This window comes from Taudactylus pleione, unplaced genomic scaffold, assembly GCF_031769625.1.
Source record: "Taudactylus pleione unplaced genomic scaffold, aTauple2 ptg000201l, whole genome shotgun sequence".
Taxonomy (NCBI): domain Eukaryota; kingdom Metazoa; phylum Chordata; class Amphibia; order Anura; family Myobatrachidae; genus Taudactylus; species Taudactylus pleione.
The window spans coordinates 2,676,848-3,232,500 of NW_028284603.1; the positions used below are offsets into that span (position 1 = coordinate 2,676,848).

The 555,653-nt window shown below is 43.2% G+C and overlaps 2 protein-coding genes across 3 annotated transcripts in view; one reads left to right on the top strand and one right to left on the bottom strand.

The window, feature by feature from the left end:
• Positions 1-110,278: 110,278 nt before the first annotated feature.
• KIF16B (kinesin family member 16B) lies at positions 110,279-476,652 on the bottom strand. The gene is made up of 26 exons (XM_088477200.1): positions 476,264-476,652; positions 434,186-434,255; positions 431,233-431,346; positions 430,155-430,271; positions 427,275-427,372; positions 416,339-416,448; positions 415,211-415,353; positions 407,273-407,441; positions 406,868-406,999; positions 404,589-404,764; positions 401,731-401,796; positions 400,567-400,626; positions 317,578-317,697; positions 298,663-298,714; positions 297,109-297,246; positions 252,454-252,536; positions 246,544-246,632; positions 232,821-232,874; positions 223,276-224,616; positions 221,319-221,477; positions 220,793-220,901; positions 214,052-214,102; positions 187,316-187,438; positions 183,471-183,560; positions 148,681-148,764; positions 110,279-114,772 (listed from the first exon to the last, which is right to left on the bottom strand). Exons 1-26 carry the CDS (start codon positions 476,308-476,310, stop codon positions 114,614-114,616), a joined length of 3,954 nt encoding a protein of 1,317 aa, XP_088333326.1. The 5' UTR covers positions 476,311-476,652; the 3' UTR covers positions 110,279-114,613.
• A 70,504-nt stretch (positions 476,653-547,156) lies between these two features.
• Positions 547,157-555,653, top strand: part of SNRPB2 (small nuclear ribonucleoprotein polypeptide B2) — a 24,693-nt gene continuing 16,196 nt past the window's right edge. The window contains exons 1-2 of one of the 2 annotated variants that reach the window (XM_088477481.1): positions 547,157-547,381; positions 548,700-548,783. In XM_088477481.1, the coding sequence (XP_088333607.1) occupies positions 548,720-548,783 (64 nt within the window). In that variant the 5' untranslated portion in view covers positions 547,157-547,381; positions 548,700-548,719. The other variant, XM_088477480.1, reaches the window with a different exon arrangement.

Below are 555,653 nucleotides of genomic sequence, written 5' to 3' on the forward strand. Positions count from 1 at the left end.
ATAATAGATACATATTTTGTAGAAAAAAATAATGATGACAGACAGTAAACACTTATTTGACTAATGAATAAAGTAATTTGATTAAATATAATTACCATCTTATCACAATTTAATCAACCATGACTGGTTTTATTCAAATGTGATGTATCTTAAAATATTTATTAAAGCTGCACTACAACCTACTTCACAAATCTTATTACTGTATCTTTCTTCTCCCCCTTGCTGGAACCCTGTGGGCTGCCCAGTAGAGGCCTTTGTCCGAGGGCTCCTTTAGTCCAGCAATACACAATCATGATCAGACATAGTCCTGCATCCAATTTGATAAGGCTAACTCAGTTCTTCCCTATCCAGGATTCCTCAGAAGAATCTACACCTGCTGCTGCTGGGAGTGGATCTTCATCCCAGAAGGTGACCTTGAAGACTAATAGTAGTAGTTCAATCCTTTGCAAGCGGAAACAACTATGACAGCAGTCACCCAGTTGCACATTGGATCACTGACACCATAACATCTATGCTGGCATTAGATGTGCATCCAATATCCGCCATTAGTGCAGTGGGTTGTAGACAGTATCAACCTTCATCAACAATATCCTCAATCATGATCGGAAGTGGTCCTGCATCCAATTTGATAAGGCTAACTATCCAGTATTCCTCAGAATAATTCTTGAGCGCTACTCCTGCTGCTGCTGGGAGCGGATCTTCATCCCAGAAGGGGACCAGGAAGACTACTAGTAGTAGTTTATAAAAACAATTGACTGTTAAACAGCAGTCACCCAGCTGCACAGCAAATCACTGACGCTATAATGCTGGTATTAGATGTGCGTCCAATATCCGCCATTAATGCAATGGGTTTTACACAGTTAATTCAGGTCCTGTGTCCCTGCTACCAAATCCCATCTAGATTCCACTTCACTAAATAAGCAATTCCCAGCCTGTACAGGGACGTTACAAAAAAATTAGTGTCCTAAAAAAATCCATTGTACTCACTGTCCACTTAACCACAGATATGTTGACAAGTGGAACAGGGCAAACGTAAGATCACATGACTGTAACAGTCTACTGGGTGGGTGTATTGCCTTCAGCGACTGTGTTACTTTCTGAATCAGCCAATTGAGCTACAAGCCCAACATACTTAGCGGAATCACTTTGTTTCAGCTCCTCCAGTTTCTCAAGCTGCTTTTCCAACAGTCTAATTAGGGGAATTACTTGACTCAAGCTGGCAGTCTGAACTCACTTCGCAGGTGACTACTTCAAAGGGTTTCAGCACCTTACCCAACACAGGAAGTATTCTCCACTGAGCTTGAGTAAGGTACATTCCCCCTCCTCTTCCTATGTCATAGCTCATTGTGTAGCTTTGGATGGCTTTTTGCTGTTCCTCCATCCACTGAAGCATATAAAGGATGGAGTTCCACCTTGTAACTACCTCTTGCTTCAGCTAGTGGCAGGGTAAATTCAACATTTCTTGCAGGTGCTACAATCTACTACATCCACCTGATGAATGGCCAAAATGTCCAGACATTTTGCAGTCCACAGAGAGCATCTCCTGCATGGCCCTGTTATTTAAAGAAAAAAATTCCACCACCAAGTTGATTATGTGAGAAAGACATGGGACATGTGGGAATTCACCCAGCTGTAATGCTCTCACAATATTGGTGGCATTGTCAGAAATCACAAATCCCAAGGAGAGTCCAAGCAGGGTAAGCCATTTTGTAATGACTTCCATGAGTTTTTCTAATACTGTAGGTTGTCAACGGTATGCCTCTTGTTGAAACCGGTGATACACAGAATAGCCTGCCTCTTAATGAGCTGCTGTTTCTTAGATGCTGCTGCTGTTGGTGCTGCTGAAGGCAATACACCCACCCAGTGAGCTGTTACAGTCATGTAATATGGAGTTTGCCCTGTCCCCAAGGCCAGCAACAGAAATCTTGGGGTCAGTTACACTTAACCTAACCCCTCCCCCCTCCTTGACCCCTCCTCCAAACATACATGCCAGATTCACACACACACTTATGACAGATAGAGAATTGTACACACACACACATATATATATATACATACACATATACACACACACACACACATATATATATATATATATATATATATACATACACACACCTATATATGTTAAAAACTACAATAACACATCCACTTATCTTCATGCTGAGTCCGGAGGTGCCACAAGGGGGGAGGGTCGGGGGTGCATCTAGTGGGAAGTTGAAGAACACAAGGGGCAATGGGAGAGAACCGGAACAGGAAAGAAGCAGGAGGAGCCCCAGAGGAAAAGGAGGAGCACTGGCCCCTGCGTGTCAGATGGTGTTTGACTTGGGTAGGGGTGGAAGGTTGTCAGTGGACGGGGCTTCAGCAGGACTGCTGTAACAGTGTAAGCACAGCAGCTCTCCTCAGTGGCGGGAACTCTCTGAGTCCTCCTGCAGCGGGGCTTCCCACAAGCTACCTGCACCATCGGGGTCCTCCGTGCCGAGGGTCTTTTCAGTGGATCATCCTCATGATGAGTGCATCCTCAGGGTCAGCGGGGGTTCCCTCTAGGGTACAGGAGTCACCCTCCTTCATCCGCAGGCAGCATGGCTCTTCCCTCTTTGTCCTAGCAACAGCCACAGCCCTGCTCCAGGGGTTTCCTCCCATCATCAGTACCAGGCAACAGCTGCACTAATACCACCAACAGCAGGGGGCAGCAGCGGCTCATCAAGAAGACTGGGGCAGCAGCAGGACTCCTCCTTCTGGGCAGGGCTAGCCCTATTATTATGCATGTTATGCAGCCAGCCGAGTAGCAGCTGTTTAAAAAGTTTTTATAGGTGCTGCTCTGTTATTCTGTTCCTGATCCTCAGGGCCCCTCTGATCCATTGTCCCCCCCTGTTGCTGGGCCTACCTGTGTCACTTCTCCATATATATGTGCATCGCCGGATTAAGGTGTGTGGGGGCCCCAGGGCAACTCATTTGAGGGGCCCCTACCAATAAAATTTAATTATGCCACACTTTGTCATTATGAACGTTATGCCACACTGCCCCAGTATAAAGTTTATACCACACAGTGCCAACATTATGCCACACAATGCCCCTAGTATTAATATTATAACTCACTATACCCCCAGTATGCTCCACAATTCCTCCAGTATTAGTTATGCCACACAGTGCCCTCATGATGCCACACATTGCCTCCAGTATTATTATGCCCCACGGTGCCTCCCATGATGCAACACAATTCCACCAGTATTATTATGCCCCACCACAATGCCACACCATACCCCAGTATTAATATTCTGCAGAGTGTCTCCATTATTAATACTATGCTCAAAGCTTCCCCAATATACCATACAATGCCCCCAGTATTAACATTATGCCCCACAGTGCCCACCACTGCACTATGCCACATAATACCCCACCTCACACCATCCTTTATATATGTAATTAATTTCTCCACTCTCAACCTTCACCCCTTATATAATATATTTAATAATTTTCTCTTCCAACCTCTGCTGACTGGGGTTGGTTGTCCTCCCAGCTGTGAATTGCTTCTGTGCTCCAGGCAATACAGGCATCTGATTCCACCATCCTGCAGGCACTCCTCATCAATTTCTTGTGATGAGACGTAATGACATCTCATCCCCAAGTGTCAGTCACAGCAGCGTGGTGGTGTCACCAACGGAGGAGGGAAGGTAAGGAGGAGGGGAAGCTAGCGGCTGCGGGGAGATTAGCCAGTGGGGAAAAACAGGTGCTGTGCCGCTGCATACAGGAGTTGTGCTAAGCAGTATGCCTTCAGAAGAAGCGGCATGGGACGGCAGCCCTGTGATTTCCGGGAACAGGTGCCACGGCTGGGCACCTGCACTCAGCAGACTGACCTTGTGTGGGGGCCCCCTTTGTGTGGGGGCCTTAGGACAACCGCCCCTGTCGCCCTCCAATTAATCTGGCCCTGTATATGTGGTTAAGTGGACAGTGAGTACAATGGCATTTTGGAAGACACTAATTAAATTTTCTTTAATGTCCCTGTACAGGCTGGGAATTGCTTTTCCTGTGAAGTGGAATCTAGATGGGATTTGGTAGCAGGGACACAGGACCTCAATTAACTGTTTAAAATGCACTGCATTAATGGCAGATATTGGATGCACATCTAATACCAGCATAGATGTTATAGCGTCAGTGATTCTCTGTGCAACTGGGTGACTGCTGTCATAGTTGCTTCCCCTTGCAAAGGATTGATCTACTACTATTAGTCTTCCTAGTCACCTTCTGGGAATCCTGGATAGAGGAGGACTGAGTTAGCCCCCCTTTGCAAAGGATTGTTTAACAGACAATTGTTTTCATAAACTAATAGTAGTAGTCTTCCTGGTCCCCTTCTGGGATGAAGATCTATTCCCCACAGCAGGCATAGTGCTCAAGGATTCTTCTGAGGAATCCTGGATAGGACTCAGTTAGCCTTATCAAATTGGATGCAGGACTACTTCGGATCATGATTGAGGATATTGTTGATAAAGGTGTTGGTGGTGGAGATCTAGCAGAGAAAAGGAGGATAGCTGATGCTGGACTGCTTATTGTTACGTTTTTAGGCAAAGATTCTGAATTTGGCAAAAACTTTTGATGGGTGCGCTGTAGATGACATAACAGGGAGGATGTTCCTAGATAGTTAAGGTCACTATCTTTATTTACTCTGTCTTTACAAAGGCTACAGATGTCTTGACAATTGTTGTCCGGATTTGGATAGAAATAATATCACACATAAGAAGTGGATTTTTTTTGTCTTATGCTCAGGCATGACAATGGGCTTTTCCTTATCATTGGCAACAACTGTTTCCACTGGTGCCTGATTTAAACAAATAACATCCTCATCAACATCCTCATTTTCAACATCCTCATCATCTGCATCCTTATTAGCGTCAGCTACACAAATATCGTCTTCATCCTGGTGCAATTCCACAGAAGCATCCTCAATTTCTATGTCAGCATGTTGTCTTGTGCTGCTCATCCCTATATTGGCAAAGGGCGCTCAAATGGTGGAAGGAGGCTCCTCTTTGAGTACAGCATTAGAAAGGTTAGGTTCACACATGGCATCCGCAGACACACTTAGACTCTCCTCAGGAATTTGTGATGTTTCTGAGCACATAGTTGGTTCCTCCCTTAACGATTTGCATTTTTTTTACACTTCTACAGGGAAAATGGCTTACATCATTATAAGAAGAGGCAGAACCACCAGTCATAACTTTGGGCCTGATTCAGAGCCGGACGCTATTTGCGCTCGCTCGTTCAGAAAAAGGGGCCGGCTATTTAAATTGAGCGCTCGCTCTTTGCGGTCTGATGACGCCTCTATGTCTGAATGAGCGAACGAAACAAGCGCTCGCGATTTTTTTAAAATGCCCCCTGGCCGCACGCATCCTACATCATCTCCGCTATTTATTAGATTAATCGAGTACATCGAAAGGCGTATGAACTACTCACAGTGCTTGTGGTCAGATTTTCCTACCGCAATCATGCGAGCAGTTCAGGCTAAGAAACAACCAAGTGACGTGGTCGATGACACTGTTTTGTTAATTATGCACACCCTTAACACGCCCGTTTTGACCGTTTGGCACGCCTGCGTTCGGATCTCCACTCCCCGTTTTCAAGCACCTTCCCCTGTTATAACCCACAAACGCCTCATCCTGTCACTCAAAATAGCAGGCACTCGCTATTTTGCGAGCACACAATTTCCAACCGCAATGACTGGTTCGCGCATGCGTATTACAACCCATACGCATGCGCAGTTGTGCGAACATCACTCGGAGCGAACGAGCGGCCGCTTACGAGCGACTCTGAATCAGGCCCTTTGTGTGGTGAATGGCATATTGGCATTTTTATGTCTTTCTGCAGCTAAATTTCCCTTTGATGTTTTTTTCTTTACCACTGTAAAATATTGGTTCTATTATTTTAGAAGCCATGACTTAAGATCTCCTTGCCCTTGGGCATCAGCTTTAGTAGATGACGTTGGCAGACTATTAGTATCACCATGACTGGTGGCAGCAGCACCAGCACTAATATGTGGTTCCTGCTCTCCTCTCAACTGATCGTTCTCCATATCAACAAACACAAACAAAGTAGGGTACAGCAAACACCACATTTTGTACACATTTTTCCTTTTTTTAACTTTAACTATATTTTAAACTTGCACTGGGGTACAATCTACAGCATCACAATACTTCTATGAATATTACACTGTGGTATGACCTACAGCTTCACAATACTTGTATGAATATTACACTGCAGTATGACCTACAGTGTCACAATACTTGTATGAAATTGAATATAACACTGAGGTATGACTGGCAGCGTCACAATACTTGTATGAATATTACACTGTGGTATGACCTACAGCGTCACAATACTTGTATGAATATTACACTGCGGTATGACCTACAGCATCACAATACTTGTATGAATATTACCTACAACATTACAATACTTGTATGAAATTGAATATTACACTTGGGTATGACCTACAGCATCACAGTACTAGTATGAATATTACACTGGGGTACGGTCAGCAGCGTCACAGTGCTTATATGGATATGCTGGGGTGGTACATCCTGCAGCGTCACAGTGCTTATATGAATACACTGGGGTATGACCTACAGCTTCACAATACTTGTATGAATATTACACTGCAGTATGACCTACAGTGTCACAATACTTGTATGAAATTGAATATAACACTGAGGAATGACTGGCAGCGTCACAATACTTGTATGAATATTACACTGTGGTACGACCTACAGCGTCACAATACTTGTATGAATATTACACTGCGGTATGACCTACAGCATCACAATACTTGTATGAATATTACCTACAACATTACAATACTTGTATGAAATTGAATATTACACTTGGGTATGACCTACAGCATCACAGTACTAGTATGAATATTACACTGGGGTACGGTCAGCAGCGTCACAGTGCTTATATGAATACACTGGGGTACAGCACAAAAAAACAACAACTTTTTGACTTTTTTTTTTTTACTTATTTATTTTATTTCTTTTGTTATTTTAACCTGTATTGCCTTTTTTTTACAGCCCATGGATGGACAGCACACCCTTGAATGCACAGGACACTGGATGGACAGCACAACCCTGGACAACACACCCGTTGATGGACAGCACACCCTTGCACACCCCTGAATGGTCAACACAACCTCCTGGATGGAGCACAACACAACCCTGCACACCCCTGTATTTGACAACACAGCCCCCTGGACAGAGCACAGCACACCCCTGCATTGGACAACACAGAGCACAGCACACCCCTGCACACCCCTGCATTGGACAACACAGCCCCCCTGGACAGAGCACAGCACAGCCTAGGACTCAGCAAGGAAATGGCACCGATCATCATGGGGAGGGACTTATATACAATCTAAATCCTGCATTAATCCGACGCGGTATTGATGACGTTTTGCCTCGTTTTCGGATCCAAGTAAGGCGGGAAAACCCAAGCCGGACTCGGATCCAACTTGGAGTAAATTAGTTTGGACGGGTCCGGTTCTCTGAGAACTGGAAGGGCTCATCTCCACCATCAACAGTTATGCAAATCATATATTTTTCATTCCCTTGCCTGATTTGTTAACCTCAACGTAGACGCTGTGTCAAACTTGTGTTCATTCGACTAGAATCTATGCTGTCACCAATGTTTCTGGTCCCTAGAATGCTGCTTCTATGTAGAAGAATAATCACATTTCTGATTAAAAAGAATCAGAGAGATGAGAAAATGATGCTCCTATTTGAAGTTTATATTTTCTTCCAAATTTGTAAATGCTCGGAAATACTGTCATGTATACTTCACCTGATACTGTGCATTTCTTCAATGTATTCTCTTTCGACTTTATAGAGAGCATTATGCCTGTTTGCTGGATGTGCAGCTCACTGGTAAATTATCCATTCTGGCCTCTGGCAATAATAATCCTTCATAAAATGAATCTTCTTGGGAGGAAACACATTTGTATGCAATGGACGCATCTAAAAAAAATTCCGGTTTAAGCATTTAAAAATAAAGAGTCTGATATTTCACTCTGCAACCCCTGCCTTCAGCCCTCTGCGAGTGCTATATTGCTCCGCATTTGAAGAGTCCTGCAGAATTTGCAGAACAGACCATTCTAAAATAGTTCTCTATCGAAAGAATAAATCACTCAACACTGGTTTCAATGAATATTGAAAAATTACCTAATAGGAGATTAAACTGTCCCTCTGATATAAAACTTTACCATAGCAACTTGAGCAGTCATATATTTATATGTGTATGTATATCTTTATAGCTCCACCGAGTACACAGAGTTTGCAATTTCAAGCAACCGAGGAAAAAAAAAGCTGGTTTGCATGAATCAAGCTACAGTACAGTACAGTAATCATTTTGGGAATTTAAAAAGTAAAGGAAAAGATATGATAGAAAAAGGTACTGGAAGTCATCATATAACACGCCTTTATTTTTTTCAATTTGAAATATATTATTATTCATGGGAATTCACACCTCATTACCATTAGGAGGCCAGTAATACATTTGAGTAGGTTTTACTTCTATCCTGTATTTGTTAAAAAAATAAATAATAATAAATAATACACTAAATATTCTCTCGAGGAACGTAGAAAAAACAAAAAATATAACAAAACAGTACATAACTAGTCTCACTATAAAGATATATATAAAATTGCACACTGACTAGTCCCTCTGGTAGGGTATTAGTAATTCATAAAGGAACATGTAGCCATGTGCCATAGTAAGGAATTACATATTTATTTTTAAACATAAAGAACCTAAACACAAGAAATTAATCTAATTTAAATATGAAAGCGTCCATTCCTGTGATAAATTATACTTAGGAGGGTGCCCTAAATGTAGGCTCTCTAGTGGGTTATGGGGTTCTCAGTGTTATGTTCATAAAACATCCTGTAAATGAAAAATGAGTTAAACATCATCAAAAATAATTAAATAATAAAATAATCTTGAACTGTGCCAGACTGGCTGGTGATGGAGGAGGGGGTGGGGGGGGGGCATGGCCACAGGAACACAGGAAGGTATGTGGCCATGTTCACATAGGGGGGGGGAGGGCACAGGGTGCATTGTCAGAGCACTAGGCATGTGGTTATGCTTTCCCTGCCCCTACCTCTTCTCCCCTTAAGTACCCCTGAAAATCACACCAGTCCGCAATACTGCACACCTGGGCCAAAGAAGGCTTTCTATTGCTAACTGTATACACTTAAAGACCACTCTACTTCTAAACAGGCCCTTCCTGTCTCACTGTACAATCTGGCAGATGGGGGCTCTATCCTGGGTTGTCATCTGGATTCTCCACCCTTTAAATGAAGCACAGTGCCACTTCAAGTCAATCCTGCTGTGAGCTGCCATTACAAAGAGAGTAGGGAAGCCAATTCTGCCCCCCGAACCCCAGACATTCACCTCCCTTCCCTCGCCTTTCACTTACAGTACCTTAGTCACACAGCAGTGTTTAGAAGGGGCTTCTCTTGTCGGCAGGCACATTGTCTGGTCCTCTCCCAGGCACCTTAAATACATAGCGGTGGCCAGAAGGGGCTTATGTTGTCAGCAGGGGCGTTGTCTGGTCCTCTCCCAGGCACCATAAATACATAGTGGTTGCCAATAGGGGTTTATCTTGTCAGCAGGGGCGTTGTCTGGTCCACCCAGGCTCAACTGCTGGAGAACAGTTGTGCTTCAACAGATGCCATTCAAGAGAGTTGTAGGTATATGGAGTGAGTGGGAAGGGTGTAAAGGCCCCCATACATCAGAGATTGATTGCAGCAATCATGCAATTTGCAATCGATTGTGTATAAAAATCTTTCTCTTTTTCAATCGATTGCAGATTGCAGAATTGCCACAATCGATTGAAAAAAATTGCATATTGCACGATTGCTGCAATCAATCTCTGATGTATGGGGGCCTTAAGAGACTGCATGCATCTTTATCACTGTCAGATGTGGGGTTCTCTACAAGGAAGTAGATGAAAGGAAGCTGATTCCTTTGTGGGGGCACTCTTATATGATTATTTTTACTGTTTTATATCATAAAGTTTAAAACATAACTTTTAATAATGCTGTTTAAAAGTAATAAATTGCAGCAATGTACCTAGATTAAAGAAAAAGTAATTAACAAATTTAAAAAAATGTAAAGATCATCTGTATTTATACAGTGTTTGAGCCATATTAATCATCTGTGGCTCACAATGCATAATTTGAACACTCAATGGTGTGAAATGCAATAGAAGTGAATATAAACAATCAATAATATATTACATTAGGCACAATATAATTACCCCTCAATCCTTGTTCTTTGAATAAATAAATTCAGGAGACTGAACATCAGGCAGACATATTCAAGGTGAGCCAGTGACAAGTTACAAACTTCTAAGCAATAGTATCATCTTATAGTTTCAATATGCGAGATTGTAACTCATCAAAAGTATCCCACAAATGGATAAAAAATTATATAACCACAGATAATTACATATCATGATAGTTCATCTCACTAATCCATGTAAAAACATGTCTTGGTGGGTTATTGAGACCAAGTAGTTTCACAGTACAGGTTGAGTCCCCCATATCCAAATATTCAGAAATACGGAATATTCCGAAATACGGAATATTTTTGGCTTGACTGAGAAAATTAAACCTTTGCTTTCTGATGGTCCAAAGTACACAAACTTTGTTTAAGGCACAAATTATTAAAATGATTGTATAAAAGTACCTTTAGGATCTGTGTATAAGGTGTAAATTAAACATAAATGAAATTCATGTATGTACACAAACTTTGTTTGAGCCACAAAATTATTGAAAATATTGTATAAAATGACCTGCAGGCTGTGTGTATAAAGTGTATATAACACATAAATGCATTCTGTGTGTATATTGGAGTCCCATTCCCAAGATATGTCATTATGATATGCATATATTCCAAAATACGGAATATTCCGTTATCCAAAATACCCCTGGTCCCAAGCATTTTGGATATCGGAGACTCAACCTGTATTACTCTTTAAATAGTACTCTTGTACCAATAGCTTATTTGATAAGACATCCTGCATATCTATATATCTAAAAGTCTGCAAAAAGGTAAGATTGTCCTATACTAAGCTGCTAATGATTTCTACTTTCCAATCATTTGTCTCTCAAACAGTGAATGATGGATGAGAGGATCATAGACAGGTGTTTCAGGACAAGAGGGATAGAACAGAGAGACACCTCTGCTGCCTGTATAAAAAGTTAACCCCTAGAGTTCCCTGTTGCTCAGCATTGCAGGGTAACTTCAGGGAACCAGATGAGAGGGTGTCTTGAAATACCTGAATGTTCAGTAGAAGTGCCCAATTGTGCAGTTCTGTTAGCACAGATCAGGTACTGCAGCTGATTCTGATGCGCGCTTCACCCGATTTAGTACTTTTAAATAGCATTATTTAAAGTTATGTTTTAAACTTTATAATAAAAAAACATTAAAAATAATAATATAAGAGTGTCCCCACAAAGGAATCAGCTTTCTTTCATCCACTTCCATGTAGAGAAACCCAACATCTGAGTTTGATGCATATCTGATTCAGGAGAGCACCACTAACACTTACAATATTATCAGTAATTTACAATTAATTTATTCTCTGTATTGTTGGTTTAATATGTGTTTACTTTCAAAACCCATCTTTATCACTGTGTATGTGTTTGTTAGCTACCAAACCGCAAACAGGCTACTGTCACTGGGTGTTTGTGTGTCATACTACAGTTGAAACAGGCTCTTAAGGATGCTTGTTAGAACCTGAGTGAGCTGCACTTACAGATGTGTTCACTGTCGTCTAAAGGCCCCCATACATCAGCAATTGATTGCAGCAATCTTGCAATTTGCAGTCGATTGTGTATAAAATCTTTCCCTTTTTCAATCGATTGCAGAATGCAGAATTGCCACAATCGATTGAAAAAGGGAAAGATTTTTATACACAATCGATTTCAAATTGTACAATTGCTGCAATCAATTGCTGATGTATGGGGGCCTTTACCCACGATGAGTATGCATAAAAAATACCTGCAGTATGCGGTAAAATATACCCGCCAATGAGCGCATGCACATATATGCACCTGCAACCATAGTCATTATTTTGGCAGATCGCCTGTGCAAATATACGCAGCCCGGCACGGCTAGTCGCTGGCGCGATGCGTGTGCGCGTGCATATGCATTGCAGGTAAGATGACACATCTGTACAATTGTTTTTCAGAAGGATATCTATCTACACTTTAGTATATAAACTGAAGAGCCAAAAGTCATATGTTAGCAGTATGTAAAGGTAATGATAGGTGGCATTACCATACTGTGACATCTTGGAAATGCCCAGACCTGAATCAGTTGTAGTCTAACATTTCATGAGTCAGTTTGAACAGCAGCTAGGCTGCTCATAGCAAGGCGATGTGAATTATCAAAGTTTGTATAGGGCACGATAGTAGATGCCTGACAGATGGGGCATTCCAAAAAAAATACATAATGAAATAAGCGCATCAATTCAATGGTGCTGCAGGAAATGCTTGGGTGGTCACTTACACCCTATTTACATCAATAAGAATACAGTACTTGCAGTTCCCTGCGCTCCTCTGAGGTGGGTATCAAATCTTAAACAGTATATGGATGAGAAATATCCCTCGAAATGAGTTCCTCTGATATTCCTTTCACAATATTTTGTACAATCAGATGATTTGAAAGGTGGGTATGTCTCTTCTATAAATAATCCAATGTTCCTCAAAAAAATATATAAGAAAATAGTATATAGTGAAGTACAGTTTATTAAAGCATAAAAACATCCAACAGACACATATAAGAGGCTGTTTACCAGATGTAGTGGGGTGTACGACCGCACACACCCAAAATGACATATACAGGGGTATAAACAATCACCTCCCAGGATAGGTTCGTGTAGTCCTCCTGAATTTACACTCTGGTGGTATGTCCTCTAACCCCTTCACCTGGCACCCTTACTGCTGCTCCTTCCTAGCCAACACATTTCTGCTCCTATGGAGCCTTTCTCAAGGTGTGAGTTTACCACTAAATACTACTTCCTTAAATACCATCCAATGCGTTACCATTGGTCCTTCTTTTAATACTACTAATTTAGCTGTGTATGGACCTAATTGACAGATACATTCCAATCTTACCTTTATTCTATCAATGACCATCATTCCACAAGTTTTTACCTTTCCAATTAACGGCGGGTAAGTATAAAACTATAAAATAGTGGTATGCGTTCCATTCACTGGAACGCAAATCACTTCTGCTATAACTTCCCCTCCTGCTGGCCGGAGATGAAGTTACCTCGCATCATCTCCGATTATACTGCACTTTCTGCAAGACCATCACCATTCTTAGTGTGGGACTTCGCCTGCGTTCCATACAGCCTCTACACCATAATAGAATATTCAAAAGATATAGAGGCTGTTAGAGATTATCTAAGTAGGAGTTGCTTGGATAATAGGAAAATCTCATTCATTATAGATGGTATTAGTTTTATTTTGAACAATAATTTTTTCTGGTATAATGGGAAATTTTACCAACAAAAGAAAGGCACTGCAATGGGCACATGATTTGCCCCATCATATGCCAATCTTTTTATGGGACTATTGGAGGATCTTAATGTGTGGTCAAATAATGAATTTTTAAAAAACATAAAAATTTGGTACCGTTTTATTGACAACATCTCTTTTATCTGGGAAGGAGGTCAAGTACAGTTAGAAGATTTTTGTAATCCATATACTGTGGGGCATTCCATTTCCAAAGTTGTACAGGCATTCAAGATTCCTCGATCTACGGTATCATGTGTGTACAGGGAATAACTCATGGAAGGCATTACCACCCACTGTGGACAGTGCAGTGGCCTGACCATAGGTGCTTAATGTTCATGTCAAGTGGCATCTAGTGAGAATTGTCTACGGTAACAGACAAGCAACACTTACTCAAATCACATTCACATTCAATGCAGCAGGTACCAGATGCCTATCCTGCAGTGTTCTTTAGCTTCCATGAGGTATGGGAACAGAAGACCCACCAGAGCATGTGACATGCTAATTGGACCATGGAGGAATGGCAACATGTGGTGTGGTCTGATGAGTCATGGTTCCTGTTTTTTCAGGCTGATGGTAGGGTTCAGGTGTGGTGCAGACCCCATGAGGCCATGGACCCAGTCATCAACATGGCACAATGCAGTCTGGTGGTGGTTCCAGGATGGTGTACAGTGTGTTCACATGGCATGGGTTAAGTCCACTGATCTGCCTGAACTCGTCATTGGCTGGTAACCACTAGGTTGCATTACTTGATGACCATTTGCAGCACTTCATTGACTTCATGTACCCCACAACAATATAATATTCCAGCTAATGTACCATGTCACCAGTCCCAAGTTGTCCATAATTAGCATTGTACTGACTATACACTTAACTACTGATTTGTAGACAAGTAGTACTGGCCAAACTAAAGATTACATGACTGTGACAGCCCAATGGTTGGGTGGTTGGACAGCAGTATGTAACATAAAAAGCCAGCTCAATCACAGGCAGGCGATTCTCTGTATCACTGGCTTCACTAAGAGACATATAGGTGTCAATCTGTTGGAAAACATCAAGGATGTGATCGCAAAATGGCTTCCCACTAAGACCACTAAGACACTCCTCAGAATTTGTACTTTCCAATAATGCAAGTAACATTGTACTAGCATTACAACTGGGTGATTTGAACACTTACCATGTTTTGCTTGGTGGTACAGAATTTTTTTTAAAAATGACAGGTTTGTGCAGGCATTTAGCAACCATATGTAGAAGATTGCAATAGCTGAAAGAACAGTTTAATTTGCCATGCCACCAACTGAGCAAAGATGTAGGAAACAGGTGGAAGTCCACCCTTTATATGTTTCAGGGACTGGAGGAACAACAACAAGCCACCCAAACATACACATCTAGTCATGACATAGGGAGTGGGAAAACATGTTACCTTACTGCAGCACACAATTTGAAATTATAAACAATGAACTTTGTTCAGACACTGCCAGTCTGAGTCAGGTCATACTCTTAATTAATGATCTAGAAAAGCAGCTAGAGAAGCTGAAGGAGAAGATTAAAGTATGTTGGACCAAAGGATTTGTAAAATCTTGCAATTGGATCAGTACATTTTGGCAGCCATGCTTGATCTTAAGAGCTGCAAAGAGCTCCAGCTCAAGTGTAAGTTTCCAGCTCAAGTGGCACTTGGCACAATGTCTCCTGCTTCAGTTTCTCCTGCAATTGCTGCCATGAAAAAACTGACCTTTTCCAAAAGACCCACTGGTGATGATGATGACTCAACTCAGCACAACAGAGTGAAACATTATGACATCTAACAAGGCTTTAAAGAATTGCCCACATATATGACACCTCACATACCATGACTCAATCTGAAACAGTAAACATAAATAGAAAGGTGCAAATAAAAAATGTAAAGTAGGAGTATAGCAATGGCATCCACACTTTGTGAAAAATCATATAAATAACCAAGCAAAAATATATATACACAACGAAGAGTAGCCAAATTACCCTAAACAGGGAAAAATATCTCCAACACCATATTAAATTGATGTAAAATGTATTAATAAAACATGAAATTACCCTTATACAATGGGAAATACAGATAAAAATATGACAATCACAATGCAGTTTAGCCTAAAAGTATAGGCACGAAATAGCAAAAAAGTGGTGGTAAGCAAAACATACCAAGTAGATATGCAATGGGACGACTTGACCTCTAGACCTTGGGGATCTATGGAAATCTAATCAAGGGGATGAGTGAAATGTGTCCCAACATATATAAGTCCTTCTCTGGTAAGAGTCTCTTCACTGCTGTGTATCTGCTCCAACGTGTTTTGACCTGTAAGTGATCCCCAAGGTCTGGTGGTCAAAGGGTCCAGTGCAACCCTGTTTTATTAATAAATGTTTACATCAATTTAGTACGGTGTTGGAGATGTTTTTCCTTTTAGGGTAATTTGGCTACTCATTGTTGTGTATATTCTGTATATTTTTACTTTGTTATTTATATGATTATTGCACAAAGTGAGGGCGCCATTGCTATACCCCTACTTTCCATTTTTTATTTGCATACTTCTCGGTCCTCTTCTGGTGATAGGAGCAAGGGTATTAGAGGTTGCCTATGCTGGGTGCACTAGAATTGGTTAAACTTACAGTACTAGTATTACAAATAGAATGGTGGAGGATTACTTTAATGATAATGTAGAAAGTAGAAGCTCACTCAGTCCCTTTGAATACTGGGAAGAATAAAAAGGCAATTTAAAGCCCCTTGTACAAACTAGCTATGGTTTACTTGTACTACCCACCCTCCAGTGTGTACTAGGAATGGAAAGGAGGCTCCTTCCAAAAAATGTTGAAAAACTGATGTTCATCAAATTGAACTACAAAGTCTATGAGGAAAACCTTTGCCGCCAACTACAACACACAGAGACCTCTGTAACAGTGGATTCCAGTGGGGATGAGCTAATATTATTTGCTGAAAATATTAACAACAGTGATTAGGGTAATGATGAGGATGATGATATCTTCCAAATTTGGCCATAAGCCCACTATATATCTATTATATCTATAATGAGTACAGGGTGTGCGGTCTCTATGTTCCCGGAGACCTGCACATGCACAGTAGACTCTGTCACAAAGCAAGAGTCTACTGCACTGCCAAAGAGGAGGGGCCCGCAGGGAGGCGTCCCCCTCCTCTCTTAAATTGCCTCTGCTTAAGCCAATTGGTAACTTGGTTTACCCAAGCCACCAAGATGTTTTCTTTTGTGAGGGTCTAAACAAACTAAGTACAAAAGAGGCAGTCCATGTTGCTGAAGTACTTGGTTTGTTAAACTGTCCTTTTTAATATACAACATAAGGGTGGGTGGCAGGGCCCAAGGACAATTCCATAGTGCACCTCTTTTCTTTATGGGCTTTGCCAAGAGTTGTGTGTGTTCGATATGCAGCATATATTACTGTACTTTACTGGGGGTTTTGGACCCGGACCAAAATTATATTAATGCAAAGCAAAATTCTTACTGCATGAAGATTAGGTTAAAAGTCTCCATGCGATTATCACCACTATGCTCCCGTACAATGAATATGAATAATGATGGTTACAGTATGAATACGTGTAAACTCTTATGGAATGTCAAGAAGTCAACAGATTATCTCAGCAAAATCAAATTTATGGAAATACTACTAGGCACCCTCAGGAAATGAGACTCTCTTAGAAATATTTCCCCAAAATTGATTAATTAATCCCCTCCACCTCCTATCACCTGTATTGACCTGAGACCTGTGATTTGCTGGTTGGGGAAGATTGTTATTAATTAATTAACTTAGTAATTAAGTAAATTTTCTACTAGGCTATTACTCTGGCTTGAATCGTCTGTATTTGCCTGAAGCCTGCGAGTTGCTGTTTGGAGAAGTGTGTTGGTAATATATTATATTTTCTACTAGGCTTTTACTTTTAGGTTATTAGTTCTTGATTAATGAAAACATTCTATAGGGTTGCAGGGTTTATTAAACTTCCATCCTCTCTGCCACTGCTGTACCACTGTGTTTCATAGATGTGCTATATTCTTTTAAAATGCCATTTGTTTCAGCTGCTGCTGTGTCACTTAGTTTAGCCAGCCCGCTAACTGCAGCCTTTGGCCTATGTTAATGAAAACAATAATGTAAGCTGTGAGGTGGTCAAATTTGACTGGACATTTATGTTATTGATGTTAATAATACTGTAGGAACAAAAATATGTTAAAATTACATGATTTTAGCTGTTTTTGTTTATTTTTTAAAGAAATCAAAACCAAAACAATTGAGGATGACTTTGCCAAAACCAAAACCAAAACATGATGACAATTTAGAACAAAAACCAAAATATGGTTTCTGTATGCTTCTGAGGAAGCAGGGTGACATTTACCCAGCAAAACGCATTAAGCTCCTGCTACCTACCTCCCAAATCCAGTCTCATATTGGACAAGATCAGTGCAAAATATCTGTTATCCTGTGGACGCTTCTACGTACCGGTAAACAACCGTTGCATTACTGAAACCATCCTATTATATATTTCAAACTGCACTGTATACTTTGGAGAGTCCATTTACACATTTATGAACCAAGACCAGATAGGAGCTGGAACTGTGTAGAAATTACTCATTTTAATATGATACATGGGTTATTTTGATTGTATTTGCAGCTTATGAATTTAGTATTTTAATAAATGTTTGATTTTATTTTAGTAGCTGTCCATTAGTCTACAAAAATGTAATATTGTTCTTTTTAGTACTGTATCCACATGTACATTAGCTTAGTTGTTGTACCTGTGCACATTTGCCCAGCAAAACAATTGGGTATGTCTGCCTATGAATATTGCTCTTGGGAAAATTTTGCCTTTAATTGTGGTATTGGCTAGCAGGTACAAGCTCCAGAAAGTTACATTGTCCAAAGTTTGCTGCAGGCGGCCACATTACAGACCCATTAAATCCTATGGGGTCTGCTGTGCCTTGGAGCCCCAGCGGATATCTATGCTATTTGCTGTGGTCCTTTTTAATACTTATAGGGATCAGGGCTGGATTAAGGCTTGTGGTTTCCCCAGGGCAACTAAGTTGTGGGGCCCCCTCCAAGCCACACGGAGCCTACCCGCCTCCCCGCACCAGGCCACATGAAGACAGGGGTAAACTCAGGATTTCCTAGAAGGGGGGGGTTCTAAATATAATATACATATATAAAAACATATATATTAAATATATATATATAATTTTATATATATATATATATATATATATATATATCATACACTCACACATAAACAGTATACACACACTTAGGGGCCTATTCATGATGTTAATTATCATTGTAATTATCATTGTAATTAACATTGTAACTTGCCGCGGATTCCGGAGCAATTCATCATTGCTCCGGCGTGGTGACAGCTGATGCGAAATCAGCTGTCCCCGCGAGCGGAGTAGTCATAGTCAGTCTTTTTTTTGGGAACCGGACAGGGTTTTTGCAACAGGTTGCGATCCACAAGCAGGAGCATTCGCCATCTGAAAATATTGTATTTTCGGAGCTTGATGAATTATGTCCCCATAGTAGTATATGGGGACAGCGGGCCATTCCGCAAAAGGAAGGTAAGTAGGAGGTATCTGTGATAAATGGCCCGATAACTTAATTTTTACAATTGCAGGTGAAAAATTTTAATTTTCACCTGCTTTTGTAAAATATAAGTGATGATGAATAGGCCCCTAACACATACATACACATTAACACATACAGTATACACCATAACATATATATATATATATATATATATACAGAAACACATACATACACACAGATACATATACATACATATATACACACATACATAAATATACATACACATAGATACAGACACACTAAAACAGTACACATACATACTTACACTTAACGCAGCAGCTGCTTCAGGCATAGGTTGCACCAGGGGCCTGACATCTCGGTTCATTAGGCCCCGCCCGCTAGATGTAATGCCACGATTCGCAGGGATTTGGGGCTAGGTTTGCTCTATTGGCTCCGCCCCTGTTGCAGTCAGTGTAGGGGGATTTATTGTGTCAGGGGGGGGTTCTAGTTGCTCAAACCCTCCCCTGCAATCACTAATGTAAGCGTAAAGCCAGCCCCTCTCCTCCCTAGAAAGCTGATGCAGCAGCACTGACTGTGCTGCTTTCAGTAGAACAGCCACTTCTGCTTGAGCCTCCACCATGGAACAGGTGCCGCTGGACACCTGTGCGTGGGGGCCCCGGGATGACTGCCTCTGTTGCCCCGTCCCCTTAATCCGGCCCTGATGGAGATCCTATATACAGATGTGCCCAGCTAGTTTGTTGCTCATAGCGCGCCACTCAGGCCTCCTGTGTCGCGCCATGGAACGTTACGTGATGGCTGTACTGTGGTGTACTGTGGTATTCTACAGTGAAAGATAAGCCATGGCATGTAATACACTGCTTAACCTCTAGGTGGCGAGTTAAAAGTGTTATAGTCGCTATTAGTGTAACGTAAGGTTTTGCGTGCAGATACACCCGAACTGGCTCACAGACTATAGGCATGCTGCATATCATTGTAATCAGCAGAAGTGTGTCAATTCGATTTGCTGTATGATTCAGATGCATTTGAAGGTATAAAGTTGCATAAAAGACGCTTGTGCTACTGAGTCACACCATGCCATAACAGAATTTACAGGATTGCTGTGTGACTCGGTAGCACCGAGCGTCTTTTTTGCATCTTTTTACCCTAAAATGTGTCTTATTAGCACAAGCAGCTTCTGCTGATTAAAATGATATGCAGCATGCCTATGTTCTGTGAGCCAGTACGGGTATATCTACAAGCAAATCACTACATTAAAGTGTTACAGTTGTTATTAGTGTAATGTAACGTTTCCCATGCAGATACACACGAACTGGCCCACAGAATATAACATGCTGCATATCATTTTAATAAGCAGAAGCTGCTTGTGCTATCAATTCAATTAGCTGTATGGTTCAGATGCATTTGAGGGGTAAAAAGTTGCATAAAAGACGCTCGACCTACCGAGTCATCATATCTTAGTGAAAGCTGTGTATGCCTGTGACCCCTGACTGAGCCCATGAGACAAATATATATATATATATATATATATATATACGTATATATATTATTTTTTTTAACAGTAGAGGACTCACACACCACTGTTATTATTTAATACTACAGTATATTACACATTCTTATACAGCTCTGATTCCATGACCAAAATGCTATACCATAGTGTACCCAATCACAGCTTCTGTCAGTCAATCATCAGGCGGTGATACAGAAAATGCATTGGAGCACTGATGCATGTGCTGTGTAGTTTAGGAAAAGTGACACCTGGTGGACAAAAAGTTGTATTACACGATGTGACTTTTTTCCAGTTCTACACTACATTCCGTTAAGAAACATTCTGTGTGGCACGACTCAAGGCTTCTGTGTGGCGCAAGATGCATGGTGCGCTACATGGCTTTATGAAGCAACAAACTGGATGGGCACATCTGTATTGTGTTAAGTAGATTTACAGCCTTTTTACTAAAGATACATTCCACCCATTATCACTTACTAGGACTCTCTCAAGGTCTGAAAAGTTTGTTTTTGTCCAGTGTGAATGTTGAAACCTTATAGTTGCGCTGCCCATAGGGGAGAGAGATGTTGGGGTACCCATTATGTCAGGTGGCTCAGGACAGGACCCCAATGGCTATTATTGCAACTGTAATATTTTGAGGCCTGGAAGAATTCAGTCATACTGCAGACTATCAGTCATACTCTTTTTCTGCTACACAAGAACCATGTGTCACCTCATTGTCGCAGTGCCAGTCATGTGGCACGTTGGCTGTATGGCTGTTAATGGGCCATGCAGTATTGCTATTCCTCACTGCACCTTTCCGCCACTTACAAAGGGCCAGGTTAACAATGAAGCTGATGGAGCTACAGCTCAAGGCCTCCAAATAAGGAGGCCAGCATTCCAGCTGGCTTACTGCTCACACAGTCGGCCCTAGATCATAAGTATATCAATTGTATTTCTAGTTTTCTCACAAAATGATGCAATTTTTCTATTTTTATGTACTTAGGGGGACAGTAGGGCTGATAGTGTAGGAGGTGCACACACCCATGAGGTTCTGGCCACACCCACACAGCACTGGTCCCCACATTTCAGCCCCAGATCTGCTGCTTAATATACTTCCTATAATTTAGGTTTTTACAGTACAGTAAAAGTTACATACAGTCTACAGCTGCTCTTCTGATATGCAGTAACTTGGTATACCCAGTTCAGCACTTATCACCCACTTGTTATACAGCCATATCTCCCAACTGTCCCGATTTTAATGAGACAGTCCCGCTTTTTGGGCACTATCCAGCTGTCCCACCGCAATGTCCAGGTTGAAGGGGGCGGTTGAGACCTCCCCTCTCACTTGCATCAATTCATTGGAGAGAGGGACCGGGAGTATGCCCAGCAGTTCCTGGAGAGCAGTGTTGATTTTAAAATGAACCTCTATATACCCCTGCCTGTACCTTCTAAAATCCTTCCTATAAACCTCTAAGGATGACGCTAATTTGCGTACGCAGTCATACAATAAATAGAGACTCCAGACTCAGAACATGTGGTTCCGAAGCACAAAGTATTATTCAAGTAAAAGTACAGTCAGTTACATGCTATGATCTGTGTATAATAAGTGCAAATAAATACAATGAGAGAGAGAGAGAGGCATATACAGAGAGAGAGACACTCACACGCACAGAGAGAGAGGCACATGCACAGAGAGAGAGGCACACGCACAGAGAGAGAGGCACACACACAGAGGGAGAGGCACATGCACAGAGAGAGAGGCACACGCACACAGAGAGAGGCACATGCACAGAGCACACACACAGAGAGAGAGGCACACGCACAGAGAGAAAGGAGAGAGGCACATGCACAGAGCACACACACAGAAAGGCACACGCACAGAGAGAGAGGCACAAGAGAGAGGCACACTTTAGGCACAAAAGGAAATAATACAGACCCAAGTACAGTATACATGCGCTGCGCCTCCGGACACAGAGATAGGCCTCAGAATAGAGACCCTCAGTTCATACAGCATTCAGCATGGACTAAAAAACCAGTATCCGGGCACACATATTTATCCCCCCAGACTAAAACAGGACAATGGGGAAGTTTCTTGCTGATGTCATTGGTTCCCAGAGGAGAAGCATATGTTACAGCACATTTAACAGGCTGGTTCAAATAGACTCTCCCTGCCTCTAACAACAGGGGAATCTTTCTAGTAACGCTTTCTGTAACATTTAAACATTTTGTTGCTTGTAAGTTCTGCGATCCATAACTTGAGTTTGCATGATGCGATCTCTCCACCGATAACACCTGAATGCTGTAAAAAGCGTACGCATCAGAACAAAACCAAACACAACTTGCTTATCATGTATAATACCTTAGTTATCAAATACCTTTATTTCTCAGCATTTAAACTAACTTAACCAACTTAAATCATACATTTTGATGCTTATTGAACCTTATGAGTGAATATGAAATGTGTGGGCATTCAGGGTTTGATATAAGGACATATTTAATGTGTGTATGAAGGTGGGTGCATTTGTCTCTAACATTTTAGCAGCGTGACATGCTGGGCTAGATAGTTCTACATGTCCTGTCAGCAGGCCCTCCCATCTTTCCTGTGTTCAAAGGAAAGATACCTCTGTCGGTCTCTTGTGTGAAAATGCAAAATATCCCAACTACAAGAGACAGATCTAAGGTGACACTCCAGCCCTTGAAATCATGTCATTGCAGGAAGCTTGCTTATTTATTCTAGCCAGACCACCCGTAGTGGGCAAACACTATGCAGGAAGCTTATCTACACAAGCCAGTTGTCACCTGGCCACTTGCTTAATGCAATACTGTAAAGCCATTTCTGGAATATATCCTTTATAATATGTAAAGTAATGAAATAGGCTTTTAGTGAATCGCCATAACATATGATAATGGTCACAGATGCATTCGCATGATGCTAATGATATTTTCGCCACATGTACTAAAATGTGAGTTTATCTAAAATGGCGCTTAGGTGGCCATTTTGCAAAATGGCGTCGCTGCGATTAAATTTCAAACTGAACTTGTCTCAGCCAATTATTCAGCTTCGACAGCACGGCATGCCCAGAGCATAACAAAAAGGTGGCACGACTTGCGGGTACATAATTTTCTGTGAGGCCACGCCTTTTTGTGATGCCACTCCCCCTTTTGGGGAGCACGCCATTAGTGTGCAAAGATCCTTATTTCACTTTCGAGAATGTTTGGAGGTATGGAAAACCACCACAGTTTAAAATGATAAGTTTTGTTGCACTAGCTTTTATAAATTAGAATGAGAACCAAACAAACATTTGCAAAGAAACACAATAACTCTTTTTTTTTAACTGAATTAAAGTCCCGCTTATGAATAATAATGGCTTGGCCTTTGCTGCTAAGGAGTAAGGACCAATATCAAGCAATCCATTTATTATTAATAATAGCTTCTAAGTCTTTCTCCACTAAATGTCTCCTTAGTAAAATTAAATTGCCTGCTTGATGATTTCTTCACACTGACTGTACACATAATCTTCCAAATTTGCAAGGGAAACATGTTCACCAGGCAGTTCCACGATTCTGTCCATTCCCCCAGGTGACAATAAACATCCTGGGATGTCATTAATACCTTACATATTAAATGTCATCTTCAGAAATTATAGGGACTCTGCATGCAGTAGGATTGAAAGGCTTCGGGGATTGAGAGGTCACATATTAGATCACAAATATTCTTGGTAATAAATGCAAACACTCCTGGGCATTTAAAGAAGGAAGACATCAAGGGCTCACTTGTAACTGGTATAATGGAGAAATTTGTGACCCAGGGAGAAGTTTACTGATCTGGCTCACATCTGTAGAAACACGTTTTTATTGTAGATCAGTATAGAATAGTCTGGTCTCTATGGGACCTGATTATTATTAAGCCCCAATGACCCACCCGTTAATTATGTATCCAACTCTCTGCGAGTTGCATCAGTGGATACCAATGTACCGGAGCAATTCAGTATTGCTCCTGTTCTGGGACAGTTGATTCGAAAAGCAGCTCTACCATGTTGCATAAAATATATACTTTTGCAGAAAATATGTAGCAGTGAACATCTACACTGCCGGGCAGTTGTAGTGCGCACGCATGATCTTACCGTAGATCACGCATGTGCACAGAGAAGGCTGGAGGAGGCCGAGGGATATGAACAGATCACTCTTTGCACCCCAGATCTCCTTCCAATACGAAGGAGCAGTGGCGTAACTAGGGTATATGGAGCTCAGGGCAAGTTGGAAAATGCCCCCCCCCCTCTACTTGCACGCGCCGAAGGCTCGCATGCTGAAAAACGGGCATGGTCATATACCACAAGGGGCATGGCCACTGGAAAATTGGCGTGTCACACCTTTCTCGTCACACTGGGAACATTCCTTTCCAATCCATATGTACCTTAATGCCCCCAGTAGTAGTGTTCCTCTTTCAATACCCACTGTAGCAATGCCCCTTATGCAATGTCCCCAGTAGCAGTGCCCTTTATACAGTGCCCCAGCAGTGCCCTTATGCAGGCGCCCCAGTAGTGCCCCTGATACAGTGCCCCCAGTACTGGTCCCCCTTATGCAGGCCCCCAGTAGTGCCCCTTATGCAGGCCCCCAGTAGTGCCCCTTATACAGTACCCCCATTAATGGTCCCCCTTATGAAGGCCCCCAGTAGTGCCCCTTATGCAGGCCCCCAGTAGTGCCCTTTATACAGTACCCCCAGTAGTGGTCCCCCTTACGCAGCCCCCCCATAGTGCACCTTATACAGTGCCCCCAGTAGTGGTCCTCCTTATGCAGTGCCCCCCACAGTGGTCCTCCGTATTCAGTGCCCCCAGTAGTGCCCCTTACATAACACACAGATATGCATACACACACAAAACACTGACTTACCTTACATGAATCCTCGCTCCTGCCGCGCCTGCTGCTATCTGATCCTCCGTCCTCTTGCTCGGTCCTGCCCGGTACTATGGGAGAAACGTCATGACGTCTCTCCCATCACTCACTGCAGGAGCCGGAAGGTGGAGCTCATGAGTGAGCTCCAGCCTGGCTATGGCACTGGGCCGAGCAATCAGTGAGAGTCTGTCTGACTCTCATTGGCTGCTGAAACACACACATCACCGCCGGGTAGTACGAGTGTGCTCCCCAGTGCCGGTGGCGATGTGTGTGTAACTGTGTACTGCGGACCGCACTCACTGCGGTCTGCACTACACTGACTGACTAGGACGGAGCTCCAGGAACTGTACCATGGCCGGCGGCTGTCCCCTTCGTGCCGCTGGTCCCACAGTGCCCGGTGGCCCTACCCTAGTTACGCCACTGCAAAGGAGTTACATCCCACAGTTAAGCTCCAAAAACTGTCAGTTTTCAGGGTTTGAAGAAAGGAGGTATCTACGTCGGTGCAATGACAATGAATGGACCATTAGATAATGAAAGAACAAGCGGAAATAATATATAATAAAATAAATAAATCCCAAATGAAATAGCAAAAGAAAGCCTCTGAAGTAAATGTGAAATAGGTTTCCTACTGTACTATATGTTGAAATAGTATAAATTCTGAAACCTATTTGGGGGACTGATTCCTGAGTCACAAGCAAAGTGACTGTAGTTGTGGTCATCCACGGAAGCCTGATTTACTACCTTATGCAAATGAGAGTAGCCGTACATCCCATGGCGCCCATTGGTTTTACGCCGGCTGCTACAATTGTCATCATTAGTATTTACACGCAATTCAGCCCCATGCTAGGTGCAGGAGATCTATCAGAAACAGGTTCCCCTCCCCATATGGACTACTAACATGGAGGTTTAGATACATGCTCTCGTCACTCCCACGGCACTCCCACAAGTCAGGGTGGTAAAGTGAGATCATTTTGCCACCGCCCAGTTCACTTCCCGAATCGCCCTATTTCACAAAAAGACAGATACGGCCAAGCTGTGTCCAACTTAGAAAGGACAGACATAGGCAAAAATGCGTAACTTCACTTCTGTGCATGCGCTATATGCTGAGCCTTGTTGTTTGCATCTGTAAAGTGAAACCATGCCACTTAGAATCAGTCCTGTGATCTGATACAATTTGTTATGGTCACTTAGGCTTGTCGTTCCAAGACGGATGTTGTCACCTGGCGCAAGTGTTGGTCAGATCACAAATCGTATTACCATTGCTTTCAGTCTGAGTCTAAGGGGCATCCTGCTAAATTGTGGGCCCCATGCATGCAATTATGTTAAAAAAGAACAAAGGGACATTCTCTCTGTTACTTAGCTGGCCATAAGAAACAACCGTCTAGTCTTCACATTTCTAAATGATTAATCCAAGCTCATGTGTGCAAATGGGCCATAATAAATATTACTTTGTATTTCCTTATGAAACCAAAAATAAACGAACAGGAAAAAGAAATGCGTTTAAAAAGTAAGTACACCATCTTACTAATTCCATAGAATTTACCACTCATCATTCTACAGTGAGAAATATTCATTACAAATTGAGAGAGTTGCCTCTGTTGCCAAAATAATACTCTGAAGGTAGATTTATGCCTTTGTCTGCTAGGTCTCTGCTGATAGGTACACCTATGTCTAATGCAGATTGCTGTCCAGGTTCCACTGTTGCCCTGAGGCAAATGCTGGATTTTCAGAGGGTATGGGGTCCAAATGTTGAAGTGAAAAAAAAATCCTTGTCCCGGTAGGAAGGCAACAGACACTTTACTTTTTGTGATGATTTGTTTGAGTCTTTGTCTATGTATAATGCACTTGTCTAAAGGCACTGTGTACCTGTCTACCTGCACAATATATAAAATTTAGCTATTTTAAATCAAAGGAAAAAAAAGAATCAATGGCTGACTATTTATTTGAATAAAATTATTATGAGGCTACAGTAACCAGTTGTAGTTACATTGGAGTGTCTCTATTTTCAACAATTCTTTAGTACCGAATTAAGGCCCTCATTCAGAGCCACTCGCTAGCGGCAGTACGCTCGTTCCGAGCGATGTTCGCACATCTGCGCATGCGTACGGATCGTTATACGCATGCACGAACCAGTCAGTGCGGCCGAAATTCATGTGCTCGCAATATAGCGAATGCCTGCTATTTTGAGTGACAGAATGAGGCGTATGTGGGTGGTAACAGGGGAAGGTGCTTGAAAATGGGGAGTGGAGACCCGAACGCAGGCGTGCTTAAAGGTCAAAACGGCCGTTTTATGGGTGTGCATAATTAATACAGCAGCGTCATTGACCACGTCACTGGGTTATTTTATAGCCAGAACTGCTCGCAAGATTGTGGTAGCAAAAACCAACCACAAGAATAGCGAGCAGTTCATACGCTGGTCGATGTACTCGATTAATCTAATAAATAGCGGACATGACGTATGGTGCGAGCGGCCAGGGGGCGTTTTTAACAAATAAACGAGCGTATGTTTTGCTCGCTCGTTCAGACTTAGAGGTGTGAACAGACTGCAATTTGCGAACGGATCATTTGAATAGCCACCCCTTGTTTTTGAACGAACGACCGCAAATAGCGAACGGCTCTGAATCAGGCCCTATGTTACAATTACTACTGTCTAGATTAGGGAATTCTCCAATATAAAGAAAACTACTTTGCAATAAACTGCATGTGAGACCTACAGTAGTCTTGATATTACATCATATTTGAGGCAGCTTATAATAATTAATGTTGGGTCAATTTGATCCTGCTGATACTTTGATAATGGACGATTAGACCTACACGGTTTTGATGGACATATGGGAAAATAATGAAACTCCACTATAAGTAGTAATTGTCCCCTGGGCACCCACTGTTATGCCAAATCCTATCTCCACTTATTGTGGTAATTAGAACAGAGAGTAGTACCTTAGCTTTATAAGAAAGGCCAGTAACTAAAATTGCATTTTCTAGTGGCATATAAGTATTATACTCACATTAGAACATCTGGTTTTATTTCATCACATGGAGGGTTTAATCATTTGACTTTAATAAGAATTATAATAAAAGTTATGTTTTAAAGGTCACTGTTCAATTTGAGTGCCCCAATGTAGAATAACTAATTCTATTAACAGAAACCATACAGATCAATAAGCAGAGCATACAGATACATCAGAACTGGGGAGAAGGGCTCACAGCATTATAAGAACCTAGGTAGGCAAGAGCCTATCCCTAAGCAGCAAGTAAGCCCCCCACCTTCAGTTACATATTTATGCCACCTAAACCATTTCATTAGAGACGAAGAGGCAGATAAACAACACAGAACGTCCACCGTTTCCATCAGGAATGCAAACTGGACCTTGTGAATGACCAGATGGATGGAAGGTGGGAAGGGATGGAGATAAAGCAGTTTAGCTGTGACTAGAATGTGTCCCAAATATATAACAATTGTGTTTAGATTAGGGGTGTTCACCGGCCACTTTTCGTGTTTTGTGTTTTGGTTTTGGATCTGGATCTTTCTTCGTGTTTTGGATCTGGATTGGTTTTGCCAAAACCACCCTTCCGTGTTTTGGGTTCTGGGTTTTGTGTTTTGGATCTGTATTTTTTTGAAAAAAAGCATAAAAACAGCTTAAATCACAGAATTTGTGGGTTTTTCTGCTCCTATGCAATTATTAACCTCAATAACCTTCATTTCCACTCATTTCCAGTCTATTCTGAACACCTCACACCTCACAATATTGTTTTTATGGCCAAAAGATTGCACCGAGGTAGCTGGATGACTATGCTAAGCGACACGAGTGGGCGGCACAAACACGTGGCCCATCTAGGAGTCACACTGCAGTGGCAGACAGGATGGCAGTTTGAAAAACTAGGCCCCAAACAGTACATACTGCAAAGAAAAAAAAGAGGTGCAAGATGGAATTGTCCTTGGGCCCTCCCACCCACCCTTATGTTGTATAAATAGGACATGCACACTTTAACAAACCAATCATTTCAGCGCCAGGGTCTGCCACATGACTGTGGCTGAAATGATTGGTTCGTTTGGGCCCCCACAAAACAAGCTGGCAATTAATGTGTCCCTGCACAAACTGGATCTACGGAGGCAAGATGTCGTCCTCATCCTCCTCATCCACCGATTCCTTGGATAAAACAGGAAAAAGGGATTTAGGTGTCCCTGGACTGCTTACGGTCTTAGCCAAAGTTTCTGAACTTGACAGTAACTTTTTATGAACGGGCTGCAGGTGCCGTATAAGGGAGGATGTTCCTAGGTGGTTAACGTCCCTACCCCTACTTATTTCACCTTTACATATGGTACATATGGCAAGACAGTTGTTGTCCGGATTTGGATAGAAATATTGCCAGACCAAAGAGGTGGAATGTTTGGTCTTCTGCCCAGGCATGACCGTGATGGGCTTTTTCATCCCACGGACAACAACTGTCTCCCCCGGAGCCTGATTTAAACAAACCACATCACCATCAGAATCCTCCTCGCCAACTTCCTCCTCAGTGCCAGCTACACCAGTATCCTCATCCTGTTGTACTTCAACAGTGACATCTTCAATTTGCATATCAGCAAGTGGACTGTGGGTGCTCCTTTCAGCACTTGCAGGGGGCGTGCAAATGGTGGAAAGAGCCACCTCTTCCCATCCAGTGCTGGGAAGGTCAGGCATCGCAACTGCCACCATACTTGGACTCTCCTTGGGGATTTGTGATATCTTCTTAGAATGCACAGTTCTTTGCTGTGCTTTTGCCAGCTTAACTCGTTTGATTTTTTTTAGTGGGAGGAGGGCTTCCATCGTCATGTGAAGCTGAACCACTAGTCATGAACTTAGGGAAAGACCTTAGCCATTCCTTGCCACTCCATGTCGTAAATGGCATATTGGCAAGTTTATGTTTCTCTTCAGATGATTTAAATGTTTTTTTCAAGGTCATTTTCCTGAACTTTGTCATTTGGGATTGTATGTGGCCTCTACTATGACATTAGGCATCGGTCTTTGCAGACGACGTTGATGGCATGTTATCGTCTATGTCATGACTAGTGGCAGCAGCTTCAGCACTAGGAGGAAGTGGTTCTTGATCTTTTCCTATTTTATTTTTATCGGAGAAAGTTTGGTCCTCCATTTATGTTATATTGATATATACGTGCGGCTAAGGCGCACACAAACACAGAAAATTATTTTTTATTTTTGTTGGAGACTAGTGCACTTTGTGGGTTACACCACCCTTTAAGAAATGAGCCAGTCGGCCCTTTACTTATGGGACACAGGTGCACGCTTGGCACTGCTCCTTTGTTGATGCACGTGCAGCTACAGCCCACACAATTCACAAACACAGAAAATATTTTTTTATTTTGTTTGGAGTGCCCTTTAGGAGTCACAGTACCCTTTAATGGACAAGCCAGCTGGCCTTTTACTTATGGGACACAGGCGCACGCTTGGCGCTGCTCCTTCGTTGATGCACGTGCAGCCACAGTGCACACAATTCACAAACACAGAAAAAAATTTTTATTTTGTTTGGAGTGCCCTTTGGGGGTTACAGCACCCTTTAGTGATCAATCCAGCCGGCCCTTTATTTATGGGACACAGGCGCACGCTTGGCACTACTTTGTTGATGCACGTGCGGCTACTGCGCACACAATTCACAAACACAAAAAAATATTTTTTTTTTATTTTGCTTGGAGTGCCCTTTGGGGGTTACAGCACCCTTTAGCGGTCAATCCAGCCGGCCCTTTACTTATGACACAGGCGCACGCTTGGCACTACTTTGTTGATGCACGTGCGGCTACTGCGCACACAATTCACAAACACAGAAAATATTTTTTTATTTTGTTTGGAGTGTACTGTGGGGGTTAAAGCACCCTTTAACGGTCAAGCCAGCCGGCCCTTTACTTATGACACAGCCGCACGCTTGGCACTACTTTGTTGATGCACGTACGGCTACTGCGCACACAATTCACAAACACAGAAAATATTTTTTTATTTTGTTTGGAGTGTACTTTGGGGGTTACAGCACCCTTTAATGGACAAGCCAGCCGGCCCTTTACTTATGACACAGGCGCACGCTTGGCACTACTTTGTTGATGCACGTGCGGCTACTGCGCACACAATTCACAAACACAAAAAAATATATATTTTTTATTTTGCTTGGAGTGCCCTTTGGGGGTTACAGCACCCTTTAGCGGTCAATCCAGCCGGCCCTTTACTTATGACACAGGCGCACGCTTGGCACTACTTTGTTGATGCACGTGCGGCTACTGCGCACACAATTCACAAACACAGAAAATATTTTTTTATTTTGTTTGGAGTGTACTGTGGGGGTTACAGCACCCTTTAACGGTCAAGCCAGCCGGCCCTTTACTTATGACACAGCCGCACGCTTGGCACTACTTTGTTGATGCACGTACGGCTACTGCGCACACAATTCACAAACACATAAAATATTTTTTTATTTTGTTAGGAGTGTACTTTGGGGGTTACAGCACCCTTTAACGGACAAGCCAGCCGCCCCTTTACTTATGACACAGGCGCACGCTTGGCACTACTTTGTTGATGCACGTGCGGCTACTGCGCACACAATTCACAAACAGAAAATATTTTTTTATTTTGTTTGGAGTGTACTTTGGGGGTTACAGCACCCTTTAACGGACAAGCCAGCCGGCCCTTTACTTATGACACAGACGCACGCTTGGCACTACTTTGTTGATGCACGTGCGGCTACTGCGCACACAATTCACAAACACAGAAAATATTTTTTTATTTTGTTTAGAGTGTACTTTGGGGGTTACAGCACCCTTTAACAGTCAAGCCAGCCGGCCCTTTACTTATGACACAGGCACACGCTTGGCACTACTTTGTAGATGCACGTGCGGCTACTGCGCACACAATTCACAAACACAGAAAATATTTTATTTTTTTTTGCACTTGGGGGGAGCACCCCTGATGGACAGAGCACCCCCTGGACAACACTACAGCACCCCTTTAGGACTGGGACTCTGCACAGGACTTCGGAGTGGACACAGCCCCTATGGACAACTGACTGCACAACACAGTCCAGCCAGCCCCTATGGACTTTGGAGGAGTGGACACAGCCCCTATGGACAACAGCAGCACAGCACAACACAGGCAGCCCCTATGGACTTTGGAGGAGTGGACACAGCCCTTATGGACAACAGCAGCACAGCGCAGCACAGCACAGCACAGCATAACACTACACTGCACTACACTACACTACACAGCCCAGCCAGCCCTAACTCCCACCCTCGCTCTTCACTGTCCACAGCCGAGTGAGAAAATGGCGCCAACGCGGGTACCTTATATAGGATCCAAAACCCGCGAGACCCGGAAGGCGGGATGATGACGTTTTGCCTCGATTTCAGATCCGAGTCAGGCGGGAAAAGTCAAGCCTGACTCGGATCTGCCTCGGATCGGGGGGGCTCGGGGGGGTTCGGATTTCAGAAATCCGAACCCGCTCACCCCTAGTTTAGATAGTTCTGGAAGGTATACATGGAGTAGGGCAAAGGAGGGGGACGGTTGCAGGCTAACATTTAAAACTTTGGATGCCGAGTCAAACATGTTGTGCCACAAGGATTGGCTAAGGAGACACCCACCAAAAAATGTGATAAATATCCCCCACAGCCATACAATTCCGCCAGCAGTATTTAAACTGAGCAGACAGCATTACTGTATGTGTAACCTAGCTGAGGTGCGGTATAATCGGTATATGACACATGGGGCCTGGAGTCACATGCGATGCTGATATTCATACAAACATGCGCATGCGTCAGAGTTGCACTTCACATGCTTTCAGATTGTTACCGTATGGAGACGTAGATACCCAACTTTCTCTACTTGTCACAGCTCTGCTAGGGATGTAGTCACCATCCAGGTGCAGACAATGGAGGCGGACAGAATCCTGGCACCAAAATCCTGACAGACGTCAGAATCCCGATGCCTGCATTCCCAATGGTGAGTACTAGGGTTAGGGATAGGTTTAAGGTTAAGGGTTAGGGTTGGGCACTTGATAGACTGTGGCAGGGGAGGATTATGGTTAGGCTGCGGGAAAAATGGGTTAGGGGCAGTGGCGGCTCCAGGGGTGGGGCTGCAGCACAGTCCAAAATTCAAATAGGGAAGCCACACAACTGCCAGTGAGTCCCAGCCAGTGATGTATGGCAGTGTGTGAAATGACAGTTGGTGTGGCTCCCCTATTTGAATTTTGAACTGCGCTGCAGCCGCTGCAACCCCACCCCTGAAGCCACCAATGGTTAGGGGTAGGGTTAGGGGAAGGGTTAGAATACTTACCTGCATGCGTTGGTATTTCCACCATCGGGATTACGCTGCTGGCATTCTGACCTTCTGCATTATCAGCACTGGGATTGCGTAACCAACCCCTCTGCTATTATCCTGAAGCTTACAAGAACAAACATGCCAAAAACCTCTATTCCACAGGTTCTCAAACTCAGTCCTCAGGACCCCAAACAGTGCATGTTTTCCATGTCTCCACACTGAATCAAGTGAAATAATTAGCTCCACCTTTTAAAATGTGTTATTGAGTAATGATTACATCTATGCAACTACTGGGTGACCTGCAAAATGTGAACTGTGTGGGGTCCTGAGGACCAAGTTTGAGAACCACTGCTCTATTCATTGCAAAATTTTATTGCAGAATGTATTTATATATACTCAGTAATTTGGAGTTGTGCACCTGTGATCTGTCTGTTTCTGTGCCTGCAATAATAGTCTCAACAGGTAGCACCTCCCATTATATACTGTATATTCAGGGTGTGCAGTCCAGGACCCTTTCACAGACATATTGCTGGTACATGCTGGCAGCGGGCACACGATATATTAATCGCCCAATTGTACCCAGCAGTACAGTCTAGCATGTCCGTTTAAGACTTCTCACACTTATATGATCTAAAATGTAACAACTATTTAAACTTTACCACTCAAGCTCCAAAAAGCAATGACATTCCTGGCACCACACAGATATGGTAAGCTATGACATCCTGTGGTTAGCTGCAGATTCAACACCATCATGGAGTGAGATTGCAGCCAATCACAAAATTGTGGAGCTCTTAATTCACAGATTTCTGTGGTCTCTGGAATACACACCTGCAATCTATGCAATTGGTTGATTTGGTCATTTTCTACACCTGACCTCATTAGACGGTTTGCTACATCTCCCATTTAATGACATTGATCTAGCAACTGATTGGGATGCTTGTGGGGGCTGTAAGTAATGAATGCGGAGATCATATGCGGTGCAGGACTTGCCCCTATATTTAAAATTGTATCCTACATTGCCCTCCCTTACCTGAGACTCATTTAGTGCTTTCAGCTACAAAGGGACAATAACAGCAGCAGCCCGTCTATAATGTGGTGATGTCACATATCTCCCAACTGTCCTGCTTTTTCGGACTGTCCCATCATCCCACCCCTGGGCCGCAGTGTCCCACGGAACGGGGGGCTGGGGGGGACACTATCAGCAGGTGAATAGATGCCAGGAGAGCTGGGCATGCCCCCAGACTGATGAAAACAGGGGTGTGCCGCAGATGGGCACCTGCGCAAGGAATCTCTAGTTCCCAAGCCCATATGTTGGGAGGTATTATATCATAATGACATCAGGACATACTTTAACTGAAGGGGAACTATTCAACACTTCATGATGCATTAATGATGATTATCCTCAGTACAGACCTCGCCAGTGATAAAAATAAAAATAAAAACTTTTTTTTTTTTCAAAAAGTGTACAAATCGCTACTGCTGGGAGGTTTGCTTACACAGTTATGTCTCTGCAATAAAATTGGGACCCAGATTCTACAGTGAGACCCTGCTGAAAACATCACCAGGGTCACAGTATAATGGTGTGTGTGTGTATTGTTTTCTTTCATAAAATAAAGTCACTAAAATCTGAAGATAATACTATTTATTTTCAATACTTGGCCTACAGGTCACGTAGCCTTGAGGCATCTAAGGCTTAGAAAACATTACAGTTTATGTCTTGATTCACATGTTTTTATACCTTTTTAGTCACATGTGCACTTCAGCCTGTCACTGTGACTACTAGCTTGCTGCAGTGGATCATCAGCGCTGTGGGTGGGCAGCAGAGCCGTAACTAGACTTTTTGGTGCCCTGTGCAAGAAAGAGCATTGACTCCCCCTTAATTTTTCAAAGGGACATAATGCACCCAAAAAATGGCCATGGCTTCATGGGGAAGGGCCAGGGAAGAGATAGGAGAGGCCAGGAGATGTCTGGGGATGAAATAAGAGGAAGCTACAAACAAGAATGATAATAAACAGAAATTTGACAGGCCCAAACAGTGCCCCCTGACCTGTGGTGCCCTGTGCGATGGCACCGGCCGCACAACCCTAGCGACGGCCCTGGTGGGCAGGGTAGGATTGTAGAAGTTTTGCTGTGAGGCCCACTTAGGACTAGCTAAGCCCCTGCTCACATGTAGAAAAATTTGTTTTTACCCAGAATTATAACATTTTATTCAAAGTGACATTTCAGTTACTGGGACAGCTCCAGTAGACGGCAGACATGCGCTTTAACCAACCTACATGAACTAAGACATTACGAGGCTGAAGCAGAACTGGTGGTAAATCGGGCATAAACTGCTCAAAAGAAGCATGTACAGAAAAAATGCTTATAATCACTGATAACCCATATTATGTGATATATATGTCATAGGTGAGGTCTCATAGCCATTGGCGGATGTAAGGGTCAAGGGCGCCACTAGGCACAACAGTAATGGCCTCCTCCAAATTGTATAATTTTCATTGTCTGATTATAAACCCTCATATTCCTAATGCTTCGGAATCCTTTCATTCAGGTGGTGGAATCCAAAATATAGAAAGTTTTGCCCAAGCACAGCAAATTAGCCTGTTTCTGGTATGTATAAATCACACACAGTGATGCAGCAGTGTTGTCTCCTTTTATAGGCATCATGATTAAGGCTAGCTGAATATTAAAACACACTATTGATTTGGTCGTCTATTGATTTCGCGTTTTGAGATGCGATTTCAATCCGTGATTTGTATGTGTGTCAATGTTAAGGGTTTGAGTTTTGGTCCGATGATTCATGGTGTTGATTTGGTGTATTTAGTTGTGTTTGAGGTGCGATCTGCGATTTACAAAATCGCACCAAAATCCCAATCCCCTCAGAGTAACAGCATGACATCAAGTTCAGGGGCAGGGCCAGCACAGAGAGGAAAGTCACCCTATTACAGCTCTGACAACACTTGTAGTTCAAGCAGGGGTGTATTAAGAGAGGAGAGGGCCCGTGTTCACTCTCCATCCAGGGTCCCCCTCCTCTCCCTGGCTGCCATCAGCAAACTGACAGCAGCGGTAGACTCCAGGCACTAGAGTGTGCAGGCACAGATCACCAGGAAAATGGCACAGCAGCCATTTTCCCGGTGATTTCCTTCTGTGCAGGCGCAGCGGCCATTTTACAGGCATTTTCTGCAGCGCTACTCCATGGGATAGAGTTATATATAAAAAAAAAAGAGTATGGGTGTATGGGACCCAGCGGCCAGTGTGCATCGCACAGCCTGCACCCATTCTAATTACGCCCCTGAGTACCAGACCAGTTGGAGAGCTGCCCACGTCTACCACATTTTACAATATACTGTAGTTATTGTTTTCTAGTTTCAAAGGAAGTAATAAGAATGATATATTAGCTCCACTAATGACTTGTGGTAGTTATGAATGTTTATGTTAACATCATCTGTATCCTCCCTCACTAATACGATCTGACTTCGGATATAAACCAAGCCATGACTTTGCTCTTCTAATTCTTTTATCTCTGATAGTGTCTGGTTTTGCTGCAGTATGTTTACAGCAAGCAGGTGCCTGTGTGGGAGGCAAAGTGGCAGAGATTAGCAGCAGTCCTGCAGCTCCAGTGGTTGCCAGTCTGCTCGCAGGAGATTAGCAGGATCTAAACATCACTCATTTATATGTACATGTGGAGGTTTTTCTTTCTCATACGTCCATATGGATGCCGTTCACATGGATGAAGCTTATTTTTTCATTATTAATATTTGTTATGTGGCTCTTACATTTTACTCAGCACTTTATAGGGTATATTAAGTCCTTCCTATCCGCCCATGCTCCAGTGATGTTTAGGGGTATATTTACCAAAATATGGGTTTTTAGAAGTGGACATGTTGTCCACAGCAACTGTAACAGTATTAGGTTCTACTAAGTCTGTCTACAGAGAGGTAAGGGGAAGGCAACGAATATATACAAACCCCATCAGACGATTATTACATTTATTTCAGCAAACACTTCCAACTGGAACAATACTTCAATTAGGCTACTGACAGACAATATATATATATGTAATACACAACTTTGCTATACTCAACATGTGCAGTTGTCGTATCAACAGGAACACTGTGGAGCAAAAGGTTAGTATAGCTATACCTTGTCTGTTATATTATACATTGGCAATCAATATACAATCCCTACTAAATCAAATTAATATTAAATTAAGTCCAATTTTAATGTATTTTACTACTAACACTTCCTGGACAGGAACTAACAGTCAATAAACCAGTTCAGCACTGACCGTTGGTGCACTAAATGTTGCCCGGGTTAAGTCATTTGGACTACGGTGGTGATCACAATATCTTTTGCTATCCTTTACTGAGATATCCTAGATTAGTGTCCTCGTTAAAGTCTGGATTTAATCTTTTCTGTGGTTGACATTTACTGCAGTCCTGCTAAGTGGTGATTAGAGGGTTAGTTACAATAGCTGACTCTTTGCTGCTCTCTAAAGTACAAGTATGTATCAGTTTATCAACAATTGTAGGCGAGAGTACTTGTATCAATTTGACTTGTATCAATTTGACTGCAGTCCCTGGTTGTTGCAGTAACAGCTGTGCCTAACAAGAATTTGACAGGCTGTGTATCCTAACACTGAAGTGTAAGCTTTCACTAAACTGAAGGCCTCAGTATTGTGGCTGAAATGACACTGACTAAGGGGGTAGTATTCAATGGCTGCCTAACTGCCATCTGAGGGCACTGCTATAGGATGCTTGGTGTTTCTGCGTACTTTCAGGCTCACCGCTCCGATGCTCGGTCTCTCTGGCCCCACGTTAGCTGATCACTGCCTCTGTGATGTGACTTTGCCCCTGACCATTCAGCCAACCCCAGTATTCACTTTGAGTTGCCGTCTCAGCTGCTTCTCCTTCAGCCGTGGCCCCCTGCAACTCGTCGGAGTCAGTCGGGAGATGAGGTAAGCTGTCTCCGGTAATACTGCTACACTGCTCCGGCTTCATCAGAGACTGCCTCCACCTGTGTAATCGCCACCGGGGCTCTGTCATGCTGCACTCACGCAGCTGCTCGGTTGGCTCACCGCAGCGCAACTCCTGCTATCCCAGCTGTCACCACAGTTTCCTGGCCAACTGCTACTGGCTTCCAGCTGTCACTGGCCTGACACTGGTCATGTGACTTGTTCCTGACCTCCTAAGCAGCTGCAAAAACTGCTGGGAATCATCTGCCTGTGTAATGACAGTCGTGCGCTGTAGCGTGATGCACAGTGTCAGGTGTAATACCTCGCATAGTGGGGTATTACACAACCAATCAGATTCTAGCTATTTTCTTCTAGAAAGCGCTAGATAACTGTTAAGTAGAATCTGATTCGTTGCTATGGGCAACATCTCCACTTCTAAAAACCTGCAATCTATATTTCCTACACACAGACACACTTGGGTTATTTTTGTCAGAAGCCAATTAACCTACATTTGTGCTATGTCTATGGATTGTGAGGAAATTGCACTGTTTGGAGCATATCCAAACAAACACAGGGAAAACATCTGAAATCCATGGAATTAGAGCCATGGACAAATTTGAACCCATAGACCTACTGTAGCTCTGTGATGCAGCAATGCTAACCAACGTGCAACCATGCTGCCAATCATTATAGTCATACTTACCGATATTTCCCTCCCTCCCTCCCTCCGGCAGGGAGCTGTTGGGCTTTTTCGCCGGGGCATGGCAAAAAGGGGGTTGGCAAAAAGGGGGCATGGCCAGATGACTACACTTATTTGCCCTGGGGTGGCTCAGGTGAGCCTGTTTGGGGGTGTCCTGCACTCTGGATTTCAACCCCAGTATGTTAGAGGTTACCTGGGCGCGGTAGGTAGGCACATAACCATGGCCATGATTGTGCCAAAACCTCTATTTATTTCTTACAAAATTCTATTGCAAAATGTATTATATTATATATATATATATATATATATATATATATATATATAATTAGTAATGTTGGAGTTGTGCACTTGTAATTCTTCTTTTTGTTAAGAAATGTTCACCAGGGAATCAGCTTGGGGTAAACCCCTTAGCCCAAGTAATATTACATTTTACACAGTGACCCTCCCTTTCCCAGTAACATGACTCAACATACAAGGTTTTAAAAATGTTAAAAATCCCAAACTTATAGGGTGTTTATTAAATATTATATTATTATTATTATTATTATTATTATTATATTGTATTCTAGATTATATATTGTATTATATATATTATATATTATGATTATATATTATATTATAATATATTATATATTTTTATTACACAATTAAAATTAATAATATAGCTATTAAAAGTTAGCAATGAAATGTAATAAAAAGAACTAAGGGCGTGATTCAGAGATGTATGCTAATGCCGCCACTGCTGCGAATTTGCATAACCTCCCACAAACATTCTATGCAGTGGCGGAACTATCGGTGGTGCAGCCGGTGGCTTTCACCGGGGCCCGCTGTGGTGCAGGGGCCCATAGCCGCCTGCATCCAACAGCGCCACTGCACCTGCCACCAGTGTCTCCTGGGCCCTACAGTATTTAAGTATAGTGCAGACCACAGTGAGAGTGGTCCGCACTGCACTGTAACAAATACAGTACATTGTCGCCAGTGGTGGCTGTGTGTTTGTTATAGCAGCCAATGAGAGTCAGATAGACTCTCAATGGCTGCTGAGTCCTTGGAGGGAGCCGGCTGGAGCTCAATCATGAGCTCTACCTTCCAGCTCCCCCCACAGCGGGTGATGGGAGAGACGTTATGACATCTCTCCCATAGTGCAGAAGAGCGGGCCGGGAGGAGAGGACAGTGGCGGTCGTGGCAGGAGCAGGGATACAGGTAAGTTGTGTGGGGTTTTTTTTGTGTGTGTGTGTGTGTGTGTAAGGGGCACAGGCACTGACACTGCAAAGGGGGGCACTACTGGGGGCACTGTATAGGGGGGTGGCCACTACTAGGGGCACTGCATGGGGGGGCCGCTACTGTGGGAACTGTATGGGGGGGACTGCTACTGGGGGCAACTGTATAGAGGGGGTGGCTGCTACTGGGGGCACTGTTTCGGGGGGACTACTCCTAGAGGCAATGCATAGGGGGAATTACTACTGGGGGCACTGCATATGGAGGACTACTACTGGGGGCCAATGCATAGGGGGGACTACTACTGGGGGCTATGCATAGGGGGGGATTACTACTGGGGCAATGCATAGGGGGGACTACTACTGGAGAAAATGCATAGAGGGCACTACTACTGGGTGCAATGCATAGGGGGGACTACTACTGGAGGCAATGCATAGGGGGACTACTACTGGGGGCACTGCATAGCGGGGACCACTTCTGGGGGTACTGAATAAGGGGCACTGCAAAGGGGGACCACTACTGGTGGCACTGTATATGGGACACTGCATAGGGGGACCTCTACTGGTGGCACTGCATAGGGGGCACTCTCTAGTTCCACCACTGGTTCTCTGACTGTTAATCACACCGTGGCCATATCCTCGTTGCAACCGACACTGGTAATGAAACTTAACGCATGATCAGTGCAACTCAGATGCAAGCACAGATCACCGATAATCGCTCAGCTGTGTAAACATAGGCATCGGTTCCATATCTGAATTAGGCCCTAACTCCTTCAGATTTCAAAATATCTGTAAGTCTGGTATAGGTGAAAATAGGGTACCTACTCAGTAACTAACATGTGCATGAGTTCTTTTCTTGGGTTGGGTACAGGATGCTGGCGCTTGGGATCCTGGCGGTCAGAATCCTGACGATGGCATCCTGACAGGGTTAGGATACCGACACCTGTCGGTAAATATCCTAACCCTACCCTAAACCAAAGTCTCCCTCCCTGCACCCTAAACATACACCTCCGCCTCTGTTTCTTCTTTCCTCTTTTGGGACTCCTGCTCATGCGCGGGCTACTTACCCTGCATGTGCGGTGGCCATTGCTGGGGAGGGGTCCAGAGGAATCTTCTCCTTGTAATTTTTTTGCAAAATATTGCCCCTAGGCTACAACGGGCTGACAAAACAATTGTAACTCTTTATCCATCCATTGTTTGTTTAATTGTTATCTTATCAATTATGCAGTGGAGAATCAATGCCAAAAAACACAATATATATATGATCTAAAAAGAACATGTCTTAAAGCTGCAGGCCTCTAATATCATTGCTCAAAAGTAAATGTCCAGGAACTGATTGGTTAGCTGGCATAGATCTTAATAAAGTCTTTAGGTGAGATGGGTTTTTAGAACATAGGCAACATAGGCTCCAAGAATCTTTTGGGTCTCCTCCAAGGTAGCTACTTTTCCTCACAGTTGGTCAGGCCTGGAACTCTGACGAAGTCCTTGACGAAACGTGTTAGAGAGGGACTCTGTTACGTTACATAAACCAATTGAGTGTGGCTCCCTGATCCCGAGACGTGGTGTGGTGGTTCGCCAAGTTTTGTATCCAGCAGGCGACGACGACATGCAGCACCTGGTTGTGGATACGTTAGGAGCCGTTTGTCAGTTGATATTTAATTAAACCATGTGGTATCAAGCCTACACAGTTTTATTTTAGGTACAGTCACAACTGTTATATGTGCACCGTTCGCTTTTAATATTAAATACATTTATGCACTATGAGGCCCTCTCTTGTTATTTCTGACAGATACTTAACTGGAGGGATATCGAATATTGAAGTGAGGAGCTGCGGTTTCAGAAGTGGGAGACCTAGTGCTGTTGATCAATTCAAGCTTGGACATTTGTCTGTAATTAGTGTGTGGGCGCTTAAGTGTATTAATACAGAAATCACGGTTGTATGGCGCACCAGGATCTATATATATTTATATAGCAGCGAGTAGTGGCACACAGACAGACTTGTAATAAAACACGTGGCACAATAGAGTCCTATCGACGTTTCGGATTTTACTCCATCCTCAGGATAGTAAAAAAATAAAATAGAAAAATACGAACATTTATATAAATATTCACTCATCAATAAGTGTCGACACGCGACTGACGCCACGGCTTGTTCTGGAGTTCACCCACTTCCGGGTCTACGTCACCTCCGGAGTTTTGTGAATGACGCAACAAAGGACGCTCGTAGTGCGGAAGCGGTGTCATGGCAACCAGTAAACACTGCCCTGGCCGTTGCTGTGGATTAAAAAAAGCAGTCTGTATTCAATTAAAGTGACCCTGAGAGCACAAAAAACAATTGTCACATTAAGTACTGATATGCTCAATAAGTTAAACAAACATATTGAAAGATAGCTGATCGTTTAAACCCCATGGTTTAACGCTGTCCAATATCCAAATCCATTTTCTTTCTAGTTGTAGTAATTTCTTCCCACTGTCTCCACCCTGAAGATCTTCCTGAGCTTGGTCAATTATGATGCATCTTAATGCTGACAAGCTGTGTTTCGCAGCAGCAAAATGTTTGGCAACAGGCTGATCATTTGTTGTTAAGAGCAGCTCTGATCGCGGAGCGATGTTGCCCCATTTGCTGTTGGTGAGTGAATATCTATATAAATGTTTGTAATTTTCTGATGTGCTGCTCCACAGTGCTGGATCGGCAATGCAGAGCAGCAAAAAAATGACTGGGAAAATGGCGGTAGCCATTTCCCTAGTGATCTGCGCATGGGCAGAAATTATGTCCCGGGGAAAATAGGCACGGGCGCCATTTTCCCAGAGACCCGCGCATGCGCAGTAGATTCTGGCATGAAGCCAGAATCTTCCATGCTCAGTGTGTTGACAGAGAGTAAAGGGCCCAAATGGAGGCTGCACATGGACCCCCTCCTCTCTTAAAACTCCCCTGGAAATGTCGATAGGACTCTATTGTGCCACGTGTTTTATTACAGGTCCGTCTGAGTGCCGCTACTCGCTGCTATCTATATCTGTATTGAGCTGTGCACCACGGCATTATTCCACCTGGTAATTGGAGTGTCACCTATCTGGATGTATATATATATATATATATATATATATATATTGTGACACAGTCAGATTAGGGGTCCCTCTCCTGGGTAGAGGTCTCCTTCCTTACACACACACACAGCAGCAGGGAAGCAGCACACCAGTCTGGATGCGAGTACAAGCTGGTCGGCGCCAGTCTTTATTGTACAATGTCAGAAATAACATAAAGAAAACATAAACATAAATCCTAGCCCTGTCGGGGCACTAACTTCACAGGTGGTTCCCTCACTACCAGAACCTGGCAGGGCCTAATGCCCTCACCAGCAACAAAGGCACAGCACAACACTCACAGTTATGTTTTCAAGTGTCTCTGAGCAAACTCCCTGCCTGCTCTCCCAGGTGAGACACTCAGCCCTAAACACACAAGGCTTATATTGGCCACTCTCAGGTGGGAACCATAACAAGCCTGTTACCAGGCTGCGAGAACCAAAACCTGGAGTGGCCGTGGGTAGAGCCCTCCCTCTCCTCTCACCCACAACCCCCAGGTCCCAAACCGGCTTTTCAAAAAGCCGAGACTCAAGCCTGCTACACTGCAGACTTTCTCCTGGGGGTTTAGAACACATAAGACAGGAATCTGGGACAAATGTACCTGCCACAGACCACTTTACCAGTGATCCTATCACATATCTCCCCCCTTTGTTTCGACCTGTGGGGCGGAAGAACTGAAGCCCCCAAACAATGAACGCATGACAACGCGTCTGCATTGGCCAGCTGGCTTCCTGGCCTGTGTTCCACTGCAAATTTAAAAGTTTGTAACGCCAAGAACCATCTCGTAATTCTCGCATTACTGTCCTTATTTTCGGACATCCACTTCAAAGGGGCATGGTCAGTGATCAATTTGAACTTTCTTCCAACCAAGTAGTACCTGAGAGCCTCTAACGCCCATTTTATGGCCAACGCCTCCTTCTCCACTGTGGCATAGTTTCTCTCATGTACATTCAACTTTCTGCTAAGATAGAAAATAGGGTGTTCCTCACCCTCCTTGTTCTGGGACAGGACCGCTCCTATACCTACTTCTGATGCATCGGTTTGTACTATGAATTCCCTTTCAAAATTAGGAGTCATCAGGACTGGTTGGGAACACAACGCTACTTTCAACTCCTGAAAAGCTTTCTCTGCCTCAGGACTCCATTCTACCATGACTTTTTGTTTGCCTTTGGTCAGGTCAGTCAGTGGGACTGCCATGGTGGCAAAGTTGGGTATAAACCTCCTGTAGTACCCCGTAATTCCCAAGAAGGCTCTCACCTGCTTCTTATTCAGAGGCCGTGGCCAGTTTTGTATGGCATCAACTTTATTGAGCTGAGGCTTTATCAGGCCTCTGCCAATGGTGTATCCCAGATATTTTACTTCCTCCATGCCTAGACAACACTTTTTTGGGTTGGCTGTCAAACCTGCCTTATAGATGGAGTCCAACACTACTTGTACCCTGGGTAAGTGAGACTGCCAATCAGGACTATGAATGACCATGTCATCCAGATAAGCAGCCGCATACCGTCTATGGGGCCTTAGAATCCTGTCCATCATTCTTTGGAAGGTAGCAGGTGCCCCCTGTAGCCCGAAGGGCAACATCTTGTACTGAAACAAGCCCTCTGGCGCTGAAAAAGCTGTCTTTTGTTTGGCGCTCTCGGTTAACGGTACTTGCCAATACCCTTTGGTTAGGTCAACAGTGGTTAAATACCTTGCCGTCCCTAGTCTCTCAATCAGTTCATCCACTCTTGGCATCGGGTAGGCATCGAATTTTGAAACACTGTTCAACTTTCGGAAGTCATTGCAGAAACGCACACTCCCGTCGGGCTTTGGAATCAACACAATGGGACTTGACCATTCACTATGTGATCTTCAATAACCCCTAACTCTAGCATATTTTTAATTTCTTTCGACACCGATTCTCTTTGTGCTTCTGGTAACCTATAGGGCTTTAGATTAACTTTAACCCCTGGGTCAGTGATGATGTCATGTTTAATGACCGAGGTTTTCCTAGGTACGTCAGAGAACAGCACCCTATTTCTGATCAGAAACTCCTTGACCTCTTGTTGTTGAATTGCCAACAGGGTTTTTGCCACTGTCACTTCGTGAACTAAGGGCCCTGGATTTACTGGAGGGGCTCGGACGGCCGACAGTACCGTTCTATCTTTCCAGGGCTTTAACAGATTTATATGATATATCTGTTCCGGCTTTCTTTTCCCCGGCTGGTAAACTTTGTAACTGACCTGCCCCACTCTTTCTAAGATTTCAAAGGGCCCTTGCCATTTAGCCAAAAGTTTATTTTCCACAGTGGGAACCAATACTAACACTCTGTCCCCAGGAGCAAAGCTGCGTAACCGAGCATTGCGGTTGTATACCCTCTGCTGTGCCTGTTGAGCCTGTTCCAGGTGCTCTCTCACTATCGGCACTACCGCAGCAATTCTCTCCTGCATTTGAGAAACATACTCAATCACTGTTTTGTAAGGACTAGACTGCCCCTCCCATGTCTCTTTGGCAATGTCTAGTAACCCATTTGGGTGTCTCCCATACAACAAGTCGAAGGGTGAAAACCCGGTGGAGGACTGGGGAACTTCTCTTATGGCCAACAATAAATACGGCAATAAGTAATCCCAATCCCTACCATTCTTGTCGACCACTTTCCTAAGCATGTGTTTTAACGTCTTGTTAAACCTCTCGACCAGCTCATCGGTTTGGGGGTGATAAACCGAAGTTCTTAACTGTTCGATTTTGAACAGGCGGCATAACTCTTTCATGACTTTTGACATAAACGGTGTACCCTGGTCAGTTAGTATCTCCTTAGGTATACCCAGCCTGCTAAAGACATGAACTAGCTCTCTGGCAATGGTCTTGGTTGACGTATTGCGCAACGTGATCGCTTCCGGGTACCTGGTAGCGTAATCCATTATGACCAGAATATACTGGTGTCCCCTGGCAGACTTCATTAAGGGTCCAACCAAATCCATCACTATTCTTTCAAACGGCACCTCTATAATAGGCAATGGAACTAGTGGACCCTTAAAATGTGGCCTGGGAGCATGATACTGACACTCAGGGCAGGATGCGCAAAAGTCAGATACCTCTTTATAAAGCCCGGGCCAGAAAAACCTCTGCATTATTCGCTCAGTTTTTTTCTCTACCCCTAGATGGCCTGCCGTTATATGACCATGGGCCAGATCCAACACTGTTCTTCTGTAGGCTTTGGGAACTATTAGTTGTTCCACAACATCTTCCCCCTTCTTAGTCACCTGATATAACAAATCCTGCCACATTGCCATGTGGGATAGGACAAAGAACTATCAGGGTCTACAGGTTTACCATCAACTACTTTTACATTCTCCCTGGCTTTTACCAAAGTAGGGTCATTCAACTGCTCCACGGCAAAGACCTCTCTTCTGACCTCTAAATCAGGCAGACGATCACCTGGCCCAACAACACTTCCCACCTCAATGGGAGGCAAATCAGTTGGCGGGCCACCGTCACGCTCCGCATTCTCTAGTTCGCCAATCATAGTAGAAAAAGGGAATAACTCTGACTCAGAAGAAACTCCCTCCTCCACTACATCGACAACCTTCTCAAATGGATCGGGGTTGTTCACCTCTGGAACAAAGCGGCTTTCCCACAACTTCCAGAAGTGAGCAAAGTCTCTCCCCAAGATTGCATCGTACATCAGACCATGCACCAAACCCACAGAAACTATAGCAGAACCACATGGTGTCTCGATGTTCACCTCGGCAGTAACATAATATCGAGTATCCCCATGTATGCAGGTCACACCAACAGTTTTCCCCTCACGCCGCAAGGGGTTCACCAGCTCAGCTTTTATAAGTGTCACCAAGCTACCAGAGTCTAACAGTGCCTCTACTCGGTTGCCATCTACAGTGAGTACACACATGTGCTTATCAGTCTCAGCCTGCCGGTCAGCCGTACTGGCTATCTGTGCAAAGAAAGACCCCCTGCGGTAGACATGAGCAGTATCACATTGCATAGGTTCAGTTGTAAGTGAACAATTAGCGGCAATATGGCCGAAGCCACCACATCGGAAACACTGAGTCATATTAATGTCTAGTCGTTTACGGGGCAAGAACCTTCCCGGCCTGGCAGGCCTGTCTCCAGGTTCTACACCCTCAGTCTTAGGTACATTCCACCGCCCAGCACCCGTCTCCCCTGGAACAGTCTTACTAGTGTCTGTGGGAGTTTGCCGGTGCGCCATCGGGGCTCGGTGGGGCATACTCATCAGCTCCTCAGCCGCCACGTACCTCTCCACCAGCTCGACCAACTGGTCCGCGGACTTAGGGTCTGCATGGCTCACCCACTTGTGCAGAGTCACAGGTAATGATCGCAGGTACCGGTCCATCACGACCCTTTCCACGATCTGTGGTCCCGTCAGCGTCTCGGGCTGTAGCCATTTTGAGGACAGATGGACAAGGTCATGCATCTGTGAACGTGGAGGCTTATCCATATGGAACTCCCAGCAGTGGACCCGTTGGGCACGAACAAATGTGGTGACTCCCAAGCGAGTTAGGATCTCCTGTTTTAGTTTTTTATAGTCCTTGGCATCAGCCAGGCATAAGTCGAAATAGGCCTTTTGTGGCTCCCCCGACAGAAAAGGTGCCACCAGACTTGCTCACTGCTCCTTGGGCCAACTCTCCCTTTTGGCCGTTCTTTCAAATGCGGTGAGGTAGGCCTCCACATCATCGCTCGAAGTCATCTTTTGGAGGAAGTGACTGGCTCGTATGGAGTGAGTGGTGGTGGGAGGACCAGTAGTAACATCTCTGGGCTGGGCGACCAGGTACTGTACCACCTCTTTTATGGCCTGGCTGTTTTCCGCTAAGGCCCGGCTGTTTTGCACTAAGGCCTGGCGGGTTTCCTTGACAGCGACCTGTTGTTGCCTCTGGGCTGTCTCCAAGGCCAACAGTTGCACCCTGGTGGATTCCTGCTGAACTCTGTTTGTCTCCTGCTGAGCTGCTGTAGCTTGGAGCAAGGCCTTAATAATGTCCTCCATTTTGTCCTGGGGCGTAGGTTGGAAGCTGAACCTTGCCTCTCTGAGCATTGGCTGACGCCTCCTCTATGGGACTCCAAGGACACAGTGTTATTTCCACACTCACCAATTGGGTGCCTGTCCCTTTAATTTTTAAACGGAAAATTTTCCTCTCGCTGCAACTTCAGTGTGTGTGGGTTGCCCGCATTCTCCACCATATTGTGACACAGTCAGATTAGGGGTCCCTCTCCTGGGTAGAGGTCTCCTTCCTTACACACACACACTGCAGCAGGGAAGCAGCACACCAGTCTGGATGCGAGTACAAGCTGGTCGTCGCCAGTCTTTATTGTACAATGTCAGAAATAACATAAAGAAAACATAAACGTAAATCCTAGCCCTGTCGTGGCACTAACTTCACAGGTGGTTCCCTCACTACCAGAACCTGGCAGGGCCTAATGCCCTCACCAGCAACAAAGGCACAGCACAACACTCACAGTTATGTTTTCAAGTGTCTCTGAGCAAACTCCCTGCCTGCTCTCCCAGGTGAGACACTCAGCACTAAACACACAAGGCTTATATTGGCCACTCTCAGGTGGGAACCCTAACAAGCCTGTTATCAGGCTGCGAGAACCAAAACCTGGAGTGGCCGTGGGTGGAGCCCTCCCTCTCCTCTCACCCACAACCCCCAGGTCCCAAACCGGCTTTTCAAAAAGCCGAGACTCAAGCCTGCTACAATGCAGACTTTCTCCTGGGGGTTTAGAACACATAAGACAGGAATCTGGGACAAATGTACCTGCCACAGACCACTTTACCAGTGATCCTATCACTATATATAATGTATATTATATGTGTGTGTATATATCCTTCTTTTCTCCTTATAATTAACATATCAGAATTATTATACAAGATCTCTATATAAATAAATGCAAGTCACCTTTGTTAGCCGTACAAGATTTCCATTGATTTATTAATTACTAATAAAATCTCAGATCAGACTTCATACTTCCGCTGTTTGTTAGTATCTAAATGTAAGATCTGGTAAACAAGTTAGCAGCGGCCATTTTAGAATTGAAATCTCATGTATTCCTAAATAGTGCAGTTTCTATAAATAGGCTTCTAAAAACCTTAAACTCTTTGTGCTAGCTTACATATAACTCAGAGTCACTTATTAATACTTTTAGCCTTATTTTATTGTATCTTACATATCAGATATTGGTTTTGCTTGATATCTGCTTGTCCTTAAAGCTATAGATTATTAACGTGCGTGTGGTCAAATACAATTGTTCTCAAATCATAAATACATGGAGAAGCATCATTTTTAGGTACAGATGTAGCACCTCTCCTTTGTCAATAAATAGACTGAATATTAGGATTGAAAGATCAATGAGAAGAGAGCTGAAATATACACTTATTTATTTTGTGGAGCGGATTAGTATTTCCCTGTTCTTTTCATTACCGCCCTTACTACAGGCCTCTTTAATGCCTTGGTAATAATTTGGGACAAAATGCAACATTCCTACTAACTAGACTAATCGATTTACAAGAACATTACCCATAACATTACCCATTGCCAGAGTAAAAGGAAATATATAAATAAATATATATTTTTTATAATACAATTGTTCAACATCCTAATTTAATAGATGACCCGGTTTATTAGCTTGTTAACTCAGTCAGTCATAAATATAAAGAAGCATGAATCTTTTATTCGGTAAAACATCTTACAAAGCTAAAGTGATATAAATGGTCATATATGAATAACAAATTACTATGAAACAATGAAAGTTTTATACGCATTTTATAAATGCATATTAAAAATAATTGAATGCAGCCTGTACAAACTATATCAATGTGTAAAGCAAATAAAAAAAAAACCCAGAAACTATGCTGCATAAAATGGGGGAGATGTACTAAGCGCTGGAAAGTGATAAACTACCAGCCACTCAGCTCTTAACTGTCATGTTACAGGGTGTGTTTGAAAAATGACAGTTAGGAACTGAGTGGTTGGTAGTTTATCACTCTCCAATTGATCACTTTCCAGAGCTTAGTACATCTGCACCTATCTGTGCTGAAAAATGTTAAATCTTTGGCTAGGAAGATTTGTTTGTTGGTGTATTAAAGAACCATGTTTTTCTATATTAATGTACTATTATCTAGTTACTGTACAGTAGAGGATATGGACAGAGGAGGGCCATCATAAAAAAATCATACAATTATGTATGCCTGCATATATTCTGTATATATATATTTTCTTTTAATCATATTATATGTATCATTATCTACTAGAGATGAGCGGGTTTGGTTCTCAGAGAACCGGACCCACCCAAACTTCCCGATCCGTGCCGGGATTCGAGTCCTGCGGGCTGCAGTACCATCAACGGAGGGGCTGGTGCTGCAGTACATAAAGAGGTGCTGCTGTGTTGTCCTGTCCATCAAGGAGCTAAGGCTACAGTACATAAGAGGGTGCTGTGTCATCCAGGGGTGCTCTGTCAATCCAGGGGTGCTCTTCCCCAGTGTAAAAAAAATAAAAGTTAAATAAAATTCTCATTCCACAAAAAATGAAAACATATTTTTTTCAGGTTTTTTTGTGTGTGCTAGCTATGCTATTAGTTTGGTGACACTGCCGGCCAGACCACAGTTTATCATCCTAGTATTTGTGACTCTGTAGTTGGTCCGTCCGCAATACGTCTGGGTGCTTTGTTGTCCAAAAAAGGGGTGCTGTGTTGTTCATCATCCAGTGGTGCTCTTCCCCAGTGTAAAAAAATAAAAGTTAAATTAAATTGTGATTCCACAAAAAAAATAAAAATATATATTTTTTTATTTTTTTGTGTGTTTTAGCTAAACTATATTTGTTTGGTGACACTGCTGGCCAGACCACAGTGTAAATTTGTTGATATGTAGGACGATCAAATGAGAGGAGAGCAGGAACCACATACTAGTGCTGCACCTGCTGCCAGCAGTCATGATGACGAAAAGAAGCAATCTTTTACAGTGGTAAAGAAAAAACATCAAAGGGAAAGTTAGCTGCAGAATGACATAAAATTGGCAATATGCCTTTTACCACACGTAGTGGCAAGGAAAGGCTAAGGCCTTGGCCTTTATTTATGACTGGTGGTTCTGCCTCTTATGATGATGTAAGCCCATCTACCTGTAGATGGTTCAAAAAGATGAAAATATTTAAGGCACAGGAACCAACTGTGTGCTCGGCAATGTCACATATCCCTGAGGAGAGTCTGTGTCTGCGGGTGCCATGTGTGAGCCTAGCATTTCCAAAACTACTTGAAGAGGAGCCTCCTTCCACCACTTGTGCGCCCTCTGCAAATGTGGAGATGAGCAGCACAAGTCAACAAGCTGACATAGAAATTGAGGATGCTTCTGTGGAAGTGCACCTGGATGTGGAGGATATTTGTGTAGCTGACGCTAATAAGGATGTTGATGATGAGGATGTTATTGATGAGGATGTTGTTGATGAGGATGTTGTTTGTGTAAATCAAGCACCAGTGGAAACAGTTGTTACCCATTATAAGGAAAAGCCTATGCCTGGGCATAAGACAAAAAAATCTACTTCTTATGTGTGGAATCATTTCTAACCAAATCCAGACACCAATGTTCAAGCCATCTGTACCCATTGTAAAGCCAGAGTAAGTAGAGGTAGGGACCTTAACCCTCTAGGAACCTCCTCCCTGTTACGTCATCTACAGTGCATCTATCAAAAGTGTTTGCAAAATTCAGAAACTTTGGCTACAAAAGTAATAACAAGCAGTCCAGCGTCAGCTAGCTCCCTTCTCTCTGCTAGATCCAAGCACCTGCCATCTTCCCCACCAACTCCTTCATCAACAATATCCTCAATCATGATCGGAAGTAGTCCTGCATCTAATTTGATAAGGCTAACTCAGTCCTCCCCTATTCCTCAGAAGAATCCATGAGTGCTATGCCTGCTGCTGCTGGGAGTGGATCTTCATCCAAGAAGGGGACCAGGAAGACTACTAGTACTAGTTAAAAAAACAATTGACTGTTAAACAATCCTTTGCGAGGGGGAGCAAGTATGACAGCAGTCACCCAGTTGCACAGCGGATCACTAATGCCACAACATCTATTCTGGTATTAGATGTGCATCTAATATCTGCCTTTAGTGCAGTGGGTTTTAGACAGTCAATTGAGGTCCTCTGTCCCTGCTACAAAATCCCATCTAGATTCCAATTCACTAGAAAAGCAATTCCCACCCTGTATAGGGATGTTAAAAAAAGCTTAATTAGTGTCCTCCAAAATCCCATTGTACCCACTGTCCACTTAGCCATAGATATGAGGACAAGTTGAACAGGGCAAATCCAAGATTACATGACTATAACAGACCACTGGGTGTGTGTATTGCCTTCAGCAGCACCAACAGCAGCAGCATCTAAGAAAAAGCAGTTCATTCAGAGGCAGGCTACTCTGTGTATCACTAGTTTCACTAAGAGTCATACTGCTGACAACCTCTTAGAAAAACTCAGGGAAGTCATTGCAAAATGGCTTACCCTGCTTGGACTCTCCTCAGGATTTGTGATTTCAACGTAGTATGACATAGGAATAGGAGGGGAAATGTACCTTACTCAATCTCAATAGAAAACACTTTCCATGTTGTGCAGAGTGCTGAACCCTTCGAAGTAGCCACCTGTTAAGTGAGTTCAGACACTGCCAGCTTGAGTCAGGTAATTCCCCTCATTAGACTGTTGGAAAAGCAGCTTGAGAAACTGAAGGAGGAGCTGAAACAAATCGATTCCGCTAAGCATGTCGGACTTGTACTGTAGATCAAGTCCTTTATTCGCTTTGCCAGGATCCAAGGGTTGTCAAGATCTTCCAATCAGAGCATTACCTTTTGGCGACTGTGCTCGATCCTAGGTATAAGTCATACCACATGTCTTTCTTCCCAATAAACACAGAAATAAAGAGATGCAAAGAGCTGTTGGTAAGCAAATTGTCATCAAAAGTGGCACATGATGCAGTGATGGTTTCTCCTTCAGTTTCTCCAGCAAGTGCATCTGCCAGAAAAATCTAAACTTTCCCAAATTACCCACTGGTGATGCAGATGAGTCAAGTTTTGACATCTGGTCAGGTCTAAAAGAATTGCCTACCATTAATGAGACCTCTACTGTGACTGTATCTGATACGGACACCATTCAAAGAATGGTTGAGGTCTATTTCATTGATAGCATCCAAATAGGCATGTCAGACAGTCCGTTTGACTACTGTCAGGAAAAAAAGGCAATTCGGAGGCCCTTGCACAAACTGGCTTTGCTTTACTTGAGCTGCCCACCCCCCAGTGTTTACTCAGAAAGAGTTTTCGGCACAGCCGGGAACTTTGTAAGCAATCAGCGTAGGAGGCTACTTCCTCGAAATGCGGAAAAAATGATGTTCATCAAAATGAACTACAAATTCCACAAGGACGACCTTTACCACCAATTACGTCCAAAACTTACAGAAGCACCTGAGGCTGTAATGGCTGATTCCAGCAGGGATGAATTAATATTGTGTTGTGATGTACACACTGATGAGAGTGAGGTTTCGGATGATGATGGTGACAACATCCTGCCTCTGTAAAGCCAGTTTGTGCACAGAGAGATCATTGCCAGCAAAGTCACTTGCCCATGGGTAGCTTGTTTTGTGGGGGCCCAAACAAACCAATCACTTCAGCCACAATTGGCAGTCCCTATTGCTGAAGTGATTGGTTTCTTAAACTGTGCATGTCCTATATACAACATAAGGGTGGGTGACAATTCCATCTTGAACCTCTTTTCTTTGCATTACATGCTGTTTGGGGCATTGCTGTCTGACATTTTTAATTTTATAGTTTCTGAAACTGCCATCCTGTCTGCCACTGCTGTGTTGCAAAAGTTTAATAGATGTCCTATATTTTTGTAAACTGCTGTACTTTTGTGCCCCTGCTCTGACTCTTACTTTTTTTTATAGTTTTATACTGTATTTATTTCAACTAAAATCACAAATAGGTATACTTGCAAAATACTCTTATGTTATTTTTCAACCTTGATTTTTAGATACCAACCTGGTGGGCTTGGTTTTCCTTGATCACAACAGCCATGTTTGGTCAATTGCAACTCAAACACCAAAGGCAATTTTGTGATGGTATCTGGAGATGTTCTCTTTCCCCCCCTCCCAGCCTTCCCATCTATAAACCCAGAAGCACAATGATAATAGATGTTTAGTACCAGACTTTAAAAATTCCTCTGCCCCCTTCCTGTTCAGAGCTTCCTGTTTGTGTGCTGCCACAGACAGCATCTCCTGCATGCCCCTTGCATTTAAAAAAAGAAATGCTGGACCACCACAAGAGCTCAACTGGGGCAAGGACTGATGTGAATGAGTCAAATATTCTTTGAAAATGACTCCCCAACTCCCTCCTTCATAAATTTGCTTTGGAGTCTAAAACGTTAATTAAATTTACTACGACTCAACCCTCCCTTCAACTACATACATACTCCATCTCCCTAAGGCCTTTTGATTAATGAAAACATATGTTTCCTTATGTGCCATGTTTGAGTTGAACTGCTGCATGTTTCTGCCGCACACTGTTGCTGCTTAGCTTAGTCAGCCAGCTAGCTTGGTGCAAACTATGGGCCTAAATAGGATGAAAACAATATTGTGAGCTGTGAGGTGGTCAAAATTGACTGGAAACAAGTGGAAATTAATGTTATTGAAGTTAATAATACATTAGGAGCAAAACAGGCCCAAATTATGGGATTTTAGCTGTTTTTATGATTTTTTTTAGAAAAAATACAGATCCAAAACCAAACCAAACCACGTAAGGACGGTTTTTCCAAAACCAAATCCAGATCCAAAACACAAAGGAAATACAGATCCAAAACCAAAACATCCCTATTATCTATGGGTTTCAGTCAACATGTCGACACTCAGAATATGTCCACAATCAAAATGTCCACACCAGAAAATCAATATGCTTAAAGGATGTTGACATGTTTAAAATGTGGACATATAACATGTAAACATCCACCATGTCAACATCAACATAATGTCGATGTGTTCAAAATGACACATGCAATTTGGGTTAGGATTTTTCTACAATTAAGATTAGAGTTAGGTTGCGGTTAGGGTTAGGCTATAATTAGGGTTAAGGTTAGGGTTAGAATGCAATTTGGATAATGGTTAGTTTTAAGGTAAACTGTTACTTACTGTTGACATTCACATTGTGACACTATAAATTAACATCTTGGGGGGCCTCCAGGTAAGTTAGCTCTCAATTTAGAAATACATAAATATATGATTTAAAGTAGGTGCCATTATCATGTAGCCTCGGACCACCAAAGCAGAAATGCCTTGGCATGGCTGGTTAGGTTACCATATGTTTGCAAATGCATGTAACTGAGATCTCTGTATTTTCTATTATTATGTAGGATGTAAATGTCTTTTGTTTGCCCATTGCAGTTTGCTGGAGGAATTTTGTCTGTTTCTTCTTGCATTCGAAACATGTCGACATTATGGTGTTGACATATTGAATACCAACATTCTGCCTGTTGGTATATCATACCCAATCCTTATCTTCAATTTGGACATCCTAAGCAGGATGCTGAAAAGCTAAATCTCAGAGGTAAGCAGTGGTGAATTACAGAATGGCAGATCTTGCCATGTCTCTTTTAGGGCAGGCATAGATTCATCCTATGGTATTTGCACTCCTTCATGCCATCACCATTCTCAGTGGCGGTCTTGTACAGTATACACAGGATGCACTAATGTGCTTGTCTTGACCATCCAATGCATTTCAAGGTCCATGCTGCATTTACAGGGTCCCATACATCCGAGCCACGATTCCAAGTTCTGCTGGCGCTGACCGGATGATATCATCGATATCCGTGGATCAACAGTTTTGCCCGCCATTCTGCAGACATTGATGATCAATGGTCCAATGATGGATCAGGGAAATTCTATATGTTAAAAACACCTGACTCGCTAATTCCGACCATTTTTGGGTCGGGATTGGGGAATCGCAATTTTTCAATATGTTAAATATTCCCGATCCCCCGGCCCTGACAGAACGGGGCATTGCGGCGATCCATCACAGATGTATGGGCCCCTTAAGTCTTTGACATTCCCACAAACTAGAAGTGCACCTAGGTTGATGGGCAGGTGGGCAATGATAAAGATGGGCGCTATACAAAGTTTTGCTTCTTCTCCAGGTTGTTTTCTTCCTGCATTTGGCTTATTTCAATAAATATTTAAAATAAAAAAAGTCTAAACTGCATGTAAAATTTGTGTAAAGAGAACAATGCTAACAGATCGCTGTATAGTATACTTCATAATAAACTTCAATTCTACTCTGTGTACTATAGTTTTTATGTGTATTGAATTGGAAATTGTGTATTTATTCATAAATTTGGATCTTTGTAAACTCTAGAGGAAAATTAAATTGATTATCGAATGTGTTTTTTCATTTAAACTGATCACGAAATGTTTTTGATTGATATTTCATATACGCTAAGTGGTCACTTTATGATGTACATCTCTGCAACTGCGCGTTAACGCTAATATCATCCGATCATGTGGCTGCAATTACAATGCATAAACATATGCAGAAATGGTTAAGGGTTTTGAGTCCCTTACAAATTCATAGGCCGCGTTCTCCTGATTATTTGTCCCAGCCCATAAATTGTCTGCCTTCATTATCTGTGTTGATGTGGAGGGTGCACTTTCACGTTTTGTTAATCACTTTCCTATTGCTCAATGGGGCCACAAGCAGACAGCCCTTAAAACAGTCCCACACATTATCCTATGGCCTAGGCCATGGACTGCAGCAACACCTGGAAGAGGGAAGTGTGCAGGGCAACAGGGGCCATAGACGCCCAGACACAGGAGAATGTCCCACTACCACAATGTGCAATTATCAAATCACCAACTCAAAATCACAACATAATCACACCACACAGACCAAATCCAACGGGAAAGAAAAAGGGGTAGGAATACGACTAGGCTCAAGGTAAAAACCCAAACCGGCTTATAGAGACTACATCGGCAGCAGCCCCTTAATGCTAGGTAAGGCTGGCAAATTTGCCTTAACCACTTAACTGGCTAATATTATTTCCAAGAACTGCTCAGAAATTGTCAGTTTTTTTAATGATTGAATTAGATCAAGAACATCAATTTAAAGTTATCCAACACAATTTTATTAATGCAATTTTTTTATTTGTTTGAAACACAGTACACCAATAAAAATAGCAATTGTTATGGTATACTGTACTGACGACCATTGACGGCTGTACCTTCAATGGCCGATGGCTTCAAACCATCGCTGTGTTTCAACAATTGATGGTTGAGTTCCACATAAAATTGATTTTTGAGATGTATCGGAAATAGTAATGATTGGGACTGACTAGGAGAAAGAGGGACTACTAGGAAGGGCCATCGGAGGAGTATCCATCAGTGATTACCTTTGATAGCACAGAAACTTTTTATGGTGACCATTGATGGTTTGCACCCCTCGATGACCACCACTGCTTGGGGCAGGGCAGTCCGTGGTCCAATAAAAACTAGGGGTCACCAGGGGCAAGGCTTTAGCTCTGTCCCATCAAGAAAAAAAAACATTATCTCCCACTCGTCCATCGATGGTGGAGAACCATTGTCTCCCTGCCATTAATGGAAAAACTAGTTAACATCGGTGGCCACCATCGATGGTTTGAAACATTGATAGTTGATGGCCATCCCTACCTTAGGGACTACTATGCAGTGAGTGGTGGCAGGTTGGATTTCCCAGCAGCTGCTCCTTTGTAGCCGGCGGGTACAGTGAGGAGAGAGGCACCACTGACAGCATGTTACCTCAGCAGCTGCTCCTCTCTGCAGCTGCCAGGTACAGTGTGAGGGCAGGTGCCTCTGTCTACTTATTTCCTTGGCAGATGCTTCTCCCTGCAGCCGCCGGGTGGGGGGTGCCACAGGGCTGCCCAATCACTGCTGAGAATAGTAATCGGAACACACTAGGGGAGGAGCCATAGGTGCAAAGGGGCCAGGAGCTCCCTCTGACACTGGCGGCTGCTGGAAGATCATCTTCCAACAGCCACCCACAGGGTGTTTCTGAATGGCCGCAACAGATGTGAACATGTCCAGGAAAAAACAAAAACCTGCAAACACCCACACACATATATATACATATATAAATATATGGAGCCATGGCTACTGCTTCTAATGTGATCATGGCTGCTCAGCAGCCGCAGCGTGAAGGAGTCCCACCGGCTGCCCGGGAACACAGGTGGAGCTGCGGCTCTTGTACTGATTCTAGTGAAGGGCAGGCACAGCTGCCCAGCAGTCGGGAAGGGGGTGATGCCGGGTGCCCGATCACTGCTGGCCACAGTGATCGGGACAGGACACAGCAGCAACAGCAGCTACCAGGAGCCATGGCTGCTATTTCTATTGTAATTATGGCTGTCCGGCAGATGCTCTGGGAGGGGGGTGAAGCCGTGTTCCCAATCACTGTGGCCAGCAGTGATTTGGACACACTGGAGGGGAAGCTGTGTGTGCAGAGGGATTGGCAGGTCTCTCTGATATAGGAGGCTGCGGGAAGATTCGCTTCCCACAGCTGCCTAGTGGGCGTTTCTGACTGATCGCATTAGATGCGACCATGTCAGGGAAAGCCCAGTCTGGTGTGGCCGCATTTGATGGTTAAACATCAAGTTGTTAAACATCATGAATCCATGGCTCATACATCTTTGTGTCCATTGTTCAAGCTGGTGGTTGTGGTGGTGTAATGGTGAGAGTAATGTTTTCTACAAACATTAGACCCCTTAATACCAATTGGAACAGCTTACCTGAGTATTGTTGCTGACCAAGTGTGTCCCTTTAAGTAGAAAGTTTAACCCCATTCTATTGGCTATTTTGCGCCTTGTCACAAAGCACACGTTAGCTCATGCTGGTTTCACGAACACGACAATGAGATCAGTGTACTCTAATGGCCTCCACAGTCTACAAACCCAATACAATAGAGCACATTTGTGCTGTTGCGGAACTGAAGATTTGCAGCATGAATGTGTAGACAGTAAATGTACAGCAACTGTGTGATCCTATCACATCAAAATGAACCAGAATATTTAAGAAATATTTTCAGAACCTTACTGACTGCATGTAATGAAGAGCTCAGGCTGCTCTTTGGGCACAGAGAGGCCCCGTCCTACTCAGTACTACAGAGGGGTACCTAATAAGTCATCACTGAGTACATAAGTTTTAACAGATGATTGTGAAGATTGCGTAACAAAAATAATGAAACTATAACAAAGTAGCAGCATTCAGAGTATAGGAGGCCTGTGACTTCAGACCTCCCACACATATTTACCTACCAATGACAGACACACCTGGCACTTCCATAATGCAGCTGGGACAGAACCTGCCAGGCACACCGCAGCACTTAACAATAAATTATTTTTTCATTCCATAAGACTTTAAATGACTGCTATTACCCCATGCCCAAAAAATAAATATTATTTTATGAATGGGGCAGGAGAGAGATATAACATTTATATAATATCTTCCTTATGTTGTTATGTATAAAAGTTTGTTTATTTCATAGAAACGGTTAAATTAGAATGTCAAACCGTGCTTCTAGTTCCACCTATACACCCCCACCCCCGCCCCGACCCAGGAGCCTCCAAAGCACGCAAATAACATTTATCGCGCCACTGCCATGGCGAGAAGATAGTGGAAAATTACTGTGATAAGACATTTTTTGTTGCAATCAGTAAAAATAAAATGAACAGTTTTCCAATGTCCATGTTAAATAAACACTTCGGTCTTGGTTCACTATTGCACTTATATATAAGGATTACTAAAATTTCTGTGATTTTTGTTTCTTTACTATCAATAATTCACCATTACTCACAAAAGCTTAAAATGTTCTTCATTTAGTGAACGCAGGATAGGAATAATCTTCATTCAGTGGAAATGATATAAACACACACATTTATATTTCCTATTTCTCATGTCAGTCCTAATCCTAACAGTTACTGCCCTTCCGCCATCCCAAGCTGTGCTCGCGACACAAGTCTCTAATTAATGCCAGAGGTGAGGGCATTATACCCACATAGGCTCTGCCTCACTAGACATCAGAACAAATCACTAAGCAGCAGCCAAAGTACAATAAAGAGGGGAAATGTTAAAATAAAGAACATTATGAATATTTAATACTTTTTTGTAACAGACCTGAGTTCAAAATATTTGTAATAGCACAATTAACCAAAGGTACATTATCCGGTCTAGTATTAGTTCAGTATTTACTTACAAATGATTCCACAGGGAATTAATGCTGTCTTATCCGAAGAAGGAAAGATGCAATCTACTTTTAAATTTTTAATTTTTTAATTTAAATGCTGTATTCTAAGCAGAGGAGGTCATTAAAAGAATATGAGGTGCAAAAAATATATCGGAGGATCTACTTATAGCACTATTGATGTATGTTGTAATTACATTGCTGCACAAAATACATTTCTTTCATGGTAAACCATTGTTATGAGTAGGCAATTTTAATGTTTCATCGCATAAGTTATGATTGGTATAGCTTAAGCAGGGTAAAGCCATTTATATGGTGCATGTAAATCTCCCCAGGGCCTGCAGGTGCAGAATGCATAATTTACCTTGGGCATTCAACATTTTATGTAAAATACTGGAGTTATATAACCATAAACTGTTGTGCCAAGAAGACAGATTTACACAGTTATATAAGCAGCAAATGTTGTGATATTACTATATATTACTATACATTAAAAGGACAGATCATAGAACTGGTATTTTTTATCTTTACTTTATTTAAGATATATAAAAATAGTACTTTTATTTGGTTTATACTACATATATATTCTGGAATGAGAAGCATAATATGGTTTGCAATACAAAATAAATTACTATAATTAAATAAATGCAACATCACATCTGTAGGTGCGGATTCTCCAACTTGCTGGAAAATGGCTGATTTTAACAAATCACACTCTCATTACATCCTGTCCTAAATGTTGTCTGCACAATGTAAAAGCACTTTTGGTCCCGCTGTGCACCTCAGTTTGTGGAAGTGCACTAGATTTCCTCTGAGGTACATGGGTTTACTGTTGCAGAGGAGTTTGCTCCGGCGCTGTCTCCAATATACTTGTGGTGAAGACGGACAGGTACCTTTACCAAGATGGCCGCCGGGTGTATTACTGCACATGTGCGGCCACACCATCTGTACTGTGTTGAGTGTTGCAGTACTGTACAGACATGCAGCACTTAGCAGCTCCTTAAGGGGCCTGTTCTTCATCGCTGAAGTCAGCTTTTTTACATCGTCGTTATCATGCTGTATTGTAAATTCTATGTAACGTATCCATTCAGTAAAGTATGTTACAAAGTAGATATCACTGATTTCGTCTGGTTGCAATTATCCCTCTAATAGTTTGCACAGTCCCTATACTTTATGCCGATTAAGCGATTGTTTGCGATTACACATGAATGTAAGCCGCACTGGGCACACGCAGTGGTTTAATTGCGATTACTCTTGCACAGAGGATTCACTTGCAAAGCGTTTGTGGGAGGTAACATGAGGTGGTTAGAAAAACGCAGGCGTGTCAGACCGTTTAAGCGCTGTTTCAGGGCGTGCATACTGTAAATTAGCCATTGCGTCCTTGCTCGCAGCAGAAGAACCCTCTAAGTGTCAGGAGACCCGCTGTGCCTGTGACATGTTAGACTTATTCCACACTTTTATACCCTCCCAGAACCTGCGGGACGCTACACCGAAAAAGTAGGCACTTTTCCCCCATTCTACACACTTCCTGCTGAATGGGGAAAATTTTCTTGCAGGTCGGCACTTCCGTGGCTAGGGGGTGTGGCCTAATGATGTGAATCGTTTCATTTGGCCCCGCCCCCTAGTCAAATATGCGGGAATCAATGCATTTTACCATGAGGGGCGGGGATTAATCACCCTGATGATCTGGCCCCGTCCCATCCGCCACTTACCAGGGCAACTCCTGGGGAGGAAAATGTGAATGTCAGCAAGTATGACTTAATCAGAAGGCTGATGGCCACCTGATCTGTGTTCGATGTTTCCAGTTTGGTGAGTGAGCGGCAGATCTGAGATGCTTTCAGTGGACGTCTCTAAGCACTGGACGGCAAGTGAGTCATTAGCATATTTTTGCAATTGTGATCCGTGAGAGATCCCCGTTGCGATTACATTAGCAGACATCTCGGAATCCGGCTCACTCTCCCTTTGTGTTCCTGCAGGCAGGAGTTTGGTTGGTATTGCTGCTGTCCATGATGGATGGTGCTGAACTGTACTGTGCTGAAATCCCTCCACTATTGCTGCTGTGAAGTGCCTATGCATATCTATCTAATATATCACACTGGCCAATGCACCTGCACTGAAAATGTTAAAGGCGCATATGCAGTTTAAGGAAATCATGCGAAGAGTAACGGGACACCGCAGCTGCAGGGGAAAAGTCTCATACCTCAAAATAGCTGGTTCCACTGAAAGTGCAGATTTTCGGAAGTGATACTTAAGTTAATGAGACATATTGAATGCCTCAGAAATGTGCATGGAACTCTCGGCGAGCTCAATACATAATTATCACTAGAGTTATTTTTGGCATGATGAATAGGCCCCTAAAGATGTGAGTACCTATTACCACTATTACCGCTGATATCACCACCGCTGCATAGTCACAACACTGCTGTGTATGTGTAATAAACTACTATTACTTACAGATGTGAAGATTGTTTCAGTAAATGTATGAAAAGCGAGTTCATTTGAGTAAATCCGTCTTCTGTAGATTAACAATTTTGCTTTTATTCCAACAAACTGTCACACGGTTACAATACAATTGGTATGTGACTTCAACCAACAATAACAGAATTCAGAAATTACTTTCAGTTGACATTAGTTCACATAAATAAGCGCAAACACCTTAGTATATTTTATTTGACAGGAACTGGACCGGAAGCCGCTTGGGCGGCGTTCCTCCAGAACCCTGTAAGCTGCAATGGTTAGTACATTGAACACCATATGAAATCACATAACATTGGACACTCAGTAAATATCAACTCTATATATGGCCATTTACTGAACTTATCTTGAGCTACAGTCATTTATCTATTAGTCTAACTAACCTTATAAATATATCTAAATTGGTATATGAGCTCACTACTTTAGTAACAGTCCAGCGCTATTCTCACTTTTATGCATGCAACGTTGCCCGGGTTGATGACTCTGACGGAAGCTATTTTATATACTAGATAAGACCATGTTCTTGGTTAGGACTCGGAGTTGCAACTTATCCAATCTCAATTTAAGTTTCCATTGTGCTATTTCTCTCTCTATCTCCACTGTTGTAGCAATTTGGCTGGCAGTATTTCTTAATAGGGTGCCTTCCAGTGTTACTAGTGAGTACTGAGGGGAGCGGCTCTGGTACTATAAGGGTAGATGGTAGTTAGCTGCAGTCTTACGGACTTAAGGCTCACAGTCTACCTGCTGACTGATTGTCTGAATCTTTCACAATGGGTCCGGTGTCTCCATCTGCAGATTATCGCGACTCTGGCTGCCGACTGCTGCCAGGTAGGTGCGCAGGTCTGGTCCTCTTTGTTACCTCAGGACTGCAACTGCCAACTGCTGCTCCCTGCCAACTGACACCTGCCTGACACTGGTCATGTGACCTGCTGCTCCTGACCTCTTCAGCTGCTGTAGAGACTACTGGGAATTCTCTGCCTATATAATGCCAAGTCGGAAGTAATAACTCACATAGTGGAGTATTACATATTTCCCCACTTGAATTATGCGTGTCCTCACGCAACAGGCAACACTCAAAACCCACAGTAGAACAGTCTCTTGTACATTATGGCATCATCAACAACATAAAATGTAATGTTATTATGAAAAGGCAAATACAGTATATGACAAGCATCCAGTAACTTAACATCGTATTGACAATACACCTTTGTTGCGCTTTCTAGACCTGCATATAGCCTGCTGCAACCTGACAATGAACTCCTCACCACTTATAGCGGTGTACTTACTATCTGGGCCATATCTCTCTGGAGAAAGATATGCCACAACGTCTTCAGCTTCACTAGGTGTTTCTACAAGAACATTAGATTCAGACTGTGACATAAGCAAATCTGGGCTATTGTGTTTAAGGGGCCTCGATCCCTCTGCTGTGGGCATGCGAATCACCATTTCAGTGTTTCTTTCCCGGTTAGTGGCACTAGAATTTGCCTGATTGAGGTAATACGTTCTAGAATTGATATTCTCCACTCTAGATTTACTCTCAGGTACTGGCTGTGGAAAAAGTTGTTGCGTGACTATGTTCTGCCGACTCTGCAGCACTGCCTCTCTCTGTTCGTCAACAACTGATTTGTTCGTTCCTTCCGATGGTTCTCTCTTCACGTGGTCATCAAAGTTTTGTTGGTTGTATTCATAGTGTTTTGGTAGATAATATGGTGTGTATTGATGTGCCGGACAAGGCTGTTGTTTATTTATTCTTTCTACCACACTTCCCACTTCTTCGGTCTCCTTTCCATATTCGTGGTATCGATAGTTTTGTTGGTAATTATGTAGAGAATCTCTGCGATGTGAATAACACCAATAATACTGACGTTCTGCTGCATATCTACACCCTTGAACTGGAACACCACCAGGACCAGTGTCATTTGCTGCCTGTAGACCTTTTTCCCCTTTGACGATATTAAACTCTACGGTCTCTCCATCTTCCAAACTGTGGAAGTACCTCCTGGGGTTGTTTTTCTTAATGGCAGTATAATGTACGAACACGTCCTCCTTGGTGTCCTTCCGGTTCACGAAACCATAGCCGCGTCGCACGTGGAACCATACAACTTTGCCCGAAATTCTATTTGCGATAGCTGATGTAACATCACCTGCTGATGGCTTCCCTTTAATTTATTTTGTAATATTGGGCTCAAACTCACATATTTGGGTTGCCCTACTTTCATTTGTGGACCTATTCCTTCTGTCTCTCTTGAGGACTGGTCTTCAGGCTCTCTCTGGATGCAATAGCGTTCAATGTGGCCGGTTTGCTGGCAACCTCTGCAGATAGGCCTCCCTTGTGAGTCGAATTGGTCTGTTGGACGTCGGCCTGACTCTCGTGGAATGTCCCATCGTGACCGATTCCTCACACCGCATTCCTGGTGCCAGTCTCTGCGTTTTGCTCCAGCCTGTTCCTGACAAATATCCTTTAACTCCTTCATTATTTCAGTGACAGCACTCATAAAGGTTCCGATCAGATCTTGGCCAGACTGCACTTGTTGGGTAACCATTTCCCTAGGTAATGGAGTGTCAGGCATTATATATGGTCTGGCCTCTTCATAATTTCCAACTTTCAAATGTTCTGGAGGTGCGCCATATTCAGTGTCGGCGTTCTGGTTAAGCCCAAGGATATCTAGCACAGCTTCTTTGAACTCTGAGAATGGGCATACAGGATTCTGGTGTCTCCACATCCTAAGTTGGGCCCTTGTTGCTTCTCCTCGCGCCCCTTCAATGAATAAATTAATAAGAGTTTCATCGACTTGCTCTACCTTCCACGGTTCTCGGGCTTGGATTGCCTGCATAGCTTCCAGCAGGCTCAGGGCTAATTCCCTCAGTGACTCTTGGGGTTGCTGCTTCCTGGCGTAAAGATGGTTCCGAAGTTCAGAAATAGTCCATGAGTCAAATATACTTTCCAGTTTTTTGAAGATATCCTCTGACGTCTTCCGTTCTTCATCCGCCCATGCTTTGACCTCCCGTAAGGCGAGACCTTTCAACTGCCCGATCACGATCTCCACTCTTTGCTCATCACTAAGCGGGTATAGCCTAAACATCGACCGCATTTTGTCTTTGAATTCTTTGAAGGTACTTGTACCCTGTGTGCGTGTATCCCCAGAGTATGTTGGTAGCCAGGGGGCCCCAAAATAATACGGCATTGTGATGGCTGATGCCTGTGTCGTATGTACCATACTACTGCTGGGTGAGACATTTTTTGATGGTGAAGCTCTCTGTCTGGGTGAATTAGGTAATGGTCTCTGGCCAGAGGTCAATGCAGGAGTTTGTGATGCTGACATTTTCGTGTTGTATCCTGTTCGCGGACGCCAAGTTGTAATAAACTACTATTACTTACAGATGTGAAGATTGTTTCAGTAAATGTATGAAAAGCGAGTTCATTTGAGTAAATCCGACTTCTGTAGATTAACAATTTTGCTTTTATTCCAACAAACTGTCACACGGTTACAATACAATTGGTATGTGACTTCAACCAACAATAACAGAATTCAGAAATTACTTTCAGTTGACATTAGTTCACATAAATAAGCGCAAACACCTTAGTATATTTTATTTGACAGGAACTGGACCGGAAGCCGCTTGGGCAGCGTTCCTCCAGAACCCTGTAAGCTGCAATGGTTAGTACATTGAACACCATATGAAATCACATAACATTGGACACTCAGTAAATATCAACTCTATATATGGCCATTTACTGAACTTATCTTGAGCTACAGTCATTTATCTATTAGTCTAACTAACCTTATAAATATATCTAAATTGGTATATGAGCTCACTACTAACAGTCCAGCGCTATTCTCACTTTTATGCATGCAACGTTGCCCGGGTTGATGACTCTGACGGAAGCTATTTTATATACTAGATAAGACCATGTTCTTGGTTAGGACTCGGAGTTGCAACTTATCCAATCTCAATTTAAGTTTCCATTGTGCTAGTTCTCTCTCTTTCTCCACTATTGTAGCAATTTGGCTGGCAGTATTTCTTAATAGGGTGCCTTCCAGTGTTACTAGTGAGTACTGAGGGGAGCGGCTCTGGTACTATAAGGGTGGATGGTAGTTAGCTGCAGTCTTACGGACTTAAGGCTCACAGTCTACCTGCTGACTGATTGTCTGAATCTTTCACAATGGGTCCGGTGTCTCCATCTGCAGATTATCGCGACTCTGGTTGCCGACTGCTGCCAGGTAGGTGCGCAGGTCTGGTCCTCTTTGTTACCTCAGGACTGCAACTGCCAACTGCTGCTCCCTGCCAACTGACACCTGCCTGACACTGGTCATGTGACCTGCTGCTCCTGACCTCTTCAGCTGCTGTAGAGACTACTGGGAATTCTCTGCCTATATAATGCCAAGTCGGAAGTAATAACTCACATAGTGGGGTATTACATATGTTACCACTGCTCCTCAATAAACCTGCAAGACTGGTTAAAGATCACTGTGTCCAAAATATATTGGCAGGCTAATTGGCTCCCAACCCAAGTGTGTATGTGTGTCTGCATGTAATAGGGAATATGGGGTCTGATTCAGCAAAGAACGCACGGATGCAGATGCACGTAATCGGCCAATGTTCACGGTCTGTGCATGTGTCTGGGTTACAGTGCGCATGCACGAACTGCTCACTGCATCCGCAAAAGCGAGCACAGTGAATATGGAGACCCAGGGAAAAGTGATTGACAGGAAGTACCATATGTGGGTGGATACAGGCAGGCGTGCCAGTGCATTCGCACCCCATTACAGAGACTTGCATGCAGCCGCGCATCCCTCTGCTCACAGGAAGACTCTTAACGCCTGCGGCGGAGTCAGGTCTACCTTTAGAAAAAGGAGGGGAGTTTAACCCCCTATTGTTCCTCAGCACACTGAATAATACTTGCAACAATATATGAAGACTATATGGTCATAGAAATTCAGAGATATTGGACTCGATGCTCCCGATGTTTTCTCAACCTTGCGCATCAATACGGACGTTAGCGGAGGGTAAAGGGAGCGATATGTAGTGCTGGTCATCTGCATCTTTGTGCTGCGATTGCCATGCATATGCATTCATTAGCATATTCTCGCAGTGGCCGATTGTGTGTGTCTGCATCCGTGCATTCCTTGCTGAATCAGGCCCATAGATTGTAAGCTCCACTGGGGCAGGGACTGATGTGAATGGCCAAATATTCTCTGTATAGCGCTGCGGAATATGTGTGCGCTATATATAAAACATATAATAAATACATAATAAATATGCCAATAGGATATTTCAACATTTATGAGGTGAAATGTTACGATACATGTGCAGGAGGAGAACTTTGTACAGGACAAAGAGTATTGCCGGCCATACATGGTGCGATTTTTTAGACGATGTGCACGATTTAGATCGATTGTAACGATCAATCGTGCACATCGTGTGTGGTTTGGCATGCTGTACGACAGCGATGCGCGTCCCCACCGTCGTACATCGGCTTCGTAGATCTTATGGAAAAACCATAAGATCTGCGATCCGTCATGCTGTTAAATAGGTAAACGAAGCAACTGGTAAGATACATCGTTTACCCCTCACAGCAGCATGCGATACATCGGGCTGAATTTGAAAACGTACCGAGGTGTCGTACATTTTCAAATCGCCCCGTGTATGGAGTTTGAGCCCTGCCGTATCTTCTTTCACAGAGCAGTGCAGAAACAAGATCTCATAATGACTGAAATGAGATAAAGGGGTATAAGGGGCACATTTGTGATGTGTACAGGGGCTCATGCCAGAAAAGGACTTTTAGTTTACATCAGCTGAGAATTTGCAGTGATTGTGCCTAATGCTACACTCAGAGATACATGATTAGTACCGGCATGTGGCACTTTGGTGGAGATACACTCCAAGTGATGTAAAGAACAATAACACACACAGAATTAACATTGGTAACAAAGGGCCTGATTCAGATATGTACGCTAATGTGACCGCAGTTGGGATCCCATACGCAGATACTGTGCGAAAATATGCTAATGATGTAGCTGCCTGGAAATGTATTGAGACGCCCAACGGTGGCTTTGTAGATCCACGCAAGTGCGTAGATACACACGGCGGTGGTCGCAGATCCTACGATAACCGACCATCTGGGTAACCCTAGGATCAAGCAGAACTGAGACACTGACACCAAATTTTCTGTGTATGAGTTCGCAAATGTAGGCACGACCCGAGAAACGGTCACGATACTGTACATCTGTTTTTTTTACCGCCAATCCCTGTAATTTCCCACAAAATGGACCCATCTGTCAATCATTTGCAAATAAATCCTCACTACAACCGTAGTCTCATCTGACACAATTAAATCGGCGCACGTGCGTTTTGCGGCTAAGATACATGTGCAGTTGGTCGATAATTGCTCAACTGCGTAAATATCGGCATTGCGCACGTATCTGAGTCAGGCTCAAAGACAGTAACCTTCCCCACTCACGATGATATGAATCATCCATGGTGATAATGGCATCATCTCATTTTTAAATGGAAAGGTTTATTTTTAGAACAATAGAACCATCCACTCTTAACCCTCTGCAACTGTCACCAGATACTGAACCAGAGGGAGAGTAGGTGCAAACTGCACATGACACTGGCACTAGTTTTGAGACACAGAGAGGTCCTACAGAAAAATCTATGACTGAGCCTCATAGAAAATGCAGGTACATCAACTAGTATGGTGATATAATATTTAATTAATGCCCCTAACGGGTCCTTGGAAGTCACAGGATCTCAATAAGATCACCGAACATTCCTAGTTGTCATGGGTCCCCCATTTTGTATCGCAAAAGCAGCAGTTATCTTTTCGACATGTTCCAGTATGTTGACATTATGCATGTCTGTTAAATGCACATATCAGCATTAGTGATAGGGTTAAGGTTAGGCTGCAGTTAGTGTTAGGTTCAGATTAGGGGTGAGCGGGTTCGGATTTCTGAAATCCGAACCCCCCCGAGCCCCCCCGATCCGAGTCCGATCCGAATCAGGCTCGACTTTTCCCGCCTGACTCGGATCTGAAATCGAGGCAAAACGTCATCATCCCGCCTTCCGAGTCTCGCGGGTTTTGGATCCTATATAAGGTACCCACGTCGGCGCCATTTTCTCACTCGGCTGTGGACAGTGAAGAGGGAGGGTGGGAGTTAGGGCTGTGTAGTGTAGTGTAGTGTAGTGCTGCTGTTGTCCACTACTTCAAAGTCCATAGGGGCTGGCTGTGTTGTGCTGTGCTGCTGTTGTTAATAGGGGCTGTGTCCACTACTTCAAAGTCCATAGGGGCTGGCTGGACTGTGTTGTGCAGTCAGTTCTCCATAGGGGCTGTGTCCACTCCAAAGTCCTGTGCAGTGTCCCAGTCCTAAAGAGGTGCTGTAGTGTTGTCCAGGGGGTGCTCTGTCCATCAGGGGTGCTCCCCCCAAGTGCTAAAAAAATTATATATTTTCTGTGTTTGTGAATTGTGTGTGCAGTAGCCGCACGTGCATCAACAAAGTAGTGCCAAGCGTGCGCCTGTGTCATAAGTAAAGGGCCGGCTGGCTTGACCGTTAAGGGTGCTGTAACCCCCGAAAGTACACTCCAGTCCAAACCAAAAAAAAAATTATTTTCTGTGTTTGTGAATTGTGTGCGCAGTAGCCGCACGTGCATCAACAAAGTAGTGCCAAGCGTGCGCCTGTGTCATAAGTAAAGGGCCGGCTGGCTTGACCGTTAAAGGGTGCTGTAACCCCCGAAAGTACACTCCAGTCCAAACCAAAAAAAAATTATTTTCTGTGTTTGTGAATTGTGTGCGCAGTAGCCGCACGTGCATCAACAAAGTAGTGCCAAGCGTGCACCTGTGTCATAAGTAAAGGGCCGGCTGGCTTGACCGTTAAGGGTGCTGTAACCCCCGAAAGTACACTCCAGTCCAAACCAAAAAAAAAATTATTTTCTGTGTTTGTGAATTGTGTGCGCAGTAGCCGCACGTGCATCAACAAAGTAGTGCCAAGCGTGCGCCTGTGTCATAAGTAAAGGGCCGGCTGGCTTGACCGTTAAAGGGTGCTGTAACCCCCAAAGTACACTCCAGTCCAAACCAAAAAAAAAATTATTTTCTGTGTTTGTGAATTGTGTGCGCAGTAGCCGCACGTGCATCAACAAAGTAGTGCCAAGCGTGCGCCTGTGTCATAAGTAAAGGGCCGGCTGGCTTGACCGTTAAAGGGTGCTGTAACCCCCAAAAGTACACTCCAGTCCAAACCAAAAAAAAATTATTTTCTGTGTTTGTGAATTGTGTGCGCAGTAGCCGCACGTGCATCAACAAAGTAGTGCCAAGCGTGCGCCTGTGTCATAAGTAAAGGGCCGGCTGGCTTGACCGTTAAAGGGTGCTGTAACCCCCGAAAGTACACTCCAGTCCAAACCAAAAAAAAATTATTTTCTGTGTTTGTGAATTGTGTGCGCAGTAGCCGCACGTGCATCAACAAAGTAGTGCCAAGCGTGCGCCTGTGTCATAAGTAAAGGGCCGGCTGGCTTGACCATTAAAGGGTGCTGTAACCCCCGAAAGTACACTCCAGTCCAAACCAAAAAAAAAATTTTTTCTGTGTTTGTGAATTGTGTGCGCAGTAGCCGCACGTGCATCAACAAAGTAGTGCCAAGCGTGCGCCTGTGTCATAAGTAAAGGGCCGGCTGGCTTGACCGTTAAGGGTGCTGTAACCCCCGAAAGTACACTCCAGTCCAAACCAAAAAAAAATTATTTTCTGTGTTTGTGAATTGTGTGCGCAGTAGCCGCACGTGCATCAACAAAGTAGTGCCAAGCGTGCGCCTGTGTCATAAGTAAAGGGCCGGCTGGCTTGACCGTTAAAGGGTGCTGTAACCCCCGAAAGTACACTCCAGTCCAAACCAAAAAAAAATTATTTTCTGTGTTTGTGAATTGTGTGCGCAGTAGCCGCACGTGCATCAACAAAGTAGTGCCAAGCGTGCGCCTGTGTCATAAGTAAAGGGCCGGCTGGCTTGACCATTAAAGGGTGCTGTAACCCCCGAAAGTACACTCCAGTCCAAACCAAAAAAAAATTATTTTCTGTGTTTGTGAATTGTGTGCGCAGTAGCCGCACGTGCATCAACAAAGTAGTGCCAAGCGTGCGCCTGTGTCATAAGTAAAGGGCCGGCTGGCTTGCCGTTAAAGGGTGCTGTAACCCCCGAAAGTACACTCCAGTCCAAACCAAAAAAAAATTATTTTCTGTGTTTGTGAATTGTGTGCGCAGTAGCCGCACGTGCATCAACAAAGTAGTGCCAAGCGTGCGCCTGTGTCATAAGTAAAGGGCCGGCTGGCTTGACCGTTAAAGGGTGCTGTAACCCCCGAAAGTACACTCCAGTCCAAACCAAAAAAAAATTATTTTCTGTGTTTGTGAATTGTGTGCGCAGTAGCCGCACGTGCATCAACAAAGTAGTGCCAAGCGTGCGCCTGTGTCATAAGTAAAGGGCCGGCTGGCTTGACCGTTAAGGGTGCTGTAACCCCCGAAAGTACACTCCAGTCCAAACCAAAAAAAAAATTATTTTCTGTGTTTAGCCGCACGTATATATCAAATCGATATAACATAAATGGAGAACCAAACTTTCTCAGATAAAAATAAAATAGAGAAAGATCAAGAACCACTTCCTCCTAGTGCTGAAGCTGCTGCCACTAGTCATGACATAGACGATAACATGCCATCAACGTCGTCTGCCAAGGCCGATGCCCAATGTCATAGTAGAGGGCACATACAATCCCAAATGGCAAAGTTCAGGAAAATGACCTTGAAAAAGACATTTAAATCAGCTGAAGAGAAACGTAAACTTGCCAATATGCCATTTACGACACGGAGTGGCAAGGAACGGCTAAGGTCGATCCCTAGTATGTTCATGACTAGTGGTTCAGCTTCACATGACGATGGAAGCCCTCCTCCCACTAAAAAAATCAAAAGAGTTAAGCTGGCAAAAGCACAGCGAAGAACTGTGCTTTCTAAGAAGATATCACAAATCCCCAAGGAGAGTCCAAGTGTGGTGGTGGTTGCGATGCCTGACCTTCCCAGCACTGGACGGGAAGAGGTGGCTCTTTCCACCATTTGCACGCCCCCTGCAAGTGCTGAAAGGAGCACCCACAGTCCACTTGCTGATATGCAAATTGAAGATGTCACTGTTGAAGTACAACAGGATGAGGATACTGGTGTAGCTGGCGCTGAGGAGGAAGTTGGCGAGGAGGATTCTGATGGTGATGTGGTTTGTTTAAATCAGGCTCCGGGGGAGACAGTTGTTGTCCGTGGGATGAAAAAGCCCATCACGGTCATGCCTGGGCAGAAGACCAAACATTCCACCTCTTTGGTCTGGCAATATTTCTATCCAAATCCGGACAACAACTGTCTTGCCATATGTACCATATGTAAAGGTGAAATAAGTAGGGGTAGAGACGTCAACCACCTAGGAACATCCTCCCTTATACGGCACCTGCAGCGCGTTCATAAAAAGTTACTGTCAAGTTCAGAAACTTTGGCTAAGACCGTAAGCAGTCCAGGGACACCTAAATCCCGTTGTCCTGTTGTATCCAAGCGCCTGCAAACCACACCGTCAACTCCCTCCTCGTCAATTTCCTTCTTAGTCAGGATCAGAAGTAGTCCTGCAGGCCATGTCACTGGCATGACTGACTCTCCTATCCGGGATTCCTCTGGAGGATCCTGCATTGCTACGCCTACTGCTGCCGCTGCTGCTGTTGCTGCTGCTGGGAGTCGTTCATCATCCCAGAGAGGAAGTAGGAACACCACTACTTTTACTAAACAATTGACCCTCCAACAGTCCTTAGCGAGGAGGATGAAGTACAACAGCAGTCATCCTGAAGCAAAACGTATAACTGAGGCCTTGACTGCTATGTTGGTGTTAGACGTGCGTCCGGTATCCGCCATTAGTGCAGTGGGATTTAGACAATTGATGGAGGTAGTGTGTCCCCGGTTCCAAATCCCGTCTAGATTCCACTTCACTAGGCAGGCGATACCGAGACTGTACAGAAACGTCAGAAAGTGTCCTCAGTGTCCTGAAAAATGCCGTTGTACACAATGTCCACTTAACCACGGACATGTGGACAAGTGGAACAGGGCAGACTAAGGACTATATGACTGTGACAGCCCACTGGGTAGATGTATCACCTTACGCAGCAACAGCAGCAGCGTCACCAGTAGCAGCATCTCAGAAATGCCAGCTCATTACAAGGCAGGCTACACTGTGTATCACCGGTTTCAGTAAGAGGCACACCGCCGACAACCTCTTAGAGAAACTGAGGGAAATCATCGCCCAGTGGCTTACCCCACTTAGACTCTCCTGGGGATTTGTGATATCTGACAACGCCACCAATATTGTGCGGGCATTACATCTGGGCAAATTCCAGCACGTCCCATGTTTTGCTCACACAATAAACTTGGTGGTGCAGAATTTTCTGAAAAGCGACAGGGGCGTGCAGGAGATGCTTTGGGTGGCCCGAAAAATTTCTGGCCACTTTTGCCATTCAGCGACTGCGTGCCGAAGACTGGAGCGCCAGCAAACACTCTTGAACCTGCCCCGCCATCACCTGAAGCAAGAGGTTGTGACGCGGTGGAACTCAACCCTCTATATGCTTCAGAGGATGGAGGAGCAGCAAAAGGCCATACAAGCCTATACATCCACCTATGACATAGGCAAAGGAGGCGGTATGCACCTGACTCAAGCGCAGTGGAGAATGATTTCCGTGTTGTGCAAGGTTCTCCAGCCCTTCGAACTTGCCACACGTGAAGTCAGTTCAGACACTGCCAGCTTGAGTCAGGTCATTCCCCTCATCAGGCTTTTGCAGAAGCAGCTGGAGAAAGTGAAGGAGGAGCTAAGACGGAGCGATTCCGCTCGGCATGTGGGACTTGTGGATGAAGCCCTTCATTCGCTTTGCCAGGATTCCAGGGTGGTCAATCTGTTGAAATCAGACCACTACGTTTTGGCCACCGTGCTCGATCCTAGGTTTAAAGCCTATGTGGTGTCTCTCTTTCCGGCCGACACAAGCCTGCAGAGGTGCAAAGACCTGCTGGTGAACACACTGTCAGCTGAAGCGGAACGTGACACGTCAACGGCTCCTTCTTCATTTTCTCCTGCAACTGGGGCTGCCAGGAAAAAACTTAGGTATCCTAAGCAACCCGCTGGTGGTGATGCAGGGCAGGCAGGACCAAGTTTGGACATCTGGTCCGGACTGAAGGACCTGGCAACAATTTCTGACATGTCTACTGTCACTGCATATGATACTGTCACCATTGACAGAATGGTGGAGGATTACATCGGTGACAGCATCCAAGTAGGCATGGCAGACAGTCCATACCTGTACTGGCAGGAAAAAGAGGCAATTTGGAGGCCCCTGTACAAACTGGCTCTATTTTACCTGAGTTGCCCCCCCTCCAGTGTGTACTCCGAAAGAGTGTTTAGTGCAGCCGGGAACCTTGTCAGCGAAAGGCGTAGGAGGTTGCTTCCACAGAATGTGGAGAAGATGATGTTCATCAAAATGAATTATCAGCTCTTCCAGGGAGACCAGCCTCCAGAAGGTACAGAGGGACCTGTGGTGGTGGATTCAAGTGGGGACGAGTTAATACTTTGTGAGGATGAGGATGTACACACTGAAGAGGGTGAGGAATCGGTGGATGAGGAGGATGAGGATGACATCTTGCCTCCATAGAGCCAGTTTGTGCAGGGACACATAAATTGCCAGCTTGTTTTGTGGGGGCCCAAACGAACCAATCATTTCAGCCACAGTTGTGTGGCAGACCCTGGCGCTGAAATGATTGGTTTGTTAAAGTGTGCATGTCCTGTTTATACAACATAAGGGTGGGTGGGAGGGCCCAAGGACAATTCCATCTTGCACCTCTTTTTTTTCTTTGCATTATGTACAGTTTGGGGCCTAGTTTTTCAAACTGCCATCCTGTCTGCCACTGCAGTTTCACGCCTAGATGGGTCACGTGTTTGTGCCGCCCACTCGTGTCGCTTAGCATAGTCATCCAGCTACCTCGGTGCAACGTTTTGGACATAAAAACACTATTGTGAGGTGTGAGGTGTTCAGAATAGACTGGAAATGAGTGGAAATTAAGGTTATTGAGGTTAATAATAGCATAGGAGCAGAAAAACCTACAAATTCTGTGATTTTAGCTGTTTTTATGCTTTTTTTAAAAAAAATACAGATCCAAAACACAAAACCCAGAACCCAAAACACGGAAGGGTGGTTTTGGCAAAACCAATCCAGATCCAAAACACGAAGAAAGATCCAGATCCAAAACCAAAACACAAAACACGAAAAGTGGCCGGTGCACACCCCTAGTTCAGATACTGTAGCATTGTCGAAATTCTCACAATCAAAATGCAGCAGTTATCTTGTCGACATGTTGACATTATGTCAATATCAACATAGTAAATGTTGACACATGAAATGTTGACTTGTAAACCCTACTGATATTCACAATGGCAACATACAGACCGTGTCGACATTGTTGGCACCTTGCAGCCAGCAGAGCTACTGCCGATCCTCCCAGAGCACCCAAAGGATGCTCGCAGCAGTGCTCTTCTTCCTGGCTGCCCAGCACTCCCCTCACTGTGACATCATGATGTCACAAGTTTGAAGGGCGGGGCCGGCACTGTGAGGAAAATCGCCCTTCTCTGGTACTGCTAGGAGGTATATGTACATAAGAAAAGCACACTCTATAACAGAGAATTTTGACCCCAGAAACACCAATGCTCGACGCCCATGAGCTAGCCTGGGAATTTCACATAGCAACACAATTTGAAGAGAAGTTGGGGGATAAACTTTGAAAAAGAATAACTAAAAGCTGATGTAATGTGGCTATAAAAGAAAAATCATATCAAGTTATTCACTTAGTTCCAGAATGACTCCTCACACATCAAACCAATGCCAGAGACAATGTCGCCAAAATGGTCAGTTATCATTACTTCTGGTGGTCCTGGTCAGAAGTGACATCCTGCTGGCATTACATCCAATGACTAATCTTCAATGTCACAGGACCATGTACCTCCCAAACACACTATTTTTGTTGATATGTGTGTACTATTTTGTATTGTATATGGTTATCAAATAATAGAAAGAAGTCTTGTAGCCATGCCAGTCGGATAGAATTAACTAGGAACCATTCTACTTTATTGTAGAAGACAGTTTCAGCACAGCCGTACTCACAGTTGTGTATACAGGCAGTGTAGATGGAGTGGTGCATACAGCGGACTGCCGGTCATGTATGTAGACAGGATCACAGGATTACGCAGGGTCCCAGAGAGCTAAGTGGTATACCTCCGAATACTGTGGTGCTCAAACACAGTAAGTCATGATGGTGCAGCACATATGCAGATTAGAGAACAGTGGCCATCTTGGTAAAGGATCAGATGCTTCATGTAAAGGAGCATCATGGAGGAAGTGCTACTAATAATATTAGTATTAGTATTAGTATTAGTATTAGAGTTACTGACATAATGACCAAGTCCACTTTCTCATGTCAACATGATGAATGGAGACATAGAGGCATATTTACTAAAGTGAGAGTTTTTAGAAGTGAAAATAGTCCATGGTAACCAATCAGATGCTAGCTATTATCTCCTAGAATGTGCTAGTTAAATGTTAAGTAGAATCTGATTGGTTGCTATGGGCAACATCTCCACTTCTAAAAACTCTCACTTTAGTAAATATAGCCCATGGTATACAGTAGAGCCGTAACTAGACTTTTTGGTGCCCTGTGCCAGAAAGAGCATTGTCATTTTTCAAAGGGACATAATGCACCAAAAAAAGGGCCATGGCGTCATGGCGAAGGGCCAGGGAAGTTATAGGAGAGGCCAGGAGATGCTGGGGATGAAATAAGAGGAAGCTACAAGTGAGAATGATAATAAACAGAAATTTGACAGGGCCACACAGCGCCCCCCGACCTGTGGTGCCCTGTGCGATGGCACCGGCCGCACTACCCTAGCTATGGCCCTGGCATACAGTACCGAACCTGTGTCATAAAAGATAACATCATTTTGGGAGTCTCAAGGGATGATGGAAAATTTCCTCTTGCCTGGACAACCACTTAAGTGTTTTATCGTTCTAAAACTTCACAAACTTAATGCAGCAGCTAGAAACAATGACAGATTCTTGTTGCTAACATTTCTTAGTAGAGCTACTATACAACATGACAAAACGTAACAGTAAAATAGGACATGGATGGCTGCTTTTACTACAGCTCTGTTCCGACATACATTTTACATCAGTATTATCAAGCAAATTGTTGTCTCACATAGAGTAGCAACAGCTTTCCTCTTATACAACAAAATATGCCAACTCAATTGTATATCATATTATAAGAAGAATATATTTTACTGGCATGGTGGTTACATATTTTGCGTTGCTGGATTTATATTTCTGTTCAGTTTTATTACCCTTTTATGAGCCATCTGTCCTCTGATTGGTTTAAGTAAAATCTGCATTATAATAAGTCGCAACCAGATGTTTTTGGCTGGTAAACGATTGCTTTATCTTTAAATAAAAGGCTGCAATTTAGCAATTGCTTGAGTGACGCATACACACTTTGTGCTGAAAAGGACTTAACTTGTTTACTCTACGGGCACATCATTTTATCGCTGGCTTTTAGTTCATTTACATTATACTGTGCCTAGCAGCAAAATACAAATTTGAATACATAAAAAAGAGGATGGGAATCGCTTTTGTCTCAACTTGCAGATAGCTTTCCCAAAGCCGAAAAGCAGAGAGAATGAAAATATGTCACCCGTGTAATATAACATTAGCAGCTCCGCACATTGAGAAATAGATCAGGCTAACACTGGGGCTGTTGCTTTGACAACATCGACAATATAAAAAAAAATATCATTATTATTACTGTATGTAGATAGAAGAGAATAAGGATGAGGTCATGTGGAGCCTAAAGTTGGACTACAAATACACTGATGTGTTTTGTTATTGTAACATAAGTTCCAGTAATAGAAGTAAAAAAAAACTAGGTGAACATTGTTCAGAAAAAAAGTGCTTTAAGAAGAGTTGGAGGTAATTGAATAGAACATTCAATATCGGTTTATGTTAATATGAGGAAATAAATAGCCTTGAGACACACTCTGGGAGCAGGCCAATTACACTGACGTTGCTTCAAGATAACTCACAAATTATTCTAGTTCAATGGAGTTTTTCTAAAAATGAGAGTCATGTTTTTAAACACTGTGTGTTCACTAGTAATTTATTTACTCTAGTTATGCAGTGTCCCTTGGGCGTGTAGAGGGATGGCAAGCTCTAGTTTTCTTCTGGCATAGATCAGCTAGAGTGTGACCAAAACGAATATACGGGGCAATAATTATCTATCCAGCAGGGACGTGCAATCAGGGTAGACAGGGGAGGCAGAGCCTCCCCTGTCATACTCCTGAGATTTAAAATAAAAATAATTAGAATAATACAAAAAATATATTTATAACTAACTAAAATCTTCTGTGTTTATTGATATCATTTTTATAGTTAACAGTCAGCAGCTTTGTGGAGCTCCCTGGGACTGCACGGAGACAAGAGATGAGGCAGCAGCAGTTCAGTCTCGCTTCTGTATAGTCAGACTGCTTCCACGGGCAGTAAGCTGCACAGAAAGAGAGCTAATAGAGGCATGCCTCTAAGTATGGGGGGGTACCTTTAGCATGGATGGACACCTGGGATGTGTGATGTGACTAGGAAGTACACTGCAGTGTTTAGAGATCGGACCTCAGTCAGCAGCTGCAAGAGAAGATACAGTGATGCAGGTAGGAGAATCAATGGACACTGAAGCTTAGTGTAGTGAGGGGAGAGTTACAGTGAGTAGGGGGTGAGACAGGCTCCCAGCACTCAGAGCCACCTCCATGTGTGCCTCCCCAGCCATTGACCTCACCTCATGTCACCGCTTACGCTAAATCATGGCGTCATGCGTTCAGGGGGAGGGACCGGCACAACATGCACTGCAACCCTGTTACGGCACTGCATCTTCCCCAAATTCTGGATAGCTTTATTTTTAACCCTGCTATTTGTCTGCATATTTTATATTTACCCCCCAGAAGCACAAAATTGCACCTTTATTCCTAACTCTAACTATATCATGCATATCTCATGAAATTGACATTGTGATGAAAGAGCCACTTTATATGACATCAGATTCTCACATTTTGGTATACAAGTTTCATATAGAAATACCATCTCTTCTAAGTGCAAGTAATTGCTTGTCTTTTGGCGTATTCGTTCTTTAATCTGTGTTTATTGTTCAATAACTCTGCATTAGTAGAGTGAATACTTGAGGTCAAATTCCAAATCTTTATTTAATACAGATAAATGAAAACAAGAGGCAGAAAAAATATCTGTTAGACCAAATTGATATAAACATTAATGTCATATTAGTAGTGTTAATTGTGACATATTTGACATGTACCATAGGCATTCCTCTGATCTTGCAGTCATAATTTAATATTCATGTTTATTATTCCTGTGTATGTCTTTTATTATTCCAATTGAACATATATAGTTTTCTATGCTTCATGTTCGAGATACATTAATATGATTATTCAACCATTTGATTACTATTTTATTACTAGAATGTGCATACTATCGTATTTACACATAGAAACATAGAATTTGATGGCAGATAAGAACCACTTGGCCCATCTAGTCTGCCCCATTTTTAAACATATTGTTACCTCAACCCTTATTGATCCTTACTTCTTCTGATGGATATCTTTATGTCTATCCAATGCGTGTTTAAATTGCTCTACTGTCTTAGCCTCTATCACCTCTGATGGGAGGCTAGTCCACTTGTCCACTACCCTTTCTGTGAAGTAATTTTTCCTCAAGTTTCCCTGAACCTACCTCCCTCCAGTTTTAGAACATGTCCTCTTGTTCTAATACTTCTCTTTCTTTGAAGAATGTCTCCTTCCTTTACCTTGTTAAAACCCTTTATATATTTGAATGTTTCTATCATGTCCCCCTTTCCCTTCTCTGCTCCAAACTATACATAGTAAGATCTTTTAGTCTTTCCTGGTACGTTTTGTGGTGTAGACCTTGCACCATTTTAGTTGCCCTTCTTTGTACAATCTATAATGTATTAATATCCTTCTGGAGATATGGCCTCCAGAACTGAACACAGTATTCGAGATGAGGACGTACCAATGACCTATACAGTGGTATTATGACTTCTTTCTTTCTGCTACTGATTCCTCTCCCTATGCAACCAAGCATCTGACTTGCCTTCCTCATTGCTTTGTTATAATGTTTGCTTGCCTTTAAGTCACCTGAAATAGTGAGTCCTAGATCCCTTTCCTCTTCAGTAGTTTCCAGTATAGTGCCATTAATACTATATTTAGCCTTTGGATTTTTGAGACCCAAGTGCATGATCTTGCATTTTTTGGCATTAAACTGTAGTTGCCACGTTCTTGACCATTCCTCTAGTCTACCTAGATCATCAGTCATTTGTTTTACCCCTCCTGGTGTGTCTACCTTGTTGCATACCTTTGTATCATCTGCATCAATGCATAGTTTCCCTTCAATACCATTTGCAATGTCACAAATAAGATATTAAAAAGCACTGGTCAAAGTACAGATACCCGAGGTACTCCACTGGTAACATTTCCCTCTTGAGACTGCACTGCGTTTACTACAACTCTCTGTTTCCAATCCTGCAGCCCTAATCTTATCCATTCAACTATCTTTGTATCCAATTTACACAGTGAGAGTGCAGACATATTTGTAGTTTATTTAAAAACAAGTTTTGCATTTAGCATGTAAGAACAGCCCACTGTAGGTGACCAATGTCTTTATTGTATCTCCTGATTCACTCAGTGTGTGTTGTCGTTTGCGGCCTACTGTAGTTGTGTCCAGTGGTGGCTCCATAGGGGGGGCTGCAGCGCAGTCCAAAATTCAAATAGTGGAGCCACACCAACTGCCCTTTCAAAAGCTGCCAAACATCACTGGCCGATACTCACTGGCAGTTGGTGTGGCTTCCCTGTTTGAATTTTGGACTGAGCTGCAGCTCTGGAGCCGCCACTGGTTGTGTCTTATTCGTACCTGGCCCAGTTGTTACTTGGTTAGTTTAGTTATTTTTTTTACCAGGTCTGGCCAGAAACAAATTAGACCAATGCCAATGTTTCCATAGGGCAAACGTGAGATAGAGAGTCTGAACATAAGCGTATTTATATTGGGTGCAGGGTGTGCAGTGCACCTGGGCCACTGGCACATCCTGCACCCAAAGTATACTTACCTTTCTCCAGCAAGCGGGTCTCCTCCTTCTTCGCGACACCATCTTCTCGGTGACATCTATGGGAAGAAGGCACTGTGCAGTGAAAGCAAAGACTCTGGCACTGTGCCTTTACTCTTTAATGCACATGGGACATCACAGGGAATATCACAGGGAAGATGGCACCACGAAGAAGGAGACCCGCTTACCGACCCAGAGCAAGGCAAGATGCTGACCTGGGGGGGGGGCACAGCTGAGAGGAGGGGGTCCGCTACAAATGAACCCCCTCGGGCATTAATGCGCTCCTGAGACTAAAAGTACAATGTTAACCAAGTACACAAAATATTCCCAAGGCGCAGTATGCACAGCTAATCTAAGCATCTGTTAACAGTGAGACTGTGACTCACTAAAAGCAAAACTTCTATTACACCACTTTAAGGAGAAGAGATTGCGACACTATTTGAGGGAGACACCGAGCCACTATGGGCCAGTGCGTGGTTTGAAGACACCAATGTCAGTCACACTGGTGATACGCCAGTAACTAGGGTGGATGAATCCACAGTAAAGGTTGAAGGCTAAATACATTGTCCACAGCTTTGAATTCTCCTAATAGGATCCCAGGCTGACACATTTCATTACTCTCATAGCGATTTCCTAGCAGTGCCTTATGAATTGTACTAAAACAATTGTCTCTCTCTTAGGGCGAGATGTATTAAGCTCTTTAGAGAGATAAAGTAGAGAAATTGCAAACAATAATCTAGCTGACATTATACAGACTGTCCTAAATAAATGGTAGCTTGAAGCTGATTGGTTGCTATGGAGAAATTCTGCACTTTTTCTCTTTAGAAGGCCTGATACATCTCCTCTTTAGAGAATACTTCTCTTTTATGTTTGTAGATCTTTTGAATTGTTAGTCTGTAGCAGCGATTTTAGCTCTTTTTATTATGATGCTCTTTTGAGCTAAACGCATGGTTTACAAAAAAGTAATGATTGTGATGAGACTCTGTGGCGTCCGTCCCCGCGGTGACACCCGGTGCGGGGAGGGATACCATGCATGTGGCGCAGCCGTGCACTGCCAAAAGTGGGCGTGGTCTTGGGGGAAGGGTTGTGGCACCAGGAAGGGGGCGTGGCCTTGCGGGACGAACCCGGTCCCCGGTCTGTGGTTAAACTTATCAATGGGGTGGTGTGAGGTGCCAGAGAAGCGGGCAGTGCTGGCTCCCTTACTGTGACAGCAGCCGAGTGCTGCACTTAATGCTACAGTGCAGCTCCTGGCTCCTGTCACTGAGGGGGAGCCTGCACCTTGGTGTCACCCCTAGGCGGGTGACACCCTGGTGCGGCCCGCACCCCCTTTGTGACGCCACTGGTGACACTATGGGAATATTAGGGCTATCTTGTATTTTTTTATGTTTTCATCACATTTGTTAATTTATGCAAATAAATGTGGGTTGCGGAGGAGAAGGGACCCGCTTGCTGGAGCAAGGTAGGTAAACTTTAGGTGCAGGTCCCTTCCGGACCCAGAGGCCCGTGCACACACACACCCTGCACCAATTATAAATATGCCTATGCTGCTTGAAAATTGTGTCTGAATCCTAGAAAAGCATATTAGTATCTTGCAGCTCACACCAGTGTATCAAATAAAGAGCAGCGATGTTGAAAGGCTTATTTTCTCCTAGACAGGTCCAGCAAAGCTGATTGATTCATCACCACTGAATATTTTTTTATAAATCCCTCAAAAGGTGATTCATTTCCGATGGCATTGCTACTTCATGTTTTGGAGTTGAAAGATTAGAGATATTATTTTCTCTATGAGTCATGCTTGTTAGAAAGTACTTATATTACTATGTCAGAAATCTGTCATGCGTCGTTCTAAAATGTGTCCCATTCACCGCCAGATCGGTTACCTTTTTCAACACAAAAGACATTTTTGTTGTGTTCCTTGCCAAATAAGACACAGGGCCTGATTCTGTAAGGATCGTAATAGCAAAGCTGCACGCAGGCTATAGATATATGATGTATGCACGCAGGCTATAGATATATGATGTATGCACGCAGGCAGCTTTGCAATTGCGATCCTTGCAGATATGGTAATGCAGCAGGAGGCATCATGCCTCCTGTGCATTACTTAACCGAGCTGCGTTGTCCAACGCAGCATCGGTTATTCTGCGTACCATCGTCCGGCTGTGGTGACCCATGGGGTCCCGCAGCCGGCCGCCGCACTTTAGAGGAAGAGGCTAGGAAATCTCCAGAGATCATGGCTTCTTCCCTCCCCCACAATGGCCCCGACATGCCTCCGTTTCCTGAAACGGAGGGCATCGCCACCCCCTCCCTGCCCACAAACAGTTTGCGTGCGGCCTCACAGACCCGTTCTGCACATGCGCAGACATCGGGAATCTGCATTCAGCATTCAGCAGTGCACTCTACTCATTCAGGCCCATATTTCGCTATTTGTAGCAATTATATTTACTTAGCAACTGTTTTGGGATATTGCTAAACCATTCTTATTTACGTAAAAGTGGTATAAAACATGAGCAACCGCCAATTTTAGAGAAGTTCTCTTGGCACCAAACTTGGATTTAACTGTTGCTCCCCTCTCTTATCAGCCAGGTCAGAGCAGGGGGCATGGGAGGGTGAACTACACTCACTCCTACGTTTTCTATGGAACCCAGCAATGTAGTATTCTTCCCCGTCTATGGCCGAATCCTTTGTGGCCTGTGCACAAATAGTGTTCTGCCAAAACAAAGATTGTGTTTATAATTTACACACCAGTAATTTACTCTGAAGTTTCCCAGACGCTAAACACGCATTAATATGGTAAATAACTAGTTTTATTTTGGCAAGACTATATACTCATATATTTTTTGTTAAACTCCAAAAGAGGGGATATTGCATTGAACAAAAAGAGGCTTACTCTAATGCAGATATAGTAGCATAATATTTCTTTGACACTTAAAAATTAAAGAAATACTGTTATTTAAAAAAAAAAAAGATTGTGTATCTCCTGTGCGGCTGGTAACCACAGCTTTGGCGGGCCTTATTGCTGAAGGGAGGGCATGGCAATGCACAAGGGCAAGGTCAAGCCTTGGCCAAATAAGATTGTGCGTGTGGAGGATGTTCCTCCGCTTTCATGCCTGGCCCGAGCCCCCCGTCAAGCAAGCATAAACCCAGGTTATCAGTTTCCACCTCACAACCCTTTTGGCACACCTTGATAGCAGTTGAAATAAAACAGGCCCACATCTTTATTAAAGCCTTCCAGCTCTCATCCTAACCCACTGTGTCACTTCTGTCTGTATTCCCCTCCCCTTTAGACTGTAAGCTCTCTTCCCTTACGTGCTTTTCCTTCCATCACATCTCCTTCCCACTGCCTACAACGGCACCAAACCCTTGGGTTCTGCGGATCTGCTGCACATTTGGGTATTATGGCCCTCATTCAGAGCCGCTCGTTAACAGCAGTACGCTCGTTGCGTTCCGATGTTGAGAAACCGTGCATGCGTCGGTGTAACACTGCGCATGTGCGTACGGCATATTGCGAGGTTTTTTTGTCTCGTTCGTCAAATTGCGTACAGGAAGTGACATGTCAAATGTGATTGACAGAACAGGGCGTTTTTGGGCGTTGACGTGGGTGGAGATGGAAAAACGCAGGCGTGGCGAGGCGTTTTTTGGGCGTACATACATTATCTGATGCGAACGTCAAATGTGTTCGTACCAAGTCATACGTCACTGGATGATCCTCTTTCCGTTCAAACTGCTCGCACAGCTTGGGGTCTGGATTACTCGACCACATTGGCGATGGCCTTCTCCTCCGTCCCGGCCCTCCACGATGTTTCAGCGATTAATCACGGCTTGTCAGAAAATCAATCAGTTTTGAATTGAAAACCAGCTTGTAATGTGTTTTGAAAACAGTTTTTTTGGTTAGCACAAAACCGTACGCAGGTGGAAATCACAGCTGCTAATTTCAGGATTACACAATCAATTAGCGTACATTTGTAGGTATGTTTTTTTTTGTTTGTATTTGGTTTTTGTGCTATTGTAACAATAATGTCATCATGTTTGTGTGTATTTTTGCATTTTGCTTTTGTCTGGAGAATTTGCATCCTTATGTAAATTTTAAAGTGTTCCTTAAAGTGCCCTTTTTTTCTTTTTTTTCGTTTTAATTTTTTGGGAGGTCGTTTTTGCCTTGTGGGCCAGGATTAACTGTAAACCATTTCTAAAATAATGTCAGAATACAATGTCGAACATTTTTTTAAATTTTATTGGAAACTAAAAACAATTTCTGGCACATTTTTTGCCCAAACATTTTTGGCAGTGTTATTCCAAAAAAAAAATTAATTAGTGCAAACATAAAAGGTATGGAAACTTAAATCAAAAAATTAAAAACAATTCACAAGAAAGGAGAGGGAAGTTTTGGCCAGAAAGGAATATGGGCAAGCACAGAAGGAATGTGGGAAAAGTAGCCAGTGCTGTCAACGTTTTTTCACCCGTTTGGCTGGGGGAGGGTGGGCGCCAGACCGGGTCCGGGATGTCATCGGGCTGGCCTGTCCAGAGGCAGATGTTGTGGCCTCTGGACTAGGCACAGGGCTAGGCACATTTGGAGGATTGGCTGATGTTGTGCCAGAGGTGGAGGATCCTGATGTTCCGGCAGGAAGGGAGGTCGGCTCCACCATGTGCTGGCAAACGAGCTGCTCCAGGGCATTGGTGATGCGGATGTTGGCCCTGGTATTTTCCGCCAGGGCCTGACCAATGGTCACGTTGGCCGCAGCATTTTGCTCCAGGGCCTCAGCCACCCGTACCAGACTGGCGTCCATCCTCTGCAGAATCTCCGTATGGAAATCCGATTTAAAATTGAGTTCTGTGAGGAGGGACACTGCCTGCGAGGGGGATTGCCCTGGACTGGCTTCTGCAGGGTCCTCAGCCGGATGTACTAGTTCCTCCCCTGCAGAGCCAGCAGAAATTCTGCGGCCAAGGCTCCCCTCTGGAGCAGACTCATCCGCCTGTGTCTCTGTTTGAAAAATGAGAAAAGAGTCACATTAGAATCTACATATTGGCACAATAACATTTCAGAGTTGGTTACATCACAATATTTACCTGGGACAACATGAGGAGCCGCAAAGTCTGGCATGTCCGTATCCATGTTGGACACGCCAAACACCTCCACAGCCTGCACACACCCCTGTGCCAGCTCTTCTAAATCATTCAACTCCAATGACACAGGGGTGGGACCCCCACTGTCCCCCTTGCATGCCTAGCCCTGTCCGCCATTTTTTGTTTCAGGCGATATTTGAAGTCTTGCCATCTGTGGGTGAAAAAGGAACCATTATTCCGTTTTTTTTTTTGGTTTTGGTTTTAGGGGGGGCAAGTTTTTACTTACCGCCGTTTGACATCCCGGGCTAGACGGACATAATCACCCACCCTATTGACAGCACTGGCTACCTCCTCCCACATTCTCCACTTCTGGCTTGCACCCATATTCCTGTCTGCCTGTGGCAGGATGTCCACACACTTCTGAACCAAAACCTCCATATCCTTTCTTGTGAATTGTGGCTGCCTTTTCTTTTTCCCTGCTTTGGCCGGAATACTGGGCCCAGCAGCCTCTTCCATGTCATCCTCCTCACCTATTTGTTTAAACGTTGAGAAATTAAAGCTTGCAAACTTGCACTATATTATGTTTCAAAATAATCCTTGTTTGGAAATGCATGAAATACTTACCGGCAGACTCTTGGCCATTGTTTCCCTGGTCTGTAGCCATTTCTTACCTCCAAACAAGAAATACACCAGTATTTTGGGTCGTGACGTATTTATACATGCGTCCTTATTTTTCGTCCGCATCATTGATTATGCGTTCCTATGATCCCTCCTTAATTTGTGCGGGAAAATAAACACTATTTATGGCTTGGGGCGTCTCGAGTCGAGGTGGCGGGTGTTGGTTGTTGGAGGTTACGTTGGTCGGAGTGGATTGTTGGCGGGATTTGTTTTTGGCGTTGTTTGGAGTTGTTTTTGGTTTGTCTTTTTGGAGTTTTTATTTCCGTTCGCTTTTTTTGGTGTGGTTGTTTTCTTTGTCGTGTTATTTTTTGGTAAGTTTTTGCCCGTCTTACTTTTGTTCACTTTGTGTCTCCTTCTTTTTGTTAATTTTGGGTCGTTAATTTTTTTAAAACTCTCCTTTGTTAGGTTTCTTTTGGCTCTGCCCCAACGACCTTTTTATCCGGTGACTTATATATCCTCTATTGGTAAGTTTATTTTTTCACTTGTTTATTAAATGTGGTAAGTTTATTTTTTCACTTGTTTATTAAATGTTCATGTTTTTTTTTTACGCAACTTTGCTTGACCTTACACTTTTAACCTTTGGTTTTGTGATTCCGAAATGTATGAACTAATTTGCGCATTTTTATCTGCATATTTTTTGTCTTGTATTTGCGAACTAATTAGCGCATTTTTATCTGCTTATTTTTTGTCTTGTATTTGCGAACTAATTAGTGCATTTTTATCTGCGTATTTTTTTACTTGTATTTGCGAACTAATTAGTGCTTTTTTATCTGCTTATTTTTTGTCTTGTATTTGCGAACTAATTAGCGCATTTTTATCTGCTTATTTTTTGTCTTGTATTTGCAAACTAATTAGCGCATTTTTATCTGCTTATTTTTTGTCTTGTATTTGCGAACTAATTAGCGCATTTTTATCTGCGTATTTTTTTACTTGTATTTGCGAACTAATTAGTGCTTTTTTATCTGCTTATTTTGTTCCGTGAAATTGGTTGTGAGTTCCCTTTAGCAATTTTTTATTAAATTTGGGCCCAAATTGAGGTAGTCTGCGCACTGTCATTTTGCTCTTTGCCCAAATGTGTTTCTCCCCTTTTATGTTTTGTCTTGCACCCAATTTAGATTCCTAAATGCCCACCCTAAATTGTTGCATTGTTTATTTGTTATTATTTATCTGTTGGGAACATCATGACAATACCCCGGCATGTAAGCATCATTGGATTGTATCGTCAAGCTAAGTAATTTTTCGCCAAAAAAACCTTACATTCAATTCTTGCCATTTCAGGTTGATCTTGGTCGGATTGTTCTGGCCATGCTCCCGGAAGCTGACCAACCTCAATCTCGTCCCAGGCATTGGCATCGTAGGCGTGCAAGGCCCAAGATATATCGAACACGTGTCACCCTTTTTGGAATGCCCGATGATGAGGTGTTAAGACGCTACCGTCTTCCGCCCCAAATCATCATAGACACTCTCTCATTAATAGAGAGTGATCTTGAGCGGCAAATTGACAGTCCTACAGCAATACCACCACTTACGCAATTTATGGCGGTGTTACATTTCTGTGCCTCAGGATCATTTCAAACAACGGTGGGAATAGTGGCGGGAATCTCCCAATCCTCCTTTTCCCGGATCCTGAGGGCAGTGATGGAGGCACTTTTCAAGCACCTCCATCATTTTATTCAAATGCCTTTGGATATGGGTGCCCTTAGTGTGGTCAAGGAAAATTTTTACCAAATAGCTGGCTTCCCACACATCATAGGGGTTGTGGATGGTATTCACATACCACTTCAGCCTCCAGCTCGGCTGGAGGCCATATTTCGCAACCGCAAACACTATCACTCCCTGAATGTAATGGTGGTATGTGATGCCTCCCTCCAGATCCTGTCCCTGAATGCAAAATTACCCGGAAGTGCACATGACTCATTCGTCAACCGGCAATCAGGGATATGGCACAAATTAAACAACCTACAAGCTGGTGATGCGTGGCTTCTGGGTAAGTGGAGACCTTTAGTACATAACAATGTTAAGCTTGATACACAGTGATCCTGATGTTGTCACTTCTTTTTCACAGGAGACAGTGGCTACCCTTGCACGCCCTGGCTGCTCACTCCTTATTTGGCTCCCACACCAGGGCACAAAGTAATTTTAATTCCGCACTTACAGCCACCAGGCAAGTGGTGGAGTGCTGTATCGGCCTTTTAAAAGGCCGATTCAGATGCCTCCACCGCTCTGGTGGCGAGCTCATGTATTTGCCGGATATGGTTTCGAAAATTGTGGTCCTGTGTGGGATATTTCATAACATCGCCATAAGGAGTGGTGTCCCAATGCAGCCAGAGGATGCCTTGCCTGAGGATGGCCCCCCGAGGTTGGTCGGAGGTCAGTATGTGGGGGGGCCATACGCGATGATGTGGTGGCCAGATATTTTAGGTAATTATTGGCACCAAAGAAGTTCTTTGACACAATGTGGTAAGGATTTTTGGAGACCATCTAATTAATTTGTTTTTTGTTTCCCATGTTCTGTTTGATTTCATAATCTTTGGGACTCAAAAGATGACTACTTCCTGCTACCCAAAACAAACCTTCATGGGGACACATTGGATATATATTCTGGAACCAATATTGAAACGCAACATTTGTGGAATCATGTTGGCATGCTCATTCGTCAACCAGTTCTTGATTTTTCTTTACTTTTTTCATATGGTGTTTGATGGGGTTTTTTTTTTGTTATCACTGTGTGTATTGTTTGTGAGCCAACACTTTGGTTTTTTAGTTATGTTGTGAATAAATGTTTTGAGAGTGTAATTTTGCAAATTTTATTGACCATTGCAAGCAAGTGTAACCAGGTTCACCCACGTTAAAATTGCTTAAGGGTTAATCCTGTAATGTCACAATTTGAACTAAATTTAAATATGCTTTCTGGGTCAAAACCAACACCAAAAGGTATTATGTACAATCAGTAGGCTTTGTAATCTCGGCCTAAGCAGGTTGCCCCCCAAATTGGAACATGTAAAATGTAGTAATATATAAATTGTCACACACCAAAAAAGCCCAAGCAGATTGTTACTGTTAGCTGTTTCATGTGCCTGTTTCCTAAAAAACTACAACACACAATCTTAGTGACATTAATTGTAAATACTTGCTGGAAGAGTCTACTTATGTCAGTGTAAACAATCTAAGATTTGGAGACAAGGAATGAGACAGAACGCTAAGTTTAAATTTTTCATTAATACAAATATTTTAAAATAACAAAAATAAATTAGGGACGCAGGATCCCAGACATATGGTCAAGGACCACCAGCAGCCCGATGACGTGGCCCCGCATCCTTTGGACGCACCCGGCTAGGTCCGCCAAACGCCTCTGGTCCTCTGTGGGTTAGAAAAGTGTGGGGCTTAATACATAATTAATGAAACCCACTGAAAAAACAAGCCAAACAAAGGTATCCAAAAATGACAATATTGTGACCAAAAGCACATTTAACCCAAAAACCAAAGGACACAAAACTGGACAACCAAAAAATTGCACAATAAAACAAAAATTTTTAACAGATGGGATATGTGTATGGGGAAATCAGCAGTAAAAGGTAAAGACAAACAGAGATCTACCCCAAATTCTGACAAACCAAAAAAAGGAAAAGGCACAGACACAGGATTAGATCCAAACATTTAAAAAAACAAAAAAGGATAAAAGGGAAACATACCGTTCAAAATGACGCCTGGCCCCGAACCAACTCCCTCGTCCTCCTCGGAGGTGGCAACATTCCCCAACGAGGTGGGAGGGGTGATTTGGGATTCAGGGGAGGGGGTAGTTATGAGAGGGGTGGTCGGAGGGGAGGGGGAATTGGGATGGAGGGGAAGGAGCCCCGACGCATGTGCCGCCAGGGTCTGTGCAGGCTGGGGAGGAGGGGGAATTTAGGGAATTTTGGGGTGAGGATGTTTGGCTGGGGGTTGGGGAGAGGCGCCGAGAGCGCCGTCTTTGACGGCGATGATGCCGTGGTCTTCGCTCTGCCCCAAAAAGATGGAAAACAAATTGTGGTTATTTTAGAACATGACCTTGTTAAACGCTAATTTTTAACACCACAAATATGTAAACATGCCCATTCAGATATGAGTACAAAGAATAAATAGGCCACACATGAAAACATGCTCATGCAGATATGAGTACAAAGAATAAATAGGCCATACATGAAAACATGCCCATGCAGATATGAGTACAAAGAATAAATAGGCCATACATGAAAACATGCCCATGCAGATATGAGTACAAAGAATAAATAGGCCATACATGAAAACATGCCCATGCAGATATGAGTACAAAGAATAAAAAGGCCATACATGAAAACATGCCCATGCAGATATGAGTACAAAGAATAAATAGGCCATACATGAAAACATGCCCATGCAGATATGAGTACAAAGAATAAATAGGCCATACATGAAAACATGCCCATGCAGATATGAGTACAAAGAATAAATAGGCCATACATGAAAACATGCCCATGCAGATATGAGTACAAAGAATAAATAGGCCATACATGAAAACATGCCCATGCAGATATGAGTACAAAGAATAAATAGGCCATACATGAAAACATGCCCATGCAGTTAGGGCCACAAAGATAAACATGAAAACCACAGTCCAAAAAACTTACTTTCCGCGATCTGCATGCGAAAGCATGCCAGCAAGCGGGGCGTCCGCCGTTGCAGGTCGGACCACCTGCGCTCCAGCTGGCCGATCTGGCGGCGTGAGCCGAAGGAACGCAGGCGGCCACGTAGCTCCGCATATGCGGAACGTTTTTCCCTATTGGTGATGGGGGGAGGCTGGCTGGTGATCCGCCTGTCCATCACCTCGGTTAACACCATCAGCTCGCGCCTGGTGAATGCCGAGGCTCTCATGATGGCAATGGTGTATTTTATAAAAAACAATTTTAATAAAGACCCGAAAAAAAATTTGATTGGCTAATGTATTTGGGTAATTAACAGGACAAATTCTATTGGTTAGTGTATGAGTCATGTGTTCGACAGGGCCACAAATCTATTGTGAGTTATGATAGGCTTGATGCAGTGACATGCGTAAGCTAATTTAAATAAAGAAATGAACCCAGTAAAATATGCGTGGTTAAAAACAAAGAAAACAAATGGATAATTGGCTCAAACATGTATTTTGACAAATAAAAGCGAATGTTTAAGCCGTACGTATTCTGCGGGTAAACACAAACACAGATAAGAGTAAAGTTTATTGCATTGCAAAAAAAAAAAAAATTGACTAGCAATTAAGATAATTGATATATTGATTGGCATGATACGATTGTGGGAGGTAGGCAGAATAAAGGAGCAGGTAATCGGAATCTGACAGGACCACTTCCGGGTTGGACTTGTGCGTGCGTTCCCTGCAAGCCACATTGGGGATGTACGCTCGCTATTTGGCACGCTCGTTAGTTAGAGGAGGGGTCAGTAGAGTTTGGGGAGGATGTTTACATGCGTTCGAAATTACGAGCGAGCGCTTGAATTAACATATTTCTGTACGTACGTCGAACGTACGAACGTCCACTTGCGTCCGGGTCTGAATGAGGGCCTATGACTGCTATTGCAGCAATATTGATAAATATTGCAGGGGCAAACGCAGAATTTCCGGACAGGGGTATCCAAATGTGTGATTTTAGTGCAAGTGTGGCCAGCCCATGTAATAAGCACATAACAAGTTATAGTCTGCCTCATACATAGTGCAGTGGTGGGACAGGGGGGAGAGCTTAGAGGAGGAGGCCCGCCATCACATTGGGGGTGTGTCCTGATCAGGCCACCCCCAAGCTCACTTCTGCACCATTTACTGTAGCTGCAATGTGCACGGAATCTATGTGCAGAGCAGCAGTAAGAAAGTGCTCGCCCATCCACCACACTTCACCCCTTGAGAAACTGCAGCACGCGGGTGAAACAGTGCCAGAAAGGTGGGGGGGTATGTTAACATTATGCTTACCTACTCTCCCGTAACATGCGGGAGACTTCCAAATTTTGGAGCCTACCCCGGGCCCCTTATAGGGGTGGGTGTTTCTCCCGCATCCCGTCCACTTCCTAGTGAAGTGGGAAGAATTGGGAGAATAATGGCAGGAATCACGGTCCATGAGGAGGGGACAGGGCTAATATGACATGTTTTTGTGATAAATAGGTCAATTGGCCCCACCTCCAATTTCACAGAAGAGAGATTGGATACATTTTACCCATAGGGGGTGGGGCCTAATGACTCGGATCATCCAGCCCCACCCTCATCACCACACGCTTGCATCTTCTCTCCCGGCTTCACCCATAAAGGACGTAATAAAAGTAGGCAAGTATGGCTAATATTTGCATTCAATCTAAATGGGCTGCTTACATAACATTTTCCGTGGTGCATATGTAGACAAACTGGTGTAAGAAAGAAAAGCAACATAAGAATTATTAAATACACATATTTAATATACTTCAGTCATTCTTTAATGTTTTAATAACAAGCAACACCATAATCAATAGGAATCATACCAATGTAGTATTCCTTAAGAATAAGGGGTAATTTACTAAGATTCAAGTTTTTCGAATTAGCAATCTCTGGAGAGTTTGGGATTTTTTTTCTCGCAAATTTACTAATGGCAAACTCGTGAGAGAAATCTCCTTTGCTGTGGGAAAATACTGGAGAGTTAGCAAACTCTTTTCACTTCACCATCGGCTAAACTCGAGTAACTTTTCACTAGTGAAGATAGGATTTGGGAATTTACCAAGATGAGAGTTTATAAACTGTCATCAGAATGGACAACACTCCTGTAAAAATTTGTGAAATCAATTTACCTGCCTGTGAGCTGCGAGTTTGGCAGAAACATACACAGATCAGTGTGATCCATGTATGTTTCTGCCTGTAAATAGTAAAAAAAAAAGGGTTAAATAAAAAAAAGAAAATGATGTAGGGTCCCCCCCAAAACCATAACCAGTTCCGGACTGCTCAGCCAGTCCTGTTTCCTAGAATTACGGGGAACAAGACGTGTAGGGTTTCACTGTACTTTAGGAACCAGCACCTGGCCGCAGGGCCAGTCCTGGTTTTAATTATAGGGGGGTAAAAAATGCATAGGGTTCCCCCTATATTTAAAACCAGCACCAGACCCAAACCGACCAGGGTGTAATGCCACAGCCAGGAGACCCTATCACCGGGGGTCCATGGCCAAAGCATTCACACCTCAAGCCAGTCAGCCCAAGCCGGGGATCTCAGGGGAGGTGGGGACCCCCGCAAGAAGGGGTCCCTTATCTCCCAAAACCCCAGGCTTGGTCTGAAGCCCAGGGCTCTTCCCAACACCCCTGAACTGTGTAACGGGGGTAATAATGTGTTAAATAGTTACAAACTATTGTATTTTACAGTAGAACTACAGGTGCCAGCATGCCTGCCCTTTGGCACTTGTGGAACTACAAGTGCCAGCAGGCGGTCGGCACCCTTACCTCCACTGTAAAATAAAGTTAAAAAAAGACAGAACACAGACACCACAAATAGTACAGCTTTACTACAGACCTAACTATACCATTCACACATACTTACCTGTGCCAGATGGTCTGTCCCCTTGTCCCATGTAGAATCCAATGGGTGTACCTGAAAAAAAGATGTGATACTCACCTCCATCCTCACGCTGCTCTCCGTAGCATCCCTGGACTTGGCAACATAACAAACCGAGAAACCGAACCCATACGGACAAGTATTGGTATGTGTTGTCACACATACCAGTACTTTGCAAATGACAGCTGACAGGACGTTCGGGAAATCCCATAGCCCGCCAGCCAATCAGAGGCCGCTTTACATGTAGTGGCCACTCATTGGCTGGGACCCACGTGTAACCCAGTGCCGCAAGTTTGCGTTTTAAAATGCACAATCAGTTTGTAATACAGAGACCTCACTTTAAAAGAGAGCCCACTACTAGTTTCTAAAGTCATGAAATCACTATAGTATCTAAGTCTGGGACAGCGCCAACAGCGCCGCAAGTGTGCAACTTCAACTGCACAGTCAGTTTCTAATACAGAGATCCCACTTTCATTGTGTGTGACTCCCGACCCACTGGGCATGCGCAGTGCTATGATCCTCCATACACCATGGCATAGCGTGACTGGCGTATGGAGCGGATCCACTGGGCATGCACCAGAGATCCCATTGTGATCCCCCGGAGCTGACAGCCACCACAGAGCCAACATTGCCACAAGTGTGCACCTTAAAACGCACACTCAGTTTGTAATACAGAGACCCCTCTTTTAAACAGAGCCCGCTACTAAAGTTATGAAATCACTAGTCTGGGACAGCACCGGCATTGACGCAAGTGTGCAGCTTCAAACACACAGTCAGTGTGTAATACAGAGCTGTGCGTGCCTGTGAAATATTTTTATATAAAAGTACAGGACTCACACACTTAATGATTTCAAACTTTATTAGACATTCTGCTACAGCCCTGATTCCATGAGGAAAACACTGTACTACAGTATATTGTACAGAATCACTGCTTCTGTCTGCCTTTCGTCGGGCGGTGATATAGAAAATGCATTAGAAATCAGATGCATGCGCTGTGTAGTTTAGGAAAAGTGACACCTAGCGGACAAAAAGTTGTATTACACGTTATGACTTTTTGTCACTGCTACGCTACGTTCCATTTCGAAACTTTCTGTGTGGTGCGACTCATGGCGTAGTGTGTGGCACGAGATGCATGGCACGCTACATGGCATATGGAGCAACAAACTAGCTGGGCACATCTGTACATCAGCGGTTCTCAACTGGTGATACACTTACCACTGGTAGTAAAATTAGCAAGGCTAGGTGGTACTCAAGCATTAGTACTTGCACAGAAGGGGTGGACTGGAATGAGCATGCCCAGTTGGGGGGGGGGTTGTGTGTATGATCATAAAGCATTTGCACTGTGCGGTAAGTGTGTCCAGGAAGTGGTGGTGGAGGAAGAAAGTGAACCGTGCAGGATGGGGGCAGTGAGAGGTCTGTGAAGTGGGCAATGTCTATATGATTACAGGGCCGTAACTAAGGTAGTGTGACCAATGTCTTGTATGGTGCCTGGAGAGACAGCTCACTGCAAGGAAAGTCACAGGATGCATCCGGAGCCAACTTCCTGCTCCTCCGCAGCTCCCTCAGTCTTACACCCCCCAACATCATGTGTGCTCAGTACCTGGAACCCTGGAACCAATAGTCATTTACATTTATTGTTTTATATGATTGTATTATTGGCTCCAGGTACTGTACAGTTTGTCACCCATTTTGACACCAGCCCCATATAAAAGATCTGTTTCATGCTGGAATTATTGAATTCTTAGGCATGAGTTATGTATATTTCATACTCTTAATGCTCTATATTAAATGGCTAGACTTGTAACTCCTGATATTATATACCCAGCCGGTATGTAGTCGGGAAGCCGGTGGTCGAAATGCTGACCGCCTACTTCCCGACTGTGAGATCCCGGCATGGAACTAATGATAGGCGTCGAAATACTTACGCCTATCACTATCCAGATGCCGAAATCCCGATGCCCGGCACACCAAACGAAGGTGAGCCGGGCGTCGGGACCTCTTAGATACAGGATGGGGGGGGCTGGTTTAGGGACTCCCAGGGGGACTTAAGGTTAGGCACCCCCTGGGAGGATTAGGCTACAGGAAGGGGGGGGGTTAGGTTTAGGGTGTGGGGATTAGGTTTAGGCACCCCTGGGGATGGGAGGGTTAGGGTTAGGCATCCCTAAGAGAGGGTTAGGGTTAGAGGGGGAGAGGAGAAGGTTAGGGTTAGAACTTACCTTAGTTGGGATTTTCAGCTTTCTGTCTTCCGGCGTCGGTATTACAGCCGCCAGGCTTAAGTCCGGCGGTATGTCATACAGATTCCTTGCAGCCATATTTTTCACATTTAATGGTAACTCCGGCTAAGATTTTATTTTTACCCAACATCCTTCCCTCCCATTAGGAAAACATTAGTGGCCCATTGGCAAGGTCTCAAGAGATTCAGAACAACTCAGCCCCACCAGAACCACAATGCATTTCTTCCTGCAGTTGTCAACTGGGAGAAAGAGACATTTAACTGTCACTATCTTATAAAAGTCCTCACTATACAGAGCAGTGTCACTAATACTGAGCTGTCACGGAATGTGCTTGTCACAGGTCCCTGTGGTTCTTTTAAGTGGGGTAGGGGATGGATGTTGTTGGGTGAAAATGTAATTTTAGCTGCAGAGTTTACAGAGTTTAACAAATGACAATGCAATGCTAAAATAAAATCTGGATCAGACACTTTAGAAGGATGAGCTGGAATTCTGATGACTTTTAATTCTCTTACTTTAAATGTAAAACTAATGAAATTGCACTTTTACAGCCAGGGGACTTTGATAAGTAGCCCTTATTATCTTTCAAAGCACCAATGTTTCTCCATGTCCCATATGTAAAGCGCTGGTGAATCGGATTTAAATACATTTGCCCATGGATTAATTGTTTCAAAGCATTCCTCTTAAGCGTCAAGCCTATTTTTAATCTAACCGTATATTCCATTATCTCCCTCTTTTGAGGAAAGATAAAAGACATTCCAATCATTTATTAGATATTAAAAACTGCATTTAATCTGTCTGTGAAGAGTATTGAAAATATAACATGTAAGTTTATTGTTCATTTACATATCTGAGGACTGAAATCAGAATTTCCTGCTTATGGTATGTTATGTGGCACAGTGTGAAATTAGATTTATTTGAATATGTATTTTCTCTTTGGTGCTTGGGCAGATCATTGTCACATATATGCAGTGGTAAATAAACTGAATAAACTGCTTAGATCTCTATCTCTGTGGCCCCCAGGACCTCTCAGTGGTCTCTGCTAGTATTGTGTGATAAAGTACTCCCTATACTAATGGTAATTTTAGAAAAACATAACCTCACGATTTTGGGGGAGATCTCCGAGATCCCATGAGAGTAGATATTCCTTCCGAATCCTGCCCACTACTCAAGTGAAGTGGCCGGGCCTGTGGTGTGAAGATGTGATTTACTACGAATCATCATGTCCCTGACTCACCCCCTCCTGGATCCGGGGAGTGTGTAGGTGGGTTGGGTACGCGATCCTGGCGTGATAATGCTGGCAGTCAGAATCCCGGCAACGTAATCCCGGCAGTGGAAATCCAGACGCATATAGGTAAGTATCCAAACCCTACCCCTAGCCCACCTCTCCCGCAGCCTGACCCTATCTCTGCCCTTCTGCTCCACGGGAGGTTTTTTCCTCCCTGAGCTCGCCTTAGGACACCTGCGTTACGGTTTGACAGGTGTACCGCCCCAGTCAAAACTCCCCACCTGCCACCTGCCCAGTCAAAACAACCCTAACGCTCCCCTTCCACAGCCTAACCCTACCCTCCACAGTCTGACCCTAACCCTCCCCCTAGTGCCTAGCTCTAACCCTTACAGTCAGGAATGCAGCCATTGGGATTCTGGAGCCAGAATTTTGACCACCAGCATTGTGTGCGCCGATGTACTGACTACATCCCATGTAGGTGGACCAGACCGAAGCAAAAAAGACCTTTATTACAAGCTTGGAAACAGTGCATGATTGTCACTGAACATACTCAGTTCATCTCTTGGTAAACAAGAACATTAGAATTTTTTGATCACAAGGCAAATTCACAGGCATGTTACTCTAGCTGTCAGTGATGGGTCAGTGGCTGCGGTCTGTATTGCTGCTTATCTCAGTGATACAGACAGGGGACAGAGGGGAGGGGCACAGACTGTGCATGCGCCATACCATTCAGACACACACGGATGGGGGTTGTAAGAGCGGAAGGGCCAATCCATTAACGCAAGCCTGGTCAAACTGTGGCTCTCAAGCTGTTGTGAAACTACAAGTCCCAGCACACCCTTCCACTGATTAGCTGGTAATGCATGCTGGGAATTGAGGTTGCACAACCACTGGAAAGCCGCAGGTTGGCCAGGCCTCCATTAACAGATCACTGTTTCCGGGAAATGTCAGTTTCAGGGCAGTAGCCATACGGATGCACAGTACAGATCTGTCTCCTGGGAGTGTCATGCGACTGTCATGGGTGTGTAAGTCTGACTTCTGTGCTCATTTGGAGGTTATGGATTGAGATGGGAGGCCTGTTTCTGATGGATCTTTGGCACCCAGCATGGTGTGGAGGACACAATACCAATGATAACGGCTCCAATCAGAAAATCAGTGAGCGGAGTGACTTGGACGCATGCATGCGCACAAATACTTGCATACACGAGCCGGGCTGATGGCTGCCATTAGCGGAAGGAAAAGCGCCCGCTGATGCGTCTCACTCAGAATCAGGACCTCGGTGTGTAAGAAAGGAGCCTTATTTCACCCTTCACCTCAGGGGAACAGGGCCTCCACTGCCCAGAAGGAGAGATTACCCGACCTCTAATATATGCAAATACGGAACAGTGTATGCATCTGCCGCTTGACAACGTACAGATAATGAGGGGAAATGTGGCAGAACAGAGTAAAGCAAAAAGAGGAAACCCTTTTTTTCCATCAGCTTCCAGCACTAAAGGGATTTTCACTGTAAGGGAATAATTAGCTTTTTATTAGAGAAACACTGAGCTTTTATACATGTCTGTCACCCCTGCCCATGTCTTTAGTGCCACCCCCTCCAATTCACATGTATCGTTCCATATTTCTACCTCTGGGCCTGATTCACTACAGAAGGCAACGGCGAATGCAATAGCGATTACGTACGTAGTTCAAGTGCGATAGTATACGCTAATCCATTGCGATTGCAATGCCCTCGCAGCACTACACAAAGACGCCCACTTTACCTTACACACATCCGTAATGTTTAGCAAGACTGCGAGACCATCGGTACAATAGAGTACCATCGCAGCCTGACGCACACTTGCACAGGCTCTGTGACCTTACTCAGATATTGCTAACTTCCACGCACGCTATCAGGTCTCAGGCTGCATTGGGCATCACAGTGGATAATTTATGCACGCCCCTGCAATGTCGTTGAAACACACTGGCGCGCATGTGTTCGGCCGTCCACCCCCGGTTACTACCCACAAACGGCACTTCCTGTCAATCATTCTGTGATGGTTCTGCATAGTCATTGCGATCGCAAAGGCTAGTTCGCGCAAGTGCACTGCAATGTATACACATGCGCAGTACGCAACAGTCGGGCAATTGCGTGCGTATTAGCAACTGCGTTCCTTGCTGAATCAGGCCATTTGTCCTCTACATTTCTATCTATCTTCTATATAAAATTCAGTGATCTGTTTGTTTGTCTGCCTGGTTATACATTCGGACAACCCTGCACGATCGGGATGTAACCAAAGCGAGGTGGTCCAGTTGGATCCTGGCTAGGTTTTAGGGGGGTTAGGGTCCTGGTGGTGTATGCTGGGCAGAACTATGACCTGGGGAGCCTGTTCTGAGCCTTTCACTGGATAGATTTGGATGAATACTTTACAGAGTGGCAATTGGTCTGGGATGCCTAATGGAGTGGTTGGGGTCATAGCAGAGTGCACCGGACAGAACTTTGACTAAGGGAGCCTGGTCTGGGCCTTCCACTGAATGGATTTGGACGACATCACATAATTTGGATGAAAACTTCACAGAGTGGTAACATTGGATCCCAGAAGACATACTAGGGGGGTTGAGGTCCTGGTTGGACCTCCCGTTGTTGTACGCTGGACAGAACTTTGACCCGGGGAGCCTGTTCTGGGCCTTCCACTGGATGGATTTGGATGAATTCTTCACAGAGGGGTGGCAATTGGTATCGAATGCCTAATAGAATGGTCGGACCTCATGGCAGGGTGCACCGGGCAGTACCTTGACCCAGGGAGCCTGTTCTGGGTCTTCAACTGGATGGATTTGGAAGTCAACACATAATAAAACTTTATTAACTTGAAGATTTAAACCCGGGCAACGCCAGGTACATCAGCTAGTATACAATATGTAGCACCTATCCTTGAGTATCAATGCCTACACATTGTAAGCTTGTGAGCAGGGCCCTCTTACCTCTATGTCTGTTTTTTATTACCAAGTTTTGTTCTATTATTGTTGTTTCCAATTGTAAAGCGAAAGGAATATGCTGGTGTTATAGAAGTAAATGTTAATAAATAAGTCTTGGTTAATTCATCTTATACAAGTCTCAGTCTTCTCCCTCCACATGTCAGATACCAGTATGAAAAGTATCAAAATATTTAATGTAATAGTACAGCCCATGTAATATTTATTCTATATATCATTTTTTATATCTGTAACTTTATAGTCCTATAACTAAGTTAACCATGACTGTATGAACTTGCAATATGGTCAGTATTTTGTTCTTTAAATCATATGCATTTGTGGTATCTCACAAAATGGCAGAATTTTGGAAGTGGCTCAGTTACTATGCTTGTGGGTGATCTAGATTTGTAAGCAAATCCGACAACTGGTTTAAAATATTTTCAGGTTGGGAAAAAAGAAAACAACAATCTGTGATTCTGATGGAGAAAATGTAAAATTACACATTTTGATTTACAGGTCCATAAGACCTTCATCCACTCTTCGGTAGTCCACTGGTGGAGCTTCATGGCCCAGGGAAGCCTCTCTTCTATTGCTGCAGAACAGCTGAACATTCTCAACCCACTACATGTTCCCTAATCCAATGGTTCCCAAACTTGGTCCTCAAGGCACCCTAACAGTCCATATTTTAAGGATAACCATGCTTGGGCACAGGTGACTTAATAAGTACCTCAGTCAATTTGATTTGACCATCTGTGCTCAGCCATGGATAGCCTTAAAACCTGGACTGTTAGGGTGCCTTGAGGACCAAGTTGGGAACCACTACTCTAACCTATAATATTTATTTTAACCTCTAGCTGTTCTGTGCCATTTTAGGTCATTCACTAGACTTAATTTCTTTAATTTCAATAAAAGCTGGAAATACTGTATGGGTGTTTTCTAAAACTATGCACCATAAACAAGAACCCCCACAAAGCAATGACATGCAGTGTTGCATAGACCCTTTCTCAGCAGCGTTAGCATGCAAGTCCCTTTTGAACATGCTTCTTATTTATTTTGATAGGGATTTTCCAGAATGAGGCTGTTCCGGCAAATGTGTACACAACACATTCATAAGCAACTGATTGATTGGTACTTTATCTCTCTCCACTTTGTCACTCTCCAAGGCTTAGCACATTGGGCCTGATTCAGAGTTGGGAATGGAGAGAGATATCTCTCTCAACTGATCATCTTGGTGAAACCATGCTGCACTGCAGGTGGGGCAGACTTAAAATGTGCAGAGAGATTTAGATTTGGGAATGACGTGTACAAACTGGCATCTAAATTGTAGATTAATAAAGCTGTGCAGTATTTGTGGGCTACATGTAAAAGCAGCCAGTATTTACCCTACATGCAAAAAAAATAATTAATGTATTTACACCCCTTGCATTGCAACATGGTTTGTCCAGGTACACAGTTAAGTGCTATCTTTCTCTATTTCCAACTGTGAATCAGGCCCATTGTGAGGTATAACTCAAATTGCATCCAATTATTCCTATTAATATAATTCAATGCACTGTACGTTGAATTGCCAGATTTGCTATATGTAAGTTGTAACACTCATTTTTCTATATTTTATTGCCTGCTAAAAAGTTATTCTCATTTTGTGACTCTCTTTGGTTAAATGTAGTTTTAACTCTTGAGTGAGAGTAAGGGTAATGTGTAGGCAATATGGGGCATATTCATCAACACTAAAAAAAACATTTTTAAGGACATTTTCCTTAATTACTGTTATTTTAGTATTCATGAAGACACTTAACACAGGAGATATCACTGGCTAAGTCCACCTGCGTAAATTTCCACACTCCTCGTAGTATGGGGATATGGAAATTATGCTATTCATCAAATTCACAAAACTATGTATTTTCGGAATTTGATGGTGTTACTATACGCCACTCTCAGATGGCGTATAGCGGGTTATACTTACCTGGTTTCAGCTGGGCAGGTCCTCCTTGGCTCGCTTCGTGGCTCCATGGTCTCTCCTCCAGCTCTGTTTGCTGCTCTGACACTGTGTTCTCCCGGCAGAACACAGTAAAGTTTAGAAAAAATAAAGTTGTGTTTTTTCCCCTAAACTTTACTGTGTTCTGCCAGGAGAACACAGTGTCAGAGCAGCAGCCGGAGGCGGTGCAGCAACCAGGTAAGTGGGGGACAGGGAGGTGAGCGGAGGGAGGGTTGGGGGGGACACACAATTACCGCAGCTGTAGACAGTGCTGCGCATGCGCTGCTTCTACGGATGTAACGGCCCATGCGCAGCACTGATTACAGCTGTGGTAAGTTAGAGTAGATAGCTTTTCGGGAAATAGGGAAAAGTATCTATCATCTCAAAAATGACAGCTTTTCGGAATAGATACTTATGGAGAGGAGGAATGATGAATTCCTCCAGTAATTAGGTAGAACTCCATGCGAGTTCTAAACCCACTTATCTCCATCAAATTTTTAGTAATGATGAATAGGCCCCTATGTCTTTAAACCACTATAATTGCACAATAAGACTGGCAGGATACTTGCTGCATTTTTAGAATAAGTAATAATAGGAACGAGGCCTATATTTCCCATTATGCGCTATTCAGGAGGCTGCATCCAGAGCCGTAACTAGACTTTTTGTGCCCTGTGCCAGAAAGAGCATTGGCGCCCCCCTCATTTTTCAAAGGGACATAATGCACCCAAAAAAGGGCCATGGCTTCATGGGGAAGGTCCAGGGAAGAAATAGGAGAGGCCAGGAGATGCTGGGGATGAAATAAGAGGAAGCTACAAGCAAGAATGATAATAAACAGAAATTTGACAGGCCCAAACAGCGCCCCCTGACCTGTGGTGCCCTGTGCGATGGCACCGGCCGCACTACCCTAGCTACGGCCCTGGCTGCATCTTCCTAGATCAACACTGATAAACTTGAAAAGATCCATAAGATGGACTTAAATAATATTTGGAATCTTAAGTATAAACCTACATAGAAACAGGATGTTCTTCAAAACTGGAAAGGGTCTGTGACTGTGGGGGTGATTCAGCAGAGGGCGGAATTGCAAAGCAGCACACAAGCAACTTTTCAATTCCATCCTTGCTAAAAATGGAAAAGGTGTCTGACACCCCTTGCTGCATCTGCGATCATAGGACTGTGACCGAGGTTGCAGCCCGGTGATCACCTTTGGTCGTGCTGTTGGGTGGTGCCGGCCAGCTGAGTAAGTCTAAGATCAAGCAGGCTTGCAAGGCCAGGAATCTGCGTCCATGGACAACCTTGTTTCCAGGAACGCAGGTCGCCTGTCAATCAAGCAGAGGCATACAGGGGCCTGTGTGCGATCGTGCAAGACCCATTCTGCACATCGCAGAACGGGATCTGTATGAAACACTGCCGGACGCATGTACAAATCCTGACGCTGGAAGACTGGCAAGAGAAGATCCCAACAGGTAAGTTTTTTTACTATTACTAACCCTCTCCCCCCCCTTTAACCCTCCCTTAGGGGTGCCTAACCCTAACCCCCCCTTCCCCGCAGCCTAAACCTAAGTCTCACGGGGGGTTGCCTAACCATAAACCCCCCTTCCTCTAGCCTAACACCAAGTCCCCCCGGGAGCCCCTAACCTAACCCTCCCCCTCCGTGGCTGTCTGCGCACGCCACCCGGCTTACCGTCATTCGGTATGCCGGGCGTTGGGCTCCTGGCATACGGATGATAGGTGTCGGGATTTAGATGCCTATCATTTGTCCCCTGTTGGGAATGCACAGTCGGGAAGCCGGTGGTCAGCGTTTCGACTGTCGGACTGCATCCCGCGCAGAACAGGTCCTGGCATTGTACTGCTGAATAAGGCCCTGTGTCTTTAGTGTGTGGCTGCAATATACTTACTCCTCACGTGTTTCAGGCCTTTTCCATCTGCTGAGAACGTTTGGTAAAAAGCTGCAGGACATCCACTGTAATTTTGCATTTCACACTATATGGTGGAGTTTTATAAAGTCAATAATGGTTGTTGCTATTTCTGGTCATTACTTGTGTGATGTGCACATTACTCATTGTTACTTCAGATGTGATTACAATTAGACATTATTAGGATGGTTTTGCTATTACTGGGCACTAATTATTCCTATTAGATATGCAGAGCATTTCTGCTCCTATGGGGGTATTAATACTCCGACATAGTAATGAGTACCACTGGTTATCTATAATTCAAATATGGTGTACACCTTACCATATCATAAACCGACACACTGTATTTCACTGGTGAGCTGCACACAGATTGGGATCAGAAGAACTTCCTCAGGAGTAGAATTCTTTCAGGAAAAAGAAGATGTCCTACATTTTGTTAGCATGGCCACTACCTTAGGCGTAAAATTTTATTCCGAATAATGAGGTTCCGCGGGCATTGCCTATTCCTCATAGTCTCGTGAGAACCACATCCATGGCGCAAAGGGAAGGGGCACGAAGCACATGCATTCTATGCAGTCTTCCCTGAAGTGTGCCAGGAGTGAGCATGTCCAGCATGTGGGAAGAAGTTTAAAGGAATTAAAATTAAACATTGGGGGCCGTATCAGATTATGGCCACTTGGGGCCCTAGGCATTATACCCATTTACCCTCACTCTCCAATAAATAATATTGCGTCATTGCTTACCTTTAATGGGGATTTAACTGCTGGGTCATGAACCCTGACTCATGATGTAAAAAGAAGAGTTATGGTAAACTTACCTTTGTTAACGCTCTTTCTTCGAAGTCCATAGGGTCCACAGGGAGACCGTGGGATGTAGGTGGTGGATAGGAGGACCAAACACAAACAGTTAAAGCTTTTGCTATGCCCAAATGATCCGGCCCTTCCCCCATTGTAGCCATCCCTGCTATTACTGGGCATTAGCCATTGGTGCTGTAGTCATCCCTGCTATAACTGGGCATTACATCTAGTGCTGTAGTCATCCCTGCTATTTCTGGGCATGACCTCTAGTACTGTAGTCATCCCTGCTATTACTGGGCTTTTACATCTAGTGCTGTAGTCATCCCTGCTATAACTGGGCATTACCATTTGTGCTATAGTCATCCCTGCTATTACTGGGCATTACCTCTAGTGTTGTAGTCATACCTGCTATAACTGGGCAATACCTCTAGTGTTGTAGTCATTCCTGCTGTTACTGGGCATTACCATTGGTGCTATAGTCATCCCTGCCATTACTGGGCATTACCTCTAGTGCTGTATTCATTCTTGCTATTACTGAGCATTACCTCTAGTGCTGTAGTCATCCCTGCTATTACTGGGCAATACCTCTAGTGCTGTAGTCATTCCTGCTGTTACTGGGAAATACCATTGGTGCTATAGTCATCCCTACTATTTATGGGCATTACATCTAGTGCTGTAGTCATCCCTGCTATAACTGGGCATTACCTCTAGTGTTGTAGCCATCCCTTCTATTACTGGGCATTATCTCTAGTGCTGTAGTCATCGCTGCTATAACTGGGCATTACCTCTAGTGTTGTAGCCATCCCTGCTATTACTGGGCATTATCATAGGTGCTGTAGTCATCCCTGCTATTACTGGGCATTACCATAGGTGCTGTAGTCATCCCTGCTATTACTGGGCATTACGTCTAGTGCTGTAGTCATCCCTGTTAGTACTGGACATTACCTCTAGTGTTGTAGCCATCCCTGCTATTACTGGGCATTACATCTAGTGCTGTAGTCATTCCTGCTATTACTGGGCAATACCTCCAGTGCTGTAGTCATTCCTGCTGTTACTGGGCATTACCATTGGTGCTATAGTCATCCTTGCTAGTACTGGGCATTACATCTAGTGCTGTAGTCATCCCTGCTATAACTGGGCATTACCTCTAGTGTTGTAGCCATCCCTGCTAAAACTGTGCATTACCTCTAGTGCTGTAGTCATCCTTGCTATTGCTGGGCATTACCTCTAGTGCTGTAGCCATCCCTGCTATTACTGGGCATTACCTCTAGTGCTGTAGTCATCCATGCTATTACTGGGCATTACCTCTAATGCTGTAGTCATCCCTGCTATTACTGGGCATTGCCTCTAGTGTTGTAGCCATCCCTGCTGATACTGGGCATTACCTCTAGTGTTGTAGCCATCCTTGCTGTTACTGGGCATTACCTATAGTGTTGTAGTCATCCCTGCTATTACTGGGCAATACCTCTAGTGCTGTAGTCATCCCTGCTATTACTGGTCATCTGAATGATCCATACTTCCACTAAATTAACTCGTTCCTATAAGCTACTATGGGGGAAATGCATTAACCTTTCTAAAGAGTGGACAAGTGGAGAAGTTGCCATTAGCAACAAATAAGCTTCTACAGTAGCTATCATTTATCAACTACATTCTATAAAAGGATTGGTAAAAGCTGATCGGCTACTGTGGGCAACGTCAGCACTTTTTAGCAGGTTTGATACATTTCCCCTTATTGACATGTACAGGTATTCCTAAATCATTTCTACTGCTGAGCACTATTGGCCTAGAATCTGTGGTATTAAGAGTGAGATTGATCAAACCTACCGACAGCAACCAATCAGATTCTAGCTATCACTTACTAGACTATATTAGTTAAATAACTAGATTCTGATTGGTTGCTATGGATAACATCTCCACTTTTCCTTTTTTAGAAGGTTTCATGAAGCTCCCCCATAATCTAATAACGACCTGTGCTCAGCATTCCCTGGGAACCCTTCAGCATTCCCTGGCCCCCTGCCTGTGAACCCATCAGCATTCTGACGGCCATCATCTGTGGTAGATTTGTTTGGGGGAAACTCACTAGGCTCCCTCTTCTGTAGAAGTCATGTTTTACTGAGAGCAAGGGACAGAGGGCCTGCTTCAGAGATTTACATAAATCTGATATTTATGTACTGTACCTCTCCGGGTTTAATGATCTGAGGAGCCGCACTGCTCATGTGCAGAACTGGTCCAGCAATATTGGTCACAGCGCCCCAAAAGTCAAAGCCTGATTGACATGCTGCCGGCAGTTGGGGACAGTGACACTGAGCGTTACAGAAAATGGGGGCGTGCCGGCCCCGTTTCCTGTGAGTGCCAAAGTCAGTGGCTGCGTCCTTGGACGCAGCTCCACTGGCTTCAACAGCGTGATCACAGAAGCCGGCAGTGAGCATGTTGCAAAACACAAGGGTTACTTAGATGTTCACGCAGTTGAACAGACGCTGCATCTCCAGACACAGCAGCCGATCGCGTAAGCCAGCAGTGAACATCATTTTATTTAAGACACCTCCTGCAGCTTTTGCATATCTTAGCTAAATCCCTGCATACAAAGACCCAGCAGCTGCAAAAATTAGCGTATACATCTCTGAATCAGGCCTAGACTGGAAAAGGAATTCCAAGACACTTATGATTCACAGGAATGTTTTCAGCCCACCCAGAGCCTATCACACATCACCCTAATTACCCTGGTCCGATGCACTGTACATGTCTGTGTCTGTACGTGTGTGGGAGGAATGGACGTGTCCAGTCACCACCATTGGGTGGGCCACAGCCCCACCTCAATCAGTCAATAACATTTGTGAATGCGACAAAATGCTTTTCTCTGTTGCACCAACTTTGTAAAGTAGCCGGTCTAAAGAGTTAATGACAAACATTATTTTTAACCCAGCAGCAATCATTGTTCCTCTTAAAACAATTGATATAAAATATATTAAGACAGCAATAAATGTTTAAAAATGACCCTACGTATTGTGTGACAGGCAATCTAATACAATAGACAATCAATGGTAGCTTTGTTGGTGGTATATAAAAAGACAAAGTAAAATCAGTGTCTTTGTGGCGGCATCCGGAACAATAGCAAATGTCTATTATTAATGAAATAATAGGCCAATGCGACAAGCTCATTATCCAGCGTTTTTATTAAACGTAATCACAAAAAGGAAACAATAGTTACAATTTGTCTGCATAGTGGATATTGCTAGATAAAAAAAAAAAGTTCACACAAAGATAAGACGTTCATTATTAAAGTGTACATGTTGCTTATGGGCGGCAGAAACAGCCATTGTGTTGGCTGCACCAATAATCAGGTTATCAATCCCCTATAAACTCTGCCTTCCATCTCAGTGATGTCACCGGTCCCTTGCCGATGAATGAATGTTAAATCAGCTGACACAATGGACACCTCTCTCCTCTGTGTAGGTGACATCAATTAAACCTGTGTGTGAAATCATGACATTTCTATTGTCACAGTACCTGGCTGTCTAAGTCCCATGTAGATAATCTCCCCATACATACCAAGAGATAAACGTTAGCAATTCAGTGGAAACAGATTGTCAAAATGTAATCTGGAATTATTCATAGAAATGATCACACAAAATGTGTTTGCATATATAATGAAGTATACAAAGTCGCATTATTTACAATACAATATTACAAACATAATGTAGCCTGATGTGCTTACAAATTGCCCAAAATGATCACATGCCAAAACAAATATTACACATGCCTTTCAAATCTTAATTGCATTGCAATTAACATTAAGAGCATCTGAGTATTTATAAACTAGAATCTTACAAATAGGTAATCAGTGCATAAAGTGTTAAGACTTGAGGTAACATAACCGAAGCATAATCATTATTCTGCTCCACTTCTATCAAAAGAAAATATATAAAAAATACAGCTACAAAACCAATCGATTGTGCCCAACAGCTGCAAATGTCTACACACAAAACAACGCAGAAGGCGCATATAATTTATGGCTGCAAGTGCTACAAACTGTTATTATAGCGTTGCTATGAGTATATGGCTTTACATATAGACAGGTGATCTCAAACATATATAGAATTATACAAAATACACAAAGTCAAAATGAATTATGCTAAAATTTGTTTTTCACCTAGAAGACGTACATATCCTCGTGTATAGCTTTACTTGTTGCTGAATGACATACACAATTCAATAAATTAAAGTCGTGTGAAGGTGGAAAAAACCTTTAGCAATGTCAAGTAGCCAGATTTCAATTCCTCATTTTTAAATTGCTTTTAGAAAAACAAATCCAAAACATTTTATGCACTTTATTACGTCATTATATCGCATGGTCTGAACTTCCGTTCCGCTGACTCTCTCCTGCAGAATGGGAAACATCTTCAAACTTTAGTTCAGCTTAATAGCGCAAATGTTATATCCACGGAGGGTTATATTCTAATAATCACACTGTATTCAGATCTGCTGTTAACAGTCTGTCCTTCAATACACTTACAGTAGCAGCATCCATATGTTTAGTAGAGTTAGTATTTAAAATAATGTTTGGAAATTAAATGTCATTGAGTTGATGTGTACTTATGGGATGTAGTGTAAATACCGGCTGTCGGCATGCCGGCGCTCACAATGCCGAACCCGGAATCCCGACACCAGTCAGAATCTAGACCAACGGCATCCTGATGGTAAGTGGTGGGGTTAGGTACTGGAGGGGGTTAGATTTAGGCTGCGGGGGGTTAGGTTTAGACTGAGGGATGGGGGGAGGTTTAGGCTGTGGGGGGGGGTTAGGTTTAGGCTGAGAGATGGGGGGGAGGTTTAGGCTGCGTTTAGGATTAGGGTTAAGATACTTACTGACAGGTGTCTGTATCCTAGCCCTCTTGGGGTGCTGGCGTCTGGCTTCTGTCAGCCAGCATCCCGTACCCAATCCGTACTTATATATTGATTAGCTACAGTACAAAGGTATGCACATGACACAATAAGATGTAGTTATGATTTCAGCACAAAATATTGGTTACTAATGAAATACTGTAGCTGTTGAATTTGTAAACACAGATGAGGACTATACATGTAACCTAAAGTCCAGGTACTGTATCTGTAACCATGTTACCTAGATGTGCCTGAATACACTGTACATCTAGTAACTTTGGTAGCTCGAATCAAGTAAATAAAAAAAATTATATATATATATATATATATATATACACACCACATTTGCTTTCAATAGTTATGGTGTAATTATAGCCTACTTAAAACAACTTTTAGTGCTTTGTTAATTAGAAATTTCATGAAAAATTTTATTACACTGTAGATCGTTATATCAACAGATCTATACACGTCAATGACATAAATGCTCTGGAACGTAGACAAACAGAATATGTGCAGTGTATTGCTTAATTAGCCCTGAAAAACCTTAACTAGTATATATGACTAACCTTGGTACATAATATATTCCAGATCTAAAATGCTTGTAAGTTTTTAATGCTAACAGATAATGTATATATATATATTCTCCTTGTATTAGATTGCCTGTCACAACATATATGAAAACATATTCACACAACGTATAAATATATACACACACACACACATATATATTATGTGAAGCATATATTGTTGTGCAGTTGTTTCATTGATTGGACCTCCAGAGTGCTGCATCTTCTGTATGTATATACACATATATATATAATCACACACACAAACACACATATCTTGCAGACAAAGTACTGTACTGTATATGCATCTGAATTTTGAGTATTTAAAATGGCTTATATGTTATATGTTAATTAAATGAAGATGACCAGTAAAAACGATGTCATTATGCGTGGAGATATACAAGTAAAGAATGTTTAAAGTATTAATTTGGTTGGAGACATGAAGCTGAATTAATTAATTAACCATAATGAATTAAATTAAACCATAATAAGTCAGCATCTAAATGGAAGACCGTTCTCTTGTGACCTCTTAAGGTGCCCAAAATCTGCTATTTCCAACAGCAAATCAGATTCTTTTCAACCTAATTCAGCAACATCTATAATATGACTGAGACCTTTTTAGATATTATTGAGGAATGGCAGAAAACCAAGTTGGGTGACAACTATTATCTGATTGTGTATCCGACCACAATAGTACTTGATAGGATATACCGGTTTGGCCACATAAATTCGTGTACCTAAAGTGGAAAAAAGATCTGGCCATATGGTAACAAAGTCTATTTAACATTTTTTTTAACGCTATTACTGGAAAGTTGCTTCATTTAACTCTGACAGATCCCTGGCAGCCTTCACTTTTTCATAATTTACCATGGACAAGGGCATAAATAATGTGCGACTTTGATCTAGCAAATAGGCATTGGACATTCATGACCTTTGCCCTCCTGCCTTGATAATCATTCTATGATAGATTTATTTGCTAAGAACGCAAATGTCCAGTAACACATTACAAGCAGACATCTCCTATCAATGTCTAACTTGATTGAACAAAGCTGATTGGTTGCAGTGAGTGACTGTACATAGTCACTTTACTAGTAAATAACCATTACTGCTAGGGAGCAATGACCAGGACTGTTGTGTGCCATAAACAGTGGGCGCCTCGATGGTCCACTAAATGTATGGCAAGGGAATGTTTTTATGGCTTACCTCAAAGAAGATATTAAAATACATATTAGTGCTTTATGTTTGTTTGTTATGGTGCCCTCAAGTGCCTGGTGGTCAAATGCAATCACAGGAAGGTTAGATTTACAGCACTGCTGACAGAAATCCTGGGCTCAGCTACACTGAGACCTTAACACTACATGTGTGATATATGTCAAACAGGTTGAACTGCAATGTTGTATCACTCAGCTTATTACATGTAAATACAATCGTAAATTGCCACGACTACCTTCGTCCCATTGCACAAATAGTAGAGTGTAATAATGAAATTGTGATACACACACTATAACCTGTGGCAATGCAATTTCTGCTTAATATGAGAGAGTTTGCTTTGACGATCTTCCCCACAGTGGCAAACCTATGTTCACCAGCTGTTGTGGTAAATGTGCCAGAATGTCCGCTTGGCACATGCTGGAACTTGCAGTTCAACATCAGCTATATAGATCCCTTGACTGCATTATCCTTTCCTAGCATATCTTCAAAGTTTCCGTCATTAAGATTCATAAAATATGTCTTATATTATGAGAAATGGGTTTGGAAAGTAACCTTGCTCTGGCCAATAACACAGTGGTAGGCAATCTGGCTGTTCTTATTTTTGCTTAGCAAGGCAGAACATCATTGGGTGACGCGAATGGTCTGTCCAGGCCAAAGACAGCTGAGCTCTTTAAATCATTCAATGTGCCAAGTGGTAAGTGGTGCTATGGTTTAAACATTTAAGACATTACATGGAAGTGCAGTGTGTTCTTTGTAGCAATCATATTAAGTTTTTGTTGCTTTTTTTCTTCTTCTTTTGACTCTATACATAAAAAGGCACTTTTTTCCCTTCTCTTTCAACGACTTCTTAGCCAGTACCGTGGCTGCTGTAGTCAAAAACTCCTTTCTTGAAGAAGGGTGAGAACTCGCAGATTGTGTGCTTGGAGAGGGTCAGGCTGACTTTATCGATGTGCAATGGAGAAGTGGGAGACTTCAGCATTATAGAGAAAAAGTTTCGGAGGTATTTCTAAAAAGAAAGAAATTGCAATAAATTAGTCATTTTTCTAAATGTGTACTCTTTAGGCTTCGAAAACAGTTTTACTTCCGTCTCAAGGTACAAATGCTTATAATGATATCAAATAGCTGCTGTAGACGCAGAAAGTAATAACCTAACATTGTACAATGATTTTCCAGGAGGAAAATGTTAGACATGCATAAGAAAACAGTTGTTTTGTACGCCGCAAACTTCCCCAAGGCAATATGATGTGTGTATATACAGTGTATTTACTAGTTTATCCTGTGTTCCATATAGACTTCATGGCACGAGGAGCAGAAATATCTCCCAGTGTACATATTGTGAGTCTTGGGACAATAATAAACAGAGTGCCAAGATGTACCAGGGTGTAGATTACTAATACAAATAGGATAGTCATAATCTCTTTGCACTTGTAATCCATGCTGGCAAATAACTATTTTCTAATTATAAAGTAAAATGACATTGACAATTTGTTTAGATTCTGGCCGAGGATTGGCCAAGGTTAGTACTGCATAATGTAAGTGTACAATCACACCACTCTTTTTCACCTGTTACAAATATGGACATACTGTATACAGAAATGGAAAGGCTTGAATTATTTCAAGTAAAAAAAAATATGGAAAAACAACAATAAAATAGCCATATATTCTTTAAGAGGCAGAACATTTGAAGAAAATACTTTTTGTTCCTACTGCTTTGTGATCCTGTAAAAACGAAAAAATGTATAGCACAGAAGTAGGATGACAGATAAATGTCCACTGCCCAGATGGTCTATCAATGTCCAATGTATTCATCACAATGTTACTTTGTACAGTTTACTATCCGGCTGTACAGTATATACAGTATAGCATGAATTACACCACTGCAATAGTATGTCTATAATGGAGAAATTGCTCCTGTATAATCTATAGAGCATTCTATATAGTAAACATTCTAAAAATGTTGTTGAAATTGTTCTGTGCTGTCGGACATATTTTAAGCATATTCAGTAAGAAAAAGTTAGTGGCAATGCCATTCTAAGGCAGAAGGCAGGCAAGTACTGTGCATCACCACAAGAGTGGTTATACTGTAGCTAATGGCTTTGCCGTTACTAGGGGGTAAGTAGCCTGGTCTCTACATTGAGCAGCCTGTGCAGCAAAAGACTCCAATCCTGTAGTCTGGAATGGATCCATTTCATTGTATCTCTAATTTAAATTCCGTTCCAATATTTCTGATTGTTTTGTGTCTGTCCTTATGGCTGTGATCTTGCCCATATGCTCTTCTCTCTTTACACCTCCTCTCTCAGCAAACTAATATGCTCCTTCAGCCTTTACATCACTTCAATCCAGACAATATTCAAATCTGCCTCTCCTCTCACCACTCTCCTACCCTGTGTCCCCGACTGCTACAAAGTGGAACTGATAATAATTCCCCTTCCAGTCATCTCTCTCTAACGATCAACAACATTATTCTTTCAATTTCGCACTCCTGGCACTTCTGAGTCATCATCGACTTATATCAAGTCTCTTGTCTTGTTGTCTGCACTTTTCAAAAACATTTTTTAGACGCTGACTTTTCCCCCAGGACAATACCAAAAAACATGTCCACTCCTTTATTAACTCCTGCCTTGATTACTGCAAACTCATAATTTCTAGTCTTTTTCTCACTTATCAGTGTCCTCTCCCACCGCTCTTCATCCACAGCAGCTCTCTGTAAATTGCTATACTGGCTCCCCAATACATGCATAATGCAATTCATATTGTTCACCCTCACCTGCGTTTACCCTACTGATATCTCTGATATCTCATTAAGAGATAACCCCCAGCTCGACCTACTCATTATGAGACTGATTCAGTTGGGAGAAAAGCAATAAAGAGCAAGTCACTTGGTAATACCATGCTGCACTGCAGGTGGGGCAGATATAAAATGTGCAGAGAGATTTAGATTTGAGGGGAGCATGTCCAAAACAAAATCTAAATTGCAGTGTAAAAATAAAGCTTTCCAGTATTTGCGGGTTACATGCAGAAGCAGACAGTATTTATCCTGCATGCTAAAATGTGTTTGCAACCCTTGCATGGCAACATGGCTTGTCCAGGTGCAATGTTACTTGCTCTTTTCTTTGCTTTACTCCCACCTTAGAATCAGGCACTATGTCACTGACCTATGCCTCTCCTCCCCTCTGATAACATCTCATGAATCTCCCCTGTATTTGCATGTTCCCTAGAGTCACTCTTGAGTGGGGTTCTGCCTATAAAAACCGCCCGTTGTTCCCAAAGAGTACGACACAGTCGCCTGTACTTAGGCTGCCGCCAGGTCTTAAGCTCCAGACAGTAGGGGTTTATACAAACAGCGGGAGTTTGCAAGTATTGCGAAAACAGTATAAAACTGGAGTAGTAGTAGTACAAAGGATGGACACAAGCAAGATAGAATGCAAACTAATAACAGGTAGCATGATTATCAGCAATACTATGTAATATCATCACAGGGTAATTACCACAGAGCAGTGTGCTCTGCGGACAATAACAGAATACGATTGCATATAAATACAACTACAAAAAATAGTGGCAATCACAAACAGATATATTGCAAGATGGTATAGCAATAAACTCACATGCAGCTGGCAGCATGGAATTGCAGCATAACATCTAATGCAGAATGGATTAGCAATATATAAACTAGCGTGTGTTTTGTAGAGTGTAATAGCAGCAAGAGATATGAGTATGTACATATATTGCAGGATGGAATAGCAAAAGTACACAACACCAATGGCTTGCAGAGCGGATTTGCAGCACAATGAAAGTTCCAGGTACACTTGCAACAGTTAAAGGTAACACAAGGCAGACCCAGGACAGGAACCAGGAATACCAAACAGCAGATACATGAACAGGGACCGGATGGCACGACTTACACAAAAATATCTCTGGTAAGGCAGGAATGGGCTGGCTGCCCTATAACAGAAGTCAGAGCCAATCCCGTGTGAGCAAACGAGACCAGCCTCTGGTAATTACCACTATGAGCAGCTGAGTGCTGCATGTTCACAGAGGCTTCCCAGCTGGGAGCAATCAGCCTGGACCAAATCTCACTGTGGCTGTCTTTGCCTGTTAACCATCTCAGCTCTGGCTAGAAACCTGCAGCAGATATGAGCTGTCATGACGGCTCATAACACTCCAGTCTGCAGGACTTCTCCCATGCTACTCCACATTTACTAAATTCCTTACTCCATCTGGTCAAACTCTACCTCAACCTACAATTTTTCAAGCGCTCCCTCAAAACCAACCTCTTTACTATTCTACTCCCACCTCACACTACACCCTCTACACACTAAGTGCCTCAAGTCCCAGCCGTTCCTATTATCCAAATACCTCCTGCAGTCTCTACTTTGTTACCTCTAGACCATAGGTTCCCAAACTGGGTACTCAAGGCACCCCAACAGTCCATGTTTTAAGGATATCCATGGTTGAGCACAGATGGTTCAATCAAAAGACTGAGGTACTATTTAAGTCACCTGTGCCCAAGCATGGTTATCCTTAAAACCTGGACCGTTAGGATGCCTTGAAGACCGAGTTTGGGAACCACTGTTCTAGACTGTAAACGCTCATGTGCAGGGCCCATTCTTCTGTCTGTCTCATGCTCGCACATCCTCTATCTACATTGTAAGTTTTGTCTACATTATATTTATTTGCTTAATATTTATTTACATGACTTGCAATGTACCTCCTTTACATAACTTGTATATAACATTTTTATCTGTATGACCTTCACTTCTGACTGTCTGGCATAGTGGATTCAGTGATGCTATGCAAAATAAGTTCTGATGATATAGTAAAGATGCATGACGTCAGTTGAAAACATGCTGTATACATTTGAATCGAATGTAATTATACCCTTAATCGTATATTTCATGTTTATTAGAAGGCTGATATGGTATTTGTGTCATTTAGTAGAGTGGAGGTTTCTGTGATGTCAATGTTGTGTCTACAGAATAATCATTTACTACTGATCTTTATAAAGAACCACTCCGCTAGCTATTGTAGTTATTATTAGCTTACTGGAGCCCGTATGTTGATTGCTGCAGAGGCTGATTTCTGTTTATATATACTTAGATAATGCTTTTTAGGTGTGTTTTATTTTGTTGTTGCTGTTACAGACCGGGTAATAAATGCATTATCCCTCCGCTTCTTCCTTTTTGTAATTCCTCTGTTAAATGAATATTAAAAATCTTAATAAAAGTAAATGTTAAAAAAATAAAAATAAACCATTCAATAAAAATATAAGTTTAAAACTTCCAATATATACATACTACATGAAAACATATAACGTCAATGCCTAAAAATACTAGCAAAAGCATTGTATGTTTAAAAATAAACACCATAAAATTAATTTGTAGTCCAATTTATCTTATCTTTCTGTTAATGAACCATAACCTTAGAGTGAATATTGGAAAAACAATACACAATACACAATTCTCACACACATCCCAGGGGAGTGTTGAGATTAGGCAATAAAGTGAGCAGCAAACTATATTATATCTGACTTCACAATAAGCTATGAAAATAATGGCGTTATCATTTCTAACAATAATTAAACTATTAACAAAAAAAAAAACATTCTTCAATCAAGTAGAGTCACTATCATCCTGTATAATTAGATGTGCAGTTACCAACTCATTAAATGCTAATTGGCATGTACAATACTTCATATTCTCTGTAATAATGGTGATTTGCACTTTTTATGGGTCTTGCAAACAAACAAATGAAGATGTCACACACACAGATCTAGATAATCAATGAATAGATGGGAGCGTGGCTGGTTTTCTAATGAAATTTGCGCCTCTTTTTAAGTAAAACTCTGCAATAAATATTCTGACAGGCCCAGCCAGTGATGGACATCAATCCTTGCGAGCACAAATCAAAACAAGTCATGTCATAGCTATTTACAAATGACAACAAAGGAATTGAATTTACCACGCAGTCTGGGCAAGCAGTGACAGCTTGTCATTTTTGGAATGGCCTTGGCAAGCAGCTACCAAAGTATTTGACATGAATCATCCTCCAAACCCTTTGCCCAGATCAAAAAAAAAAAAAGTGGAAGACTGATAATGAAAGAACAAGTTTGGCCTGGACTGAAATTTTCGAACTGGCTGGTTATCGACATTTCAACAATAGTAATTTTAGTTTTGTATCCAGGCTGTTAAAGCATGATGCTGCAATATGCAGAAACTGTGCCATTATAGAAATATATTCCCAACAAACAACCAGAACAGGCTCAGACTGATGTCCTAGCTTCGGGCTGGTGTAGTGAATCGACAATATTTTATATTATTTAAGGACAGCTTAAAAAGAGCAACCTGTCAGGCCCACCCTCCTAACAAACGCCTGTAATTAACTGTTCTCCAAGGTGATATTTCAGATGGCCACAGAGTGCAAGTGCATTATTATGCTGGGTGAAATGCTAGCACTATATAATAATTTGCTATGGTCTGTCCATCTTCAACATGCACGTGCCCCAATGGCTCCCACTACAAGGGAGGAGAGACAGGCCATAGCCTAAAAGGAGAGGAGGAATGCAGCATTGGGAACATGTTAAATATGGGGGCAGTACGGACCATTGGGGGGGAGAGGGGGGGAGTGTGTGGTGGGGGGGAGTGTGTGGTGGAGGTGATGGAGCAGCAGGCATACACTGAGGTACCCCTTTACTAGCTCTATTAAAATAGTATCATCTAATACAGTGTTTATTCTTTAGGACATCAACTTACAATAATGGCCTAAACTGTTATTATAGTGAGGGTGGTGTTATGGGGAGATGCATCTAACCTTTCATAGCCATCAAGTGGAGAGAGATAATAGTGCCAACCAATCAGCTTCTAACTATTATTTTTCAAACATATCCTGTAAAATGAGTTAGGAGATGATTGGCTGGTACTTTATCCCTCTCCAAAGCTTGATACATCTACCCCATAAAGAGAGTGTAAGATACGTTTTCCTTGACAAATACACAGTGATAATAAGTAATGTTAGAAAAAAAATGGACATGGTCATCGCAGACATCACCCAACCCATCAATAAAAGTACTTTAGTTTTATTGAGTAAGAATGTCAAAGTATATTCTACTACTAGTGTTTGCCCGTAGCTTCACTCGCGTGAATGTCTGTTATTGCTTAGCGACTCTATGATATGTAGTATTTGTCTTGGTGCACCATCTACTGGATTGACATGTATAATGCAACTTCATGATTCAAGATAAGCTGCCTGATTAGTGCTAAATATATAGTTGGATTTTCCTGAGAAATAAATCTTGAGATATATATATATCTATATATCTACTGTAAGTATTTCTATATAACTGCATTCGGGGTGTGCAATATATGTATTATATATATAGTCATAAACAGTCCCTAAAAATTTATATTTTTGGCTTGAGGAGCCTGCAAACTGTATTGGCCGAGTGTCAAGCATCTGTTTTTTCCTTCATTGCTCCTCTCCTTGATGTCACATTGAGATAATGTACATACTTCCGTTTTTTTCTAGGTGACTAAGCTATACAATATTGAAAAGCCAATCTAAATTCATCCCATAGTTTTTGCATGATGCCGGAACAGACAGACAAACCAAAATTCAGGATTTTTTTTTTTTGTCTCCATAGTTCATACACAAACCCATCTATATTTCAAAAATAGAAAAAAATTCTATGTACAGACACAACCAGTACAACTTTATTTTAAGTATAGATATGTCTATGCTACTGCTTTTTAGAATACTATGCCTTAATCGCTGCAACACAGATACAGTATATAACTTGAATGCATTAGTAACTCAGCAGGACTGCAATTGCAAGCTACTGTATACGCATGTGATATCGATATGTTTGCAGTAAATGTTACAGTAAAGGAAAGCATACTATGCCATTTAAGACTCCTGTTGAGGCAGGTTACCCTAAAAAAAGATTTAATTACTATTTTACACACATTTCACAACCCATACAACAAAATGTATAAAGGTTTAATAATGTCAAATGTTAAAAATCAACTATATATTGGATTCTGGGTTGTACATAGTCAAATATTATTAATATTTTGGCATACCTGTATTTATGTGCATCTTACTCTGTGTGAAATCAAATATAGCACCCAAAACTAAGAGGGGACATAATGACTATCCACTCTGACATTTGGGGGCAAATTTAATTGGCCGCAAGGTTTTCCCCACAAAAATTTACGTGGGCACTGCCACCATTTTTCTTCATTATCGCAAGTGTGCACGGTACCAATATCCATTGCGTCCAATAGAAAAAAAAAGTGGTTTTATATTTTTTTCATAGGATATATATATATATATATATCTCCTTAGATAGATAGATAGATAGACAGACAGATATACCACTCCAGAGGTGTGGCACTTAAAGCGTTTATAAAGAAGACGCTGGCACAATCAATAATTTCAACGTTTCAATCTTGTATGATTTTCATCAGGAAATTAGACACCGTTCATTCCGCGTATCACATTGTGATATGGATATAGTTGAAATTTTATGGTTAATACAAGTGTGGTACAATTTTCTACTTATCTTTGAAGGTTCTTTTTTCCTTTTTTATTTTTTGTTATGACTATGTTTTCTTTTGTTAGGGGGTTCCAATTTGTATTTTTTTTTTATATATATATAAAATATGTAAACTTGGATTTGTATGTATGATATTAAATCCGCTCATTCAAGTGATAATGTAAACTAATTTAGATTGCAGTTTATAAATAATAGAAAACTTATGTGTTTTAGCAAAGCATCGTATTTTTCTATGGTTTGTTATTTTGATATGTCTATCTGATGTGGTTTTACTGCACTTCTCTAGTATCTGGTATTTACTGTAAAAACTGTACAATTCTGTAGGTTCAATACAAATTACTGTATTAAATATATGCATTAATGGCTGATTTGTGCATTTTTATTTAAAGTTAAAAAAATATATAAAGCAAACTTTTTTTTATTACAAACGAATAAAAGGAAAATGTAAAAAAAAAATAGAAAAAAAATGGATTTTAGGGTAATTTTAGGCCCTTAAAATAAAAAAATAAATAAAGAAAAGATAATAAAGCAATTATTTTTCATTTCCATAAATGCCTTAATTTAATTTGGGGTGCAAAAATTAACAAAAATATTAATTTGGGGTAATTTGAGGCCATTATTGGTTTTAACAACCAATAATTACATGCAATTATCAGGCTAATTAAAAACTTCCAATTTCCTAATTACTCAAAAGGGAGGGTGGGGAGGTCCAAGGGGTTCTGAAGGGGTCCCCAACATTCTTAGCTTAAAATAGGGATTTTTATATTTTTTAGACCTGCTCACGGGCTGCAAGAAATAGTTGCGTTAATTCCTATAGAAATTACCACCGCAGCTGCTGTGTTATTCAAAACTTTGCCTGCAAATTGTAAATGCCCCTTTGTTTCACCAAACTTGAGAGTCAGCGCCATGCCATAAAGAAGATGCATGTATAATGCATAATAGTGATGGTAATATCTAAATAAATTCCAGTTAATAATAGTGTGCTCTGGATTCCTGGGCCCTGCAAACATGAACTGGGCCTTCAGTTTAATGCTTTTATATGGCCCGTGAACCGCTCAATATAATTTACAGCAGGGAGTGTATAATCTCACAAGTAATAAAAACAAAGGAGATTGCAGAATTAATTGTATACTGTGTATTACTTTATCATTTTATCGCAATCAATACTGTATATATTGCAAGTCCTCCTTAATGACACATTCAAACTGCCTCTAAGTGGCTTGTAATTATCAATGGCCAAAACATTTTACCTTGTATGCAAAAGCCTATACTGTGTATAAATGTCATGCCTCCTATATGTGTCCTAAAAAGGTCCAAAATCAAACAGCTAGTGTAACTTTAGGAAAAAAATATGTATTTTTTTGTACTGGGATAGTGCTACATGATCTTCTAAAGGGCACTATATAATATAAAGGGCACAAAAATATACACTTTAATAGCAAAACCATGACTAGCACTTTATTAAGATATATACTGTAACTAGTAATTGTCCAACCTTTTCTCTTTATGTTCTGATCCCTATGTCGCAATCAGTGGACTTTTTCCCAGAACCTTCATTACTACCAGAAGCTGGACTATGGGCCTGATTAAACATGGGTCACAATTGCAACAGTGTACCCAGATCGGTCGATGGTGCGTAGTGCACGTGCTTGAGTTAGCATTGCAATCACAGACGCAGATACAAAGCCATTGCAGAGTGAGTGACGTCAGCGTTTGGGGGGTGGTGACAGGGGAGTGGTAGGAGAAACGCAGACGTGCCTGTCCACTTGAACGCCGTTACTTGGGCGTGCATAAATTAGCCACTGCGACGGCATACGCAGTAAGGCCAGACCTGTTGTAATTGTGTATGAGCGACCAACGTTACACGATGGTACCGATGTTTACGCAGGATTGCAAGGTATAATGGATGTGCGAAAGTGGTATGGGTGTCTCCATTCTGGCTTTGGGCATCAGTCATTAATATATTTTCACAGTAGACCTGCGTGCATAATTGCAGCTGCAAAAGCAATAGCTATCCGTAGTGAATTAGACCCTATGTAGCTTATGTGTCTGCACAGAAAACAAGAGGATTTAATCAGTCCATTCCTATCCAAGAATGCAGAATAGACGTGTTCCCTTCTCCTCTATTGACTAGGACTTCTACTCTTCTGACCTGCAGCAGCTACCTTTAAGTCATACATTAAAATGATCGACAATTCGATCAATTATACTTAAATATGTGTGTGCCTAAAACCTCTGACAAACAGTGTTGGTGAGGCAAGTGCTATTTATTGAGCAGTCTCTTGCCTAAGGCTACCACTAATGCTATGGCAATATGGAAACTAAAATGTGTTGTGACTACAAAAATACTCTCTTTATACAGCAATAGCAGCAGCGACATCTTCAGGACGGACAGATGGAGAAAACTACAGATGTGGAATTTCATTTAAAAATTACTTTTATTGTCAGTTATGCATCCTCTTAATGAACCAAGATGCAGAGTTCCATTATCTCACTGTTTATACAACATATTAAAATGTCAGCTTACATATTGTGTGTGCGCGCGTGGGGGTAATGTACAAGTAAAACTGACACTGCAGATTAAATCCTTGTGTCAGTAATGATTACTGGAGAGTTCGGTAGATGTGGATAATAAACAGGTAAAAGAATGTATAACAGGATTTTTTTTTGTTTTTATGAAAATTAAATACATAAAATATCGGAATATAAATTATGCACAAATCCCAAGGCACATTATTGGATGCTCGTTAAATTACCTTAGAATTTATGACTTAAAAACAGAGCAACAGAATATTAAGGTGATAGCAATGTAATCAAATAGTGCTACACGTTTATAACAACAAATGAAATTTTTGCAGACCCCCTATCCATTATGATAGAGCACTACTGCCCCCAGCCTCCACCAAGTCACAAATGTTTAATAGAAGAAAATGTTCTCCACCAAAAACTACAAAATTGACTTGTGTTATGGTGACTTACAGATGTGTCATCTTTGCTGCAGTCGCGTCAAACAGCTCCTCGTGGCGCGGCTGGTCGCAAGAGCCTCTGCCGAGCACCTGTTTTGCCGAAAATGTCTCTAAGTCGCAAGGCGATGTGACCAGGAAGCACCAGGAGACTGTGCTGAATTTGGTATGTGACAATTTTAAAGCTGTGTGTGTCTCTCAATCGGCATGCAAAGTGCCACGATGCAGCGGGCGCAGCTTTTTTTTTCCACGCCAAGTGCCATTTGCATTCTCAGTAGCACACAGATATACAAGTGTCACATATCATATTAATCAGCACAGTCTCCTGATTAGACGCATTTTCGGCACAGAGAGACGCCCGATGCTAGCAGAGCTACACGGGACCTGACAGCTCATTCACGCCAGGCATATTGCGCTGCATGGCGTATTGAGGCTAGATGAGCAAGGACACATCTGTACATGTAAAATATGTGGTAAGATAAGACTTTTGTCCAGGAATGATGATGTTCGTCCATGTAAGATGACGTTTTGCCTCTTTCTGAGTTCCGTTTTTTTGGAGGGAAAAATCCGAACTCAACGTGCAAACTCGAACCTATCCGAGCCTGCACATCCCTAGCTGAAAGTGAGTTGGCCGATGGTGAAGCAGATCGAGATTTCTCCCCCAAGTAGCAAGTTTAGATGAGATTACTCACCCGAGATTGCAGTGTTTTCTCTCTGCAAAACTCTCCCGAGCAAGCAGCTTGCACATACAGTATCAGTGAGATACGTGAAGGCTGCTTGTGTGGTCTACCTGTTAAACAAGGGTTAAATCTTTAAGAAAAATTACGTAGGGCCCCCCCCAAAAGCATAACCAGCCCTGGACTGCTCAGCCAGTCTTGGTTCCTAAAATTACGGGGGGAAAAACTAGTAGGGTTCTCCCGTAATTTAGAAACCAGCACCTGGCTGCAGGGCCAGTGCTGGTTTTAAATATAGGGGGAAAAAAATGTGTAGGGGTGTCTTATTTAAAACTAGCACCTGACCCAAACCGACCGGGGTGTAGTGCCACAGCCGGGAGACCCTGTCTCCATGGCCAAAGCATTATCATCCCAAGCCGGTCAGCCCAACCGGCCCTTCCCCACACCCCTGGAGCGGTGGGTATGGGGGTAATAATGTTGTATATAGTTCAAAACTATTAACTCACACTAGTTTGTCTATAGCAAATTTGCGAGATGAAAAACATGCCTAAACTCACTCAAGATTGCAATCTCGAATCTTAGTAAATTTACCCTCTAGAGTCCATTTACTGCTGTCAGATAGTATCGCTGTGGAGTTGAGTATACTCAGCTGCCCCAACAACATTTAATGGTAAATTCTAGCAAAAGAAGATATTTCTATTGCTGCACTAAGCAGACATTAGAAAATCTTTCTTATCTACAGAACATAATAAATAGACCCCTTAAGAACATAAACCACTGAGGCACTGTGACAATCGTAACCCAAAATAAAAATAAAACCCTCAATATTTCAAAAAGGCAACAATAAAATTAACACTTTCTCAGATCTAAAATTCTAAACCTAATGACTATGGATAGGGAGGTTGGGCAAGTAACTTTTGAGGTAAGGTGCTCATGAAAGCAGCTGTATTTCAGCTTATATAGGCACAAACTGTGGCTAATTTTGGAGTTCAGTTTGCGCCTGCACAATAAACATTGTAAAAGAATGGAAAATATAACCAGCGCTAAAAACACTAAATTGTAGTCCGACTTTTCCAAGTTAAACAGTGTCTGTGGACTGTACACTATGTACACTGTACAGTATTGTTCCTCCTCACTACAATATTTGGTCAATGACCTGAATACTGTACTTCGCACAGAGGGCATAATTGAGTAAGGATCGATATTGTGTACGCAGCTGCGATGTCGCACTGAACGGAACACAGCAGCGAAAATATGCTAATACCTGCCATAGCTCAGCCGGCATAAAGACGCCCACTGCTGCTTTCTCACATCTGCCCAGCCTCACACTCCGGCATATACATCGGTACCATTGACGCACATCAGCCCATCATGCAGCATTTACACCAGGTCTGACCATCCGCAGAAACTGCAAGTCTCGTTGCACGCAGTGAGTACTCAAGCTGCATATGCAATTGTAGTGGCTAATTTATGCACGCCCATGAAACGTCGTTCAAATGGACAGACACGCCTGCGTTTCCAGCCACACCCCCATCACCACCCCCCAAAGCTCACAGCCTGTCGATCACTCTGCAATGGATTCCTCAGTGCATCCGCAGCGCACGCGCAGAGCGGTGCATATGCAGTGGCTAGCAATTACTCAATCTGCGTAGGTAATTGCAATTGCACACACTGCTGAATCAGGCCCAGAGTGCACAATCATGCAACATTTAAACAAATTATGTTTTTGCTTTTTTATAATATATACTATTGACCTCTCCGCTATAGTTTATACACTTGTTTTTATAGTTTGACTATGATTTTTAGTTTGAGGTTTAAGTGCTTATTATATTTTCTTTTTGATTTTTAAGAAATACCCACATGTTTGCTACAGCTCTCTCGTCATTGGGCTTTTTTTTTTTTTTTTTATCATAAATAAGTTTTTTTTTATATAGTACAATTTAGTTTAAGATACTACATATATCCCTACAAACGCAGATTAGCAGCCTGTACAATACTATGAATACTAAATGCACTGTACAACTGAGCAGCATAGCATACAACCAAGATTAGGTCGTACTCGTAGCTTCATATTTTTACTTTAATTGTATCAAATTTTCTCCAAATTTTAAAATGTTTTAAAATGTGTACAAATTGCCGAACTATAAGTGTTCCTCAAAGTATATTGCAGTGCTGAAAACTACAATTTTTCATGTATAGTTCTAATAATGATTTGGAATTTGTTTTAGAAACATCAAATGTATGTATGTATGCGGGCTGTGTTGTCACTTATTTATATATATATATATATATATATATATATACATACATACACATACATACAAAGTGCAAAGAACTAGATATATCAGCATAAAAAAATGTTACTTGATTGTTTTAACCAAAACTGGTTCATTGCTTGGTAGAAATTTGATTAGTATAAAAAAATAATAATAATAAAATACTGTATACTTTATCACATCTTTCTACATGTATTTCAACATGGAAAATCGTTTACTAAATAATTATATTATAATAATTATATTTTCCAACATATTGTAGATGTATTCCTGGTCTCCTGGGGTGACTGTTGGCTATTTCGTTTTGTGGGAAGCGGAGCACGGAGATAGATATGAGAGAGCTCAGAAACGCTGTGAGGAGGCAGATGAGAAGAGACAGTTGTCAGGCAGGCTGTGTGACCCTCTGACATTGCAATTGAGATTATTAGGAGTTTACTGAAGAGGCTGAAATGAGAGGGAAGCCATTCAATCAATTAGATGTGAGTGGAAAATAGAGCGTGCAGCCACGGTTGAGACTGCCTAGCGGTAAAGCTCACTTGTTATTGATTCTTGAATTTAGAAAAGCCACTCGACAGTGCATTCCTTCCTAATTCAATTTCCCCAAGCTATGCGGCTATAGGACACTCTGCCGAATCTTCCAAATACAAAGATATAAACATTTGGGCGTTTTTTTTTTTTTACAGCTCAAAACATTTTTCTGTTTTAGTTTTTTCCATTTTCAAATTTGTTTATCGAAGATTTAAATACTGCGTCTGTGATATACATAAATCTATATGATAACTAGTTGAAGACCGATTCGACCAGGATTTTTAGTGCTGGCCTACAGTCTCAGCAATTATTTTTATGTAGGCAATACTAACATATACAGTAATGTTAACATGAAAAATATACAAACTGTTAAAACATAAAATAACTTTTATGCTTATGTTATTTTGTAGAGAATCTTATATTGATTTATTAAAGTGTATCTGTAATTTTTAACTTTCCTGTATGTATGAAATAAACATCTGTGTGTCCCCCCCACCGTAAGTTGCGCATGATTTTCTCAATTGTATTTAATTAAGTATGAAAGGGGGAATGATCATGCGGGAGGCAGCACAGATATAGCGACATTATCTCCTGCTTTAATATCAGGCCCAAAGCACGCTGTCGTCCCCAAGCTCCAAAAGTTTTCAACGCATAGGATATATTTACTAAAGATGTTGCCCATAGCAACCAATCATATTCTAGCTATTATCTTACAGAAGGTGCTAGATAAATGTTAAGTAGAAACTGATTGGTTGCTATGGGGAACATTTCCACTTCTAAAAACCTGCACTTTAGTAAATATACCCCCATGGCTCTACAGATGGCGTTAAAACGGAGTGTGAAGAGGAATCTCTCCAGATTCCTCCACTCCCTCTGGCTCTTTTACAGCAGATCGTTATTAACAAATATTTATATAGCACACATAGGGCCTGATTCAGCAAGGATCGCAACTGCTAATAAGCTCGCAATCGGCTCACTGTTGCGTTCTGCGCATGCATCGCAGTGCACGTGCGTGACCCGGCCACTTTGATCGAGCAGTGATTATGCACACACCGATACTTCTCAGAAAATGCATGTAGCCATAGGGATCACTGTGCCTTATAACCAATGCAGGGAAATGATACTAATGATCCCATATGAATGTATAAATCTCTTTTTGTATATAACAGCTTTGGCTAATTGGGGTAAGGTGCAATCAGGGAGATTGCTAGACTATGATCTATATATATTCTGAGGCACACAAAAATACTTCAATAACAGGTGTGGAAAACCAGTATAAAAAATGCAAACTGTATAAACTCTAGCGGTATAAAGCAAGATTTGCCTCTGCTAATTGTTTGTAAACATATAGTTAACTACGAACAAGATTATATTTATATTTCAAATTATGGACCATGCTTGGGTACCACAAGACCATATCATGAAAGGTATATGCTGCATCTTGATAAATGCAACATGCAGACTATAATGCAAAGAACAGGAATAGCCTGATTTAAGAGAATTAGATAGAGTCTATAATATGGGGTTGGGTAGACTAGCCTCTGATGGTAGGCCATGTGAGGATGCTTAGTTTTAGAACTGAGGGGGCCACAGTTTGCCCATATGTGCTATAAAAGCATGTGACAGAGCATGACATGTACACGTAAGATTATTTGAGCCCTTTGGACATGTATGTCTATGTGAATTGTTTCTGTTTTACAGAATTAGTCATCTCCAGACCAAAATTATTTTAGGACAAATTCAAAAGTCATAGTGGATGTAGCATTTGGAGACCAGAACATAACAAGAATACAGACCTCATTCCCTTCCTTATGGAGAAATGAGAAAAGCACCACAGCCACAAATTCTTAATCACGCCACCAGGAAACTCTCTGAACTCCGCACATGTGGAAAACACATTTAAGGCCTTACATAGTACTAGCAATTCTATAATACACACTTTCTGTTTTGCTAACTCATTTTATGCATTTGTCAACGTGAAAGGATTTTTAGGTTGAAAAGTTCCTTTCACTGGATTTGGATTGACGGATAATCTTTAGGACGTTTACAGTACTTTCAGATTAAACATCAATCAATTTAGCCATCAGACTGTCATTCATCTGGCATCAATAGTTTTTACATTCCTTCAAAGGTAGCAGCAGCAGGAATATATCCAACCAACACTGAAGAGCGATTTTGTTAATACAGTGTATCAATAAATATCCTACAAACAGTTATCATAATGGAAAAGAAAAATCTTACTTTAAATCTAGTAGATTAGCAATATGAAAAGAAAAACGGAGGAAAATAAATATATATACACACATATGCACACCCACATTTATATGTATACACACACACACATACATATATATATATATATATGTATATATATATAGTTTTCGGTCTGCATATGCGTCGGAGTTGCACTGCACTTGCTCCCTGATGGTTATCTCTCTAAGACGTAGGTCGAAATTGAGCACATAGAGATGAAGTTTCAGTAGGCATTTTTTTGGGGGGGGCGGATGTGTTGCGGGCGTGTCATGCTCAGCGACTGTGAGCAAAGAGACAGTTGCACTGACACCAGCAGCCATGTTACGATTGGAGATTCTGCACCTCCTTAGGGCTGGTGCAATCTCCGATGGCGAGTCCTCATATGCATAGCAAGGGATTAGCACCACAGCCGATGGGCGTCTCAGTAAGAAGACCATTGGCTGCGGCATTAGATAAAACACAGAAATGGCTACGGGAAAAGACGTAGTTGCAGCTGGTACTGCGCCCACCTCTGAATCAGGCCCATAGTAGTATCACTGCAATAACTGTTTTATGGGATATAGGGGCCTATTCATCATCACTTATTTTTCACAAAAGCATGTGATAATTAACATAAGTGTCGGGGCTATTCATCAAGTTCTGAAAAAAAACAAAAACATTTTTTCTCGGAACTTGATTGTGTTACTAAACAGTTTACATGGCAGCCTGTGAAGGTTAACATGGCAGCCACAGCAGAAGGTTCTATTAAGATCCCTTCCTGCTGTGTCTGCACTGCCGAGCCCCGGAGCACTGCAGACATGTGGCCTGGCTCACCGAAAGAAGACAGGTGAGCCGGGCTAAGGATAAGGAGGAGGGCCCGACACCCGCGGGGAGGGATCGAACACCCGCAGGGAGGGGGGTTGAACACCGCGGGGGGTCAAACACCCGTGGGGGCAAGGTGGGGCCGAATCGTACATGGAGGTGGTGGGGGGCAGTGAGGTCAGCAGCCTGTTTTCAAGCTGCACAACTAGAAGACAGGTAGTGAAAAGTTTCTCACTTCTGAAAAACTGCTTTGCAGACACAGCAGTTTTTCGGAGGTGATAGTTTAGAACAGGAGGCATGTGGAATGCCTCTTAAACTGTGTTTGAACTCACAGCGAGTTTACACCATAATTATCACATGTAATAATTATATTTTGATGAATAGGCTCCATAAACTTTGTATTGAAGTGAATGCTTTAGGGTGTGGATTAATAGACCTTAAAAAGGTCGACAGTGTCTAGATAGACACCAGCTGTTAGACAGTCAATAGGTCGATAGGGACAAAAGGTCGACATCTAAGAAGGTCGACAGATACAAAGGGTCGATACAAAAATAGTCAATGCATTATTTTTTTTTCTAGCCCTAATCCTCACCCTCTTGGTGCCTAACCCTAACCGTCACTTCTAGTTATAATTTCTGTCGACATTTTGACTATGTCGACCATTTGTAACCGTCGACCTTTAGTGTCGACCTATTGACTGTCTAACATCTTGTGTCTATCTAGACATTGTCAACCTTATTAATGTCTATCTAGAGTCCGGAACCATCGCATTATACTACTTTATGAAAAGTGTTTTTGATGTATTATTTAAATGTATTGCATTCATTTTCGTAATTTATTTTTAAGATTGAACTTAATCTTTATAGGATAAAAAAAAATAAAATAAAATATATATATTATATATATATATTATATATATATATATGTGGAATTTTCTATTTAGACCACAATCTCTTTTTTATTGGGATTTCCAACTGGTACTGGGATTACATTAGAGAGTGGCAAGGAATGGCAAAGTATGTTGATCGATACTACAATATAAACACACAGATCAATACATAAAACACTGTGGCTTATTTATTGTAACATGGCTGTAACTGTGAAGATTAATGGCACTATAGCAGGTTTTGGTTTTAAATGAAAAAGCCTGAATGAAAGTTCAGTGAATGCTTTTCTGTATGAGTGTCAGCTTAGGAGCCTCACCACAATTCTCCCACATCAGTGCAGTTATATTTATATGGCGCCAGAAGGAGAAAATGAATCCAAGTTGAGCTCAAAATGCGTTAGATCTATTGACACATCTCTTATTGTTGACTGAACACTGAGAAGAAGAAACTATCTATTTACTATTCAGTATCTGCAAATTGTAAATAAACTTTGTTCCCTCAGCCAACACTCCAGCTACTACTGTGTATGGGATCCAGAGAAGAACTGGCTAGCTACCAACGCGCAGCTAACCTTCTGCATTGGAGAATATAACCAGGCACATACCGAGACCCTGAGCTGCTATACATCTCTGCTAGCAGGGTATAATGAATAAACTTTAAACTTTATTTTGGTGTCTTAAAAATGAAGCCTATATTAAATGTCATTTTCTACACTAACTGATGTGCCATTTGTTTTATATTAAAAAATCACAAGTAAAAATATACACTGGGGCGTCCATTTACCAATAGTGGTGTAGTAGGACCATTTGTACTGCATTGTTGTGTATCTCAGAGATACATAATGCAGTAGGGGCAGTATTTATAATGCTGAGGCTCCTTTTGGAGGGGGGGTTTTCTCACCCTCAACGCAGCCTAACTCTGCAGACAAAGGGCTCCAGTGACATTTGCATATGCCCTGTGGGAGTCGGTAAAGTCTCTCTGGCTTTGCAGGTCCCCCTAATGCCGGGTACAGGTAACGCCACCTCAAGGTTGCATTATCTAGCGATGGAAAGTAAAGGTTTCCGCTATTTAATAAATTGAACAGACATCACAGTTCCCATATAAGGCTATGGGGACGCAGTAAACTGCTAAAATACAGGGGTCAGAAGAGAAATCAGTGACTTCTCTGTGGTATATCAATAGGAGAAAGGTGTTATCCCTTCTTTATAAATAGATACCTGAGGAGGAAATTATGGAGAAAAAGACAATGGAAAATTACAGATGCGATTAGCCGCGGCCACGTGTGCCACAGTACACCATGCCGCGCATTGCGTTCGCACCATGCAATCCTATGAAGTCACGTACCTGTTGGCGGGTGCGAGACTCTAGCCATGCGTGGCACGATTTGCACCACAAGTGGCAAAAATGCCAGAGGAGATATCTGTACAACAGCAGAAAGAGATTCATTTATTATCGTCTCCCCTGGCACCCTCCCTATCCTATAGCGAGATGGCCAAAGTGACTCAGGAATATTTCAGCATATCTGTGTAAACGATTACTGTTCTTAGAGCATTACATCTACAAATACACATAAAATAAGAAGTTTAGTTTTTATTCTGGGTAATTTTTGTACTAGCAGAGATCTAAATTGTAAATGTACAGTTACAGCGACCAACTAGCAATTATTCAAATATAATGTCACGGGACTACGTATAGCATTTTCGCCTCATTACACATTCATATTCCAAGGAAATTACTGTTTTATGATTGATGCGGTTATTTAATATGATGTGTTACTCTGTATCATCCAACATCTTATTGCACCATAACATTGATCTTGTAAATTACAGAGTCATTATTTCATACAGTTACTCTTAGTTGGAGTATCCATCACTCAATTTCATTGTCATTATAATTTTACATATACTGTATGTACTGTTATTTATAGCCTATTTACTACGAAAGTCAAAGCAGAATATAACTTTTAAACCCACTTGCTGTAAACATTTGAACATGGAACAGTGGCTGTCAAGCCAAGGATCGTTGCCCGTCGTTGGTGGTGTGCTGGATGATCGATATCGATCATCCAGCACGCCCGGGAGATCGTTCAACGATATCGTTAACGATCGTCCCGTGTGTATGCACCATTACAGCTCAGTCTTAAATCAGGAGGATCTTAAGTAAAGAAAATAGCAATAATGAAATCCTGTCAATACGGAACCAGGTTGGTCCCTCTGATTAATGTCCAAAGAAACCAGTGCTGACCATAAAAGTGTTCTCGGTTTGCTTGATGTCTCTGTTAATGGACTTGTCAGAATCCACAGCTGTGATAAATTGGTCTCATTACAGTTTCAATATTGATACAGCCAACTGTCTCACATTGACAAAACTGTAAAGGGCCTATTTATGAAAGCTGTCCAAGCACTAACGATTGTTCCCCCCCTTCCCCCCTTATTAAAGGCTACAGTCGACGTTGAGTATCACTGTGTATCCCTGTTGCAGCTACCATTGGCACACAATTACCTCTGCTGTCTTCCCATAACTATCGCCATTTCAGGATAGTGATCGCCGTGAGTCAGTAAATAAAAAACAAAATTTTTTTTACTAAACATACATTTCCTATTTTTTTAAATACTTTGTTGGAACTATAATCCAAAGCCGGCACAGAAGGCCCTGGCAAAGTGGTAATAGCCCTTCTACCATTGCCAGCCTGCACTGCTTGGCGATATATTATTGATAAATTCCGGTGATAGAAAAACTTCTTTATCGCCCCCATTTCACAAATGGACCCCTACACATGTGTCCTCATACATCTAGCCTCAATATGCCATGTGGCGAGTGACCCGCCATGTCCTGTGCGTCTCTGCTAGCGCCGGGCGTTTTCTTTGCATCTGTTTTATTTGTTGAAAATGCATCTTATTCGCAATGCAATGTACTAGCACACACCAGGAGACTGTACCGATTTATTTGATATGCAGCAAAGTATGTATACAAAGCACAGCGGAACTTGGCATGGGAAAAATGCCGCACCAGCTGCATCGTAGCATTTTGTATATAGATTCAGGGCCATATTCAATTAGAATATTGAATATCATCATCGCCATTTTTTCAGGGGATAAAGTATCGGGCGCGTGCCCGCTTATCCCAGTATGCAATTAGGAATCGGTGAACACGGGACCCGGAGGAAAAGAAAGTATCGAAAAGTCCTGTCACTTTTGGGGAAATCAGCCTGTCACCACCAAAAGATGGTCTGTCATGGGGGATCACTATGGATACCCCCGATTTGGCCTGCTTAAGGTAATTGGGGGTTTTAAACAGCCGCAGCAGGTGCATAAATGCGTCTCTGAAGAAGTGGTGAAGAATAGCATTTATCTTTATTTTTTTGTTCAAATAACTTGTCCCATCAAATTTGGGGTACATGGAAATGGGTGCTAGCATATTTTTAAGTCCCTAAAGTGATTTTTAAAAATTCTTCAAAAATCCACCTGCCGCTACCACCCGCATTCTAGAAAACACCTGCCGCATACTTGGGTCCCCCCCTGAGTCAAAATAAACTTTTTTTTATCGCCCCCAAAATTAAACAACATTTTTTTGGGGGGTTCCATGCTAATTGAAATTTTTTTTTTGACACACATTGCTTTTAGGACATTTTAAAGGGTGCAGGGTACTTTTTTTTTTCTACACCCCAAAACCCCAATTCTGCACTTTCTTTCGCCACCTACACAGTGGTGAAAACTTATCCCTGTTTTTTTTTACAAAGACTTTTCGCACCTGCGAAAAGTCTTTGAAATTGAATATGGGGATAACTGAAAATGGCGAAAATAACGGAGTATTCGCTCCAAATTGAATATGGCCCTCAGTCCAGAGCCGGCCCTAGGCATAGGCAACATAGGCAAATGCCTAGGGGCATTCCAAGCCTAGGGCCGGCGGAGGTTTTTGGCAAGGACAGCAACTGAAATGGACGCCGGTCTGGTGGAACTAGCGGCGGACGGTACTTGGCACCACGGTCGGGCCACCACTATGAAGGGGCCTGCAGCCGCCCCCACCAGTCAGGTACAAACTGTGAGTAAGACTGATTCATAGTACGCCGGCACTGACAGCTGCGGCGCGGGCCGTAGTGGAGAGGGAAAAGAAGTCGGGCAGGGCGGAGGAGGTCTCCGTCTCCACTCACCTCTCTGTTCACCTCTCCCCCGATTCCCTGTGTCCGCTCTGCTCCTGCAGTTGCAGCCGGGGATCTGACGTTTTGTGACAGTCCCCAGCGCTAAAAAAGAAAAGCCCAGCACACACAGCCTGAGCCAAACCAGCCCTGTGACTGCCTGTCCTGCTCCTGGTACATTATATATTTACAGTACAGTATATTACATTTGTGTGTGAGCACATACAGTATGTATATAGCTATTTTGAGATATATATATATATTTATATATATAACATACATAAACATGTATGTATATGTGTGTGTGTATATATATATATATATATATTTTAAAATCCTCTTTTGTCCGGCTCTCCTACCAAATATAACAACACTCTGAGCCACAGTTATAAACGAATGAAAATACCAGCGGCAATTTTCATTCATATCACTGTGATACAAACGAAAATGCCACTGGTATTTATCAATACTTACCCCTCCGGCGAGATCCCACGAAGTCCTCCTCATCGGCGGGGTTCTCCGCTCACTGGTGGGCCGGTGTAATGCACATGCACAATGGTCTGCCTGCGCATGTGCATGACGCGGGGACCCAGCAGTACCTGGAAGGCTTCGCTGAAGCCGGAAAGGCACCGCCGGGTCTCCATTGCCAGCAATGGGGAACGCGTCGCTTTCGTCATCTAAAAGATGGACAGAGTGATGCTTGACAAACAGCGGTAATCTAATGTTACTGTTGTTTGTTAAATCCAGAAAGGGAGGCATAACCCCTTCAGCGAGCGCTAAAGGGGTTATGCTTGATTGTTTAATGGGGGCCTCTGTCAGTGGATAATGGATGACGGACAATATGTTTGAATTTTCCCTGTTTGGGGCAGTGTGTTATTTTCCTTTGGGGGCAATGTATTTGCCAGCCACCATGCACAGGAATGACTAGGAGCTGGGGAAACAACTGCAGGGGCGGGCGTATGCATGGCTTCAGGAGGTAGTCTGGCAGCTCTTAAGAGTGAATTTTTTACTAAGTCAGCGCAGCATGGGTGAGGGGTGCTGAGCTGACTGCTGTGAGAGGTGCTGTGTGCTGGCCAGGTGAGGGGTGATGGGTGCTGCAGCTGTGATCTGTGCTGCTGGGTGAGGGGCGCTGTGTTGGATGAGGATTGCTTCGGGTGAATGTGATGGGTGTTGCTGGCTGCTGCTATGATCCGTGCTGCTGGGTGAGGGGCGCTGTGCTGGGTGAGGAGTGTTGGATGAGGATTGCTGCGGGTGAATGTGATGGGTGTTGCTGGCTGCTGCTATGATCTGTGCTGCTGTGAGTTTGGTGCTGGTTTAGAGACGGAACTAGTGGCGGTGCTAGGGGGCACAAGCCAAAATCTTGCCTAGGGCATCACATTGGCTAGGGCTGGCCCTGCCTCAGTCGCACAGATATATAAGTGTCGCATATCAAATTAATCAGCACAGTCTCCTAATGCGTCCCAGTCACATTGCATTGCGATTATAACGCATTTTCGGCAAAAAAAGCGCAAAAAAGATGCCCAACGCTAGCAGCGTCACACGGGACCTGGCGCGCCGAGAGGGGCTGTTTGTCGAGACTGCAGGAATGATGTATGAGGACGCATCTGTATGCATCTAAACTAAAATGAATAACACTTTGCACCCGTATATTATACAGCCGTATAATTAAGTTGTCATTGTTGAAAATAAAGCAAATATTGTGTAATGCTCTTAAAAATTAAATTCAACTACCAGCATTTCTTACTTTATTTTGTTCACAGAGCCTTGAGATATGTAATTAATCCCACCATTCATGTTCTTGAAGCAATTTGTGAGAAATGTATTGGTGTCTGCCTGGGAAGTGACACTTTTTGAGGCACAGAAAAAAGCCAGCTCTTATGTCTTATCTCTGTCAGATGGCAGTTGGAAGGCAGTTTTGCTTTTCTGACTAGTGGGGATTGACAGCTTTTTAACAACAGAGGGTTTTCAGGCATGGTAAAAATACATATATTAATGCCATCCTGTCTACAACGAATGAACAGAGCAGGCATTTTATGCCGTGCTATTTTCAGATTAATGCTATATGCTTTGCAAAAGAAATAATAACTGCATTGTGCTAATTAATTTGGAAATTTAATGACAAAGAAACAGTCTGCTACGTTAAAAGATATAAAATAAAGACAAGGAGGTTGAGCACTTCTGTTAATTTAATGTACGGATCTAAAATTAAAAAAATCATCATTTTCTCCCCCACTTAGCTGTGTGGTTGATGGGTTTATAGTACAGCACTAGGATTAATGTGACAAAATCAATTTATTTTTGTTTTAGTGGAACACAGCTTTGCAGTAACTGCAGTTACCATAAATAGGAATATAGACAATGTCTAGATTTTGCAATCAGGAATACAGTATCTAGTATTGGATCACTGTTATTATAGATATAGTCTATGGGTTTTTCTATATGAATCCAATGCTTACTCTCAGAACAATGTACAGATATGTCCACATACATCTGTCCTCCGTGCGCTACAAGTTGCGTTACACAACGCGTGAGTGGCGTGCGACCGGGTTGCGCTGAGTGTCTTTTCATGCGACTTATTTGCTTCAAATGTCCTACGATATGAGTAAGACGCATAAGCAGCTTCTGCTGCTTAAAATCATATGCGGCACGGCTAGAATCTGTGTGCGACTGCGCTTATATCTACATGTGAAATGCTATGTCACAGGGTCAGCGGATGTAACGCTATAACGCAGTATTTTGCATGTAGATACAGCCTCAGTCACACACAGCCATTAGCTTTAATGGGAATCAGTCTGAGTGCTAGTGGGGTGTGGCTTGTGGAGGGGACACAGTCACGTCCCCCCACCCCCCCAAGTGTTGTATACATTACTATACCATCACTAGCCACGGTGCTCTCATCAGCGGGCATGATCTTGGCATTGCAGGAAGGCGTAGTTACACCTCCCCTGCACTTCACGGCCCCTGTAGAGGCAAGGGCAATCCGTACCCCCATCCGTCCCGGTCGCAGCATTCCTATCTGTGGCCTGAGTTGGTCACTGACATGGCAACTTCTCATGCATTATAACCAGCTGTATTAGTGAGGTGAATATTTCATTAACGCTCTTTTCTTAAAGCCTATTGAAAGTGTGTTCACCTCAAAATATAATACATTTCAGTGGACTTGTACACAGGCACTGGGGGTGGTTCCGAATTGCAATTAAAGCCAAAAAACAAGTAACTTTGCACCTGGAACAAACCATGGGGTGCAAATCCATTTATTTTCTTTGCCTTCAGGGTAAATACTGCAATTCAGATTTGAGTTTGGAAACAACCCTCTCATATATAAATCTCTCTGCACATTTTACATCTTCCCCACCTGCCGTGCAACATGGTTTGCTCCCAACTTGTCAGCCCCACTATCTGACAAGCATTCACATGTGCCAATTTTGACATTGCCTGCAGTGATGAGAAGCTGTGCCTTTGGTGGTGTACAATGAACATAGAACACTGTAATATGCTACAGAGAAGCTTAAAGGAACACGCTTCTAGCACACTATTAAAGCAAGCACAAATCAAAAGATTTTCTTTCGGCTTTAACTAGTGTTTTTTTCCTTTGTATATGAAGGCCTGAAATATAAATATTGTATCTGTTATTAACTTATCATAGTAAAGCTACTGACAAACTAGAAAAAAAACAAAACATTAGGGGCCTATTTACTACCATTGGCCTATGCCAGTGGTTCCCAAACTGGTTGTTGTGACAATCTGGGGTGCCACGGGGTTGGTGGTCCAGGACCAAATCAAATTAGTTATGGTCCATGTGATAGGCAAAAGCAGTGCTGGTGGCATCCAATCATATAACATGTAGACAAACAGAAACTCAACTAAGTAACTAAACCTCAGATGTCAGGTAAGAACAATTCACTTTATTTAATATTTTTTTCTTTATTTCTCAATAACAAACTTTTGGCCTAGGGGGTGCCCTGAAAAAAAAAATACTGATACTCTAGGGTGCCATGATTCAAGTAAGTGTGGGAACCACAGGCCAATAACAAAAGATTTTTCTATCGCTACTTATCTCCTAATCAGCAAAAGTTTAATCAGGACAGCTCCCCTGCGATACTGGCTAGAGGCGACGAGGGCTCCATCACCACTTCGCCAGCCAGTTCAGGCTCCCCTGTACATGCATGAGGTGGCTTGACACTGCATGGGTAACCTGGATTGGAGGCTTCCAGTTGCAGATTCGTACACAAGGGGAAACGCAGACTCAACGTGTGGATTTCTGCTCACTGCGCATGCGGCAAAGAAATAAGATGGCGGCTGCGCATGCACCAAATCAGACTTAAGCATGCGGAAGGACTTCGCTGGTGTGTATGCATTGATCCATCTGCCAGTGGACCACAGTATCTGTGAAATGGGTGTTTCTGGGTAGTGACACTTTACAGGCAGAGGAGACTGCTACTCTTAGCAACAGCAGCCTCCCTGGCCCCAATGCAGCCCAGCACACAGCAGCACGTGCTGGGCAGAGAGGCTGCTGCTGATACATGCCTACTCTCCCAGGAATAGCGGGAGGCTCCTGATTTTTCTGGTAACCCCCCGCACCGTCCTAGTGGGCAAGATGGGGAGTTTTTACCTGGAATTTTTGGGTCCGTAGGGAAGGGGGCAGGGCTAAATGGTGAAAATTGTGTCACTTAGCCCCGCCCCATCCTTACGGACCCGCAAATCACGGGGGGTTTCTGTAAAGGGGGTGGGGCCTAATGCCATCTATCATCTGGCCCCGCCCCCAAAGAGGAGAGCAGCAGGTCCCCTCCTGCTGCTCCCGTAAAGCTGCCCAGGAATGTCAGCAAGTATGCCCTGCTGACAGGTAAGAGGGGGAGGCGGACCTGAGCCCCTTTAATAAGACCGGGTGATTAGTACACTCGCTGCGACACTGGGCAGGGACTGTTGTAATTAATTACATATTCTACGTACAGTGCTCCGTAATAGGACAGATGGCATATAAATAACTGCTGGTAATAATAATGTGCGCATGATTTCTTATACCATTAATGGGTCAATTCATTGAGGAGCGAGCTGAGTTCTGTGAGCAGTTATCAAGCACCGCAAATTACATTTACAATTCAATTACAAACATAATAATAATAATAATAATAATAATAATAATAATAATAATAATAATAATAATAATAATAATAATGTCTTTATTGGCATAACTTGGCAAATAAAGACATATCAGTTTTCAGGTCATTTTCTCTAAAAAGCTCCATGAGGAGTAAATGATGTGGGATAGGTATGTGGAGGTGTAAGTGATATGGGGAGGTATGTGCTGGATGTTGTATTGATGGGAGAGGGGTTTTAGAACTTGGAGATGGAAGTTACAAGTATTTTTTCTAACATTTTACAAACTTGTATAAAAACACTGAAAAATCACTTCACATACACTTTTGTGTACCCCAAAGACTGGAAAGACTAAGTTTCTGGAAAACACTTGCTGCCTATCATTTTTGCACCATTGAAAAATTAACCACCTGACACCTTTTAAGAACCTCAAATACTGTATGTATGGCCACTAACAACTAGACTTGAGAGGTTCGATTTTGGATTGGAAAACCGAGCTCGGCACAGATGCTGGTGAAAGATGACATTTTGCATCATGGTAACATAGAATTTGATGGCAGATAAGAACCACTTGGCCCATCTAGTCTGCCCCATTTCATGTATCCTTTTGGCAACTTCAACCCTATTTGCTCCTTAGGTCTCTCTTAAGGATATTCTTATGCTTATCCCAAGCGTGTTTAAATTGTTCCACCGTTTTAGCTTCAACCTCTAATGGGAGGCTATTCCACTTATCCACTACCCTTTCTGTGAAGTAATTTTCCTCAAATTTCCTCTGAGCCTACCTCCCTCCAGTTTCAGTGCATGTCCTCATGTTCTTGTACATCTCTTCCTTTGAAGAATGCTTCCCTTCTGTCCCTTGTGAAAACCCTTCATCCATCGTTCTTAAATCTGAACTTGGCGGGAAGATCCAAGCCAAAACTGAACCACTCAGTCATCTCTACGAACAGCCTCCTTTACGGTCTTGCTATATCAGTTTTTCTGAGGCTCAGGGAGATTTCCCCACTTATTCATTCACTTCTGCTTTTTAAAAAAAAAAAAAAGAAAATGTGCGTCATCGCCACGAGTGCCACGGATGTCCATTTCTAACTGAATCTCTCATTTCACGAATGTGCGCATTGCTGTGACATATGCGAGTTTTATGATGGGAATTCACTTTCTCTATCTTACATCTAATTGAATTGACCCCTAAGTAAAAAAATATGCATTTAAGCTCCCACATAAAAAAAAATACACACACATTGGCCTCCACAGGAATAGAAAACACTTCACTGGTTTCCACAGGAATAAAACGCACTACATTGGTTTCCACAGGAATAAAACACACTACATTGGCCTCCACAGGAATAAAACGCACTACAGTACATTGGCCTCCTCAGGAATAAAACGCAGTACACTGGTTTCCACAGGAATAAAACACACTACAATGGCCTCCTCAAGAACAAAATGCACTACACTGGTTTCCACAGGAATAAAACACACTACATTGGCCTCCTCAGGAAGAAAACACACTACATTGGCCTCCTCAGGAATAAAATGCACTACACTGGTTTCCACAGGAATAAAACACACTACATTGGCCTCCTCAGGAATAAAACGCACTACACTGGTTTCCACAGGAATAAAACACACTACATTGGCCTCCTCAGGAATAAAAACACACCACATCGGCCTCCTCAGGAATAAAACACACTACATTGGCCTCCACAGGAAGGAAACATATTACATTGGTCTCCTCAGGAATAAAACGCACTACACTGGTTTCCACAGGAATAAAACACACTACATTGGCCTCCACAGGAATAAAACGCACTACACTGGTTTCCTCAGGAATAAAACACACTACATTGGCCTCCTCAGGAATAAAAACACACTACATCGGCCTCCTCAGGAATAAAACACACTACATTGGCCTCCACAGGAAGAAAACATACTACATTGGTTTCCTCAGGAATAAAACGCACTACACTGGTTTCCACAGGAATAAAACACACTACATTGGCCTCCTCAGGAAGAAAACACACTACACTGGTTTCCACAAGAATAAAACATACTACATTGGCCTCCTCAGGAATAAAACGCACTACACTCGTTTCCACAGGAATAAAACGCACTACACTGGTTTCCACAGGAATAAAACACACTACAGTACAAGTGCGCTGAGCTGACTGTCGCAGCACACTTGACAACTGCTCGCGGGACACTAGTGTGCTATGGTACAGTGGTTGAAAAACACTGTTATAGACTAATCCTCAATGGTTGCATTGTTATAAGTTATTACTTATTTTTGTATTCTGTGCCAAAGGTGAGTGTAAAGCTGGCTGCACATTTATTTATTTATTTATTACCAGTTATTTATATAGCGCACACATATTCCGCAGCGCTTTACAGAGAATATCTGGCCATTCACATCAGTCCCTGCCCCAGTGGAGCTTACAATCTATATTCCCTATCACATGCGCACACACATACACACTAGGGGTAATTTTTGCTGGGAGCACATGATGTGATACCAGAGGCGATGGATAGCAATTGGTCCAATACCTCCATGTGTGTCCCAAAAATAACAGCAATAGCTTCTCAAAAAACGTTGCTAAACTCAGTAGGACAATAAACAGGAACAGCCTGTGTGCACGCGCCTGGCAGCAATACCAGTGTCTGTCACTGTGTCACACTGATGGCTGAGACCGGCTAACCCCTGCATCCTGCTAGAGTGACGTTTGAAGCAATGGAGCGGTTTATCTGTAGCTTTAGCAAACAGACAAACATAACTATCATTTGACTCTGACATTCTAATTATATTCTACATAAACCTTCGCTCTGCACCATAGTAAATACCATAAACAACATATAAACTCTACAACACATTTTCTCTAGAGATAACAGTCTTGTAAATTCTGTTCCCATCTAATATTCATCTCAGTGTCTGCTGTGACATTTACAACGTTTGTAGTGACTTATGTCAATTTAGTTCCTGACAATTGCCTTTTCAGTGGGGGATGTTTTGTTGTAATTCAACCTGGTTGACATTAAAAATCAGCAACACAGTCACCATGTCAGCATAAAATAAGTATTACACCAGGCAGAGACGTATGAAGATATATCATACTGTGATAGTGCATAAACAAAGATTCATTACCGCGGCTATACAAGGCAACACCTAAGGCGGGTGAATTAAAAACAAATCAGTGTCAGCATAGTTTACGGGAAAGCCGTTAAATGAGAGAGTGGCAGAAACAAAATTGATTTCTGGTCTCCGTATTAATAGCAAATGGGCAAATAGAATAGATGAAAGTGAGATTTGTCTTTGTTAGGTTACATATGTAATTTTATATAACGTTTCCCTTTTTTTTTTTTTCATTAAGTAATACTGTGGGAGTGCTCCCTTTCCAGTGCAAAGTTTTGTTAAGGTTCTGACATCTGCTTTGATCTATTTTACAAACACTTTTGTGTCTTGAGATTCTTTTTGATGCTGATTTTTGTGCTGCTATAGAACAGCATTTAAAAAGACATAGTGAAGCTGACGCAGAGTGAGTACTATGGCAAATTGCGTAGCGTAAATTAGCTCCAAAAACTAACCATGTTGCATGCAAGGGTACTAACAGAAATATAAGCCAGGCGCTGGAGAGTTAAAAATTCCTACCAGTCTCAATATGGTTAAATGAGGTAGTCACCCTCACAAATAGAAAAACATATAAATAGGAAGAAAGCAACCATAGAGGTGCTAATTAATATAATCAAATCAATTGTCAGAAAAATATAAAAACATTAAAATTATAAAACATTTAGACAAATAACATTAGCAGCTGACATAAAAAAAAAACAAATACAAATAATAATGATAATAATAATGCTTGCTTTAAAAGTAGCTAGAATTATAGCATTCAAAACGTGATCCCCGGATGTAAACCAAAATTGAGTATTTTATTTTTGTTCCGGAAAGATGAAGATACAGTTTCTGTTAAAGTCTATATTTTATCATTTTATAAGCTGATCAACCTATATGATGAAATGAAGGTATTTTTCAGCCAATATTTTACCTGCAGACTCCGGTCTCGAATTTCAAAAGAATATAGCAGAGGCTGATGATATGTATGCCTTTATGCCCAGGTGATGGTATGCTCGACCAGACCAGCGGGGAGCAGCCAAAGCCGGAGGGTGCCAAACGTGGAACCGCGTATTGAGCGGTGATGGTATTCCCAATCCAAATGTATTACAGCTCCAGCTGTTAAGATGATGAAAGTAGCCTCTCAGATGTTTTACGAGGCCACGTCAGGTAGTCCCTCAATATAGCATGGCAATAGAAGAAAGTCCGTTTCCCCAGTTGGCTGGCAAACGCGCTCTACCCGTATTTGGGGAGCGTAAAGATGTGCCGCTTGAGGGTTAGTTTAGCTGGATAAAAGCCAGCAGGCAGTCACCGAGTCTTCAGATGCAGGTTATTAATTAAAGCAGATGATATCCACGGGATCACAGTAAAGCATAGAAAGCACCTACGCCCATTTATCGAGTTTTAACATACGCAACGAGTTTTAAAACTCACTGTGTACAATAAATGGTGCTCAAGCCATCTGCGATTTTTCAAACAGATGATAGCTGGGAGCTGATTGGCTGGAGCACCTTTATCATGGCAAAACGAGTTTTAATGCTCGTTGCGTATTACAAAACTTGTTGATAAATGAGTCCCTTAAACTGGGTACACACTAAACAATGTGTGTACCCAGCGATGCCGCTGACTGTCTCAGAGCGACGGGCCGGCATATCGGGTTGTCCGTACACCCAGGGCGTTCTGGTGCCCGACCGTCCGAGATGGTGACCCCCCCCCCCCCCCTGCGCTGCATGGGATCACCAGTCACATCGCCTGATCTTACATGCAGTACAAGATCAGGCGATGAGGCTGACGACCTCATGGGAGCGCGCACAACACGATGTACTGCATACACACTACACATTTTTAAAGATTTGTCGTTCCGGTGTGTCAAAATTTGCCAAATCGTTAAAAGATATCGTGTAGTGTGCAGGGGCCTTTAGACTGAGTCAGGAAGGGCGTCTATGAGTATTTGCAAACACAGTCACAGACCGGCACAGAGACTCACCTATGCATGACAATAATGAGCGTGGAGTTGGGGTATCACTGCGATAAAGTAAACACTCAAGTTTTCAGAGTATTTATTCTCTGTTAATGTATAACTAACAAAACTACAGTATAATGATAGGCTTACAGATGTGTCCTCATACACTATTGCTGCAGTTGTGCCAATCAGCCCCTTTCGGCACGCCAGGTCCTATGCGAGACTGCTTTTGCCAAGCGTCTTTTTTTTGCCCAAAAAGTGATTAATTTGAGATGTGACTTTGTATATCTGTGTGCGACTGAGTCTGAATCTGTATACAAAGTGCTACGATGCAGCGTTCGCGGCTTTTTTCCACACCAAGTTCCGTTGTGCTCTGTACACATACTCAGTCGCACACAGATATACAAGTGTTGCTTTAATCAAATTAATCAGTGTAGTCTCCTGGTGCATCTTAATTGTATAACATTGAGACTAAGACACTTTTTCGGGCAAAAAAAAAAAAAAGACACTCACGCCAGGAGACTTGCGCATTATGGTGTTTTGGGATTGGTGTATGAGGACATATCTGCAATTTATATGGGCATTAAAACATACAATATATAGATTAAAAACTCAGCGCTAATTCAATATAATATAAATCTGTAAAAAATCAATATTTATCAGTAAAATTTAAAAATTCATCAAGATGTTTATGAAATTTGAGCAGCAGATTTTATCAATGTGCCTGTGGCAGCACACAAAAATACACCTGGCAACCAGGTGCACCCAAAATGTAAAAAATATACTGAATATATGCACTAATAAATATATTTCCAAGAGAATTCTCTTGGAAATATATTTATTAGCGCAGATATTCAGTATATTTTTTACATTAAAACATACAAATTATACTTAAGAGCACTGATTTAGAATCACCCTGTTAATAAAAGGAAAAAAGTGAAAATTTGGGCAAGGAACTGAATAGGTGACTAGGGTAAGCATGAAAGCTCCCAAAATGACATAAAACTTTCATAAATCCTGTGAACAAAGACAGAATTACAGATGTGTCCACATACATATCTAGCCCACTTGAGCAGTAATCGGCCATCCTAGTCGTGCTATTTCGTGGCGTGATTCGGTAGCGCCAAACGTCTTTTCCTGCAACTTTTTACTTTCAAATGTGTCTTATTCACACAGCGATGCAAATAGAACACACAAGCAGCTTCTGTTGATTAAAATGATATGCGGCATGCCTAGGTTCTGTGTGCGACTACGGGTGTATCTGCATGCGAAATGCTATGTTACAGTGTGCGGCTGCATGTGAAATGCTACGTTATGGTCACATCTGCGGACACTGTAACGTAGCATTTCTCATGCAGATACACCTGCAATCGCACACAGAACATAGGCATGCTGCATATCATTTTAATCAGCATGAAAACACACTCGGCGGTACCAAGTCACACGGCATTCACACGTTATGTGTAACGTTACTTGTAGTGCACGGAGAACAGATGTATGTGGACACATCTGTAACTGAGTATACGAGGCTCACAAAAAATATACGACACACCAGATAGTAGCACTAGTACAAAGTCATCAATTTTCATGTTCTGCGCTTACAATGGGTAATACCTACCTCCAACAGTGTGTACTGTGTGGTGGCTCATTCCCACATTACAATGCTTGTACTGTATGACTTACCTCTAAACGCGCCCTGCGCTCTGCAATCACTCGCTCATCCTTGTTTCCAAAGAGCTTCTTTGGCGGAAATTCTAAGGCATTAAGCTGGAACAGACAAATAAAAACCATTGGAGAGCATGTCACAAAAATGTCAATGACAATTTACACTAAGGTGCAATCACTATATGTGACAGCAGAAGAAGGGGGAAGGGGATATCATTCCAAAAGCGCACTACATCATATGTCAAGCGACTGTGGTTGCCATGGAGTCACGACATTTAGCAAATTGTAAACCATTAAAAGTCGCACAACTTGTGCCTTCATGAAATCTTATAAAACTTTTGTTGAAAAATACAAGTGTATAGGGGACTATTATCTTTACAAAACTGTAAAACAAAAATATGAATTTTTAATAAAAAATGTATAACTAGAGCATTAGACAGTGGTGGCTATTTACTAGCAAAACATCAACCAATAAACAAATACAGTAGGTTTGTTCAACAACGAAAGCAAACGTATGAATGATTGCTATGGATTACTTTACTATTGCAATGTGTATCTGCCAGAATTCTGCAGAGTTTATACGATTTGGGAATCTGCACACTAGCCACGTCTATCAATGTCCAGGATATGGCAGGGACCTGTGATGCAAAGAATTAGTAAAACACAAGGCCTTCTGTACCCTGTATGCTGCCTGAGGGGGAGTTTGCAGCCATAACATAACCCTACTCCTGTCCCTCCTCAATCACTGACTGCTGAAGGAAGTATAGCCTGACAGAGTTTTTCCCTACATTCACTGCATAGAAATGTGGTGCCTGACAAGTAGAGATACTAATATAACATCCTTCCTCTTCCATATTGCTACTCTTGATGTTTATGCAATAACCGCATGTAAAAAAACACAGGTGACTGGCAACACCTCATACTTCTTCCCACAATGATTCAAAAGAGAGCAGGGCAGGAGAATGCTGAAGATGTATTTTGTATTATCAGTTATTATATAGCATCTGCATATCATTATTATTATCATTTATTTATATGACGCCACAAGTGTTCCGCAGCGCCTTACAAAATTTCTAAACAAATACGTGTCCAAATACTTACAATACAATACAAAGCAGGACAAGGACATGGATAATAGACATTGCTGCATTAGCGACCATAACACCATACTTGCCGACAATCAGCTTGCTCCTTCCGGGAGGTAGCTGATTGACAGCTAACAGCAGGGGGCGTGTCCGGGCATTTATGTCACATTGGGGGCGGAACCGGGGCAGGGCCGCGCGATTGCGACATCATGGCCCCGCCCCCTCTTCACAATGCCGTTATTCTCGGCATTGTGAAGCAGGGGGCGGGGCCACGATGACGTGATTCAGCGCGAATCACATCACCGGCACCCCCTGCTGCAGGGGTTTCTAGTTTATACTAGGGGAAGATCGGGAGGGTTGGTGGCTTCCGGGAGGCTTCCCTGCCTTTCCGGGGGGCCGGGAGGGTAGGCAAGCCTGCATAACACCCACATAAGCAGCAGAGCTTAAGCAACTAAGTGTTAGGTGCCCTAGTGGGGAGTAAGAAGTAGATGAAAGTAAAGTAGGGAGAAGCACAAGAGGGTAGAGGGCCCTGCTCATAAGAGCTAACATTCTAAAGGATATTCCATTGTGCTTTACAACTGGCAACAAAACTCTAATAAAACAAGACAAGATAGTAACAGACAAAGAGGAAAGAGGGCCCTGCTCGCGCGCTTACAATCTACTGTATAGGAGATGAGGGAAGGACCTTCTACCCAACACAAGGATGGCGTTCTGTTTCTCAAAAAAGAATATAAATACCTTTCCGGCATCACCCCCATTAAATACAATGGGGGCTGCAGGATAAGAGAGAAGAAATAAAAAGGCAGAGATATCAGTGATATCTCCGCATTTGTCATATCCTGTAACTAAATAGAACACAAAAGTATAGCATTCTCCAGCTAAAATCATGGAGAAAAGCCATATTTCTGTTTATTAAACAGAACCCTATAATTCATTTGTGAATCTGAAACATGTAAATAATAAGTCAGAATATGGAGTTCACTTAATATTATATTACTACAATAATGCATTACTTCACTTTTAAAGAATACAACTCTGGGGCAGAAAACATTAAGCATATACCTAGTGAGTTGCAGATTACATGAATACAATAATCATCAGGTCAACAACTGAGATACCTAAATCTATAACAAAAGTAATATACACACATTAAAATGATAGATGGCAATATAAATGGCGAAGGAAATAACGCAAAAGAGATGATAAAAATGAGAGCTAGCTTTGACTACAACTTCCAGAGGATCTCCGCTTGCCGACAGACCCAACACACAGAGAAGTATAGTAAATATGATAAAGAGTGTTGGTATAAAGTTAATGAGGGCTAAAATTAAACATGTATTAGGGAGATCAATCAAAGTGAGATGTTGATAATTAGAGAGTTAACACAGATCATATATTCCCTTACAGTTCTCCATATTAATGGCTCATAAAATGAAAGTAAAACAGAGAGGCAATGGGAAAAAAAGAGGCAAATGATGTGACCTGATATGGAATAGGAAGTATTTAAATAATAGGTGGTATCATTATTTATTATTAGTTTATTATACAGCGCAGCATATTAAGTTGCGCTTTACTATTTGAAACAATATTAATAGAACAAGACTGGGTTGTAAGAGACAGACATAAAAAGGTAAGAGGGCCCTGCTCGCAAGCTTACAATCTATAGGGACATAAGTGCTGATACACAAGGATAGGTGCTACATGTTGCAAATTGGCCCAGCCAGATTGCAGGGGATCATAAGAGCTATAAAAGTAGATGGGTTATGACAGCGCTACCAGTGACGGTTCTAGGGGCGAGCCAACAGGGCAGTCGCCCGGAGCGCTGGCCCCTAGAGGGCGCCGTTGAGTGCCCAGGAAGAAAAAAAAAGGTCCCCAGAAAAAAAAAGGGACAGTCCCTGCATACACACACCCCCCCGCACGCTAACCGCCGTCATTCTTTAAGTAGTCCGACACTGTCTGTAGCTGCTTGCCGTGGCCAGGAAGTCATCAGATGTTGACTGACCCGGCAGCCGCATCCTGCAGGCGGCGGGAGGCAAGCAGCACGCAGCAGCAGGTGGGCAGTGATGTTACGTGGAGGGAGCTTAGCAATGCCGCTTCCAGTCTCAGCCCCTCCTCCGCTCCGACACACGTGACATCACATAGGGGGTTCTGATCTGCTCCTCTGCGGTAATTATCATAGGCGCCGGGCTGTCTGAAGAGGCGCTGGGTCCCAGCTTCCCGGCAGCACAGCTTCTCTGCACTCCACAATGAAGATGCTGCTGCCTATGGTAAGTTTACTACGGGGTGCTACAGTTGTTTGGGGGAGGGGGGTTAAACACAACTGGGGACACTACTATAGGGGGCTTTACCAATGGGAGCATTACTACAGGAGGGATTACTACTATTGGGGGGCACTACTACTGGGGGCACTACTAATGAGGACATTACTACTGTGGGCACTACTATAGGGGGCATTACCACTGCAGGCACTACTAATGGGGGCACTACATGGGGGACACCACTACCTGGACCACTGTGTAAGGGGTATCACTGCTGTGGGCATTGTATAAGGGGCACTACTACTGTGGGCATTGTATAAGGGGCACTACTACTGTGGGCCTTGTGTATAAGGAGCACTAATTTGGCCATTGTGTAAAAGGGGAACCACTGTGTGTCATAACATGAATAAGGGACTAATGTGTGGCGTAATTTGAATTGGGGATACTGGGGATAAAGGGAATTACTGTGTGTGGCACAATGTATTATACAGGGCATTACTGCGTGTGGCACAATGTATTATAAAGGGCATTACTGCGTGCGGCATAATGTGTTATAAAGGGCATTACTGAGTGTGGCATAATGTGTTATAAAGGTCATTACTGCATGTGGCATAATGTGTTATAAATGCATTACTGTGTAAGGCGCATTACTGCACATGGCAATTATTCGCCACGAAGGGAGAGCTTGGGGGAAGCCCATCACCATCGTAAGTGCTGGGCACGCCCCTCAGTGTGATGAATTGGGGATGTTCTGCAAGGACACGCCCCCCTTCCGGATGCGCGTGCGCTATCAGCGCACCCAGAGGAACGCCATCATGAAAAAGTTATTTTTTACTCTTATTTTTTTTTGGGGGGGGGGGGGGGGTGGCGCAAATGTGAACTTTCGCCCTGAGCTCCACAATGTCTAGAACCGGCCCTGAGGGCTACGCAACCTGTGGCACTCCAACCTCTGTGGAACTACACATCCCAGCATGCACTGCTTCCATTTTAACATGCCCTAACAGCAAAACTGTGGCAGAGTATGATGTGTAGTTCTACAGCAGCTGGAGTGCTACAGGTTGCATTTAAATTTTATAGGGCTGTAAAATACAAGGAAAGGAACAGCCAAGAGTAAGAAAACCACCAAAACGCAACATCCTCCATAATAGTGCTTTATAGAACTCCATCTAGATTTCCTTATAAAACACCAGTTCCCCACACACATTATAGGCAGCTACTTTCTGGGCTGAACCAATATCCACAAAAATGCAGCCTGTTTATTCACTATTAACCAATGGCAACACAGGAACTTGGCAACCAATACTCACAAGGCATTAATCATTAACATAAGGTACTGCATTCCCCTGAATACTGGTTCAAGACACAAAATGGCTGCATGACTGCATCTACTGTGTGTACTCATGCAGCAGGTTATCGATCTGAGAAAGAAAAACAATCAAAATCATAATACCTCCCTCCCCCCCAGTATATCTCTTTTACACTTACAGTCCATTGCATATTCTATATATAACTTTTTGAGTTGGTTATTTTGATCTCAAGGGATTCAACACTTCAATGATTTGCAAAAGTATCTGAACAGCTGCCTCCGTCCCCGCCCTGTTGTGTCTCCATGTTTGGTGCAGCATGAACCATGGAAAGGGTAGTCAATATGGCGGAACGAGGCTAAACCATATAGCTTCATAGTTTCCATATGCTCTCATGAGGCGGTGTAATGGCACGTTAGCTATATGAAACAAAGAGATATCAAGGCGCTTAAATGACACTTGTATATCTGTAGCTGCAGCAGTTTAAAATAAAGGGGAAATTGCAACCCCACACAACACCAAATACAAAATAGGAAAAACTGCGCTAATATACAGACAAAAATGAATTAATTTATTAATAAAAATTAAAAAAACAAAAATGAATAGTTGTCAACAATTATACATATATGCAGATGAGTGGTGATTGGAATAGTGAACCACTAGAATTACCACAAAAGTATCTGAGAATGTGATAATATCAACAATAATTTGGTATAAAATACATATAAAAAATAACATATATTGACAATAAAAAGCACGTAGTACACAATATGTGTATCTATATTAAATAGATTCACTAATATATATATATATAGATGATGCAAATATTGCTATATAAAAAATTATTAAGCAACAACCATTGTGTAACAAGAGTTCAGTAACATCAATATAAAGTGTTTAGCCACTTGATTGTTGATAGCTTGTTAATAATTTGTTGCAACACTGTAACCGCAAGCCAGCAGTAAAGATATCCTTTTTTAAGTGTCCACAGAGAAGATGCTGCTATGAGGTTTTTTTTTTTTAATATGATGTAAGGACTTCAAAATATCTTGATCTGTTGAGGTCCATTGTAATAAAGGGAAACTAATTTCAGTATTCGGGGAATCTATATCAGTAGAGAAATAAAATCTGTAGCACATAGGGTATAACAACACATAATTGTCTTGCTGCCTGTTATCTCGAAGCTGTTGCATTTCAGTATACTGTAGTTGGGTTCTTTTTATTTAAATATACAGTTTTATAACTATTTAAATACCTTTGTGAATGTTAACTTTTATTCACACCATTAACTTACATACTTGTCCCTAAATACAACTTAATACAAAAGTGAAGAATTAAATGTTAATTCATAAAATCCTGAGAGTAATTAAATTCAAAAAGTTTGCAATAAAATACATGATCGGATTACCTAAAGGGCAGCTAAATACCACTGAGAAAATGACTCAGAAGCTAGAAGACTACATGGTACAGTTTTCAGAAGATACAGATGATATGTCTGTGAAAACACGGAAGGTGCCAAAGACAATAAATACTCTAATAAATGGTGTATGCAGAGAAATAGTGGTCAGTAATTTAGTACGCCATAATTAGTGTACATAATGGATCAACTCATTAAAGCAATAACAGGCTTCTCTGTGATCTATTTGCATACACTATGCAACATTTTAAAAATCTCAATGTATTGCACAGGGCTTCCAGTGGCGCAGCAATTAATTCTCTTTAACTGAATTAACGCCCTCAAGAATAATGGAACTGGAAACATAAAGAACTGTCAAATTATCATACATCAGGAACGCAATAAAACATGTTTAGCTGAGAAAATTAAGTCATTCTCATTCACGCTCATTCTACATTATGTGGAAATACCTGGACAGATTTACAGTGCTTTTCATGTGACCACTAATCAATAGTGACATGCCGAACAGGCAGTCCCAGGGGCAAATGTTTTCTCACCCCGTGACACCACTCTCCTACAGTTCCGCCAGCATTACCTGGCTTCTAGGGACTGCAGCCAATATACAGTGCCTTCAAACTTTTTTTTTTTTTTTCCAAGTGCATATGGGTACACTTGCAGTCCCCCCACCACCAAACTGGTGATGAGTAAACCTATAACCCAAAAACCAGAGTGTACCAAAAAAGTTAAGTTTGGTGAGAATGTCACATATGCATAAAGATCACCAGGCCCCTATTTCCATGGTTACTGTAAACACTTTATTGAAGGGAAGACCAAGGCAGTGTGTGAGCCCAAAGCATATTTTTGCACTTTAGCCCACCACCCGCAAGTTCCGGTATACTAAAACATCAAGCTAAGGGCCTCATTTACTAACGAATTTTATCACCGAAACAAGTGATAAATGTCACTGTGTATGATAATGGTGCTCCAGCCAATCAGCTCCTAACTTTTAGAAAAATGACAGTTGGGAGCTGATTGGCTGGAGCAACATTTATCATACACAATGACATTTATCACTCATTTTGGTGATAAGACTCGTTAGTAAATGGGGGCCTAAATTTGTAAATGCAAAACTATTTCTAATACACCAGTAAGGATTTGAGCCATCAAATCCTATAAAGTATAAACTACTGTATGCAAGCTTCTCTGCATCTTAGCAACCAGTATGCAATTAATAACTGTGACAAATTAATCATTGCTATTCTGCTCTGACAGCTATTACGTCTTAATTGAAGTAAACCGGTTTCAGCCAGATGCATAATAATGTTTTCATACTTATGTATAATAATTTATTTTTAAAAAGTGTAATTCAGAAAAGAACAAAATTCATATACATGCCAAACAGGGAATCTTAGGAGTACCTTCCAGTGACAAGATACATCATAAAAAGGAACAAAACAATACAAAAGGCACAAATGTTTATGACTGGGAGAATACTGTGTAAAGGAAGAATAACATGTTAAAAAGTCACATTGATATTTGGCTGCCTGCAGTGAGAAGATATGTGGTGTAAGATGGTGATACTTTAGGAGCTATTCTCTCAAGAATTAATAAGTGTGAAATGTGACTGGCAAATAGCAAATACTTTGTTCGATAAATTGATGTTATGAAGAAGATAACTGCATATGCAATACAAAAACAAAAGCATGCTAAATAATTGAGACAACAGCAGCACACAATAGCTGTGCTAGACAAGCTGGATGTAAAAACTTTGTTTTATAATGAAGTGATTTAACTATGTGTAGGTTGTGTCTTTTTTTTTTTTTGTTAAAGTGTTTCATACATGACCAGGGCTTCAAGGACTTTATCAAGGGTGTGGTACAAAATGTTGACACGGACGTTATGTCAACATGTGACATGTTGACATGGTCATCAAACTGACATTGTGCATGTCAATATATACCGTTTTTATGGTATTTATGCCCTAACCCTACTCTAACCGCAACCTAACCATAACCATGTCATGTACTGTCGGCATTGTAACAGTAGACATTCACCATGTTGACAAAATGGCCACGTCGACATTATAGCCACGTTGACATTGTGAATGTCGATATGTCAACATTCTGAATTTCGACATTCAGACCTTGTTGACATTGTGAATGTCGACATGACGACTACATACTCTTTATGAAGACAGTGATAAAGTTTTTGAAAAGAAAGAAACACTTTGACAGCAGTGGACCAGCATGTCACTGCGTATTTTATTTCTGAAAACTGCCAAACCGCAAGATCGATTCACATCATACAGAACTTGTTTCAGTCGATACAAACTTTAATAGCACCAATACGGAGACCCTACTGCTCACGGAGACCCTACTGCTCTATTTATCATGAGCATCACAAGGTGGTTAAGGCAAGTTGCCCTCTTAATATACTTGTTTGGGACTAATTACATTTCAGTTGGAGGTATGTTCACCCTAATCTAAATTCTCTTCTTCCTACTGGTGAATAACCATACAATATATCTACACCCATCAGCCATAATATTAAAGCCACCTGCCTAATTAGGATGTCCCCCATGACCACATGTCGCCAAAACAGCTCTGACCCGTCTAGGTGTGCTGTGGTATCTGGCACCAATACATTAGCAGCAGAGCCTTTAAGTCCTGTAAGTTGGTGCCTCCATGTCTCTGACTTGTTTTTTGTTCCAATACCTCCAAAAGATGCTCAATAGGATTAAAATCTGGGGAATTTTTAAGGCTAAGTCAACACCATGTTTCACAAACCATTCCTAAACAATTTATATAGTGTGGCAGGGTGCATTATAGGCTACTGCCATCAGGGGAATACCGTTGCCATAAAGGGTTGCACTTGGTCTGCAACAAAGTTTAGGTAGGTGGTACGTGTCAAAGTAACATCCTCATGAATGTCAGGACTCAAGGTTTCACAGCAGAACGTTGCTTCCGCAGGCTTGCCTTCTTCCCATAGTGCATCCTGGTGCCATCTTCCCCAGGTAAATGAGGCACACATTCCCAGACGTCCATATAATGTTAAAGAAAACGTGCTTTATCAGACCAGGACGCCTTACATTGCTCCATGGTTCAGTTCTGACACTCACGTGACCATTGTAGGCCACTCTGACCGGTCTGCAGCTACACAGAGAGCTGTGATGCACTGTGTGTCCTGACACCTTTCTATCACAGCCAGCATTAACGTTTTCAGCAATTTGTGCTACAGTAGCTCTTCTGTGGGATAGGACCAGACAGGCTAGCCTTCACTCCCCATGCGCATCAATGAGCCTTGGCTGCGCATGACCATGTCACTAGTTCACCGTTTGTCCTTCCTACATACCGGGAACACCAAACAAGACCTGCCATTTTGGAGATGCACGGTCTCAGTCGTCTAACCATCACAATTTGGATCTTGCCAAAGTCGCTCAGATCCTTACACTTGCACATATTTCCTGCTTCCAACATATCAACTTCAAGAACTACCTGTGCACTTGCTGCATAATATATCCCACCCCTTGACAGAAGCCATTGAACAAGATAATTAATGTTATTCACATCACCTGTCAGTGGTGTTAATGTTATGGCAGGGTGATGCCTTCCTATTTGCTCTGATATAGACAGTCTTTAATGCTTCATTACTAGCACCTTAATTGGGAATATAACTCCCAACTCTAAAATGACTGTGGGTGGGCAGCGTAGAGATCTTAGGGGAGTTATGAGCAGGTCCAAACAAATTCTTGACTGCGGATTGTGATTGGTCCATAGTTGCCATCACACACTTGTAAAGATGGGCACAGAATGTTAATGTTTTGCAAACATTGATGTTTAAAGGCTGATGTTTGATGTTCCATAGATGGTGAGAGGTCGTTGTCCAATGTTTTTTTTTTAACTGAGAGCAAAATTAGCCTTGTGAGCACAGAAAGGCCTCATGCAAATGTCGTTCAAGTCTCAGAAGCCAATGTTTTCACCAAAGAAAACATTGATGTTTTATAGGGAATATTTTTTGGGTGTTTGTTTTAAAACATTAATGATTGTGTGCAGATGTTAACATCGATATCAAGCCATTGATTTTCCATCTCTGGCACATTGGCTTTTGGCTGGGGCTATAAGAGGAATGGAGGACTCCCTAGAACAAAGGCTGCATGTCTCAGGAACCGGGGCTCCACCAACAGTAGGATCTTCTGACGAATATGCCCACATGGCGTTGAAACGCGTTAAGTCTAAACCATCATTAAAGATAGCTTCTGAGCTCCCCAGCACTCTATTATTGATACCTGCTCCACTGGCGATCCTTGCGTCCTACGACACCCCAGGTCCCCATCTGGCCACAGGCACACCACTCTAAGCCCACGTGCCACGTCTGTCCGGCCACCAGCAATCCAACACACGGGAGCATTGGACACCAGCCAGCACCCCCGGCAGGACGTTTATAACAGCCTTTCTGCTGCCAACTAATGGACACATGGGAGCATTAGACATATTAGCTCCCCAGGTGGGAAGATTATCCCAGCTTCCTGATGACCATTCACTATTCAGAATCACCGCTAATACAGTGGATGACGATATCTGAATATCCAGCTACTGGCCATATGGTGCTGACTTACTGTATCTGGAGGACACAGTTATAAAACAGCGGTGAGACTGTTCTTTTACACTTATAATCCCGGCTACATGTTTGTATTGCAGCACTCAATTTAAACAGACACCAGAGTATCCACAACTTCAAATCACTCCATGTGATTTTACCTTCAATTCAGGAATTACAGAGACATTCTTGAGTATTACATATGATACTGCTGGGACTATTTTTACCTTATCAATTTTTTTTCATTTTTCCCACTGGCAAATATCTGGCATTTTCAAGTTATATATAGGAGCGGTGTTTAATTATAGTCCAGTGCATACAGATGTGTCCTTATACATCTTTGCTGAAGTCGCGCCAAAAAGCTGCAAATGGCGCGCCAGCTACTATGAGACTCTGCTAGCGCCGGGCTTCTTTTTTTTGTGTATTTTTTTACAAAGCAAAGCGATATGATTAGGACACACCAGGAGACTGTGCTGATTAATTTGATATGCGACACTTGTATATCTGTATGCGACTGAGTCTCTGAATCTGTATATGAAGTGCAAGAATGTAGCGGACGCAGCTTTTTGCATTCCGAGTTCTGTTGTGCCTCATATGGTGCAAGTCGCATCGCATTTCGACTTAGACGCATTTCTCCAGAAAAAAAAAAGTAGCTCTACACTGGCTAACTCATGCCAGGCAAGTCTCATTGCGTGGCATATTCAGTCTAGATGCATGAGGAGACATCTGTATATGTAGATGCGCTTATTAGATAGTATTATATTGTCTGCTTATTTGTATGTAGTGTACATACTTTTATTGTGTAATATTTTCTTTGATGCTGAATATATTAAAAATACTACAATATTTTGTTTTATTACAAAAAACTTGTTTACTATTAAAGGTTGCACATCCTTTTTATTTGTATATTTCTCCAGCTAAGGGTATTGGGCACAGTCAGACATACATATGAATAATATCCCTAGAACTTGGTTTTTCTCAATATATTTTTGGCTACTGGTCTCCTGTCTCTCTTTGTCTAGCCCAGAATGAACCAATGGAGAGAAATCAGCAATTATATAAAATACACACATATCAAAACTGACCTTATTAACAGTAGTACCACCCATATCACCACAGTGATTTACTTAATTAAAAGTCTGTTTAAAATCAAGAGGTTCATTTAAAATAACAGTGCAGCTCACATCATGCACAATGTTTTGGTCTCTTGTGCTGTGAAAGGCAGACATCTGTGTAATACGGGTTGGGTATGAAATCCCAATTGTCGGGATGCCGCTGGTCAGAATACCGATAGCAGAATCCCGACAGCCATAGAAAACAGCGGTAAGTATTTAACTAACCTCTACCCTAACCCTCCCTGGTGCCTAACCCTAACCTCCCCCCTAGTGCATAACCCTAACCTCCCCCTCCTTGCACCTAACCTCCCCCTCCTTGCACCTAACCTCCCCCTCCCCGCACACTAAACCTAACACTACCTCCTCCGGTGCCTAACCCCGCTACCTAACTTCCCACTAACACCCCGTTACTTACCTTTGAGGTGCAGGCAGTCGGGATACTGGTGCCGGGACTGCGACCTGATGGGATTTCGGCGCCAGTCTTCTGACAGTCATCATCCCCCATGCCGGGATGCCGACTACATCCTGTTTAATACTAATACCGTAGTATAAAAAAAAAGTAGTGTGACAGTTGATTTAAACCATTAAAAAGTTAACTGCTGGCTAAAAGATAATAAACTTTGTTCCTCCTAAAGTATTTTCTATTTTCATTTTCAATACTTCAGCACTTGCCTCTAAATTGCCTGCAGTTTTATTTTATTATTGTATTAACAGTGTGGTGTCACAAAATTGCTGGAAGCAAGCTACTTGATCAAGGTTAAAAACTGTAGCTTTTGAATGAGTAAATACAAAACTGTAAAAGAAATGTTAAGGCCCTGCATAGCAGATCAAATGCAATCCCCATGAGTGGTTATTGTTGTAAATCTCAACAGGTCCTTCATCACATTGCCAAAAATGAATGTGCAAAAGATTGTTCTATGCAGGAAATCAACTAGCATCTGGTAAACAGCAATAATTTGTGCAACAGCTATAAAACATTATATGCACACATATTATTATGTAAAGGGATTTAAATACATTGGCTACAGTATTTTATATTTGCCTACTCTCCCAACCTTGGGGTGATTTCTCCCAAATTCCAGAAAGTACTGTAGTGAACCCTCCCAGATCCTAGGCAATAACTCACGTGGAGTGGAAATGGTGGGAGCATGACAACGCGTTTCGCTTTGAATTGCGTCACCCTGGCCCTGCTCTATGAGATATAATGCAGTAAATCATACATTATGTCAAAGGGCGGCAATGATGCAAATACAGTCACTACTCACCCGTCCCTTGACGCTCCCTTACCTGGATGCCAAGCTCTGTCCCGGCATGCAGATTTTAGTACATCCAAGTGATGTTTCCTAGGGCAATTGCGAATTTACTCGAACATATCACACTAGAACCACATTTTAAAATTGAATTGTAGTAAATAGGGGCCAATATTTTAATTTACATGAACATTTTTGCTATAGGACTGAGTTTATATTATGGGTTACATACATTCATTTTCTTTAACCTACAGTAAAGTTCATTGGTTGACCATTTTAGAAAATGATCCCTCCAGTTACAGTATGGTATGATAGCAATCGGCACTGACATAGAACCACTGGATGTTTTAGTAAAGTACCATGAGCATTTATTATGTATGATGAGTTATAAAACAAGACAACCACTATAGAGATTTCCAAATGGTTTCTCACCAAGGCATAGATAACACTTTATACTCCTAAAAAGCAAAATCCAGCTAAATATAGATAACTCACACTGGAACAAAAGCCTGTGATTGCATGGTAGCAAGTTATGTGCAATCACTCACCGTATTCACCTGACAGACAGCCAGGGAGTCTTTTTAACAAGCATCCTTCTAGCAGAAATGCAACTGTTTACAGAGAAGATAAACACACTTACAACAGACAGATTGCCTCCCAGAACCTCTGTACATATCTTGTATGAACTAAATGATCTTCTGATGCTCTACTTTCCTTAGATCATTACGTAGAATATGCAAAAATCATCTTGGCATCATTCTTACAGAAGTGCAAATCACATAGGGCCTGAATCAGAGCCGGACGCTCTTTCAGAGCGCTCGCTCTGAATCAGGGAGGTTTTTTTTTTTTGAAATGGAGCCGGCCTCCTGGCCATTCGCTAAGCTGTTGGTGACCACCCACAGCTTTTGCGAGCGGCCAGGTGATGGTCACGATGGTCTCTACCATCGCGGCTTGCGACGAGACCCTTGTGGTAGGGTCTAGTTCCCGCAAGCCCCATTGAGTTTCCTGCTCTAAATAGAGCAGGAGGCTCAAAACTATCATCACTGGTAACGTCAGTGGTGCCTTACACAAACGGCAGGCATTCCCTCCGTTTGTGTAGCCACCCCCCCTGCCCGCCTCCAAAATGGGGCGAGCAATCACAATCGACAGCCGCCCCGTTTTGGTGCGGGACCTGTAGCGACGGAGCACCCGTCGCTGGCCGGGTCTCGCGCATGCGCACGCCGGAGGCGGCGCATGCGCAGGGGGCAAACATCGACCCGCTTGCGAGCGGGTCTGAAGCAGCCCCAACATGAGCTGGTATTAAACAAGTCACACACACTGGGTAAAACAACAGCATTTTATCTCATGTGCATTGAGCTGCGCCCACTGCCCGTCGCATGCAGGAGGGAACATGAGCACAGTGTTCTCCCCAGAAAACTTTGCCAGCTGGGTGGCATTAAGTAATTGTCAGGTGGGGGCACAGTAATTCTTCAAAATAATGAACAATTTTGAAATCCTTATATTGATTTGAACTCGAGTTTACCAATTTTAAATTAAAAAAGCAAATTTGAAAGACTCCTGCAGATGCCCACTTGCTGGCTGTGACGGAGTGCCGCAGACTCTGAGACACAGTGCTACACGCTGAGACATTGCACGTCTGCACTCTCCGCCTACCCTTACTGCAAGGTTCCCACCAGTGCTTAAAGTGGTCCTAGAGAAGTAGTGGCACTCACTCCCCCCCCCTCAGCATTCTTAGAAAAAAAGGGTCGTGGTCTCAAAAGAAAGAGGCGTGGTCACTCAATAGTATTCCCTATTCAAATTATGCGACTCAGTAGCACAATATTATTCACATTACACCGCACATAGTGTCCGATTCACATTACATCACACAGTAGTGTCCATTATTCATGTTATGACACACAGCAGTGTCCCTTTTACACAATGCCCACAGTAGTAGTGACCCTAATACACATACTGCCTACAGTAGCAGTGCCCCTTACACATAATGCCCACAGTAGCAGTGCCCCTTATGCAATGCCCACAGCAGAAGTGCCCCTTATGCAGTGCCCACTGTAGTGGTGCCCCTTATGCAGTGCCCCTTATGCAGAGCCCCCTATGCAATGCACCCAGTAGCAATGCCCCCAACAGAAATGTCCCCTGCAGTAATGCCCCCTGTAGCAGTGTCCCCAGTGGTAATGCCCTCTGCAGTAATGCCCCCTTTAGAAGTAATGCCCCAATAGTAACGCCCCCTGTAATAGTACCACACACACACACACAAAAACCTTATACTTACCATAAGCCCTGCTCCTGCGTCTGTCCGACAGGCTGCTCCTCAGCTCTATGGGAGATACGTCATGACATCTCTCCCATAGTGCACACTGCGGGAGCTGTAAGCCGGAGCTCAGGAGTGAGCCCCAGCCTCCGGCTGCTGCTGCGAGGAAGGAGCCGGACGCCCGCTGGTAACAAAATCGCTGTGGGCGCACTGCAATTGGAGCCTCCCTGCGGCGCCAGATTGAGGTGGTTCCGCCTCCAAGTAGAAGTGACAGAACGCAGTTATGCCCCATTCTGGCCCACTTTAACCTCTGGTTCTCGCCATCCATACCGCACCCTTTCTGATTAAAGGTGTGGGAGGAATCTGTGCCTGTCACAGTAACGTAGGCGCAGCATGACTCTTATTTTGCCCATCAGACCACTGGAGCAGGATAGTGCCGGGTGGCATGTAAAAAAAGCCGGTGAAGCACCCGTGAAATTGATCCTGGGGAGAACATAGGAGCATCTATGGAGATTGTTGTTCTATATGATAAACTCAACCATCGTACTAAGTCAAGAGCAAGATGCACCTAATAAAGCATGTGCTGCAGCTATATGTCAGATGCCTTTCGCAGTAGAAGTACAAGAGCACTATTAAGTCTATAGTTGCAGCAGTTCGAGCTGTGGCCCACTGAGAGATCACAAGTTGTTAACTAGGGATGCCAACTACAAGTAAATTTACTATCAGTTGAAATCTTCAACAGTCTGTAAGAAATAAATCCGTAAATAAACTAACATCTTCCCAACACTACTGAGCATTAAGCTGGGTACACACGGAACGAGTAGCTGTTTGAACAATATCATTCAGTGATATCGTTCATCATTCCCTGGGATTAAAATGAGCAATATCGTTCATACATACATATATATATTTGGTGAGGTTTACCTGCTGAACGCTTTACACTGCTAATTTGCTTGGCTTTGTTTTTGGTTTGCCTTGAACAAAGTGTTTCTAGTTTTCTATTGTGATGGATCCCATTCGTCAGCAAGTCTTGCTAGTTTATGCTGGAGCTGTTATAATAGCGGATACAGGCCCTGATTCAGAGCTGGACGCTCTGACAGAGCACTCGCTCTGAATCAGGGCCGTCCTTCTTAATTTTTAGAGCGGCCTCCTGGCCGCTTGTATAGCTGTGGGTGACCACCCACAGCTATAGCGAGCGGCCAGGAAGATGGTCGCGATGGTCAAGACCATCGCGACCATCGGGCTTGCGATGAGACCCTTGTGGTAGGGTTTAATTGCCGCAAGCCCTGGAGTGCTTTCAGCTCTATCAGAGCCGAGAGCACTCCCACTGACATCACTTGTGATGTCAGTGGGGCCGGCTCCAGACGGTAGGCGTTCCCATGGGAACGCCTCCTTCTGGGCAGCCACGCCCCCTGCACACCCACCAAAGGGGGCGTGCTGTCACTCACCATCGACAGCACGCCCCCTTTGGTACGAGGCCGGAAGTGACGGCATGCCCGTCGCTATCCAGGTCTCGCACATGCGCATGACGGACCTGGCTCCGTCGTGCGCATGCGCACTGGGCCGACATCGACCCGCTTGCGAGCGGGTCTGAATCAGGCCCAGAGAGCGGACCCAGAAGAGGAGAAGGGTTCGTTCTTGCTGGACGAAGGAGTAGCTGTTGCGGAGGAATTCTCTCTCCCACATGCCACTACTTACAGAGATCCATGCGAACAACCCGGACGACTACCGGAACTTCTTAAGGATGGATGACGCAACTTTCTAGGATTTGCTTGCCCTGGTGTCCCCACATATCCAGAGGCAGGATACGAATATGAGGAAGGCCATTACTGCTGAGGAGAGGCTGGTGGCTACCTTGCGTTATTTAGCGACTGGCAGATCCTTGGCAGACCTTAAATGTGAAACCCTGATTTCACCACAGGCTTATGGACCAATTATACCGGAGACCTGCAAGGCTATATACATCGCTCTCAAGCCGCGTTTTTTCAAAGTAAGATAAATTGTGTTATGTATGACCTATGATATATGCTGCTGGCTCTCAGTGTGGGGCATGTGTTATAGCTAATATTATCATGCTGATATAAAGCCTTCTGCCTCACCAGATCACTAATGTGAAGCAGGCAGCACAAATAATGTGATGTATTAAAATGGTTTTGACCTGAGCAGAAGATTGCAAAAAAGTACAAAGGCTGTTTATCTCTCTCCTTGGCAGCTCCACTGAGCAGTGGCTACATTGCAGGCACAGGGCACATTGGTGGGCAGTGGCTACATTGCAGGCACAGGGCACATTGGTGGGCAGTGGCTACATTGCAGGCACAGGGCACATTGGTGGGCAGTGGCTACATTGCAGGCATGGGGCACATTGGTGCGCAGTGGCTACATTGCAGGCACAGGGCACATTGGTGGGCAGTGGCTACATTGCAGGCACAGGGCACTTTGGTGAGCAGTGGCTACATTGGTGGCACAGGGCACATTGGTGGGCAGTGGCTACATTGCAGGCACAGGGCACATTGGTGAGCAGTGGCTACATTGGTGGCCAGTATGCCTACTTATCGGTTTTTACTGGAATCCTGCTTCAGAGGGCTGAGTGCTGGGTGTCTGTGCTGCTCTGCTACACTTTCAAAATGGCGACGGGGAGTTTCCCTGAGAGTGGCATTATAGATGTAGAATGTTCATACCGTTCATTCCTGTACACACTGAAAAATATGAACGATCACTATATCGTCCAAATTGGCCTTGCAGCACAGACGACCAAAGATATCTTTGTCGTCCGCGGGAGTGCGCATCATTGGTCGCTCTTTGCATACACACAGAACGATATGATCGATATATCGTTGAACGATATCGTTATCGTTCATATCATAACGATATATCGTTCCATGTGTATGCACCTTTAAGTTGAATAACCAAATCCAAAAAGTTTGTGAACCCCTTATTGCTGGTACAATCACTTCAGGAGGCATTTTTTCAGTAAAAAAAGAAATGCTGTCCTAGCACTATTTTTTTTTATAATTTCGTCAGTAAAAAGCAAATATTCACCTGGCATCAACACAACTGTAAGAGGAGACTTCCGTGACTTTGAATAGGTAAAAAAAAAAAAGCATAACAGAATAGACCGCTAACCAATTTCTAATTTTCCATCCACACTTCTATATTTTTTAATCTATTGGTTTGTACAACATTAAGTTTACAGCTCCCCGCGATGTACTGTATGGGTTTCTTTGTAACCTTTATTGATAGACCTAATGAATCAACATTGCTTATGCCGAAAACCTACCCCACACTTCTCAACAGCTTCTTCCAAACAGTAGTAATGAAAACCCACCAGAGGTCAATGGTTACTCTCGCTGCTGAGTGGCTGGATGCACTTTGAGCAATCAAAATTAATAGCTGATACCGCAGCGCCATAAAAGTAACTGTCATTGAGAAATATGATTGAAAACAAATAAGAATTTATCCTTGAATCTTTGATTTATCGCTGCTTAAGAATAGCCTGCTTGTTCAGCTGCGCACAGATTACCAAGAGTGAAGACTGGTGCTTAGAGGTGTCATATGATACATTTTATACCGCCTTTTAGTACGCTTTTAAAGTTCTTGTTATTGCAAAGTGTCTCGGAGGTATTTGTGAAAGATTTGTAAACACAGAAGATGATATCTTATTCAGGGTCATAATAAACTTTACCGAATCGGTCGGGAAACAGGTTTATGACATCTCGATGTTACATGGATAACAATACTCCCGGATACTGGAAGTAAGCAAACTTTTCTTGATTTGTCTAAAGCAAAGGGTTATGACAGAGCAAAAATGAAATAGCCTGTGATTCCAGCAATCATCTTCATCTCTGCGCGCATGCCATGCCCTGAGGATTAGCCCAATCAATGAGATATAATCCGCCACTACAGGATACGCTGCACATAAACATCAGAGGAGGAGCATAACAGGAATAGAAGAACGCTTCAATAACCTATTTGGTGAATTCCAAAGCAAGCGGCACTAAGGTTACGTGCTGCCTCCAATATTACAGCCCTGACAGAGAGAAAAACACCAGCCACCGACAACCAGCAGCTGCTGGGCACACGCATAACTGACAACATTTTTAAAGAGTTTCTGGGGACATTTGGCTGGCCCTTAAGCTGCATACACACGTAACCATGTTAGTATCCAACGATTTTCGTTAACAATTTTCGTTCATATTTTCCCTTGAAAAAGTGAACGAAAATCGTTTAGAAAAATCGTTGGCTACTAAATTAATGAACTATGTTTTCAACGATATTCTTGAACGATGAACGATTTTTTAAACATGCATACAGTGAATGTACATCGTTCATTCTGTACAACATGAACGATTTTCTGAAAGAAAATCGTTCTGTTGGACAGTCAGAATGGACGATGAACTACAAGCGGGTGCGTGCTTGAACGATTATTATTCATCGTTCACCCACAAAAAAATGAACGATTTTACAAACGATTTAACAATAAAAACGGTGTTATAGTTAAATCGTTCAAAAAATCGCTACGTGTGTACGCACTTTTAGAGTCCTACAATCCCCATCATGTCACCTTTACAGGATTTAATTATAGCATACATTAATATTAATCTTATAAAGTATAAATTTATTTATATACATACAGTATAGTTGGCCAATGTTGAAAAATAGGGACAATTCCAAAGTTAGCTATTTAAAACCTGAACAATTTAATGAAATAAAGGACAGTTGACAACTTTGCACATTCAACACAGTATACTTCTACTCGCAGCCAAACTACTGAGAAAAACAAACCCTAGTATATATACAGTATGTGTGTGTGGTAGGTAATATAGATTGTTAGCTCCACTTGGGCAGGGACTGATGTAAATAACCCAATATGTAAAGTGCTGTAAAATGTATGTGTAATATAAATAACTGCTAATGAATAAATTCACAAACATACATCACTTCACTTATCTGACAATCTCTCCCAGCTCAACCCCTCCGCTCTGCACAAGATCTGGAGTCTCTCATTCACACTCATTACCTGCTCACATTCATGGGTACAGGAATTTTTCTGACGCCATCCAAGGGGGTGACACCAAAATAGCAGAGCTGCTCTGCTATTTTGATATCGCCCCTTCGGATGGTGTCACCGAGCAGGGCTGCAGCGGGGATGGATGATGCACACATGCACGCTTCCTCCATACTGTGCCGGTGGCTTCCCAACCCCCAGCGTGATGAGGGCCTGACAAGGGGCCACGTCCTTATAATGGCACAAATAAAGGTGCGTGGCTTTGTGGGCACGAGGTCATGCTCCCTTTGGTTGGTGCGAAGGGTCGGGAGGTGCCACACCAGTAGTGCGACCAGTGCCAGGGCATCGCAGGGCAGGGGACCCTGTTGGGGCCTGTCAATTTTCTGTTTATTATCACATTTTCACTTGTAGTTTCCTCTTATTTTATCCCCAGCATCTCCTGGCCACCTCTATCCCCCTGGCCTTTCCCCATGAGGCCATGGCCCTTTTTCGGGTGTGTTATCTCCATTTTTAAAAAATAGGGGGGCGCCAATGCTCATTCTGCCACAGGGCACCAAAAAGTCTAGTTACGGCTCTGACACCTCTGTCCAGATCTTGAAGTGTTCCTGAAAACGCACCTCTTCAGGCAGCTTATCAAATTCCAGAACCGCTCACATAACCTCTATAAGATATTCTACCCAATTACATTCCCTCTACACAGTAGACACAACTTTACATATTTTATCTTGCTCCACTCACACCTACCACTGACCCCCAGGCCAACACTGCTGTGTGACTGCATCTTACAGCCCAACAAAAACTTCTGCAATCTGCGTGGACTAATTTGGGGTGTAGGTCATCCCTAAGGTAAGTATCGCTAACCTAAATCCCCCCTAACCCTCCCTTAGGGGTGCCTAACCCTAACCCCCCCCCCCTCAAGTGCCTAACCCTCATCCCCCCTCTCCGCAGCCTAAACCTGTCCCCCGGTGAGGTGCCTAACCCTAACCTCCCTCCGAGGATGCCTAACCCTAACCCCCCCCTTCCCCTAGCCTAAACCTAACCCTCCTGGGGGGATTCCTAACCCTAAATCCCACCCGGGGAGCCCTAAACCTAACCCTCCCCCCCCCTGCAGCTGTCCATGCCCGGCGCCTGGCTTATCTTCGTTCCTTCGGTATGCCGGGCGTCGGTCTCCCGGCTTATGGTTTATGACAGGCGTCGAGTTTTCGACGCTTGTCATTAGTACCATGCCAGGATTAGAAAGTCTGGAAGTCGGCGGTCGGCATTTAGACCGTCGGCTACCAAACTACATCCCACTAATTTGCAATAGTAAGCAGTAGTGTATGTAATGCCTATTTCCTTATAGATTGTAAGCTTGCGAACAGGGCCCTCTTACTGTTTTGTTCCCAAGTGTAAAGCGCAAAGGAATATTTTGGTGCTATATAAATAATAATAATAATAATACTGCACATGCTGACAATAAATGCTAATAGATACGTGCTGGCAAATTGGGTCTGCGTAGAAATGAGTACCCATCATATATACCTATGATACACATATACAGCTATTAATGCCAATAGGAAAGCGTTATTGAGTCAAGCAAGCTAAATGTTGCAATAAAACCTGCATCACCTGCAGCATGAATGGGCCAGGCTACGGTGGAACATGGTGTGAAATATTTATTTTCCTTTGGCAACTTTGGAAAGGAAAGCCACTGCCTTTTAGGTACTGTAGTACATTTCTAGTTCGTTATTCAATAATGCAGCACATACACATTTGCAGCAGAACTTATTTTTGCCAGGAATTTTTTTGAAAAGCGATGAAAAAGTCAGTGCGGAATATTTTATTTACAACCAAATGTAAATCTAAAACCTCTCATGTCAAAACCATTCATTAAAATACAATCACAATCTAGTTTATCTCCAGATGCATGCTATAAAAAGATGAGAATGAGCCTTGACACATATCCATCATTTGGATTCCCTTGACATCTGGACTGTTCATGAAATCAAAGTTTTAGTAAAGATGCACAATAAAGCTTTGGTAAAGATGCACAATAAAGCTTTGGTAAAGATGCACAATAAAGCTTTGGTAAAGATGCACAATAAAGCTTTGGTAAAGATGCACAATAAAGCTTTGGTAAAGATGCAGTGTGTCAGTCTGTGAATAACAAATGCACAGGAAGCACAAATAAAGATACTGCAAGGAAAATAAAAACAGGTCTTAAACAGAAATTTGGTACAGTATGATGTTTCAATAACCCTGATTCAGCTGTGCACTAATCATGCACAGATGCGGCCGCATTGTGTTCTTGGACAGAAACAGAAAAACAGTCCATCAGACATCCGCAAATACCAGTAAAGTATTGAAACCTATTGTTTTAACGGCTGGCATACACGTAATCTCGTAGAAAGGGAAATTAATAAAGATACAATTGCAGTGTGTCAGAATGATGTTATATATGTCCAAATAATAGATACCTGGAAATACCATTTGCATGCTAGCCTTTTCAGTAAAGCTTTACCCAATGGGGTTTTTAAGCATGAGACAGGTTTGTGTTGACACAAATCAGTCCTCACCTAAGGAAGTCCTTAGTACAGGATGAATATGTTCACACTACAAAGACAGCCTCATCAAGCAGTCAGACCAAGCGGAGAGATTATCTAAAGACACACCCCCTGAGTCAGTATTCAAATAAGCGACTCCTAATGCAGTATAGACTCAGGGCCTGATTCCGAGCCGCTCGCTAGATGCGATCGCTGGCACGATGTGTATGCAAATTGCGTAGGCAGTGCAATTGCACTGCAATGCATTAGCACGCCCAGTATGTCTTAGAGAGTGATCACATAGTGTATGCAGGCACCCACCAGCCTGTTTTAAGACGCCCGCTTGTGCACGTCATGTCCAGGAAGTGTATGCAACCATCGGTACATCAGGTAACATTGGACACTATTGCAAGGCTTGAGGTTGACCATACCCTGCTGCAAGCACTTCAGTGTAAATACAAGCCAGGTGACGTGTACTATGATGCTGTCTATTAATTATGCACACCTCTAAAACGCCGTTGAGATTTTCAGGCACGCCTGCGTTTGCACCTCCACTCCCCCGTTTTTAATGGCCAGCCCGTTACCACCTATAAACGGCTTCCCCTGTCACTCACTCTGCTGGGCTGTCTATACGTAGCGAGCGAATGCATTGTGAACTTTTGCTAAGGCATGCGCACTGCGATGTATACGCATGCGCGCACAATGCATACACACTGCATACTCTCGGCAGCAGCGAGAGTATGCATCTTAGCGAGCGGGTCTGAATGAGCTCCTCAGTACAGATTCAATACCTAGCCATCTCGTGTTTTAGAACATATAAGATTAATCTAATATCTTGTTGCCAGATGCCAAAGATGCATTTTTTGATCTGTCAGTGTTTTTGTGACCGCTTAAATCAACCCCAAAAATGCACCCATTTCATTCTACTGTCGGTCTAACAAGTGAAGCAAAAACTGTGCAACTATAACAAAAGCAAAGAGAGAGAGAAAGAAAAAGAAAGAAAAAGAAAAAGAAAGAAAAAGAAAGAAAAAGAAAAAGAAAGAAAAAGAAAGAAAAAGAAAAAGAAAGAAAAAGAAAAAGAAAGAAAAAGAAAGAAAAAGAAAGAAAAAGAAAGAAAAAGAAAGAAAAAGAAAAAGAAAGAAAAAGAAAGACAAAGAAAGAAAAAGAAAAAAAGAAAAAGAAAGAAAGAAAGAAAGAAAGAAAGAAAGAAAAGAAAAGAAAAGAAAAGAAAAAAGATAAAGGGTTTAGAGAGAAACTCAATTATTGCATAACTTTTCCTTTGGGAAGAGCAGAGCAATGTAACTCAGAATAGAAAAATAGAGAGGAACAGCTGCTGATGTGTTTTATACACTGAAACAAAAGAAAATGTAATCATTAAATCTATAACATAAGCTTCCGGCAGGCATGCAAAACAATTCCCATAAAGCTAATGAAACATTAAATCTCATCTAACATACATAATGTAGTGTTCCCTTGAGTCTCACTTTTCCCAAGACAATCCAGGGATTTGACAGTGGAAATGTGTAACTCGTAATACTGTGAATTCTAATTGCCTTGTGATCCAAGGTAATCAAAATTTGTGTGAATATTGTTCTATTACTGTTTAACAGTATTTGGCACACTAATACCCCTTTCACACTGCCAGCAATAACCTGGGTTATTGCACGTGAACGCAGAGACCAGGGTTATTGATCAGTGTGAAAGGGCCAGTTTGAATGACCAGAGTCGAGCGAACAGGCATTTCAACCCGGGTGACGAGCAGGGTTGAACACGTGTGTAACCCGGCATGCGGTCGATGCGACCAGAGTTCTGTCCTGAGCATATAAAGAGCAGGCGCTTATGTAATCTCCAAGCACCGGCTCGGCACGTGATGGTTGCCGCCAGTCTAAAAGGGGTCTCACTCAGGATGGACCCATGTACAGAATCCCGGGTGCAACCCAGGTTAGCGATGTGAAAGGTGCACACTAAAGGAAGCAAAGGACAGCACAGTAGCAGCATAGTGATGTGTGCTTCCTTATAGCACTGGCTCCTACAGTTCAGTTACAGCCAGGGCACAATCTGTGCGGAGATTCAGAATATGTGAGCACTATATATATAACTGGTAATGAATAATGATAATGTGTGAGGATGGGTGGATTGTTAGCTCCAATGATTCAGAGACTTAATTGAATGATAACATTATTTCTCTAAATAACTGAATAGTAAAAAATAAAATACACAGTACAGATAATAACAAGGAGGGAATGATAGAGGCCACGTCATGTTTTTTATGATAATGATGGTAACAAACAGCAGTGTGGAGACTCAGGGAACGTATGAGCACGGAGCTAACGTATGGAGATATAATGGTGCTACATGATGGCATTGTGAGGTCATAAAGTGGCACATGGGGCTCATCTGACATTATGGTGCTACAGGATAAGAATATTTGGGGGGGGGGGGGGATAGAGTTGGGCGCACACCAATAAGAACTGGGCATGCAGCAAATTTGTCTGCATTTCCCTATTGTATATGTGCAGCAAAACTCATCCGCATCTAGATTTTTGCATATGGTAGAATATGTCACATTGCTGACATTTGCTAAACTATTTCAGATTTGTAAAATTGGTTTTACTGTTATATTACCAACATATGGGCTGTAAAGAAGTATTAGTAATTATGGATAACCGGTATTTTGCTCAAAAATGAGAGCTGAGGTGGCAGAGGATCTTTAGGCTGTGAGAAGGGGAGCGCCCGGTGCAAAATGCCATTGGATAATAATGTCATTACTTCGCGTACATGCCAGCTGCCTGCCCTCACAAAGTAGAGCAAATAGAGAGGACTGAGTGGAAATGTATTGTTCCTTTCCTCCATACAGTATTTGTTGTCTTACACACAATGATATATAAACGTCCTAGAGGCTGATGACAGCTTCCGCCCAAATAGTAGGGTGAGGTATGCCAACCAGTGTATTGCCAACAAAACAACAACAGGGGACGTACAGCGGAATATTCAGGAAACTAAAGAGGCTGATCTCAAGTCATTCACCCGCTATAACCTCAAAGGCAAACTCTAAAACTCCACCTCTAACAGCTATAGGACAATCGGAACAGTCATCACACTGTACATCAACCACAAATTGGGGACCATGATATCTAAAAGCCATTTAGCACAGCACCTCTCGCAGCCTTGGGGTTTAATAGTCATCAAGCTTACTTCAGACTTCTGTTATTTTTAAGATGAAAAAACGATTTATCATTGTTTAAAATTTGGCAATACAGAGGGGACAATAATCACTTTGCACTTAACGAAGCTTTGATCATTTCCCCTAATGATGATAAGGGAGTGGAAAACAATTCTGCACTCATTGTTACTACAATGGTGGGCTCCAATCAATCGTTCCAATAGAGAACTGCTGCGGCTACTGACACTTAAGTAGCGTATAACTTTTAAACGGCAGTAAAATGCTAAAAAGATTGATGATATCCTGATTTATGAGCATTGTTAACTGCCAAAGAACACAATGGTGGACTGTATACATCTAAGGGTTTTATTTTGTCCAAGCACTTAGATGTGTTATTGTAAAGGTGGTAATACAACCATCTTTACTGTGATCTGCATTGTTCTTTAGCTTTGTTTATTTGTTAACACAAATTGGAAGCACAGCCGTAATATATTGTTATATAGGAAGAATAGGACTCAACATGTGAAAAAAAGAATGGTAAAATTGCTAATTTGTGAACAGAAAGCAGCATAAAACAAGATGTGACACACACAAAAAAAAAGATTAATGATGTGTTTGAGATGAATAAAAACATTATTAAATTTCCAGCAATTGTACCGCCACTGAGTAATTGGCATTCAGACATCAGAAGTAATGTAGACTTTGTCACTGTTTTTAAGTTAGAGTTCTATTATATTTAAAACTTGTATCAATTGTGAATGCTACTTTCCCAGCAGATGTTACGATATACAGAGACAATCGGCATCTCTATAATAATAATGCAATATGTATATTAAGATATCTAAGGCCACTGGTACACTGTGTGCAACATACCTAGCAAATGTTCTATGTTTGTTGTGGTTGACAGCCCTAGACATTTTACAGTTTCCTCCTATTTGAAGGACCTGTACTTGATTCTATATTGAGAGGCTGTGTGCATGGTCAGACTGTTCCACATCGGTACAAAGAAAATCTCTGATGTCAGGTTCCAGAGGGTCAGTTACCTGGTACAGCAGGAACATTGATGAGCATGGGTGCTTGGTTTGTTTCTATAAAAACTACAACAATATTCGTCCACTTGCAGATCAAAATTAGCATGTAGATTAACAGATCTAATTTGAAAATAACATTTAAAATATAGCATATTGCAAACTAAGAATGAAGTTATAAAAATAATATCAAGTAACCAACACTTGAGTCATCCACATGGAAATACTGGGCCTGATTCAGAGATATACCCAACCCAAGATGTTTGGAACAACCTCCCTGCCGAGTTCCTTCAAAAACAGTGTGCAAGTGTACCTAAAAGAATTGATGCTGTTTTGAAGGAAAATGGTGGTCACAAAATATTGATTTGATTTTGATTTCTCTTCTGTTCTTTCGCTTTGCATTTTGCCAAGTGATAAAAAAAACTGTTAACACTTCTATTTTTGAAAGCATTCTAACACATTATTTCCACACCTGCCTAAAACTTTTGCACAGTACTGTACAGAATACATATATATATATATATATATATATACATATATATATACATATATATATATATATATATATATACATATATATATACATATATATATAAAGGATCACAGTCATGTGACATATTATTGGTGGGCTCTTTGTGCCCCAGTCCAACACTGGCTGTGTGGAACAATAATTGAGATGGATTCTATTTAATCCCCCCCCCCCCCCCCCCACAGTCACATTTTAGTACACTTTTCCAGTTAGCTTTGGCAGTAAACTATAAAAGAAACTGTAACATTTTGTAGCTTTGCATGAATCCATATTTTTAGACATGGTGTTGAAAAATAAATGCTTGCGCACTTGACATTACATAACTGTACAGCAGTGGACTAAACAATTGTTAAAGTTAAATATTCCATCTTTAACTCAACAACACAGCATGTCATACACTTGCAAATCAACTTTACATAAGTGCAAAAGCATCTACAGAAATGTTATTACAAAATGCCATTTTAATGTAGCAGGTTGTATTTATAAATGGATGAATATTCTGTTTGCTAGAATGCTGCACTTCCATTTACACTGTATATAAAGTAGTATGCCCGAATCAGGGCCGTGACTAGGGTGGTGTCACATGCGTCACGCAACAGGGCACAACAGGGCATGGGAGCGCTGTTCGGTTACACCTGTCAATTTTTTTTTAGAATCATTCTCACTTGTAGCTTCCTTTTCTTTTATCCCCGGCATCTCCTGGCCTCCCCCTTTTCCCACCCTGGCTGACTCCCCCTCCATCTGGCCACCTCCTCAAGCGTGTTGGATATGGGATGCCGGTGTTTGGGCTCCCGGCGGTCAGAATTTCGACCCCGGCATCCTGACAGGGTCACAATCCCGATAGAAGGAGTTAAGTATATTGTCCTTCCCCTAACCCTCCATCCCGGCAGCCTAAACCTAACCCTCCCCCCCAGTGCCTAACTCTAACCCTCCCCCTAGTGCCTAATCCTAACCTCTCTCCCCCGCAGCCTAAACCTAACCCTCCCCCCCTAGTGCCTAACCCTGACCTCTCTCCCCCGGAACCTAAACCTAACCCTCCCCCCCCAAGTGCCTAACCCTAACCTCTCTCCCCCGCAGCCTAAACCTAACCCCCTTCCCCTAGTGCCTAGCCCTAACCTCTCTCCCCCGGAACCTAAACCTCCCCCTCCCCCCCTAGTGCCTAACCCTAACCTCTCTCCCCCGCAGCCTAAACCTAACCCTCCCCCCCTAGTGCCTAACCCTAACTCTCCTCCGCAGCCTAAACCTAACCCTCCCCCCCTAGTGCCTAACCCTGACCTCTCTCCCCACAGCCTAAAAGTAACCCTCCCCCCCTAGTGCCTAATTCTAACCCTCCCCCTAGTGCCTAACCCTAACTCTCCCCCTTACGCCAATACTTACTGTCAGGATTCCAGTGCCTGCATTCTGAGCACTAGCATCCAGACAGCCGGGATATTCACTATACCCCCCCCCCTCCCCAGGCACCTTCAGTCACATCATCCTTTATTTAACATACACATTTCAAGGCTTCTTATTGGTCCTGGTCATGTGTGACCCAGCTTTGTAGATTCCCACACTGGATGCCAAGACCTGGGCTTTCAGTTGCAGATTCAATTATTTGACTATATTTATCTAAGGAATATTTTTTACAATTTTAATAATAAAGAATATTTTCCTGTCTTGATACGGTGGTAGTAATACAAAAAAAAAAAAAAACAGCAGCACTTGGGAGCCCCAGCAGTGGGGATAGCTACATACTGTATGTTTCCTCATTCACCGAGCCTCAACACGCCATGTGGCACGAGACCTCTGGCGTGAGTGAGCCGCCGGGTTTCCTGCGACTCTGTTTGCGCCAAGCGTCTTTTTTGCCTGAAAATGTTATGAGACTAATATGCACCAGGAGACTGCACTGATTAATTTGCTATGCGACACCTGTATATCTGTGTGTGACTGAGTCTGTAGATGAAGCACAATGGACCTTGGCATGGAGAAGAGTAGAGGCCGCTGCATCGTAGAACTTCGAAAACAGATGTAGACTCAATAGCACACAGATATACAAGTTTTGCATAACCAATTAATCAGTGCAGTCTCCAGCAGTACCCTTAAAGAAATAGGCATAAGCCATATCTCCAGTGAAAATAGAAGTTTTAAGCAGCGTTTGGGGTTACAAAGCTCTTAAAAACAGGCACCAACTGTATATATTATGTCTAAAAAAGCATACAACACAAAAATGACAAATTAGAAACAAACAGCCTAGCTGGCTAAACCAAACAACAATAAATAAAAACAAATGAGACTCTACAGTAGTAACAAAACTGGACTTCCACTAAGTAAAAGCAGAAATGAGCCTTTTACTTGAAACAAGTATTTCTCAGAAGTGCGATGCATCACTGTGATTTGACACTTGGATCTGTTAACCGAGGAACACGGTAATTAGATAAAGAAAATATGGCAGCACGCACAGAACTAAATATTGCTTGCGGCACAGCAGGCGTATTACTTTCCAAAGTTTGGGAACGTTGATCTGCAGGAAACTAAAATCACTGCTTAAAAAGGTTTTATTTTTGATTCTTGGAAGTATCACCTTTACTGAAACTTAAAAGGGATGAAAATACGAGACAGGCTGTGTGGCTCTCAAAACACTCACTGCTCACAGACTTCTTTTGAACTCATCTGACTTAAATACAATGGATTAGTAAAGAAGCTTGTGGAAGAAACTCTGCAGCTTACATTAATAAAAATAACAAAACTAAATAATTAAACCAGAGGAACTCAGAAGTTCTGGGGAGATCATATTTATATTTTTTTTGTTCCGTCGTGGCAGCCACAAGCTGAGCTTCAGTAGCTTAAACCACTTCAAATTCCTCGGATCAGCTGTACTCCAATAGCAAGCTGTAATTAAGCCAAAATAATCTTAACCTTATCTACGCGCTCATTTGATAGCATGACGCATTCGAGTCCTCTGATGAGCGACAGAAGATACAGAGGTGATTTACAGACATACCTGCCAACATTCTGGCTGCCCTCACCGAGAGTGGGCAGCCATGTCGGCATAGCAGGGGGGGTGGTGTGGCATGGGGGGGGGCGCAGCCAGGGATGTTACCCGGAATTAGGGGCGGAAGGGGGGGCGTCACCATTTTGGCCCTACTACACAATGCCGAGATTACCCGTCTTGCGAAGCAGGAGGCGAGGTCGTGATGACGTGATTCAGCGTGAAATGCATTATCCCTGCGCCACCCCCCTTTGCGTGGAAGTTACGATGAGGTTCGGTGGGGGATTGGGGGGGTTGGGAGATGATTTTCAGAAGGCTCCCGGACGTTTCGGGAGTATGTTTACAGGGTAAGGCTAGGGGATATTCAATTAGCTGCAATAAGCCAATTTTTGGCGAAAAACGGCCTATCGTGCATAAAAAAAAACTTATTGCACAATCCTATTAGTCGCAGTTTTTGTGGGTGCAAATTCTCCATAGTATCTACCACAAATTCGTTTATACCACCTCCTGAGCAGGTGAAAAGTTGTGGAAATCCCTATTTTAAAGGTAAAAATGGCGAGACTCAGTTCAGAACCACTAGGACACCCTTCTTAACGACTAATTAGGCAAAACTAAGTTTTTAATTAGCTTATTTAGGCCAAGTGCAGGAAAATGGGTTAATAGCTGTGAGACAGGTATATGGGGGTGCTATATGAATGGAACAGGAAGTTTTATGATTGCAGGTGGGTGTTAGAGGCGTATTTTGAAGGTTTTTTAAAAGTGTCTTTAAATTACACAAATATATAAACTTATAGAACATTTATTTTGACAAAAAAAACTTAATTGCTATAATTATTAGACTGTTTTAGGAAAATGCATATAACAGACATTTAACACAATTTAAGAACCCTAAAAACTTAAATTAGGGTCACTAATACCCTAATAATGGGCAGCACAGACGGTGTAATGGTTAGCATTAACGCCTCACAGCACTGAGGTCATTGGTTCGATTCCCACCACGGCCCTATCTGTGCGGAGTTTGTATATTCTCCCTGTGCTTGCGTGGGTTTCCTCCGGGTACTCCGGTTTCCTCCCACACTCCAAAAATATACTCGTAGGTTAATTGTCTCCCAACACAAATTAACCCTAGTGTGTCTGTCTGTGCGCATGTAATAGGGAATATAGAGGGTAAGCTCCACTGGGGCACAGACTGATGTGAATGGCCAGATATTCTCTGTAAAGTGCTGCGGAATATGTGTGCGCTTTAGAAATAACTGGAAATAAATAAAATAAAATAATACACTTCTATACTGTTATCCTATATCGCTTTGCTTTTCCTGGGGTACTGCCAGATTTCCCCATTATTCACCTACACTTACCTCGGGCAAAAGTGTAAAACGGGAGTGCGCATAGACGCAATAAGTGAAATTAATGCGCGATAGGTGTGAAAACTTAATGTGCAACAAGTTATAGTTTTATCACAGCTAATTGAATTCCCCCCTATGGGGAAAATTTACCAAGCGTCGCCTTGCGTAAGCCGGTGTTTCTCGACATCTTAAAGTAAAGTTATAGATCCTGTAAAGATCCGGAGAAGGTGTCTGGTTACATCACGATCAGGGCCAAATGAAGCCTTCGGGGAGCCTGGGGCACATAAGACAGTGGGGTCCACTCTCACTCATCCGACCCTCGCCCTCTTGTAAACACCGGCCCCACTTGTCGACCACCAGAGGATGGAAAAGGAAACACGGCTACAAGCAGTACAAGTAGTATTAGCTGTCCTTAGCGAGTGTACAGTATATGTATCTCAACCTCAACTGACAATAGCTCTCAGCGCCTAGTGTTATCCAAGATAAGCCATCCATATGGTTGGGGTCATTCCATCCTCATTGGGCGAGTTCAGATTTCCCCTGGTAGCTTCCTTCAAGACATGACCCGGGCTGCTCAGTGATAGTGCCTGATCAACCGTCCATTCTGCATTTCCCAGGGCCACCAACCTGCCCATGCCTATTCGCCAGGCAGGCCTCGTGTCACTGCACTCCCCCTTCTGTGTCCTGCCAGCCCAGTGTGAAAGAAGAAGCTCTGCCTCCCTGCTGGTCACCCGCAGTCTCACACAATATAGTGACTGCCTGTGCCAGGTTTCTGTGACTCCGTCCTGACCCAACACCCAGTAGTCATTGAGATTCACTGGGGGCGGGTCCACATGCAAAAAAAAAATCCTGATTGACAGGCGGCACCACAAGTGCGTTAGCTCACAGGGAATCATCTGTGCGTGTCCTATGGCAAAACCACCTGCTGTGTGCTCCAGCTGGGGGGAGCCCCCTGAGAGAAGCGGGTCCAGGGAACCGTGCCCACTCAACTTAATCCGGCTCTGATCACGATGTGGGTATGTAGTCAGAATGTCGACATTTATAAGGTTGCTATGTACAAAATACATTAATTTCAGCAGAAACATAATTTTTGTGCTGTGGTACTAAACTGTAGTGCAGGTGACAGTAAGAGCAGAGTAAAGCTGCATTCACTTCCACAAAGACCGGTAACAATGGTGCTAGGAGGTGGCTGCCAGTGTCATTGTGAGTCAATGAGTTTAGTCTGTGCCAGTGTGGATCTGTGTATTAAGGAACCAATCTTTTTATTAAAACTTATGAACAATAAGAAATAACATACCTCCTAATCTAAATGATTACAGATATTAAACGTAACCTTGGCATTCCTCAGCCTGTATAAAATATTGTAATATCCTTTTGCTACTTATGTAGCAGCTCTAAATGTTTTGTTAGTTTTGTCTAATATAACAGCATAGAGTACGTGGCTTTGTGTAGGTTGGGACAGCCAATCAGTAATCTATGTACAGAGTGGTACTGCCAGCAATATCCCCTATACATCAAAATCCTGAGTCTGACCAGGGATTTGAAACACGGTTACAACCCGGGACATACCCCGTGCACATTGCTGTTGCGATACGGGTTATTCCAGGGTCGGCCCGTTTACCATGCACATGGGTGCGGTGTTAAGTTTTCTGCCGATGCATGCATCATCTCCAAGCACCGATGAGCTAGCTGTTCCTATGCTGCAAATGGGACCCGTTTTTATACTGCCTCGTAACCTGAGGCCTTCACGGGGTCCAACCCCACTCGCTAACTGGGTTGTATTGCCAAGTCGCTGGACCTGGGTTATATTTCAGGGACCCTTTTACACTGAGCTACGATCCGAGTTGACATGGCAATAACCTGGGTTATTTGGCCAGTGTAAAAGGGGTATTAGTAGCCCATGCTTAGAGTGGTCACTGTATAGTCCATATACAGAGTGGTACTGCCAATTTATAGTCCATGCATAGAGTGGTACTGCCAATTTATAGTCCATACATAGAGTGGTACTGCCAATTTGTAGCCCATGCATAGAGTGGTACTGTCAATTTATAGTCCATACATAGAGTGGTACTGCCAATTTGTAGTCCATACATAGAGTGGTACTGCCAATTTGTAGTCCATACATAGAGTGGTACTGCCAATTTATAGTTCATACATAGAGTGGTACTGCCAATTTATAGTCCATACATAGAGTGGTACAGTCAGTCAGTAGCCCATGTATGCAGTGGTACTCCCAATCAGTAGCCCATGCATAGAGTGGTATTGCCAATAAGTAGCGAATGCATAGAGTGGTACTGCCAATTTATAGTCCATACATAGAGTGGTACTGCCAATTTGTAGTCCGTACATAGAGTGGTACTGCCAATTTATAGTCCATACATAGAGTGGTACAGCCAGTCAGTAGCCCATGTATGCAGTGGTACTCCCAATCAGTAGCCCATGCATAGAGTGGTATTGCCAATAAGTAGCGAATGCATAGAGAGGTACTGCTACTCAGTAGTCCATGCATACACTGGTACTGCCAATCAGTAGGCATTTGGCTGACTAGGCAAAAATAATTTATCTGCAGCTCTCAGGCCTTAAAAAGAAGAGGCTGTCAGCAAACACTTTTCTCTCAGCCAACTGCACAGAGGTTGTGTTTACTGTATCTAAGAAAGTAATTTTTGCAAAACACCAGAGTAAAAGGTGCGTTTCTTTACAAAAGTGTATGCTGTGTGAGCTGGGCACAATGCACAAAGACAGTTAGAGGAGCGTTTGTTAAGCAAGATCCCAAGAGGCAAGGATTTAGGTTTATGCATAGTTTATCCCCTGCATTGGAGAATCTACCATAAAATATGTATAAAACTAGCTGTGAGCTAGATAAACGTAAGACTTCCTATACCGTGTGTCGCTTTGTAATGCCCCATCTACCCCTAGAGATGGTGATTCCATTCTTCATACATAAACAATAGAAAAAGAGGTGTACATAAGATAATAAGCAGTGATGCCATACCTCTGGATACTTTAACTTGAACGTTTTATGCATTTCTCTGAAGCGGCTGTATCGTCTGAATACTGTCCAGGTTTCTTCTAAGACTGTTATCTATGTAGTAGAGAAGAGAATGACAGTGGGATATTGTACTGCCAACAAAAACAAATAATATACGTAATCAACAAATAATTTTGAACATACAAATGCGTAGGTGGCAATCCTCCCTGAATATCCCAAGGAGAAGCAAAAATAAATAAATATTATATATACACTACATATATGTATTTTATATACACACACATATATATGTATATTTGTCAAAGAAGAGCACAAGGTGCGCACAAAAGTGAATTATAAATCCAAAATTTAATTGCAGCGCACATACATTTTTTTAATTAATCAGCTTAGCCTGCCAAATGGGAAGAAATCTCCACTTCTAGTGGCATCAACATAGAGCGATGTATCAGCGATACTAAGCGCTGGATCTCTGAAGCGTCCGTCTCCTCGTTCTGGTCCCCGGCAGTTCACTCTCACTTGGTTGGCTGTATTTTCCCTTCGTGCTAGGGACCCTGGAAGTGACATGAGGGCGGAAGTGCAGTTCCTGCCCATGACAGCCAGCTAAAGAGGTACTTTGTCCCCACTTCAACATGTTTGTTGTCCCCTCGCGGGCTTGCTGAGCTCGCCACGCTTCGGGCACGGTGGATCGCTGCGCTCGCCACATGGTTATATTCCCCCTCTGTGCCCACTTGGATGGCAGGGAATGACACTGGACACTGGGAATGACGCTGGACACTAGCTGATGACGTCAGGGTCCTCTCTGTGAAGGAGATTTAGACATTACCCTCTCACTTCCTCAATGGGTGACATTGCGGAGTAGCTGCGGGAACCGCCAGGGACCAGAACAAGGAGACGGACGCTTCAGAGATCCAGCGCTTAGTATCGCTGATAGATCGCTCTATGTTGATGCCACTAGAAGTGGAGACTTCTTCCCATTTGGCAGGCTAAGCTGATTAATTAAAATTTTTTATGTGTGCTACAATAAAATTTTGGATTTATAACTCACTTTGGTGCGCACCTTGTGCTCTTCTTTGACACATATACGTGTGTGTGTGTGTGAGTGTGTGTGTGTGTGTGTGTGTGTGTGTGTGTGTGTGTGTGTGTGTGTGTGTGTGTGTGTGTGTGTGTGTGTGTGTGTGTGTGTGTGTGTGTGTGTGTGTGTGTGTGTGTGTGTGTGTGTGTGTGTAAGAATATACTCCATTTGTTTTGGAGCCCCATACGCAGCAGGGTTCGCTGATCTGTCATTTTTGACACGTCTGGTGGCCCCCAGGTTCATTTTGACGGCGAACTGCTCCACTGTAGCGTGTCGGTCGGTCCTCATGCACCTTCGTAGCCGACGTACACCTCTCACATCAATGGCACGTGGTGCTACGCAGTTTCCACGTCGGTTATTTGCAATGGTGCCATTTGTCCAGTCACGATACACCTTCTCCACAGCAGCGCGCGAACAGCTCACAAACTGCGCAGTTTCAGAAATAATGCCACCCTTGGCCCGAAAGCCAATAATCATCCCTTTTTGCAACTCTGATAAATAGCCCCTTTTACCCATGACAACAACGAGTGATATGTGTGCAGACGGCCTATCGCACACCTCATATACCCACCAAGCCAGCGCCTGGCATGTGACGTACTTCATGGTCTACCACGCTGCCGACAGCAAGTGTAGGAGGTGGTCATAATAATGTGATATATATATATATATATTATATTATATTATATTTACACACACACACATGTATCTTGGCACTCAACCATAATAGTCTGTGTGCCCTCTGCAGAAACAATTAGGTAGCAAGCAGAATGGTAGTGGCACTCCAAAATCACTGTAACTAAGGGTCAGGAGTCCTCATAGCAATTTCAACGTTTCGGTCACATTAGATGTTGAAATTGCTGAGGTCTCCTGACCCTTAGTTACACATTTATTATTTTGGAGTTACACTGCCAATCTGCTTGCTACTTAATTGCTTCTGCGGAGGGCACCTGCACTATTATGGTAGAGCACCAAGCCTGTACTGTATGTGTATATATATATTAATCAAGTGTCTACACATATGATATGGGAATGGGGGAAAACTTTTTAGGGTATGTCACTAGTATGGCGGCCATCTTGGGTTCAACTCTAAGTTTTTAATTGGGAAGGTAGTAATGTGACATATCACACAGATAAAGACTTTCATAAGAAAAACAATGGTGTTATTCGTTTTATCGTATCTTTATTAATTCTCGAGTTTTAACATAGAGCTTATAGGATATGTTTAAAGTGATGAAGTGTACAGATCTATACATGTCATAGACAGTTTGTTAATAGGTTGCCACAATGTACCTCACAATAGGGACAAATTAAGGTTTGTGGGGGCCCCAGGACAATTAACTTGTCCCTACCAATAAAATTGTCAATATGATTTGCTGGTGATGTTATTAAAAGTATAATGGGTAAATACTCCCAGCACCACAAATGTGTTAAACACACTTCAGTGGCCCCAGTTCACATTATGCTATAGTGCCAGACACTCTATTAATGTAGCCACAGCATATGTTTGGGCTCCTGGGCAACCGCCCTCGCCGCCCTGTTGTAAATCCGGCAGTCAATTATTCTGCTGTACCCAATATCTGCGCCTCTCATCTTCACCCATTACTTGTTCCAATTCGTACAATAACACACGCTCTTACCCTCCCATGCTTATTCGGTCCACTCACTATAGACAGTATAATCAAAACTTAAATGTTTTTCTTTTTTAATTATCCTTCCACACGTAACTATAACTAGTGAACCCATTTCCATCTTCCCGTTACCTACCCTGATTCTCATCAAGAAGACTGCCCTCCCATTCTACTTAATTGTACTGATCTACCAGGACTCTCCCATCCTACCCCCAATTTACCATTTACTGTAGATTGTTTATAGAACCTGCCACATGTTACAGGCCCTACTTGTATCATGGCCAGTTGGAAATTTCAGTTTTTTTCAGTATACTGACAGTTTAAAATGGAAATAAACCTTATACAGCGCAATAAGCAGTAAAATGCAGCAGTTTGAATTCACTTGGTAAACAGCGCTATTTACTGTTAGTTGTACATAGGAACCCACATGAATGGGGATTATACTATAAGTAAATTACCCAAAGACTGATTGTATTTGTGACTAAACAATCACACTTTATTTCAAGCAATAAAAACAATAGAAACACACAAGAAGTGTTGATACATATACTGTATACAAAACATGAAGATGATGGATTTCCCTGTATCATCCCATAATCGGCTGGTGGTGTGTGCAAACAGATGGTAAGGTCTGTGCTTGAGGAAGGACTTGTGACCTGAAATGCATTGTGCAGACGCCATGCTGCAGTAACTGGACCCCTGACTACCAACTTACAAGGCAAAGTGCTTGTGGTGTGTTGCCCAACATTCCTCTGTCCAGAAATTGACTATTACCATCTCTCCCTCCTGTACAGTCAGTATTTTTTTAAAAATAGGGACATTTACTGTGGCAAACATTTACAGGGACACACATCTTTAACATCTAAGGATAGCCTTGAAAAATAGGGATAGTTGGCAACTGTGGTGGTGTATGTGTACACTGGGTAAGAAATCAGCAGAGGGAGAGATTTTGCAGAACACTGTGTTAGGGAGCTCCCCTGTCCTCTCACACTATTTATCTCCTGTCAAGGCCATTGGCTTAGGGATCATTCTGTATACAATCTAATTTAGTAACACATGCGCTAAACAATGTTTTATAAATTTACTGTATACAATGGGGGAAAAAAATGTAAAATATAAAAAACACCTTAAAATAACCACAAAATTACCTTCATTTCAAACTCATAGTGTTCGTCTTTTCCCTGTCCGCACAGGACATAGCGGGGTATCGTTACTCTGACCGGATCTGTCAGATCATCGGGATTCACTCCTAATGAGTGCGACACCAACCGCTACACATGAATAAAAAGGAAAAAAACATTTATAGGGTGGACATGGAACATAAAACAAAAAAACATGTGTATGGCTGCAAATGTACAGAAATAAAACATTACCACTAATAATGAAACACATCATTAAGATCATTTATTCATTTCGCTAGGCTAGTCTTTAGACGGCTCTCAGTTGTGCAAGTTTGGGAGTTAGAAGAAGGGGAAAAAAAAGGCTGATTATGTGAAATCAATGTATTTCTTTTACTGGGAGCAACAACAAAGCTTTCACTGTAATTCAAAGAGCACAGTAAACACCAACTTGAAATGTGAGGCAGTGAATGAAACCTTTAATTGACATGAAATACTGAATATATTTTTAACATGTTTCTTTATGTAACTAATGTTCACGTGATATTTACGCTTTATGACGACTGGCTGCAGCATTGATATATTGTTTTACATTTGCATAACAGTAACATTAATGCCTCACTTGGCACCGCAAAGTGCTCCAGCCCTACACTAACTGCCTGTAATGTGCTCATTTCCTGTACATGAATATAAAAGTGCTGTTTGGAAGAAATTTGGCAATGTGGACTACTGACCCATTATATGGGTGAGTTTGATGTTCAGAATGTCCACACAAGAAAGCCGACATAGACTGAATGTCACCATTCAGTATGTTGATGGGGTCTCAATGTCGACATACACAATTGTTGACACTGGCCTAATGTTGACATATTATGCACGTCGAGAGCGAGAATGTCGATAGTACTATTTTACCCTAAATGCAGCCTAATCCTAACTCTCATAGGTTCAAAATGCAGACATGTATAATAATTATGAACATGTTGAAATTCTGACCTAAGATACCGACATTCCGAATATCAACATTTTGAACCATTCAACATAAGTGTCGAAATTCTGAATGTCAACAATGTGACTGCATAACCTATATGTAGCACACACAAGTCGACCGCAATTGCACCATGTGTATGGAACTAAGGGGTTTATGTATCAAGCAATGAAAAGCGTGGAGAAGTGGACCAGTAGAGAAGTTTCCTTTAGTAATCAATCAGCTTTGAAGTAGCATTTATCAAGTAAAGTCTATAAAATAATAGGTAGGAGCTGATTGGTTGCTATGGGCAACTTCTCTACTGGTCCACTTCTACATACTTTTCACTGCCTGATACATAAATCCCAAAATGTGGATATTTGCATCTAAGCACATCTATGCAGTCTGGCCGCCCAGAGACAAATGCAGGATCCACAAGGGGGAGGGTTGTGTGTGTGTGTGTTGTTGGTGTTGTTTTTTTTTCTCTCTCTCTATATATATATATATATATATATATATATATATATATATATATATATATATATATATATATATATACAGACACACACAACAACACACACACAAGCATATATACATACATGCATTGGAACATACAGGCTGTATGTGTTTATTTATTTAATGATCCTGGAGTGCTGCCTGCCATTGATGCTGTATTTATTTTAATTGTGGGAAGGCACCCAGGCAAGTTGTAACCACTGGTTGAGAGAGCCGGACAACTGGAGCATTTATGAATAGTCTACTGTTATACTTGTTGCCAGTGGCGTAATACTGCCCTGCGTCTGCCCGGCCCATGAGCATCCGGCGTAACAACGTTGCACGCATGGCATCATTACATCGCACAGAGGGAGCCGGGCTGGCAGCATTGGGCAAGTGCACAGCTGAACAGCGAGTCCTGAGGATGCTCTGATCAGCTACACAGACTGCAGGGTGCCAGTGTAGAGCGTCTTAAATACACTCTGGTGGCACTGCAGTAGTGATCCTGGCTCCATGCTGCCATTCCAAGCACCCTGCTAGACAGAAGCAAGGGTCGTGGAGCGGCGACAGTGCCGCCAACAGAGCTAAGCACTCGTTGTGACGGCCTTGTTTGAACACTTCTAGTTACAGCCCTGCTTGTGGTGATTGTCCGTTGTTACAAACCAGAAAGCATACTTCCCCCAGGTTCTTCTGGTGCAGAGCAGTGTTTAATTTTTGCCAAATATAATTTCCTTCACGGCAAAAATTAGCATTGTGTCATTGGTTTTTCAGGTAGTCTTTGGCATTCCATAAACAGGTGGAGTTTTACAAGAGCTGGCGTTTCTTCCATAGTATCCTTCAATAAGGCAGATCAGTCATTATTATAGGGTACTTTTATGGCCTCTCAGAGTAATATGTGCCTTGTCGTACAGTATGTGAGATTTGTTTTGGTAACAATGGTGCTTACTTTCTATGTGTGTACATAGGGCGGTATTTAATTGTTTTCGCGGTATGGATCTCCCGTCTAAAGTGACGGGAGATCGCGGGCCGCTATTCAATTGTTCCTGCTGATCGCGCCCAAAGTGGATCGGCTACCCCTGACCAAAGTGCTGGGCGCAATCACGAAAAGTGCCGTTTGGACGCCTAAACAGGTCACTTTTCGCTCATTTCAGCTCACAACCCCCTGGGGTGCGAGCTGAAATGGAGGGATGGAAGCTGATACTTCCCGAAAGGAGCACTTGAATAGCTCCGTCGGGTGCGAAGGGGGCTGGAAACAACTGAATACCGCCCATAATGTCCTTATTGTGAATGTATGGAAGTTGAAGTTACTAGCAGTAGTTTTATTAATCTGTATCACTATCTATCTTCAGCTAAAACAGGGGTAGGAAATGTTTCCTATTGGATGCCAGATTACAAGCCTGAAATATTTCCAAAGCATCCCATTCAGGGCTGTAGTGAGCAGTGGCGCACCTAGGGTATTTGGAGCCCAGGGCAAGATGAAAAATGGAGCCCCCGAAAAGTGGGAGTGGCCACTAATAAAATGGGGGCGTGTCAACACGGTTTCTCATCACTCTGGGGACATTGCTTTCCATTCCATATGCACCCAGTAGTAGTGCCCCTCTTGCAATGGCCACTGTAGTAGTGTCCCTTATGCAATGTCCCCAGTAGAAGTGCCCCCTTATACAGTGCCCCCAGTAGAAGTGCCCCCTTATACGGAGCTCCCAGTAGTGTCCTTTATACAGTGCCTCCAGTGGTGGTCCCTTTTATGCAGTGTCCCTTATACAGTCCCCATTATATAGTGCCCCCAGTAGTGGTCCCCCTTATGCAATGCCCCCCAGTAGTGCTCCTGATAGTGCCCCCAGTAGTGATCCCTCTTAAGCAGGCCCCCAGTAGTGCCTCTTATACAGTGCCCCCAGTGGTGTTCCACCCAATTCAGTGCCACTTATACAATGCCCCCAGTAGTGGTCCCCCTTACGCTGTGCCCCCAGTAGTGGTCCCCCTTATACAGTACCCCCAGTAGTGGTCACCCCTATGTAGTACCCCCAGTAGAGGTCCCTCTTATGCAGGCCCCCAGTAGTGCCCCCTATACATTGCCTCCAGTAGTGGTCCCCCTTATACAGTACCCCCAGTAGTGGTCCCTCTTATGCAGGTCTCCAGTAGTGCTCCATATACAGTGCCTCCGGTAATGGTCCGCTCTATGCAGTTTTCCTTATACAGTGACCCCAGTAGTGGCCCCCTCTATGCAGTGCTCCTTACATATATAACACACGGACATGCACACACAAAACACTTACCTGAATCCCTGCTCCTGCCAGTGTCCACACCTCCGTCCTTCCACTCAGTACTATGGGAGAGACGTCATTACGTCTCTCCCATCACCCACTGTGGGAGCCGGAAGGCGTAGCTCATGAGTGAGCAACAGCCCGGTTCCGGCCGTGGGTGCAGCAGCTAATGAGAGTCTGTCTGACTCTCATTGGCTGTTAAAACAAACACACCGCCGCCATGTAGTACCAGTGTACTACACAGCGCCAGCGGCGGTGTGTTTGTTTTACTGTGTAGTGCAGACTGATCTCACTGTGGTCTGCACTATACTGACTTTAACGGACCTGGACCACGGTCTCCATATGAACTTACCATGATCAGCCTAACCGGTGTTCAAACTGACTCACGAGATGTCAGATTACAACTGATGCAGGTCTGGGCATTTCCAAGACGTCACAGTATGGCAAAGCCATCCTACCATACCCTTTACATACCGCTATCCCATGACTTTTGTAACTTCAGTGTACATTCACACAGTATACAGTTCAACAATAAATATAGGTTCTCTATAGGCGCTTTGAGGAGAGGTTTTAATATACAAATGCTCTCGATTTTACATGTAAAAATTAGAAGTTTTTTTTTCTATAAAGAATTACTTCAATTTCCCCCAGTTGCATGTCATGGAATTGTCTCTTACCCTTCTAAAGAAGTGGTTACACATTTGTCAGTGTTTAAAGGAAGTATGTCAGCATTTCTACATTACTCTATTTTATGTATTTTGACATCCTTTACTTTGCCATTAAATCAAACGGATTGATTTTTACTATGGCCTATAGCTTCACCCAACAATACATCATAAATGTATTGCTTTCTTGTCAGCAGACCATCAACAATAGCTTAAAAGATATCCAGAGGGTTGAAACTGAAAGCAAGTATCAGTCTCCATCTAATGAACCTCATTGTCTCTCAGATACTTTTTCTTAGGGATATGCTGAGTTTATCAAGTCCTTGTCCAGTTACAATCATAGAACAATAAGCTTTTCTCCTTAAAACTGCTTTACTACCATGGAACATTTTCCCTAAAGTTCCGCTATCCGCTTGGATAGAGATGCACTGTCTGTTCTTTGCAGCTGTTTTTCTCGGGGCTCATCCATTTCTCTCGCAGTCCCAGATAGAAACACAGGTAGGATGTGAGAGGGAGGACCAATCAAAAACCACGATAAATGAAACCGCAGCTTTTGATTGGTGGGGGTGTGTATAAGAGGCTTTCCATCCTCTGGCGCCATTTAAAGGTGGTTATCAAGATTTATTTGATGTATCATAGAACCAGAAATAATTACTTTATAAACTAGTGCTCTGGGTCATAGGAATCTATTTTCTTGGCTGGCAGTGTACTACATGCCAACAGTCCCATTTTTTAGAAGTCAAAGCATACGGATGAAAAATAGTATTAGGGTAGATTGGGGACATGGCCTAGTCAGTCAATTTGTTTCAATTTCCAGTCGGAATGATGTCAGATACAAACGAGCTTGCAGATAATTAGTTACTTAAAAGTATTTTTAGTCAGTTGGAGGATGTAGGAACCTAACCTGGCAGGAAGTGGTTAAGCAGGGTAGACACTATAAGATCATACTTGCCGAAAATCAGTTCCCTCCTTCCGGGAGGGAGCTGATTGTCGGCTAACAGCGGGGGGCGTGCCCGGCCATGACATCACATTTTGTGGCGGAGTCGCATGAACACATCATTGTGGCCCCGCCCCCTCTTCACAATGCCGTTATTTTCGGCATTGTGAAGCAGGGGGCGGGGCCACGATGACGCGATTCAGTGCGAATCGCGTCACCGGTCCCCCCTGCTGCGGGGGTTTTGATATTAACTCTGCGGGGGATAGGGAGGGATGCCGGCTTCAGGGAGGCTTGCCTGCCTTTCCAGGGGGGCCGGGAGTGGCACCCGAAAATTGGGAGGCTCCCGGCCAAATCAGGGGGGGTAGGCAAGCTTGTATAAGATACAGTATATGGTACAATATATCGTTCTGACGTGGAAGGGAATAATATATCATACGGATCGTATAGTGTGTGTGCCCGATTACGCGTTTTCGGGGGTCGTTTATTGCAGCATGGAACAATAAACTGTGCCATCATACACCGTAACGTGCAGTGTGTACCGCACTCGCGATGTATCGTTACATCGCAACGCACCACCGCTGGGTACACACATCGTATAGCGTGTACCCAGCTTAACACATCACACATGAGGTAGAAGGGCAGAATCTGGAAAATCTATAAAGTGCAGCTTTAAGAACACTACTGGTCTCACACTGAAATACATGAAACTTAACAAATATTAAAAAAAATATATTATTTATATATATATATATATATATATATATATATATTTATAAAGAAGTGGTACATTTTCTAATTTTAAAATCTATATAATAAAATCGACTGTTGATAGAAATTATGTCATCACGTTTGAATGTAATGACAGTTGGTCTGAACTCTGAGCCCTCCCCCCAATGTCAGACATGCACAGGAGTGAGGGGGAAGTGATAGAGAGACAGTGGGGGAGGGAGAAGGAACGGTGGGGGGAAGGTGTAGAGGAAGAGAAAGATTGTGTGAGGAGGCAAAAAGAGAGGTGACGGTGGTGGAGAAAATAATAAAATAAATGAATAAATTCCAGGCATGGTTGATCATTCCAGCTAGTAATAAATATGAATATGTAATCAAATAAAGCATGCGTGTTGTGATGTTCACAATGGGAGTCAGACAACTGCAGGGATCGGAGTAAAATGTAAAGAACTGTCGGGTCTATGTACTAAGCCTTGGAGAGAGAAAGTGCACGGAGATAAAGTACCAACCAATCAGCTCCTGTCATTTTCCACACAGCCTGTAAAGTGACAGTCAGGAGCTGATTAGTTGGTACTTTATCTCTCTCTATGGCTTACTACATAGGGGTCTGTCATTTTATCTGTTACTTTTACATGTGAATCATGTTAACAATTATATCATTTATAAAGAATTTAAGATTCCCATGTGAGTTGCCGACAGCGTCATCACTGGAAGCTGTCAATTATACAACCCTACTACAGTTCATGTTAAATGTGTTGTTAATAGATGCTATAAAACAAGAATAAATCATTCCTCCACTTCCGATACCATACCCATAATATAATTTAGAAACAGGATGACAAGGATTATTCCTCACTCACTGACAATTTTATATATTAAGGTAGAAAAATACTTCCACAAGATGTACCAGTTGTTTCATATTAATCTAAAATAAGCACAGCTCGGTTCTAAAAATGACTAATATCTGGATAGATTTATGTGTGTAACATTTTACAGTGTTACATATGAATGTGTTTTGGTCACATTTCCCATTACACGGCAACTCAGGTAAGGTAGCATCAATCTTGGCGTGACAGCTCCTCCGGGCATAAAGTCATGTCATGTTGCTTGGAGTCTTGTTAGGGGTCCAAGTGTCGGCTGGGAAGGTTGTTATAAAGGAGGACTGGCCTCTAGAGCACAGATATTCTGAGGCAAAATTACACACAGGATCAGTGTGGATATCGCAAAGCTCCAATTGCAGTGGACGCTTGGTGTCTGGAGCCCAGGTGCGCAGTAAGAGATATGGAGAATAATTTAAGCAGCAATGGATCTTGCTATCAAACCGACATGCTGACATATCTATCTATGCTGTGTTTCAGTGATGAATAATTATGAGGGATGATATTGCACTTCTGCGGCCTGCAGATAGGTAGAATGCATTAGCCTCTGAGAAATGACTATATTATTTTTACTAACATTTTTCCTCCTATTTTCTCCTTAACTAGGCTGCACATTAGCATTACTCCGAGAGATGCTCAGATTACCTCTCAATTATCGGCTGTAGGCCTTAATGTAGATAGTATCGAGCTATAGCTGAAATAGGGGAATTAATGGCATGCATATAACATATACTGTAAGCATGTTTATGCATTGACTGCGGCAAAATACTTTGCTACTCTTTATTTAATTCTAGGCGATTTAATAGGAAAATTGATCATGTACTTTCAGTTATTTACAATGAAAGGTTTACGGATTTTAGTTATTCTATGTACTGTATCACAATTTGCAGAAGACAGCACCTGTAGGCAGCTCTATATTAGTATATAGAAGCAACTTAAAATAGAGTAGTGTTTCTTTTTTGGTAAACGATAAGTGTCAGCTCTGCAGGATAGAGAGTCCATTGCCATAGTAAGCAGGCCATGCTGATCCTAAAACTATGAGAAAATTTGCCAAGTTGCTGTAAAAACTAGAGATGAGTACTTTCGACTTGGTTCTTTTCGGCAAATAGGATTAGTTTGCATTTATCTGATAGCCAATATGATGCCATTTTTGAGATCCGCATCTCTCATCTCTAGGAAAAACTTGTATTCAGAAAGCAACTTCATCACGGCTTGGGGCCTTTTTTGCAATGTGCTACAGTAGCGCATGCAGGGGGGTTTCTGAGTACCCGCGAGACGTAAAGATGAGAGAGTGAGCACCATATTATTAAACCTCGGCCCCTCACTGCAAAATGCTGCGATTTGCGGGTCAAACAGAAAGAGGCTGAGCCAATATGCCGCAATTCCATTAGAATCAAGTAATTTGGTCCCATCCCCTCCCGATTGACCCGCAAATTTTTCCGCTAGGGGGATGGGCCTACTGGTGCCAGGTCCCGTCCCCATCTACAACCCGCAGCTGCTGCCAGGTAAGTGTGCGTAATGTATGTGTGTGTATATAAGTAATGGTGAAACTCAAGTAAATCTGTATTTAAGTCCCAGAGTGTCGCCTCAGTCTGTCCTAGGATCGACCAACATTGTATTTGTATATGTATTATATATATGTAATATATATATATATATATATATATTAGAATCTCCTCCGTAAAGATCCTGCGTTTGTCCCCGTGCTATTGAATCTGAATAACATGAACTGTCAGGGGCATAAATATTGGGACATTGACTGAATTTTCATATTTTGGCCTATATTCACCACCACAATGGCTATGAAATGAAACAAACAATATGTGCTTTAACTGCAGACTTTCAGATTTAATTTGAGGGTAATTACATCCAAATCAGGTGAATAGGAATACACCTGGGTAATTACATCCAAATAGGAATTACAACGGTTTCTATATGTGCCTCCCACTTTTTAAGGGGCCAAAAGTAATGGGACTATCAACTCAAAAGCTATTTCATGGACAGGTGTGGGCTATTCCCTCCTATCAATTAAGCAGGTAAAAGGTCTGGTGTTGATTCTGGGTGTGACATTTGCAATTGGAATCAGTTGCTGTCGACTCTCAATATGAGATCCAAAGAGTTGTCACTATCAGTGAAGCAAGCCATCATTAGGCTGAAAAATCAAAACAAACCCATCAGAGAGATGGCAAAAACATTAAGTGTGGCCAAATCAACTGTTTGGAACATTCTTAAAAAGAAAGAACGCACAGGAGAGCTCAGCAACACCAAAAGACCCGGAAGACCACGGAAAACAACTGTGGTGGATGACAGAAGAATTATTTCCCTGGTGAAGAAAAACCCCTTCACAACAGTTGGCCAAATCAAGAACACTCTCCAGGAGGTAGGTGTATATGTGTCAAAGTCAACAATCAAGAGAAGACTTCACAAGAGTGAATATAGAGGGTTCACCACAAGATGTAAACCATTGGTGAGCCACAAAAACAGGAAGACCAGATTAGAGTTTGCCAAACAACATCTAAAAAAGCCATTACAGTTCTGGAACAACATCCTATGGACAGATGAGACAAAGATCAACTTGTACCAGAGTGATGGGAAGAGAAGAATATGGAGAAAGAAAGGAACTGTTCATGATCCAAAACATACCACCTCATCAGTGAAGCATGGTGGTGGTAGTGTCATGGTGTGGGCATGTATGGCTGCCAATGGAACTGGTTCCCTTGTATTTATTGATGATGTGACTGCTGACAAAAGCAGCAGAATGAATTCTGAAGTGTTTCGGGCAATATTATATGCTCATATTCAGTCAAATGCTTCAGAACTCATTGGACGGCACTTCACAGTACAGATGGGCAATGACCCAAAGCATACTGCAAAAGCAACCAAAGAGTTTTTTAAGGCTAAAAAGTGGAATTTTATGCATTGGCCAAGTAAATCCCCTGACCTGAATCTGATTGAGCATGCATTTCACTTGATGGAGACAAAATTGAAGGGAAAATGCCTCAAGAACAAGCAGGAACTGAGGACATTTGCAGTAGAGGCCTGGCAGAGCATCACCAGATTTGAAACCCAGCGTCTGGTGATGTCTATGCATTCCAGACTTCAGGCTGTAATTGCCTGCAAAGGATTTGCAACAAAGTATTAAAAAGTGAAAGTTAGATTTAGGATTGTTTAGTTTGTCCCATTACTTTTGGCCCCTTAAAAAGTGGGAGGCACATATAGAAACCGTTGTAATTCCTACACCGTTCACCTGATTTGGATGTAATTACCCTCAAATTAAATCTGAAAGTTTGCAGTTAAAGCACATCTTGTTTGTTTCATTTCAAAGCCATTGTGGTGGTGAATAGAGGCCAAAATATGAAAATTCAGTCAATGTCCCAATATTTATGCACCTGACTGAATATACTGTATAGTATAGGATTTGATTACACCTCTTTAAAAAGCAAAGCTTCATAAATCATATCATATATCTTATTGTCTGTGTGGAAAAAAAAAAAAATACACATTGGACAAACCACACCAGGATGGTCTGACCCCACCTTGATCACAGTGCCTGTGTGGGTACTGCCGGGCACAGCATGTATGAGAGTACACTATGGGGGTGATTGGGCGCTGCACGTCAGAATGCAGACTTGTCCCTGCGCAAACAGATGCAAGTTAAATAAGTGAATAGGCTTAAGCACATCTCAACTGTAAATATGGATGTAAGCACCTGCATGGCAAGTGTGCAATTATACCTCCTGCCACCAACAATCTGCCAACAAAACAAACATTTTAGTTTAAACCAATATATACGTGTGCAGCTCAGGTGGGTGTGTGGTTAATTTGTCTCGTTCCTCTCTTATTGTACGGCACTTGCACACAAACACCCCTGATTCAACGAAGGACTGCAGTTATTAGGTATGTGCATCTAAAAATAATGCACAGGCCAAATAATGCATATGATGCAAAAACCTGCTATGTACGAATATATTTAGCGGTTTGCTAATGCCTGTTGACGTGACCGTTGTTTATTGTAACAGCCCCCAGGGACCTGCAAATGCTTAGGCTGTTACAGGCATGTGTGTGTCTGTGTGCCAGTCTGCCCCTGCTCGCAATAGCACAAACATGCTGGCTGTCTGGGCATGTGCAGTGATAACTTACTTTACATTATGCAAAATGACGTATGTCTCACTTTGCATCAGCCCGTTAGAACAATGTGTTGTTTGGGAATTAAATGGATTTTATGTTATTAATTAAAGGGGACACTGAGTGCCAGAAAGTAAAGTCTAAGATGTTGATTTCTCCAATTAGGAAGAAGCCATGGCAATCTCACCCACTGACTAGAATGCAATAAGTTAGCTCAGCACAGCATTGACCCAAGGTCATCATTTCATTTTCCCATTTTCTATTCGCTCACATAAAAGCTAGATATCTCAGAAACCTCACCAGCATCAGCTCCAGGGAACCAGAACATTCCAAACTTTCTTTACAGAATAAAAACTGTAAAATTGGACTCAGCAAGTCATAAATCCACACACAAACTGTTTTAAAGAGCAAGTAAACCATCCAGAATACAGTTCACCCATGTGCTTTGCTGGTGTGAAAAATACCACAGTAGAAGTTATTCTGATTTGTTTGTTGCTGGAGACAATTCTCAGTGCTGCTTGAGTTACTGTGGACATCCAAAACCCCAGGAGCCAGCCCAACACTCCACAACAATGAACGGATATACACAAAAAAATCATGTGCAACTTACTGTAGCTAATTAATTTACCCCAAGCTATTTAAGTGTTTACACTTAACTTTGCTTAACCTAATGTATGGTATCCCATGCCTGAGCTAAAGTCTTAGCTATATAATAAAATGGACTGCTGATACAAATGATGTAATCATGCTGGCATTCAATAACAGATGGCATGAACTCTGACTCCTCCCACCAGTGTGAGTGATGTAACTTCCAGAGAGCTCCGGCACAGCACACATCTACAGTTTCCAAACACAACAGCTGGAAGAACTGAAGAATGGCCTGCGTATGAGAGAGACAGAGACAAGCTGGCCACACACTAGACCAACTTACATCTAACCAGCCAACTAGTTGATTGCTTGGAATGAAGATCTGGTAATGTATGGGAGTAACTGATGATCAGTAATTTGCTCCTAAATGCCAGACAACAGATGAAATTGGTTGTCGGACAAGTTTGCTAAATGTTTGATGTAAACAATTTGTTCAAACAACTGTTTTTGTCCATTTTCCAGCGTTTGGAAGCAAATAGCAAATTGTAATTTGCTTTTTCATACCTTACTAGATTTTCATTCCAACCAATCAACTAGTTGACTGGTTGGACAGGTAATCTTTATATGTGTGGCCAGCTTTAGACACAGAAGGACAGGATAGTGAGAAAAAGAGCAAGATCGAGGAATGATGCAGAGGAGGCGAGAGAGGGGAACCGAGATAGAAAGAGCGAGGAAGAGTGTCAGAGGGAGAAAGAGAGGAGATAGGAGTGAGAGATTGAGAAGAGAGTACGATGGGGGTAGAGAGAGGGAGAAAGAGGAGGAGAAAGAGAAAGGGAGAGGTGGTGCTGAAGAAAGAGGAGTTGAAAGAGAAAAGAGACCAAAAAAAGCCCAGGCATCGCTGGCAACAGCTAATCAGATATATTTTATATCAGGCTGGAACGGGCGAGGTTACAAGGGATAAAGCACAGAACATCAATTCAGATCAAAATCTGGATGCCCCAGATGTGTCTGTCATACATCCACCTTAAGTACTTTAAAAAATATTCATGATTAGTGAACCGTAATGTTTTGTTCTCTTCAGTTTAAATAAAAGCAGTTTAAACAACCAAGGCAAACTACCAAGATTTTACTGTAGTAAAAGTACCAATAAAATGTAAAGATAGACCGTGTCATTTTAATTCTTCATATACTGTACGGAAACCTATTTTGTGGAGTTTGCCCAAACATGTAAACAAATTTACTATATTACTGTTGCAGAAACACACATAGGTGTGACAAGTACTTCTAAAGTGGGGCACACATGACATCACGGAATATTAGAAAGTCTATAACATGACACTTTTTTAAGTAATTGTTTTGACCTACTTTACACTTATAACAGAAAAAAGGACAAAGTCCTAGAAGGAAATGTAATAGAGTCCGAGTTTCAGTGTGACTATGGACTCGCATCGATTTACAATGAGTATGATGCCCGATGCTGGTTATGCATAATACTGGGAACCCCTACTCATTTTGTCTCTCGTATTTCCACAACTAGGACTGGCTCACAGAGCCTGGTGCTGGTTGATGAAAACACAGGGGACAGCTACATCTTTTACCCCCCGTATTTTCACAACCAGGATCAGATCACAAAGCCCGGTGCTGGTTGTGCTTTTGAGTGGGGACCCCATGCCATTTTTTATTTTTTAACACTTTCATTCCCTTTTATCACACAGGCTTCTGATAAACTTACACCTTGTAATGAAACTTGGATTACAAGTTGCGAGTTTGAACACAGAAAAACTTGCATGGACTCGCATTTCTTACACACTACATATCGCAAGCTATTACATAGTCTGACTTTAAGAACAAAATCGAGTCAGCATAAGCGTTACCCCTACAGACTTCAATGGTGGGAACCGCGGGTTATTCAAGTTTGTTCCCACAATTGAAGTCTATGGGGGAAGGGTTTATTGGCTGAGAGAGCCCATACATTTCTATGGGAAATATCATGGCTGACCCATTATTTGGTAAGTACTGTACTTAGATGACAGTACTGTATCTGTGGGATCTGCGTATTCATTATTTTATTTTACAAAGACCCTGAGAGGCCTTCATGGACCGGAGATTTAGTATGTTAGTAGGTTAGTATGTAGTGTGAGTCCAGGTGAGTGTGAGTGAGTGTGTGTATGTGTATTAAAATAAAACAACCTACGTGTGTCTTATCATTATTTCTTTTGCAGGGGGAGGCATACTAGGACTAGAGCACAGAGGGAGCTCCCAGAACGCTGGATGGCCGTTTTGCCAATAGCTTGATTACGTTGATACCCTTTACCAAGGCTAGGACCACCCCCTGTATAGTACTATACTACTGTTGAAAGATTATGTAAATTAATTAGATATTGCATATCCATTCCCACATAATTCTTGAGGTCACTTTATACAGTCACAAATCTCAGTTTTGTTTTTTGTTTTTTAAAATGCATTGCTTACTCTCCCAGTACCTGAGGGAGGCTCACGATTTTCGGGCAAACCCCCGCACCCCCTGGGAGAGTAGGCACCGTCCCACATCCCCCCCACTTCCTAGTGAAGCGGGCAAAATGGGGAGAAATTTCACAGGGATCGGCGGGTCCGTAAGTATGGGGCAGAGCTTAATGGCGGAGTTCTATAAGAATCGCTCCATTTGGCCACGCCCCTATATTTGGGATTCGCTACATTTTGGGAGCGAGGCTTAATGATGCATATAGTCTGGCCCCACCCCTATCACCGCCCACCTGCACCTCCTCTCCGTGCTGCTCCTGGAGAAGAACATAAAACAGTAGGTAAGTATGCATTATCATCTATTGTTAACTGTTACTAATCTGTTTCTTTCCCCAGAGCCGGCATCAGCTCCACGGTTGGTTTTACACAGGACTCCATGGTTTGTCACCAGCTAAAAACAGGGGCTGTGTTACACGACTGAGGTCTGATGAGCTCTTTCTGCAATTGATCTGATGCAATGTTGTTGTTTTGTTTTTTATTTGGCTGACAAGAACATAATAACATTTCCAATCTAGATGGACTGTCACAAATCTGACATCACTGTGCTATAATAAATGAAATTATACTTTGTATGTACATATTTATTTTTGATAAAATGTTTCTCTTTGTGAAAACAGGGAAAACATGTCACGTAATGCAATTTCCAGGAACTGAACTTAATTTGATAATCCTGTGCAGTAGACTTATTACACGTCAATTGTCTGAATGAGTCCCAATAATAAGCTGGTAATTTTGGAGATGGCAGCAAATGAACAGAGAACATTAAATACAATCATTTAATGAATTGCTATGTCAAATCTAAAATCACAAAGACATTATATTGTAAGACATACATGGGAAATTAAACACAAGAATACCACAGTGGCATTATTTCTAAATTGAGCACAGCTGTGTTTTCATAAATAGCACAAACACATCTTTCAGAAGACAATATGCAATTTCAATAATTATATTATTCGGTCAAACTACAACAGTATACTGAATGACAAAAAAACTGCATATTTTTCTATGTACATACATAAGAGACCATACCTCTGGTAGATCAATGCATTACCAAAGTGAAGTTTACAGACAATGGGAATCAGTTTTAGAAATATCCTCAACAGCGAAAGCCATTCTATATTCTTGACGAAGTATGCAACCCTGTTAGCCTCCAGCATGGCACTCCACTTCACCAACAAGCATTGCTATCCGCTCTCATCCCTCACAAAGGTCCATGACTAGATTCTTGTAGATACAGTACCTGGCCGATTTTAAAGGATCACTCAGGATCATTTAAAGCATAATAATATTAAGAGCTAAGGGTCTACCAGTATCTACTCTAATGAAAACTTTTCTCCTTAGGAACAGACTTTAGTTTATTCAACGGGACTGAAGAGTTTCACTGCCTAAGGGAACCCCTCAGGTGCACTCTTCTAACTAAAAAAATCCTGAAAGCCACCAGGAATTGATCTTCAGAGGAGGACCTTCTGCAATAAGTACAACTGTATATAGACCTTTCTATACCCATGAGTGCTCACTGTAGGGAATTTAGTAATAAGAACCCTCTGCAATCTGAAGTACCACATGGGCTTCTCCACCAAGTTATAGTCCAAATCAGTAACAAATGCATGCAATTCTCTCCACTGAACAAGGTCTTTAATTGCTTGACAACTGGAAGTTTTCAGGCAACCTGTCTTGACCGGCTGATAGACACACTCTAAACGGACACAGAATGGCATTAACACGGAGTTCCCCCTATAAAAATCTCCTGAAGGTCAACTGAGATCTACAATACTCACCTGTGTGGTTCCTACAATTTCCAGCTCATCTCCTGCCAACCACTCTCCATGATCTCTCAGTGAACTTACTCCGCTTGGAGTTAATTCACCTTACTTAGGTTTGATGACTCTTTTTCCTCTACTCCCAAATATCAACTAACCTAGTAACACTTAGGGCCATATTCAATTAGCTTCGCATCCGCGGAAAAGTTTCACCTACTTGACTTTTAACAGACATCGCGTGTTTAGGACGCAGAAACTTATCGTGCGCGTCCCCGCTATTCGCCGTATTCAATTACAAACCGCGAGTAAATGGGAAGCGGTGAATTCATTACAAGCGGAAAGTACTGTCAGAAGTGGGGAAATCAGCCTGAACCCCCCAAAAAGATGCACTAACATTGGGGATCAATGTAGATGTGTCCGAATAGCCCTAATAAAACTGTTTGGGGTACTTAAGTTGCTTCAATAGCTTCTTATTAGCGTCTTTGCACAAGTGGTGAAGAATGGCATTAAGCAGTATTTTTTGGTGCAAATAAGTAGACCTGTCAAATTTGGGGTACTTGAAAATGGGTGCTAGCATATTCTAAAGTCTCTAAAGTGAAGTTTTAAAAAAATGTGAAAAACGCACCTGTTGCAAACACCTGCAATCATAAACACACCTGACCCATCCTTGCAGACACCCAAGAAGTCTATTTCGCTAGTTTTTATACTTGTCCCCCACACTTTCTGCTTTTTCGACCCCAAAACTGTTGTTGTCAAATTTTTTCCCAGGATTTTTTTACACAGTTGTCCTTTGGGGGGCTGGCCCAAGGGTTCTGAGTGGTTTCCCCACCTTTTCACCCCAAAATAAAAATTTTGCACTTCTTTTCTCCTGCTATTCAGAGGTGAATTTTTTTCGCCTATTACATTGCATTGACTTTCCGCGTACGCGAAAAGCGGATGGAATCGAATTTGGAGATAAGTTCCGTCCACGCGAAAAGCCGTGATAGACTATACTTTTTCGCGGAAAACGGCTTTTCGCATCTAATTGAATATGGCCCTTAGTACCAAAGGGCTAAATTCACCAAATAAAACAATGCTGGCCTCAAAAATAATAATAATAGACTTGAGACCCTCCAAGAAATGTATTTCATCTATGCATTCCCAAATTGCTAACTATACCTATAATGATTTACAACCAGCACTTCCACTAAACCAGTTTCCAAAACTCTGCCAATACAGTCCAGATTTTAACGATATCCATGCTTGAGTTCCAATTGGTCAAATCAAAATCACTGAGGTACTAATTAAGTCACCTGTGCTCAAGCATGCTCCTTAAAGTCTGGACGGTAATGGCAAAGTTTGGGAAACTCTGCACTAAACATTATCCTGTAGCTTTACTACTTCACAGATACATAGCTCTCCCATGACTTGCTGTAGGGCAACATCTGACCCGGTAACCTCTCATTTAAATATTTAAATGCAATAAACCCTATCACTAGTTTCCGATCTCTTTCTATTATTACAATATCATTACTGACAATACACATAACAAAGATCAGTGAAATCACTAAACATTTACATTATAGAGAAAAATTTACATCTAAAACAATTTAAACTGACCGAACAAAGCTTAATTTCTTCAATTACCTAATTTTGTTGATTAAAATTTTTTTTTTTAAATCATTCTTCACTACCGTTCGGCTTGGACTGTGAAAGCGCATTTCCCTTGAGTCAACAGAATTCTGCAATGTTGGAACTTCAAAACGACAAACTACACACATTTAGATCCAGTTTGGAAACACTTTTTTTCAATGTCAGAGCTACAATTGTTTTTGTTTTTTAAATGTATAACCTAGTGTATTAAATATTTGATAAGAAAAAGGGCCTGTTTATATGAACTGAGAGTAACCTTCCATACATCGGTAGCTGTGGACAACTTGTCCAGGTCTGACCGAGAATCAAGGGTAAGCAATTCATTTTTGCCTACGTGTGGGTTTAATTCCTTGCCCTTCCTCGAAAAAACAATAGTCATCTTTGTTAAATCATCTCTGTCTGTTAATATAATGACTTTTACATCTCTCAAACTGTGCATCTCTATTTGGCTACAGGAAGCGCCAGTGACCCACAAGTTTGGATGAAAAACTCCATCGTGCACAAGAGCTATGGATGAGTTAGTGAGAGCAATTGATCTATATGCAAATTGCCCAGGTTTAGGTTCTACCATCACTGCTGTGTATAGCAACAAGTGCAAATCTCCTAATGGTGGTTTTACGTCATTGGTATTTTCATGCAGGAGATACACTATGTCAGCTAATGCACTCCTGAAGTTAGAAGTCACTTTAAATCCATTAGAGCAGACAATGTCAGACAGTTCTGCGTTCCAGTTGGTTGACAGCTCCATCAGATCTCTACTGAGGAGTGGGTGACTGATACACTTGGCGTAGTCTGATTCAGTCATTAGCATTTTTGCCAAAACTCGACATAGCTGATGAGTGTAAGGACTATCAAATGTCAATATAGTCAGAGGAGAGTCCTCAAAGGACCCAATAAGATCTACACTTTGTCCTCCAAAACCGATGTGAAGTTCTTGCAAAGACATGAGTGGAACAGTAAAAAGATGCACAGATGCAGTGTCAGAAAATGACATAAAGTACAGATTTGATGTGAACACAAGTAAGCATGCAGGCTGGGGCTCTAGGTGGCCTTTACTGGCAATAAAAAGCCAAAATACATTTGTAAAATCATTCTGGTCAACGTGTAAGTCTGGCAGGCTGCAGAAAAAGTAATCCAGGAAGTCTTCCGCATGGTAGTTCCTAAGCCTCAAAAGCTCATCTGCGAACTTCAAAAAACTGAGCGGGAACAAATCGCCATTTTTAAGCCCATCATCCGCCGGTTTACAAACTTGCTGGCCCCCGGCGTTGTCTGTGTCGTTCTTTAGAGAAAGCTGGCACAGCATTGGCTGTTCAAGTTCCGTATACTCTATGTCTGATTGGACGATGCTGTACAGTTTCACCTTGCTCTCATGTGGATGCATAACTGCTAACTCCGTTTGACTCTTGTTTGACTCTGTGAACTGGAAATACTTCCCAAACGGCAAGTTTTTAATTTGTGAAAAACCTGGAAAGTGCTGTATGCTATCTGCTTGCACACTACACAACTCCTTAGTGCGCTTTATAATATTCTGTACTGACGACAGCTGTCGCTCTTTGTAAAGATAAGAAAAATTGCTAAAAAGGTTTTGCAGGCTGTATTTAGGTGGTTTTGCATCTTGGCAGAAGGAGCCATCTCTGCAAGAATCAGACTCATGCTGATATGCATGAGGCTTTAGGAGGATACCCGGGTGAGTTGGGCAGTAACATTTGTTTGCCTTTAAATCCGAAGGAAGCATGCTGGCCTCAGAGAGATTGCAATGAAATCTATCATTGTGCTCAGGATGCTCATTATCAGTTGTCTTCATCTTGGAGGAGGACATCTGCTGGAAGAAAGTCCGGTCAGATTCCATTTGAAAGAAATCGCGGTCACCAGATACACTTTCTAAATGCTTCCCTTTGGTCTTGGCAGGAATTTGCAGAGAAGTAGATGAGATATTCTGACGAGCGCATTTGCTATTAGAGAGATTTCTACTGAGAAGGTGACTTGGTTCACGTTCTGTGTCAGACAGAAAGTCAAAATATTCGCTAATGGATGATCTATTCTTCCCTTTTTCATGCTCTTCCTTCAAATGTTTCTCTTGAGAGCCAGAACATTTCCTTGTGAAGCCAGAATACAAATTAGCAGTCACAGGATTTAGATTCTGACTTTCAATAAATGCCATTCCGTCTCGTCTTGTAGGTGGTGAGGATACGGCTCCCATCTTGGGAATAGATAACTTTCCACAGTTTGCTGGAGGATGTTGTATTTTCTGTTTAAAAAAAATGTTAAAGACAGGAAATCTTTTCCTTGATAGATATACAGTATGATTGATTCACAAGAAGAGACAATTCTGTGATTTGCGCTGATTGACAAATTACCATCTTTCCATCACTTTATTTATAAACCGTATTGTTTTTATAATAATGATGACATGATCGAGACTCAAGATCTTCATTTCTTTCATTTACTTAAAAATACTTCCCAGGAGAGCTCCACATAAATAAGAATGTACTGTAGCTAGGATTGTAAAATGTTGCACTGTACTCAATGCATCTTCAGATTCCAGATACCACATAACCCTGTCACCAGGTCACTCACCCCACACCCTCCTGTCTCAGTCATCTCGCCTACTTCATGCCCTTAGGTCCCCTGTCCACATGCTCATACCTCATGTTATCTGTCTGTCTCTCCTAGATTGTAAGCTCCTAGGAGCAGGGCCCTCCTCCCTACTGTTCTCACAGCCGTCTTCTCTAGCACTTCTATGACAGCCTTCACCTTCCCAGCTGTATTGTGTACTGAGAATTGTGGTGCTAATTGTTACTTGTGCTCTATTTATGTTTTGGTTATTGTATTGTAATGTAATGTTCTGTGTACCCTGTACTGTCCTACTGTTGACTTATGTACGGGGCTGCGGACCACTTGGGGGCGTTATAAAATAAAATGTAGTCATAATAATAATAATTCCATATAATTAAAAAAAAAAAAAGACTAAAGTAAACAGTAATGTGATTGATAGGACTAATATTTATTAAATAGATACTCAGGAGTATATTTACTAAAGTGCGGGTTTATAGATGTGGAGGTGTTGCCCATAGTAACCAATCTGATTCTAGCTAGTATCTGCTAGAAGATGCTAGATAAATGATTAGTAGAATATGATTGGCCTCTATGGGCAACACCTTCACTTCTATAAACCCGCACTTTAGTAAATATACGTGTGCTTTATATGTGCTTTAGGGTTCCAGCACATCTTGTTTTGTTCCTCTGTCACCATTTACAACCACTTTGGCACTCATGTTTCAATGCTGACACTAGGGGAAGGCAATCCCTGGATCCTGGACTTTTTGAGTCCCAAAAATACCCAGGATTATAATAATTAAATCCCGGGTATTACAGAATTCATAACACACTGTGGTGTGGGCCAGGGGCAGAGAGATAATACATGGTCTTCTTGGATCCGGTCTCATTATCTCATCCTCTCAGACTGTCCCAGTTGCCTGTAGAATAGATGGAGTCCCATGATGTAGCTGCACTCAGTTACTGAAAGGCTTGGAGTGCACTGCGCATTAACATCATCTCTGTGCAGCACGATCCCAGCCAATCAGTGACTGAGAGCAGCCGCATCACAAGATTTCAGCTCTTCTACTGCAGCTGAGCCTGAGTGACAGCCGCTTCGGACCACCGCTGTGTGACTAAGGTAAGTGAAAAAGAAGAGGGGAGGAGCGAGAGGGATGCCAGGGGAGGGGGGAGAGGGAGAAGGAAAGTAAAGGGGTAAGGAGTTCCTGGGAAGCCCAGGGTTGAGATTTGTTTTAATCCCAAATCCTGGGTTTACAAAAATAGGGCATAATTGGCGTCCCAAGCAGACATTCCCCCAAAATATAGTTTTATATAGAGATGTTCGGTTCTGTTTTATTCGGATTCACTCGGATATGTTCGGATCTCAAAAACGGCATCATATTGGTTATCCGGCTGTCACGTGTTTGGGATAGCCAATAAAAGAAATTCGAACTTGCGATAATTTGGCCATAAGAACCGAATAAAACCGAACCCGCGCATCTCTAGTTTTATAGTTGTGTGAATGTTATGTATAATAGCTATTATATTGGTAAAAGGTAATGGTCAGTTGGTATCTATGGAAATGATATGTTTGGGTCAGTGTAGTCCCTATGTTTTTTCATTTTCTAACCTGCATTTGCCTCATAGCACGCCATTCAAGCCTCTGTGTCTGCAACGAAAGAAAAGCCACGGCATGTAATACACCGCTTAACCTCTGGGTGGTGTGCTCCACTGATGAAATTTGTACTACTGAATACCATACTGTTAAAGTGGATGGATATCACTGACGAGCGGGCCAATCACATTCAGGAAGCGTATTTGCATATTGCATATTTGCACAAGCAATCTTTTTAATAATATCACATAAAAACGGGACGCAAATCAGTACACATACATAACTGTACAGTAGTGTAATTGCTGTGTTCTTATGACGGTATAACTAATACTAAGTTGCACGCACAGCTTTCAATGAGACGGGATGAATTATTCTCGAATGGTGGGGTACTGTGTTTACATGTACTAGTATAATATTTTGAAAGGAAGACTTTTTTTTATTATTAAAAACAGCAGCGGGTGGGTGGAGTGCACATGGATGCTATTGACATTGTACACAGTGCCTGTTGTAATTCACACATGTCAAATCTCATACACGACAGGTGCAGCTCTCAACATGGTTGGTGTGTGTGGGCTAGATTTTTGGGGAGCGCCTTTATGACCCGGGTGTCCCGGGTTTGAGACATGAAAGGGGAGAATTTTTTTTTTTTTAGTTTTTTAAATCTTCACTACAAGAATAAAAATAAATCACTTGGTGGTGTGGGAATTCTGTCATCTATACCAATACATATACAGATGGGTCCTCATACATCTAGCCTCCTTGCACGCTAAACAGTCCTTCTAGTTAGCGCAAACATCTTTTATGCAACTTTTTATGTCTGCATCACACAGCGATGTGTATTGATAGCACAAGCAGCTTCTGCTGATTAAAATGATATGCAGCATGCCTATGTTATGTGAGCAAGTGCGGGTGTATGTGCACGCGAATCATTACGTTACAGTATCAGCGACTGTAACACTAACGTAGTGATTCGCATGGAGATACACTCGCACTCACTCACAGAACATAGGCATGCTGCATATAATTTTAATCAGCAGAAGCTGCTTGTGCCAATAAGACACATTTGATGGTAAAAAAGATGCACAAAAAGACGCTCGGTGCTACCGAGTCACACAGCACTTGTAGAGCACGGAGGATAGATGTATGTGGACTCATCTCTATTACTGTGCTGCAAGGTCCCTGACCCTAAGCATGACCCTAGAAGCATATTACTGTACAGAGGGCCTGATTCAGACCCGCTCGTGAGCACTGAGCGCTCGCAAGCGGTTCAATGGTGGCCCAGTGCGCATGCGCATGACCCGGACAACGATGGGCAAGCCGTCGCTCAGGGTCTCGCTAAAAAGGGGGCGTGCTGTCGATGTTGAGTGACAGCACGCCCCCTTTGGTGGGCGGGCCGGGGGCGTGGCTGGCCAGACTGAGGCGCTCTGGTAGAGCTGAAAGCACTCTAGGGCTTGCGGCAACGAGACCCTACCACAAGGGTCTCGTCGCAAGCCCGATGGTCTTGACCATCGCGACCATCTTCCTTGCTGCTCGCTATAGGTGTGGGTGGTCATCCACAGCTATGCGAGCGGTCTGGAGGCCGCTCTAAAAAAACAGAAGGCCGGCCCTGATTTAGAGCGAGCGCTCTGTCAGAGCATCCGGCTCTGAATCAGGCCCAGAGTCCCAATAAAGCAGCCGTAGCTTACACTGAGCAGAAGACGCACACCAAGCTTTACATAAAGACCAAACAACTGAGGTTTAGTTATTTTAAGAAACTCTACTCTACATTTCTCAACTTCCCACAACTTGGCATTTCCGGCATACAGTAGACATTGTATTGTACACATTGAGTTCAGTAAAGTTACTTAAAATAACTGAACTTCAGTTGCTCGGTCTTTATGTAATGCTTGGTGTGTCTCTAATGGTCAATGTGCTGTGCGACAATTGAGCCTCGGTCTTTATGTAATGCTTGGTGTGCGTCTTCTGGTCCATGTGCTGTGCGACAATGGAGCCCCTGCACCCCATAACTGTATAGGAGTGCCATTGCTGGGTGTGGGGGAGTTGTGGAGCAATGCAGTGCTTTCAATACACCAGTACAACATTATGGAACAAGAAATCATTTGGTCTTACTTAAAACTGAGGTTGCGTTTGAGTCCCTGAACCCCCATCACCAGTCGGTGCGTCTTAAACGCGATTGGTGATCATGGCCTCAATCCGCCACTGGAATGAATCTAAAGTAATCGGTGATTACAACATAATATTAGGCTGTGGTGGGATTTGAACCTTGGGCCATGCAAAACCACCACTCTACCACTTGGCCAAGAAGGCTTTCACATCCATTTACTGAATCCTTGTGCACCCACCCACTGTCTTCCTTTCTACATACTATACTAGTACAGTACATGTAAACACATTCATCACGTGTCAGTGAAAGCTGTGCGTGCCTGTGACCTATGTCTGAGCCCGAGACAAAAATTGTAAAAAAATATATTTTTTAAAAAAGTACAGGACTCACACACATACTGTAATGATTTAATACTTTATTACACATTCTTCTACAGCCCTGATTCCATGACGAAAATGCTGTGTACCAAATCATTCAGTCAGTCAATCATTTGGCGGTGATACAGAATATGCATTGGAAATCTGACGCATGTGCTGTGTACAGTAGTTTAGGAAAAGCGACACCTGGTGGACAAAAAGTTGTATAACGCGTTTTTCCAATGCTACGTTATGTTCCGTTACGAAACATTCTGTGTGGCGCGACTCAAGGCGTTCTGTGTGGTGCGAGATGCATGGTGCGCTACATGGTATATGGAGTAACAAACTAGCTGGGCCCATCTGTAGGTTTAATTATTATAAAAAGATAAGAAATTTTCTATTGCAGCTTATTGTGGGGATAGGGATAATATTCTAAAAGAACTGTAACACCAGGCTTCCCGTTCCATTTTCACTATAAAAAAAAGTGATAGTGATTAGAGAGAATGGTGGTTGAACATGTACACCGGATATACCGAGCGAGGCGCTTCTCAAGTGAGATAGGCATTTGGTTGAAGAGAGGGCTTAATTTCCTTTCACTGACATGTGCAGTACATTTCATTAGGGTGTGCACCTAGGGAAAACTAGAGGGGGTTACTTTGCACTATGCTGCCTCTCTAGTATCACTCAGGGGCATGTCTAGCAATTTATTCATGTCATCGATCTCCCCTCTCACCATCATATTCCCCCAAACTTCTCTACTCCACTTATATCACAGACCACCCACTCATCCCCATATCCCCCACCAATACCTCCCAATATCTGTCATCTTACATACAGATGTGTCCTCACTCGTCTGTGGTGCAGTCGTGCCAAACTGCCCCTCTTTGCGCCCCTGGTCCCGTGAGACTCAGGGTCTCATTCAGACCCGCTCGCGAGCGCAGGACGCTCGCAAGCGGGTCGATGGTACCCAAATGCGCATGACGGAGGCTGCTCCGTTGTGCGCATGCGCGAGACCTGGCGAGCGATGGGGAAGCCGTCGCTCAGGGTCTCGCACCAAAGGGGGCGTGCTGTCGATGGTGAGTGACAGCACGCCCCCTTTGGTGGGCGTGCCGGGGCGTGGCTGCCCAGACGGAGGCGTTCCCATGGGAACGCCTACCGTCTGGGTCCGGCTCTGATAGAGCCAAAATCACTCCAGGGCTTGCGGCAGCGAGACCCTACCGCAGGGTCTCGTCGCAAGCCCGATGGTCGCGATGGTCTTGACCATCGCGTCCATCATCATGGACGCTCGCATAAGCTGTGGGTGGTAACCCACAGCTATGCGAGCGTCCAGGACGCACCAAAAAAAAAAAAAAAAAACCCTAATTCAGAGCGGGCGCTCGTTCAGAGCGTCCGGCTCTGAATCAGGCCCTCAGTGCGATGTGACTAGGAAGCACCAGGAGACTGTGCTGATTAATTTGATATGTAACACTTGTTTATCTGTGTGTTACTGAGTCTCTCAATCAGTATATGAAGGGCTACAATGCAGCAGCCGCACCGTTTTTCTACACCAAGTTCCATTTACAAACTCAGTAGCACATGTACACAAGTGTCGCATATGGAATTAATCAGCACAGTCTCCTAGCGCATCCTAGTCGCATCGCATTGTGACTTAGACACCTTTTCAACAAAAAAAAAAAATGCCTGACGCTAGCAGAGTTGCACGAGACCTGATAGCTCACTCATGCCAGGCATATCGCGCTGCATGGCGTATTGAGGCTAGAGGAGAAAGGACACACCCAAAAGTGCCCCCAATTCATACTCTGCCAAATAGAAGTGGACAGTGTATTTCATATAGTAACATACTGCACTGCCCCAACTTCAGCTCCTCCAGGTATGGATATAATTAGGGGAGAGCGCAAGTGCACTGCTACATCTTGTGAGTCACTGAGAGAGTGACTCACTCACTGACACAGTCATCGCATCGGAATAGTGGCAGCGCCAGTAATGTTACTAACGATCACAGGTGCCATTGGTTAAACCCAAGATGTTTCTCTTTTACGCTGGGCTGCTTTTGGTAATTTGTACCGCGATGCAGTGACACATGGTGCCTTATTCCACTAAATAATAGACAACATAGAGCCAGTAAATATTTTCTTATGCATGTACATGAATACCCATCACACACACACACACACACACACACACACACACACACACACACACACACACACACACACACACACACACACACACTTGTAAGCAAACATAAATTTCAGAACTTTACTGGTGATTAAAATTGCTGCAACTCAAAACTTTTCTCTGTAGAAAGAGACAGTGATGCTGGTTATGTGTAACTGATTCTGATCATGTAGTTGTCACACTTGCTTCAGAAGCTGACGCTTTGAGCAACATGGCAGCCCCCACTAATATTAAGAAAAGTGTATCGGTAATGAGTGCGTGAAGTGTGCACTGAACTATCTTTCTATGGCTAGTTTGAAAACAAGTCCTGTTACAAATAAAGGATGGCAAAATACGGCCCCACCACCTTCAATCTACAGAACACCAAATCAATTAGTGATGCAAATTAATGAAAGACTAGAACAAGCAGCAGGTGGGTACATACCTCATACTTCATTTTTCTTTTAGTGATACCATTTAGAAAATTGTCAGACCCCTAATAGTGAGAAACAACATGGTTAAGAATACAGTCACAGATACAAGAATAACATGTAATGAACACATGTGCACATGTAGTTATCCCTTAGAAGACATGGTGCCTCAATTATCAACGAGTTATTACATTCACAACGAGTTATAAAACTTGCTGCATATGATAATGGTGCTCCAGCCAATCAGCTCCTAACTGTCATATGTTTGAAAAATGACAGTTGGGAGCTGATTGGCTGGAGCACCATTTACCATACTCGTTATGAATGATAAAACTCGTTAATAAATGAGGCCCGTAATATTTTAAATAGGATGTGGGCCTCTTTTGGACCACCTGAGAGAATACCATGCCTTTGGAACGAGGGTCTGTACTATTAATATGGGGAGAGTTCTCTATAATTTATGCTTCAACATATTTACATTAATCATTATAGACTTTAATATTATCAGTAATCACATGTATAGCTCATCACGTTAAGAGGGCTAGAGTATTTCTATTACCATTAATTTTATCCTTGGTCTCACTATATATAATTAGGGATATATTTACTAAAGTGCAGGTTTTTAGAAGTGGAGTTGTGGCCCATAGCAACCAATCAGATCTACTTAACATTTATCTGGTACCTTCTAGAAGATAATACCTTAAATCTAATTGGTTGCTATGGGCAACATCTCAATTTCTAAAACCTGCACTTTAGTAAATACACCGTTTAGAGAGCCTTGGCATGCACACACAGACGTCGTGTAACAAATTCCCATACCATGGCATAAACTGATGCATTTGGCATTAAATATACTGTTGCTGTGTGTCTAAATGCAAGTCTCCGTTATCTGCTATTTCAGGCCTAAAAAGGCTCAGTGCAGCAACATTTAAAATATATAATATAGGGATAGCCGGGTAGGCAACCTGTGGCACTCCAGCTGCTATGGAACTACACATCCCAGCATGCCTGGTCACAGTTTTAGCATTCCCTAACAGTAAAACTGTGGCAGGGCATTCTGGGAGGTGCAGCCAGGGTGCAACAGGTTGCCAACTCTGATATTATACATAAGAAGTAAACGTGCTACTAAAAACAGACAGTGTTAAATTTTTTGATAGCGCACACAGATTACACAGCTTTACAGAGAATATTTAGTCATTCACATCAGTCCCTGCCCCAGTGGAGCTTACAATCGATATCCCCTACCATATGCACATACATGCACCCCGTGGTTAATTTTTGTCACAAGTCAATTAACCTACCAGTGCATTAAGATTGTGAGGGAGGAAACTGGAGTATCTAGAGGAAAACCATGCAAACACAAGGAAAACATACAATCTCCACACAGATAGGGCACTGGTTGGGAATTGAACTCGTGGCCTTAGTGCTGTAAGGCAGTACTGCTAGCCACTGTGCCACCATACTGCCCACTTCAAGTAATCTTCCTTTTTACATAAATATTTGGAAATATTATTGAAAGGGGTGGTACTCCTTTGGACAAACATGACTTTGGGGCCAATGTATCAGACCTTCTAAGTTGCAACAAACCAGATTCTAGCTATCTTTTTATATGATGTACTAGATTTATAGCTAGAAGATTGGATGCTAAGAATAACTACTGCTACTTGTCCTCTTTATAAGGTCTAACACCTCGGTCTCTTTATCTAGTCCCATCCTTCACTTAAAGCTCTTTGGTTCGCTTCCCCTGGAGCCTCTACACCACTACATATACTGAACAGTCATGTGTATAACATACATACCTACCCTCCCGGTTTTCGCGGGAGGCTTCTGATTTTTGGGTACCCCCCTGCATCCACGGAAGGGTAGGCACTTCACCGCATTCTGCCCACTTCCTAGTGAAGTGGACAGAATGGGGAGAATTTCCGCAGCGATCGCGGGTCCCCATGTAGGGGGCGGGGCTTAAAGACAATTCTTCATGAATCGCGTCGTTTAGCCACGCCCCTATTAAAATTAGCTGCAATTTACCGCGAAGGGGCGGGCTTAATGATGCAACCCGTCAGGCCCACCCTTGTTGCCGCCCACCTGCTTCTCCTCCCCGGACATCTCCCGGGGAAGAGACAACAAAGGTAGGTAAGTATGGTTTCTAATAATATACCTGTTCCTGTTACAAACTAAATACAGGAAGCCACAGTATTCTATTGTGATGATACGATCAGCATTCCACGAAAGTAAAGATGTATACACATGATTTTGTAACCAACGATTGTCTGTCAAATTTTACCTTGAAAAAGTGAATGTTTTTAAGTGTAATGAACGATTTTTACAATGATCAATGAAAAATGTTCCTTCCTTTAATGAAAATCGTTATGTTGGTCAGTCTGAAATGGACGATGAACTACAAACGGGAGCGCGCTTGAACGATTATCGTTCATCATTATAACTCAGAAACTGAACGATTTTTTGAACGATTGAACGTTATCCAAGTTCCGAACTTAGCGGGATAACCCGAGTCAGGACTCCGTTCAACTCGGACAGGTCCGGCGCTAGGTGTCTCGGCACCCTGCGCTGTCCCGTGTTCCCCCCACCCCTTTCCACATTGCGCCCTCCCCGTGCTTACATTTTGCACTACTAATATCAGGGAGGAGGGTGGGGCTATCCTACTTCTGGAAACCAGCGCCCCTGTGCGACCACATATCCCCGAACATACCTGGAGCTGGCCCTGGACTCGGAACCCCAAAATTTGGGTGTGTCCGTATTTTCGCCAAACCCAAACTGCTTGTCGCTAATATGTATATGCCAAACACTATAGGTGCATCACCACGGACGAACGTAGTTCTAAGCAACATCAATCTGACATTGCCCATATGTTGCTAAAAGCTGGTGCACCTAGTCAAAAGAGGAATGGACAGGGTAACAGTTTGTGGCAGAAAATCTGTCAAAATGTGGTGTATAACTAATAACACAATAGAAAAACCAGCTACTGAATATTTCAGAGCATTTTTCATGCTGGCAGCAAAAATACTGCTTCAAAAACTCTACATACTTTTCAAGCAGATGTTAAATCACTTGTGTGACAGGTGCATAAGATATAAAATTCTATGCAGCACATTCAGGATTTAGCTGTGTTACTGCTGGCCCTAGATAATGTAAGAACAGAAAACTAGTGGACTGCTGCCAGGGGTGTAACTAGGCATTTGAAGGCCCCATAGCAAAAGTTTGTAAGGGCCCCTGTCTACCACCCAACGGTGGAAAATGTATATAACAAATGTAATTTTGGCAAGGAAGATGGGCCCCATAGCAGCTGCACCCCTTGCACCTATGGTAGTTACGCCCATGACTACTGCTATCCTCAACAGTACCAGTAACCATATGAATTCTTATCTAATATTTCAAATTAAAAACACAATAACTAAATCAATTTAATAGTAAAAAAAAAACAAAAAACACAAATGTATTTAAAATCAAAAGGAATTTTAAAATGTGTCAATTTACATTTTTCATTAAAATCAATAAAAGATCTGTAATCCCAGAGGAGGAGATCTGTTGCCGTAGTAGAAGGAATCTGGAACAAGCCAAGATCAGAGTAGATAGAAGTGGACACAGTTAGGAATTAATTCAGTTAATTCCAGAATATGGACAAGATGCTTTAGTACATAAGAATGGAAGAAAAAGCAAACACGGGGTCACTGGTACAAACCACAAATCAGGTAGGGGAAATTATCATCATCTCATAGTGTAAGGTTCTAACAGGGCTCAACAGGGAAGGAAAGCGGGGAGAACAGACAAAACATAAAACAGGGTGACACACAGAAGACTAAATAAATGCAGACATGAAAATATAGTGCAGGGAGAGCTCTCGTCACTAGAGAGCTAACGTTCTAATTGAAAGAGGGCAAAGCAAAAAGAAGAGGAGTGTACAGAGGTGTCCTTACACATATGTGCTGCCCAAAAACACCTCTCGGCGCGCATGGTCCCGTGAGACTCTGCTAGCATTGGGCATCATTTTTGCCAAAAATGCATCTAAGTCGCGATGCAACTAGGATGCAGTAGCAGACACCTGGATATCTGTGTGCACCTGAGTCTGTGAATCTGTGTACGAAGTGCTACAATGTAGCGGCTGCAGCATTTTTCATTCCCAGTTCCGATGTGCTTCATAAAGAGAAGACTCAGGTGCTCAGTCTGCTGGTGCTTCCTAGTCGCATTGCTTTGTTACACAGGATCTGGCGGCTCACTCGCACTAGGCAAGTCGTGCTGCATGGTGTAGCTCAGAGTGGAGATTACGACCCTTGTGAGGCGGCTTAAGTGTGGGCGGTATAGGTAGGAGTAGGGTAAGTTCTAATAAAGAAACAGGTTCTACAGAGCATTTTTCAAGGCTTCGCGAGAGTCTAATCGGGAAATTCCACACGTGGTTGGCCGCACAGGAGAAGTCTTAAAGACGAAAACAAGAGATGTTCCCAGAGGCGAGGTGAGACACATTTCAGAGGTAGATCTAAGAGGGAGAGTATTTTGAAATGAGATTTGAGATGTATGTGAGCGTGTGGTTGTTGAGGGCTGTGTAGGTAAGAGTGAGTCATTTAAATGGACTCTGGAGGAATCGGTGAACCGGTGTAACGAGCGTGGCAGATACAGAGAAGTTACATAAGAATTTTTTCTACAGCATTTAAGATGGACTTAATTGAGACGAGATGGGTGAGAGGACTGCCAGATAGGAGGCTGCAGTAGTCTAGGTGGGATATAATGAGAGTGGATAAGAGTTTTGAAAGCATCTTGGGTAAGAATAAGGGCAATTCTGACAATATTTCTAATGCTGGGCATACATTGCCAGATAAAAAGTTTGTCAGAATGACAGACATTTTATCTAACATGCCTGAATTACAGCAGATATAGTGGCCATATACACTTTGAGATAAATTACAGTGTATGGTCACACAATATCTATGAGGAGACATTTCTCTGTTCCTCTCCTGTGAAGGAACAGGGGAAATGTCGGGCAGCCGGCCGCAGCAGCACATACATTGCCAACTGCGGCCAACCAATGATCGGATTAGACGGGCATATTGGAAGATTGCTCGTGCCCGACCATCTGATCGTGGCTTTTCGTTCATAGACATACAATATGCGATTATCGCCTCAATCCACAGATAATCTGCAGGTAGGACGAATAATTGCATAATGTATGCCCGGCATAAGATGGAGATGACAGGACAGAGAGAGACTGGATGTGAGGACTATTATAGAGAGGGGACACTTAGACATTGCTATAAGTGGATCAGTGACCACTTTTATGAGTGCACTCAGCAGAACATTGGGGCGGAAGCCCTACTTCTGAGAGTCAAGTAAAGAGTGAGGAGAATGTGAAACAGGCAAAGGAGAGAAGAGAAATACTGTAGGGAGGTAGCTGGAGAGAGATGGTCTCTTTATAATTGGTGAGATGAGTGTTAATATGATCACTGTGGTAGGGAGTAAATGTGCTGTGAAAGGTGGATGAAGTGCAGGTAGGCAGAAATGCAAGTTAAAGGTAGAAAAGAGGTGATAGTAGTTAGAAGACTGTGTGTATGTATAAAAAAAAATTATGTAAAAAAGTATGTAAAAAAAAGTATGCTTATATATCGGTTATAAGAAGCTACTCAGTATAAAGAGCCCAGTGCTTCCTCTGATCGGCCACTGATTAGGAACAGGTGACTCGTAATTCAAATCCCTTATGCTGGCCATACATGCTACATTTATCAGGGCGACCGAGGGTTAAATATTGCTTGGTCGGGCATGCCGTATTGTCCAGTATGCCCGTCTGATGCAATATTTTTGTGTTAAACTGTCGGCCGTATCGGGCAGTGTAGGCCCAGCCGTGGCCGACAGACAAGACATCTCCTGTGTTCCTTGCCATGGAAGGAACAGGGAAACGTATCCTCCCGCACGGGCGGAGCGCAGATGTCTGGGCTAATACACTGTGACGGGGGCGTATCTATAATGGGTGCAGGGTGTGCGGGGAACATGGGCCCCTGGGTCCAGGGGGGCCCTGCACCGCACACCCTGCACCCATAATATTACTTTCCTCTCCGGAGTCCCACGTCGGCGCGGGGGTCCGGCGCTGTAAAACGACTGGAAAATGGCCGTGGCGGCCATTTTCCCATTGTTTGCGCATGCGCAGTACAAGGAAATTGGCCGCCGACGCCATTTTCCCGGTGACCTGTGCATACACTATAGACTCTAGGCACACTCTAGTGCCCAGAGTCTAGAACTCCGGCGCTGGCCGTGCACCACTCAGTGCGCTGCCGACGCCGGGCGGAGAGGAGGGGCCCGTGTCGGAGAGTGCACACGGGCCCCCTCCTCTCTAGAAACGCCCCTGCACTGTGAGCTATCTCACAGTGTATGCTGCGGACATCTGCGGGCTGGCAGGCATTTTATCTGGACGTGTATGCCCAGCTTCAGAATAAAATTTCTGGTATTGCACTTTGAAGAATTCTCTCAATGACAGACAAGCAAATCAACAGACAGGGAACAAAGAATCTAGGGGTTAGGTACCGGACAGGTCCAGGTCATGACACAGTAATTATCCATCACTTATCAAATTAATTCACTTTATTTTAGCGACAAAAACTATATCATGTTTTCCTCTTTTCTAAATTGGTGGCATATGTCATATTTTAGAAAATGTTTTGTTCTAATTAGCTCTTTAGCCCTGGCCTGCTGGCTACCACTATCATATTGCACTTTACATGCGGTACCAAACATCCACCGATTAAGCCATAACATACCTTTTCCGTTTCATATGAGTAGGACATACTGAGGCTGCTGAGGTCCTCACAGGGCACATTAACATTTTGAAGCCGTCTCTGCACTTCTTCTTCAATATAAGCATGAATACTGGAACATCATAAATATGTTAATCAAACTGTTTCGAAAGCAAATTGCACTTCTGTCGCTACAAGGGCCAAACAAGATTTCTCACATACTTAAGACTAGCAATTTACACTCTTATATAACGTTTAAAAAGCAGCAAATGTAATCAAAAAGTGACGTTTGTCAGCAGTATCCACTTACCGCACTGTGCACCATGCAATTTAGACATAATTGCACAATACTTTCAAATCTATGGAAATTACATTATTTATTTATTTTTTAACTACAATAATATTTTCTTTTAGCATGCAACCTGGAACAACAATAGTCTTTATCATAATGATAAAAGCACTCAGACACAAAATGCGCTTATTATAAGCTGTGCCCAGGTTTTACCATGTTATCTTTTGAAGACAATTTAAATATTATTACAGTATATACCTGTCATCAGTTAATTGAAACAAATGTGACTGAGATTTCACTGGGGTTGCCGGAGAGTTAGCTAGGGATGGCTTTTCCTCCAGAGCTCCTGACAGGTTCTTCGATAGCGGATCAGTCACATGTATCTTCTGTTTCAGTTGCTGGATTTCATGAGATAACCTGTGTATGTTTAACGCAAAAGTAACAACGAAATCCACACAGACAGTATAATAAAAACCAAACAGAGTAAAACAAATTAAGCAACAAGTGCATAGACCCACATTTTTCTAATTCAATATGAAAATAGACAGATGAATCAAGATGTTTAATACAGAGAGGGATAGTCCTCAAAATAATTTTACAGGGAATCCCCGAATACACAAATATTAAGTATCCCCAAAATGTACCTAAGGGTACAGCAGCAGATATCGGAGATCCACCGTTTTTTACTACTAAAGCGGCCCCCATAGACTTCTATGGGGGCTGCAAACATGTGAAAGCTTTTAGAATCTTGGTCCCGGCAGGCATTAGCCTATGGGCTACTGCACTGCATTTTTATTTGAGAGCTATCTGAAGCATCCGCCTGTACTTATATGAAGTTATCTACTACAGCAGCACAGACGGTGTAATGGTTAGCATTACTGCCTCACAGCACTGAGGTTGTGGGTTCATTATGGTCCTAACTGTGTGGAGTTTGCATATTCTCCCTGAGCTTGCATGGGTTTACAGTAAAGGCCATTTAAAACTTTATATGGTGTGATATATATATATATATATATATATATTTTTTTTTTTTTTATAGAAGTCCATGTAAAGCCAGCAACTGGCAGGACTTGATCAACCAGTAATTACTTTGTGTGGATATTAATGTCTAAATGCCCCTATTGGCTAAAAGTTGACTTAGGCTATTAGACTTTAAACTTGCCTAGGGGTTGAGTATTTAATATACCGGCAGTCGGGATGCCTGCTGTCAAACTGCCGACAGCAGCATCCCGATGCTCAGTATCCCGACAGGGGTCGGGTAAGTATACTAACCCTTCCCCCTTCTCCCCCTAACCCTCCCTTCTTGCACCCAAACCCTCCCCACCCCCTAACCCTCCCCGCTAGTGCCTAATCCTAACCCTCGTGCTTTGGTGCCTAAACCTAACCGTCGCCCCTTAGTGCCTACCCCCCCCCCAGTGGTGCCTAACCCTAACTCCCCCCAAAGCCTAACCCTAAACCCCCGTGGTGCCTAAACCTAACCATCCCACCCCCAGCGGCTAACAGCTAAGACGCCCCGGTGTACCTTCGATGGGGATGGCGGCTGTCAAGATTCCGGCGTCAGAATTTCTACACCTATCTTTAGTCCCGCGCCGGGCTTCTGCCGGCATACTAACTACATCCACTTGCCTAGACAAGTACATGCCGAAGTTGACTATATTGAAATATTTTATGCGGATAACATTCTAATGATCTCATTGGATACAGTTGGTCATACATCTACACAAGCCATTTCTGCTGAAGTTGGATTATTTTCTTGATTTTAACAGGTCAATTTATTATTTTATATTTAGACTCGTGCAGGGACTTTGGTTTTCCAATATCAACCAGCCCCCACTTTCGAACTCCCACAAGCAAACCTTAACATGACCATAATAATGGTCTTAAAACAACAGGAACTGTAGTCTGCAACCTTCAGAAATGTGTTTTGAGGGCAAAACTAAAATCCTTGTTAGAAGTGTGTTCTTTTTGAAAATTAAATGAATGGGTAAAGAGCCTTAGGACAATACGCAAGAGCAATTCTAGAAGCATATCCAGAATCAGTAATATTCACAGAATTTAATAAATAATAATTTAAGTATATGTTAAAATGATGCTTGAGATTAAATAAAAAAAAATTTGTAACCAAATTAATTCTTATTATTATTTAATAAGTTATTTCCCATCTTTAAAATACTGAGAATGAGGTTTAAGAAATGGAAGACATAACGCAGCTTACCGCTCCCTGTCTTGCTCCAAAGCTTTCTGCTCAGCTTCTAAGCTTGCCTGGAGCCCGGCCTGTTCCTGGCTACTGTCCATAGCGGCCAGCTTCCGTTTCTGCTCTTCTATTTCCACATCTATTGTAGACTGTTTCTGGAGTGTTGAATGTCTACGTTCCAATTTAGCAACTGCTTGCTCCAAGGCCTCCCTGTGCTGTTTTTCCCTTGATTCGAGGATCTCCTTCTCCTTTTTTCTAACTTTCTCTTCCTGGCGGGCAATGTTAGCTGTAAACTCAAAGGTTTCTTGCAGCTGTTGCAGTTGGTCACTGCTGGCTCTGAACTGTGCAAGCTGATCAGCCTTTTCTTCAATTTCCTTTTCAATCTGATATAAAGTTTTGTCTAACCCAAGCAAACCACTATCCAGAACCTCAGATGCTCTTTGCTTTTCATCCAACAAGGCAGGCAAATGATTCTGCTTTATGTACTGCAGTTGCCTCTCCTTACAGTGTAATCTGTGTTCTGTTTGCCTTATGTCCCCTTCCTCAATCATAGGAGTTATGGACAAAGAATAGTCATCGTCTTTCTTGTGTTCCATATTTGAGAGATTTAATCTACAGAGAATGTCATGATCAGCAATTATTTCCTTCTCTAAGCAATCTTTTTGCAGGTTGAAATCACCAACCAAGCTTGACAATTGCTCTAACTGCAGTCTCTTAAAAGTGGTGTACTTATTCGTTGCTTTTTCCACCTCGTCGGGGTCTTCTTCTCCTTCAGACCTAGCTTCCTTAGCTCGTAGAAGATCTTCTCTGACATCTTCAAGAACCTGGATTTCTTCTTCTAGTCTCAAAAAATCATCTCTTTTGAGAAGTTGGATCATCTCCTGCTTTTCTCTAAATTGTTCTTCGAGACGAAGAACAAGCTTCAACTGTTCTTTCTCTTGCTCTTCTAGCCGTCTCTTTTCCAGCTCTAGTTTCATATATTGCTCGTCCTTCTCCTTTTTAAGTTTTTCCAGTTCTTTAAAGATTTCCATTTTCTCTGCCTTTTCTGTACTGTGAAGTTCTTGAAGCCTTTGAAGTTCTTGCTGGACTCTTACAAAACACTCTTCTTCCTGTCGCTTTTTCTGGAGTTCTATTTCATGATGTTCTCTCGTTCTTTCTTCTTCAAATTTTTCCTTTTCGGCCAGCAAATCTTTCAGCCGGGTTTCAATGTCCATGCTTCGCCTCTTCAGGCTCTCTTCTTGCTTGCGAATTTGAAGCTGGACAATTTCTGTCTCTTTACGCTGATACTCAACTTCTTGCTGCATTTTTTCCAGTTCAGCTTTATCAGATCTCTGTTTTTCTTCCATCTTTTTTATCATTATCCTGAAATAAAAACAGTATATACAGTAGAGATTAAGTACAAAACATGAAGGCGGACAGGCCAATTCTCAAAAGATCAACATCCAGTTAATGGTGTGTTAAAATGAATGGAATGTTTTGGATTCTATTTCCAACCCTCACAGTGGCAGGGGCCATCACTTTTTAAAATTACTAGAACAAGACTTGGAAAATTTAAGGCTCTGTGGCTGTTTTGGAACTACAAGTTACCATAGTAAATTGTGCATTTGCACACAATGTAAGTGGCAAAAAGTGACATATGTTGCTACATGACTATGGCTTTTGGTCGTATCCCATTTTTTATTTCCTTCCGTGCCCCATATGGCTTAAAATTGGCTCTGTCTTTATGAGGACTTGTACAATCTTCTCACAACCCATGTTCTCTTTGGCTACAGGGAATAGCATGGCCAGAATTACATGCTAAAAAAATTAATTGCCTTTCCTCCTACTCCATGTCAACGCTCTACACCAGTAAGAAGTGATGATGGGTGGTGGATCTGTAAGAAATCTCAGCTTAGTATGCCAGTAACAAACGGAGCTTGCTTTTTATCTGTCTCTCATATCTGTCTCTCTTTCATACAGGCTTCTAATTGCCTGTATGAAACAAAGGATGGCTCGTCTCAGAGACAATACTGTTTCTCAGGAGTATTCAAAATGTGTCCCTCCAGATGCCGTGGAACTACACATCCCAGCATGCCCTGTCACAGTTTTAGCATGCCTTAATAGCAAAACTGAGGCAGGGCATGCTGGTATATGTAGTTCTACAGCATCTGGGGGGGGCCGCATTTGAATACCCCTGCTGTATGTTCTCATTTAGTGTGTGATTGAAGGAGACCTCCCAGGAAAATCCTAGTAATACCTATAGGTGGGGCAAATTTTAAGGTCCCCTAGTAATTAAAAAAAAAATCTCTACTTACCAGCACTCTCATACACCTGAGCAATGAGTTTTAATTTAACTATACTACATACAAATATTTAGTAACTTTCCTTATAAACGGAAACTACTCTGAATAGTAAAAGGCTCAAATAAAATAAATTTTTGGGGCTATTTCTAGTTGCATTTCTTGGGTTTGAGGGTTTAATGCATCAGAAGAAATACAAGCTGCAAGCTTCAACCATTTAAACACTTCTGAAATCTCATTGTCAGTTAGCAATAGACAGGTATCACTTCTCATTTCTCATTGCCAGTTCTCAGATCTCGCTCATAAATTCATGTGACACTGACTATGACTGATGAATACATTTGCCCAACTCCGGACACACAGTAATATCCTAAAAGGGACACTGCATCGGAGTTGAGCTGGTTGCATGGCAACTGCTTTGGGTTTTTGTGAAAAGAAATATATATAGGTTTAATCAGAGGAATAATATCAACATGGAAAATCTTTACGTTCTAACATTATACAGTACAACATGGGGACATGGCTTACTGCATTTTTATTTTTAATAAAACAAAATGAATAGCTTTTCTCCCTCTTATCTGAGAAGTAATCATCAGCTAAACTCACTTAACTTTCGAGTATGATGATATAGTTATTGTACTTGAACGAAAGCATGATTTTGTACAGTGCAATATAATACTACAAAGTATAATCATAATAAAATTAATGTCTTGGCTTTATTGTGAAAAAATTCTGCAAATTGCATTCAATCTTTCCACACAATAGTCTGTAGTTGGGTACACACCATACGATATATCGTCCGGTATATATTGGCCCGACTTGGATCGGAACGATATATTTCCTACACAACGTATAGTATGTACGCCCGATCCATTGTTCGCGGATGTCGTTCATTGAATTGTCTCATTTGTTGTGCTGAACATCAGATGGGACAATTCAATGAACAACGCGGTGTAGTTACATACAGCATATAACAATACACTGCGCCGCCATATGGAGCACTCAATGTATTGTTACATCGTTTACTGCATCGCTGGGTCGCAAAGTCTCAAAGTGTGTGCCCAGCTTATGACTCAGTCATAACAAACACTGTACAATTTACCACTTATAAAGGAGTAAAATTCTACCTAATTTTAATTACAGATGTGTCCTTATACACTGTGATAGCCCCTCCCGGGGCGACAGGTCTCGAGCGACTGGGCTGCGCCATTTGTCTTTTTTTGCTGACAATGAGCACATTATTTGCATTATTATAACAAGTAGAAAAATCTGAATTGCGTTGCTAGTGTACAGTGACCACTGGGGCTTGCGGCATTTGTACATCTGTGTGCGACTGTGTGACAGTCTGAATCTGTATAAAAAGGACTCTGATACGAGCATCTGTGGCTTTTATCAAGTCAAGTTCCGCTGTGCTTCATTGATGTCTTTGTACTGGCGTTATACCCATTTCTATGCAATTAAAGTCACAGCCCTAGTATACTGATTGGAAGAGCTGTTAACAGTGGCGCTCACAATGCAGCCTAATGATGGATTGCTGCTGCCAAAAAAAGTCTCTGCAGTTTTTTTCAAATGAATAATACTACGATAATATTGGCTACACAATCATCATCACTCTCAGGGTCTGATTCAGACCCGATCGGAAGGCTTCGTTCGCAAGCAGTCTGGCGATGTTTGCAATGTGCGCATGCGTACAAGACGCAGTGCCCGTGCGCAAACCAGTTACTGCGATCGGGAAGTGTTCGCACCCAGTACACAGACGCCCCCGCAAGCATGAGTGATAGGACGTGCCATTTGTGGGTGGTCGATGGTAACGAGGGGTGTGGTGGTGCGAACGCAGGCGTGTCTGTGTGTTGGAACGCCATATCAGAGGCGTGCATAATTAAGACGCATCGTCAGCATACACGTCACATGGCTAAATTAAACCCAGCAGCACTCGCAGTGCTTGCGGTAGGGTACGGTCAGCCACAAATGGTGCGTATGGGTCCGATGTCAGCTGATGTTACCGATTGTTTAATACACTTCCTGGAGATGATGTATGTTACTAAAGGAAAGTGGGCGCTTGTGTCAGGCTGGTGGGCGTCTAATTTCATACCGCGATCGCACGGCAAAACATAGTGGGCGTGCTGATGTCTTGCTAGTGATCACGGGAGTTGCATACTTTGGATGCGGACAGCTACGTGCGAATGCAGCCTTGCAACCGGGTCTGAATCAGACCCTCAGTCTCAAGGGATTAAATTATATTACATAGGCTGCGAGAGAGAGATCAAAAGATCTCTCTCCTGCTCCTGGAGTCCCTATAGGCTGAAAGCAGTTTACAACATCTGAAGAAGTGTAAAGTACCGGGGCCAAACTCCGAAAAGCTTAGTTTTTGGAATCTGGTATATAGGGGTCAGATCGGATTCCCCATTGATAATAATGAGGACAGCGATCTGCAGTGCTAATTAGCACATTGCCTAAGAATTCTGTGAAATCTCCTGCATTGTGCACTGTACTCTAAAACCCACATGATGACTAACCACCTACAGTGCCTTGCAAAAGTATTCACCCCCTTTGCATTTTTCATGTTTTGTTGCCTCACAACCTGGAATTAAAATGGATTGTTTGAAGGTGTGCATCATTTCATTCACAGAATATGCCTACAACTGTGAAGTTGTGTTTTTATTTTTATATTGTGAATCAAACAACATTTAAAGTCAGAACTTTGTCGAGCCACCTTTTGCGGCAATTACTGCTGCAAGTCGCTTTGGATAAGTCTCTATGAGCTTGCCACATCTTGCCCTGGAATTTTTGCCCATTCCTCAAGGCAAAACTGCTCCAGCTCCTTCATGTTGGATGGTTTTCAAGTTTTGAGCAATCTTCAAGTCTGACCACAGATTCTCAATTGGATTGAGATCTGGGCTTTGACTAGGCCATCCAACACATTTAAAGGTTTCCCCTTAAACCACTCGAGTGTTGCTTTAGCAGTATGCTTCGGGTCATTGCACTGCTGGAAGGTGAACCTCTGTCCCAGTCTCAAATCACAGTCAGACTGAAACAGGTTTTGCTCAAGAATATCCCTGTATTTAGCACCATCCATCATTCCCTCGGCTCAAATCAGTTTCCCAGTCCCTGCTGCTGAAAAACACCCCCACAGCATGATGCTGCCACCACCATGTTTCACTGTGGGGATGGTGTTCTTGGGGTGATGGGACGTGTTGGTTTGCGCCAGACATAGCGTTTTCCTTGGTGGCCGAAAAGTTCAATTTTAGTCTCATCTGACCAGAGCACCTTCCTCCATACATTTGGGGAGTCGCCCACATGCCTGTTGGCAAACTCAAATCGTGTCTTCTTATTTTTATCACTAAGTAATGGCATTTTTCTGGCCACTCTTCCATAAGGCCCAGCTCTATGGAGTGTACGGCTTATTGTGGTCACATGCACAGATACACCAGTCTCTGCTGTGGAACTCTGCAGCTCCTTCAGGTTTACCTCTGGTCTCTGTGCTGCCTCTCTGATTAATGCTCTCCTTGCCCGGTCTGTGAGTTTTGGAGGGCGGCCCTCTCTTGGCAGGTTTGTTGTGGTACCATGTTCTTTACATTTGATGATGATGATGGATTTGATGGTGCTCTGGGTATCATCAAAGATTTCAATATTTTTTTTATAATCCAACCCAGAATTGTACTTCTCAACAACTTTCTCCCTGACTTGTTTGAAGAGCTCCTTGGTCTTCATGGTGTGATGCCTCTTGCTTAGTGGTGTTGCAGCCTCTGGGGCCTTTCTGAAAAGGTGTGTTTATACTGACTGATCATGTGACACTTAGATTTGACACAGGTGGACTTCATTTCACTAATTATGTGACTTCTGAAGGTAATTGGTTGCATCCGAACTTTTGAGGCTCTTCATAGCAAAGGGGGTGATTACATATGCACATGCCAATTTTCAGAATTTTATTTATAAAGATTATTTTTTATATTTTTTTTTCTAATTTCACTTCACCGAATTAGACTATTTTGTGCAGATCCATCACATAAAATTCAGATTAAAAAAAATAAAATAAATGACAGGTTGTAATGTAACAAAAAAAGTAAAAAGCCAAGGGGTGTGAATACTTTTGCAAGGCACTGTACTTTAAAGGACAGGAATAAAATTGGCAAAACAAAATCAAACAATTTTACATTTTGTATGCGCTTAGCAAGTCGGTATATGAACATTACCGTTGCTTTTAAGGCATCAGGTGAAAAATGCAGTATTTGTGGGTATTTCTATCTTTTCGTGCAGAACTAAGATGGTTTGAGGACAAAAACTTTTATAGTCAAAGCAGGAACATTTTTCAACCCAAAATGTGCTATACTCTTTGAATTATTCAAATGCTTCCTGAGATATGCTTTTAAACTATTTTCTCTGCTGGCGAAGTTTTACAGTAATGGATGTATAGGTACTTGCACAAATTCAGAGATTTGCAAGTGAATACTGACTGACTTATCTTTATGTTTTCTATTAAAATAAGGAGACAGCCATCTTTTGATTTGCGATATAATGTCTTACCTTGGAAACTACAGTCAGATTAAGGGCCTAATCTTGGAAGCTGATAAACAGCACCAATTTCTTCATGTCTTTCTATTAAATTGCTTTGGTTTCCAGGGTCACACGTCACAGAAGAGCGTGAGGTAAATTTCATGAATAACATTGACAAATATGAATGTGAAGTGTACAATTTTTTTTTTTTTTTTTTGCTTGCAGATCACGAATCAAAAGAATGCGGTAGTTTGCTTAACATGAAAGTTTGTCCTCGTAGTGAAATAAAAGAAAACGTTTGGCAGAAAATTTCTAAAATACCAGGAAAATAGTGTAATATGGTTCCAGTGGCTCGACTTCAAGGACTATTTATTGCTCTGTGTGCTCAGGGGATGTAGTTCATATACCGGCTGTCGGGATGCCGATGCCGAAATCCCGACGCCAGTCAGAATACTGGCGCCAGAATCACGACCACCAGCATCCCGACGGTAAGTTTTGGGGTTAGGGGGAGGGTTTGGTTTAGGCACTAGGGGAGGGTCGTGTTAGACTGCTGGGGAGGGGGGAGGTTAGGTTCGGGCTCCGTGAGGGGGGAGGGTTCGGTTTAAGCTGTGGGGAGGGAGAGTTAGGTTTAGGGTTAGGAAACTTGCCTGCAGGAGTAGGTAACCTAACCCTGTTGGGATGCCGACATGAGGATTATGACCACCGGCATCCTGACGGTAAGTATTGGGGATAGGCACTACGGGAGGGCTAGGTTTAGTCTGCGGGGGGTCGGGGAGGGTTAGTCTGTGGGGGAGGGGTGGGGTTAGGCTGCGGGGAGGGGGGAGGGTTAGGTTTAGGGGTAGTGTTAGTATACTTGCCTGCTGTTGTCGGTATCCTAACCCTGTCGGGATGCCGGCATTAAGATTCTGACCGCCGGCATCCTGTACCCAACTGTGCTCAGTGTATAATCCCCTCCAAATGAAGGTGTTGTGGCCGTCTTTATGCTTTCTCACCTTGATATTTTGGGTTCTACGCGCCATAAGAGGTACGTGCCTGTGATGCAGGAGGAAAACCTCTCCACATTCCATTGTTGACCCTCGCCTCTCCGCTCTCTTGTATGTTTACCTTCCTCATCTTTGTGGTTCCATATATTAATCGGGAGTATACGATCTATATTTGTGGCTTATAGTCATTGTGAAGCATATTACTGTATCGTGTTGCAACTACTCTAGTATCGTGCTAACTCTTGTAAATGTACCCGTGCCTAAAAAAGAGATTGCAAAAATAAAAATCAATGAAAAAAAAAAAGGAAACTACAAGGTAATGTGAAGGTGCGGAGGAGTATTTCACAGACTGAGGCCTAGTGGTTAATTTTACATACTTGTCTCTAGGCGTCTATTATTTGGGAAAAGTGAGCAAAAATGTTCTCTTTGGGGAAAAAAGGGGGCAAAGTCAGTGGGTAATCTGCTTTTTAGGAATGCCTATAATCCAGGATAATGAGCCATATTCAGAGTCAGATGCAAGCGCAATAGAAATGTGCAATTTAAAGAAAAAAAACATCAAATAGCACTTTTACGACCTATCCTGAGTCAGTCGTATCCACTAGTGTCGAGCTGCGACTCCCCCCCCCCCCCCTCCTTATCATACTGGTTTGAGAGAAGACTGGATTGCGGCTGGAGGCAGCGCTTCACGGAGACTACAGAAGATGCTATAAATCGCAGCACACAATGTAAAAATATTGAACTTGATTGCTGGGTTGTGCAGCTAATAAGTGGCTTAGAGTATCTGATTGCTCTGCAAAGCAAATATATATTTTTTGACATTTTCATTTCAACACTTATCATATGTTCAGCCATCCCCCATTGTACATATATCATTCTTTATTTCTGCAAAACGAGGATTCCTTGCTGTGTACGTATCTTTTTAATTACTGCGTCTGCTGTTTTCATGTATTTTAATAAATGGGTGTGTTTCACACATTTCTCGCAAATTGCGACCAATCAGACGCAGTCACCATTGGCAGCTTTGCAGTTAATCACTATCAACTTTACACTTACACCAGGGTCAGAGATTACGCAAGTCACGCCCCTTCAGTAGGCTGCTTTCGAGACTTTTCGGGAGCCATGTCTGTTTTAGCATCAGACTACATATGCTCAGAACACGTCCATTGCTCGTTGCTAATCTTTTATAGTTAGTTAGAAACTTTTTTTTTTTAGCAGCATGCCGATGATACAAAAATATGACACACACATACACTGCGGTCCTGTCCAAGAATATCACCTTTCTGGAAAACTTTAAAAAAAAATAAATTTGGAAATCGTAATACTTAAAATCCTTAACGAACATTCTATTCTGTTCCTCATGATGTCCAACAAACCTTCTCATCTTCTCTGACGTATTCTTGTGACCACTAGAGCTACACCTAGACACGGAACATACAGTACATAGATCATCGATCTAGGAATTAATGGATCTGAGAACGCTGCACCCCTAGGAGCACAAGGGTGTTGATAGCTTCAATCAATGGCTCCATTTCCTTTCTCACTTCTACGTGGTATGAATGGATTATGCTTATGAGCTCTATTGACCTTAAGATGATCGATTTAACTTGTAGAGCGTTTGTTTCCAAATGTATTTCCGTACCCACACATTTATTGCCTTTAATACTTTATTTAAGCCCCCCCCCAATTTCTGAATGTTTCTTCCTCTACCGTGCCTATGCCGCTTCATTATATTTTCCTAAATAATCTTAAAAAAGAAAACACATTAAAAAAAATCACAATTACCACATTTCTTTCTTTATTGATTTAATACCTTTTATTTTCAAGTTTCTCAAGTTCTTCTCTTTGTTGTCTTTCAAATTCCAGTCTGGTAAGAAAGGAGAATACATTTAGTTATATAAGGAACTTTGTATTAAAGAATATCTGGCAATGAATGATGACCATGGAAAATGTATTTAAAAGGAAGCTTTAAACAAGACGAGGATTTTTTTTTTTCAGTTTTCACGGGAAATGAAAAATGGTTTTGACCAAAGCTACTAATTAGGTTTCCAGCTGCTGGGCACATCTATTTGAAAGTTTAAATGTAAATGAATTTCTTTAGAAGAAACTATTTAAGTGGTAATGTTAAATAAGACAGATAAATGATTAGCACAGTCTTTGCAAGTTCACTACATTCAGACATGGCAATCAATACATAGAAATTGAGTTTCTCTACCTTAGACAGATTGGTCCTTTTACAGGGAAAAAGCTGCCACCGGAGGTAGAGAGAAAGCAAAGTGATCAATTGTGAAAAGGTTAAAAGAAAAAGAAGAAAAAAAAATATAAAGAACAAAATGTGTTCAGAACTATTGTCAAAAATAACCATCAATAAAGTGCTTAAAATACTGATCCCTATAAGCATATAAAAAATAAATATTTCACTCTAACACCATATTTAGTGATTTTACTTATTCTATTTTGAGTGCAAAAATTATTTACCACAAATGTGTACTTTTTTTTTTATCCACTCAAAAATGAAAATAAAAATTTGCAGCAAACAACTTAATTCAAGATGGAAAATGTATTTTTAAAATATAAAAAGAGAAGGCATAACATAAAAGACCTGTAACCATGAATGGGTGCAGGTTAATGTGTATGGATGAGATGAAAGATACAGATCTTGTGCAGAGCGGAGAGGTCGAGTTGGGAGAAATTATGAGACAAATGAAGGGATGTATGTTTGCAGTATTTTATATTAGATTGATTAAATACAGAAACCGATGTAGAGAGATCAGGGCTGCAACAGATTGTTTTGCGGGAAAAATCAGTCTAGCCACTGCATTCAATATAGACTGTTGGAATAAAAACTGGTTAGAGAAAGACCAGTGAGGAGTGGAAAATAATAGTCAATGCGGGATATATTGGGTGTATGAAATGAAGTTATTTCCCTATCTTGGTAAGTTACATGCATATACTGTTTCTAAGATGTACAGATATGTCCTCACTCGTCTTTGTTGCAATCGCGACAAAAAGCCCCTCTCCGCGTGCCTGGTCCCTTGAGATGGTGGGCATCTTTTTTGCAGAAAACGAGTCTAAGTCACAATGTGACTAGGACACACCAGGAATCAACATGCAAAGTGCTACAATGCAGCGGCCGCAACTTTTTTCCACGCCAAGTTCAGTTTACAGTCTTCGTTGCACACAGATATATATATATATATTTATATATATTTTTATATATATATATATATATTAGACAGAGAGAGATCAGTGATCAAGTAATGCACACAAACTCAAAATAGTGGCTGGCTAATATTTTCTATAGTTTTTTTTTCCACTTTTGCAAATTGGCCTGCTGGTCTTTCTGGTGCATGTACATGTTTTGTTGGGAGTGGCAGGAGCTGTATATGTTGCTGGTCTTAAAAATGGTCAGAGAGATGAGTGAAGCAGATGTGGCTTTGTACAGATGTGTTCACATACACCTTTCCTTATCTCTAGCCATACGGCCAAATGTGCCATGCCTTAGAATCTGTGAATTAGCCACACCTTGTGATTTTTCTTAAAATTTGCTACATGAATACTTTTGCAGGAAAAAAAATTTGGGATCCATCCAATTGCTACTCGTCGTGGAGCGTCTTAGCCATGCTGGCAAAATGAAGCAAAAAGGAAATATGATTTTATATCGTAACTAGTAATACTGGCCATGTGTCTTTTTTGGAAACAAAAAACTAAGGATATTGTGGTCACATTCAAAAGAGAGTGCTCATGTTATTGTGAAAAATAAATATATACAGTATATATATATATATATATATATATATATATATATATATATACACACACATATATACATACACACACTTATACTTTTATATCGTGTATATAATGAAACATGCTAAACAGAGTTTTAGTATTTAAAATAATTAAAACAATACATAGGCAGATTCTCGAGATCGGAGATAGGATGTGTCTCTTCTGCTGCATCTAACCTATCTATCCACTCCAAGTCACTTTGCTTTAACCAAGATGGAAGAGTTAAAAGCTTGAAGCCATAGGCACCAACTACTATAGTTACGGTAATGCAGCTTGACACTGAATGAAATCAAACAAATGGGTAGTTCATGACAGACCCTCGAGCTAGTCCCTTGCACTTTGAACTGAAGCATTAAGATGTCTGCACGCTATGTTCAACAGAAGAGTTTGCAATAATGTGTCAGGGACAGTGCATGGAAAAAACCATTGTGAACACTCATTTACACGAGACTCAAGCAATATGGCGAGTCTAACAGAAACTACCACCAATGGGACCATTACATTTACTATAATACTTCATGATGATACATTCAAATCATTGCACTCTGTAAATTCTCAATAAGCATATCTCGCAGAAGCCTAGAATGACATTAATGTTAGGTGGGACTACCCAGAGTGAATCTGAGTTGACAAACTTCAAAGAAAATGTGTATTTTTTCTTCACTGGGAACTTATTCTGTGTTGAAACGGTGACCATGTGAGGATGCTGTTACACATCAGTCCCTTATGTCATCTCTTCCAGGATGTGTCAGTGCGATCTAAAGCTCAACATGACAAAGACCAAACGTATTGTTTTCCTTCCTTCCAGGGTGTAGTTAGGAAGCCGGCGGTCGAAATGCCGACCGCCAGCTTCCCGATTGTGAAATCCCGGGCATGGGAATAATGATAGGTGTCTAAATACCGACGTCTATCATCAGCCCCACGACAAATTCCCGACGCCTGGCATTCCGAACGTAAGTAAGCCGGGCATCGGGAGCGCTTAGCTGAGGGGGGGAGGGTTAGGATTGTGGACTACCGGGGGAACTTAGGTTAGGCACCCCCCCTGGGAGGGATAGGTTAAGGGAAGTGGGAGTTAGGGTCAGGCACCCCCTGGGGGAGGTAAGGTTTACCTGGGAGGGTTATGTTTAGGGTGCGGGGAGGGGAGGTTAGGTTTAGGCACCCCTGGGGGGAGGTTAGGTACTAGGGGGTGTTAGGGTTAGGCACCCCTAACGGAGCATTGGGGGGGGAGGCGGGTTAGGGGTGTTACTTACCTTAGACGGAATCTTCAGCTGCCGGCCCTCCATCGTCGGTATTTCATCCGTCAGACTTAGATCCAGCGGTGAATCATACCGATGCCATCTCTCACATCTGTTTTCCATGTACAGAGTTGAGCGAACTTTGTGGCGCCTTTACAAATAAAAGTTAATAATACTATTCCTCTCTTTCTCGTGTTCTACAATATCTCATATTTACTCTAAACACTGCAAACATCGGGCATGCCGGATCACTATCCGGAAATAAAGTGAAAGCGGAAGCCTTGCTTCTAATGCTGGGCATACATTGTCACTCAAGCCGGCAGTGGATCACGCAGATGTTCCGATGCTGCATCCATGGATGCAGCTCGGAACAGTAATGCATGCAGGAGGCGTGATGCCTCCTGCTACATTACAATAGTGCGATCGCAGCTGCAACCATGGTAGCAGCTGCGATAGCAATTGCGTGGGACCTTGAATCACCACCATAGCAAGTTAGAGTAATGAAATATGCATCTTTGCGATCACCAGGAGATGGGTACATCTTAGATTTTTCTCTCTATCCGCGATGCGGGCGTTTTTGGTTGTCAATTGGGCCTATGTACAGAAGAGAACCATCTCATGGGTGTGTAGCAAGAGATAAACCATACAGGCATCATATTGCCAAGAGGGCACCTATTTCAGACTACTCTCTTGCACCTAGTGTGAGATAGGTGTAAGTACTGATGATAATGACGATGGCTGCTCTCGCGTCTGGGAAAAGTGGTGTGGTGTGATATGTACTGTACGCATTAGGATATGTGTATAGTCACTTTAGAATTCTGTTTGCAATCCATACGCTTTGAGTATGCGGCTGCATTCGGACCCTCATGAGACTCAGAATCAGGCTATTAATTTACAGATAATGAAATAAATACAGATAGTGAGCAAAAATAATACACTAATGTGATGAATGTTTTGAAAAAGAACAAAAAACTGTTGCACAGACTTGCCCAATAGCAATAGCTCTTTTGTGAAACTATGCCGTCACCTAACATGAAACTTGCAGTGGCTGAAGGGTTTGTGACAGAGAGGACAACCATTTCAATGGATGCAGGAGAGTATTTTTGAATGTATCACAATACAGGAAAACCTGACAATCTGCCATCCATTGGGAGAGTTGCAATACCTACAGCATGTGAAGGTCACCTTGGACTGAATCCTTAAAAAGATTAATTTGTATAAAAAAAGTATCCCAAATTAAGTTTTTAAATGAGTTCTCATTGTACCCAATAAAACAAAATTTGAAAATTGGGGAGTTGAACAAAAATCGAGCACATCTGCTCCTGCATGGTAGCAGATTAGGTTCAGGCACTTTGGGAGGGTTATGGTTAGGAGATGGGGAGGGTTAGGATACTATTAAAGGACTGATTCATGTTTTTAGGTCCTTGGGTTTGCGATGAGCATTGATGAGTCTGTCAGGACATTGCACGGGTGGAGGAAACATTTTAGCCCTTTTCACCCATTTAGGAGTCAAATTTAGTAAAATCCCCTCTTTGTGGGTACCTACGTCATTGAAGGCATATACTCACCGATTTCCATGTTTCTAGGACCAGGCTGGGCATTGATGAGTCAGTCAGTCTAGACTTATATATATATATATATATATATATATATATACACACATATTATATATACATACATATACACACACACATATATATACATACATACATACATACACACACTATATGGATGAAAGTATTTGGCCACTCCTGTTGATTATTAAAGTGAAGTGTTTCAATCAGGCCCGTTGCCACAGGTGTATAAAATCAAGCACCTAGTCATTTGCAAACATGTGTGATAAAAAACAGCTCGGGGACTTTATGCGGTGGACTGTAATAGGATGCCACCTTTGCAATTAGACGGTTCGTGAAATTTCATTCCTGCTGGATATTCTACAGTCAACTGTAAGTGATATTATTAGAAAGTGGAAGCTGATTCCATAGCTGAAGAGTTGAAACTTCGACTGACATAATGTAAGCACAAAAACTGTGCGACAGAGCCATTTTCATGTGATGCCTTGGGGGGGTCCTAGGCTGGATGTTTTTTGGGGTGCACTGCGCCCCGGACGTGAACCTCTTAGTGTTAGGGACTGCTAGTGACAGAGAAGCCGTGAAGAGGCCTAGCAGCTTCCCATGTATTTGCAAATGCATGCAACCAATATCTCTGATTTATATTACCATATAGTGTTGATATGTTGTTGCTAGTACAATTCAGTGTGCTGAGGAACAATAGGAGGTTAAAACCCCCCTCTCTTTTCTACTTGGTATGACCCCTCCCTTTCATGCACCTGAAAAGTACGATCAGATTGATTGAGCAGCTGATATTTTTTTTGTTTTTGGTTATGAGATGCATGAATGAGCCAGCATTAGCAGGGCATGCTGGTTCTAGTAGTGCTAGTTGGAGTTCCAAGGAGTGACTCCCAGGTAAGCTGGCTCTCAATTTGGACGCATTTAGGTGTGTGCCTTTATCATGAGGCCTTACATTTGCCAAAATATATGTGCCTTTATTATGAGGCATTAATTGGTATATATTACATTTGGGGTGAGCGTTTGGGCGTAGGGCCCCCCGAGGCCACTCTGGATGGGCCTCCTCAGGGCATCACCACTTAATACACATAGTTACTTTTCACATCACCTTTTTATGTTTGTTTATTATTCATGCATTTTTTCACATATATTTTAACCTCTCATTCCACACTTATTGATTACTCGCACACATCTATACTTTACACTGCACTATCACTCTTTTTCCATTTTCGTGTGATGCCTTGGGGGGGTCCTGGGCTGGATGTTTTTTGGGGTGCACTGCACCCCGGACGTGAACCTCTTAGTGTTAGGGACTGCTAGTGACAGAGAAGCCGTGAAGAGGCCTAGCAGCTTCCCATGTATTTGCAAATGCATGCAACCAATATCTCTGATTTCTATTACCATATAGTGTTGATATGTTGTTGCTAGTACAATTCAGTGTGCTGAGGAACAATAGGGGGTTAAAACCCCCTCTCTTTTCTACTTGGTATGACCCCTCCCTTTCATGCACCTGAAAAGTACTATCAGATTGATTGAGCAGCTGCCATTTTTTTTTCCATTGTGTGTATTGTGAAGCTGATTTACATTTATGTATATGTTTATACCCTATTAAACATTTGTCATATCGCTCAGTGGAGCTCAATTTATATAGTACCTCATTCAACTTATGGTAAGAATATATCCATACACCACCAGGGGTTGAATATCCATTAACCACTAGACACCATTACTACACCACAAGGGGAAGCACAATAGATACTACACTATTACTATTATCCCACAAGAGGGCTGGCACCCTCTTATCTAAGTGCTGCATACCCCGGCCACTAAACTCCAGTGCGCAGGAATACCAAACTTTTGTCTAGTTGTCACACTATGCTTGCAGCACAGGTGTACATTATTTGACATTACACAGTATTATTGATTGGTTTTGCATAGCTGTCGACTTTCTCATTTCGGTCTTCACACTGTGTCTTATAACTGTAAACCTTCTCATTGTTGGTCTTCACACTGTCGTCCTCATACCTGTCGACCTTCGTACTGTTGCTCTATAATTGTTGGGCTTTTGACTGTTGACCTTTTTCACTGTCGGTTTTGTGGCTGTCTATGATTTTACTGTCAACCATCTGTCTGTTGGTCTTCATGCTGTCAACCTCATTTATGTCTGAGTTAGCTTTGTCGACCTTTTTTCTATGTCTGCACTTTGTTTGTCAATCTTTGTAGTTTCAGGTCTATGTCATGTTGATGAATCGACCTAGTCAGTCTTTGTTTGTTCGATCATGTGTCCAAGTCGATCTTGGTGTTGTCGACCATATGTCCCTGTCAACCTTCTGGTTGCCGACCTTTCCATTGTCAACCTATTCACTGTTGATCAGTCATCTGGATACCACTGCCATCGATTATGTGGCATCGGTGCTGCGCCATCAATAGCAAAAACCCTTGTCATGTGCTACAGTACAGACCATTGCTGGTTGTCAAACTATCAATGGTCGATGGTCATCCCTACCACAGTGGATACACCTTTGTCGGTCGGCTACAATCAACGATACTCACGATCCTCCATTTCTGCCTCTTCTTAAAAATGCTTGTAAATCAGCAACCAGTATTAGCATTTTCATGAAAACGATTACAACATTCTACCATACCTACAAACTTTCCTGGAAGTTTTCGGGAGTAACCCAAATTTGCATGCATTCCTCTGCACCCCCGGAAGAGTAGTCAGTCCTCCCGCATCTTGCCCACTTCCTAGTGAAGTGGGCACTATGGGGACGATACTCCTGAGAATCGCGGGTAAACAGTGAAGGGACTGTTAGTTAGGTTTTTTTTGGTAAATATATTACTACAAGAAGTATTCCTGGTCTCCAGCAGAGCAGCAGCACTGTGGGACGCTTGCCTTTCTCAAATACAAGTAACTTGAGATTCTTCAGCTCTATTGCATTAGCTTTGCCACTGTCAGTCTGAGATTGATCTGTTTGTTCCCTGTAGCTGTCGTGACATATTACACACTGCCTGTAACTCTCACTTGAAAATATTTATTCATATGCTTTTAAGATGCTCTTGGCTTTTCATCAGATGAGTTTTTTCTATCCTTTCTATTTTGCTATAGATCTTGTAGAGATTTATCTACTGCCAAAATAAAGCCTGATAAAAGCAACTTAATTTCTTCTTTTAGTTAGGGTTGGATAGAAAAGTATTTCTTAAGGATGAGTATGACCTTACAAATACTTTGTGACTGTTTATGTATTAGGAGAGCTTCCTATATCTGTAACTGCTGCTTGTTCATTAATATCATCCCCAACTGTGTGGAGTTTGTATATTCTCCCTGTGCTTGTGTAGGTTTCCTGTTGGTTTTCTGGTTTCCTCCCAAACTCCAAAAAATTTATGGTAGGTTAATTGGCTCCCTACAAAAAAATTAAGTATTTGTGTACATGTGGTAGGGAAAATAGATTGTAAGCTCCACTAGGACAGGGACTGATGTGAATGGCTAAATATTCTCTGTAAAGTGCTGCTGAATATGTGTGCGCTATATAAATAACCAGTAATAAATAAATGTTAATAATAAATTATGAATAATCGATACAGTGGGGATTATTGACCCCATTTTAGCTTTGACAAATAGAATTTTTTATGGATAAGTTTTCAGAAATTTTAAATGAAAAATTGGAACACACCTATGTGACCTAATGGAGGATCATGAAATATATACATAGGGGGGAAATATATCAAACCTACTAAGGAGTGGAGAAGTTGCCCATAGCAGCTATTCAGCTTTGAGGTAGAATATATCATTTACATTCTATAAAATGATAGCAGGAAGCTGATTAGTTGCTATGGTTAATTTCTCCAGTTGTCCACTTTACTTTTTTACAGGGTTTGATATATTTCCTCTGTTAGTCCCACTTATCATGATAATCTGGGTGAATCCAAAAGGGATGCAATCATAACATTTGCAGCCACTAATAGGAGGAGCTTTGGGGATGCAGTCACAAAGCTGACGGTCGAAATGCCGACTGCAGGCTTCCCCGAGTGTCTAATCCTGCTAGGGGTCTTAATGATAGGCGTCAAAATCCCGTCGCCTATCTTTATCCCTACGCCGGGAACCTGACGCCTGGCATCCCGAACAAAGGTAAGCCGGGCAGCGTGCCTGGACAGCCCCGGGGGGGGGTTTAGGCTAGGGTAAGGGGGGGTTAGGTTTAGACACCCCTGAGAGGAGGTCGGGGTTAGCCATTCCCCCGGGAGACTTAGGTTTAGGCTGCGGAGAAGGGGGGGTTAGGTTTAGGCACTTACAGGGGGGGGTTAGGCACTTGGGGGGAGGTTAGGGTTAGGCACCCCTAAGGGAGCGTTAGGGTTAGGGGGGTAGGGTTAGTAATAGTAAAAATACTTACCTGTCGGGATCTTCTGTAGCCGGTCTTCCGGCGTTGGGATTTGAACCGTGCATCCGGTGGTATTTCATACCGATCGCGGAGCTTTGAACCTATCTTTTCAGATCAATGATCTACATATAGGATCTCAATAATACACTGCATGATCTGATGGTCAGTCCTACTGTATATCTGGGGAACTTGCATACAGGAATCTGTGTACACTATCACTGTGCTTTATTTTGCCCTTGTACCTGGGAATCTGATGTCCCACCTTAAAAGCAGACCCCAAAGAACATCTCTCTATTGCCGCTGCAATCACTCGTGGACAGCAGTGTAAGATTGTCCCAGGCATGGAAACTACTTAGTATACTGTAGGTCAGTTTAACTAAAGGAAACATCTATTTCCACCCAAACAATTCCATTCAGTACACATCATGTATTTTTCTTTCTAATTTTCACTACATCTTTGGAGAAATTAACCAGTTAAGAAATGATTCCATAAAAGACAAAAAAGGGGGACATTTATCAATGCTTGAAGAGAGATAAAGCACCAACCAATCAGTCCCTAACTGGCATGTTAAGGGCTGTATTTGAAAAATGACAGGAGCTGATTGGTTGGTACTTTATTTCTCGACACTTTATCTCTCGCCAAGCTTTGACAAATCTCCGTCAAAGATCATTTAACATTCCAGCTAGTGCACATTCACACCCACATTTCTTTTTTATGTTAAGGAAAAAGCAGAATATAACAGTTTCACAAACAGTTGAATTAAACAGTACACCTAAATAAACATAGCAAATCTGAATATAAACAATCCTTAATAAGAAGGGTGATATATCAATTATTGAAACAGAATATTAGAACCACTCAAATTGTAGTTTAACAATGAGGAGAGAAACAGTAAGAACAGAGAAACAGAAGAAGAGAGGGTAAATAAGGACCGGGTAGATGGGAACACACGAGAAGAGGAGACTTCTGTAAGTCTCAAATGATATCACTTAGTTAATGCGGTTTTAGACATATACTGTAGGCTTTATAAGCCTCTGAGGACTTCTATTCAAGCCAAGGGGGCGTGACCGGGACAAGGGTAAGTGGCCAGGCGAGTGATGAGCATTTATGGGCTGGGCGGGGCTACACGATTGCGTAATTTTGGCTCCGCCCCCACTTCACAATGCCAATAATACAGGCATTGTGGAGCAGGGGGCGGGGCGAACATGATGCGATTCAGTGTGAATCGCGTCACCGCCCCCTTCCGCTGCGGGGTTTAGCTATTAATCGCAGTGGGGGGGCGGAGCAGGGGAATCGGCAGCTGCCGGTAGGCTTGCCTGCCTTTCCGGGGTGCCAGGAGCTGCACCTGATTTTCGGGAGGCTCCCGGCAAAATCGGGAGGGTGGGCAAGCCTGATCTTACTTCTTTGCGCATTAAACAGACATTCTGGTCGCCGCCATGCCCTGGCGTGACTCGGTATCACAAGAGTCTTTTTGTGCAACTTTTTTACCTTCAAATGCGTGCTATTCGCAAATCGATGCAAATAGGACGCAACCACAGTTTCTGCTGATTAGAATGATATGCAACATGTCTATATTCTGTGTCCAACTGCGGGTGTACCTGCATGTGAAATGCTACGTTACAGCCGCTGAAACTGTAACGTACCATTTTGCATGCAGATACACCCGCACACAGAATATGGCCATGAATGGGGTGCTACAAGATTTACATCAGCGCCATACTCAGGAGATCGTTAGTCACCGGGTGGTCATAAATAGGACACTGACAGCGTACGCAGTACCTTACAGCTGGGGATTTTCATACCGGCACCACACAACATCGGATTGATATGTACCTTTAGTGTTTTTTTATAATTAAATTTCCAAGAATCTCAAAAAAACTTTACATGTCGTCATTATCGGTATTGTGTGTAGAATTTATTCCATTTTGGAATAAGGCTGTAACATAACAAAATGTGGAAAAAGTGAAGCGTTGTGAATACTTTCCGGATGCACTGTATACAAATCCCCCTTTCTTTATCTTTTGGAGGGACTGGACCGAATACCTTGTCAGCTGCGAGTATTGACAAAGTTCAGCCTCTATCTATAAGCGCACCAGCTTTTTTCTATCTTCAGACTGATTTTAGCATAACAAAATAAGTGGTATGTTAAAAATCACAACTTTACTTTATATTTAACAAACCATAACCCTGCAGAAGTCCCAATGAAGGATGGAATCAGATATGGTATGAAATGTCAGAACTATTTTCATGTTGGATGTATGTTAATACAATATCATAGTCAAAATATGGTATCATAGAGGACCAAAATTAAATGACGTACAATATTTTAAAAAAATGTAAAATAAAAAAAACAGCAATAGAATTAGTAAATATGTCCTTCATTAAACAGTAAAATATTTTAGCAGAATTAACACACCATCAAAATTTTACAGTGCAGTTTATAAAGCAACATAATACAGATATTATAGAATGGGGTAACTTGCGTCCCCTAACGGCAACTCAGTACCAACGCACAAGTGCACCAAACCTCATTAACATAAAAGACAGATATACAAGAGTGGTTCACAAGTGCTGTTAGGATCAGCTAATAGTTGAGGTTCTTGAATTCCTCCGGAGCGTGTTTCCTATGTTCTTCAACAAATTAGAACGATACCAGGTCATGCATCAGTAGATTATTTATTTATTTTTTATCAGGGTTTGTCAGAACCACTGAACTCACCCCGAATCAAAAAGATGCGTTCATCAAAAGGTATCTTTGATCTTCCCTATAACTCATCCTTATTCATAGGACATCATATAGCACACACAATGGTGTAACACTCACCCAATAAGTAAGCAGCTAAGTTCATCAAAAGGTATCTTAAAATGGAAACACCAACCAGGTTATAGACTTGAGACGTGCTTTTCATAAAAAGGTCCAATTCCAGTAGAAAAAAAGATTTTTTTTTATATCCAAATAGGTATATATTCACAACTCACTATCGAAGCCAAAAGTGGATAAGAAAATAATAATTTTAAAAAGTCAAACATAAAAAATACATAGACACAAAAACATGCCCCCAAAAAACTGTAGGTTATGATTTGCTCTCCTCTACTCGAAAGAAACAATGAACATATTCCTCTCACCACTCATATCCCAGGCTTCCAGTAGTTGCAATGCCAATGGTAGGTATCAGTAGAAACAAATCTGGGGGTTCTTATTCATCACCACATCAGCAACGCATATCGGAATATGTTTCCTTTCTCAAGGTATAGGTGGGGCATGTTTTTATGTTTGACTTTTAAAATGATTTTTCTTATCCACTTTTGGCTTTGATTGCGAATTGTGAATATATGGGGATATAACAAAATAAAAAATTTCTACTGGAATTGGACCTCTTTATGGAAAGTATGCCTCAAGTCTAAAGCCTGGTTGGTGTTTTCATTTCAAGATACCTATCGGGTGAGTGTTATACCATTGGGGGGTAGATGTATGAAGCTCTGGGAAGTGATAGAGTGTAGAGTGATAAATGACCAACCAATCAGCTCCCAACTGTCACTTTTCAAACACAACCTGCAACATGACAGTTGGGAGCTGAGTGGTTGGTCGTTTATTACTCTCCACTTTATCACTTTCCAGAGCTTCAAACATCTGCTCCTGGGTGTGTTATATGATGTCCTATGAATAAGGATGTGTTACAGGGAAGATCAAATATACCTTTTGATGAACGCATTTTTTGGAATCGGTGTGAGTCCGGTGGTTCTGACAAACCATGATAAATATAATCTACTGATGAATGACCAATTTTTCCAGTTATGTTTCTAATTTGTTGAAGAACATAGGAAACACGTACCGGTGGAATTCAAGATCCTCAACTATTAGCTGATCCTAACAACGCTTGTGAACCACTCTTGTATACCTGTTACCACCATAACGTTCTATTCCTGTAGAATTGTATTTAAGACCTTATAGTAATTTAGTTGGCTACTTAATACAGTGGTCTCCAACCTGTAGTTCGCGAGCTACCAGTAGCTCGCGGTCTTAATTTTGGTAGCTCACCTAGCTGCAGTACTGCCGAGTCAACTAGGAGGAAGTGACCTCTGACGTGTGCTCCCCTGCGACATCATGGGTGGAGCCACAGGGAAGCACATCAGGTGATTGCCGCAGCATTTACAGCAATCACCCGACGTGCTTCCCCGTGGTTCCACCCAAGATGTCTTTAGTACGGCGGAGCGAGTGACTCCCACCCAGCCCTGCTGGAAAATCACACAGCAGCCCTACCAATATCTTTTGCTCGTCTACTGCACATACCTCCTTGAGCCGGTAATTAACAGTGAAATGTGCCTGTGCTTAAATTTTATTTATAAACTACAACAATACTACTGTAATAATTAAATGCATTTTTCAATTTTATTAAATTACCTTCAATTGTTCGGTCACTAGCCAGATTTTTTTTTTCTACAATTTTAATAGCTCTGCAGGAGATTTCATTTTTCTAAAGTAGCTCACACTTCAATTAAAGTTGGAGACCACTGACTTAATATAAAACATAACAGCACTTAAAATGGCAACAGTTATTTTCCTTACCCAGGATTGTAAAGCATTACAGCTGAAAGATTTTCACACGATTTTGATAGATCAGTCATTGATAAACTGAAAGAAGAAAGCAGACCACTCTGTGGAACAAAAAAAAACAACAAATATTAAAAATAAAAAAGGCGCATAAAATTTTCTTTATCATATAAACAATTTACTAAGATGAGAGTTCTATTTAAGAAGTGATGTTGCCCATAGCAACCAATCAGATTCCAGGTATTTTCTTCTAGAAGGTAAATGATAAATGAGTAGTAAAATCTGATTTGTTGCTACGGGCAACATCACTTCTTAAATAGAACTCCCATCTTAGTAAATTTACCCCTCAGAGTCTGCTTCAGAGATGTACGCAGATCACACAGCCACTGCGCCTCTGTGCTGGATGCAGCGGCTGTGTGATAACATGCTAATGCTGCAGGAGGCGACTTGTGTAAATAGTCGCCTCCTGGCAACTTCTTTAAATCGCTGCTGTGTCCGAAGACGAAGCATTGAATCATCTGTGTCAACATCGGTCATCTGAGAAACCCTGAGGTTACTTAAAATGACCAGGGAATTCCCACAGCTGAAGCCAGCAAAACTGCATCCAGGACGCTGCCACTGGCTCCTGCATGCCCAGAAAGTGTGGGGGCGATACAGTCCCTATTCTGCAATGCTGCCTGTCGCCACCCCCAAACAGTAATCAAGGCACTGCGAACAATCTCGCAGAACAATATCTGCACATGCGCAGTGCGCCATCTCACACCATCGGAGATGTACGTAACCCATTGTGTCACATCAGTGGAACAACCAATTTATTCCACTGATGTGAGACATTTGGTGCTGTTGTACCATGACAAAGGTCTGGAATGGAACCAAAACGCCAGCATTGCACTGACACTGGTGGTATATAAGTAAAACGCGTCTTAGTATCTGATGTAAAGTGGTGAGTGCCCCCTATATAGAAGCAATAATTAAGCAAGCAATGAAGATTCCATTGCTTAACTGAGGAGCACCCCAGCTGCAGAGTGTGCGGGCTTACTACTATGAGGATATATATATATATATATAACATATGTGACCGGCACTATATATATTAGGAATGTGCAGGCTCGGATAGGTTCGAGTTTGCACGTTGAGTTCGGAATTTTCCCTCCAAAAAAACGGAACTCAGAAAGAGGCAAAACGTCATCTTGCATGGATGAACATCATCATTCCTGGACAAAAGTCCGAACTCAACGTGCAAACTCGAACCTATCCGAGCCTGCACATTCCTAATATATATATATATATATATTTTACATATACACAGTACTGCGCAAAAGTTTTAGGCAGGTGTGGAATAAATGCTGCAAAGTAAGAATGCTTGAAAAAATAGAAGTGTTAATGGTTTATTTTTTTTTAAATAAAGTTTATTGATTTTCACAAAATATGGTGCAATGAAAAAGAAACAACCATCTTGATAATGGATGATGTGAAACAATAAAAGGAGTTCTCATACAGTAACCAACAGTTAAGTGAAAAACAAGATATTCCTATTGCAAAATCGAAGACAAATTTTTGTTTTATTTTTTATCAATTCACAAAATGCAAAGTGAATTAACAGAAGAGAAATCTAAATCAAATCAATATCAAAACAGCATCAATTCTTCTAGGTACACTTGAAATCGGCACTCGGCAGGGAGGCTGTTCTAAACATCTTGGAGAACTAACCACAGCTCTTCTGTGGATGTAGGCTTGCTCAAATCCTTTTGTCTCTTCCTGTAATCCCAGACAGACTCTATGATGTTGAGATCAGGGCTCTGTGGGGGCCATATCATCACTTCTAGGACATTTCTGTTCTTCTTTATGCTGAAAATAGTTCTTAATGACATTGGCTGTATGTTTGGGGTCGTTGTCCTGCTGCACAATATATTTGGAGCCAATCAGACGTCTCCCTGATGGTATTCCATGATGGATAAGTACCTGCCTGTATTTCTCAGCATTGAGGACACCATTAATCCTGACCAAATCCCCAAATCCATTTGCCGTAATGCAGCCCCAAACTTGCAAGGAACCTCCACCATGCTTCACTGTTGCCTGCAGACACTCATTATTGTACCACTCCCCAGCGCTTTGACGAACAAACTGCCTTCTGTTACAGCCAAATATTTCAAATGTAGACTCATCAGTCCAGAGCACCTGCTGCCAGTTCCTATGTTTCCGTGCATAGGTGAGTTGCTTGGCCTTGTTTCCACGTCTATGTTGTCTCTTTTTGGCCACAATTCTCCCATGAAGACCACTTCTGGACAGACTTCTCCGAACAGTAGATAGGTTTACCTGGGTCCCACTGGTTTATGTCACTCCTGAGCTGATGGCACTGCTGGACATCTTCCGATTTTGAAGGGAAGTAAGCATGATGTGTCTTTCATCTGATGCACTAAGTTTCCTTCGCCGACCACTGCGTCTAAGGTCCTCAACGTTGCCCGTTTCTTTGTGCTTCTTTAAAAGAGCTTGAACAGCACATCTTGAAAAGCCCAGTCTGCCTTGAAATCTTTGCCTGGGAGAGACCTTGCTGATGCAGTATAACTACTTTGTATCTTGTTGCTGTGCTCACTCTTGCCATGGTGTATGACTTGTGACATGAAACGGTCTTCCACAACCTCACCTTTGCAGCAGAATTTGGCTGTTCCTCACCCAGTTTCAAGCCTTCTACAGCTGTTTCTGTTAATGACTGTGGGCCTCATTCAGAGCCGCTCGCAAGCGGGTCGATGGTGGGGCATTGCGCACTCGCGGCGTGCACAATGCGCGTGTGTGAACCCCGGAGCGAATGAGAAATTCACTTGCTCCGGGGTCCGCTACAAACGGGGCGGCTGTCGATCGACAGCTCGCCCCATTTTGTAGGCTGGGAGGGGGGGGGGTGGCTGGTCAAACAGAGGCGTTCCTGAAGGAACGCCTGCCGTTTGTGGGTGGCCCTACTGCCATCACTCGTGATGTCAGTAGTGAGCTTCCTGCTCTATTTGAACAGAAAACTCACTGGGGCTAGCGGCAGACAAGACCCTACCACAAGGGTCTCGTCACAAGCCCAATGGTCGCGATAATCGCGACTATCACCTGGCCGCTCGCAAAAGCTGTGGGTGGTCACCCACAGTTTAGCAAGCGGCCAGGAGGCCTGGTAAAAAAAAACAAAAAAAAAAACGGCCGCCCTGATTCAGAGCAAGCGCTCGCTTTTTGTGAGCGCCTCTGAATCAGGCCCAGTGTTTCAACCTATAGATGTGTCCATATACATCTAGCCTCCTTGTGTGCTAAACAGCCCTTCTAGTCGCGCCATGCTGTGGCATGACTTAGTAGCGCTGAGCATCTTTTCGTGCAACTTTTTACCCTCAAATGCGTGTCATTTGCACAACGGTGCAAATGGAACGCACAAGCAGCTTCTGCTAATTAAAAACATATGCAGCATGTCTATGTTTTGTTGGCAACTGCCGGTGTATCTGCATGCAAAATGCTACGTTACAGTGTCACTGTTGTGAGAATAAGACGCATTTGAAGGTAAAAAGTAGCGTGAAAAGACAATCACGTGTTATGTGTGTAACGCAACTTGTAGCACACAGAGGATAGATGTATGTGGACTCATCTGTACATATGAAAATGATGATAATCACCTCCTGTTTGGTACGATTGGTTAATCATACACCTGACTATAACAAAATCCCTGACTTTATGCAAGAGTAGAAGAACTGATGCTTTTTTGAAGGCAAAGGGTGATCACACCAAATATTGATTTGATTTAGATTTCTCTTCTATTCATTCACTTTGCATTTTGTTAATTAATAAAAATAAACAGGTTTTTTTTTTTTCAATATTCTTACTTTGCAGCATTTCATACACATATATATATATATAGAAATAACGCCGGCACTCCACAATATAGTCAGTACCTGCCTGGGTGCCCTCTAATGGTGTATGAACCAAGTATATAGGGAAAAACAGCGGCACTCTCAGGACTTGAAAAATAAATGAGACTCACGACTCCAAGAGATCAGCGTCCAACGTTTCAGTCGGTGTGACTTTTATCAAGAACGGCCGTTCTTGATAAAAGTCACACCGACTGAAACGTTGGACGCTGATCTCTTGGAGTCGTGAGTCTCATTTATTTTTCAAGTCCTGAGAGTGCCGCTGTTTTTCCCTGTATATATATATATATATATATATATATACACACACACACACACACACACAAACTATACATATAGACATAGAAATCATGCATACAGAACTCACACCTAAAACCTCACATGAGTAATAACCACACTCCCACTGATAAGCCACCACAAAGCTAAGGAATGATATGAGCAGGAAAGAGCAACCACATTCCCTGTTCATAAACAAACTAAGGGCCTGATTCAGAGCCGGACGCTCTGACCAGAGCGCTCGCTCTGAATCAGGGCCCTCCTCCATGAAAATGGAGCGGTCTCCCGGCCGCTCGCATAGCTGTGGGTGGCCACCCACAGCATATGCGAGCGGCCAAAGAGATGGTCGCGATGGTCTTTGACCATCACGACCATCGGGCTTGCGACGAGACCCTGCGGTAGGGTCTCGCTGCCGCAAGCCCAGGAGTGATTTTGGCTCTATGAGAGTTAAAGTCACTCCCACTGACATCATTACTGATGTCAGTGGGGCCGGACTCAGACGGTAGGCGTTCCCATGGGAACGTCTCCGTCTGGCCGGCACGCCCACCAAAGGGGGCGTGCTGTCACTCACCATCGACAGCACGCCCCCTTTGGTGTGAGGCCGGGTCTCGCGCAGGCGCACGACGGAGCTCCCTCCGTCGTGCGCATGCGCATTCGGCAAACATCGACCCGTTTGCGAGCGTCATTTGCTCGCGAGCGGGTCTGAATGACCCCCTAAATGCCAACAAAACATACATGCATCTAAAGGAGCACGGATATAGCTAAATAATAGCAGCATTAGTGGTCATGTTACTGGAAGTGATTGGGAGCACATCACAGAATGTAAACCTTGCTCTCCGGACCCAAGCTAATTTTTGTACTGAGTATTAGAACTAAAGGCTTGTAAACACTAGACGATATTTTGAACTATTTGGCCGATTCCGACGCATCGGAACAACAAATATTTCAAATAGTCAAGTGTGTACGCACTATGCGCGCTCCCGCAGCATTGTTTGACTCATCTTCAGATCTTTTGTACATGTAGGAAGATCTATCAATCTTGTTAACGATTACCTGCATATCGTGCAGTGTGTAGGCTCTACCGAATGACCAGGCGATATGGTTACATTATATAGTTAACGCTCTAACCACCAAACGATGCAAGATATATCGTTTGGTCGTTTGTTAGATTGTACCGTTTGTATGCACTAGATCAGGAGTGGGGAACCTTTTCTCTGCCGAGGGCCATTTTGATATATATAACATTATTCGTGGGCCTGGTGCAGACCACGCCCCATCCATGTGACATCACATCCTGCGGGGTTACAAGCACCAGTGATTACAGAAATGCCCGAAGAATCCTGAGGATGCTCTGGGGTGCGGTAAAGGCAGCGGTTTGACCGTCTGAAGTGTCCTAAGGACGCTCCAAACGGCACTGCTGCATAGACTGCAGGGTGCCAGTCTTGCCACCCTGCTAGCCAGATGAGGCTAGCAGAAAAAAGCTCAGAGGGCCAAACCAAATTATTCCGCAGGCCTTATACGGCCCCCGGGCCTGAGGTTCCCCATCCCTGCACTAGATCGTTTTCCCAGGAGTTCAAGGAAAATCGTTGACGACATCACATTGTTTACAAGTCGTCTAGTGTGTACCTTGCTTCAGTTAAAGGCTGAACCAAAATAATAAATAAAACACCATCAGCAAAAACAAAATAAACATTATTTAAATCAGTCAATTTAACATACAGAAACAGCAATTGTTAAATAAAAATTATATTTTCATTACCTTCCTTTTTTCTCTTAATTTAGCAGCTTCTTTTGGATGATTAAAGCGAAACATGTTGGTCCTTCCCAGAAGGATAACAGCACCTGAAAAATTATTGTAAAATCAGCATGATTTTAGAGATTCAAATAATTTTGCTACTATAAATGAGAGCTGTATAAAGTATATTATTCATAATAATAAAAATAATAATAATAAAACATACATAGGGGTCAATCCAATTAGGTGTGAATTGCAAGTAGCGAGTTTGCTTCATGAAACTCGCAGACTTTGCACGAATGAGCGCACCAAAGAATTCTCCAACCCAATTAAAAATGCCTATTCGCAGAGGATTTTTGCGAATTGACTGCCAAAATAATAAAAAGCAAACTCTTTCCGTTTAATCTCAAACAAATTAAACAAATAAAAAAAAAAAAAAAGAGGGAAAAAAGGTGAATTTGGGGTACTTTAAGGGCACTTAGGAAAATTGTCAAAAAAAAAAAAAGACATTTTTTTTAAATTGAAAAATATTTATAATTAAATTTGTGTTGCCTTGATTTTTATTTTGGGGTAATTTGAGGACATTGTTCCCCCCCCCCCCCCCAAAAAAAAAGGCAAATAATGATTGTACTAATTAAGCTAATTGGAAACTTTCAAATGACTACTTAGTCATATGGGGTGGGGGGGGGGGGGTGTCCAAGGGGCTCAGCATTGTGTCCCGATATTTTAACGTTAAAATAAAGATTTTCCTTTCCATCTTTCACCCTCAGGGAGGTGCGAATGGAAAAATGTGAATTCAGTCAGACTGGTTCAGTGCGAGTTGCCAATTGGATTGCAAAATGAATTTGCTATTCAAATTCAAAGAGGAAATAGAGACTCGCACCTTGCAATTCGCACCTAATTGGATTGACCCCAAAGAGTTGTGGGGGATATATATAGAAAAAGTAGAATAGAGACAGCAAAATAATACTAACAGCTAATTTGCTTAAAAAATAATAATCATTTAAATTCTCAAGACAGTTGGTAATGCACATGCTTCTAAGACATCATTACTGCCCATGTCCAAGATTTAGGAGTCAACTTTGATCCTTTATCTAACCTATTCATAATACATTATGTAGACAAAAGTGATTGGACAATGATAGCTAATAGATGAACGAGATTTTATTGACGTCAGTACTTTGTAGGTTCACCACGTGCGGTGACTGCAGACACCCTTCTTGGAAAACTGTCCACAAGTTCCTGGACAACAGCAGGCGGTATGTTTTGCCATTCCGCCTTAAGTACAGTGACCAACTGTGACACTGAAGAAGGTCGAATCGGCCTAGAACACATCAATCACTCCAATTTGTCCTAGAAGTATTCAATGGGGTTAAGATCTGGATTCTGAGCTGGCCAGTTCATCAAGGTTACCAAATTTTCTGTATACCAGTCCAGTGTCGCCCTGGAAACATGACAGGTGGTATTGTCATTCTGATAAAAACATGTGTTGTTTCCTTAGAACTGCCATAATGTAGGGAGCACAGAGTTATCAAGAACATCTCTATACTTCTCAGACTTTATGTGACCATGCATTACAACTAGTGGACACATGCCAAACCAGCTTGTGCTGGGGTGTCCAATCACTTTTGTCAACATAGTGTATTAACCATTGAGTCTGTTGCTTCTATAAAGTCTATAAGACATGTTTGGTTTTCAGTAAGGAAAATCCATTTCAGTCACACACCCTTTTATTCACTTGCTGGACAATGATAAGGACCAAAGGTGCTAAGTGCATGTCTAGTGATGGGTATAATATTTTATTATCATCATTATTATTATTTTTATTAACTTTTACAGTAAATAAACATAGTACAAATTGCCATAACAGCAGAATATACAATGACCACTTACAACTGTTGGAAGTGGCATATATGCTGACATTCAGGAACTATCTTTTGCCATTAGAACTAAAAAGAGCAGTATGGTTAACATATAAGTCAACTGAAAGACAATGGGCCTGATTCAGCAAGGATCGCAGATGCGATTGCAATAGCGATTACGCACGCAGTCTCACTGCGATCATATGCTAATCCACTGCAATCGCTATGTCGTCGCAGCACAACATAAGGACGCCCATTTTACCTTACACACATCTGTAATACTTCGCAACACCATCTATAACATCGAGCACCATCACAGCCTCACGCACACTTGCACAAGCTCTGACCTTACTCAGACATTGCTAACCTTCTGGTACACAGTGAGAGCTCAGGCTGCGTATTGGCATCGCAGTGGATAATTTATGCACGCCCATGCAACGTCATTCAAATGCCCTGACACGCCTGTGTTTCGCCAATCACTCCACCCCAAACTCTGCGATGGGTCTGAGTAGTCACTGCGATCCCAGTCCCGATCTCAGTGGCTGGTTCGCGCACACGCACTGCGATGCATAGGCATGTGCAGAATGTAACATTCGGCCGATTGCGTGCCTATTCGCAGTTGCGATCTTTGGTGAATCAGACCCAATGACATAATAAACAAGGTCAAGGTTTAGATTAAGACTTTACAATTATATAATCAACACTATAAAGTAGAAAGTAAACCAAACAAAAACAGTAATAACATAAAGAAATTACAAACAAAATGCTATTTGCTCATGAAAATTTATTCACACCCTAAGAAGGGGTTAATATTAATCATATTTCAGGTGTCAGAGCAGAACACGGCTGTCAATTAGTGTGGGGTCGGATCTGTGCAGCTCATGGCTAGCAATGGGGGGTGGTAGATGGTAGGCAATTGGGGTCTGCCATCTGGGGGTACATCTTTGTAATATGTGGCTTGCATTAAGTGGTAGGCAATGTGTGGGTACTTCTCAACAATATTTTGCTGGTAAATGGTTGGTTAGCTCAGCACAATATGATTAGCAATAGGTAATGTGTGTGCAATATGGGTCTGATTCCGAGATGGGAGCAAAGTAAAAAAAGAAGCAAGTGACATGGAACCTGGAACAAATCATGTTACACTACAAAGGGTAAAAATAGATTTACTTTTTTTGCATAAATACCGGCTGCTTTACTTTTACTTTGCTATTTCGTTGCAGCATGATTTTGCCAAGGTACAAAGTTACTGGCTTCCTTTTGCTTTACTCCCAACTCTGAACCAGGAACTATATGTCTATCAATGTGTTACTTTATTTCTCTGCAATACTGGAAACTGTGGGCTTATCACTCCAATATATGGCTGCCAATAGACGCATTGTTGTGTAGTGCAATATATGACTGACAATGTGGCAATGGGAGATTTTTGTATTGTGTGTAAATGTTTATCTGTGCAATAAGTGCTTATTTCTGCGCTGCACGCAATTCCATATGGGTCCATGATTTTTCACAAGCTGCACATGTGTTGCGGCCTATATACGCAACTTAAAGCGTCTATGAGCGATTCTGAGTCATACTCATCTTAGTCACTTCTCAGCGAAGGCTGAATGGAAGTCAATGGGGCATTGGCCCGTAGGAGAAGCATGAGCCTTGTTTTGACCTATTGTTGAGCATATGCAGAGTTCGTGGCATTTTCATTTGGTATCTTCTGCACCTTGCATGGGGTAGGTGCCGATACTAGTGATGACGGCTGTTGTTGCATAGTTGCCTCAGACTCAGAATACAGGCAGATGTTCGCAGAGGACTTACGATCGCTGGAAGTGCCCAGAAATGTAACTGCATTACGTGCGATTTTATTACCAAGCCCAATATGTCTGTCAGTGTAAGGTAAGGTCCTCAGCACACATTAATTAGGTAAAGCCCATATCTCTAGTCTAGAAGTATAATCATCTTCTAATGGTTAGCATTATTGCCTCATAGCACTGAGGTCTTGTGTTCGATTCCCACCACTGCCCTAACTTTGAGGAGCTTGTATATTCTCTCTGTGCTTGCGTGGGTTTCCTCTCACACTCCAAAAATATACTGGTAGGTTAACTGGCGCCTAGCAAAAAAAAATAACCCTAGTGGGTATGTGCGCATACATGTGGTAGGGAACATCCGCTGCGGAATATGTGCGCGCTATATAAATATCTGGTAATAAAATAATAGTATATATGCAAATGTTAAGACTTGATAGACGTGATAATGGTGAGCCAATGCAGGCTATGAGGATGGTGGCCCACTTGCTAGATAAGGGAATGATGGCGATTTCCTATGACCTGCACGCCAGTGTGGAGAACAATGTAATTGTACTGTGTGCTGTCCTGCACCTGAATGTGTAATTTGAAATGATATTAAAATAAAATAAATTTCAAAAAATTAAAAACACCCTTATAAAGTCACAACTACTATTTTGCATAATCACGCCCACTTATAAACCTTTTAAATGATGAGTACTTTTCCCTGTGTCTAATGATGGATGTAGTTTGACGAGTCTGAAAAAATTCTGCCCATGCCTTATAAACTGTGGCAGTATCACCAGAGATGGCGCTGGTGAGCAGCTGAGTCAGTGTGGGGCTGGAGGGATCCGCCAACACACAGAACAAAAAGGGTGTGTGTTCAAGAATAATGGCTGCCATATGATCAGAGCCCAGGTGAGGCTGCTGGTGGACACAGTCAGTCAGACAGTCCCAGTGGGGCTGCAGTCAGAGTGAAGCAGGCCAGGTGGTCAGAATTCATACCTGCAAGGAGGCAGGAAGATCCCTATTCCTCTGACACTGTCCTTGGGAAACTCTGGCAGCCAAGAAGCTGAGAAAGCTATACCAGGCCAGGGTCCAGTCCTGCATGTGGCAGGAAGGACCACCAACCTCCAAGAGACTTTCATGTAAATTAGCTGCTTTTATAGAGTGGGCTCAAGAAGTGAGCTAGTGCCATGAGTGAGGACAAGGTTTATTTATTATTTTCTGTTCATTTTGTTTCCTGATTTCCATGCTGGAAGTAAAGCACCATTTTAATTTATTATTTACTGGAATGCCATGTGTGGACTCTAATTCTGCACCTAATCACTGCACCACTGATAGCCATCTACCGAGCTAATTACCCCAAGTCATAACAAATAACTAGACAGTGCTTTGACTAAGGGGATGATAATAAAGCATATCAGGCTACTTTTAATAAGTATGAAAGCCTACAAGACCAAACCAAATGGCTTCCTATTTGCCACAGAGCATATCCACACACTGTTTGTCCAAATAGACAAATCGGAGCGTTTACACAACTACAAGGGCTCCAAGGGAATCATTTTCTTTCTGGTGTATAAATGGCCCCCACCAATTGGTCATGAGATTAATTTCACAGAAACTTCTGCACACACCAACTGATTTAAATAATGCCTACAGCATTTATGAGAGAGGAAGGGTCACAGTTTCATAGCTGATTGTTCTCAAGTATGTGTGCGCTAATGACAGAACATTGCAATTAGGCTTTTACAAAGGCAGCAGGAATAATGCAGCTTTTATTGTTGGTTTATATTTACAGATGGAAAAAATAACTACGGTAACTAAAATAATACACTAATTTTAGAAACGGCTTTGGACGTGTTATCCACATTGACTCTAGTCCTGATCATTCAGATCATTTGTGCACTCTCATTGCACTGTGATACACTGTACTGCACTCTCATTGCACTGTGATACACTGTACTGCACTCTCATTGCACTGTGATACACTGTACTGCACTCTCATTGCACTGTGATACACTGTACTGCACTCTCATTGCACTGTGATACACTGTACTGCACTCTCATTGCACTGTGATACACTGTACTGCACTCTCATTGCACTGTGATACACTGTACTGCACTCTCATTGCACTGTGATACACTGTACTGCACTCTCATTGCACTGTGATACACTGTACTGCACTCTCATTGCACTGTGATACACTGTACTGCACTCTCATTGCACTGTGATACACTGTACTGCACTCTCATTGCACTGTGATACACTGTACTGCACTCTCATTGCACTGTGATACACTGTACAATAGACAAAAGGTTTGACCCCCATGTTATCTGATATTAGGTCTGTAAAAATGACCCCACTTAGTAATAAAGATTACCTATACTGCCTACAAAATCATTCACATGAAAAACATACACATTTATTAAGTTCCTTTCCATTGGATGAGAGCAAGGCTGGATTACAGACATTGGGGATGAAGCACAGTTGGAAGTAATATTAGGTGTATATTGTGGTAAAAAAGCGCACATGGAAATACAAGTGCATATTCACCCATACTAATGGTAGTACTCATCTCAATATGTGACCTTCTCTGCTTTGCTACTAGTTACCACCATCAGCGTGTGCTTACACCTGCCCGTCAGGGTGCTGGCATCGGCAAATGCGTATACACGAAGCTGGCAGCGATGGCGCGGGCCATGTGGCCTTCGGTAGCATGGCCCTCGCTAACGATGTTGCCCGTTGGACCAGCATGCACAGTAAACACTGGCCGATGTGCCAGATATGTCGCTCCAATCCGCTGGATTGGACGACATATTGCGTAGTGTGTACCCGGAATTAGTGTAAATGCGATCAAAATGTTTACAGCTCTGCAGCACCCGTGCGTGCAAAGAGTTTCTGAGCATGCTCAGTGCAAACACCTGCATTATAAGCGCCACTAGCGGCCACACATGCAGCTCCTCATTTGTTTTGTATTGTATATATGTGAATAGAACATTCAGTGTATTACATAGATGTCACTAGAATAGGCTTTGAATTCAAAATGATTATTTATATATATATATATATAAGGAAATTGTATAAGGTCTCAGCAACTGGCGTACCCATGTTTGTGAAAGTACTGTACAGTGAGTTGTAACTGATATGTGCAGAACATATATAACGTTGTAGGCATATTAATTTAACAATTTATTCAAAGTTATATATATATTTTTTTTTCATTGAATAATTTGCAAGTATTTGCAGTGAGCATTCACTGTACTTTCACAAAAACGGGTACGCCAGTCGCTAAGACCTTATACACTTTTCTATATTATTAAGGTGCATACCCAATGCTCAATTTTATTTGGTTCAGTTGACACCCTTTAATTATAGGGAGTACGTACCATTTATATTTTTTCACATTAGATATATATATATATATATATATATATATATTAGGGGTGAGCGGGTTCGGATTTCTGAAATCCGAACCCCCCCGAGCCCCCCCGATCCGAGGCAGATCCGAGTCAGGCTCGACTTTTCCCGCCTGACTCGGATCTGAAATCGAGGCAAAACGTCATCATCCCGCCTTCCGAGTCTTGCAGGTTTTGGATCCTATATAAGGTACCCGCGTCAGCGCCATTTTCTCACTCGGCTGTGGACAGTGAAGAGGGAGGGTGGGAGTTAGGGCTGGCTGGGCTGTGTAGTGTAGTGTAGTGCAGAGTAGTGTTGTGCTGTGCTGTGCTGCGCTGTGCTGCTGTTGTCCACTACTTCAAAGTCCATAGGGGCTGGCTGTGTTGTGCTGTGCTGCTGTTGTTAATAGGGGCTGTGTCCACTACTTCAAAGTCCATAGGGGCTGGCTGGACTGTGTTGTGCAGTCAGTTCTCCATAGGGGCTGTGTCCACTCCAAAGTCCTGTGCAGTGTCCCAGTCCTAAAGGGGTGCTGTAGTGTTGTCCAGGGGGTGCTCTGTCCATCAGGGGTGCTTCCCCCAAGTGCTAAAAAAATAATATTTTTTGTGTGTTTGTGAATTGTGTGCGCAGTAGCCGCACGTGCATCAACAAAGTAGTGCCAAGCGTGCGCCTGTGTCATAAGTAAAGGGCCGGCTGGCTTGACCGTTAAAGGGTGCTGTAACCCCCAAAGTACACTCCAAATCAAAAAAATATATATATTCTGTGTTTGTGAATTGTGTGCGCAGTAGCCGCACGTGCATCAACAAAGTAGTGCCAAGCGTGCGCCTGTGTCATAAGTAAAGGGCCGGCTGGCTTGACCGTTAAAGGGTGCTGTAACCCCCAAAGTACACTCCAGTCCAAACCAAAAAAAAAAATATTTTCTGTGTTTGTGAATTGTGTGCGCAGTAGCCGCACGTGCATCAACAAAGTAGTGCCAAGCGTGCGCCTGTGTCATAAGTAAAGGGCCGGCTGGCTTGACCGTTAAAGGGTGCTGTAACCCCCAAAGTACACTCCAAACCAAAAAAATATATCTTTTCTGTGTTTGTGAATTGTGTGCGCAGTAGCCGCACGTGCATCAACAAAGTAGTGCCAAGCGTGCGCCTGTGACATAAGTAAAGGGCCAGCTGGCTTGACCGTTAAAGGGTGCTGTAACCCCCAAAGTACACTCCAGTCCAAACCAAAAAAAAAAATATTTTCTGTGTTTGTGAATTGTGTGCGCAGTAGCCGCACGTGCATCAACAAAGTAGTGCCAAGCGTGCGCCTGTGTCATAAGTAAAGGGCCGGCTGGCTTGACCGTTAAAGGTTGCTGTAACCCCTAAAGTACACTCCAAACCAAATAACAAAATATTTTTTCTGTGTTTGTGAATTGTGTGCGCAGTAGCCGCACGTGCATGTGTCCCATAAGTAAAGAGCCGGCTGGCTCATTTCTTAAAGGCTGGTGTAACCCACAAAGTGCACTACTCTCCAGCAAAAATAAAAAAATATTTTCTGTGTTTAGCCGCACGTATATATCAAATCGATATAACATAAATGGAGGACCAAACTTTCTCCGATAAAAATAAAATAGAGAAAGATCAAGAACCACTTCCTCCTAGTGCTGAAGCTGCTGCCACTAGTCATGACATAGACGATAACATGCCATCAACGTTGTTTGCCAAGGCCGATGCCCAATGTCATAATAGAGGGCACATACAATCCCAAATGACAAAGTTAAGGAAAATGACCTTGAAAAAAACATTTAAATCAGCTGAAGAGAAACGTAAACTTGCCAATATGCCATTTACGACACGGAGTGGCAAGGAACGGCTAAGGTCGATCCCTAGTATGTTCATGACTAGTGGTTCAGCTTCACATGACGATGGAAGCCCTCCTCCCACTAAAAAAATCAAAAGAGTTAAGCTGGCAAAAGCACAGCGAAGAACTGTGCTTTCTAAGAAGATATCACAAATCCCCAAGGAGAGTCCAAGTGTGGTGGTGGTTGCGATGCCTGACCTTCCCAGCACTGGACGGGAAGAGGTGGCTCTTTCCACCATTTGCACGCCCCCTGCAAGTGCTGAAAGGAGCACCCACAGTCCACTTGCTGATATGCAAATTGAAGATGTCACTGTTGAAGTACAACAGGATGAGGATACTGGTGTAGCTGGCGCTGAGGAGGAAGTTGGCGAGGAGGATTCTGATGTCTCCGGGGGAGACAGTTGTTGTCCGTGGGATGAAAAAGCCCATCATGGTCATGCCTGGGCAGAAGACCAAACATTCCACCTCTTTGGTCTGGCAATATTTCTATCCAAATCCGGACAACAACTGTCTTGCCATATGTACCTTATGTAAAGGTGGAATAAGTAGGGGTAGGGACGTTAACCACCTAGGAACATCCTCCCTTATACGGCACCTGCAGCGCGTTCATAATAAGTTACTGTCAAGTTCAGAAACTTTGGCTAAGACCGTAAGCAGTCCAGGGACACCTAAATCCCGTTGTCCTGTTGTATCCAAGCGCCTGAAAACCACACCGTCAACTCCCTCCTCGTCAATTTCCTCCTTAGTCAGGATCGGAAGTAGTCCTGCAGGCCATGTCACTGGCATGACTGACTCTCCTATCCCGGATTCCTCCGGAGGATCCTGCATTGCTACGCCTCCTGCTGCCGCTGCTGCTGTTGCTGCTGCTGGGAGTCGTTCATCATCCCAGAGAGGAAGTAGGAACACCACTACTTTTACTAAACAATTGACCCTCCAACAGTCCTTAGCGAGGAGGATGAAGTACGACAGCAGTCATCCTGAAGCAAAACGTCTAACTGAGGCCTTGACTGCTATGTTGGTGTTAGACGTGCGTCCGGTATCCGCCATTAGTGCAGTGGGATTTAGACAATTGATGGAGGTAGTGTGTCCCCGGTTCCAAATCCCGTCTAGATTCCACTTCACTAGGCAGGTGATACCGAGACTGTACAGAAACGTCAGAAAAAGTGTCCTCAGTGTCCTGAAAAATGCCGTTGTACCCAATGTCCACTTAACCACGGACATGTGGACAAGTGGAACAGGGCAGACTAAGGACTATATGACTGTGACAGCCCACTGGGTAGATGTATCACCTTACGCAGCAACAGCAGCAGCGTCACCAGTCGCAGCATCTCAGAAACGCCAGCTCGTTCCAAGGCAGGCTACGCTGTGTATCACCGGTTTCAGTAAGAGGCACACCGCCGACAACCTCTTAGAGAAACTGAGGGAAATCATCGCCCAGTGGCTTACCCCACTTAGACTCTCCTGGGGATTTGTGATATCTGACAACGCCACCAATATTGTGCGGGCATTACATCTGGGCAAATTCCAGCACGTCCCATGTTTTGCTCACACAATAAACTTGGTGGTGCAGAATTTTCTGAAAAGCGACAGGGGCGTGCAGGAGACGCTTTGGGCGGCCCGAAAAATTTCTGGCCACTTTCGCCATTCAGCGACTGCGTGCCGAAGACTGGAGCACCAGCAAACACTCTTGAACCTGCCCCGCCATCACCTGAAGCAAGAGGTTGTGACGCGGTGGAACTCAACCCTCTATATGCTTCAGAGGATGGAGGAGCAGCAAAAGGCCATTCAAGCCTATACATCCACCTATGACATAGGCAAAGGAGGGGGTATGCACCTGACTCAAGCGCAGTGGAGAATGATTTCCGTGTTGTGCAAGGTTCTCCAGCCCTTCGAACTTGCCACACGTGAAGTCAGTTCAGACACTGCCAGCTTGAGTCAGGTCATTCCCCTCATCAGGCTTTTGCAGAAGCAGCTGGAGAAAGTGAAGGAGGAGCTAAGACGGAGCGATTCCGCTCGGCATGTGGGACTTGTGGATGAAGCCCTTCATTCGCTTTGCCAGGATTCCAGGGTGGTCAATCTGTTGAAATCAGACCACTACATTTTGGCCACCGTACTCGATCCTAGGTTTAAAGCCTATGTGGTGTCTCTCTTTCCGGCCGACACAAGCCTGCAGAGGTGCAAAGACCTGCTGGTGAACACACTGTCAGCTGAAGCGGAACGTGACACGTCAACAGCTCCTTCTTCATTTTCTCCCGCAACTGGGGCTGCCAGGAAAAAACTTAGGTATTCTAAGCAACCCGCTGGTGGTGATGCAGGGCAGGCAGGACCAAGTTTGGACATCTGGTCCGGACTGAAGGACCTGGCAACAATTTCTGACATGTCTACTGTCACTGCATAAGATACTGTCACCATTGACAGAATGGTGGAGGATTACATCGGTGACAGCATCCAAGTAGGCATGTCAGACAGTCCATACCTGTACTGGCAGGAAAAAGAGGCAATTTGGAGGCCCCTGTACAAACTGACTCTATTTTACCTGAGTTGCCCCCCCTCCAGTGTGTACTCTGAAAGAGTGTTTAGTGCAGCCGGGAACCTTGTCAGCGAAAGGCGTAGGAGGTTGCTTCCACAGACTGTGGAGAAGATGATGTTCATCAAAATGAATTATCAGCTCTTCCAGGGAGACCAGCCTCCAGAATGTACAGAGGGACCTGTGGTGGTGGATTCAAGTGGGGACAAGTTAATACTTTGTGAGGATGAGGATGTACACACTGAAGAGGGTGAGGAATCGGTGGATGAGGAGGATGAGGATGACATCTTGCCTCCGTAGAGCCAGTTTGTGCAGGGACAGATTAATTGCCAGCTTGTTTTGTGGGGGCCCAAACGAACCAATCATTTCAGCCACAGTTGTGTGGCAGACCCTGGCGCTGAAATGATTGGTTTGTTAAAGTGTGCATGTCCTGTTTATACAACATAAGGGTGGGTGGGAGGGCCCAAGGACAATTCCATCTTGCACCTCTTTTTTTTCTTTGCTTTATGTACAGTTTGGGGCCTAGTTTTTCAAACTGCCATCCTGTCTGCCACTGCAGTATCACGCCTAGATGGGTCACGTGTTTGTGCCGCCCACTCGTGTCGCTTAGCATAGTCATCCAGCTACCTCGGTGCAACCTTTTGGACATAAAAACACTATTGTGAGGTGTGAGGTGTTCAGAATAGACTGGAAATGAGTGGAAATTAAGGTTATTGAGGTTAATAATAGCATAGGAGCAGAAAAACCTACAAATTCTGTGATTTTAGCTGTTTTTATAAAAAATACAGATCCAAAACACAAAACCCAGAACCCAAAACACGGAAGGGTGGTTTTGGCAAAACCAATCCAGATCCAAAACACGAAGAAAGATCCAGATCCAAAACACGAAAAGTGCCCGGTGCACACCCCTAATATATATATATATATATATATATATATATACATATATATATATACATATACATATATACACATATATATATATATATATATATACATATATACACACATATATATATGTGAGTGTGTTAAATTTACACATTAGACAAATTGGGACAACTAACTGTTGTCAAAACCAATATCGTCCATTGAGGTATGAAACGATAGGAGCCTGGGCATGATCCCCAGGACAACAACTGGCAGTCCCCAGTGCTTTTCCCTTGTATTGGCATCAGGTTATAACACAATGTAGAAGCGATTGAGTTGCCTGTCTGCTTTATACAGATGTGTCCCCATACAATGTGGCCCAAGTCATGGCAAATCGTCCCTCTCGGTGCGCCAGGTCCTTGCCGATTCGACCACGCAAAGCGTCTTTTTCGCACGTTACTCGCATAAGTAAACCAACTGGAAGGGACAAAATTACTATGCTAGATTAAACGGATCAATTTGATGTGTAACACTTGTATATCTGTGTGCGACTGAGTCTGAATACGTATAAGTGCTACGAAGCAGCGGCCGCAACTTTTTCTCACGCCTCATGTGGTCTGAGGTATGCAGTCAGTGTCAGCTTTCACAATATCGACAGCAGAATTATCACAATGTTGATATTTCCATAAGGGTTAGCATTATGGCTTGCGTTAGGCACAGTAAGCGTGGTTTCAATCGCTCAACGTCGACACAATGAATGTGGACACAATGCATTAGAACCATGTCGACACAATGAAAGACAACAAAATATACCACACCGGGTCTGTCTGTAGTATACTTAACACTACATTATTGTTTTTGCCATGTACGAATTATGGTAAAGTAAAACTTATACAGAAAGTTAGGTTATGTTGACATCTGTACACTTAATAGCATTTTGCATTGTATCAATTTATTCAATTTTTGCAAAGTTCATTTAGTTCAAACTAATGTCCAAAATCATTTCTGCACTACATTTTGTATTCAGTTCTTTCAATAGGAAATACCTTTCAAAACTATATAACTTGCGTAATTCCCCGTGAGTCATGCATGAGTTTGCACAAACCTGGATGCATCTTTTCTATGGCTTTTTTGGGTCTTCAAGATAAACTAGCAAAAGGTCATATTATTATTTTTTGAGTGGCGCTCACTAAGCGAAAACAAAGTGCTACTGAGAGAGCGCCACCCATCCAAAGCTATTATCATCTATTCTACTACATAGGTCTTTCCCTATATAGGATACTGGCACTCAGTGAGTGTGGCAACCAGGGACAGACTGGGTTTACAAGCTTCAGCAATTGCCTATCCCATTCTGAGACATTTGACTGGCTAGAAAGCCAGCATACTATGACAGTGCCATGTTGAAAGTCACCGGACTCTTCAGTATGCCCTATTCTCCTGCTAATTGTTGACTACGGAGAGAGCATTGCTTTATGCTTGATTTCATGTAACCGTTAGCAAAGTATGTGGCTGAAATGTACAAAAACACTAATTAGAAGTGGTGTCCACATACTTCGGCCATGTAGCATATGTTGATCCTATAGCCTATGTGGTATAGGTATTTTTTTATTGGGAGCCTAGAGAGTTAAGTCAAAAAGTTGATTTATATGAACAAACTATTGGACTCTCGCAGCTATATCCTAAGAATGTTTAAGAAGCTATACAGAAAGAACAGTACAGTAAGTTACCACTGTGTAATCTCTCCTCTTTGTGATAGTGTACTATGGGCCTGATCCAGCCAGGATCGCAACTGCGATTACGCACGCAATCGGTCGATTTTTGCATTCTGCGCATGCATCACAGTGCTTGTGCGAGAACACCCCACTACACAGACCCATCGCAGAGTGATTGACAGGAAGTACCGTTTAGGGGTGGTGATGGGGGGGTGGTATCTGAAACCCAGGCATGCCAGTACTTTTGAATGCCATTGCAGGGGCGTGCAAAAATTATCCACTGCGATGCCATACAGCGTACGACGAGGTTAGCAATTCCTAAGTATATGAAAAAAATATTTATGAAGAATCACAACGCACAATAAGTCATAAGCAGCAGATTGAACTAAAACAATGATTCACCATACATATAATAGAAAGGTTCAGTATATAATCATGCGCCAGACTTGAATCCAAACTTGAGAGAAAAAAAAAAAAAAAACTTTTAAAGATCTCAGTCCAAACTGTTTGGTCTCACCCACAAAATTGCGAGAGATATGCTGTATTTCCTCCGATAAATTCCAATATCATAGGCAAAAAAGGGGAAAGAGAAACAATATTGTATCAGTTTGCAGGAGGTAATGCAAAGATATCACCTCAATGTTAAAAGTTCGAAATGGAGTGTTCCAGACAGAAGCTTCTTTCCATAGTAAAAGAGCCCGGGTGCACTTGGAGTTGGAAAATATACACCCTCTGTGTGTAATGTAAATATACAGGGTGCTCACTTGTATGCTTACATACAGTCAGGTGCATAAATATTGGAACATTGACAGAATTTTCATATTTTGGCCTCTATTCACCACCACAATGGCTTTGAAATTAAACAAACAAGATGTGCTTTAACTGCAGACTTTCAGATTTAATTTGAGGGTAATTACATCCAAATCAGGTGAACGGTGTAGGAATTACAACGGTTTCTATATGTGCCTCCCACTTTTTAAGGAGCCAAAAGTAATGGGACTATCAACTCAAAAGCTATTTCATGGACAGGTGTGATCAATTAAGCAGGTAAAAGGTCTGGAGTTGATTCTAGGTGTGACATTTGCATTTGGAATCAGTTGCTGTCAACTCTCAATATGAGATCCAAAGAGCTGTCACTATCAGTGAAGCAAGCCATCATTAGGCTGAAAAATCAAAACAAACCCATCAGAGACATAGCAAAAACATTAGGTGTGGCCAAATCGACTGTTTGGAACATTCTTTAAAAGAAAGAATGCACCGGAGAGCTCAGCAACACCAAAAGACCCAGAAGACCATGGAAAACAACTGTGGTGGATGACAAAATAATTATTTCCCTGGTGAAGAAAAACCCCTTCACAACAGTTGGCCTAATCAAGAACACTCTCCAGGAGGTAGGTGTATATGTGTCAAAGTCAAGAATCAAGAGAGTGAATATAGAGGGTTCACCACAAGATGTAAACCATTGGTGAGCCTCAAAAACAGGAAGACCAGATTAGAGTTTGCCAAACAACATCTAAAAAAGCCATTACAGTTCTGGAATAACATCCTATGGACAGATGAGACAAAGATAAACTTGTACCAGAGTGATGGGAAGAGAAGAGTATGGAGAAGGAAAGGTACTGCTCATGATCCAAAACATACCACCTCATCAGTGAAGCATGGTGGTGGTAGTGTCAAGGCGTGGGCATATATGGCTGCCAATAGAACTGGTTCCCTTGTATTTATTCATAATGTGACTGCTGAGAAAAGCAGCAGAATGAATTCTGAAGTGTTTCGGGCAATATAATATGCTCATATTCAGTCAAATGCTTCAGAACTCATTGGACGGCGCTTCACAGTGCAGATGGACAATGACCCGAAGCATACTGCAAAAGCAACCAAAGACTTTTTTAAGGCTAAAAAGTGGAATGTTATGCAATGGCCAAGTCAATCGCCTGACCTGAATCCGATTGAGCATGCATTTCACTTGATGAAGACAAAACTGAATGGAAAATGCCCCCAAAACAAGCAGGAACTGAAGACATTTGCAGTAGAGGCCTGGCAGAGCATCACCAGGGATGAAAGCCAGCGTTTGGTGATGTCTATGCGTTTCAGACTTCAGGCTGTAATTGCCTGCAAAGGATTTGCAACAAAGTATTAAAAAGTGAAATTTAGATTTAGGATTGCTTAGTTTGTCCCATTACTTTTGGCCCCTTAAAAAGTGGGAGGCACATATAGAAACCGTTGTAATTCCTACACCGTTCACCTGATTTGGATGTAATTACCCTCAGATTAAATCTGAAAGTCTGCAGTTAAAGCACATCTTGTTTGTTTCATTTCAAAGCCATTGTGGTGGTGAATAGAGGCCAAAATATGAAATTCTGTCAATGTCCCAATATTTATGCACCTGACTGTATACATGGTTGTCAGCAGTCACATAAAGGTTTCTTTATTTCCCCACATATCATATAGCGATCACCATATAAGGGGAAAGAAACAGACTGATGGTGTAGATTGAAAAATACACATTTTTTAAAAGTAAAATGAGAAAGTAAAAAGGTAACCTATATCCATACCAGATGGTATATGGTCACATATGCAGTCCAAGCAAAAAATGAAACCTGGGTGTTCAATACTGGGACACCATACAGGACAGGGCAGGATAAATAATGCACCTTTTTGAGACACTGTTTATAATGACTCTTTCTACGCGTTTCGACGCACTCCAGGCGTCTTTTTCAAGTAGAGTGACTAAAAGTATAAAATTCATGGCATATAAAACCTATTTTTTGAATCCCAGACTTAAAAAATTATGCATCAAGGAACTTACCCTGAGTATGCAGGTCCAGATACATGTGCAATGAAGCTCCATCTTATTTGTGGCCAGTAAAGTTATATAGGGAGACAAACCTACCCAGCATTCTTAGTGAATGCTGAACACTAAACTTTATTGAATTCTGAACACTGCAGGTGGTTTAGAAGACAACTTCTTTCTACCTCCTCAGATACCTAGAGTCATGTGATCACAACCACGTGATCTCGGCTCCTTAAGACATGAGAAATGAAAATACAAATACAAATGGTCACAGGCCCAAAATAAAATAAACAAAGAGGATGGTCAGGAAGGGAACTTCCTTCTACCACCTCAAAATAAAAGAGCCACATTTTCGTGGCTCTATGGGGTCTCGTGCACTGGAGGTTTGCAGAAGGAGAAAAAAATAATAATAATAATTTTAAAAAATATATATATATATAAAAAAATAAAATAAAAAATATATAAATAAAATATAAAAAAATATAAACACTTTTCTACGGGCTTTAGTTTGTTTACCCCATGTGATGGCAAACCAGCGCGATCACAAATAGCATGCCAATAGGAACTTAGTTCCGGCGTCAGATTGTGAACCCACGTGACCGTAGGTAAACACGATCACGTGTATATGTAATATATAATGTAATGGCATATGGGGCCAAATGAACATCCGAATTTCATTTTTATCATAGATATATACTTATAGCACATACATTTACTCAAATAAATAGTTAAAACTCATACATTTACACTAATAAAAAGTAAAAATTATTACACATCCATCTGCACATCAATCAACAATATTAAATAAACCATTTAATTTCAAAATCAGTGTTTAGACAGTTTGGTTTCAGTGTGTTTAAATCATAAATTAGCCTCATCTCAGTTTGTGCTAACCTCTTGTCCCTGTCTTTACTTCTCCAATTTTCTTTTATCAGAGCAATAGCAGAAAAAACTTTTAATACCTTTTACTGAACAATTATGCTTCTCCTTGAAGTGGAGTGAGAAGGGATGGGAACCCACTCCCTTCGTGATGTTACGCACATGTTCAGCCCAACATTTATTTGAAGCCCGGGTAGTCTTCCCAATATAGACTAAAGAACATGTGCACAATATAGCATAAACCACATATTTGGTGTGACATGTATTGAAATCTACAATCGGCACATTACGCTCATTGGTATTAAACTGAGTAATTTTATGAGCCCATTAAAATGATTTGCACATTGCTAAGCGCAATATTCTGAGGGAGTCCTTTCTTCAAAGGGCACCTGGTTGCTGTAAATGCTTGCATTGCACTACATGCCAGCACATGATTACAGGCACAAGTATTAAACATCCTCATAAGGACAAAAGCTACAATATCAAGTACGTACTTAATTGCCTTTCCACCTTTACTATCTGTTATCATCTGCCCATGTAACTACTATTACGTGGGCAAGATCATCCGTACCATTTGAGAAAGGATGGCCCTACATCGATCAGCCATTAAACTGGCCTTTACCAGACATGCTTCGGAACAGCCAGTAACACGTCATTTTCTTCAATATAACCACAATGTGGGCTCCCTCAAACATATGGTCATTGACCACATTCCAGCATCATTACGAGGAGGCGACAGAGAGCATAAACTATTACGATTGGAAACTAGGTGTATTTACCTACTGGATACCATCTCTCCTCGAGGTCTTAATGAGAAAATTAATTGGAACACCATTATGTAAAGATGCTTGGTTGGCGCATAGCCCATATTTATTGGACTTAGACAGCATTGCCCCCTGGATGTCAGTATATTTTCATGGACGAACATAAGACAAGAGTGGATGCACTGCTGCACCCCAGATACCGATTTGACTGTTTCTTTTTGTCCCCCCCCTTTTTGTATTTATTTTCAGGTCCTTAGTTTATTCCCATGTTTTCTATTTCTCGTTTTTCGTCTCTTGTTTATTCCTATGTTTATAGCTATCAGCGAGTATCCATGAGAGTAGTGAAGGACCCCCCAATTTACATTGAGTTTGGTGCAAAAACATGTTTAGGTATTTCAGTCACATTGTTTCTCATCATCCTTGGGGGTCTTCCGTATTGACATTGCATACAGATCCGGATGAGACAATGTGTCACTGCAATTCAGCGTTTGACACAGCTAGGATTCCACAGAATCACCTGTTGTCATCTACCTCTGGTGCTATGACAGGTGGCTTTCCACCCCACCCGTGACTTCTTCCAAGTTATTACCCAGTTTGTTCTTTACCATAGTACCCAACACTTTAGGTGACTAGGGAGTCTAGCCTTGATTCACACTTAGTAGGTTTTAGTTACTCTAGTGGGCTGCGTTGCAGACCGGGGCAGACAGAGACAGCGGCGCCAGGGTTGCTAGGCAACCAGGATGCCCGCTGTTGACGTCACTACGACAGGACCCGCTGTGGCGCGTTCCCGTGTTTCCTTGGTCTGCCGCAGCCCCATGCCTCAGACTACCTGTTATAAGGTAAGACGCAGTTTTGTGTGTTTGTTTGTTACTATCTATGTATTTACTGTATTTGGAGGCCTTGAGAAAAGGGCCAGGAAGGTCCTGAAACGTCGGCCAGCTACACCAATACAATTGAGACTTTTTTGAAACAATTTGGAGTACCGCAGTCCTTCTTTTGTTTGTGTATCAATTTCACACTGAAGGCACCCACCACTTCAACCAGCATTGCGAGTGCCAGTCCTCCTGCACAATTCTTATATATATATATATATATATATACATACACACACACACACACACACACACACATATATATATATTTATTACCAGTTATTTATATAACGCACACATATTCCACAGTGCTTTACAGAGAGAATATTTGGCCACGTATACACACTGCATGTGCTGACTGTGCCAATGTCAAAAGAGATTATCTAATTTATGGGAGGGTATTAGTGTACAAGGTGATGTTTGTCTATGAACTGAGGGAGATGGGTGTGGGTTTGACTGTATGTGTGCTTGAATGAGGGAGATAATTGTGGGTTTACCTTAAGTGAGTAAGATGATTGTTTTTGTATGTGCCAAAGAATGAGATGAGTGTGTTTTGTATCTTCTATAACTCAGGCTGTGATGATTGTTGGTTTGCCTGTAACTAGATGGAGGGGGATAAATGTTACATTAGTACTTAGCTGAGGGTATGGCGTGTGGGTTGCTTCTGATGCTGATGAATGTGGGTTTGTCTGTGCTTGCACTGTGGGATTTCCGTAGATTGTTTTGTTGTCTTTTATCTGGGAGAGCAGTGTGTGTGTTGTGCCTGTATGGATAGAGATGAGTGTGCATTGTGTCTCTTCTCTGGGAGTGGAGTGTGCAATATGACTGTGCAGATAAAGAGTGGTGTTTTACATCTATGAATTGAGATACAGTGCATCCGGAAAGTATTCACAACGCTTCACTTTTTCCACATTTTGTTATGTTACAGCCTTATTCCAAAATGGAATAAATTCATTTTTGTCCTGCGCCAGTTTGATGGCAGAGGAGTTTTCATTGTTCCCATTCTGTGGCAGAGGAGTGTTTGCTGTGCCTGTTCAGACACACGTAAAATCATGTTGAATTATGAAGGTTAAACATGAATTTAAGGGGCATGTTGACTGGTCTAATGCTATGTGGGGGGGTCAGACAGTTATTTAAGAGTATCTGGGTGGTGGTATGATGCTATGTGGGAAAGCACATTGGGAGCCCAAAATAATAAATTGTGATGGGACCCAGAAATAGTGAAGAATTACCCAAATTTGTTACAGTGAGGGGTCCCTGGGACCTACATACTTTTTAGCTCAGTGCGATCACTGCAGACCAGAGGTTAATAACCAAGAAACAGGAACAAGCAATTATAAGCTTAAAGCTGCAAAAGACAGCATAATTCACATAATATATGAGATTACCCACAAAAAGCAGGTAAATTGCATTACAGTAGCCGCATGATCTAATTCAAACAGTAAGATGTTTTTTTTCTAAAGAAACTATCACACATTAGATAGGAAAGACCATGCAGGAGAATACAAATAGAAGAATACAAACAGTAGTACAACTCTGTTGTAACTAATATGTGTTGCAACTCTAGTCAATACACGAATATAAAGTGTAATCGCATAGTAGACATTCTTTGATATAGTCTATGTGACATATACAGTGCACTAATCAATGCTACGGTAGGAGGTGAAGAATCCCTATATTTTTAGGCTTTAGCAGACTCAGCTGCTATTAATATGTGGCTCAAAACATATCTTAGGTGCTTAAGTAACTGAGGATATACATGCAATAAAGCAAGCTTTATAAAGTAAATGTGGTACAATAGCTTAATCTGCTTCTTAGAATGTCTTAAACATTTGGAAATACTATAGATGGAATGAATACAATCCTACTTGAAATCAGAGTGAGACTTATGAGTTGGCTATAACAAAAGAAATACCTCCTTTGCTAGTGCCAGCTGTAGCCTAAAATAAAGTGATCAATGTAGAGCACAAATAGAGCAATGGAATTTATCCAGTGAGGATAGCCAATGACAAATTTGATAGGATTTATAAAGATCTCCCCAATCACAAAGTTAAGTGATGATGGAGGCTCGTTAATATTTTTAGAGGGGAGGCAATACTAAACTACCACTCTGTCTAAGGAGGGTTATAGGGGAGTAAGCAATTTGTGGAGGGTTTTTTTTTATTTCAGACACATGAAGATAATAGAGAGAGAAAATATGAATCATATTATTAAAAAAAGAAATTGTCAAAAGATATAGAACAGTACAAAACACATACACTTAAGCAGCAACATTTACTGGCTACCAAGTAACTAAACAAAGGAACCACGTGTGCACGCCAGGAAGTCATGATAACATATTAATCCCAAAAATATTGACAACCTAGTAAGTAATGATTGTACAAAGATAGGAAGAAAATCCATCTTCCAAGCAAATTTAAATGTAGGATTGTAAACTACAGTAAATAAGGTAAATATAAGGTGTAAGTCAGCCTAGAAAGAACGATAATAGATTCTGCTGAAGGCTGTTAAAGATTAAATAGCCAAGTGTAATATTGGGCAAATTGGTTGGTAAATCTCTGCCGGATTAATGTGAGGGGACACAATATGTTTTATTCTATGCAGCGCCTGTCTGGCTTTCAATATATGGGCCAGCAAATTACCGGCAGAGTAGAGTTCCTGCCGCAGTTTAATTAGGGTCACCAGGGTGTAGGATATGGGAAGCCGATGTGGCTGGCTTGAAAGGCAATTCATTAATTTGTAGAATATTTTAGAAGGATGACATTTGCTCTATGTCAGATTGTAACTGTTGCCTCTTAGTCTGAGAACCGGTCTGCAAGAAACTTTAAAAAGCAGCTGTCCCATCGCTGGTGCACAGATCTGACAGCAACAAGTCACATGACAAGTGCTGAAAGATGGAAATAGTCATCACCACTGATGGAATTGGGCATGGTTTGCACATGGGCTCCAACAGTGGCGGACTTGGTCATGGAGGGCACACAGGGGAATGCAATAATAGGGGCCCATGAAGAGGTGTGGTCAGTCAATGGACAGGATGTGACAAACTACCATAGAGGAACAGCATTCTCTCTCTCACTTTCTCAATGTAACAGACAAAAAAAGAATAAAATAATCAAACTGTACATCTCCTCGTACTGAATGAAACATTCCAAAATCAGCAACTAATCTGCCTGATTGACGATAACGCCCACTATGTGACATCCGAATGTGGCCACAGATTAAGATTCCAAATAACTAAATAGAAATTGCATCTCAGATAGATAAAATAACTATAGCATATAGTCAGGAACCATATCAAGGTTAGTAGTCTGTTAGTGACAGGATATCCAGGCAATTCATCAAATATACATTTACTCCAATCATACTTAGAGGTTAGTTATTTAGTTGATACTAATACAAACATAGGTGGTGATGAGATCACCAAATTCCTTAGTAGGCTCCACTGCCCATCTGTAAATCCTGACCCCTGGCTGCCCATGTCCTATAGAATATCCCACTCCTGCCTAGTGTTCACTCTTGTTCCGGCGGCAGGTAGGGCGCCAGAGCTAGAGAGGGCAACTTTAAGCATGCGCCCGAAAAGGAGGCGTGGCCATGAAAGGGGACACGCCGGGCAGCCCCCAAGCGCTGAAGACAGTGAGAATAGATGCCGGGCGCATGCGCCCGGCGTCTATTCTCTGGCGGTGACCGGGTCACCGCACATTTCTCCACCCGCGGGACACTGCGACCCACGGGTGAAGACGGCACCCGCAGGCTGTGAGGGCAGGGTGCTTTTTGCCCTCCAGAAGGAGGGCAGGGCGCTGCGCCCCACTAAAACAGCCTGGCGGGAACGCTACCTGCCTACAAGAATTCTCCCTTGTTTCTACCATGTATGGAATTCCCCATCATGCCCAATAAGACTATCTAGAAATGCTTGTTGAAAGCTCATCTCCTTATTGGAGCTTACCCTACACCAGTGGTTCTCAAACTCAGTACCCCAAACAGTTCACATTATCCAAGTAACCTATAGCAGGAGCACAGGTGTATTTATTACTCACTGACACATTTTAAAAGACCCACAGGTGGATCTTTCACTTGTGATTGTGTGAGGAGACCTGAAAACCATGACCTATTTGAGGTCCTGAGGACAAAGGGCCTGATTCAGAGACGGACGCTCTGAACGAGCGCTCGCTCTGAATCAGGGCGTATTTATTTTTTTTTGTTCGGCCTCCTGGCCGCTCGCATAGCTGTGTGTGACCACCCACAGCTATTGCAAGCGGCCAGGTTGATGGTCGCGATGGTCAAGACCAACTCGACCATCGGGCTTGCGACGAGACCCTTGTGGTAGGGTCTCGTGGCTGCAAGCCCCAGAGAGCTTCTGGCTCTAATAGAGCCGGAAGCTCTCCCACTGACATCTCTGGTGATGTCAGTGGGGCCGCCCACAAACGGCAGGCGTTCCTTCGGGAACGCCTCCGTTTGGCCAGCCACCCCCCCTGCCCACCTACCAAACGTGGCGAGCTGTCAATCACCATCGACAGCTCGCCCCCTTTGGTGCGAGACCCGGAGCGACGGAGTACCCATCGCTAGCCAGGTCTTGCGCATGCACACGACAGAGCCGGCTCCGTCGTTCGCATGCCCAGTGGGCAAACATCGACCCGGTTGCGAGCGCTCAGCACTTGCGACCGGGTCTGAATCAGGCCCAGAGTTTGAGAACCTATACCCTACACATACCATATACTACCCACACTGATGCACACTTTACAACTGTCCCAATTTCCACCAGAACTCGTTCCTTTTGTTTTAGCTGTGCCCTCTTCCATTTATAAATGTAATATCTGTAACGAGCAGGGCCCTTCCTACACTTTGTTTTCACGTCTTCATTTATTTGGTCTCCCTTGTATGTTCTTATTTTAGGTATGTTCTGTTTAACAACTGTTCAGTTCTACAGAGCCTTCTAAATCAACAATAATGTTAGCCACAGCAACACCTGGAGAGAAACAAGTTTGTTACACCTGGTGTATGAGATGAAGAGAAACGGAACCCAATCACTAGATATTTGAATATCATTACAAATATTCTCCATTAAAAAGAATTATTATTAGCTCTTCAACATTTATATGACAGGTTGAAATTAATGATAATAACACATATTACAGCTAGCAGAGTGACAGGAATAGTGCAAACAAGGCAGTGAAAATGGAAACCCTACAGAGAAGACAATTAAGATATATCGCTTTATAATTTAGCTCACTAAGAGGCAAATTACATTCTTTAAAAAGCCTGAATTTAGGGATCTTGTATATTGTTGCAAGATGCTGCCTGACAACTCATCCATAGATGGGCGTTAAAGGGAAATAAAGAAAATTATTACAATACAAACCTTGGGCCTGATTCTGCATGGATCGCAATTGCAACCGCGTACGCAGATCGGTTGATGTTGCCTACTGCACATGAACCGCAGTGTGCGTGCGTGAGTTAGCATTGCAATCACCTACGCAGACACAAAGCCATTGCAGAGTGAGTGACGTCAGGGTATGGGGGTGGTAACAGTGGAGTGGTCGGGGAAACACAGGCGTGCCTGTCTGATTGAACGCTGTTACTTGGGCATGCATAAATTAGCCACTGCGACGGCATACGCAGCTTGTGTACTCACTGCGTGCGACGAGGTTAGCAATTTCTGAGTAAGGTCAGATCTGTTGTAATTGTGCATGAGAGGCCGATGTTACTCGATGTATACGCAGGATTGCAAGGTATTACGGATGTGCGAAAGCGGTAGTGGGCGTCTCTATACTAACTTTGCAATTGCAGTCATTAGCATATTTTCGCAGACAATCTGCGTGTGTAATCGCAGTTGCGTTCGCAATTGCGATCCGTAGTGAATCAGGCCCCCTCTCTGCTGCTGTTTGACTGTTCATTCAAATGTGTGTATTTTCATGAAAGATACAGAGGTCTATCCATGGGTGAGATAAAGGGAACAAGCTTTATTGCAGTACTTCTCTTCATTTGGACTGCAAATTAGAACCCATTAGATAAACTGTTATCACAATTTTCCAATTAAGAGAATGTTTAGAGCTATAGAATGCTGTGATATATGCACAGCGGGATTTATACTAAAGTCTGCTCCATCTACAGGTTTTGTCCGTGCATGATAACTTTACCACTGGCCGTCAGCATTCTACTCCTAGCTTTAAGCATTAATATGCATTCAATAGAGCAATTAACGTGACAATGCCATGAATATTACAAAAAAAAGATGCAAAAAAGGTTTCAGTGGATAATAACTTCTATACACTTTGACCAACAAATTAGGCTAACAATGATTACTTAATGAATCATTAGTGATGGTGAGTACTGTAAAATTTATTTTCTGAAAAGCATCTATCAGTACAATGCCTTATCTTATTAACTTAGCGTTACAGTATAGCTTATGGAGAAACAAACATTCCCCAGCATGTGGATTTCTAATGGTTCCCATTGAATACATACAAATGCACGGTTTCCAGTATGGAAAGAATATTACAGCAAGTGTTACATTAATAAACAGAAGCAATTGACTGAGGACTGTTGATACTTCCAAATGTAATATACTGACTGAAGCACACTGCCACTCTATCAGTGGCAGGGGGTGCGGGCCGCACCCGGGTGTCATGCGCCGAGGGGTGACACCAAAGTGCAGATTCCCCTCAGTGGCAGGAGCCGGGTGCTGCACTGTAGAATTATGTGGGGGAGCCGGCACTACTACAAGTACACTGCCAGCCCGCACCTCCGGGACACGCCCCAGAGAGACTAAAACTGGGGTTCGAGTGCGTAGCATTACCCCATCAGTGATGCCACATCCCCTTGTCACAAGGTCACACCCTCTTTTCACTGGCACGTGCCTGGGTGCATCAACAGGTAGGGACGCCACTGCACTCTATAACAACTAAGGGGGAGATGTATCAAACCACCTGAAGAATTAAAGTGGAGAATTTGCCCATAGCAACCAATCAGATGCTGTCATTTTAAAGATGGTGATAGATAAATGAAATCTTTAGGCTGATTGGTTGCTATGAGCAACTTGAACACTTTTTCTCTTTAGAAGGTTTGATGAATCTACCCCTAGGAGTGCATATCTATTTCTATTTTAATACAGGGTTATATTTTAGAAGACAAAATGCATTACATTATACAAAGTGCAAATATTGAACCATTTTCTTTTCCACCAGTTTCATAAATGTCCTCCAGTTAGAGATGGCCATCAATGTGGTTACCATCAGTGGTTACCATCGTTGGAAAATAGCAAGTAGCCATCGATGGTTACCAACTATGCAATGGATGACCATCAATAGTTTCACTAACTGATGATCATCCCTGTTTTTTGACTGACTGGCCCGTGGGGCAATCAGAGCCTGGGGGCGGGGCTTCGTGGGTGCCGGCGGGGTGGAGCTATGCTGCGTGTCCGGAACCTTGTAAAAAACAACAACATTCGGTTATGCTTAGACATCGATGGAGGGAAACCATCTGGTTCTCCCCCATCAATGGCAAAAGCATTTGACATCGGTCATAAACCATCGATGATTATGAGTCATCGGTGGTCATCCCTACCTCCAGTATATTCTGCAACACGCTGGTATATAAATGCAGGGGCTGTAGTTAGCAGACCAGCAGCCGGGATGCCGCCGGTCTAAATCCCGAGGGGGGAAGCCCGACATGTGACTTAAGATAGTTGTCAAAATACAGACGCCTATCTTAATCTCAACGCCGGAATCCAGAAGGACGCCATCCCAAACGAGTTAAGTCCAGGGCGTCTTAGCTGTTCGCTGCGAAGGAGTGTTAGGTTTAGGCAGCGTAGCGGAGTTAGGCACCACTGGGGGGTTAGGCACTAAGGGGGGAGGGTTAGGCATGAAGAAGGGGGGAGATTTAGGTTTAGGCACCAAAGGGGAAGGTTGGGGTTAGGGCAGTGGTTCCCCAACTGTGCACCGTGGCACCCTGGGGTGCCTTGGGACACTTGCAAGGGTGCCTCAGGTTGGTGGTCCAGCACCAAATCAAATTATTTATGATCAATGTAATGTAAATATGTGGACAAACAGAAACGCAAACCTCACCACTACCACATAACTGAACCTAAGGATGACAGGTCAGCACAATTTACTTCACTTTACTACTTCACTACACTTTTTTTCTGAATTTCTCAATCACAAAGTTTTGACTTACGTGTGCCGTGAAAACAATGCTGATACACTAGGGCGCCGTGGTTCAAAAAAGTTTGGGAACCACTGGGTTAAGGTGTGGGGTGTGGATGGTTAGACTACAAGAAGGGAGGGTTACGGGGAGTAGGGTAAGTATACTTACCCGACCCCTGTCGGGATACTGACCATCGGGATGCCGCTGCTGGTATTTTGACAGGAGGCATCCCGACTGTTGGTATTACATACCGATTCCAAATGCAGAACTTACAGTAAGTGTCATTACAGACGCTGTGAGGTTGCTAGTAGATAGTACAGAATGTCCTGTGTTAAACTCCATCATGCTCAGGTTTTTTCATCATTCCAGTTAGCAACCACTAGAAATTACAATCTGGGCAGGAAACGTTACTCTTTTTACCTAACAGAATGTATCTCAGCTCATTAAAATATTTAAAATATATTTTTACTTTGAAATACTTTTCAATAATATTTGGGAGCTGTAGACTTTTAGGAAGGCAGACAAGGGCACAATTACAACACTACTGATGTGGAGTTCAACTTATGCCAGTTTGCATAGAATAAATCGTTCACCCTTACGACTGGAGATGTGGAGAAGTAGGGTAGGTGCACACAAACACAGGCCCTGCTATGGTGCAAGTAAACACTGATGGCGATTTGGTGTAATACAGGTGTATATGCCAGCGACCAATAGGCGGTCACATGTTACACCACCAGCCCCTTAATATACATATACACACACCGCTGAACCTTTGTCTACGTTATTTTACCCTTCCTGCAATTTTTATTTTACATACAGCATGGCAGAATACATTGGTTATATGAATAGGAAGAAGCGTTGCTACATCTGAAACATTCTTATTAGAGAGTGTTCATTTTCCTCCTTATTTATGCATCCATGTGACCTAATGATAATACAGGTTGAGTCTCCCATAATCAAAATGCTTGGGACCAACAGAGCTACGGCTCTGTTGTATACAATATGTTTAATAATTTTGTGCATCACAGTTTTTGTACATGAAATTCATTTATGCACCTTATAGACACAGCCGCAAGGTAACTTTGTACAATATTTTTTAATAATTTTGTGCCTTAAATAAAGTTTGTGTACATTGAACCATCAGAAAGCAAAGGTTTCTCAGTCATGCTCAAAAATTCTGTATTTCGGAATAATTGGATATGGGAGACTCAACCTGTATCTTTAATATGACTACAGCACAGAGCCTGTGTATTCTCCCAGGAGACTGTGCACTATGATGTGAGTAGTGAAGGCTCAGCAATTACACAAAGTTTGTGATCTTCTACAGAGAGTCTGTATTATTTTATCTTACATTCTCATAATGTCTCATATAATGCCAATGTGTAGATTTCGCGAATAACAATCTGTCCATCTGGTTCATAGCAATTGACTTTTTGTACAACCTCATACTGTATTTAATACAAATAGCTATAATAGATGTGAATGCAACAGTCCCAGTCCCTGGTCAGTGTAAGCACTACTTGTGGAATAAGGGTTACAGCTCTCGTTCAATGTCCACTAATACTGGGTTGTGTTACCACCTACCCAGTGGCGGATTACCAAATAGGCAAAGTAGGCACCGGCCTATGGGCCCAGTGCCTTTTAGGGGCCCGGCAACAACAGATCAAAATAATATTAATTTGATATTGAAAGAAAATTACAATCAAGCTTTCTTAAAATTGTTTCCAAAAGATAGAAAAAATGTATCAATTCAAAGAAACAAAAACTTTACATTAAAGACTCTATAGAGAAAATACTGTTTAAATGTAATGTACCCATTACAGGGCCACAACTAAGGGGGGGGGGCTAAGGGGGCACATGACCCAGGTGCCGGACTTCAATGGGTGCTGTGGAGAGGCTGTGGGAGGATAGGTTGCTGCTCTTGTGGGTTTGGAGCCGCATCCCGAGAGGCACAGAGACACCGTCAGTCTAATGTGGTCACAAGCCACTCAGTGCTCGCCGACCAGCAGCCAATCTTGGGGCACTTCTGGGGGCATTATATAAGGGGCACTAAATAGGGGGACCACTACTGAGGGCACCGTATATGGGGACCACTACTGGGGGCACTGCATAGGTGGGGTGGCCACTACTGGTTGCACTGTATGGGGGGTGGGCGCTACTGGGGCACTGTATAAGAGGGGAGGGGCGCTACTAGGGCACTGTATAAGGGGGGGCGCTACTAGGGGCAATGCATAGTGGGGACTACTACTGGGGGCACTGCATAGGGGGGACTACTACTGGGGGCACTGCATAGGGGGACCACTACTGGGGGCACTGTTAATGGGGCACTGCATAGGGGGGGACCACTACTGGGGGGGTTTACCTGGGGTAACCCATTAGTGTTGTGGCCATGGGAGTTGGTTGCCTGGGACGTAGGTGCTCAGTAATGCTGCCTCGGGGGAAGGGGGGGGGTCTGGCTCCTACACTTTCACCCTGGCTCCTAGATTTTAGAAACATTTGTCAAGCCCTGACTTCAAGTGCATGAACCATAGACATCAGATTTACATTACAGTTTGTCCCTTAAAATCTCATCTATTGTCAGCTTCTAAACATTTTTTGCAACCTACATACGGTTTATTAAAATTGTTGGTTGGTAAAATTAAAAAAGTATTAGGAGATATCTTGCGAGGGGAGGCCCCGAGATTTCGACTACCATGGGGCCTCCACAGGGTTTAACCCGGCACTGCTCCTCCCTCTCATTTTGCAGTATAACTGGCCATATACTTAAAATAAGTAACGTTAAAGTGCCTGTAACCAGGGGTGTATCTAGGGTTCCAAGCGCCCCTGGCAATGTAATGGACTGGCGCACCCCTCCCCCCCATGCAGTGACCTCAGTAGTAATCCCCACTATGCTGCAGTGCCCCCAGTAGTAGTCCCCCCTATACAGTGCCCCCAGTAGTAGTCCACCTTAAACAATGACCCAGCAGCTCTCCCCTTTATACAGTGCCCCCAGTAGTAGCTCCCCCTATACAGTGCACCAGTAGTAGTCCACAATAAGTTGCATTTCCCTCAGTAGTAACCCCCCTATGTTGCATTTCCCCCAGTAGTAGTCCCCCCTATACAGTGCCCCCAGTAGTAGTTCCCCCTATGCTGCATTGCCCACAGTAGTAGTCCCCCCTATGTTGCATTGCCCCCAGTAGTAGTCCCCCATACAGTGCCCCCAGTAGTGACCCCCCCTAAAGTGCCCCAGTAGTGGCCCCACCACAAAGTGCCCCCAGTAGTGGCCACCCCCTATACAGTGCCCCCCCCCCTGCTGTGCCAGGCTGACACACACACAAGAAAAAAAAATACAACTTTACACGTTTCCCGCTCCTGATGCGCGACCCCCGCTGTCCGCTCTGAGTCCTAGCTCTTCTCTTGCACCATGTGAGAGAAGTCATGAAGTCTCTCCCATCACATGCTGCGAGGGGAGCCGGGAGAAGGAGCTCATTAGTGAGCTCCAGCCGGCTCCCTCCATGGACGACGCAGCAGCAAATGAGAGTCTGTCTGACTCTCATTGGCTGGCTGCTATAGCACACACACAGCCACCAGTGGCGGATGTGTGTTTGTAAACTGTGTAGGGTAGACCGCTCTCACTGCGGTCTGTCCTACACTTGTGGGGCCGGGGGACTAACAGTGGTAGTCCACCCCTTGGCTGCTGGTGGCACTGCCGGATGGCGCCCCCCTTTGGTCAGCGCCCCTGGCGAGTGCCATCCTGGCCAATGGGTAGATACGCCCCTGCCTGTAACAAAGTGTGTTTCTAGATTGTACATGCATATTCTGTGGAATAAATGCTTCCATTTAGACTACATTTACAGTGGTGCTTGAAAGTTTATGAAGAATCCTTCAGAATTTTCTATATTTTTGCCGAAATTTGGTCTAAAACTACCTCAGATTTTCACATAAGTCCTAAAAGTAGATAAAGAAAACCAAAGCAAACAAATGAGACAAAAACATTAGACATGCTCATTTTGTTTTTGAGGAAAATTATCCAATATCACATATATGTGCAGATATTTTGAAGGTGAAACTAGAGTCAGGTATTTTCAATCTATGGGATGGCAATCGGGTATGAGTGGACACATGTCTTTTTAAAAGAACAGTGATCTATCAAAGTCTGATGTTCACAACACGTTTGTGGAAGTGTATCATGCCACGTGCAAAGGAGATTTCTGAGGACCTCAGAAGAAGAGTTGTTGATGCTCATCAGGCTGGAAAAGGTTACAAAACCATCTCTAAAAATACTGTGTACAAATGAAGAAAATACCCTCCCCATGAGTAGTTGACCAACAAAGAGCAAGAGCAAAGCATCTAATAGTTTGCATGGTCACAAAGGAACCCAAGTTCACCTCTAAGAAACTGAAGACCTTTCTCACATTAACATCAGAGCAGGACACTAAACAACAATGGTGTGCATGGCAGGTTAGCAAGGAGAAAGCCGTTGCTCTCTCTCTCTGCAGTTTGCTAAAGATCACGACGTACTGTACGAAGGTAAGCCAGGCACCGGGCGCGGACAGTCGCAGGGGGAAGGAGGGTTAGGTTTTAGGGCTCCCAGGAGGACTTAGGGTTAGGCACCCCACCGGGAGAGTTAGGTTTAGGCTAGGGGAAGAGGGGGGTTAGGTTTAGGCACTTAGGGGGGGTAGGGTTAGGCACTGGGGGGGAGGTTAGAGTTAGGGACCTCTAAGGGAGGGTAGGATTAGGGTTACTTACCTTAATCCGCTGTCGGGATCTTCACCCCTGCCGGGCCTTCCACTCTCGGGATTTGAACCATGCGGCCGGCGGTATAACATACGGATTCCATCCAAGGCGGCACCCCATCTAGCCTATGATGGTCATCCTGTTAGTCAATAGAGACGCACTCGTTATAACTGATGGGTCAGCGTCTTCACACTGCCATTAACCTTTTAGGCGCTGACCTGAGACACAAGCAAAATTTTCAGGCCCCCCTATCATCCAGGCCCTGGGCTCTGCCTGCTCATGAGGACGATTTATCTTAAAAATTTAATTTAAATAGTCAGCAACGGATGGCTCTAGACCACAGGTTCTCAAACTCGGTCCTCAGGACCCCAAATAGTGCATGTTTTCCAGGACTCTTCACAGGATCACAAGTGAAATAATTAGGTCCACCTGTGGATCGTTTAAAATGTGTCAATCAGTAATGAATACACCTGTGCACCTGCTGGGTGACCTGGAAAACATGAACTGTGTGGGGTTCTGAGGACCGAGTTTGAGAGCCACTGCTCTAGACTCTAGGACTCACTGGACCCTAGGCGCTCACCTAGACTGCTTAATGGGTAATCCGGCTGTGCTAACAGTGTCCATGTAAAAACGCTCCAGTGTAGTATGCAGTGTCCACTGGGCAGGTGCGTACAAATGGATCAGTGTTGTTTTCATTACCGCATTATTGTTTTGCCCACTTGAGTTGAGGCAAAATTCCCTGTACAGCCTATTTTTCCCCCTCTGGACAGGATATAAGAAGCATCATAGCATCATCCCAATGGATTTTGACAAGTCTTTTTAACCAATACTAGAGATAAATTAATGCAACATTAGCATTCATGTAAACACTGTAGAGGGGGCAAATTTATAATGAGCATACAGGTTTAGAGTTGGGAAGAATGGGGGGGGGGGCCTTGGGGTGATAAGCTGCTCAGCAATATTTACACAGTTCTAAAAAAACACAAAAAAACCTTGGCCCTGATTCAGAGCCGGACGCTCTGACCAGAGCGCTCGCTCTGAATCAGGGCCCACCTCCATAATTATGGAGCGTCCTCCTGGACGCTCGTATAGCTGTGGGTCACCACCCACAGCATATACGAGCATGCAGGATGATGGTCGCGATGGTCTTGACCATCGCCACTGCAAGCCGAAGCCTGCGGTTGAGTTTCTCAACCGCAAGGCCCGGAGTGATTTTGGCTCTATCAGAGCCAAAATCACTCCCACTGACATCACTAGTGATGTCAGTGGGGCCGGCTTCTGACGGTAGGCGTTCCCTTGGGAACGCCCCCGTCTGGGAGGCACGCCCCCGGCACGCCCACCAAAGGGGGCGTGCTGTCAGTCAACATCGACAGCACTCCCCCTTTGATCAGACACAACGAGCGAAGGAAAGACCTTCGCTCGTCGCGTCTCGCACATGCGCACGACGGAGCTCCCTCCGTCTTGCGTATGCGCAGTGCAGACCATCGACCCACTTGTGAGCGGACAGCCGCTCGCGAGTGGGTCTGAATCAGGCCCCTTATTTTACAGTCTGGTCAAATATGAGCTGTATTTTAAGAGTCTCTTTTTAAGGCAAGATGGGGTTTCCTGGATGTGACCGTCCCCCAAACACCAATGTCACACAGCTTCAGAACTAATGCCGAGAACTGTATATGGGACATCTCCATTGAAAAGAATAGATTACAGCTGCCGGTAATATGTCCTTTATAAAACACAAATTCCATGCCATGTCTGTAAAAATAATGCTATAAGGCAGAGGTTCCTAAACTCCGCCATTACAGTCCAGGTTTTCAAGATATCCCTGCTTGAGCACAGGTAAGAGTACCTCAGTCAATTTAATTTATCCATCTGTACTCAAGTATGGAGATTGTTAAAACCTGGACTGTAATGGCGAAGTTTGGGAACCTCTGCTATAAAGTAAGATGTACCTTTTTAAAAATTAAACAAGCATATTGATAAACACGTCCCACACTGCAGAAATTACCTTCACCCTTTAAAATACATTAAAAGAATCTTTCGACAAGAACAGACAAACAAGAATGTAATATAATAAAATGCCATTTAAGCCAATTGCGGTTTTAGAGCTAATTACATTACAGTAATTGCTTGCTCAAATGAAACAAAAGTATGGTTTAAATTTTAAGCACGCCGATGTCGTCCAACAAATTATTTAGGGGAGAAAAAAAATCATTCGGCCTCCACGAGAACTCATCTAAACTTGTTGATCATCCAAGTCGCTGATTTTTCACGACTCCAATCTTTTATCAGCTATCAGCCAATTACACATTGCTAAGCCCGGGGATGTCCACTTAAGCTATCAGCAGCTTGAAAATGTTCCAACAAAGTCGTTATATAAGTTCAGCTCGGTGTCATATTAAAAAGACTTGTAAGATAGAAAGAAAATGCCAAAGGGTCAGTACCAGAATTACAAATGAATGTAACACTGCTATTGGACTAAAACAATTATATAAGTCCCTTAAGGGAAAAAATAACCTGATTATTAACCTTGAATTAAAGTTACGGGAACTATTTATGAGCGGGGTCTCATTTCTTGCAGAGACATTTGTTAGATGGATTGCTTTACATGACACAGAGCTTAATCAGCGAGAGAATTGCCACCGTTTTATATTTTCACATAACTTTGATCAGTTCAGCAATCTGAGAAATGTGTGTTACTAATAACAAAACAGATGGTAAATTGATGTTTTAGGTGGAAGGTTGAGCATAATGGTTATGTATGTACTATAGCTCATTTAATTCACAATGGTACTTTCTCCTTGCTTGCTGAAGTCAGCCTTGCAAAAGAATAAACTGTGACACTTTAAAAAAAATATTCAGATGAACATCTCCCCCCCACTGCCTGCCGCCTAAATGTTTTGTAACCAATGACCTACAGACATGTAGCCACAAACTAAAGTCTTGGTGCACAAGGTCAAGACTTTAAGCCTCGATAACCTCTGTACTTTTCTTTTTAACATTCACAAACAATCACAGAGTTTCTTCCCACAATTACTAGGTGGGCTCTGTTATATAATCTAACAAGGAGGGGAACGACATAAGTCATGTGAGGAAAGAGAGGCATGTGTTTTAGAATAGATTTTAGGCATTTGCACCAAAATTATACTGGGGGACACTTTATCCCGATCATTCTGCATAATAGATCCAGTACCTGTACTTTGAACTTTTAAATGCTAGAACCTGAGCATCCACAAATAACTTCATTGAAAATCATGTGCTGGGTCTGGATTAATGCCATGAATGGGCCATTTAACTAGAACAGAGACCTGCACTTCTTGTGCTCCACATCACAGAAATAAATATCAAGATGAATGTACTTTTCAGTGGCTCAGACCTTCTTGTTTCTTACATTACGATTGATGCTGTAACTGAATTAAGAGCAAGTTATATATTTGGTTTTACTATACTATTTCAGTGGGGATGGGTACGGGATGCAACATCCCGCACGCCCCTGACTATATTTTGTCTCTGATCACCACTAACCCATATTTGTCTCTCTCCCCCGTATCATTGCATAGTTGTTTATAGCATGGCTGCATCAGACACAGATAGCAGCTGCACAGAAGTTAACACTAAATGGAGTTTGAAGAGACAACACTGTCAAGGTTGCTCAGCACTTTCTGTTACCCAGAGCAAGTGCACTAAGCAAGATGAATCTATCGAAGGTCAAGGATTGCTGTGTCTAAAAACTGAAGCTGTCCTTCCTGACTTCCACTTCTCTCCACTACAATCCATCCTAAATGCATAATTCTCTGCATACACTCTATCTGCCTCCTCTATCTCTGCTAGGCCCAACACTGCCTCCCCATCCCCTACACAGTCCAATTCAAACTCACCTATAAAGCCCTCATCCAATCCTCTTATCTCTAACTTCATCTCCCTCCACACTACCACCCGCACACATCACACAGACCATGCCTGCCTCCTCTCTTTCCAACTGATCACCTCTTCCCATTCATGCCTTCCGGATTTTACTCCTGATGCTCCCTACCACAGGAACTCATATCCTCTCCCTTTCGGACTCTCCATCTCCCAAAAAAGCTTCAAACGGGTTCACAAAACCCATTTCTTTATTAAGGCCTCCAGCACTCATCCTAACCACCCCCTTTTGTTCTCAAATACTAACACACCCTTCTGTCACCCATGTCTGCCTGCCCCTCACCCACAGATTGTAAGCTTCCACGAGCAGTAATTTCCACATTTGTGTACTCTTCTTTTTGTTACCTATGCCATCATCTTCTCCCCCTTGCAAACAGTGGCTCTGTATATGTCTGCCTAGCCAATCGACTGTGGTATAGGTTCAGTAGTTATGGTGACTGAATTTGCATAGATGTGCAGCTACTGATTGCCATATTTGTATTGTTTTTCTTTATGTTGCTATGTTCTGTGACAAGGGGCATGCTAATCAGCATAATTACATTTTTGTTGCATATTCAACTTCATTCGCTATAATTATCGCTGCTATTGAATCCCCAGTGGTAAACACCATTTTTATTGGTATTCTTGCAGATTTTATGCATTTCCTGTCTATGTAAATTCTTATTGTACAAGAGACTCTCTCTCTACAATACACTGAGTGAAAATCAGATAATTCCAGAGCTGTGGATTTTCTTTTAGAACTTTTATCTGAGACATTACTAAGTGTTTTTCCCACAAGCAGCAGGACCAGATTATATTATGATATGAGCTCCTTGGTCTACATTTGTCACAGAGGTTCTGTGAATGGTATTATCCACATGTTATTTTGTACTGTAATCTTTGTGCACTTTACAGATGTGTCCTCATACATCTAGCCGCAATACGCCATGTGGCACGAGACATCTGGTATGAGTGAGCCATCAGGTCCCATGAGAGACTGCTTACCCCGAGCGTCTTTTTCCCCTGAAAATGTGCCTTAGTTGCAATGTGATGCTAGTAGGACGCACGAGGAGGCTGCACTTATTAGTTTGATATGCGAAACTTGTATATATGTGTAAATAAAGCACAATGGAACTTGTGCTGGAAAAAAGCTGCGACCGCTGCATCATAGCACTTCGTACAGAGATTCAGACTATTCCATTTGCCCCTGATAATTTTTTGGGTGGAGAAAACGGTACTTGCCGCATTTTAATTTTACCTTCGGGCAATTTATTTAAAGCCCATTTTATTCCCCTGTAAAATGAACTGTTTTCGGATGAATACACACAGGATCCGTGATAAGTCAAAGCGCAGCGGAATATGCTACGCTATACAAGAAACGGTTAATAATTAAATAAATAAAAAATAATAAGTTCACGTCTCCGGCTTCCCGATAACAGGGTCATTATCAGAGGTTGCTGAGCTCCAGGAAGAAAAACCCAGATAAGGGCTACTGTGACCACACTTCGGGGACCCACTGAATAGCCCCCAGGGGATCAATTAGACGTTGTACATTACCGCAGCTAATTAAATTCACCCCTCTGTCACACACAGATACAAAAGTGTTGAATAATAAATAATTCAGTGTAGTCTCCTGGTGCGTCCTAGTCACATCGCATTGCGACCAAGATGCAAAGAAAAGATGGTCATCACAAGCCGGGTTGCACAGGACCTGGCACGCCGAGAGGGGATATTTGGCATGACTGCAGCAACAATGTATGAGGACACATCTGTAGGTCATGTTTGCATTGTATTGGTATATGCACCTTGTGCTGAGCTACAGAATAGGGACCTATAAATAACAGGTGATGATACAAATACCAAGCGGTAAGTATGAAATGGTGGACCAAATATATTTATTGGTAACCATTCGTTTGAAAGTGAAGTTATCCTTTAAAACTCATGGCTGTGCTGCATGCCTACACACATACCGGGCACATGGCATCTAACGACACATTGTATCAATGCCGGGGAATGGAATCCCCCACATAAAGTGTCTGTGTAGCTGGGCTGATTTACTGAGCCGCAAAGCTAAGACTATATGCATGATTACACCTGTACAGAGACCACAACTAGTGGCCTCCATGTGACATGCATGCTTACTACAGTTTTACTGTCAATTAATGTCAAAATAATCGGTTTCTTAACCTGTGCTTTCCAATAAACAACCCAATTCCAATTTCCAGAGCAACTTTTCATGATTAATACTATGTTTAGTTATTAATCCTGGCCATAGCATTTGTATCAGCAACATAAACTTTCAGTACAAATGTATTTTGTTTTTCTATAATATTCCTGGTTCAGACCTACACCTTGCAGGGGGACTGATTCAGCCTTGTGAATAGAGTACAATATTGCAAGTAAATGTGTACCTGGACAAACCATATTGCAATGCAAGGGGCGTAAATACATAAAAAAAAATTTAGCATGCAGGGTAAATACTGGCTGCTTTTGCATGTAGCCCACAAGTACTTATTTACACTGCGATTCAGATTTCAGTTTGGACACACGCCTCCCAAATCTAATCTCTCTGCACACTTTATATCTACCCCACCTGCAGTGCAGCATGGTATTACCAAGATGATCAGTTACTTGCTCTATCTTCATCTATTCCCAAAGCTGAATCAGGCCCAAAGTTCCTTAGAGGGAAACTCTCCGGCAGACGATGCACGTCATCTTAAAACATTTTATTTGATTTGCTACATTATATTTATGGTTTGCTTCTGGAAAAAAGAAAAAACGATAATCATGAGGAAATTATATAAGAAAAGGGAACTGGGATACATTCCTGCAAGAGTATGATGCAAAGCAATTCATATGGTGTGAGATGTACTATTATTATTATTTTTCAAAACATCAACATATTGACAGTACTGTACATTGATGGGATCAGAATAGAAACAGACAAAATAGAAACCTGCCCAGATGAGCTTACAATCAAAGAGGTGTTGGGAACAATGGATACAAAAGGTAGCAGAATAACAATTATAGCCTGGGATGTGTGTGTATTGTGGCTACTGAAAAGCTAGGTACACACCGGAATCGGTATGATTTACCACCGGACCCATTTCCGGCGGATGGAGTCCCAACTGCGGCAACCTGGCGGAGGAGGAAATCCCGATCGTCCAAGGTAAGTATTCTCTAACCTAATTCTACCCCCTAACCCTCCCTTAGGGGTGCCTAACCCTAACCTTCCCCCCCCAGTGCCTAACCCTAATCACATAGGCAAAAGCAGGGGGAGGTTTCTGTCTGCCTGGAAACCCCCCTCCCCAGCACACACCATGACCACAATAGAAATAGTAATATAATACAATGTTACTAGTGCTGCATGTTCTTCTCAGTATCACAAATGAAATGATTAGCACCACCTGTGGAATTTTTCAAATGTGTCAGTTAGTAATAAATAACCTGTGCACCAACTAGGACATTTGGAATACATGTGGAATACATGACTGTTAGGGGTGCACTGCTATAGACCATCAATAGGGTTAATTATTAATACTGTATAATAATAATACACTATCCAGTACATAAGGAGACCAATATGTACATAAATATGTCCAGGGCAGTGCTAGGTTCTTCTGCCGCTCCCCCAGACTCCCGGACTTGCTCCAAAGCTCTGGAGAAAAACATTCAGCTCAGACAGAATGGACCTACTGCCACATCTAATGGCTTACTGTGATCGCTGGTCATGTATATGCTGGAATTATGCAACACATTGGGGTAGATGTATTATAGCGGCACTTAACGTGCCGCTATAACGCTTCCCGCTTCGCCTCTTTACCGAGGCGAAGCAGGAAGCACTACCGATGAGATGTATAAACATCTCATCGGCCGGAGAGGGGGAGCGTTAACTCCCCCCTCCGGCGCTACCCGCTAGAGACAGCAGCGCATCAGCCTAGTGCTGATGCGCTGTGTCTCTGTCCCGGCCGGCTCCACTGAGCATGCGCGGGATCTCGCAAGTATCGCGAGATCCCCGCGTGGAGCCCTGGAGCCGGCAGCCGCCGCAGCTGGGACAGCGCTGTCCCTGCTGTGGGGATAGGCTAGCGCCAGGCTGTAGCTGTCGATAACGACAGCTACAGCCGGCCGAACGGTCATGCGTTATGACCGTTCATACATGGCCCTGCCGTCGGCGCTGCTATCTTGTAGATAGCAGCGCCGATAATGACAGGGGCGCATAGCGCCCCTGTCATTTACCGCCCAGACCCCCGATCATACATCGGGGAGAAGCAGTATCAGCGCACATAATGTGCGCTGATACCGTTTCTGGGCTTTGTACATCTCACCCAATATACTTTGTATGTAACATATTAAAGCTGGATAAGTGCTAATTCTTCATGGACTGTCCAAACTCGCTCTAAAATTAAGCATTTGGAAACCCCCCTCTAGAAATCCTGCATTTGCCACTGAATCCCCCCTCTAAGTGCCTAAACCTAACCCCTCTTCCATGCCGCCTAAACCTAAGTCCCCCGGGGAGGTGCCTAACCCTAACCTACCCCCGGGGGTGCCTAACCCTAACCCCCCTTTCCCCTAGCCTAAACCTAACCTCCCAGGGGGAGCCTAACCCTAAGTCCCCCCCGGGAACCCTAAACCTAACCCTCCACCCCCAAAACCCCCCCAGCGACTATCCTCACTCGGCGTACGGCGTCCCTTCGATCAGGATGCCGGGCGCCGGTCTCCCGGCGTCGGTAAAATGATAGGCTTCTAGATTTAGACGCCCTGTCATTTAACCCTCGCCGGCATTAAGCAGTCGGGAAGCCGGCTGTCGGGATTAGGTCCGCCAGCTTCCCGACTGCATACCGTACACACCATATGACGGTACAACCCAGCAATGCAACTATGCGATATAAAGATACAATGTGCGCGCCGTACATGCTGCAGGATCCATCGTACGCCGATGCAATGTGTCGTTACATGCTGCGTGTAACAGCACCGTGTCGTTCATTGTATTGTTCCATCTGCCGTGCAGAATATTTATTTATTAACAGTTTCTTATAAAGCGCAGCACATTCCGTTGCGCTTTACAGATGGGCCGAAGACGTACATGACGGTTCGGCCGTACACACTCTACGATGTCTACAATATATTGTTCCGATCTGCATTGGAACGATATATCGTACAATACATGGCATAGTGAGTACTCAAGTTTAATAGACCAAAATACATCCTGCCAATAACAAAATATTTTGTACCCAAATGCAAAGCATTTGTACCCATGCAGGAAGCATAATTGTCAACATTTAAAAATAATTACAGTACCAGGGATATTTTTCTGTAAAACAGGTTCATCTAAGCAAGGTAAGGTGGACAAGGCTACACTACAAAACATCATAAAGTCACATCTGCTATTCTAGGAATTACATTTCACTAAATTTTAGTTGACAAAATCCAGATGCTAAGAATAGATCGTAAGAACCGCGTCCAAGTTTAGAAGAATAGGAATTGGACTGTGCATATAATCAGTATTTAAACATAGAAATGTTTTCGGGGGTCAACTAATAATTAAAACCAGAGATTTCCATTGGGAATTACAGACTAGAATTACATATATTGCTTTATATAAGAGAAAATATACTGAAGGCTGAGTCATTCTCTAATTAGGAGATTTAGCAAAGTCACTACAGATATCAGCATGTACTTCCATGCTGTTGCCAGAGTTCCAACACAATACAAATGTAGTTTCCCAGCAGTAAACATATATTCACTGTATTGTTTGCCTATACAGTATACATTCCATCAGCAGATTATGCAGCTACCTCAAATGACAACCAACAAGCTTACAACTTGCTGCACTATTAATAATGGATGCTATGGAGACATGTGTGGTGTAAAACTTTGTACAGACTGTTGCCTTCAAACACAATGTGTCACTAACAACCAAACTAATTTACTAGTGGTGGAGAGCAGGACTGTGGAAACTGCAGTATTGGGACCAGACTATAAAACTTTAGAATAAGGCAGCTACTGTATAAGCAACTGTGAGAGTGCAAAACAGTTTGGGAAAAGTTCTTTAAAATATTTATAAATCCCAAAACTATTTTCTGCCATCACAGCACATGGTCATACGCTGGTATATGCGCTATAATACCAAAGTACAAAGTCATGACTTATTACGGTGTGTAAAAACGGAACTGAAGTGTACTGAGTACGCCATACTGGTTTACTGAGCTGACCACATGCTTAGTGCATAGATTACAGTACAGATGTGTCCTGCTAGATCTTTGCTGCTTACGCAGCGATTCGCATCACACATTGCGCAAGGTGTGTGCCCGCGAGCGGATACGCGCACAGCGTTCGCACCCGCGCCTCCACAGGAATGCATGGTGTGATCACAGTGGCGCGATGTGTAAGCACGTTTGTAGCGTGATCGGTAAAGATGTAGCAGGACACATCAGTATCTTGGTTCCATGTGACAGAGCATGAACAGCACACATACAGATGTGTTCTCATACACCTATACTTTCTGAGCTACATGGAGACTGATATGGTTTGCATAACCCGTCACAGGTAGTGATTCCTGGAATTTCGTACTTTTTCCTGAATTCAGCATTTTACTCTCATCATAGCATCATTCAAAGTCGCTTATAGTAACTTTATAAAATTAATATTAGAATTAATATTTTTGTTGCATTGGAGTTGGTATAAAGATTAACCACAATGATACGTGGCATGATAAATTGTGCAGACCTCCATCTTTTGCCTTTTTCCCCAGTTTAGAGGTTGAGGAGCACACAGCTGCTGCATGCAATGTCAGGGTACCCATGCATTGTACTTATGTCACATGACTGATACAAATGTGATGCATGTGTTGTGAAAAAGTGTGCGGCGGGGATATAGGGGCATCTTAAAGCCCCCAGATATCAGCAATTGATTGCAGCAATTGTGCAATTGACTGTGCATAAAAATCTTTCCCTTTCTCAATCGATTGCAGATTTGCCACAATCGATTGAACAAGGGAAAGATGTTTATACACAATCGATTGCAAATTGCACAATTGCTGATGTATGGGGGCCTTTAGTCTTAAAGCCTGGGACATGCTAATTAGTGCGGATTGAGGATAGGTGTGAGGACTCAGCTGTTAAGGCCCCCATACATCAGCAATTGTTTGCAGTAATTTGCAATCGATTGTGTATAAAAATCTTTCCCTTTTTCAATCGATTGCAGAATTGCCACAATCGATTGTGTATGAAAATCTTTCCCTTTTTCAATCGATTGCAAATTGCACAATTGCTGATGTATTGGGGGTCTTAAGTCTTATGCGCATTCCTCCTCCCTTGTACCTTACTCCAATCCAAAAACACTGGGCCTGATTCAGAGCCGCTCGTAAGCGGCCGCTCGTTCGCTCCGAGCGATGTTTGCCCAACTGCGCATGCGTACGGATCGTTATACGCATGCGCGAACCAGTCAGTGCGGTCGAAATTCATGTGCTCGCAAAATAGCAAATGCCTGATAATTTGAGTGACAGAAAGAGGCGTATGTGGGTGGTAATGGGGGAAGGTGCTTGAAAACGGGGAGTGGAGATCCGAACGCAGGCGTGCTTAAGGGTCAAAACAGGCGTTTTATGGGTGTGCATAATGAAAACAGCAGCGTCATTGACCACGTCACTGGGTTATTTTATAGTCAGAACTGCTCGCAAAATTGTGGTAGGAAAAACCAACCCCAAGAATAGCGAGCAGTTCATACCCTGGTCGATGTACTCGATTAATCTAATAAATAGCGGACATGACGTAGGATGCGAGCGGCCAGGGGGCGTATTTTTTCAAAAAACGACCGCAAGTTTTATTCGCTCGTTCAGACCTAGAGGCGTGAACAGACCGCAAAGAGCGAACGGTTGATTTGAATAGCCACCCCTATTTTCTGGATGAGCGAGCGCTAATTGCGTCCGGCTCTGAATCAGGCCCACTATACTAATTGTCAGGGTATAGTTGTAATTGTTACACTCAACTGTGATGTTACTTAAAATGGGTTGTAGTATGTTAAGTCAACAGTTCTGATGTCGACATGCTTAGAATGTCAACATTCTTCATGGCTACACAGATGACATGACTACATGACAGAATGTTGACCTAATGTTCATGGTGGCCCAGCAGTCACATACCTGGTCACGGCGGCAGCCTCCAGAGTCATCTTTCAGGTACCAGTGGCCATGTGACGAGCGCTTCCAGCAGAGACGTCTGGCGGAAAGGCGTTCTGGTGAGTATGATACCCCTATCCTCAACCCTAATCCTGCCCCTAGTGTCTAACCCCAACCCTCCCAACACTAATTGTTGACATTCTGAGAATGATGACTTTTCGCGTGACATTTTAGATATCGACATTGTGAACATGGTGCCTGTCAATATGTTGAACCATGTCGACATTCTTTCGACACTACGGTGTCAACATTATCAATGAACGGGACATTATAAATGTCGATATGGTAACTGTCGACAATGTGACCGGATCCCCTTTGAATTTCTTGTACACACAAAATAATATATATGTATTAATACATTGTTTAAATGTTTATGTGAGAAGAAAAGTAGAAGCGCGTTATACAGATTTATTTAAAAAAAAACCCGCAGATTTTCATTTACAAAGAATACTTTAACAAAATACCGTAGAGTTATTACCTTGGTTGAGTTGAGTTGACTCAATAATCTGTATTCCGTTTACTGAACACTGTGCTTCATTTAATGGTATTAGGGTCACTGTGCCATTGAGGCTTTCAAAGATGCAATGTTCACTTTCTAAATCAAGGCCATGTAGAACTACAAATCAATTAAAGGGAGCAATCAGAATATAATTAATAGGATCGTTTAATTAAAATAAAAGCCACAGTTCGAGAATTGAAGGAATGCACAATGGTGAATAATATAACACATTAATTACATATTTACATTAAAACAGAATATAACCTTGCCCCCCTACTCAAATATACTAACCATCTACAGAGAACCCTTGATGAATAATATGGTAAATATGTGTAGAAGGGATAAGAAGAGGGGAAGGATAACAAGGAGTGGGGAGCGGATGATGTGACCTACAGGTGTTCCAAGCCACGAAAGGAGATTATATTGTTACAGTCATGAGATCTTCCTAAGGTTAGGTATCTACTAGATTTATTTTCATTTTTGTTTAAATCATTTGGGCTTTTCAGGACTTAGCCCTGGGACACATTTAGTTTCATCAATTCCCTATAGTCACATATAGTATTATAGTCAATATCCCATTAGCACCAGGTATGTGTGTTTTGCTTTGGAAAATGTATAGGAATAGGTGAATGGTGTGCAGATAAGCATAAAACATATATGTAATCTAAATATAACTGAATAAGTCTGCAAGGCATGTAGTTAGCATCCCAGTGGTTGTGATGCCAGCGTGGTAATCCCGACCATCGGAAGTATTAAGGTCAGATGTTAGGCTACAGAGGGGGGAGGGTGCTAGGGTTAGGTTAGGCTGTGGGGGGGGGGGGGTAGTTGGGGGATAGGCTACTTAACTAGTTGTGTCGGGATTCTGTCTGACGGGATGCTGCCGTCAGTATTGTGATCGCCGGCATCCTGTACCCAACCCATCAGCAATATCTCTGACATGCCCCAACGGCTCCCACAGCCGGCCAGACATGACCGATATGGAGGGTCCAGGTGACCTCTATCAGGCAGGTCCCTAACAGTTTATACACTTTTTATTATAACCTCCTACTTATGTAGGACTTAACAAATAGGCTTCCTTATTATTCTTTAACCATCACTTTAAATCTCACACTAGTATGATGCCATGGGACAATTCTGCTGGGTTGGTCTGGGGGGTCCCATGCCCTATATTTGTTCCATAGGAGTGTTAGAGACCTGCCTGATAGAGGTTACCTGGACGCGGTGGGCAGGCCCATAATTATGGCCATTATTATGCAAAGAACCTCTTTGATGCTATTTAGCAGTTATATTATTAGGCTAAGCATGGTTACACTGTGCACTTGCATTTGTCTATTTATGCTTGCAGCACTACAAGTCTCAGCAGGTAACACCTCACATTGTGCTTAGGGTGTGCAATCTAGGGCCCCTCCCCCTATGTATACCATACTAACATGTAGCTATAAGTCGCTGCATTAATCATAATAACCATAAGTCAGAGTTTAGCTTATGTTTGTATACATTAGCAGATAATAATCTGAATAAGAATTTACTTACCTATGTCTTGCTCTGATGCAGCATCTTCTCTTCCTACGTATGTGCGACCCTCCTGAAATAGAAACACTTTTATGAATTTCTTAAAAAATAATAGTAAAATAAACAAAAAAAAATGGTTAAAACACAGGTTTGGAATATTATGTTGACATTCATTATGTAGACATGGTCAACATGTCGACAGACAACGCATGCAGCACGTCAACACTGACTAAATGCTAACCCTAACATGTCTATTGACAACATTTTAATTGTGCAGAGACGTCAATTTTTTAGAGCAAGATACAAACTGTTACAATAGGAAACAAGAAACAGGACAATATAACTGACATAATTATAATTATTATTATAATTATTCAAAATTACGCTATTCATTTAAAATCACTAATGTGTTTAAAAATAAGGCTTTTCATTTTAAATCAATGTTTGTAAACAACTTAAATATGCCTGCATTTATAATTGCCTCTGCAAAACTAGAATTGCAATATTTCATAACCATAAGATAAATCTACTCATTATGTCATAGCCAATCACTAATTAGCAGTTCAGTAATTCCGCCATATTTTAATGGCAAACAGCTTTGTTAATAATCCCCCCCAAAATCTTCCTGTTCATTAGTACTCATAATATAACGCAACAGTAATTTGAATTGCAGTTCATAATATAATAAATTAAGGGCCTCATTTACTAACGAGTTTTATCACCAAAACCAGTGATAAATGTCACTCTGTATGATAATGATGCTCCAGCCAATCAGCTCCCAACTGTCATCTGTTAGAAAAATGACCGTTGGGAGCTGATTGGCTGGAGCAGCATTTATCATACCCAGTGAAATTTATCACTCGTTTTGGTGATAAAACTCATTAGTAAATGGGGCCCCTAGTCTTAAAAGGATTAAGAGAAAGGGTATTCATCAATAGTTTTGTCATTCATATCTGTATTAATGGTGGCCTTTTGTCATTGGGCCAGACATGTTTAGTAAGGTGTTATACTAACAATAATCTAATACTTTCTATCATTTTAGACTAAACAATTAGTAACTCCTCTCTCTCACACTTCAGGGTTAAAGTTTTACAGGACCCGCGGTGTCCTCTGCAGCCAGAGCAAAGATAACTTCTGTCCTGGGCAGCTCAGACGTGGCCTAGGCCCTATAAATGGGAAGGCAGAGAGACGCAATAGGTCACGCAGCCGCATGTCATCCCGCCCACACCGTGCACTGCCTGGCCAGACTCTGCAGTAGTGACTGGGGCTGCAGCAATGAATGTGTTTTCTTTTTTTCCTGTGGGGGCCAAGGTGTGGTTGGTTGGTTTGTTTTAAATTCAATCTTGGTGATTGAGATTTTTTCAATCCCCAATCCCAGGATTACAAAAATGGATTCCTTGCTCTCTGGTTAGAAAGGGCTCTTTTTGTTCTTTCTACAGTATTTTAACAATGATGGTGTAAATTGAGATAGAGAGAGATATAAGGTATTACATGATAAAAGAACTGATTCGGTATGGTTATGTAATATCTATGCAAATAAAAATATTTTTATCAAATGAAACAGTGTTTCGTTATCAAAATAAATGTAGAGTTTTGAAGATGGAAATAGAGGTATGATGGAAAAAAATTCCAGTGTATGATTATTCATTAAAATGAAAGCATGTGCAGCGGGTGTGAATACTTTTGCTAGATACTGTATGTTAGCAAAGCTTATAAAGGGGTTGGGTTCCCGGTGGTCAGATGCATTCAAACCTACATTTGTTTACTAAAGACAAACTTTTTACCCTATTATCTTAATTATGTCTTTGAACCAACTTTATGACCTGTTTTACAGTTGTAGTTCTCTTTTCAATTAAAATTTAAAAAAAAGTTAGAAAAACTATGTTTGTTTATTTCACATAAAAAAACAAATGATCTCTCTAATATTTTTTAGCACCGAGAACCATTTTGAAAACTACTGTCTAAGAACAAATGCAAATGGAAATATACAACCAGCAATAGAAGGAGTTCTTTACTGTAAAGGTGGTATAGCTGTGAAATTCCTTACTACATGGAGCTGGTAGGAAACATAAAAATGGCCTGCATTCTTTCCTTACTAAAATGACACACACAGATATAATTAATATAGGGAATCGTGCCAAGGGGTATATTTACTAAAGTGAGAGTTTTTAGAAATGGAGATGTTAGCCATAGCAACCAATCAGATTCTACTTAAAATTTACCTAGCACCTTCTAGAAGATAATAGCTATAATCTGATTGGTTGCTATGGGTAACATCTCCACTTCTAAAAACTCTCACTTTAGTAAATAAACCCCCATAACTGAACTCCAAAGAACTTGTGTTTTTTAATCTTACTAAGTAACAAATATTTTAATTACATTTTATGCTTAAGGAGAAAATAAGTACTGTATAAAATACAATGAACATGACATTATGGAACTGAACAAAATCATATTATAATAGGAACTCTGGTACATTGGTACAGATGTGTCCACATATATCTTACTTCCTTGCGTGTTAACAGCCCATTTTTTCGTGGGTCTTTTTACCTTCTAATGCGTCTTACTCGCAAAATGATGCACATAGAACGCACAAGCAACTTCTGCTGATTAAAATGATATGCGGCATGCTATAATCTGTGTGCAACTGCGGGTGTATCTGCATGTGAAATGCTACGTTACAGTGTCACAGCCACTGACACTAATGCAGCATTTGGCATGCAGATACACCCGCACACAGAGTATAGGCATGCCGCATATCATTTTAATCAGCAGAAGCGGATTCTGAGTCCTATTTACATCCCTTTGCGAAAAGACACATTTGAAGGTAAAAAAGGTTGCAGGAAAAGATGTTCTGCTCTACAGAGTCACATGTTGCTCACGCGTTATGTTTAACGCCACTTGTAGCGCACGGAGGTAAGATGTATGTGGACACATCTGTAGCACAAAATAGCTTTGCAGAAAGGAAGAGATCACAGTCTTTTATCCTAAATGGCATGGAAAACCAAACCATAGGTTAGGAAAACCTGCTTTATCCCTCAGTAATAAAAACGTTAACATGTCAGAAATGGAGTTCACTGTAAGAATCTTATGTTAATATATTAATATCAATTAACCTTCAACTGCAAACCTACCCTTCCTCGTGGTGTCAGAAATGGAAAAGAAGGATAAAACCCATTTGGAGTGGTGTTCTATACGGCGACATACTAACCTTTCAGGGAGCCATAGATGCAGAAATGTAATCTTGCATATTCGGCCTGATTTATCATTTGACTCTCATTACTGGCTCTGAAGCAAGCAGCGTGTGCCTATGTAATATGTGATGAGAAGCTATGAAAGGTCAGCTCTGTTAGCTGGGAATTCTAAGAGCATTTCTATCAATTAGGACATTAATCTCTTCTATTTCCTATGAAACTTTTGCAGAAATGAGCAATGCATTTAGTAGATGGCAGACTGACTGTAACGGAAATCTGTCTGTAAAAATAAACTAGTCATATGGAAATACACAACCTTAAGCTATGTACGGGTTTTGCTGGAAAGTGTGCCTTATTCAGCATACATTTGTGAAATAAGGCTTTTTCGCTGGATTCCCCCGCAGCAATACATTGCCATTGCAGGGTAACTATCTTCATATTTCTTCCTACACTAACAAAGAGCTGGGAGAGTTCTGATCATTAAGATCGCACCTCAAGCTAAATGCACTGGCACGTAAAGCCTCAGATAAGGATGCTGCACATTGTTATGTACAATGCTGCTAGATTTCTCATCTATATTAATATGTGCCATTGTCCTTACTCCTTATTTATTGTAAATTAAAGTGAATATAGAAAGAGAGAGAGAGAGAAAGAGATACATATATACACACAGTACTGTCAAAAGTTTTAGGCAGGTGTGGAAAAATTGTTGCAAAGTAAGAATGCTTTAAAAATAGAAGTGTTAAGTTTATTTTTGTCAATTACCACAATGCAAGTTGAATCATCAGAAGAGAAATCTAAATTAAATCAATATTTGGCGTGACCACCCTTTGGGGAGAATTTACGAAGCAGTGGCTACTATAAGGCGCTGCTTCCCGGAGGGTTGCGGGTCTATATGTAAAACGGCACCCGCGGTAGGTGTAGAGCCCGGCGTGCTTAACACTGACAGTGGGTGCAGTTTTAAATACTCACTTGCAACCCGCCGGGAAGCAGCAGTTTACAGAAGCTGCAGAGCAGCAAAAATCATTGGGAAAATGGCGGCGACCATTTTCCAAGTGTCTCGCGCATGATTTCCCGGAGACCAGCGCATGTGCAGTAGATTCTGGCACCAAGCCAGAATCTAGTGCACCAGCCGGCTGCCGCGACATCGCTAGAGAGAGGAGTGGTCCGACACGGAGTCTGCCCCCTTCTCTCAGAAAACTCCCCTGCTACAGCGTAAAGAACAACAAGGAATCCTGGATGTGATGATATGGCCCCCACAGAGCCCTGATCTCAACATGGAGTCTGTCTGGGAGTTCCTTCAAAAGCTGTGTGCAAGTGCACCTAGAAGAATTGAAGAATTGATGCCGTTTTGAAGACAGTACCATTATCTCATTGTCCTGCACACAGCATTTTACATACATACATAGAACTTTATATAGTGAGAATTTATGTTGCAATAACTGATTAACATGCTGTGCGCAGGATAATGAGATAATTCTGCACGCAGGTGATCAACAGCTAAATAGTATATAGTGGATATCGTGGATATGCTGGGCCAGACCTCTGACAAAGTCCCAGCGACGAAACTACTAGGGGTATGGCGCAATTTTGGAAGGAGGCAGACGGAGAGATCATCCTGCTGTGAGCTGTATTGCTGTGGATGTTATATTTCTCATACTGTTACACTTGTGTCCTATATACCGCCATTTTTGGTACAGAGTTTTAGAATTGGTCTAAAGGTTTGCTGATTAAATTTTATCGATTCATGCACTATTGGCGCATCCTTGCTTTATTTTAGAAAAATACAATACCCGCTGGTTGGATTCGGGATCTATAAAGGGGAAAACGCCGGCTTGATTACGGAGGTCTGAGTGCAAGTGAAACCAGCTGTGGAGCTCCAAATTCTTTGGAAACTGGTTGGCTTTATCTTTTACAAACAGAAATTCTGGGACTTGTAGTTCCTGGAGACTTTGCAACTCGTATTGTTGGAAGCACTTAGAGAATAGTGTATGTGTATATACATATATACACACACACACACAGTATATATATATATATATATATATATATATATACAGTATATATATATATATATATATATATATATATACACACACACACATTTTTGTTTGCACTCTCTAGAATTCTCCAATATAATACTAGAAATAAAAAGGTCATTTCTGAATTTATATTGTACATTACGTTTATTGATATGGAATGTATGCACTTGCAGGGAAATATTCTGTATATAACAATGTTTAGCCTCTAGATCACAAAAAATTTGTATAGCCTAGAAATCCTGAGCTAACAGAACAGTACAGTGAGAGTGTTATTTACTGCACTTAAAGTGCGGCTGGTTATAATAACCTCACTGCAACCATACAGCTACATTTTTAGCCAAAAATAGCTATTTTGCTTTTTTTTGCTCTTGGTCTGGGATGGAGAAAACTTTTGTCCAGCTTTTTTCGCCTGTTTTTTGGGGAAAATTTTGCCCTTTTTTTGGCGAAAAAACGTAAATTTTCGCCGCTTATTAGGGTCTGATTCAGACCCGACCTTAGGGCCTGATTCAGACCTGACTGCGCCAGCGCGAGACCTGTACTGCGACGGCAGATCCGTCGCAACGGGTCTTGCTACAAGACGGGGCGGCTGTCGATGCTGATTGACAGCTCGCCCCGTTTTGTAGGCGGGGAGGGGGGGTGGCTGCACAAACGCAGGCGTTCCCTTAGGAACACCTGGCGTTTGTGGGCGGCCTTCCTGCTCTATTACAGCAGGAAGTCCACTGGGGCTTGCGAGTGCTGAGACCCTACCACAGGGTCTCCTCGCAAGCCCGATGGTCGAGATAATCGCCTGGAGGCCGGAAAAAAAAAAAAAACCTGCCCTGATTCAGAGCGAGCACTTCTGAATCAGGCCCTTTGCCCCAAAAGTCTGATTGGCATCTGTGGGTTTAGTATGAAGTAAATACTTGTTTTACTTGCATAATGGCTGAGAAGGCTATTATTTCAGCTGCTGTCTCAGTTTGGCCCCATTTGTGATCATTTAAAAAAAAGTCTGGATGCAGTCAGAGGTGTGGAGCCATAACGTTTGCAGACACGTGGTCTTGCTAGATCTGCTAGACATAAACCAATGGCTTTTGTGCTTAAGTGCATGGAATGCACATGTACAGACTAAAAATACTATTATTTATTATTTAAATGGTGATTTGCAATTAATCTGCTCTAGTAAAGGCAAATTGCCATTTCTCCATTTTCTTTCAAACCCGGAATGAAGACGGCCGAAATGGCCGGCAGATTGCCTTCTTCCCAAGTCAGAATGCGGGACACCTCCTTTAGAGCCGCTTGGCTTCGAGTTCCTCCCTGACGATTTAGGTAAGCCACCGTGGTGGCGTTGTCTGACTGAACCTGCACAGGTTTCCCTAGCAGGAACGGTCTTGCATGTTGCAGCGCCCTGAACACTGCTCGAATTTCCAATATATTGATTGGCAGGATCGATTCCTCCGACGTCCACCGGCCCTGGAAGACATGTGGGCCTGTCACAGCGCCCCAGCCCCGAAGGCAAGCATCCGTTGTTAGAAGGACCCAATCCGAAATCCAAAACGGACGTCCCCTGCTGAGATGAGACTTTTGTAACCACCACGTCAAAGACAGGCGCACCTCCTGAGTGAGCCTGATCATCTGCGTCTTTATTCGACGGGGATTTCTGTCCCATCTGGACAGGATCAACATTTGTAGAGTCCTGGAGTGGAACTGGGCATACTCCACCATGTCGAACGTTGACACCATGGATCCCAGTAACTTCATCGCCGAGAGAAGAGACACTCGGCGACTGCTTAGAACATTGCGTATCTTGGACTGCAACAGGGCTATCTTTTCCTCCGTCAAAAAGATCCTCTGTTGCTGAGAGTCCAACAATGCCCCGAGATGGACCATTCTCTGAGAAAGAATTAGAGAGGACTTCTTCCAGTTCACTATCCAGCCGTGAGCCTGCAATACCGATATTGTCAGTTGTAGATGGCTGCAAAGGACTTGTGGCGACCCTGCCAACAACAGAAGGTCGTCCAAGTAAGGTAACAGGCGAACTCCCTGCAACCGCAGGTGTGCCGCCATGGCCGCCATTACTTTTGTGAACACCCGAGGAGCCGTGGAAAGGCCAAACGGTAGGGCCTGAAACTGGTAATGGAGGTCCAACACTGTAAATCTGAGGTAGCGCTGATGAACCCTGGCAATGGGGATATGCAGGTAAGCATCCTGAATATCCAGGGACACCATAAAATCCCCAGGCTGCATAGCTAAAACAATAGAACGCAGAGTCTCCATCCTGAACCGAGGGACCCTTAAAAACTTGTTCAGGGACTTGAGGTTGAGTATAGGTCGGTATGATCCATTTGGTTTTTGAACCAGAAAAAGGTTGGAGTAATATCCGGTCCCTCTCAGGGATAACGGAACAGGTTCTATTACTCCCATTTGAAGCATAGAACGCACCGACTCTTGGATCGCTAGAGCCTTCGTTGGATCTGAAGGACCTGCTGTTACAAAGAACTGATGAGGAGGCCTTCTGCGGAAGGAGAGGGCATATCCTTGAGATACCACCTCCCGTACCCCAGTGTCTGTGGTGGTTTTGAACCAACACTGGGCGTATTGCAGAAGTCGGCCTCCCACCCTGGGATCCCCCAAGGGGAGGCCCAACCCGTCAGGCTGAGGGTTTGTCGTCCGGCTTGGCAGCTGGACGTCTGGTACTCCAAGCTTGCTTCTTGGTCTTAGTGGTCTTTTTGGGACCTGAAGGTCTCGGAAAGGACTGAACCCTAGGTTTTCCCGGAGGGCGATAGGGCCGAAAGGACGGATTTTTAGAGAAAGACGGAGTCGGGGCTGAGGGTAGACACGCAGATTTGGCAGCCGCCAACGTGTCTACTATTTTGTCCAAGGCTGGTCCAAACAGGACCTGTCCATTGTAGGGTAAGCATTCCAAGCCTTTCTTGGATTCAGCGTCCGCCCTCCACGAACGTAACCACAAGGAGCATCGAGCGGCCACAGCCGCCGCAGAAATCCTAGAAGTAAGCAGGCTCAAATCCAAAGCTGCTTCGTTAATGTACGTAGCGGAATCCCGAAGGTTACCCACTAACATAACCTGTTCGCTGGTACCCTCAGAAGCGAATGATGTCTCCAAAGCGTCCGCCCACCTTTCCATAGCCTGGGCCACCCAGCAGACAGCCATAGCTGGTCTAGATGATCCTCCAGCAAGGGAATAGATGGACTTAAGACACACCTCCACCTTACGGTCTGTAGTATCCGTCAGAGAAGACATAGACGGCATAGGCAAAGTTGCGCTCTTTACTAAGCGCGTAACGTGAGAAACCACCTGAGGAGGAGACTCCCATTTAGTGAAATAATCTTCTGCAAAGGGATAAGTACGTGCCAGATGCTTGTGAGGTTGAAATCTTTTTCCTGGAGATTTCCAGGCCTCCTCCATGTGATCAACTAGCTGACCAGATAGGGGGAAAACTGCTGCAGCTCCTTTAACCTCTTTAAAATAAGCATGAGTAGGCGCTGCAGGTAAGTTGTCGTCAGTAATTACCATGGCCGCACGGACTGCCCGTATGAGGCCTGGAATGTAAATACTAGACTTAGCCTCTGCTTGAGGAGTGTCGGTGTCCGACAAATCTAGAATTTCGCCCTCATCAGACGACCCGTCATCCTATCTTTATGCAAATTAGATGACTGTTATCATGTCGGCGCTCTAATAATAAAGCAATAAAAAATGGAAAGTCAATTCCTATTGCACAATTTCTATATAATCAAACGTCTTATCCTCAGAAGATTGTGAGTCCTCTGTTCAGAGAAAGCTTGTTTAATCACTTCAAATCTTCTTAATCATGTCATCCGTGGACAAAGGTGTAGATGTGTCTCTCAAAAAAATGGAGAGAAAGCAATACATAGCATAATCTCCTTTTTAATAATGAGTAGACATATAAAACATGTAAACACACGTGACATATAAAATCCTTAATTAGAAGAAAAAAATACAATTACCATCAAGGCTTTCAGAACTATACAAAAGTTCTGGATAGGTATGTATAGCAGAAATCCTTAGATGTCCACAGATCTCAATCAGCAATAACCAGTCAGGCCAATACTGTGACAGGATCCAGGAAAATAAGCCAACGCGTTTCCACCCCTTCCTGGGGTCTTTATCAAGGCAAAGTGAGTAAGTGAATGCAATCCTAGAGATTTTACTCTCTTAAATACTGCCATTCACCAATTAAAAAACAGCAGACAACTAAATACAATACAAAACAGGTGTATCAGGCTAATCCCTCCCTCCATATGAATATTCATGTGTTTGAGATCGAGTAATGTCACTTAAGCCAATAGTTTTGTGTTTGGCTCCGATCACGTGTTCCTCCACGTCATTGAACCCGGAAGTCTCCCCCGCACCGAGGCGTCCACATCGTCTAGGCAACTTTTCAGGTTATATCCGGCATAGCTTGAAAAGTTGCCTAGACGATGTGGACGCCTCGGGGCGGGGGAGACTTCCGGGTTGAATGACGTGGGGGAACACGTGATCGGAGCCAAACACAAAACTATTGGCTTAAGTGACATTACTCGGGTACAGCAGAGTTACTAGGGACAGCCAAACATGCAGCACATAACCCATCCTGGAGTACCGCCCCCTCCCCCACACCTGCTTTACATCTGGAGCAGGAAAATAGGAGAGGAACAGAGTCCTCACTGGACATAGTGGTATGTGACTCTCCTCTCACAGAAATAAATCATAAACTGTGAGGTAAATTCCTACCCTGACAGTACTGGCACTGAGAGGGTTGGTCAAGAGGAAGAAATAGGGATAGCTAAAATGGCTGACAGGAGAAAAATCAGGCACACAGAGCTAGCATAAAGTCACATACAATGCAGAAACGCTGCACTAAGTACACTATCACTTACACAGACTTACAGCCTGGCAGTGATAGCGCTACATACGCTGACCTTTACTGGAGGAGAGGTATGTAAGGGGCACCCCAGGCTCCGCACCCTGTCACCACAGCGTCTGCATAAAATGGCCGCCGGAGGATGAAGGGAGGCGGGCCTGAGGAGGATCACTGCCTCAGCCCGCCAAAGCCTTAATGTAAGGCGCCGACAGCAGTGATGGGGAGGAGCCTCCTGTGCGCTACAGGGAAGGCATCCTCCCCTGGCAGGCCATTAACCCCCCGGGATGCTGGAGCGTGTTCCGCAACGCTCCAGCCCCGTATCCCTGGTGGTCTAGTGGAGAGCGCAGGCATCCGCCTGGCTCCACTATACTGCCGTCCCCAGGGAGCCCCCAGCCCTGGGGACGCCGGACTGTGATTCAGCGGGCGCCTACCACAGACGCCCGCTGCTTACCTGCTGCCCCCCGTAGGTCCGGCCACAGTCCCAGGCCCCCGGAGGTTCCGCTAGCAGGAACCCCCAAGAGCCCGCCGAGCTCCCCGGATCACTACCGGTGGTCGGCGCCGGCGGGGGTGTCGGAGCGGTAGCATGGACGTCCGCTGGACAGTCCTATGCTACCGCTCTTGAAGATCTTCAGGGGCTGTTACACAGCCCCCCTCTGCGATGACCCAGCTTCCCGGCCGGGCACCTACTGAAAACTAAGGTGCCTTGGCCTGGGGGCGGGGTATAGGAGGGGGCCCAGTGCATCCTGGGAGGACATCTTTAACTCTGTGGTGCCCATGGCTGTGGAGCCAAGACCTATACCCCAAGGTATCCCTGTGGATCCCTAAGGACCCTGAGGTAGAAAAAAAGAAAAGAAAAATTGGCATCCATCTCACAAATCTCAGAAATGATCAGTTCCTGCATTGTGGAGTATCGAGTAGGGTGGGTGCATTATAGGGCAACTCGCGAAATTGCCATGAAAATCTCCCTAAATAATCTCAGTGGTTCAGGACAGTCGAGGCTGCATGAAAACCAGCAACCGAAATGTACCATTCATTTAAATGACCAAAAGCAAACAGAAATCCACTGACAATTTCAATGAATGGGAATAGGTCAAACAAGTAAATAAATATAATTTTTTTAAGTCAGACAGAGATTAAAATACCATTGAAAAAAATACACGTCCCAGTAATCTCTGGCAGCAACAGATTGCTTGGACATCCTTGCGTTTGTGGAACTACAAATACCAGCATATCCCAGTCAGCAAGGCAATGCTTGAATAGTCCCACAGTAGCATCTTTTGATTTTTTTTTGTTCAGCCCTTTTGCTCTCAACAAGGCTGATGTTCTGTATCTACTATCTACTATGGGTCTCGCACCAAAGGGGGCGTGCTGTCGATGGTGAGTGGCAGCACGCCCCCTTTGGTGGGCGTGCCAGGGACGTTGCTACCCAGACGGAGGCGTTCCCATGGGAATGCCTACCGTCTGGGGCCGGCCCCACTGACATCATTAGTGATGTCAGTGGGAGTGCTTTTGGCTCTGATAGAGCCAAAAGCACTCCTGGGCTTGCGGCAGCGAGACCCTACCGCAGGGTCTTGTTGCAAGCCCGATGGTCGCGATGGTCTTGACCATCGCGACCATCTTTTTGGCCGCTCCAATATTAGGTAGGAGGGCCCTGATTCAGAGCGAGCGCTCTTGTCAGAGCGTCCGGCTCTGAATCAGGCCCTTAGTCCCTTGCTATAGATGGATATCTACACATACAATGAGTGAAGAACATGGACTGCACATAAAAACGATGAACAGTGATATTTTTGAAAGATAATACTATTACTAATAGAATAGAAATATATATATATATATATATATATATATATATAATAAAATGTACCAGAACTAGGTACTACCACTATAATGCAGTTCACAATACCATACACATATTAAAAAAGGAAATAAAATAAAAGCAAATACAATACAATACAATTAAGGCCCGTATTCAATTAGAAGCGAAAAGCCGAGACCCGCAAAAAAGTATCGTCGATTGCAACTTTTCGCCTGTCAGAAAAGTATTGCCGTATTTAGTCCCATTAATACGCAAAAACGCAATGCAATGTAATAGGCAAAAAAGATTCGCCTCTGAATAGGTGGTGAAAAAAAAGTGCAAATCGCTATTTTGTGGCGCAAAGACAGGGAAACCAGCACCCTTGGGACAGCCCCCCATAGGATAATTGTGTCAAAAAATTCCTGGGAAAAAATTAGGAACACCCCAAAAAAGCACTTTGAAAAAGGGAGTAATAAAGGGCAAACTTAAAAACTAGCAAAATAGACTTTTGGGGGGTCTGCAAGTATGGGTGAGGTGTATTTTGAATTACATGTGCTTGCTTCAGGTGCGTTTTTTAAATTTTTAAAACTTTACTTTAGCGACTTTAAACCATGCTAGCACCCATTTTCAAGAACCCCAAATGTGATAGGACTACTTATTTTCACCAAAAAAAACTGCTTAATGCTATTCTTCACCACTTGTGCAAGACCCTAATTAGAAGCAATTGACACACCTTAAGTAACCCAAATAACTTTATTAGGGCTATTCGGGGGAATGTACATTGATCCCCAATGTTTGTACATCTTTTAGGGGGTGTCAGGCTGATTTCCCCAATTCTGACAGCACTTTTCGTCTGTTTTGCATTCGCTGGGTTGCATTTTCGCGTGTTTTGGAATTGAATACAGCAAATAGCGGGGGCGCGCACAAAAAGATTATGCGGCCAAAACACGCGATGTCAGTGAAAAGTACGGAATGCGAAAAAGTATCACGGGTGCGAAACTAATTGAATACGGGCCTTATGCTGGGCATACACTATACCAGTGGTTCCCAAACTATTTTGAATCACGGCACCCTAGAGTATCAGCATTGTTTTAAAGGCACCCCCTAGGCCAAAAGTTTTTGAATGAGAAATTTTAATATATATATTAAGTAAATTGTGCTTACCTGTCATCCTTAGGTTCAGTTATATGGTGGTGGACAGGTCTGCGCTTCTGTTTATCCTCAAATTTACATATCATTGACCATAAATAATTTGATTTGATACTGGTCCACCTAGCTGAGGCACCCCTGCAACTGTCCCAAGGCACCCCAGGGTGCCAAGGCACACAGCTTGGGGACCATTCCACTATACATTTACGTGTGTCTGTCAGATATTTGTCCAATCTGGAATGAAAATCTGGTAATGTATGAGAGCAAATGGCAGTCTATTATATGGTTTTAAACACTGGAAAATAGACAAAATTGATTGTTCAAATTGGTTATATTTGTTTATTTAACCAAATTGCCTGAACGTCCATTTTTGTATGGTTTCCAGTGTTTGTGAACAAATGTTCGATTGTCACTTGCTCCCATACATTACTGGATTTTCATTTCAACCAGCCAGAATGGACAGATAATTGTACAGTGTATGCCCAGCATTAGTTGGTAATAGAGAACGGTCGTCTGGTATGTCAAAAAAGTAATGAGTTCTTATATGTGCTATTTAGGCACTACATGTGGATCTCCAATTGCGTATGGGCATTAAAAAAAAGACTTCTAGTGTGGATTTCCAAATGTGCTTTTAGATGTATTTGTACTGGATAAAAATATCTCCACACAAAATGTCAGTTTTTAACAAGTAATAGTACCTGTGTATGAGGTGAAGCCTGGTACCTGTGCTGGAGTCCCAGTATAGGAATCAAATTTCTCACACAGACTTAGAAGGTCCGGGGACCTCACTTGTTATTTCACCTGTGTGAGTGTAAGTTCCAGCGGCACAATACTTGGTCCAGCGGCTGAGAGCCACATGTAGTGCTTAATTAGCGCATAAAAGAACTCATTACTTTTTTGACATACCAGAAGACTGTTCTCTATTACCAACTAAATTGTGTTGTATTTTATGTTTTTATTTTTAATATGTGTATGGTATTGTGAACTGCATTATAGTGTAGTACCTAGTTCTGGTACAGTTTATATATATATATATATATATATATATATATATATATAAAATATACCTGTTCTATTAGTAAAAGTGTTTGTCTTTAAAAAATATCACTGTTCGTGGCTTTTATGTCAGTCCATGTTTTTCGCTCATTGTATGTGGTAGATATCCATCTATAGTAGTGTTGGCTAACCTTGACACTCCAGCTGTTATGGAACTACATAACCCAGCATGCACTGCTACAGTTTTGCTATTAGGGCATGCTAAAACTCTGGCAGGGCATGCTGAGATATATAGTTCCACAACAGCTGGAGTGTCAAGGTTAGCCAACACTGATCTATAGCAAGGGACTAAGGGTCTGATTCAGACTTGGGAATAGAGGCCCTGATTCAGAGCCGGACGCTCTGACAGAGTGCTCACTCAGAATCAGGGCCGTCCTTCTTAATTTTTAGAGCGGCCTCCTGGCCGCTCGTATAGCTGTGGGTGACCACCCACAGCTATAGCGAGCGGCCAGGAAGATGGTCGCAATGGTCAAGACCATCGCGACCATCGAGCTTGCGACGAGACCCTTGTGGTAGGGTCTCGTTGCCGCAAGCCCTGGAGTGCTTTCGGCTCTATCAGAGCCGAAATCACTCCCACTGACATCACTTGTGCTCCCTCCTTCTGCTCCACTGGAGGTTTCTGTCCTCCCTGAGCTCCCCTAAGGATACCTGTGTTACGGTTTGACCAGTGTACCGCCCCAGTCAAACTCCATGGGAACGCCTCCGTCTGGGCAGCCACACCCCCGGCACGCCCACCAAAGGGGGCGTGCTGTCACTCACCATCGACAGCACGCCCCCTTTGGTTACGAGACCCGGAGCGACGGCTTGCCCGTCGATATCCGGGTCTCGCGCATGCGCACGACAGAGCTGCGCATGCTCCCTGGGCCAACATCGACCCGCTTGCGACTTGCGAGCGGGTCCGAATCAGGCCCAGAGTGACATCTATCTCTCAACTGTGAACCTGAACAAACCATATTGCAATGCAAGGGGTGTAAATACATAAAAATTTTTACATGTGGGATAAATACTGGCTGCTTTTGCATGTAGCCCACAAATACTGCACAGCTTTATTATTACTCTACAATTTAGATGTCAGTTTGGAAATACTCCTCCCAAATCCAAATCTCTCTGAACATTTTAAATCTGCCCCACCTGCAGTGCAGCATGGTCTCACCAAGATGATCAGTTGAGAGAGATATCTCACTCTGGGCCTGATTCAGAGCCGCTCGTAAGCGGCCGCTCGTTCGCTCCGAGCGATGTTCGCACAACTGCGCATGCGTATGGGTTGTAATACGCATGCGCCAACCAGTCATTGCGGTTGGAAATTGTGTGCTCGCAAAATAGCGAATGCCTGCTAATTTGAGTGACAGAATGAGGTGTTTGTGGGTGGTAACAGGGGAATGTGCTTGAAAACGGGGAGTGGAGATCCGAACGCAGGCGTGCCAAACGGTCAAAACGGGCGTTTAATGGGTGTGCATAATTAACAAAGCAGCGTCATCGGCCACGTCACATGGTTGTTTCTTAGCCTGAACTGTTCGCATGATTGCGGTAGGAAAATCCAACCACAAGCACTGCGAGCAGTTCAGACGCCTTTCGATGTACTCGATTAATCAAATAAATAGCGGAGATGACGTAGGATGTGAGCGGCCATGGGGCGTCTTTACAAAATAGTGAGCGCATATTTCGTTCACTCGCTCAGACATAGAGGCGTCAACAGACCGCAAAGAGCGAGCGCTCAATTTAAATAGCCGGCCCCTTTTTCTGAACGACCGTTCGCAAATAGCGTCCGGCTCTGAATCAGGCCCTCTATTCCTAAGTCTGACTCAGGCTCTAAGCGCAGTGTATGTCCTTTCTGGTTTTACAATTTATTGTTGTTGAAGTTTTGCACTAAACTTTCTACACTAACTGCTAGTTTTTATCTGCTATTCCTAAATAACTACATGAGCGCCAGGAGTTTCTGGTAGAAATTCTACCACCTGTGGTGTCAATAGAAGAATTAGCACTAAAGATATTTGTCCTGCTACATCGCTGGTCATACAAGTTGAACTGTACTGTATTATAAGTTAAAGGATTTAAAAGTACCATATATGCAATCTCATAGTTATCTGTTAAAGTTATTTGTTTGTATCTTCATGATAACGGAGAAACAAAATGATTGAATAGTTTAACAGGCAGAAGCCGCGTCTGAGCTCTTCATTCGGTAGGTAACCACAATCGTGATTGTTGCCTGTTGCGTGGATCGCGTTACTCGTTTTTTTTTATTTTACCAAGACCATGGATACCTAAAGGGAGAAGTGGACCAGTCCAGGTAATGTAGGCGAGTATGTGTGAGTGTGTATGTATGTATGTATGTGTTAAAACCTTACTATCACGGTGTGTGTGTACTGTGTTTATTTAAACATTTCTGTACAGGTACCAGCGGGCCCTTAATGCCCTGCATGCTGGTACTTGTGGTTTTCCAAGTACCAGCATGCGGGGGAGGCTTGCTGAGACCTGCAGTTCTACTGTAAAGACAATGTTTATACTCTTCTTTTTTTTTTACACTACACTTACACTATCAACCCGCCACCCACCGCCCAGGGGTGGCGGGGATAGACCCGGGCTATCAGCCTAGGACAGGGGTGCCCTGGAGAGGGGGACCCATTTATTAGGGGGTCCCCAGCTCCCCAGGGACCCCCGGCCTGGGCTGACTAGTGGTCAGGGTTAATGCTTTGGCTGGGGAGCCTGGTGAAAGGACTCTCCTGGCTGTGGCATTTTGTTTGTTTTTTTTAAATACAGCAGCACGGACATGTCTCACTGATCCCGTCCGTGCATCTGTGTATATTTTGTTACAGACATATGCATGCATCTTGGATAACCCTGATCCGTGCAAGCATCTGTCTGCTATCCTGGACGATCTAAAGATCGGCAAATGTCCTGGAGTGCCGGGGAGAGTTCAAGGGAATTTGCCAACGATATCGCATCGTGAGCACATCGTGTAGTGTGTAGGCACCTTCACAAGTGGCTGTGCTGGAAAAGTGACTGTGTATAGGGGGCACACTGCAGACTGATGTATGCTGCGCTATACTCTGCTGATTAAAGTGTCGAGACTCACAAGTGGCTGTGTGTACACAATATAAAAAGTTTACAAAAAGTAAAAATAAACTTTCAAGAAAGTTCAAATAAAAAAAAAAATAAAAAAAACTTATTTTTTTGGTTCTATACCCCACTTTGTATACAACACCGTGACTCAATTGAGCAATAGCCCTCTGTGTGTATAAGCACCGTGACTCCTTGGGCCTTAGCCCTCTATGTGTCCATAATACACAAGTACTGTGAGTGGCAATATTTCATAGATGTGCTTTAAACTGCGGTGTCTGTCGCTTAGTAACCAGCCAGCTCACTGCAGCCTTTGGCCAATAATGGTGAAAACAATATTGTGAGCTGTGAGGTGGTCTAAATTGACTGTAAATGACTGGAAGTTATTGTTATTGGGGTTAATAATACTCTAGGAACCAAAAAATAAATAAAAAATTATGTGATTTTCGCTTTGTAAATTTTTTAAAAAAAATCAAAAACCAAATCCAAAACCAGTCATGGCAGGTTTGGCAAATCCAAATCCGGACAATGAATCTGAACCAAATCCAAATCCAGCAAAAATGGTCCGGCGCACATCCCTAATATGATGTGACTTATTTACAACTTGTATTATACTTGGATTAGAAGTTCAACACTTCATAATAAGTTATCATGAATTTGCTTTACAATCAGCTTTCCTTACGTCTTAATGTAGCACAGAATGTGCACAGTAGCCCACAGTGGAGTATTATATCGTGTCCAGAGGCAGATCAAGGATTAATGCAGCCTCCCCCCCTCCCCCCAATCCCACTTCTTACCTGTCCACTACTGCTTCCAGCCCCCTGTATAGCACAGCGAGCTCTGTGGGACAGCAGTAGTGGACAGATGAGAAGTGTTACAGGGAAAGGAGGGGGGGTTGGAGAGAGCAATGATGCACACCCCTACCCCTCCTTCAGGATTACCCCTAGTTGTGTCCGTCTTCCACCACGTCATTCCTCTACAGTGATTTGCAAACAAAATTATCTTTCCAACTCCCAGCAACAATCAAAACTGATTGCTCCAGTCCAGATATAACCTCAGTAGTAAATATTTATAAGTTACACATTTACATTTGCGAAGTTAGAATTTGAATTTCTGGAGAGGAGCAACTTGAAAACGTAGCCACATGTTAATACAAAGCTACCGTCACAACCAGCCACGTAAATTCATCCCAGTCGCCCGGAGGCATGTTAGAGTTTGGTGTGTGCCCCCCCCCTGAAAAAAAAGGAAAACAAATATGGTGTGTGTGTAAATACTGGAATAGGAGATCAGACAGGGTCCTCAGGTCCCAGCTCACTGTCCAGCAGCAGTGATGGGTGCACCATTGCTTGCTGCAGCACAGGGTTATCAGGAGGGAACCTTCCTATCTAGGTGTTAGAGGGGCTGCAGAGCTGCAGTGGAAAATCAATGGTCACACTGATCTTCCCCTGTGGACCACAAGTGCTGCTGTACATGCTATAGATGGAGGAGCCCCTTCAGGGCTTGGTGCCTCCATTGTCTCTGGGAGTTACGCCCCTGGTCACAACACATGTAAGCAGTTATCTGTAAATGTTGCTTAAAAAGAATGGTCTACCAGTGGCCGGCTGCTCAAAATGTCATTCTGTTATGAAACATTTGCATCTATGCTCTCAAAACCAAGAAGAAACCCATTTGTTGACACTTATTGGGCATGGCGCTTAGATTAAAGGGAGATCAGCCTGTGTGCAATTCAAAATTATTAAAAAGATGACAGAAGGGAGAGAGAGGAGGAAAGCTGCAATTTTTACCTTCAAGTGATACAATATTATACCGGTGCTTAGAAGATCATCATCAATGCCAATGAGGTGAGGCAGCTCGGAATCCAAGACGACTCCGATCCCCTCTTTGCGGAGAGCCAGAGTTTGTTCCTGGAAGAAAATAAAAGGTCAGGTTACTCTCACTGGGGTGACCAGCCTGAACATTATACTTGCAGGTATGACTCTTATCCAGGTGGAGCAGTGGTTTGAAGATTTTGTAAATGGAAGATTTGTTACACTGCAGTAACAAAGCCAGCGCCTCGCACATAACGTGGCTGTAGCCTAGCCATTTAAAGAGTGTAGCAAAACTAATAAAACAAACAGCAGAACAAGCTTTTCTCTATTGTCAGCTTGACAGACATATCTAGTCTACTCCTGTGACTGTTTGCAAACAGGGACTATGAAAAAGAATACAGGAGAGAGCATCATTTAAAGGGTTTAGACAGAATGTTAAAAATGATATGTCTGCCGGGCAACCATTTGCCTCTTTCTAAAGCCGTGTCGCTCAGGCCTGTCCTCAGGCACGAGTTAGGTTTTACATTTATAGAATCAGTTTTTGCTTCTGGTATCAGTTTATCCTGAATGTTAGAGAAGACAAGATATATATATATATATATATATATATATATATATATATAAGTAAAAACTATTTTAATAATAAACCAAATAACTTTAACAGTCTTTTCTACTTCATAAAATGAAACCTACAGCTTTAGTTTTAACTGCTGGGCTATCACATGTAGACTAATGGTTATGTAGTTATTTATCCAGTAAAACAAGGTGAAAAGGCCTCCTTCCAACCAGACTATTAGTCATATAACCAAACAGGACAAAAACATTAGAACAACACACGCTGGGAAAGAAAAAACATTTATGGGGTTTCATTAGGCTAAAAGGTATCAATCCAAAAATCTCTATTTGTTTTTAGGTTATAATCACTCGTCCCACAGTATTAGAACACTGGGGGGGGGTCTAAAGCCAAAGCAGAAGAACTCGGACGCACATGCACAGAAAGTGTTATATATTTAGTGTTGTTCAAGGCGGTGTGAATATTCAAGCACGACCCCCTTCTAAGTTCAGTTTATACTCAGGAGGTCTTATTGCAAAGTGAGTACCATGCATCAATATGCTCTGTCCATGCTCATGTAGCAAACACATATCTATGTACAAATGCAGACCTGTGCTATACTTGCCACACTTTAAGCTGCCTCCCACCCAGAGAGGGCAGTCAGGTCGGCACTGTTGGGGCTTATTGAGGCAAAGGTAGGCGATGCTGAGGGAGTAGGGACACAATTGCATCTTCATGGCCTGGCCCCCCTGTTGGACAATGCTGCGGTTACAGGCATTAGAAAGCGGGAGGTGGTGCCATTGTGACGTGATTCCGAGCGAAATGATGTAATCGGTCGACTGTACCTCACACTTCACTCAGGAAGTGGACGGCCAGGTGGCGGGGTGGCTCCGGAAGGCCTACCGACTATTTCTGGTGCCTGGGGTTGTCTCCTCATTTTTGGAACCTGTACACATCTGGCACTTGCAACTCCTTGTGACTGGAGAAGTGAAACTGGGGATGGACCGTGTGGTCTGATGTAAACCAAGCACAGCAAGGGTATACCTCCCAACATCATAGGTCTCAGTAGTCTGGTGGCTACGGCAATATCCTTGGTGAATTTTAAAAGAAAAATCCATTGAGACACCTGCCTCCAAAGGGGAAGCAGTCGGGAAGCCGACGGACGAAATCCTGACCATCGGCTTCCAGACTGTCTAATCCCGGCAAGTGGTTAAATGACAGGCGTCGAAATTACGACGCCTCTCATTTTACCTATGCCGGGAGCCCGACACCCGGCTTACCGATCGAAGGTAAGCAAGGCGCCGGTCTCGGACAGCCGCGGGGGGGGGGGGGGGGGTGGTTAGGCACCCCCCCTCCCGGGAGTTTAAGGTTGGGCTAGGAGAAGGGAGGGTTAGGGTTAGGCACCCCCGGGAAGAGTTTAGGGTTAGGCATCACCCCTGGAGACTTGGGGTTAGGCGGCAGGGAAGGGGGGAATAGGAGCTTGGGGGGGGAGGTTAGGGTTAGGCACCCCTAATGGAGGGTTAGGGGGTAGAATTAGGTCAGTGAATACTTACCTTGGGACGATCAGGATTTTCACTGCTGCCGGGATGCCGCTGTCGGGATTTGAACGCCAGCTCAATCATACTGAATCCCTCCAAAGGGTGGTAAGTAAGGGGAGTATGCACAAATGACGCTCATGCAGAATTGTGCCTGTTAGCATGCAAATCCTTTGCACCTGCTGGAAACCTAGCACTGACACAGACAGAGCGGAACAGCTCTTCATAGGGGTGATAAGATGCTTTTTTGGTTTATTTTTTGCCGTGATTTATCTCCATTTTGCAAACAACTCATCATCAGTCCCTGAATGCATGGGAGCAAAACATGGAGGACACCATTAAACATTCCTATGCATGGGAAAACAAAACAAAACCATAACACCATAAAACAAAGACCTAATAGCTGCACTGTGGCTTAAGTACCACAAAGACAAAATGTGTTTTTACAATATAAGAGTGAAAAGTAAGAAATTGCACGTACAGTAACCATGGTTTCTCTTATTACACAACAAACACAAGCCCGGCCATACACCATTACATGAATTCCGTGATTTGTCAAAACATAAAAAGGGGGAGACCTGGGCTGCGAATAGAACCTTTTTTTACACTTTGTGAGGTCAGTGATGTTAAAACATTGTCTAGTAACGCGAAGCATACAGTATATAAAAGCATATATTTAATAAAGCACTTCACGTATCATAATGCTAGAAGAAAAAAAAAAAACATCAAGTAAACAATATTCAAAAATGAAATGTAACATTAATCAAAATCTTAATACAAGCGTAAATGGACAGATGAGAAAGAGCCAGAGGTTTGTTCCCCAAACCTACAAGCTTTCTTGTTTATCTACAGAGAGGCCTCCCAGTACAAGCTGCACACCCATTACTATCAACACCCCTTTAGTGCGCATCTATTAATTACCTTAAACTACAAGCTTAACACAACAAGCCTAACTTGGCCAGGGCACCACTTATTTAAAACAAAATCAGGTATCTGAAATGCTTAGGAGGATTAACGTTTTTCAGTAATATGAAGGGCTATGCTCAAAATCTACTAAACCATACTTACACTGTCCTTGGCACTCACGCGTGTTACGTTAGTTGGCAGAGCTGCACATAGCAACTGTAAAGAGAGACACTTGGTGGTCATGTCTGTGTATAAGACAAAGGGTCTGATTCAGAGATGGATGAATGTGCAGAGCAGCACACAAGCGGCTGTGCAAATCCGTCCATCTCAGATGCACTCGGATCGCAGATGCATGTAGGAGGTGTCGATTTCCTACAGACGCCTTTCTGCTGCATTTGCATTTTAGTTAGATGGTTTTGCACAGCTGCTTCCCTGCGGATGTGCAATACGGTCTCTCTTTGAATCAGGCTTTATATATCCGTCTTTCTAGCTCATATCTATCTACACCAGGTGGGCCAAGTGGTTCTTATCTGCCATAAAATTCTATGTTTCTATGAACATGACTTTACTCTTGAAAATGGCATATACAACAAGGGGTTCCAGTTGGCATAATCAAAATAGGAGAGCTTTCCATGTAACAATACCATGATCAGGTTGTTTAACCTGACATGCATGGGGATGATAGGTGTTGCACTGCCACACAATGTGCAGTCACGGAGTATGGTATAAAAATTTAATTTTCTAGGGGGGAAAAAAAAAACCACCTACCAGGAGCATGGCCACACCCACAACCCGATATGGAGACCACCGATGTTGGGAGCTACGATAGTGGGTCTTACAAACTGTAATCAATAAGGAACCTTTATGGCATAACTCATACAGGGATAATGCTGTTATAGTTTATATAGCGCTTTGTCTGCTCTTTCCAGGTCTTGTTTATTACTGTTCTGTTCCCAATCGTAAAGCACAATGGAATATGCTGGAGTTATAAGTTAATGTTAATAAATAAAAGTTGTGGGACATTGGATGACATGATAGGGTGGGGGAATTGGATAGAAATTCCTGGCAGTTTATGGGTATGGAGGCCACTCAACTGGATAGACCAACAGACAGACAACCAGGAGGCACTGTACCAGGCTCTTATTAATACATGTTTGTGTGTACGTTTGTGAGAAAAGTCTATTGTGGAGCCAAAATCTTGCCCCTAATCCTGAAGTTCATGCAATTTAAATCAAAAGTTTCAAAGTTCTTTCAATTTGATCCAACATGGCTATTCACATGTAGAGATTGGGAATGTCCGAATTGTAACTAGAATTATACCTTCTCATAGAAATCACCCAAATGAAAAAGGCCAATGGCCGAGCAGTAATACAATATTACAATAAATATGTTTGATTAAAAATTGTACATAAATTAAAACATTGCTTACAGTATCAAAATGATGTCTAAATATCCAATATCATTAACAGGAGAGATGGTGAATATTCCTGCCTTCACCCTTACAGGTTGACAGGATCCTCACTCATATGGACATAGCACCAGACACACCATATGTGTTTCGTCCGTTATGATGTACTTCATCAGGGGCAAAATCAAATATACTGGAGAAGATAACGATCCATTGACCATTCATAGAAGAGGACTCTATTTTAAAGGCAGTTGATGACTGTCACAGGAATAATTAATATTTTTTTGCCTGGTGAAAATAGTATTTCTTTAATTGTTCATAATATAAACTGCCCATAAAATAGTGGTGACAATAAAACAGGCAAAAATAGATGTGTACCCTCTAATTGCAAATGTGCCCCTCTCTCTCATATTTTATATATATATACATATATATATATATATATATATATATATATACATATATATATATATATATATATATATACACACACACACACACACACACACACAGTCGAGTGCATAAATATTAGGACATTGACAGTTTTGACAGAATTTTCATATTTTGGCTTCTATTCACCACCACAATGGCTTTGAAATGAAACAAACAAGATGTGCTTTAACTGCAGACTTTCAGATTTCATTTGAGGGTAATTACATCCAAATCAGGTGAACGGTGTAGGAATTACAACTATATGTGCCTCCCACTATTTAAACCCGGGCAGCTAGTGGGTGTTTATAAATATATATATATATATATATATATACACATACATATACACACACACACACACATATATATATATATATATATATATTTATTAATTTATTTTTATTCTTTAGTTTATATGTACGTTCCCGATACACTTCAGAACTACTGGACCGATTTTAATGAGGTTTTGTCTGAAATGTTCCTTGAGATTCTCCGAGTAACATAGGTTATGAAACATCTCGCTATCATGTTCCACACACACATACCACACATATACAAACACAAACACACACACATACAAACACACACCTTTTTAAGATTTAAGATATCTCTGTGCTTAATTTGTGATGTACCAATTGAATGGCAATTACCAGACCAAGAGTACATATTCCATTTTTATTTTGTTAATTTGTTGTAACAAGTTTGTGTTTTTATGGCTTCAATTAGTTTTTTGATATTGTGCAAGATTCTCATCTAACACTGGTTGATGCTCACACCCTTGATAAGATTAGTTATTCCTACTGCGATTTTGTGTGCATTTTTGTGATCTATATTGTTTGTCTGTTGCGCTATATTATGTAGTTCTGCTCTGAATTTCATCTATAGAAAACTAAAATCTTTTATTCAACATTAAAAGAGTGCTCCCAACAAGGAGTTTCTTCTCTGCGCCAATGCTAACCGATCGTCCAATCAGTGATGGAAAATAATTTTGTGCAGTTTCCATTCCATTTTGTAATGATTAGTGTTTGTACACAAAGGCGGCAATTTAGGGGTTACAGTACGCCCTGACTCAGAGGCGCACCCAATGCCGATGTTAATGTAGTTGAGCGATTATTTGCAACTGCGCAAAAATTCTGATAACTCATACGGCACCTGCGATACACAGAGTGCGATCAGGACAGATGGTAACAGAAAAGTGCTGGGCGTTCCTGGGCGGTGACTGGAAAATTGCTAGTAGTGCACGCAAACACGGTCCCTTCAGCGGGCGTATTATGGGAGTGTTGCGGGCATATCAATACAAGTGGCTGCATTCCCAGCTGCATCACCGCAAGCGTAGGAGGCCATGGTCAGACAGATACCCCACCTGGCATAGATATGGTGCAACCGATAATGGTGGAGTATTACGCTAAAAGTTGGCGTCTCACATTCGGCCGCATGAATGTACACAAAGGAAGGAGTTTGTAGGCTGTTTGCATAAAGTCGCAGACGGACGACCTCCCATAGACGCTGCTGCCTGCAATTTAGAATCAGGCCCAAAGTACTGTATTTAAAAAGCTTCATGAATGTATCTTGGATGATTACAGTAACAAGAAATAAAAGCGGATAGACCTGTATGCAAAGGCTTTTGGACAAGCGCTTGCTTTGAATCAATGTTAAGCGAAAATGCAGAAGCACCCCGATAAGTGGAAGCCGTTCCTAACTCTAGGAGAGTCAGCAATTCCTCCAGGCAGCATGAGAAGTGGGCAAAGGAACAATGTTGTGTCATCGCACATCGGTGGGCAATGCAACAGTAGGCGGCAGTGCAAATGCAAATTGCATCATAAAACCCTGCACACCCGGTCTTTGTACACGTGCCCTATGATGAAAATAGTCAGTGAATATGATAAAAGTTAGACTTCAGTATGCAGAAGAGGTAAAGCTCAGTAAATACAATGGAGTACTACAGGAATGCTCATGAAGTTTATACAGCCTGATTCAAGTTAGTACGTAAACCCGACATTGGGTGAACTGCGCATGTGCAGAACAAGTCCTGTGCTCATGCTTGCAGTGCCCGACAGCCGCCGCTTGATTGACAGGATGTGGCCATGTAGGGGTGTACGGTCCCAGAAACGGGGGGCATGTCATCCCCATTTTTTGGGAGTGTCAAGGCCAGGCTCTGCATCGGAAGATGCAGATTTCCTGGGCTCAGGTAAGACGGCCATTCTGAGTAGCCTTTGGCTTCCTTAGATGACCTGAAGCTGCAACCTTCGCGACCAGATGATCCTATGCTGCATCTTCGGATGCAGCACGGATTTGCCATGCTGTCAGGAGGTGTCTACAGATCCTACAGATGCCTCCTGCAGCATTAGAATATTTACACACAGCAGTTGCGACGCTGTGTGTTCTACGTCCACATCTGAATCACTTAGAGGGGTTCAGCCTTATAACTAATTGTCGCTTTAAATTTAGCACCAGTCTTGCTGAAACCGGAACCTAATACATAACCAACTTAATATTCTCTGTTAAAAGTCAGGACACAGTACTGGATTTTGAATATGCTCTTCATTTATGTTGGTTCTCAGCATCCGCATATAACAGCCCTTACAAAAGAATTTAAGCTCACACAAAATGTCCTACCTCCTGGATTGTTTTTGTATAATGCTGCTTTACAGAATAAAAAATCAGGACATCCAACTGGGAAAATAAAAGGATAGTGGGAATAGAGAGACACCTGAAAGCTGTCTATTAATCACTGTTTGGCCTGTCACACTGAGCTCCTGAGTAGCCCCTCTGGATCGATTACCTCCTCTATATTTGTGCTCTGCGAAGCAATTAAATTTGTCATTCCGAAGGAAAAGAAACTCGTATATCCAGACGCTGCTCTGTTCTCCAGCAAAGTATCCCACTGCAGATTATGATGATTCAGAGGTTACAGAAATATTTTTTTTCCCCCCTCAGAATTTTTACGGTGTACTTATGTAGCTGCCAAATGAGAAAAAGAAAAGTCTAGTCCGCTCGGTTCTGCTGATGTTGCAGCGGGATGATACTGAATAGTTAACACCTCCAAGATTCACCCTGCCAGGCACAGGAGATATTGCATTACCCACATGATTGGGCATGATAGATTTTACAGAGAAGCATTGTCACATCAGGTTTTAAAAGCTTTCTCAATGTCTTCCGAAGAAAAGAAACTAAAAGTAATCACAGTTTTCTCCTGTAGAATAGATCAATATGCTATGCACCAGACACATATATATATATATTTTATATTATTCTCCATGGCATAGAAAGAGGACAATGTTGACACTAATCTAGGTAATCTCTATGCTTTCCAAAAATAGGGCCAAATAATAATGGGGTAAATTTTGGGCCCTTGTTTAAAGCGGAAGTGTGCAGCAGGCAAGTGCCGAGCTTGTATTTGGGTTTACACACTTGCCTACTGGGAGAAGCCAGGAGAGGAGATGCAAATGAGCATTCTGGGGGCGGGCTTTTCACATCACTTGGCCCAATGTGTGCGATTTTAGCCCTGCCCCCTTTCTACAGAGCTGCGATTTCTGGTATTATCTCTCGGTCCTGGCGACTTCACTGTAGCCAGGGATATAGCCAAGGATATTGACTATCAATTATTGAGGCTCCAATCATGTTAGCAATAACACAACATCCTCCAAGCTAGGGATAGAATTAATTCTTATGAAGCATACTGTAAAAACACATTTTAGTATTTTAAAAATATGTATTACCACCCAGAAAAAAAGGGAGATCCAACCCTAAGTCGATTTGCACAATAGGCTGAGCGGCAAAGTTGGAGGGAATCTGGGTACAATAGGGGTGAATCAGTTCCCTGGAATGTGTACGTGTGACCATGGCCAGTGATTATTCACACTTGAGCTTAGTACAGTTTTGCTTGTGTTGTTATCGAACTGCGAGATCTCTAGAGCAAGGTCCTCAGGAGTAAGTGTAATGCAGTCATGCGTGACTCAGTCGCACCTCCACTTGCGGCTGTCAGGCATACCCGGGTGGTAATGGGGTGTTTGCACGTATTGTAGAGAGGACATGTCAGTGGAATTGCTGGCAATGCAGAGTTGCGCATACACGTAATTAAACCTGTTTTCAGACAGACCTTCTGCACCAGGGAGGGGGCTAGTGCCAGTGCGCAGATGACAACGACGGCTATGCTGCCGAGCATATGGATGGGGCGGTCCGGCTGCGGAGATGATTCTGGATATGGTGAATATCCGCATTTTGGGCCTGATTCAGAGCCACTCGTAAGCGGCAGCTCGTTCGCTCTGAGCGATGTTTGCCCAACTGCGCATGCGTACGGATCGTTATACGCATGCGCGAACCAGTCAGTGCGGCCGAAATTCATGTGCTCGCAAAATAGCGAATGCCTGATAATTTGAGTGACAGAAAGAGGCGTATGTGGGTGGTAACAGGGGAAGGTGCTTGAAAACGGGGAGTGGAGATCCGATCGCAGGCGTGCTTAAAGGTCAAAACGGGCGTTTTATGGGTGTGCATATTTAAAACAGCAGCGTCATTAACCACGTCACTGGGTTATTTTATAGCCAGAACTGCTCGCAAAATTGTGGTAGCAAAAACCAACCACAAGAATTGCGAGCAGTTCATACCCTGTTCGATGTACTCGATTAATCTAATAAATAGTGGACATGACGTAGGATGCGAGCGGCCAGGGGGCGTAGTTTCCTAAAAAACGACCGCAAGTTTTGTACGCTCGTTCAGACCTAGAGGCGTGAACAGACCGCAAACAGCGAACGGTTCATTTGAATAGCCACCCCTATTTTCTGGACGAGCGACCGCTAATTGCGTCCGGCTCTGAATCAGGCCCTTAGTTCCATGCACACAATATGCGACCAATTCCATCTGCAAGCTCTGTATCAGCCCCAGTATGCCTTGCCCCTTTTCCGGTCACTGGGAATATTAAATGTAGAATTATTGTTCTACATTTCACTATTTAGGCACATGATGCACTTCGAGGAGACGAAGCAGCACAATATGATCTTTTTACTGGTTTCCTGCAGATGTCTCTGAAAAGCAGGGAAAGGCCCTTTAAAGGACTGAGCAAACTTATGTGTTATGTTTTCAGTGGAGCGTTTAAAAAAATAAAAAAAAGCCATGAAGGCTTTATGTACATCTACCGAAAACATATTAGTTTCAGGGAAATACAATTATTTAGTGTACAGCATAATAACTAATATTACATCCCTGTGGCCAAAATAAAGCTGGATATGTCAGGGTACTCTGACCATTTCTTGTATCCGAAGCTACTGAATACATATACATTATTATCATACAAACCGGCATACTCTCCATTTAGAAACAATGTTATTTTTCTTTACAAGCTGATAGCAGAATCAGTAACAGTGGAAAAAAAAAAGGGGGAAAACAACATTTAAAAGTTAAATCAGTTGGAACGGAACCAAAAAGAAACGGTGCCAATACTGTATCTAGGGACAGATAAGTGCAAAGCTCAATTGTCCTCCTCCTAATGCAACAGATGTCACTGGTGACAGTATGGAAAAACTTCACAATATTTGTGTTTTTCAAGATTTTTTTTTATAACAATTTGTTTTTACAGCTGTACTTCGTTCATTTATGATACTGAAACGATTTACTGCTGAACACAGCCGTATTGTGGATTTATTGCTTGTAAAACAATAGTGCTCACATGTCTGCAAGATGTTAAAGGCTGCTTGGTAATGTCATGCAGACATGTTACTTGTATTAAGTGGCATTGGTGCATTAAAGTGTACGAGTATGGGTGACAGCTTACTAGAACAAGATGTCCCACCAGAAGAAGAAAAATGGGAAATTTACCTTACAAGTTCTTGTAAATAGTGTTTATTTATAGCTACTGTAGGTCTTAATGACATGTGAGTAAACAGTTTTAGCTAGGTCTTAATGGCATGTGAGTAAATAGTTTTAGCTAGGTCTTAATGGCATGTGAGTAAATAGTTTTAGCTAGGTCTTAATGGCATGTGAGTAAATAGTTTTAGCTAGGTCTTAATGGCATGTGAGTAAATAGTTTTAGCTAGGTCTTAATGGCATGTGAGTAAATAGTTTTAGCTAGGTCTTAATGGCATGTGAGTAAATAGTTTTAGCTAGGTCTTAATGGCATGTGAGTAAATAGTTTTAGCTAGGTCTTAATGGCATGTGAGTAAATAGTTTTAGCTAGGTCTTAATGACATGTGAGTAAATAGTTTTAGCTACATTATGTCTTAATGATATGCAAGCAACTAGGTTTAGCTGTGTTGTACTGAGATCTGAATAACTAGTTTTAGCTGTTAGTAACTACTGTAGGATTAGTTATGTTGTACCGTTGTGAGTGACTAGTTTTAGCTGTGTTGTACTGGTCATGAAGTAACAAGTTATAGTGGTGTCGAAGCTGAATAATTGGCTGAGACAAGTTCAGTTTAAAATTTAATCGCGGCGACGCCATCTTGCGAATGGCCGCAAGACTCCATTTTGGAAATGAGATCGCAAGACACCATTTTTGTGGTCAGCGTCAATTCAAGTTATAACTCAGGAGCTAAGAACAGATGGCAATGTTTTTGTTAACCTTCCAAGGGCAACTGGAAAAACAAGCTTTCTGAGTAAAAGTAAATAAGAAGAGACAATGGGTATTTTTACATACAAATTGGGAATCCCTGGATGCAGATAAAGTATAGTTGTGGCAATTGTAATATAATATCTACACAATTGGATTTGTCTGAATCCTAGACAGGATGGCCCCAAATTCCCCAGCTTGAGGTGGTAATACATTTGCACTTCACACAAGAGTCTGTGAGAACAAAAGAGGTTTTGTTTTCCTTTGAACACACAACAGGTGGGGGCCTGCTGTCAGAGGGCATGTAGAACTACAACCCTCAGCCATCCACACTGCTGGATGTTCACTTCGTGTATGAAAATTATGCACTTAAATCTCACCCATTAATAACTAGCGTCCTTATATCAAACCCCGAATACTCACACACTACATATTCGCACACAAGGTTCCATTAGCATCAAATTGTATGATTCAAGTTGGTTAAGTTAGTTTAAATGCTAAGAAATAGAGGTTTTTGATATCTAAGGTATTATACATGATAAGCAAGGTGTGTTTGGTTTCGTTCTGATGCGTACGCTTTTTACAGAATCCCGGTGTTATCGGTGGAGAGATTGCATCATGCAAACTCAAGTTACGGATCGCAGAACTTACAAGCAACAAAATGTTTAGTTGATGGAATGTTACAGGAGGCGTTACCAGAAAGACTCCGGCTGTTAGAGGCAGGGAAAGTCTATTTGAAACAACCTGTTAAATGTGTCGTTACATATGCTTCTCCTCTGGGAACCAATGAGATCAGCAGGAAGTTCCCCCTTTGTCCTGTTTCAGTCTGGGGGGGAATAAATACATGTGTCCGAACACTGGTTTGCCAGTTCATGCTGAATTTTGGGTGAACTGAGGATATCTAGTCAGAAGTCTATCTCTGGGTCCAGAGGCGCAGCATATGTATAACCGTACTTGGGTCTGTATTATTTCCTTTTACGCCTAACTTGTGTATGTATAGATTGCGTGTAACTGACTGTACTTTTACCTGAATAATACTTGTGCGTTGGAAACACAGATTCCACTCCTGTCTTTATTTGCGGTTAAACTGCGTACGCAATTAGTCTTCTGTTTAGAGGTTCTAGGCAGGGTTTTGTCTTAGAGGTTCTAGGCAGGTGAATCTTAGAGGTTTATAGGAAGGAATATATTAAAAGGTTTATTGACGAATTCAACAGTGGGGGCTCATCGGTTTATCACACTATCTGATACATGATAACACTCGGTCAGTCCTCTCTCAGCAAAAGGGTGGAGGCGCCTCTTGGGAGACGCATTAGTCTTTCATTACCACAGTGTTGCTGAGAGCGTACTGCCGGTTATTTTGTAGAGGAAGCGCTGATTAGAATCCAGGGACAAGAGAGGAAAAAAGTTTGTTTTTCCTCTGTTGATAGAACCTGTGTTTAGAGGGGTGCTGCAGTATTTGCGTACGCAGCTAAAACGCATTTTTGCGTACGCAGTTAAAAAAAAAAAGTAATTATACGCATAATTATATGCATATGTAGTCGCATAATTGTGTATGCGGACGATCGCACAATAGCGTATACGCACTTCCGGTTCTACTGCCACGTGTTTGAACAAAGCCATTGAGGTTTACATTTTTTTCTATCTACCAATATCTGGGTTAAACGTTTATTTTCTGCGCAGAGAAAAAGTGTGTAACAGTGTGTGTATTGTTGGTAGGGGTAATTTATTCCCTAAAGTTCAGGGTACCGTATGATCCTTAAGGGCTAGGTGCAAGGGTTAGCCTAGTCGCTCGGTAAGCAGCTTTACCGTTCTAAACACAGTAGCAGGTGTACATGTTGTCTTTGTTGTATAGAGGTGCGTGAGAGTGGCCGACATACAAACTCTCATAGGTTTGGAAGTTACCTTACTAAAGCTTATCCGGGTCTGGAAGTTGCCTGTTTCAAAACTTATCTAGGTGTGGAAGTGGCCTTACGAAATCTTAGCCAGGTGTGTGGGCGCCGCCGACTTAAATCGTTCACAGGTAAGTGAAAGTATCTTGATTGTCTTTCACCAGTTTAAATTTTTATTGAAAAGCGTAGGAGTTGTCTCAAAATGGGAGCCACGCAAACGGTAGAAATGTTAAGCAATGATGTGCTGCTAATGGAGGCTCCGATTGGATCAGCCCGTCGTATTATGCATACTAAGTATGGTACTTATGCAATAAGGTATTGTGATATATGGTTTAATATGACGAGAAAGAGTGTTAGACCGTTTCCCAGAATTGGTAGTTTTGACAAAAATGTGTTAGAGAATGTCCAGGATCACATCAGTATGGTGCGATCCCGAAAGAAAAAGTATTTTGAATGTTTAAAAATATGGCAGCATGAAGGGGATGCTTGGCTTAAAAATGTGCAAACGACGCAAACTAGCGTTGCGAACGCATTGCCAGAAAATACATCCGCGACGCTGAGTTGCAATACGGGCGATCCGCAAATTGGCGCGCACAGGCGGCAAAGAAGCGTCGTGGAGAGTATTGCCAGCAGTTCACGCTCACCTCCCCCACCTTATGTGGATGGAGGTGCAAGTACGGTTACCAAAAATACCAATAAAAATGTAACAAGTAATTTGTACCCCCTCTTAAGTAACCATAAAGAAAATGTTTATGATGTAGAAGATGAGCCTATTGTAATGTCTGCTATTTCCCATGCTGTACAAATGATAGATGCTGCATCACCACAATCACGGGTGGTGCCGCCATCTCCATCGGTAACAGCAAGGGAAGTGTTAATACACTCGGCACCCATTGAGGAAGTTGTTAATACCATACGTAGCAGCAGCAGATTAAACCTCCAGCCAGGTAACCAGGTCAGAGGTAGCAACGCTGCCGGTCTGGATCCCATTCGGACAATAACTGTTCCAAATGGAAATGCAGATGCAAACGGTGTAGTGCCCACGAGGGAAGTAGTAATGCATTGTCCATGGACAAGAGCAGAACTGAATTCCATCATAAATGATTTCCCCAATCCAAAAAAGGAACTAGCCAAATGTCAAAGATTTTTGAGAAATTTGGGTAGTTCTCATGAGCCCACTAATAAAGATTGGCGTGTGGTGTTAAGGGCCTGCCTGCCACACAATACCGACGTGACAAAATTTATCACGGACTGTGTATTGGATGGCGACGTTCCCTTAACAGACCAAGTAAACCAAGGTAACATTTCCCGCATTGTGACTCAATTGGGTGTATATTTTCCAGTAGTAGTTAACTGGAACAAAATCTTCACAATCAAACAAAAAGAGAGTGAAACTGCAGAAGAATATCGCGACAGGGCTCTGCAGGCTATCACCCAGTACACTGGGATAGAAGAGATTAAAGATAGCATTCAGTGCAGGGGAATGATAGTCACGATATTAATGGATGGGTTAAAAGAGAATTTAAAAACTCGGTTTCAGACCTCACAGCCTGGCTGGCGGGGACTTACAATAGATAACCTCATAGAGTCTGCCATAGAACATGACAAAAACAACTCAAAAAAGAGGGAGACCCAGAGCGAAAAATTAATGGCTGTCAGTATACAAGCTCTGGAGAGAATGACGTTAACATCAAAGCCAACAGACACGCTTGCACTTGCACACACACTCATGCCAGAACAAGTTGCTCTCACTAACCCCACTCAACAACAAACACAACTCTATCCCACTAACCCAATGCAACCACAGGTCCAAGGATATCCACCCACTTCTTTTCCCCCACAATACCCTTACCCTCCCTATCCTTACCCATCCACCACCTTTGCCCTCTGCTCAAACTTCACAACAACACATGCTTTCACCTGAATCACGGACATGTTTTAATTGCAAACAAACAGGACACTTAAGTAGAAACTGCACAGTAAAAAGAGTATGGACCCCACACCAAGGGAAACCTGGATATCCCCATAAGGGATATGCACAGAGATCAGCAAATATTCAGCAAGCACCAGCTCCAATTGTAGCCGTAAATGTTTTATTGGAGAATGGTAGCCAACGCTAGGGGTCAGGTCATACCTGTAGTCTACAGATAGTCAGATTAACGGGAAGTACTAGGGAAGAACCGGTCTTGATGGTTGATGTAGCTGGTACTGAATATCCTTTTCTTGTAGACACAGGGGCGACCAAGTCAGTGATGAAATCTCCCGTTAAATTACAGGTGACCAACGAGACAATACCAACAATGGGTGTGACAGGTAAAGTGGAACGTTATCCTTTAACCAGACCCGCAGAAGTTAGTATTGGGCCGTTGCATACCAGACATTCTTTTCTTCTGGCTGCCGCAGCTCCTACTAACCTGCTGGGCAGAGACTTGTTATGTAAAATGGGATGTGTCATATATTGCACCCCTGATGGTGTATATTTAGATATCCCAGAGAGAATGGTATACGAGGTGCGGGATATGTTAGACACCCCACAAAGGATAATGTACCACTCTACAGTTTTAAAAGAAAATCCATCACAAGTAGATGAAATGTTGTCCCAAATTCCAGATTCCCTTTGGACAAAAGATGGACAGGACACTGGATTAATGGCAGACGTAAGCCCGGTAATGATACACTTAAAAAGCGGTAGGCAAGCTCCAAAAATCCCCAGTACCCACTAAAACAGGAAGTAGAACTAGGGGTGTTTCTCATAATCGAGCGATTATTGCAACAGGGAATTTTAGTTCGTACAGCTAGTGTAGCCAACAGTCCCATCTTTCCAGTAAAGAAGAGTGGTGGGAGGGGTTATAGGCTGGTGCAAGACCTTAGAGGTGTTAATAAGGTAGTAGAGAGCCAATTCCCTGTAGTGCCGAATCCAGCTGTCATCCTGATGCAGATCCCACCAAATGCAACCCATTTCACTGTCATTGACCTCTGTTCTGCTTTCTTCTCTGTGCCTCTCCACCCTGACTGTCAGTACCTATTTGCATTTACATACAGAGGTGTGCAATATACATGGACACGATTTCCCCAAGGTTTCATAGACAGCCCCAGTATTTTCTCCCAGGCATTGCATGACTGTTTACAAGCTTTTCAACCTGCCAATGGATCAGTTCTAATTCAATATGTGGACGATTTATTGCTATGTGCTGACTCATATATGTCATGTGTGAATGATACTAAACTTTTGTTACTTCATCTCTCGCAAATTCATATCTCGCAAACAGGACACAAAGTGGCTAAGGACAAGTTACAGCCGTGCCAGCCCAGAGTAAAATATTTGGGACATTGCCTAACCCAGGGGTTACGACATCTCACAAATGATAGAATCCAGGCCATACAAAACATGACACTGCCGCAGAATCAACAGCAAATTCGTACCTTCTTGGGAATATGTGGATATTGCCGAATGTGGATCTCAGGTTTTTCTATTTTGGCCTTGCCTTTACAGGAACTAGTCTCTTCCTCAAAGCCCGATCGCGTCACACACACTGAAGAATCATAACAGGCTTTTCTTAATCTTAAGGATAGCCTGACAAAAGCTCCTGCATTGGGAATATCAGATTATGAAAAATCTTTTGATTTATATTGTACGGAAGCCGATGGTTGTGCTGCAGGTGTCCTTACACAAAAACATTGTGATGCCAGTAGGCCCGTAGCATACTACAGTGCCCAATTGGACATGGTAGCAAGATCACTCTCCACCTGTTTGAGAAGTGTAGCAGCTACCGGTTTATTGGTGAGTAAAAGTGAGGACGTAGTATTGGGCCATGATATGATTGTCTGCACTCCCCATGCTGTATCTGCTCTGTTGAACTCAGCTCAAACCAGACACGTCTCCTCGGCTAGGTTCACCAAATGGGAACTAGCCCTAATTGCTCCTGCAAATATTAGTTAAACGTTGCAGTACGCTGAATCCAGCAACATACCTGCCATATGTACAACATAATGTACAAAGGGTGGAAGGAGAGGAGTTGCTGGCGGGAGGTGAGTTCAGCAGACATGATGACACCCACGATTGTATGACATATCTGAATCAGACCTTTACTGCTAGACCTGACATACATGACACACCTTTAGAGAATGTGGATGTGACTTTCTATACGGATGGGAGTTGTCATAGACAAACAGACACAGGTGAATTATGTACAGGTTATGCTGTTGTAAATGACACAGACATCATGGAAGCTAAACCTCTCGGTCCTCCTCACTCAGCCCAGGTGGCAGAGTTAGTAGCACTGACTAGAGCATGTGAACTGGCAGCAGGCAAATCTGCTAACATTTACACTGACTCGAGGTACGCGTTTGGGGTGGTGCACGATTTTGGGGCTCTATGGCGTCTGAGAAATTTTATGACAGCAGCAGGCACACCAGTTGCACACTCCCGACACATAAAACATCTCTTAGAAGCAATCTAACTGCCCAAAGCAGTGGCAGTAATTAAATGCAAAGCCCACACATGTGAGGATGACCCAGTGTCACTGGGCAACAACAGAGCTGACGAAGCTGCAAAATGGGCAGCGGGGTTAAAAATGCCTTCTCCAATTGAAACAATTATGTCATTCCAAACCATTGATATGCTGAAATTAATTGAGATGCAAAATTTGTGTTCAATTCAGGAAAAATCCATATGGAAGTCCAAGGGGTGTGGGCAAGAGTCCTCCGGGCTCTGGAGGGACGGACATGGTAAGCCAGTATCCCCCAAGGCATATTACCCCAGCCTGGCTGAAGCAGCACACGGTCTGACTCATCTGGGTAAACAGGGCATGTGCAAGTTGGTGAGGGCATACTGGTGTGCACCAGGGTTTTTTTCACAAGCAGAGAAGATAGCAATGTCCTGTCTGACCTGCTTGAGAAAGAACATAGGGAAAGCGATCCCTACCGAACCGTCCCACATTCCACCGACTGATGGACCTTTCCAGGTGATACAAATTGATTTAATCCAATTACCACCCTGCAGGAACCTTAAGTATGTATTAGTGTGCACAGACGTATTCTCTAACTGGGTTGAGGCCTACCCAGCAGTCACTAATACTGCTGCGTTTACTGCAAAAAAAATAGTTCAGGAATTTGTATGCAGGTACGGTATCCCTAGAATCATCGAAAGTGATAGGGGTACCCATTTCACAGGTGATGTTTTCCAAAATATGTGTAAGCTGATGGGTATTAATAGCCGACTTCACACCCCCTACCGACCGCAAGCCAGTGCCAAGGTAGAGAGGATGAACGGGACTATTAAAAATAAGCTAAGTAAAATCATGGCGGAGACTGGACTAGGATGGCCAGAAGCTTTACCTTTGGTCCTACATAGTATAAGGACCACTCCTAAATTTCCTCTGAATCTGTCCCCATTTGAAATATTGTTTGGTAGACAACCTCATTTGATTATAAGTCCACAGGAAGATCTAAAGGGTAACAACGAGGTAACTGTGAAGTATCTTATATCAATGAGTAAGCAGTTAAAGCAACAGCAGCAGAAATTGAAATTGTTGTCCCATGATATGCCTGAAATTAACTGCCATGATGTTGAACCAGGAGAATATGTAATGATCCGAAATTTCTTACGTTCAGGTTGTTTGACTGATCGGTGGGAAGGTCCGTACCAGGTGCTGCTGACAAGTACTACATCTTTGAAGGTGGCCGAGAGAGATACCTGGGTCCATTCCACTGACTGTAAAAAGGTCAATCAACCGGTGGAGAAACAGGTCGGAGACAAAGCTGATAGTGTGGATCTGTCATTCGCGAGCTTGTTCCGGGAGGATTGAAAAGGTTGTAGTGAGATACCTGAACTGAGAGAAATTTGCAGGTCTTGTTGTGACAATGGACGGGCCTGCTGTGTTCATTTTCATATTCTATTTTAGAGTGTTCACCATCCTGGTCAGTTCGGGAATACCCAGTGTCTGTGATGGGGGACCTATTGAGGAAACAGGAGCTGATGGCAGTGCTGATGGAGTGGAGAAAGGAGGAGTGCAATGCCAATCAGGGGAGTGTCTGACCAATCTTAGTACTGTTATTGTTAAGAGAGCTGTCATTCCGGATACTCGGGGAAGGTGTGAAGGGTTATCGTCTGAAGATTCCTGTATTTGTGAGTTTTGTGGGTCCCTAGTTGATGAGAACTGTATTCAACGGTGCCAACCTAAATATAACCCGTACTGGGGAGGGTATCCTTTAGAGGATTATCACAGCATGGTAGGTAAAGTGTTAAATCAAACCGATTGCTGGGTGTGTTCACATGTGCCACAGGGACAGCATAATGTAGGGTTGGTGCCATTTCCGCTGAATATCACGGAAATTTTAGAATTACAAAAGGGGAAAACATTGGATGGAAAATTCCTCTCATCCAAACTGCCTCATTTCAAACTCTATCAATTTCAAGTAGATAAATCACTTTTGTGTTTAAACATAACCAACCCCAATAAACCCGGAGGTTGGGAAGTGACGGGGAATAATCAGACGATGACCTTCTCACAAAGAGCTGATAATGAGTCCATAAACTATGATCTGCTACGCTCAATTAAATCAAGTGGGAAATATTTTAGGTACCGGTATACATTGAGTTCCACCAAAGAAATGATTGGTAAAGTACCAGATGGTTATTGTGCTAAAATAATACAACCAAAAACTTGCATATACCAGATGGAAGAGCCTGAGATAGGATTGTTTGCAAGAGAAATGTGTTTAATGATAATGATGCATACCATTCCTTATATTCTCCCTGATAATGTATATTTTATATGTGGAAGAAAAGCGTATAAATGGCTCTCCCCGAGTTCCGAAGGTTTGTGTTATCTGGGAAGAGTTGTCCCAGAAGTTATGACCCTCACACATGTTGAAATGTTGGGAATATATAAAAACACACCGTCACCATATCTTCACACACAATATGAACACAGAGGCAAGAGAAATATGATATCTGGTGATATGCATAAAGCCGCTCAGTTAATCAGTGAGACAACTGGCTTCCAAGTTTTAGTCGCCCTGGATCCCACCAGAATTGCTAGGGGTACATTAAATTTTAGATATATCCAGGAACTTGCTAAATTAATAGATAATATCACCCAGATGTACGATGACACATTCAGGTACACAGGGAGAGAATTGCAAGCGTACAAGAAAGAACTAGTGCAACACAGGCTAGTGTTGAATTATTTAACTGCTGTTACTGGAGGGTATTGCGTAACGTTAGCCACCCAATTTGGAGTAAAGTGTTGCACTTATGTCACCAATGATATCAGCGGCCCTAAGGAGGTGATAGACCAGAAGAGGGATGAGATTCTGCAGCTAAAGTGGGAATTTCGTAAGAACCGTAACGCATCAGTGGCTGAAGCAGGGGAAAAGATAGAAGGATGGGTGTCATGGCTGAACCCAGTGAAATGGTTCTCGGGTCTAGGAGAGGGGGTCCAGGAAGTGGTCGCCAGCGTAGGCAAATTCTTGATCCTTATACTGATTGTCATCATAGTAATTGGCATATGCGTCCGGTGTGTTCCTATTGTGTTGAAGTGTGGAAAATGTGAAAACAGAGTGAAACGAAGGGATGAAACTATGATGATGGTCAGAAATGATAATATGTATACCAAGGTAGATACAGAACTGCATTACAACCCTGAATTAGGAAGTACCATCATTTAAATGTATAATATTTAGACATGCATAGAAGATATTATTGAAATGTTATTTTTAGAACACCCAGACAATGTAAAGTCTCAAATTCCCCTTCAAAACTACTGTTATAAGACTGGTGCATCCCCACATCTGTCACATGATCTCCCAAGTTCCGCGGTGTGCATATAATAGTAGTTTTATGCCCCCGCCTAGAGACACATTGTTGATGTATTAAGAACCACCTTGTGCCATCCCATGATAACACTAAATAATATGTGAATGTAAGCCCAAAATACATTTTTATAGCAGATTGTGATAGCATGTTGTTTGCTATCAAAGGGTGGACTGTCGAAGCTGAATAATTGGCTGAGACAAGTTCAGTTTAAAATTTAATCGCGGCGACGCCATCTTGCGAATGGCTGCAAGACTCCATTTTGGAAATGAGATCGCAAGACACCATTTTTGTGGTCAGCGTCAATTCAAGTTATAACTCAGGAGCTAAGAACAGATGGCAATGTTTTTGTTAACCTTCCAAGGGCAACTGGAAAAACAAGCTTTCTGAGTAAAAGTAAATAAGAAGAGACAATGGGTATTTTTACATACAAATTGGGAATCCCTGGATGCAGATAAAGTATAGTTGTGGCAACTGTAATATAATATCTACACAATTGGATTTGTCTGAATCCTAGACAGGATGGCCGCAAATTCCCCAGCTTGAGGTGGTAATACATTTGCACTTCACACAAGAGTCTGTGAGAACAAAAGAGGTTTTGTTTTCCTTTGAACACACAACAGGTGGGGGCCTGCTGACAGAGGGCATGTAGAACTACAACCCTCAGCCATCCACACTGCTGGATGTTCACTTCGTGTATGAGAAATTATGCACTTAAACCTCACCCATTAATAACTAGCGTCCTTATATCAAACCCCGAATACTCACACACTACATATTCGCACACAAGGTTCCATTAGCATCAAATTGTATGATTCAAGTTGGTTAAGTTAGTTTAAATGCTAAGAAATAGAGGTTTTTGATATCTAAGGTATTATACATGATAAGCAAGGTGTGTTTGGTTTCGTTCTGATGCGTACGCTTTTTACAGAATCCCGGTGTTATCGGTGGAGATCGCATCACGCAAACTCAAGTTACGGATCGCAGAACTTACAAGCAACAAAATGTTTAGTTGATGGAATGTTACAGGAGGCGTTACCAGAAAGACTCCGGCTGTTAGAGGCAGGGAAAGTCTATTTGAAACAACCTGTTAAATGTGTCGTTACATATGCTTCTCCTCTGGGAACCAATGAGATCAGCAGGAAGTTGCCCCTTTGTCCTGTTTCAGTCTGGGGGGGAATAAATACATGTGTCCGAACACTGGTTTGCCAGTTCATGCTGAATTTTGGGTGAACTGAGGATATCTAGTCAGAAGTCTATCTCTGGGTCCAGAGGCGCAGCGTATGTACTTGGGTCTGTATTATTTCCTTTTACGCCTAACTTGTGTATGTATAGATTGCGTGTAGCTGACTGTACTTTTACCTGAATAATACTTGTGCGTTGGAAACACAGATTCCACTCGTGTCTTTATTTGCGGTTAAACTGCGTACGCAATTAGCGTTCTGTTTAGAGGTTTTAGGCAGGGTTTTGTCTTAGAGGTTCTAGGCAGGTGAATCTTAGAAGTTTATAGGAAGGAATATATTAAAAGGTTTATTGACGAATTCAACAGTGGTCTTACTGGGTTGTGAGTAATTTGTTTTAGCTACATCTTACTGGGTGTGGAAGTAACTAGTGTTAGCTAAATTTTACTGGGTTGGGAGTAACTAGGATTAGCTATGTCTTACTGGGTTGGGAGTAACTAAGATTAGCTATGTCATACTAGGATGCAAGTGATTTGTTTTAGCTAAGTCGTACTGGGATGCGAGTGACTAGTTTTAGTTATGCTTACTGGGTTATGAGTAACTAGTTTTAACTACTTTTTGCTGGGTTGGGAGCAGCGGCGGCTCCCACCCTCTTACCTAAGAGGGGCTGCCGCTGCTTCTAGTCCCGTCGCCTGCACAATGAATGTCAGGCACCGGAACTTGCGTATGCGCGGCGGTAGTGCCGCATATGCGCATAACACTAGATCAGCTTCTCGGGGCTGCATTGGTAGCAGCCCCGAGAAGCCCTGTAGAGCTGCCTGAAAGGCAAAGCAGCGGCTTCCAGTGCTCTGCTTATGGCTGCCCTGACTGTCAGTCCCAGGGGGGAGGAGACACCTCCCCCTGGGGCTGCCTGTTCTGTGCGTGATTGGCAGGTGTCGCTTCCAATAGGAAGTCACCTCCAGTCACAGTGTAGCCAGTACAGTCATGGATTGCACTGGCTCAATGAAGTGGAGGATTTTACTGGGGGAGCTGCAGCCCCGCAGCCCATAGGTAAAATCTGCCACTGGTTGGGAGTAACTAGTTTTAGCTATATCGTACTGTGTTGTGAGTAACTAGTTTTAGCTATGTCTTACTGGGTTGTTAGTAACTACGATTAGCTATGTCATACTGGGATGTGAGAAATTTGTTTTAGCTATGTTGTACTGGGATGTGAGTAACTAGATTAAGATGTGTTGTACTGGTGGATGAATAAACAAGTTTAGCGAAGTTTTACTGGGGTGTAAGTAACTGTAAATAACTGCTTTAGCTATTTTTACTGGGTTGTGAGTAAATAGTTGAAATGATGGACTTTAAACGTGGAATGATTGCTGGCGCTTGCAGCAGCATTGTGAGTATTAGCATAACAGCTGCACTGGTGAATGGTTCGAGGGCGGCAGATGTTAAAATGGGAAACGGTATGAATGACGGTCAGACCTATGCCCGGCGGTTCAAGTACAGACAGTGGATACCTGACGGAGGAGATCCCGACAAGGTAAGAATTTAACCTATCCCTAGCCCTCTCCTCCACCAAACCCTAACCCTCCCTTAGGGGTGCTTAAAACTAACCTCCCCCCTGTAAGTGCCTAAACATAACCCCCCCCCCCTCCCCACAGCCTAAACCTAAGTCTCACCCCCCGGCCGGCTTACCTTCGTTCGGTATGCCGGGCATCGGGCTCCTGGCTTAGGAATACTGACAGGCGTCGGGATTTCATCGTCTGTCATTAGTCCCCTGTCGGGATTAGACAGTCGGGAAGCCAGCAGTCGACATTGCAACCGTCGGCTTCCTGACTGCATCCCATTCAAATGTACACAGAGTGGACCAGCAGACAATAAACTGGGTCTGAGCGCAAGGCCTGTGGTCGTAAACGGCTACTGCACACATGAGCAGAACGTAGAGTGGGCAGACTTGTTCAGTCTCACAGACGGGCAACGGTGCATCAAATCAGGAACAAATGCAGATGGTCTCTAAAAGAACAGTACGCAACACATTACATCTTATGGGCTAAAGGAGAAGAAGGCCTGTCCATTTGAAATTGCTATCTGCTGCAAACAGGGTGAAACACCTTCAGTTTGCTCAGAAAAAACGAAATGGACGGTAAATGATTGGAAACGGGTCATGTGGCCTGACGAATCAAGTTTTCAATTAAACCATGCAGATTGTAGGGTGAGGATATAGAGAAAACTGCACAAAAACATGGATCCTTCTGGATCCACTACCATCAAACCCTCATGAAATGGAACATGTAATTCATCACACTTCAACTAATATTCCCCACAAAACATTCTGACAGTTAGTAGAACATGCCAAGAAGATTTCTATTTATGGATCATTTTACTATCACATCTTGCAGGACTTCACAGCTCTGCAAGAAGAGCAGCCAGCAGCAGGGAGTTCTTGTTCCTGAGAATCACCCATCACTGCTAGCTGGGAGAATGAAAATACCAGGGTGGAGGAGCTAAGATTGGTGGGCAAGCCCATCAGGATTGACAATCGCAGCTGACACTAGCCAGTGACTGTGGCGGGGAGAGAAGGGAAGCCAAAGCAGCCCTGACCCCTCTGAGCTTGGGCTACAGTATGATCACCGCAGCAGTTGCCACAATCGCCGCTACAATAAAACAACCTTTAATTTCCACAACAGTTTACACAAATCATTGCAACAACAAAAACAAACCACAATCGCTGCAACAGTTGCCACAAACTCTGCTACAACAAAATAACCTATAATTGCCGCAACAGTTGCCACAACAACAAAAACAAACCAATCGCTGCAACACTTGCCACAATCGCCGCAACAACAAAAACAAACCACAATAGCCTAATAGGCTGGGACCAAGCGCTGTTAACCTGTGTTTCTATATAGGAAAAATGTGTATGTTATTAGAAAAATAGAATACAGTAAGGAGATAGAGATAGGAAGATAAATACATTTTAAAAAAAGTGGAAAAAAAGAAAAAAATGAATTAAAATGAAAAAGTCGAATAAAATTAAAAAAAAAGTAACAAAAAAGGACAAATAATTTACAAATTTATCAACAGGCAGTCAGCAAATTAAAAGTAGTGGTTAATAACCACATGCATATAAGTAATGTTTACAGTCTTTTTGGACTGATTGGTGCAGCGATGGGCGGTCCGGTTTTTGCGGTCTTGCTCGAGGATGCTTCATTTCGGTGTGGGTGAAGATGTCCCTAACTGACCCTACCTGTGGATGCTGCTCCTCTTCTTGCCGTGATTTCTAGTGGTGTGCGGCAGAGACCCGGTTGGTGTGGCCGCGTATGTGATGACGTCGGATTTGTTCCTACAGCGCTTGGTCCCTGCCTATTAGGCTTTACCCATAAATACACACTATTATCTTTACCGAGCTGCTCAACACTTAAAGAGCGCAGCTTATTAACCCTTTTGATTGCAAACCACAATAGCCGCAATAGTTGCTACAATCATCGCTACAACAGAACAACCTATAATCGCACAACAGTTGCCAAAATCACAATAAAAACAATCAACCTACAACAGCTTACAATTGCCGCAATACACAGTCGCAGCAACTACCAACAATCGCCGCAACAACCCGAAAATGCTGAAATACACAACAATTATTGCAACTCCAACAAAAATCCACAATCGCCAAAGCAGTTTCGACAATCGTTGCAACAACAAAAACAAATTACAATCGCCACAACAAGAAACCACAATTGCCGTAATAACTGTCACAATCGCGGCTGCGGCTAGTTGCATGGCGCAATGCATGCACACATTTGTATCGCAATCGGCAAAGATGCAAGAGGACACTTGTGTACACAACAACCCATAAATGATGAAATACACAACCATAACAACCAATAATTATTGCAACTCCAACAAATATCCACAATTTCCACAACAGTTTCAACAATCGTTGCAACAACAAAAATAAACCACAATCGCTTCAAGAAGAACCCACAATTGCCATAACTGTCACAATCTCCACAATAAAAATAACCTATAATCAAATCAAAAATAGTTGCAACAATCATAGCAACAACAATCATCACAACAGCTTACAATTGCAACACAGGTTGAGTCTTCCATATCCAAAATGCTTGGGACCAGGAGTATTTTGGATAACGGAATATTCCGTATTTTGGAATATTTGCATATCATAATGAAATATCTTGGGAATAGGACCCAAATATACACACAGAATGCATTTATATGATATATACAACTTATACACACAGCCTGCAGGTCATTTTATACAATATTATCAATGATTTTGTGGCTCAAACAAAGTTTGTGTACATACATGAAATTCATTTATGTGTCATATATACCTTATACACACTGCATAATGGTCATTTTATACTTTAATTTTAATAATTTTGTGCCTTAAACAAAGTTTGTGTGCAGTGAACCATCAAAAATCAAAGTTTTCACTATCTTAGTCATGCTAAACATATTCCGTATTTTGGAATATTTGGATATGAGAGACTCAAACTGTAACACAATTTCCACAACAACCCACAAACATGGCAATGCACAATCACAACAATCCACAACCTCCACAGTTGCCACAATCGCATTAACAGATGCCACAATTGCCACAACAAAAACAATCCACAACAAAAACAATCGCTGCATAAAAAAAAAACCACCATCACCACATATAAAAAAAAACAATCCATAATAGCTGCAATAACAGTTTGCCACAATCGCCACTGTAACAACCACCCACAATCTCCACAATTACAACAATCCACAAACACTGCAGTAAAAGTTGCCACAATCGCCTTGACAACAGTTGCCACAACAAGGTGTAGGACCATGGTAAGCAATCGGGAAGCCGACTGCCTAAATACCGGCAGCCGGCTTCCCGACTGTCTTATCCCAGCATGGGTGAAATGCTGGGCGTCTAGATGTAGACGCCCGCATTTCCCCGACGCCGGGAGACCGGCACCCGGCATCACGATCGTAGTGATGCCGGGCGCCGCGAGCGGACAGCCGCGGGGGGGGGGGGGGGGAGGGTTAGGTTTAGAGCTCCCGGGGGGGACTTAGGATTAGGCACCCCCCCGGGAGGGTTAGGGTTAGGCTAGGGGGAGGGAGGGTTAGGCACCTCCGGGGGGGCCTTAGGGTTAGGCACCCCCCCGGGGGACTTAGGTTTAGGCAGCGGGGAAGGGGGTGGTTAGGGTTAGGCACTTAGAGGGGGGATTAGGGTTAGGCACTTGGGGGGGAAGTTAGGGTTAGGCACCCCTAAGGAGGGTTAGGGTTAGGGGGGTTAGGTTAGGTTAGTACATACTTACCTATCCACGATCGGGATTTCCAGCACTGTCGGGCTTCCGTTGCTTCGCACTCTGCTCCTGTCGGGCTGCCGCTGACGGGAATCGGGAATTCCAGGACCAACGCTAATTAAAGGACATTGTGGAACTTCCATTTCAGTGGGTAATTAACCTTCAGTGCTGCTTTGCTGGACTGTTTACTACCATTCAGTGCTACAGGCTTCTTACTATCAATCAGTGTTTCAGGGTACCCAGTAGCCAATTGTTGTTTTTAATAGTAATCAATGCTCTCATCTATACACTTTTATATGTATATATAGTAATGTATTATGATTTTTATGATTTTATGTGTTCATGAATTAAATTATTATATGTACATAATTTCAGCGCTGCTCTTTGTTTTTTCCTATATTCCTAGCTCCTTGCCTGTCCAAAATAAAATATCAACAGTAGGACCAACAAAGTCCATATATGGAGGAGGGGGATCGTGTAAATTGTCATTGAGAAGCATCATTATGGAAATGCTGAGGGGGAGCTGCATGTATTGCAGGTCGATGACAAAATATATTTAATTTGCTAAATTATATCGGAATGCCCCCTCCTTCTAACCCAGCTGCTGCATCATTTACATTGAGACAGCTCGTCCGGGGTTCTCTGTCAACACGCCAATAGTGAAGATTACGTCTACCGATGAAGTATCAGATCCAGTATAGGAAACCTGATGTGGTCTGAAGAAGGACCACACACTTGCGTGTTGTGACAGCACTGACGACACGTGCTTAATGACAGGCCCAGAGGTCGAGTTATATTACAACAATAGGACACACTAACAACAGAGCTAGGAGACAGGCTCACAGGTCGAGTCAGACAACCACAAAGGGGATGCCACTGATTACAAGTGGGTACACACCTGTATGACCAGGTGACACAGGAGTGCAATGTAGCGATATATGGCATCATGATCCGCTGTACAATGGTGCGATATATCGTTACACGTTCAATTTAGCTATACCACATCGTCTGTAGCATCATCCAATCTGATGTGCAGCACAAAGTTGCGGCCACCGTCGTATGGTGTGTACCCTGAAACCACCCAATTCAAGGTACACACTATACGATGGTGGTTCTGATCAGTCACGGTCGATATATAGTATGGTGCAGGCCTGGCTAACCTGTGGCATCCTAGCTGTTGTGAAACTACAAATGACGGCATCCCCTGACAGTTTTGCAATTAGGGAATGCTTAAGTTGTGGCAGGGCATACTGGGACACGTAGTTTCCCACCAGCTTCAGAGCCCCAGGTTGGCCAGGCCTGGTATAGCGTGTACCCAGTTTAAGGACGGGGCTGGGAGACGGGCCCACAAATAGAGCCGCAAAAACAACAAGGTGAAGAAAAACAAATTTGGAAAAGTTAGTATGCACTAATAAATCTGTAAGTCATTAATAGCAAAAAGTTGAGAAAAAATTAGATCTTCAGTCATTTATGTTTAGCTCTAGCAAAATCTAGCAAATGATTTAATTTGTACGGACTCAGTTTAAATATAGTGTCAAAATAAAGAGAGCATTTAAAAATAAAACAACTTTTATAAACATTTCATTGGTATTTCATAGGAAAGCTTTTTGTGGAGTTAAAATATTTACAATTTCAAATTAGAAACATAGCATTTGACATAGCCCCAACTGCCCACCAGCTTTTCCTTCTCATGACCCCTGCCCACCAGCTCATTTCACATGCCAGCCCCTGTCCACTAGTTCTTCTCACAAGCCAGTACCTGCCCACCAGCAGTTATTCAAATGTTCATTTAAGAATTTTGTAGCATATTTGCAAACTTTCCCAGAACATCCGGGAGGCTCCCAAAAATTGGGTAGGGCTCCTGGCCGCCCGGAAGAGTGGCCAAGTCTCCTGGAGCTGGCCGCCACCCATCTGCAGCCGCCCACTTAAGGGGCAAAAGTGGAAGGTTCATGTGGCCAAAGATGCAATTCGAGCTGAAGAGTCATCTAGACCCTGCTTCATAATGCCGGTAATCGCCACAAGAATTTTCCATGCATGGCAATGGGGAAGGCACAGTGGTAATCCTAGAATATGACCATTGAGTGCTACATGGGTGATGGATAGGGCTCAGTATTGACATGAATGTACTATAGTGTACATCATTATAAGTAAACAATTGTGGCAGTACAAAGGAGTAAATGATCTATCAAGTGCTATGTTGTGAACAGTGGTCTCGTATACATGTCCAGTTAGGACCAACAAGCATAAACTGCTGCTCACCTGAACCCCCTTCAATGGATGTGACAGACCCAAGGTCAATCAGAATTACCATGAATAAATTGAGACATATGTGTAATGGAGACTAATGCCCGTTTTCAATATTGGAGCGAAAAGTCAGTGCTGGACTTTTCGCTCCACATCATAGGTTTTTGCAGGGATAAAGTATCGGGCACGAGCCCGCTTTATCCCCGCATTCAATTAGAAAGGACCGAAAACTGGACCCGGCGGAAAGGTAAGTATCGGAAAAAAATGAGGTATTTTCGGGAAATCATCCAGGGACCCCCCTAATGATGTCCTGACATGGGGAATCACTATGGGTACCCCCGTTTTGGGCTGCGGAAGGTAAGTATGGTTTTTAAATAGCCGTGGCAGGTGTTTTTTTCCACTTGAGAAGAAGGGGTGAAGAAGAGTACTTACAAAAAAAAACTAGGTGCATAAAATTTGGGGCACATGAAAATAGGTGCAAGCCTATTTTTAAGTCCCTAAAGCGCATTGTTAAAATTCTTCAAAAATGCACCTTCCGCTACCACCCGCATTCTTTAAAACACCTTCCGCATACCTGGGAATCCCCCCTGAATTAATTTAGTTAGGATAAAACTTTTTTCCCCATAATTTTTTTTTACCCCAAAATGTAGCTTCTTTTTTTGGGGTGTCCCTATTTCTTTTTTCACTTTTTTTTGACACAGAGCATTTTTAGGGCCATTCCCAGGGATGCAGGCTATTTTTTTTTTTTTTTTTAAGCCTGCACCCCTAAACCTCAATTCTGCACTTTTTTTAGCCAAAAACTTATCCTCGTTTTTTTACAAAGAGTTTTCGCACCGGCGAAAAGTCTTTGTAACTGAATACGGGGATAATTAAAATAGGCAAAAATTATGTCATCGGCGATAAATTATCACCAATTTCGACTTTTCGCAGCCTAGGAGTAAATTTACTAAGCTGACGATTTCTATTCAATGTTATCAGAGATCAATCTTGCATTCATTTGATTCATTTTTCGAACAGGTTACTGAATTTACTGCCGAGTTGCTGTCATTCGTGCTGTTCGATGGTGTATTCATTCGATATCATTCGCATTACTCATTTGTATTTAGCGCTCGATTTTTACTAATTCGAACGAACAGATGCATGGACGGATCAAGAAGATGCGTGATGCATGCATCGGTCTGTCAAAAAATAAACAAAGATGGATGGATGAATCAGTTAGATCCGTCTGTACTGCTGTGTTTTAAAAATGAAAACCTTTTTTTTAAATGGCCATTGCCCCCCCCCTCCAAAAAAAAAAAAAAGAGGGTGAGAAATGGTGAGAACAGCAAAGGTAACTTAAGGTTACTTTCACCGTTCTCACCATTGACTTCAAAGGAGGGAACCACTCATTGGCTGAGAGGCAGAAGGCTCGCCTCTCTCAGCCAATGAGTGCTCAGCACCGGGATTTCTATAGTGAAATCCCATGACGGAGCGGTAATTCAGGTAGTACTGTCCTTAGAGGACAGTACTAATGTCCACTGGTCTGTGTATTTTCGGTTTGTTGTTTTGTCAAGCCTTATGGATGCCTACATGGAACGAAGAGGACGTGATCCACGCATAAGAGGAGAGTATGGATATTTTTTACAGGTACCTATGGATTCCTACTGGAGAAGGGGACATGACTGCCTTCAGGGATACATAAATGAGTATGTGAGATAGTGAGTGTGAATGTGTGTATACATGTATGTTTCAATAAACTTTTACTTTCACGGGTTTTGTGGGGTTTTTTAAGTATTTCTTTTGCAGTGGAACTACAGGTACCAGCAGGCTCAGTAATGCCCGCATCCTGGTACTTGTGGTTCTCCAAGTACCAGCATGCGGGGGAGGCTTGCTGGGACCTGTAGTTCCACTGCAAAAGATAATATTTGAAAATCCTTCAAACACACTACACTTTACATAATCAACCCGGCACCTACCGCTCCAGGAGTTCCGGGGATAGCCCCAGGCTATCAGCCTAGGCCTTGGTTGCCCTGTAGAGGGGATATCTTTATTGGGGGGGGGGGCATTTCCCCAAGGATCCCCGGCCTGGCTGACTAGCGGTCAGGGGTAATGCTTTGGCTGGGGGACTTGTTAAAACATCTTCGCCTTTCCTCCCCCACTTGGTCTCTTTGGAAGAGGGAGAGCCGCGCTTCGCCTGCTGATGGTGCAGCAGAGGCAATGGAGCTGCTCTCAACCTTGCAATCAATTGGTGCGGCAGCAGTGGTCAGAGTCTTGCAAAACTCACAAGCTCTGAAGCTCACAACTGTTGCTGAGCACCAGGGCTATGTACTGTCTGGCATTATTACCCATCCGAACTCTGGACAATCTCTTGACTGTCTAGTGTAATCCCGGATGGGTAGCAAACCATTTCATGCTGTGCCATCGTGGAACCCCTCGAGCTGGTTCACAGAACCCTAAGGTTTTGTTTAAAACCCGGTCGAGAATCGCTGCTGTAGCTAATCAGAACATTACAACATTCACAGAGCTCAACCTGTAGCCAATCAGAACGTTAGAATATTCACAGTACTGACCCTGTAGTCAGTGTAAGCATTAATATATTCACGGTGCTAAACCATTAACCAGTCCTAGCATTAAAATATTCACAGAGCTCAAACCCATAGCCAGTCCAAGCATCAGAAGGTTCACAGAGCTAAACCTGTTGCCAGCCTGAAATTAGCATGTCCACAGGGCTTGTCGGCATTCAGAGCATAAGATCAAACAGCGAACAGATCCAACCACAGCAGAAAAAAGCAATAAAATGTACGTGTGAAACATGACCCTATGAATTTAGACGTTTACACAGAAGTTGCCTTTAGCTTGTAGTCATCGGATTATTGCACAATCAGCCTCTAAGTTACATTATACGATCCGTGATAAGAAAATATTTGCCAACATAAATTTGGAAACTGAAAATGGACCTTTCTCCAGTACATGAAAGCCACCGCATGCTTCATTTTGGGTGCCAAATACTATTCCCACTAGTCCTATTAATACGAGTGCATCATGTCTAAGAATTCGAAAATAATAAAAGACTAGTGTTGTAGGTTTGTGGAGAGCAAAACCGGGACTGTCCTTGGAAAATCTGGGCACAAGGGGCACCTAAACACATTACACAGTAAATTCATCATTGTCCAGCTTTTGACTGCTGACGTTTCCAGTCAGTACAAGCATATTTTACCCATGACTGTGTGTTCTGAAATACAACCAGTACGATAACTGCCTAGAACTAACCCCACTGGGATCTTCAAGCACACTTGTAGACACAACTTGAATATTTTCCTTTCATAACTAAAATTATAACCAATGCTGAAAATGCTCTTTCTTTCTCTACAGATATTTTTACAGTAAAATACCAGAATTCATGAGGCCTATACTTGTGTACCAGCGAAAATCTGCATTGCTGTAGCCATTATCTCACCATCACAGCACACACTCTGTATTCATTTAAAATGACAGTGAAGCCATCTCAGCAAGTTTCATCATTATTGCTAAACTGCAAAACACATTTCAGAATACCAAACTATACAGGCATTCTCTTACAGTTTACTGAGGACGTTCTGTGCCACAGTGATGATTTTGCTGACAAAAAACACACGATTTATCTCTATTCGACACTTCCTGAATGAATTTTGGGATTTAAATAATTAACATAAACACATTTCCCACAAAAAAATAATATTGCAACAGCCGCAAGTTGCACACAGAACAGAAAATAATTAGAAAGGTTTGTATTAATACTAAATAGAAGCGCTGCTTATCTTTTTATCTGTGCCTCATTTAATGTATATTCATTTCATAGGCATACTTTTAATTGGTGCAGGGTGTGCGGATACCTTATGCCGGTAAGTGGGTCTCTCCTCCTCCACGGCACCATCTTCCCAGCGACCTCTTTGGGAAGATGGCGCCGCACTGTGAAATCCGATACTCTGCCCTGTGCCAGAGCCTATGCTCTGTTATGCACATGCACCAACTTCCCGAAGATCACTGGGTAGATGGCGCCACAGAGAAGGTAAGATGCGGGGCTTGGTGGGCCCCGCTGCTTAGCTGGGGGTGGGGCGCTGCACACAAGTCCCCTCAGACTTTAATACACCTGTGTGCATATTTCACATTGGTCCATCCAAGGGGCACGTAGGTCCGAAAGTGGCTAAATTCGAAATGCAGATCTATTTCAAAACGGAATGCTAATGCAACATATACGTACATCTTTATGTGCAGGCATCCCCCATTGTTACGGTGTGAGAGCGCTTACACGTTAAAGATTAATATGAAATAGACGTCCGCTAGGCATTCGCGTGACTAAGAAGACGCAATTCTAGCTACGTGCCCACAAAATTCCCACCAGATGGTTTGCTTATTATTTCACGTACGGATAGAAATGGCCGAGTTGCGTCTAACTTGGAATCGCCTGGAGATACACAAAGGTGAGCACGTCGGCTGCAGCGCATGCAGACAGCTGAAAATGGCGACGTTCGCGGACGCATTATCAGGCACATGATCTGTATAATGCACAAGCTGGGTAACGTGATAGTTTTCAGGGGCCTTACAAGCAGCCCCTGGTCTGGCATTATCTGTTTAGGGAAGAAAACCCTGCAGAAGGAGTTCATGTAGTAATAAGGGAATAGGCATAACAGAGGAGTCTATGATTGGCTAGTTAAGCAGATGAGAAGACAGTGCCATCATGTAACAGACTAGCTTATTGCTGTGTGACACAGGATCAATAAGTAGAATAATCAATGATAGCAAATGGTCAAGAGGTCTGCAAACAAGCAATGGGTCACCGGCTTCCGGCTAACTGCAAATCAGGCTCTGTTACCTAGTAGGACTCTCTCAGCTTGTCCCTTATGCCTGCATTGGAAAAACATTCTGTGTTCAAGGTTTACCAATTTCTTCAGCAAAAACCAACGCGCTTCCACCAAATTGGCTTACCAAATGTTCTGTACCTGTTGTGTAAACAGGATGGGTACAGGATGCCGGCGCTCGCATCCCCTGTGCCAAGATACTGAGAACGTATCCAGTCTATACCTTTTGGAAGCAGCCTTTTTGTGGACTAAACACATACTTAGGACAATGAAACAATGCAGTCTCTTCATTCTTGGCTACTACATTCTCATGAGTATTACACCAGACTGTGGTGTGTGCCTGTAGTGTATATAGAATAGATATTGGGAACACTTTAAGCCTACTGTATAGCCATCCCACACCCCTTAAGCCTGATAATGTTTAATTCACTCCCGAGTCACTACTTTGACATTATGGCCTTACGATATAGAAAATAATTTGCAAGGATAAGTTAAAAACTCATCTGATGATCATTTGTGTTACATAAAAACCATTGTGCCTCCAGCTTTTTTTTAGAGTTACATTATACAGTATATCTGCTCTGTAATATTTCAATTAGATATAAAATCTTTAATGTTCCAGCATTGCTTATCTATTTCAAACAGGCGCTTTGAAACAGGAAAGCAACACCAGGGGATAGAAGCAATGAACTGGTGATGGTTACAGGGCTATGCAGTCAGGAAGCCGACAGACTTAATCCCGACAGCCGGCTTCCCGACTGTCATATCCCGGAAAGGGTCTAAAGACAGGCGTCGATATGCCGATCGAAGGGAAGCCGGGCGCGGATAGCCGCGCAGGGGAGGGGGGGTAGGTTTAGGGTTCCCGAGGGGACTTATTGCTAGGCACCCCCCTGGGAGGTTAGGTTTAGGCTAGGGGAAGGAGGGTTAGCGCTAGGCAACCCCGGGGGGGACTTAGGTTTAGGTGGCGGGGAAGAGGGGGTTAGGTTTAGGGCTCCCGGGGGGGACTTAGGGTTAGGCACCCCCCTGGGAGGTTAGGTTTAGGCTAGGGGAAGGAGGGTTAGCGTTAGGCAACCCCGGGGGGGACTCAGGTTTAGCCGGCTGGGAAGGGGGGGTTAGGTTTAGGGCTCCCGGGGGGGACTTAGGGTTAGGCACCCCCCGGGAGGTTAGGTTTAGGCTAGGGGAAAGGGGGGTTAGCATTAGGCAACCCCGAGGGGGACTTAGGGTTAGGCACCCCCCCCGGGGGACTTTGGTTTAGGTTGCGGGGAAGGGGGCGTTAGGTTTGGGCACTTAGAGGGGGGATTAGGGTTAGGCACTGAGGGGAAGGTTAGGGTTAAGTATCCCTAAGGGAGGGTTAGGGTTAGGGGGTAGTAATAGGTTAGCATATACTTACCTTTGACGATCGGGATTTCCTCCTCTGCCGGGATTCCAACCGCCGTGCATGGGTCCGGCGGTATTTCATACCAATTCTGGTTACAGGTACCCCGTCACGGTGACATATACGTAAGCTCCAGTAATTAAGATGCACAGTTTTACTTAAGGCAGCAGAACTCCATGTAAACTACATTTAAGTTTTTTGGAAGTTCTTCAATTAATAATCCTGTATACTGTATATGGAAGGACAACCTCATTTCACCCTAAACAGAGCACATAAAACAGAGATCTTCCCTGTGAATTACTTTAGTAAATAATACATCTCAAGTTCTCAAATTAGATGCTGCAGTCAATACAATTGTCAATCACTTGCACTTGAAATGGATCAGGAACGATGATTAGAAAATTGCAGATTTTCTCCTCACAGCTCAGTGACAAGAAGCAGGTGGTATAACAAGAGACTACCCAGGCATCAGTAATTCCCTGAAATGAATGTCAATTAAAAAGCTACAGAGCAACATCCAAATATCACAAACTGGGTCAACTATCTCTTTCCAACCTGTTATTTTACATTGTGTGTTTGCTCGCTTGAAAATCGTAATTGTGATTATGTGGAATTAAAGTCAAAGCAATTCGTTTAATAGTAAAAAGCCATTAAGCCCGAAGGAAAAAAGGAAAGCATTAGGACTGAAACAATGCTGGCAACATTTTATAAATCGGGTGGGATTGCTTTGCCCCTAAGCTGCCATAAGAAGTTTATGGTTAACTACTGAGATATTAAGGACAAACCATTCCTACATCTGATAGTCATCCCAGTACATACTGTACAGTCACATTAATTTATTAAAGATGTGTTTAATGTTGTGTCACACACACCTTGAGGAAAAAACCCAATATAACATTTGCTTTGAGCTAGATAGACCATATCAATCACAATCAATCACCGGTTGCAAAACAAAAAAAAGGATATATTGATTTTTTTATCAAGATTTTTCATTAAAAAAAAAAAAGCTTACGCTTATACAGGACCACTAAACTGCAAGATTGAAAATATCAAATATGAACCATGAAGGTAAATACACTGTTCATTGTGAACCTGTATTCCGACCATTGGGCCTGATTCAGACCCGTTCGCTAGGATGCGTTCGCACGCAGCCGTCAGCAGCCTGAGTATGCAAATCCCCCGAACGCTAGCAAGACATTAGCACGCCCACTATGTCTTGCTGTGCAATCGTGGTATGTATTAAGAGTTTAGACACCCACCAGCCTGACACAAGACGCCCACTTTCCCTTAGTAACACACGTCATCTCCAGGAAGTGTATGGAACAATCGGTAACATCGAGTAACATCGGACCCATACGCAGCACTTGTGGCTGACCATACCCTGCCGCAAGCACTGCGTAGGCAGCAGTGTGTAATTCAGCCATGTGACGTGTATGCTGACGCTGCGTCTTAATAATGCACGCCCCTGAAACCACCCACAAACGGCACGTCCTGTCACTCATTCTAGCGAGGCGTCTGTGTACAGGGAGCGAGCGCTTCGCGAGCGCATGGACTGGTACACGCACTGCGACTTATACGCATGCGCAGATTGCAAACATCGGCAGGTTACGTGCAAACGGGTCTGAATCAGGCCCATAGTTCCATAAAAAGTTAAATATTTTGTTCCCACATCTTTAGGACAGAGCTGTGATGGGAGCTGATAGAAGTCAAAAGAAGAGATGGATTTCAATCTACTGTCCCTGCTCTTGTGTATGAATAAACTAATCCACACAGCGGGTTCCTGCAAAGGAAGTCGGCCTGGTTGTCAATCGGTGGACTTGCATCTTGCATCAGAGGGAATTACATCTATATCTGTGCTTAAAATGTACAGATCTGCCACTGTCTGGGAGAAATACTGGGATTTACAGTTTACATACACCAATATAGAAATAGCCCCTAAGCTTCAAGAAATCCTCCGATAACAGACATTTAATAAATAGGCCCTTAATTGTGACAGTCTTTTTTGACCAGGGTGACGTTGGGATGCCCTTCTAAATAGGGACGTGGTCATACACCTTTTAGCGACAGTGCAAATACTACAATTATTTATACAGTGCTGCGTTTTGTGTGCTTTAGAATCAGTTACGCAGCAGTTTATGTTTTACAGCACATGGGACATTTTTTCTGTTGATTTGAATACTAATATATTACAGTTTCCAGCAGTTCTCAACCAGTGAGCTACAGTTATTTATCCAGCAACCATAGCTGGAGCAAAAAATACAAATACATTTAAGGTCAACCTGATCTACATTTACTTTGATGTAATTCTACTTTAAAAACCAATTCCCACTTTGTCATACTTTCTTATAAAATGAGTGCAGTGGTCTTTCTGACCCTTTCCTATAGGCCTTGGGACTTGTAATCAGTGGGTTAAATAGTTAATTTCTACATAGGCATATAAGTTACAAACACATATACCCCTTGCTAGGCCTCTTGAGGTTTGAAATGAGATTGTCTTAATACAGTTGCTGTTTTTCCATAGAATGGTGAAATGACCTTTTGGGGTCAAAGAAGATATAAATTGAGGCCTAGCTCTACCTGTCATTTCTATTGCAACTAGAAGTATAATGAGCCATTCATAGCTTCTATGTTCTTATCAATTAGCTACATTCCATTGGAATGACCATCGTAAGCTGTGTAGAGATGCTAAGCATTATGGGTATTAGCAGTGATGTCCATACTCTACACACAAAGGAGCTTTGAAACAGTTCATCTACAGAGATACTAGGATACGTCATTACTGTATCTCTTTGAGTATATCTTATTGCTTACGGAGCATGTGCAATAGAGATAAGTTTGGTCAATGCTATGCTGGACCAATGAGTGCTTGATACCTAGCACTGTATGTAATTAATATGGGCTTAATATCCAGAAAGCCAACACCCCAGACTAGGGTATATAAGCCAGAGGTACACAAAGGACCCTTTAGCTCATGCACGGATCTCTAAGTCTGCAGAAGACGTGCCTGCAATGTATATTGATTATCTGGGCGTTGGAAACGATGGGCTCCCCAGAGAGAAGATAAGATGAAGTACATCTTATGCTGAAGATGATGAATTACCGGTGTCATCTGAATACTTAGACAAAAGTTGAGTATACAGTATACTTTGTATGTTGTTTGTTTGTTACTTGTAAATAAAAGTGTGTTCATTTGTACTCACTCATATTGGTCACATGTGTGGGCTATTTCATTTCGATCAGAACGAAACTCACCATTATGCAGGACTCCTCGAGATTAGGCCTTATGCAGGTCATACACGGTGCGACAGCACCATGCGAGGAGACAGGGGATCCGACGTCCGACATATCGGGCGGTCCCCACACCCAGTGCGATTGGGTGGCCGACCGCCCCATATGCCGGCTCCCCCCTGCCTCAGCCGCATAGCACTGTCTGGGTTCACACATCGAATCCCCTGATCGACCGGTTTTGCAGTACGATCAGGAGATGCGATGTACGACCCCACAAGAGCGTGCCTTGTACGACATCAGGCCCATACACGTTGCGATGTTGCAGCCAAATCGCACAAAACAGTCAGATCGGCTGCATCATCGCACCGTGTATGGGCCACTTTAGTCTGTAGCATTGGATGCCATTGCCTCCAGTCGCATCAGAATTCTGCTTCAGCTGGTACTGATCTGCCAATGCCTCAGCATTGTTAATATATTACCTACTCCCCCAAACCCCCCCCCCCTCCAATGTCCAGGAAACTCCCGAATCTCAGGGAGCTGTCGCAGACTTCCGAAAGAGCATTGTTCCCACTAATATAGCGATGTGTGTGAGGCCATGATGACATGGGTAGCACTGCCATCCGGCACTTCCCTTTCAGGATCCACCAGGAGAGAGGTCACAAATGTCGACCAGTGTGGTTACTATTGACACTCGGACATTAAAATGTCATTATGTCAGCTTACAGAAGAGGAGGAAGCCTGTTCCTGGGGAAAAACATCTAAATCAGGTTCAACAAATGCCCAGGGAGCTCACTTTAGACAAAATTGAAAAAAAATGGGAAAAAATTAAATAAAAAAAAGAATATAAATGTGAGTTACAAATTCAGTTTAAAAACCCAACTGCGATCAAAACAGGAAACTTTTATTACATAGCTCATGCTACAGATGAACACTGCTCTAATATTAGTGCTTTCCATTCATAATAGTAATGAAGGGTTAATCATAGCATTTCTGCCCAAAGATGATTAGTGGGAATCTAGGAGCTTCCGCCCTCTTGTTGGCCGTTGTGCTCCTCTGCAAAACTCATTCTGAAACGCCCCCTAATGCAATTGTCCGAGTGAAGCTTTTCATCACAGTCACTATGAAATAAAAGTTTTTTATAAAATTACTATTTCGAGTATGTGGCTATTTTTTCACAGCCCATGGACAAAATGCGGCGCTCATATCAAACTCTAAATCTTACGACAGAGGGAGAAAAGTTTTGCCGTAGTTGAAAACTGAGAAAAAAAAAATCAGAGGGTACCGCTGACATCTTCGCTACAGGTATCATCTCTTCTGTCTCTTAGATTAAAAATACGCTTAAAATATTTATGAATGTGAATGCAACAAACAGATGCAGGAGAACACCTTAATGAATAAACATTTGCATCTACTTACAGTTCTGAATATTTAACAAATTGTAACATGTTTACAATTGGTTCTACCAAGAGAACCTTATTTCATGCCTCAAAATCTATTCCACCCACATCCTAATAACGTCCCTGATTCTACACTGAATTTACATTTCCCAGATTCTGCCAATTCCAGCAGTAGACTCGCATGAGAATTACAAGGTGAAGGCAAATATATGGGTCAAAACTATCTGTATGTAAAACATAATTACAGGAAGCATTTTGGTTCCCAAACGTATTCAAATCACGGCACCCCAGAGTCTTAGCATTGTTTTCAAAGGCACCCGTGAGCCAAAAGTTTGTTATTGAGAAATTCAGAAAAAATTAAATAAAGTAAATTGTGATTATATGTCACCCTTAGGTTTATTTTTGCTGTGGGTGACAGGGCTGTGTTTCTTTTTGTCCATATATTTTTGATTGGCAGCCATTAGCACTGGTTTTGCCTATCACACCGACTACAAATCATTTTATTTGGTACTGGACCACCAACCTGATGCACCCCTGCAAGTGCCCTGACCCAGCACCCAGTTTGGGAACCACTGGGTTAGTGTAAAGAGGACTAAAACATCAAACAGGTTTCTACATCAACTTTACCTTTAGTGATGCTTGTATATTTATAGACCCTAGTATAAATGATGTAATCTTACATATAAAATTCACTGGTCGGTCTCTCTGTTTGTTGGTCAGTCGGTTATGCATTCACACACCCCTGCACCGATTGGGATGAAAACAACACGAGGTGGTCCAATTGGATCCTGGCCAGGGTTTAGGGGGGTTAGGGTCATGGTCATACCTCCCGTTGATCTACGCTGGGCAGAACTTTGACCCGGGGAGCCTGTTCTGGGCCTTCCACTGAATGCATTTGGATTTAAACTTCACAGAGGGGTGGCAACTGGTCTGGGATGCCTAATGGAGCGGTTGGGGTCCTGGTCAGACCTCAGAGCTGAGTGCGCCGAGCAGAACTTTGACCCAGGGAGCCTGTTCTGGGCCTTCTATTGGATAGATTTGGACGACATCACATAATAAAACTTAATAACTTGAAGATGTAAACACAGGCAACGCCGGGTACTTCAGCTAGCTGCTTATAATCAGCAAGTTCGGAAGTCATTAGGAGTACATGGTTACTAAATACCTGAGCCCAAGCTTGTGTCAGGGGCCCAGCAGGGGCCTGGGCCAGCTGTGTAGGGGGAGAATGCCTCACTTCTCTGCACACATATTACATTTTATTGTTTTCTGGGTTTTTTCGAGCAGCCTTGGCCACGCACCCAGGATTTTAGCAATGGTTCCCTTTTCACAATGTGCCATTTGCTCTACAGCCCTGTACTTGTGTAACATAGGAAATAACACAACAGGTCTCTTTTTCACCAGAGCTGAGCTGGAGGACATCTTGTCTAATTGTATACTTATAGTGTGTGTGGTGGTGGTGGTGGGGATGATTATATCACCATGATAAGGTGGATTCTGTACCTTCCAGCAGCATTTCTATGTGTGTAAAAAAATTGTGCCTACACATGGGTTCAGTTGGGCCGCTCCAGAATAATATTGGAGCTGCAGGGGAGCATCCTCTGCCTGCTCCTCAGCATCCGAGCATGTCAAAGCAGTGTGCAGTTGCTCGATTACTGGTTGTGGAAGGCACAGTCCACACATCAGAGTACTGGGAGTTCTCCACACACGAAGTGATGAATGGCTGGAACTATTCACCCACCTGAGTGCAGGAAGCTGTATGATGCATCAAAATGCACGGACAATAGGGCGGGAGGGGTACGCATTATAATAATGATAGAACCAGGGCACTTGTGGGGTAGCAAAGGAAGGCCATATTAATTACAGTTTTACATTTTTTTACAGTATGACGCACAGCCTAGGTAAACGCTCAACAGTTTCGTTGTAACCGCTTTTCTCAGGTGCAAGTAAAGTAGTTTTATAATGGCACTAGTGAACTGGGGTCTGATTGGTGTTTTGTTTTTTATCACAAGAGATTGGGATGGGAGGGTGTAAGCTTAATGATACCACCACATAACCTATAAATATAAACAATAAAATAATTTTTTCTTCAAACATGGTTACACGCCTAATTTTCCTACGCATGCAAAATAAGCAATAATGCGAATGCGATGTGCTGCCATTACAAGCGTTCCGATGCCACAACACTCATAACTGAATAGGCCCCATGGTGTCCACACCAAAAAAAATAAAACCTTCTGAAGTGTTGCCAGCAGAGTCTCTCTTCTCACAAGCTGACAAATTAGTCAGCCGTATGTAATTCCACAATGTATGGGAATAGATGCATTGTCTGTCAGAATCTGTGTCTTACGGGGTATTTGGCTCAGGACTGGGACCTCTGAGCAGGACTGACTGGAGCTGGAGTGAATTAAGTTAGGTGGTCTAATGATGCTACACCTCATTCTGTAACTTCGCACGGAGCTGGACTATAGGAACTGAACGGAGTGGAAGTCAGAGTAAGACTATGAGCTGCTGTGCAATGGAAGCGGCACTTGCTGGAGCATAGCAATCTGAAGATTGGTAATACAGATGTGTCCAAACACATCTATCCTCCATGCACTACAAGTCAAGCTAAACATAATGCTGGAGCTCCGTGTGATTCGGTAGCGCCGAGCGTCTCTTTGTGTGACTTTTTACCTTCAAATGTGCCTTATTCGCACATCGATTTGAGTAGGTAGCACAAGCAGCTTCTGCTGATTAAAATGACATGCAGCATGCCTATGTTCTGTGTGCGACTGCGGGTGTATCTGCATGATAAACACTACGTTACAGTCGCTGACACTGAAATGTAGCTTTTTGCATGCAGATACACCCGCACATAGAATATAGGCATGCCGCAGAAGCTGCTTGTGCGTGCTATTCACATCGCTCTGCGGATAAGAAGCATTTGAAAGTAAAATGTTGCACGAAAAGACGTTCGGCACTACAGAGTCACACCACGGCTTGGTGCGACTAGAAGGGCTGTTTAATGCGCAAGGAGGCTAGATGTATGAGGACACATATGTACATACTCAGGTATTGGAAGTACACTGCAGGTAGTTAGTGATAGTGCGCACAGGAAACATGTGCCCTCTGCAGGCTGTGAATGGTAATGCATGCAGGTAATGGATGTGCCCTCTGCAGGTAATGCGTAATAGTACACAGAGGTAGTATTGCTGAGCACTTGTCGCAGGATGACAAAGTTAGGAGGCTAGAACAGATGAGCTCAGGAATTCAGATGTACACAATGGAGAGTGCACCAAGCTGTGGATGCATCTGACTGGACAGAACAAAGTCAGGAATGACAAAGCGGAGCTGCTGGAACAGGTAGGAGACTAGTTGTACAAGCAATAAGCAGGTGCAAATGAGGGGTTTAAATAGTGCACTTTGGAATGTCATTGATGATTTGTCATGTGGAACCTAGCCCCTCTGTAATTGGAAGGGACAGGAGTCAGCTGATCAATCCATCATGGCGGCACCCATGCAGTGCTGAATCCAGGAAAATGTGCCAAACCCCCAGGGGCTAACAAGACTCAGCATCTTTACGTTTACTGTAGCGGCCAGTAGGGGGCACTCCAGCAGATGAAGCGACAACGCTGGGTCTGGTAAGAAGGACTCAGAGTCTGCTGTGTGGTAAGGTCAACCACAGGAATATTGAAGTACATCCTTGCCAGCAAACAATAATATGGCCTCATAAATTACCCGATAGTCTACATTCTCACCACCACAAAATGGCTTCATCTACTGTGTTTAGTCAAAGAGATTAAAGATTATATAAATGAAATGAGAAGTAAAAAAGTACTTTGTGTGACACCCAGATTCCAGAAAACCTCTATTGGATGATATTTATAATCATATAGTACAGTGCTCCAGATGATGATCTCTCCAAAACACTAGTGACAGGATTTCCCCATGATCAGAGGAATTAGCAGGATAAAGGCACTAGATCCCGACTAAAACCAGATTATGCACACTGATGCAGTCATGATTAATTAATGAGTGCTTACTTTACATCATTAGTTTCAATATTATATAGAAAGACCATTACACTACAATGTGTTCTCGATGTGTTTAGCAGGCATTTAAATATAACATTACACATTCTCTACAAGAGGGACTCTCAAACTTTAATTTTCTGAAAATGCCCCTGGAACATCAATAAAAAAATCTAATTTATATAATTTTATATGGACTATCAATAGCACATCTCCTTTAAATGTTGTTTTCCATTGCTTAAATTCCAGATAAAACAATTGTTGACAACTATTTGCTTAGTTCTCAAAAGTCAAATGTCATTAGTGATGGATGGCTGAAATCACAGTGTGACCGATAATTAAGATGGGTAATTTGAGAATACTTTTATTTGCCTGGACATAAGTATCCTACTTTCTGAAGAAGAACCACCATTGTCAATTCTTTTTCTGATGGACACCTAAAGTACAGCTCACAGTGGTTCTCAACCTCCAAGGGAGAGCTCAGGTGTGGTATTCACTGAACTAACCAATTGTGTACATTTATATTGCTTCCAAACTCCAATTCTTGCGAATCCTCTACAGGTAAAGTCTTCAGTATTACTTTGATCGTGCACAGGTGAGTTATAACGATTTACCTGGGTCAATAATTAATCCACAAAACAGACAAAAATCCTCAAAACATGACCTTTTGACAGCTTTTCAGAGCGGACGTTAAAAACTATGCTTAAAGAGACACATGGACATGTGCATAAGCCGGCACAGACGGGGCTCTTCATAGGCGTGCACAGAAGCAGTCACGCGGGGTGCCGAAGCGGGACCTCCCCCTCCACTGGGTCATGGACTACCTTTTCCCCACCTCCCTAATACTCACCTGGGGGGCCAGCTGAGTAGAAAGAAAATTCCCTGCACAGGCAGGTCAAGTAGACTCTTTGCTGGGGCACTCTTAAATATTAGTATGAAAAAATTTATGCTATGATGAATAAATAATAAAATAACAATTTTAATTCACTCGTTAAAATATTAGTGCTAACAGCACTGAGGATATTGAATTAAGTGACAAGACAAAAAAGACAAACAAACATATAACATAGAAAAATTATTAAATCCTGCCTGAAGAATCCAATTAATATTCTTATTGCAGGCAAATAGTGGGCGAGAATATAACCTCTCTCTCAAAGAGAGATAAGGATGGCTGGCAGCCGCAGACACGATAAATAAGAAAACCAATATTCCTTGCTATTGGTGACCACACACAACTCTTTTGTTTGGCATATATACTCGTGTTGTAGGACTAATATTGGACGTAATCACATAATAAGTCCACTTAGTTCTAAGTAATGGGTTAAGTTACCTCAGTGTCTTAAATATATGGATCACAGTCAAGTGCCAACGAGCTACTCATTTAAGACCTTGCATCCACTATGCAATCATAACACAATGTTACCAGAAAAAATATCAAGATAGATAAATTCTAGGCTTTATCATAAATGTGAAACAGCACTAAAGATCATCACTTGTTTGCTGTTCAAAGTAGGTACAGTTTGCAAATAACAACCATATATCTAATGATCACATTTATGCATGGTGCAGGAAAAGAAATTTTATGGTAGCTGAAAGAAGGAAAGTAGGCACATAGAATAGTTCCCCACTTCTGCTTTCACTCAGAGTTGGTGCAGGCCGAGTGATGAGAGAGTGGAGAGTTTAGTGTTCATGGAAACAACAGGGTAGTGGTATATGTTAAGGATCTGTAGGGTGTTAGGTGGGCTCTGTTACATGAGCATTGCAGAACCTCAAATGCGCCCCAGATCAGTCAATCTGCCACCAGAGGGGATAGAAGGGTACCTGTACATAAGTGTGTAGTCTGTAGAAACAAGGAATGGTAAGCGCTGCGCTGCCTTCAGCCGTCAGATCAGCTGCTTAGTTCCAAACTTCAGCAAACTGGTGTATGCTGTGCAGCGTCTGTAGCGTGTTGCACAGCGGCAGTCACGTGACGACGGTCAGCTGATCGGGCCTGTGATGACGCGCGTTTCGCCCGCAGGCTTGTTCACAAAGAGGATGCCAGCTGAGTAGTCTATGTCCAAGAGGAAGAGGTGGACCGGGTAGTCAATGACCTGGTGAAGGTCCCGCTGCGGCACCCCGTGCCGGCTTATGCGTGCGCCTATGAAGAGTCATAAAACGGGATGCAGTCAGCATGTTGACATTTGTAATGTCAACATCATAATGGTGGCATCAAAATGTCGACATTTAAATTGTTCACATGGACAAATTGTTGACAGTCAGTTTCGACATATGAAATTAGAATTGGGCAGCAATTATGGTTAGGTGAAGGTTAAAACAGGAGTGTCAACATTCATCATGTTGACATATTGTACAGGTCATCATTATGTCAGTGTCGACATAGTGAATGTCGAAATGTTAAATGTTGACATTCTGAATGTCGCCATTTCATGCCACTCTCCACATAGCACCTATTGTTTGTGTGTTGAGGAGACCATGCTCTAGAACATTACACATTATGGGCCTGATTCAGATCTGCACGCAAATGCCATCACAGCTGCGATCTCTCACTGATCGCCAAAGCAAAAATATGCTAATATCTCCAAAGCCTCCCTGAGCATAGAGACGTCCACTGCTGCCTTCTCACATCCATCCGACAACGTGCAACAGCGTAAACACAGGTAACATCGACCATCAGCCTTTTCAGTAAGTGTTAGGTGCGGAAGACACATGGGGTCTCCAGACACGCAAAAGGCTCTCCTGCTGCGAGCATGAACGCAGTGGCTTATTTATGGGCGCCCAGAAAACAGTGTTTAAACAGTCAGACATGCCCCTCCCCCAACCGCTGGCTGTCACTCACTTTGCAAATGAATCCTCTGTGCAAGTGCAAAACAATCTCAGTGCGTCTGTCCAGTGCGGCTTCCCTGCATGCGCAATGGCTGACAATCACTGAATCTGCGTAGACATCACTTGGTGCTTGCAGATATGAATCAATCCGTATCTAATATTTGGAATATAAAGTGTACTAGAGACCCGCCCTTAGCTTCGCACTAGAGTAATTTTGAATTTACAGGGATAGTCTTTTTTTAACCGAGGTCTTAGAAGATTGCCTTGTAGACGACATTAGTCGTTTTCCTCCTAACATCAAGACGAACAGATTGGTTTTGATGTGACACGCAAAAGGGGACCATGAGAAAAATGGTCTGCACTTAGGTCAACTCCAGCTACGTTAAGTGTCTGTCCCTGTGCTTTATTTATTTTCATGCCAAAGTAGACTCTTACCGGGAATTGGACTCGTTTGAAATGAAAGAATCGCTGTTCACATAAAGGAAATAGGAACGTTAAAAAAAGGGAAAAACTTAAATTTTGGATCAGTAAACAGGGCTTACAGTACATCAATTTTCTGGAGGAACCGGATAATACGTATCAGTCTCTACATGGTATAAAATAAAGTTCACCGTTGTGATATAACTGGAACGGTCTAGGTAGAGTAAGGCAAGAAAGCGTTTGGACTTTAGTTTTTTCATTGACTTGCTTCAATAAAATCGTCACTGCTCAGCTCCCTTTTGTCATATATTAATGTTTCATACACCTAAACCAGGGGTCAGGTAACTTTTTTACCTTTTACCCCAAAATATATTTAGATATGCCGACGTTACCCCTTAATTTGAAAGGAAGGAAATCATATAGTAGTGCCCCCATAGTTATGCCCCTATATAATGCCCCTGTAGTAGTGCCCCCATATAATGCCCCTGTAGTGCAGCTTGTACTAAAAAAAAAAACCCCACTTACCTTAATCCCCGCTCCTGTATCCGCCGCAGTCCTGTCCGCCCGGCTGCTCCTCGGAACTATGTGAGATACGTCATGACATCGACAGCCGCCCCTTTTGTAGTGAGCTCCGGAGCGTGAGAATTTCTCCCTCGCTTGCGCACGCGCAGTGCGGCCACTGCACGTGCACAGGGCCTAAACATCAACCCGGTTGTGAGCGCTCTGCGCTTGCGACCGGGTCTGAATGAGGTCCCAAGTCTTGTGGTGTTCCAACTGATGCCGGACAGGGGAAATCTCTGGTGCCCCCCCCCCCCCTCCTCCAATGCCAGTTTTCAATGGTATCATATCTGCACAGCTGCCCCCATTACAGCAATTGTCTCTGAAAGTCAGGTGCTTACACTCAGCTGGTGGTATTTGTTTTAGAAATAATTCCCAACTTGATGGCTTTTTATTTATTTTATTTTGTATTTCCAATTCCCCGATCATCTATCTATCCTATGAATCTTTACCCAGGTGAGGTCTAACATACCCTTCTATTGCTTCTGCTGCTTATATGCCATCTACAATTAGGGCTGAACTCAAATTTCTATGTCTGAATATTGGAAGTCATTCTGTTGACATTCTTGGCCTCTTGGCACGAGTGTAGAGTGTAGAGTGTAGGTCCAAAAAACATGGTGTCTTCTATTTACAAAGTAACAGCCTTTAATGTCAATCTTCCGCTTTATGAAGAATGTCTTCTAGTTACAGCTGTGAAGTGCATGTGCCGACTTATTTGTTTTGTACAGTTAAATCTCTAGTTAACAATGACATGTGAAAATAGGATGAGAGAGAGAGAGAACAAGAGCGAGGAAGAGAAAGAAAAGACTCTTTTTGTCCTGTAGTATAAGGTTCTTTTATTTTATTTACATTACCATGTGCATAGTTATTTTTTTAACTTAAATTTATACTGTTTAGGTACACCAATACGTGAATTTCCCAGAAGTCTGTTTTCCTGAATATGATTGGCTTGTTTACATACTGCCCCTAGGAAGTATCTTAAAGATCTCCAAAAGTCTTATTTAAATAAGGCTGTATTTATAGGACACTCATCAGTATATAGTACCCTCCACTGAGGAATTTTAACAAGGATTAAACAGACTGTCTGTAGTATAGATGGATGTTTTACAGCAAAAGCTCATTTCATGCTCTAAAAACGAAGGTAAAACACTGACTGAAACAGTTGCCAAGTATATGGAAATTTCCAGAAGTTTATTTTCCTGTAGAGAAAAGTTACTTATTTGTGTATAGTCTCTAGGTAGTAGCTTAAGAGATCTCCCGCTCTTATTATTTCAGCGAGGCTTTAGGGACCGTGAAACTATTCGGATTTATAGATATTCCAGGTTCTACAAATATATCCATGTTAGATTTTACACTACATGAACAGGGTAAATGAAGATAAAATATGCAGGATTACAAGATTTTAAACAGAGTGGAAATCTTTATGGAAGGTTTGCTCATACAGCAAAAGGAAATAAATGTAAAAAAAAAATTGCATTCTTCTGTGAAAATTGTGTTTAACAATTTCAACCTAAAAACCGGGACGGTTATTGTACCCTGAGGAGATTGAGAACCACTGACATACTGCATAGAATCACGCGTTCCGTTTCTACGTATACTTGCAGACTTTTTATCTCTCCTCTCCAGGAGAAGTCCGGAGAGGAGGCGCAGCTGGCCCGGTCACTGTCTCAAACTGCTGGAATGTGATGAGTGGGCAGGGCTAAATGTCGCGTTTTCATGTCATTCAGTTCCGCCCACTCCATACGGAGCCGCGATTCCCAGCAATTATCTCCCCGTCCTGACCACTTCACTGGGAAGTGGGCCGAGATGTGGGAGAGCCGAACACTCATGCGGAGGGTTACCCGAAAATTGGGGAGCCTCCCGTAACTTCCGGGAGAGTAGGTAAGTAGGGTTAGGGGTATGTAATCGGGAAGCCGGCTGACATTATACCGACAGCCGGCTTCCCGACTGTCATATCCCGGCGAGGGTGAAATGCCCAGCGTCTAGATGTAGACGCCGGTCATTTTACAGGCGCCGGGAGACCGGCGCCTGGCATCTCGATCGAAGTGATGCCGGGCGCCGCTGCGGACAGCCACGAGGGGGGGAGGGATAGGTTTAGGGCTCCTGGAGGGACTTAGGGTTAGGCACCCCCCCGGGAGGTTAGGGTTAGGCTAGGGGGAGGGAGGGTTAGGGTTAGGATAGGGAGGGTTAGGGTTAGGCACCCCAGGGGGGATTTAGGATTAGGCACCTCCCCGGGGGGATTTAGGTTTAGGCGAGGAAGGGGGGTTAGGTTTAGGCACTTAGTGAAGGGGGATTAGGGTTAGGCACTGGGGGGGAAGGTTAGGGTTAGGCACTCCTAAGGAGGGATAGGGTTAGGGGGATTAGGTTAGTTCATACTTACCTGTGGACGATCAGTATTTTCAGCCGTGTTGGCCTGCCGCTGTCAGGATTTGAACTGCCGGACTTGTGTCCGGCATAATTCGTATGTATTCCATGGTTAGGTAATGATCTTCGTTCATTTTACTGGTGCTTCACAGAATGCTAGCAAAAATAAGCAACGTTTTCAATCCCGCAATTTCCAGTAATGTTCGCAGAGAAAGAATACAAAAGGCTAATTACATTTTAAAAAAGGCAGAAACAGTCTATCTGGGACTATTGCTGTGGCATGCAACACAAGTAACGATCAAAGCTGGATCATCACCAGTAAGTAGGAAAACATTTAGACTCATCACTTAAAAATGACTATGGATTGGGGTGGAAGCGACAAACAGAAGCTGTAATATCTGTGATCACGGATCATGGCTTCCGGTTATCCCCCCGCCCACCTGACCCCACGATAAAACATTTACGATTAGCCTGGATTAGGTGGCAATGCAGCTTTAAAAGGACCCAACCTTCTGCTTCATGCTTTTTGCCAAAAAGTTGCAAATAAACATGCTTTCTGCCCTTCTTAAATGTGTTTAAAAAGAATCACATAACCATAGTGATATTTCCATCAAACATGAAAAAAGCGAATACAAATTTTAGTGTAGAATGTGTGATACACCAGATTATACATCTCCCCCATTGTGTGGTATAAATCAATATCCTGCATTTTATATAAATGTGCTCATACGACAACGTCCACTGACTTCTCCACAATGATGAGGGCACACATACTCCTGTAATATATCACACAATGCACAGGTTATGAACGTAAATATGACATGTGATCAGCTCCACTGCGAAGTTAAGCATCATCTATTTTATATAGCCAGAGTATGTTATTCTAAACAAAAGTAGAAACTTTGGCTCTATAAGTGGCGCAGTCCACTAGTGACATCTAGTGATCAGAAGGTTATACTCATTGCACAAAATACATAGTTGCTTGTTGTACTCCATTTGTGGTTTTAGGTATTGACTGGCATAAAATGTAGCACAGAAAACAATGTACCAGACAAACCTGCAAACAAAAATACATACACACTAGCATACACAATAGCAGTCTCAAACATAGTTACAGACCAATAATATGGCTGTCTGTTCAATCAATCATTAACATATTGCAAGAAAACCTATGAAGCTCATCTAGCATATAAAACAGTGAAATCTGAAGGGATGGAGAGGGGGGGGGCGGTGTGCTTACAATTCCCTTTATGACAGTAAGCACAATCTACTCTAAAGGATAAAATAGGCAGCATATTCAAAATAACTGATATGGCTTATGTTGGCCACATGTTGCATCAATGAGACTGGGCTGAGAGACATCTGGTTTGATTGGAATTTAATTGTCTGGGATGGGACAATGCACTGTTCAAAGGATGGTTAATTTGGTTAAATTCCCCAAACTCTCCCACCAAACTCTTACCTTGTGTGGGTCACTTTACTTACTACACTTAAAATACTAATCTGATTACTAGAGGATTTTGGCAGTGATGAAAAAAACAAAACAAACAAACAAAAAAACATATAAAAAGTATAAAACTTTCCCAACCACTATCTTTAACATAGATTATAAATGTGAATACTACTACAATAGATACATTGGAAGAAATAGCCTTAAAGAAACAATAACATGACGAAAAAAAAAAAAAAAACTTGGGTAAAATCCGATCAACTGTAACTGAAAAAAATAAAAAATAAAAAAAATAAAACACACCTGTCTATGGGCCTGACTCTTACGGAAATCTGGTAGTTACGTAAATCTCCAATGTTTAATGATCTGCGCATGTGCAGAGCTGGTCCTGTGACATGGGTCGCAGTGCCCCAAAAGCCGCAGCATGAATGACATGTTGCTGGTGATTGGGGGCCGCAACTGGGAACCTCACGAAAAGCAGGGGCGTGTCGGTTACGTTTTTTTGGACGTGCAGAAGAAGCCAGTAGCTGCGTCCTTGGACACAGCAACACTAACCCCAAAATCATGATTTTGACGGACATCCTGTGAAACCTGAAGGTTACTCAAATGTCCGATAGTCACGCAGTTGATTCGAAGCCGTGTCTTTGGATGCAGCAGCGATCAGAGAAGTCGTTAGAGGGTGTCTTTTTTCTTAAGATGCTCTCTACGACTTTTGCATAATTTCGCACAGCAGCCGCTACATGCAAAGACGCAGCGGAGGTGAAATAAGCCTGTACATCTCTGAATCGGACACTATGTTCAGACAAATGTCAACACACCAGTTTAGTAATAACTAAAATAAGGATGAAAGCAACAGAGACAACAGTTACAGCTTTACACTGCCCAAATCAGGTTGCTGTTGGTTTTTGTGCACAAAACTTTAACCTCAAAACTATACCTATGATTGAACTTAAAAGTAAATACAATTATAATACCAGTTTCATGACATTGCACCTTTAACAAAAACATAGGACTTGCAGACGCTTTAAAAGCATAGTCTATCCCTGCCAGAGGCGGGCACAAAGAAGCTAAAGTATATAACAAAATAACGCAGTGATTCCAAACCAGTCTCTATGCAAATTTGCTGCAGTCTACAGACGGATCCTGCGTGTGTTCACTCTGCGCATGCTCTAGAGCAGCGATGTCAAACTCGGGCCCTCCAGCTGCTGCGGGACTACATATCCCAGCATGCCCTGCCACAGTTTTAGCATACCCTAATAGCAAAACTCTGGCAGTGCATGCTGGGAAGTGTAGTTCCACTGCAGCTGAAGGGCCCGAGTTTGACACCACTGCTCTAGAGCCAAGTGCACACAGTTAAGTCATCTACAAGTCCACTTATGGCTGAAGGGGTGTAACTGCGTGGCAATGGCGCATTTGTATGTAGGCAAAATTCAGCTATGGCGAGTCAACAGAATTGCAAGCTACGCCAAGCTGTGCATATGCAAAGATGAGCCTGTTTTCAGACGGATCTCTTATAACACGGATAGGGTTGGTGAAATTGCGCACTGATCATTATGACCGCTAAGAACCCAAGTGTATGGATAAGTGAGGAGTGGTCACATAGATGTGTTCAACTGAGCATAAGGGCGAATATCTGTATTATTCTCCATGCTTGCAATACAGGTGTAAATACAGATAACTTGCATCAACCCCTTAATGATCCCCCCCACCCCTTCCCATATATTATTAATCTACATTTGTTTCCACCAGCAATCCTGATAGATAAATCTCTGCTTGTGTGTTCGTAGCAACTTACATAATGTACTTAGGGCCTGATTCAGAGCCGGACGCTATTTGCGCTCGCTCGTTCAGAAAAAGGGGCCGGATATTTAAATTGAGCGCTCGCTCTTTGCGGTCTGTTGACGCCTCTATGTCTGAGCGTGCGAACGAAACATGCGCTCGCTATTTTGTAAAGACGCCCCCTGGCTGCTCGCATCTTACGTCATCTCCGCTATTTATTAGATTCATTGAGTACATCGAAAGGAGTCTGAACTGCTCGTAGTGCTTGTGGTAGGATTTTCCTACCGCAAACATGCGAACAGTTCAGGCTAAGAGACAACCAAGTGACGTGGTCGATGACGCTGCTTTGTTAATTACACACCCTTAAAACGCCTGTTTTGACCGTTTGGCACGCCTGCGTTTGGATCACCACTCCCCGTTTTCAAGCACCTTCCCCTGTTACCACCCACAAACGCCTCATCCTGTCACTCAAATTAGCAGGCACTCGCTATTTTGCGAGCGCTCGATTTCCGACCGCACTTACTGGTTGGCGCATGCGCATTATGACCCATACGCATGCGCAGTTGTGCGAACATCGCTCGGAGCGAACGAGCTACAGCTTACGAGCGGCTCTGAATCAGGCCCTTAGAACGGTTGCTGACACATACTGTAAGCTAGCTAAGACCTGATATCTGACTAAACATGAGTCTTTTCTCACATTAAATCAACTTGCATTTCGGGTTTAGCGGAACTTTAAAACTCATTTTATTTAGCATTTTTAAATTGTGTCAAGCAAGGATTCTGTCCTCCGCTGTCTGGTTATCAGTCAATTGGGATTAGCTGCTAAGACAGGAGAAATACTGGCAGTACAATGTGACACAAACCTTAATAATCCAACACAATCAAACTATTCAACAAAATGATACACTGGTCTACTAATATAAGACTTTTCATCGGAGCTAACAAGATAGGATTAGGAAAATTGGTTTGTGATAAAGCAGCAGCGAGATCGTTTCAGCATCCTCATGGAAAAAGAACACTCAGATACTTTTTTCATTATCTCCCAGAAATTGGGTTCATGTATTGCCACAAACTGGAAAAGGCATTGTGGAATGGAGACTGCCTTGTAATTTATTATTGTAACCAAACTGAAACGGACTGTACTCTAATCGATGTTTATAATGGAAAATGTGTCATCGTGTACCCACCATATACTGCAAGCTTGCACCAAGCCTGATAATGCTGTAATCTATCCACATGAAAATAACAGAACATCAAGAGCCAAATATAGTCCATTTTTTTGTGACAAAAAAGAAACGACACAAACGAATTGTAACCTGTAAACACCCCCAACTTTCCTTGATTTGAGTATTTGGCTAATCACTGTTCGGCTCCCAGATATAAACGGCAATCTGTGTTTACTTGTCAGTATTTGTGAGACTGCTGCTCTCAATTGAATAACTTTTGTTTAGTGTTCCATGCAAAAGTTGGCAGCAGTCTTTCTATAATCAGAATGGCTTTTATGTAAAAGAATAAAGGTTCACAGCATTGTGGGAAGGATAATCTAGGAATGCTCACATCTGTCTCACATCTGTCTATGCAGCAAAAAAAAAAAATTTTAACTTTCATTCCGTCTCTCTGATCCATCGCACGTCTGTATCCTTGGCCCATAATGAGGAATTTACATGACTGGCGCAGACTGCGAAACCAGACGCGCCCTACTCTCTGGTGTGCAGTTACATGAAACCAGGTGTGCTACAAAACATCAATAAGAGAAGACAAAATACTAAACATGATTCAATTAAAAAAAAAAAATATATATATATATATATCAGTCAGGTCCATAAATATTGGGACATTGACAGAATTTTCAGATTTTGGCCTCTATTCACCACCACAATGGTTTTGAAATGAAACAAACAAGATGTGCTTTAACTGCAGACTTTCAGATTTAATTTGAGGGTAATTACATCCAAATCGGGTGAACGGTGTAGGAATTACAACAGTTTCAATATGTGCCTCCCACTTTTTAAGGGACCAAAAGTAATGGGACTATCAACTCAAAAGCTATTTTATGGACAGGTGTGGGCTATTCCCTCATTATTTCATTATCAATTAAGCAGGTAAAAGGTCTGGAGTTGATTCTAGGTGTGACATTTGCATTTGGAATCAGTTGCTATCAACTCTCAATATGAGATCCAAAGAGCTGTCACTATCAGTGAAGCAAGCCATCATTAGGCTGAAAAATCAAAACAAACCCATCACAGAGATAGCAAAAACATTAGGTGTGGCCAAATCAACTGTTTGGAACATTCTTAAAAAGAAAGAACGCACCGGAGAGCTCAGCAACACCAAAAGACCCGGAAGACCACGGAAAACAAATGTGGTGGATGACAAAAGAATTATTTCCCTGGTTAAGAAAAACCCCTTCAAAACAGTTGGCCAAATCAAGAACACTCTCCAGGAGGTAGATGTATAAGGGGACGTGCTGTCAATCACCATCAACAGCACGCCCCCTTTGGTGCGAGACCCATAACGACGACTTGGCCGTCGTTATTCGGGTCTCGCGCATGCGCACCTGAGCAACATCAACCCGCTTGCGAGCGCTCACGAGCGGGTCTGAATCAGGCCCTATGTTCACAAGCAAACAAAATGAAGATTTCATATTAAAAAATCACCATACCTACAGAAAAAATGGAGATGGATCACTTATGTTTTAGGGCAGCTTTACTGCGTCTGGCACGGGGCGCATTGAATCTGTGCAGGGCACAATGAAATCTCAAGATTATGAAGGCAGTCTGGAGCAAAACATACTGCCCGGTGTCAGAAAGCCTTGTGTCAATCACAGGTCATGTGTCGGCTAAAAACACCCGAGAATGGATAAGAGCTAAATGGATAGGGTACAGGATGCTGGGGCTCAGGGTCCCGGTGGTGAGAATCCCGACGCCGGTATCCCGACTGGGTTAGAATACCGACACCCACTGCTAAGTACCCTAACTCTACTACTAAACCTAACCCTCCTCGCAAAGTGAACCTCACATCCTTCCCAGCCTAACCCTAACCTTTTCCCCCGCAGCCTAAACCTAAACTCCCCACCCCGCAGCCTAAACCTCATATCCTCCCCAGCCTAAACCTAACCATTCTCCCTCGCTGCCTAAACCTAACCTCCCCACCCTGCAGCCGAACCCTCCCTCTCCACAGCCTAACCCTAACCCTCCCCCTAGCGCCTAACCTTAACTCCAATACTTAGCGTTGGGATTCTGACTGGTATCGGGATTCCGGCGCCAGCATTCTGAGCGCCGGCATCCCGACCACCGGGATGTCAACTACATCTGGAATTAAACAATGGACTATTCTAAAGTCGCCGTAATCTAAATCCTATTGAACATCTCTTGAAAGAGCTGAAACATGTAATCTGGAGAAGGCACCCACCCTGAGACAGCTGGAGCAGTTTGCTCTTGAAGAATGGGCCAAACTACCTGTTGACAAGTACAAAAGTCTCATTGAGCGCTACAGAAATCCCTTGAATGCAGCCATTGCCTCTAAAGGTAGTGCAACAAAATATTAGGTTAAGGGTTCCATCATTATGGTCCATGCTATTTTGTTTCACTATATAAAATATTCTGCTACATCAAAGATCAAATGCAAAGTCTGATTTCTATTAAAAATAATGACAGATGCCAATTACTTTTGGCACTTTTAAGTTATTTCAAATTTGTCAACGTCTGATGGGATGGGGTATTATTTACTGAATTAAGGCATGGATCACACCTCTGTGGAAACCCTTGCTTACAATAGGTCCTTTATTTACCCAGGTATTTACATCTTTGGCCACTATGCATGGCTTTACCCTTTCTTTATTCTACCTTTACCATGCAAATTAATACATGCACCACATTCTTTCACCCTTTTTCTCTTGATTTTGAAAAAAAAAATTTAAATGTCATGAACACACACACTAGCATCTATAATTTCTGAATTACTATCAATGGACAGCATTGTGCACCTTTCCACGAACACCAAATAAATGAATAAATAGAATTCACTTGGACGGTCCAATAACATTTCATCTATGCTCTCTTTAAGTGACATAGCACAGACATAAAATAGGTTTCTTCATCAGTAAAATACCCATGGTCATTCAAGGGCTGGAAAATTCTTTAAATATTACTTAAGAGATTCAGCTCATTTCATTTTTCAATTTAGCATTTTAAAATAGCATCATTAAATGTTTAAATAACAAAAGCAAATACCATTTTCTATTGGAATTAAAGCAAATTTAGCATTATGTTCGGGACCCATTTGTTTTGCATTGTACATTCCATGCCAAAAAAAGAGAAAGATATCTGCTACATTAGGAAAAAATATATTAACTCAATTACCTAACTCAAGTAACTCAATAATGTAATCCCCTAGTATCATGATCTTATTATAATGTGGTGTCCATTATTGAATGGGGAGTGCTGCCACAGACCAAAAATAGTACAATTTTAGAACAAAGAGAAGACGTCTGTAAGCGGTGTACAAACAAATAAAATATAACCTTTATTGATTTTGTTTAAAATCAGTGAATTATCACAATATACAGTACAGGTTGAGTCTCCCATTTCCAAAATGCTTGGGACCAGGGTTATTTTGGATATCGGAATATTCCTTATTTTGGAATATGTGCATACCATAATGAAATATCTTGGGGATGGGACCCAAATCTAAGCACAGAATGCATTTATGTTTTATATACACCTTATACACATAGCCTGCAGGTAATTTTACACAATATTTTTAATAATTTTGTGCCTTAAAGTTTGTGTACATTGAACCATCAAAAAGCAAAGATTTCACTATCTCAGTCATGCTATAAAAATTCAGTAATTCGGAATATTCCGTATTTCGGAATATTGGATATGGGAGACTCAACCTGTACAGCAAAATGTCTCTTTAGAATCATAGGGGTTTATGTATCAAGCAGTGAAAAGTGTGGAGAAGTTGCCCATAGCAACCAATCAGCTCCTATTATTTTATAGACTGTACTTGATAAATGCTACTGCTAAGCTGATTGGTTGCTATGGGCAACTTCTCCACTGATCCACTGCTTGATACATAAACCCCATAGTATTAAGAATGTGTTTAAGATGACGAAATTGTGAAATATGAAACTATGAAATCATCTGAGATGCACACGAGGGAAGAGGGCCCTGCTCGTGAGAGCTTACATTCTAAAGGGGAGAATGTGATAAATAGTGTATCTTGTGTTTAGGTACAAATTACCTAAATGAACTTAGGATCTAGTAAGATAGCTTCATCTCACTTTGTTACTCTTTATTTGTGAGAGGTACAGTACCTACATTATATTAAGAACAACTACCCGGGATCTATATGTTCTTGATTAGTTTTTAGAGGCTATGTTATCCATTTATGTATAGGATGCTTTTCTTCATAAGGGTCTCCTTTTGATTTTCGATATTGATCATGGAGGAGCTTTATTTATATTCATCAATATCTTTAATGCATCCCCTTACATCAGACTACATGATTCATGCAACTTTTTTCAGATATGATTTACTATACTCTGACTGTGTAGGTATTGTAATATTATTATATTATGGGGTTGATACATCTGGCCAATCTGAGAAATATGTTTACTGTACATATAGGTTAATTGCTTTTTCTCATTTTGAGAAAAGCTATATGAATAAAATAAGTCAATACATATCAGTATTATATTTATTACACCAATCCCTATTAATAATAATAAAAGTAAAAATTAAAAGATCTTGGGGAATCAAATTAAATTACTGGCCAGATGGGATTTGAACCCAGGACGTGTGGTGTGCTAGACGAGAGCGCTGCCACTGAGCTACAACTCAATGCATATTAAGACTACTCAGTTGGGAATATTTGTAATGAAGTTTTGAACACTCCTGGACAATGCTAGTATAACTCTATAAAGATATAATTATCAATAGTAGGTAGTATATATGTGCAATGTTTTTTCTATAAGGGCCTCCCTTTGATTTTCAACATTGATCATGGAGGAACTGGATTTTGTATTTATATTTATTAATATCTTTAATGTATCCCCTTACATCGGACTGCATGATTCATGGAACCCTCCCTATCTAGATATGATTCAATATACTCTTGTTATGTAGAAATCGTAACACTCCTATATAATGGGGTTGACACATCTGGCCAATTTGATAAATATGTTTACTGTACATATAAGTTGATAATAAAAAAAAAAAAAAAAGATTTTGGGAAATCAAATTAAATTAAATTAGTGGCCAGATGCGATTAGAACCCCGGCCGTGTGGTGATCCAGACGAGAGCACTGCCACTAAGCTACAGCTCAATGCATATTATGGCCTGTATTCAACTTGAAATGTTGAGTTCGGATCCGCGTTAAGTTACCGCCGATGACGTAATTATCGCCTGTTTTGGTTTTACCCCGTATTCAATTTTAAAGACTTTCCGCCTAGGCGGAAAGTCAATGCAACGTAATAGGCAGTAAAGTATCGCCTATGAATGGCAGGCGGAAAAAAGTGCAGAATTGGGGTTTTGGGGTGCAACGTTTCGGGAACAACCCGTTCAGCCTTCAGACAGTCCCCCAAAGGTAATCTGTGTAAAAAAATTTAAAAAGAAAAAAAAAATTAAGGACACCCGAAAAATTGACTTTGAAAAAGGGGGCGAATAAACAAATGTTGGATAACAAACTTAAAAACTAGCGAACTTGACTCTGCGGGAGTCCCCAAGTATGCCCCAGGTATTTTTTTTTTATTGCAGGTGTTTGCGGCCGGTGGATTTTTCACGATTTTTTCTACTTCATTTTTTCAACTTTAAATATGCTGACCCCCATTTTCAAGTACCCCAAATTTGCTGGGATAACTTATTTTCTGGGAAAAATACTCCTAAATACTATTCTGCGCCAGGTATAGAAAAACGTATTTAGCAGCTATTGAGCCCATTTAAAAACACCAAATACCTTCAGCAAGCCAAATCGGAGGGTACCATAGTGAACCCCCATGTCAGAGCATCATTTTGGGGGTGACAGGCTGATTTCCCCAAAAATGACAGTACTTTCCGCTTGTTACAGTATCGTCGGGTGCCGTTTACACGTACTTTGAAATTGAATACGGGGTAAAGCGTGCACGTGCGCGATACTTTAACCCCTACAAAACAGGCAAAGTCGGCGTTAAGTCCGGGCCGCGTTAAGTTAACGCGGCTCAGCTCAAATTGAATACGGCTCTAAGAGTACTCTGTTGGAAATATTTGTAATTAAGTTTTCAACACTCCTGGACGTTGTTAACATAATTTTATATAGATGTAATTATTAATTGAAGGTATTTTATATGTTTATAATTTTGCTGTTTAAACCTCTGACTATTGCAATACTGGGGAATATTACACACAGGTGAACTGAAGACTTAAAATGCTAAATTCGCTAAACACAATTGGAATGTGAAAACGATTGGTCAGCCTCAGTCACCCCTTTGGAGTTGTGGGTTGAGCTGTGACAGGCTGGGAACGGTCTACCCTATCGAGAGCTGCTCCAAGTCACACCACTACCTTCTGTAGAGCTGCTTTGAGTCATATCATCTGTACAGGGCACAGGCACCAAGCACAACAATCAGCTGTGAGAGATAGCCATCAGCCAGGAAGGCTGCATTGATCACTTGCTTTGTACCTTTGCTTGATTGAGGCTCTGGCGATCTCTGTATTCAAGATTGTTACCTTTTACATCAATACAGAATTCCTACCCATCAGAATGCCAGTAGTGAACAGCTTCAAAACGAGTAAGTGTGCACACTATGCAAAACTGTATTATATAACTACGTGACAGCAGTGGATTGCAATTTCGGCTAAATGATCACTTAGATGTCATCTTGATTACACTATTGCTACATCAGATCTACAGTGCCTTGCAAAAGTATTCACCCCCTGGCTTTTTACCTTTTTGTTACATTACAATCTGTATTTTTTTATTTATTTTTTTTATCTGAATTTTATGTGATGGATCTGCACAAAATAGTCTAATTCGGTGAAGTGAAATGAGAAAAATATATATAAAAAGAATCTTTATAAATAAAATTCTGAAAATTGGCATGTGCAAATGTAATCACCCCCTTTTCTATGAAGCCCCTCAAAATTTCTGGTGCAACCAATTACCTTCAGAAGTCACATAATTTGTGAAATTAAGTCCACCTGTGTGAAATCTAAGTGTCACATGATCTGTCAGTATAAATACGCCTTTTCTGAAAGGCCCCAGAGGCTGCAACACCACTAAGCAAGAGGTATCACACCATGAAGACCAAGGAGCTCTCCAAACAAGTCAGGGACAAAGTTGTTGAGAAGTACATATCTGGGTTGGGTTATAAAAAAACATCCAAATTTTTGATGATCCCCCGGAGCACCATCAAATCCATCATCATCAAATGGAAAGAACATGGTACCACAACAAACCTGCCAAGAGAGGGCCGCCCACCAAAACTCACAGACTGGGCAAGGAGGACATTAATCAGAGAGGCAGCACAGAGACCAGAGGTAAACCTGAAGGAGCTGCAGAGTTGCACAGCAGAGACTGGTGTATCTGTGCATGTGACCACAATAAGCCGTACACTCCATAGAGCTGGGCTTTATGGAAGAGTGGCCAGAAAAAAACATTACTTGGTGATAAAAATAAGAAGACACGATTTGAGTTTGCCAAAAGGCATGTGGGCGACTCCCCAAATGTATGGCCACCAAGGAAAACGCTATGTCTGGCGCAAACCCAACACATCCCATCACCCCAAGAACACCATCCCCACAGTGGTGGTGGCAGCATCATGCTGTGGAGACATTTTTCAGCAGCAGGGACTGCGAAACTGATTTGAGTCGAGGGAAAGATGGATGGTGCTAAATACAGGGATATTCTTGAGCAAAACCTGTTTCAGTCTGCCTGTGATTTGAGACTGGGACGGAGGTCCACCTTCCAGCAGGACAATGACCCGAAGCATACTGCTAAAGCAACACTCGAGTGGTTTAAGGGGAAACATTTAAAGGTGTTGGAATGGCCTAGTCAAAGCCCAGATCTCAATCCAATTGAGAATCTGTGGTCAGACTTGAAGATTGCTGTTCACAAGCGGAAATCATCCAACATGAAGCAGCTGGAGCAGTTTTGCCTTGAGGAATGGGCAAAAATCCCAGGGGCAAGATGTGGCAAGCTCATAGAGACTTATTGGAAGCGACTTGCAGCTGTAATTGCCGCAAAATGTGGCTCGCCAAAGTACTTACTTTAGAGGGGTGAATAGTTGTGCACGCTGAAGTTTTCTGGTATGTTGTCCTAAATAATGTTTGATTCACAATATAAAAAAACACAACTTCACAGTTGTAGGCATGTTCTGTGAATGAAATGATGCACAACTTGAAACAATCCATTTTATTTCCAGGTTGTGAGGCAACAAAACATGAAAAATGCAAAGGGGGGTGAATACTTTTGCAAGGCACTGTATATGGTGATCCTTCCATAACCATTATTAAATATTTTTTGGTATATGAGCTCTACTGGTCTTCAATTATTATAATTTTTGTATTGTGACTGCCTTTCTAATAGGAGGTTTAAAGACCACTACACCTGAACAGAGATTCAGTTCTCTACCACACAGATATTGAATTGTTACATATGGACACCTACTGCAGAAGGACAAGAGTCCAACAGTAAAGAGATCTTAAATATGTCTATATGTGGTCAATAAGTTTTGTATAGATAGACAATATCGTTAGCCTGTCTCGATCTATCTATAATATCAATTGTATTGTGATTTTTTTTTTTTTATCAAGTGTGATATTTTTATGTAATAAATTTATATTTTCAATAAGCGTTTTTTTGTTTTTTTAAACTTGTATTTTATTGATTCAAAAGCATCTTTTGACAAAAAAAATAAATAAAATGCAATTCAATACAATATAAAGTATTATAGAAATACGAGCAGGAATATAAATATAAGAGAATATGCAAGAGAAATGACAGAATACTTAATTAAATCAAACAAATTAAAAATAAAACAATGTAAAAATAAACAAAAACATAAAACGTAGAAAGTAAAACATAATGGTGCTATGCGGACTAGGGTTCCCCAGCTAGTGTTATGGGAGGGTCATTGTCTATTAAGCGCCTCAGATACCACGAGGTTGATGAAAAACATTTGACAATCAACCGTTGGGTTTGCAAAGGGAGTGTAGCTATATAAACTTTCCCAAGTGTTAAAAAATGTAGACACCCTAGATTCTTTACCCAAAGAAGCCTCCACCCAATCCATTCTAAACAAATAAAATAATTTTTCCTTAAATAAAGAAAAGGGAGGCATCCCTGGTTGAATCCATACCTGTAATATGTTTTTTTTTTTAGCAGCCGCACTCAAAGCAAGCAAGAGTTTACGACTCCCAGGTGACACTCTTTGGCCTAGAGGGTGGATCCCTAATATGGCCCATTCAGGGTTAAAAGGAACAAAATTGACCAAATGCCAATAAGCGCTTTTTTTATATCAGTTTATCTATATACTGAGGTTTTTTTATAAAAACATTTATATTTATCCACTTATCTGATTAAAAAAATATATATTAGTAAGATAGCTACTTGTTATAGTAATATTACAATAGTACAATAATTATTAGGATTTTACTTTGTTTAAAATACCATGCATATTGGTGCAGGGGCAGATACCCATACCCGCTAGTAGATCATAGTAAGGAGAACTTCACGTATACATTAGTGAAACACTGGGCATTCACTCTCAATTAATGTGTCTATGTATACCCTAATTCGTCCAGAGGTATTTTGATCAACTGTTGCAATTAAGGTAAATTCTCTTACATTGTCATACATATATACACAGTGGGTAAAAATAAGCATTGAACACATCAACATTTTTCTCAGTAAATATATTTGTTATGGGGCTATTGTAATTAAATTTTCACCAAATGTCAGCAACAACCCATGCAATCCACACATGCAAAGAAATCAAACCATGGATGTCCATCAATTAAGTTATGTTAATAATGTGAACTAACACAGGGAAAAAGTATTGAACACGCTTACTGAAATGTAGTTATTTCGTACAAAAGCCATACTTCGTACCATACAGCTTCAAGACTGTATGGAGAAACTAGTCGCATGCATTGCTCAGGTGTTATTTTGGACCATTCTTCCACACAAACACTCTTCAAATCCATGGGCCTCTTCTATGAATTCTGATATTTAGTACTTTCCATAGATTTTCAATTGGATTCAAGTCAGGTGATTGGCTGGGACATTCTAGCAGCTTTATTTTATTTCTCTGAAACCAATTGAGTGTCCTTGGCTATGTGTTTGGGATCATTGTCTTGCTGAAATGTCCACTCTCGTTTCATCTTCAGCATCCTGGTAGGTGGCAGCAGATTTTTATCAAGAATGTCTCGGTACATTGTTCAAATAATCCTTCCTTCAATCATATGAAGTATGGTGAAAAACAGCCCCACACCATGATGTTCCCACCTCCAAACTTCTCTGTTGGCATGGTGTTTTTGGGGTGATGTGCAGTGCCATTTCTCCTACAAACATGGTGTGTATGATGGCATCCAAAGAGTTACATTTTGGTCTCATCTAACCAGACTATGTTCTCCCACTATTTCACAGGCTTGTCCAAATGTTGTGCAGCAAACTTTAAATGAGCTTCAACATGCTTTTTCTTCAGCAATGGAGTCTTGCATGGTGAGCGTGCATACAGGCCATGCCGGTTGAGTGCATTATTTATTGTTTTCTTTGAAACAATTGTACCTGCCAATTCCAGGTCTTTCTGAAGCTCTCCACAAGTGGTCCTTGACTCTTGGACAACTCTTCTGATAATTCTTTTCACTCCTCTTGCGAGGAGCACCTGGTCATGGCCGGTTTATGGTGAAATTATGTTCTTTCCACTTCCGGATTATGGCCCCAACAGTGCTCACTGAAACATTCAGAAGTTTAGAAATCCTTCTGTAACCAATGCCATTAGTATGTTTTGCAACAATAAGGTTGCGAAGGTCTTGAGAGAGCTCTTTGCTTTTACCCATCATGAGATGTTTCTTGTGTGACACCTTTTCATAGGCCATCAGTTTGGACTGACCCAGCTTATATTAATTTGCACTGACAAGGGTCAGGATTGCTTTCTACTTAATAATAGATTTCAGCTGGTGTCTTACTTTCCATGCCTTTTTGCACCTCCCTTTCTTCATGTGTTCAAAACTTTTTCCCTGTGTCATTTCACATTATTACACATAACTTAATTTATGGACATCTATGGTTTGATTTCTTTGCATGTGTGGATTGCATGGGTTGTTGCTGGCATTTGGTGAAAATTTCATGACAAATAGCCCCATTACAATAATAATTACTGAGAAAAATGTTGAAGTGTTCAATACTTATTTTACCCGCTGTATGGATCTATGTATGTATATATCTATATAAATATTCCATAAGCTTGGCACTCCGGATGAAGTTAGTACACAGGCAGGGTGCTCTCCTGTTAATTGGAATACAGACTATGGCCCTCATTCAGAGCCGCTCGCTAGCGGCCGTACGCTCGTTCCAAGCGATGTTCGCACATCTGCGCATGCGTACGGTTTTTAGTACGCATGCGCGAACCAGTCAGTGCGGCCGAAAACCGTTTGTACGCTATATAGCGAGTGCCTGCTATTTTGAGTGACAGAATGAGGCGTATGTGGGTGGTAACAGGGGAAGGTGCTTGAAAACGGGGGAGTGGAATTCGAACGCAGGCGTGCTAAAAGGTCAAAACGGGCGTTTTAAGGGAGTGCATAATTAATACAGCAGCGTCATTGACCACGTCACTTGGTTTTTTTTAACTCAGAACTGCTCGCAAAATAGCGGTTGAAAAAACCAACCACAAGAATAGCGAGCAGTTCATACGCTGTACGATGTACTCGATTAATCTAATAAATAGCAGACATGACGTATGGTGCGAGCGGCCAGGGGGCGTTTTTGACAAATAAACGAGCGTATGTTTTGCTCGCTCATTCAGACTTAGAGGTGTGAACAGACTGCAATTTGCGAACGGATCATTTGAATAGCCACCCCTTGTTTTTGAACGAACGACCGCAAATAGCGAACGGCTCTGAATCAGGCCCTATATCCTATAGTGTGGCCTGGCAATGCCACATATATAAGGAAAAAGGCGGCACTCCTTGGTGATGAAAAAGCAATTTCTGTATTCAAAGCATCTTATATAATACATACAAAGTGTCGGTGACGACGTTTCAAGGTCCTAAGACCTTTTCATCAGGACAGTGACAGTGTTCACAGTGATTTCAATTCAGACTACCTATTTTAGATACATAGCTCTAATTTGGTTCTGAAGGAATGTTGCTAACATATTGTAACATATCAAAGTACAGTATTATATTGTTGCAACATTCTCTAGGCATTGTAACGGTGTGTCACTTGTGCAGAGTGTTAGAAATGAACTCCCAAAGTAGTAATCAGTTACAGTGAGTGATTGTCTGAGTGAACACAAATCACATATGATTGTCAGCTTATGTTTAATACTTATAGAGATAGCTCATGTTGTTAAGTAAACTCCTTATTAAGTGCAGTTGGCAGATAGCTCATGTTCTTAATAGAGTTTCTGTTCATAGGAGAACTGAATCTCTCTGTTATAACAATACGAATTTACTTCTGTTATGGGTTATAAGTATATACTGTAACCTACCTGTAATACAGCATGATTTAATTTCCCGTAAAGTGGAATTAGCATATATACAGCCCGCTATATTTAGCAGGTATATTCGTGAATGACAGTTGGAGTAAATTGGCATGTAGCAGAATTCTAGGCAATGCACATCGGGTCCCCATACTGATTTAAAATATATTTTGCAGTGTATTGTGATAATTCACTGATTTTAAACAAAATCAATAAAGATTATATTTTAATTTTTAGGTGCACCGCACACAGACTTCTTTTCTCTCATAAAATTGTACATTCCATGCCAAAGGTATATTTATTTCCCTATTATTGGATTAAGTTCAAGAGCTAGCTGTAAGAATAATTGGTATTCAAATTGGATCTGAGTATTTCAAGACACAGATAAGGTGTCGATCATTTGGGGTCTGCTCACTATGTGCATTTCTCTGCACAAATCTACATCTCTCCACATTCATTAATACATCACCACTTTGGGATATTATAGAAAAGTAGAAACTTTGTATGCAAATTTGCTAAAATTACATTTCAGTTGTTTATTCATTAAGCTGGGGATTTGCAGAGGTCCGGACTATCTACAACAATCTTTTATCTTTCTGCCAAATTAAACTGGCTGCAAAGAATTTAATAAAAAAAAAAATATTATATATATATATATTAGCACCTGTGACAAAAACACTGGAAAATGCTGTCCAGGGGAGAGATATATGCCCCAGGTTTTTAGTTTCTGTCTGGTAGACCACCTGTGAGAGACTCTCTCGCTGCCTGGGGAACAGGTCAGAGGACTGATTACTACATGTAAGTGTTTATTTTTGTGTTGCTAATAAAACTAGCTGCAGACACTTGTATCAAGGCCATGGATTGGTGTACTACTACTTGGCTACTGCATGACAAGTGCAACAGTTTAAACCAGGAGACGGCATCCTTACCCTGATCTTGCCACACACCATACAGAGTTTATATTATTGCCTCATGACTATATTGGTTGGTCGATGGTAAAGAAATGAATGAAAATCCAAATTGGAGTTATGCTTTAGTAGTGTCTCTATTTTATTTTTACAATTACCATTAATAAACACTCAATGGCCACTTTATTAGGTTCACCTGCTTGTTAATGCAAATATTTAAGAGGTCAAATGTGACAGCAGCTAAATGCATAAAGGCAAGCAGACATGGCGAAGAGGTTCAGTTGTTGTTCAGACCAAATACGAGAATGGCTAACAAATGTGATTTAAGTAACTTTGACTGTGGGCTGATTTTTTTGTGCCAAAAGTGGTGGCTTGAGTATCTCCAATATTGCTGATCTCCTGGGATTTGCACACACAACAGTCTCTAGAGTTTACAAAGAATGGTGCACAAAACAAATTATATCCAGTAAGCGGTAGTTTGGTAGTCCAAAACACCTTGTTAATGAGAGGACAGAGGAGAATGGCCAGACCTGTTTAAGCTTACAGGAAGTGGACAGTAGCTGAAATAACAATGCGCTACAACGGTGGTACACCGAAAAGCATACCTGAACATACACCATGGGGAACCTTGCAGTAGACAGGCTACAGCAGAAGACAGACCACACCTGATCCCACCCATGTCAGCAATGAACAGGGAACTCGGGCTACAGTGGGTGCATGTTAAACAACACTGGACAGTTGAAGATTAGATAGCTGTCATGTGGTCTGATGGCACTCCAACATGCATATGGCAGGGTCAGAATTTGTCATGAACAACATGAATCCATTGATCCATCCTGCCTTGCGTCACAGATTCAGGTTCATGGTGGTGTAATGGTGTGGCAGATGTTGTTGGCATGCAGTAGGCCCGTTAATACCAAATGCAAATGGATACTTCCAGCAGGTTAACACACCATGGCAAAAAGCTGGTTTAACGAGCATGACAATGAGTACAATGTACCCAAATGACCCCCAAGTGTCACCAAATTTAATATGGAATGTGATAAAATTTGCAGCAAGAATATGTGGTTGATAAATGTGGAACAACCACGTGATGCTATCATGTCAACATGGACCAGAGTATCTGAATAATGATTTCAACAGCTTGTTGAATCCATCGCATAAAGAATTCAGGCCGCTCTGGGGCAAAGGATTCCTACCCATTACTAGAGAGGTGTACCTTATAAAGTGAGCACTGAGTTTGTGCATTATTATTATTTTGGATTTGATCCTAATTTGCATTTCTCAATAACAATCACCATTAGCCTCTTTTAGAATTAATAATAAACCAGAAACATGCTAATATGAATTGCTTTTATGACTTCAATCACTTAACACTGGGCCTGATTCAGAGTTGGGAATAGAGTAAGATAGAGCAGGTAACTGTATACCTGGACAAACCATGTTGCAATGCAAGGGGTGCAGATACGGAATGGGTATGAAGTTCATATCCCGACACTGGCAGCCTGAAGGGAGAAGATCCCGATAGGGCAGGAAAGTAGCCTATCCCTACCCCCCCTAAACCATCCCGTAGTGGTGCCTAACCCTAACCCCCCCCCCTTATTGCACCCTAAATCTAACCCTTCCGGGGGGGGGTACCTAACCCTAACCCTTCCCCCTAGGGGTGCCTAACCCTAACATCCCCCTCCCAAAACCTAACCTCGCTACGCTCCCTAAACCTACCCCCCCCCACCCCCCCACAGTTAATGTTAAGGGCGCCCCGGCCTTACCTCGTTCGGGCTGGCGAGAGGGAAAAGGGAGGAAGAGAGGGAGGATACAGAAAAATAGGGGATGAGAGAGAGAGAGCTGTTTTGTACTTAAATATCATTAAATATCATTTTAGTTGTTATCCAACATTTGTATATAAATTAAGAATTATAAAATGCTCATGTCCATCCCATTTCACACACTTAGCGTGTGAAGGGCAGCTCTTGTGCAAATGCCTGTCCTGTATGGACCAGATTACTCTGTCGTGAATGGGTATGAACAGTTGGTCTTGCCAACATTCTTTATGATACAAGAGGGGGAAAGAAACTCATAGCGGTCTGTATGCTTCAAGGAACTCTGCATAAAATTCAAAAATGCTCCATTTGCATCCAAAAGCAATTTAGAAATTGCTTTTCTAAACAGCGATGCTAATAGCAGCTCAATATAATATTCCACTCTGAAGGCAGACAACAGCACCTTTCTCATTCCATTCTCATAACGTCATTACAACTCACCAGGTCAATCTTAGCTTAAGAGCATGCAGCCAGTAGGTAGAAATTCAAACAATGCGACAGAAACATATCAATAATGACAAGTGATGTGAACGAAAGTGGATGCACCTGTTATGGATTGAGCACTTATCTTTATACATATCCTATCTAACATTAGACTACTGAGGTGAATACCACAGATAAAAGCTGCATCAATTGCCCAGCCGCAAAGTCACATATTACTCGCTGTTCCGTTTCCAAATGATTCTCTCATTATGTACTGAGCAATATTTCATCACTTTCCAAGGGGGAATTTGTATTGTTAACATTTATTTATATAGTGCTTGCACATAATGAACTGCTAACTGCTTTATGCTGGATAATATGATCCTCAGTCTATACCCCAAAGGTATAAATCAGGAGGAGTTCCTTTAACATATAAAAGTACTTGTACCAAGTTAACCTCCAAAATCGAATTATTTGCACCATAGCCTTAAAAGTTAGGACTAACTGTTTCAGGGGTCTATTTACTAAGCAGTGTTAGGAGACAGAGTGAAAAGTGATAAGAAAGTGATAAGGTGCCAGCCAATCAGCTCCCAACTGTCATTTTTCAAACACAGCCTGTGAGATGACAGTTGGGAGCTGATTGGCTGGCACCTTATCACTTTTCACTCTGTCTCCTAACACTGCTTAGTAAATAGACCCCTCAGTGTTTTTCCAACCGATCACGTTACATCATGTGATCAGCTGTAGTCCATGGCAACAAGTAGCAAAATACATTCATTTTACGGTGTTGTTTGGGACAGCAATAAAATTTGCATATTAAATGCAAATTTTTTTATAGCATTTCATAAATGACACTGACGAAGAGTAATGGTGCATACACACGGTCAGATTTTCTGATTTAAAAAATCGTTCAGTCGTTCATATCGCATGTCAGATAACGATATCTCACATCTGATGTGTTTGCAGGGTATGCATTCGGGAAGTCGGCAGACCTAATCCCGACAGCCGGCTTCCCGACTGCTTTATCCCGGCGAGGGTTAAATTATAGGCGTCTAAACCTAGACGCCTGTAATTTTACTGACGCCGGGAGACCGGCGCCCGGCATCCCGATCGGAGGGATGCTGGGCGCGGGGTGTGGGACGGGGACAGCTGCGGGGGTGGGGGAAGGAGGGTTAGGTTTAGGCACCCCCCTGGGGGACTTCGGTTTAGACGGCGGGGAAGGGGGGGTAAGGTTTAGGCACTTAGAGGGGGGATTAGGGTTAGGCACCCCTAAGGAGGGTTAGGGTTAGGGGAGGGAATTAGGTTAGTCTATACTTACCTTAGGGACGATCAGGATTTTCACCCATGTCGGGCAGCCGCTGTCGGGATTCCATTTGCAGTCAGATTTGGACGATTCCATTCATTATAATACTGTCTGAATTCGTTCAAATCGTTTGTAAAATCATTCAAATCAATGGTAAAAATCGTTCAATCATTCATCGTTCATCTGACAGTCTGTATGCACCATTAGGGAAACAGGTCTTAAAGAAAAAAAAAAAATAAAAGAGTGATGATAAATCTTAACATGTAATTATTTCAAAGTGAAATGAGGCGTTACACTAAGACAGTGGTTCTCAAACTCGGTCCTCAAGACCCCACACAGGTCACCCAGCAGGTGCACAGGTGTATTCATTACTCACTGACACATTTTAAAAGATCCACAGGCGGAGCTAATTTATTTCACTTGTGATTCTGTGAGGAGACCTGGAAAACATGCACTGTTTGGGGTCCTGAGGACCGAGTTTGAGAACCTGTGCACTAGGAGACCAGCACTGCTGCTTGATGGTGCTTATGGAGGACATGTATCAAACTTCTAACTAGTGGAGAAGTGGACAAGTGGAGAAGTTGCCCATAGCAACCAATCAGCTTTTACCTATTATTTTATAGAATGTACTTGATAAATGCTACCTAGTAGCTGATTGGTTTCTATAGGGAACTTCTCCACTCTTTAGAAAGTTTGATACATTTCCACCTATAATACAAAAATCATGCGACTGACATTTTTGCTGATCAATTGTTAATGTCAGGATTTTATGTACAATGATTGCAAAAAGGTTTCTCTGACGAATGGTCTAAACCAGGGGTGGGCAATAAGCGGCCCTCCAGCTGTTGTTAACTACAAATCCCAGCTTGCCTTGCAACAGTTTTAGCATGGCCAAATAGCAAAACTTTATCAGGGCATGCTGGGAAATGTAGTTCTACAACAGCTGGAGGGCCGCTTATTGCCCACCCCTAGTCTAAACGGTGATGTGTGCTTCCATAATGGAAGGATAAAGGGGAGCGAAGCATGGGGCTTGAGAGATAACCAGGAGATTAGTGCCAAACCCGCACATTACTGCTTTTAGCTACTGCAAAGGTGGAAGAAACACAGGAATCGGTCAGCGGTCTCTGCCCAACAAGCCGCTGCACTGATTGGTCCATTGCGCCAAACAGAAAACAAAAATCATGTTACATTACGGACAAATCAGCAAATACCACATCATAGCAACAAGAAAAACTACAAAGCACGGCCTAACACCCCATTTTGGAATGCCATGTCCATGTTGACTATAGAAAGCCCCAAATATGAAATGCTGGTGAAATTACCAGAGTAGCGTTCCCGCTAGGCAGTTTTAGCGGGGTGCTGTGCCCTGCCCTCACAGCCTGCGGGTGCAGTCTTCACCCGGGTGGGGAAATGTGCGGTGACAAGGTCACCGCCGGTGAATAGACGCTGGGCACATGCGCCCGGCATCTATTCTCCCTGTCTGCACTGCTTGGGGGCTGCCCGGCGTGTCCGTCAGTGTTGCCAACTCTGAAATGGAAAACAAGCAACCTATAAGTAAAAAACAAGCCCAATACAAGCCCAAACCAATCCTAAAAAGCACAATAAAAAAGCCCAATTTATGGGGGTGTCTCTTTCTCCTCACTGTCTACCTGCCTAACTTCCTTCATTTCCCCTCTTCTCTAACCTAAATATGTTAGTGTGTGCACAGCCTTATCTGCCTATATATTTCTTTTCTCCCTCTACACCAAACTCCATATTTTTATCTCCTCCCTCATTCCCTTGCCAGTCTTCAGCTGGGTACACACTTCCCAATGTGTGTACCCAGCGATGCGACGCCAGACCACACAATATATATCGAGCGGTCGATACATACTGCACGATGTGGTGACCAAACGACCAATATGTCGGGCTCCGGCTCCATCCACTATACCAGTGTCGGCAGGCCGACAGAACGACCTCGATGGACATACAGCAGAAGTACGCAGGGTCATGTATAGCGGTTACACACTGGCCGATGTGGACAATATGTCACCCCAATCAGCAGGATCAGGCGACATATCGTCTAGTTTGTTCCTACCTTTCCTTTACCTGACTACTCTTCTCTGCATTTCTCTCACACCTCCTCTTTACCTCCTTGATTCCAGTCACCTGTCTAATCCCATTATCCCCTCTTTTTAACAGCCTCAGTAATTTTAACTCACCCCCATGTACCTGCCTCATTTCTATCATCTAGTTTACCTTTCCTTCTTGCCTGCCCTTCCAACTTCACCCTGTCCTCTAATCCCCAGACACAACCTTCCCCCCTCCCTCAGTCACTACCAGTGCAAAAAACACACACACATTTACCTACCTCCAGGGGTGCGACGGCAATGCACACAAAAAAACAAGCCCAAAAACAAGCAACTTGCAAAAAAAAAACCAAGCCCAATTCCGCTTGTTATAAGCGGACTTGGCAACTGTGGTGTCCGTAAGTGTTGGGCACGCCCCCAGGAGTGACAAAACGGTGACGTGTCATCTAGACATGCCCCTTTCTCAATGACCACGCCCCCTTTTCGGGTGCGCGCGGCCTTCGGCGCGCGCGTAAGTGCTTTCTCTAGCTCCGGCACCCTGCCTGCCTGCCGCCGGAGCTAGAGTGAACACTACAAAGTGTCTATGCAATACATTCAGTTTCTCCGGGTTTTTATGGAGGTTAACGCAGGCTTGGAGACATTCCTCAAAGTTAAATACAAGTGTCAAAAAATAAGAAACCAGCAATTTTGCAGTTTTTCAGTCATTATACATTCTTAGGAGATATAGCTATGCAAAATACAGGTTGTGGTGTCTGTGTTTCCTTCTCAGTAATGTTTATTCATGCAGATCTGCCAACTCGAGACTTTTATTTCAGTGTGACTGAAAGAATTAATCTAGCAGATTAGTGCAATACACTTTGTGCATCATTGAAATTGTAAATTAGATTATTATCATCTTTTATTTATATGGTGCCACAAGGGTTTCAAGCAGCGCCGTACATAGGCATAGAACAAGATTACATGGGTACATGGTGAACAAGTGACAGATAATGACAGGTCCCAAATACATCACTTTAACCTGCAGAATACATAATTATGTAGAGAAAACAGAAAGAGGGAGGGCCCTGCTCACAAGGTAAAGGGGAAATAGATACCATTACAGCACAGCGATACACTTGAGTTGCAGAGTCCTGTATAGCACATCATATAACAAAAATGATATAGTACACGTGCAGTATAGGTAAAACTACTACCGCAGGAGAGAAAAGTGAATACTTTGAATGTGCACTTTATTGTTAGTACAGAAGCTCCTCACTTAACGACTGAGTTCCGTTCCTACAACTAGGTCGTTAAACGAAATGGTCACTAAGCGAAGAGCCGCATACACTTAATACAGGTAATAGTTTTATTTTTTTCTGAATAAAGAAAAGGTCTAAAGAAAACTCAAACTTGATACTGTAACTGTTTTACTTTGCATAACTCTTACATACTGTACAGTACAATTAAAGTTGTTAAACGAGTAGGTTTTTAAGTGAGGAGCATCTGTATCGCATGAATGTAAATGTTATGTATGATTTTTTTTTATAAATAAGTAAATGATTTGCTTTATTTATATAGCACCTACATACAGTATTACACAACGTTACAGATAATATTTAATCAGTCACTGCAGTAGCAGAGCTTACAATCTGTATTCCCTACCACATTAGCACACACCTCAGAAGGTAGGTCCACTGTTCTACTGTGGGGGGTGTGGAGATGTAATTCATATTATCACAGACACACTCCTGCGACAAAATTCTGTGATACCATGGGGACAGGGCTTTGCTGGGTTACTGGGCCGCATTTGGGAATATGAGCCAATCCCCTGGGAGTCCGGGACACTCACCGAAAATCTGGAGTCTCTCGGCCATTCTGGGACAGTAGGTAAAGCTGGCTACACACATACCGACGTTCCGACGATGTGTCCGACTTCCCTTGAAACTCTCCCGGCAGCTCTGCACACAATGTGCTGTCCAATCTTCGTCCAATCTTCATCCGATCTCCTTCAGCCAGACTTTTTCACAGTGCATTTGAGTCTAGATCAGTGGTCGGGGAATAGGGGTAAATTACCCCACATGGGGTAAAAATGAAATTCCTGGGGATAATGGACGGACAGTCGGGCATGCATATGAATCAATCTATAATATAGAATGATTCATATGCATGCCCGGCTGTGCCGCAGGGAGGCTCTAAGTCGGACGCCCGCTGATATGTTAATACCAGCGGGCGCCTGGCTCCTTCCCTGCAGCGCCGCGTTAGCCGGGGGCTGGAGTTCTCTTCTGAACTCCAGCTTCCGCCTCTCTCCATGCGCACTATGGGAGAGACGTCATGACGTCTCTCCCATAGTTCCGAGGAGCAGTCGGGCGGACAGGACGGCGGAGGATGCAGAAGCGGGCATTAAGGTAAGTGGGTTTTATTTGTACAAGCGGCACTACCACCGGGGTATAACTATGAGGGCACTACTACAGGGACATTATATGGGGGCACTACTACAGGGACATAACTATGGGGGCACTACTACAGGGGCATTAGATGGTGGCACTACTATATGATTTCCTTCCTTTCAAATCAAGGGGGTAACGTCGGCGTATCTAAATATATTTTTTGGTAAAAGGTAAAAAAGTTCCCTGACCCCTGGTCTAGATCCTCAGATCTGCCCTACAGCATGGCAGATCTAAAGATGCGATGTGCGACCTGCGGGGGTGCACATCGCATCGTGAGTGGGGACTTATGATTTGGTAATTTTTTACCCGATCTGTCGTTCCAATGTGTCAGAATCAGCCAGATCGGGGGAAAAAAAAAGAAATCGCTGTGTGCGCCCAGCTTAAGTATGATACAAAAACACTAGGCTTAGTTTTGTCAAATGCCTATTATTAACCCATCAGCAGGGCCGGATCAAGGCTTGTGGGGGCCCCGTGGCAACTAAGTTGTGAAGGCCCCCTCAATAAAATTGGCTCCTAACATTTTCTCCATGGTGGCCCCCTTATAGACCCCTTCATCCCAAACTGCACAGTGTACCCAACTACAGTGTCTCCCCAGCACCCAACCCCTACATTTACCTTTTATGTTTTCCAGCTGCTCCCCGAAGCTTCTACGCTGCCTGCTTTCTGGCTTTCAGAGGCTGGGCGCAGCGCGGCGTGACGTCATGCGCTGCACCACTTAAACAAAACAAAAAACGATTTGTGCAATGAAATTTAATTTCAGCGGCTCCCCAAACGGAATGAGATAGATCCCCTTCCCCGAACTGCCCACGTACCGGTAGGTTTACAGTTAGCGATACACCTGTGACACTAGTCCCTCCTTCGCAGTCCTTGTGTGTGGTGGCCCCCCTGTATTTGGGGGCCCCTGGACGACCCGCCCCAGTCGCCATGCCCCCCCACGCCCCCCCCCCCCCCCCTTCTTAATCCGGCCCTGCCTATCAGTATATTTTTTGGATTCAATTATCCCCCAAATCGTCTAATGTACTGAAATGATCATGGACTGGGATACAGCTTACCACTTACAAGCAGATCCAACAACGTCAAAGCAGCAGAAAACTGCTACAATTGTTCCACACACTATAGTGCAAACTACCTATATTATAATTAATAATGAATACTATAAAAAAAAATCTGTTTCAATTTGTAGGACATCTGCTGGTATTTATACATATTTAATATTCTGTGTACCAAAATTACTTCAAACGTTACATTTAGCTAAAATAAAGGTTACACTGATGGTTTGCGTACAACTACAATGGTGGGAGGAGTGCGCATGTGCAGAACAGGTCCTGCGTCGTCGCATGTTAGGAGGCGGGGAGATGGCGGCTACAGGATCAGTTTTAAATGGGGGCATCATTTCTCCCCAGTTTGAAGGCAGGCAGAGGCCTGGGTCCGCGTCTTCCGATGCAGATATCCTGGCCCTGGCAGAGGACTTTCGGCGACCATTCTGATGGTCGCAATGCTGATCCGATGCTGTGTCTTTGGACGCAACACTCAGATCTGCGATGCCGGCAGGAGGCGTCTTTTTTTCTTCAGGCGCCTTCTGCGGCATTTCCATATTTTCGCATCGCTGGTGCGTCCAAATACGCAGCAGCGATGATCAGTGTACAACTCTGAATCACCCCCTAAGTCCACTACACTCGCTTTCCCTCCGCTGCAGCTGGTTGACATGTTAGGAGAGCAGTTCTTATTTGACACAGCAGACACAGAGTGATTGATAGCTTGGCAGGCTTGCTTTGCATAAATGCGATGCGCGGATTATAGAGTAGGGATACGGCCAATGACGTCACAACAGTTCAAAGGATCGCAGTCTCGGATTTGTGACCTTTTCAAGATATCAAGACAATGCCCTAAAGATGTGGAAGGGACTGCAGTAGTCTGTAGTGCTGCAGTGGAAAATCATGTTAACTCTAAACACTATTATATTCATAGTTCATACATGGAAAATGTTGTGGTTCTTTAAAAAGAAATTCAGGAGGGTAACGTAGCGCTGCTAATTGATCTCGGCAAGGCTATCCTATTCGGTCTGAAGTGCCGCCCGACGCCGGCACTTTTTCGTGGATATTTTTCGGGACCTGATGTGTCCTGAAAAATAATCCACAATAAGTGCCATTTTTTCACCACCTAAATGGCGAAAACACATAAGACATGAGATAAGCTCGCGGACCTATGTGTTTTCGGGAGAACTATCCTATTATTTCAACCAAAATAATAGGATAGGGTGAAAAAAAACATTGGCGAAAAATGGGGATAATCGGCAAAAAATCCCCCTTTTTTTCGTCGATCACGGCTATCCATTAGCACCCGAACAATGTTCTGGGCTAACTGGATACCCCCCTTAATCTAACTATTTTTGTGGTTTACAATTATTTTCTCTAAAGAATCACAAATGCTCATAAATAACCTTCTACTTTCCATGAAAAAAAAAGTAATATGATGTACAGCCATGGCAAAAAGTTTTTAGAATGACACATAATGGTTTTCACAAAGTCTGCTGCTTCATTGTCATGGCAAACTCCCTCTTTGCCATGACAACGAAAATACCAAAAATTAAATTTCCACTGCATTTCAGCCCTGCTCTCTCGTTAATACAGGTAATAGTGTTGACGAGGCAAGGCTGGAGATCACTCTGTCATGCTGATTGAGTTATAATAACAGACTGGAAGCTTTAAAAGGAGGGTGGAGCTTGAAATCATTATTCTTCCTTTGTTAACCATGGTACCTGCAAGGAAACACATGCTGAAGTCATCACTGCTTTGCACAAAAAGGGCTTCACAGGCAAGTATATTGCTGCTAGTAAGATTGAACCTAAATCAACCATTTAACAGATCATCAAGAACTTCAAGGAGAGAGGTTCAGTAGTTGTGAAGAAGGCTTCAGGGCACCCAAGAACATCCAGCAAGCTCCAGGACCGTCTCCTAAAGTTGATGCAGCTGCGGGATCGGAGCACCACCAGTGCAGAGCTTGCTCAGGAATGGCAGCAGGCAGGTGTGAGTGCACCTTCAAGCACAGTGAGTAAAAGACTGTTGGAGGATGGCCTGGTGTCGAGAAGGGCAGCAAAGAAGCCACTTCTCTCCAGGAAACACATCAGGGACAGACTGATATTCTTCACAAGGTACAGGGACTGGACTGCTGAGGACTGGGGTAAAGTTATTTTCTCTGATGAATCCCCTTTCAGATTGTTTGGGGTATCTGGAAAAACGCTTGTCCAGAGAAAGAAAGGTGAGCGCTACCATCAGTCCTGTGTCATGCCAACAGTTAAGCATCCTGAGACTATTCATGTGTGGGGTTGCTTCTCAGCCAAGGGAGTGGGCTCACTCACAATTTTGAACACAGCCATGAATAAAGAATGGTACCAAAACATCCTCCAAGAGAAACTTCTCCCAACCAGCCAAGAAGTGTTTGGTGATGAACAATGCCTCTTCCAGCATGATAGTAATCACTTTTGCCTGATGGCAAGGTGCTCCAAGTGGCTGGGGGAACAAAACATCACAATTTTGGATCCATGGCCAGGAAACTCCCCAGGACCTTAATCCCAATGAGAACTTGTGGTCAAAGAGGCGGGTGGACAAACAAAAACCTACAAATTCTGACAAACTCCAAGCATTGATTAGACAAGCATGGGCGGCCATCAGTCAGTATGTGGCCTAGAAGTTGATTGACAGCATGCCAGGGCGAATTGCAGAGCTCTTGAAAAAGAAGGGTCAACCATGCAAATATTGACTCTTTGCATAAACTTAGTGTAATTGTCAATAAAAGCCTTTGACACTTATGAAATGCTGGTAATTTTACCTCAGTATACCATAGTGACATCTGACAAAAAGGTCTAAAAACACTGAAGCAGCAGACTTTGTGAAAACCAATACCTGTGTCATTCTCAAAACTTTTGGCCATGGCTGTAGCTAGAATCCTAGTTATAGTGATATTTTTAGCGTCTGACCACTGTACATCAGAATCAGTTACTGATTAGCACTCATCAAATTGATGCCATATGCCGGTGAAAGATTGCACAATGACAACATGTAGTAGTGAGGTAGGAGACATGTGGATAACTACCTTGCTGACAACTGCTACTGCAGTCTGGGGAATCTGACAGACTCAGAAATTGTTTAACTGGGTGTCACATGGCTTCAAGTGCTAAAAGAAATCTGTGCCACCATGTCATTTCACAGTAGAATGGGGGAAAAATAATAATCCTTTATTTAATTTTAATACAGATTTCCGGTAACGCATAGACAACGCTTATACATGGCAAGATGTGCTACTCAACTTGACAATCAAAGTTAGAGCAATCCAATCAACATCTATCCTATGCAATGGTTTTCGATCAGATTCAAGCAATTATTTTTCATTCTAATACTATCAAGATAAATGCATTGCTATGTTCCAGGAGCTTATATAGATTCTGATGTGTTGTAAACTGTTAGGGATCAGCATATGGCCGTTAGGCCACAAGAGGGCAGTTTCTTTTGGTGCAAAGAAAGTGGCAACTGTGATTTTTAAGATACCCAATTATGCATGCAGGAATGGACAGGCCCAGACTTAGGTCAAATCTGCAAAAGGCAGAGCAGCATGGCGCAAACAGCTGTTATTAATGACTGATCACATTCACCTACCCTAAATAATTTTATTTTTACCTCTGTGTTTATGGTAATGTGTGTGTTTTTTTTTTTTTTGTTTTAACAAAAAGGATCAAAATAGGAGCAAAGTCCAAAAACAAGCTAAGTCTTGAAAAAGTTGTCAGAATGAGAACAAAACGCATTGATACTTTCAGACCACCGGATACCACTAGCAGCATTGTATTCCATTCTGATAAATGGAACCGCATCACCGGCAGCAGTCGTGAGGAACTATGGTGCCCTGCATACAAAAATAAACTTTTCTACCCCTGCCTATTTTCTCGGACTAACTGGCTGATCTTACTCCCTCAGACTAATGGGGGGTATCCACTTAGCGATTTAGCCAAGCGATTGCACGATAACGACATCGTTATCGTGCAATCGCTTGCAAATCACGCATGCATCTGCCATGTTTTGGTCAGCAGCGACCAGCGATGCGCGTGCCTGCTGGTCACTTCTGACATTCGACATCGCCCGTACATGCAGGTCAACCTGACGATCTCGTCAGGTTCAGCATGTGCGGGTATGAGGGATGTGCCTGACTGAACGAGTGAACGTTCAGTCTAGGCACATCACTAGCTATACAAACGACAGCACGATTGCAATGTCGTAATCGTGCTGTCGTTTGTATATCTACAAGTGGATACCCCCCTTAAGGAGTCTCTAAACACAATATTGAGACGCACCAGAGATAACAGAAGGGACTGCAGATGGGGAAAACTCTTAAGGGTAGATTCATTAAAGTGCGGGTGTTTAGAAGTGGAGATATTGCCCAAAGCAACCAATCAAATTCTACTTAACACTTATCTAGCACCTTATAGAAGATAAAAGCTAGAATCTAATTGGTTGCTATGGGCAACATCTCCACTTCTTATTTAGTAAATATACCCATTAACGTAAACTCGGGGAGATTTACCTGCTCCTAAGATGACAGCCAATTGAACGATTATATTTACAGCGGCACGCTATGATCATTATATCTGATGAAATCTTGGTCGACTTCTGTTGTAAATTACTGGTGTACTCAATTGTCCCAGTGGTCATTATGCTCTTACTTTTGGGGATTATTGGGAACATTCGTATTACTGCATAACTTACTGGGTTTTTTGTTAATATGCTTTAATTATTATATATTTGTAACTAAGACATTAAATGTTATCTTTTGTTATAAAGAAGCCATCTTGCTAATATCAATGCATCCTGACACAACAAAAATTTCCTGACTTAAAAACACTCTGTCTAAACCTCTATAATTTGCACAGTGAAACTCTCTTTTATTCTTTATAGTGTTTATTTTAATGTCACATTTTCATTTTAAACTGTGAACAAAAAATGAAAAAATACCACAGCGCAAACCTAAACAATCCAATGTCAGCAACGTGGTGCAGGTCTATGAACACAAATCACAACTGTCCGTATAATAAGCTACAGATATCTCTCTCCTGCTCATCTCATGGAACACAGTAGATGACTTTATGTACACATCCCGACACATAACGAAAATAATTCACAGTTATTACACCGCCAGCATTCTACACGGATCCAGCTTTAATATGATGTCAGACAAAGGGCTGTAAGCATTATCTTCTTCATAGGTATAGGAATAGAACAGTTCATGGAAAATTACTTTAACCTATCATGTAAACTTACTTTTAATATGTTCTGTGTTTCATTCCACTTGTTTGTCCATTCCTTCGTTAATTCTTTTACCTGCAAATACACAAATTAAATTTTAGTTATGACATTTCCAAGTTAACACAAAGGAGTTTTTATTTTTCTCCTTTGTAAAACACAGCATTTTAACAGTAGCTTCAAATACTATATAGTAATTACGGATCTTGCATAAATATCAGAAAACGATATAATACAGTAGCACCCCAGTTATATAGATACACATACATACCTACACATGTGTGTATATATATATATATATATATATAAATATATATATATAAATATATATACATACATACATATATATATATACACATATACACATACACACACACACACACACACATCTCCAAATTTTTATAAACCACTCAAATGAACTGGCTGCAAATGACGTAACAGGGAGGAAGTGCCCAGATGGTGACCGTCCCTACCTCTGCTTGCTGTGGCACTACAAATTAGGGATGTGCGGGCTCGGATTAGTTCAGATTTTCCCGCCAAATTCTAATTTTTCCCACCAAAAATCCGGTCTCAGAAAGAGGCAAAACGTCATCTTTAATGGACAAACATCATCAATCCTGGACAAAAGTCCATGAAGGATGATGTTTGTCCATGAAAGATGACGTTTTGCCTCTTTCTGAGACCTGATATTTTGCGGTAAAAATCCGAATTTGGCGGGAAAATTCAAACTAATCCGGGCCCGCACATCCCTACCACAAACAGTGCACATGCCTTGACAAATGTTGTCAGGATTTGGGTATAAATATGTCCACACGAAAGAGGTGGCGTTTTTGGTCTTATGACCAGGAATGACAATGGCCATCTTTCTACAACTGGCATGAACTGCTGCTACTGGTGGTTGACTTACTTCAACACAAACAACATCAACCTCCTGAAATTTATCAACTGTTCTTGTTCAACACATTCATCATCATCATCCTCATTAGCATCAGATACACAATTATCCACCACATCCACCTGTTGAATAGTCACACGAGAAATACATTCAGTCTTTAAAGCATCTACCATACACAGAATGTTCACTATTACCACAACCAATCATTTTCAAGACTTTATTTACGTTTAATAATTGTGCCAACTTAATTATAAATTAATTCAGTACAGGCGGGAAAAAATACTTACTCGGGCTTCATTCTGTAGCAGTTTTTCTTCCATACTTAAAGCAGTGGGTGAATCCAAAAGTGCGATCTGAAAAATGAAAGCACAAATTACAAACAGAGAATAAAATAAGACAAATAATATCAGACTGTAAAATAAACACAAACAAGAACAAAAAGTAGTGCGTGTGTGCGCTTGTGTGTATAAATATCTTTTCTTGTAGCAACACTATTTCAAAAATACAAGTAGTCTTGTACAAAAGGCCTAGTGCTAGCTTTCACATCACACCTAACAGGTTTCCAAAATTGCAAGCAAATGATGTTCTGAATCAATCATTTCCTGGCAATAGTAGTTAAAATATTGGGTGCAGTGTACGTACTAGAAGATCCTGAAACTTTTACATATTTGTTTGGAAATATTATTATTAGTTGTTTTATAGAAGCTAATTTATATTCTAGTACAGCAGAGGGGTAAATATAAACCCTTACTCTTTTCTTCAGATCAGATACTGTACTATGTACTTCGGATTTCTGCTAAAAAGAGTCTAAAGGTGTCACAAAACTGCACAAAACAGCTGTGATGGCTGATTCGATGCCTAGACTATCACATTGTGATATTAAATCCTATTGTTTAAAAGAGCATTTACATCTTTGAAAGACAAAGTGTTAGGAAAATCTTTTAGAGAGCCTGCCCGTCTCACACCTTGCCTATCCATAAATATTAAGTGACGTTATTATGACCTGTTGTTCCAGAAATCTATGTACTTGGGTAGGAAATCTGTAACCCTATAATAAATCACAAGTGCTTCTAGAATACCGTGTAATACCCCTTAAACCTAAAAGCTTTACTGTGTATGACCTCAGTTGTCTTATACTAGTAAAGTCACATATCTTTATCTCTATATAAATAATGCTTGTCTGGAGTTAGTATTTTACAACACTGCATACAGCTGACACATTATAGAAAGAACATATTTTCCTCTTAAATAACCAAAACGGTTTTATTATTGAGACATTCTATTACTATACTGTTGGTTCTTGGCTTCTGAATTGAAAACACTATTGGGCAGCAAGCAATGAAACTGCTTCCAAGATGGCCGCCCCCTCACAGCCACTGTAACGTAGCATTTCGCACGCAGATACACCCGCAGTCGCACACAGAATATAGGCATGCCACGTATCATGTTAATCAGCAGAAGCTGCCTACGCGTCCTAGCTTGGCTAATAAGATACATTTGAAGGTAAAAAGTCGCACAAAAAGACGCTCAGCGCTACAGAGTTGCACAGCACTCACGCGTTATGTTTAACAAGACTTGTAGCGCATGGAGGTAATATGTATGTGGATACATCTGTATATACATATAAAAAATAACTCAAATTTATATTAAGACTTTTAACCATAATTCCATGGGCTCTTTTCAAAACAGTGTATATATTAGCGTGATGATAGATAGATAGATAGATAGATAGATAGATAGATAGATAGATGTGAGCTATGTTAGAATGTTAGCTCTCACGAGCAGGGCCGTTCTTTCCTATTACTTACGGAACTTAACCCTGGGCTTTGCCATCGTACTACTTATTTGAGCGTTATGACCATGTTTAGATACCATGCACTTGTCCTGCACTGTCTTGTCACTGTTCTCTTATTCTGCTCAATTGTATATGTACTTTGTTAGACGCTGTGGAACCCTTGTGGCGCCATATAAAGAATAATAAAAATAGATAGATATCTTTGTGTCATATTAAGAGACCCTACATCTCCTTGGTTTGCAAAATAGAAACTTCCCCTGGGCGCTGGCCTGACGTTTTTCTTACATAGGAAAGGAGACAGACGGATTACACCCCTAGCTGAGACAGCGTGCCTCTCATCTTGGGACATCACTTAAGATCGAAGCAGCAGCCGGCGCTATTGTTTAAGCCAGTGGTTCACAGTTCCAGTCCTCAAGTACCACCAACAGGTCATGCTTTATGGATTTCTTTAATAATGCACAGGTGAGATAATCTATGTTGCTGGGTCAGTAATTAACCCACCTGCTTCCACAGACAGAGATCCTCAAAACACGACCTGTTGGGAAAAGGTGAGGGTTGAGAACTGCTGGTCTAATGAAATCCACTACCCGATTACACAGAGAGATTAAACGATAACGACATCGATATCATTCGATCGCTCGTTTACCGGGCACAAATCGGGCAGCAAAATGTTGGCAATGACCAGTGATGCGCGTTCACGGCTTGTCGTTGCCGGCATCGCTCGTCGCCCGAACATGCTGGTCAACCTGACAATATCGTCAGGTTGACCATGTTCAGGGATGAGGGAGGGTGCCTACAGTGAAAGATAACGATGCAGTCGTACCAAACAGCCCCTCTTGGCGCCCCAGGTCCTGCGTCTTTTTCACCTGAAAATGCATCTTTGTTGCAATGAGATACAAGTGTTGCATAGCAAATTGATCAGTGCAATCTCCTGGTGCGTCTTCGTCGCATCACATTGTGACTGATGCATTTTCATTCTGAAAAGACGCTTGGCGCTAGCAAAGTTACATGGGACCTGGCGGCTCACTCATGCAGGCGTCTCAGGCGGCATGGAGTATTATGAGGACACATCTGTACAGTGTGCATTTGATGAGCTGAGCTCCTGGTGAGACATTTCATACACATTAATTAGGTCCTCAGCTGAAAAGGGACAACACAGCGACAGGCACAAAAAGAATACAGTAAGTAGGTTTATTAGAGTCTTGTCACTTACTCATATCTGGGAGGTGGAAGATATTTACGCTTACCCAAATAAATGTAATGAAAGAGATAATGATCATATTAAGACCTTGAAATAGATGCCATTAGTCAAAGAATGTTAATTATACGTTGGGAATTAAAAGCACTAACCTGATTCCCCTGTGCTAGCAAGGCTTTCAGACGAGCTATCTCAGCTCGGAGCTCGCGAATTAGCTTGACATTAGAATCCTCATTAATGGTGGGCTTGTTGATAATGTTTTTGGCTCTATTTGCATAGCGAAGTGTACTTAAGGTTTCTCCATAATTGATATCAGCAGGTGAAATAGCTGCGAAGAAAAGAATTCAAAAGACAAATTATTCAGCACCTTCAGCTCCGATGAACAAGAAGGTGGTTTTATCAGTTGAAAGTCAAATAAGTTTGTGAGATGTCTTCAGACGTGCGCTGGGATCGGTTTTTCAAATCTCGCATGTTCTGCTTTAAGGCTTGGCAAACAGCTGGTTAAAAAAAAGCCGTAGCCAGTCGGCTTTCATAGCGCGACTGTGGGTTTGCTTTGTATGTAAAACATTGCACTATTTATAGGTTGGAAAGAATTCTTTCAGCCAACCTGATTGTAGTTTTGATTAGGAGGGTAAGCAGTAAAACACATATTGCAATCAGCACCACTGATTACATATTTTTGTGCTATATATAAAAAAAAAAAATGTAGGTGTAATAATGAAAGGGAGAATGCCGCTGATCATACATGTGCACTCAAAGATTTTATATCTGTAACCCCAGGCCTTGTGATATAACAAGGCAGCAGGGAGCATGAACACCTGTGGAGCATTGTAGGTGATGCAATACATTAAGAGGTGGGGGGGGGTTACTCTTTCAACATGCTGAAAGCTTATTTTTAAATGTTTGGAATCTAATGGGGGTCTCTCTGATCTTTTTGATTTGCCATTACATGTAAAATTGGATTTGACTCCTATAAATTGGATACAATATATTTATATTAAAAGATCTATTTTAGAGGATAACGTCACCTAACAGTTCATTGCTAACTAACAAACATCAGCGCAAGTAACATAGTTACGGGGTGAATTCAGTACTAAACTTTCTTTTGGTTGCTGCAGGGCCAGATTACCAGTGGGCAGATGGGACCACAGCCCCAAGCCCCCACATAATAACAGACCCATCATCATGATAATGACTAGACGCCCATCTGGCCACATGGTCGGCATAAATCATAAGTATTAAAATTGTAATTAGAAATGGTGCCATTTGTTTACTTTTATGTATTTAGGAAGACCTTGGGGCTGATGGTGTAGTACACAGGTTCTCAAACTCGGACCTCAGGACCCCAAACAGTGCATGTTTTCAAGGTCTCCTCACAGAAACACAAGTGAAATAATTAGCTCCAACTGTAGATCTTTTAAAATGTGTCAGTAAGTAATGACTACACCTGTGCACCTGCTGGGTGACCTGGAAAATGTGATCTGTGTGGGTTCCTGAGGACCAAGTTTGAGAACCACTGGTGTAGTGGGTGTACACGCCCACATGGCACTGGCCACACCCACACAGCACTGGTCCCCTTCCCACAGTGGGCCCTTGATCATTTTTAGCCCCAAGCCCAGGTGGCCCTTAATGTGGCTCTGGGTTGTTGTCAAAGTAAGACCTGTAGTGCAGCAATGATGGGAATGACTGTCCTTGCATGGAACTTGGGGTCTGATTCAGACCCGCTCGCAAGCGGGTTGATGTTGGCTCATGCCCGAGAGCCAAATAACGACGGCCAAGCCGTCGCTATGGGTCTCGCACCAAAGTGGGCGTGCTGTCAATGGTGATTGACAGCACGCCCCCTTTGATGGGCGTGCCGGGGGCGTGGCTGCCCAGACGGAGGCGTTCCCATGGGAACGCCTACCGCCTGGGGCCGGCCCCACTGACATCACTAGTGAGGTCAGTGGGAGTGCTTTTGGATGTGATAGAGCCAAAAGCACTCCAGGGCTTGCGGCAGACGAGACCCTACTACAAGGGTCTCGTCGCAAGCCCAATGGTCGCGATGGTCTTGACCATTGTGACTATCAGTTTAGCAGCTCGCTATAGCTGGTCATTCACAGCTTTGCGAGCAGCCAGGTGGCCGCTCTTAAATTCAGTGGGCCGGTCCTGATTCAGAGCGAGCGCTCTGTCAGAGCGTCCGGCTCTGAATCAGGGCCTTGGTCAGAACTGCTGGCTGGGTGAAGGACAATGTTATGTACAATAAAAAATGTATGCTGTGTGCAAAAATTCTAGTTTAGAAAAGTAACCCACTTCAAATCTGATCTTATAAAGTAAGCAATAGAGGATAAATAGTTTCCGCAAAAAATTCACAAATATGACATCAATAAACCTTCATAATTAAACTTGCAAACTGTTTAATAAAAAAAAAAATAGAGTGGGCCAAAATGCTTACTGGCAATCATTATGGTTTTGGCGTTTCCTCCCAGGCTATCTTTTAACAGCCAAGTCAGAACAGAATCTCGGTAAGGCACGAATACTTGCTTTTTCTTCACAAGATGGTTGGTTGCATCCTGAGATAAATCAGCTGAGGACAATAAACAGAAGTAAAAGCAAATGAAAAATAAATACCTTTCTATTTCCTCCTTGGAAACCGAGAAATCCCCCCAGGATATTTTCTACAATTTTACAGTCATAAAAAAGCGAATATCTGATTTTTGTTTTTTTTAACTCTGAAATCGTTTAGGGGAAGATTTAAAAAAAAAAAAAGAAAATGCTGCCAGCGAATGAGGCAATAGCTTAACAGCAATCATGTGAGACAATCCCCCCAAAAATAAGGAAAATAAATATAGTGACGTACCTAAGGCAGAAATGACATTTCCCAGAGTTACGAGGGACTTATTAATGTTCCCTCCTTCCTTCAGTCGCACGCCAGTAGCACCAGTAGCATCTGCTCGCTCGCTTCCAGCCAGATCCACTAAATGAATCTTGCTGACCGTCTCACAGGGCATTTCAGCATCAAATTTGGCCTGACAGTAAAAGAACAAATTAAATAAATGAAAAGCATCATGTTACACACTGGTGCCTAGATAAGTGCATCAATACAGATGATAATAAAAATAAAGCCATACGTGTAGCTTGACGGAAGATGCTAACCAATGATTTGTAGAGAAAGTGCGCTATCGCAGTTGTTTAGAAATACATTGCAATTAGTTGGAGCCTGTGGTTAGGAAAGGCTTAGATGAAGCTAGAATGAAAAATTTTCTATTGGCTGCTACAGATTGCAGCACATTTGCAATAAACGTAACTTATACCCCTTTCAGACAGAAACCCAAATTTTCGGGTCAAACATTTCTACCCGGTGATTTTCTGATCAACATGGGTCCTTTTTTCTGTCTGAGAGGGTCAACATTGGTCGAAATTCTCGGGACCGACCCAGAAATTTACCAGGGTTGGACACCCAGGAATTTCGACCCGGGTTGACCTTTCAGACAGAATAAATACCCGTGTTAATCAGCAAATTACCGGTTTGAAATGTTTGACACGGTAATTTGCTCTTCTGTCTGAACGGGGGTTCAGGCTGGGACCGGCAAAAAGACCCGGCAGGCAAATGCCGGCATTTTAGGGAAATGCTGTCTGAAGAACTTAGGAAAATTAGCAACAAAGTATATTGAAAGGTGCTTCGTGACTGGTGACGTTCGTAAGGTAGTGAACTACAGATGTGCCCATATATACCTAACCTCAAATTGCACCAAATACCTGTAGCCCTGTTTGGTGCACCATGAATTTAGCGACTTATGCGGGCAATACATCTATAACCAGATTCTTTGCTCTGCCAACGCTGAGATCTGCAGATCGGTGGTCAAAAACGTCTGTCGGAAGACATCTATGATCGGTGATCCATCAGGGAATCGGGGAAACAGGTTAACAATTCCTGGATTTTTCCAATACCCCGACCCCGGCATTGGCAGAGAAGGGAAGTGCCCTGATACAGCCCAGCTGTATGTGCCCCATTAGCTATGCCATGCAACATTTTATTAAAATAAGCATCTTAATCTGCTACTTTCTACCCATACTTTTGCAACAAAAATATGAATTCTAAGTACATTATCAGCTACTTAATACACTGTTAGCTAATTAACCACATTTGAGGGCGGGGTAGCTGGGATAGGTTGGCTACGATGCCCCTCAACCCATTGAAGAAGCCCAAAATCTTGGCGACAGAAAGAGAAAAGAACAATATTTGCACCAGCCTTGAGCATTGTGTAATCATGTCTCCTCCTATTCTACCATGGGATGCATCCTGGGCTTGATTCAGCAAGGATTGCAATTGAGATCGCAGCTGCGTAATCGCACACAATGAAGCTGCAAAAATATGCTAAGGTCTGCCATTGCTCAGCCAGCATAGAGACCCCACTACTGCTTTCTCACATCCATAATACCTCGCAGTGCTGCGTATACATCGGCAACATCGACCCCTCACGCACAATTACAGCAGCTCTGACTTGTCTCAGAATTTGCAAGTCTTGTCACACGCAGTGAGTACTCAGGCTACATAGGCAATTGCCGTGGCTAATTTATGCATGAATCAGAGCCACACGCAAAAAGCGTGCGCTCGCTCTGAATCAGGGCGGCCGTTTTAAAAAAATTAAAAAAAAACGGCCTCCTGGCCGCTCGCGTAGCTGTGGGTGACCACCCACAGCTTTTGCGAGCGGCCAGGTGGTCGCGACAATCGGGCTTGCGATGAGACCCTTGTGGTAGGATCTCGTTCCCGCAAACGCCCCACTGAGTTTTCGCTTCTAACAGAGCCGGAAACTCACCACTGAAATCACTCGTGATGTCAGTGGGCTCGCCCCCAAATGGCAGGCGTTCCTTCGGTAACGCCTCCGTTTGGCCAGCCACCCCCCCGCCCGCCTCCAAAACGGGGCGAGCTGCCGATCAACATGCGCGTGCGCACTTCCTAACAATCAACCCGTTTGCGAGCAGGTCTGAATCAGGCCCACAGTGTGGTGCATACGCATGTGCAGTAAGCAATAATAGACCAATCTTCGTTCGCTGTTGCAATCCATACTGATTAGGCCCCCGGTCCCTGCTTGGCTGGGTACACATTAGATGATCAGCAAACGATATGATCGTCATCCAGATTTCCCTTGAACTCCCCATACACACTGTGCAATCTTCCAAACAACTGTACGATATAGCTTGCATCGTTTGGCGGTTAGATTGTTAACTATATAATGTTAACATATTGCCTTGTCGTCCGGTTGTGCATACACACTGCACGATTTGCGAGAAATCATGATACTTTTGAATGCTGGCGGTGCTTTCACTCTAGTGGTAGCATGAGACGGAGTCTACAACCCACACAAGTGGCTCAGGTAGTGCAACTCATCCAGGATGGCACATCAATGGGAGCTGTGGCAAGAAGGTTGCTGTGTCTGTCAGCGTAGTGTCCAGAGCATGGAGGTGCTACCAAGAGACAGGCCAGTACATCAGGAGACATGGAGGAGGCCGTAGGAGGGCAACAACCCAGCAGCAGGACCGCTACCTCAGCCTTTGTGCAAGGAGGAACAGGAGGAGCACTGCCAGAGCCCTGCAAAATGACTTCCAGCAGGCCACAAATGTGCATGTGGCTGCTCAAACAGTCAGAAACAGACTCCATGAGGGCCCGACATCCACAGATGAGGGTTGTGCTTACAGCCCAACACCGTGCAGGACGTTTGGCATTTGCCAGAGAACACCAAGATTGGCAAATTCGCCACTGGCGCCCTGTGCTCTTCACAGATGAAAGCAGGTTCACACTGTGCACATGTGACAGACGTGACAGAGTCTGGATACGTCAAGGAGAACGTTCTGCTGCCTGCAACATCCTCCAGCATGACCGGTTTGGCAGTGGGTCAGTAATGGTGTGGGGTGGCATTTCTTTGGGGGGCCGCACAGCCCTCCATGTGCTCGCTAGAGGTAGCCTGACTGCCATTAGGTACCGAGATGAGATCCTCAGACCCCTTGTGAGACCATATGCTGGTGCGGTTGGCCCTGGGTTCCTCCTAATGCAAGACAATGCTAGACCTCATGTGGCTCGAGTGTGTGAGCAGTTCCTGCAATACGAAGGCATTGATGCTATGGACTGGCCCGCCCGTTCCCCAGACCTGAATCCAATTGAGCACATCTGGGACGTCATGTCTCGCTCCATCCACCAACGCCACGTTGCACCACAGACTGTCCAGGAGTTGGCAGATGCTTTAGTCCAGGTCTGGGAGGAGATCCCTCAGGAGTCCATCCGCCACCTTATCAGGAGCATGCCCAGGCGTTGTAGGGAGGTCATACAGGCACGTGGAGGCCACACACACTACTGAGCCTCAGTTTGACTTGTTTTAAGGACATTACATCAAATTTGGAGCAGCCTGTAGTGTGTTTTTCCACTTTAATTTTGAGTGTGGCTCCAAAACCAGACCTCCATGGGTTAATAAATTTGATTTCCAATCATAATTTTTGTGTGATTTTGGTGTCAGCACATTCAACTATGTAAAGAACAAAGTATTTAATAAGAATATTTCATTCATTCAGATCTAGGATGTGTTATTTTAGTCTTCCCTTTATTTTTTTGAGCAGTATATTATATATATATATATATATATATATATATATACACACATACATACATACACACACACACTATGACTTGATGAAGTCATAGATTGACGAAACGCGTTGGGGGGCTGATCATAGATCCATGAACTCTTCAATTTCTTTTTTATCTAAAAGATAAGCATTTTCCAGTTTATTCCTCCTTTTTATCCTATTTATATCATTTATTGTTATGTTTTTATGTACTTTTCATGATTGTAGGTGTCATATTTATGAATTAAACATTATTTTTAATATTTACCTAAGATATATTCTTATCATTTTAAACACGTATTTATTCACTTGCATTTACAAGGTATTTATTGAGGTTAAATTATTCACTTGGCACTTTATGTGTTTATTTCTGCACTTTATGTTTTAAAACACTACATATGAATCATTGAGCGTTTTTCACAGATGTACTGAATTATTTAAATAGAGTGTACTAAGCACCTTTGTCGCTCACATTTCAACCTTTGTGTACACTATCTTTATTTTAATTTATGGTGGCTAGCCACCACCAGACTTTTGTTGTTAAGAGCTGACACCTTTAATAGAGGAGTGCAATACACTGAGAGTCATTATAAACCCAGAAGGGTTATAAGGTGGTAATTTTTTCTGCTGTTGGCGCTGGGTACATCTACAATATCATAAATATATATATATATATTATATACATACACACATACAACGCTTCACTTTTTCCACATTTTGTTATGTTACAGCCTTATTCCAAAGTGGAATAAATTAATTTTTGTCCTCAAAATTCTACACACAATACCCCATAATGACAACGTGTAAAGTTTTTTTTTTTAGATTTTTGCTATTTTAATTTAAAAAACAAACTAAGAAGTCACATGTACATAAGTATTCACAGCCTTTGCTATGGAGCTCAAAATTGAGCTCAGGTGTATCCTGTTTTCACTAATCATCCTTGAGATGTTCCTTCAGCTTAATTGGAGTCTACCTGTGGTAAATTCAGTTGTTTGGACATGATCTTGAGTGACCCATCCAATTGAAAAGATCTGAAAATGACTGTGCACTGACGCTTCCCATCCAACCTGATGGAGCTTGAGAGGTGCTCCAAAGAGGAATGGGCGAAACTGCCCAAAGATAGGTGTGCCAAGCTTGTGGCATCATATTCAAAAAGACTTGAGGCGGTAATTGCTGCCAAAGGTACATCAACAAAATATTGAGCAAAGGCTGTGAATACTTATGTACATGTGATTTCTTAGTTTGTTTTTTCATTTAATTTTCAAAAATCTCAACAAAAACTTTTTACACGTTATCATTATGGGGTATTGTGTGTAGAATTTTGAGGACAAAAATGAATTTATTCCATTTTGGAATAAGTCTGTATCATAACAAAATGTGGAAAAAGTGAAGCGCTGTGAATACTTTAAGGAAGCACTGTATATCACAGAAAGCTAGCACTCCACAATACTGAAAACAACCTGCCCAGATGCCCTCTGAAGTATGGGAATACTTAATAAATGGTGCAATTTGGAATTTATGCGATAGTCTTTTTTGAACTGAGGTCTTATAAGATTGCCTTGTAGGCGACATTTGTCGTTTTCCCTCCTGATGTCAATCCGAAAAGTTTTTGCTTTGATGTGACACGCCGAGTAAAGTTGTCCATGAGAAAAACAGTCTCCACTTAGGTCATTCCGAAGCAGACTCCTACCGGGAATTAGACTTGTTTGAAATTAAAGAATTGTCTGTCACATAAATAAAATAGGAAAGGGAAAAACTGAAATTTTGTATCAGCAAACAGAAGCTCTGTAAGCTACATCAATTTTTCTGGAGGAACCGGATAATACAGATCAATCTCTACATTGCATAAAATAAAGTCCATCGTTATAATATATCTTTAACGGTTTAGGCAGCATAAGCCGAGAAAGTGCTCGGACGTCTGTTTTTTCACTGACTTGCTTCACTAAATCATCACTGCTCGGTTCACTTTTGTCATACATTAATGTTTCATACACCTAAACCTTCCTCAACAAGTGCTCTATAGAAAAGTGAAAACTGCATCAAAATCCATCCAGTGGTTCTCGAGAATACCCCAAACAAACAGACAGATACCTACCTGAGACTTTATTTTATATGTATAGATATATATATTATATATATTATTCTGTGCACATGCAGAATACTCTAAGGCAGTGTTTCCAAAACTCATTCTTCAGGGAGCACTAGCAGTGCATGTTTTCCAGGTCTCCTCTCAGAATCACAAGTGAAATAATTAACTCCACCTGTGGATCTTTTAAAACGTGTCAGCCGGTAATGACTACACCTGTGCACCAACTAGGAAAAATGGAAGCTCCCTAACACTAGAAAACGGACCAGATTTTCCTTCCCACCAGACAGATTGGACAGATAATTGTAGAGTGTATGCCCAGCATTAGTGCTCCCTGAGTTTGGGAAACACTGCTCTAAGGGTTCATAGAGAAATTAATCATATGTACCTGTATAAATATTCTAAAATATAAAATTTGTCTTGAAATGTCATTAGCAAACTGGAAACACATACAATCATAAATCAGTCCAAGATTTAGTCATAAACCGGCTGAGATTGTGGGGGATCATATGATTGGTCCTGTTATTTGGGTTGAGGAAGCTCACTGTAAAAAATTGTATCTTTAGATGGAAATATGATACTGAACCTTGGTGTCAGCATTTAACATCATTGGTCAAAAGGTCTCTGGGTTGGTAGAACAGGAGAGTCCCCTAAATGCAGCACTTTAACCAGATACTTTCAGTGAGCCTACAGCCAAAAGAATGTCCAAGAGGTTTGGGGCAGCTTAGATGTTGTAGGAAAACACTAATATGAATATATTTCTAATGGGCTGTCTCTGTCAAGGCTTCAACTGATAGATTTAAAACGGCTGGCAGGAATCAGTTCTAAGCAAGCCTGATTTAGCATTGAATCCTGTTGCAGTTTTAATACTACCGGCCTGATCCAGAGGTGGACACAGACTTGGCCACAGCTGCATCTATTGTCAGCCACCAGCCTGTGACTTTATGCCAATGCCGCTACATAGCCCTTCCATTGTGCACATCCATGCTTCCGAATGTGCAAGGACTAAGACACTCACTGTCAGCGCCCATAGGTGCTGAAATGACGATTCGCCACTCCAACGGCAGGTGCAGATTCTCCGTCCCAGTATGGCTTCCTATGTGAGCTGTCCATCGTCTGTGTATGCAACCGCTTTCACCATCACGCCGCAACACTCTCATAACAAGGGACCATCTCTGTGCGTCTGTTTAACCACTTCTTAGTCAACGCCCAGCACATGCAATAGCGCCTTTGTGTGAAAGTGCTGTGTAACTCTGTTTAACGCATGTGCCATAGGAGTTTTTAGGGGTTTTTGGCACTTGCAATCACTCAACTACATGAACACCGGCACTGCATGCGTCCCTGAATCAGGCCCCCACAGTCACAGCCACCGATGGTTGATGCCTTTGACAAACCGCCCACCAGTAAATATACCCCATAAAACAGGGGATAATTTTTAATAAACATCCATCAGAAAATGCAGACTGACCACAATAGAATTCACATAAAGTTTAGAGACACTTCACTGTTTATAGCAAGGACTACAGAAATGTCCACATATATCTAGCCTCCTTGCGCGTTAAACAGCCCTTCTAATCGCGCCATGTTGTGGCGTGGCGTGACTTTGAACCGCTGAGCGTCTTTCGTGCAACTTTTTACCTTCAAATGTGTCTTATTCACTCGTCTGTGGGTGTATCTGCATGCGAAACGCTACATGACAGTGTTACAGACGCTGACACTGCGGGATTATCTGCATGCGAAACGCTACGTTACAGTGTTACAGCCGCTGACACTGTAACGTAGCATTTCCCATGCAGATACACCCGCAGTCACACACAGAACATAGGCATGCTGCATATCATTTTAATCAGCAGAAGCTGCTTGTGCTATCTATTCGCATCACTGTGTGAATAAGACGCATTTGAAGGTAAAACGTTGCATGAAAGACGCTCGGCGCTACCGTGTCACACAGAGCTCCCGCATTGTGTGTGGCGTGACTTGTAGCGCATGGAGGATAGATGTATGTGGACACAGCTGTATTTAATGCAATTATGTCCAGTCCAACTGTAGGATGGAAATACTGATTAGAAAGACAGTCATGCGCCCCATTACCTGAGTGAAGTTGATGGTAAAAATGGCATGTGACCGACTGCTGACATCATTCATTCCCGTAGCAGCGGTTGTTCTGTTAATGTTCCCAGCATCCATTAGCTCTTCCACGTCACTGTAATTCTGTACTAAGTGCTTTGACAAGTCTGCAGAAATGACAGGAAATAGACCATAGAATAGCCAATGTTAGCACAATTCTTTAACATTTATGTTTTATTCAGAAGCCAGCAGTAGTGTGATGGGCATGATGTCATATCTGCTCTACAGCCATATACTGAGAGCACAAATACATATTAGTGGTAACTAAGCAACAAAATAAAGACTAAGTTAAGAAAGTTGTCTTGGTCTAGAATTTAGCGTTCTAAACTCCTAGCAATGGCAGTTCTTTCCTTATGGATAGAGTTATAGAAAATGGTAAGGAGACCATGTCAACAGATTTGGTCAACAATGGAACGCCCCAATATCCTTCCTATCTCAGACAGAATTATTGTTCTAATTGGAAGTCACTGGATATATATTTTAGTGGTGGTAATGATGCCTTGACTGGCAGCTCTGCATAATGTGTATGCAATATATAAATAATTGCTAATAAATAAAACTGAAATATGGTAACTGTATTAGTAGATGATGTAAATCAATCTGGTTTAAAGCATGACAATTTTGTAACTTATTAAAGAGGTCCGATACATAGTCTACTTAGAGCAATCCATGCTATCACTAAGACCCAGTGATCAGAGTTCTCTTTACACTGGGCCAAATACATTTTACTAATTAATGTTTCCATAGGCCATAGTCTTTCATCCATCAAATTGTGCCGAGGCATCGTCCCAAGTCCCTGCATATCATAGTTGTGTTCGGCTCCTGTACTTGAGCCTCACATGTGGCCAATTGCTCTGCACCCAGTATCAGACAGTATAATGATCTGAACTGACTGCCCGACCCTTTCGCAAGTACCATATATGTGCCCAACTTCCATTTAAGATAATAACTAATACACTGAATTGGATTAATGTGTGTACAGTTAAATAAATAAATCATAAAAAAAACCTAAGCTGATGCCATAGTTTAGAAGGGATAAAAGCAGCCTTAAGCCATAATAAAGAATTGCCAAATGCATGTACACTTCTCTACCTTCCACGTAAGGACCTTCTTTGGGATGTTCTCGGACTCGCAAATTAAAAGTTTTCGATGACTTTCTTCTAAGCAGATCTCTGACTCTTTCATTGTAAATTTCTAGGTAACTGAAACAAATAAAATACAAAAATCAAACATGAACAGCAACCGCAAGGGTACAGGAAGCATCAGTCTATGGAGTGAGATTTGTGATGGTAAACATATCAGTATCGCCCATTTTCTGTACACCGAAAAAGGCAATCTATGGTGTATAGGTCTTCCTGCTCATTCATGCAGCAGTTGTAGGCTGTGCTCACTCACAATTAAGAGATTGAGGAACTGGAAAATTAAAGGCTTTGCTCCCATTTGGATGATGTCCATAGAAGTAAACCTTTAATTGTTTCTTTTCCAGATCACTCAAGAAAATTTGATTCTGAAAACTTCCAGACACACCACGGTAAGCAGAGCAGGAGTATGCGAATACAAACTAAGGGTTTGGGATCACTTACAAGCAAAATTCACCTGCAAATTCTGAACCTTATGTTATGGGTTTCACAAGAATAAGATTTGTGTAGCATACTCAATGGTGACACATATCAAATGCATGTGACTTTGATGTGAGCTTCTATATAATCACCTGTAAGCTCTCTTAGCGTGTTTGCCGACGCACAAAAAATGCACCGAAAAAAAGCTACCATAGAGCAAGTAAGAATCCACATGTAAAAACACATACTAAAAAAATTTTTTATATTAGGAAGATATAGTCATGTAAGGCAGTATTTGAGTACCAGTACCCTTCCTTCAGCACATCAGCAATCAGTGGAACCCCCTTCCAAAACTTTTTTGCCATGCAGGTACCTATCCAGTGTGAGAGAGTTTTAATATGACTGCAAATTGCTGAAAGGGAGAAGGAACATAATAGGAATATTTAAAATTAGAAATCCCTAGAAATTTGGTCCAAGCAATAATAGGAAAACGCGCAGCGGAGAAAAGAGAAAATTTCCAGCAGTGGATTTCTCCTGAACTGTAGATGTATCAAACATTAGGAATTAGCCCCTAACATTCAAAGCCAAGCGTCATCAACAAAGCCATAAACAGTATTACTACCCAACTCAATTATTTCTGGGTGCCCGATTTCCCATCTATAGTGACAGCAACCTATTCAAATGTTTATGCTAATGGGCGCGAGTGCTGCAGAAACCCATTATGTCTGCTCGCACCCTCTTGAGGCAGCGAGCAGAAATCCGCAAAAAGTCCTGCTTTGGGCAGCACGTCCATTACGTTTCACAGCTTTATTAGCTTTAAGCATCTACAGTAAACCCGGTGCATTATAGGTGCGACAAGTTATGGGCGCCCGCAGCAGTCGTGCCCATCTGCAAAACAACTGAATGTTGCCCATCTGGCATGAGACTGACAGGCGAGTCTCTGGATTCACAGCCTGTGAAATACCAGATATGCACATTACAACCCAGAGACAAACGCCCTTATGTGTTATGTGCAATTTCATGGGATAATGGGGCTACTGTTACACGCTGTACAGCTCTGTGAGATACTGGAGCTGAAGTCTCATTGTTCCACAGAACACAAGTCCCAGCTAGCACCACTACATGGGTAGCTGTAGAAGGCTTGGGGGGTAGGCAAAGGGCCTTGGTTCTATGCAGAGGTGTTGAGGTCTGACCTGCCAGACAATATCATTGGTATGGAAATTTTGAAGGGCCAGTCCATAGACACTCCCTCAGGTACCTATGTGTTTGGTTGTGCCATAAGGACATGCACCCCCTTGCCAGTGAAAAGTGTAGTGTGGGGTAAGGCAAAATGGGACCCTGTTTATATCCCTGTCCCTGACACCCCTGTGCACATGAAGCAATACCGCATACCAGGTGGCCACAAAGAAAATTACAGAGACATTGGCGGCCTATGTGGAGGCAAGAATATACAGACCGGCCATCAGCCCATTTAATGCCCCTGTGTTCCCAGTGAAGAAACCTGATGGATCATGGAGAATGTATGTGGATTATCGGGCTTTGAATGAAGCCACACAGCCGTCAACTGCAACAGTTCCTGACATGGTCTCAATTGTACAGAGGATTCAAGATACTTCTTGTGAATGGCATTCAGGAATTGATCTGGCTAATGCATTCTTTTCTATTGCTATTGATCCACGCAGTCAAAACCAGTTTGCCTTTTCCTGGGAGGGGAGACAGTATGCTCCTACATTGTTGCCTCAAGGGTAGAAACACAGTCTCTATCCATATGCCACAGTCTTATGTCCAGGGACCTGGAGAGACTGACCGGACAGATACACCACTACATTGATGACATCACGTTGTCCGGGGCAACCACAGAGGAGGTAACTGAAGATCTACACAAATTGACCACCTACATGGAAGATCAAAGGTGGGCAATTGGTATGCAAGCCGGCTTCCCGACTGTCACATCCCGGCAAGGGTATAAAGACAGGCTTCGATATGCCGACGCCTGTCATTAGACATACGCTGGGAGCCCGACACCTGGCATCCCGACTGAAGGGACGCCGAGCGCAGATAGCCGCGGGGGTTGGGTTAGGTTTAGAGTTCCCCGGGGGGGACTTAGGGTTAGGCACCCCCCTGGGAGGTTAGGTTTAGGCTAGGAGATGGGGGGTTAGCGTTAGGCACCCCCGGGGGGGACTTAGGGTTAGGCGGCGGGGAAGGGGGGATTAGGGTTAGGCACTGGGTGGAAAGGTTAGGGTTAGGCACCCCTAAGGGAGGGTTAGGGGGTAGAAATAGGTTAGTATATACTTACCTGGGGATGATCGGGATTTCCTCCTCAGACGGGATGCTGCTGTCGGGATTCCAACCGCCGGGCATGGGTCCGGCGGTAAATCATACCGATTCCGGGCAATTAACCAGAACAAAGAAAAAGATCCTGCCCAAACTGTAAAGTTTCTAGGCATGATGTGGACTGGTCCACAGAGGAAGATTCCAGAGCCTGTGTTGGATGCTACTACTCATCTAAAGACTCCCACCACAATGAAAGAAGCTCAACAAGTGCTGGGGACACTGGGATATTGTAGAGCTTTTGTGCCACATCTGGGACTCATTCTCAGACTGATCTACAGTGTAACCAGAAAGAAGTCCGAGTTTGTATGGAGCAGTGAACAAGAAGACGCATTTCAAGTTGCAAAACAAGCTAAGGGGGCGTGGCCTAACTGCGGACAAGTGAAGACATGCACTCCATCAGTTCCCGCTATTAAGGAGCATTTCCACCTTGAATACTGCCCATCCGTGCTTCAGAACACGCAGACGGAGCTCCTGCTACCCCCTCCTTACCTGGCACTGCTCCGGTGAAGTGAGCTGCAGCTGAGATTGAGACCTGGCACTGAGGCCTATTGCCGCGACTAAAGCCGCGGCCTCGCCTGGCGCATTCCGGAAGTTGCAGTCGCCACCGCTCTGTCTGCGGCTGCTCTGCTGTTCCTCCGATGCCTCTCTCTGGTCACAGGTGAGCTGCCTGTGCCCCTGCCCACCCTACTGTATAGAGCCAGCAGGCCCCAACACTCGGTGTGGAGGGGTTGGAGGAAGCTCGGCCTCCATTTTGGAGAGGAGTCGGCGTTATAATACAGTTCTCCTGATCACTTCAATTATACACTCTGGCAACTAATAATGTAAGACTTCATACCTGAGGTCCTCCATACTACTTTTCTGTGACTGTCTGCTTCTAAGTTTACATATGTTCCAGTGCTGCTACAGTCCCATCTCGGCTACCCTCATGGCTCATATTTAACACTATATATATTGGAGTACTACTGAATGGCTGAAATTGTGCTACGGAGTTCACATACTAATGTGATCCTTTATTTTGCTCTCTCTCCTCCCATGTCCTTCATGTGCACTATGTAACCTAATCATTCACAACCTCTCTACATCAAAAAAGTGTGTATTTTTCATCACTAGGAGGAGACGGTGTAACCTCTATTTTGTCCTCTCATTTGTGTACTCTCTATCATTATTACATTATGCCTCCGAAAGAGGTAAAGTCCATATCCCTCTGCCAGTATCCTTTTCTAATCAAAATGGGTCTCGTTTATTTGGTCCTTTTAAAGGAGCTCTGTCTCAGTCCCCTTCATCTGGCAGACAGGCCTCTGATAATACCCGTAGAGTATTTAATCTTATTGATTATATTCATATTTCCCATTCTGGAATGCTCTTGCTCTCCCTCTCGATGATGAAAAAGCATTTGATCGTTTAAATTGGTCGTATATGCAAGCTGTTATTTCCAAGTTTGGGTTTGTAGATCGTATTTTAACATCTATTTTAGCTTCATATAGCTCTTTGTCTGCACGTGTTTTCAGCAATGGTTTTCTGTCAGACACATTCCTTATTTCTAATGGTACACGTCAGGGGTGTCCCCACTCCCCTTTGATATTTGTTTTGGCCATTGAACCCTTGGCTGCTAAATTGAGAGCAGATGCTAAATTTCCTGGCATTAAAATTGGAAGATTGTCTCATAAGCTCTGTCTTTTTGCAGATGACGTTCTCCTCTTTACTACAGACCCTGAAAAGGCGTTACCCCATCTTCATTCGGTGTTGGAGGCATATAGCGCTTCCTCTTACTATAGATAATATACGACCAAGATCGATGCTCTACCTATTAACCTTGCCCCCTTAGTTGTTTCTTCCCTTCACTCCATTTTTTTATTATAATTGGCGTACCTCCTTTATCCAATATCTAGGTATACATATTCCCCCCTCCTCTAAATTGTTTTTTGATATTAATATGCCCATTTTAATTGATAGTTTGTCCAACTTTACTAAATCTTGGCTTTCTTATGAGATGTCTTGGTTGGATCGATTAGCTGCTTTTAAAATGTCTTTACTATCAAAACGAATGTATCTTTTTCACATGATCCCTTTCATTTTCGCAAAAGGATAGAAAGAAAAGAACTCTGGCCCTAATTCAGAGCCGGACGCTCTAACAGAGCGCTCGCTCTGAATCAGGGCCGTCCTTCCTGATTTTAGAGCGGCCTCCGGGCCGCTCGCATAGCTGTGGGTGACCACCCACAGCTATAGCGAGCGGCCAAAAAGATGGTCGCGATGGTCAAGACTATCGGGCTTGCGACGAGACCCTTGTGGTAGGGTCTCGTCTGCTGCAAGCCCTGGAGTGCTTTTGGCTCTATCAGAGCCGAAAGCACTCCCACTGACATCACTTGTGATGTCAGTGGGGCCGGCCCCAGACGGTAGGCGTTCCCATGGGAACGCCTCCGTCTGGCCAGCCAGGCCCCGGCACGCCCACCAAAGGGGGTGTGCTGTCACTCACCATCGACAGCACGCCCCCTTTGTAGTGAGACCCGGAGCGACGGCTTGGCCGTCGCTATCCGGGTCTCGCGCATGCGCACGACGGAGCCGGGTCTGTCGTGCGCATGCGCACTGGCCCAACATCGACCCGCTTGCGAGCGGGTCTGAAATAGGCCCTCTGGTGAGCACTCTAAAAAAATTTAATTGGATAATATTAAGAATTAACTTTTAATATGCAAATGTTAAAATATTACTCTGTCATAATGAGCAAGAAAATAAAGTTTAAAAAGTTGTTGTGCATACTATTCCTTGTAGATACATACACTCTCTATAAGTCAGTGATCATACAACTGACACTAGGTAGAGATGGTATACATAATGCTATCAAGCAAATATTTAAATCTCTGATGTTGTTCACAATGAAAATTTTGCACAGACAAATAAAGGTTATTTTAAATAATAGAGAAACTGTAAAAGTGCATATAGGAGATATAAATTCCCCTTGCCTATATATTAATGGCAAAATATCACAGAGTTGTATAGTAAATGAATATCATAAAAAATTGCTAGTATCCCTAGACTTCAATTTGTCTCCATGACATTATCCTTATTGAGAAAAGAAAGTATAAGGATGGTCAGGGTAAAGAAGCTGCTATTACTGATTCTGCTATACTCCTCACCTGGGCCTAAGCTCATCTATGAGGAGCGAGTGATCATTAAAGAGCAGGTTGCCCCTAGAAACAACAGTCTTTGTTTTGATACTAAGATTTCATACTCCCCAGTAAGTATTTAGATAAGTGTTGATATCTTTTATCCAGCTACCTTTGGAAGAACCACCCACCAAAATTGGCACGCTCGAAAGATTCTTCCAAGAGAACGTGATGGTCTGGCCTTACCAAACTTTGTTTTATATAGGGGTGAGCGGGTTCGGTTTTACTCGGTTCTTATCGCCACTTTACCGCAAATTTGGCTCGATTTTATTCGCTATCCAAAACACATGTTCGGCGATAGCCAATAAAAAGATCTGGGTAAAACCGAGTAAAACCGAACCCGCTCACCCCTAGTTTTATATCAAGAGGCTTGCCTATTGGTTCCTCTTCAAGAATGGTTTCGTCATCCTTATGACCCTTGTTGGGTGTCCTTAGAACAAATTAGTTGCCCGGGATTTTATTTACGGGGTCTATTTTGGACTCCCAAATCTTTACAGCCAGCTGTCTCCTGTTTATTGCCATCAATTCGAGCTATGGCCCTCATTCAGAGCCGGACGCTATTTGCGGTCGTTCGTTTAAAAACAAGGGGTGGCTATTTAAATGATCCGTACGCACATTGCAGTGTGTTCACACCTCTAAGTCTGAACGAACGAGCAAAACATACGCTCGTTTATTTGTTAAAAACGCCCCCTGGCCGCACGCATCCTACGTCATGTCCGCTATTTATTAGATTAATCGAGTACATCGACCAGCGTATGAACTGCTCGCTATTCTTGTGGTTGGTGTTTGCTACCACAAATTTGCGTGCAGTTCTGGCTATAAAATAACCCAGTGACGTGGTCAATGACGCTGCTGTTTTAAATATACACACCCATAAAACGCCCGTTTTGACCTTTAAGCACGCCTGCGTTCGGATCTCCACTCCCCATTTTCAAGCACCTTCCCCTGTTACCACCCACATACGCCTCATTCTGTCACTCAAAATAGCAGGCACTCGCTATATAGCGTACAAAGGATTTTCGGCCGCACTGACTGGTTCGCGCATGCGTACTAAAAAGCGTACGCATGCGCAGATGTGCAAACATCGCTCGGAACGAGCGTACTGCCGCTAACGAGCGGCTCTGAATGAGGGCCTATGTTACAAGTTTGGGATAAGTTGTTTTCTTGGATTCCTGATTTTTCCCCTCCCATCTCCTGAATTATCTACCAAGGCATTTGCCAAATTGATCCCTAAGGTAAACTTGCTATTTGGTATGATAAGGGAATGCACAAGTTAGGGGAACTTTTGGAAGGCAACATGATTCTCTAATTTTCTCTATATCACAGTCACGTTTCTCTTTACCTACGCAGAAATTGCTACACTATATGCAGATTTGCCATTGGTTTCAAAATCAAGGGGAGTGATCCATCCGCCTCCTAATAAATTATTATCTCAATTACAGAAGGGTCAGTCGAGAGGCAGTGTTTCGTTTTGGTATAAAATCCTTCTATAACTGTACCCTTTTGATAAATCTGCAGCTCAGTTGAGGTGGGAGAAAGATTTGGGTGACTCCATCTCTGACTCTCAGTGGCAGTTAGTTTATTCCTCCTCTTTTCGTATGTCACGATGCCTGAATCATACATAGATGCAGATTAAGTTGTTAAATAGACTCTACCTCACTCCTGATAAATTACACACCTCCTGGCAATCATGTTCTAAATTCTGCTGGCGTAACTGCGGAGAGGTGGGTTATGTTTTTCATGTGTTTTGGTCCTGCCCTCTTATACAAACTTATTGGTTAGAAGTATGTTAATTCATAAAGTTTTAGGGTTGTCTTTATCACCTTCCCCATCTTTAGCCCTGCTACATATATATCCTACCTCAATACCTTTATATCACCGCTATGTATTAGGTCATATTTGTATCGTGGCTCGTGCTGCGCTAGCTCAATGTTGGAAGCAACCTCTTCCGCCTCCACTCATTAAAGTGTTTCACAAAATTAATTTCAATTTTCTGATGGAGACGGAATCTGTATCATATTCTACTTCTACACCCTCCCCTTTGGTAAAGTGGAGAGCTTGGCATGATTATGTGACGGATGGAGAGGGCGCTGTATTTCTTTCTAAACCATCTTCGTCAGATCCTTTACAATTCAGTTTAAATGAATCTCCCACTTCAAATTGACTGTTGCTTATAAATGTTTTATTTCTTTTTTTCCTAAATTGAGATTGATTTATTGTATTTTATATGTTATACATCGATATATATATATATATATATATATATATATATATATATATATATATATTGTGATAGGATCACTGGTAAAGTGGTCTGTGGCAGGTACATTTGTCCCAGATTCCTGTCTTATGTGTTCTAAACCCCCAGGAGAAAGTCTGCAGTGTAGCAGGCTTGAGTCTCGGCTTTTTGAAAAGCCGGTTTGGGACCTGGGGGTTGTGGGTGAGAGGAGAGGGAGGGCTCCACCCACGGCCACTCCAGGTTTTGGGCCTTGTAGCCTGGTAACAGGCTTGTTAGGGTTTCCACCTGAGAGTGGCCAATATAAGCCTAGTGTGTTTAAGGCTGAGTGTCTCACCTGGGAGAGCAGACAGGGAGTTTGCTCAGAGACACTTGAAAACCTAACTGTGAGTGTTGTGCTGTGCCTTTGTTGCTGGTGAGGGCATTAGGCCCTGCCAGGTTCTGGTAGTGAGGGAACCACCTGTGAAGTTAGTGCCCCGACAGGGCTAGGATTTATGTTTATGTTTTCTTTATGTTATTTCTGACACTGTACAATAAAGACTGGCGCCGACCAGCTTGTACTCGCATCCAGACTGGTGTGCTGCTTCCCTGCTGCTGTGTGTGTGTGTAAGGAACGAGTCCCCTACCCAGGAGAGGGTCCTCCTAATCTGACTGTGTCACAATATATATATATATATATATATATATATGTATATGTATATACATTATGTGAAATTATATATGTGTTTTGTACCCCCCCTGTTTTATTTCCCTTTCTTCCCCCTTATTTTCTTCCTGTATCCCTTATGAAAAAGAAACATTTTCAATAAAAAAACTATTGATGAAAATAAAAAAAACCCAACAAGCTAAGAAGGCGCATAACGTCCTGGGCCCCATACATCCAGATAAAATGGCTGATCTGGCTGTAACTGTGACAACTCATGGAATGTCTTGAGGTCTATGGCAGAAGAGCGTGAACAGTGGGGAGAAGAAAATTCCCATAGGGTTCTTGGCTATACAATATGCCCCTGTACAATGCAGATACACACCTTTGGAGAAGACTCGGTTAGCAGCTTAAACTGCCTTGCAGCATGTGGAGACTACAACCAAGAGGCAGCCAGACACCACCAGGACAGAGCTACCAGTGGCTGGTTGGTTGAGACAAGAGGGGCTAGCCATCAACAACATGGCAGTCCAGAAGTCAACTCTGATGAAATGGTATCAGCAGGATCAGAGTGGTATCAGCAGCCAAGAACCATCACAAGTAGCGACCCACATTGTGGGGTTGGTGAATTTCCAGACTACAGAAGTAGAACTACCATCTTTACAGATTGGAGGTTCCAGCCACCATGCAGAGCTGAGAGCTGTGGTCATGGTCCTAGAAGAGCAATCCATGGACCAGCAAGCCAGTCTGTAGATGTTGGTTGATCTACAAAGACATTATGGTGTACCTCAAGAAGAACAATATGAAAATGGTACTCGCATCACTGGATTCCAAGGTCATGCCTGGGCTTAGGAGAAGGGAGTGTATTGGGTGTACAATATGTCTTATTACCCTCAGGCAACATGCCTAAAAAAAATGCATGGATGACTTACTCAAAGACATCCACAAATACTTTAAGGGGATGGGATAAGACCCTTGGGAAGGTAATGTGCAGTTTGAATGAAAGAGCTGTGGGGGAAAACATGTTACCCTTTGAGAAAATGTTGACACCAGTTTCGCCAAGACCCCTACATGAGGTTATCATCTGGGTGAAAGAGAGTCTAAAAAAATCTAGTTCTCACGGTTTGATTGTGAAGGCAAGTTGTGTCTACACTTAGCAAGAAGTACCATGTGAATTGGAGGTAGACATTGGAATCGTACACGTGATACTAATCCTATCTATTTTCCCGCACACAGGTTGTATCCAAGAACTACATAGAACACCACCAAGATGCCATATTTCAATCTGCAGATCCAATATTCATGCCTTGTGTATGGAGCGCAAAGTGTGCACGTCACAGGTTTACAATAATGGGCGATGCTAAGAAAGTACAATGATGTATATTGAGATCTGAAAAGGACTGTGGGCTGATTCAGAGCCGGACGCTATTTGCGCTCGCTCATTCAGAAAAAGGGTCCGGCTACTTAAATTGAGCGCTTGCTCTTTGTGGTCTGTTGACGCCTCTATGTCTGAGCGAGCGAACAAAACATGCGCTCGCTATTTTGTAAAGACACCCCCTGGCCGATCGCATCCTACGTCATCTCCGCTATTTATTTGATTAATCGAGTACATCGAAAGGCATCTGAACTGCTCACAGTGCTTGTGGTAGGTTTATCCTACCGCAATCATGCGAACAGTACAGGCTAAGAAACAACCAAGTGACGTGGTCGATGACGCTGCTTTGTTAATTATGCACACCGTTAAAACGCCCGTTTTGACCGTTTGGCACGCCTGCATTCGGATCTCCACTCCCCGTTTTGAAGCACCTTTCCCTGTTCCCACCCACAAACGCCTCATCCTGTCACTCAAATTAGCGGGCACTCGCTATTTTGCGAGCGCTCGATTTCCGACCGCAATTACTGGTTGGCGCATGCGCAGATGTGTGAACATCGCTCGGAGCGAACGAGCGGCCGCTTACGAGCGGCTCTGAATCAGGCCCTGTATCCTCATTCTACAAAATAACAAAAGCTTAGCATTTTAAAATAGCATTCATCCTCTTTTCTAGTTTAATTGTAACTTTTTTTCCTTAAAAAGTGTTATTTGCACTGAATTTACCTGACTTCTGTACGGAAAGATGCATCGCCACTCCTTGTAATTTCAGCAATCTTGCTGAACAATCCTTCACAAATCCTGGGTATTAGACCAGAATCACCCTGTGGTACCAGAGGAATTTAGCAGATTAACATTGCATGGGTCAAATCACTCTGAAATAGGTTATTACATTTTAAAAACAAATACAGTTATCCATGAAATGACACTGCCTTTTTTCCCTTTTTAAACATATTTGATTCAGTTGGGTTAATTTAATATATCATTGCTGTCTCCAGAAAATGCATTGTATTACATAGACGTTTATATGCTCTTTACATTCAACTAATGCAGAAAACAGAAGAGTGAATCCCATGGGATAAATAAAGAGAATTTCTGGAGTGACTAACATTTTATTGCACCACTCTCTCCTGGGTAAATACGCCATGCATAGGTTACCATGAGTTAAGCTATTAAATTACTGTAACTACTAAGGAACCAAATCTTCCAACTAAATAACATTTTTATATCAAAAGAATTACTGACTATAATAAATAATAAACATAATGAACATCAAACATGATATCAGCAACGAATTTGATTTCTACAATGACATATCAGGTACTCAAATAATGTTACAGTACACAAAAAAACAAAAACACATTAAAATCCATGTTAAAACATGTAGATTATCCTACCATTGTGCTGTACATGCTTAGTCATTGTATTAATGAGCTTTAATGTGTAGAAAGCAGTCAGTCTGGTCACGCACATTAGAGGAAGTTAGCACATCATTTGGTTAATTATATACAAACAACATTTATTAAATAGGGTTTAAACTATTTATATTTTTAAATATTCCTCTAACCATTAGTGTCTACAATAGTGAAAATGATCATTTTAAATTTCATTTATCCATGACAATAGTGAGTTGTATTATGATGCCATTAATCTAACTAATAAATAATTAGATTTTTGATAATTAATTGTTGTTGGGTCATCCCTTATTTACCAATTGCAGCCCATATTTCAGGTTTGGTAAGAGGGTGGTTTATCACTTATATCTTAAGTGCTAAAACTACCTTTAACAGTCCTATACTGTATTGCTAGGCTCCCATTTATGAAGAGTAAGGGACTAGGGCCCTCATTCAGAGCCGGACGCTCTGAGCAGAGCGCTCGCTCTGAATGAGGGCCGTCCTCCATAAAAATGGAGCGTCCTCCTGGACGCTCGTATAGCTGTGGGTCACCACCCACAGCCTATACGAGCGTGCAGGTTGATGGTCGCGATGGTCTTGACCATTGCGACCATCGCCACTGCGAGCCGGAGCCTGCGGTTGAGTTTCTCAACCGCAAGGCCCGGAGTGATTTTGGCTCTATCAGAGCCAAAATCACTCCCACCGACATCACTAATGATGTCAGTGGGCCGGCTTCTGACGATAGGCGTTCCCTTGGGAACGCCCCCGTCTGGGAGGCACGCCCACCAAAGGGGGCGTGCTGTCAATCAACATCGACAGCACGCCCCCTTTGATCAGACACAACGAGCGAAGGAAAGTCCTTCGCTCGTCGCGTCTCGCGCATGCGCACGACGGAGCTCCCTCCGTCGTGCGCATGCTCAGTGCACACCATCGACCCACTTGCGAGCAGACAGCCGCTCGCGAGTGGGTCTGAATCAGGCCCTAGGTTTGCATAGCAGAATTGTCATAATAAAGTTTTCATTTAAAAAGTGCCCTTCTCAGCGCCAATTCTGATTCCTTTGGGTTAAGTTAGGAAATTCACTAGTTCTCCTGTAATGGGAGAGCAAAAAATTATCGTCTGCTGATAGCCATGTTGTGAACAGTGCTTTTATGAATGTGTCAAGCGTAAGATAATAGTCAGACATTAGGTGGTGGTCAGGCATTGCAATATGTGGTACAAAGGAATGTGAAAACTAGACACACCATAAATCCTCAAGGTGTTCTCTTTAGGTTTCTATGCATGCGTAGTTTGTTATATCTATCTTATCAGTATTTGGAAACAGATTTATACCCATATTTGTAAGTGGTGTCTGGAGCCTGATGGCAGGCTGGTATAAAAAGTTCAGGACATCTTTGTCATCTTTGTATCCAGCCCCACGTATGGGAATTGAGGTTTCCTGGATCCTGTGTTAACCATTTATATCCTTAGTAGATGAGCTGACGTGCAAGTTAAGGGTTTATAATATATATTCTTTTACTTTGTCATAAATGTCGTTTTAACTGATACTTGTTTGTGTGGCTTGATTAATGTCTTTGTATCCCAGAATCTTATCTTGTTCCACCGAGAACATCTCCTTAGGTCGCAGAGATTGGGCATCAGTTGGCACCATCCCTACATTCATTTACTCATTTATACCAAGTAAGGTCAAAACATTTTTTTTATTTTTAAACAAAATATATTTTAAAATTAATGATTAGCAATCAATCATCTGTATTTTGCACAATAGATATTGCAGTGTAAAACGGTTTGCTAATTATGTTGAACAGAATATAAATACATCTGTCAAAGTAAACACTTCACATACTGTATGTTACACAGTAGCTTGGTTTAAATTGTATTCTAGCTTTAGTGTCCTTAATTTTGTACAACTCCCACTGAACTATTAAGATTTTAATCTAGCGGTTAGACTTTAACTAGAATAGTATGGATAAATTGAACTATGCCACTGGTGTCATGGAAATAAATAGTAAAATATTAGTGAATTTGGCAGAATGGGCATTGATGTAATTAGTGTGTTAAGATTTTCAATGAGCTTCTATTTTAAATTACAGCCATGTGGTCCATTAGACTACACTATGATGCAATAAATTGATTTGGCAGATTGCATAACAAATAATAACAATTATATAAAAATAAAAAACCCCTGCAAATAAATAAATAACACAGTCATACCGGGTTGCCCATCATTGTATACGACTTTCCAGAACCAGTCTGTCCATACGCAAACACACAGGCATTATAGCCTTCAAATGCAGACTTGAGAACATCTGTGCCAAGGTCTTTAAAAACCTAGAAGACAAATGTGTACATTTCAGTTTCTACAACTGGCCGTATGTACGCTGCCATTCTATTTGCACTTAGAATTGTTGCTGACGGTTATAGAGTAAATATTGCTAAAGTCATCTAAATATACAATGATCTAGAAATGATCAGTTATCGTAAGACATTCACGTCGTCTTATCTTTTTATGGACATGGAACTTCTTGCTGACTTTCAATAGTTTTATAATTAATTATCCCATGTAAAGATAAATGTTCAAACACATTGATCTACCAAAGTGTACTCCTGTATTTGTTATGCCAAAATTAATATATATTTCTCAGAAATAATGACCAAAAAAGCAATTCATATTCATGATCTGTGATGCATTTAAAAATTTGCAAACCAATGTAACAATAACAGTAATATGTCAGATAACCCCCTTAGATCTGTGTCTGCAGAGACATAAAACCTTTATGGTTTTCTGGTACGCTCCCAAAAAGAAAAAAAAAAAAGATTGTATTTAGTACAGAACTCTTTCAAGTCTTGCTGCATATTTTAAAAAACAAACAAGTAATAAACTTTAAAATCTTTATAGAGATTTTATTACACCTAACACAACATTTACCAAATAAATGAAAGTGTAAGTGTAATATATTCCTGAAGAGATGTAGAATATGATTATTACTAAATTCAGTTTCCACATTTGCGCTGACAATAAATTTAAACTCACGAGCGTGCCAAAATTCCTTTAAAACCCAAGTTACATTTCGAACAATAACCACGTTCTCTGAGCAGCTACAAAATAAGGTAAACTAGCTACGAATACAAAGCAGTCTCCATAGTTCACACAATCACATTTTTTATACAGGTTTAAAATCCCATTTCACATAAGTACTTCATTAAAACAAAATGCAGGGAAAGAAATAAAGAATTTATGGAAGAAACAGAAAATGAAGGATTGAAGCGAGGGCCTGGTGTAAGAGCTTACCCAGTCTTGAGACACGTAGTTTGAATTTTTACTATCTGCTGAGAAGTAGGAAAAGTCATAGGTGAATGTTTTAGTTCGATCTCTACCAGAGTCCCCTGTTACGCCATCCGGCAACTGCATAAAACCGAAGACAATATTAGGAATATAGGATACGCATGATGTGTTAAATCATCTACAGTTCAAGGCTTCCGACTCTCAATAATACAATGCCTAAAAACAAAGGGGAAATAAAAAAAAGTGTGTACAGGTTGAGTCTCCCATATCCAAATATTTCGAAATACGGAATATTTTTAGCATGACTGAGAAAGTGAAACCTTTGCTTTCTGACGGTTCAATGTACACAAACTTTGTTTAAAGCACAAAATTATTAAAATACAGTATAAAATAACCTTCAGGCTGTGTGTATAGGGTGTATATGAAATATAAATGAATTTCATGTACACAAACTTTTTTTGATACACAAAAATATTGTATAAAATGCAGGTTGTGTGTATAAGGTGTATATAACACATAAATGCATTCTGTGTTTAGATTTGGGTCCCATTCCCAATACATTTCATTATGGTATGCAAATATTCCAATATACAGAATATTCCGATATCCAAAATACCCCTGGTCCCAAGCATTTTGGATATGGGAGACTCAATATGTATGTATGTATGTATGTATGTATGTATGTATGTATATATATATATACACACATACACACATACAGTACATATATATATATTTTTTTAAACAAAAATATATATGATGTGAATATGAATAATACCATAGTTAATTGGGTCAATCACATGAATACATAATTTGCAAATAATGATGTATACTAGCTTTCTTAAATCACAAATTTTTTTTTAAATTAAGGTGTTTCGATTTGGAATTTGTCTAAAACTCCATTGTGACAAGAAAATAACGCATAGTCAATTTATTTCCCAGCGAGAATTATGGTAGCACTACAATTCACCGCCATTGTTAACAAATAAATTGCACCTACAGTAGCAACCTATGTCCCCTGGGACTTGTACTCACAGAGGGGCCTATTCATTATCATGGGCCATTTCGTCCCTGATAATTAAGTATCCAACTCGCCGTGAGTTGCGGTGGTGGATACTAAAGTACCAGAGAAATTCAGTATTGTACACTATAAGCAACTTTGTATGCCGCCACGATGTGAATAAGATGCTTCATTTAGGAAAACTACGACTGGGAATCGCTACCCATGGCAGGGTGTCCAAGTCATGCCGCAATAAGGATAGGTGTATAAGAACACATCTGTATATGCAAAGAGTTAAATATTAAAGTTACATGCTACTAACCATTTGTGTCTGTAGCTAACTAATGACACTCTCAGGGCCAGCGCGACACGCTCAGCAGGGAGGCGTTGGGCTGGAGAGGTGCCGCCACCTTCTCCATTTGCTGGGAGCCCGCTGAGATTTTGTTACCAGCAGGTGCCCGGAGGCTCCTTCCCTGCAGCCAGAGGCTGCAGCCCACTCCTAAGCTCCCACAATAGGTGTAGGGAGAGACATCATGACATCTCTCCCACAAAGCAGAAATCGAGGAGCTGTCGGATGATGGCGGGCGCAGGAGTGTGGCCTAGATGTAAGTACAGTGTTTTATGTGTATGTCTTTATGCGTAAGAGGCACCACTACTCTGGGCATTGTATAGGGGGCAATACTACAGTAGGCATTGTATAGGGGCACTACTACTGTAGGCATTATGTGTAAGGGGTACAACTAATTTGGGTATTGCATGTAAGGGGCACTAATAAGGGTACTACTACTGTGGGTATTGTGTGTAAGGGGCACTACTACTGTGGGTGTTGTGTGTAAGGGGCACTATTACTGTCGGTATTGTGTGTAAGGGACACAACTACTGTGGGCATTGTGTGTAAGGGGCACTACTACGTTCGGCATTGTGCATAAGGAGCACTACTACGGTGGGCATTGTGTATAAGGGGCACTACTACGGTGGGCATTGTGTATAAGGGCACTACTGTATGTCGTAACGTGAATAAGGGACATTACTATGTTGTGTAATGTGAATCAGGGCCACTATGTGTGGTGTAATGTGAATAAGATTGTGCTACTGTGTGGCGTAATTTGAAGTGGGGGTACTGTTGTGTGACCACGCCCCTTTCTTGTGAGACCACACCCCTTTCCCCTGGTGCTGTTCTTTTCTAGAAAATGGGACGGAGGGCGCAAATTTACAGTTTGCAAGGGGGCGTCGAACACCTTAGCACCGGCCATGTTTTCACGCAGATAATACCGTAATGTTCATACCAGTTCCCTGTAGATATGAAAAGGAAGCTTACGATTGAATGGTATCAACAGCTACTCCCCCTATTCAACGTTTCATTTGGGTGGAGTCCTTGTGTAAGTAATTACAGAAGACGAGATTACCATGACACCAAACGGTCTAAGGCTAAAGAAGCTTAAAAACAAATCTTTGACGTATTCAAGCGAATAATAATCATGCTGTCAACCTTGCAGAATAGAAGTGATTACAATTTAGAGTAAACTGGAACTTCAAAGCAAAAAGGTATTTCCAGTAAAACTGTCCTTGTATTGTAAATGATCAGGTTGAAATATTCTGTAGTGCTTATGGGATTTACCAGAGGACTATATTCTATGCCTAATGATATGCTGGCAGTCTGAGCGTATACCTCTTATCCGGCATCCCTCGTACCTCAACTCCAAGGTCTCATAAGTATGCATACATATATACAGCACACATTTACTATAGTGGTCTGGCACAATGCAAGCTGAATAGCCAAGTAATGTTATTATTCTGAAGGCCATTATACACGCTCATTAATTCCACCTTGCTTGAACATAATCATAATAAAAAAGGCATGCAGGCATATTACAGCATATTAACTTCTCCCAAGATGAAACCCTTGGGTATCACTAAAACCGCTACATTCATCAAAAATAAACATTGCATCACACTTGCCTTTGTATTGGTAATTTTTGTTTTTTTGCCTTCTATTTCGATAATAAATTTAGCCTCCAGATCCTTCTCCCTAAAGAACACAAAAAGAACGTTAAGAGCAACAGCGCAGTTTTCATTTCATACATATGCGCTCATAATTATTGTGCACATTTATATGAAGATTGCAAACAAGGTACATTTAACGATTTTATACTGAATTATACACACATAATTGGTAATTCAACGGAGCAGAAGAGATGAAATGCATATGTGCGGTGATATCCCCAAGGCCAAGAACAGTTACCAAAGACTTAAATGATGTAAGGGGGGGGAACCTCCATTTTGCACTCTCCACCATATATCATATTAATCTGCATTGGGAGTCATGGTAATAAAATAAGGAAACTTTCATACAACGAGATGTTGATAATCTCCAATAATACTAAAGGTGTCTTTTGTGCGCCATATGGCACGAGACGTCTTGCACGATGCCTGTGCTGTGCAATTTTTTCTCAATTTTGCCTCTTAGTTCGCATATAGGGCCTGATTCAGATATGTGCATATATATACCCGGTGGTTTCTGTACATATCCGATGCATGTGGGTCTGCGCACATGTTACCACGCAGTGCCCTCAAGCTGCAGCGCTATTGTTTTGTACTGGGGTGCAGTCCTGGAAACTAGGGCGCGTCGACCCCGTTTAGTGCAGACGCCACGGTCTGCATCATAGGATGCAGACTTCGTGGCCTTGCAAGCCAAACCTGTGCTAGAACCAGGCGTTTTATTTGCGTCTTTTTGTGCCGAAAATGTGTCTAAGGGGGTCATTCAGACCCGCTAGTGAGCGTCAGGACGCTCGCAAGCGGGTCGATGTTCCCCACTGCGCATGCGCACGACGGAGGGAGCTCCGTCGTGCGCATGCGCGAGACCCGGGGAGCGACGGGCTTTCCTTCGCTCCGGGTCTCGCACCAAAGGGGGCGTGCTGTCGATGTTGATTGACAGCACGCCCCCTTTGGTGGGCGTGCCTGCCAGACGGAGGCGTTCCCATGGGAACGCCTACCGTCTGAAGCCGGCCCCACTAGTGATTATAGATAGATAGAGCCAAAATCACTCCAGGGCTTGTGGCAGGGAGACCCTACCGCAGGGTCTCCGTCGCAAGTCCGATGGTCAAGACCATCACGGCCATCTTTTTGGCCGCTCGCATCTGCTGTCGGTTGTCACCCACAGCTATACGAGCGGCCAGGAGGCCGCTTCATTTTCATGGAGGAGGGCCCTGATTCAGAGCGAGCGCTCTGGTCAGAGCGTTCAGCTCTGAATCAGGCCCTAAGTCCCAATGCGATGCAAGGAACATGCAGCAGCAGACTGAGCAGATTCATTTGATATGTGACACTTCTATATCTGTAGTCACCCGAGTCTCTGAATCTGTATACTAAGTGCTACAATGTAGCGGCTTTTTTAATTTAAAGTTCCGTTGTGCTTCATATACAGACTCAGGTGCACACAGATATACAAGTGTCACATATCACATTAATCAGCACAGTCTGCTGGCGTCTCCTAGTCGCATCGCATTTCGACTTAGATGCATTTTCGGCCCAAAAAAAAAGGGACGCCTGACGCTAGCAGAGTAGCACAGGACCTGGCGGCTCACTCACGCAAGGCAAGTCGCGCTGCGTGGTGTGGCGTATTGAGGCTAAATGTATGAGGACACATCTGTACGCAGACTGGCCAAAGCAGCAACCGGTGAGCCAAGGCAGCGTCTACAGACGCTGCTCTCAGATCACAGATGCATGCATGAGATATCTATCTCCTACAGACACCTCCTGCCGCATTTGCACTGTAGTTGGACGGTATTGGACAGCCGCTTCCTTGCAGCTGTGCAATACCGTCCACCTCTGAGCCAGGCCCATGGTGTACAAGGTACTTAGCATTAGTGTTTTGTTGCAGTCACAAAGTCTTTGGCGCTAGATGGGGCTATTCGGTATGATCTAAGGACATGTGGGACATCTTTATATCATCATTGCTAATATAAGATTTGCAAATTGTTTTAGGATATGCCAGTCTATGGCTTATATGCAACCTTTAAATGGTCAGATTATTTGCACCATTAATGGTTAAACCTTTGTAATGTAGTAAAAGGAGTTGTGAAGATTGAGTGAAGAGTCCAGTCATAACAAATGAGCCTGTAAACGCTATGGACAAATTCACTTGTCAAACGTCAGCTGGAGTCAAGCCACTGAATTTAAGTGCTGTATTTCAGCCATAATGCAGCAGTAAAATAAAACAAGAGATTTACGAACTGTATTACTGTCAATTGGAGGATGTAAATGAAACAAATTGGGGAGAGGATCTCCTTTAAGCTGCGATTATTTAATGTTGCGAAACACGCTTTATCTTTTAGAGCTGACCAGTGTGGCTAGCCCATTTGTGCTAAATGCATTACATCATCATGATAAAACAAGAGAGTGGTTATTACTGCTGCAGTCTATCAGCCCTAATTAGGGAGAACATCCTTTCTGAGCACAGAAGCAAATAAAAAGTAACAGTGGGCACTTCAATCTAATGTGCTCAAGATTAATTGTCCAGTTAGTAATAAAATAAATCAAGTGATCCAGTAGGATAAATACCAGTACAGAATTTACAAAATAGATTTAAAAAATATACGGCAGTTGAAATTAGTTTTCTTTCATTAGTTAATATCTGCATAGAGGTGAGGAGGACCTTCCACAATAAATTAACATTTCTGGAGTCCTTAGGGAGGTGGATCAGCGAATGGTGTGGATTTTCAAACAATAAAACGAAGAGTTAATAGGTCCCGGTATGTGAGCTTAGGGCTCGATTCAGACCAGGTCGCTAAGAAGTGTTCGCTCGTAGCTGCCGATGGTTCGCATTGTGCACATGCATCGCAGTGCGCAAACTAGTCCAAGCGATTGGGAAGCGTACGCTCGCCCAGCATAGACAGCCCAGCAGAGTGAGTGACAGGAGAAGCCGTCTGTGGGTGGTAACAGGGGCAGGCCACTAGAAACAGGGGGAGTGGAGGTGCGAACACAGGTGCGCCTGAGCGTCTTAACGCCATTTCAGAGGAGTGCATAATTAACAGGCAGCGTCATAGTACACGTCACCTGGTTGAATTTTACACTGAAGTGCTCGCAGTGCATGCGTTAGGGTATAGTCAACCTCAAGCACTGCGAATGCATCCGATGGTACCTGGTGTACCGATGGTTACATACACTTCCTGGAGATGACGTGCGCAAGTGGGTGTCTTTAGACAGGCTGGTGGGCGTCTGCATACACAAAGCGATCACATGCCAAAACATATTGGGCGTGCTTATGCCTTGCCGTGCGATTGCCTACCGTGCCGTCACTTAGCGGAATTTGCATAGCAAGCGTACGCATCTAGCGAGCGGGTCTGAACCGAGCCCTTAGTGTAGTAAGAAATGTATTTTCTGGATTGCACTGATACAAGTCTTCATGCAGTCTACAAACACTATGTGACCGGGAATTTTTATTATGATTTGCAATTTCAGCTCCATAATTGTTTGAATCCTGCTTAGTGATACAGTAGATACAGAGACTGCCCATGCTCTATGGTTATGCAGTTGTAAATTAATGTCTTAAGGGGTCTTTTTCATAGAGCTAGTGGGGTTCTCTTGGATCTGAAAATCCCTCTCAGTGATTACTGCCATTGTCACATCCCTTATTAAACGGAAAAAAAATACCAACCCCTATCTTGACAACCAGTCTCTTTACTGAACACTGCTATTAGTACTAAGTTCACATAAATTTGATTATTTTGTAGGTGTCCTTATTATTACTGAATGTGAAACCAACATCGTCAGCCTGTTCAGCATGGGGTTAAAATACCTAGGGGAATTGGACGCCAAAAAAATGTCAAGGCCCCCCATTATGAACAGTCCTGGAACTCATCTTGGCACATTTTTTTTCTCTTAGCTACAATTCTGGAACTACTTCCAATGGGTCATGGCAGTTCCACAAGCACCAACATACCCAAGCCATCAACAGCAGTGAGGGCTTGCTTGTTCTTGAAGTTCTACAACATTATTTAATCTAATTTCCACTTTTAACTATTACCCTGGCACTCACAAATACAGGGTGCCAGGATTATTAAGCCCAGTGTTCTTCAGCAAAGGGCAGTTGTTATCATTACCACGTATCATTACAGCAGGCCTTCGGGACCTGTAATAGATACACCTCATAACAGGCTTATCTGGCGACAGTACCAATTTGCACTGTAATGAATCTCCAGAGGGCGTGCTACACTTCAATGCTCACACCCTTAATGTACTCGAGCTACAACTGCACATCCAGAAGTAAGGGACCACAAAGGCAAGTTGTTCCAAACTCTTTAAGACCAGTAACATTTCACCTCACACCCTTAAGAGAGCTGAAGAAATATTAGCGATGTTTGGCTACTGTAATGGGGGGTACTCATTCAGACGATGGACTGACGGACCCACCAACCAAGTTTGATAAGCATATACACTTGCCAATCGGCCGTATAATATGTCTGGCCAGGACATAATATGCCTACTCAGTTTAACTTGCTGTCCTTTGGTTGAGTGTACGTGCTATCAGATGTGAAAGATATATTTGTACAATATGTCACGTTGCAGTGTAGTACGGCCGATGCAATATATCTGTGAAAGGCGTAGTTCATAGTTATATACTGTAGTGCAGATGGACTGTACAATCTATCATTCATCAGCTGTATGAATGTAATATCGTCCTGTGTGTACACAGCATAAAACGCGATGATGTGGATAGCAGCACAGCGCCAACAATGTAATCACCCCTTAAATGTGACACCATCTTATAGCACAAGTGCTGCAGAAAACATTTTTTTACAGGCCACTACGAAGCTGGGCTGGGTGCACACTACACAGTGTGTGTACCCAGTGACGGCACAATACATTGCGCCGTCCGTACACATTGTGAGATGCAGTAGACGGCGGCACAATGTGTTGTTACATGCTGCATGTAGCATCATGGCGTTGTTCATTGTATCGTCCCATCAGCTGTGCTGCACAGCAGATGGGATGATGCGACAAACGACCTGTGGGCATGCCTGATCGGGCGTACACACTATGCGATCCGCATGATATATCATTCCGATCATGCGGATCGCATAGCGTGCTGTACAGCAGATGAGACAAGACAATGAACGATGCCATGCTGCCAAATGCATCGTGCATGGTGTACGAATAGTGTATCGTGCCGTTGCTGGGAACACACCGTGTGGTGTACCCATTTTTAAACTCATATCCAAATCATACCCTAAATGTGGAAATGTAAAGAAAAAAGTAAATGACTTGGCACAAATGAACATAGGCCCTGATTCAGAGAGGGATGCTCTGACAGAGCGCTCGCTCTGAATCAGGGCCGTCCTTCTCTTTTTTTAGACCAGCCTCCTGGCCGCTCTCATAGCTGTGGGTGACCACCCACAGCTATAGCGAGCGGCCAAAAAGATGGTCACGATGGTCTTGACCATCGGGCTTGCGACGAGACCCTTGTGGTAGGGTCTCGTTGCGACAAGCCCTGGAGTGCTTTCGGCTCTAACATAGGAACGCCTCCGGCTGGGCAGCCACGCCCCCGGCACGCCCACCAAAGGGGGCGTGCTGTCACTCACCATCGACAGCACGCCCCCTTTGGTACGAGACCCATAGTGACGGCTTGGCCGTCGCTATCCAGGTCTCGCGCATGCGCACGACGGAGCCGGGTCCATCGTGCGCATACGCACTGGGCCAACATTGAACCGCTTGCGAGCGCTCGGCGCTCGCAAGCGGGTCAGAATTAGGCTCATAGTTCACGGATAGAGTATAATTTTGCTGTCCAAGATTAAACATTAACCTCAGCTAATGGAGCACTGCCAGCAACTTCAATCCCATTATTTCAACATTATCAACATTTTACAAGGCTACTCAACTGGCAATAAATAAAGTGAGTACTGCCTGACACTGTTTTATATAAATTTGGGAGCAGGACTGAAGAGGGTATCTGTGTATACTAGGACGGTTGGATCACTCAGACCAGCCAAATCAGTGGTGTGGTCTACATTACAGGGAATATACAGGAACAACACTTATCTAGGTCTATACAGATTTGTATACGTACACGGTTAATGCAGTCGTGCCAAACAACCCAAAAATGCATCCTAGTCACAAAGAGATGCGAAAAATCATTTCACAAAACTGCACTGATTCATTTGATAGGAGACACTTGTATAACTGTACGAGACTGAGTCTGAGGGGTCTATTTACTAAAGCAGTGTAAGGGAACAGAATGAAAAGTGATAAGAAAGTGATAAGGTGCCAGCCAATCAGCTCCCAACTGTCATCTCACAGGCTGTGTTTGAAAAATGACAGTTGGGAGCTGATTGGCTGGCACCTTATCACTTTTCACTCTGTCTAACACTGCTTTAGTAAATAGACTCATGAATCTGTATTTGAAGTGCTACGATGCAATAGCCGTGGCTTTTTTCCGCGACAAGTTCCGTTGTGCTTAGCATACAGATTCAGTCGCACACAGATGTAAAAGTATTGCATATTAAATTATTCAGTGCAGCCCCGTGAAGAGGTTTGTCACATCTGTTTGCGACGAAGATGCATTTTCGGGCAAAAAAAATGCTCAGTAAAAGCGTAGTTCTCAGTGTTAGAGACTGCAAAGATTGGTAAATTATTTACACAGCAATATTAAACCCCTCATATGTGCTATTTATGAGGGTTTTCTGTGGCATGTACAGAACATTCACTTTTATTTTGATGCTGATCAGTATATAAAAATGGATAAGCAAATTAACAAAGTCACAGAATGATGCCTGCACTTTTGTTCGCTGAGAATTGAAGGAGTCAATGTAAACTCATGTGATCACCAAGGATCCGGTGTCTGGATTATATAAGGAAGTTTCACATTGGACCAAAGGTTGTCTCTATAACAGTGGTTTCCAAACTTTTTCGAATCACTGCGCCCTAGAGTATCAGTATCTTTTCCACGGCATCCCTGGGCTAAAAGTTTCTTCAGCAAATATTAAATGAAGTAAACTGTGCTTATGTGTCAGTTATTTGGTGGTTGACAGGGCTGCGCTTCTTTTTGTCCACATATTTTTTGATTGGCAATCATTAGCATTGGTCGTGCCTATCACCCTGACTAAAAATAATTTTATTTGGTACTGGACCACCAACCCGAGGCACCCCTGCAAGTATCCTCAGGCACCCAGTTTGGGAACCACTGCTCTATAGCGATCTACAGCCGCTACATCCTGTTCAGTTCAAGCGGTGTTCATGCACTCTGCGCAAAACACTGCAGGATTGGTGCCTTTACCCCATATAGTACGAACAGGGTACACAATACTCCCACTAGTCACCTAGGGACTGATCATAGTTGCACGTAGCTTCCTACATGGCCGAAAACCACACATGTGCTATAGCGATTTTACATACAGCGGGTAAAATAAGTATTGAACACATCAACATTTTTCTCAGTAAATATATTTGTGATGGGGTTATTGTAATGAAATTTTCACCAAATGTCAGCAACGGAATCGGTATGATATGCCGGCTGTCGGAATGCCTCCTGTCAGAATACAGACAACGGCATTCCAATAGTTGGTATCCCGACAGGGGCTGGGTAAGTATACTTACCCTCACCCCTAACTCTCCCCACCCCACACCCTAACCCTCCCCGTTAGTTCCTGAGCCTAAGTCCCCCTCCTTCGTGCCTAAACCTAACCCTCTCCCCTTAGAGCCTAAACCTAACAGCCCCCCCCAGTGGTGCCTGACCCTAACCCTCCCCCCTAGGGGTGCCTACCCCTAACCTCCCCCCCACTCAAACCTAACGCTAACCCTGCTAACTGCCCTAACGATCCCCCCCTCCCATGGCTAAGAGGACAGGCGCCCCGGACTTCTCATTCGAGCATCCATCCGTCTGCTTTCCGGCGTCGGGATTAAGATAGGCGTCAGCATTTCGACACCTATCTTAACTCTGTCGGGATATCAGCATCGGCATTTAGACCGGCGGCCGCTGACTACATCCCGTCAGCAACAACCAATGCAATCCACACATGCAAAGAAATCAAACCGTAGATGTCCATAAATTTAAGTTCTGTGTAATAATGTGAAATGACACAGGGAAAAAGTATTGAACACGCTTACTGAAATTTATTTAATACTTCGTACAAAAGCCTTTGTTGGTAATGACAGCTTCAAGATGCCTCTTGTATGGAGAAACTAGTCACATGCATTGCTCAGGTGTGATTTTGGCCCATTCTTCCACACAAACAGTCTTCAAATCTTGAAGGTTCCGTGGGCCTCTTCTATGAACTCTGATCTTTAGTTCTTTCCATAGATTTTCTAATGGATTCAAGTCAGGTGATTGGCTGGGCCATTCCAGCAGCTTTATTTTCTTTCTCTGAAACCAATTGAGAGTGTCCTTGGCTGTGTGCTTGGGATCATTGTCTTGTTGAAATGTCCACCCTCGTTTCATCTTCAGCATCCTGGTAGATGGCAGAAGACTTTTATCAAGAATGTCTCGGTACATTTTTCCATTGATCCTTAATTCAAATCATATGAAGTATGCCAGTACCGTATGCTGAAATACAGCCCCAAACCATGATGTTCCCACCTCTAAACTTCACTGTTGGTATTGTGTTTTTGGGTCGAAGTGCAGTGCAATTGCTCCATCAAACATGGTGTGTATTATGACATCCAACGAGTTCAATTTTGGTCTCATGTGGCCACACTATAATCTCCAAGTATTTCACAGGCTTGTCCAAAGGTTGTGCAGCAAACTTTAAACAAGCTTCAACATGCTTTTTCTTCAGCAATGGAGTCTTGCATGGTGAGCATGCATACAGGCCATGCCGGTTGAGTGCATTATTTATTGTTTTCTTTGAAACAATTGTACCTGCCAATTCCAGGTCTTTCTGAAGCTCTCCACAAGTGGTCCTTGAGTCTTGGACAACTCTTCTGATAATTCTTTTCATTCCTCTGTGAGAAATTTTTCGAGGAGCACCTGGTCATCGCTGGTTTATGGTGAAATGATGTTCTTTCCACTTCCGGGATTATGACCCCCAACAGTGCTCACTGGAACATTTATACGTTTAGAAATCCTTCTGTAACCAATGCCATCAGTATGTTTTTTACAAGAATATGTTGCTTGAGAGAGCTCTTTGCTTTTACCCATCATGAGATGTTTCTTGTGTGACACCTTGGTAATGAGACACCTTTTAATAGGCCATCAGTTTGGACTGAACCAGCTTATATTAATTTGCACTGACATGGGACAGGATTGCTTTCTAATTACTGATAGATTTCAGCTGGTGTCTTGGCTTTCCTTGCCTTTTTGCATCTCCCTTTCTTCATGTGTTCAATATTTTTTGCCTGTGTCATTTCACATTATTACACATAACTTAATTTATGGACATCTATGGTTTGATTTCTTTGCATGTGTGGATTGCATGGGTTGTTGCTGACATTTGGTGAAAATCTCATTACAATAGCCCTATTACAAATATATTTACTGAGAAAAATGTTGATGTGTTCAATACTTATTTTACCCGCTGTATCTCAGAGTTGGGCAGATCTCTGTCCCTGACATGGGCACTTCTGAGCGCCAATGTTGCGGTCGCATGCAAGAGATCCATCTGAAGGAAGAGTTGTGGCCACATAGCTAGTGTTCTGTGCTATTCTGAGGCACGCGTACAACAAGGGAAGCTTGTTTCTAACTCATCTCTTACATCTTGTATGGGTCAGGTGCACGAGCAGATACCAATGGTGACGGGTGCAGGCGGAAAAGCAGCGAGCGGTGCGGCTTCCTGTTTAGAGTCACATGGATACTTGCATTAGCATAAATTTGTACAAATATACAGAATGCGGTTCTATTGTAGATTATATACGCAACAGTGGTGCAAAAAAACAAAAGCGTGTCTAAATCACTTTGCACTTACAGCAACCAACAGCACAGTTCAAATTCATGTATGCACCCCGATGACATAATCCTATAGTACATGGGCTGAGGTCAGATATCACCATGACAATTATATTACAAACTTAAATACAAATTCAGATAAAACATCACTTATTGCACTCTATTCTCCAGGACAGGGATTGTTGCAATTTCTACTTCACAGGCAATTCAAGGCAATACGCGATTCTTAATGGACTTAATATTTTAGCATATAACAATCTCTGGCATCTGTGGTCAAACTGGACTAGAAAAAACTATATCATTCAACCTTTTCTGAAATTAAGGGGGGGAATTCAATTATTCGCAAAAAATGGCTTATTGTGCAAATTTAAACTTTTTTGCGCTATCCTAATACCCGGGGTTTTCATGGGTGCAAATTTAGTTATGCTGTTTTCGCGACAAAGTTTTCACCACCTCCTGAGCAGGTGGCAAGTTGCGGAAAAATCTAAATTTCAAAAAGGTAAAATTGTTGGGACTTGGGGCCTAATTTAGAACCGCTCGCGAGCACTGAGCACTCGCAAGCGGGTCGATGTTGGCCCAGTGCGCATGCGCACGAGGGAGCCGGCTCCGTCGTGCGCATGCACGAGACCCGGATAGCGACGGCCAAGCCGTCGCTATGGATCTCGCTACAAAGGGGGCGTGCTGTCGATGGTGAGTGACAGCAAGTCCCCTTTGGTGAGCGTGCTGAGGGCGTTGCTGCCCAGACGGAGGCGTTCCCATGGGAACGCCCACCATCTGGGGCCGGCCCCACTGATATCACAAGTGATGTCAGTGGGAGTGCTCTTGGCTCTGATAGAGCCCAAAGCACTCCAGGGCTTGCGGCAATGAGACCCTACAACAAGGGTCTCGTCACAAGCCCTATTGGGCGCTCACTATAGCTGTGGGTGGTCTCCCACAGCTATGCGAGCAGCCAGGAGGCCGCTCTAAAATCAGCAAGGACAGCCCTGATTCAGAGCGAGCGCTCTGTCAGAGCGTCCGGCTCTGAATCAGGGCCTTGGTTCAGAAACAATGGGACACCTTCCTTAATGACTAATTGGTCAAAACTAATGTTTTAATTAGCTCAGTTTGGCCAATACTGATATATTTTTGGGGTGAAAAAATAAAAAGTGCATGAAAATGAGTTAGTTGATGTGGAACAGGTATATGAGGGTTCTGTATGAATGGGACAGGTGTTTTTAAGATTGCAGGTGGGGGTTAAAGGTTTTTGTTTTTTTTTAAGTGTCGTTAAATGACACAAATATATACTTATAGGCATTTTTATGCACCCCCAATTTAAAAGAACATTTATTTTGCAAAAAAACTTGCTCACTACCATTATTTGACTGTTTTAGAAATATGCATATAACAACCATTTGACACAATTTAAGAACCCCAAATACTTTTACTAGGGCCACCGATACACTTCTATATTATCATCCTATATCACTTTGCTTGTTTTTGGGGTACAGGCAGATTTCCCTATTATCATATTTATCGCAGGCAAAACTAGGAAGAACTTTCGCGCGAATGCCACATCACAACTTTTGGTATTGAATTATGCAAAAAAACAAGCGATAAGCGGAATTCACATTCACAGGGCGTGCAATAAAATTATGACATTATCGCGGCAATTGAATTTCCCCCAAAATATCCTTTAATCTCTATTTAGTTAAATAATAATTCAATTTTAGCGTCTTTTCGCCGGTGCGAAAACGCAATGCAATGTAATAGGCGATAAAGTTTCGCCTATGAATACCCGGCAGCAAAAACTGCAGATTTGGGGTTTTAAGGTGCGGAAACCACTCTGCACCCTTTGTACACCCCCCTTGATGCAAACTGCCTCAAATAACACATAACAAAACACAAAAAGGACACCCCAAAATAGCACTTTGAAAATGTGGGCGAAAAAATTCAAAGTGGGGGTGGGTACAAATCCAAAAACTAGCGAAATAGCCTTGGGGGGGGGTCTGCAAGTATGGGGGAGGTGTATTTTTGATTGCAGGTGCATGCTGAAGGTGCGTTTTTGGCGCTTGACTTTGAAATATGCTTGCACCCATTTTCAAGTACCCCAAATTTGATGGGAATACTTATTTTGTCGAAAAAAGTTGCTAAATGCTATGCTTCACCACTGTCCTGAAGACGCTAAATAGCACCTATTGAGACCATTCAAAGACCCCAAATACCTTTTGCAGGGCTATTCGGGGGGTACCCATAGTGAACCCCCATGTCAGAGCATCTTTAGGGGAGTGTCAGGCTGATTTCCCCAAAAACGACAGGACTTTTCGCCAATTTCATTTTTGCCGGGTCCCATTTTTGCCAAATTGAAATTGAATACGGGGATATACGCGCAATAAGTTTTCGACGGCAAAACCTCCGATGAATTGAATATGGCCCTGTATCTTTTTCGTGTTGATGTCAGGAGGAAAAACAACTAAAGGTCATCTACAAGGCAATCTTATAAGACCTTGGTTAAAAAAATTTGCTCCTGTGTGAAACCGCTAGTTATTTATAAATGAGGTACAACAATGTATTAAAAAGAAAAAAGAAAAAAAAAACAGAAAAACGTACATGAATTCCGGCAAAGTACAGCCGGCGAAATTTGATACGAAATAAATAAATATGTAAACAGATCCTGTACATCCAGTGCAGGATGCTCTCATGAGGGACTTTCAGAGAACCAAAGTACAAAAACTGTCTCTAAGCTAAAACATAAACTCATCTGCGACTTTTAACAATTCTGCATCATGCGCATTTTTATCTACCATGTTCTCTCTTTAGATCATATTAATGTGGGCTTTATAAGAACAGGCACTTCTCTCTTTATAGTTAACATATGTTTCATCCAGAGAAGTTTTCCCTTTGCGTTGTTTGTTTACTAGGAGTTGTCATAATGGGAGGATCTGTACACACCAGAGCTCCTATATTCACATCAGCAGCTGTCACTGTTTATATGAAGCGCATTATACCTCTGATAAAGCTGATGATAAGCGCGCGGTACCATTGTCAGATGCAAGAGAACACAGAACTAAAGGGTTTTTTTTAATCTGTCAAATGTAAAATGTGATAAAACAATCACCAGGGATACAAACAGTGTAGATTAAGTTCCATAGTGCAATAAAAAGTGACTAAGCAGCAAAAATAAGTTTAATCACATATAGAGAAACAAAATATAAATAAGGAATTGTACCAACAAATATAAATTAAAAAAAAAAAAAAAAAACATTTTGCTCCAATGTCCTGGAGTTAAGGCCCCCAAACATGGTGCAATATGCACCATGCGACGCAACAGCCGATCCAATGTCCAACATATTGGGTGGTCCCCACAAACGGAGCAATCGGGTCACCGAGAGCCCGATATGCCGGCGCCCCCCATCCGCATAGTGCTGAATGGGATCGTACATCTCTCCCCAGATCAACTGAACATGCAGAAAGATCTGGAGGAGCGATGTACGATCCAACGGGAGCCCTTCTGACCGATATACCCACACATGGAGATAGATATACAGATAGATGCAGAAATATCTTTACAATCCGTCGGATCGGCTGATATATTGCACCATGTATGGGGACCTTTAGTGTTTCTGCATATAATCGAGCCTTTCTTTAAAATATATATATATATATATATATATATATATATATATATATATATATAAATAAATAAATAAATAAAAGTGGCTGCCAGTTTGTACACTGTTGTATATTGCCAGATTGCACATTGCCTACACTTTGGGCATTCCGCCCTACAGGGATATCTTTGGTAGGGTCCCCATTACGGACCACTACCTTTGTACACAACCCATACCAGCTGTTCCAGCAATTAAGACACAGTAGGTGAGAAGTAGACACGGACCTTAACTGAATCAATCTCTCACAGACTAGCTACATAGGGTGTGTGGGAGAGGGACGGGCTTACCATCAGGGCAGTACAAAGGTATAAAAGCACTTTAATCAAAAACTTAAAACAAACAGTTATAACAATAGTACAATACAAAAGGCAAACACACATTACCATCCAAGCAAAAAGCTGTTATTGTGTCCATCAGTGTTTCTCTGGGAATTTTTTTTTTTTTTTTACATTACTCACCTATGAGGTCTAGCAACATAAATAAATATACATAATGATGATAATTACTAACATTGCTGAAATGCACACATCTGTACTTAAAAAGATAGCAACCACTCTATATCGGTGCAGCACTAGTCGGAGATTGAAAACAATGATCTTACTATGGTTTGCAGAATGGGGTTTGAGGAGTGTCTCTAAGCACAGAGGACAGCTATAAGCTGATAATTATACTGGCTTCTGCTGTACACTGCACTATGACTGGTTTCGGGAGTTTAGTGCTGGGCAGGGCACAAGTTGGTAGCTGAAGAGAGCGGGACCTGGTTGCAAAGAGAGCAAATACCTGGCTCCAGATATGGCCCTGTACAACCACCATGGCACCAGATATGACCCAGCATATCACACAGGCAACCCTAAGAACTGGTCTTGCATTAGACCAGGGATGGGGATCTGAGGGTCCGAGGGCTGTATAAGGCCCCCGGAATCATTTGATCTGGCCCTCTGAGCTTTTTTCTGCTAGCCTCATTTGGCTAGAAGAGTGCCTGTAATAGCAACCTGCAGCCAAAAATCTACGCAGCAGTGCCGCCTTGAGCGTCCTTAGGACGCTTCAGACGGTCACACCGCTGCCCTTACAGTTCCTGGAGCATCCTTAGGATGCTTTGGGCATTGCTGTAATCTCCGGCGATTGTGGCCCCGCCCCTGTGTGACATCACATGGAGGGGACGAGGCCCGCACCAGGACCGTGAATAATGTTATATATTTCAAAATGGCCTTCGGCAGAAAAGAGATTCTCCACTCCTGCATTAGACACACATAATTGTAAACTGTAAAACTAGATTACCATAATTCCAGTTTTAGAACCAGAAATCGTGTTATCATGTTATGCATTGATGTTCTGATCTATAATGTTAAGCATTCAGCAACAAAAAAAAAAAAAAAAGTAACTTTCTCTCTTTTTGAAGCAATACCCATGGTGGCCCCACCCATTCCGCCAGCATGGTGGCACCCACAGGAGAGGAGCATAAATAGTGCCAATTTGACTCACCCAATCCATTACTATGACTCTGCAATCTGATTGATTTTAACAACTAATTAAATCAACACCCTGGAGTCTGTCTCACATAGAAAATATTTTATTTACTGAAATTAAAGTCAATATTCCTGCAGCATTCTCATGTTTGAAAGTAAATCCCAACATGATGATTGAATATTTCAAAAGCACAGAATATAAGCAGCAAGGACCAATTATTGTAAAACTGTACTACAATGCAAAGTGACATAAACAAGGTGGAATTTAAAGCCAAAAAAACAAATTGCTCCCAAGTTTCAAAGAATACAACAGAGCTCTAAATAAATTAAAAAAAGAAAATAAAGAAAAAAAAAACAAAGAAAATAGATCTGTTACAATCAACCAACATTTCCTGTATTAATATTACAAAAGCTATATTGAAACGTTTATACAGATTGAGTCTCCCATATCCAAATATTCCGAAATACGGAATTTTTTTGGCTTAACTGAGAAAATTAAACGTTTGCTTTTTGACGGTTCAATGTACACAAACTTTGTCTAAGGCACAAATTATTAAAAATATTGTATAAAATTACCTGCAGGCTGTGTGTATAGGGTGTATATGAAACATAAATGAATTTCATGAATGTACACAAACTTTGTTTGAGCCACAAAATTATTGAAAATATAGTATAAAATTACCTGCAGGCTATGTGTATAAGGTGTATAAAACACATAAATGCATTCTGTGTGTATATTTGGGTCCCATTGAAAAAGATATTTCATTATGATATGCAAATATTCCAAAATACGGAATATTCCGTTATCCAAAATACCCCTAGTCCCAAGCATTTTGGATATCGGAGACTCAACCTGTATATAACTTTCTGTTAGTGTCTATAGTGTATTTCTTGTCGTCTGCCCACTTCCTGATTACTTGGTGCCAATTCCATTTTATAAAAACTAAACCAGGAGTTATGTTAAAGTGGACCAAATTACTGCCACTGCAGAGAGTCAGAAGTGGAGGCAGCTCTGGCCCTGGGAAGACAGCGGTCATGAAACAAAACGCAATGACCTCGGCTTCTAATTGGGTATGAGCCACAGCCAAACCATTCAGGATCCACATTCACCAATCAACCGTCTCCTGAACTAGGACAGCTTGGTTCCAGCAGCAGAGGCCACTTTCATCTCTGCTGGCTGCCATCCACATTGTACCTGCATTCCTGTAACGGTGACAATCTAGGAAAGGTGGGGAGTTCCTTACTAACATGGGCTGCACAAAGGAAGAAAAAAATCCCTTTTTTGTGAATTTTGGCAATTCAAAAAGAAAGGTTCCCCGGCACTGAAGAGAAAGGGTCACCTAAAAATGAAATGAATAAAAAACATTTACACTATCAACTAAACAGAATCAAATGTTAGAACTTTAATATGTAACTAGGATTTGTGCCCACTTTACATTGTTTTGCACGAAAAACAACTTCTTTCTTAAGCTTTCTTCTCTTTTTGTTATGGTGTAGGGTTACAAAAACCAGTTGTTGGACATGTGTGACTGCGAGGTGCTGAATGACAGGGTGTTATTTCCTGGTGCAGATCTCACAGGCTTTAACTCTTTTGAATAAAGACATTTGAAACAGCAAATCCAAAATCTGTGATTAGATCAGAACAAAGAGGCGTTGTTATAGGAGATCACATGGCAACAAAGGAATTTTTTTCAAAAGGATCACGCATGGATACGTTTTACAATGTAAAAGTTTGTGGCTAAAGCTGAGGGACACAATTTAAGAGAGGTTGGTCACAATGCTGCCCACCTGAAATATTTAACTTATTCTAGATAATGGTTTTCCCCAATAAAGGCCTATCGGGCTGCTGTACATAGATACAAGTAAGCCCAAAACTAAATATTAATATACAGCCTATGTATTACATCTGTGGACAAAAAAAATTAAGTGGTAAAACTTAAATAACTATTTCCAGCTTACTATATGCATCATCCTTTTGCTGATGGCTGCCATATTTAGAGAGGCTCTTTGCAGGATTTAATTTCACTTAGGAGTGTCTATATGAGGTAGTGTAGAGGGAGGAATATGAGGGGTATATATAACAAAGTGAGAGTTTTTAAAAGTGAAGATGTTGCCCATAGCAACATCAGATTCTACTTAACATTTATTCAGCACCTTCTAGAAGAGAATAGCTAGAATCTGATTGGTTGCTATAGGCAACATCGCCACTTCTAATAACTCTCACTTTAGTAAATATACCCCTATGTGTCAGGATTGACAGTGATGTCACTGTAATGCTGGGTACACACTAGGACAGGTGATCAGTCAGCAGTGTGTACATACGGGCAGCAGGTTTCCCATACACACATACAGATATTTTGGCAACGGCTGTGCTGCAGGGCCGACCTGATATGTTTGTGAACGACATCGTTCATAGACATATCAGGTATACACAACCAACTATGCACTCGCAATATATTATTTGTCGATCAAACAAACAATAAATTCATAAGTGTGTACCCAGCATTAGTTTGAAAGAAAGTACTGACATGGAGAACTGTTATTTCAGCTTTTTGTCATATTTGGACCACCGACTATGCTGTAGGATGGGTCTTGCTTTTGTCAGGCAGGGGATAGCACTCCATTGAACTTTACATTTGAAACAAATCTGTAGTAAGAGTCAGCATAACAATGAAACAATATTACATTTTTAGGTTTACTATAATATTTCTCTTCCAACTGCAAATATGCATGGGACCATTATAAAGATTCCTTCACTTCATATAAACATAGAAAAAACATATCATACAGTGTAACTGTATACAGGTTGAGTCTCCCATATCCAAAATGCTTAGAACCAGGGGTATTTTGGATATCGGAATATTGCGTATTTTGGAATATTTTCATACCATAATGTAATATGTTGAGAATAGGACCCAAATCTAAACACAGAATGCATTTATGTGTTATATACACCTTATACACACAGTCTACAGGTCATTTTATACAATATTTTCAATTATTTTGTGGCTCAAACAAAGTTTGTGTACATACATGAAATTAAATTATGTTTCATATACACCTTATACACACAGCCTGCAGGTAATTTTCTACTTTATTTTCAATAATTTTGTGCCTTAAAACAAAGTTTGTGTACATTGAACCATCAAAAAGCAAAGGTGTCACTATCTCAGTCATGCTAAACTTTTCCGTATTTCGGAATATTTGGATATGGGAGACTCAACCTGTAGTACTCTTTTGGACCGTGGGGGAGATGCATCAATATTCTAAAGAGGACAAGTGGAGAGATTGCAACCAATCAGCTTCTAGCTATCATTTATCAAGTACCCTTACAGCTCCCCAGAGCATTCTCAGGATGCTCCGGGCATTGCTGTAATCACCGGCGATTGTAGCCCCACCCCAGTGTGATGTCACATGGAGGGGGTGTGGCCTGCACTGGGCCCACGATTAATGTTGTATATATCAAAATGGCCCTCCCCACCCCTGCTCTATGGAATGTTTGATGCATCTCTCCACCCCCCCCCCCATTATCCCAACAAGAATCACGAGACATCTAACCAACCTCACCAATTGAATACTATTGTACCTATTCAATCGATCGTCAGAAACATGGCTGACCAGATCTATATTTGGCCAAAGTGCAGGACATATTTGTTTAACAAATTATTACTTATTACTGTTTGATTTCTAGAATTTGGTACATTGGGATTGCCTGTAGCAAAGGTGTCTATTGGTCATATCTGAATTACATAGTGATTGGATTAGTCCAATTTACTTGAAAAATTAGCAATTCCCTCCCAGCATTAACATAGACGGAAAAAAAAAAAATATGAAAAAAAATAGTTTTTCTCATTTGTGCCCAAACATAAAGCATACAGCACATGTACAGTAACTAAAGTGATGCAGTTGCAATCCCGGCTGTCGGGATGCTGGTGCCGGAATCCAGACACCAGTCAGAATCCCAGCGCAGGCATGCTGACTGTAAGTAGAGGGGTTAGGCACCAGGGGGAGGGTTAGGAACTAGGGGGGAGGGGGAGGGTTAGGGATAGGCACCGGGGTGGGGGGTTAGGCACTAGGGGGGAGGGTTAGGGTGCAGTTAGGGTTAGGATACTTACCCGACAGGTGTCTTTATCCTAACCCTGTCGGGATGCTGGCGTCAGGTTCCTGACTGCCGAAGCGCCGACATCCTATACCCAACCCAAACTAAACACCAATTGGCATCTAAATTTTGAAGACGATAAAATAAAAAGGGGTTTCCCTAAAAAAAAAAAAAAAAAAACAGATTGTCACGGAATGTTTATTGGCAATGAGCAAGAAAAATAGTTATGCAAACAAAACAAGTACAGAACAGCAAATGTGCTTTGATTATGTTAATGATCATGCTTCATTATGGAATTATCTTAAAAAAAGAAGTTTAAAAGGAAATCAAGTTGGATGGAAATCATCATAATGGCTTGATGACACAATTGGTCAACCATTTGCACAATGTCCAAATAATGAATTTATGTATACATGTAACAAAGACACTCAGCAGCAATGACAAAACAATGTCATTGTCCTTAGGTATATTACAGAAAAAAAAAAGGATTATTTACAATAAAAAAAGCTAATTGCAAGATAACGTGACAACCTTTATCCCCTACAGTACACATTTAACACATTTAAGTGAATTTAAATGTGTTAGGGTGGGTACACATCAGAACAACAGGCGATCGGTACGCCCAGGACTATCAGTGATTGCCAATACACACTTTGCAATTTAATGAGCAACGGAACAATATCTTGTTCAGTCCTTCATTAAACTGCTCCACCTCGTACACGATATCTTCTGGATGGTGATGCAGCACGGCCAACCAAAAGATATTGTGTACGACCAGCGGGAGTGCGCAATTGTGTATACACACTGTACATAATGTCATTCCAATTGGCCTGATGCATCCGAACTCCTGGTTCATCTACACTGAGTGAACAAGCGCACAAGTGAACAAGCGTGTAACCTCTCACGAGCAGGGCCCTCTACCTTCCCTCACTTATACCATCATACATCCCCACAATGGCACCACTTCTGTGGGCTTGAATGCATATGAAACAAGGTTTATATAGCTTGTATCCCACGTCATGCAATATTTTGTACTATAAGTCTTTTGCATTCTTTTTTTGTTCACTTGGTTTCAAAAATAAATAAAGGATAAATGTAATAATAATAATAATAATAATAATAATAATAATAATAATAATCAGTACTAATTGTTCCAGCTTATTGCTGAGTACCCTATACTCAGGACCCACAACACACTCCCACCCTGACACCATCAATGTATTCTGCAAATCACCAAAATGTTTAAAATGAGCTTACACACTACAAAGCCTACAGATGTCTCCACATATATCTAGCCTCCTTGCACGTTAAACAGCCCTTCTAATCGCGGCATGTCGTGGTGTCTCGTTAGTGCAGAGCGTCCTTTTTGTGCGACTTTTTACCTTCAAATGCGTCTTATTCACAAGCAGCTTCTGCTGATTAAAATGATATGCAGCATGTCTATGTTCTCTGTGCATCTACATGCGAAACGCTACGTTACTGTGTTACAGACGCTGATACTGTAATGTAGCGGTATGCATGTAGATACGCAGTCACGCACAAAGCACAGGCATGCTGCATATCATTTTAATCAGAGGTTGCTTGTACTAACTATTCGCATCACAATGTGAATAAGATGCATTTGAAGGTAAAATGTTGCACGAAAGACTTTTGGCGCTACCGAGGCACACGGAGCTCAAGCGTCATGTGTGGCGCGACGTGTAGCGCATGGAGGATAGATGTATGTGCACACATCTGTACAAACACAAAGCCTACAAACACATGTCAGCTGATCATCATGGACAGTACTGTCACTCAAGGAGATTATTGCAAAACTAATTTTGGTCCTCCACTGTGTTTAATGAATAATCCCTGACCATTACCTTTTCATTTATATGAAGGTTAATAACCTTGCTGTGATTTTTTTCATTAAGCTAATTATCAAGTGTGCTCAGTACCCACTGGTCTGTCATTATCCAAAGGCAAATAATGCTGCTCTTTGAAATAGAGATTATTAATATGTTGCATCAAAGGCTGAGTTTAAGATGCAATGTAAAACGTCCTGTTGCCACTAACCTTACTTACGAGTTTCCCTTTAATACTTGAACAAAAATGCTTAGAAGGTAGCAAGTTTTAAAAGACTATGAGGGGTATTCAATATGAAACGTTAACTTCACAGTCGAAGTTAACGTTTCATATCAGAGTTTTTACCTGCGTTAAAATATGAGATATGGTAAGAACTTACCCTTGTTATCTCTATTTCTACGAAGTCCATAGGGTTCCACAGGATACCTTGGGGTATAGGTGTGACGTCAGTCGCTGGGCACCATAGAGTTAAGCTTTTCAGCCTCCCAGGATGCACTAGGGTCCCCCTCCTATACCCCGCCCCCGAGCCAAGGCACCTCAGTTAGTTATCAAGCCATAGGCCGGAGGAGGAGAAGGAAGAGAGAGAAAAAAGATCTGGACACATACAAGAATCACATTCTCACCACAGAGGGAGACGGAAAACCGGTGACCAGAGCAAAGCCCATCTGCAGCACAGGTGCGACAGGGCGGGAGTCCTGTGGAACCCTATGGACTTCGTAGAAATAGAGATAACAAGGGTAAGTTCTTACCATATCTCATATTTTCTACTTCAGGGTCCATAGGGTATCCACAGGATACCTTGGGGATGTCCCAAAGCAGTATCCTTTAAGGGTGGGGACGCTCCTGTGCAGAAAGGAGAATCCGCCGCCCGAAGGAAGCATCCTGAGAGGCGAAGGTGTCAAACCTGTAATACCTCACGAAGGTATGGACAGAGGACCACGTAGCAGCCTTGCAGATCTGAACTGCCGAGGCACCACGTCGAGCTGCCCACGAAGGACCCACAGACCTAGTGGAATGAGCCTTCAGAGAAGGAGGGACCGGTAGACCTTCATGAAGATAAGCATCAGAAATAGCCATACGGATCCAGGCTGCCAAAGTTTGCTTTGAAGCAGGCCAACCCTTTTTACGGAAGCCATAGAGGACAAACAAAGCGTCCGACTTCCTAAACGAAGAAGTGCGGTCAACATAAGTCCTTAAGGCCCGCACAACATCCAAAGAGGCCTCACCCACGGAAAGACCCGGTGTGTTAAAGGCCGGAACAACTATTTCCTCGTTAACATGAAACTGGGAAACAACTTTGGGAAGAAACTCGGGCCGAGTGCGGAGCACTGCCCTGTTCCCATGAAAAAATGAAAAACCAAGAAAGGGGGTCTACAAGAAAGAGCCCCTAACTCAGAAACACGTCTGGCCGAAGCAATGGCCAGAAGGAAAACAGTCTTAGCTGTTAGCCATTTAAGATCCACTGAGCCCAGTGGTTCAAACGGCGGTCCTTGGAGAGCCCTCAGGACCACAGCCAAATCCCAAGGCGCCACAGGTGGAACAAAGGGCGGCTGAATGCGGAGAACACCCTGCATAAATGTGCGCACATCCGGGATTGTAGCAATCCTACGGTGAAACCAGACAGATAGGGCCGAAACCTGTACCTTCAAAGAAGCAAGGCGAAGCCCATGATCTAGTCCCGCTTGCAGGAAGGCGAGAATCCGAGACAGACGAAACTCCCACGGTGCATAACCTCTCGGTCGACACCACTGGAAGAACGTATGCCACACGCGATGGTATATCCTCGCGGAAGACGGTTTCCGAGCTCGTAACATGGTACGCACCACAGAGCTGGAAAACTCCCGGGACCTCAGCATGGCCGTCTCAACAGCCACGCCGTCAAAGACAGCCGAGTCAGGTCCGGGTGAAGGCAAGGACCCCGAGACAGAAGGTCCGGTCGTAGCGGCAACCGCAGAGGACTGTCCACGGACAGACCCTGAAGGTCTGAGAACCAGTGCAGTCTGGGCCACGTGGGAGCTATCAACAGGAGCGTCCCTCCCTCCTGTTTGAATTTCCGGATTACCCGTGGAAGAAGGGAGACCGGAGGGAACAGGTATGCGAACCGGAACGTCCACCGGACGGACAGAGCATCCACCAGAGACGCCCCTTTGTCTCTTGTGCGAGACCCGTACACCGGCAACTTGTTGTTGTGCCGGGACGCCATGAGGTAGATTTCTGGAAGACCCCACCTGTCCACCAGTAGTTGAAAAACGTCCGGGTGCAGGGACCATTCCCCCGGATGAACGTCCTGGCGAATTAGAAAGTCTGCCTCCCAATTTAGCACTCCCGGGATGAAGACCGCTGATATGGCCGGAAGATTGCGCTCCGCCCAAACCAGGATCCGAGAGACCTCTACGAGAGCCGCCCGACTGCGAGTTCCTCCTTGCCTGTTTATGTAGGCCACGGTGGTAGCGTTGTCCGACTGGACCTGCACCGGGTGACCCTGGAGAAACCGCTGTGCCTGCTGGAGAGCATTGAAGACCGCACGGAGTTCCAAGATATTTATTGGAAGCTCCGCTTCTGTCGGCGTCCACCTGCCCTGGAACAAGTGTGGACCCGAAACTGCTCCCCAGCCCCGAAGACTGGCGTCCGTTGTCAACAGGACCCAATTTGGAACCCAGAACGGACGTCCCTTGTTGAGGTGGGTCGTCTTTAACCACCACGCAAGGGACAGGCGAACCTCCGGGGTGAGCACAATCGTCTGGGACTTCAGAGACTGAGGCAGCCCGTTCCACTTGGACAGGATCAGGTGCTGCAGAGGTCTGGAGTGAAACTGGGCGTATTCCACCATGTCGAACACCGACACCATGGAGCCCAGTAACCTCATCGCCGAGTGTAAGGACACCCGGCGGCTGTGCAGACAACTGCGCACCCTTGACTGTAAAACAGAGATCTTGTCCTCCGTCACGAAGATCCTTTGCTGTCCCGAGTCCAATAAGGCTCCAAGATGCAGAATCCTCCGAGACGGGATTAGAGTGGACTTCTGCCAGTTGATTAGCCAGCCGTGCCGTTGCAGCAGTGCAATGGTCAGGTCCAAGTGGCGTAACAGGAGCTCTGGAGATCCTGCCACCAATAACAGGTCGTCCAAATACGGCAACATGCGGACTCCCTGCAGCCGCAGAGAAGCCGCCATGACCGCCATCACCTTGGTGAAAACACGTGGTGCTGTCGCCAGGCCAAAAGGTAACGCCCGAAACTGGAAGTGGTCGCTGCGGATTGCAAACCTGAGGAACTGTTGATGGCGCAAAAGAATAGGGACATGCAGGTAAGCGTCCCGTATGTCCAATGACACCATGTAGTCCCCAGGTTCCAGCGCCAGAATGATGGACCGTAGGGTCTCCATCCGAAACTTCGGGACCCGCAAAGACTTGTTGAGTGCTTTGAGGTTGAGAATCGGACGATATGACCCATTGGGTTTCTGTACCAAAAATAGATTTGAATAGAAACCCTGGCCCCTCTGGGAGAATGGAACAGGCACTATAACTCCAGCCTGGAGCATAGTGTGCAATACCTTCCGCAGCTCCGTAGCCTTGTTCCGGTCTGATGGTAGACCCGTGGTGAAGAATCGAGCCGGGGGTCTGTGCCGGAAGGAGAGGGCGAATCCGTGGGAAACCACCTCCAGAACCCAAGTGTCTGTCGTAGTGGTCGACCAACACTGGGCGAACTGTAGCAGGCGGCCTCCCACCCTGGGATCCCCCAAAGGGAGGCCCGGACCGTCAGGCCGCAGGCTTGTCATCTGGCTTGGGGGCCGGACGTCTGGTACTCCATGCCTGCTTCCGGGGCTTGGCCGATTTCTTAGGACCAGCCTGTCGAGGAAACGACTGTGGTTTGGGCCTGCCCTGGGCCCTAGATGACCGAAAGGACGATGGTCCAGAACCAGAAGGAGCAGCGGCCGACGGGAGACAAGCCGATTTGGCTGTCGCCAGCGTGGCCACAATCTTATCCAGATCCGGACCGAAGAGAACTTCTCCGGTAAATGGCAACGCCTCCAGACCCTTTTTGGAATCTGCGTCCGCCTTCCAGGATCGCAGCCACAAGGTGCGACGAGCAGCTACCGCTGCTGAAGAAATCCTAGACAACAGAGTACTAATGTCTAGGGCTGCCTCGTTGATGTAGGTGGCCGAATCACGGAGATTGCCAATCAACTCCGCCTGTTCGGCCGGACAGTCGGAATCAAAAGAAGCCTCTAATGAATCCGCCCAGCGCTCCATCGCTCTGGCAACCCAGCAAATGGCCATAGCCGGCCGTGCTGCCCCCCCCGCAAGGGAATAAGCGGACTTCAGGCAGATTTCCACCTTGCGGTCCGTAGCATCCTTAAGGGAGGACATGGATGGCATCGGCAATGTGGCACTACGGACAAGACGGGTCACGTGAGAATCCACCTGTGGAGGGGATTCCCACTTTGCAAAATAATTATCTGCGAATGGATAAGCCACCGCCAGGCGTCTCTGCGGCTGGTATCTTTTGCCAGGCTGTTTCCACGCCTCCTCTAAATGGTCCACCAACTGACCCGAAAGAGGAAAGACTGTGGCATCGTCCTTCACATCCTTGAAAAAGGCATACTTAGATTTAGCCGCTGGGGGAACTTCGTCCTCAATCACCAAGGCTGTGCGGACCGCCCGAATAAGTCCAGGAATATATACTTTGGACTTAGCATCAGCGTCCTTCGTATGGAGAGGTTCCTGATCGTAAGGATCCAGAATCTCCCCATCATCAGACGTCCCCTCGTCATCCTCATAAGGAGCCGACAGAGACGCCACCGGCCGTTTATGCGGCCGCATCACAGACTCCCCTTGCAACACATCCGACAAGTGCTGTACAGAACTCGTCAGGGAGTTAACCCACGCTGGCTCCTGAGAAACCGGGAGCGGGGAAATAGGGAGACTGTGGGGTACCACCAATTGTCGTGGGAAACCCTGCATGGGTGACGACACCACTGACTGCTGGGATAAACCCATCGGTGTAAACGCGGGCTGCGGAGCTAACTGGCCCACTAAGGCTGTAAGCGCCTGAGCGAAACAAGCCCAGGGCGGCTCCTGTACCGGTGCTGTAACCGTAAGAGGCCGCGCCATGGACAAACACTGCCGGCAAAGGCCCTCCGCGCTACCCTCCCCCTCCGCTAACGGTACTTTACACGTAGTACACTGTAGCCGGAGGGGAAAATCACTTTCGGACATGATGGCACCACGTATGTGACCTCTCTCACCAATTATAACTTAAATAGGCGAGAGACCACCCTGCAGCACCGCACCGCAAGGGCTTAGCAGAAAGAACAGGGACAGTAATAAAGCTGACAGTTTAGAGAAGAAAAGTTGCAGGCAGCGCTAGCACAGTCACATACAATGCAAAGAAAATCAATTCCTGCACTAACAGCGCTGATCACTCAACTACGCAGACACAGGGCCTGGTAGGACACAGCGCTGCATACACAGACCTGACCACAGCGGAGGAGAGGTATGCGGGGGGACCCAGACCACGATGCTTCCGTCCAGCGCTTCCAGCAGCGTTCACCATGCGTTCTGGAGAAGATGGCCGCCGAGGAGCAGAGAGGAGGCTGGCCTGGGGGAGGAGCGCTGCCACAGGACCAGTCGGCAGCATGCAGAGAGGGCTGTGTGCAGCGGGGGAGGCGCCGGCTGTGAGATAGGGAAGGCGCGCTCCCCTGGCATGCATTTAACCCCTGGGACGCCGCAGCGCTACCGCTCTGCTGCGGTCCGCTGTCCCAGGGGGTAGTGGAAAGCGCAGGTTGGTCGCCTGGCTCCACGCTGCAGCCAGTCCCCAGGGAGCCCCCTGCCTGGGGACTTAGGACCATGTGACCAGCGGGGACCCACCGCGGGACCCCGCTGCTTACCTTTGTCCCCCTTGGATCCGGCCATGGTCCGGAACATCTGGGGTCACCGCTAGCTGTGACCCCAGATGCTCACCAGCATCCCCGGATCGGTACCAGCGTTCTGGTACCGGCGGGGGTGTAGGGAAGACAGCATGGACGTCAGGACTGACTGTCCATGCTGTACATCCAGATGTGCAGCCACATCTGCACTGAAGAAAGCTTCAGGGGCTCTTCTAGCCCCCACTCCGACAGGTGCACCCGACGCCGGCCGGGCACCAAACTAAACTGAGGTGCCTTGGCTCGGGGGCGGGGTATAGGAGGGGGACCCTAGTGCATCCTGGGAGGCTGAAAAGCTTAACTCTATGGTGCCCAGCGACTGACGTCACACCTATACCCCAAGGTATCCTGTGGATACCCTATGGACCCTGAAGTAGAAAGTATCGGGCGCACTCCCGCTTATCCCCATATTCAATATAAAATTAACGAAAACGGGAAACTCCGAAGTTAGATTTGCGAAAAGTTACGAATTTTTCCTTAAAATAATTGTAAGACCCCCTTAAAGTAGTAAAAACATGGGGGATCACTATGGGTACCCCCGTTTTAGCCTTTAATTGAAAGTCGGGGATTTAAATAGCCGCAGCAGGTGTTTTTTTTCCGACATTGAAGAAGTGATGCAGAAGAGCACTTAGGTTATTTTTTTCATTTTTTTAAGTGGTCCCATCAAATTTGGGGTACATGAAAATGGGTACTAGCATATTTTGATGTCCCTAAAGTAAGTTTTTAAAAATTCTGCAATTGTGCACCTACCGCTATAAATCTATTCTAGAAAACACCTGCCGCTTGCAGAATAGCCCTGAACCTATTTCCCTATTTTTAAACAAGTTTTTCCCTTTTTTTTTTTTCACCCCAATTTTTTAATTCATTTTTTGGGGTGTCCCTATTTTTTTTTTAAAGTTTTTTTGACACAGTTCTTTTTTAAATGTCATTCCCAGGGGTGCAGGCTATTTTTTTTAAGCCTGCACCCCTAAACCCCAATTCTGCAGTTTTTTTCGACACCTATTCAGTGGTGAAAAGTTATCCCCGTTTTTTTATCAAAGACTTTTCAAAACTGTGATAAGTCTTTGAAATTGAATACTGTGTAAAAGTAAAACCTGCGATAATGACGTCATACCTCCGATATTAACGCAAAAACTATGAATACCCCTGTATGCAAGAAGGAACCATTCACGGTACGTTTCCACTTCTGGTTTTATACTATTTATGTTTCATTATACCATTGGTTCCCAAACTCTGTCCTCAAGGCACCCTAACAGTCCAGGTTTTAAGGCTATCACTTCTTAAGCACAGGTGACTTAATTCGTGCCTCAGTCAGTTTGATTATACCATTTATGCACAAGAATGGATAACGTAAAACCTGAACTGTTAGGGTGCCTTGAGGACAGAGTTTGGGAACCCCTACATAATGCTATTTTTGCAGTTTACATACAGATTATAATAATGGGACACATGAGAGATCATACTCATGTTAAACACAAACTATAGAGAATAACAGCACAGTTTAGGAGAATGAATTCCCTGACACATCACACAGGAAATTACTGATTGCTGCGGGCAATGTGTCCCTCTGTATTTCAGCCATTTACAGTGAATCCTGGTGAGATATTAGAAGGCGAGAACCACACCAGCCACTAATAAGGATACTGGAGAGGTCATTTATCGATGACTGTTTTTTCCTGACAGTTATGTAATCACCACACATCACCAGCACATACCAGCCAGGTATTCCGGGAAGGTAAGTACCAGGGTTAAAAATGATAGAAAATAAAAAAAATAAAAAAGTGGCCTACTAGTTTTAACAACTGTCTGTCACCACTCCTGATTGGCTGCCCATCTATAAAATGGGCGGGATTGCCAATTCTTGTTTCATTTGCTTTAGGAAGCTCTACGGACTATAGACCTGATGTCAGAGCTGTATGCTAATGCTGCCGCTACTGCTACGCCTGTGTATGCAGCTGCTGTGCGAAAACATGCAAATGTTGCAGTCGCCGGGATTTGTATGGAGACGCCCACCGGCGGCTTTGCAAATCCAAGCATCTGCGTACAAAGACGCAGTGAGTTACCAACTGTTGGAGAAATTTATATTAAGAATAGTTTACAGAATGGAAATAGCATTGTAAAATATTACCAGCATACGTATCATAGTGTGTGCTCTCTCTTACCCTCCAAACGGCGTTTTCAGTGTATTAAATCTAGAACTTCTCGGTATAGGAACAGTTATTTCCCCATCCATTACTGTAAAGATGAACCTAGTTGGGGATCTTTAATAATGATGCTGTTCTTTACCGAAATGTGTACGTGGGTGACCTGGTTTGAAATTTCAATGTTTTGTACAATGACAAAGTATTTATCTTATCATCGGTTGCAGATAGATTATCACAGTTCTAAGTAACTCTATGGATACTCAGAATGGCTGCGAGAATTGAGACGCCAAAGCCATAATCACTGCGTACGGGATTATGAGCAGGCTGACACTTCCCGAAACCAGTCGTGACACGCTTGCGTTCTTTGCCGCAGGTCCCCGTTACCTCCAACAAATGCTCCCCACCTGTCAATCATACTGCGAGTTAAAAATTGCTGTGAGAAACTACGGTAACTTGACACATGCGCAATGCATGCACATTTTACTGGTAAACGCTCAACTGCGCAATTATCAGCATTGCGCCCATCTCTGAATCAGACCCTATGTCGGCTCAAGAAATAGTTAGTATTAAATCCACTACACTGTGGAATATAAATATCAGAAAGTAAACGCCAGAAATATTAATCTTGTAAAACACGGGACGCAATATTATTATACATCATTATTAAGAGGACATTACTATTATACTCCATTATTAATGGGGCTAAATTATCTATACTAATATTATAAGAATTTATGGATGGCTGTTTGCTCCAAGTTGGCGCAATAGCAACTGAACTAATTTTCCTGAATACTGCATCATTGTGTAGTGGAAACCCCTAGAAATAACCTGCACCTTGTTTCATCTCGATCCTTCAAGATAAAGCTGAGCGATAACAAAACAAAACGTATTGACATCATCAATGCGAGAGATAGGTGAGGCAACAAGCGTGTGGCCGGTAAGGGGTGGGGGGAGAAGTGCTTTTCCGCCCGCGGTCACTTGAATAGGATAGGCTACATAGCAGTCTGTGCACAGGGCACACAGTGACATTGGTGTGAGTGGTGGGTGAATAGAATAGGTTACATAGCAGTCTGTGCACAGGGCACACAGTGACATTGGTGTGAGTGGTGGGTGAATAGGATAGGGTACATAGCAATCTGTGCACAGGGCATACAGTGACATTGGTGTGAGTGGTGGGTGAATAGGAGGCTACATAGCAGTCTGTGCACAGGGCACACAGTGACATTGGTGTGAGTGGTGGATGAATAGTACAGGCTACATAGCAGTCTGTGCACAGGGCAATAATGAAGAAATAGCGGGGCGCTAGTCATAGATAAAATTATGAAGGCATTTAATGATAAAGGACAATATGAGTAAACTCCAAAAGGTAAAAACACATATAAAAATACATCAATAATATTAATAAGGTAAAAAACATCCAGGATAAATAAAATCAAATACAATACATAAAGAAAATAATAAAAAGAAATAAAATAAAAAGAAAATAAAATAATTAAATAGACACACAATGTATGCATACACAATAGTAATAAATCAGCATGCACGACTATTTGTATGGTGCTACACATATAACCACGTACAGTGTAATAAACCACAGAGCAATGCTATATGATAAACACATAAATATAGCAAAATGTTTGGTGGTGTAGATTGAAATAATAATACCACTTGGCAAAAAAGATACGTGTCCTTCGAAAAAATATATATATTTTTATATATGGAATTGTTCCTGCTAGAAAAATGTTTCCAAACCAAAAAATTCCCTGGAACAAGGTATTAAGTCGTAGCTCGTTGGTATGTAGCAATCCTGATTAGAGCTATAGATAGATCCAAAGGGAATATTGGTAATTGAGGGCTATGGAGTTGCAGCGTGGGTTAGCAGACGGGAAGAAGTTAACCACATGCATGTGTTTTTAGTAAATGTCCCGCTCAGTTTTTCTACCCTGATGGTGTCCCTTCTATTTAGACAGAATCCTGCATGGCCAGCAAGCCAGCAGAGGTAATTACCACGATGATGGTCAGATGAACAGGAACCCATAATCAGGGGAAGCAGTAGCCCATACACTGTAAGCCTCTCCACAGCAGGCGCTCGTAACGCGTTTCTCCGTCTAAAAGCCCATCAGCGGTTTCCTCAGACAATGTGACTCACAGATCCGGCAGCCGCTATAAATACCATCTCCAATTAAATGGTAGCAGGTGTTTTTTCCTGACTTAATGTAGCGCATGTGTACTCTCATATCAGTGTCTCCTCGGTTAATAGTAGAAGTGTTCTTCAAACTACTGTTGCACATGCGTATTCAACTGTCACATCAGACTCCATTCCGAATATGTAAAAAAGCCAATTGTGAAGATAGCAACATTGTATTTATACGCTGATTGCTAAAGATGTTATAAAGTATCCAGTTATAAAGATAGCAGCATTATATTTGTATATTGATTACTGAAATTGCCAACTGTTTTGATCACTTGCTCTGATGTAAATCATCCTCTTAACACAATAATATGTTTATAAAATAGATATTAATAAAAATAAAGTATTATTAAATTAAAATATAACATAGAAGGCTGCCCATATTAAAAAGCAGCCCTCATGTGAAACAGAAAGAAAAAATAAAAAATAATAATGAAGAAAAAAATAAAAAATGAATAATGAACGAATAGATAAAAATGAAAATAAATATAAGTAGGTATAGATGAAAATAAAGATAAAAATGGAAAACAAATACAGATAGCAACCCACATGACTACCATAAAGTTAATCCGGACTATCTTAATGTTTTAACTACAGAGATACAGGAACACACAATACTAACCCCAAAAAACCTTTTTTTTATATCTATATAGATATATATACACACATGTAGAACGCAGAGAGAATTTATAAACGTTAGTATTCGGATATCTGATAGCTCTTAGGTTTAACATATTATAACTCTATTGAGATATACTATTCCCATTCTTATGGTTCATTAATATTCAATATGTCTACTATAAAAAAGGAAGAAAGAGAGCAGGGGGAAAAAATGGACCCATATTAGGGCCCCTATAAGACATATATCAACCCAAAAAAAAAAAAATTATATATATATATATATGATGTGTAATAAATGTATAGAAACTCCGACCTAGCCTATTTGGACACCCATTACAAATACATGCATACATACAAATATACATACATATATGTATACATGTGCATGTACATAAATCCAACACAACAAAAAAAAAATTATATGTGTGTGTGTGTGTGTGTGTGTGTGTGTGTGTGTGTGTGTGTGTGTGTGTGTGTGTGTGATGAGGTCCAACCAATCTGCCAATGATGATCCCACATATATACATACTATGGTTATGACTAATGTATTGATAAATGGTACATACACATAATCTAAAAAACAAGAAATGACAACAGATAGAGTCCAAAATGTATTGAAATAATGAAAGTACAGATCCGTAGAAATACAGTGAATAACCCCAAAGACCCGCCCACCAATACTAGATGGTAGCTAGAGGTGGATATCTGTGTGTCTGTAGGTCAGCTAACTGACCAACACAGATTGAAGCTAACCTATATTATTAAGTTCCACCTTGTCATTGAGACCTTGTGGAAAAAGAGTTTTAGTCGAAATATCCAGTAGGCCTCACGTCTACATAAACCATTAAATCTATCACCACCTCTCTTAGTTGGTTTGACGTGATCTATCGCTTTAACCAGAATATTATTTAGCCCTTCACCCTGACAAATAGTGACATGTTTGGAAAATGGATGTGTTCTAATTTTCCTAACAAAATTTCTTCTATGTTCCATGAACCTAGTGTGTAGAGATCTGGTTGTACGGCCTACATATTGTAGGCCGCAACCACATTCCACTACATAGATAACATAGGGAGACTTGCAATTTAAGAAATCCTTGATGCAGAACGTTTCTTTAGAGACATGTGACATGAAATGGGTGGTTTTCCTCTCAGTATGTTTACATGTGGTGCAACCAATACCACCACATCTATGAAAACCTGGAGGTTTCGGAGGGAGCCAGTTAAGAGTATTTAAAGATTTATTTTCAGTTCTTTTAAAATGGCTTGGAGCTAGTCTGTTTTTAAGATTTTCTGATTTTTTAAAAATTACTGCTTTATTAGGTATCATGCATGGACCTATGTGTGCATCCAGTTGTAATAATGGAAGGTTTCTATTTATTATTTTCTTGATCTCCCTAGCATGAGTTACAGGTAGTAACAAATGTCATGGTCCTTAATTTTGACTCATCACTCCCTTTTTTCCTCTGCATAATGTTGGCTGTATCTAGTTCGCTGACATCTTTGAGTGCTTTGTCAAGTAAATTCATAGGGTATCCCTGCTCAGAAAAAAATGCATAGAGAGTCATTGCTTGTTTCTCAAATTCCTCAGGTTTGGAACAATTCCTTTTGAAACGAAGGAATTGCCCTTTTGGAATATTGTCTTTCCAGATTTTTAAATGGTTACTCTTATAGTTCAAATACCTTCTCTGGTCAACTTCCTTTATGTAGGTTTTAGTCGCAACATCACCATCTGCCCCAATATATAATGTGATATCTAGATAATTAATAGAAGTAGAACTAATAGTGCTAGTGAACTTCAATCCAAATGAATTGTGATTAAAATCATCCAAAAATAATTGAAGTGAAACTAAATCACCATCCCAAACAAAAAACAAATCATCTATATATCTGCCATAGAGAACCAGGCTCGCCCCGAGTTCCCGACTCCACACATGTTGTTCTTCAAACCGGCCCATGTATAGGTTGGCGAAACTCGGGGCAAACCTGATTCCCATGGCAGTCCCCAATCGTTGCAAATAAAACCGTGAATCAAAAGTGAAATAACTGTGGTGTTTAAGAATAAATTTTATACTCAAAAGAACGAAATTGCAAAGTGCTTCTGTGATATTTGGGTCATTCTTGAGATAGTACACAACTGCTTTTATTCCATCCTCATGTGGAATGTTCGAATAAAGGGATTCAACATCACACGTGGCAAAAATATAACTGCTTTTCCATTTAATATCTTTAACAAGATGTAAAAAATGTGATGTATCTTTAATAAATGACCGTAGTGATTGAACATGTGATTGTAAAAATGTGTCTACAAAATAAGACAAATTATTTGTTATTGAACCAAACCCGAAATTATAGGTCTACCAGGTGGGGAATATAGTGTCTTGTGAATCTTTGGGAGAAAATAAAATGTGGGTATTAAAGGATGTGTAGTGAACAAAAATTTAAAAATATCTTTATCAATCACCCCTTCACCAAGTGCATTATCCAACAGATTCCTCAACTTCTTCTGAAAAGGGACGGTGGGGTCACCATCCAACACCACATACTGTGAAACATTTAACAATTGCCTATATGCTTCTTGTATATAGTCTTCTGTGTTCATTATGATGACCCCACCGCCCTTGTCAGCCGGTTTTATGGTGACGTTGGGATCCTCCCTGAGGGCCCTCATCGCTCGTCTTTCATTCCTGGACATATTATCCCTCAATTGTTCTTGGTCCGCTTTTTCACAGAAATTTCTAAACTCCTCCAAGGTAGATTGGTAAAAGCTTTCGATATATGGACCTCTATGTTGTAAAGGATAAAAATCTGACTTCTGCCTAAAGCTCTTGGGATATCCACCATTGATATCGAACACTTGTGACAATTTAGGACTCCCACCCAGGGAACTGGATTCGGTGTCCAATAATTCCAAAATATCCAAGGCCTCCCTATCGTCTTTATCCAGAACAATAGGGGAGCCTACTAAATTTTGTTTTTTGATACCTTTAATGGCAAAGAATCTTTTTCTACTCAGGGTGCGAACATAGCGATTAAGGTCAACGAAAAGGTTGAACATGTTAGGTTTTGAGGCGGGGGCAAAATTCATCCCCTTACTCAAAAGTTTTAAATCTGCCTCATTAAGTATTTTTGATGATAGATTATAAACTCCTTTATCTCCTACTTTATACGTATATTTTTGTTTTTGCTTAGATTTTGATCTCCTTCCTCTAGTTCCTCTCCTTCCCTTTCCCGGGCCCAATTGAGTGATGGATACCCCCTGGGATGGTCTCGAAATCTGTGGCCGTCCCAAAAAAAAAAGATTTATTTTCTAATGGGCTATGTATCCTCTGTTTGGCCAATGGTCTCAGCTCACTTCTCCTATCTGGTGTGTTAGATTGGTTAGGAGATCTATCATAATGACTCAGAGGTTCAAATCTATTGGTATGTGCATATCTATCTAAAGACATGTCTTGCCCTCTCCAACTATTTTTCCTATTCGGGAAATTGTTAACATTTTTCACAAACCTGCCCATTTTATGGTTTTCAATGGGCTGATGGGCTGATACTTCCTGTAGCTAAAGCCACAACCTATGCCTCTATTGTGTTCCCGAGAACGATCTCTAGGTGAGGAAATGAACTCTTCCCTCCTCACTCTATCGAAGCTTCTAATTTGTCCACGCTCATAGTCAGTTTTGTCTCGACTCATTTTATTTTCTTTTTGTTGGATCAGGGATTGTTCAAAACTTTCTATATTTTTATTGAGTCTCGCTTAGAAAAACCCTTTTCATCTGTAAAGTTTTTAAGGAGTTCAGTGATTCTTTCTTTTTCTTTTTGTGTATCATTTACTTTGATTTCTCTATGTCTTATCAAAAGCTTCATAAGATTCTTGAAACAATTGTCTAAAATCGTGTTCCATTCATCTGTGAATTTTTCATCATCTTTAAAAGTAGACGTTTTTAATATTCTTAACCCTCTTGGGATGAGATCAGCATCCAGATATTTCTGCAGAGTAATCTCATCCCACCAATGTCTAGTCTCATTGAAGCAGAGATTTTCCAATTTGTTAAACAGTATCTGCATATGTGCACCTCCCTCATCTCTCTCTACCACTATCATAGGGTCCAAACCCTTCATATTAGGCTTCCCTTCTAGCCATTCTTTCTGTGACACATTTTAACAAAGACATATCTTAAAGGTATGGCTGCCTGGAACCAGTAAAAAGATAACAATATATATATAGAGAAAATCCAAGCGCTAATACCTATAGAATGTTATAATGTTCTCTAAATAAGTAGTACCTAATGAAAAGCAAGCCCTTTACAGTGGGGAAACTGAAAAATCCCCCAAAAAAGAAAGAAGCAATAATGAAGAAATAGTGGGGCGCTACTCATAGATAAAATTATGAAGGCATTTAATGATAAAAGGGCAATATGAGTAAACTCCAAAAGGTAAAAACACATATAAAAATACATCAATAATATTAATAAGGTAAAAAACATCCAAGATAAATAAAATCAAATACAATACATAAAGAAAATATTAAAAAGAAATAAAAAAAAAAAAAAAAAAAATAATTAAATAGACACACAATGTATGCATACACAATAGCAATAAATCAGCATGCACCACTATTTGTATGGTGCTACACATATAACCACGTATAGTGTAATAAACCACAATGTTTGGTGGTGTAGATTGAATTAATACCACTTGGCAAAAAAGATACATGTCCTTCGAAAAAATATATATATTTTTATATATGGAATTGTTCCTGCTAGAAAAATGTTTCCAAACCAAAAAATTCCCTGGAACAAGGTATTAATAAGTCGTAGCTCGTTGGTATGTAGCAATCCTGATTAGAGCTATAGATAGATCCAAAGGGAATATTGGTAATTGAGGGCTATGGAGTTGCAGCGTGGGTTGCCAGACGGGAAGAAGTTAACCACATGCATGTCTATTTAGTAAATGTCCTGCTCAGTTTTTCTACCCTGATGGTGTCCCTTCTATTTAGACAGAATCCTGCATGGCCAGCAAGCCAGCAGAGGTAATTACCACGATGATGGTCAGATGAACAGGGACCCACGATCAGGGGAAGCAGTAGCCCATACACTGTAAGCCTCTCCACAGCGGGCACGCGTAACGTGTTTCTCCGCCTAAAAGCCCATCAGCGGTTTCCTCAGACAATGTGACTCACAGATCCGGCAGCCGCTATAAATACCATCTCCAATTAAATGGTAGCAGGTTTTTTTCTGACTTAATGTAGCGCATGTGTACTTTCATATCAGTGTCTCCTCGGTTAATAGTAGAAGTGTTCTTCAAACTACTGTTGCACATGCGTATTCAACTGTCACATCAGACTCCATTCCGAATATGTAAAAAAGCCAATTGTGAAGATAGCAACATTGTATTTATACGCTGATTGCTAAAGATGTTATAAAGTATCCAGTTATAAAGATAGCAGCATTATATTTGTATATTGATTACTGAAATTGCCAAATGTTTTGATCACTTGCTCTGATGTAAATCATCCTCTTAACACAATAATATGTTTATAAAATAGATATTAATAAAAATAAAGTATTATTAAATTAAAATATAACATAGAAGGCTGCCCATATTAAAAAGCAGCCCTCATGTGATACAGAAATAAAAAAAAAAAAATAATAATGAAGAAAAAAAATGAAAAATAGATAATAAACAATAAAAAGTAAAAAATTAATAATGAACTAATAGATAAAAATTAAAATAAATATAAAGTAGGTATAGATGAAAATAAAGATAAAAATGGAAAACAAATACAGATAGCGACCCACATGACTACCATAAAGTTACATAGCAGTCTGTGCACAGGGCACACAGTGACATTGGTGTGAGTGGTGGATGAATAGTACAGGCTACATAGCAGTCTGTGCACAGGGCACACAGTGACATTGGTGTGAGTGGTGGGTGAATAGAACAGGCTACATAGCAGTCTGTGCACAGGGCACACAGTGACATTGGTGTGAGTGGTGGATGAATAGGATAGGCTACATAGCAGTCTGCACAGGGCACACAGTGACATTGGTGTGAGCAGGGCCGGATTATAGGCAGGGCGACAGGGGCGGTCGTCCCGGGGCCCCCACACACTGTCCCCGGCCACAGCCTCCTGATTAACCATTGTTTTTTTTTTGAACGGAGCCGCCTGTTGGGGCTCCCGGCATTTTGCAACAGTGGAGCTTGACAGAGATAGGAGGCATTTGGTGTGTCACTCACTGTCTTTAGCTCCTCCCCCTAATTGTGATGCGCGACCGCTTGCTGCCGGTGCCCACATGGGGTGCAATGCCTGCCGGTTGAGTCCTGCTCCCCTTCAGCTAATGCCGGACCCAGCGGAGGGAGATACAGACGAGCAGCAGCGACCACAGCGTCAGTGACACAGCCAGTCCGGAGGTCATGGTGTGAGTTCACCAGTCCTCCCCTCTCTGTCCCCCTGTGTATAGACAGTCCTCCCCTCCCTGTCCCCCGGTGTATATACAGTCCTCCCCTCCCTGTCCCCCGGTGTACATACAGTCCTCCCCTCTCTGTCCCCCGGTGTACATACAGTCCTCCCCTCCCTGTCCCCCTGTGTATATACAGTCCTCCCCTCCCTGTCCCCCTGTGTATATACAGTCCTCCCCTCCCTGCCCCCTGTGTATATACAGTCCTCCCCTCCCTGTCCCCCTGTGTATATACAGTCCTCCCCTCCCTGTCCCCCTGTGTATATACAGTCCTCCCCTCCCTGTCCCCCTGTGTATATACAGTCCTCCCCTCCCTGTCCCCCTGTGTATATACAGTCCTCCCCTCCCTGTCCCCCTGTGTATATACAGTCCTCCCCTCCCTGTCCCCCTGTGTACATACAGTCCTCCCCTCCCTGTCCCCCTGTGTATATACAGTCCTCCCCTCCCTGTCCCCCTGTGTATATACAGTCCTCCCCTCCCTGTCTCCCTGTGTATATACAGTCCTCCCCTCCCTGTCTCCCTGTGTATATACAGTCCTCCCCTCCCTGTCCCCCTGTGTATATACAGTCCTCCCCTCCCTGTCCCCCTGTGTACTGTATATACAGTCCTCCCCTCCCCGTCCCCCTGTGTACATACAGTCCTCCCTCCCCGTCCCGCTGTGTATATACAGTCCTCCCCTCCCCTTCCCGCTGTGTATATACAGTCCTCCCTCCCCGTCCAGTTGTGTATATATAGTCCTCCCCTCCCTTTTCTCCTGTGTATGTACAGTCCTCCCCTCCGTCCCCCCTGTGTATATACAGTCCTCCCCTCCCTGTCCCCCTGTGTATATAGTCCTTCCCTCCCTGTCCCCGTGTACTGTATATACAGTCCTCCCCTCCCTGTCCCCCTGTGTATATACAGTTCTCCCCACCCTGTCCCCCTGTGTATATATACAGTTCTCCCCACCCTGTCCCCCTGTGTATGTACAGTCCTCCCCTGTGTATATGGAGTTCACCCTCCCTGTCCCCCCACTGTATATAAAGTCCTCCCCTTTCTGTTCCTATGTGTGTACTGTCCTTCCTCATACATACAACATACAACATTATATATATATATATATATATATATATATATATATATATACACACACACACACACATCCAAACTCCGGCACTCATGAGATCAAATGCATAATACAGTCCGGGTGCCATCCACAGTGTGTGTATACATACAAACCGATAATATGTCCCATCTGGCGGCACTCCGTAGTAGAGAAAAAAAATCACTGTGATTTTTCTTCTCTACTACGGAGTGCCGCCAGATGGGACATATTATCGGTTTGTATGTATACACACACTGTGGATGGCACCCGGACTGTATTATGCATTTGATCTCATGAGTGCCGGAGTTTGGATGTGTGTGTGTGTGTGTGTATATATATATATATATATATATATTGATATTGATGGGGGCCCCCACACGTTTGTTGCCCAGGGGCCTCCACATACCTTAATCCGGCCCTGGGTGTGAGTGATGGGTGAATAGGATAGGCTACATAGCAATCTGTGCACAGGGCACACAGTGACATTGGTATGAGTGGTGGGTGAAGGCACTGCTGCCACCAGTCTGTATAGCGCTGCTGGTCATGTGAGCTACTCCCACAACAGGGCCCCTAAGCAAAGCAATACAACTACAACACCTCAAATTAAAATATGTTGGCAGAAGCGATTTCAACGTAAGCAACAGCAAGTTATCATATATATCATTGTCAGGGAAGGAATTCAATTGTTCTGCGCTGCCCGCAGATCCTGTGGGTGCCCATTATTACCGCTGAAACCCTCCTGAGGTGGCGAGTATAAATCCACAAAAAGTCGGGCTTGAGGCATCTAAACCAGGTGCATTCGGGACCAGTATGCGTGATAAGTAATAGGTGCTCACTGACTCGCACACACCAGCACAAACTATTGAACATCGCTCCGCACCTTATACGCTAGATTGAACAGGAGAAAACAACTAAATTCCCCCCTCGAAGGTGCACATATTAATTTGTATTGGTAAGAGGGCACACAGTTGTTTAAAGCTAACAAGGCCACTTTTAATTACTTTTGGGGATTTTTTGTAACTCTAGTACCAATCAATCAGGACTGGCCAAGCCATACCTAGGTGCAGGAGTCAGAATGTATGCTTGGGTGCTGCTAGATGTACGGGACTGATGCATAGTGGCACAGCCTGTTAAGGGTTTATTTAATGGTTATTTTTATTTTATTTTTTTATAGGGTGACTGTCAAGATAGCTGAAAATTCAGCTATCCTGTCTGTCAAAACCACCTTTTTTTGTGGGCTTTTCTTTTTCATAGATTGAACCGCGGTTTGTGTAGCCACAGGTTAATAAATCCAGCGCTTTTTATTTTTTTAATGGGAAAAAAAACAATAAGGCAATTTAAAGCAGGTCGTGTTCATAAATGTGATTTTCTTTATTTTTTGCTGCACATTCTCAAAAATACGGTTTAAATATTTAGCTATGGTCTACGGGGGTGCCTACTTGAAGTTTGTATTTCATGCCTGTGTGTAGACATGATTGAAGTACATATGAGCAGGGACACGCATATTTCAATTGTTTAAGCTGAATTTAATATAATGAAAACAAAATATGTGAAATGTTAAATCCAACTTGACTTAAGCTGGGTACACACGGTACGATGCGATCCACGATCCGAGGCTGACATATCGGGTGGTCCCCACACATGGAACGATCTGGTGCCTGACCGGCCAATATGCCGTCCCCCCTTAGATCTGCATGGGATCGTTGATTGATCCTCCAGATCTCTTGCACATGCAGAAAGATCTGGAGGAGCGATGGATGACCCCATGGGAGCGCGCAGTGAACGATATCATGCCCACACATGGAACAATATAGCTGCGATATCGTTCCAATCCGTTGGATCAGCGCTATATCACTACCTGTGTGGGGTCCTTAACTCTTTGCTTCTATTCTTTGCTGCTGTACTATATACTTTTAATGACTTCTACGGTTGTTTACATAGCTCTGGGGTTGTTTGCTTTTCACTCATGCACATGTTATCCCTGGACACATTTCTGTGTGGCCACTAATTATACACCTCTACAAACTGCGCAGTACTGTAGCGTGCCCTTTACATTTGTTACATAGCACCTTTACAAACTGCACAAAGCTTCAGGGTGTCCTTTATGTGTTACATTTTAAAGTGTTATGCTATGTTTTGTAACATGCTGTAAATTAATGTGAATATTTAAAGTAATACTTTTCTTATCACTGTACTCGTGGCATGATGATGATAAATAATAATGTTCTCAAATCGTATGTGTTTTATATACTATTGTATCTACTGTAGGTCCAAATTCCATACTGGACGCATAATTACCCATTTTTCTACAAACTTGGTAAAGTAAAAAAATAATATATATATATATATATATATACACATACATACATACATACATACATATATACACACACATATGTAAAAATATACAATCTATGGAGATGATCAATAAATCGCCAAGTAGCGGCCACATAAAGACCATACTCTACATATGGACAACAGTGTGGTGGGGAAGAATATTGAGAACAGAGGGAAGAACAGGTACATAGGAGGGGTAATGCAGTGAGTTCAGTAAATAATAATATATTATAGTGAGATCATAAACCGCTTACATTAGAGGTGACAGGCAGATGTGACGGCAATATCAGACATGCATGAAAATACAATGTTATTTTGCTTTAACCGCAAGCTGTAATAGCCCAAATGACTCCTTACCTGCGGTTCATCGGACGGACTCTCACTGCCACCTTGACAGATGCCATGTCTCATGCCTGTGATGTATGGGCTCTCTATGAGCATCAATATCTTCAGTAACTTCCAAGTGAGCTCCAGTATACAGCACCAGGTCTGTGCAGACACCCTGGGTGACTGAGCATCTAATAGGAAGACAGCAGCTTAAGGGACCTGCTTGATAGACTTAACTCAGCTACTGAGCACCAATATCCCTACCCATGCCTACTGCTACCACTGAGGGGCACAGGGCTCGAAGTTCTTTTTTAATTCCTGCTGCCAGCCTGAGTCAATAGTGCCCAAATCACTGTGGCAAGTTCAGCAATTGCTTTACTGTGGTAAGCTCATCATGTTGTTATTACAGGCTCCAGCCATATGCAAATTGCCAGAGGAACAGGTGTGGCTTAGGAAAGTCACAGGCTAATTTGGGCTGCCCAGCTGTCATACATGCATGGCTTGTGGTCTAGGGGTCTACGCTACGTTAAAGATACGTAAAGTACGTAATTCGAAAGGAAAGGAAGAACGAGCAACGACCAATCCACCCGGCACCGCGTGACGTCATCAAAGGCCTCTCATCACGTGACGCCGCTTCCACACAGCTGCCGCCGCAATGCTCTGTGGGAGTTGTAGTTTCCAACCCAGACCAAAACAAACTTAAAAACTAACTAAGAGAAGGAAGAGCTGGACCTCAATTTCTAACATATAGCTCGCTGGCTACACAGTTTTGTATATATAAAGCATCAATCTCTAGTGTACACTTGGAAAGCCTCGTGTGTCAATGACCTTATTCTGTTCTGATTCAGAACAACTAGCTTTCATGGCAGAGTGAGGAAAAGGGAGATGTATTCATTATTTGCAGTGCAGGTTGTGTTTACATTAATGCTAACTCGCAGACTGATCCTCAGACGCAGATTTTGTACATAGTGGAACAAAAGAAAAAAACAATGCTAATAAGGTTGATTTTTTTACAGCAAAAAATACTGTCATGGAATAATTTCACACAGGTAATTATAAAAATGGTACTTGTGTACTTTACGGGCTCATTGCAGAGAGAACCCAAGTGTCCAACACTCATTATTATTATCCATCATGGTAATGTCTAAATCCCCTTCACGGAGAGGGCCCTGACGTCATCAGCCAGTGTCCAGCGTCATTCCCTACCATCCAAGTGGGCATAGAGGGGGAATATAACCTTGTGGCAAACGCAGCGAGCCTGGGACAACTTTTGGTACTTGTGTACGTAAAGTACACAAGTACCATTTAAAACATTCATTTGGTTCTTTCTGCAATGAGTCCGTGAAGTACACAAGTACCATAAAATGTATATATTTTGCATAATATTCAAATGTTTCTTTTACAAAATGGGTAATTGCTCATATGAATACTTGTACCCACACAAGTTTAATACTCTAAAGATGATTTACAAAGTGCCAAACATGAGGGCGTGTGCAGGTTTTGCACCTCATTATCCAACTAGTGCAATGGAACGTGATGCAGTTGAGATCCCGGCGGTCGGGATGCCAGCGCTCAGAATGCCGGAATCCGGACTCCAGTCAGAATCCCCGCGCTGGCATCCCAAAGGTAAGTATTGGAGTTAGGGGCAGGGTTAGCTTTAGGCAGTAGGGGAATTTGGGTTAGGCTGCCGGGGGGGGGGGGTTGGGTTTAGGTTGCAGGGGGGAGGTGTAGGGTATGGGTACTTACCGGCAGGCGTCTGTGTCCTAGCCTTGTCGGGATGCCAGTTTCGGCATTTTGATCACCTGGATCCTGGGCACCGGCATCCAGTACCCAACCCCACTGGATCTGCCCTGGAAAATCAATTTACCCATACTTTTGCAGCATTAACAGACTATCTAACATGACCCCTTCCATCAGGTAAAAATGCTCTGCTCCTGAACTTCCCTCTTGCCATCACCTGTATTGAAACACCTTTCTCATCAATTAACGTCTGTAGTTCAACACTGGTGACTGTAATCATAAATTAAGAGGAAGAAGTCCATGAGCAGAGCATTTTGTACCTGATGGAAGGGATAATGTTGGAGGGGCTGCTTTACTGATCTGACTGGAAATTGTTGGAAATAATGTGTGAATGTGTTGATATTGCAGAATTATGTAGGCACACAGCGGTTGAGTCAAACTATGAACATCCCAGTATTGATTTGTTGCAGTAGATACAGCTGTACTCACTGTTAAATGCTCATTGGTGATGGAGTAAAGCTTGAGCGGAGCAGAGTTCCATACAGCTCACCAGACAGTGAAGCTAAGCAAACTTCTGTCTCCCACCATGTCACTCTTACATAGTAAAGACAAGATGGCCCCTGCACATGCTCAGTAGTGAATTCAGTAGCCATCCTGGAACAGGACATGGAGGGAGAGGTAGACTGGAGTCTGCGCAGAAGCGCACACGTCTATCAACACCCCACCTCGCTACAAGCTTCTCCATGTTACACAAATTATTTCAGATTTTCTGTAGCAACCAGTAAAATAAATTTGGTTAAACACATGGAAAGGCATCAACATATCACGTAACTTTAATGTGGCCTTCTTGGAATATACATTAGCAAAGGTTCCATCACGGACAGCATGGGCCATAACAACAGTTTCTCGACTTGGGACTGCTGCAACTATCACGATTCTCAATGCTTTTCACAATTGTGGTTTTTAAATATTGCTACTTTTTTTCCTATCTTGGATTTCCATTTACACAAAGCAGACTTTGTTTTTAGCTTCTGGATATCTTGAGAATCACTGAATGCGAGGTTTGCAAATTCCTTAATATACCTCTTAGATGGTTTGCCGATCTTTGATCTTGCAGAAGACCTTCTCTGTGGTTGAACATCCATGGTAATGGACGCTGACTCAAATATATCTGGCATATTCCAGTGACACATGCTTTCTCTGCACATCAGTTTCCAAGTTTTTTTTCAAATTGCATTATTTCTTTAAAGATAACATCTCGTGACTTAGCAAACTTTCTGGTATTTAGATTCCGTAATTTGTAACCTTTGCTCTTATGGCAATAGTCAAGCATGATGTGCTTTGCTCACTTTGAATCCAGCTTTGTCATTTCTCCTTTGGTGTATGCACAGAAACAGTACTTTAAAAAGTTCTAATATTGTTTTTCTGTTTACTCACACTTCAATAGGTGTTATGTCCATTAGGGCAACTGTAGGAGAACAGTTCTTGAAATAAACTGCTGTAAACATGGCTTCTGCGGAAAAAAAACTGCTTGTCTAGGCCTGCATCTTGCTTTCTCCACTAATGTACAGTTTGCTTGCTCCCTAACACTGTTTTGCTCAGGAGTATAGACAATGGTCAATTGATGCTCTATACCATATTTTCTTAAGAATTGTTCCACCTCGCTGCTGAGATATTCTCCACTGTTTTTAGATCTCAGGGTCTTGAGTCTTTAACCTGTTTGATTTTCTACAAGTCACTTATAATCTGTAATCTTTTTAGCCATTTCAGATTTTTCTCTCATAAGGTACACATGTCATCCTTGTGAAGTAATCTAGAAAATGTCACAAAGTGTCCACTCACAGACTGCACGCATCTGAATGTACTATTTCAAGTGGTTTTGTAGCTTTGCTTGTTGACTTTGGAAACGGCTGATGACTTTGTTTCCATGCAATACAGATTTTACATACAGGTTTCTCTGTTAGTCACCGACATTTCTGTGACCACCCCACTCTTTATCTTATGAACACTGTTATATCCAACATGACCAAATCTTCTATGCCAATTTCGCGTAACAGTGCTGTGTATCAAGGACGTACAATTGCTGACATCTTGTGCCTGTAGCTATGATGGTCCCTATTCTGTTTCTCACAATACACTTTACTTTAGCAAAGTGAACTCTGTGGCCTCTCTTGTCTAGGACACTGATGGCAATAAGGTTTGTTCCCATTTGTGGTACATAAAGCACATTTTTGATCTCTGTGACTTTTGTTCTTGTTCCAATTTTTAGGAGAGCTGCAATCCTCCCTACTTTAGTAGCTGTAAGGAATTGATGACAAATTCCTTTGAGAGCAATAGAGTTACATTTGGTTAACTTAGTGAACCGTTCCTCATTGCAGCTAAAATACCTTATTACACCTAAATTTCTAAATATTTAATCCTTTCTGCAGGTATCTTTAACACTCAGGACTGTTGCATTTCTTGCTCTGTATAGGAGTCACATTAATTTGTTTGCACTCAATTGATTTGTAACCTATCTTGTGACAATTGTAATAGTTGAATTTCAAATTTCTGAATTGTCCACGTTCTGTATGTAATGCAGTTGTCTAAGCATTCAAATCACAGGGCACTTGTACTTAAAACTGTAATGCCTGTGTTTGCCTCCAACAAAACAACCAAAAAGTCAAACTCAGATGTCAAATTCTGCAGCATTGCTGTAGCAATCTCTTCATCATCCACTTGCACTCTAACAGACATTCGTTGCTGAGAGACAGACATCATTTTGTCTTTGTAATCACTCATACTGCTGCATCCATTCAAATTGGTGTTATACAAAACACATCTTAAATGTATCCTCCTCATAAGACCTCCATCTTGATAAGCTGTCTGCACTGCTGTCCACATGTCCTTTGCTGATTCTTTCCCATGTATGATACAGTACACATGTTGCTCTATACTTAAACCTATGATTCCCTTGGCTCTTTCTATATAATCTGGGCTTGAATCTGCATCTGGTTCTACAGTGACCTTCCACAACCTTGCATTTCCATAGCAAGCTTCCAGGTTATATAATGTTCTGCACATTTTACTTGATAAATCTCCTGCATTTATGCAACTCCTGCATTTATGCTTCGTAAAGACATAAATGGGCAGTTTTTATACTTTATTCAGCTTCACTGCTGCTATACTGCACTGGCAACACTCTGGGCCTGATTCAGAGCCGCTCGTAAGCGGCCGCTCGTTCGCTCCGAGCGATGTTCGCACATCTGCGCATGCGTATGGGTCATAATGCGCATGCGCCAACCAGTCAGTGCGGTCGGAAATCGTGTGTTCACAAAATAGCGAGTGCCTGCTAATTTGAGTGACAGGATGAGGCGTTTGTGGGTGGTAACAGGGGAAGGTGCTTGAAAACGGGGAATGGAGATCCGAACGCAGGCGTGCCAAACGGTCAAAATGGGCGTTTTATGGGTGTGCATAATTAACAAAGTAGCGTCATCGACCACGTCACTTGGTTGTCTCTTAGCCTGAACTGTTCGCATGATTGCGGTAGGAAAATCCAACCACAAGCACTGCGAGCAGTTCAGACGCCTTTCGATGTACTCGATTAATCTAATAAATAGTGGAGATGACGTATGATGCGAACGGCCAGGGTGCGTCTTTACAAAATAGCGAGCGCATATTTTGTTCGCTCGCTCAGACATAGAGGCGTCAACAGACCGCAAAGAGTGAGCGCTCTATTATAATATCTGGCCCCTTTTTCTGAACGAGCGAGCGCAAATAGCGTCCGGCTCTGAATCAGGCCCTCTGTGCTGTCTTCACTCTGTGTTCCTATCAGTCTGTACTACACATGTGCTTAAGATGACATCTTTATGCAGCTCTGGGTGACTTGAATGTCTGGCTATAACATGATGTAAGTGATGTGTGTGCAGGGGAATGGGTACGGGATGCCAGTGCTTGGGATCCTAGCAGTCAAGATCCCGATACCGGCATCCCGACGGTATTCTAACCCTCCCTATCCTAACTTTAACCCTCCCTTCTGGTGCCTGACCCTAACCCCCCCTGGTGCCTAAACCTAACCTCCTCCTTCCCACACCCTAAACCAGTGTTCGCTAACCTTGACACTCCAGCTGTTATGGAACTACATAACCCAGCATGCACTGCTACAGTTTTGCTATTAGGGCATGCTAAAACTGTGGCAGGGCATGCTGGGATATATAGTTCCACAACAGCTGGAGTGTCAAGGTTAGCCAACACTGCCCTAAACCTAACCTGCCCCTCTTAGTGCCTAACCCTCCCCCTAGTGACTAACCCTAATGCTAACCCTCCCCCAACCCTGCTACTTACCTTTGGAATTTCGACGGCTGGGATTCCCACAAGTGTCGGGATTCCGTCGCCGGGATTCTGAGCTCTGGAATGCCTGTGGTCAGGTGATTAACTGCGTCTCGTGTGCAGGTGGTAATATTGCAGATATTATCTATCTAGCCTGTCCCTACTCATTGGTGTCGCTGCTACTCAGCAGCTTCTCAGCTTCTTATGTCAGTGTGACATGTCCGGCGCCCCCTCATCCACAACTCTCTCATTCACTCCTCCCTGGTGGCAGCCCTAGCCTCAGACCCGTGCAGCAGTCCCAGTGACATCCCCTCCCCAACAACTCTCCATTCCACTCCTCCCTGGGGACAACCCTAGCCATGGACCCGTGCAGCAGTCCTGGCACCTCCCACACCCACCACTCTCTGTCCCACTCCTCCCTGGTGGCAGCCCTAGCCTCAGACCCGTGCAGCAGTCCTGGCACCTCCCACACCCACAACTCTCTGTCCCATTCCTCCCTGGTGACAGCGCTAGCTTCACGGACCCATGCAGCAGAGTCCTGAGTGGCTGGCCCGAGGACAAGCAAGGCTGCAGATCTTCTTCCAGGAGCTGGATGTCAACAAGGATGCATCGAACAGAGCTGCGGGTAAGAGGGCATGGGAGGCAAGGGCCTGGGACACCGGCTCCAGGTCTGGGGGGCAGATTTTCGGTGGAACAACTTCCTGGCATGTGATGCAGTCGGAAGACTGGGCATTTTGTGATTTGTAGTCTCACTACAGTGGCAGTCTTACACTATCTTGACTTAAACTCAGTCCTCAAAGCCACCACATTAGGTGGTTTTCCCCTCCTTGAGGGGTATGAGGATGGCTCCACACCCCACATCAGGTGGCTTTCACCTCAGCCTCGTGCTACAGGTCACTATTTATCTGTAACTAATGCATACAGATGTGGCCACATACATCTATCCTCCGTATGACACATTACACGTGAGTGCACAGTGATGCGAATAGAACGCACAAACAGCTTCTGCTGATTAAAATGATCTGTGGCATGCCTATATTTTGTGAGCAACTGCAGGTGTATCTGCATGCGAAATTACAGTGTCAGCGCTTGTGACGGGGGGGCACCATATTATAACTTGCCTCTGGGCGTCTGGGATGAATTTACGCCACTGAATCTCAGTGACCATCCTGGAACAGGACATGAAGCCTCTCTGGAGACACATGAAGACTGGAGTTTGCACAGTAGTGGAATCCTCTTTTAACAGAAATGTGCAGGTTGGAATGAGTGACCACATCATTTCATCAAGTTTATCCTACTGCCTCTTTAGGAATGTTCTCTTCATTTATTTTAGCTTTTGATTTTTCTCCTAAAATACTGCTAGATTTAGCCTCATTTGTGTCCTCATTTAAGCATGAGCACTGAGGGGCCCGATTCAGACCCGGATGCTAAGCTGCGGACGCACGCTATGGGTGATTGTGGCCCATCTGCGCATGCGTATGCATCGCAGTGCGTGTGTGCGCGAACCAGTCATTGTGATCAGGAATCGTGCGCTCTTAACACAAAGTCTGAGATCTACTTTGAGTGACAGATAGTGCCGTTTGTTGGTGGTAACAGGGGAAGATACTTGTGAACGGGGGAGTGGTGCTGCGAACGCAGGCGTGTCTGGGCATCAAAACTGAGTTTTATGGGTGTGCATAATTAGCATGGAAGCGTCATTTTACACGTCACTTGGTTGTATTTTAGCCTGCAGGGATCGCAGTGCTTGCGGTGGTCTACCTCAAGCGCTGCGTGCAGCTCCGATGGTTCTCGATGGTTCCGATTAATCATACACTTCCTGGAGATTTCGTGTGTTAAGAAAGAAACATTGGCGTCTTTATACCGGCGTACGCTCACTCTGCCATCACTCTCTAAGACATAGAGGACATCCTTACACCAGACAGTGCGATTGCGGAATTTGCTTAGTGTACGGGTCTGAATCGACTCCTGAGTTCCCAATCCACCCTACTACTCCCATCAGAAAATGCCACATTTTGCACTCAAGAGGTCAGTGCCATCTAAGCACTTACCTGTTAAAATGGTTGTACCTGCGCAAATCCAGGCAATTCGCATCTTTACAAATCCATGTTGTGTTGCAGGAGGACAAAGTTAAAAACGTGTGGCCAATTTAAAAGGAAACAAGCGTCCTAGCTCACCTCTAAATTGCAAGCAATACAGCATTTTCCCCATGTGTTAAAATGCATTTGCACCCTTGTATTACAGTGTTTGGTCCAGGTAAAATATTGCAGCCTTTAGCTTCATTTACTATGAGTGAAGTAGGTGGTCTGAATGGCTAGATGATGCAATTGGCCCTGTCCCCGCTTTACCAAGCCTCCAATCTTGTATTTATATAGCAGGGGTGGGTCCACAATGATGTGATCTTAGCACCATGCCCCCTGTACCATACGTCTCGCTGCCCCCTCCCCTGGACCATCCCAGTGACCCCTGCCAAGAAGTCGGGAAGTATGACTTAGTGTAGTCATCCGATTACACATAGAAATTAGCAGAAATCCCTCATTTGATCTGCGCAGTTATGATTGGATATTTTCCAGCATAGCTTTAGAAGCCCCACTCATGTCCAGCTTAAAAATTTCAATATTGCTAGCTGTATTTTGACTCTTCAATAAAAAAGACAGGCATTTTACCTGACCATGGATGGTAAGTGGCATTTTTCTATGGCAGGGTAATCCAAACCATGGCCCACGGCCCAAATGTGGCCCGCCACCTGCTCCAATGTGGCATGCTGACCGTTCTACAGTTTGTAGTCTGCTACACCCCTCCCTGCACCTCCAATACTGAGAACTGTACCCACACTGCTCGAAAGACAGACAGATCTGAGGGGACACCCCCCAAGTGGAAGCAGCAGCCTGTACAGGTATCCGCCCCTAGGCCATCTCCCATCCCAGTCATGGACATTCCACCCAGCAACAGAATCTGGGACTGCGGGCAGATGAGAGATGAGGCAGCAACAGCTCAGCCTTGCTTCTGTATAGTCAGACACTGCTTACAGAGCTGGGGATGGGGCCAAACCAAGGGCAGTATGCTGCACAGAAAGAGAACTAATAGAGGCACGCCTTTGAGTATGGGGGCCGTGCCTTGAGCACTGACGGATTCCTTGGATGTGTCATGTGACCAGGAAGTGCACTGCAGTGTTTAGAGACTGGACCTCAGTCAGCAGCAGCAAGTGAAGACAGTGATGCAGGTAGGATAATGGACACTGAAGCTTAGTGTAGTTAGGGGAGAGTTACAGTGAGTAGGAGGTCAGACAGGCTCCCAGCACTCAGGCCCATCTCCATGTGTGCCTCCCCAGCCATTGACCTCACCGCAGGTCACTGCCAGGAACAGTATACTAGGAGAAGTAGAGATACCATAACCTGAGGATAATAGTATTATCATAATACAGACCACAGTCATTATCTGAGGGACAGTATCTGAGAAGAATATAGACCAGGGGGATGCAGTCAGAATGTCCATATTCAGAATGTCGACAGACGCTGTATGTTGGCAGTGAGAATGTAGACAAGAAAAATGTTGACATTTATAAATAGTTAAGATGTTGACATGTTTAAAATGTTAAACTTTAACACGTCGATGTTGACAGTACATTTTTGTATTATTTTTAGGCTTAAGTTAGGGTTAGGTTAAAATATTTAAAAAAATGTACATCAATATTCTGGTGCTAACATATTAAATGGCGACATTTTCACCATGTCAACATTTTTGAATGCCGACATATTGCTTGTCAACCTGATGTCTAAGTCAACATTCTGACTATTGACATTCAGGGGTATATTTACTACAGTGAGAGTTTTTAGAAATGGAGATGTTGCCCAAGAAATAAGTTTGGACCCCCCTGTTCTGCGGCATAAAGAATATTCCCCATGGATACATAAAGATCGCTACTTTTGTACACTATCCAAAGCCCACACTGACATAAGGAACATTGAAAACAGTAGAGAACTAAGACAGATTTAAGCAGAAGCCTGTTAGAACTTCTGCATTTCTTCACAATAGCTCCTATTCATTGACAAATTCTGCAGATTGATTGCGGTTATGAATATACACTTGTCGGTGACCACACTTCCTCAAATCAGGAATCCTAGAATGAACAATTAATGATTGAATCATTGTACTCTGAGGAACTAGTGAACTGTTATTTACACGGTTTGATGTGTACAGTATATCTAGGTTTCCAATACCATTCAGCGCCCCATCAAAAAACCTTGCAGCGTTCCTAGTATTCTCACTTTAGTACTGATATTATTGCTCTCAGTGGCAAATGCAGGATTTCTAGAGGGGATTTCCAAATGCTTGATTTTAGAGCGAATGTGGCCAGTCCATGAAGAGGGTAGAATTAGCACTTATCCAGCTTTAATATGCATCATACAAAGTATATTGTGTTGCATAATCCCAGCATATACAGGACCAGCGATCACAGTATGCCATTAGATGCAGCAGTAGGTCCATCCTGTCTGAGCAGAATGCTTTTCTTCAGATGTGGGCATCATTCCAGAGCATTGGAGCAAGTCCGGGAGTCTGGGGGAGCAGCAGAAGAACCTAGCACTGCCCTGGACATATATATGTACATATTGGTCTCCTTATGTACTGGATAGTGTATTATTATACAGTGTTAATAATTAACCCTATTGATGGTCTATAGCAGTGCACCCCTAACAGTGCATGTCCTAACTGGTGCACAGGTATATTTATTACTAGCTGACACATTTTAAAAGATCCACAAATGGTGTTAATCATTTCATTTGTGATACTGAGAAGAACATGCAGCGCTAGTAACATTCTATTATATTACTATTTCTATTATGGTCATGGCGTGTGCTGGGGAGGGGGGTTTCCAGGCAGACGCAAACCCCCCCTGCATTTGCCTATGACTCCCACTAGTCCAGCTCTCCTAATTACACATGAATAGCTCCCACTGCTATAGTTAATTTAAATATTTTAAATTGTGTTTTGTAATTGTTGATTGTGAGTATCTTACATTTTACTTTCGCTGACGCATTTTATCTGGATGTGACAATAAATTTGATTTGATTTGATTTGAAAATAACTTTTACCAAATTTTAAAAAGGAAATCCAGAGACAAATAGGAAATTTGCGAGGTGGACCACACCAACTAAGCACTTTTGTCTTTCTTTCTAAAAGGTGTATATTTTGAGTATCTACAATACACACGCTCTAAATGCACACAAAACAGCAGCAAGAACTACAGTAGATGGGCATAGTAAGGTGAATATAATTGACTCTGATAATCAGAAGTGGTTTAACAGAGGAGGGGTCCACATATAGTTTCTATTAGAGATGAGCGGGTTCGGATTTACTCGGTTCTTATCACCACATTACCGCAAGTTCGGATTAGTTTGGATTTATTTTATTGGCTATCCAAAACACGTGATAGCCGATAGCCAATAAAATGCCGTTTTGAGAACCAAGTAAATCCGAACCCATTCATCTCTAGTTTCCATGTAGCTCCCACTCCCTCGCTGGCACATTCCCAAGTAGAATCTGGCACAATGTCAATGTCATGCATGCACGGATCTCCAGGTACATAGCGCTCATGCCATTTTCCTGGTTATTTCTGTACTGTAAATGCAAGGATCTTCTGGAAAATGGCGTCATTTTCGCAGTTATTTCCATGGCACAGACAGAGAGGTAATATACTCTCCCTGAAAATACTGGAGGCTCATAATTATTTGGGTAGTCCACTGTAGCCCCAGAAGAGTGGGTGGATCTCCAGCATCCTGTCCACATCTTAGTGCAGTAATACCGGGAATCGTGGGTCCGTATGGGGCAGGCAGGGCTAAAATGTCCCACGATTCACAGCATATGCCAGGAATTGGGCGGGACCTAATAGCACAACGAGCCTGGCCCCAAAGTGGTCAGCTGCATCTCTTCTCCAGGCTTCTCCTGGATAGGAGAAACATAAAGTATGGGTAAATATCATGCGCCGCAGTGTAACATAGATGTGCAGTCATCCATACCTTGCCTAGACTTCTAGAATGGCCAGGAGGTTCCCAAAAATCAGTGGGCGGTCTGGATCATGTCATTGTGGCCACAGCCCCAATTCACAATGACAATAATCATGGCATTGTGTAGCGGGGGCGGGCCACGATCATGCAATTTACCCAAAATGCCCCCCTTTTTGCTGACCTGACCTGGCTGCCCACTCCCGGAGGGGACAGCCAGTAAGTCGGCAAGTATGTGCGCAATGCACATTTGACCCCTACATAATGTAAACTTACATTGTGCATTTTCCTGTGCACTCCTGTGCGGCTGCAAAGACAAATGCATGATATAGGAGATGGTGTAATTATACACATCAACCTAAAACATTTAAAAATGTACAAAAAATGTTTTCTAATAGCCTGGTGTTGGATACAGTTTATGTGAGGTGACTCAAGGTCACCCTTCCCCCTGTATTAGCTGCAGCCATCCCAGACTATAGGCCTCATGAGTGCTGGAGAGGAGTGCGCTCCTACGCTATCTTCTTTCTCACTATAGTCACTCCTGCTAGGCACCTATACCTAGATGGCCACCAGAACTCTAGCACGCGTGCGTGTCCCCAAACCAAGTGTTTGCACGCCGGTTTCTACAAAGTATATATATAGAAGGGAGTGTATAAGAGAAAGAAAACCTACAAGGGTTAATTCATTGGACATTTAGTATTGACATTGGTGTATCCAAATCAGGTGAACGGTGTAGGAATGACAACGGTTTCTATATGTGCCTCCCACTTTTTTTTGCAACGGCACTGAAATGTACTGGCACGCCTGCGTTCGCCCAGCCACCCCCCTGTCAACACCCACAAACAGTACTTCCTGTCAATCACTGGGTCTGCATAGCCACTGCAATCGCAGTTCTGATCACAGCGGCTGGTTCTCACATGCGCACTGCAATGTGTATGCATGCGCAATGCGAAAATCATCTGATTGCGTGCATATTAGCAATTGCGATCCTTGCTGAATCAGACCCTTAGGCCATTCCCTCACAGTTTCCTCTTGATGCAAACTGGGGTTTTATGTTTCCCCAACCGACCGCATAGCCTAGTTACTTGGCCTCTGACATGGCTTTTGCACATTTGGCCGAGTTTGCCATAAGACCGTGGCATCTCATAAACTTTAGAACAGCCTCCACCTTGGGAAGATGGGATTCCCAGTCTTGACTATGGATGACTATGTCATTGAGGTAAGCTGTGGCATATTCTCTGTGAGGTTTTAGCAGTCTGTCCATTGCCCACTGGAATGTGGCTGGTGCCCCGTGCAGGCCAAACGGCAACATCTTGTACTGGAATAGCCCTTCCGGTGTCAAAAAGGCTGTTTTCGGTTTGGCTGAGGCAGTGAGTGGTATCTGCCAGTACCCTTTTGTTAAATCCAGATTAGTCAAAGCCTGACTACTGGCCAAATTTTCTACCAGCTCATTCACACATGGCATTGGATAGGCAATCAAAACTGGACACTTTATTAAATTGCAGAAGGGTTTCGGTAATTCCCAAGGGTTTCGGTATGAGGACTATGGGATTATTCCACTCGCTAGTGGATTCTTCCACTACCTCAAGTTGCAACATTACCTCCACCTCTTGCTTCATTGCAGACTATCTTGCCTCAAGTATTCTATATGGCTGATGCTTGACAATAACTCCTGGTGGAGTAACAATATCATGCTCAATTATCTTGGTACACCCTGGAATAGTTGAAAAAACATCCTTATTCTGAGCTACCATTTCCAAGACTCTCACTGGCTGCTGCACCCACTGCAGGAGCCGGGCTGGAGCTTATTCACGAGCTCTATCTTCCGGCTCCCACAGTGGGTGATGGGAGATACGTCGATATCTCTCCCATAATGCAAAGCGGGGTGGCCCGGGAGGACGGAGGAGCAGACGGCGTCAGGAGCCGGATCGTGGAATCAGTTTTTTTTTTCATTTTTTTACGTGTGTGTCTTAGTCTGCATTACTGGGGGAACTGCATCGGGGGGGACTACTACTTGGGGCACTACAACTGGGGGCACTGCATCGGGGGACCACTACTGGGTGCACCTCATCAGGGAGGACCACTACTGAGGGTACTACTGGGGGGGACCACTACTGGGGGGGCTACTACTGGGGGCACTGAATCGGGGAACCACTACTGGGGGCACTGCATAGGGGGGACTACTACTGGGGGCACTATATAAAGGGCACTACTGGGGGCACTGCATAGGGGGGACCACTACTGGGGGCACTGAATAGGAAGAACCACTACAGGGGGCACTGTATAAGGGGCACTGCATAGTGGGATCACTACTGGAGGCCTGCATAAGGGGGACCACTACTGGGGACCTGCATAAGGAGAACCACTACTGGGGGCACTGTATAAGGGGTACTGCATAGGGGGATCACTACTGGGGTCCTGCATAAGGGGGACCACTACAGGGGGCACTGTATAAGGGGCACTGCATAGGGGGGGACCACTACAGGGAACACTGAATAGGGAGGACCACTACAGGGGGCACTGTATAAGGGGCACTGCATAGGGAGGATCACTACTGGGGGCCTGCATAAGGGGGACCACTACTGGGGACACTGTATAAGGGGCACTACTGGGGGCCTGCATAAGGGGGACCACTACTGGGATCACTGTATATGGGACAATGCATAGGGGGGGAATCACTACTGGGGACCTGCATAAGGGGGACCACTACAGTGGGCACTGCATAGTTGGGATCACTACTGGGGGCCTGCATAAGGGGAACCACTACTGGGGGCACTGTATATGGGGCACTATTGAGGCCACTGCAGAGGGGGGCAGTTATGGGACATAATTAAAATTGTAGGAGGGGGCAGTTATGGGTCATAATTGTGTGAGGAGGGGGCAGAGTCTAAATACCGCAGTATAGCTTAGTGGCCCTCGGCTTCATTGAATTTTTAATGTGGCCAACATTGCCTTAAAGGTTGAAGAACCCTGCTCTATGGGAACTAAGCAGTCCTCGTTTTGCACTGCTCCCAACGTTAGTGGTGGAGTTTCCTCAACCCACAGCTTTAACAGGTTGATGTGATATACTTGCTGTATTCATAGTTTACCCGGCTGCTGTCCTTGATAATTCACTGGTTCTACGGCCTCTATTACTTCATAAGGGCCTTGCCAATGTGCATACAATTGACTCACTTAGTTGGGCACCAGGACAAGCACCTTGTCATCTGGATTAAACCTGCGTATGGTGGCTCGGGTATCGTAACCCCTCTTTTGCCACCCCTGTGCTTCATTTTGCTTAACCAAGGGACCGATCCGTTGTAATTGATCCTATATTTGGGCCACAAACTGTACCACATTTGGTTCCCTGCTGTTCTGACCCCCTCTTTAAGAATATCCAAAAATTCCTCAAAGTTTTCTACCAAATAGAAGTTCAAAGGGACTGAACCCTGTTGATGACTGGGGCACCTCCCTTACTGCAAACTTGAGGTAAGGCAACAGAATATCCCAGCCTTTTTTCTTGTAAACAACGGCTCCTATAATAATTTGCTTTAGGATCCTAATGTACCGCTCGACAAACCCACCGGTTTGCAGGTGATAGACCTAGGTCTGTAGCCTCTGTACCTTTGGGCCCAGTCGGTCCATGGCAATCCGCTCGAACGGCACTGTGATTATAGGAAGAGGTATCAGGGAAGCTTGGTGATCTGGTTTACGGGCAGTCCGCTGACAGACTGCGCAGTCTTGGCAGTATCTCTTGACCGCCATGTGGATTCCCGGCCAGTAAAACCTTTAAAGCACTCTATTTAGAGTTATCTCCTCCCCTAAATGCCCCTCAATAAGGTGTGTATTGGCTACGCTAATACTAAAGGGGCATGTATTTGTGACACCAAGAGTTGGTTTACTATTTTCCCCTGAACCACTGCTACTCTAAATTGCAGGTCACTTTCTACTATAAAGTATGGTTCTCCCTCGGCCGGCCTCTCAGCCTTCAACACTCCATTCACTTTCACAACATATATGTAGGCATTCTCCAATGCACAATCATTTGATTAGTCTCGAACAAAGGCTTGTAGTGATACAATCTTAGACACTGGAGACTAATCTTCCCCTCCACCTGGCAAAGTTCTGTTTCCTCCCTTCGCTGACTGAATCTACCAATCCCAATGTTGTTGTGTCAGGACGGTCACCTAGAACAGCAATGGGCTACCTGTGGATGAGTACATGGTAAAACAAGCAGAAAAAATGGGGCCCAATCATACTACCAAAGAATCCGTTGATTTCTGCCTGACTACATTCTCTGCTGTCTGGCCCATTTTCTCTAGAGTGTAACAATGACTGTCGCCAACTCTTCTAACCATTGAGGATCACTCTGCAGGACCTATTTTTGCAGTTCCCAGTTTAGGTTTCGCACACAATGTTCAATTGCCAAGATTTCCAAGATCCTGTCTGGCGGGTTTTGCTCAGGCTCTAACGTACTCTTGAGAAAAGTAATTAGAAAAAAACCTAGGCGCTGAGAGGGAGATACTTTTCAACTACTAATACTTAGCAACTGTGCTTTGTAATATCTGCCGGATGGAAGAAACGCATTAAGAGGATTTATAATCATCTCACCAGTCTTACCACCTACAGTGACTGCGGTGAAGTATTATGCTGGTTTCATTGTTCTATTGGCTGACTACGTACCTTAATTGAGTGGATTGCAATCCACGTATAGTATCACTGGCAAACTTCCATAAAGTGCTGCTGTGGGAATTGATAATGGCATTAAAGTGCTATTATGTGATCGACGTATTGGGACTGCATGTTAGCGCAGCACCAGTGTACAGGTAATCTCCACATATGCCGTACAACCATTAAAGCGACCCCTTTACTGTATTGGATTATTGGGGTGTTAGCATTGTGTACCACTATGAATGGGAAGATGCACATGTGATTACTTACCTGCTGACAACTATTGAGGTGAAAACATTTATGCTATATGATATATTTTGCAGAGTGACTGCAATGGCAAACGCAGTATTATATGCTATTTCTATTGTGGTCGTCATGGTGTGGGCTAGGGAGGGGGGTTTCCAGGCAACCGGAAACCCCCTCTGTGTTTGCCTATGGACTGTGATTTGCCTAGCTCCCACTGAGTTAATACGAGTACATATGCCGAGTAATTGAGATCTGTCCAGCACCATACCGAGGAAAAGATACTTTGGATTTGCCAGATAATAACATTTAAAATACATACAAGTGGTGGATGTCTGCTTATGGAATAATGTTACATCTTTCAGAACAGTGATTGTTGCCATTTATTACTGACGTTGTTCACATGCAGCTTTGAGCCCGCTGCTGTGCTGGAGATTCATCAGTGGTCCCGCTGGGAAGCCTTCAGCACATTTTTAGTGTGCTTTTTCCAACTATAAGAGCAGTGGCTACAATATCAGTATTATAAGGGATTACTGGGCATGGAATATACACATGTATAGGCACATACAAGGTTTTCTCCCCTATTTGATTTAATTCAAGTATCTTTCATTGGGGACTTATGGAAATTTGTGATTGCCTTCTGATATATAATATCATGTTTGAATAATCCCTTTTTTTGAATGTATATGCAATTGTGGTGAGTTTTTATTTGGTTTTATTATATATTGTAGCTACAACTTCTATTGTAATCTTTTGACATTGATATGGTCTGCATAAATAAATATTATTTATAATTATTATACAATTGTGTCTTTTATTACCTTACTTGAGTGCTGTGAGTTTTTGTATTTATGTAACCGACTCTTGGCTAACTTCACCAGGTTAGCCAGCTCAGCACGCGTTACGACCCCTGGCCTAAATCCGTTGTGGCTCCTGGCCTAAATCACCAGTCACAAAACCGTTGTGCCCTCCTGGGCCCTGCAACTCGTATCCACGCCAGAATCGCAGCCTTTAGCTGCTAATAATTCGCCTCCTGGGTTTCGGGCATATCCACAAAGGCTCGCTGTGCTTCGCCCATTAAATAAGAATTGTGCCACCCACTCCTCTATTGGCCATTTAAGCCAATTTGCCATCCTCTCAAAGGACAACAGAAAGGCCTCACCATCGTCTGAGGGTGTCATCTTCTGCATCACAGCAGGCTTGTGTTCACGCAGTCGGAGCTGACTGAGCTTTGTCCACAACAATTTGTTACTCTCCACCTGGGCCTCAGCAATGGCTAGCATTTGACTCTGCTGTGCCTGTTGCGCAGTGGCCACATTAGTTAAGGCCAGCAGGATTTCCTCCATCTTGCTATCTAAGCAGATGGAGTAGTGAAATTGGGCCTCTCAACACTTTGCGCCTGATTCAGAGATTTACGCAATGCTGGTATTAACGCAAATAGAGCGATTGTTTGCCATTGCGCATGCATATAAGCCTAACTGCGAGTGTGTAGCGATCGCATTGCGATTACAGATGCACGGATTAATCCATCGCACATTGAGTGACAGGTAGTCAGCATTAGGGGGTGGTAACTAGGTGGTCAGAATAATGCAGGCGTGTCTGTCCATTTGAATGCCGTTTCATGTGCGTTCATAAGTTAGCCACTGCGAATGTATATGCAGCATGAGAGCCCTCTGCGTGCTAGGAGATCTGCTGAGTCTGCTGCTGGTCAGAATTTCCACAAGGGCAAGATGGATGTTCGATGTGCGTCAATGTTACCAATATTTGTGATTCCTCCAGTTTCCATCAGTTCTATGGGTATGCAGGAGCTTGTAGTACTACAAGCAACTGAGGGCCTGATTCAACAAGGATCGCAGTTGCTTAAACGCATGCAATCAGCCGATTGTTGCGTTCTCTGCATGTGTAGGCATTGCAGTGTGCATGAGCGAGCCAGCCACTGCTATCAGGACTGTTCACAGAGGCTACGCAGACCCATGGCAGAGTGATTGATAGGAAGTGTCATTGGTGGGTGGTGATGGGGAGGTGGTCGAGCCAACGCAGATGTGCCAGTGTGTTGGGATGAGGTTGCAGGGGTGTGCTTAAATTAGCCACTGCGATACCATATCCTGCCTGAGGCCTCATAGCGTGCACTGAAGTAAGCAATTCCTGAGTGAGATCTGACCTGCCTTAACTGTGTGTATGGGTCCAATGTTACCGATTGTTTCGATATGTTGCCAAAGTATACAGATGTGAGTAAGGGGAAGTGGGCGTCCTTATGGTAGGCTGCGATCACAATGCAAATGAAAAAATTTGCATATCACCTCTGATATTAGCAACCGTTGCGTTCATATAAGCAGAATAGTGATCCTTGCTGAATCAGGCCCTGAATACCCAACCATCTTAAGGCGGCTCTGGCATACTCTAGACTTGTAATAGTGTGCCAGGAAAAAATTATTATTTTAATTTCCTATTTTTATTTTATTCTTCAATGTTTGTATGTCAGGATGCGGCCTGGGATCGGCAGCTACTCACCTCTGCGCCGGTGTCCTTGGGCTTATGTATTCAGTCTCTGGGAGTGGAGGTGAGTGGTGACTGAGTATTCTCTTTGGGGTCTGCTAGGGCTTCCGTGCGTGCGCTCTGGTTTCCGAGGTGCCAGGCATGGGTGCAGCCATGGTGGTCCATATCACCTGACTAGTCTCTCCCAATGGTAGTCCTATGGTCACTCAGCTGATCCTCTGATCCAATGATCAGCTACCTAGGGGTATTTCAGTCTGACTCCAGGAACAGAAACTGCTGTTCAACTTCGCTGTTCCAGTGACTTGTGATACTCACCAAGTGTTGCTCTGTGCTATTTCCTTCGGAGTGTTTCTTCAGCCTACTCACAGTTCTCCAGTATTTCTTGTATTAGCTCCCATGCTAATTCTCATTCTGAGAGTTTAGTTCTCTCTCAGAAGTCTAGTGTTTTATGTTGTTTTTCCTGTGTGTCTTGTAGTGTGCTGCTAGCTCTCCTGCAGCTTCCCTGTGTTACTAAGGTGTCAGGTTTCCTGCTAATTTCTAGTTAGCTCTCAGCTGGATCTATAGCAAGCCCCAGTACATGCCTGTGTCCACTTTTCTCTGTGTCTCTCTGTGCAAATCAGCATCTGAATCTGTTGCAGTTCCTAGTACATTTCCCTGTGTTTTCAAGCAAGCCTGCAACTAGGATCTCTACATTCTCAAGTTCATCACCAGTGTTTTAGTATACCATTCATCACCAGTGTTCAAGTATTTAGTTCATATCCAGGGTTAAAGTGTTCAGTGCATTTCCAGTCTTCAAGTATTCTGTGCATCTACAAAATTCAAGTATCCAGCTCATCTTCAGTATTCCAGTATTAGTTTATATACTAATAATTTAATCTAGTTCCAGTCTTTCTGCCATTCCCAGGTACCTGTCCAGAGGGCCGCGACCTGCCCGTTTGGTGCAGCAAAACCCAAATCCCGACTGGAGGGGTCGCTGGTGAAGACCACCAAGAGGGTTAGACTCCGTGCGTGTGGGCAGGTCTAGCCAAACCTGGGTTTGGCCACAATAGGGAGACCTAGCTGTCACTCTTCTTGTTCCCTAGTCATCCAAAGCCCCCAGCTCACCGTTCTCCACAAAGGAATTCTTGCACTGGATCACGACATTGTACATCCTGGTCATGCCAGCTTTGAGATATAGATATATAGATTGCGCTATTACTGTGTGTGTTTTCACGCTGGTTTCTACAAAGTATATATATATATATATATATATATTGTAATATAGTCGGGTACGGGTCCCTCTCCTGGGGTAGATGGACACCTCCTCACACACAGCAGTCAGGAAACAACACACCAGTCCAGGGTTTTTGTGCAAGCTGGTCGGAACCAGTTTTGTTGTGCAACATAAACAACAAAATAAACAAAACATAACAATTAGTCCTAGCCTGTCTGGGCACTAACTAGACAGGTCATTCACTCTCTACAAGTAGCAAGGCCTACTGCCTTACCACAAACACAAACACAGCACTTTCAAATATCACAGTGTCTCTGAACAAACCTCAGTGTCTGTTCTCCCCAGGGTATGTGAGCCCCTGAATCAAAACCTTAACACAGCTATATGAACCACTTGCAGGTGCAACTACTAATCAGCCTGTTCCCAGACTGAAAGGCAAAACACCTGAAATGGCCTGTGGATGGAGCCCTCCCTTCTCTTCTCACATCCAGACCCCTAGGACCCAATATCCGGCTTTTACCAAAAGCCGACACTTCTGGTCTGTTAGGCATAACAGACTTTTCCTGGGGTTTTTAAAACACATATGATAGGAATCTGGGACACACATATATGCCATCCCAGACTTCTCCAGTGCTTCTATATATATATATATATATAATCAAATGTCCTGCCTGACTCACTGACTCTTCAACGCCCAGTCCAAACCCCTGGACCTAGAAACATGAAAATTGGGGAGTATATTCCAATTCCTTCCATGAGGTAGGTACACAACTAAGAAGGGTTTATTTGAATTTCATCTCCTAATGTGGTGACAAAGGCTAAACTGTTTCTTCCCACTGTGCAGTGTCCTGACTGACTGTCTCATTGTGGGGTTACCTGAATGAACATGGTTATGCTGTGAAGATACAAGATCGTTATCATTTACAACAACAAATTGTTGATGTTTGAGCTCAGATTCAGCCAGACATGTTGGTCAAGGTTTATCAGGAATGGGAAAAGAGAGGGCAGTGGAGTGCGCCGGAAAGAACTTTGACCGAGGGAGCCTGTTTTTGGCCTTCCACTGGATGGATTTGGACGACATAACATAATAAAATGTAATGAAGATACACCCCTGCATTGATTGGGATGAAACCAATGTAAGGTGGTCCAGTTGGATCCTTCACAGGTTTTAGGGGGGTTAGGGTCCTGGTCGTACCTCCCATGTATGCTGAGCAGAACTTTAACCCGGGGAGCCTGTTCTGGACCTTCCGCTTTATGGATTTGGATGAAAACTACACAGAGGGGTGGTAGTTGGTCTGGGATGCCTAATGGAGTGGTTGGGGTCCTGGTCGGACCTCATGACAGATTGCACACGGCAGAACTTTGAGGGAGCCTGCTCTGGGCCTTTCTTTGAATGGATTTGGTTGACATCACATAATAAAACTTAATAAGATTGAAACCCAGAACCACTAACAAACCCCTCTCCACTACTCCCAGCATCATTTACAAATCCCCCCTCCACTACTCACAGCATCATTTACAAAGCCCTTCTCCACTACTCCCATCTCCACCACTAACAAACCCCCCATCCACTACTCCCAGCACCATTAACAAACCCCTCTCCACTACACCCAGTACCACCACTAACAAACCCACCTCCACTACTCCCAGCACCACTAACAAACCCCCCTCCACTACTCCCTACACCACCACCAACAAACCCCCCTCCACTACACCCAGCACCACCACTGACAAACCCCCTCTATTACTCCCAGCACCACTAACAACTCCCCCTCCACGTCTCCCAGCTTCACTAACAAACCCCCCCTCCACTACACCAGCACCACCCCTAACAAACCACCCTCCACTACTCCCAGCACCACAAACAAACCCTCCCCCTCCACTACTCCCAGCACCACTAACAAACCCCTCTCCACTACACCCAGCACCACCACTAACAAACCCACCTCCACTACTCCCAGCATCACTAACAAACCCCCTCCACTACTCCCTGCACTACCACTAACAAACCCCCCTCCACTACACCCAGCACCACCACTAACAAACCCCCTCTATTACTCCCAGCACCACTAACAACCCCCCCTCCACTACTCCAGCATCACTAACAAACCCCTCCCCTTCACTTGTCCCAGCACCACTACTAACAAACCCTCCTCCACTATTCCCAGCACCACCACTAACAAGCCCCCCTCCACTACTCCCAGCATCACTAACAAAACCCCCTCCCCACACTACTCCCTGCGTTAGTTACAAAATCCACCATTACTCCTTGCATCACTTACAAAATCCCCCCACTACTCCTTACATCACAACCTCCTCCTCCCCACCCGCCCTTCGTCACTCTTTCTTTCAGGAGGAGGAGGCAGGAGCTGAGGAGGGCAGTGAACTAAGCAAGGGATGCAAGAAGTGTGCCAAGTTCCCAGGCTCCTCTTTGTGCCAGCCATCGGAGCAACATATAACGTCACCTTCACAATCTAGCAGCCCTGCCCCGTGGAGGGCAGTGGAGGAGCGGAGAAGCTGTATGTCACACCGCCGAGCAGCATGGTCTTGCTCAATGGTGCACTGCAGTCTGGTTGCTGCAATGTAATTTGTAGCCGCTAATGATGGCTACAAAGTAAGCGGGCGGTATGGTTTACCGGCGACCAACCGCACTGCTTGTGAAAGATAAAAAAGTCTAGTGCTTGAAGTGCCGGTCATACTGTTGCATACAGGCACACTACGAGCACTGGTTTAAGGACCTAAACATCAAATAAGAGTTCCATGCAATGTGCTCGTTTAAAACCCAATGGTTGGACAGTATTACGTCTCAAAATGTATTTATTTATTATTACCAGTTATTTATATAGCACACACATATTCCGCAGTGCTTTACAGAGAATATTTGGCCACTCACATCAGTCCCTGCCCCAGTGGAGTTTACAATCTATGTAAGCTCAATAGGAACACCCTAGGGTTCACTTTTGTTGGGAGCCAATGAACCTACCAGTATATATTTTATTTTGGCGTGTGGGAGGAAACCGGAGGAAACCCACGCAAGCACAGGGAGAATATACAAACTCCACACAGGTAGGGCCATGGTGGGAATCGAACCCATGATCTCAGGGCTGTAAGCAGTAATGCTAACCATTACACCATCTGTTCTGCCCAAATCCAAAAACCATTTGGCTTCAAGCTTATATGGTAGCTAAATACTGCACATGTACAAATCTCTGGGAAAATGCCTGCTGCACTATTTTCCCAGTGAATTCTGCTGCTTTGCAGCAGTGCGATGTAGGACTTTAGAGAGGTAAATATAATTATATAGGTACAAGGTGTTCGGTGTGGCCCCTACTCCTCCGGGCCAATATACATACTGTATATAATTTTAGGTGCAAGTCTTAAACCGTGTACACACTAGCCAATAATCATTCAAAATATCGGCTAGTGTGTATGCAAAAACTGACCAGCGATGCACGTTCTCGCTGGTCATTTATGAAAATCCCACTTGGCTGCAGCCCAATCTGGGGATATCGTGAGCGATGCCATGATGCTGAATGCAGCATGGCCCCGCACCCCCTCCCCCCACCATCATCCATAGATGGTCGGCGTCGGTGGCAAGTTTATATGCACTTGCCAATGCCAGCACCCCTGCTGGGCCTGCCGATGATGATATCGCAGCATACACACATTGTGTAGTGTGTATGCTGCTTGTTTTACAAACTGTAAATATTGTGGGACAAACCATGTTGTAATACAAAGGGTGCAGATGCAAAGACAGGATTGTTACATTTTTAAATTTTTACAGTGCTATTTACAGTTCACCTAGAATACGCCCCTCCCAACTCTCTGCACATTTTATATCTACCCCAACAGCAGCGCGACATGGTTTTGCCAAGGTGCAAATTTGCTCCTCTTTTTGTTTTGCTCCCAACTCTGCATCAACTACTTTATGAATAGTATAAAGCTGGGTACATATTATAAGATATATCGACGATATATTGTGTGGGTCGTTCATCACATCATCCAGTCTGCTGCTGCACCACTGATTGGATGATGTAATGAATGACGTCATGCAGCTATATACAGCAAGGAGGTATTTATCGCCCGGTCGTACACAGGATTGTGTAGTGTGTATGGAGGGTGCAATGTATCATTCCATCGCGATTTGCCATCACTGGATACACACATGGGACCTCATTCAGAGTCGGTCGTTGCGGCCGCACGATCGTACGCCACCGATGTTCGCTAAACTGCGCATGCGTAAAGTTTGCAATGCGCGTGCGCAAACTAGCTGCTATGATCAGAAATTTCTCTCTCCTTGAACACAGTCAGGTCGGTAGTTTGAGTGACAGAATGAGGCATTTGTGGGTGGTAACAGGGGAAGGTGCTTGAAAACGGGGGAGTGGAGATCCGAATGCAGGCGTGCCTAATTGTGCGAACGGCGTTTTATGGGAGTGCATAATTAACAAAGTAGTGTCATGGCACACGTGACATGGGTGGTTTGTACAATGACCTGATCGTAGTGCTTAAGAGAGGGTATGGTCAACCTTAAGCTCTACGACCAGTTCCGATGGTTACCGATGGTCTCAATTAATCCTTATATGGCTGGAGATGACGTGTAATGCATACGAGAAGGGGACGTATTTTTTGTCTTACGGCCGCTTCCTCCCCTTGGTCGGCCACGATCCGATCTTAAGGACGCAACATGCGAGTGCATCATTTGCATATCCGGCCCCTTTTCCCTTACGACCGTGCGGCTGCAACGACCGACTCTGAATGAGGTCCATGGTATGGTGTGTACCAAGCTTAAATAATTTATTTTCGATTTATTTGACTAATGCACTATTATTTCTTCAGTGAAAGCAGCGCAAAAAGCATCTAATAAAATCCTGCTGCACTTTGCACTCAGTAGTATTATCTTTTATCAGGTTTCAGATCTTTTCCAATAACATTTTGCCCTTCCAACTTTCTTCTGTAAGTATTTAATAGCTATAAAAATAGCTTTCTACCTGCAGCTTTTGCCTCAACGTATTGTTGTACAAGATTTTATAACAAATGGTTATATTTAAATGCAAAGTATGTTTTGTTCTGTTCAGTAGACTGGCTTGCTTGTAAAATAGACCATTCATCTTACTTTAAGAAAGCTGAAGAGCAAAAACAGAGGTCATATCAGGCTATATTACTGAAAAAGTACATTAAAAACATAGTAAGTGAAAAATCTCAATATATATTCTAGAATATTCTATGAGTTTAGGCCTTATTTAAAGTGGAAAATGTGTGTAAGACCATGCATTAGGTCATATATTCAGCCCATTGTGGTTTCCCTGTTCTGATTTTAATTATTTTAGAAAAATGGGGAATTATGTATTTGGGGCTTTCAAGTTTACCAGAAAAGTTATACCTACTGTACATTACTACTAAATAAAAAAAATCATGTGAACAATTTATTTTTTACATGAAAAAATAAATTACGCTATTACAGTGTTCCCCAATGCTTTTCCAGAGTATAATGGGAAAAGCATAAAAATAACTTTGTGCAGAAGGCCATAAAAATAACTTTGTGCAGAAGTGTATGAGTAACATAGTATAATTCAGGCACAATGTAATATTTAACAATGGGCTCATTCATTCATGTGTCAGCTCACATACTACTTTCAGTTTTTAATACACTATTAATCCTTATCAATCCGTGAACAGACATCCACAAATCATTGGATGCTCTAGGCCAGGGGTCTTCAAACTTGGCCCTCCAGCTGCTGTGGAACTACACATCCCAGCATGCACTGCCACCTTTTTGATATAACAGCATGCTAAAACTATGTGCAGTGCATGCTGGGATGTGTAGTTCCACAGCATCTGGAGGGCCAAGTTTGAAGACCCCTGCTCTAGGCCATGGCATTATCAGTAGCAACCTATTCATCCTGACCTGATCCAGACCTGCTCGCTAAGCTGCAGCCGCTTGCACTGACCGAGTCACCCGTCTGCGCATGCGTATAATTTGCAGTGCGCGTTGCCCAAGCCAGTCTTAGCGATGGGGAATCGTACGCTTGTAGTACACAGACTGCCCGCTACTTTGAGTGACAGAATGTGCCGTTTGAGGGTGGTAACAGGGGAAGGTGCTTATTAACGGGGGAGTGAATGCGTGAACGCAGGCGTGTCTCGCCATCAGAATGGAGTTTAATGGGTGTGCATAATTAGCAAAGTAGTGTCATTGAAAACATCACTTGGTTGTTTTTTAGCCAGAACTGCTCGCAGTGCTTGCCGGAGGGTAGAGTCAACCACAAGAGCTGCGATCGCTTCCGATGGTCCTCGATCTACCAATGTTTTAAAGACACTTCCTAGAGATGGGCGTCTACATTGACAAAGTGATCGCTCGCCAAGACATAGTGGGAGTGCTTATGCCTTGCTAAGCAAGCGGCTGCCTTGACGTCACTTTTGCCAAATTTAAATACGCTGGGAGCGAGCGGCCGCCATTAGCCAACAGGTCTGAATGAGCTCCTTAGAGCTACGTGTAACTAGACCTGTGTGAGCAGATGGACATATGAACTAATGAATTTTCAGGCACAGGGGCTAATTTAAATTTATCAACAGGAGAAGATGCATAAATCCTGTGAAAAGGACATTTCCTGTCCAATTTAGGTGTTCTCTCTATTAACCATTCCTAGCAGACTATGATGGTCATAGCTTGGTAACATCAGCCATTGTTAAATATGGGAATAGTACTGAGCAAGGACCACCGTGATATCTGTACTTGTGGCTGTCCTCCGCTGCTATTGCCAACTTAGGCGGTGATTCACCCTCAGACGGAGATGCTATCACAGCTGCTAAAATGTTTGCAGCTGTGATATTACTAATATGATGATGCAGCAGGAGGCATAACGTCTAATCTGAACTGCGTCCATGGATGCGGCATTGGATCATTTGCGGGATCCTCGGCCTCCTGAGCATAGGCGTGCGCAGATGCTGGCACAGGTCGGCACTTCCCCCTCCGCTGGGTCGTGGACAACCCCGTCCACACTTCCCAACGGGACATAGATGGACAGGTGAGTCCAGGTGAGAAGTTAATGTCCCGGGTGGATGGAGTAGTCCATGACCTAGAAACAGACAAATCTCAGGTGCACAACTCCAAATAATTGATAATATATAAATGCAATATCATTTTGCAATCAATAGAGGTTTTTAGCATAATCTTGGCAAAAGTTATGGGCCTACCCACCATATCCAGGTAACCTCTTTAGGGTAGGTCCCTAACATACTAGGGTTCAAATCCAGAGTGCAGGACACCCCCTAAACTAGCCCAGGTCAGCTGCCCCAGGGCACCGCCATAGTAAGAAAAGTGCAGTGTAAAAGAGATAGTTAAGAGCAGCCACAGCTGCATATAGAGAATGAAAATAAAAAGGTGAAGTACATGTATAATAAACAAACAGTGAAGGGTTAAAATGTGTTATAAAAGAAAAATGTGTTATAATGCGGTGCCCTGAGACAGATCAACCAAAGCAATCCAGGGGGACCCACGCCCCAAAAATGAACCAAAGTTGCACTACAGTATATAACTTGTAGGACTTACCTAGAATTGTGCCTAATACTAGTGTGCATTAACATTACCAGACTCCATGCTTTTAAACCAATAAGGAAGGGGTGCTAATCCAGGCTGAGGGCGTCTCCTTTCCCTCAGGTGTGCAATAAAGCACATTAAATGGAGTATATAGGAAAGGTTCCTGGACTGCACACCCTAAATATATATATTGGGAGGTGCTACCTGATGAAACTAATTGCAGGCACAGAAACAGACAAATCTCAGGTGCACAACTCCAAATAATTGATAATATATAAATGCAATATAATTTTGTAATCAATAGAGGTTTTTAGCATAATCTTGGCCAAAGTTATAGGCCTACCCACCATATCCAGGTAACCTCTTTAGGGTAGGTCCCTAACATACTAGGGTTCAAATCCAGAGTGCAGGACACCCCCTAAACTAGCCCAGGTAAGCTGCCCCAGGTAAGTAGTCCATGACCTGGCAGAGGGGGAAGTGTCGTAGGGGCCGGCGTCTGCGCACGCCTAAGCTGCTGAGTACCATGGGGTCACTCTAGCCCACTGACACAGATGCAAAAAAGAGGCCAGGAAATCTTCGGCAGCAGATGGCGATCTTGGCCTCCCTCCCCCCCAACGGCGGCGACATGTACGGGAGGCACAATCGGAGATGTTCGCTAACCGACCACTGAATCAGCCCTTTAGGGTGGTGATAGTGGATGCGGAGTAGAAAAAAATGCTTTACTATTAAACATTTATTTTCTCAGAAAAAATATATTAAAATAACTTTTTTATATTTTTTTATTTATATTTTAAACTTTTGTAGAATCTGCTAAATGCATGCAACAAGTATCTCTGAATTTCTATTACCATATAGCTTTCATGTATTGTTGCAGGTACAATTTAGTGTGCTGAAGGATCCCGATTGGCTGGCGAAAAGGTTAAATCTATATTTACCTCTGCTGGGCTAACATTGTGAGCAAGCTGAACATCACTCTGCTGCACTGGGGTCATTTCTTGCACCCTTCATTTTATTTTTATATGTCAACATAAGAGCTCATTTACTATCTCTGCATTTAGGTACAAGATTAGTACTGAATCACAGTAATGTCCAAGTTTTTCTAACCAGCATTCAACAGACAAAAGCCAAACTGCAGATTGGTTGCAAGGGGTCTATGTATTGGAATCGGTATGTATTACCGCCGGACCTAAGCCCGGCGGATGAAATCCTGACACCGGAAGGCTGGCAGATGAAGATCCTGACTAAGTTAAGAAAGTACCGTAACCCTCCCTACTCCCCCCCCTTAACCCTCCCTTAGGGGTGCCTAACCCTAACCTCCCCCAGGGGTGTCTAAATCTAACCCCCCCTCCACGCACCCTAAACCTAACCCTCCTGGGGGTGCCAAACCCTAACCTCCCCCCGGTGGTGCCTGTCCCTAACCCCCCCTTCCCCTAGCCTATCCCTAACCCTCCCAGGGGGGAGCCTAACCCTAAGTCACCCAGGGAGTCTCTAAACCTAACCCTCCCCCGCCCCCCTGCCCCCCCCAGGCTATGAGCTCCCGACGGCCGGCTTAACTATGTTCGGTATACCGGGTGTCGGGATTTTGCCATGGGGCTAATGATAGGCATCGGTATACAGCCCCTATTTATCAAGCAGTGAAAAGCGTGGAGGAGTGGACCAGTGGAGAAGTTGCCAATAGCAACCAATCAGCTTTGAAGTAGCATTTATCAAGTACAGTCTATCAAATAATAGGTAGGAGCTGACTGGTTGCTATGGGAAACTTCTCCACGGGACCACTTCTCCACGCTTTTCACTGCTTGATAAATAGACCCCATGGCTGAGTGCAAATTTGACACCTATAATGCAAAATTAGTTAAAGAGCCCTACAGAATTTAATGAAGAACAAGATCACAGGACAAATACACATTTGTGATGTGACCCACCTTTTGTGAAAATAGGACCTGATTCAGAGCCACTCGCTAGATGCGATCGCTCGCCCCCAGCGTATGCAAATTCAGCTAAGTGACGCCATGGCATGTGCTCGCTCAGAAAGCATAAGCACGCCCACTTTGTATTTGCGAGCGATCACTTTGTGTATGCATACGGCCATTAGTGTATGTAGAGACGCCCACTAGCGCACGTCATCTCCAGGAAGTCTATTAAAACATTGGTACATTGAGGACCATCAGAAGAGCACACAGCACTAGTGGTTGCCTTATCTTTCCGCAAGCACTGCGAGGATTTCAGTGTAAAAAAAAGCTGGTGACGTACTATGACGCTGTCTGTTAATTATGCATGCCTTAGAAACGGCGTTGCAACACACAGGCACGCTTGCGTTTGCACCTCCACTCCCCAGTTATTAGTGTCCTGCCCCTGTTACCACCAACAAATGGCCTCTCCTCTCACTCATTACACTGGCCTGTCTTTCCTTAGCGAGCGAGCGGATTCCGATCGCTCTGAGTAGTTCGAAGCGTTTGATGTGCGGTCGCTTAAAATCGGCCGCTTATGAGCGAGCGGCCACTTGCGACCGGGTCTGAATGAGCTTCATAGTCCCAATTTACTGATAGGGGAGGAGTTGGGCAAACTGGAGTAATTTCTTGCTAAATCTGTATTAGATACATAGGCTTACCTACTTATCAAACAACATGTAAAGAATAAAATTTGGATTTGCGGCTCAAACAAATTTAAATGAAGTAGGAATGAATTTAGCAGGGAATTTCCTTTTTTTGTGACAGAGATTTGCATAAATTCAATATTTACGTAAATCTTCCATGTTTGCAGATCTGCGCATGCGTAGGAGCCGCACTGTACGTGTGCAGATCTACTCTTGCGACGTCGCTCACAGTGCTCCAAAAGACGCAGCACAATTGACATGTTGAGGTTTGAGGGCGGCAACAGGGAGCATTCAAAAATCTGGGGGCCTGTCAGTCGCTTCATTTGCCCCGGCAAAGTGATTTTGACGGACATCCTGAGTATCCTGAGGGTTAATCAGATGTCTGACGATCATGCAGCTGATCTGATGCTGCATCTCCGGATGCAGCATCACATCAGAGAAGTCTGCAGTGTTGTCTTTTTACTGAAGACTCCTTCTGTGGCTTTTGCATATTTTAGCACAGCCGCTGTGTACAAAAATGCTCTAACACAGTGACAAGATGGTTCAGTGCATGCCCAGAAGTACATGAGGTGGCCATCTTGGTCAGGGATTGAAGCCTTTCTAAAATAACCAATACTGTATGTAGACTGCGCAGTAGCACTCTCCAAACTTCAACAGAACCAGTTTCAGCCTATTGGCAAGGACTGTAGAGAAGATCTGATCTCCTTCCGGGAGGAAGCTGAATGTCTCCACGCCGCGGGGGCGTGGCCGGGCAGTGATAAAGTATTGTGGACGGGGGCATGACCACACAATCATGGCATTGTGGCTCCACCCCTTTTTCACAATGCCGAAATTAACGGCATTGTGAATAGTGACGGTTCTAGGTGCGGGCTAACAGGGCCGTCGCCCGGAGCGCCAACACATAGAGGGAGCCACTGAGTCCCCCCCCCCCTGAAAAAAGACCTAGAAGGAAGAAAAAAATAGAATAAAAATACGCCGGTCCCCCCCCGCGCTAGCCGCCACAGGGAGGCTGCATTTGCCGGGCGCCCGCCGATATTTGTTATCAGCAGGCACCCGGCTCCCTCCCTGCAGCAGCAGCCGAAAGCCGGAGCTCACTCCTGAGCTCCGGCTTCCAGCAGAGAGAGTACTATGGGAGGGACGTCATTATGTCATGATGTATCTCCCATAGATCCGAGGAGCCACGGTCGGACCGGACGGCAGCGGCAGCGGAAGCAGGAGCGGGGCTATAGGTAAGTATTGTGTTTTTTTTTTCAGTTGGAAACACCAGCACTGGGGGCACGATTATAGGAGCATTACTACTGTGGGGCATTACTACTGGGGGACGACTATAGGGGGCATTACTACTAGTGGGCACAACTACAGGGGGCATTATTTCTGGGGGCATTACTAATGGGGACAGTACTACTGGGGAGCATTACTAATGGGGGCACTACTAATAGGTTATTACTAATAGGGGCATTACTAATGGGGGCAGTACAATAAGGGGGATTACTACTGGGGAGCATTACTAATGGGGGCTCTACTAATGGGGGGCGCTACTTTAGGGGCATTACTAATGGGGGCAGTACTACTGGGGAGCATTACTAATGGGGGCACTACAATAGGGGGGATTACTACTGGGAAGCATTACTAATGGGGACTCTACTAATGGGGGCACTACTATAGGGGTCATTACTAATGGGGGGATTACTACTGGGGAGCATTACTAATGGGGGCATTACTACTGGGGGAACTACTATAAGGGACATTACTACTGTGGGCATTACTACTGTGGGCACTACTAATGGGGGCATTACTACTGGGGAGCAGTACTAATGGGGGCACTACTATAGGGGGCATTCCTAATTGGGGGATTACTACTGTGGAGCTTTACTACTGGGGAAACTACTATAGGGGGCATTACCACTGGGGGTACTACTAATGCGGGCACTGCATGGGGGGCACCACTACTGGGGCCATTGTGTAAGGGGCACCACTGAGGTGGGCATTGTATAAGGGGCACTACTACTGTGGGCATTGTATTAGGGGCACTACTACTGTGGGCCTTGTGTATAAGGGACACTAATTTTGGCATTATGTAAAAGGGGCACCACTGTGTGTCATAACATAAGGGACTACTGTATGGTGTAATTTGAATTGGGGATAATGTATTATAAAGGTAATTACTTTGTGTGGCACAATGTTTTATACAGGGCATTACTGCATGTGGCATAATGTGTTATAAAGGGCATTACTGCGTGTGGCATAATGTGTTATTACTGCGTGTGGTATAATGTGTTATAAAGGGCATTACTGCGTGTGGCATAGTGTGTTATAAAGGGCATTACTGCATGTGGCATAATGTGTTATAAAGGCCATTACTGCATGTGGCATAATATTATCTAATCTAAAAAAAAATCTTTTTTTTTGGAGGGTGGGGGGGGCGCAAATGGGAACTTTCGCCCAGAGCTCCACGATGTCTAGAACCGGCCCTGATTGTGAAACGGGGTGTGGGGCCACAATGTCACAATTCAGTGCGAATCACGTCACCGCTCCCCCCTGCTGCGGGGGTTTCTATCATAATTGCGGAGGGGGCCGGACAGGTCAGCGGGCACCGGGAGGCTTGCCTGCCTTTCTGGGGGGCTGGGAGCGGCACTCGATATTCAGGAGGCTCCCAGCCAAATCGGGAGGGTAGGCAAGCCTGGTCCACATTCAACATAAATATATGACAGCAGCTGCTACACAGGGTCTTTGTCCTCTTCAGGAATAAGAGATAATGGGGTTTATATATCAAGCTATGAAAAGTGTGGTCTAATAGACCAGTGGAGAAGTTGCCCATAGCAACCAATCAGCTCCTACCTATTATTTTATAGACTGTACTTTAAGAATGTTAACATCAAAGCTGATTGGTTGCTATGGGAAACTTCCCCACTGGTCCACTTCTCCACACTTTTCACTGCTAGATACATCAATTTCATTATCTCTCATTGTGGGGCGGTCAAAAGTAGAGATGAGCGGGTTCGGATTTCAGAGATCCGAAACCCACCCGAACTTAGGAGATACGAGGCAGATCCGAGTCGGCTCGGATTTTTCCACCTGACTCGGATCTCAAAACGATGCAAAATGTCATCATCCCGCTGTCGGATTCTCGCAGGTTTTGGATTGTATAAAAGGTCCTGCGATCGTAGCCAGTTTTCATTCCGGCTGTGGAGAGTGAAGAGGGAGGGGGCTGTGAATTTGATCACTGTGCTGTGTTGTTGCTTACGCTGTGCATAGGGGCTTGCTGCTTAATGTCCATAGGAGACGGGGTTGGCTGTTGTCCATATGGGGGCTGGCTGTTGTCCTGTTCAGTCCATAGGGGCTGGCTGTTGTCCATATAGGGGCTGGCTGTTGTCCTGTCCATAGGGGCTTGCTGGCTGTTGTCCATAGGGGCTGACTGGCTGTGCTGTCCAGTGGGTGCTCTGGGCCTGATTCAGACCCGCTCGCGAGCGCTGAGCGCTCGCAAGTGGGTCGATGTTGGCCAAGTGCGCATGCGAACGAGGGAGCCGGCTCTGTCGTGCACATGCACGAGACCCGCATAGCGACGGGTAAACCGTCGCTATGGGTCTCGCTACAAAGGGGGCGTGCTGTTGATGTTGAGTGACAGCACGCCCCCTTTGGTGGGCGTGCCGGGGGCGTTGCTGCCCAGATGGAGGCTTTCCCATGGGAACGTCTACCGTCTGGGGCCGGCCCCACTGACATCACAAATGATGTCAGTGGGAATGCTTTTGGCTCTGATAGAGCCAAAAGCACTCCAGGGCTTGCGGCAGACGAGACCCTACCACAAGGGTCTCGTCGCAAGCCCGATGGTAGCGATGGTCTTGACCATCGCGACCATCTTTTTGGCCGCTCGCTATAGCTGTGGGTGGTCACCCACAGCTATGCGAGCGGCCAGGAGGCCGCTCTAAAAAAAGAGATGGAGGGCACTGATTCAGAGCGAGCGCTCTGAAAGAGTGTCTGGCTCTGAATCAGGCCCTCTGTCCATCAGGGGTGCTCTTCACCCCCAGTGTGAAAAAAAATAAAAAATATTTTTCTGTGTGTGTGTGCGTGTTAGCGACAATTATAAGCAACGTAAGTGCGCAGTGGTGCTGCCTTTGTCATTTATCAAGGGGCTGCTGACATAGAAATCAACAAGTCAACATGCTGACATAGAAATAGAGGATGCTTCTGTGGAATTGCACCAGTAGGATAAGGAGGATATTTACGTAGTTGGCAATAACAACAAGGATGACGAGGATGTTGATGATGAGGATGTTGATGCCGAGGATGTTTGTGTAAAAAATGTAAATCAGGCAACAGTTGTTGCCCATGGTGGGAAAAATCCCATTGTTGCCATGCCTGGGCAAAGAACCAAAAATTCACTTCTCATGTGTGGAATCATTTCCACCCAAATCCAGACAACCTTTACCAAGCCATTTGTAACCGTTGCCATGTACCAGTAAGTAGAGGTAAGGACCTTAAAAATCTAGGAACCTCCTCCCTGTTACGTCACTTGCAGCGTATTCATCAAATTGGAAAGGGTATTTCAAATTCTGAAACTTTTGGGACAAAAAAAACGAACAACAATCAGTCCAGTGTTACCTAGCTGCTGCCTTCTATCTAGATCCAAGCGCCTGCAATCTCCACCACCAACACCTGCATCATCATCAACATCCTCATTCGTGTTCAGAAGTAGTCCTGCATCCAATATCATAAGGAATGACTCCTCTCCTATCCATTGTTCCTCAGAAGGATCCTTGAGTGGTACGCCTGCTGCTGCTGTTGCTGTGAGTGGATCTTCATCCCAGAAGGGGAGCAGGAAGAAGACTACTTTTAGTAGTTCAACCAAACAATCCTTTGCATTTGCGAGCAAGTATGACAGCAAACACCCAGTTGCATAGCGGATTACTGACGCCATAACAGCTATGCTGGTATTAGATGTGTGTCCAGTATCCGCCATTAATGCAGTGGGTTTTAGACAATTAATGGAGGTCCTGTTTCGCCGCTACCACATCCCTTCTAGATTACACTTCTCTAGAATAGCAATTCCCAATCTGTACAAGGACATTAAACAAAACCTTATTAATGTCCTCTGAAATGCCGTTGTGCCCACTATCCAGTTAACCACAGATATGTGATTCCAAGCTGCATCCAAGTGGGCAGCATTGCATGCTCAGAAATAAATGTGGATCTTCGTCTGGTGCCAGAGTTGGCTACATCTATTCAGTTACATCCTCTGTCACCATACTACTCTGCTATTAATATCCGCTGTCACCATACTACTATCTGCTGTCACCACACTACTCCACTACTAATGTCACCGTACTACTCTGCTACTACTTTCCTCTGTCACCATACAACTCCGCTACTACTATCCACTGTCACCATACAACTCTGTTACTACTATCTGCTGTCACCACACTACTCCACTACTAATGTCACCATACTACTCTGCTACTACTTTCCGCTGTCACCATACAACTCCGCTACTACTATCCGCTGTCACCATACAACTCTGCTACTACTAATTGCTGTCACCACACTACTCCACTACTGTCACCATACTACTCTGCTACTACTTTCCGCTGTCACCATACAACTCCGCTACTACTATCCTCTGTCACCATATAACTCTGCTACTACTATCCTCTGTCACCACACTTTTCTGCTATTATCTGCTGTCACCATACTACTAAGCTACTACTATCCACTGTCACCACACTATTCTGCTACTACTATCCGCTGTCACCATACTACTCTGCTACTACTATCTGCTGTCACTACACTACTCCACTACTAATGTCACCATACTACTCTGCTACTACTATCCTCTGTCACCATACTACTCTGCGACTACTATCCGCTTTCACCATACTACTCTTCTACTACTATCCGCTGTCACCACACTACTTCACTACTAATGTCACCATACTACTCTGCTACAACTATCCTCTGTCACCATACTACTCTGCTACTACTATCTGCTGTCACCATACTACTCTGCTACGACTATTTGCTGTCACCATACTACTCTGATACTACTATCTGCAGCCACCATTCTGCTACAACTATCCGCTGTCACCATACTACTCTGCTACTACTATGCGCTGTCACCATACTACTCTGCTACTACTATCTGCTGTCACCATACTAGTCTACTACTGCTGTCTGCTGTCACCATACCACTCTGCTACTGCTATCTGCTGTCACCATACTACTCTGCTATTATCTGCTGTCACCATACTACTCTGCTACTACTATCCACTGTCAACATACTACTCTGCTACTACTATCTGCTGTCACAACACTACTCCACTACTAATGTCACCATACTACTCTGCTACTACTATCCTCTGTCACCATACTACTCTGCTACTACTATCTGCTGTCACCATACTACTCTGCTACTACTGTCCGCTGTTATCATACTACTCTGCTACTACTGTCTGCTGCAGCCACCACTCTGCTACTACTATCTGCAGCCACCATACTACTCTGCTACTACAATCTGCTGTCACCATACTACTCTGGAACTTCTATCTGATGTCACCATACTACTCTGCTACTACTATCTGCTGTCACCATACTACTCTGCTACTACTATCCTCTGTCACCATACTACTCTGCTACTACTATCCTCTGTCACCATACTACTCTGCTACTACTATCCGCTGTCACCATACTACTCTGCTACTACTGTCTGCTGTCACCACACTACTCCACTACTAATGTCACCATACTACTCTGCTACTACTATCCTATGTCACCATACTACTCTTCTACTATTATCCACTGTCACCATACTACTCTGTTACTACTATCTGCTGTCACCACACTACTCTACTACTAATGTCACCATACTACTCTGCTACTACTATCTGCAGCCACCACTCTGCTACTACTATCTGCAGCAACCATACTACTCTGCTACTACTATCTGCTGTCACCATACTACTCTGCTACTACTCTCTGCTGTCACCATACTACTCTGCAACTTCTATCTTATGTCACCATACTACTCTGCTACTATCTGCTGTCACCATACTACTCTGCTACTACTCTCTGCTGTCACCATACTACTCTGCAACTTCTATCTGATGTCACCATACTACTATCTGCTGTCACCACACTACACTGCAACTTCTATCCGCTGTCACTATGCTACTCTGCTTTTACTATCCGCTGTCAACACACTACTCTGCTACTACTATCTGCTGTCACCATACTACTCTGCTACTAGTATCTGCTGTTACCATACTACTCTGCTACTACTATCTGCTGTCACCACACTACTCTGCAACTTCTATCTGCTGTCACTATGCTACTTTGCTACTACTATCCGCTGTCACCACACTACTCTGCTACTACTATCTGCTGTCACCATACTACTCTGCTACTACTATCTGCTGTCACCATACTAGTCTACTACTAATGTCACCATACTAGTCTACTACTGCAATCAGCTGTCACCATACCACTCTGCTACTGCTATCTGCTGTCACCACACTACACTGCAACTTCTATCCGCTGTCACTATGCTACTCTGTTACTACTATCCGCTGTCACCACACTACTCTGCTACTACTATCTGCTGTCACCATACTACTCTGCTACTACTATCTGCTGTTAGCATACTACTCTGCTACTACTATCTGCTGTCACCACACTACTCTGCAACTTCTATCTGCTGTCACCATACTACTATGCTACTACTATCCACTGTCACCACACTATTCTGCTACTACTATCCGCTGTCACCATACTACTCTGCTACTACTATCTGCTGTCACTACACTACTCCACTACTAATGTCACCATACTAGTCTACTACTGCAATCAGCTGTCACCATACCACTCTGCTACTGCTATCTGCTGTCACCATACTACTCTGCTATTATCTGCTGTCACCATACTACTCTGCTACTGCTATCTGCTGTAACCATACTACTCTGCTACTACTATCCGCTGTCACCATACTACTCTGCTACTACTGTCACCATACTACTCTGCTACTACTTTCCTCTGTCACCATACAACTCCGCTACTACTATCCGCTGTCACCATACAACTCTGCTACTATTATCTGCTGTCACCACACTACTCCAATACTAATGTCAACATACTACTCTGCTACTACTATCCTATGTCACCATACTACTCTTCTACTACTATCCACTGTCACCATACTACTCTGTTACTACTATCTGCTGTCACCACACTACTCTACTACTAATGTCACCATACTACTCTGCTACTACTATCTGCAGCCACCACTCTGCTACTACTATCTGCAGCAACCATACTACTCTGCTACTACTATCTGCTGTCACCATACTACTCTGCAACTACTCTCTGCTGTCACCATACTACTCTGCAACTTCTATCTTATGTCACCATACTACTCTGCCACTATCTGCTGTCACCATACTACTCTGCTACTACTCTCTGCTGTCACCATACTACTCTGCAACTTCTATCTGATGTCACCATACTACTATCTGCTGTCACCACACTACACTGCAACTTCTATCCGCTGTCACTATGCTACTCTGCTTTTACTATCCGCTGTCACCACACTACTCTGCTACTACTATCTGCTGTCACCATACTACTCTGCTACTAGTATCTGCTGTTACCATACTACTCTGCTACTACTATCTGCTGTCACCACACTACTCTGCAACTTCTATCTGCTGTCACTATGCTACTTTGCTACTACTATCCGCTGTCACCACACTACTCTGCTACTACTATCTGCTGTCACCAAACTACTCTGCTACTACTATCTGCTGTCACCATACTAGTCTACTACTAATGTCACCATACTAGTCTACTACTGCAATCAGCTGTCACCATACCACTCTGCAACTGCTATCTGCTGTCACCACACTACACTGCAACTTCTATCCGCTGTCACTATGCTACTCTGTTACTACTATCCGCTGTCACCACACTACTCTGCTACTACTATCTGCTGTCACCATACTACTCTGCTACTACTATCTACTGTTAGCATACTACTCTGCTACTACTATCTGCTGTCACCACACTACTCTGCAACTTCTATCTGCTGTCACCATACTACTATGCTACTACTATCCACTGTCACCACACTATTCTGCTACTACTATCCGCTGTCACCATACTACTCTGCTACTACTATCTGCTGTCACTACACTACTCCACTACTAATGTCACCATACTAGTCTACTACTGCAATCAGCTGTCACCATACCACTCTGCTACTGCTATCTGCTGTCACCATACTACTCTGCTATTATCTGCTGTCACCATACTACTCTGCTACTGCTATCTGCTGTAACCATACTACTCTGCTACTACTATCTGCTGTCACCATACTACTCTGCTACTACTGTCACCATACTACTCTGCTACTACTTTCCTCTGTCACCATACAACTCCGCTACTACTATCCGCTGTCACCATACAACTCTGCTACTATTATCTGCTGTCACCACACTACTCCAATACTAATGTCACCATACTACTCTGCTACTACTTTCTGCTGTCACCATACAACTCCGCTACTACTATCCGCTGTCACCAAACAACTCTGCTACTACTATTTGCTGTCACCACACTACTCCACTACTGTCACCATACTACTCTGCTACTAATTTCCGCTGTCACCATACAACTCTGCTACTACTATCCTCTGTCACCATACAACTCTGCTACTACTATCCTCTGTCACCATACTACTCTGCTACTACTATCTGCTGTCACCACACCACTTCACTACTAATGTCACCATACTACTCTGCTACTACTATCCTCTGTCACCATACTACTCTTCTACTACTATCCGCTGTCACCACACTACTTCACTACTAATTTCACCATACTACTCTGCTACTACTATCCTGTCACCATACTACTCTGCTACTACTGTTTGCTGTCACCACACTACTCTGCTACTACTATCTGCAGCCACCATTCTGCTACTACTATCTGCTGTCACCATATTACTCTGCTACTACTATCCGCTGTCACCATACTACTCTGCTACTACTATCTGCTGTCACCATACTAGTCTACTACTGCTATCTGCTGTCACCATACCACTCTGCTACTGCTATCTGCTGTCACCATACAACTCTGCTATTATCTGCTGTCACCATACTACTCTGCTACTACTATCCACTGTCAACATACTACTCTGCTACTACTATCTTCTGTCACAACACTACTCCACTACTGTCACCATACTACTCTGCTACTACTCTCCTCTGTCACCATACTACTCTGCTACTACTATCTGCTGTCACCATACTACTCTGCTACTACTATCCGCTGTTACCATACTACTCTGCTGCTACTACTGTCTGCTGCAGCCACCACTCTGCTACTACTATCTGCAGCCACCATACTACTCTGCTACTACTATCTGCTGTCAACATACTACTCTGCTACTACTATCTGCTGTCACCATACTACTCTGCAACTTCTATCTGATGTCACCATACTACTCTGCTACTACTATCTGCTGTCACCATACTACTCTGCTACTACTATCCTCTGTCACCATACTACTCTGCTACTACTATCCGCTGTCACCATACTACTCTGCTACTACTATCTGCTGTCACCACACTACTCCGCTACTAATGTCACCATACTACTCTGCTACTAGTGTCCTCTGTCACCATACTACTCTGCTACTACTATCCGATGTCACCATACCACTCTGCTACTACTATCTGCTGTCACCACACTACTCCGCTACTAATGTCACCATACTACTCTGCTACTACTATCCTCTATCACCATACTACTCTGCTACTACTATCCACTGTCACCATACTACTCTGCTACTACTATCTGCTGTCACCACACTACTCCACTACTAATGTCACCATACTACTCTGCTACTACTATCTGCAGCCACCATACTACTCTGCTACTACTATCTGCTGTCACCATACTACTCTGCTACTACTCTCTGCTGTCACCATACTACCCTGCAACTTCTATCTTATGTCACCATACTACTCTGCTACTACTATCTGCTGTCACCATACTACTCTGCTACTACTCTCTGCTGTCACCATACTACTCTGCAACTTCTATCTGATGTCACCATACTACTATCTGCTGTCACCACACTACTCTGCAACTTCTATCTGCTGTCACTATGCTACTCTGCTACTATCCGCTGTCACCACACTACTCTGCTACTACTATCTGCTGTCACCATACTACTCTGCTACTACTATCTGCTGTTACCATACTACTCTGCTACTACTATCTCCTGTCACCACACTACTCTGCAACTTCTATCTGCTGTCACTATGCTACTCTGCTACTACTATCAGCTGTCACCATACTACTCAGCTACTACTATCTGCTGTCACCTTACTACTCTGATACTACTATCTGCTGTCACCATACTAGTCTACTACTGCTATCTGCTGTCACCATACTACTCTGCTATTATCTGCTGTCACCATACTACTATGCTACTACTATCCACTGTCACGACACTACTCTGCTAGTACTATCGCTGTCACCATACTACTCTGCTACTACTATCTGCTGTCACGACACTACTCCACTACTATGTCACCATACTAGTCTACTACTGCGATCAGCTGTCACCATACCACTCTGCTATCTGCTGTCACCATACTACTCTGCTATTATCTGCTGTCACCATACTACTCTGCTACTGCTATCTGCTGTGACCATACTACTCTGCTATTATCTGCTGTCACCATACTACTGTGCTACTACTGTCACCATACTACTCTGCTACTACTATCCGCTGTCACCATACTACTCTGCTACTACTGTCACCATACTACTCTGCTACTACTATCCGCTGTCACCATACTACTCTGCTACTACTGTCACCATACTAGTCTACTACCACTATCAGCTGTCACCATACCACTCTGCTACTACTATCCTCTGTCACCATACTACTCTTCTACTACTATCTGCTGTTACCATACTACTCTGCTTCTACTGTCTGCTGTCGCCACACTACTCTGCTACTATCTGCAGCCACCAATCTGCTACTACTATCTGCAGCCACCATACTACTCTGCTACTACTCTCTGCTGTCACCATACTACTCTGCAACTTCTATCTGATGTCACCATACTACTCTGCTACTACTATCTGCTGTCACCATACTACTCTGCAACTTCTATCTGATGTCACCATACTACTCTGCTACTACTATCTGCTGTCACCACACTACTCTGCAACTTCTATCTGCTGTCACTATGCTACTCTGCTACTACTATCCGCTATCACCACACTACTCTGCTACTACTATCTGCTGTCACCATACTACTCTGCTACTACTATCTGCTGTTACCATACTACTCTGCTACTACTATCTGCTGTCACCATACTAGTCTACTACTGCTATCAGCTGTCACCATACGACTCTGCTACTGCTATCTGCTGTCACCACACTACTCCACTACTAATGTCACCATACTATTCTGCTACTACTATCCACTGTCACCATACTACTCTGCTATTACTATCCGCTGTCACCACACTACTCTGCTATTACTATCTGCTATCACCATACTACTCTGCTACTACTATCTGCTGTAACCATACTACTCTGCTACTACTATCTCCTGTCACCACACTACTCTGCAACTTCTATCTGCTGTCACTATGCTACTCTGCTACTACTATCAGCTGTCACCATACTACTCTGCTACTACTATCTGCTGTCACCTTACTACTCTGATACTACTATCTGCTGTCACCATACTAGTCTACTACTGCTATCTGCTGTCACCATACTACTCTGCTATTATCTGCTGTCACCATACTACTATGCTACTACTATCCACTGTCACGACACTACTCTGCTACTACTATCCGCTGTCACCATACTACTCTGCTACTACTATCTCCTGTCACCACACTACTCTGCAACTTCTATCTGCTGTCACTATGCTACTCTGCTACTACTATCAGCTGTCACCATACTACTCTGCTACTACTATCTGCTGTCATTATACTACTCTGCTATTACTATCTGCTGTCACCACACTTCTCTGGTATTACTATATGCTGTCAACATACTACTCTGCTATTACTATCTGCTGTCACCATACTTTGCAAGGCACTACAGACCCCTTGTGGTGCCATATAAATAAAGGATGATAATAATAATTATTTCTGAAAAGGGCAGGGACTGAAGAGATAGAAGGACGAGTAGTAAGCTTAAGGGCAAAAAATTGTTTTACTGGCACACCTGAAAGCTGAGAGGCTGGATGAAAGTCTAATGGAGATGTTAGGAGCGGCCTGGGAGAAATCCCTAATGTCAGAATGGGAAATGGCGATCAGGGAGAATCTGAGGTTGTATTTCACCCATACTTGTCTACTCTCCCGGGAGTCGCGGGAGGCTCACAGTTTCTCGGGGAACCCACCCGCTCCCCTGAAAGAGAAGGCAAATCTCATGCATCCCGTCCAAATATTGACGTTATTAGGCTCCTCCCCTTTACAGGTAACCCCGTGATTTTCAGGTCCGTAGGGAGAGGGCAGAGCTACATGACGTGGATCACAGCATTTAGCCCCGCCGCCTCCTCACGGACCCGGCAATCACGGGGTTTGCATGTAAAGGGGTGGAGCCTAATGATGGCTATAGTCAGACTCCGCCCCCCGAAGATGAGATCAGCAGGTCCTCTCCGGCTGCTCCGTAAAGGTGCAGCGAAAAGTCGTTAAGTATGATTTCACCGCCTACGCTGTCAATCGGCATCTCAGTCCTTGCACATTCGGACGCACAGATGTATACCAGGGTAGGGCTTTGTAGTGGCATTTGCATAAAGTGGCAGACGGGGACCGCCAACGGACGTGGCTGCCTCCCATTCAAAATCAAGCCCTCTATCTGCACACATTATAGATACGCCACTGTATAGTCGGCCCAGCTGGCAATAGCTTTGAAGTGTCTGAAGTTCCCAGTAATGTGCCTGAAAGATTAATCCCAGCACCACCAGTATAAGTGGGTTACATCAAATCTGTGTATTATAAAAAAAATATTGTACCCACTACTTTCAATTATTGTGGATATTAGTTATCTCAGAGTTCCATGAACTGAATATATACACTCAACCCTAAGACCATACTTACCGACATTTGAAATATGTTCTCCGGGAGAAGCCCAAAGAGTTGATGGAGGTGGGCAATTATGAAGGCGGAGCCAGACTATTGTGTTATTAGGCTCCACCCCCTCATGAAGAAATGCTGCAAATTCTGCATATTTGAATAGGGGGCAGAGCCAAATGACGCAATGATCATATAATTATATCATTAAGCCCAACCCCCTCCTGATGGGCCGTGGATTCCCGGTAAGATTTTTCCCCATTCTGCACACTTCACTAGGAAGGGGCGGGATGCGGGAGAAGTGCCTACTCTTTCTGGGGTGTGGGGGGTTATCCGTAAGATCGGGAGAGTAGGGAAGTATGCTTAAGACTTTGTGTTTTTATTTTAATATATTAATAATTCACGGGTATGAAGAGTCATTATCTCGCGTACAATTCTTTCATTATAAGAAAATGAGAAGCCAACAGATACAAAATGCCTGTGTGTGCGATTGCTATACTGAAATGGTTTCCCATCTGCTATGATTCACAGTCACCATATCTGTAGGAGAGGAAAGCAACCGAGCCTCAAGCCATTCAGGAAATCATTTACTCATGTCATTTCTTCTTGCCTACCAAATATTTTTCCATTACATTTCAGAGGATAATGTATAGATGAAAATTCATCTAAGTGAGCAGTGAAAATGCTTCAAACTACGTAATTACAATATTAAACTTAAAACCCAAATAAATACTTGGCAGAGCACAGGAAAAAAATAAACTACGAGACGATTCTGCCATGAAGCCTAATATTTATTTTCTGGTTTGATAGAACAGTTCCTTGCAAATGAAGTACAAAGACATTTAATGTTTCTCCACTCTAAGCCAAAGTGCTTCTTCCCATCCAGATGCTGATGAATAGCCGAGCACACTAAAAACAGTTCACTAACTCAATATTCTACAAGGCTTTGTGCCAAAATACATTGAATTGCAGGTTGTCCAACAATAATAGTTGGAGGACAGCAAATGGAATGCTATCCACTATAAGCAAATATACTGCAGAATAAATGCTCAGTCTTTTTTTTTTCTAATAAATAGGATGACTGCATGGCCTTCAGTAACTGGGCCAGTGTACACGAACTATGGGGTTTATTTACCAAGCTCCTGATCGTGTTTATGCTCGATATTTAAAAGGGCAATGCTGTTACTGGCCATGTCTTGCCATTTCATTATGTCGGCTTTTCAAAGGGCCTGATTCAGAGAAGTACGTAAATCCGATATTGACACAATTCTCTGATGTATAATGATCTGCGCATGAGCAGGAGCTGCACTACGCAGGTGCAGATCTGGTCCTGCGACGTTGGTTGCAGTGCCCTAAAAGCCGCAACATGAGTGACACGCTGCTGGCGTTTGGAGGCGGTGTCGGGGAGTGGTCCAGAAAACAGGGGAGAGAGGGGGGAGGGTCATACTTGCCTACCCTCCCGATTTGGTCGGGAGCCTCCCGAAAATCGGGTGCCGCTCCCGACCTCCCGGGATGGCAGGCAAGTCTCCCGGCTGCCGTGGATCCCTCCTGTCCCACTGCAATAACTTCTATAACCCCGGCCAGGTGATAAGTTTTTGCGGGCAGGGGCGGAGCCACGCGAGCGCGTCATTTTGGCCCCGCCCCCGCTACACACTGCCGATATTACAGGCAGTGTGAAGCAGGGGGCGGTGCCAAAATGACGCGAATCGCGTCACCGCCCCCTGCTTCACACTGCCTGTAATATCGGCAGTGTGTAGCGGGGGCGGGGCCAAAATGACGCGCTCGCGTGGCTCCGCCCCTGCCCGCAAAAACTTATCACCTGGCCGTCTCCGTTTGCTGGCCACGCCCCCCCAGTAATGCCGATCTGGCTGCTCCCTCCAGATAGTCGGCATGTATGGGGAGGGTGCTGGCCCCATCTTCTGGGCGTGCCAAAGCCAGTGGATGAGTCCTTGGACGCAGCTCCACTGGCCCCAGCAGTGTGATTTTGCCAGACATCCTGAGTAACCTGAGGGTTACACAGATGTTACATATTTAATTGGCAAAAGGACGCCAATTAAGCTAGATAATTCCTTTTTGGGGCACTCATTTGACATGTATTTGACAAATAGATGTGATACTTTATTTCTGCTCTCTAAAATATTGGGGCATACAGACTGCGTAGTAGTGATATGTCTGCCCCTACACAGTACATTTATTTACAATATGTAAAAAAAAGTTTTATATACAAAAAACAAGATCAATGTTCAACATAAGCGCTAGAGGGCCTGATTCATTACTATATGCAACTGCAAATACGCACGCAATCGTCCGATCGTTGCGTTCTGCGCATGCGTATGCATCGCAGTGTGGGTGCGCGAACCAGCTGTTGCGATCAAGAATGCGATCGCAGAGGCTACGTAGACCCATCGTAGAGTGATTGACAGGAAGTGCCGTTTGTGGGTGGTGACGGGGGGAGGTGGTCGGGGAAACGCAGGCATGCCAGTGCGTTCGCATGCCGTTGCAGGGGCGTGCATAAATTAACCACTGCGATAGCCTAATAGCGTGCGTGGTTGTTATCAATTTCTGAGTAAGGTCAGAGCTTGTGCAAGTGTGCGTGAGGCTGTACCAATGGTTTAGCTATTCTGCTAAGTATTACAGATGTGCGCAATGCATACTTGCCGACATTCAGCTCCTTCCTTCTGGGAGGGAGCTGAATGCCTGCAAACAGTGGGGGGCGTGGCCGGCCAATGGGTCCGTGTTGGGGCGCAGCCGCACGATCGCGTCATCGTGGCCCCGCCCCCTCCTCACAATGCTAAAAATAAAGGCATTGTGAAGCAAGGGGCGGGGCCACGATGACACGATTCAGCGCGAATCACGTCATCGGGCCCCCCGCTGCGGGGGTTTCTAGTAGCTAGTCGGGGGGGCAGGCAGCAGCCAGGAGGCTTGCTTGCCTTTCCAGAGGGTCAGGAGCGGCACCCGATATTCGGGAGACTCCCGACCAAATCGGGAGGGTAGGCAAGCCTTGTGCAATGTAAAGTGGGCGTCCATATGCAGCGCTGAGTTTGCACTGCGATCGCAATGGATTAGCATACTATCAAAGTTGAACTGCGTGCGTATGCAATATTGTGATCCGTAGTTAATCAGGCCCAGAATTATCACATCAAGACCATTGTTAAATGGCAAAATATCATCTAATTTAAAGTAGATGTCTCTGTTAGCAATGGAGATGGGTGTTGTGTTCTTTTAAAAAAAATGATCTGCACCTCAAGCCGCTTGTTTAGTCAGTACAATTGATGCCGTAAAACAGTGGTTCTCAAACTCGGTCCTCAGGACCCCACATAGGGCCTGATTCAGACCCGTTCGCAAGCGCATTGCGCTCGCAAGCGAGTCGATTGTGGGCCAGTGCGCACGCGCGGCATGCGCACTGCGCTTGCGCGAGCCCTGGAGCGAGCGCAAGAAGCACCCATATTATACTTACCTATTCGGAGTCCCACGTAGGCGCTGGTGTTAGCGTAGTAAAAACGCCTGGAAAATGGGCGCCACGGCCATTTTTCCATCGTTTTGCGCATGCACAGTACAGGGAAAATGGCCGCGGTGACCTGCCCATGTGCTATAGACTCTATAGACGCTGCTCTCAGTGCGCTGCCGGTCACCGGACTGAGAGAAGGGGGCCCGTGATGGAGCCTGCACACGGGCCCCCTCCTCTCTTGAAATGCCCCTGCTCTTTAGAAGGTTTGATACATCTCCCCCTATGGCCCGAATACCATAGGCTCCAATTGCTGGACCCTACGTGATTTTGACAATAAAGCTGCTATATTTAAAGCAGCAATTAGTTTTAAGGTGAAGACAAACTAGTTTTGCCTTAAAACGAATCACTGATCTAAATACAGAGCGCCTGAATCACGCCCTCACCTGCAAAATGGAGCTCTCCTTTGTTTGGACATAAAATACAGATATGTGATCTTGTTTGTAATAGCCTATACTTAGCGAGTACATGAAGGGTAAGAGGATTCAAAATAGAAAGTTTGAAAACTCCTTTAACTTGCATGAAAACTCGGTGTTGAATGACTGCATAGAATCTACTGTTCAGGGTAATCCTGTACAATGTATTTTCATACAAGTTCTCATTAGATTAGTTTTTAATTTCCAGATGAGCCAATTTACAGCGAGTGTGTATTTCAGAGTAGCTGAGTAACCCGGGCAGCTCAGCTTGTAACACTAGGTTAACAAATTAAATGCAGTTGTGCATTACACAGAGAAAAGACTACAGGACGATGCTGCTGGTACATACTGTAAAGCTGGGTACACACTATGTGATTCATTGCACGTTATACGTCACAGATCTGACGCGGATCTGAACTATATATCATGCAGATCGCATAGTGTGTACGCCCGACCGCGTGTGCCCGCAGGTCATTAATCGAATCGTCCCATCTGCTGTGCAGCACAGCAAATGGGGTGATGTGATGAACGACCCCATGCTGCTAAATGCAGCATGGAACTACACATTGCGCCATCATCCACTGCATCGTGCAGTGTGTACGGACGGCTCGATGTGTCATGCCGTCGCATCGTGCGCCGCTGGGTACACACATCGTGTAGCCAGGGGCGTATCTATAATGGGTGCAGGGCGTGCGGTGCACACGGGCCCCTGGGTCCAGGGGGGGCCCGCACTGCACGCCCTGCACCCATATTACTTAAAACACCTCTCCGAGGTCCCGCGCCAGGTGTCAGCGCTGTACAAAAAGCCGGAAAAATGGCCTCCCAGGCCATATTTCCAGCGTTTTGCGCATGCGTAGTAGACTCCGGGCACGCCCTGGTGCCCAGGGTCTACTAATGCTCCGGTGGCTGGCCAGCAGCGTCAGTCGGCCGCCGGGAAAAGAGGAGGGGGCCCCGGACAGGGAATGTGCCCCCTCCTCTCTAAAGACGCCCCTGCGTGTAGCGTGTACCCAGCATAACCATGAGAGTTTACCTAATCAAAGCACGCACGTAGGATTTTATTCATAGGATTTTAATAATTTTGAATATATAATTTATCCAAAGTTATCTTTAATTGCATTGAAAGAACTTCATTTTTGATAGTATATACAAAAACACATCTCAGCATCCTTTTAAATATAAATTTATATAACACATTACACACAGTATTAGGCAACATGGAGCCAATGTCCTTGATTAAATATTGCACCAAACGTGTAATTCATCAGCAGTAACTTTTTAATGAAGCTCTTTTGAGATGATGTAAAAATGCAGGAGATTTTATATAACATCTGCATGATGTATAAAAGGCTGCAGCAACTTATTACAGCAATCCTCACATTTTTGAATAACAAAACCTCAAGAATTAGAATAACGATAAATGTCTCAAATAATATAGGCAGTCAAAAGAGAGAAATCTAAATTGCCTATATTGATTCATTTTTGTTGGCAGTGGGAGTAAAAATCATTTTATTTAGATGCAAGCTTTAAAAGATAAGTGCCAACTTGGGCTGGAGGATGGAGGAATCTAAATTTAATTCAGTTATTCATATCCACCTTTAATACCCTTAATTAAAAGATATCTTAAAAGCATATCCGTTCATCAGCAATGGCAGACATGATTTGCCATTTAACACTCTGTTGATAATCCTACCTCTAAACCTCTGCTCATTTCATACACGGTTCATAAAACATGGAGATAAAATCGGTATTATATTACATTTATGGCAGCTCTAACTAATTCTCTAGAAATGTCAAGTAGTTACAACTTAATTAATTCCAGCTCATTTAACTATATTAATTACATATTTTAATAAAAAAAAATTTAATGAAAAAGCCAGTATCTCATAGGATAAAAGACTGTTTAACAAAATAGAAACAGAGAATAGTGATGGAGTAGGAATGATTCAGAGGCGGCTGGTAATGCAGCTTCGGTTGCAGCCGCTCTCGCAATACCGGTTGCGGGAATATGCAAATGCTAATCTCAGCCTTCCCTTTGTGAGGGACGGTGCGATGGAGTGTACGAGTGGTGAGATGCCCACTTTCAGGCTGCATGGTCTGTGCATTTGCGATGGAGATTGCGAACACTCCAACATCGACGCAACATCAGTTGCATCTTTGACATTTGCAATAGCCTAGGGCTGTTCTCCTCTAATCCAACTAAACATGGCCACGGAAGCATTGTCTCCAACCTGAAAGCCCAGGGATCGCACACCCCTTCTCAAGTGTTAGCGATGCCATATGCCATTGTGAATGGCATAAAGCACTTAGGTATCGCTCGTGTGCAGTAAGGGATTTCTGGACTTTTAGTCAGGACTAATACAGAACCACCACTTAAGAATCACCTTGAGGACCACCAGCCCAGCTGGTTTCCTAAACCGCCCAACGGGGATCTGCATCACAGTGATAATTGGGGTGTTTTGATGCATCTTGGCTAATTCCTCCCTGGGACCATCCACCAATGTGCCGACAAAAGGAATCCCTATGCCCTCCTCCAGTCACCACCCCTTCCAACTTTTTTCCTTGTTTTCTGCAGCTCAGTAGTGTACAGTGGGCATGATTCAGAGCCGGACGCTCTTCGCTCTTTAAGAGCGCTCGCTCTGAATCAGGGCGTCCCTTTTTTTTAAAGACAGCTTCCTGGCTGCTCGCATAGCTGTGGGTGACCACCCACAGCTTATGCGAGCGGCCAGGTGATGGTCGCGATGGTCAAGACCATCGCGACTATCGGGCTTGCGACGAGACCCTTGTGGTAGGGTCTCGTGGCCGCAAGCCCCAGTGGACTTCCTGCTCTAATAGAGCAGGAGGTCCACCTACTAACATCACGAGTGATGTCGGTAGGGCTGCCCACAAACGGCAGGTGTTCCTGCAGGAACGCCTCCGTTTGCCCAGCCACCCCCCCTACCCGCCTCCAAAACGGGGCAAGCTGTCAATCACCATCGACAGCTGCCCTGCTTTGGTGCGAGACCCGTAGCGACGGACAGCCCATCGCTGGCCGGGTCTCACGTATGCGCACGCTGGCTCGAGAGTGCGCATGCACAGTGGGGGATCATCGACCCACTTGTGAGCGCTGTGCGCTCGCGAGCGGGTCTGAATCAGGCCCAAAGATCACAGAGTAACTAGGGAGTAGTAGGCATAGGCAAACACCAGGATGGGGAGAGGTGTTGCAGTTGCCTGGGTCAGGTGGGTGTATTAATGATATTTGGATAATGGTATATTAATATTATATATTGAAGTTATATAGGGGGTGATGTAATGTTATGTGGGGGGATGGGATTGTAGAAATGCCATGTGGGAAGTAGTGTGGGGTATGTACTACTGCTTTACATATATATATACAGAACTCGGGACTTGTTCTTAATCTACAGTCAGGTGCATAAATATTGGGACATTGACAGAATTTTCATATTTTGGCCTCTATTCACCACCACAATGGCTTTGAAATGAAACAAACAACATGTGCTTTAACTGCAGACTTTCAGATTTAATTTGAGGGTAATTACATCCAAATCAGGTGAACGGTGTAGCAATTACAACGGTTTCTATATGTGCCTCCCACTTTTTAAGGGGCCAAAAGTAATGGGACTATCAACTCTAAAGCTATTTCATGGACAGGTGTGGGCTATTCCCTCGTTATTTCATTATCAATTAAGCAGGTAAAAGGTCTGGAGTTGATTCTAGGTGTGACATTTGCATTTGGAATCAGTTGCTGTCGACTCTCAATATGAGATCCAAAGAGCTGTCACTATCAGTGAAGCAAGCTGAAAAATCAAAACAAACCCATCAGAAAGATAGCAAAAACATTAGGTGTAGCCAAATCAACTGTTTGGAACATTCTTAAAAAGAAAGAACGCAGCGGAGAGCTCAGCAACACCAAAAGACCTGGAAGACCAAGGAAAACAACTGTGGTGGATGACAGAAGAATTATTTCCCTGGTGAAGAAAAACCCCTTCACAACAGTTGGACAAATCAAGAACACTCTCCAGGAGGTAGGTGTATATGTGTCAAAGTCAACAATCAAGAGAAGACTTCACTATAGTGAATATAGAGGGTTCACCACAAGATGTAAACCATTGGTGAGCCACAAAAACATGAAGACCAGATTAGAGTTTGCAAAAACAACATCTAATAAACCATTACAGTTCTGGAACAACATCCTATGGACAGATCAGACAAAGATCAACTTGTACCAGAGTGCTGGGAAGAGAAGAGTATGGAGAAGGAAAGGAACTGCTCATGATCCAAAACATACCACCTCATCAGTGAAGCATGGTGGTGGTAGTGTCATGGCGTGGGCATGTATGGCTGCCAATGGAACTGGTTCCCTTGTATTTATTGATGATGTGACTGCTGACAAAAGCAGCAGAATGAATTCTGAAGTGTTTCGGGAAATATTATATGCTCATATTCAGTCAAATGCTTCAGAACTCATTGGACGGTGCTTCACAGTGCAGATGGACAATGACCCGAAGCATACTGTAAAAGCAACCAAAGAGTTTTTTAAGGCTAAAAAGTGGAATTTTATGCAATGGCCAAGTCAATCCCCTGTCCTGAATCAGATTCAGCATGCTTTTCACTTGATGAAGACAAAACTGAAGGGAAAATGCCCCAAGAACAAGCAGGAACTGAAGACATTTGCAGTAGAGGCCTGGCAGAGCATCACCAGGGATGAAAGCCAGCGTCTGGTGATGTCTATGCCTTCCAGACTTCAGGCTGTAATTGCCTGCAAAGGATTTGCAACAAAGTATTAAAAAGTGAAAGTTAGATTTAGGATTGTTTAGTTTGTCCCATTACTTTTGGCCCCTTAAAAAGTGGGAGGCACATATAGAAACCGTTGTAATTCCTACACTGTTCACCTGATTACCCTCAAATTAAATATGAAAGTCTGCCGTTAAAGCACATCTTGTTTGTTTCATTTTAAAGCCATTGTGGTGGTGAATAGAGGCCAAAATATGAAAATTATGTCAATGTCCCAATATTTATGCACCTGACTGTATATAATAAGCAAGAAAGCGTGTCTGTCTGTCTGTTTGTCCTTTATGCACGGCCAGAGTTTTGGACCTAGCTCCAAATTTGGCATGGTGGTGTAGTTTGGCCAGGATTAGGTTTTTACCTAGGTTTGAACTTCATCATGGTCACACACTGTCACACAATCCCTAAAAATGTGGTCACTCTTAAATTACACAGGTTCCGAGGCTGGCTCTAGAGGAATTTGGCAGTCTGACAAAAACCTGTGTGAAAGCTACAAAAGTATCCTCTTAACCTCACAGTCTGGGCAAGTGTCAAACTTTATGACTTATGCAAGTTCATATTAAATCCAGAGAAAAGGCCCCCACACACGGTGCGATTTTTTACACGATTTGTCCATTTTTGATATATTGGAATGACCAATGGTGTAAAAAGTGCTGTGTATGGAAATTATTACGACACCGATGCGTGTTCCCGCTGTCGCTTATCTTAGTCGCTGATCAATTGAACCTGAAGAAAGATATCAACCTACAGTATCTTTCACGTTTTGGTACACATTGTTTTGTGTGTGTGCACGATGAGCGATGCACGATATGTCACTGTTCCTGGCCACAGCCTTCCTCCTGCTTGTGCCAGATGCAGGGGCGGATTGGGCCACCTGGACAGCCGGAAAGTTCCCGCTGTGCCGGTCCCATTCACCCCCATGCAGGGCCGGCTGACACTGGCGGCCCAGGCCAAGTACTATGTGCCAGCTGCCGCACTTCCTGGATTTGCGTTCCACACAAACAGGAAGCTGCCAGCTGCTCCCACTAGAGGCCGGCCACTTCGGGGATCCGTTAGTCAGGAGGAGCAGTGGTGGTGCAGCGTAGTTACTGGAGCCAGAGTGAACCTCTGCGGGGCAGTGGCTGTGTTAAATGGAGCGCTGTGAATCCAAGGGGTGGTCCGTTTGTGCACCAGACCATCCCTTAGCAGTGCAGGCAGCGGCTAGGTAACGCGGAGCCGGTCAGAAGTCGGAGTCAGCAGTGGGTCACGCAGAAGGTAGATTTAGCCGAGGGCAGAGCGCCTTCTCAGCTTTCTTTCTCAGCGGCCAGCGCTATGCACATTCAGTGATCCTGGAGGACCCTGCGGCTGTTACAGCATGGCATGAAGTTCTACTTAAAAGTAAGACGTCCAGGGGTCCTACTGTATGCGCAAGTAAAGCGTTGAGTGCCTGTCCAGCTGTGATGTGACTACAAGTCCCCAGCACACTTTGTCAACTGGATGTGCTGAGACTTGTAGTGCCATCACTGTAATAAAGGTCATGAAAAGACAACTGTTATATATATATATATAATCTCCTCTCAGTGTCCCAACTGTCACCCTCCCTACAATGTCCCCTCAGTGTCCCTGCCCTCAGTATATCTGTAAATCCCCCTTAGTGTCCTTGCTATAATGTCCCCTCAGTGTCCAGCCCTCACCCTCACTGTAAATCCCCTCAGGGTCCCTGCCCTCAGTATACCTGTAAATCCCGTGTCCCTGTCCTCCCTCACCCTGCCCTCACTATTTCTGTAACTTTCCTCAATCTCCTTGTCCTCACCCACCCTGTAACGTTCCCTCAGTGTCCCTGCCCTCACTATCCCAGTGAATCCCCTCAGTGTACCTGTCCTCAGTATACCTGTAAATCCCCTTAGTGTCCCTGTCCTCCCCCACCCTGCCCTCACTATTTCTGTAACTTCCCTCAATCTCCTTGTCCTCACCCACCCTGTATGTCCCCTCAGTGTCCCTGCCCTCACTATCCCAGTGAATCCCCTCAGCGTACCTGTCCTCACCCACCCTTCCCTCACTATCCCTGTAACTCCCCTCAGTGTCATTGCCCTCACTATCCCATTCCCCTCAGTGTCCTTGCCCTCACTATCCATGTAACTCCCCTCAGTGTCCCAGCCCTCACCCTCTATGTAACTTCCCCTCAGTGTCCCGGCGCTCACATAAAAACATTGATGCTTTTTACAGATATTTTTGCGGGTGACTCAGAATCAGGCCCTATGAGGAGGGATCCTCCCCCATCAACAGAACCCATCCTCATTAGGGCTGCTTCCATAAATTTCCCGGGCTGGTTTTCCGTCCCAATCCACCCCTGGCCAGACGATTAGGACGACGGAGACAGCAGCAGCATGGATCGCCCGGGGAGACATGGTACTTGTTTCTAGTGAGTATACATAGCACCTATGTATTCCACTGTATCACCGATGTACCCACTGTACCACCAATGCAATTCACCCCCTGAACCACCAATGTTTATTAACCCCTGCACCACCAATGTACCCCCTGTACCACCAATGTTTATTAACCCCTGCACCACCAATGCAATTCACACCCTGCCCCACCAATGTTTATTAACCCCTGCACCACCAATGCAATTCACACCCTGCCCCACCAATGTTATTAACCCCTGTACCACCAATGCAATTCACACCTTGCCCCACCAATGTTACTAACCCTGTACCACCAGTTTATTAACCCCTGCACCACCAATGTTATTAATCCGGTGTATTATCATTGCGAATATTACGCCCCCGGGACACCAATGTTATGACATTGTCCCAACGCTGTAAACTTATGTTTACTGTATTTTAAAAAAGAAACAATAAACAGATAAACATTTTCAAAAATATTAACAGTAAAAACAATTTGGTACATGTAATATGTTTTTATTTCCTTTTTTACACAGACATGACTAGTGCCAGAGAAAATAAATTTGTGACTGGCTTCCTTGAATTATATCAAAGCCATGAGTGTCTCTGGAGAATAAAACTCAAAGATTACAGCAACAAGGAAAAAAAAGCTGCAGCCATCACCAAGCTTGTGACATTCAGCAAGCCCTATCACAGCGAGGCTGTCCAAAATGAGTGAAAGCCAAAATTGTAAATCTACGCACAGTGGGCCTGATTCAGAGCCGCTCGTAAGCGGCCGCTCGTTCGCTATGAGTGATGTTCGCACAACTGCGCATGCGTCTTAATGTGCATGCGCAAACCAGTCATTGCGGTTGGAAATCGAGCGCTCGCAAAACAGCGAGGGGCTGCTAATTTGATTGACAGAATGTACCGTTTTTGGGTGGTAACAGGGGAAGGTGCTTGAAAACGGGGGAGTGGAGATCCGAACGCAGGCGTGCCTAACGGTCAAAAGGGCGTTTAATGGAAGTGCATGATTAGTAAAGGAGCGTCATCGACCACGTCACTCGGCTGCCTTTTAGCCTGAACTGCTCGCAGTGATTGCGGTAGGAAAAACCTACCACAAGAACTGCGAGCAGTTCAGATGCCTTTCGATGTACCCGATTAATGAAATAAACACCGGAGATGACGTGTGATGCGAACGGCAAAGGGGCGTCTTTACAAAATAGCGAGCGCATTTTTCGTTCGCTCGCTCGCTCAGACATAGAGGCGTCAACAAACCGCAATGAGTGAGCGCTCAATTTAAATAGCCGGCCCCTTTTTTGGAACTACCATCCGCAAATAGCGTCTGGCTCTGAATCAGACCCAGTGTATCTGAAAGGTACAAGAAACAACAGGACTCGCAGCTTCAGGAGCAGGGGCCGGTGATGTCTACAAGAGCAACTTATGGTACTTTGATCTGCTCTGGTTCATTCACAACCAAGAACCACAAAGAACTTCTCAGTGTCTAATGGTTGAGAATGTGCCAGGAGAGGACACAGAGGAAGCGGGGGGATCGTCGTCTCTAGATGTGGTAAGTACAGACACAGTGCATACACACCATGCCAAAAGTTTGTTAATAAAGTCTATTTCACAGTTCCAAATTGTCCACCTTTGTTCAATGGAGACAGTCCTCCTGCCATGGCACTGCCCCCACTCTCTAGATTAACAGGTTGTGCCATTTGGGCTGTCTCCTCTGACTGGTCCGGGTCGTCTGGCATAGCTGAGCCTGATGTCCTTTGTTGGCTGGTTATTTTATTTCTCAGAAAACTGTGTAGGACACAGCATGCCAAGATGACCGGAACAATTTTGTCCACACGCAGATTTATTGCCGTATGGAATATTCTGAACTGGTTGCTCATAATACCGAAGGCGTTAACCGCCGCACCCTGGATAACCTGTAGTTATAGATGTGCTTTTCTTTAGTCAGGCCCCTGTGCGCGTATGGCTTCATCAATTGTTCATGTAGCGCAAACGCCTCGTCAGCGACAAACACAAAGTTAAGGCTGTACTTCGTTTCCACTGTAGATGGCAAATTCAGGCGTTTGGAGCTAAGTCTCTCATAGAAGAGGTTATTTTTAAAGGACCCTCCATCAGAAGCACGGCCATTTTTCCCTACATCAACAAATATAAATCATAGTTGGCGTTCACCACCGCCATGAGTACTATACTGAAAAACCCCTTGTAATTGTAATAATACGATCTGCTGTGGTCAGGTGGGGTAATGCGGAAAAGTTTTCCGTCAATCGCTCTGCCGTAGTTGGGAAAGTCCACCTCCGATAGAATTCCTCAGGAATGGATTGCCACTCCTCCACCGTTGGGGGAAACTAGAATAAAATTAGAAAAAAACATATTATAACAAGTTATTTACCCAATTTTTTTTCTCCCCTCCAACAGTCTGGCACACCTGACCTGGACCTGAGCCCTACCCCCCAAATGGCTACCTTTACCGAGAGTGAGAGAGAATCCAGTCAGCCTTCTACCAAGTGAAGATATAGGCCCCAACCTATCAGTCTTCATCAGGACTAATGAAGCAAGTGGAGGAGGCCCTCCAAAACTGCCCAATCTGTTTGATAATCTGGGCATCTATATCGCCAGTCTGATCCGTGCTATGGACCCAGAACAGCAGGTCCACACCAAACGCATCATATATGAAACAGTGATTAAGGACAAAACTAAATAATTGGCCAGTACGAAAAGGCTTACTGAAGAGCCTCTTCCCCAAACAACTGTACAGCCAGTTCAGAGGATTGGGCTCTCCATATCATATTCAAACCGGCCAGCCACCTACCAGCCCACTACACTCATGGGTCCAACTCCATCCCAGCCTACTGCCCAACCCACTTACCCTACTCCCCAACCTACTTATCGCTGCACATCCTCAGAGCCTTTGTACAGAGCCATGCTGGAAGTGGACGGGGAGCCATCCTCAATTTTTGAAAAGTTTATTTTAATTTTTATATTTGCTCTTAAAAATATCAACAAGTTTTATCTCTCCAAATAGCTACTCTATGGTATATGGTGGTGACGATGCAGATTGGACACGATCACTAAACACATGGTGTAAGTACAGATTGTTGGAATCCGGGGCCACAATCTGTACTTGCGCCGTGTGTTTCTTGTCCTATTCAATCCGGCGTCTGACCCACCATAAAACATAGAGCAGCATAGCTATTGGGACAGATAAAACTTGTTGATAATGCAGTTTTATGCGTGTTTGTTAGCACATTTTATTCCTGGAAAGGATAATTTATTGAAAAAAGTTTTATTGATGTTATTGTCTACAGTATCAACAAGTTTTATCTTTACCAATAGCTACTCTATGGTATATGTTGGGACAACGCAGATTGGACATGGTCAATAAACACATGGCGTAAGGACAGTGTCACAACCGGGCACTAGGGAAACCTCTGTTGAGGTCAGGAACCGGGGGGGGGGGGGGTAGGGTGGTAGAGTGGCAACTGATGGGGGTGGCAGTGATAACGTCTTCCTATTGCAGCCAAACCCAGGTTTGGCTAGACCTGCCCAGAGCCGTGTAGTCTAACCCACATGGTGGCCTTCACCAGTGACCCCTCCTATTGAGATATAATATTAGAAATGAAAATAGCACTGAAAATTATTAGAAACATAATAATACTGGAAATGACTAGCAATGAGTCAGTACTGGGAATAACTAGAAAATGGGATGGCACTGGGAACACTGGAAATGGAGTGGAACTGGAAATACTGAAAATGAATGCTGAGGCTGACTTGCTGTAACGATAAATATATAGTAAGTCCAAACACTGAATGCTGTAAGAAACACTGGAGAGCTAGACGCAGCCTCGCTCTGAGTAACACTGTAGATGCAGACGTGAAAGTGTTTTAAAAAGCACCGGAGATCCAGATGCGGATTAGCCCTGGGAAGCACCGCAATCTAGTCGCAGACTTGTTCCAAGTAATAATGTGAGATCTGAACATGTAACTCAGGAAAATCAGCATGAGAGAGAAAACTTGGAACACTGGTAATCAGCTTAACAGCTGAAAATTGTAACACAGGGAGAGAGCTGAACATGTAACTCAGGAAAATCAGCATGAGAGGGGAAATTTTGAACACTGGTTATCATCTTAACAGCTGAAACATGTAACACAGGGAGAGAGCTGAACAGCACACCAGAAATCAGCAGAAGAACTGATGCATATAAAACGGAATCAGCATGAAAGCTGAACTGCACACTGGAGTGAGAATAGCTGGAAATCACTGGAAGTAGAAGACAACAAGGAGCCTGGAGTGAAGAAATAGTACTCAGTCATTGGAACACTGTAGACATGAAGTAAATGAAAAAATGAAGTTGATCTGGCAACTTCTTGTTCCTGGAGTCAGACCTCAATACCCCTAGGCAGTTGGTCATTGGATCAGGAGATCAGCTGAGTGACCGCAGGACTGCCATTGGGAGAGACTAGTCAGGTGATATGGACCAACATGGCTGCGCCCATGCCCGCCACCACGGGAACCAGGACGCATGCACGGTAGCCCTAGCAGACCCCGGGGAGAATACTCAGCCACCACTCACTGCGTCTGATCACCACTTATGCCCAAGGATGCAGGCACGGAGGCGAGTAGCGGCCGATCCCAGGCCGCATCCTGACAGACTGTTGGAAGCCATGGCCACAATCTGTACTTGCGTCGTGTTTCTTGGCCTGATCAATCTGGCATCTGCCCCACCATATACCATAGAGCAGTATAGCTATTGGGACAGATAAAACTTGTTGATAATATGAGATATGGTAAGAACTTACCCTTGTTATCTCTATTTCTACGAAGTCCATAGGGTTCCACAGGATACCTTGGGGTATAGGTGTGACGTCAGTCGCAGGGCACCAAAGAGTTAAGCTTTCAGCCTCCCAGGATGCACTAGGTCCCCCTCCTATACCCCGCCCCCGAGCCAAGGCACCTCAGTTAGTTACCAAGCCATAGGCCGGAGGAGGAGAAGGAAGAGAGAGAACAAAGATCTGGACACATACAAGAATCACATTCTCACCAGAGGGAGACGGAAAACCGGTGACCAGAGCAAAGCCCATCTGCAGCACAGGTGCGACAGGGCGGGAGTCCTGTGGAACCCTATGGACTTCGTAGAAATAGAGATAACAAGGGTAAGTTCTTACCATATCTCATATTTTCTACTTCAGGGTCCATAGGGTATCCACAGGATACCTTGGGGATGTCCCAAAGCAGTATCTTTTAAGGGTGGGGACGCTCCTGTGCAGAAAGGAGAATCCGCCGCCCGAAGGAAGCATCCTGAGAGGCGAAAGTGTCAAACCTGTAATACCTCACGAAGGTATGGACAGAGGACCACGTAGCAGCCTTGCAGATCTGGACTGCAGAGGCACCACGTCGAGCTGCCCACAAAGGACCCACAGACCTAGTGGAATGAGCCTTCAGAGAAGGAGGAACCGGTAGGCCTTCATGAAGATAAGCTTCAGAAATAGCCATACGGATCCAGGCTGCCAAAGTTTGCTTTGAAGCAGGCCAACCCTTTTTACGGAAGCCATAGAGGACAAACAAAGCGCCCGACTTCCTAAACGAAGAAGTGCGGTCAACATAAGTCCTTAAGGCCCGCACAACATCCAAAGAGGCCTCACCTCGTTAACATGAAACTGGGAAACAACTTTGGGAAGAAACTCGGGCCGAGTGCGGAGTACTGCCCTGTTCCCATGAAAAACCAAGAAAGGGGGTCTACAAGAAAGAGCCCCTAACTCAGAAACACGTCTGCCAGAAGCACTAGCCAGAAGGAAAACAGTCTTAGCTGTTAGCCATTTAAGATCCACTGATCCCAGTGGTTCAAACGGCGGTCCTTGGAGAGCCCTCAGGACCACAGCCAAATCCCAAGGCGCCACAGGTGGAACAAAGGGCGGCTGAATGCGGACAACACCTTGCATAAAGGTGCACACATCCGGGAATTTAGCAATCCTACGGTGAAACCAGACAGACAGGGCCGAAACCTGTACCTTCAAAGAAGCAAGGCGAAGCCCATGATCTAGTCCCGCTTACAGGAAGGCGAGAATCCGAGACAGACAAAACTCCTGCGGTGCATAACCTGTCGGTCGACACCACTGGAAGAACGTATGCCACACGCGGTGGTATATCCTCGCGGAAGACGGTTTCCGAGCTCGCAACATGGTACGCACCACAGAGCTGGAAAACCCCCGGGACCTCAGCATGGCCGTCTCAACAGCCACGCCGTCAAAGACAGCCGAGTCAGGTCCGGGTGACGACAAGAACCCTGAGACAGGAGGTCCGGTCGTAGTGGCAACCGCAGAGGACTGTCCACGGACAGACCCTGAAGGTCTGAGAACCAGTGCCGTCTGGGCCACGCGGGAGCTATCAACAGGAGCGTCCCTCCTTCCTGTTTGAATTTCCGGATTACCCGTGGAAGAAGGGAGACCGGAGGGAACAGGTATGCGAACCGGAACGTCCACCGGACGGACAGAGCATCCACCAGAGACGCCCCTTCGTCTCTTGTGCGAGACCCGTACACCGGCAACTTGTTGTTGTGCCGGGACGCCATGAGGTCGATCTCTGGAAGACCCCATCTGTCCACTAGTAGTTGAAAAACGTCCGGGTGCAGGGACCATTCCCCCGGATGAACGTCCTGGCGACTTAGAAAGTCCGCCTCCCAATTGAGCAATCCCAGGATGAAGACCGCTGATATGGCCGGAAGATTGCGCTCCGCCCAAACCAGGATCCGAGACACCTCTACGAGAGCCGCCCAGCTGCGGGTTCCTCCTTGCCTGTTTATGTAGGCCACGGTGGTAGCGTTGTCTGACTGGACCTGTACCGGGTGACCCTGGAGAAACCGATGTGCCTGCTGGAGAGCATTGAAGACCGCACGGAGTTCCAAGATATTGATTGGAAGCTCCGCTTATGTCGGCGTCCACCTGCCCTGGAACAGATGTGGACCCGAAACTGCTCCCCAGCCCCGAAGACTGGCGTCCGTTGTCAACAGGACCCAATTTGGAACCCAGAACGGACATCCCTCGCTGAGGTGGGTCGTCTGTAACCACCAGGCAAGGGACAGGCGAACCTCCGGGGTGAACACAATCGTCTGGGACTTCAGAGACTGAGGCAGCCCGTTCCACTTTGACAGGATCAGGTGCTGCAGAGGTCTGGAGTGAAACTGGGCATATTCCACCATGTCGAACACCGACACCATGGAGCCCAGTAACCTCATCGCCGAGTGTAGAGACACCCGGCGGCTGTGCAGACAACTGCGCACCCTTGACTGTAAAGCAGAGATTTTTTCCTCCGTCACGAAGATCTTTTGCTGTCCCGAGTCCAATAAGGCTCCAAGATGCAGAATCCTCCGAGACGGGATTAGAGTGGACTTCTGCCAGTTGATTAGCCAGCCGTGCCGTTGCAGCAGGGCAATGGTCAGGTCCAAGTGGCGTAACAGGAGCTCTGGAGATCCCGCCACCAATAACAGGTCGTCCAAGTACGGCAACATGCGGACTCCCTGCAGCTGCAGAGAGGCCGCCATGACCGCCATCACCTTGGTGAAAACATGTGGTGCTGTCGCCAGGCCAAAAGGTAACACCCGAAACTGGAAGTGGTCGCTGCGGATTGCAAACCCGAGGAACTGTTGATGGCGCAAAAGAATAGGGACATGCAGGTAAGCGTCCTGTATGTCCAATGACACCATGTAGTCCCCAGGTTCCAGTGCCAAAATGATGGACCGTAGGGTCTCCATCCGAAACTTCGGTACCCGCAAAGACTTGTTGAGTGCTTTGAGGTTGAGAATCGGACGATACGACCCATTGGGTTTCTGTACCAAAAAAAGATTTGAATAGAAACCCTGGCCCCTCTGGGAGAATGGAACAGGCACTATAACTCCAGCCTGGAGCATAGTGTGCAATACCTCCCGCAGCTCCGTAGCCTTGTTCCGGTCTGATGGTAGACCCGTGGTGAAGAATCGAGCCGGGGGTCTGTGCCGGAAGGAGAGGGCGTACCCGTGGGAGACCACCTCCAGAACCCAAGTGTCTGTCGTAGTGACCGACCAACACTGGGCGAACTGCAGCAGGCGGCCTCCCACCCTGGGATCCCCCAAAGGGAGGCCCGGACCGTCAGGCCGCGGGCTTGTCATCTGACTGGGGGCCGGACGTCTGGTACTCCATGCCTGCTTCCGGGGCTTGACCGATTTCCTAGGGCCAGCCTGACGAGGAAACGACTGTGGTTTGGGCCTGCCCTGGGCCCTAGATGACCGAAAGGACGATGGTCCAGAACCAGAAGGAGCAGCGGCCGACGCGAGACAAGCCGATTTGGCTGCCGCCAGCGTGGCCACAATCTTATCCAGATCCGGACCGAAGAGAACTTCTCTGGTAAACAGCAACGCTTCCAGACCCTTCTTTGAATCTGCGTCCGCCTTCCAGGATCGCAGCCACAAGGTGCAACGAGCAGCTACCGCTGCTGAAGAAATTCTAGACACCAGAGTACTAATGTCTAGAGCCGCCTCGTTGATGTAGGTGGCCAAATCACGGAGATTGCCAATCAACTCCGCCTGTTCGGCCGGACAGTCGTAATCAAAAGAAGCCTCTAATGAATCCGCCCAGCGCTCCATCGCTCTGGCAACCCAGCAAATGGCCATAGCCGGCCGTGCTGCCCCCCCTGCAAGGGAATAAGCGGACTTCAGGCAGATTTCCACCTTCTACGGTCCGTAGCATCCTTAAGGGAGGACATGGATGGCATTGGCAATGTGGCACTACGGACAAGACGGGTCACGTGAGAATCCACCTGTGGAGGGGATTCCCACTTAGCAAAATAATTATCCGCGAACGGATAAGCCACCGCCAGGCGTCGCTGCGGATGGTATCTTTTGCCAGGCTGTTTCCACGCCTCCTCTAAATGGTCCACCAATTGACCCGAAAGAGGAAAGACTGTGGCATCGCCCTTCACGTCTTTGAAAAAGGCATACTTAGACTTAGCCGCTGGGGGAACTTCGTCCTCAATCACCAAGGCTGTGCGGACCGCCCGAATAAGTCCAGGAATATATACTTTGGACTTAGCATCAGCGTCCTTAGTATGGAGAGGTTCCTGATCGTAAGGATCCAGAATCTCCCCATCATCAGACGTCCCTTCGTCATCCTCATAAGGAGCGGACAGAGATGCCACCGGCCGTTTATGAGGCCGCATCACAGACTCCCCTTGCAACACATCCGACAAGTGCTGTACAGAACTCGTCAGGGAGTTAACCCACGCTGGCTCCTGAGAGACCGGGAGCGGGGAAATAGGGAGACTGTGGGGTACCACCAATTGTCGTGGGAAACCCTGCATGGGTGACGACACCACAGACTGCTGGGACAAACCCATCGGAGTAAATGCGGGCTGCGGAGCTAACTGGCCCACTAAAGCTGTTAGAGCCTGAGCGAAACAAGCCCAGGGCGGCTCCTGTACCGGTGCTGTAACCGTAAGAGGCCGCGCCATGGACAAACACTGCCGGCAAAGGCCCTCCGCGCTACCCTCCCCCTCCGCTAACGGTACTTTACACGTGGTACACTGTAGCCGGAGGGGAAAATCACTTTCAGACATGATGGCACCACGTATGTGACCCCTCTCACCAATTATATATTAAATAGGCGAGAGACCACCCTGCAGCACCGCACCGCACCGCAAGGGCTTAGCAGAAAGAACAGGGACAGTAATAAAGCTGACAGACTTGAGAAGAAAAGTTACAGGCAGCAGCGCTAGCACAGTCATATGCAATGCAAAGAAAATCAATTCCTGCACTAACAGCGCTGATCACTCAACTACACAGACACAGGGCCTGGTAGGACACAGCGCTGCATACACAGACCTGACCACAGCGGAGGAGAGGTATGCGGGGGGACCCAGACCACGATGCTTCCAATGCAGGCTTCCAGCAGCGTTCACCATGCTTCTGAAAAGATGGCCGCCAAGGAGCAGAGAGAAGGCTGGCCTGGGGGAGGAGCGCTGACACAGGGCCAGTCAGCACAGTGCAGAGAGGGCTGTGTGCAGCGGGGGAGGCGCCGGCTGTGAGACAGGGAAGGCGCGCTCCCCTGGCATGCATTTAACCCCTGGGACGCCGCAGCGCTACCGCTCTGCTGCGGTCCGCTGTCCCAGGGGGTAGTGGAAGCGCAGGTTGGTCGTCTGGCTCCACGCTGCAGCCAGTCCCCAGGGAGCCCCCTGCCTGGGGACTTAGGACCATGTGATCAGCGGGGACCCACCGCGGGACCCCGCTGCTTACCTCTGTCCCCCTTGAATCCGGCCATGGTCCGGAACATCTGGGGTCACCGCTAGCTGTGACCCCAGATGCCCACCAGCATCCCCGGATCAGTACCGGCGTTCTGGTACCGGCGGGGTGTAGGGAAGACAGCATGGACGTCAGGACTGACTGTCCATGCTGTTCATCCAGATGTGCAGCCACAGCTGCATAAAGAAAAAGCTTCAGGGGCTCTTCTAGCCCCCACTCCAACAGGTGCACCCGACTCCGGCCGGGCACCAAACTAAACTGAGGTGCCTTGGCTCGGGGGCGGGGTATAGGAGGGGGACCTAGTGCATCCTGGGAGGCTGAAAGCTTAACTCTTTGGTGCCCTGCGACTGACGTCACACCTATACCCCAAGGTATCCTGTGGATACCCTATGGACCCTGAAGTAGAAAATGCAGTTTTTATATTAACAATTTAAGCCATGTTATTTAACACTTTAAGAAAATGCAGCCATGTTGGTAGCCACATTTCAAATACGCAGCCATAAAGGTTGCTATGTTGTAAATATACAGCCATGTTGGTTGTTTTTTTTCTGCATTTTGTTAAAAAAGCAACAACATTTTCTTTCACAAGAAAAATATGTGTAGTGTTTTTACTCACCTTAAAGTAGTGGAACTTCAGGACATTCACAATGGCTTTGCAGGTGTACGGAATGATGACACCCAAAGCATGGGGGGAAATGAGGGTCCCAAACTTCAGGTCTTCAAAGGACCTTCTTGTAGCCAGGAACCTCAGGGTAGCAATGTGCCTCTCCTCAGCAGGAATGGCCCTCCGCATATTAGTTTCTGCCTCTGGATATAGGGGGTCACCAGACGCGGTAATCGTCCGGGTTGTTCTCCCTAATCTCCATCAGCAGCGGCATGTCAGGGCGAGTCTCCCTCTTCGTCAGCCACTCATTCGTCCAGCAGGATCTCATCCTCCTCCTTTCCTCAGCTCCATCACCTTTCAGCTTCATATAGGCTAGCAGAAGCTTATAGCGATAGGAAACCATCACCACAGAACAGAATGCAGAATAAACACACTTTGTTCAAGGCAAGCCAAAAAAAAAGCAGAGCAAAATAGCAATGTACAGCATTCAGCAGGTATACACCAAGCCTCACTAGTCACAAAGCAGAAGTGCACAGACTTATTTTGGCGCCTGCTTTATATACCACCTAGTTAAGTCTTACCATTAGTTAAATTCCAACAGATGCATTGTGAGGTTGTTTGCTGCAAACAATATATCGTTAATGAGCTATCTATATCATTTGTACAATCGTTCCATGTGTAGGTACAATATTGTTCAGGATTTCAAGGGAAATCGCAAATTACATTGCATCGTTTGCAAATTGCACCGTGTGCGGGAGCCTTTAGTCCTTTTTAAAGTAACCATATATATTAGGTCAGCCCTCTGTGTTTGCATACAAGGAAGTAACTAGAACTTTGAGGGCCACATAGCAAGATCTTAAAAGGGCCCCCCCAGAGGTAAAAAAACCATAAATTTGACCTTGCACAGAGCCCATTCAGGTTATGCCACACAGAGCCCATTCAGATTATGCCACACAGTATTAACCCTTATACACATTATGACTTGCAGTAGTAGTGCCCCTTATACATTATGCCACACAGTAATGCCCCTTACACTACAGTGATGCCCCGTACACATTATACCACACAGTAATGAACTTAACAGATTATGCTACATAGTAGTAGTGCACCATATAACACATTATTCCACACAATAGTAGTGCCCCTTACACATTATGCCACAGTAATGCCGCTTATAACGTTATGCCACACAGTAATGTGCCTTACACATTATGCCCCCCCCCAGAAACTCACTTCCCCGTCTCCCTCCAGGAGCCTCTCGCTTCCCCCTGTATGCCATCAGCAGCCAGCAGGTGTGGAGGAGTGATGTATGCCCTTAAGCAAAAATATCGCTGGTAGCAAACACATATGGCACTCTTGCCAATCAACATAGCACCTTGTCATGCTCTTGTCTGCTTCCTGCTCTGGGACAAAAGGAGAAAGGTGACTCTTTTGGGACCCTCCCAATTCCCCAAAGATTATTTTCTCACTTTTGTGGGTGCACGTTGTTACATCTGCGAGCTCTTATCTCAGCAGAGTTACCTTTCACCGGCTCTCGCCCCGACTCATGGAGAATTGCTTAAGCAGACTTTCTACTGAGCACCTCTTCCTCTCTTTCCACTCAGATGGAACAAAGCGGCAACACAAGTCCCAGGACTAGCACATTGCTTACTTTTACATGGCCTTAAGCACACTCTGGCGCTCCTGCCATTTGTACTGCTCCCTTCCACAAAGCTGTCTGGCTGCCGGCTAATACACGCTGTCTTTCTCCACAACTATAATGGTCAGTTCCCTCTTTTACGCCCTTGGTCTCTATTAGACACCTAAAAACTGTCAGAAATGGTGTCCTCCAAGGGTGTTCCTCCAACTGGGTGTTCTGTAATCATTCCTTGTGTCTGGTGAGCACTGACTCTGTTTACGGTGCCCAAGCACCACATGAGTATCAGCAGGGGCATTTTAAGAGAGGAGATTGAACCTGCATAATCGCAGTATCAGCGGTGAGGCAGCAAGTGCTGACATAGAAGAAGCTGAAAAATTTGTTGACCAATTTGATGAAATCATCATGAAAGGGGGCTACCGCCCAGAACAGTTCTTCAATGTGGATGAAACAGGACTTTTTGGAAGAAAATGCCCGAAAGGTCGTACATACACAAAGAAGCTAAAACAATGCCCGGTTTCAAGGCTTTTAAGGACAGGGTCACGCTGTTGCTGGGTGGAAATGTTGCTGGGTTTCAGTTAAAGTCTTTGCTCATCTATCGCTCCCAGAACCCACGTGCATTGAAGCAGGTCAGTAAGCACATGCTGTCCATATACTATCGTGCAAATAACAAGGCATGGATGACACAAGCTTTATTTGAGGATTGGTTTCTCAACTACTTCATACCCCCGGTCAAACGTTATTGTCTGGACAAGGGTGTTCCCTTTAAAATTATCCTCCTGCTTGATAATTGCCCAGGACACCCCCAGCATCTTGATGATGTTAACCCAGATGTAAAGGTAGTGTATCTGCCTAAAAACACCACTGCTTACAGCCAATGGACCAGGGGGCTATAGCTACGTTGAAAGCATACTATTTGCGCACAACTTTTTCCAAAATTGTATACAGTATTGTACTGTACATTACATGTATACAAATCTGTACTGTAGTTATGCATATATAGTATAGCATAGTACTGTTTATCCTGTTGATGCTTTCACTGACTCTTTCACTCTATTTTTACCATTTAAAATTGTTGAATATGCCAGATTCGTTCCAGCTTCATTATATAATTGCTCGTTTAACGTCCAATTTGTTTAAGAACCGAGTCGTACGAACGGAACTCGGTCGTTAAGTGAGGAATGCCTGTACAGAGATTGCCAGGTTTGTTAACTTGAAATTGCTATACCTTTCATACAAATCTGTAGGGGAGATTTATGAAATCTTGGTGAGAGATAACGTACCAACCAATAAGCTTCTGTCATATTTCTAGCAGCCTGTAAAAGGACAGTTAGGGGTATATTTACTAATCAATCACCTTCTAAGTGTACCAAAGTGAGAGTTTTTAAAAATGGAGATGTTGCCCATAGCAACCAATCAGATTCTACTTAACGTTTAACTAGCACCTTGTAGAAGATAATAGCTAGAATCTGATTGGTTGCTATGAGCAACATCTACACTTCTAAAAACTCTCACTTTAGTAACTATACCCCTTAATCTCTTTCCAAGATTTGAAAAACCTTCCCCTGTATCTTTAATCAAGAATACATTGTTTCTCAGGCAACATACATGATAGGGCACCTGCTGTCCAGCACTTTGTTTATATTTTGCTAGGGATTAAATTATAAACTGATAATGCATACCTCCCAACATTTGGGTGGGGGAGTTGGGAAGCGTGTACACGAAAAGGCAGCATGTCTGTGCTTCACATTGGGGGCATGGCTACATCACATTCCTGTTGCTTGTCACTCAGGGGGCGCGTCAGGCGCTTCCAGAGCTGCTGGGTTTCCGCCAGTCTATTACACAGTATTTAGATGCTGCGTGCAGCCATGCAGGTTATACAGCGGCCACCCAACCTTCTCCCCCCACAGAACACTGCGGCCCACAGGTGGGACGGATGGACTGTCCCACCAAAATCGGGACAGATGGGCGGTATGGCTAATGTACTGGTAGAAATGATTTGTGACAAACGGACAAGACAGAATATCAGATATATCTGATGAAAACGTTGGTATTGTAGGGCCATGTAAAGAAATTAAATAATTTACCTCTAAACTGGGAAAATACTTTGGAATGGGTCTAGTCATGCGAGTTGTAAGCAGCGCCCATAGAGAAAGCATTAAACTAAATTTTGTATGGATATTTATTTTTTTGTGACCAGCCGGAAATAATTTCTTGTACAGTACTGTGTTCATCCAGGGACATGCAGCACTGCAATGCTATACAAGACACATCATCTTCCCAATGTACAGTATAGTCCTTCCTTATACCACTTCAGCTGCTGTTATCATAATTGGGCAACTTGTTGATCCTCTGGTTCTATGGTCATTCACAGAATGTCACAGCCTCCTGTACCTGTAACGGGGATACTTTTCTGCAAAAGGCAGTATATGGTTATTCAGCACACTGCAGAACCATAGCCTCGCAATGCAGATCGTTATGAAAGACAAGCAGTGCTACTGATACATCAGCATCTTCGTGCCCGATTGCCATATATCCGCCATATAGAAAGATGTCAGCCGCAGCATCAGCCACCCTTTGTCCATTATACGTAAGGCACGCCGCCCTCACACGAAGACGCCGCTGCTGTAAACAGATGCGTGACGTCAGCACGTTGCCGTAAAGCGACTGGCAGCGTGTGTGCCCGGTAAGTAATGTAATGTATTCTATTTGGATTCTCGGTTACAGAATCATCTCTGGGGGCAGTCACAGTGCTCCTGGCGGCCCGTGTGCTCTGCGAGCGGTGCCCGGGAGTGCGTTACATAGGGCTCCGGGGGAGGAGGACGAGGTATAGTATAGGCGTGTGATGTCTGCGGGTGCTCCTCGCGGAGGGTTTCCGGTACAATGGCCCTCACCGGCTGCAGATGTCCCATACGCTTATTTGCTACATTGAGATGCATGTTGTTTGTTTAAGTAGGTCCCCACCCTATAATAATGCTGATGTTTCTACTCCACAGAATATTTGTTAATACGTGAAAAATTGGCTTTTATTTTTACATATAAATATATAGTATTACTATGGTAATTATTTTTAGCTGTGCTTATTCTGTATAGACTAAGGTGGATAAAAAATATACAGAAACAAACAGAAAGCCCAGGCGATGAAGGGTTAAATTTACCTTTTAGATTCAAATGCAACTGTGGTGGATGTGGCACTAACTTCGCCAACATTCCTGCTCGCCGCCTCCTGAGCAGAAATGTGCGAAAAGTCCATTTGGCTGCCCTAACCAGGACTTTACACGGGTTTAGTTGCTTTAGGTGGCTAAACGTGATGCTTTTGAGTGCGATAATTAACGGGCGCTCTCAAACAATAAAATTGCTCTATCGCCGCCCAAAAAAAAAATTGAATTCCTCCCTAAGTGCAATAAAATAAAATATATATATATATATAAAACTTGCTATGATTTATTCATAATTATTTATAGAGTTGTGGAACGTTGCCCCTTCTGCATTGTAAATTATTCCTCGTACCCCATAAAAATGCAAGAGAAAACTTGCAATGTTGCCACTACTGTAAATGACCAAATGTGTGCTTAGAATTCCTCCCATTACGCTATTATGCAGCTCTTAACAGCGAATATTTCAGTAATTCTCATCAGAACCTGCCATGCTGGAGCTTACAGTCTATATGCTCAACCACATGAACGAACACACACCTCTGAGTATTAATATCTTGTCAAAAGCCAGTTATGTAAACTCCACACAGACCAAATCTTAGCACTATTAGGCAGTAAGATAACCATTGCGCCCCTGTGCTGCCCACAAATGGCTGTCTTTTAATGCAATTTAGGATGGAGAGTCACATATATTGCAGGGTAGATTATTCACTTTGAATTATTTTCTTCAGCCATCAGAAAACTGACAGCCGCAATGTTTTGAGTTATATTTACAGTTGTGTAGTTGCTCTCCCTCTACTACTATGCTAATCATGTTTGTATATATATATTTTTTAATTATTATTACAGTTTTATGAAACAGCAGCAAAATGGATATTCGGCCAAATCACACAGTTTACATCAACAACTTGAATGATAAAATCAAAAAGGATGGTGAGAAAATTTTATGTGTCGTTTAAAGAAAGCATAAAGCTATTTTCTACTTTAAATATGACTTTTAATAATTTCCCTCACTTCCCAATAATAGTTCCTTGGTAGACAATGCTCTTCTTAGACCTCCATCATTTGCTTGATATATCCATGTTATAGACAGATGTGTTTCTAGCGATTAGTCCTCAGTTAGCCTCTGGCTTGTCGCTCTTATGCTGGGTACACACCTTTCAGATATATCTGCAGATCCAGTGATCTGCAGATATAGCTGCAGATGATGGTTGTTCATACACACTGAACAACCATCATCAGTTCTCTGGCCGTGGGTCCCATTGGTTGGGGGGGTGTTGTGCCCCCCTCCCCGCGGCATCTGCAGCAGTGTACGGGTGGTCAGCTGACCGCCCGACCACACAGCACGATGCCCCAGTATATCTGCAGTTATATTGGGCATCGGCTGTGCAATATATATATATCTGGAGCAAACTGTATGAGGCATTATTGATCGGAACAGTCAGATTTTTTTTTTTTTTTTATTATATTATGCCATTTACGAAATGTAAGAAGACATCTGGTTACTATAAGCAACCCAATCTTTTTAACTAATGTACAGGGTCACTTCACTCGTTTACTGTGCTCTCTGAAAGTGCTGTCCCCAAGTACAGTATATCGGGATCTATAGAAACACAGTGGAGGAATGTGATCTGTTATTTCAAGCAGTTGAGGATTTATAGAAGTGCAGGGAGTGCTGATATTGAATGTAGTTACCATTACGATGGTCAGAATGTCGGCTCTCAGAATACCGGAGCCAGAATACTGGCTGCAGAATCCTAACTGCCGGCATCCCGATAGTAAGTATTAGGGTTAGGGGGAGGGTTAGCATTAGGCTGCGGGATGGAAGAGTTAGTATACTTACGTACATGTGTTAGGATTCTGACTGTCCGGATGTCGCTGTTTGTATTCTAACTGCCGGGCATCCCGACTGCAGGGATTCCTTAACCCATCCCGCTGTTACTTGTAGTTGCATCTCGGCTATAGGCTACACTGGTCTAAGACTTCGCAGATTGTTACAGGTAGTAACTAGTTAGGAGAATCCTTCCCTGATGGAATATGCGGTTTTACGAATCTTACCCCTTTTTTTTTTTTTTTTTTTTGTAATGAAGTATTGGCTTTTAATTAGAGATTGTTTCCCACTAGAGCGGCTGCGTGTTTAATATTCAGATTACAAATTTCTACAGTGTCACGTTAATTAAGAACCCGCGCCCCATAACCACGGGAATGCCTGACTTGCTACTCCACTCTAACTGTAGGAGAAAGCTGTGCTTCTCCCATCAATATATTTATTTGTAGATTGGGCTCTCATGGTATTCTTTGTGCAAAATGTTTATGCATTGAGAACTAATCAACTAATGTTTTCTATAACAGCAAGTTTTATAGGTTACATTTTAATAAAGAAAACAAAAGTAGCTGTGTCCAATAGTAACTGAATTAGATGTACAGTGGGGCAAAAAAGTATGTGGACAGCCACCGATTGTGCAAGTTGTTGAACTTTAAAAGATGAGAGGGCTGTAATTTCCATCATAGGTACACTTTGTTCTATGGTGTTTTGAATAACTTGTAACTGTTTGCTACAGTGTTATTATTGATTGCTATTTTTAGTATATTGTATTTTGTATGTGTGCTGCATTGGCCAATGATGTAGTTTGTTTATATAATGTATATTATCATTTTTAATAATTAAAACACATTTATATTTTTCTGACACAGCCGATTCAGTAGTATATTGATTTACAGGTGTCACACAGCGCTGTTATTCCTTTATTTTTATCCTTTTCATAAGGGTGAGTCTGTCATGGCCGACTAACCTTCTATGTTATTACCTGGCAGGGTTGGAAAAAATTATTATTTTTTTTTCTTTGTTTAAACCATTTTTTTTTTTTGCATTAATGTTTTAATGAAGAAAAAAAATCCTGCTTATTAATACATTGCAACGTATTAGAAACCTTGATCAACCATGTTTTAATGCTTTTTAACATTAAAGGTGCATACACACGTAACAATTTTGTAACTAACGATTTTCTGTCAGATTTTCCCTTGAAAAAGTGAACGATTTTTTGAAGTGTAATAAACGATTTTTAAAACGATGAGCGAAAAATGTTCCTTCCCTTAATGAAAATCATTATGTTGGACAGTCTGAAATGAACTACAAACGGGAGCACGCTTGAACGATTTTCGTTCATCGTTATAACTCAGAAACTGAACGATTTTTGGAACGATAACGTTGTTATAGTTAAATCTTTAAAAAAATTGTTACGTGTGCACCTTAACAGTCCCAAGTTATTAGGATTTTTTTTCTCATCAAAAGGGAGCCAGAATTTATTATTATTTTTTTTTAAACCAGCCAATCCTGTTACCCACCCTTGCCTGTGACAGGTCCCAGACTTCTATTCTTGTAGTAGTCTGTAGCTGCTCTGCTGTCACGGATTAGTATATTTTTTGCTAGGTTACTATGCGGATGAGTCTGCAGAATAACTCAGACATGACACTCGCCACAAAGAGTGAGCCAGTATGATAGGGTAGCTATATATATATATATATATATATAATGTGTATATGTGTATATATATATATAATGTGTATATGTGTATATATATATATAATGTGTATATGTGTATATATATATATATAATGTGTATATGTGTATATATATATATATATAATGTGTATATGTGTATATATATATGTAATGTGTATATGTGTATATATATATAATGTGTATATGTGTATATATATAATGTGTATATGTGTATATATATATATATATAATGTGTATATGTGTATATATATATAATGTGTATATATATATATAATGTGTATATGTGTATATATATATATATATATATATATATATAATGTGTATGTATGTATTTCTACTTCAGGGTCCATAGGGTATCCACAGGATACCTTGGGTGTGACGTCAGTCGCAGGGCACCAAAGAGTTAAGCTTTCAGCCTCCCAGGATGCACTAGGTCCCCCTCCTATACCCCGCCCCCGGGCCAAGGCACCTCAGTTTAGTTTGGTGCCCGGCCGGAGTCGGGTGCACCTGTTGGAGTGGGGGCTAGAAGAGCCCCTGAAGCTTATTCTTCATGCAGCTGTGGCTGCACATCTGGATGAACAGCATGGACAGTCAGTCCTGACGTCCATGCTGTCTTCCCTACACCCCGCCGGTACCAGAACGCCGGTACTGATCCGGGGATGCTGGTGGGCGTCTGGGGTCACAGCTAGCGGTGACCCCAGATGCTCCGGACCATGGCCGGATTCAAGGGGGACAGAGGTAAGCAGCGGGGTCCCGCGGTGGGTCCCCGCTGATCACATGGTCCTAAGTCCCCAGGCAAGGGGCTCCCTGGGGACTGGCTGCAGCGTGGAGCCAGGCGACCAACCTGCGCTTCCACTACCCCCTGGGACAGCGGACCGCAGCAGAGCGGTAGCGCTGCGGCGTCCCAGGGGTTAAATGCATGCCAGGGGAGCGCGCCTTCCCTGTCTCACAGCCGGCGCCTCCCCCGCTGCACACAGCCCTCTCTGCATGCTGCCGACTGGTCCTGTGGCAGCGCTCCTCCCCCAGGCCAGCCTCCTCTCTGCTCCTCGGCGGCCATCTTCTCCAGAACGCATGGTGAACGCTGCTGGAAGCGCTGGACGGAAGCATCGTGGTCTGGGTCCCCCCGCATACCTCTCCTCCGCTGTGGTCAGGTCTGTGTATGCAGCGCTGTGTCCTACCAGGCCCTGTGTCTGTGTAGTTGAGTGATCAGCGCTGTTAGTGCAGGAATTGTTATTTTTCTGCATTGTATGTGACTGTGCTAGCGCTGCTGCCTGTAATCTTTTCTTCTCTAAACTGTCAGCTTTATTACTGTCCCTGTTCTTTCTGCTAAAGCCCTTGCAGTGCGGTGCTGCAGGGTGGTCTCTCGCCTATTTAATACTTAATTGGTGAGAGAGGTCACATACGTGGTGCCATCATGTCTGAAAGTGATTTTCCCCTCCGGCTACAGTGTACCACGTGCAAAGTACCGTTAGCGGAGGGGGAGGGTAGCGCGGAGGGCCTTTGCCGGCAGTGTTTGTCCATGGCGCGGCCTATTACGGTTACAGCACCGGTACAGGAGCCGCCCTGGGCTTGTTTCGCTCAGGCGTTAACAGCTTTAGTGGGCCAGTTAGCTCCGCAGCCCGCGTTTACTCCGATGGGTTTGTCCCAGCAGTCTGTGGTGTCGTCACCCATGCAGGGGTTCCCACGACAATTGGTGGTACCCCACAGTCTCCCTATTTCCCCGCTCCCGGGTTCTCAGGAGCCAGCGTGGGTTAACTCCCTGACGAGTTCTGTACAGCACTTGTCGGATGTGTTGCAAGGGGAGTCTGTGATGCGGTCTCATAAAAGGCCGGTGGCGTCTCTGTCCGCTCCTTATGAGGATGACGAAGGGACGTCTGATGATGGGGAGATTCTAGATCCTTACGATCAGGAACCTCTCCATACTAAGGACGCTGATGCTAAGTCCAAAGTATATATTCCTGGACTTATTCGGGCGGTCCGCACAGCCTTGGTGATTGAGGACGAAGTTCCCCCAGCGGCTAAATCTAAGTATGCCTTTTTCAAAGATGTGAAGGGCGATGCCACAGTCTTTCCTCTTTCGGGTCAGTTGGTGGACCATTTAGAGGAGGCGTGGAAACAACCTGGCAAAAGATACCAGCCGCAGAGACGCCTGGCGGTGGCTTATCCGTTCGCGGATAATTATTTTGCGAAGTGGGAATCCCCTCCACAGGTGGATTCTCACGTGACCCGTCTTGTCCGTAGTGCCACATTGCCGATGCCATCCATGTCCTCCCTTAAGGATGCTACGGACCGCAAGGTAGAAATCTGCCTGAAGTCCGCTTATTCCCTTGCTGGGGGGGCAGCACGGCCGGCTATGGCCATTTGCTGGGTTGCCAGAGCGATGGAGTGCTGGGCGGATTCATTAGAGGCTTCTTTTGAATCCGACTGTCCGGCCGATCAGGCGGAGTTGATTGGCAATCTCCGTGATTCGGCCACCTACATCAACGAGGCGGCTCTAGACATTAGTACTCTGGTGTCTAGAATTTCTTCAGCAGCGGTAGCTGCTCGTCGCACCTTGTGGCTGCGATCCTGGAAGGCGGACGCAGATTCCAAGAAAGGTCTGGAAGCGTTGCCGTTTACCGGAGAAGTTCTCTTCGGTCCGGATCTGGATAAGATTGTGGCCACGCTGGCGGCAGCCAAATCTGCCTGTCTCCCGTCGGCCGCTGCTCCTTCTGGTTCGGGACCATCGTCCTTTCGGTCATCTAGGGCCCAGGGCAGGCCCAAACCACAGTCGTTTCCTCGACAGGCTGGCCCTAAGAAATCGGTCAAGCCCCGGAAGCAGGCATGGAGTACCAGACGTCCGGCCCCCAAGCCAGATGGCAAGCCTGCGGCCTGACGGTCCGGGCCTCCCTTTGGGGGATCCCAGGGTGGGAGGCCGCCTGCTACAGTTCGCCCAGTGTTGGTCGACCACTACGACAGACACTTGGGTTCTGGAGGTGGTTTCCCACGGATACGCCCTCTCCTTCCGGCACAGACCCCCGGCTCGCTTCTTCACCACGGGTCTCCCATCAGACCGGAACAAGGCTACGGAGCTGCGGAAGGTATTGCACACTATGCTCCAGGCTGGAGTTATAGTGGCGGTTCCATTCTCCCAGAGGGGCCAGGGTTTCTATTCAAATCTATTTTTGGTACAGAAACCCAATGGGTCATATCGTCCGATTCTCAACCTCAAAGCACTCAACAAGTCTTTGCGGGTCCCGAAGTTTCGGATAGAGACCCTACGGTCCATCATTCTGGCGCTGGAACCTGGGGACTACTTGGTGTCATTGGACATACAGGACGCTTACCTGCATGTCCCTATTCTTTGGCGCCATCAACAGTTCCTCAGGTTTGCAATCAGCAGCGACCACTTCCAGTTTCGGGCGTTACCTTTTGGCCTGGCAACAGCACCACGTGTTTTCACCAAGGTGATGGCGGTCATGGCGGCTTCTCTGCGGCTGCAGGGAGTCCGCATGTTGCCGTATTTGGACGACCTGTTATTGGTGGCAGGATCTCCAGAGCTCCTGTTACGCCACTTGGACCTGACCATTGCACTGCTGCAACGGCACGGCTGGCTAATCAACTGGCAGAAGTCCACTCTAATCCCGTCTCGGAGGATTCTGCATCTTGGAGCCTTATTGGACTCGGGACAGCAAAGGATCTTCGTGACGGAGGACAAGATCTCTGCTTTACAGTCAAGGGTGCGCAGTTGTCTGCACAGCCGCCGGGTGTCCTTACACTCGGCGATGAGGTTACTGGGCTCCATGGTGTCGGTGTTCGACATGGTGGAATACGCCCAGTTTCACTCCAGACCTCTGCAGCACCTGATCCTGTCCAAGTGGAACGGGCTGACTCAGTCTCTGAAGTCCCAGACGATTGTGCTCACCCAGGAGGTTCGCCTGTCCCTTACGTGGTGGTTACAGACGACCCACCTCAACAAGGGACGTCCGTTCTGGGTTCCAAATTGGGTCCTGTTGACAACGGACGCCAGTCTTCGGGGCTGGGGAGCAGTTTCGGGTCCACACTTGTTCCAGGGCAGGTGGACGCCGACAGAAGCGGAGCTTCCAATAAATATCTTGGAACTCCGTGCGGTCTTCAATGCTCTCCAGCAGGCACAGCGGTTTCTCCAGGGTCGCCCGGTGCAGGTCCAGTCGGACAACGCTACCACCGTGGCCTACATAAACAGGCAAGGAGGAACTCGCAGTCGGGCGGCTCTCGTAGAGGTCTCTCGGATCCTGGTTTGGGCGGAGCGCAATCTTCCG

Bases quoted from the DNA above. Each gene is read 5' to 3' on its own strand.
- KIF16B (XM_088477200.1), bottom strand. From the start codon at position 476,310: ATGGCATCTGTCAAGGTGGCAGTGAGAGTCCGTCCGATGAACCGCAG. The intron at 404,765-406,867 runs GTAAGCATTTTG...TTTTCTTCGCAG, and splicing joins CAAAACCATAATGATTGCCA to CTATTTCACCTGCTGATATC. The intron at 317,698-400,566 runs GTAAGTTTACAT...ATTTTCTTCCAG, and splicing joins AAACACAGAACATATTAAAA to GAACAAACTCTGGCTCTCCG.